Raw genomic sequence first — 555,445 nt, forward strand, 5'->3', positions numbered from 1 at the left:
TTACAAATACCATACACAGATATACAGTAAACCAAGGAGAAATTGCCATTCATCTGAAGGTGTGATGAATTACAGTAAGTGTTTCGATGATACAGTGCTTATGCTGTAACACAGGCTGGAGAGCAACGCCTTGCAGACCACTTAATTCTTTAAGTTGAGTAAACTGTACGCATTTAAAATCATAACTAACACAAACAGTGCCCTGCAGACCACTTAATTCACACATGTAAACCACAAGTGGTCTACAGACCATACTTTCCAAACCAACTGTTTAATTATCTGATGTATTCTTCAAACTTAATGTCTATTCAGGCTACAAAATACTTTTGATGAGATGGAAAAATACATGAAAAAAGGGATTGGAAGGATAAATCAAGATGCTGTGGGATTTAACCTGCAGAATTTACTACATTTGACAGCAGAAGATCTTGTCCTACTTGTGTTTGATGAAGCAATCTATCTCTCTTTTACAACTCTCAGGATGTATTTCTGAAAAATCAGAGCCGTGAAATGTAAAGAAATAATTTATATTGTATGCTTTCAATAGCGCTGCATCAAGAAGTGTTGGGTATTAAGTTGGAAAACTTAAACAAATGTCTTTCTTATTTGGATTTTAGTTTTATATCCTTTTTAGTAATACTGTATGTAAAATCTTTTAATGCAAACAATTATTGGTAATTAATGATTTTATTTTGTATTGCTTGATGCATGTTAAAGCAATCTGACAGATTACTAATAGTTTTGTATGGTTTCTTAGTCATTTTTCTGTTAACCTTTTTTGATTGTGAAGTAAAATGTGAAGTTGCCAATTGTTAAGGACAATGAGATCTAACAATAATTAAAGGTAATAAATATTTTCTTTTCTACTGTGGGATAATCATAATATAAGACTTGCAAAATTAATTTTTACATTCTTAGGGAGCAATTTTTATGTTTGAAGCTGTTATTAAATTTTAAACTATTGTGTAGACTGTTTAATAAAATTCAAGTTTTATTGTAAGATGTTTTAATATGTTCTCTTGTGGTTTAAAAAATAAAAGTTGTGAGGTTGGGATAGGGAGCCAAATGTTTTTTATTTACCCTAAAGTTTCTTTCTTTTAAGACTGTGGAACCCTTGGTCACCTTTAGGTTCAAACAGGTGCATGACACTGAAGTTTTCCAATTTGTGAAAATGACTATGTCTAAGTAAAATAACTTTATCTGCTGTAGAATTTGTTACTTCTAATTTAACACGCAACAGTTTGCGTCACACTCTGAACCTTCTTGTTATGTAAAAAATGATGTATGTAGAAATGAAATGGGAAGTATTGTGGTGCAGAGGTTAGCATTACAACTACAGCCTCCAGATACTCTGTTTTTCCTTGCACATCTCAATGATGTGAGTTCATTTGTGATTCTAATTTGCCCCATTTGAATGTTCATGTGGCAGTGGATCGGCACTCCTAGCTTCTGTCTTGCCCGTAATCCTGCCAGGCATTACACAGTTGGCACAAGAATGATACGTTGGAAATGAAAGGGCCCATTATAGTAGTGACAGAGACAAAGATCACAATCACAAAAAAGGGCAGTTTAAGTTATTTTCTTACTTTGAATAAGCTAAAGTTTTGGTGGCAGATTTTCTTCAAATAAATAAGCTCTAATGTGAAATACATATAAAGAATTTTAAGTTCCATCCATCCATCCATTTTCTAACCCGCTGAATCCAAATACAAGGTCACGGGGGTCTGCCGGAGCTAATCCCAGCCAACACAGGGCACAAGGCAGGAACCAATCCTGGGCAGGGTGCCAACCCATTGCAGGACACACACTACGGCCAATGTAGAATCGCCAATCCACCTAACCTGCATGTCTTTGGATTGTGGGAGGAAACCCACGCAGACACGGGGAGAAAATGCAAACTCCACGCAGGGAGGACCCGAGAAGCGAACCCGGGTCTCGTAACTGTGAGGCAGCAGTGCTACCACTGTACCACCAGGCCGCCCGAATTTTAAGTTACTAAAAATAAATAAATGTTTCCATAGTAAACATTAACCTTTGACACATTTGGCAAGTCTGGGGTTCCTGGATTCCGTGACAAATAATAAATACGCCTTGGAGATCCTCAGTGAGCACAATTTATTGAGGTGAACGTTTACCTTAATGCAGAACAGAAAATATTTCACACACAACAGTCATAAACGCCTGTTTAATTGACCGTATATTTTTAAATTCTACCAATATTTCTCTCTGCTGATCAGGGTGATTACGGCTAATGAATTGGATATACTCACTTAGCTCAACAAGCACAGTTTAAAAGGACAACTTGCATTTTTGCTTTCATTCTTGCCTTTTTTATATTAAAAATTTCTAATATGTATATTTTGTTAAATCTTGGCAGTTGAAATGTCAAAGTTGGTGGAATTTTAATCAAGCCACAGACAAGTCAAATCTTTGTTAGGGAAAAAAATTGTTTGGCATTTGGCTGTCAACACTAATAGGATTAAGGGTATCCGTCAAATTGTAAAGTGCCCAGGAGAGCTGGTTGGGGGCATAGTGGCTGGTAACCGTTGAAGGTTTTCAATTAAAACAGACAGGATATATAAAATTGGACCTGGGGTACAGAAACATTGTACTGGACCACTCCATTCCAATTGTGACGATCTGCACGTCTGACAAGGGGTTGACCCAAGTCGGGAAAAGAATCATGCAGACACATGACAGAGGATGAGCCAGCAGTGTTGATAATTTAAAAGATAAGCCGTGTAACTGGAGAGTCCCTCCACGTGCCAGCGCACATAGATGGAACCAGCAGCTGAAATGCCACACACTCTTAAAAGGTGCTCAGCAAGTAATCAGCGCATGATCAGTATAATGCTAAGAGAGCAGTTATGGGGGATGAGTGGATGGAATGGAAATTAAAATGTTGGGTGGTGACAGAGAGTTTCTATGTGGTACTAGTGAGGCATTGCTGCATGTTATACTCGGCAGGCAGTGCCAGATTGACCAATAATGGATGGATGGCTGACCTTTTACATCTACACTCATAAAAATAAAGGTGCCAGAGTAGTTCTTCAGATCAATGCCATAAGGAAACCATTTTTGGTTCCTAAAAGACCCATCCATGTGCACGTTCCAGAAAGAACCTTTATTTATTTAGATGTGTAACAGGCTTCATAAATAATAATGAATAGATGATAAATGATTTGCGAAATTTCAATGGGTTCCTGATTTTAAAAGGCATACAATACCACAGGCTAAGTTCAGGTCTTCTTAATCTGTTAGTGTAGCCTAATAGACATTCCTTTCTTCATATTAGGCAGTTTTTCAAAGCACAAAGAACCAACTTCATAAGCAAAGAATCCTTCCCAGACTGAAATGATGGTTTTTCAAGCAATGGCTCTATGAGAAACCTCACAATCCAGTAAAGAACCCTATTAAACTAAACTAAAGAACCATTATTTTTAAGAGTGTATATTGGGTTTAGAAATGCAGAGTTACCTGAAGCCACCAGAGGGGTCAAGAGAAAATGGTCTCAGGATCAAATATTGTGTACCCTGGATGGAATTCTAAGGCAAAGCCCAAAAATACCAGACAGCGAGTCCAAGCAGCAAGATAACAGCAAGAAGGACAGAGACTGGGAATAGAAAAGTATCGGCATACATGAGCCACGGTGTTTAGGATGGTGGGCAAGCCACATCACATAATAACCAGGGTCTTTGTGTAGCATACCGTGCGTCCAACAGGGTTTTTTAGAATTAGAATTAGAATTAGAACAATCTAGACGAGAACAGGCCATTCAGCCCAACAAAGCTCGCCAGTCCTATCCACTTGCTTCCTCCAAGAAAACATCAAGTCGAGTTTTGAAAGTCCCTAACGTCTTACTGTCTACCACACTACTTGGTAACTTATTCCAAGTGTCTATCGTTCTTTGTGTAAAGAAAAACTTCCTAATGTTTGTGCGAAATTTACCCTTAACAATTTTCCAACTGTGTCCCCGTGTTCTTGATGAGCTCATTTTAAAATACAAGTCTCGATCCACTGTACTAATTCCCTTCATAATTTTAAACACTTCAATCATGTCACCTCTTAATCTTCTTTTGCTTAAACTGTATAGGCTCAGCTCTTTAATCTTTCCTCATAATTCAACCCCTGTAGACCTGGAATCAGCCTAGTCGCTCTTCTCTGGACCTTTTCTAGCGCTGCTATGTCCTTTTTGTAGCCTGGAGACCAAAACTGCACACAGTACTCAAGATGAGGCCTCACCAGTGCATTATAAAGGTTGAGCATAACCTCTTGGACTTGTACTCCACACATCGCTATATAACCTAACATTCTGTTAGCCTTCTTAATGGCTTCTGAACACTGTTTGGAAGTTGATAGCTTGGTGTCCACTATGACTCCTAAATCCTTCTCATAAGGTGTACTCTCGATTTTTCGACCGCCCATTGTGTATTCAAACCTAATATTTTTACTTCCTATGTGTAATACTTTACATTTACTGACATTAAATTTCATCTGCCACAAATCTGCCCAAGCCTGTATGCTATCCAAGTCCTTCTGTAATGATATAACGGATTCCAAATTATCTGCTAATCCACCTATCTTGGTATCATCTGCAAACTTAACCAGCTTGTTACTTATATTCCTATCTAAATCATTTATATATGTTAAAAATAGCAGCGGCCCTAGCACTGACCCCTGTGGAACACCACTCTTAACATCGGCCAGTTCTGATGAGGTTCCTCGCACCATCACCCTCTGCTTCCTGTGTTTGAGCCAATTCTGCACCCATCTAAAAACATCACCCTGAACTCCCACTTCTTTTAACTTGATGCCCAACCTCTCATGTGGCACCTTATCAAATGCTTTCTGGGTTGTTAGGGTTTATGTTCTGTTTTTCTTTATTTGTGGCTTTGTGATCTAACCTTTTATCTCCCTTGCTTTGTGTATTTTTGGTTGAATAAATTCCAAGTTCTTAATAAACTCATGGAGTGTTATGGTCTTTTTTTTCAGTTTAGAATGGTAAAAACAGTTTCACCCATCACAATTTATTTGTCTTTTTTCTGTTTTAAATTAATAACAAATGTTAACTCTTTCTGGGTAGAAAGCGTAAATAAATTGTCGAGTTTCACCAGGTAATAGACTGTGTAACAAAATAAAATTTAAACAGGCAAATATTTTGGCAGCTATGTAGCATTTCATCTGATAAAAGTGAAACCTCTTCAGTCTAATAAATGATACTTAATAAAGAATAAGCAGTCTATACATTTTACTTTACCTGATGGTTTTCTTGTAGAAGATACATATAACGTATGGTTACTATATTCAAAGATCAGACCTCACTGATTATATCTGATGGCGGTGTGATGACATGATATTTGGCATGGCTGCCTCTCGGCTCTTGGAAAATGAGCTCAAATCCTGTTTCGGTTGCTGGATGTGTGGAGTATGCACACTTTCCCTGGGTCTGTGTGGGATTTCTCTAATTGGTCTCCCAAGCATGTGCAGCTAAAGATCATCAGTGACTCTAAACCAGCCTAGAACGAGTGATCTTGGGTGTTAGTGTGTGATGGTATCCAGTGAAGGACTCGGGTTATGGCCTTGCTCATGAATGGCTCTGATCCCAGGTTGAAACAGGAGTAAGTAGGCTCTGAAAATGGATGTAAACCTTTGAAAACTATTTGCTATCATATACCAAAGATATATTATAATCATATTAGAAACAATGTGATAAACACATAAAAAACCACTGCTTGGGCAACCACAGCTATAAATAATGAACCCTTTATAACTACTATGTCATTTATTTATAAAATTACATTGAAATCATCTTTGACAAGTTTGCATGCTTTGTCTATTAAAATTACATTTGTTAAAATAAATGATTTTAAACACACAGTTTAATATTCATTCACATAATTTATATAAGAGATTCACAAAGGCGGTATCAGAAATAAATAATATATAAATTCTAGCAAAACAAATCAACAAGGAAATATCACAATCCTATAAAAGGGTGTTTCATTTGTTGAAAAGATTAATAAATCCATATTCACAAACTATTACAGTAAAATGAAAAATAGCAAGAATTTCTGCTTCCTTTGTTTGAGGTTATTTATATAAATATATTTATACATATGTCATTTTTAAGAGCACCAGTGTACACAATTCAGCTTGGCTCCACGTAGCTTTCATTTCACAACTGCTAACAACTAGAGGTACACAGTAGGCTTGGATAAACAAAGTCACATACAGTTATTTCCAGTTCTTTCTTTTTTTTTTAGCTTCATACTCATTAAACCTCTGTCAGATGCAGATGATCCTTCTGGGTTTGTTTGCTTTGTCTTGAATGCAAATCTCCTCTAATTTTTCTTCCTGAAGAAAAACCTAAAAAACAGGAAAGAGACCAACATCTGAGAGCAACGTATCGGCCAGTTGCGTGCCTTGCTTGCTTCTAATAATATACACGAGGGACTACCAGCTTAAGCTGTACACATCTGTTTCTATCTCAACGGTTAGCAATACACGTGAGGAAATGAATTACGCCTGATGCCTGAATGTGAACTTAAGCTAACAACATAACGGGTTTCTAGCATTTGGCAGATGCAGTATGATAATTTACTCAAAAATCTGTTCTCAGAAAGGAAAACTGTTGAGTGGGTCAAGACTCACAATGTATGAGATTCAGAGTAATGGGCATTATGAATCAAAACAGAAGAAAGAAAGTTTTATGACGGGTCTGTTGTTGCTTTAATCTGTGTAGTCTGGGGTGAATGCTCTTGTGAAAACATTAAGGTCAGAGATTTACATTTTACTATTTGCCATGTCTGCCACCTTGGGTACTTTATATAATCTTCTAGCTCTACTTGCAGTGTACCAGGAAAGCAATGCAGTGCATTCATATGAAATAAAGGAATCATTTTCCCAATAGGTTAAGGGAATTAAATCCAGAGAGAAGGTTGCATGGCAGACCCAATGTAGGTCTTCAAAATTCACAAAGGGCTTGCCAAGTTAAAATGTGAATTTTGAGGAATGCAAGGAGGGCAAAAATCAGCACTTTTTTGTGCAAACGGTTATGTAAGTCTTGCACAGTCTGCTGAGTCAGGGAGATGAAGTGGAGAACCTGATAACCTTTAAAGAGTATCTGTTTGGGATATTGGACTAATTCTGCTAGGGCCTAATGAGAGATAAGTTGACATTTATTTATACCTAGAACTCCAGACAGTTAACAGCATGTGATAGATACATTTCAGTGGCCTTGATCTAATCGTCTGTAACATACCGTAACTGAACTCTGCACCTCCAACTCAATTCATTGGCATTGAAAAAGGTCAGTTAGTGCATTTACATGAGTTTTAATAGCACGGTTGTTCACAGGAACCTGGTTTCAAAAATACTAAATATACCTTCATTCTGGTTAGACAAACTTGGATACTGGTCTCTGAGAAGCAACATTATAACACATAGATATCTCCTTGAGTAACACGGTTATGTGGTCATGAAAACTCTTAATTGGGTTGCAGCTAAGGATTTCATGGTCTGAGCATGTCCATTGCATTCTGGAAATGTGTTTGCTTTGCACACGCTTACAGTAGCCAATGGTGGAAAATGGTGGAAGCATCCACAAAGATTCAGGGAGGGCACGCTGGCGCATGCATGCTGTTGCCACTCCTCCCTGTTAACAACACTTTTTGCAAAATTCACCTTAATCCTACACTTTCTTACGCTTGTTTTATTTTCTTGTATTTTATTTTATTATTTATTTTTTTTCTTTTATTTTATTGTATGTATAGTTTGTGGATGCAGCTGACTCGAATTGTATGGATTTGGTTTAATTTTTACAGATTTTATGGACTTTACTTTGACTGGGAACAACTGAATCTGTGAATCACGGGACGAGACCTATGAACATTTCTTTGTACCTGGCGATCTAGGAGCCTGGGATGATCTGTCTCCTTGATTATATTTGCTATGCTGGTCTGCTCTCGATTCATTTTACTGTGCTGTATGACTATGAACTGATCTGATGTTCCTACCCACCTGGTTTGTGGCTTTGGGGTGATCACGCCTGTAATACCCAGGGTTACTGTTTATCGCTGTATGTTGGAACCTCCAAATCCTGCTACCTACTCCTGCTATGCTTTCTGCTGCTTTGCTACCGCCGCTCATCTACGCTACCGCACCCGCCTGTCTTACTGGCTTCGCTGTGCTGTGCTGCTTCTCCAGTGCTATCAGATATTGCTCAGTAACATGCTAAAATACTCTCATGACAAACTCCTTCATATTAAACAGTTTGTCCAAAGCACATGGTCTGACTGGAACATCCTAAAAGACGCTGGTATTTTGCTGTGCCTGAAATATGTACATTGCGGGTCAGGTCGCCGCCACCACCGGGCTGCGAATGAAAAGACCCCCGGTGGCATTTGCTCAGGAATACACTGTCCTACTCATGGCCCTGGAAATAGAAGTGTCAATGTGCCAATTTTAAAGTATGTGAAAATAAACTCCGGTCATGGCTCTGTGCAAAAAGAAGACTCATTAACTAATATTGCACTGTTTAATTCAAGATCTCTTAATGACAATGCATTGGTGCTGTCAGAATTCATCATTGACACCAAACTTGATATACTGTGTTTAACGGAGACGTGGGAAAAACCGAATGAATTTACGCCTCTCACGGAGGCAACACCTCCTGGATACACTTTCCTCACAGAGCCTCACAGCTCAAGACAAAGCGGTGGACTTGCAGTAAATGTCAGAGTGGATTTACACATCAAAAGAATCCCAATTGATTGTCCATTGCCTTTTGAGTGTCTAGCTCTTAAACTAATAACGGAATCAGGTCCTGTCTCACTCATTGTTCTTTATCATCCTCCAAATACAATGCATCCAATGCATCCTTCTTATCTGATCTGACTGAACTATTAACCCACTTTAGTTCCTTTTCCCAGAGAGTCATCCTTCTTGGTGATTTCAACATCCATATTGACATCCCCACATCTAAACTGACAAATGAATTCCTATCCTTACTGGACTATTTTGACTTGACACAACATGTTGATTTTCCCACCCACTCTGGTGGTCATATATTGGACCTGATCTGTACTTCTGGACTATCTATATTTGCAGCACTGATTTGGGACTCTCTGACCATAAAGAGTATTTTTCACTGTCTCATTGCCTCTCCCCCCTCTTACCTGTAAACAACAAATTTCTTACAGAAACCTTAAAATATCTGTCCCTCTGTTCTTTCTGGATCCATTTCTGATCTTTTACTGTCTTCACCTATTCCATCAACACTAGATTGTCTTGTTGACCACTATAACTCAGCCCGTCATTCAGCATTAGATAAAACAGCTCCTTTAAAACATAAGGAAGTTTCCTTTAAGCGTTTAGCTCCTTGGTATAACTCAGAATTGCGATCTATGAAAGCAGCTGGCTGATACCTTGAGAGAATGTCACGTAAGACTGGCCTCACCGTGCACATCCAGGCTTTCTCTGACTACCAAAGAACTTACAGAGAAGCACTAACTGCTGCCAAGAAAACCCATTATGGTAGAATAATAGAAAGTGGCCATGACAACCCAAGGGTTTTATTCTCTGTAGTTAATAAACTACTCAAACTCACAATTGGCCCAACAATTCTTCTACTGAAGTCTGTAAGAAATCCCTCCACTTTTTCCGTAACGAAATTAAAGATCTAAATAATTTAACTAACATAAATACATCATCTGTTTATATCTCTCCCTGTTTTCCCACTCCATCCAGCTCCTTCTCTAAGTTCTCACCAGTCACATCTGCGTTTGTTAATGACCTGCTTTGTAGCACACTACTTAAATCCTGCCTTCATGCTATAATCCCGACTGTTACAACAATAATAAACTCATCCCTTGACACTGGCTCTGTGCTGCTCACTTTTAAAATCGCTTCTGTAACCCCAATATTTAAAACGTCTGGTCTTGATGCTGACAATCTTAACAATTTCCAACCTATTTCCCCACTTACCTTTTCTGTCAAAAGTTCTCGAGCGTGTTGTAGCATCCCAACTCACCAGCTACTTAACTTCTAATAATTTGATGGGGAACCCTTTGAGTCTGGTTTCAGGGGGAAGCACAGCTGTGAAACTGCTCTGCTGCAGGTAACCAATGATTTACTTATGGCAGCAGACTCTGGACAAACCAGCATATTAATTCTATTAGACCTCAGTGCAGCATTTGACACTGTCAGACATGACATTCTACTGTCCAGAATGGAGAACATGCTGGGTATCTCTGGCACTGCCCTCCAGTGGTTCAAGTCCTATCTGACTGATAGGCAAGAGTTTGTTAGTCTTGGCAAAAGCAGATCCAGCTCAGCGCCAGTCACACAAGGAGTTCCTCAGGGCTCTGTCCTCGGCCCTCTTCTCTTCTGTATTTATATGCTTCCCCTCGGCCATATTATTCGTAGCTATGGACTGGGTTATCATTTTTATGCAGATGATTAAACAACTTTGCGCCAAACTACATCAGTGATCTTCTCCATCACTACGTGCCTGTCTGCCCACTAAAATCCTCTGATTCTGGCAATCTTGCTGTGCCCTGCACTAATCTACACTCCATGGGTGACAGGGCCTTTAGCTGTATAGCGTCCACACTCTGGAATGACCAACCGAAATTAATCCGGTCAGCTGACTCTTCTTTTAAAAAACAACTCAAAACTCATCTGTTCAGGAAGGTTTTTAGCTCTACCTCGCTTTACTACCCTTCTCTCAGTTTACCTCTCTGTCAAGATGCTCATGTAACCTGTATGTGTGTGTGCTAGACCATTAATTATGTTGTCTGTTAGGCTTTTCTCTAAATTTACTATCTTACTCTTCTTCTTTATTTATTTATCTGGTTTAGTACAATGCTATATACTGTATACCCTGCCGTTCTTTCTTAAACTCTGCGAAGTGCATTGAGCATGGGAAAGGTGCTATTTAAATAAAATGTATTATTATTATTATTATTAAGATAAATTCCCTGAGGCAAACACTTGGTTGTTAGCATTACTCCTTCTCTTGGCTAAAATAATCAGTTTCAGTAATTGCAAAATTCATGTTGTTGATCTAAATGCACAGTGCTAGGCTCAGCAGCACAATTTCTGGAGACAAAGACTCCATGCTCTGTTTCCTGATTCACTTTAGAAGCCATTGATCATGTTTAATATTTTTTCAGATTCATTTTTATGACATTGGAGTGTCTTGCTAAAGAAGAACTTCATAAGTGGATTGGCACATGTAAACAGGGTTTTTAAGAAACCAGGTGTCTGCCTTTTACCTCAACCAGGTTACTCACCTTATCCTGGTTTTGTGGGTGCATGTAAACTTCCAGAGGGGGCTTTTATCTTGTTAAAAATGTCTGTTTAAATACATGCAGCAAAATGTGAGTAAGGTGCCCCCCATCCATTCATTTCCTGGAACTGTTTATTTCTATTCTGTCAAGGGCTAATGCTGAATTTATTTAATTAAGACATTCATTTATGAGCAGAATCTCAAATTTAAATAAAAACAAACTTACAGCCACCACACACCACACAAGGGTTACCTGCTCCTAGAGCAGGGTGTCAAACTCAGGTCCTAGATGGCTACAGTGGCTGAAGGTTTACTTCTTCATCCTCTCTCTTAATTAGTAACAAATTATTGCTACTAACTGAACCGACTTGTTTTACCTTTTGCATCTCATTATTGTTTGGCTGCTGATTAATGAAAAAAGAAGCCATTAAGTGTTCTGATTCTTTAAAAAAAGTCAATTAAAATGAAGGCAAAAGATATCTGTTTATATATCAGCAGTGATTGTTCAGTAATTATGAATGCGGATGGAACAATAGCTTGCAGTCACTGTGGTCCTCCAGGATCTGAATCTGACATCCCTAAGCTAGAGCAAACCTTACAGCTTTTATTTGGCATTGTTTTTAAAATAGCACCATGTGGGCACTGGAGTTAATGCTACTTTCTGGCAGTTACTTGTACATAGGTTTATTTACTAGTCTGATAATTATTGGGGTAGAATTGGTAAAAACAGTACCACCTTTCCATAGAAAACACCAGTCCAAAGCTCTCTAGTACATAGTGAAACTATTTACATCTATTTTTGTATAGTTACAGCACAGTCAAGTTAGTAGATTTGCTCAGGGGCACACAGTGTATGAATTAAACTGGCAACTGTGGTCTAAACTTCAGTTCTTTAAGCTTTACTCCACACTGCCTTGATTGGTATGTTTTTTCCTTTCACATCTTGCATCGCGTAACTTTTGCTGTGATTTTTTGTGATTGCCTATATTTACAAAATCTTAGCAGGCTCGTGGAAGTTGGTGGCTTGCTTTTGTGAAGCCACACGTGTATTGTGACATGTCCATCGACTCACTCCAATAAGTCTTACGGTTTCGGTTTTAGTGGTAGTGGTGGGGTCTCTGTGTGCATGAGAGCTGACAACTACTGAATGCTCATCTGGAAGTACAATGCATATAATATAATGTTGAGGAATGAGGAGTGCAGAACCTTTGGACCTCACAAACAGAAGAAATGATAGTCTGTCTGTTTACATACTGCACATTTCTTTTCTTTTTATATTGAACATATAACATATATTTTGTTATTTCCTGCTTATCCTCTAGGTTCTTTGTTATGTACCACGACAGAATGAATAAAAAAGAAAAAAAGAAAAAATGCTGAGAGCCTTGAGAGCCTTCATTCAGCACCAGCTCCATCAGGCAGCATGTTATCACAAAAAGGGGAGAACACGGCTTCACTGGAAGGTCAGCACTCAGTCACTAAATGTTATATGAATTTTTCATGTGTCCAATTGACATGGTCAAGCAACAAGATCAGCAGCTTCAGTCAGCAAAGATGACATACCCGACAACTAGAAGTCGCAAAATGTTACCTCAGCTTTAACTGGAGATTCCAATTTGTCCTGATTTATGTTGGTGTGGGTGTGTGTGTGATTAAAATGCCCTGTGATGGACTGATTGTTTAACCAGAAATGTTCCTGGCATTGTGCCTGATATGGCTGGCTACATCCCATGAAGCTGTAATGGAGAAAGTTCAGAAATGTAAATTAACATTTAAGATATTAGCCAAGCTGACACACAGCACTCCTCATATTTACTCAACACATTTTGTTGCAAAATTATTTTCAGCATATTAATATGTATATTCCTTCCACATCACATTCTGTTAACAGCTGCTGTATCTCTGAAAAGCCCAGCTGTCAGTGGCCATCACTGATCACAAAGTAATGCAGTTATTCCATTATGTATCAAATGTATGATTCTCAAAACACCTCAAGCATCTGAATCCCTGGATAATATTTGTAATTTTTCCTACTTCCTCCAGACTCAGGAGGTTGCTAGGACACCTATGCCACATTACACAAAATCTGTGACTGCAGTGGTGAACACTAAAAAAAAATCAATTACTGTTACACCCTGTGTGTTATCTACGCAAAAAGTCAAGAGCAAGCACTTGTGGACCGTGCTTTAGCTTGAATTAAGGATCTTTCCCCGTTTCTTTTTAGACAGGAATTTTCCTCAGCAGAAAGATATATTGCATGTCATGCAGATTAAACTTGCATTTGAGTGACAGAGTCAGCTGCTCTCTGGTGATGACATCTTCCATGGCAGGTGCATTCACTCAGAAGAGATATCTGGTAACATACCAGCAAGTCCTTTCTGCAAATAATTAAGCAATGTAACTAGGCCGGTCAGAAACTCTGGTGACTTACTAAATCAGGAATGGAGTAATATAAGTAGTAATAAATAATCAATGAATAATTAAATAATGAATGAATGAACCTGTTTTAAAGGACTATCTTCTTATCTGTATTTCTAACATGATATAAAGAGTTTTCATTAAAAGCAGTAACTACTGTATGTTAATTACAATGCAAGTGAGTGTCACCTCACTACTCCACACTGTTTATGTAATCATTCTAATTGTATAAAGCTTCACTGAGTGTGTAAAGTAACATGTACAGTAGCAGCCTCTCAGATGGTAGCACCACAACTGGAAGGAGACAGCACTAATGCAATGCACAGACTTTTATTTCAGGACCTTTACAAGTGAGACATGGATTGTGAAACATGCCATGCTGCAGTGTTTTGATTAAACTTGTCACTGCTCCTCGTATGATGCCTTAGCCCTTTGGCAATGCGAGTACAGCTGGTAATGCTTGGACAATGCCTTTCTGGCAAGGGCTAAAGCTTTGTTCAGGCCTTATGTTGTGTCATGCATGTGTATCAGAGGCACGCTTTTTGGGCGATGTGGTGACATACTGGGATGAGATGGGATGCTGTTGCTAACAGTCTTGTCTTGTTTTTCCCTCACAGCCTCAAGAAACAGCCCCTTAAGGGCAACAGAGCCAAAGAAGCCTCATCCTTTATAAAATGGAGACGCTCCTGGAAGACAGCTTCTTTTTTGGGTCTGTCCTTGCTGAAGAGAGAGGCTGTGAGAATACCATATGATTGATTTAAAAGGCAACTAGCCTATAATTATATTGCCACTGAGTGTGTGTTTCACTTGAAGCTTTTCCTTTTGTTAGAATTAAATGAGGTTTTGCCCATTTGGCACCCCAATTATTCTTGGATTCTGCTTCATCATTTGCCTGGCTACACTTGTTTCTTAGTTTAGAGTGTTTTCCTTCAGGCTGCTTTTTATACTCCATGACTTTGATTTTTAAATTTTGTTTTGGTCCTGATTGTACCTCATTGTTGCTGACCAAGAAGTGGCACGGTGGCACAGTGGTAGCACTGCTGCCTTGCAGTAAGGATACCTGGGTTCGCTTCCCGGGTCCTCCCTCTGTGGAGTGTGCATGTTCTCCCTGTTCCCCATGTCTGCATGGGTTTCTTCCGGGTCCTCCAGTTTACTCCCACAGTCCGACATGCAGGTTAGGTGGATTGGCCATCCAAAATTGTCCCTAGTGTGTGCTTGATGTGTGGGTGTGTGTGTGTTTCCTGCAGTGGGCTACCGCCTTGCCTTGCACCCTGTGTTGGCTGGGATTGGCTCCAGCAGACCCTTGTGACCCTGTGTTAGGATATAGCAGGTTGGATGATGGATGGATGTTGCTGACCATGACATGCCTAATTACTTACAGTACATAATAAGAGTTGTGTTCTGCTGGAGTATGGCAGCTATAAGTTTGTAACTTTAGTGTTTTATGTGATTAAAATTATTGTAACAGATATGAAGTGCCGCTGCCTAATAGTTTAAGTAGACTGGGTTTGATTCACTGTCTATGTGGAGTGTACATGTTCTCTTTTTGTCTTAGTGGATGTTTCTTCTCGTCCCCCTGTTTTCCTCCCAAATATGAATGTGCCATGTTGGGAGAAGATTTAAGGCTGGCAGTGTGTATTCTGTGATTGAGTGGCAGTCCATTCAGGGTTACTGCTGGCCTATAATTGGATTAAGATTTTGGATGAATGTGACTTTAAAAAAAAAGCCATCATTTAGATGTGTCCAAAATTATGATATGAATAAGAATAATGTAATAATGAAGATTTAGTAAACTTTTCTGTTTCTTAACAAGTTTTACCATTTAATGTGTTTACAAGTGTAATTGTGAATCTAAAGTTTTAAATTAAGCTTTGATTGGAATTAGCAATAATATAAACTTTTAAAATTGTTTTACTGTAATTAGAATGAGACAATTCCATACTGTCTTAACTTTACTTGGATCAATTAAAATATCTTCTTGAGAAATGTTGCAGCCTAAAAATATTATAGTGTTTACTTGGACTTCATATTTATCAAACAACAAATTTTAATATAACATTCTTAAATCTGACTAATACAATTAAGTGTCATAATGGGACAGAGTTTATACAGACAGCATATGGTACAAGGCTGAAAACTGAGATGGAGAGGGTGGTAGACCAATGCTGGCCCCACTTACATGCACACCCACACAGAGGGCCAATTTGGAATTGCCAATTAACCTAACCCATCTCAGACCATCCATTTTAGACTAGAATTTAAGGATAACATGTAGTGTGCACTCAGCGTGTAATCATCTCAAGATGAGTTTACTGTAGTGTTTATTTTCAGTAACAAGAATATCTGCTGGGTTTAGTGTTGTGGCAGTGTGCATCTAAGTATCACTGCAGTGGACATCTTGAAGTTGGTAACAAAGTGGCATAGTAACTTATACCATCTCATGAACAGGTCTGACCAACAACGTATGGTGGTGGATATTGCAGTGAATATCCTGATATATCATACAGGCTGTTACAGACATGAGAAGGCAGAGTAATGAAACCATCATACATAGCACAATGTTATTGAAAACAATATGCAATGCATGTAATATTTAATATTGATCGATTCAAATTGTCCTGCTGAGTAGACAGAAAAAACAGAATTGTCGTGTGGATTTAACTGTTATTTATTCTTCAATATTGGCAATGCGGTTAGTGAAGTGCACCTTGAAAGATGACACAAGTTTGTCCCAAGCTGTATTCCTTCAAAGTACTGTGGAAGCAGAGTATCATTGTAAATGTGTCCCAAAAGTCTGATATTACTTTTTCCAGAATGTGCTTTGTATAGAACTTGTGCTCTAGTGTATGTAGTTCACAATGCAAATAGCCATTCTTTACAAATGTTGTCCAGTATTTGACAAGGTAAAATATACCTGTAGATGATCATTGAGTTATTAACATTATCAGAATAAGCTGTGTGCATAATAGATGACAAATATCAGAATTATGAAAAACCTGGCAAGTAAATATAGAAAAAAAGAGTAAAATATTGGATGCAAAGATGCTTAAGAGGTGATTCTAATAACATGTAACTACCGTAACAATCTAAATTCTCACTAATTTATTGCTTTCCACATATTTAGTTTTGTTTGCTCTAATTTCACCCCTACTGAGGATAGTATTTGCTGACAAAGGTGCATCATTTAATAAAGCAACAATATACAATTTTGATTCTAGATCTACTGGTATCTGGGTGCTACTCAACATAATATATGCTTCAATATTTTCCATAGAATGTTAAACACTAAATGATACTAATATGACAATTTCAATGTATTTTCATAAACCCAGAAGTGAATAATATTTACAATAATCTTGCCATCTGTCTTCAATGGCATTCCTTTTGACATGATTTAACACAATGTTTCCAAGAATGTGTGATGAGAACGGAAGATGTAATATATTGTTTTACGTATACTTCACGAGGCTGATAAATTATCCTTTTTTTGTTCAGCACACTACCCATTTAAATGTGGGGGAATGCAGAGGGGCATGCTGTTAGTTACCAGTGTGCCACTGCTAATGAGCAACCAGACGCCCAGTGGACCAAGAGGAGGATAAACACCAGACCACTGCAGAGCTAGCTGTGGATTAGTTACATTTAGCCCTGATCTCCTTTCTATGTTGACTACAGTAGGGTACTATTCTCAAGTACACTGCAATTGACCCCTTTTGTCTTGAAAAACCAAGACTGTCATTACTGCACAGTACATGAATACCAACACATCTAACAAATTCTGAATGACAATATTCTCAAACTGCTCTGTTGTCCAATAACAAGCCCACACAACAAGTCCAAGTGCTCATTCAGTTATTATGTTAAAGGTGGTCTTTCATTTATGTCCCACCAAACTACACAGTGAGCACTACTTACATCGATCATTGCAAAAACTGTAGTTTTTCTTACATCCTTTAAAATAGTGGAGCTACTACATCAAGATTGAATAACACTTGTAAGGCATGCACCCCAGGGTACGAAGGGAGTGTGGATGATCATTTTGAAAGGTCTACTGTAGTTTTCCAGTGTTTCTCCTTGTCAATGCAAATGGTAGCCCACCATTTGCGATGCAGGCGGCAGACCACCGTGGCTAGATGCACTCACACGTCAGTGACATGTTAGATGAAAGCCCGGTGTCCTCAGAAAACCTGACCGCATAGAAGGCGGACTTGCAAATTTTCCGCTTACTCCAGGACTGTTTAACTACAGTGACCAGACGTCCCGGTTTACCCGGGACAGTCCCTATTTTTGGATCACCCGTCCCGGTGTCCCCAAAAGATCAGGAAATGTCCCGGCCTGTGGCGTTTTCCGACAAAATGCATACTTTTCCCTGGAGGCCTAGACCCCATTCAGTCTTTCTGATTCCAAATCATACTTTCTACCCATTATGTCGTCAGACGGTTAGTCAACCTTCTTCTGAGTCTGATACCTACCTGCTGGTGGCCATTGTTTGCAGTATAGAAACGCACGGAAGGTGAGAAGGCGGAAGCGGACGCATCGTCGGATGGTATCGGCCGTGCCTTGTGATACGACACGTTTTGGCTATGCTACGCTCTGAGCCAGGAATTATCTTATTATTCCTGCTCTGAGCCTGATATAAGAGTTGATGCCTGATTCAGTCATTCACTCGTCAATAAGGCGTTCGAGGTGAGCTGTTTTCACTGAAGTTAAAGCTTAAACTTAAAAGAGTTAAACTTGCCAATTTTGAACAAAATTTTAGGACAAAATTGAAAGTGCTGACAAAGTTTCTTTTTTTTAAACTTTAATTTTAGCTCTTTACTCTTTAAGTAAGTACTGCTGTACACACTTTACTGTATAGTCTCAAGTAGGCAGACTGTACTCTCTGTAAATTTCGTCATAGATGTGAATCCGATAATATTAATTTATATATTAATAGTGAATGAATATTTGACACAAATCACAACAACATTTGCGGATGCTTGCCTTAGCCCTTTGGCAATGCGAGTACAGCTGGTAATGCTTGGACAATGCCTTTCTGGCAAGGGCTAAAGCTTTGTTCAGGCCTTATATTGTGTCATGCATGTGTGTCAGAGGCACGCTTTTTGGGCGATGTGGTGCCATACTGGGATGAGATGGGATGCTGTTGCTAACAGTCTTGTCTTGTTTTTCCCTCACAGCCTCAAGAAACAGCCTCTTAAGGGCAACAGAGCCAAAGAAGCCTCATCCTTTATAAAATGGAGACGCTCCTGGAAGACAGCTTCTTTTTTGGGTCTGTCCTTGCTGAAGAGAGAGGCTGTGAGAATACCATATGATTGATTTAAAAGGCAACTAGCCTATAATTATATTGCCATACTGCTGTACACACTTTACTGTATAGTCTCATGTAGGCAGACTGTACTCTCTGTAAATTTCGTCATAGTTGTGAATCGGATAATATTAGTGAATGAATATTTGACACAAGTCGCAACAACATTTGTGTTTGCTTGCCTGTTCCTTACACTTGCAGCTGTATTTTACTTTGTTTTCCTTTAGTTTAGAGTGCAGAGTGACATTGCTTCTTCCCTTGCCTCTTTGGAATTTGGTTTGCTGTTTCTTCTTTTGAAGTCGGGACATGCACTAGCAGTAGCACATGTACGTGGGATGCAATATTGTGAATGAAGCACGTTTATCCTGCAAGTGTAACTGACCTAATAATGTACACTAATGAGTTTATTTGCTCTTCAGGAAAGCGTGTCTTTCAGTCAATTTTCATGAACTGTTTTTGGCCAGATCTAGCCTGTAATTTCACGAAAAATAGCATACAATGGTATAGAACCCTACTTTGAAAATGGGTATATGTTTGTGGTTTAATAATATGATTGTTTCAAATGGAAGAAACTCGTACAGAATAAGATGCAGGAAACACGAAAATAGGCATTTCCATTATTAAAGTCTATCTGGCTTCTGTGGGGCTCCCCCCACCTGGCCTTGTGTCCCAGGTTGCCAACAGAAAAATCTGGTCACTGTAGTTTAACGATCCTTTTGATATTAGAAGTCTAGGTGGATGGGTGCAAAAGCTCAATAATCTTTATATTTAAATCTGCTTCTTTATTTAATTAATGTACCACAAGATCTCCAGTGTTAAACCCATTAATCTAGCAATGGCGACTTTGCTGTGCATGCCAATTCCAGGCAGTAAATGCATGAAACCCTATATGGCGCCCCTCTTACTCCCCGCAGCCTGCAAACCGTTGTGGACCAGGCGACTCTTCTCCCCTGGACAGCCGGCCCCATTGAGGAGCTTTTCTTCAGTCACATTCAGCGGAAGACAAGGCGCCGCTGGACGATCTTCACGGAGGAGCAGCTGCAGGCGCTTGAGGAGCTCTTCGACCAGAACCAGTACCCCAATATGACGACCCGGGAGCAGCTCACCATTCGCATGCACCTGCGGGAGGAGTGGGTCGAGGTATGGTTCAAAAACTGAAGAGCGATATGGAGACGGCAAAAATAAGTGTGCTTGGCCCAGGAACACCAAGAGCAATGCAAAATGCTGGAACTCGGACTGACAAGTCATTCATATGAGCAGGTGGGTCTGAGAACAGATCGATGTGCGCTGTCCAGTCCTTGTAATGTTTTATTTATTATAGCAAGGCAAATAAAGCTACTTGGAATAGCGGAGATAGCTCCGAAATAGCGCAGAAAATAGTAAATCAATAACAATATTTAAGTGTGATTTTAGTGACAAATCAACATAAGTATTTTTGGAGTCTTAATCTGACTGTAGATGACTATAGGTACCTCATCACATTACAGGTTATGACCAGAGTGTGGTATATGTAACAGATTGGCTAGAACAGGCCAGACCATATACTTTATCTAGCTACAATATGCTGCTCATCCTAGAGAATAACCAGGAGCTCCTAAACAAGAGGAAAAAAAATAAGGAGAGAGAGAATCCCTGAGCCTTCCACCAGTGGCACATGCCTGGAACTGTTCTCTTCATATTTTTCCTGGGAGCCCAAAATCACTTCAATTGGCTCCTCCCACAGCAACATTGGTACTCAGAGATTGTCAAGATGCATGCCTTGCCACACCACAGGTTGTGACTCACCCCAACATTACAAAGGAATTTCTGCCTCTTATTGCTCTAATGCTCTTATTGTATGGCCTCCGTGACCATAATTATAATAAGGATATATTTTAAACAGTGAGAGCTGAATTTAGACATGGTACGTCCCTAAACTATGGGAAGCTGTGAATGCCATGTTTTGCAAATGTTAAAAGAGAGTAAGGCTGTTCAGAAACTGAAGTTGCAAGAATGCTGCCACATTGCACAATGAATCTATGTGGGAAGGTGGGTATGGCAAAGTTTGCTTTCATTAGAACTTGATAAATATGCAAGTAAAACTGTATCAAAATGAAAAAATGAAATGTTGAGAGACCCTTCACACAGTAAGGCCCTAAACCGTATTTTCCTTTTTTTGCCAAAGTCTGTCCCATTAAACTAAGAGGTGAGTCTAAGAACTAAGATCTTGCTTCATCATCACATGTAGTATGATGACTGCAGTAAACAGAAATCTCACCATCCAATCTGCCTTCACTTAGGAACAGGGCCCTGAGGCATTTAAACTGCTCTAGTTTTACCAAACATTCCCACATCAACTGCATTTAGGGATTTAACAAATTCATATAAAGCCTTGTTTGCTTGTTATGAAAGAGTATCAAGTTGTCTCATGGACAAAGTAGAGCTATCGGGCATATGTAATGCAGGATTTTTTTCATTCCTGTATATATTCTTGATTTCTGAGGAAAAAAAATGAGTGGCCTCTAAACCATCATTTTTCTGTGTGTCCCTAAGCAAGTCTCTTAACATTTGAATGTACATCAAAAATTGATCATCTTTTTATTTATTTGTGTGTCTATACTTGTAAAGTATCTTGGATTAGAATTCGCTGTAGAAACGTACAATGTAAAATAAACATTTCCTGCCATAATAAGCAGGGTCCTGCAATATATCAAAGATCAATGGGGTGTAAGAGTCAGATTATTATTTTGGACACAAGTAACTAAAACAATTTTTTTTCATCTTTATTTTGAGGGTGTGTTTTTAAAAATTTGATGCCTAGAACAAAAAAGTGCTTTAAAGACTTAATTAAAAAAAGGAATTCATTGTCCATGCAAATCCATCATTTTTAGATTCAGTAACTGAGTAATCTGTTTAATTACATCAAATAACTTGACTTTTTGTTAATGCCTTAAACTCTAATTGGCTTTTTTTAAACTTTTTAATTGGAGATCCAGGCTCTCAGTTAATGTTAAATCAATACACTTTTCAGGTGTTCTAGACCTGATTAAGGTATTTCCTTCAAATTTATTTCTTTCCCATGATAATGCTGCTAGTGCTAATAATTGATGATTTTAAAATGCCCAAGTAATTAATTTTTCTGCTTGCTTAATTCACAAGTGTAGCAGTTTAACTACACTTTACATGACTCGCAAAGATGCGTAATGTAACTATAATAAAGAATACAAACACACTTAGACTTTATTCACTAGTAATATATGTGCCAGCACCAGACAAGCATTAACGTATCTCAACTCCAAAAAAAAAGATGGCATATAGCTGCCTTAAAATAGGCAGATAGCAAAACATGCCCACATCTGCAACATTCCTCATGTTACTCTTGTATGCTGCTATCTATCTGGAGACGTGCAGATCATCCATCAATCAATACAGAGCTGCAGTTCACAACAAACCAGCTCTGTCTGTTTCTCAACTCAGGATTCAATCTCTCTGTATTCTCTCCACAGTTTGAAGATACATTTTAAATACATTTTTTATATTCCTATACATACTGCATTATGCATGTTAAATGTCTACCTTAATTTTGGGTACATCAAACACTATCTTATAAGAAAGAAAATTGGCTGCTCCAGTAAGAGGGATTGATATCACCATTCCACATATTTAAAACCCAGGGTAAATGTCATTAATTATAATAACTTATTTAGAGGGAAGATATTGTGCAAAATGCCTCTCCAGAGTTGAGGATTTTCTTGAATTAATTACAATTCTCTTACATTATCTTACCCACTTAAAACAATTCAGGGTGTCATAAGAATTACAAGCAAGGCAGGAAACTACTGGAGACATTTGGGAACTGCAGTCAACATGACTACATGGGCTGAATTAAGAAAAGTGCAGTCTGCAGAGCAAACCCAGGTGAGCAAGCCAGTAATATGCAAACACCATATTTATTTATTAACCTTTGAAAAATGCTTAATAGGCGAGTAGCCTCTTAAAATTTAACCATAACTGCTTAACGTCATTCCCCATTTTTAAAGCAGTTGTGTGTTGGGCCTTTTTCAAACCTTTTTTTCTGTCATTATGGTTGGATCATCAGTTTTTACTAAATGTATGTGCATTTCATTTCTGGTTATATTCAAAATTGTATGCTATAAATTGAAACCATATTAAGTTTCTTTGAGCCAATGTGTGTTTTCAGTTAGCAGTGTTGATAAGTGAACTAACTAGAATTTATTTATTAATTATATACTGAAAGTCATGTAAACTATTATTACACAGGAGTTAATGATTTGCTTTTGCTTTGCATGATGTGTTTCCTTTTATTAGCAGCACTGGCCGTTCTTATCTTCTAGCACTACTGACATATTTTGGCACAACTCTGATCCTGAAGAGCCACAATAGCTGCAGGTTTTTGTTCCAGCCACTTCTTTAATTAGTGACCTACTAATTGACTTCTTTTATCTTAATTATAATTGCCTTGATTTTTAAGTACCTGTAATTGTTCCCTTTTTCCTTAATTAGCAGTAAAATAAAGATGATATACAAAGTGAACCTGTGCATGACCTGCTAAACTGTGTCCATCACAGAATCTCTGAAAGGTAATGATCTGCTCAGGTTACTCAAACATTTTGATGATATTCTTAGCAAAAAAGAAAATCAACAGTTTTGGAAAAGTCTACTGTGGTAGAATGAGAGCTCCAACAAGCTATGGAATTTAAAACAAATTTAAATAACAACAAGAATTGGCTTCTAGTTGAGAAACTGGTTGGAGTGAAATTAGTTGGAATTTGAAGGTCTGGGTCAGCTGTTGGTTCACTTTGCATCTTATTTTCTGTTTATGGAAAAAAGGCGAAATTCAGAAGGCCGAGTCTTAAAAAAACAAGGCTATTGAAATAATAATAGAAAAATAAATGACAGCAGTAATTGGTCACTGATGAGGAACGTAGCAAAAAGGAAAACCTGCTGCCACTGATGTAAACAATGAAGGGTGGTATGGGCGGGTAGTGCCATCATCTCCCAGACTCAGTATTCTGTGTTTACATCCTCATCCTGATTGTTGACAGTGTGGTCTTTAAATGATGCCCTTGTGTCTGCATGGGTTATTTTTGTTTTCTGCTCTTCATCCTAAAAGATGAGTTGGAGTGGTTGATGGGTGATTCCACATAGGTCCCGCATAACCTTCAGAGTGGTTGTGTGCGTGAGTGGGCCTTATAGTGTGTTGGTGTTTTGTTTAGCACTGTCTCCTGCCTTGCGCACAGCACTGCTAGAATAGGTTGTGGCTCCCCACCGGCCTGAATTGGTGGGCTTTGGAATGTTCTGTTATTTTATAAACCATAACAACTTGTTATGTATAGTTTTGAACAGATGCAATGCAAAATATAAACTTAATACAACCTCAAATAAAAAATAATTACTAACAAATTTGCCAAACCCAGTAGAAGCAAGAAGTATTTAGATTTTCTCAAACTACATTTTTCCACATTCAGGCTATACAGTGGAACCTTTGCGTCTTTAACTTTCTTTCCTTTTCAGTGTGAAAATAACCTTTAATCTGTTTTTTCCTGTGCAGGATATAAGTCAAATGTCCCTCAACAAGCAACTGTTTCAGTCTTGCTTGTTCATTTTTGTTTCCCGTATAGCCCGGGAGTACTCCCAAGTCACGGTGACGGAGGAACAGAAGTACGTCCAGGCTGAAGAAAAATGTAATTCTCCATCTGACCCGGAAGTGCTGATAAGTCACGTGAACAGAAGAGGAAGCAATTCCAGCTCTCCTTGCTGAGTCTCCCATAGTCCTTCATATAGTCCTTGACCCAGAAGTGCTTCCTCTTCTGTTCACGTGACTTATCAGCACTTCTGGGTCAAGGACTCTATGAAGGACTATGGGAGACCCAGCAGGGAGAGCTGGAGTTGCTTCCTCTTCTGTTCACGTGACTTATCAGCACTTCTGGGTCAAGGACTATATGAAGGACTATGGGAGACCCAGCAGGGAGAGCTGGAGTTGGGAGGGAGTGTGACGGAGCTGCTGGGAGAAGAGGAGAATTAGTGTGTTTTATAGTATGCATTTATTATTAGTGTTTACTTGTTTATGGTGGTGGAGGTGCTTTGGGGCACTTTGAAGAAGAAAATAAAAATACTTCTGGGTGCTTTTAAACCAGTGTCCGCATCTGTCTGTTAGGTTTCACGGGGCAAAAACGCCCTCAAGCGTCCATCTATTGACACAGTATAGAAAAAAATACATACTATTCTTCTAGAAGCTTTAACACACCTGTCATAAGTACAGGCTGCATTTTGGAAAACAGAGCTCTGTTGCTGTCTTTTCACTGCTGTATATTATATGTCACAGAAGCACTTAGGATAATAAACAAAATAGCCAGAATACCAAACATACAACAGAAAGGTATTTGTTACATTTATATAAAGAAGCCCTGACAATAGGAAATGCACAACAAAAGAACCAATTTATATGTATCTATCCTGCTTATGTCTTATTTTTCTTTGCTAGTTTGGAACACTGATAGTCTCATATAACCTAGAGTACAATGTAAATTTAATTATTTATTGGAATCAATCTTTCTTTTTATTTACTGAGAAAAAAAAAACTACAGCAATACTCTACTTAAGAAATAAAGCAGTTCAACAAAAGTGCTGCTTAAATCCTGCTGTGATCTTTCAAGGTATAGTCCAAACAAATAATGACGGCATAAATAACCATTATTTCTGTAGAAAGCAGTGCCTAGGCAGGTTTAATAAACTGGCCTCATTTTTACATCTACTCAGTTGATTTAACTACCCATTAAACCACTGACTTAGGTGCTGTTTGTTATTTTGAAAAACATCCACTTTAACATATTAATGTAATTGCTCGACATATTAAAATAATCCGTTAAAACGCTTGTAGTGTGTAGTCATGTAAAAACGTAACAGCTGTTCTCTTGTAAGGCCTGAAAATATAAAAGTGAACTTAGAATAATTATAATGAAACATATCATGTGACTGGTGTAGCGTGTAGGAGCAGATGGCGAGGCTGCACCACAATTAAAATGGAACTGCATGCTGAGAAGTGAGCTGTGCCTTCAGTGGACACATAGACATGCAGTTTGTGGAATGCCTGTTAATTTGAATTAAAATTTCTTTAGCAATCATCTAGGATTAATATCAATTCTTTGAAATCTTTTTATTTATTACATCATTCCTTTATAAATTTAATTACATATTTAATTATATTTCTTTATTTCTTAAAAGTTAGCTGCAGATGTGCCATTGCTAGGCACAACATAATCCAACATTCACTACGATCATCAGTTAAACATGGCTGGTCGCCATGTCAGTCTTCAATAGCCACTAATTCTGGCACAAATCTATATCAGTGTCGGTTACTGAATTACAGGCCATGCTGCTGAGATAAGTTCTGGCTCCTTACAATCTGAAAACTGTAATAAGCAAAACATAGAGCCATACTACTGTGTAACATGAAGTTATTTTCCGAGATACAATAGGCTGTGATGTTGAGGATGTACAAGGTCAACATTTGATTTCTTTTACTGCTAAATGAATATTTTAGAATTTACAGAAGCAGCCCACATTACTGCTGCGCAATGCTCACTTAAGCTCGTTTCTCAGCCACGCTGCACAGTCAGAGTAGAATTATTCCAAGAATACTTTTATGTAATTTGAAGAAAGGGTATTGATTCCAGTGTCCCTTTATTTCAAACATGATTCTAGAATAACTCCAAGGTGACATAATGTTAAAACACATTTACTGGGAATTACCTGAATTTTTCCAGGTTGCTATTAATTTATTTGACTTTTATAAGTGGCTAAGATGCACACTAGTCAAAAGGAAGAGGCAAAAGTCACACGTAGTCAAGATTAAAATGCCTACATTTTGTTTTCTATTTACTAATAGTTCAGACTGTGGTGGGCTGGCGCCCTGCTCGGGGTTTGTTTCCAGCCTTGCGCCCTGTGTTGGCTGGATTGGCTCCAGCAGACCCCCGTGACCCTGTAGTTAGGATATAGCGGGTTGGATAATGGTTGGATGGATGGATGGATAGTTCAGATGCTAGGTTAAACTTTTATATTTTAAAAAATAATTAAAAGCTACAACAAAAATTAATACAAATCCAACAAAAACAATAATAATAATCCTCAAATGAAGGAGACTTTATTAAAACTTTTATGTACTGATTTCATATAGACTGTAGAAAGCAACTCTTAAATAGACTACAACTCTCCCAGAAGTACACTAATTTAGATTAGATTAGATAAACATTATTAACCCCATGGGGAAATTCAAAAGACCTCCTCCGGGACATGAACCTGGGGTATTCTAACACCAAGCAGCAGCACTAATGTTGCACCACCCTCAGCTTTTTAACTTTTTCGATTGTTGTAGGATGTACCTTTAGAACCGGTGTGCTAACAACTTCAGTCTTAAAGTAAGGATTAACATTTGTCAAATTCATTTGGATTGATCTAAATCAGCGTGGTTTAGTACCCAACATATTCAAAGAAACGCCTTAAATTATCCTATACTCAGAATAACCTATTCTACCATAAGACTGCATGTTTGATTACCTTTCAGAAAAAAACGCATAAAATGCATAATTACCAAACATTGCTGCTATTGTGTCTCTCCCACCCACACTCTCTTTACTACTACAACATATAAAAAGATCTGATATAATTGACTATGAAAGTATACAATAATGTAGGAGATCAGGTCCCTTTACAGTTACTGTTAATCATTAAGTGACCATATGATCTTGTCCACATTTACAAAGTTAAGTGATAATTGGTTGAAAATACCTTGAGTTTAGATAAGTAACATGTACATGTTCAGAAAGTAGATTTGAAATAAATTTAGACCGGATGGGGATTTCTGGTGTATTGTCCAGTGCCATCTTAACAGCATTATAAGCCCCCAGGCAAAGCAGTGCACTTGGGGGGCCTCTACGTACACAACCACTCAGCAAGTCACAACATACATAGATTAGCATGGGGCCCCTATGCTTGTGGGGCCCCCAGGCAACTACCCAGTGTGCCCATGCATTAAGATGGCCCTGGTATTGTCCACTTTCTGTGTTTTACAGACCCACCCTTTTTGGAGTCCCTGGAGAGAGTGCTAGAGGGCATACCATCTGGGGACTCCCTCATACTGCTGGGAGACTTCAGTGCTCACGTGGGCAATGACAGTGAGACCTGGAAGGGCGTGATTGGGAGGAATGTCCCCCCTGATCTGAACCCGAGCGGTGTTTTGTTATTGGACTTCTGTGCTTGTCACGGATTATCCATAATGATCACCATGTTCAAGCATAGGGGTGTTCATATGTGCACTTGGCACCAGGACACCCTAGGCCTCAGTTCAATGATCGACTTTGTGGTCATGTCGTCGGACTTGCGGCCACATGTCTTGGACACTCGGGTGAAGAGAGAGGTGGAGCTGTCAACTGATCACCACCTGGTGGTGTGTAGGCTTCAATGGTGGGGGAGGATGCCGGTCAGGCCTGGTAGGCCCAAACATGTTGTGAGAGTCTGCTGGGAACATCTGGCAGAGTCCCCTCTCAGAAGTAGCTTCAACTCCCACCTCCGGCAGAACTTCGACCACGTCCCGAGGGAGGTGGGTGATATTGAGTCCGAATGGGCAGTGTTCCGTGCCTCTTTTGTTGAGGCGGCTGACCGGAGCTGTGGCCGTAAGGTGGTCAGTGCCTGTCGTGGCGGCAATCCCCGAACCCGTTGGTGGACACTGCCGGTGAGGGATGCCATCAAACTGAAGGAGTCCTACGGGACTCTTTTGTCCTGTGGGACTCTGGAGGCAGCTAATAGATACCGACAGCCAAGCGGAATGTGGCTTTGGTGGTTGCTGAGGCAAAAACTCGGGCGTGGGAGGAGTTTGGGGAGGCCATGGAGAACGACTTTTGGACGGCTTCGACGAGATTCTGGTCCACCCTCCAGCGTCTCAGGAGGGGGAAGCAGTGCAGTGTCAACACTGTATATGGTAGGGATGGTGCGCTGTGACCTCAACTTGGGACATTGTGGGTCAGTGGGGGGAGTACTTCGAAGACCTCCTCGATCCCACTAACATGCCTTCCAATGAGGTGGTCAAAAAACTCCTTGGTGGCAGGGCCCCGGGAGTGGATGAGATACGCCCGGAGTTCCTCAAGGCTCTGGATGTTGTAGGACTGTCTTGGTTGACACGTCTCTGCAACATTGCATGGACATCGGGGACAGTGCCTCTGGATTGGCAGACCGGGGTGGTGGTCCCCCTCTTTAAGAAGGGGACCGGAGGGTGTTCCAACTACAGAGGGATCACACTCCTCAGCCTCCCTGGAAAAGTCTATTCGGAGGTCCTGGAGAGGAGGGTCCATCGGATAGTCAAACTTTGGATTCAGGAGGAACAGTGGGGTTTTCGTCCTTGTCGCGGAACAGTGGACCAGCTCTACACCCTTAGCAGGGTCCCAGAGGGTGCATGTGAGTTTGCCCAACCAGTCTACATGTGTTTTGTGGACTTTTGACTGTGTCCCTCGGGGAATCCTGTGGGTGGTGCTCTTGGGAGTAAGGGGTACCGGACCCCCTGATAACGGCTTTTCGGTCCCCGTACAACTGGTGTCAGAGCTTGGTCTGCATTGCCGGAAGTAAGGCAAACCCGTTTCCAATGAGAGTTGGACTCCACCAGGGCCGCCCTTTGTCACTGATTCTGTTCATAACTTTTATGGACAGAATTTCTAGGCGCAGCCAGGGTGTTGAGGGGGTCCGGTTTGGTGGACTTAGGATTGGGTCACTGCTTTTTGCAGATGATGTTGTTCTGTTTGCTTCATCAGGCCGTGATCTTCAGCTCTCTCTGGATCGGTTCGCAGCTGAGTGTGAAGCGGTTGGGATGGGAATCAGCACCTCCAAATCCGAGACCATGGTCCTCAGCTGGAAAAGGGAGGAGTGCCCTCTCAGGGTTGGGAGCGAGATCCTGCCCCAAGTGGAGGAGTTCAAGTATCTCTGGGTCTTGTTCATGAGTGAGAGAAGAATGGAGCGTGAGATCAAAAGGCACCCATCATCAACACGTCTGGTGTACTGAATGAGAGACAATTTCCTGCTATGTGCGTAACAGTACAAGCAGGCTTGCTATTGAGAATGAATGGGGGAAGTGAGGGGGAGTTTCATTACTCGCCCACCACATAGTCACCTCCACTACAGTATGCTGCCTGCAGTGTCCGCCCACCGAGAACGAACATGGTGCGGCCAAAGGCGGGCAGTGAATCGCCCACCACCGACCCCATTCAACAGGCAGCCTTACGAGGCACACTACAATGCTACTCCCCGCCGCCCCATTCACCCTCAATAGCCTCCGTTCAGCCACAACCGGAGTAGCCATGTGTGATGGGCAGGCAGTGAAACACCCCTCTCCGCTCCATCCAGCCTGCGTCAAGTCAGTAGCAGTAGCAGTAGTTGCAGCAACGTAGTGGGCATCAAGCCTCCGTCCTGCACATGAGCGATAGTTGTGGCCCCAGTGACTATGGACCACGGGTCACCGCCTACCGCCGGGAGCCTTCCGAGGGACACTACACTGTGCGAGCAGTGAAATTGCCCCCCTCCAGCCACCGCTTGCAGCTTCCCCAGGCCGAAGATGACGGAGCGGCATGCGTCACAGCTGCGGCCCCGTTCGTAAGTCGTAGGCCGGATGTCCGTAACCTGGGGACTACCTGTACTCAACTCCCAAATCTTTCTTTGTGAAACACAGCTACATCAGTATTGAATAACCACTGAAAATGGCCAATATGATAATGTGAAGGATATTTATTAAGTTAAGTATTTATATTAAGGTGATTTAAGTTACTTCATGTAATACGTTTTGGTGGCTTTTGTGGTTTTGTCTACAAGCTTCAAGGTCTTTAAGGAGTGAAAGCAATGAAAAGTCTCACCTACGACATATGATTCTGCTGGGCTGGCTGTGTCTGCAGTTGCTGCTGCTGCTGCTGTTGTTGCATGAGGAGTTGCTGCTGCTGTCTGCGGCGTGCCGTCCTCAGCTTTTCAAATCGAGCTTCCATCTCTTCAAGTACTTTTGGAGTATATCGTACTACCAACTTGACGCTGTCCTTAGCTGCCTTCAGCAGTTCCACTGCCTTTTCATGGTGTTCTCCTTCAACACTCTATGAGAAACAAAAACATAAATAGCAAACTGAAATGTCTTTGAAATGTGATGTTACAAAGAAGGAATTCCTTATGCAGCATTATTTCATTTTTCCAAGTTAGATTTTATAATCTTTCTGTGTAACTAAGTAGTAGGGTTTTCTTTGCATTTTTTTTTTCTGAAAATAATACAGTGTTAGTATGATTACAGTATTTAGAATGGTCAGCATTTGAGTGACCAAAAGTGGATATAAATATGTGAGGTAGCAAATGTTTTAAAAATACCTCTGTTGTGCAGGATTTGGAGAAATGGAGTAAGATGAAGGTCAACCCACTAACAGCTTACATTTCAAATTATGAAATGTGTTACCTTCTATTGCATCAGATATTTTCACTATCTGCATAGTGACTATGTCTGAGTAACCCAAGACATGTAAGTGAGGTTAACTAGTGACTCCAAACTATCTGTGTATGAGGGAGCGAGGGTTGGTTCCTGTTTTGCGTCGTACACTACTGAGAAATGTTTTTCCTCCCATAACTTTACACTGGATTAAGGGAGTTCATAAAATAAAAACCCACTAACAGTTAATATCTTAAATTAACTCTTTATGGCAGATGTTGACTTTTGTCAAAATTCAGGAGTAGAGGAAGGGAATCAGCTGTAAACGGCAACAAAACTCACTGTTCTATTTTAGTTTGACTCTCTTTGCTAGAAGGAATGTTAGCTTCAGTGATATGGCGAGAGACCAAAGTGAATGGGCAAAGCAAAATTCTCTGTGGATGATGTTTTGCGTACTATCACTGAATCTGACCTCTCAGTCTCAGACGATTTTGATGCAAGTGATCTGGAGTTCGAGATCAAAAACGAAAGTGAGGTACCAGTATCAGCTGATTGTGGTACTGAACACATTCGTGTAGCTGATGGGCCTACAGCAACATTTGCCTGGGAGGACCGCCAGTTACGATGACATGAGGTACAAACCGGATTGTGTCACACTGTGACTGCCATCGCTGACCCCACACAGCCGCTGCTGCCAGAAACCATGAACAGACACCGATATCAACCATAGCATGCACAGCAAGAGACGTTTTATGTTGAGTTACTGCATGTATGAAACAATTTCAGGAAACTGAGATCTTTGGAAAAAATTTTCAGCCCTCAAAGAGTTAAGAAAAATATATATTATAAATGGACATTGGCAGTGTGAGTGTGGGTATGAGATGAATGACCTCTGTGGTGGTCGGGAAATCCAGTCAGGGTTGGCTACTTCTTCCCAGTGCTTCCCAAACAGATTCCAGTCCTCCACGATTCAATAATGGCACTCTTGACGGGCTGCATATTGTTACAGCCAGTCAGAACACTCTCTTTAATATTCTTGCTGTTTGTGCACAGGTTTCCTCCAGTTTCCTGCCACATAACAAAGATTGATTCTTGACTGGTGTGGAAGGTGCATTACTGAGGGTTGTATATTTTAAAGTTTAACTTCATTTTTGTATTCATATATGTAAATATTGTATAATTTTAATTAATATATTGCTATTATATCTTAGGTATAATTACACGTTGGCAACCTGAATCTGTATAAAATTCATACAATAATAGATATCCACCTGGAAACCAAACAGAATTTTGCTACTCTTACAAAACCAACCCATGTAAGCACCATTATCACAAATTTAGAGCTTGAGGGGGATCAGTGAATATTCAAACCTTATCAATAAAATGAGTTAAAGGTGATTACATAATGTGACAGGGGACAGAGTAATGTTTCATATCGTCACAAATACCAGATGCAGTAGTGTACACATTGCTCTAGAAGGAAATGTATGGGGAATGAAAACAGAGGACAACTATTGTGATGAACATGTACAGACCCTGCGGTCCTGGTCTCACTCCTTCCAAATATAAATGATGATACAACTGGAAGCCTACTGCCCTTACTGACCCTGCTTTCATAGAGGACTTTACTTGTGAGAAGCAGGCTATTACAGAGGAACGTATACTTGGACCAATGGTTCCTTCTTTTGGTTTTGTTTAGCACCTGAATGGGGCCAATTTCTGTTGATTAATGAACAGGGGAATATCAAGCACTCCAAACTGCTAATGCTGTCTCTTGATTCTCTCCCAACTATACATATGTGACATGTGAATCCCTGTCTTGCACCCTAAAACACGAGATTGAGTCCCAGTACTTTAGCAAAGCCAACTTTATTCAGCTTGAAACAGGAACAGCACAGTTATTTATTGTAGCGGGATCTGCCACTCTCCTATACACAGACACAGCAAATCAGGCAGGGTCGTGGGCAGGTTAGTGGCCAAATAATACTGTTCCCTGCATTTATAATATTCCTTGCATCACCCATCGATGGCAGGTGCTCATAGTGCGACGGTGATTGACTCAGATTTGTTTTTGTGGTGAGCCTCTGCAGTGCTGGGAGCCTGTGGTTGACCCAGCAACCGATAAGCTGTCTACCACAGATGCAGCGATTGCGCTTCAGGATGCTCCTCGGCGTGTTGTGCTGTTGGGAGGAGTTTAGAAACCTTACAATACATATTATGCTAAAGATAGGTTTAAGGAAATTAGGGTGTGACCTTTTCTTTTAGAAAGAACAAGTAAGTACAACACAATATATATTACATATAATTATAGGGTTGGAGCCAGCAACATGCACAAAGCAGGGACCAGCCTTAGACTGTTTGCCAGTTTATCATATGAAAAAGTAAATATGTAATCAATAAATTAAATCTTAAAATGCAGTATAATAAATCTTATTACAAATAGACAGATACTATATATATTTCTACAGCAAACTGTAGATGTTTGCTTGGGCTTTTGATGAATGCTACTCATATGTCAAACACAGAGAGAAAAGAAGGAAATTGCTTTTGCTAAATAACCAATAAAGTAGGGTCTCTAAATTTGTAAATTAACAAATTTAGAAGTAAAACTACTATTATAATGGCTTATGAAAAGTGATGTGATCACTGAGTTAAGTTTATGTATGAGTTTTTATATCAATTAGCAATAGCAATAATGAGCTGTGTATATAAAACAGTAACATAAAACAGCATAACGAAAGTACACACATAGAAGACAAATATCCAACCATTTTCAAAACCTGTTATATCCTGAGCATTGGCACGGGAAAGCTGGAGCCTATCCCAGCAATCATAGGGTGCAAGGTAGGTGCAACCCCAGGCCATGAGCACAATCACACACACACACACACGCTAGGGACAACTTAGCAATGCCAATCCACCTAACCTGCATGTCTATGGACTGTGGAAGGAAACCCACATAGACAAGGACACAGAGAGAACATGCAAACTCCATGCAGGGAGGATCCAGGAGATGAAGTCCAGTCTCCTTTTTATAAGACAGCAGCACTACCACTCTGCCCCCATGCTGCCCAGGGGGCAAACATAAAAATGTCAAACAGTTCAGTCCAAGTAGGAAAAATTACTACCATGGTAACAAATCACTAGAAGTCGACAGATGCATCAGCATCTCACATACACTTTTATCACTGTGATACTGAATCTGATGAAGAGGTCCACTTACCACTCCACACACACTAAGGCTGAATTCAATGGCAACTTATAGTAGGTATACCAAAAAGAAATTGAATAGAGCAAAGCAGCAGTGATGTATGGGGTCTATGCAAATAAAATAAATATAACAACTGAATGAAGCAAACAAGTCTTTCTTGTCAAAATTATTTGCACAACCATGTTAATAAAAATCATGGACTAGAATATGGCACCATGTAGTCAAGCAGTAAGTTAACAAAAGAGAAGTGGAAAAAATTAAGCACAAAACTCAACAGAGTTGGGAAAACAAAAGTACATAATCAAACACTGCAGAAACTTGGAATAATATATCTAAAAAAGTCCATCCATCCACCCATCCATTATCCAACCCACTATATCCTAACTACAGGGTCAAGGGAGTCCGCCGGAGCCAATCCCAGCCAACACAGGGCGCAAGGCAGGAAACAAACCCCGTGCAGGGCGCCAGCCCACTGCAGTCTAAAGGAGTCAAAAGTGCAAACAACAGGTCTACTTTCTATTATAGAATATTACCATTCTTACTGGCATGCTTTTATAGCAAAGCAAATAAATGTCATTACATCCAGAAGCATCAGCTAAAGCAATAAGTATAAATAAATAAATAAATAAATAAATAAATAAATAAATGGGGAAAATGTATTCAACTGGCTGACACATCTGACACTTTTGCTCTGTAATTCATTTGCAAACTACTGGTCTTGTCTTTCTGACGCTGAACGTAGGGCATTCTGCAGGTCTAATTTTTCAGCAACAGAAATGCACTTGCTTTCCTCTGCTGTTTCTGACTTTTTGTTTTACTTATCTACTGCAGTTTTCATGTACTTTGACATGAATATTTATTGCTGTTTATGCATTCCTCTTCAACACCGACATAAAAGCGTTTTGGTTGTCCAAATATTTCATCCTTGTCTGTTTTTAGACCCGTCTCTTGTAACAAAATCCATTCCCTGGTCATTCGTCTGCACCACCTGCGGTTTCTTCTTCCCCGATCACGACATGTTTATTTCCCTTGCCCTCTTTTATGACATGGCCACCATGATGTCATGGGTATGTAACATGCGCATCACATGCTTAGCAGCCACATAGCATCACAGTAACCAGATACACAAAATGGTGTTTCCCATGAAAACTAGAAACACAAGCTGGCAGCACCTCAAGCAAACAAATATATAAAATGGTTACACACCTTGAAAAATAACCACCAATAATAATTCTGCATCTGCGTTTGCTTAAACTGATAACTAATTTGCTTAATCCCATTGGTCATTCTGGCTCTTTTTTTTCAAAGGGTGGGCTCAGTGGTTTTTGCAGCGCACTTTTCCCTCTTTTTCTCTGATAGATGTGTTCCAAATTTAAGGGCAAGACTAATAACGTACTTCAAGGTGACCTACATTATAACTTGCCTAATCATCTTTTACTTCAGATAGACTATTCCTGAAGACTGAACTTAAATTACTGTCATTCCAACCTGAGTCCATGTAATGGTCCCCTGTCCTTTAAGCCTCTAATGCATGGGAAGGCTCCATGCCTCAACCAACCCAGTGCAACTGCTGGCCCAGGTCTGTGGCTTGGCCCTGTCACCGCACTATTTATTTGGACACTGTTGTTGAATTGTTTTAATAAAAGCACCAAAGCACTTTGGCACCTTTATGCACCTACCCCTTGCTATGTACGTGTTTTGTGTCCTTATCTGCTGGCTCATCCCTCGGGTACGTTATCGGCAGTAGCAGGTTCGAGTGGCTCCCTGGAAAGACCTGGTAGTGTGAGGCCGACCCGCACCATTACAGTCCATGAAAAAGGATAATTAAAATGTATTACATATTCACTAGTATCACACTTTTCTAAGATCAATAACCTGTAAGTTGCAAATGCTTTCCTTTTAGAGATATAAAAAACTGAGCAAAACTCACATAATAAAATTTCAAAATCATTGTAGCATCATTACTGTCTCCAATAGTGGTTGCCCACAGATTTATCTGAGGTAAAAGAGCTTGCTTGGAGTTTACAAATTAATATGCTTTGGCTTACAAAACCCTAACAGCTATTAGGATCTTCTGAACAACATTCCAGGAATAGGATTTGAGGCTATTTAATTAAAGCTACTGGAACTGGTGTAGCAGCAGCTTAAAGATTCTGCTGAAAGGAACCAATCCTGACTATTAAGTGTGCCCAGTTGTTGTTAATCCAAACGCTTGTGTCTGTAAGCTACTGCATTTATTCTGAAGTAGTGATGCTACTTTTAAAGTGGATCTCTAAATCACACATTTCCAAAGGCCTGAACTGTTATGAAAGTCATATTTAACATTTAGGAGTTGTCAACATGCGCATCAGAGGGTCACCCTCTGGTTCCTCCCTGGTTTGTAATTGCACCGCAGGCTGGTAAGGGGTGCTGCAGCTATTCTCTTGCCTCCACATTGCCAAGAAACTGCCTAGTGAGGACCACTGACTCCCCCTCTTCTGATCCCAGGACCATGAAAGCTCAGCTAGCTGGAAGGAGGTGCCATTATGGACTGGACATTTTAGACGGAGATCCTTCAAACCCCAAGTGAAGTGATTAAAGACACCTTAATAGGCAATAATTCTGTTATATAGAATTACCAGAGAATGACTCTTTTTGTTTGACGTTTTTGTTTAAGTTTGGAAATAAATGGAGGCAACTGGCTTGACATTTATTTTATCATTCGACCTATCATTTCCTGGGATGACCACAAAGTGAACCAAAGGATTGTCAGATAAAGAACAGTGGGGTGCACTAGAGTCTTAGATCTAGTTAAAACTCTACCACATTACATGAATTTAGTTGTAGGGGTGGACTCTGTGTCTGGGAGAGCTGAGAACCAATGAGCGCTCAGCCAGAAGCACAAAGCACGTAACACTGTTACAAGGACTTAAGAAACATGGGCACTTCTGACCTCGCAAACTGAAGAGAGGCTCGTTTGTGTGACATTTCATGTTTTATGTATGATGACAGAATGAAAAAAAGAAAAAAGCGGCAGCAAATGCAGCTGAACTCGCTATCCTGGAAAGCATTTGAACAACACTGTCTCTGTCAGGCAGCATTTTAATAGCTGTCAGAAAAGCAGGCAAGCTCATAACACTTTGAAAATGTGAAACTGTGCTGGAAAGTCATCATGGAGTCATCGAATTGGTTGTCCTCTTAGATTTAAATTAGTGTAATCTGACATCCTCAGGTAAAGTCATCAGCAACTGCAATCATTTAGTTTGACTTACTTAAATTGTCCCAAACGAAATCACCAAAAAATCTCTTAAAATTCTAAATAAATTCTACAACAAAATATTTGTTGTGCAGTCCTGGCATATTCTTCAGTCATCCACTTTTTAACAGAGGTTTTCAGAGCCAAAGATGAATTATTGATCCATATAAAAAAGGCATAAAGAAGTACTGGATTTGGTTACATGGCACACTTACGTACAGATTTAAATCTGGCATTAAGTAAATGAAAGGAATCAGGGGTAACTACCATGTCCCCATGCTCTCATTTCATATTTCCTTTACTTTATTTTTAAATTTCAGTAATTACAATTCAACAAGCATATTTTATAAGGGCAGTATGGTGGTGCAATGGTTAATACCGTGGCTTCACAGCCCCAGAACACCAGGTGAAAACCCGGCCTCGTCACTTTTTGAGCAGACTTCTCTCCATGTCTGATTGGGAAAAAAACATTCTTCTGGTTTTCTAAGTGAGTCTGGGTGTCTGGAAGATTATGTAGGACACATCCCTACAACCTTAAAATTGGACGACGTGGGCTTGTATAGAGACGTTTGACAGCTAAGTACCCTCAAGCAGATTTTGTCTCATGTACCTCATGAACACTGAGGAGGATTATGTCTATGGTACATGTCGTCAGATCTTATGCAATATTCTCTGTGACTGCTGTCACTGTCCTAGACAAATTACCTCAACAATAAAACACTTCAAAATGCAGTCAGACTGACTCACTGAGATACAAACTGTCAGATGTTCAGATTAACAGATGACAATAGGATCTTTTTTGTGCTTTGTTTTCATTTAGCTACAGACAAAAATAATACATTAAAGGTCTGACGTCTGTTTCAGCTACCAAAAGGTATATAAAAACCATAAACGAATATGCTTCTTTAATATTAAAGATGAATAGAACATCTATTCAGAGAAATAAAATGTGAGACAGAAACACGTTTTGGCTGTTAAGCCTTCATTATGGATGTTGAAAGGAAACTCAATACAACATTTAAAGAGATTGGAAACAAAGAATGAGAAGATGAAAAGGGTGCAAATCCAGATTGTGTGTGAGAAGGTGAGGTGTAAGGTTGGATGATTAGTCAATTGTTCAGATTAGAACAAGTTATGCTTCAGTTGTTTTTCCTTGTCTACTGTCTTTGAATCCTTGTGTGAGAATGCAGACAGATAGATGAGATCAATGAGTCTGTGATCAAGGAAGGTAAAACTCGATTCACAGGACCTCAGGAGGTTTTTAATTCTTATAGCTCTTTTGCTTACATAAAAGTCTTTGAATGTTTTTGATGTCATCTTGACATCAGACCATATGGTCGTATAGACATTTGGGATTGAATACAAGATGTGTCTGGACTTACAATAATAACTAAACTAAAAGTCTCTTATTTATCCCAGGCCAGTACAGGAGTGAAATTTACTAAAGCATCAACGGCTTGCATGAATAGTTCAGAGCTGCAAGGAACTGAAAACACTGGATGACAAAGATTTTGCTTTCAATAGAACATCAGAACAATCTAGTTGATAACAGGCCATTCAGCCGAACAAAGCTTCCCAGTTCTAACCACTTAATTTTTCCAAAATTACACATTTGGGTGTATCTCAGTGATTTTGGCCTGATGATCACAAAAATCACCTTTAAATTTTCCTATTAAATACCATTTTATTGCAAAAAGCCTGTTTTTGTGATTTCCTCTCATATTATACAGTAAGTATAAATGTACAGTACAACAACTACATTTGAAATGTAGACTGTTGAAAACGTTTATGAAAGTGATGAACAGAGAAGGTAACGGATTTTAATATCTGAGACGGATGCTTCCATGAATAACTGATGCCAAGATTAAGGAATTAATCAGACAAATTATCAATGAGAAGTGGTTCAAAGATCAGCTATTAGGGTCAGAGGAATTCACACAGAAGGCATTTAAAGATGTTGTTGAGAATTTTTTTGACAATTCCAGTGCACCAAAATATGTCCAGCTGACTGACAACAAACTTTAAGCATACAAAACAATGAAACGCAACTTGTTGTTAGACTTATTTTCTGCATTCACACTTGGACTTCTTCCTTGCTAACCCTGTTGGAGTCAGTATCAGACCTGGTGACAAATATTAGCAGAATATTGTAACAATGGAAATGTGGCATCAGGGCAAGTGGAATCCATCAATACTGGTCAACTATTGAGGGACACTGAAACAAGAAATATCAGATGTTGAGTATAAATGAAAATCAGCACCAAAACACCGTTAGCTCGATTGACCTGATGCAATGTTTTAGCATCATTAACCTACTAAATTCGATTAGAGTTAATTTAATGTTTCGCTGAATTTCTATGTATTACAGGGTCAAACACGAGTGATTAGGGAGCTGCTACATGACCACTTCCAAATAAGAGAGGGCAATGCTGGTAAGAACATCTCCTCTTTCACCTCCAGGACTGATCTTTCCCAAGAACACTGACTTCACTTCCTCCTCAGGCAAACCAGAAGTCCAGCTTCTTCCTCAGTAGACTGGATATAAAAAGCCTCATCAACCAAGCTCAGTGTTCAGTAGTAGAACCCACATCTGAATGTCACTTTCTGCACCAGGAGTGAATCATTTATCACTTTTGCTTTCCTTAATATTCTTATTTGCTTGTGTACACTTGTCAACTTATTTTATTTATTTTTCATTACATGAGGCCAACTTTTGCATACCCCAACCCTTTTTCCATGTTTTTTTTGTATTTCTTCACAACAGTCAGTCTGAAATTGTATTAATACTTATCTTGAAGTTGTCTATCATAATCAGAAAACATTTTTCAGGTAGAAAAACATTTAAAAAACTGTAGTCCAGTGACATTAAAATATCCATCCATCCTCTTCCGCTTATCCAAGGTCGGGTCGCGGGGGTAGCAGCTTAAGTAGAGAAGCCCAGACTTCCCTCTCCCCGGCCACTTCTTCCAGCTCTTCCGGGAGAATCCCAAGGCGTTCCCTGGCCAGCCGGGAGACATAGTCCCTCCAGCTGGACTCTCTACCACTCTGGAGTTGCCCCCGGTGAGAGGCGCCGAGCAGGTGTGGGCATACTTATTGCCCCCCGACTTGGAGCCTGTGCGTTGGGGTTTACCCCGGTGGACGAGATGGTGGCTTCCCTCCGCCGGGTGGGGGGAAGGGTCCTGACTGTTGCTTGTGCGTATCGCAACAGCAGTTTGGAGTATCCACCCTTTTTGGAGTCTCTGGAGGGGTGCTAGAGGGCATACCTTCTGGGGATTCCCTCGTTTTGCTGGGAGACTTCAATGCCCACGTGGGCAATGACAGTGAGACCTGGAAGGGCGTGATTGGGAGGAATGGCCCCCTCGATCTGAACCCGAGCGGTGTTTTGTTATTGGACTTCTGTGCTCGTCATGGATTGTCCATAACTAACACCATGTTCAAGCATAAGGGTGTTCATATGTGCACTTGGCACCAGGACACCCTAGGCCTCAGGTCGATGATCGACTTTGTGGTCGTGGTCGCCGGACTTGCGGCCATATGTCTTGGACACTTGGGTGAAGAGAGGGGCGGAGCTGTCAACTGATCACCACCTGGTGGTGAGTTGGCTTCGATGGTGGGGGAAGATGCCGGTCAGACCTGGTAGGCCCAAACGTGTTGTGAGGGTCTGCTGGGAACGGCTGGCAGAGTCCCCTGTCAGAAGTAGCTTCAACTCCCTGGGGACTCTGAGGTGGGCTCTCCCATCTCTGGGACTGAAGTAACCGAAGTGGTCAAAAAACTCCTTGGTGGCAGGGCCCCGGGGGTGGATGAGATACGCCCAGAGTTCCTTAAGGCTCTGGATGTTGTAGGACTGTCTTGGTTGACACGTCTCTGCAACATCGCATGGACATCGGAGACAGTGCCTCTGGATTGGCAGACCGGGGTGGTGATCCCCCTCTTTAAAAAGGGGGACCGGAGGGTGTGTTCCAACTATAGAGGAATCACACTCCTCAGCCTCCCTGGAAAAGTCTATTCGGGGGTTCTGGAGAGGAGCGTTTGTCGGATAGTCGAACCTCGGATTCAGGAGGAACAGTGTGGTTTTCGTCCGGGTCGCGAACAGTGGACCAGCTCTACACCCTTAGCAGGATCCTGGAGGGTGCATGGGAGTTTGCCCAACCAGTCTACATGTGCTTTGTGGACTTGGAAAAGGCATTCGACCGTGTCCCTCGGGGAATCCTGTGGGCGGTGCTCCGGGAGTATGGGGTACCGGACCCCCTGATAAGAGCTGTTCGGTCCCTGTACAACCAGTGTCAGAGCTTGGTCCGCATTGCCGGCAGTAAGTCGAGCCCGTTTCCAGTGAGAGTTGGACTCGCCAGGGCTGCCCTTTGTCACCGATTCTGTTCATAACATTTATGGACAGAATTTCTAGGCGCAGCCAGGGTGTTGAAGGGGTCCAGTTTGGTGGACTCAGGATTGGGTCACTGCTTTTTGCAGATGATGTCCTGTTTGCTTCATCAGGCCGTGATCTTCAGCTCTCTCTGGATTGGTTCGCAGCTGAGTGTGAAGCGGCTGGGATGAGAATCAGCACCTCCAAATCCGAGACCATGGTCCTCAGCCGGAAAAGGGTGGAGTGCCCTCTCAGGGTTGGGGGAGAGATCCTGCCCCAAGTGGAGGAGTTTAAGTATCTCGGGGTCTTGTTCACGAGTGAGGGAAGAATGGATCGTGAGATTGACAGGCGGATCGGTGCGGCATCCACAGTATTGCGGGCTCTGCATCGGTGTGTCGTGGTGAAAAAAGAGCTGAGCCGTAAGGCAAAGCTCTCAATTTACCAGTCGATCTACGCTCCTACCCTCACCTATGGTCATGAGCTATGGGTAGTGACCGAAAGAACGAGATTGCGAATACAAGCGGCTGAAATGAGTTTCCTCCGCAGGGTGTTTGGGCTTTCCCTTAAAGATAGGGTGAGGAACTCAGTCATCCGGGAGGAGCTCAGAGTAGAGCCACTGCTCCTCCGCATCGAGAGGAGTCAGATTAGGTGGCTCGGGCATCTGATCAGGATGCCTCCTGGATGCCTACCTGGTGAGATGTTCCGGGCACATCCAACCGGGAGGAGGCCCCGGGGAAGACCCAGGACACGCTGGAGGGACTATGACATTAAAATATAATTTAACAATTATTAAGGGGATGTGTTAATTCTGAGGAATTAAAAAGTTCAGTTTAACAATGTCATACATGCTGTAATAGAAACAGGGTCCAGATTGTGAGATTTTAAAACAGATGGGTTAAACGTACAGCATAAAACACCTACAGTAAAACAGCAGTAGAACTTAAACTATTTGGCAAAACATTTATTAGTTTAAAAGGAAGACAAAGAATAATCAAAATACAGTGTATCTTATTTTTGGGCCTATGTGGAGAAACATTTTAGCTAATGAGTGGGGCAGGGGCCTCAAGGGGTTAAAATTACTTCAATATTCCGGAGAAATGATTCATCTTTGGCACTTGTTTTAAGGCACAGATTGTGATGCAATGCATGCTCAATATCTCAGGTAATCCCTAAACTGGTTCAGTTGCCAAATGAAGGACTAGGAATGACTGAGCAGAGTTGGGCAGAAAAAACTAATTAAAAAGACTACAGCTGAAATTGCCATGGTGGTTCTGGGCTTGGCATGCAGAAAGCATAAACAGAAATTTGGAATATTTCTGTAAGTTTGTTTAATTGCCAGGGTGTTCATTCATCTTTACTGTTATTTTAAAAAGACACATTAATAAGCCATGCTTTTTGTACATTAGTTTGTGGGTGTTTAAAATTTAGTAGATAGATAGATAGATAGATAGATAGATAGATAGATAGATAGATAGATAGATAGATAGATAGATAGATAGATAGATAGATAGATCAGCATGGACATGAGTGTCATTAGATTCTGCAGTGGACCGGCACCCTAGTCACGGTTGCTTCCTGCCATGCACCCTTGTCACTGGGATAGGCTGCCTCAACTGACCAGCTGAGAATGCCATGTTATGGATTTGTGTGAAAAATTACAGCATTTGAAAACAACCTTGCTACATTTGTATTTCAAGGTGTTAGGTTTCCTATGAGGCCTTTAGCCTTGAATACAGTGTAATTACGAACTGATAGTAGTGTTGTAGTGTCTGACACCTTTGGCCGTTTGGACTCATGCTGCTAATGTGAAGCTCGTAATTTGAAGGAGGATTTAAAAGAGAGTCCTGCATGGTGATAAAGAATGGTTTGATGGGAGAAAGAGGGTAGAAGTGTCAAGTGAGAAATTACTGCTAGCACACAGAAGCAGCAAGCAGTTAAAAGTCAGAGTTGTTAATAGGTTTTTCTGTGCTAGTTGTCTTACAGCCACTCCACGTGACCATGCCAGAGAAGTTCATAAAAGTACAGAGGGCTGCACTGATGTCACAGTTACAATTTTGTTGCTGAATAAAGGAATGGCTGATCTGGCAATCTATGTGATGTTGCCAGTTTTTTTTCATATTGGTACTCATTGCAAACTTTTATGGCAACATGGTAAGAATGCATTACAAATAGAATACACAGATAAAAAACAAGCAGATTGATTTAATTATTAAGAAAGACAAGGAACAAAACAAAAATAAACAAATAAATAAAAAAAGTTAAGTAAAAAGTACAAATTATCAATTGTAACAGTGTCAGAAGGTGGAGTTGTGATCAGGTCATGAATCACTCGTGTTGACAACAGCATTATAAAATCTCAAGGCAGTGGCAACACATGATCTTCTATAGCATTCTGTTCTTCTGTGTAGTGAGATAAGACAACTGCTGTGTTTACTTCTCTAACCTCCCAACATGTTGTGGACAGGGTGACTGTTATTGTCAAGGATGGCCTGTATCCTCCTCCCCATGCACCTTTCCACAATAATTCCTAGTAAGTCCACAGTCCTACCCAACACAGAGCCAGCCTTCTTTGCTAACTTGTCCAGCTTCTTCGTGTTCTTATCTGTCACGGCAGCAAAGAAGAGGACACTGGCAACAACTGTCTGACAGAACACAGTACATAACAGTGCACAGTACATAGAGTACATAACTTTCTTTACAAAAGCAGCAAAATATTCGAGGCTAATGTTCTGTCTGGAATGTAATGGAAGTATCATATCTTGATTTATTTATTTTGCCCCACCCCAATTGTGCTGACATTGGGGCATAACAAAATAATATCTGTAATAGTGTCAATCTCTAGAAATTGATTCACAATGGTAATAATTGTGTCGAACTTCGTACAGAATGAATAATACTTTTTAAAGTTATTGTGTCTGCAGACTCACATTCCAACACAGTCACATATACAGGTAGACATCAACAAAAAATTATGTTAAAAACATGCTACAGTATGTATATCATTAGTGATGTGCATCTGTGGATCATCTTCTTGCTCATCTGAGGAAGGTAATATCATCCTGGGTCGAGAGAGAGCACTCATGCTAACCCTCTCTCTTTTCTTCACTCAGCAGTACTGAGAAGATGCCCAGTGAGGCAACTGACTCCGCCCCTTCCAGTTCCCTGTCTATAAAGCCTGTAGCTTCCCGAAAGTGGCATTCAGTTTGGAACAGACTGGATCACAGGATGAAGCTCCTTGCAACCTGATAGAACACACCCAGTTATTTAGCCTGTCAGCTTTCTTCTTTTGCTTTTGTCATTCATTGACCATAGTATGCATAGTGTGCATACCGCTGACTTTTTTTAGACTTCATTAAACGGGAATGACCAGGATGGCTCCCCTACATAGTTATCTGTGGGCCATGCAATACTTCATTCAATCACATTTTAGTTTTGTCCAATGGCAGACCTACATTTTTGGGGCTCTGAACTCTTATGTGGGCTCCTTTGCAACCAGGAACAAGGTCTGAGTAACCACTGTTATCTTCTTCATTGGGGTTGCTCCATGACAGATCACCACAAATTTTGCTGGATTATCACACATGTCAAAGTCACTGGTGTAAATAAAAATTCCTATACCTTACACTTTTTGAGTTATGGTGGGATAAAGGTTAAAGTCACTTCTGGGGCCATGAAACTTAAGCTTCATTAGTTTTGTAGTACAGTAAACCTTCATTTATCGCGGTTAATCTGCTCCAGACTCTGCCGCAATAAATTAATTTCCGCGAAGTAGGATTCTTTATTTATAAATCGAATATTTTCGCAGTTACAGCATAGAAAACCTGTTTACGACCTTCTAAATACGTTTTTTAACATTATTAGAGCCCTCTAGACATGAAATAACACCCTTTAATCAAAAGTTTAAACTGTGCTTCATGACAAGACAGACATGGCTGGTCTGTCCCACAACTAAAAGAATGCAAACATATCTTCCTCTTCAAAGGAGTACGCATCAGGAGCAGAGAATATCAGAGAGAGAGAAAAGCAATCAATCAAAAATCAATAGGGCTGTTCGGGCTTTTAAGTATGCGAAGCACCACTGGAGAAAGCAGCTGCAAGAAAGGGAGCAATGTGAAGGTAGTCTTTCAGCATTTTTTAGAGGAGTGTCCGTATCCTCTAAGCCAGTATGCGAACACCCCCTCTGCTCACACCCCCTCCGTCAGGAGCAGAGAATATCAGAGAGAGTGAGAGAGACAGAGAAAAGCGAACAATCAAAAATCAATACAGGCTGTTCGGGCTTTCAAGTATGCGAAGCACCGTGCGGGAAGCACATCGTATATCATTGAGGAGTTTTATTTTAATTTGGGTAGCTTCTCAGCCATCTGCCAATAGCGTCCTTTGTATGAAATCAACTGGGCAAACCAACTGAGGAAGCATGTACCTTTGTCAGCATAAATCCACGAACCAGCAAAAAATCTGTGATATATATTTAGATATGCTTACATTTAAAATCCGCAATGGAGTGAAGCCGTGAAAGTCGAAGCGCGATATAGCGAGGGATCACTGTAGATCTGTCCCTGATCATGTACATAGACTTACACTCTGACATCCAGAAAGAGAGATCATTCAGAAAGTGGACATACAGTGTTCAGCGATGCCTAAAATGTGCTAAACACAAGCTTAAAGCTTAATTATTTACCCCATTACTATGCCTCTATCTCTCTCTCTCACTCTCTCTGTCTCTCTCTATCTCTATCTGTTTCAGGGTCCAAGCAAAGGAAACACGGAGGCTGGAACTGAAACACAGCAGCCTAACTTCTTTTCACTTCCACCTGCAGCCAAAAATAATGAACAATCATGGCATGCTTGGCCCTGCCGCCTGATTCTCTTCTTTCAGTTCCATCGGTATTTAAAGAACCAGCTTCCCTCTAGCTCTTCTCATTTAACACAATAGTATTTCCTGATTTCTTTTATGTGTGTTCCAGATATTTAGTATTATATTTGCCTTTGATATGTGTCTTTTATATTTGATCATCACAAGTGGTAAATTACACAAGACTTTGCATATTCAGTGAAAGTTCTTTTTCTTGTTAATGTGAAGGATTATGAATTTCAATAGCAGTTAGTGTGAAAAGCAAGAGTCTCATTAATGTAATTATTTCGCAACACTGCAATATGTCAGGAAAAGTTAAGCATGCTTAAAGCTTTTAAGCATTATTTCAATTTTCATCAAGCTGTTTTTTGTTCCATGATTTTATGTTTATATAAAGGAGGCATATAATGCATGTTGCAAAGGTTACACTGTAACAACTTTTCAGAACAAAATAAGCAGTTCTATGTATATACACTGTAAAAGCAATTAGACAATAAGTACAATTAGACAATATTTAGAACATTATATTTAGTACTCAACAGACTAAATGTGTCATTTTACTTCATTACATAATAGTGAACAGTGATAAGTTTGCTGGGTATACACACGAAGCAAGCTGATACAGTAAATTTTATATTGACAGTTAATTCATTTTTATTATACACTTCCTTTTGAAGTAACTGACCGCTAAATTAGTGACAGCCAATGTGTAGACAATGCAGTTTCCAGAACATACTGAACATGGATACCAACAGGTTGTGTTTGTGTGCCATTCAGAGGTATCATGGAGAGTTTTAGAGATGTGTGGCATTGGGACAGCCACCAGGCACAGAGACATTAGTATTTCACTGAACAACAGTCTTGCTGCTTTTTCATGTACAAATCATTGTCACAGGTCTATAAAGAATGAGCCACCACCCCAAAAAAAGAATTCAGTCAGTGGCAGTTCTGCATTAGGAAATAGACTGTTTACAAAAAGGGCTGAAACAAGCTGTGCAGAGCAACAGATGAACTACAGTTGACCAACTCCAATTTGGTTGCAACAGCAGTACCAAACATGCATAAAAGCATAACTTAACTCTTCATTCCTTGTCATATGATAACCGAAAATCACAGCTTGTTCTATTCTGGTTAGCCAAAACCAAGGTAGTATAGTTGAAGCGTGTTAAGGAACACAAACACTGTAGGAGAGTAAAAACATCGCTTTGGATGTCAAATTTGGATTCTGTTTGACTTATGATTTAAGAAGGAGATAGAACAAAAATTAATTAGTCTGCTGGCAACACTCCCAAGAAGTGACACTGGAAGTTCCAGGGAGCCAGCTATTCCAAGAAGGGGATACTACAAGACAAAAGGCAACTTCTTTATAACACACAGACCCAAAAGAGCATACGTAATTTATAAACGCACTTTTTAAAAGTGCCTTATCAAGAAACCTGCTGCTGGGGCTCACTGACAGAACAAAATCAAGCTAAATATCGGGCCACTGAATCTACATTGTTTTGTAGTGATGGGAAATCTAGCATTATTACCTAAATGTTGCTAACAAACTGCAAGGTAGCAAGACAATATAAGAGGCAACACAAAACATGCACATTCTAAAATAAAAAACCTCAGTATTTCAAAATTTCCAAAAAAAAAAAAAAAGCAGTGTAGAGATAATGTCAATCAATTCATGAAAGACACCGTAACATCACATTCCAGTCCAAGATTACTACACTCACATTGTCGGGCAACCGGTGTGCAATTTTCTAAAACTTTTGTAAAATATTTAAAATTGCTAGTATTTTTAAACTTTTGGTTGATTAAAAAGATAATGTTTAAAAAAATTTCATGTTGTAAAAACAGATAACGGTTAATCAGATGGTTGAATAAATGAATGTATTTATTTTGAATGCAAGTTAAAATTTTCGCTGTTCACCATTCATCATAATATCAACACCAGCGGTGTCAAAAACATATCTCGTGAGACTTAAAAAGTCTCATTGTTAGAAGGTATCGCTCACTGTACGGATAGAAGAAGGCGGAGCAAATATAGAACGAGAAAATAAGAACGCTACATTTCAGCTCTTGCCGACGAGAGAAACGCGAGAGACTTCAAATGATCGACAAGGAAATGCGCGTCTGTCTTTCGAAAATTGATCCTCGCATCAATCTCATATGTGCTGAAAAACAATCTCAACGTTCACATTAATTCAATTTAAGATTTATCCTTTGATTCCTTTATTAATAAAATGTCTTTCAAACTTGTAAAATTAACTGTTTTTATTGGTGAGTGTCCATAGATTGTCTATAGATTGTGTCGTCAAGACTTTATTTATGGGCAGTCCCTCAGGTGCGCCGCGAAAGAAAATTTTTGGACTTAGTGCGCCGCAACTCGAAAAAGGTTGCCTTTCACAGCTCTATTAGATGCACACATGGTAATGCCTTGCAGAATACAGTAACAACGCTCCACTGCCTAAGCAAGCATACTAAATATTATAAAGGCCAAAGTGAAAATAATCACAAAAACTGTTGAATATAAATCAAAGGGTATTATACTCAGACTATATAATGCACTAGAGCTGGATCTGGAGTACTGTGTGCAGTTTTGGTCACTGCACAGAAAACATAGCAACTCTTGAAGATATGCAGATGAGAGCAACCAAGTGCACCTCAGGAATTAAGGATGTGTCATACTCTGATATTAAGAATCAAACCTGTTTTGTCTTGAGAAGACTACATTACCTAATTCAGGTCTTCAAAATTCCCAAAGGTAATGATAAAGTAGAACCAGCAGAATGTTATGAGCTTTAGAGTCAATCACATACTCAAGGACTTCTTCTTTCGGCTGGTCCCATTAGGGGTCGCCACAGCAGATCATCTTCTTCCATATCTTTCTGTCCTCTGCATCTTACTCTGTTACACCCATCACCTGCATGTCCCCTCTAACCACATCCATAAACTTTCTCTTAGGCCTTCCTCTTTTTCTCTTGCCTGGCAGCTCTATCCTTAACATCCTTCTGCCAATATACTCAGCACCTCTCCTCTGCACATGTCCAAACCAACACAATCTTGCCTCTGACTTTGTCTCCCAATCATCCAACTTGAGATGACCCTCTAATGTACTCATTTCTAAACTAAACTCAACGACGTCAGTGGAAATTAAGGGTATGTGCAGTTAAGACTGAAGCTAGGAAGCACTCCTTTAGGCAAAGAGTTGTGGGAACGTGGAACAAACTAACATCCAGCCTGCTATATCCTAACTACAGGGTCACAGGGATCTGCTGGAGCCAACCCCAGCCAACACAGGGTGCAAGGCAGGAAACAAACCCTGGACAGGGCGTCAGCCCACCGAAGGTCACGCACACACACACACACACCAAGCACACACTAGGGACAATTTAGAATCACCAATGCACCTAACCTTCATGTCTTTGGACTGTTGGAGGAAACCCGAGTATCCGGAGGAAATTCATGCAGACACGGGGAGAACATGCAAAGTCCACGCAGGGAGGACCCGGGAAGCGGACCCGGGTCTCCTAACTGAGAGGCAGCAGTGATACCCACAGCGCCACCGTGCCGCCCGCTATAGAATTAAATGTTGTTGACCAAATCCTGGTCTACACAATTCTTTAAGACAATTAATAAAGTAGTTCTGGTAGCATTCTTTCAGCTTAAGGGTGAAACATGTATTCGTGGACACCAGCGAGAATTAAGGTAAAGTGCATTTAGGAATGAAGCCAGGGAGCACTTCTTTAGGCAAAGAGTTGTGTGAACCTGGAACAAACTACCAGGACATGTAGTTGAAGCAGAAACCTTGACAACCTTTAAGAAATATCTGAATAAGACATTGGGACAGCTATTAGCTAAAAAAATTAGCTTGATGGACTGAATTGTCTCTCTCCATTCTTCTGTTAAATTTCTTATGTTCTGAAGAGGCTATGCAGAGGAGAGCAAACAGGTGCATGTTTAGTCTTGAGCAGGGGAAACTGGGTGGGTCTTGTAGTCTTCCTGTGACGCCACTTTCTTTCAAGATGACCAACTGCAAGCTACAATGTGTTTTGCGGAAGATTCAACAGCTGCATGATAGTTGAAAACATCTTAGGAACCTGAAATCTGTCCTTCTAGAGACTTTATTAGTATCGATTTGGCTATTGGATAACAACGACAACAGAATCTGGCAACACTGACAATGCAAGCAAAGGCCCAAGCCCAGGTCACCTCCACTTTCTCAAGCCATCACTACCACTCACAACTACTTTGACTCTCTCCATTCCCTATCTGTGCCTGCAGACAGTGGTGATGTGATTATTATGGGACACTCAATTGTGCACCTTCTGACTTTGTGGTTACTTAAGTGTAAAACATATGTCTGTTGTTTTTCTGGTGCAAAGATTAAAGATGTCGAAAGAAGAGCCCTGGCAGTTCTTGAGAAGCATATGGGGAAGGATTATTCGGACATTTATAATCCATGCTGACATCAGCAACATTCATCACTGACATTCGGAACTGCTGAAGATGGACTTCTAATCCTTCATTTAGGCCACTAAGGAGAGGACTCCAGCTGTGAGAATCGTCATACGAGAGCCATTCCCATGCTGCGTAGAAAGAAACCTACAGTCAACTCCTGGCCCTAAACACCTAGATGAGAGCCTTCTGAGATAGACAAAACTTCGGCTTCATTGACGATAGGACTCTCTTGTGGGAGAGATCAATTTTCTACAGGCTTGCTTCCTAATTAGTTTGCCGCTTGGGAACTCTCTGACAAAATACCAATGGTAATTTATTTTTCTTGACTATATAGATTTAGTCCTAATACTAAATATAATCCTGTGTTAGGATAGGATGATTCTGTATTAGGTTCACCTATAGGCGTGCACTATACAAGCATTATAATAACGGACCATAGTTTAAATAAATAATCCAGACAAAGCGGTATATTAACATTATAATAAGTTTAACTAAAATATCTAGACAAAGCAGTATAATCTTAAACAACTTGTCAGCCAGCCTAATCATAAAATAGGACACAGGCCGCATTTACTAATTTAAAAATTTGACATGAGGCAGGTTGTGGACATTATTACATCTAACCATTTCTGCATTCTGTTTAACATAGAAATACTGGTAACTATAACTAGAGAACAAAAAATTATTAAAGAAATGCTTTTTGATGACACAGCAGCCTCTAGGTTTACTAATATTCCGAATAATCAGTCCAAATGTAGTGCTTGCCTTAATATGGCCAGCAATGTAACCAGTAAGATGGAAATTTTGAATGCTATGGTGAAAGCTGCAGCTGACATAGTGGCCCCTGAAAAAAATCAAGAAATCCTCCAGCACTAAAGTGCCTTGAAAAACTCATAAAGTGTCTGAATTAAAGAAAAAATGCTGGAGAGCTGAGAGTAAATAGAGGAAAACTAAACTAACTGCCAGCCAGCCAGGCATTTTCTAACCCGCTGAATCCGAATACAGGGTCACGGGGGTCTGCTGGAGCCAATCCCAGCCAACACAGGGCACAAGGCAGGAACCAATCCTGGGCAGGGTCCCAACCCACTGCAGGACACACACAAACACACCCACACACCAAGCACACACTAGGGCCAATTTAGAATCGCCAATCCACCTAACCTGCATGTCTTTGGACTGTGGGAGGAAACCGGAGCTCCCGGAGGAAACCCACGCAGACACGGGGAGAACATGCAAACTCCACGCAGGGAGGATCCAGGAAGCGAACCCGGGTCTCCTAACTGCGAGGCAGCAGCGCTACCACTGCGCCACCGTGCCACCCCTAAACTAACTGTCCACTGTGAAACATTAAAGGTACATTTAATTGAATATAACAAAGCAGTCTGCCTTGAGAGGTAGTCCTATTTCTCTGAAATTATAAATGATAATGGAAATCCATCAGTTTTTTCTCAACTATTGATCATCTTCTCCTGAAAACGTTTAACAAAACTTGTGAGGCTTTTGCAGCATTTTGTAAACACTAAATAAAAGATATTAGATGTAATATAATACATCCCTCCAAAATTAACCCTGTTGAACCCCAGCATGCTCTTTTTAATGGATAAAATCTTTTCTATCAAATAGGCCTACCTGAGTTCTGTAGAAAAATTTCTCAACTAAAACCCCTCACTTGTGTCCTTGACACCATCCTAACTCAGTTTTTCAATGAAGGCTCCAATCTGCTTATTGATAGTACACGTGACACAGTGAACTCGTCATTAGATTGAGGGATCTTCACAGATTGTCTAAAGACTGCAGTTGTTAAACTCCTACTTAAGAGGTTCATGATATTGCATATAGTGTACTACAAGGATCTACATCATGCCCGCTGCTTTTTATAATCATAACTGCTTCCATTAGGCCAGATTATTTTAAAACACAAGGTGAACTACTGTACAACAGCTATGCAGATGATATGCAGCTTTATTTATCGATACCACCTGATGACTCAGATTTCATGGCCTCTCTGATTCATTGTCTTACTTCTATTTCTGAATAAATGAGTAATAACTTTCCCAAGTTAAATAGTTAAACTTAGAAATATTAATGGTTGGCAAAATGTAAATAATGAGGATATTAGAAATAAATTTGACATCACCACATAACATTAATAGTCAAGGCTGAGGTAATCATGGACCCTATCCAAAACTTTAAATTACACATTAACCATATTACTAGGACTGCGTTTTTTTCACTGAAGGAATACTGCAAAATTAGACCACTTATAACAATGTAAGATACTGAGAAATTAATTCACACTTTTGTTTTTAGCTGACTAGATAACTGCAACACACTCCAAACAGGAAGGATTATCTAAGAAAGGCACAAAACAGTTGCAATTACTTCGAAATAGAGCAGCAAGAAAGCCAGAAAAAAAAATCTGAGCACATCTCTCCTGTTTCATCTTCGTTACACTGGTTACCCGTATCCTTTAGAATTGATTGTAAAATACAGTTAATGGTATTTAAAGCTTCAAATAATCTTTCTCCTTCACATAACTTGGAACGCCTGTCCCTCTACACTCCAAGTCATAACCTTATAACTTTTAAAAGTGGTTTGCTTACTATTCTTGAGCTAAGCAAAAAAGAATTGGTGAGATGGCCTTTTGCTGTTATGCTCCAAATATCTGGAATACTTAACCAACGGAGATATGCCAGGCTATCAATGTGAATAATTAAAATAAAATCCTAAAATCCCACTTTTTAGTAGCATCATTTTAGTTGTACTATTAATAGAATATACTGTAAATGTATAAAATTATCATATTCGTCAAGGATTTGCAGTTATTACTAGTCTCTACTATTCTCTGCTTTCTTTTCCATTTTCTCTATCGAGGCATTTTATTACACCATCGCCTGATTAAGACATTATTCAGCCCCCTGCTGCTTGAATGAAGTCAGGTGCCCCAGCTGTCCATGACACCTACTGCGACAACTCCCCTGGGACTGAGCTTGGAGGCAATGAGGAATGACTTAAGGGCAGCTTGGCAGGGTAGAATGCACAGTGAGGGCTGGGTGGTCTTTTGGTCTTGGAACCCCTGCAGATTTTTTTTGTGGCTTTTTTTGTCCTTTCGGCCATCTGACCTATCATCATACTCATCTTTGGAGACCTAGAATATGAAATTATATATAAGGACATTACCTTTCTGCTAATTAAGTATCTAAGTCGTGTAAGCTTGTATTAATTTATTTCATATTACTTATTTATTATTATTCTTGCCTAATTTACCTTGTTTTTGATAACTATTTCTTTGACATCTTTTAAAGCACGTTGAGCTACATTCTATGTATGCAAATGTGCTATAGAAATAAATGTTGTTGACTAAATCCTGGTCTTCAAAATCCTTAAAGGCAATGTGGCCACCAGGCTGGCACTGACAGCTTAACCTGACACAGACAAGTGTGGGACACAAGTTCAAGACACACAGGTTTTATTTTTTTTTTTTCTAGTGGGAAACGCCTTCCCCGTCTTCCTCCTCCTGACTGGCTCCCCGAGTAGTGGCTGCTGGCTCCTTTTATAATGCACCCGGAAGTGCTCCAGGTGCTTGATTACTCGCTTCCAGAACCACTTCCGGGTGTGGTGGAAGAACTGCCTAATAGGGCTCAGCAGCTCCTGCTGCAGCACCCCCTGGCAGCGACTGCGGATCTCAACAGGGTTGCACCACACTCCAACTCCCATGAAGCCCTGCAGGGGTCCGAGGCACCGCTGCAATCCAGGGGGCTTGCCATCTAGCGTCCCGGGGGAGGTAGCGCTCTGGCCACGCTTGTTCGCCCGATCCTGCCAGCAATTAATAAAGTAGTTCTGGCAGAACTCTTTCAGCTTAAGGGTGAAACATGTATTTGTGGACACCAGCTGAAGTTATGGTAAAGTGCATTTAGGAATGAAGCCAGGGAGCACTATTTTATGCAAAGAGTTGTGGGACTCTGGAAGAAACTACTGAGACATGTGGTTGAAGCAGAAACCTTGACAACCTTTAAGAAATACCTGTATGAGAGTAAGGGACAGCTTAGCTGTTAGCTAAACAAACAAGCTTGATGGACTGAATGGTTTCCTCTTGTTTATCAGATGTCTTATGTTTTTATTATTCACCAATTTTTCACCTTCCTTTGCCAAAAAATGTCAATTAAATGGGAGTTTCACTCTGGGGTCTAAAAAGTCCTTTATGACTATTGATTTGTTATTGTATAGGGTGGTCCAGATCTAATTATGCAATTTTCATTACGCTATAACTTATTAAGCTTATTACATAGACAATCACCCGAAAAATCCTGGACCATCAAGAAGTGTGCGAACTGATGACATGAAGAATCGTCTTTGCGCCGAACTGGAATCGTCCCCGCATAAATCAAAGTCATCCAGACAATCTGGATCTGCATAATTAGATTTGGACCACCCTGTATATTTTACATACTACAAGAACAAAAATGCTGTTAATGTTGCAGTAGAACAAACAACCTTGCGCTAAAGTTAAATATAGTTCATAAATAGTTATTAGATCCAGCACAAACTAGTATGAGTGAGAAATGCAGATGTTCAATCATATTTTCAGCTTCCAATGCAGTCTTGAACTGACAGCACATCTGCCTCTGTAACAGGGACACAGTATTCTGTATTTAACACTGTTTGTTATGATTTAACTTTGCAAAGCAGCCCAAGGCTGTAAACATACCACTTGTTGAAATTAATTTATGGTAATAAAAATTCTTTTAGGTTTGTGTCCTCTACTTAGAGGCAGAGAACTATTCACATATTGTCAGCAATACAGACCTCTGAGGCAGCCTAGAATTACATTCCTGGTGCACAGCTGCTGACAAGTATGATTAAAAAATGACATGAAATGTAGAGGGTACCCTGTGAACCTCATACGATAATACCATTAAAGCATTTTAAAGGATAAATGGCCAATAAAAGTAAATAGATTTAAGATCTATAAATAACAATGGAACAGGATTATGGCCCAGAGGAAAAAAAAATTCTCAATTCTAAAGTTAATAAACTGACTATAGGTTCATATCAGATGGCTCACCATCTGTGCAATGCTCCTTTGCTCTAGGATCAGCTTTATAAGAATATAGCCTATGTTCTTCTTCCTGCCCACATAAAAAACAGAACTCTCTGAAGATAAAGTCCACCTCCTCATGTCTGAAATAAACAGTGCTTCAAGTAATCAAACACAGAATGATGTTGGCCATTGATTTAAATGCATATATTAAGAAGTTTACCCCAGCTTAACACAAAGAATCCGAAGCTATACCGCAGAACAAACATGCTTATCTGAAAAGGTATCATATTATGGAGTATGAATGTGGGGATGTAATTGATGTTGCATTGCATACACTGTGGGCACAGAACCTTTGGTTCAGTAGATTAGCTGTCAAGGCTAGACGCGTGCTTGTTTCTCAAGGAGAGAGCAGCATATAACTATGGCGTGACATTTATTAAAACACTTTTTCTTATCTTAGAAACCAGTGATTTATGATTACCACTAGTAATAAATATAGCCTCAGGTTATTTGCTGTAGACGTACCACTCCATTAACAGACAGCAGTTGGTCTCCTCGCTTGAGGCCCCCGTGCCTCTCTGCTACTCCACCAGGAATGATGCGTGAAATATAAATTGGAGAATTCTGTTCTTTTCCTCCCATGACGTTAAAGCCCAGACCTTCATCAGTCTTGGGTAGTTCCACTACTCGTGGATGGGAATGACCCTCACTTGCAGCAAAGGCTGCCACCGTAGCCTGGAAAAAAAAAGAAGAAAAAATCTTCGTAACATAATTAACTCAAATAAAGAGGAATAAACAAACTGTTGAAAATATACCATTGTATAAGGTTAACTACTGACTGGTTTTAGTCTTTTATTTATTGAAAAAAAATAAAGCAAACAAATAATTATGAACTCTAAATTAGCCCAGTAAAGAAAGTAAGGGTGTAATGGAGTTGGCTCATATGCAGGGTGTGAAAGGCGCTATATACTCCGGGTGCCCCACCTGACACAGACTTGACAATGGAGGCATGTGAAAACTAAACAAAAAGATTTATTTTTCTTCACCTGTGGGGCATGACTTCCCCGTGTCCCACAGGCAGTACACAGTCCCAAATGTACACCAAACAAAATAAATCAAAGCACCAAAACAAGACACACACTTCACCACCACTCCTCCTCCCGACTCTGGCTCCCAGAGTGGTGGCTGCTGGCTCCCTTTATAGTCCACCCGGAAGTGCTGCAGGTGCTTGATAACCTGCATCTGGCTGCACTCCCAGGTATGGCTGTAATTGCCGCCCAAATGGGCTCAGGAAGCCATTCAGCTCCCCATGGCGGTGGCCACAGAGCCCAACAGGGATGAGCTCCGGTGTAACATAATTGTGGCCCTGATGCAACCCAGGGGGACTGCCACCAAGTGTTCCGGTGGACGTAATGAGCATCCCATGGCTTCTCCCCCGGATCCAGTGTCAAAGGAGCGTTCCGACTGTCCGCCACAAGGGTTATTTCCTACCTTGTCCCCATGCTGCTATTACCCCCATTACCTTGAACTGGGTTCAGAAATAGATGTTGGATACTAGGATGGATACACCTAAAGAGGTTTCCAAGGTCAGTTACAAATGAATATTTCAGTAATTCTCAGGTCACTTGTTTAATACTAGAATTACCAGAGCCTACGAGAAAGCTCGTAAATCCGGCCCACCTTAAATCCATTCTCACCTCTTCATCAGAGTCTTTTGTCCTGTAAATGTGTTGAATAATTATACATGCACTTGGAGAAATTTTAGTTTAAAATTTATGATTCTTGGTTAGGCTTGTTAACAGAAGACAACATTAAATTAGTCTTCTTTGTTGCGGCCACAAAACATAACACAAAAAAACAGTTTAAAACCCAACACTTTGTTAAGAAAACAAAAATATTTTCAGGTACTAAACAACATTTAAGATCAATTCAGAGTTGAAAAGTGCACCATAAAAATCTGGCAACAGGACAGGGTTTGATATGGTCATCTCAGGGCGCTTGGAGTGTGAGCATTCCAAGTTTGACAAGATGATGGATTTGTTATTTGAATGAGCAACTGAGTGACAATGCAAGTGATTAAATTGTTGCTCTTTGGCACATAGTGTAGTCTTCACATTTTCCAGAGCATTGGCTTGGCCTATAGACCATGTAGACTCTGAGACTTGAGGGCTTAAGCTAATTATCTACCCAGATTAAATAAAGGTAAGCACTACAAATAATGGGCAGTTGACATCCGTAGAGATTATTCACAAATTATTATTACATAGCACATACTTTCCAGGTCATATAAAGTTCAATATTTTATTTATTTTATTTTTATTTATTCTTCAAATTTTTATTTATTTTTTAACAAAAAGTGATGCAAGACAGCATGATGTCCTGCGTTTACAGGGGAGGAAAAAACACTTTAGTTAAAGCTTGCTTAACCATTTGCACTCTCATGCATCATTAATTAATTGGTACAAAACAACCGCTTACTCTGTACTTAAAAAAAGAGATTGTTCTTATATTCCGTCTGCCCTGCAAATTCAACACAGAGATACAGAAGATGGTGAAATGTTTTTTGAAGCTAAACCATAAGAGTGGATGTCTTTGAGCGAAGCATACAGAGTATAGAAGCTCCAAAGAAGAAAAGCCTTTACATCTTTATAATACTGGGTGAATATCTCAAGAATGAACTAAACACAGCAAGCTACTTTGACTAGGAACATAAATTATAAATATTGGTTAATTTTATCTTTGTATAACTAGATTTCAGCTTTTGAGATGATCAGAAGCTTGCGGTAAAGTGAGGTCTGTGGCTGATTGGTGTTTTAAATAAATAATCGCCAGATTCGCGTCTCCAGGTGGTGGAGCGGTAGCATGGCGAGAGCGGTTCCTGTGCGGGAGTGGGCAGCCCTGCACTTAGTGGACAGGTATGGGATCGCCCGCAACCCTTATTGATGCGGGCAGCTTCTGATTGCTGCAGCTGTGTCACATCTCCATTTAAAAATGGAAGTGCGAGGAGGAAAAATGAAAGAAAAAGAAATGAACAGAGGTTATATTAAAAAAGGAGGTTAAGTAAAGAAAGAGAGAACAGAAGGCACGAGGCGTAAGGAGCCGGAGTGTTCATGTGAGAGCAAGCTAAGAGAGCGGGCTTGGGAGGGTTAAGGCAGGCAGCTAGGAAAAGAGACCCTGGAGAGGAGTGTGTGGCCGAAACTCTGGATGGTTAAAGGGGGTCACCCTGGCTGAACACCTCTGAGGAATGGGAGTAACCAGGAGTGGGTATGGCTCTCCACAGAAGACCTACAAGGCAGCAGGGGTTGAGAAGGCTTGGGAGGAGAGCTCCAACGTGAGTGCCATGGCCATTGGGGACCCACGCTTAGGTCGGGGGAGAGAGAGCCTTACCATAGTCATGGGATGGCAGGGACCTTGTCTTGGGGAAGGTTAGCTGGTCCTGTCACTAGGGCGACTCCTCTGCTGCAAGGCCTGTATAGCATAAGCAGGGGAGTTGGCAGTTTGCACGAAGAATGCACCAGGTTTTTAGAAAGGACACTTTCCTGCTAGATGATTTTAACCTCATTTTAATGGAATTTTCTATTTATTGAATTTTAACTTCCACCTCACCTTTATTTTTATTGGATTATTTATTATTGATGAAGCACTGCACTTTTGAACATTTGTTTTGTTTTGACTTTGTTTTAATAAAAGCACTTGCACTTTTCACCATCCCCTTGCTTGGTGTGTTTGTCTTCATCTGCTCAGCTCATCCCAGTCATTAATATTAACAGTGTTGGGTTCAAGATGCTCCCAAAAACAAAGAGGGAGCAAGGAGCTGACCTGCACCCTCAAAAAGCTAAATATCAATTATAATTAGCACTGTATAACTTTCTTCAGCTTTCAGTATCACACCTTGTCACTTGAATATTAAGTATTTTCCATTTTAAAATTGATCACTTTTACTTCTTTATCATTTTCAGATAATGAACAAATAATATTCAGTCTAATGTTCCAAGCTTGTGTTTGTACTAAATGTAATCAAAAATGTCTTCAATGCCAAAGCAGTACACAGCTGTCAGAGTCTTGAAGTGTACCACACAGCTTGCCCTTTTCTAACCCTATTATTTTCCAGAAGAGCAGCCAAATTATTAGGTTTGCAGATTTGTTATGCTCTTGACAACCATTAAAAAGGTGCATCTAGTGCACCATAGAAATCTGGGAATAGGACATTGTTTAACATGATAACCTCAGGACACTGTAGTTTGTCAAGATGATGCATTTGTTATTTGAACCAGCAAGTGAGTGATGATAATAGTTATTAAATTGTAAGTCTTTTAGTCTTTGTGAGGCTGGCTGGTCAGCTCAATGTAGTGGGACAACACTGGTGACAATGTTTACTGGAAAGTTCTCATGTTTATTGGAAATAATGTGGAAAAACCAGAAGAATGGCACTGTGAGTGAACAGGAATCCACAGCAGTAACACTGTTTGTAGAGATGTGGCACCCTTTATAGATTGTTGTGTAATGCTTTATACAAAATGACTAATGACTTGCTGAGGTAAAACTCAATTCAAAATACCTTTTCTTTAATAATTGCAAGATCGCTATGGACTAAAATTAGACAGGTCCATCTCCACCATATGAGCAAACTAGTATGGTTGGCCATGGCAGCAAAGGTTTTGGGGGGGCAGCATTTAGTTAACTGCAATCAGCGGTGACTCCACTAGGTTTGAGTGTCCGTACATAAAATTCACCAAGGGGCACTCCATGCCCCTTTTCGTGGAAAGAATTGAGTATTTGTGCACATAATTTGCCAAGGGAACAACCCTGATCAATGAAATCATTGAATGTCAATGTGACAAAATCACCCAGGGAGGTTCCCCAACCCAGACTTTTATATGACATCCTTGCACAATTTGTGCGAAACCTCAGAGTGAATTACCACATCCCACAACACTGCGATCGGCAATTATGTATGTAGCAAGTGCTTTCAAGACTCTACAGTTTGGGAGGAATATTTTCACTGTTGCTTAGGGCAGTAAAAAAGCTACAGAGGGCCCTGATTTTATGTCAACTTCAGTAGGTTGTTCTCCTTCTTGACACAGGCATATTTCAGAGTGTCTCATTAAGTCAAAATAATTCTTAAGTATGAAATAAGTGACTTGAAGGAGGCAGATGCCAAAAGAGGTGAAAAATACACAAGGTGAAGAATATGAAAATTAGTGAAGGTACTTACAGTATTTAACATTTTAGAGCATAAAGAAAGCCAAAATTATGAGACTGTTATACTCACTGAGCATGGTGCTGGAGAGTAGTGATGCATTGCATATTGATTAGCACATGCAAGTCAGAATTTCATTGTATTCTGTACTTGCGACAACAATGATCTCCACAATTTTCCACAGAGATGGTGGCTACGTCCTTACTACTTTGTTTTTGTTTAAAAATGCAGATATTAGTCTCTGTTTTTGTTTTTCATTCAAACTACCCCAGTGTTTTTAACTTTCAAAAATGGAGACTTTTGAAAACGTTCTCCAGAGATGTATATTTCTGAAAACGCAGACTCAGAGTTGCAGTGTGGATGGATGAAAAAAAAGAATTTTGAAAAGTAGACTCTCAATGCACTCTGATTGGTTTGTGCATTTTATATGGCCCTTCCCTGATTGGATCCTGCTCATTACATTTTCTCACCCACTTTATTTGCCTTATATTAATGTGTTACTCTCAACAACGATTCCACTTTATCATCAGTCCAAACAAAAGAATATATATTTTGTGAAAGATAGCCTGGACACAGACAGACACTGAGGCTCACGATGTCCAAAATACGCACCGTTTATTTACAACACCACACACAATATCGTGCACAATCCACAAACCCAGTCCTTTTCACTTCTCTTCAGCTGCATCCACTCCTCCATTGCATGCTCCGTATTCCCCCTCCTGACTCTGGCTCCACAAATGGAGTGAGGCGGCCCCTTTTATTTTGACCCAGATGTGCTTCAGGTGCTCTGTAATGGTCTTCCGGCAGCACTTCCTGGTGTGTTGGAAGTGCTGCCCTTGCACCTGGAAGCACGTTGAGCGTACACAGTTCCTGGTTCGGCAACACTTCCTGGTGTGGTGGAAGTGCTGTCCTCCAAGGCTCAGGAACCATCCAGGCACCCGCTGATTGTGGCCACAAACCCCACAGGGTTCGTATCTGTGGCCCCTAATAGAGTCCAGGGGGGCTGCCCTCTTGCACCCAGGGGAGATATTGCGCCTCTCCCGGTCTTTCCCTGCTCCAGGTGTCCCGGTGGGGCAAGGTCCCTGGTCGTCTGCCACAATATATATATATTTTAAGTTTCTTCTAACACACTGGTCATTACGCACGCATTATCAAACGTGCGAGCTACTGTAAAACTCTGTCTAAGTGATATAGTTAGCCTTCCAATTTATATCGACTAAAGAAGGGAATTAAAAAAACATTGTTGTTTATGGGCTGAATGTGGAATTGGAAGAGGATTTTTTTCTCTCACAATGTCACAATCGAAGTGCGTTTCTCTGATCTGTCAATCTATCATTGCTATTCCAAAGAAGGAAAATGTGGAAAGGCACTTTCAAACAGTTCATAAAAACTACAAAACTGACTTCCTTCCGAAAAGCAATCTGAGAAAGAGAAAGGAGAGGGAACTAAAATTGCAATTAATTGGGCAGCCGTCATTTTTCACTCGGCTGAATTCAAAAGCAAAGGCAGGCACACCGAAGCATCGTTCTGGGTGAGTCACTCGATCATTAAGCATAAGAAATCCTTCCAAGATGGAGAGATGATAAAAGATGCCTTCGTTGAGGCAGATGGCTAGGGAGAAATTCCTGCAGAGATTTCAAGACCCCTGGCCAGAAAAAAAGGAGTTTCTCCTTGTCATTAAAAATGCAGAATACAAACAACTTAATAACGATCAATGGCCGCTAGACTTGGCATTTTTTTTTCGATCTGACCAACAAGTTGAATGAGCTTAATTTACAGCTGCAAGGAAAAGAGAAAACCATTGTCAATATGATTAGCTCAGTTAATGCTTTCAAATGAAAAATGCAACATCTGTCCTCAAAGCTGCAGTGCCTTGATTTGGGGAACATCCAAAACCTCGCATCAGAACTGGAGATGCATTAATGAAGGCGTGTGTGCAACTTGACAGCATACGCTACAGAGCAGATTGAAAATCTAATGGAAAAAAAGTAACAATTCGAGTGTTGCCCAATGTAGCGGAGTAAGAGTAGCGTTTCTTCTTCACAAATGTACTCAAGTAAAAATAAAAATTATGGTGCAGTAAAACTATTCTTAGAAGTACAATTGTTTTAAAAAGTTACTCAAGTAAATGTAATGGAGTAAATGTAACTCGTTACTACCCACCTCTGATACTCAGTGTATATATATATATATTGTGAACGGTACCCGGGCACAGACAGGCGGACATGTTGTTTTGACACCACCACACGCTTATTTACAAATTATTTACAATATATTGGTCACCAAGACCCCAGTTCATTGGTCACAAAGACCTAATCACGTGCACAAACCCCAAACTCCCAATGTCCTGGCCACAATGCCTTTCTTCGGGCCGCCCCACTCTTCACAGCTTCGTCCTACCTCCACCCGACTCCAGCCCTGAATGACGGGAGACGGCCCCCTTTTATGAAGGACCCGGATGAGCCCCAGGTGCTCCCGGCAATCTTCTGGCCACGCCCCAGCGTGGCGGAAGTGTCGGCTGTCCTCCCGGCTGCTCCCCGGCACCGTCTCAAGTCTTCCCCCCAGCACTTCCTGGTGTGGCAGGAGTGCTGGGGAAACAAATCCCAAGGCATTGGGGCGCCTCCTGGCGGTGGCCACGGGCCCCTACAGGGAAGAGCTTCCAAGCCCTTGACCCGTGGCTCCCAAAACAACCCGGAAGGCGCACCCCACGTGATCCAGGCCGGGCTCTGACCCTCTTCCGGTCCCTCCTGGCGCCCCGCCGGGTCATAGCCCCTGGCATCCCTGACAGTGCCCCACAGCCAGCTAAGACCACTCGTGGGTAGAGCGCCCCGCTGAGGGCAGCAGAGCTCAAACGGGTCCCACTGAGGATAGCCGGGTCCGCCCCGCACTCCTAGCAGGGACAGGGGCGAGACACAATCCAGACACCAACCCATGGTGCATCCCTGTGCCTCGCACAGGTTGTGCTCCCCTTTACCGCACCCCGGGCCTCCTCGTAGGCACCCCTCCGGGACCTCCACGCCTTTGTTCTGAGCCACTCGCTCCGCTGGCTCCTCTGCTGCGAGCGCACCTGCGCACCGACAGAGATCCTTCTGCAGACGGCCCGACATCAGAGGGCTGTTCCGCCACGAAGGGTTCCTTCAACTCGCCCGGGTCCGCCCCTACAAAGAGAACACAGGGCAGAACCGCTGCCAAAGCACCCAGCTCGTGCCACGCACGGGCAGCGCTCTCCAACCGCACCCCGCACTTGCCTGATCGGCACCCTCTCCGCGCTTCCGTGTCCCTCTCGACGATGGAGTCGTCGGCACCGCCCGCTCTCTCTCCGCCGGCCTCAGGGATTCCCTCTGCTCTCCCAGAGGGCAGCCAGCCACACGCTGCACCCAGCAACGCTGTCTCACCTTATCGGAGGAATCGCACCCAGCCCTTTATTCCTCCCTTCACTCTGGGACGCCTGACGGTTTGAGACTCCTTATGGAATAAAAGCGCTCTGTCCTGTCTGCGCGCCCTATAGTGCGGCGCAAGACCGCAGCCAACTCGGGCGGAGGGCGCTTAGGACCCGGGCACTTAGCAGCCCGTGTCCCTTCAGCGCCCTCACGGACTCCCCGCCCGCGCATGCAGTCCGCGGCGCCGCACTCCTGTCGGAGGGCTGCTTACTCGAACTGATCATTGTCTTCACAGCCTTTTCAGCAGCCCTCCCATATGCTTTACGGAGTCGGCTGTACTCACCGCCTCCGCTGTACCTCTCCGCTGGAGATTCCAGCGCCGCCGTCCGCTGTCGATAGTAACGTTTCAGCGCCCGCGCCTTCTTCTCCAGTACCAGCACCTCAGCCCGGAGGGCACATAGCACCTGTAACACACGCTGCCCGGCGGGCTGAAGGGACGCCCAGCTCCGCCAAAGCAGCCGCAAAGACAGGAAGTTAACCGACGCGGAGCCTACCTGACTGTCGGCCTCCGACGCCGCCACTTCCTGTGGGCCTTCTCCTCCGCCCAATCGGGTCTCCCCTGCCCGTGATGGACATTCCCTGGTCCCGCCTCTACAGTCATCGGCGGGCACGCAAGACACACCGCCCAATCGCGTGCCTGTCAGGGGAGGGACTTCCGTCCGCGCCATCTTGGCTCCCTTTCTGCGGCGACGCGTGCTTGCCGGCAGCCTTGCTGTTGCCAGCGCCTCGAGCTGCAGCGCTCCTCCTCCGCAGCCCTCGCGGCTGCCGCTGTGCTGCCGGAGCCCGCGCAAACCAGCATGCGCCCGCCACTGACGCTGATCCTGGAGGTCCCTGCCTGGAAAACAAAACACACGCCCGCCCCAAGGGCCGCTGCCGGCAGCAGGGAACTCACCTCCCAGGTCCCGCCATACCGAGGAAACGCCCTCGGCGTGGCCTCCCGACGCCATGCCGCCCCGCGCTTCCAGCAACGGCGCGCGCGCTGGAGACCGCTGCACTCTTCCAATGCACGCCGCCCGCCCGCTTCAGGGAATAACGGCCTCCTGCGGACCCCTGGCGGTCCGTGGGGTTCCTTACCCGCGGGGCTGTGTGCACGCAGCACCGCGCGTACGTGGGGTCCCTGCTGCACCGGCCGTCCACAACAATATTTTTTTGTACAGGTCTCCGCCTTGTAACAGGCGGAGCATCCTGCCGACTACGCCAGATGTGAACGGTACCCGGGCACAGACAGGCGGACATGTTGTTTTGACACCACCACACGCTTATTTACAAATTATTTACAATAATATTTGGTCACCAAGACCCCAGTTCATTGGTCACAAAGACCTAATCACGTGCACAAACCCCAAACTCCCAATGTCCTGGCCACAATGCCTTCTTCGGCCGCCTCCACTCTTCACAGCTTCGTCCTACCTCCACCCGACTCCAGCCCTGAATGACGGGAGACGGCCCCCTTTTATGAAGGACCCGGATGAGCCCCAGGTGCTCCCGCAATCTTCTGGCCACGCCCCAGCGTGGCGGAAGTGTCGGCTGTCCTCCCGGCTGCTCCCCGGGCACCGTCTCAAGTCTTCCCCCCAGCACTTCCTGGTGTGGCAGGAGTGCTGGGGAAACAAATCCCAAGGCATTGGGGCCTCCTGGCGGTGGCCACGGGCCCCTACAGGGAAGAGCTTCCAAGCCCTTGACCCGTGGCTCCCAAAACAACCGGAAGGCGCACCCCACGTGATTCAGGCCGGGCTCTGACCCTCTTCCGTCCCTCCTGGCACAATATATATATATATATATATATATATATATATATATATATATATATATATATATATATATATATATACTAGCAAAATACCAGCAGCGGAGAAGTAGTGTGTTAAAGAAGCAATGAAAAAAAAAGGAAACATTTTGAAAATAGCGTAACATGATTGTTAATGTAATTGTTTTGTCACTGTTGTGAGTGATGAGTGTTGTTGTCATATATATATATTTACACACACATAAACATATATATATACATATCTATACATATACACATATATACATACATATATATATCTACATATATACACATACATATACATACACACATACATACATACACACACATATATACACACAAATACATATATATATACATACACACACACATATATAAACATATATACATATACATATATATCTACATATATACACACACAGCTATTTCGTATCAGTGCAATACGCTGCTTGTTAAAACGGATAACTCCGCTCTTACGTGCAAGTCTCGTGGATATTATGAACTATCGTATTTGTTCAAGTTCTATTTAATTTTTAAATAGAAGGAATTTTTATTTAGTCGACTGAAATATCTTTGGTAGGAATGGTAAAAACAGACAGGAATATTATTCCTGAATAAATCAACTCAAACCTTAAACAACTTATAATATTTTGCTCTCCATAAAATAGATCCTGTCTAAATTATACAAGTTAGAAATAAAGTAAACATTAAAAGAACAAACATTCAAATTTCTTTTACTCTTATGTAATTTTATATAAAAATAAACTTAGATTTTAAATATCCCAAAAGATTTTGCTCTCCATAAAAATATATCCTGTCAAAATTATACAAATTCAAATATGAACATGCTGCATAACAAAACCTGGAAATATAAATAAAATGTGTTCCTTTCAGCAATAACAAATCAAATCATTCAGTTGTCTTTGCTCATATGTCATTTTAGAGCTGGACGCCTGGCATCTTTTTGGCCACAAGTTCGTTTCTGTTTGCTGTGAGGTTCTGTGTTGTGGAGATTCTCAGGATGGATTGCAGGTGCTCATCAGTGAGGCGACTCCTGTGTGCTGTTTTGTTATTCTTTATCACTGAGAAGAGCTTCTCACACAGATATGTGCTACCAAACATGCACAAGGTTCGAGCCGCATGTAGACAGACTTTTTTTGTTCTTCAAAGTCACCAAAGCGCCGTGCAAACTCAGTGCGCTCAGTTTATCAGCAAAGTGCGTTTGGGAACACCGTAGTGACGACTTGGTTCAACATTACTTGGCAACAGGGAAAGTGGGGCAAGGTGAACTGGTGCATTTGTGTCTCTCATAAAAGCAGCTTCACTTGAAATCACTTTGTGATTGTGCACGGGTAAAACGTCCGCTGAAGTGTCAGATTCTTATTTAATTATTCTGCTTTCTGTATCTTCTGAATTGCATTCAGGTTACCCTGATGCAAGGCAGCTGAAGCGCTGCATTATGGGATCTGTAGTTTATTGTGTTACCAGCGCTTCATATACCCGGGCTTTAATAACAATAATACAGTATATAAAATGATCTCGCGGGCGGATATAATTACACGCCGTGCGGATGTGGCCCGTGGCCCTTGAGTTTGACAAATATGGACTAAATAGAACTTGAAAAGATATATTTTTGAAATGTGATCGCAATTCAGATAGAGTTGACGCGCACTACAGCCTGCATCCTCCTCCTCGCTCTTACTTTTTACCGTTCATCTAATGAATACACTGAGTATGGCTTTACCAAAACAATCATTGATGGCGAATAAAGTATCCATTATTCGAGTATGTAGATCAAGATATATATATATACATATATATATACCCGCGTATCGCAGCGGAGAAGTAGTGTGTTAAAAAGCTAGAAAAGAAAAGGGAACATTTTAAAAATAACGTAACATGACTGTCAATATACAGTATTTGTTTTGTGAGTGTTACTGAGTGTTGCTGTCATCAAGGATTTGATTATCATTATTTCTTTCAATCAGGTTCGTATTTGTAGGATGTGTTGTGTTCAAGTTACATTCCGTGTTTGTCAATCGTTGTAAAGATGACAGGTTTCTTTCATCGATTCGTTTCTTACTGCATCAATAAACAGCTCGTCTTCTTCTTTATCTGAGACCTGACACACTGCATGCACGGGTTTTTACACTGTCTTCCTTTAGCGGGACATTGACTTTTTCCACCGTGTGCTTTGTTTCCGCAGTAGCTGGATTTATGAATATGCTTATCAGGCGCTTCATATTTTTTGCTGCCTTTTCAATTGTGTAATTCGGTTTTTGTTCTTCGCTCTTTGGAACTGTTGCTTTTATCTGTGCACTCGTCAGTTCCGTGAGCCGCGGTGTACATGCATCGGGTTCCCAGCTGTGCTGGTGCCATCTCGTGCTATGTCCATGGCTGTATTTAATGTTACCTTAGTCCTGGCACTTAAAACTTTCTCTCGCAGTTTAAGCTGAGTTTGTGTCAAACACCACCCTGACCATCTCATCTTCCTCTCCATAAGCACAGTCCTTCACCCGTGAATATTTACCCGTGGCAGTTTGCTATTGGATTGCCGCTGACGGACGGCCTTATATGGGCAGGCACTAAATTACAAGCGCCAGCGCAGCCTGTCTATGAACTTAATTTAAAGTGTAGGTTTACATCGTGCTTTGTTTCAGTAGCAGAACTCATGAATATGGTTGTATATGTCACTCGCTTCGCTTCTTATTGTTTAGCTGCCTTCTCAATTATATAATGCATGTTTTCTTCAGCGCTTTTTTGAGGTCTTCCTGATTTTCTATGTGCTGCGTGATTACGTGGGAGGCGTGATGATGTCACACGAAACTCCACGGCGTTCAAGCTCATCTCCATTACAGTAAATGGAGAAAAAGTGCTTCCAGTTATGACCATTACGCGTAGAATTTCGATATAAAACCTGCCCAACTTTTGTAAGGAAGCTGTAAGGAATGAACCTGCCAAATTTCAGCCTTCCACCCACACGGGAAGTTGGAGAATTAGTGATGAGTCAGTGAGTGAGTGAGTGAGTGAGTGAGTGAGTGAGTGAGTGAGTGAGTGAGGGCTTTGCCTTTTATTAGTATATATATATATATATATATATATATATATATATATATCTATAATAATAAAAGGCAAAGCCCTCACCAACTGACTGACTGACTGACCCACTCACTGACTGACTGACTCATCACTAATTCTCCAACTTCCCATGTAGGTAGAAAGCTGAAATTTGGCAGGCTTATTCCTTACAGCTTACTTACAAAAGTTAAGCAGGGTTCATTTCGAAATTCTACACGTAACGGTCGACAATGTCCGCCATGTTGAACTTTCTTATTTATGGCCTCATCTTTTACGAAATTTGGTAGGCGGCTTCCCTGCGCTAACCGAAACCAATGTACATACTTATTTCGGTGGTATGACGCCACTGTCGGCCGCCATATTGAATTTTCCAAAGTCACTAATTCTCCAACTTCCCGTGTAGGTAGAAGGCTGAAATTTGGCAGGCCAATTCCTTACAGCTTACTTACAAAAGTTAAGCAGGTTTCATTTCGAAATTCTACGCGTAACGGTCATAATGATCAACAACGTCCGCCATATTGAACTTTCTTATTCATGGCCCCATCTTCACGAAATTTGGTAAGCGGCTTCCCTGCGCTAACCGAAACCAATGTACATACTTATTTCAGTGGTATGACGCCACTGTCAGCCGCCATATTGAACTTTCCAACGTCACTAATTCTCCAACTTCCCATGTAGGTATAAGGCTGAAATTTGGTACTTATTTCGGTGGTATGATGCCACTGTCGGCCGCCATATTGAACTTTTAACGGAAACTGATGTCCGTACTTATTTCGTTGGTATGACACCACTGTCGGCCGCCATATTGAACTTTCCAACGTCACTAATTCTCCAACTTCCCGTGTAGGTAGAAGGCTGAAATTTGGCAGGCCCATTCCTTACAGCTTACTTACAACAATTAAGCAGGTTTCATTTTGAAATTCTACGCATAACGGTCATAACGGTCAACAACCTCCGCCATGTTGAACTTTCTTATTTACGACCCTATCTTCATGAAATTTGGTAGGTGGCTTCCCTGAGCTAACCGAAACCAATGTACGTACTTATTTCGGTGGTATGATGCCACTGTCAGCCGCCATATTGAATTTTCCAACATCACTAATTCTCCAACTTCCCGTATAGGTAGAAGGCTGAAATTTGGCAGGCTCATTCCTTACAGCTTACTTACAAAAGTTAAGCAGGTTTAATTTCAAAATTCTACGCGTAATGGTCATAACGGTCAACAATGTCTGCCATGTTGAACTTTCTTATTTATAGCCCCATCTTCTCGAAATTTGGTAGGCTTCCCTGCACTAACCGAAACCAATGTACGTACTTATTTCGGTGGTATGATGCCACTGTCGGCCGCCATATTGAACTTTTCAACAGTCTTTGTTACTTATGGGCCCATATTCAAGAAATTTGGTACATGGGTTCCCAACGCTAACTGAATCTTACTTACATATATACGTCCATAGCCTGCAGCTCGGTCACCGTGTGAGGCGCCGTTGGGTCTCCCATCCCTACGCCTCCCACGTTGTTGACTGCCTGCCTATATAAGGCCGTCTGTCGCTCCAGTCTCTACATTCCCTTCCTTGCTTCGCCACGGCATTCACGTCTCCCTACTGATAACTACAGCCCTTTTGTTTAATCCCCGGCTTCTCCGCTGTTTTATTGTTTGTTTATTACAATTATAATTATTGTATAGGTATTTTACACTTACTTTACATTGCTCAGGTACCCAATTCCTTTATCATTCCAACCCCCATTACCATGTCTATCGAGATGATCACTATCCATCAAAGAGCTATCATTTACCGAGTGGTTTCCATGCCCGGAGATACCACCTACCTTTTCCATTCTCTTTGTTACATATTGCACGGCCATATCAGGCTCACTCTTGATATCCGGAGGAACATTGTGTCTTATGTATTGAATGACTGGGACAGGTTCAATGTGTGGACGGATGACGGTACAGGAGATAATTATACTACACAGGAGCATTATAAGAGTGAAATGCTTAAGCCTTTCACCTATGGTTCTGCATGTAAGTTGATGGCTGCCGCTGAATTGTTCGGTTGTCGCTTTCAAGTGTACCGAAATGGCCAAATATTTTACACCTTTCGACAACCGCCAATGCCTCTTAAACATCTTAGATTCAGAGGTGACGATTTCAGTAGTGGACACTTTGATGTTTATGAATGTTTAAACTCTCAAAAGCTGGATGTGATTTTATCACTGAAATCGGTTGTGTGCTTACAACGCTTGACAGATGCCGAATGTCACTTCAATACAACAAATCCTGCAAATACTGTCATAATTGAAACAAACCATGAAACTCAAACCGATAATGACAGCAGCAATCCAAGCTGTGAGATTTGAGACAAGATTACTGTTCACATGGCCAACTGTACGTTGCATGCTCAAGAGTAAGCTCAGCGCACAGCTTGGTCATGTTACAACCGGAGGGCCGAACTGACAACATGGTATACAAAGAGATCCTTAACAAATAATTATTGGCATATTTTCCCTCAGTTTAAAAAGGTAAAATTTTCTTCTTAATAAAATTTTAATGCAGTACTTACGCTCTTGGCCTTGGTATTTTGCTATATATATATTTATCTGTATATAATCTTCATTTGGATCTTGATCTTTGTTTGTCCACGAATGAATTAGAAGAAGAAGCACTAGATGGCAGTAGAGAGACAGCTAAAACATAGACATTGCATTAAGAATCTCCTCCAGGCTTATACTACTGAAGACTGTAGTACGCCAGTCACACCTCAAAACACAGACATTCAAACTAAACAAATTGTTGTGCTTTAAATTAACTAAAGAGATCTTCATTTAGATCTTGATCTTTGTTTGTCCGTGAATTCCACGCATGCGTAGACCACCTACCAGTTTAGTACGTTGTTGTTACTCATGGATGTCAACAATGTGCCGGAATAACGAAAGGGGTGGTGGACAGTGTTATGCTGGTTAGCTCCTGAGGCCTGGTTAGAGAATGAGATTGCCGAAGATAAAAGGTACGTGCCTATGTAACATATGAATGAAAGAAAGACAGTGGGTAAAATGAATGACAACGTAACAGCACGTTCCGGAAATTATTATTGTTACGTTGTAGCCGGCAAGTACTGCACGTCTCACAGTTGTACCGTGGCTTGCTCACATCAGTGAAGTGATCCCTATTTATGCTTTAAAGAGCCTGGATACCTATGTGTCCCCCTTTTATAAGCATTGCTCCGTGTATATTGCCTTACTCTTTGGATTGCCACAAAGCAACCTGCAAAATTGGAGAAAGGTTGAGAAGACATCGTGAGAGGAAACAATAGCGTCATGAAAACGAGACGGACTGTGAACGGACAGAAACAGAAATGCTCCTACACCACCACATAATTACTATTCGGACAGTGATTCTGAGTAGGCCGTTCCTATCGAATCAACGTCCAAAGGTTTTCTTTTGTAATTTTGTTTCCTTATAAAAATCATAATGCTGTACGACGAAGGGCCCAGTTCATGACTGGCAGCCGCGTTTAAACAGGGAGCCCTTCACAGACAACTTTAACACACGCAATGTAGTTGGGCGCACATGGCTAGTATATATATACAGTATATATATATATATATATATATATATATATATATATATATATATATATATATATATATAATTTTTAATGTAGGTAGATCATTTTGACTTGGTCATTTTAAAAGTAGCTTGCAAGCCGAAAAAGTGTGGGCACCCCTGCATTAGAAGATATTTTACAGGCCAAAAAAGACCAAAATTTTTTGTGATATTAAAAAAGTATTGAGTAAGTAAGAATGGAACAGTGCAAATCAAATCAAGAATGCCGCAGTGACAGATATAATGAGGACACTGGAAGTCAAACACAGTGACTACTTCACTGTGGAAACAAAGAAAATGGTTGAACCTTTAGAAGCCGTAGCATAAAAAAGGGCAGAACATGTCATACGTAATTAATACCAAAAGCACAGTTTTAGATGGTATGAATGATGAGAGGTCTCCAGCAGCGATTTGAATATTACAACTGTTGCAGCAAACAGATCTAAGCATATTGCTTCAAGGAATAGGAGACACAAAGCCAAAAGAACTCTGTATTGGAATTTTCTACTAAAACTTTGAAGCAACGAGACCAGAAGAAAAGCTGACAACTTATTATTGTTTATAAAATTTCACTTAATTGAATCTAATTAATTTGGTTATAGCAAGCTCCATGTCTTGAGAAAAACCTGACAAACTAGTAGACTTTGCATTTGTGGTCTGCTCCTAATAAACAGCAATAACTAGCTACTGAACTGTTTTTGTTAAATCATTCATCATTCTCTGATGTTTATTCAAATGAGTGTTCATTATAGAAATATGGCATGCAGCTTCTATTCTCTATGGGATCCATTTGCTTTGACTTTGACTAATGTCAGAAAACTGAAGGCTACTCATGGTAAAACCTATGACTTTATTTATTTTTGGTTGAGTGCTTTGCTTTAATTGCCACTTTAACATCTACTTGGCAAACAGAAGTAGAAAAATACCACCTTATGCAGAAGATGTGGATCAGTTCAGAGAATAACTGTAAAAGAAGAATAGCAATGCAGGAAACAGTCGTTAAAAAAAAGCCACAAAGCTGGAATTTAAAAAATCCCCCAGAAAAAACAAAACAACACCCAAAAAAAAAAAACAAAAACAGGGACAGAAAAAGAAGTGTGTAAACCGAGAGTCATGTCAAATGATCTTTTAGAAATATTTTCTTTTCCTTAGAGTGCAAGTGCATGACTAGAAGTCACCATGGGTTTAAGAAGCCTCAAGAATGCATTTTTCAATTTTTAAAGATAACTTAGACTAGAAAAGGAGATAAGTTCAGTTTCACATCATTATGTAACAATGAAGGGGAAGCAACTCTTGTGAGCTTTAGAAAGAAAGATTACTGTAATGGTTAAAAAAGAAAAGCATGCACACCATATTTCAATATAATAATGAGTTAGTCTCCCATTTACCCTTAGACAAGCCTGAATTCAGCAGGGCACAGACACATCAACACGTCCAAATTACAACGCAAGCAGATCATGGTCATTCTAAGGTTTTCCAGTAAGTTGCTAACAATGAGTTGACTGTGTTGTCATACTTTATATAGCTTGTTATATCTCATTACACAGATGCTCTGTTGAGATTTGTTGACCAGTTAGGACACTATTAAGCTGAACTTATTGCCAAATACCTAAAACCTTTTCGTGGCCTTGAACTTTCCTGGCCTTGTGTAACAAGCATCTTGTTAAAATAACCCCATTGGAAGATGGGTACACTGCCACCACGGATGAACATAATAAATAATAAATGCCTGCATTTCATTTTTCCCATGGAATGGTTAATACAGCTATCATGAAAGTACATGTAGCAACAGAAAATATAATACAATAATGTCTTAGCAACAACTCATATGAAATGCAGTAATTTTAAACTGCCAGCTTAATTATTGTGCAGAAGTCAGTCAAACATGTCAAAGGATAAAGAACAAAGCAGAATAGACACACATAGTGACGGTTCTGATTTCTTAAGGTACATTGGTAATGTAATCAGCTTAAATTTCTGAATATTGACAGTTGTCATAATAATGAGTCCAAGACATTATAAAGGTTTGGGGCAGCCACCCATATATTGTTTTTCCCAGGTGCAGAAGGGTTTTCTTGATCAAAACAAACAATGTGCATATCACAGAGTCCAAAACAGAACTGGCTATAGTAGCCTAAAATTGAGACTTTAAAGGTCTTGAGAGGAACTGATGTCATCAAAGGCGCCGGAACCAGAAGTGACGTCATCAAAGGGGCGGCTTCGGAAGTGACGCGTCATCAAAGGGGCCGGCTTCGGAAGTGACGCGTCATCAAAGGGGCCGGCTTCGGAAGTGACGTCTTCAGAGGCGCCGGAACCTTGTAGGATTTCCTGGGAAAGGTCTGTAGGGAACTGAAAAAGACAGTCAGCGCACTCCGCCGCCCCCTGGTCGGATGTTTTATTACAATTACTCAAGCCCTTTAGCTGCCTCCTAGTCGCACGTGTGTGACACAGTATATGACAATTGACAGGTCAAAGGTAATTTGAAGATGTCAATATGCTTTCTGACCATAAAATAATATAAAATAAATGCACTACCTAATACATAAGAAACAGGTTATTGTGGACAAAACATAGTATTGAAAGTTTCAGTACTGAACAAACTGTTTTAGAAAACGCATATAAAATATCATATTCTTATGAATTGTTCAATGCAATTTGTATCTATGAAAATATTAATGAATGATAATTTTATTTAATATGTTGTTTTACCGAATAATGTATAATGCTGATGTACTTCTATATTAATTCTTTGCAAACAAAATGTTAGCTGCACAGCAGCAAGATAAACAACTTTTGATATCACTGAGGCAGTGCTGATTGTTCTGCATATATGGTCATCCCTCACTCTTCACCAAGATTAGGATCCAAGAACCCCTGTGAAAAAGAAAATATTTGATACAAACGCCAAACCCCGCACAAAAGGTGCTCAAATTAAACTAACATATTACATGCAATATGTGCTGTGGAACAGTGGTTAGCATTTCCTTTTACCCTTACAGGTATACTTAATTAAAGTCTTACTTAATACATAGTCATAGGCATACAAATAAAAGTCTTTGTAAAAAAATAATAAATTATCAAGGCTGTTGGAGAGTGGTTAGCATTGCTGTTCAGCCCTACAGACATCCCGTTATGAATCCTGGGCCAGCCACTCTGTAGAATTTGCATATTCTCACTGTATCTGCGTAGGTTTTCTCAGGGCACCCCAGCTTCCTCCATATCCCAAAAAGGTGCATAACAGGTTAAATCACTTCTGTATACTGTCAGTGTGTGGGTTTTAATAGGCTGGCATCAAAAGGGTTTGTAAAGAAACACACATTGGTTCATGCCATCTTGTGACTGATTAAGTTTCTTATTGGATTTTTAATCCAAGTATTTCCATTTTCTCTAGAACCTTATTGAACATTCAAGACATTATCTTCAGAGTTTTTGGTGCAGCAGCAGAAAAAAATGGAAATACATTTTTCTTTCTTATATATACAGAATATATAAGAACATAAGAAATTTGACAAATGAGAGGAGACCATTCAGTCTATCAAGCCTATTTGTTTTCTCATCCAGGTACTTCGTAAAGATTGTCAATGTTTCTGCTTCAATTACATGATTTGGTAGCTTGTTTTACATTTTCACAACTCTGTGTAAAGAAGAGCTTTCTTGCTTCAGTTTTAAATACATTTCCCAACAATTTCCACTGCTGTCCTCATGTACATGATTTGCCAGTTAGTCAAAAGAATTCTTCTGGATTGTAAAGACCTGGATTAGGTCCCCACACAGGCTCCACTCTTCCAGACTAAACAGTTTTAATTCTCTGAGTCTGACAGAGTAGGACACATCCTTAAGTCCTGGGATGTACTTGGTTGCTCTCCTCTACACATCTTCAAGTGCTGCTATGCCTTTCTCGTAATGCGGTGACCAGAATTGCACATAATACTCCAAATATGGACCTACCTAGTTTAAACATAATGTCCCTTGATTTATATTCAACAGTTTTAATGATATAACCTAACATTTCATTTGCCTTTTCATCACTTCTGCGCATTGCTTAGATGATAAGAATGTCGCCTCATAAACCCTTAAATCCTTTCCAGAGGAATCCTCCTGTCTCCCAGCATGTATTTATAATTGATGTTATTTTTGCCTACTTTAGCATGTGGCAATTTCCTATGTTAAACTTGATTTTTCAAGTATTTGCCTGGTTCTGAAGATTGTTCAAGTACTTTTTAATTAATTTTGCTTTCTCCTCAGTGTCTGTGATCCTTTTAATTTTATTCAGCAAATAATGTATTCATTCACACCATGCCCAGAGCCCAGGAAATGTCCTGCATTTGATCACATTCTCCAATAAAATCATTAATTTTCTTCTTTTATTTTCAGCTACAGGCTCACTTATTCTAGAAACAGAGCATGTTTAGGCCTCATACCTAATCAAAGCCACAGGCAACTGAATTGTAAAAAACACCAGAAAATTTGGAGCAATTATGAAAACAAAAGGCAGATACACAGGCAGAGAAGAAATGGGTTGCAGAGACAGATGGATCAAGATCTCTTCCACCAAGCTTGCTTTTCAAAAGTCTAGGTACTGCCCAGCCAGTGGACAACTCAAAATAACACATAATGATCTGTCACTCATGCGTGCTTGAGGATCACTTTTAAGGCTTGTCATGGGTGTGTACTCCTAAGCCTGGACAGGAGGGGGCACTTTTGCTAACAAAATCATCTCTTTTCTGATCCACAGCCCCAAAAAGATACTCTATGAGAACAAATGACTCCGATCCTTCCTGCTGGAGCCCTATAAAAGAATAGGACCAGAAGATGAGGTTGTCTTTTCATCAGTGTCAACTGTAAGAAAGAGTTCCACCAAGACAAACCTGCTCAATTGAGCCATTTGAACAGGCCAAACTAAAACTATTGCCCATTATATTTATATTGTTTTGAGCCACTGTGTTCCTGTTTTCTTTTGACCTGAGGCTAACTAATTAAATGGGGCAACCTGGCAGGCACCCCTACAATTTTGGACTTCTTATGTCTTCACTCAACCACTGAACCTAGCACAGACAGTCCATTGATTCCAATATAGCACTCTGAAGCATTGCTGGAGCAATCCAAAATGATTAGCAGCCATGCTTTTACTAGACAGCATGAGGCTGGCAAATAATTAAAACAACATTCCTTCACCTACCAAGTTTTTCTGCACTAGAACGCTCTGATTCTTTAAACTGGCATCATATCAAGGCCACTCTTTCACATTGAACTCTCAGCTTTTGTATGTCTTGTCAACTTCTTTTCCATGAAGTGGGAAGACAACACATTGAGCTTCTTAGGCAGCTTCTTCAAATGAAGTGCAGCCACCCAGAGACGACAAAACATTCTCTGTATCTACATTGCCATCTGCTTGTGCCTGAAGCATTCCTGGTTTAAGACCATCATTCTTTGTGTCAGATTATCAGGACAGCCAGTATCGTTAGATTATAATAATGGAGCAAATAGTGTTACATTTTGTGTAGCTCATCTAGCCCTTGACCGGACTATAAAAGATTTTTTTTTGGAATCCGAACGCCCAGCATGTTGTCCATGTGTGTTTGTGTGTACGTTTCCCCAGCACTTGGGCCACCAATATGCTTTGTCATTCAGTTCGTTGTCAGAAGCTGTAGTGAAAGCATCTTGTATTTTTTTCGCTGATATTTTTGCTGTTAATTTTATGCTTTTGTGTCTGTTTTGTGCTATTTTTTTATATTATAACAATTTAGTGTATTCACCATAGGTCCTAAAAAGTGTAGTGAGGAAAATAAGAGTAATCTCTTTCCTCCTCCTCCTACTCCAGCTTCCGCATGGGCCATCATCATTCCTTTTTAAGTTAGATACAGGTTTTAATATTTTTAATTTTATTAGTTTACATTTTTATTCAAATAGTATTATTTGTTAATATTTAACTTTAAAATCCAGTGTACTTATTGTTAAAATCATTTTGAAAATTCAAGTTTGTGGGACCCAGGAATGGATTAATCCAGTTTCTATTATTTTAAAGGGGAGAAATTGTCTTGGAACTTGCACGGGGTTTGATTCCAAGGTATCACTGTAACAATAATAAGAAGAAAAACTGCGGTAACACATGATAAAATAATTGTTGGCGTTAATTAATTAATGCGTTAACGCGATAATAACACGTTAACTTGGCCAGCCCTAATATATATATATATATATATATATATATATATATATATATATATATATATATATTGTCACGCTTGGGTCACAGATTTGCACAGAGACACAGGAGTTTGTAGAAAGCAGGAATTTTATTCAAACACTGCAAACAAACATTTGTATTTCAAAAGCTTAAACATGCTCCTTGACAAGTCAGAGATGACAGTTCCACTAGGAGCAGAGAATGTCAGAGAGAGAGAGAGATAAAAGTAAAACAATCAATTCCAAAAACCAACAGGCGCTGTGCTGCACAAGGCTTTTAAGTAAACGGAGTACCGTGTGAAGGCTTTATTATGCGTTATAGCGTAAGTGAGAAGGGAAGGAGCAATGTGAAGGTAGACTGTGCTTCAGGGGTTTTCCCAGGGGGCGTCTGTATCTTCTTGGGGTGTAATCACCCCTCCAGCTTACAATATATATACAGTATATATACAGTATATATATATATATATATATATAGTCACGCATGAGTGCATAGGGAGCAGCTTAAGGACCCAATGCACACCGCGACATGTCGTGCCAGGGAACAATGGTGAGGTACTAACCTCTCTTTCTTTATTTTCTCAGAAAAAACAAAGAACCGCCCCATGACTTTATCCGGACGCCTAAAGAAACCAGCCACTTCCGGGTTCCTTTCTATCCTCTGGTCCCTTCCAGATGTTGTGATTTCTCCCATCCACCATCCCATTGCTTCACTTCTGTTCCCACCTCATAAATTGTCCGTCTGCCAACCCTTATTTGTCTGATGTATGGTATATCACAACCTGTCTGACCTAATATTTTGCTTGACAGTATACAGGGACGGAACCCCCAAACTTTTATCATTGTTTGACTTCTCTTTACAATATACGTATACATACACATCATAGCAGAGGGAAGAAGTAGTTGGGAAATGCATCCAAAGTGCTCACTAAGTGCTGTGTCTCTGAACTCCAACCTCCAGTTTAGCAAGTGTATAGATTTAGTGCTTTTGAAGATGGTAGAATCAAGGTGTGCTTTGGGATTTTTTGGGTTACAAAAAGTGTGCCACCAGAGAAAAATGGTTAGAAAACACTGCTGTATCAACACCTTTGCTCCTGGCACACTACAAAGTTCTCTGTAGCAGCCATCTCACTTAAAAACTGATGTGTATTACTTGGGTGGTTATGCAGAGTTCTTTGCATAAATTAGTAAAGATACTGCAAACTATTACACTTCTGTTTCATAGAATTTTGTCAGACCAGTAAGCGCTGTAAGATACCTGGCAGACATGTGAGTTAAATCTTCTTACAAAAAAAAAAGAGTGTGTAATTTTTTCCTTCGCTACTTTTCTTTGGTATTGCTTCAGGACTAACATAAACTCAACTTCCTCCTACTCCCTTGCACCTGTCGGTATGTATGAAGTATGTATAAACCAAGGAATGAATACCAGTACCACATACTAATATGTGGCAAGATGTTGTGAAATGTGTAATTTGAAACTTTAAAATAAAATTTTACTTCACCTAATTTTTAAAGATAGGTGTATACAGTGGTGTGAAAAACTATTTGCCCCCTTCCTGATTTCTTATTCTTTTGCATGTTTGTCACACAAAATGTTTCTGATCATCAAACACATTTAACCATTAATCAAATATAACACAAGTAAACACAAAATGCAGTTTTTAAATGATGGTTTTTATTATTTAGGGAGAAAAAAAATCCAAACCTACATGGCCCTGTGTGAAAAAGTAATTGCCCCTTGTTAAAAAATAACCTAACTGTGGTGTATCACACCTCAGTTCAATTTCCGTAGCCACCCCCAGGCCTGATTACTGCCACACCTGTTTCAATCAAGAAATCACTTAAATAGGAGCTGCCTGACACAGAGAAGTAGACCAAAAGCACCTCAAAAGCTAGACATCATGCCAAGATCCAAAGAAATTCAGGAACAAATGAGAACAGAAGTAATTGAGATCTATCAGTCTGGTAAAGGTTATAAAGCCATTTCTAAAGCTTTGGGACTCCAGTGAACCACAGTGACAGCCATTATCCACAAATGGCAAAACATGGAACAGTGGTGAACCTTCCCAGGAGTGGCGGCCGACCAAAATTACCCCAAGGCGCAGAGCGACTCATCCGAGAGGTCACAAAAGACCCCAGGACAACGTCTAAAGAACTGCAGGCCTCACTTGCCTCAATTAAGGTCAGTGTTCACGACTCCACCATAAGAAAGAGACTGGGCAAAACGGCCGGCATGGCAGATTTCAAGACGCAAACCACTGTTAAGCAAAAGAACATTAGGGCTCGTCTCAATTTTGCTAAGAAACATCTCAATGATTGCCAAGACTTTTGGGAAAATACCTTGTGGACTGATGAGACAAAAGTTGAACTTTTGGAAGGCAAATGTCCCGTTACATCTGGCGTAAAAGGAACATAGCATTTCAGAAAAAGAACATCATACCAACAGTAAAATATGTTGGTGGTAGTGTGATGGTCTGGGGTTGTTTTGCTGCTTCAGGACCTGGAAGGCTTGCTGTGATAGATGGAACCATGAATTCTACTGTCTACCAAAAAATCCTGAAGGAGAATGTCCGCCATCTGTTCGTCAACTCAAGCTGAATCGATCTTGGGTGCTGCAACAGGACAATGACCCAAAACACACCAGCAAATCCACCTCTGAATGGCTGAAGAAAAACAAAATAAAGACTTTGGAGTGGCCTAGTCAAAGTCCTGACCTGAATCCAATTGAGATGCTATGGCATGACCTTAAAAGGCGGTTCATGCTAGAAAACCCTCAAATAAATCTGAATTACAACTGGCCCAACCAGTTATTAGGTTCAGGGGCAATTCCTTTTATTAGGTTCACACATGGCCATGTAGGTTTGGATTTTTTTCTCCCTAAATAATAAAACCATCATTTAAAAACTGTATTTTGTGTTTACTTGTGTTATATTTGACTAATGGCTAAATGTGTTTGATGATCAGAAACATTTTGTGTGACAAACATGCAAAAGAATAAGAAATCAGGAAGGGGGCAAATAGTTTTTCACACCACTGTAAATATAGTACTGAATGTGTATGTAATTATTTAGGTCCACTCTTAACTTTTTTGTATTATTGTTTTGTAATGTAAAAAAAAAAAGAACAATTATAAGAAAATGCCACCCTGATCAAAGCACTGCCTGACCCTATCACCATGTTGCTGGCCCGGATGCGACAATATTTTTTAACATGTTAAACAGCCCACATTAATCACAAAAATTAATGTGTTAACTTAACCAGCTGTGTATACATTGCACAAACTTCAAAAACACTCTCCACAAGTATACAGGAACATGGAGTGAGGTGGCCCCTTTTATAGGGCACCCGGAAGTGCGGCAGGTGCACCCAGATGCTCTTCTGGCCGGGCTTCCGGGTGTGGCGGAAGTGCTGCAGCCTATGGCTCTGAAACTGTCCAGGCACCCCCTGGAAGTGGCACGGGCTCCAGCAGGTTTCAGCTTCTCTGGTTGCCCTCTCGTGTTCCTGGGAAGGTATTGCCCTGAATGTGCCCTCTCCCCAGGTCCTTCCATCCCACCCACACACACACACACACACATATATATATATATCCATCTATCCATCCTTCCATTGTCCAACCCGCTATATCCGAACTATAGGGTCATGGGGGTCTGCTATATATATATATATAAATAAAGATAGAGACGGAGAGTGACAATACGATAGATTTCCATTGTATACAGCAGGTCAGTAGGGTCATTATGTGTTGTGTTCAGATTACAGTACAGTTCTTCAGAACTACCAATTGAACTAACCTATCTCAATGAATTTATTTATCTCTCTCTCTCTACATGCTACATGTACTGGTTATTTTTGTTTAATTTCAGCTGAATATTTGTGGCAAGCTAACACCCATCTTTTTCTTCAAGACATAAAACTTATGATCCTGTCATCACACAGGCATTTTAGTGATTGTAAAATGAAGGCAGAAGCAAATATGAAATGATGAAAAGCTAACAAAAATAAGCCCATATTAATTGCTTTTGATTCCCTGCTGTCTAATTCACTCAAGAAATTCTTTGGTGTTGAAACTAAACTTCTTTTTATGAGCAGCACAGTCTCAGGAGAAATCCATTTCTGGACAACAGCTTTAATGGCCTTGACATTCCTTGCCTGGATGCTTTCTTTACTAGCAGCTGTGGTGTATGTAACTTCACGGACTGTTTAATACAGTTCGTTTGGCCTCTCTGACATGTCAGAGATTGAGTTTGATGTGCAAAACCAAAGGGTACTTTTATTTTAATAATTTTAGATCCTAAAAACTAATGAAAGGGATGAGTTAGAATACAAAAGGAAAAAAACAAGTACGTTATTTTCAGGGTGCTAAACAACATGAAAAACAGAACTGCAACGTTTCTGCTTCCTTTAGGAGTATGCATTTATTATTGTTTTTTGTGTTTTCTTTCTCTCATGAGCAGAGGAGGGTAGTAACAAGTTAGTTACTCGAGTAACTTTTTAAAAAAATTGTACTTCTAAGGGTTTTTTACTGCACCATACTTTTTACTTTTACTTGAGTACATTTGTGAAGAAGAAACACTACTCTTACTCCGCTACATTGGGCAACACTTGACTCGTTACTTTTTTACATTTACACATTACACTATTTTTGCCAGAGAGAAGTTGCCAGTGGATCGACTGCATGACTGTTTCACCAATCAGATTTAGCAACAATAATCACATGACTACATTTCACCAATCAGACACAAACTTGCTGCGTCTCCAGCTTGTGAGAGACTTTTTAGTCATGCGGGGCTCCTGTTCACTGCTAAACGGTCACTGCTTCACTGCAAGAACCTTGAGAGCCAACTCCTGCTGAAGCTCAACCATCACTTCACTGAGTGAAGAACAAGCATGTTGCAACCAAACATGCACAGACAATCATGGTAAAATGAGACTTCTTGTACGTGCACAAGCTGCCTGGTTCTAATGTTATTTTCTTTTCCGCTGTGCTATTTGGAGGGCAACTGTGTGACAATGCCGCCCCCCTACAGACTCCCACTTCCCAAATGGGAGTTTGCTGAACCCACACCGTCGATAGTTATGACAGGGATGAGCTGACATATAAGGATAATTCACCGATTCACAGAGGATGGTGGGAAAAGTGCTCAAGTGCTTTTATTAAAAACCAGTCAAAACAAAAGTAAAAAAAAAACAGTACATATATATTATATGTATACACATATAAATCCATAAAAATCATTGTGAAAAGTAAGGATAAAAATATTAATAAATAAATCCGTTAAAAATCCGAGGTTAAAATGCAGACTAACTCCTCCTGATCTCAGCCCACCTCCTTCTCATTCTCCCCGGCTCACCCACTGCTCATGTAGCCAACGGTGACTCAGCAACCACGAGCTCCTTTCGGCCGACATCTTGGCTGCCTCCACGTTGTTGCACCTCGGAAGCCTAGGGAGGGCACCTGCCTTGCTCGACACACTCCAAATATATATATATATATATATTGTCACACACGCGAGTAGGAGGCAGTCAAAGAGCCTAAAGGTGAGTGAAATCTCGCGAGACAAGGGTTTATCACGTGGTACTTACCTGAACCTCTTTCTATCTACAGAAAACCGGAAGAAAAATAAAACACTTTCCAGTTCAAATCCAAAATGGCGCGATGCGTCACTTCCGGTTCCAGTCTGATGACGTCATTTCGGTTCCACACTCGATTATTCTGGTCTACTCTTGGTGACATTGGTTCCATGGTCCCGCCTCCAATCATCACTTCCTGACAACCATTTCCTTTCCCATCATCCCATCTGTTATAAAACGCCATCTTGTTGCAGTCATGTATTCACTTTGTACTGTAAAGTCATTTTGAATCAACTTTTTCATTCTCTGTCTGGACGACAATATATGGGGACAAAACCCCCAAACCTTTTCTAGTTTGAAAGACTCTTGATTTATTACAATTGGCGTGTCGGCAAGGATATTGTTCATCATGAGCGAAGAACAGGACCTCAATACGGTACTTCACACCATCATGGGAGATCTTCAAACATTGAAGATACAGATGGGAGAAACCAGGACTCAACTGGCAGAGTCCGAGGCTCGTTCTCGTGCTGGTGCCCGGCGGAGGTGGTTCGGCCACAGCCAATCCAGTTAACCCCTTTGACTGAAGAAGATGACATCGAGTCTTACTTTTTGATTTTTGAGCGTGCGCTAAGCGGAGCAGCGTGGCGAAGTCGGAGTGGGCATACCTACTGGCTCCCTATTTGAAGGAACGGCGCAGAGGGCTTATTACGATTTAACCGAGGAGCAGGCGGCCAATTATGACGCTCTGAAAACGGAGGTGTTCAAGCGCTCGGCGTTTCAGCAGAACAACAGGCGAGAGTGGAGGGAGTGGCAATTCGATCCAGAAAGGCCGCTAAGAACTCAGGGCTTTGAAGCTTGGGGTAAGGTGTGTCGCTGGCTACGCCCGATATAAATTCCTCCCACAAAATGGCTGAGCTCCTGGCATGCGAAACCGTGAATGCCCTCCCTGACCACATCGCCCAACAAATAAGAAAGCACACGTTCGAGGATATGGACACCCTAATACAAATAGCAGAGCGTCATTGGGCAGCCTATAAATCGGGCGATCGGAACGGTCTTCTCGCCGAACCCAACAGATACGTGGAGCAGCCTTGAGCCCCCGACAAACTCCGAACCTGCCGTCCGTAGAAGGGACAGACTAGCCGGTCCCGCGCTGTTTCAAGTGCGGGAGATTGGACATCTGTCCCGAGCTGTGCCTACGAGCCTATGGATTGCTCGATAGTGAAGGGAGAAAGGTACTGTGCCGCAGTGAATAACCCTCTGTCTCTTCCATATACAGGTGCAGTTATAATAAATGGTAGAAAGGTAAGGGCAATGTTTGATTCGGGAGTAACATTTCCATTGTTGCTGCCGTTACGTATTACGCGACAGTGGACTAAGGGAAAACTAGTCTAAAATGTATTCATGGGGATATTAAATATTACAGAACTGCCAGGTGTGTAATATCGCTAGATCATAAAATAACCAGTATGGCTATGGCAGTGTTACCCGATCCCCCTTTTCCAGTCATTTTAGGAAGAGATTGGAATAACATCAACAGCGGTAAGAACGTAACTGCATCTAAAAGAATTTAGGCTTAGTAATGGAGAATAATGCTCCGACTGCCTCCACGCCGTGTCCCTCAGTAGCACGGATCCATACGGGTACCCAGTGCGAAAATGTTGATGTCCCATCGTCCTCTGCGGGAACTGATACAGTCGACGCCGAAGACGTAGAGCGATAGCCCCTCCCATTGAACTCGAAAGAGACCCTATTCAAAACTTAGCAACTCAATTTGGTTAACCCCATCATCATTCAAAAGAGAACAATGGAATGATGATTCATTAAAAATGCAAGAAATGCAATAGTATCTACCGATGGTTATACAAACCTAGATCCCATGCCACCGATGCGTTCTTTGTAATTAAAAATGAATTATTATATAGAGTGGCAGAACACGAGGGTGAGTGCGGGCTTTGCTGTTAATTCCACGTGCGTTTGGCAAACGTATGTGAATTAGCACATGCCCACCTTCTAGGAGCTCATCTAGGCTCGAAAAACTTTGGAGAGAATAAAACTCAGATTTTTTGGCCGGGAATTAATGAGGAGGTCAGGCGATTTTGCGCTTCATGTCCGGAGTGTCAACTTCGCCAGATACCCAGACGGTCTAAAGCTCCTCTTATTCCCCTTCCCCTTGTTGACATCCCGTTTGAACGAGTAGGTATAGATCTCGTTGGTCCATTAGAACCCTCGTTAAAAGGTTTTAAATATATTTTAGTTCTAGTAGATTATGCCACTCGCTTTCCAGAGGCTGTTCCTTTGCGCTCAGCAAATTCAAAAAATATCGCACGGGAATTAGTAGGGATATTCGCGCGTGTTGGGATCCCCAAAGAGGTCTTAACAGATCAAGGGACTCCTTTCACTTCAGAAACGTTCAGGAAGTGGCCAAATTACTCAGGATAAAACATCTAAAAACATCAGTTTATCATCCTCAAACTGATGGACTGGTTGAACGTTTTAATCAGACGTTAAAACAGATGTTACATAAGGTAGTTAGCGAGGACGGGAGAAACTGGGATCAGTTGCTTCCCCTCGTTTTGTTTGCCTACAGGGAAGTCCCTCAAACCTCAACAGGGTTTTCTCCTTTTGAATTATTATATGGAAGACAACCCAGGGGGATTTTGGACATGTTAAAAGAAGGTTGGGAGGAGGAGGTACTCCTACCTCAAATATTCTTGAATATATCGCAGTTACGCGATAGGCTAGAGAAAATCCGACCTATCCTAAAAGATAATTTAGAAAAGCGCAAGCAGCACAGTCACGTTATTATAATAGAAACACCACCATTCGGGAATTTGTCCCGGGTGATCGTGTTATGGTATTAGTCCCAACCTCCCATTATAAATTATTAGCTCATTGGCAAGGACCTTATGAAATTAAAGAAAGAAAAGGTCTCGTCGACTATTTAGTTAAACAACCTAATCGTCGACCGAGTGAAAGAGTATATCATATTAACTTGCTGAAACCGTGGAAGGAAAGGGAGCCTGATCCCTCCTCCGGACAGCCTAGTTCACTTTTTATGTCCTGTGCCAAACTTAATTTTGGTCCCGATTTGACACCCGAACAGAGACAAGATCTCGAAAAAGCTATCTTGTCTGTACCTGAGGTGGTGGACGAATTACCTGGACGTACTGCGTTGATTGCACATGATATTATTACGGACCCTGGAGTGATTGTCAGGAGAGACCTTACAGACTCCGGAGGCAAAGCGGAAGTGGAGTTAGAAATTAGGCGAATGCTGGATTTAGGGGTTATCGAAGAAAGCTATAGCCCTTGGTCTAGTCCAATTGTTCTAGTTTCTAAACCCGATGGGTCTTGGAGGTTCTGTAATGACTTCCGGCGACTCAATCAGGTCTCTAAATTTGATGCGTATCCGATGCGCGAGTAGATGACCTGCTCGATCGGCTAGGAAACGCTCAATTCTAACTACCCTTGACATGACAAAAGGGTATTGGCAAATTCCCTTAACGGATTCTGCAAAAGAAAAAACAGCGTTTAGCACTCCCAGTGGACATTGGCAGTATAGGGTCCTTCCATTTGGTTTGCACGGCGCCAGCTACTTTCCAGCGTCTGGTAGACACACTGCTACGGCCCCACAATTCCTTTGTGCGCCTACCTAGATGACGTTGTCATCTATTCCAGCACATGGAAGGATCATGTACAGCAGGTGAAAACGGTGCTTTCCACACTGGCAGCAGCAGGGCTGCGTATTAATCAAAGAAATGTTTCTTTGGATTGAAAGAAGCCAAATATTTGGGCTACCTAGTGGGGGGAGGTGTCGTGAAGCCACAATGTCTTAAAATTGATGCCATCATTAATTGGCCCGTCCGATAAATAAGCGGCAAGTACAAGCATTTTTGGGATTAGCTGGATACTATCGTCGTTTTGTACCTCATTTCTCAGAAATTGCTACGCCCTTATCCAATTTGACAAAGCGAGCACCTGTTAAAGTGGTATGGGATGATAAAGTAGATAAAGCATTTGGTGACTTAAAATTGGCCCTTACGTCAGCACCTGTATTAAAATCTCCTGATTTTTCTCTTCCTTTTGTTCTCCAGACCGATGCATCGGCCACAGGATTGGGTGCCGTGTTGAGCCAATGTATCGACGGTGCTGAACACCCCATTATGTATCTGAGCGGAAACTGCTGGACCGGAGATGAAGTATGCTGCGGTGGAGCGTGAGGCTCTGGCGATTAAGTGGGCTATTACATCATTAAGGTACTACCTATTGGGGCGAGTTCACTCTGATAACGGATCATGCCGCTTTACAGTGGATGTCCCTTCATCGAGTCAATCCTCGTGTCACTAGGTGGTTTTGGATCTTCAACCATACCGTTTTAGCGTTACTTATCGTAGGGGTTCCTTACAGGCCAACGCGATGCTCTCTCCGGGTCCACGACCTCTCGGTGCAGATCGCCCGACGGATGGGTCTGGGCTGAGGGGGTCATGTCACACGCGTGCGGTAGGAGGCAGTCAAAGAGCCTAAAGGTGAGTGAAATCTCGCGAGACAAGGGTTTATCACGTGGTACTTACCTGAATCTCTTTCTATCTACAGAAAACCGGAAGAAAAATAAAACACTTTCCAGTTCAAATCCAAAATGGCGCGATGACGTCACTTCCGGTTCCAGTCTGATGACGTCATTTCGGTTCCACACTCGATTATTCTGGTCTACTCTTGGTGACATTGGTTCCATGGTCCCGCCTCCAATCATCACTTCCTGACAACCATTTCCTTTCCCATCATCCCATCTGTTATAAAACGCCATCTTGTTGCAGTCATGTATTCACTTTGTACTGAAAAGTCATTTTGAATCAACTTTTTCATTCTCTGTCTGGACGACAATATATGGGGACAACCCCAAACCTTTTCTAGTTTGAAAGACTCTTGATTTATTACAATATATATATATATATATATATATATATATACACACTCCCATCTCCGTGTGCCTTAATCACACGCCTCAGTAAGCCAATGAAACAATTGAGAACAACTCGGTCCAACTACCTTATTAACTTCCCGTGATCGTGCAATTGTGCCCACGGAGAGTGTCAAGGCTTTATGGATTTAAAAGTGGCCTTTTTTTTTTTTTTGAAGCCGCTGACCCACTACACCACAAACTGAATATGCAGTATTATACTGTCAATGTACAGTATATCTTGTCACTGTAAGCAGTTTGCACTGTTCAAACATACATGCTACCTACTGTAGGTATTGGCTTCAAAAGCTTTGTTGTGAAAAACTGAGATTTGGAACTTTGTGTTATTTGTGCATCTTTATTTTGTAAAGATGTTATTTATTTTTACTCATTTTTTTATTTTATTATTTGGAAATAGTAGAATTTGCACATTATTTTAAATTTTTGTCTGTCTTATTACATTTCTAAAAATAAATCATTTATTATGATCAAACAGTTACTCAGTACTTGAGTAGTCTTTTCACCAAATACTTTTTTACTCTTACTCGAGTAATTTTTTGGATGACTACTTTTTACTTTTACTTGAGTAATATTATTATTAAGGTTACTCTTACTTGAGTACAATTTTTGGCTACTCTACCCACCTCTGCTCATGAGGAACATCCTGGTACAGTCCATAATGGTCTTTATATTCTGCTGAAACTCACACTCTATGACTTGATATCTGTTCAATCCAGCCCTTTTAATTCATACTATAAATGCAGGGCTCTTTAGACTGATTGGCTTCAGTTGTATAGGACACACACTTATATTATGTAGTTGTATCCTAAAGGGCATTGTGCCTATCTTGTGCTTGATGCACTTTTTGGATTAGGGGATTAAAAAATGGATTAATGAACGGATGAGCTCAGTAAAGTAATGGTGAACTCAGATCTTTAACAACTGCTTGAAGATTTACAATGTGTAGCATACAGGAAACATCCATCCATGTTTTGAAACTGACTTTCACAGTACCGGGTTGCTTTGTGATGGTAGCACATCCTGGCAGCACATAGACAAACTAATATTAGATATTTATACTAATATTACAGTTCATTGGAGAATATAATCATGTAGAAAACTTACTCTGATATTTGTCCAATTTACTAATGCCGTGTTTTGGATCATCAGTGTTGTGATTCCTAAAATCGCTAAAAGTCAAAGATGTAATTTCAGAAGTTAAGAAAATGTCCAGGACATAGAGAGAGCAGGCTCTTTCATTGTCTAGAACAAGGTGGAGTTGTAAAACATGAGAAATCAAACCACAAATTGCTCATCAATCCAAAAACACACAAATCAAAGTCATTTGATCAAGGCATAATATGAGATTTTTTTTGTGGATATTTTTACAGTATATTATTTGCTGTGATCCAGGATTGGTTTCCGTAGATTTTATCAGAAACTGTATTATCTCTGGTCTCTATTAAAACATGAGATATTTTTTCCTCAGCCATCACTACAAACTACATGGGGTAAGTAACATAAAAATATAATTTTAGGTGGAATATTCCTTTAATCAAACTTGACCTTTTTTTCCTTTAACACTAATGGTTCATATGTTTTGAAAAGAATCCAGTGGTTGAATAACAAAATATCGTATGTTGTCCTCTTATATACAATGTAGGGTCATGCAATAATGTTTCTGAATTGTGACCATACCTGATTAAATGACTAGCAGTGGACATTATAACTTCGATTGTCCCTGCAGCCATAAAGAAACCTCACAAAATATCAGTGCATACAATGAATAAACATTCAGAAATGTGTTGCTGTGATATCACAGAGGGAATGATAAATATAATAAATAGTTACATAAAATGGCCCAAATAATTCCACAAAGAATTACAAGGCGTTGAAGCATGGTTTTATCAGAATTGGAGGACGTGTAGTCAACAGGACAACCCAAGAACCATGTTGTACTGAGATGCAGATATCTTCTTATATAATACGCTACCGTGGCTGTTTGTTTGTCTGTCCAGGATTTTAAATCACCTGTAGCTTGCAGACTGTTTCACCTATTGACTTGAAATTTGGTACACATATACTATGTGACGTGTACTATCCACTTTCGTGGTGATGATTTGTATTACTCTTTTTATTTTATTGCAGAATCAACTCTCTGCAGCGAGCAGCAGGGCAGCTGTGTGGCACATGCGTATGGGCGCCATTCTCATTCCCTACCACCTTCGCTAATCATTCTTGAGGCAGATTGAAGACTTAAGTGCCAACTTAAGTGAGAAATTAAAGAAAACAAAATAAGTAATTGCAACACAAAAACTCATTTAATCAGTTTTAATGTGAAAAGATGCTGACGAAAGAAGAGAAGCAGCTGGTTGCTAGGGTGAAGAAAAGAAGAGCTGCTCAGGAAACAGCAAGCGCATCAACCATTGAGCAAACAAATGCTAAACAGAGACAGAGGAAGAGTATGAAAACTAGGAATGCTCAAATCAAGTGTATTCACTGCACGTTATTGTGCAGTACGCCGTTACTGGTCTTCTTATACAATACGCTATTGTGGCTGTTCGTTTGTCTGTCCAGGATTTTAAATCACCTGTAGCTCATAAACCGTTTCACCTATTGACTTGAAATTTGGTACACACATACTACGTGATGTGTACTATCCGCTTTCTGGGTGATGATTTGTATTACTCTTTTTATTTTTATTTTATTTTATTGTAGAATCATCTCTTGGCAGTGCGCAGCAGGGCGGCCATGCAGTGCATGCGTATGGGTGCCGTTCTCATTCCCTACCACCTTCGCTAATCATTTTTGAGGCAGATTGAAGACTTAAGTGCCAGCTTAAATGAAAAATTAAAGAAAATGTACTAAGTAATTGCAACACAAAAGCTTACTTAATCAGTTTTAATGCGAAAAGATGCAGATGAAAGAAGAGAAGCAGCGGGCCGCTAGGGTCGAGAAAAGAAGAGCTGCTCAGGAAGCAGCAAGCGCATCAACCTCTGAGCAAAGGAATGCTAAACATACTGAGAAAGAGTATGAAAACTAGGAATGCTCAAATCAAGTGTATTCACTGCACGTTATCGTGCAGTACGCAGTTACTGGTAAAGATTATAAATGAGACGTATTAAATTTTCTGTAATCTCTGATAAATTATTTTGTAAAAGTCTGAAAAGTCTGCAAACCTATGCCTGCTTAATGCTGAAAAAAAATCTAAACATAAAGTTTTTAAGAGAAAGTAAATCAGTAATGAGATGATGATATGAATAAATGGAAGAGTAGGTTTCCATAAAATGCTTGTTTGTGAGAAATGTCTGCTCTGCTACATCTTCCTCCTCAACTGTATGTGCTATTTTGGTGAACTAAAGCATCTAGGATCAACAACAGCTCAGCCATGATGTGGTAGACCACACATATCCATAAAGTAGTGCCCATAGCACATAAAAATCATCTATCTTCAGTTGGACCATTCACAGTAGAGTTCCAAACTTCCACTGTAAGCAACACCAGCAAAAGAACTGTGCGCTGAGAGCTTCATGAAATGGCTTTCCATAGCTGAGTACCTGCACACAAGCCAAACAACACTATGTACAAAGTGAAGCGTCAGCTGGAGTGTTGTAATGCACAGCACCATTGGACTCTAGAGCAATGGAAACGTGTTCTCTGGTGTGATGAATCATGCTTCACTATCTGGCAGTCTGATGGAAGTATCTGGGCATAGCGGATGCCAGAACAATGCTACCTTCCAGACTGCATACTCCCTTCTGTAAAGTTTGATGGAGGATGGATAGTGGTCTGGGGCTGTTTTTCAAGGTTTGTCATATATAAATAATATGCAATTTAAGATGGTATTGTTTTGTAGTGTCTAACTATAAGTTCTTCCCTTTTAATTCCAGAAAAATTGTTGGGAACAATGACTTATCAGCAATTCTTCAAGCAGAGCCCTAGAAATATTTTCACATAATCAGATAGAACATAATAAGGAAAACAAAGGGAAAATCAAGAGTGTATATTAAAAAGGAAAAGAAATCATTATAACAGAATAATAAAATAGATACAGCAGAGCACATAAAAGAATAATATTTCATAAACAGGTTGTATGAGTGCAAAGCTTATTAAATATACATACCACAGTGACCCATCAAATGTTATTGATTTTCATGGCTGCATACAACATTGATACTAATACTAACAATATTAATAATTAACAAATAAGTTAATCTTCAGAGTAAGAGTCATTGTCATCATTAATGACAAGGCGCATGTCAAAGCCTGAAAAAGGCTTAAAGACAATTAAGGGGGCTGAGAACAATTTCCCCCAATTTGTCTCTTTATTCACCAGCTTTGCTTTCTTTTTCCTGTCCAATAGGACGTTACATAGTGAGGTGTAAAAAAGGCGCTATATGGGCACCTGACCCAACACAGATTCACACCAGAGGCACGTTAAAATAAATAAACTTTTTATTTTTCTTCACATGTGGGGCACATCTTCTCCGTAATCCCCACAGGCACAACACAGTCCCAAGTGTAAATAAACACCCAAAAACAAAGCAAAGCACACTCTTAATCTTTCTCCACCACTCCCCTCAGGCAACCTCGTCCTCCTCCTCCCAACTCAGGCTCCCGTGTGGTGGTCGCTGGCTCCTTTTATCAGGTACCCGAAAGGGCTCCAGGTGCTTGATTGGCGACACCTGGCAGCACTCCAGGTGTGGCGTAAGTACTGCCCAGAAGGGCCTAGCAGCTCCTGCTGCAGAACCCCCTAGCGGCGCCTGTGGAACCCAACAGGGCTGCACCAAACTCCAACCCCCATGAAGCCCTGCAGGAGTCCGAGGCACCGCTGCAACCCAGGGAGGCTGCCATCTAGCGTCCAGGGGGAGGTATTGGATCTCCCATCCTTGCTCCCCCGGAACATATGCTGCAGGGGCATCCCGGCTGGGTTAGTAAACTTATTTTATAGATTCACTGCGTTTTGCATTTATTTGCCTGAAAATCTAGTTCAAGTTGCATTTTTAATTTCCATCTTCATTTTTTGATTTTTTTGCCCAAACTAGTAATGCATGTTTCAAGAAATCTTCATCTCAATCTCATTAAATGGATTTGCCATAATGATTCTCTTACATATTGTTAATGGAATACATAACCATAAGATTCATAACATTACTCAGTACACTAGAGGCCATCACTTAGGGTATATTTAACAAAGCCTTAAAAAAGTCAAACAATGCAAAATAAACAAAACAAAACAATTTAGATTTAGTTTAATTTTTCATACATAAGATGTTTAAGATCAACATTTTGCAAACGTGACATTCTTAGCATTTTAAATCAATAGAATGTCTGGGGGGTAGCACAGTGGTTGGCGCTGCTACTCCATGAGTCCAAAGTCCTGGGTTTCAGTCCCACAAAGGGTCTGTCCATTTTCCATGACTGTCTGGGTTTTCTTCTGGGCACCCTGGTTTTTCTCCTGCATCAGCACAAATATGTAGGTCTGGCAATTCCAAGCTAGTCCTGTGTGGGTGTCTGTGAGTGTACCCCGAAACGGACTGACATCCTGTCCGTGGTTGTTCCCCAGGATAGCTCTGAATTAGATTAAGAATATTTCAGAAAATCATGTTATGTTAAAACTACCAAGAATCAGACCATCACAGATGAAACCTTACTCATCCAAAAATACCACTCAAATGTATTTCTACCAAATAGTATTAGCTCAAGCATGTCTAAAACCTGTCATGGCTTGATTAAAATGGAAATGAGGCTTATCCTGTCTTTCCATTTTTATACCAATTAAAATGTTAAAAGATGTTTATTCTGATCTAGGTGCGTAGCTTGCTTATCTAAAATGAGGACAGTTTCCAGCATGCTAATTACATGACTCAAAAAATTGTTTCTTTCTAGATCTAAGGAAAAAATTGGCTAATTGTAAATTGCACTATAATCAATACAATATCATTATCATTGAATTAAAAAACACAAGAGGGTTCTTCTCATGCCTCGCAGAATTAAATTTAGACAGCCATCAAAATTCCAGAAATGTTTCACGCACACTGCTGAGCTGAGCTGCTAAACAGGCTAAGCTGTGACTGTCTCATGCAATTCTAACACAATGGTTTCAGAAAAATTGCGACAGTCCTGAATCGGACATACTTAACCATCTATTTCACAGATCATATGTATTTTTCACACCAAATTTCAACTCTCTTTAATTTGTTTCCTGTATTTGAGTTATTTTACCCACCCCTTCAGTTAATTTTCAGTCTTCACTGCATGGAGCTAAGCCTTTGTGTAACAGAGGTTAAGTAGCTTTCCATTTACAGCCATCTAGTATTGTTTTTATGGTTATTTTAATTAAATTGTAAGGGCTAAAAAGCACAGAGATATTGTGTTTAGTTTCAATTACGCAGGAAACAGTGCCGTTGCAGAATTGAGATGTAGTTAACACAGACACCCCTGCCATGTAAACTCAACCTTCCTAAGGGAAAAGTTCATGTTTATTTGGGCACACTCTCAGATCTGCAATGGCCGCTATAAGGCAAGGGTTTTTCTTTGTTTCTATTTCTTTCTTCCGTACTGACCCCTACTCTCTTTTCTGTTTCTTTTTCCGGTTTCTTTGTGGTGGTGGCCTGCGCCACCTCCACCCACTCAAAGCATCATGATGCTCCAACAATGATGGATGGATTAAAAGGCAGAAGTCTACATGACCATCATCATCAAGCCCTTCCGTGAGAACACTAAATCCAAAGAGGACTGTTTCATTTATGCTAGGTAGAATGCCCAGAGGGGACTGGGCGGTCTCATGGTCTGGAATCCCTACAGATTTTATTTTTTCTCCAGCAGTCTGGAGTTTTTTATTGTTTTTTCTATCCCCCCTGGCCACTGGACCTTACTCTTATTCGATGTTAATTAATGTTGACTTATTTTGTTTTCTTATTGTGTCTTTTATTTTTCTATTCTTTATTATGTAAAGCACTTTGAGCTACTATTTGTATGAAAATGTGCTATATAAATAAATGTTGTTGTTGTTTGGGTTTCTTATCTCATTCCATTTGTTAATTTGGTAAGTATTTTCTTAACATCTATATGTAAATATGTTCTGTATTACAGGACATACAATGATGAGACCCTGTACAAATTCTGCATTGTAGGTGTTTGATAGATTTAACGTTTTATCTTGTCAAGCATTGCTAAGTTGCACAGGAGACTAGAAAAGGGAACCGGTTTCCAAGGAATAATATCTTTTTTACTGAACTGGCAGGTACAAGCACAAGACCTTATCCAGACGAGATTTGTCAACAGCAAAAAAGCACACAGGAAGCAGCTGTCAAACGTGGCACTTCAGCTCTTGTCACCAGGTCAAAAGAACACAAAGTCCTCCTCATCACACTGGTTCAACGGCTCAGAGGCAGCAACTGGAGCAGAGTAAGCCTGAGGGACAGGGAAGTGAGCCGTTAGGTTGGCCGGGGCTTGGTCTTTCAAATATTCCAAACATCATGCGAGAAGCATGTCACATGGTAAGCCTGCAAACCTGCAGCTGATCCTGCAAAGGCGATGGTTATGAGTGTGCTTGCTTCCCATTGAAATACAGTTTAAGAGGGAGTTTCTGTAGGGCAGCTGTGTTTCTTTGCCATAGTTTTACAGTTAAGGGCAGTGACACTAGTCACAACATGTTTCATTAAAATTCTGTAATGGCTGCTGTGGGGGCATGCAGGTGATGAGACCCTTTACGTATTTTGCATTGCAACGAAATGTTGCAGTTACAGACATATTGGGCAAGACCTTTTGGGACATCTGTCTTCAACCTAAAATCACAGAGCAGAGGGCTACCTGACATGTAAGTAACATTTGTCACAAGGCAAGATATCAAAGAAAAGTCCCTGTCCCTCTCTGTTTCACTTCCGTGCACAAAAATGCTGGCTGCAAATTCAGGGCCTCCGAGTCAGTAAGCAGCAGCTTATTGAGTTGTGCTAAAGGAAAACTCAGTTCACCAAATTGAGTAGGCTTCTGACTTCTCAGTTGCAACTGTGAGGATATCATATTGCTGCTTATAAGCCTTGCGACCCATGCCCCTAAACTCACCTCTAACCAGAGGAAGTCCCCAAATGTTACTGATGAGAATTCACTCAGGGAGACCGGACCCTCTTCATTTTACATATTCACACAGAAAGGCTGCCTATGAAACCAGGCCTCCCAAGTTTCCCAGTTGTCTAAAACAGAACATCTTTGGTACAGGGGCAGTGAAAGCTAATCCAAAGGTTCTGAGTTGGAGGTTAGTAGGTTCACCCTGATTGAATTGTCAACTAAGGGCAAGAGGGGATAGTGCAGTAAGGTTGGAAAAAAGAGAGAGAGAGAGAGAGAGAGACAGAGAGACAGAGTCTGCTGTTGTGAAAGTAACACTCTCGCAGTTTGAAACCATTGAGCCATGGAGCTGAGGGAGCTCTCCTCTAGCGCAACTAGATAAGCTGGTGACTCAGATGTCCCATTTTCTTGTGTGATAACATAAAATGGAAAGTGGTAGTTTTTGAAGTTTTGATTTTAATGGCAGTAATGCATCTGATAAAAATGTTAATTGCATTGGTGACAAATTGTCTGTGAGTCCTTAAGAGCAAAAGTTTTAATTCAGTTAATTCTGCTTATTGGTAGCTGCATATATAACAGAGAATAAAGAAAAGAAGAAACTGGAGGTTATATTTCAACACTAACCCCTGCAAGTACCAGCTGAGAGTTGCACATATTGTTTCCTACTGCGTAATCAGTCGGACGTCTGCAGCTTCCTCAGATGGAGACTTTTTTATTCAATATACGTGACTGAGCCATTATATATACAGTATATCATCATCATCATCATTTCACTTCATAACCAAGATGGATTACCAGGGCAAATTCTGGACCCGCTCTTCCTTGCCTATATAGTCATGTGACTTATGATACCATTTAGCCATACGTCTAATTAGTTGTATGTCAGACACAAAGTGTGCAGGTCACTTCAGCTAAGGCACTGTGGCTTAGGTGTGGGTCAGTGATATGCATACTTTAACTGCTGGTATGGAGTAGCACAAACTGATCTTCGAGTCTCTGTAGCTGCATGCCTTGTTTGTGTAAGGGAAGGTGGTGCAGGCTGAATCCATAAGAATTAGCCACGTGGACCAGTGCCGATCAAAATAAACCTTAAATGGCCCTCCAAGAGTCAGAAAACATGAGACAATGTGACATAATAATGATAACAATGAAAGATTTATTACAAGGTGTTTCTGTCTTCTTCATGGAAGAAAAGATTGTGTCCCATCTGCAAAGATCGGGGAAAAAAGATGTGTCTGCTGCATGAAGCACAATTTCAAAAAAATGGTTTATGGCATGGCCAATCAGTGCCCCAAAGACTGGAACTCTGCAAGTGCAATGATGTTTTATTAACTTAGTGCTAGTTTGTAACCATTTGTTGGTTACAGCATCAGGAAGGAAGACAGCAAAGAGATTACAATCTCTGCATCTCCATCTCTGCAGCTCTCACTGCTTCTATGCCAAATGTATCATTCCCTGGCTGGCAGTGCTGCCACAAGTACACAATAAGTAAAAAGGGTATGGCCTTTGCAGCCCATGGCTGCTGACTTTGACAATTGCTAGAACATTATTAACCTATTGTTTTCCAATGGTCCTTGGTCCTAAGTACAAATGACATCACCTCAATGCGCCATAAATCAGCACATAACTGAATTCTTTTCTCATTTTGGACCATTTGGATTGCTCTTTTAAGGCACAAACCAGTCCATTCCCAGACATTACATTCCCAGACATTATTTAATCATCTTCTTTTCTCAACTCTTCCAAATGATGGTTTCCATTCACCTGTTGTCACCATTCCTATAAATATAAACATCCTGATTTTCTTCCTTTAATTTTATCCACAATCCTCCTTCTTCTGTTTATATTTTCTCATCTATACTAATAAAAGGCAAAGCCCTCACTCACTCACTGACTCACTCACTGACTCACTCACTGACTCATCACTAATTCTCCAACTTCCCGTGTGGGTGGAAGGCTGAAATTTGGCAGGTTCATTCCTTACAGCTTCCTTACAAAAGTTGGGCAGGTTTTATATCGAAATTCTACTCGTAATGGTCATAACTGGAAGCAGTTTTTCTCCATTTACTGTAATGGAGATGAGCTTCAACGCCGTGGGCGGAGTTTCGTGTGACATCATCACGCCTCCACGTAATCACGCAGCACATAGAAAACCAGGAAGAGCTCAAAAAAGCGCTTAAGAAAACATGCATTATATAATTGAGAAGGCAGCGAAACAATAAGAAGCGGCGAGTGACATATACAACCATATTCATGAGTTCTGCTACTGAAACAAAGCACGATGTAAACCTACACTTTAAATTAAGTTCATAGACAGGCTGCGCTGGCGCTTGTAATTTAGTGCCTGCCCATATAAGGCCGTCCGTCAGCGGCAATCCAATAGCAAACTGCCACGGGTAAATATTCACGGGTGAAGGACTGTGCTTATGGAGAGGAAGATGAGATGGTCAGGGTGGTGTTTGACACAAACTCAGCGAAACTGCGAGAGAAAGTTTTAAGTGCCAGGACTAAGGTAACATTAAATACAGCCACGGACATAGCACGAGATGGCACCAGCACAGCTGGGAACCTTCGATGCATGTACACCGGCGGCTCACGTGAACTGGCGCGGTGCACAGATAAAAAGCAACAGTTCCAAAGAGCGCAGAACAAAACCGAATTACACAATTGAAAAGGCAGCAAAAATATGAAGCGCCTGATAAGCATATTCATAAATCCAGCTACTGCGGAAACAAAGCACACAGTGGAAAAAGTCAATGTCCCGCTAAAGGAAGACAGTGTAAAAAACCTGTGCATGCAGTGTGTCAGGTCTCAGATAAAGAAGAAGACGAGCTGTTTATTGATGCAGTAAGAAACGAATCGATGAATGAAACCTGTCATCTTTACAACGATTGACAAACACGGAATGTAACTTGAACACAACACATCCTACAAATACGAACCTGATTGAAAGAAATAATGATAATCAAATCCTTGATGACAGCAACACTCAGTAACACTCACAAAACAAATACTGTATATTGACAGTCATGTTACGTTATTTTAAAATGTTCCCTTTTCTTTTCTAGCTTTTTTAACACACTACTTCTCCGCTGCGATACGCGGGTATATATATATGTATATATATATATCTTGATCTACATACTCGAATAATGGATACTTTATTCGCCATCAATGATTGTTTTGGTAAAGCCATACTCAGTGTATTCATTAGATGAACGGTAAAAAGTAAGAGCGAGGGGAGGATGACTTATTGAGGCATGCAGGCTGTAGTGCGCGTCAACTCTATCTGAATTGCGATCACATTTGAAAAAATATATCTTTTCAAGTTCTATTTAGTCCATATGTGTCAAACTCAAGGGCGCGGGCCACATCCGCCCGGCGTGTAATTATATCCGCCCGAGATCATTTTATATACTGTATTATTGTTATTAAAGCCCGGTATATGAAGCGCTGGTAACACAATAAACTACAGATCCCATAATGCAGCGCTTCAGCTGCCTTGCATCAGGGTAACCTGAATGCAATTCAGAAGATACAGAAAACAGCATCATTAAATAAGAATCTGACACTTCAGCAGACGTTTTTACCCGTGCACAATCACAAAGTGATTTCAAGTGAAGCTGCTTTTATGGGAGACACAAATGCACCAGTTCACCTTGCCCCACTTTCCTGTTGCCAAGTACTGTTAAACCAAGTCGTCACTACGGTGTTCCCAAATCGCACTTTGCTGATAAACTGAGCGCACTGCGCACTGAGTTTGCACGGCGCTTTGGTGACTTTGATGAACAAAAAAAGTCCGTCTACATGCGGCTCGAACCTTGTGCATGTTTGGTAGCACATATCTGTGTGAGAAGCTCTTCTCAGTGATAAAGACTAACAAAACAGCACACAGGAGCAGGGCCGTTTGAAGGAATTTGGGGTCCCAAGCAAAATGGACATGGAGGCCCCCATGCGCGACGCATAAAGGAACCACAGCATAGCCATACAGTTTAAATTCACTCACACTTTATATAAATAAAAAGGTTTACAGTGCAAATACTGCTGTTGCATATACTGTGCATAAATAAAAAAATGTTTAGAGTGCAAATACTGCTGTTGCATATAAAGTGCATAAAATTTGAACATTTTCAACAATTGAACATTTGCAAAAACACCACTGTACAAATAAACAATCATTAATAGAAGGTAAATTGACAGTTAATTAATCTTTAGTCTTTAGCTATGCATTTACTGAATGAGCACTGTGCAGCTGTTCGTCCGACTGTACTGTATTTTATTTTATTTTTCTAAACTGTTTTAATTATTCTTATTTCTTTTTATTATTTTAATTTCTTCTATGTAAAGCACTTTGAATTGCCATTGTGTATGAAATGTGCTATATAAATAAACTTTTTACTGTTAAGAAACAATGAAATTATAATTAAATGTTTACTAATTATTAGTAGTGCTGTAACTACCAATGCTTAAAAACATCCCAAGTTTGATGCACAGAATTTATTGTGTGGTTTTCCTAAATAGATTATCACAGTGGAATAGTTAGTATAGCATGCTATATTTCACTTTCATCAAAACTTATTACAAAGCTATAGCAATGTCATGTCATTTATTTATGATACATACTGTAAACATATTTCTGCTAGCCTACCTGCTGCAAAATTGCACCATTTGTACAAGACAAGTAGAGCTATTTTATGTGTGTAATTTATCACTTACCACTGTCTTGTTTTTCTTATCCTATTCTTCCTTTCTCTTCTTTCTTTTGGCTTCCTTAAGCATAATTCCGCTTCCTGACTGCCGAGGAAGTTTTGTATTTTGCCGGCAGCAGAGATCGCGTGGTTGGCTGGCTGCTGTCAGCGAGGGGCCCCTTGAGGTGATCCCTATAACAGTGTCATTGCACTTTACTGCATTCATTATCAATGGGTCGCTCACACAGTTTGTCGCTGCATTTTATTCTTAACCAGTCGTTGTCTTGGGGCCCCAGGCCAGCTCGGGGCCCCAAGCAATTGCTTAGTTTGCCTGCCTTGTCGCTGACGGGCCTGCACAGGAGTCGCCTCACTGATGAGCACCTGCAATCCATCCTGAGAATCTCCACAACACAGAACCTCACACCAAACAGAAACGAACTTGTGGCCAAAAAAAGATGCCAGGCGTCCAGCTCTAAAATGACATATGAGCAAAGACAACTGAATGATTTGATTTGTTATTGCACGTAAGAGCGGGAGTCAACCGTTTTAACAAACAGCGTATTGCACTGATACGAAATAGCTGTGTGTGTATATATGTAGATATGTATGTATATGTATATATATGTGTATATATGTGTGTGTATATATGTAGATATATATGTATGTATATATGTGTATATGTATAGATATGTATATATATATATGTTTATGTGTGTGTGTGTAAATATATATATATATATATGACAACAACACTCATCACTCACAACAGTGACAAAACAATTACATTGACAATCAGGTTACGTTATTTTCAAAATGTTTCCTTTTCTTTTCATTGCTTCTTTAACACACTACTTCTCCGCTGCTGCTTGGGTATTTTGCTAGTATTGTATATTTACTTAGCAGGTCCATCCAACTTATTATCATTATTTCCCTGTAACATCTCATTTCAATTGTATTAAATTTCTCAGTCTCTTCCTTTTTTAAATTCCATTATGCACATGCTATAACAATGTAGACATTGTGCACAGTTTAATTATCAAACTGATGTTGTTCCTCATCTTCTCCATGCTTTGCTCCGTTTTTTAAAAGGATTGCACAGTATGCCAAATCTTTTTATTTCTTTACTGCAATCATTATCTTATGTTATCAAGCTTCCTCGTTAAACAGACTGGTCAGCACATTCCAATCCCTGCCCTTCCAGGGCATTTGTGCATTTCTGTTGTTTAATACACACATACACACACATCTTATTGAGTGAAAGAGGGATATAAAGGGTTTGAAAAATTATTAATTTCCTGCCATCACCAACAGATACATTACATTGTACAGAAATACTACGTTTATTCATATTTACCTGGAACCACACATATTTTGAAATGTTTCTGTTTTATGTAGAACCTGTGCAAATTAATGGTCTAGGTTGCATATAATGAGCAGCATGCTGTCAGCACTCAGCATACAGGGAGGCAAGCTCAACATTTGCACTTTTAGTTTCTCCACTCATTTGCTGGAGCCTGTAGTTTCCCTTACTGCTGTCTTTACTCCCCTTCTATTAGGCCACCAGTCCCCATTCTCTCCTGGGCTTTCTCCTGGGGCTCCCTGTCCCTTTTGCTATCCCTTGGGCTCACCCCTGCCCAGCTTTTCCAGGTGTGTGGCTGGATAAGGCATGGCATTTCCTATTTTGGAGGAACGGTCAGATCAGGTTGAGTTAGGTTAGGTTAGGTTTTTTTAATATAAGCATCAGGTGAGGGGATGTTGGAGCACACAAATAACTGCTGCTCCTCTGTGTTAACAACACTTAACTTTTCTATAAAAGAAAGTGGAGAATGAGGACATCATTCTTTTTTGTCAAGTCTAAGATCAGGAAAATCTGACTGTTGTGTATTTTATACAGGCAGAGTTCCTGGTTTAAGAAAATGATCCTAGTTTTTAATTTCAACCTGAATCTATATAGTGTAGCTAATCAACTGCCTCTGCACACAGAAATAATACAAAATCTGGGTGCTTTGAAATTGATTTGTGCTTGTTAAATTATGGAGGACAGTTTTTTTGAGGCTATTGACAAGTATTTGAAATCAAAGCTGATGAAATCTGCTGGATTACTTGATAATTCTAAAAGGTTGATTAATATGTTTCCCAATGTCTACAATATTTGTAAAATAATTCCAAAGTACAGAATATTATATATTTCAGTTTGTTTACAGATTTGATCCAACAACTGTACTGTTTACAGTTATGAGGTTAGAGACTTTTCTCTTCTTTTTAAATGTACTAAAACTGTATGTGCCTTTTCCTAGTATTGGTAATATGAATGGCAAGATTGTAACAAATGCACAATACACACAGTAGGCCAAAAATCAAATCCAGTCTGTAAAGTGAGTCACGTCTTACAAGGAGCAGATATGGGCATTCATGCATATTTCTTATCATCTGTCAAGATAAGATTTCCCAAGCGTAACAGCCTTCTTATGCATTGCTTCCTCTTATGTGGGCATATGAAATAAACTGGCCACTCAGATATATTTTTTGAGATACCCACAGACACATATTAAATATTTAGCGTGCAATCAGTTTCAATAAAAACATCTACAAGTGAAGACAGCAATGTAATGTAATTTGTCATCTGTGAGTTGCTGCGAGTTGAAGTGGATTTAAGTGATATGGAACGCACTGCAGCAGATGATTTCTAAGTTGTAATTCTGTAAAAAGTGGAAAATATAGCACCAGGTCATGTCACTTGCAGAAATTCTTAGATGATTCTGCACTTATGGGGTGTATTGATATGGGGAGATTAACATCAGCAAAACCAAAAAAACTGGTTATTGACTTTTCACCTGACCAAAGAGCCTCTATGTCTGGTCACTATTCAGTGAGTGGATGTAAAAGTAGTACACTCCTAGAAGTACTTGGGGGTCCACAATAATGACAGGTTGGATTGGTCTTGGAACACAGAAGAACTAAATAAGAAAGGGCAGAGTAGGTTCTTTTCACTCAGGAGACTGTCTTCCTTTAATGTGGGAAGTGACATGCTTTACATCTTCCATAACTCTGTAGTGACCAGTGTGATTTTCTACACAGTGGTGTGCTGGGCTGGTAATGTCACTTCAAGAGAGGTCCCCCAAATCAACAGACAAATTAAAAGGGCAGACTCAGTTATGAGATGTACTTTGGGCCCCCTGGAGATAGTAGTGAAAGAGAGAATTAAAACAAAACTAAGTGCCACTATGAACAATGCTGCAAATTCTATCTCTGACTCACTAATATTGAGGACTTTCAGCCAACAAATTCTTTAGCAGAAGTGTGTCAAGTAATGCTACTGGGGCTCCTTTATACCAACAGTAATACGTCTGCATAATGCCTCACTATGACTGTAACTGCCAAATCAGATGTTTTCTTTCTTCTTAAATATTCTTCCTTTTTAGTCTTTCTGGTGTGTGTTCAGACCATAGTGTGTGTATTGATATTTAATGATATATTTATGTATTTAAAGATGTTCTGAAAAAAGCCAAATTTCCTCCTGGAGATAGATAAGGATGTATCTATCTATCTATCTATCTGGATACAAGGATAAAATAAACAAAAATGTGTGAGCTACTATGATGTAATAGGGACAAAATTAGTATATTCTCCATGTTTTTATTTACTTCTTAAAAAAGAATTTATTTCAAGGAAGAATTATGAACGATGGCTTTGGTTGGACATAAAATAATAAATATAATTTTTAGGGTTAATAGCTGTTACTACAATAATTCAGTGTTTTTCTTGTCATTTGCTAACAATTCTATTAAACAATGGTTTTTCATATGAACTGAACTGAATTTACGGAGGCTTATTTATTTAAATACCTGTGAAAATCCTTTGTTGCTTCATTCCCACTGTGACCCTCAAACAGTGGGTCTGAGAACGTTATATGTTTTAACTCTATGTAAATAAAATCATAGCTTATTTGGCTGTTTGTTTGTTTACCAAATCAGGCAAAAACTGCTAAAGCAATTTTCATAAAATTTTGCATATGCTTTGCCATTGGTCTAAATTAAAAATATAGGCAATAGAAAATATTTGGGAGTGGAATTGTAATGGGGCAGGAACCCAAAACCAGTGATGACGTAGGGGTCTACAATTCCTATCAGGCAGCAGGAGTGTGCTGGGGCTGATGGGAGAACACCTCTATCAGCACACACAAAGTTTTGTACCAGCTAAAGTGAGATCTTATTGAAGACTGCAAGTACAGTGTTTATTTCTCTATTAATTTAGATAACAATTTCATTGTCTCACTGGATTACAGCTTTTGTCTAAGAGTATGTCATTTTGTCTCATCACAGAGTGTGTTTAAGCATGTTGAATTTCCAAAAGACTTTTCACCTAGGCCCTTTTCTGAGAAATATATGGGTCTAAAAGTGCTGCATGATGTTACTAAAGCTGATTTGTAGCATTTTTAAATCAATATTGAATTGATCAACTGTGACACATCTTTATAACATTATCAAATACAACTACTAGTGCTATCTCCTTTAAAAAAATGGAAACTGGCAGTGATGTCTGTAAACTCCAATCCTTTCAGCGCCTTCTACTGTCCATGCTTTCTGTGGTCCTTGGATTCAGTTATTCAACAAGCCATCCAGTTTATTAATGTAGCAATAAACATCTGTTATTGAAACCACACTAAATCAGGAAATAAAAATAGTGTTCTTGGCTTCAACTCTGCAATTATGGAATCCAATCATATATTAAAATTTACAGAGGTTTGTGACTCATGAGAGCAGAAATTTGATAGTTATCAGAGAGTTAGAGTGGATGATGGATGGGACCACGCTAGGTGCCAGGTGAATGGGTGTATAACGGACCAACACCTGGACCACGGCAGATATAGACAGTATACATAGGTGATAAAGGAGAGAGTGTGCAAGAAAATAAATGGCATCAAGCTTAATGTGTTCTTCATTTTTGATAGGTAGGTAGGTAGGTAATTAAATATGCAATATTCAGGGAATAAGTTGCACTTTGACTAACAATTCAGATCTGATAAAAATATACAGTACACTACTTCTGCCAGAAGAGTAAACTTGACTGTGCACAGGTTATACATGTGAACAACAACACAATAAATGGGACTTTTGGAAAAAGGATCTTCCTGGTGATATCTATGAGTATGGAAAGGGGAAGAAGGTCAGTCTTGCCCTGCTCTCTGAGAGGAATTATTGACATTTTGATGAAGTCACAAAGAATTAAAAAAAAAAAACTTGATTTTTGTCCTTCTTACTTAGTCTGATGTCCAAACTCATAGTCTCCAGATCAGAAAATGCTGAACTGGAATGGGAACTATAGCAGATAAGTACGTTTGAAACCACTTTTCACTAATTAAAAAACAAATGCACCCAAATCATTTCCATGAATTTTAAGACACAATCTTCTATGGGCAAATAAGTCACAAATGTACCTTGTGACTTAAGTTACTTCATGTTATAGAGTGACAAATGCTAAAACGGCATTCTACTGTACATTATTAACTTATGCCAAAAGTCAGACATGTCATTGTTAAATCAAGGTTTAAAAATGTTCTATTTTATCAGGGCTTGGATTATCTGACATAATAAAATTGACCATATTATGTGTTGTTCTTCAGAAGATCCTTCAAATAAATGAAGCTCAAATGCCAATAGATCATGAAGTAAAACAACAATTCAAATGCAGAGACCAGACAACATTAGAAGTTCTTTACATAAAGAAGTTGTAAGGATTTCAAACAGCACAGGGAACATTCAGAAATAAAATCATTAAGATTTTGTGGATCAGAAACAAAGAGTTCTTTAAAGTATAATAAAGATTTTTGGAAATTCTTCCACTGCATTGGGAGTGAATAACCAATATAAACAGAAGACATCTGGCTGTAGCCATTGTTGCTAAATGGATTGTAACCAGTTTTGAGCTGGAGAAGGAAATTACTTTTGACATGGGGCATTACATCTTGTTCGACTCTAATAATAAATATAATCTTAAAAGGCAACAAAACTATAATAAATCGGTTCAGTAAAGTTTTTCACATAATATATTTTCTTTGATGATCAGATAATTTTAACTGTTACAAATATGGCAAATAGCTGAGAGACATCTACTAGGAAACCTCCACCACAAGGAAAAAGAGAAAGAGAGCAGGAGACAGGAGGGTGAATAATGTCATGAATATCATTCTTTGTACAAATGTATTTCTTATTTTAAATGCTTTTATTTTTATTATTATTCTGACAACACTGTTTTTGTTGTATTTTTTGTATGAATGCCACTATTTTTGTTTATATTAGGCAGTGTTGTGTCAAGAAATGCTTGGGGTGAAAATACATTAATAAATATTACTTTGAGTATTTGAGTATTGAGTGTGTTAGGCTTAATGGCTATGACTATAATAAATTAGTGATTTCCTTTTCATTTGCTCTACAATTCTGTTAAACAATTATTTTCCACTGAATTGAATTTACTCTTTTGCTTAAACATATTTGTGAAAATCCCTTGTTGCTCCATCTTTACTTTGACCCTTAACCAGTGGGTCTGAGAATGGTGTATGTTTTAACTCTTATGTAAATAAAATCATTGTTTGTCTGTTTGTTCACCAATCAGGTAAAAACTGATGCTCAAATTTTCATTGAATTTTGCATGTTCTTTGCCATTGGTCCATATTAAAATATAGGCTATACAACATATTGGAGAGTGGAATTGAAAATGGGGAGGAAACCCAAAAAACAGTTCCAGCTTGGGGACTACTGTGATGCTGCGGGTTCGCTCCATGCTCCCAACATCCCTATGGGAGCCCTGAACCCAACACCATCAGTAATGTCACCGAGATGAGCTGACAAGTGAGGACAATTCTCAAATGAAGCCAGGGGATATTTCCAAAAGTGCTAAAGTGCTTTTATTACAATCAATCAAACAGTGTTCAAACAAAAGTCAATAGTACAGTGTATCAGTTTTCAATAAATCCATATAATGAGTGTCCAGTGAGGATAAAATCATCAATAAATCAATAAATAAATTCTTTAAAACTCGAGGTTAAAAATGCAGAAGTTAAAATGCAGTCACTTGATGTCACTTCTGGCACCACTGATGAGGTTACTTCCAGTTCCGATGACATCACTTCTGGTGAAGGCCCAGATGACATCACTTCCTATCCAGGCCTTTAAAGCCGCCATATTTTCCCTCTCCGTTCAGTTCTGTTTTTAACTCTAACCAGTGAACACCTCTTCAGATTTACCCACTTGCAGCCAGGGCATAATATACGGGTGGCTGACCCAAACCTTTTCAATGTCTTCAGTCTGTTATTGTGACAAAGTATAATTACCTCATTGTAAACTTGCACTACAGTTGTAATACTGCACAACATGAACCACTTTATGAACCATTTGCACTATCTGCACTTTATGTACATCTATATTGTACATATGCTTTCATATTGTTTAGTTTTCATTGTTTTTTATCATATTATTATTACTATTATTATTTTATCATTTTTTAGGAAAATAACTTTATGAAGGATTTGCATATTCAATCTCATTGTAACATACAATAACAATAAAGGAATTCAATACAATTCAATAGAAGAAAGAGCGTATTTTCAAGTCGATTTAGATTTCCAAGAGCTATCTTATTGCAGCTTTTGATATCATTTTTAAGATGAATTGCATTAAAATATGTATATTACATTATACAAAAATTTTTTAACTTCATTTAAATAATGTATACTGTTAATAATTAAACGTGTGGACACAGTGGAGAAGCAGTTGCGATTCGCTACTTTAGTTATGATGGGATCTGAGAAACTCTGGTAAATTAAAAATTGATTTTAAGATTAAGTTTACAATGTTATACTTTAGTGACAAAATAAACAACAAGATTTAAGTGAAAAGTTCGAGATTAAAGTCCACATTTCAACCTATTTTTCTTCACAGTGTCCATTGTTTTTTTTCTCTGTACCATAATACGCCTTCATATGACACTCAGACAGTGGGCTACGACTCACCTTTTCACAGTGACTTTGATATCTGATCACTTCTTTTTTATTTCGGGCACTGTGCAACTTTCTGAACTTGAACTTTTGGCTGTCTCCGCCACTCTGTATCACTCGATTAACTTCCTTTTGTTTTTATACCACTGCTTAAACCAACAAATAGTGTGTTTTTCCTTGCCTCCACTTTACAATCACTGAAGTTCTTTTTATCACATGCTTTTGCCATTGTCTTTTAACCAAAAACTGAACAGAGGGTGTTAATTATATTGATTTGTATATTAAAATATGCAAAATTATGGGAGGAGTTGGGGTGGGACAGAAGGCGCATGCATGTATGTTACATTTCATGCTGACTGGGATTTATGGAGCATAAGTGTGTGGAAGTTGGCTTGCCCATGGTTTTGTGTATCTGAATTTTTTTTTTTGCATATGCACATTTCCACTTTTGTTTATATGCCATGTTTTAATGTGAATTCTATATGATACCCCAGATGATTAATAAAATGCCATTTTGCTTGACCCCCAAATTACAGAAGGAGAACAATTATGAAGTCCTGGTGCTGCAGATGGTGAAGTGCAAATAAGATTACCCTTTTAAGGGCAAGGCCAGGGAGGACTGGTCAGTGACTCGTCCCACCCAAGCAGTAAGAGTCAGCAAAGAGCCTTTTACTTAGAGGGCCTCTTTAAGGGCTGCAGAAATACAAACGGGCAACCAGTCAATCTTTAGATATATGTCTAATTGTGAGGTCACAATTTGAAACAACATTGCAGGCATGAAAAAAACAGTTATGAAACAGTTTTTGTGTAGTTTGCATTACAGTTTTTATTCCATCCAGGGATTGCTTCTGCCTTGTCCTCGATGCTTACTAGAATAGGCTACAGCTTCCTCGCTACCCTGTTCTGCATAAGAGGTTTTGGAAGATGGATGAGTGGGTGGATTACAGTTTCATCGAATGTAGTATCCATCTGTTACAAGTTCTTGTCTTATGTCCTGAAAAGTATCATCTACGCCTTGGGTTGGTTTGAAATGGGAAAGGAATAAGTGGAGTGCTTGAAGTGATACAAGCATTAGCTTACATCTCCAGGCTCTCAATTGTGTGCTGTGTAAAGCATGATGTGTGTATAGAATTGGCCTTACACTCTTTATTTCGGTCACTCATACATATGGCCATACAGTTATGCCAGACACAAAAACCTGAAACAGCTCGGTTCAACTGCAGCATTGATGCAAACTGCTTGCCTTTTTATCTCCAGCCAATTCCTTCAAGAAGTCTGCTGTCAAAAAAAATTTGAGAGCAACTGCTAAGACATATATAGCAACAGACCAGGAGACATGCATGTTTTCAAAGAAGCTAAAAACAAAACAGGTTTCTATGATTTGATATTAAAAATCCAGATGGCTAAACCATTATAGCAGTCGGACATGATTCGTTTACCACAGTTCTATTATTCAACTGGAGCCAAAATCGTAAGACAGAGAATCAATTCACGATAAGAAAGTTATTAATTGTAAACCTGAATGTAAAAATCTAAATTAATGAAGTGCACATGTTCACAGGTCAAATCCGTAATCACGGACAAAGGGCTACTTGTGCTGAACTGGAATTTATAAGTGAGTCTTAGTGACACGAGTCTTAGAGCTTCTTGGAATATATCCCTAGCAACCAGGCAGGGTCTCTTAGCAACCTGTTATCTATCTGCAGAGATTCTAAAATTGTGGAGTAACACACTTAAAAATTAAATGAAAAAAAAAAATCTCCCTCAGGCAAGTAAATAAAATTAAAACACACGCATGCAGTAAAGCTTAAAAAATTCAGCTTTCAAAGTATTAAAGTCTTATGAACTAAGAAATGATCTAATGAAAAAAAAATGTAATAGGTCAAAACTGTTTTTTTTTAACTCTTAACACATACTTGGGGTATTATTAGTATTTTAAAGTTAAAGCAGATGGAAAGGGATTTCCTAGGATGACCTGCTGTCCTAAAAATCAAAGTCGGAAGTAGCAGCAATATGGTTAGAAAATTAAGAAGCACCCAGTAAGGCATAAATTCGAGTTCCTATATAACCTCCTTAATGGTTGCTCCTTGATGAATTGTACCAACAAATCATTTGATACACAGAGACTTGCCTTTTAGGAAAAAAATAACACATAATTGGATGTTCCATGTCTTTGAACTCCTGCAATAAAAGGTACCTAACTCACAATGAAAAGTGTTAAAGTCTGCCATGAAACCAGTTACCACAGTGTGAAATGAAAACCTTCTTTGTATCATGGCAAACAGTTTCACCTGTGGGGATGCCCACATTTGATTAAAATTTAGGTCTCTTTAGTTTGATCATGCTGCAAGATTTGTAAAATAATCAGCTGGCTCAAGAAAGGCATGTGCTGGTTTTCGGATTTCTGGCTGCTAAAGGGAAGAACTCCCAAATTTTGTGTGACTGTGTACTGACAGAATATTTCTTTACTGAGTATTCCAGCAAATGAGTTTCAGAAATCTTACAGACAGAGAATTCCTTATCTTTAATATAAATAAGTGCAAAATCCAGTAATCTTGTACAGAATTCAAAATGGACCCTAAAAATCTGGTCAATCATATGTCATTAATCTTCTTTTTTTGGCTGCTCCCGTTAGGGGTTGCCACAGCGGATCATCTTCTTCCATATCTTTCTGTCCTCTACATCTTGTTCTGTTACACCCCTCGCCTGCATGTCCTCTCTCACCACATCCATAAACCTTCTCTTAGGCCTTCCGCTTTTCATCTTCCCTGGCAGCTCTATCCTTAGCATCCTTCTCCCAATATACCCAGCATCTCTCCTCTATACATGTCCAAACCAACACAATATCGCCTCTCTGACTTTGTCTCCCAACCGTCCAATTTGAACTGACCCTCTAATGTAATCATTTCTAATCCTATCCATCCTTGTCACACCCAGTGCAAATTTTAGCATCTTTAACTCTGCAACCTCCAGCTCTGTCTCCTGCTTTCTGGTCAGTGCCACCATCTCCAACTCATATAACAGCTGGTCTCACTACCGTCCTGTAGACCTTCCCTTTCACTCTTACTGATAACCGTCTGTCACAAGTTACTCCTGACACTCTTCTCCACCCATTCCACCCTGCCTGCACTCTCTTTTTCACCTCTCTTTCACAATCCCCATTACTCTGTACTGTTGGTCCCAAGTATTTAAACTCATCCACCTTCACCAACTCTACTCTCTGCATCCTCACTATTCCACTGACCTCCCTCTCATTTACACACATGTATTCTGTCTTGATCCTACTGACCTTCATTTCTCTCCTCTCTATAGAGCATATCTCCACCTCTCCAGGGTCTCCTCAACCTGTTCCCTACTATCGCTACAGATCACAATGTCATCAGCAAACTTCACAGTCCACAGGGACTCCTGTCTAATCTCGTCTGTCAACCTGTCCATCACCATTGCAAATAAGAAAGGGCTCAGAGCCGATCCCTGATGTAATCCCACCTCCACATCGAATGCATCCGTCGCTCCTACCGCAGACCTATCCTGTACAACTCTTACATACTTCTCTGCCACTCCCGACTTCCTCATACAATACCACAGCTCCTCTTGAGGCACCCTGTCATATGCTTTCTCCAGGTCCACAAAGACGCAATGCAACTCCTTCTGGCCTTCTCTAAACTTTTCCATCAACATCCTCAGAGCAAACTTTGCATCTGTGGTGCTCTTTCTTGGCATGAAACCATACTGCTGCTCACTAATCATCACCTCACTTCTTAACTTAGCTTCCTTTACTCTTTCCCATAACTTCATGCTGTGGCTCATCAATTTTATCCCCCTGTAGTTACTGCAGTCCTGCATATCCCCTTATTCTTAAACATCGGCACCAGTACACTTCTTCTTCACTCCTCAGACATCCTCTCACTTTCCAAGATTCCATTAAACAATCTGGTTAAAAACTCCACTGCCATCTCTCCTAAACACCTCTACGCTTTCATAGGTATGTCATCTGGACCAACGGCCTTTCCATTTTTATCCTCTTCATAGCTGTCCTTACTTCCTCCTTGCTAATCCGTTGCACTTCCTGATTCACTATCTCCACATCATCCAACCTCATCTCTCTCTCATTCTCTTCATTCATCAGCCTCTCAAAGTACTCTTTCCATCTGCTCAACACATTCTCCTTGCTTGTGAGTACATTTCCATCTTTATCCTTTATCACCCTAACCTGCTGCACATCTCTCCCAGCTCGGTCCCTCTGTCTAGCGAATCGGCACAGGTCCTTTTCTTCCTCCTTAGTGTCCAACCTCTCATACAATTCATCATATGCCTTTTCTTTAGCCTTTGCCACCTCTCTCTTCACCTTGCGCCTTATCTCCTTGTACTCTTGTCTACTTTCTGCATCTCTTTGACTATCCCACTTCTTCTTTGCCATCCTCTTCCTCTGTATACTCTCCTGTATTTCCTCATTCCACCACCAGGTTTCCTTTTCCTCCTTCCTCTTTCCAGATGTCACACCAATCACCCTTCTTGCTGTTACCTTTACTACATCTGTTGTAGTTTCCCAGCTGTCTGGTAACTCTTCACTGTCCTAAACTAAACCTTGCAGTCTTCCTTTATCAACTTCCACCGTTGGATCCTTGGCTCTGCCCTCACTCTCTTCCTCTTCTTGATCTCCAATGTCCTCCTATAGACCACCATTCTATGCGGCTTAACTATACTTTCCCCTGCCACCACTTGGCAGTCTTCAATCTCCTTCAGATCAACTCTTCTGCATTGGATGTAATCTACCTGTGTGCATCTTCCTCCACTCTTGTACATAACACCATGTTCCTCCCTCTTCTTAAAATATGTATTCACCACAGCCATGCCCATTCTTTTGGCAAAATCCACTATCCTCTGATCTTCTTCATTCCTCTCCTTGACACCATACCTATCACCTGCTCGTCTCCAATGTTCCCTTCACCAACATGCCTATTGAAATCTGCTCCAATTACCACTTTCTGTCCTTTGGGTAGACTGTTCATCACTTCATCCAACTCACTCCAAAAATCTTCTTTCTCACCCATTGCATGCCCAACTTGCGGTGCATATGCACTAACAACATTCATCATCACACCTCCAATTTCCAGCTTCATAATCATTACTCTGCCTGACACTCTTTTCAACTCCAAAACACTCTTGACATACTGTTCCTTCAGAATAACTCAAACCCCATTTTAATTTAGGAGCTTAATTAATTTAGAAAAGTTCATCTAAGCTGGAAAGCTCCATTTTTCCAATTCAAAAGCTGTATGGGCATATTCTTTGTTTAGATCAAACTGCGATGTACATCAATAAGAACTAATTCTTTGTCAGTAATTATAATGGTTTAAGTGGTAAAAATGAAATGTTTATGTTTTCTTGTTTTCTTGTCAAGATAGTGCTACATACCTGGAAGCAAATAATTTACAAATGACAAAATCTTCCTTATATATACTGAAAATGTATTGCTTTAGATAGAACTTCCTTCATATGAATTGCTTTGTGCAGAGTGGGTGCCTCTTGGTCCACTAATTATGCCTTTTTAATATTGAACATATACAAAAAAGGACTAATCCCAAAATAGGCAATCAATGAACAATGGATTAATAAATAAACAACAAGGTTAATGGATTTAGGAGTTGAGATTAATATACGGATGGTGTTTATTTTTTGTTACTTTGCTTTCATAATTTTTAAAAGCCAGGCGCTTCTTCATTACATTTCTATTGAAAGTTTATTGGTAATATAAATCTCATTAGTGAAATCACTGAGTGCTGGGCTTAAAAGTGTGCACTTTATAAGAATAAACTGAGTTGTATCACACACAGATGGATACACACATTTACAGGCAAGGTTAGAATTAGACCCACAGCAGGAAATGCCTTCCCAGCACAACAATAATTATCCCGAATAACACATACAGCATATGTGACAGAGGAAAAAAACACACTACAAAAGAGAATTAATTTATAAATCTGTCTAGAAAACACTGAAGAACATACACTAACCTTAACAGCACACCTCAGAAATCCTGCGACTGAACCTATTTCTGAATTATACTGCACTAACCAATGTGGCGTAACAAATATAAAGTAACATTGTCAATCACGCTTAAATCAATTCAGAGTTGTGAGGGGCCAGTTTCTATCCCTGCAGCATCAGAGGCAAATTTGGAAGCAAATATATGGGATGGAAAACTGAAGCACCCAATGAAAAACCCACAAAGTCAAAGGGGAAGATGTGCAAACTCCAGCAAATATGTATGTAGTCGGATGGACATCTACAGAGAAAGACAGCATGACAGATACAGCAGATGCAAAAAATGCTGAATAATATACTGACTTGTTGGTCATAACATGGGAGAGTAGTAATGTGTTGGTTGGATATGCAAATTAAAATTTTCACTCAACTATGAAAACTATGCACGTGACAAAAAACTTGAACTTTAAATATAATTTTATGATGCTGCCCTCTGACAAATGTACTTTTTAAAAAGGTGCAGAATTGTGAGCTGTGCACATGCTATATTTATTAGTGCGCATGGGAGTGAGCTAAAAGGACCAACATATGGTAATTCGACCCCAGGCTGGGGGGTGGGCCAACACTTTCTCTGTTATCTCTACAGACCAAACACAGGAAATTCTGCCTGGCCCTGAAGATGTCACTTCCTGTTCTGGCTCTTATGACATCACTGCCAACCTGCCTTAAAAGCCAGAACAACTCCTGCATTTGTCAATTCTGTTTTGGACTCAAATCTGTACAAAATTAAGCAACATATTTGCCTTAACTATATATATATATATATACAGTATATATATACAGTGCATCCAAAAAGTATTCACAGCGTATCACTTTTTCCACATTTTGTTATGTTACAGCCTTATTCCAAAATGGATTAAATTCATTTTTTTCCTCAGAATTCTACACACAACACCCCATAATGACAATGTGAAAAAACTTTACTTGAGGTTTTTGCAAATTTATTAAAAATAAAAAAACTGAGAAAGCACATGTACATAAGTATTCACAGCCTTTGCCATGAAGCTCAAAATTGAGCTCAGGTGCATCCTGTTTCCCTGATCATCCTTGAGATGTTTCTGCAGCTTAATTGGAGTCCACCTGTGGTAAATTCAGTTGGTTGGACATGATTTGAAAGGCACACACCTGTCTATATAAGGTCCCACAGTTGACAGTTCATGTCAGAGCACAAACCAAGCATGAAGTCAAAGGAATTGTCTGTAGACCTCCAATACAGGATTGTCTCAAGGCACATATCTGGGGAAGGTTACAGAAAAATTTCTGCTGCTTTGAAGGTCCCAATGAGCACAGTGGCCTCCATCATCCGTAAGTGGAGAAGTTCGAAACCACCAGGACTCTTCCTAAAGCTGGCCAGCCATCTAAACTGAGCGATCGGGGAGAAGGGCCTTAGTCAGGGAGGTGACCAAGAACCTGATGATCACTCTGTCAGAGCTCCCGAGGTCCTCTGTGAAGAGAGGAGAACCTTCCAGAAGGATAACCATCTTTGCAGCAATCCACCAATCAGGCCTGTATGGTAGAGTGGCCAGACAGAAGCCACTCCTTAGTAAAAGGCACATGGCAGCCCGCCTGGAGTTTGCCAAAAGGCACATGAATGACTCTCAGACCATGAGAAACAGAATTCTCTGGTCTGATGAGACAAAGATTGAACTCTTTGGTGTGAATGCCAGGTGCCACGTTTGGAGGAAACCAGGCACCGCTCATCACCAGGCCAGTACCATCCCTACAGTGAAGCATGGTGATGGCAGCATCATGCTGTTGGGATGTTTTTCAGCGGCAGGAACTGGGAGACTAGTCAGGATAAAGGGGAAAGATGACTGCAGCAATGTACAGAGACATCCTGGATGAAAACCTGCTCCACAGAGTATACTTGACCTCAGACTGGGCCGACGGTTCATCTTTCAGCAGGACAACGACCCTAAGCACACAGCCAAGATATCAAAGGAGTGGCTTCAGGACAACTATGTGAATGTCCTTGAGTGGCCCAGCCAGAGCCCAGACTTGAATCTGATTGAATATCTCTGGAGAGATCTTAAAATGGCTGTGCACCGACGCTTCCCATTCAACCTGTTGGAGCTTGAGAGGTGGTGCAAAGAGGAATGGGCGAAACTGGCCAAGGATAGGTGTGCCAAGCTTGTGGCATCATATTCAAAAAGACTTGAGGCTGTAATTACTGTCAAAAGGTGCATCGACAAAGTATTGAGCAAAGGCTGTGAATACTTATGTACATGTGATTTCTCAGATTTTTTATTTTTAATAAATTTGCAAAACCTCAAGTAAACTTTTTTCATGTTGTCATTATGGGGTGTTGTGTGTAGAATTCTGAGGAAAAAACAAATTTAATCCATTTTGGAATAAGGCTGTAACATAACAAAATTTGGAAAGATTGATGCGCTGTGAATACTTTCTGGATGCACTGTATATATATATATATATATATATATATATATATATATATATATATATATATATATATATATATAATAAATAAAAGTCAAAGCCCTCACTGACTGACTGACTGACTGACTGACTCACTCACTCACTGACTCATCACTAATTCTCCAACTTCCCATGTAGGTAGAAAGCTAAAATTTGGCAGGCTTATTCCTTACAGCATACTTACAAAAGTTAAGCAGGTTTCATTTCGAAATTCTACATGTAACGGTCATAACGGTCGACAACGTCCACCATGTTGAACTTTCTTATTTATGGCCCCATCTTCATGAAATTTGGTAGGCAGCTTCCTCGCTAACCGAAACCGCTGTACTTACTTATTTCGATGGTATGACGCCACTGTCAACCACCATATTGAACTTTCCAACGTCACCAATTTTCAAACTTCCCGTGTAGGTAGAAGGCTGACCCCATCTTCACGAAATTTGGTAGGTGGCTTCCCTGCGCTAACTAAAACCGATGTACGTACTTAATTCGGTGGCATGATGCCACTGTCGGCCGCCATATTGAACTTTTAATGGAAACCAATGTCCGTACTTATTTCGTTGGTATGACACCACTGTCGGCCACCATATTGAACTTTCCAATGTCACTAATCCTCCAACTTCCCGTGTAGGTAGAAGGCTGAAATTTGGCAGGCTCATTCCTTACAGCTTACTTACAAAAGTTAAGCAGGTTTCATATACTTCAACTTACATTCTTAGCAAAGATATTTCTGTCGACTAAATAGAACCTACTTATATCCAAATAGAACTTGAAAAGACATATTTTTTCGAATTTGATCGAGCATTTTAGATTGACTTGACGCGCACTACATCGAGCTCACCTGCTATTGTGCTCTCGCCTGCCTGCCTCAATAAGTCACCGTGGCTTCGCTCTTACTTTTTTACCGTTCATTTAATCATGGCTAGTCACGAAAAAATTAGACAATGGAAGGAGAATTACACTGAGTATGGCTTTACCAAAACAGTTATTGATGGCGAATAAAGTATCCATTATTCATAAAGCTTCAGTTGGTGATCTGTTTTTCTGCGTTAACCTCATATTTTTTCATACTTCTTCTAAAATCAAGGGGGTGCGAAATTGGGATCATCCGTCACAGGGGGTGCAAGTGTAAAATGAATCGGGAAGCGCTGATAAATATGTATGTGTGTATATATATATAATATATATATATACACAGTATATATATATATATATATATATATATATACAGTATATATAGATATAAATAGTTTTACTGTCAAATAATGCAAAGAGTATGCGGCACGTGTTTCGTTCCAATTCTGGGCTTATCAGGTGTACACACTCACTGCACCCCCTCTCGGGAATCGAACCTCGGACGTCAGTTCTAGAGGCGAAGCCTCTTGTGTTGCGCCACAGCCGTGTGGTTCGTTTATTTGACAGTATGTAGATCGTATATATATATATATATACATATATATATATATATATATATATATATATATATATATATATATATTGTGACAGTTTAGGGCCCAAATGTTGACTTTATTCATAAGCCACAGTGCACAAAGCACCCTCTCCTCCACTATACTTATTAAATAATACACAATAATCACAATAAACAATTCCTCCACTCCCAGACGCATTGCCACCCTTCCACCCAGCTCAGCTCGCCGTCCTTTTATATACCCTGACCCAGAAATGTTCCCAATCCCCAGTCCATGTGATTCATTATCACTTCCGGGTCAGGAACAAGTCCTTCTTCTCACCCCGGAAGCACGTTGCTCTTCCTATGACATACTTCCGGGTTATAGGGCACGAATGATTCTTTGGTCCTCCCTGCAGCTCCCTCTTGCCGCCCCTGTGGTATCCAGCAGGGTCGTGTATAAAAACTACATAGTCCATGACTCCCTGCTGGTCTTCAGGGCACCTCCATACTGCAGGGAGGGCCCCATCTGGCGGCCTGGGGGTACTGGCCAGGATGACAAGCCGGCCAAAGACCACTATATATATATATATACTCAGCAAAAAAAGAAACGTCCCTTTTTCAGGACTGTGTATTTCAACAATAATGTTTAAAAAATCCAAATAACTTTACAGATCTTCATTGTAAAGGGTTTAAACAATGTTTTCCATGCATGTTCAATTAACCATAATTAATTAATTAACATACACCTGTGGAATGGTCGTTAAGACCTTAACAGCTTACAGAAAGTAGGCATTTAAGGTCACAGTTCTAAAAACGCAGGACACTAAAGAGACTTGTCTACCGACTGTGAAAAACAGCCAAAGAAAGATGCCCAGGGTCCCTGCTCATCTGAGGCATGCTGCAGGGAGGCATGAGGACTGCTGATGTGGCTAGGGCAATAAATTGCCATGTCCGCACTGTGAGACGCCTAAGACAGCGCTACAGGGAGACAGGAAGGACAGCTGATCATCCTCGCAGTGGAAGAACCCGGATCTCAATCCCATTGAGCACGTCTGGGACCTGTTGGATGGCAGGGTGAAGGCTAGGGCCATTCCCCCCAGAAATGTCCAGGAACTTGCAGGTGCTTTGGTGGAAGAGTGGGGTAACATCTCACAGCAAGAACTGACAAATCTGGTCCAGTCCATGAGGAGGAGATGCACTGCAGTACTTCAAGCAGCTGGTGGCCACACCAGATACTGACTGGTACTTTTGATTTTGAGCCTCCCTTCATTCAGGGACACATTGTGAAACATTTTTAGTTTATGTCTTATGGTGTTGACTCTTTTACTGTTCATACAAATATTTACACATTAAGTTTACTGAAAGTAAAACAGTTGAAAGTCAGAGGACGTTTCTTTTTGCTGAGTATATATATATATATATATATATATATATATATATATATATATATATATATACAGTAATCCCTTGCTATATCGCTTGACTTTCGCTGGCTTCACTCTATCGCGGATTTTAAATGTAAGCACATCTAAATGTATATCACAGATTTTTAAGCTGATTACGCTTTCTGCGGACAATGGGTCTTTTAATTTAGGTTACATGCTTCCTCAGTTTGATTGCCCAGTTGATTTTATACAAGGGATGCTATTGGCGGTTGGCTTAGAAGCTACCCAATCAGAGCATGTATTACATATTAACTAAAACTCCTCAATGCTATAAGATATGCTTCCCGCCGGTGCTTGTTTGCTTCTCTCTATCTTTCTCACTCTCTCTGCCTGACGGAGGGAGTGTGAGCAGAGGGGCTGTTTGCACAGAGGACACGGACGCTCCTCTACAAAATGCCGCTTTATCACGGTGCTTCTGTATACTTAAAAGCACATATTGATTTTTTGATTGTTTGCTTTTCTTTGAGTGCTCTCTCTGACATTCTCTGCTCCTGACGGCTCCTTTATGACAGCGCTCCTTTGAAGATAAGATATGTTTGCTTTCTTTTAATTGTGAGAAAGAACTGTCATCTCTGTCTTGTCATGGAGCACAGTTTAAACGTTTGACTAAAGGGTGTTATTTCATGTCTAGAGGGCTCTAATGTTAACAGGGTGGGAGAGTTTATAAGGGCTTAAAATATATAAAAATAACCATACAAACATATGGTTTCTACTTCAGGATTTTTCACCTATCTGGGGTCTGGAATGCAACCCCTGATCGAGGAGGGATTACTGTATATATAAGATAACTCCTGTAGCCACAATAAATGCCTTTATTGAATAGACAAATATAAGATAACTTCTGTAGCCACAATAAATGCCTTTATTGAATAGACAAACCAGGGGTCAGCAAGTTCCTTTCTACTGCAACCACAGCCGCAACACACATAAATAAAAACATCAATAATAACTCATAACCTTGCAATAATATTTAGGAAAATCGCAATATTTTATTCACCAAACTTTTTTTATATGTAAACAAAATCCATCCTCCTTTCTCTCCTCTAAAACAGTTCAATTACTGTGTTGTACGGATTATCCGTGCGCTTCAGTTCCATCAAAAAGTCCCTTTCTATCGCCATCGAAGCTAATGCTGAAAGTCGAACCTGCCTTGTCATATTTCTGGCATAAGTTTTAAATCGGTTTAGGGCTGAAAATGCCCACTCGACAGAAGCAGTGTACATGGGAATGGTCACCGCCAAATATACCAATGTGAACAGCTGCCCCATGCTCTCATTCAGATTTTTCTGAAGAAGGAAGTCAAGGAGACCAGTGGGAGATTTTCCTGCAAAATCATCCATGGCATACATTACAGTCAGTTCTGTTTTTAGCAAAGACAGATCAAAAACCGCTCCATGGCTCTTGTGTTAAACTGGAGAAGGCTGAATGCATGAAATTTATTTTGTATTCCCGAAACTTCTGGGGCTCGAGGAGTATGACAAACATTAGGTTTTTGTGGTCTTGAAATCTGGTCTGTGTCTAGCAAATAATATTGTCCAGAATCCTGCCATGGAGTTGGCCGTAGTGCGCGCGAGGACGCTAGGAGCACTTGCGGTGCGTTCAGTGGCCTCGTAGAGTTCCTCATATCGGCTTCTATCCAATCAATGGGTCTGAATACGGTGACGTTGCCATACGCCTGCTAGAGGGCCGTACTGACACCAACTCAAAATCTGATTGGTTGAAACAACAGGTTAATCGACATTTATTCTGTGTTAGAGTGCCTGCACAATGGATTGTGAAGGTCTCTCTGCCTGGCAACAAATGATGGCTGAAATGTGATTGGTTAAATGCTTTAATACGAAAAAACATGCCTGGAAGCAGTACAACCATCGGAAAAGCTATGAAAAGAAGCGGACAGACTATTTGGAATTATTTAATAAGTATTCATGGGCAAAATATAATTAACATCAGTTTGTGATTCAGATATTTTTACTTATGAATATGCTAAGCACAGTCCTTGACCCGCGAATATTTACCTTATATGGGCAGGCACTCAATTACGTGGGAGGCGTGATGATGTGACACGCAACCATCAACCAACTCCCACGGCCATCGAGCTGCAGTCTATTACAGTATATGGACGAAAATAGGTTCCAGTTATGACCGTTACGCGTAGAATTTCGAAATTAAACCTGCCCCACTTTTGTAAGTAAGCTGTAAGGAATGAGCCTGCCAAATTTCAGCCTTCTACCTACACGGCAAGTTGGAGAATTAGTGATGAGTGAGTCAGTAAGTGAGTGAGTGAGTGAGTGAGGGCTTTACAACTACCCTAACCCGAAACAGACAAGCAGACACAACTTCTCATACAACACACATGGTCTTTTTATACAACACACATGGTCTATTTACAGTTAGGGAGTGTGCTCTTTCTTCCCACGACACAGTACGTAAGCACCACAGTATAATACAATACAGTCTCAGTCCTTCTACTCTTCTATTTTACGTCCTTTTGTCTCTACTCCCTGTCTTGCAATCTTCGTTCACCTCCTCCTCACTCTGGCTTCCCGAATAGAGCGAGGCAGCTCCTTTTCCTCAGGTCCTGTGAGTGTTCCAGGTGGTTCATCAGTATTGCCTGGAATCATTCCCAGGTGTGGTAGAAGGTCACTATAAGGCTCTGCAGCTCTCCTTGATGGCTCCCATGGAACCGGACAGGGCTACACCAAACTCCAACTCCCAGCATGCCCTGTGGGAATCTGTGGTGCCACAGCCGCCCAGGAGGGTTGCTCTCTAGTGTCTCAGGAAAGGTATTGTCTCAGCAATGCTCTCCCCCCAGGTCCTTCCTTTCCAGTGGCATCCTGGCCAGGTTATGGCAGTGAACCAATCTCATGATATACAGTATATACCGTATATAGTGAGTGCTCTAGAGTCCCATATGCCAGACACTAGTACACAGCCAAAGGTTCAAATAAAGTAAATTTTATTACACACAAATACCTTTTCTGGTCCTTTCTTCTAAACAAGTACTCACTAGCACAACCATATTAATTCTTCTCTGCTTTCCTCCAGGCAAGCCTTGTCCTCTACTTCCTGACTCCAACTCCCCTGGATGAGGTCAAGCAGACCTGGGAGTACTTCTGATGTCACATAATCACACCCAGTCACACCATGGAACCACTTCCGGGTCAGACAGAAACTTCCTTAAAATATGTGAGTTCCCTCCTTACAGCTCCCTTTCACAGCACCCACATACCCTGACAAAACTACCCACCAGAACTACAATTCCAAGGATGCTCTTCGGGTGTAAACATGGGAGCACTACCTGAGAGATGCAGCCACCTGAAACAGTCATTCTATGTGCAATAAATCTTCCCAACCAGTAAAGGTACCCACAACCAACCCAGCTGAGACACCTGTCTATCCAAATCCTTTCCTTACAGTCTTCTGTCTGGGTAAGGGACCACCTTCCTTCCTGGTCAGGATGCCAATCCATCTACCATGGCATCTATAATACATATATAGTTTCTTTGTTTGAATGTTTAAAAATAGGACTTTTGGACTTTAGTAAAACATTACATTCCGAAAGTGCTATTCTGTGGAGAAAATATTAAAACAGTCCGGATTTGCTTCTAATTGATACTATCAATGGTTATAACTTATCTTAAAAATATTGAATTTCTTTTCATGCCCCCTGTTACTGTTTTACATATTTATCCTGTTCTTTTAGCACAGAAATTGCAACTGCATTGCAGATTAATAAGTTATAAATTAGACATCATCTTCATTTGAATGTTGGCCTGAATATTTTATTCACTGTCAAATATCTGCAAATATATAATTCAAATCCACCATATGACTTCTGCTCTTCCTCTATTATAGTCAAATAATCTCTGAGGTGCAAAAAGTCCTCTGAGATCTGGAAATGCAAACTGAAGAAGCCGTTAAATCATTCAGGTAGTGAATGTTTGAAGATGTTTAAGGAATAGAATATTTTTGTTGTCATAGGGGATTTAACGGTAGAATAAAAGTAGTTTAATATTAAAGTCTAGAAACAAATGAGTAAAGAATATACAAATAAATTATTGTGTTAATATTATCAATGTTTTAATAATTCTTTAGAATTACACATGTTAAACAATAAAAAATTATTTTTTAATTTAAAATGCACTAATATATTCTGCAAGAAACAGCTCTCACCTTTACCAAAATTGAAAGTACATTTGACAAGAATTATATACCATGCCTTTCATGACATGACAGTGATTTCCATTTTAGGGAGGAGCAGGCAGTTTTTAATGTTAGCCTTTAAAAAAACAGGTGGGCTAATTGAGAGCACAGCTATCACATGTTCTGCCTTATAAAGAAAGAATAGAATATAGAATATAGAAAGAAGAACTTTGCAATATTCTAATACAATATACAGAGGACAGACAATGTTGTGCTCAAAGACCTAAAGTTTGTTTAAGCAGTCATAGTGATACCGAGTATGGTGAGGTTTACAACACTGCCCTCAATAGGTGGTGCTTACAGAATTAGGAAAAAGTTTTTGTTAACACATGCTGTACAGTACTCTACAGTGTAATGTGTTCTTGGTGCATTACTCATTGAATTAAATGAGTTCGAGTGAAGTCATATAGTGTTCTTTTGCAAAGCAAGATGGTCCTTCCATCAAATTGTAAAACAGATAGCTGGTGCCCATATTACATTAGATTTGGAGATGAAGGGTACTCACAAGCAGAGACGTAGCTCTAGACAGCTTTGATATACAGATGCACATCAAGTCTGGTGCTTTAGAACGAAGAATGTGGCACACCGAATGACCATATTGGTACGCATCAAAGCCACTGTCATACTGTACCAGAAGTGTCTACTTGGACCATATGCAATTGCTTTCTTAAAGTTGCATGTGAGCACATGTTGCCCTGGCACACCTGTTACTCACTTGTCACCAGTGCTGTGCATGCCTGAAATGGTGTCTTGAATGAAAGGTTCAGGCTGAGGAATGGTAGTCTGTAGTCTTTAGTGATGAAAGTAGCTTCTGTCTGGGAATGAGTGATGATCAAATACATATTTGAAGGACATGGTGAGGGGCAACAACCATTGTACTGTATATACACCTGATTGCACATGACCCATGCTGAACATCATGGTGTGAGGTGCTATCAGTTACAGTGCTCATTAGTCTATGGTGTTTGTTTCAAATACTAAACAGTTCTATCTATGTCAGGGAGATCTGCATGAGATGTGTTCTTCCTGCAAGACAATGCTGGTTCACATCTACAACTCAATCTGGTCTGAGACTACTTGTCAACGCCCCCCCAGCAAGCACACTCATCAAATCTTTCTCCATTGAGCATGTATGGGACTGGATGGAATGAAGTGTCTCCTGAGCTGAGGCACCAACAATAAGCATAAGCCAGTAAAACCTCTGTGTCGAAACGACTGACACTCCACAGAAGCATATACAGTATGTTATTTGTATAATCATTTGCATTTCAGAGGTAAGGCCTCTGTTGCAATACTGGATGATTTAATGTGAGTATGCTGTAACATATGAACTGAAAAAAAACAAGCTGTATCATCTTCTGTGAGTATGATAATGTTCTTAGCACACCCAGATGATTCTCTTACCCAAATTTCAGTTCATTGGTGTGACACCTGTGAATAAACCACTTCCAGCTACAATTTAAGTTAGGCTATCCTTTATATCACTTCTTCCACACCTTCTTTGAAAGCATTCTTGGTTTGCCAATACACATTACCTGCTTCAGCAGAACCCTCAGAATCCTTCTCCCTAATCCTGATTTCCTTCTCTAACCTGCAATCTGCTTATTTTGTTCCAATACATTGCTATGATATTACAGTGTGTGTAACGCTGCAAGTAAAAGGATTACAATATTCTAGCAAAAACAGCAGCTAAACATGTTGAGCAGTGTACCCAAGCTTAAATTTTATTCAAGTGACCATCAAATCAAAAAGGTTGAGGGTAAATTATTTAAACTTTAAAACAGTTCCTCTATGAATGAATGAATTAATTAAAAAAGAATACCCTCAGTCATACTTGTGGCCACTTCTTGGCAGAGCACAGCATCAGAAACAAATCACAAAGACCTAATTATCCACAGATACTGCAGAGTTTGTGACAGTACACCTAAAGGCATTAAAATATTGTAACAAAAAATGTCAATATAAATACAATGATCAACTAAAAGTTATTTTAAAAAGATGCCCAATTTTCCAGTTGGTAGATACCCCAACTACATACCTTGTATATTCCACCTTTAGAACTTTCTCACCTTCTCCAGGTCATGACAGAAGATTGACTTTTAAAGCTACTTGTCATGGGTGTTTATTACCATCAAAGTACCCTCTCAATGCTCCTGTTACTGAAGGATCTCTGATCCCTTAGTGTCATTTTCAAAGGGTTTACTGTGCACCACTTTTGAGGTCCCAGGTAAAGTTACATTGTCCTATTAAGACCTAATACCAGACCCCACTCCTCTGTTTCCTGTAGTTTCACGTGTTTCTCCCTGCAGTTTCTCTTCTTTCTTGAGAAAAAAAACTGTTTCCTAGGTTTAAGTTGTTTATTGTAATAAGAATAATAACAATAATAATTCATTACATTTATATGCCACTTTCCTCACTATTCAAAGTGCTACCACATAAGGAGGACCTGGTGGGATATAGAAACACAACTATCTGGCTTATAGTTTATAGAAGATTTCATAACATGTCAATTATTTACTTTTCTGTTTTGAAACAAACCAACCTTTTGGAAAATAATCATATACAGTTATTTATTTATTTTTTTTTGTGATTTCTTTACCAGGACGAGGTAGACCAACACCACTGAAGGATAATACATAGCTACACCGACTTAACACAGAAACACAGAGTTAGCACAGTGTACTCTGGTAGTCAAGAAGAACTAAAAGCCTTGCACTACTTTTTAACATGTAAGCAAGTTGCATTAATATAATGAAGGCTGCACCACTGTCTCCCATCTGTGGTAGAGGTTGTCTAGAAACAAGAATACAAGTCAATGATGACATTCACTAAATACTTATAAGGAAGGACTACAATTCTGCTTATTATGAAGTAGAAGAAGAGCAAGCATTCTTTGTTCAGGATGGCATTCAATTGCCTGTTTGTAAAGTAAGCATTGAGATTTTGAAAATGAAGACCATTAAGGAAACAGAAATATGCAGCAGCGTTATTGTGATTATGACTGTATTACCTTTGAAAGTAGCAGCATGCTGTCTAGTTTATCGGCTGCCACTGGTGTTTAAATTTTCTTACAGAGTACAAACTGGCAACACCTGAAACACACACATGCACAATCAATTACAAAGCACAAAGAACAAAACAGATACTGTGAATTTGTCAAAGCTTACCTTGGCAGTCGCCCGTGCCTGGTATTCTGGACAGCCATTGATGGTTATGGTTTCATGCATATACTGATAGACCTAGAATGAAAATATAAGTTTTTTTCTTTGATTAAAAATACATACAGTTATATTTATGTACGGCATTTAGCATGTGCTCATTAATGGAAACAAACCTGTGTTGCCTAATAGGTCTTTCTACCTAATGAAATATGACATTGCTGTCAATAAGGTTCTCAGCATCTCATCTGGAAAGTGATACTTGCAGAGAGGAACATACATTCTGCACATTTAGTTTTAATGACAATGTTGAGTAGTCTGGTTTTGCTTTTTATATATATATATATATATATATATATATATATATATATATATATATATATATGTTTTTTATTGCAAAATAGTCCTCAAATGTTGACTTCTGATAGATAGATAGATAGATAGATAGATAGATAGATACTTTATTAATCCCAAGGGGAAATTCACATAATCCATGCAGCAGTATACTGATACAAAGAAACAATATTAAATTAAATAGTAATAAAAATGAAAAAATGAAAAAAAAATAAAATAAAATTAATGTTAGCATTTATTCCCCCGAGTGGAATTGAAGAGTTGCATAGTGTGGGGGAGGAACGATCTCCTCAGTCTGTCAGTGGAGCAGGACAGTGACAAAAGTCTGTCACTGAAGCTACTCCTCTGCCTGGAGATGATCCTGTTCAGTGGATGCAGTGGATTCTTCATGATTGACAGGAGTTTGCTTAATGCCCGTCGCTCTGCCACAGATGTTAAACTGTCCAACTTTAATCCTACAATAGAAGCCTGCCTTCTTAACAAGTTTGTCCAGGCGTGAGGCGTCTTTCATCTTTATGCTGCCACCCCAGCACACCACCGCGTAGAAGAGGGCACTCGCCACAACCGTCTGGTAGAACATCTGCAGCATCTTACTGCAGATATTGAAGGATGCCAACCTTCTCAGAAAGTATAGTCTACTCTGACCTTTCTTACATAGATTCTTAAAATAATATATATGATTATACTACAAATGAACATTTAATATACCATTTGAGGTACTTAGGTGTTTTTTTTATTTTACAAAGTGAAATTGAATAATTGAACATTATTTGCTTTGATGAAAAATAGGACTGTTAATGGACAAAAGAAAAAATGGACTAGAAAACGAGAAATCAAGGGATTAGACAAAGGAATATTCACAACTCACTAATAGTGCAAAACTAAGACATCAAAATGGTTGAAAAAAAAAATAAAACACAAGCCAAACCTCAACAATCAAAAGAATGTTAGCCTAAAGTTAAAACACATAGTCCACAATTAGCAATTAATACACCAGTGTTCTTTCTTTTCATAGATTATAGATTGAATGTAAATATACAGTGGTGTGAAAAACTATTTGCCCCCTTCCTGATTTCTTATTCTTTTGCTTGTTTGTCACACAAAATGTTTCTGATCATCAAACACATTTAACCATTAGTCAAATATAACACAAGTAAACACAAAATGCAGTTTTAAATGATGGTTTTTATTATTTAGGGAGAAAAAATCCAAACCTACATGGCCCTGTGTGAAAAAGTAATTGCCCCTGAACCTAATAACTGGTTGGGCCACCCTTAGCAGCAATAACTGCAATCAAGCGTTGCGATAACTTGCAATGAGTCTTTTACGGCGCTCTGGAGGAATTTTGGCCCACTCATCTTTGCAGAATTGTTGTAATTCAGCTTTATTTGAGGGTTTTCTAGCATGAACCGCCTTTTTAAGGTCATGCCATAGCATCTCAATTGGATTCAGGTCAGGACTTTGACTAGGCCACTCCAAAGTCTTCATTTTGTTTTTCTTCAGCCATTCAGAGGTGGATTTGCTGGTGTGTTTTGGGTCATTGTCCTGTTGCAGCACCCAAGATCGCTTCAGCTTGAGTTGACGAACAGATGGCCGGACATTCTCCTTCAGGATTTTTGGTAGACAGTAGAATTGATGGTTCCATCTATCACAGCAAGCCTTCCAGGTCCTGAAGCAGCAAAACAACCCCAGACCATCACACTACCACCACCATATTTTACTGTTGGTATGATGTTCTTTTTCTGAAATGCTGTGTTCCTTTTACCAGATGTAACGGGACATTTGCCTTCCAAAAGTTCAACTTTTGTCTCATCAGTCCACAAGGTATTTTCCCAAAAGTCTTGGCAATCATTGAGATGTTTCTTAGCAAAATTGAGACGAGCCCTAATGTTCTTTTGCTTAACAGTGGTTTGCGTCTTGGAAATCTGCCATGCAGGCTGTTTTGCCCAGTCTCTTTCTTATGGTGGAGTCGTGAACACTGACCTTAATTGAGGCAAGTGAGGCCTGCAGTTCTTTAGACGTTGTCCTGGGGTCTTTTGTGACCTCTCGGATGAGTCGTCTCTGCACTCTTGGGGTAATTTTGGTCGGCCGGCCACTCCTGGGAAGGTTCACCACTGTTCCATGTTTTTGCCATTTGTGGATAATGGCTCTCACTGTGGTTCGCTGGAGTCCCAAAGCTTTAGAAATGGCTTTATAACCTTTACCAGACTGATAGATCTCAATTACTTCTGTTCTCATTTGTTCTTGAATTTCTTTGGATCTTGGCATGATGTCTAGCTTTTGAGGTGCTTTTGGTCTACTTCTCTGTGTCAGGCAGCTCCTATTTAAGGGATTTCTTGATTGAAACAGGTGTGGCAGTAATCAGGCCTGGGGGTGGCTACGGAAATTGAACTCAGGTGTGATACACCACAGTTAGGTTATTTTTTAACAAGGGGCAATTACTTTTTCACACAGGGCCATGTAGGTTTGGATTTTTTTCTCCCTAAATAATAAAAACCATCATTTAAAAACTGCATTTTGTGTTTACTTCTGTTATATTTGACTAATGGTTAAATGTGTTTGATGATCAGAAACATTTTGTGTGACAAACATGCAAAAGAATAAGAAATCAGGAAGGGGGCAAGTAGTTTTTCACACCACTGTATATTAAATATATATTACATTTTAACCAGTAAGACTTTTTACATTAATGTTCAGTGATCAGAAAGTTGACTATCTTACACTAAGTGAAACATGGCTTGGATCAGATGGTGCAGCAGTAATAACTGAAGCAGCTCCTCCAAATTACAGCTCTGCTCATTCGTTCTGGCAAGGAAAAAAAAGGTGGCAATTTAGCAAATATTTACTCGAGCCAATTAAACAGTAAAGATGCTGGTTTTGGTACTTTCTTGTCATGGTTATTCAAGGAGTGTCGCAGTTTCCTATATTGACCGTTTATAGACTTCCAAAATATAATTTGGTTTTTATTGAAAAATTCTCAGACTTAATGTCTATAATGATAACTAACTATGACTGTTTCCTAATTAAAGGCTACTTCAATTATTAAATATCAGACCATTTTGCATATTATTTAATGTAGAAATACTAATAACTACAACTAATGAGAAATGTATTGTTAAAAAAACTTTATTTTGATACATCTGCAGCTTCAATGTTTGCTAATATTCTAAACAATCAGAACGATTGTAGTGATTACCTTAATAATTGTGATTGTTTAATCAGCAAGGTGGAATATTTTAATGCTAAGGTGAGAGCTGAAAAGACATTTAAGAAATCCTCCAGCACTATCATACCTTGGAAGACCCAAAGAAGGTCTAATATGAAGAGAACATGCCAGAGAACTGAGCGTAAGTGGGAAAAACTAAACTGATAGTCCACTATGAAATGCTAAAGGATAGAATAAATGAATATAACAAAGTAGTCTGTCATTAGAGACAGTCCTATTTTTCTAAAGTTATAAATGATAATGCTGGTAATCCAAGAATGTTATTCTCAACTACTGATCGTTTTTCTAAGTCCAGCTCAATCAATGGAGTGCCTCCTAAAAACTACTAGTGAAACTTGTGAGGCTTTTGCTATATTTTTTAAAAACAAAATAAATAAAGATTGTAAATAATATAGTATATCCCCATAGTTAATCCGATTGAAGCCCAGCATTCCATTTTAGACAAGTCAAATTTTTTTACGAAGAATAATTTCTCCACTGAAACTCTCCAACTGTGTCCCTGACCCAGTACCAACAGGTTTTTTGTTTTTTTAAAGAAGTTTCTGATGTGCTAATTGATAGTATACTTGACATAGTGAACTCATCATTAGATATGGAGTTCTTCCCTGACTGTCTTAAGACTGCAGTTGTTAAACCCCTACTCAAGAAAAATAATCTTGACTCCTCTGTTTTTGATAATTTTAGATCCATTTCTAACCTGCCTTTCTTAAGTAAAATTCTACAAAAGTCTGTTTTTAAGCAGCTAAATGATTACTTGATTCAAAATTCTAGTCTTGATAATAATAGATACTAGTACTCTTAATAGTATTCTTGATAACAGTAGCTGCACTGGTTAAAGTAGTAAATGATGTGCAGGTTGATGTGGACATAAACTGTATATCTGTTCTTGTTCTCCTAGACTTGAATGCAGCCTTTGACACCATAGACCACAGTATTTTTATAGCTCACCTTAGACAATAGGTAGGCTTTTTTGGTTTCAGTCTTACTTAAAGGTAGAAAATTGTTTGCTAGTTGTTGTGATTGTACTTCAGAAGATATATGATATTGTATATGGTATACCACAAATATCTATTCTGGGATCACTGCTTTTTTCAGTGTACATGTTTCCATTAGGTCAGATTGTCTCAAAGCACAAGGTGAGTTACCACAGCTATGCAGACGACACACAGCTTTATTTTTCAATAGCGCCTGATGACCCTGACGCTCTTGACTCTCTGATTCAATATCTTAGCAGTATTTCCAACTGGATAAGTAGTAACTTTCTCAAACTAAATAAGAAGAAAAGAGAAATCTTTCTGATTGGCAAACATAGATATAGCGAAAGTATTAGAAATAAATTTCATCCCTTAGGCTTAAAAGTCAAGATGGAGATAAAACATTTAGGGGTAATTATTGACTCTGACCTGAACTTTTAATCACATATCAAACAGATTACTAGGACTAAAATTTTTCACTTAAGGAATACAGCAAAATTTAGGTGTCTTATAAAATTTACAAGACACTGAACAATTAGTCCACACTTTGTTTTTAGTTAATTAGATTACTGTAATGCACTCCTAATAGGATTACCTAAGAAAGATATCAATCATTTGCAATAACCAGTTTTAGCATCATTACACTGGTTACACATGTCATTCAGAATTGATTTGAAAAATAATACTAATGGTTTACAAAGCCTTAAATAATCTGGCTACATCCAATATTTTGGAATACCTTTCCCTCTACACTCCATAGATCTTCTATGGTGGTGGTGGTCTGCTTATAATACCAAACACTAAACTTAAAAGAAGTAGTGAGGCAGTCTTTTTCTGTTATGCACCCAAAATCTGGAATACTTTGCCGATTTGAATTCACCAGGCTAGTACTGTGGATCCTTTTAAAAAACTTTTCAAAACGTATTATTTTTAATTTGGCTTTTTTGTAGCTACATTTTAGTTGTATTTCCCGATAGGCTATATTGGCTTAATTATCAGATTCTTCAGGGATCCATAATCTTTACTAATTTCTACTTTTCTCTGCTGTTTTTTTTTCTGGTTCTTCTGTGGGGGCGTTCTTCACTGCCACCACCTGATCAAGGCACCATGCAGTTCCCTGTGTTGATGAAGCTGTCCATAAAATCAACAAATCATTAATTACTATCATGTGAAGCCTGAAAACAAAAAGGATTGAATTATGAAAATTTATAAGTAGAATGCTCAGTGGGGGCTGGGCGGTCTTTTTGGCCTACGAACCCCTGCATATTTTACTTTTTTCTCCAGGCTTACTAGAATTTTTTTTTTGTTTTTTTTTTCTGTCCTCCTGGCCATCTGCCCCTACCTTTCGCTACTTGTGCACTGCTAACCGACTGTCGCTTGAAAACAAACCTTGAAATTCAAATTGGATTCAAACCACTCCTCTCTGTCTCCGTCACACAGCCATCAAAGGCGAAGGAGAGGCACTGACATACGCGCACACGATCATAAAGTCCAATGGACGCTCCCGTCTACGTGCCGAGAGTATCACGCATATCCACCGGCACAAATTGAATGACTGCGACAAAACTTTTGCACCACACTGTAAGTCTCGTTGGTATGTGTTCAGTGAGACTCCAGCCGACGATAAATCCATAATAAATTTTGATTCAAATACTTCTCTATGATTGATTGATATTACGCTTCCATGTACACACCGGTAGTATAAATATCCCATTAATTTTAAATATAGCTGTTCATTATTACCCAGTCAACATGGCAAAGATAACATGATAGAGCTATACTGCAAAGTTTAAACTGGAAGTGATCACGTACGGGAAAGAACATGGGAACCGGGCAGCTGAGCGGCAATTTGGTCCGAAAGAATGCGTAATCAGAAAATGGAGAAAAGCCGAAAGTACCATCAAAGAAATGAGAAAGGTAAAGAGGGCGAACAAAGGCTCGAAGGCTCACCACCCTAACCTGGAAAAGGCGCTCATTAAATGGATTGAAGATACCCGTCGAGACTGTCTGGGGGTCAGCACCACTACCATTCATTTACAGGCTCTAAGATTGGCGAAAGAGCAAAGCATCATAGATTTCAAGGCGTCCATGAACTGGTTTTGGAGATTCTTTGAAAGAAATAAGCTTTCAATAAGACGAAGAACTACTATTAGTCAGCGACTACCCAACGACCACGAGGAGTTATTAATGAAATTTCAAACTTATGTCATCAAGATGCATCAGAAATACGACTACGGCATGAGCCAGATTGGAAACGCCGACCAAACTCCGTTGACATTTGACCTGCCATCCGAGAACACAGTAAACATCAAAGGCGCAAGGACCATCACTATGCAATCGACTGGAAACGAAAAGAACTGTTTCACCGTGATGCTTGGGTGTATGGCTGATGGGACAAAGTTACTACCATACGTCGTCTTCAAGAGGAAAACCATGCCCAAAGACAAGTTCCTGAGTGGTGTGATAGTCAGGGTGCAAGAACAAGGATGGTTCAATGACAGCATAATGGACGACTTGCTGAAAACAGTATGGATGAAACGTGGCGGTGGTCTAGGGAAACAACGATCGATGCTGGTGTTAGATGCCTTCCGATGCCATACAACCGACAATGTTAAATCCAAATTGAAGTGACACAATACAGACCTCGTCATCATCCCCGCCGGCATGACCAGTATTCTGCAACCAATGGATGCCGTTGTAAATAAGCCATTCAAAGCAGTACTAAAGAAAAAATGGGCCGAATGGATGATTAATGGTGAACACACTTTCACCAAGGGCGGCAATATGAGTAAAGTCGACATGCCTACAATCTGCCAATGGATAGCAGACGCCTGGAAAGAACTGCCAATCAAGACCGTGGTGAAGGGATTCAAGAAATGTTGTATCAGCAACATGTTAGAAGGCATGGAAGACGACGTTCTTTGAATGGACGACGCTGACGACGATGATGATGATGACCAAAAGGAGGAAGAGCTGGACTATCATGATGACTGTATAGCACAACAGGAGTGGGATGCTTTGTTTAATGAGGACAGTGATGACGAGGATAAATATTGATGAATACGGTATTGCAATTTGAAATTTTTATAATAAATTTCTGATATTATAATAAATGTATAATTTTTGTAATAAAAGTATCCATGTATAAGACGCACCTGGGTTTTTAGGCCTACTTCTTAAGAAAAAAAATGCATCCTATATACAGGTATTTACGGTAGGCCATTCAGCCCAAAATGTACTTTCACTAATTTATTCCATGTGTTTATGTTATTTCTTGTGAAGAAAAACTTGCTAACATTTGTATGAAATCCACCCTCAACAAATTTTCATCTGTCTGTGTTCTTTTTGAACAACTTAAAGTAACAAAGATCCCAGCACGCACCCACACCATAATTTTAAAACCTAATCTCCATTTGCTTAAACTGACAAGGATTAAGACCTTTAGTCCTTCTTCTGAATTAAAACCTCAGAGTCCCAGATGCCCAAAAATGGAATATCAACCTGTCTACTATCATGTTCTAAACAGCATTTTGAGGAAAGCCATGCCAATACGTTATGATCTTTGTGTTAGTCTGTAAGTATCATTATTGTGTATATTATGTTTTTGTTATGTTTTGAATATTGTTTTAACCATAAATTTATTTTATGTATTCCCATTTTTGATCAAGTATTGGCGAGCAGGGCCACCATGACAATCAACTGGAGGACCACACCCTTCCTATTTTTTTGAGACAGAGACTCTGGCCCTCTAGACCAACATTATGAATTGTGAAGTGGATAATTGTGAGTAACCTTGTGAATTTTCCTTTTTTTTTTAATACTCTCACTTTATTTATAGATTAAGTGTTTGGATTTGGGGTAGTATTGTTAGCTTTTGGTTGTCTTTTTAGGAAAACCATTTTTTGACTATAGTTTTGTGCTCCTTTTTTCCAGTTTTATGATTACTTAGGGTCTGGATGCCAGGGGTGAGGCCTGCTCTGGGTTTCCAGATCAGGGGAGTGAAGTATTTCAAGGACTGTAACTTTTCTACTGTGGTTTGTGTAACTTCTACATCTGCTGACTTCACGCATTGTAATGAGTTTGAAAACATAGGTGTGAATTGATACACTTATTTGTGTATAATCTGATAACTTTAATGGAAGTTATGCACAATTTATTTACTGTATATATGAGGCTAATGGTGTTCTGCGGTATATTGTGGAATCATAATGGTTCTTACTGAAGGACCCGGAGCACTGGCTTTACCTCTGTAGAGTTTTAATATTCAGGTGTTATATTCAAATACTTTTTCCACTCATTGAATCATTGACAATAAGCATGTTCAGACAAATTATATTATTGCATCCATTAACTTGTTTAACAATGGAAGGGGTTTATATTGCTAAATCCCTTTGAAGGTAAAATGTGGAGATTTCACCCTTCTACTTCATTTTCAGAGTGCTAGTGTGGACCATTGATATTCTAAATCATCCTGACCAATCTTCCAAAAGAATGAAAAATAAGTAAAACTGACTGAAAAGCAATGTTTCCCCTCATCCCAAATAAGAGTTTACAGAGTAAAAAAAAAAATTAAAAATTTTGGAATCAAGAATGATCTACAGATAGATGTTATCAATAATGCTATAACATATTTTATAATCTGGCTTTTTAGTTACATCTAAAATAATCATAATTGAGATTATGAAACACTACACAAAGTTACTCGCTTTGGATATTTGAAGACCTATCATCAACTATATTAAACAACTATAAAAAAAGAATAAGTTCAACTAAATTGTGTGAATGTGTGCTAAAAATGTTTAGATAATGGAAGTGTATGCTTTATTGGAACAAAAAAGATGCTTCACATTGTTTCATTTACATCTACTGTGGTTAAGGACCTTCTTAAAATAGACATTTACTGTCAAAAATAAATGGAAAGTGAGACACCACTGACATTCAGTTTGATAAACTGAGCAAACTGAAACTGGCCAGTGAATTAATTAATCAGCCATTAAGGTAATTTGACTTAGAGTAACACAGCTTGCATTTCTCAGCCCTGTAATTCAATCTCTAATAAAGATAATACTCTCAATTAAGGTGATTGTAAATCATTAGGAGTTTTAATTATTGGCACAAAATATTTCTCAATTGAAATTTAATTGAAAGTCCTAAGTCATTTTAGAAACAATTTTAGACTAATAAGTGAGCCTGTAATGGTTAGCTTAACCTAATACTGAGTATGTTTCTTGATTAATTCTGGAACAACTTACTAGTAATAGAACAAAGCAGATATAATAGAAAAAAGGAAATGTACAATTTCACCTGACATACTATACATGTTACTGTATTAGTGAAGGGTGTTACCAATTATAACATTTTTTGTTAATCACAATTTATTTATTTAACAGTATCACTTACAAATAAGAAATACATCTTCAAACTTGATTTTTTAATGTATGTAATGTAGATTAGCAAATTAAAAATCATCATCATTGCTAAATGGCCATTTTTCAGTTTTAACTAGGTTGGCAGATTTCCCCCAAATCTGTTACCTTCTCCCTCTGTGGTCCTAGACATCCTTTGGGGTGAGACACTTTTGTTCATGTCATCTGGAATAATCGACCAACCACTATCTTGGTGCACATTTTCACCCAATCACCATCTGCCTTGTGTCCCATATGTCCCAGCCTCTTTAGTCATTTTCTCCTCAGCAGGACTCCTATTCACAGAAAGCCTTTCTCTTAGCTCAGTTTTAGCATCCCTCTCACATCCATCTGATCATTCTCATCTCTGTTCTTTCCAGCTTTGCTTTGTGTTCTGCTGTCATCAGCCACATCTCAAACCCATTAAACATACTGAACACTTATTACACCGCTTTTGTAAATGTAACCCTTTAATGCCAATGAGACTCATTTAGAAATAGTGTGGTGTAGGGATTAATGCTGCTGACACTGTGTGCCTATGAGCAAGTCACTTCACCTGTGCGCACTCCAACTGGAAAACCAAAAGAAATGTAACCAATTGCTTAATAAATATTGCAAGTCACCTTAGCTAAAGAAGCCAGCCAAATAAGTAAATGCAAATAAGAATGGAGGACAGCCTACTGAATTTCTTTCATTCATCACTCACTCTTGGTAACACTATTGTACCTATCACTACTGTTGCCTACACCTCTATCAGCACTCAACATGTCACCTAACAAGCACATCTTCCCTGTTTTATCCAAAAGAATTACTTTGCCAGTATCTAAACTTACACTTATGACATGAGCATTCTGAACCCCTCTCACACACTTTCTACAAATAAAGGTCACACTCACAGAGTGCAAATTACCACTCATGTACTGTATCTACAATATTTCATATATCTACTCGTGCATTGGGTTCAGTTTCTCCCAACACTTGTACTGCTCATGCTGTTTGCTCCCATCTCCTGCCTCCATCAACTCCATCACCTCCATCTATCCTACATTTACCTTTGCACCCTTTGCTTCAAACTAGCTAAACTCTGCTATCAAAATAAGATCATTAGCATATAATAGCTCCTGTCACAAAGTTTCATGCACATCTCTGGTCAGCATTTCCATCACTATCAGGAAAAGCAACAGACTCAGAATGGATCCCTGGTGCGTCCTCAATAACACCTCTCAACCTTCACTATCACTATGTGGTATTCTACCTGGTTTGTGCTTCATCACATACCGATATCCCCACAGACACTAAGCATTCATCCACACCTAACATTCTCAATGTCCACCTCCCTAGACAAAGGCATTAAGTAAGAAGAAGGATGTACCAAGGCTGAATGTTTAGAAGTCAAGAGGAGAATATAAAAAGGAAATCTGCTGAAATGTTAGTAGCAAGAATTAATGAAGTTTCAGAAGAATCAGGTGTGAATAGCAAATTGAGAACAACTGAAGAAGTCTGTGGGTGGATGAAGAGACCAATGAGAAACAAGGAAACTTAGTGGCAGAATGCTGAGGTTGAGGCGGCAATTGAGGAGAGCCAGAGATGCTATAGGGAGGGGCACAAAAGAAAGGCAGAATGTAACAGAGTATTCAATAAGTGAGCAAAGCCAAAAGCTAGGAAAACAGTTACAAGAATACAAGAAGATAAGAGATGAAAGATTGCAAGTGATCTGCAGAATGAGACAAGAAAGAGAATGTATTGAAATAGCAAAAGAAAGACACGATTTAATAAGGTGTGAACTGCATGAAAAATGCTGCCACAGACTTAGTGATTGTTAGAAATGATTATTAAGGATACTTTAAAAAGGTATACAAAGAAGTTTCTAAAGGAGCAGAATGAATGGAATGATATTATTTCTTGTGATAAAACTCAAGAGCTTTTCAAAATAGGAGGTCACAAAATGTTAAAAAGATTAAGATAAGTAAAGCAGGGCCCAACTGCAGTGGTGTCGGAAGCTGAAGGTTTTGGATTTGAATGTTTGACAGCCCTGTGTGACTTAATTATTTGTGAAGGGAGGATTCCTAAAGACTTGAAAACAGCCAGTATCTTATTCCAGTATACAAAGAAAAATGTACTGTCTGTGAACCCTTCAGTTTCATTTGCTCTTGATTAATAATGTAATAAGATTAATAAATACTGAAGGAGGATAACTCAAGTAGTGCTTGCATATACTATATACTGTATAATGACAGTACTTACTGAATAAACCATTTATTTAACTTAAACTTAATGATCCATTTGTGCGGAAGAAAGTGAGCCATATTAATTTGGTTAACAATAGCACATCCTTAAGGAACGATAAGAGATAAATATTTTTCAGGTACTAATATTCCTCTTACGAGGAACTTCTGTTCATTTTACTTACATAAAGCAACTTCAACTACTCTGAATTTGTTGGATGTGTTCCAGGAATAGCCCACTTCAGACCCTACCATTTCAAAACCCAGAATTTTTTATAAATTTGCTGGTATGTATACACTAATCCTTTCTGAGAACATAGTTCCAAATAACTACAATATTATAAAGATTGTTTTTGCAAATTTAGTTATGTTTTTTAGAGTAATGTTTACCCCTGAAGGCAGCACAATGGTGTAATGGAAAGTGCTATTGTCTCACGACACCAGGGCATTGTTTTTGAATCCTTATCATGTCGCTATCTGTTTGGAGATTACATGTTCTTGTGCCTGCATGAATTTTACTTCAGGTACTCCAGCTTTTTTTCCATATTCCAAAGACATTTTAGATTACACGGTCACTCTATAGCTGGTCTGACATAGATGAGTGTGGGACTGTGCCTTGCAAAACACTGGCATACTAAAAAGGATTGGTTCCTGCGCTGTGCCATGTGCTGCTGAGATAAGCTTTGGCTACCCATGGTACTAAAACTGGATTAAGTGAGCCCTGTAAATTGTTGGTTGGTTTTAACCTGGCTATCTTCTAATAAATATCATTGCTGTTTAGCTTGCATAACAACTTTTGAAATAAGGGCATGGATGTCAGCTGTCTGGTGATCCATGAGGAAGTTCTTATATAACTCTTATACAGTTCTTGCTCAGTGGGATAATTCTGAAGGATACCCATGTCTACACATTATCTGTGAACTTATATTTTTATAATATATAATTATTATAATTATATTATTATATTAAGATCATTTATTAACATGACACCAATAATGAATGTAATACATTATGATATTTGATTGAAATGGCTACCTTAGTAACAACTTTAATTATTCTTACAATTGTGAAATCCAATTTAAGTTCACTTTTCAACTCAGTTTGGGCTAATTTTGGTATTTAGTATAATACATAAATATTTCTCTTGTATTTACTGTTTTTCATTAGTAATTAGAGACTCTTTAAGCTTTTTTAAATCATATTTATACTGAAAGGTTATTCTGCTTGTTGAAATAAATGTACTACTTTCTTTTTGCAATGTTTTATCTTACAGTATCTGTTTAAGCTGTCTGACTTATGGAACTTCATTTTACCTTTTTAGAGCAGAATATTTCTAAGCCACAGCTAAGAATGGACAGAAAAGCACATTTGGACATAACATTTAAGTCACCAGGTGATGCAGAAGTGGCAAAGGTGTTTACTGCATTGAAAAGGTGGTCTGTCTAATAAAACATTAAGGGAAGATTAGTTGTGCTTTACCAACACACACAATAACCTTATAATTATAGTGGACAGCACACCAAATAAGGAATTAACAGGCTAAGTGGTTGTCCGAGGCTAAAAGTAAAATCAGACAACAAGTGCTAGTCCATTAGTGATGTGTGCCAATTCACTCTGCTGCCAAAAATGCTGATGTTTATAACTGCAGACTACTAAGGCTCAACATATTTTAATGCTTGCTGATGAAGCTATGTTTGCAGTTTAAAGTAGTTCCTTTAGATACTGCCTATTAAATAATACAAGCCACCAGTCCTATTTGTTTTAGATTGTTTCTCTGCAAAACTCGGCCTTACAGGAACATATCAACAATGGGACTTAAATTCCAACATTGCTTCCTGCGTTGTGCTCCACATCTGAAAGTGATATTGGAGATTTTTGTCAGCAGGCCACTGTGTTATTACAAAAAACTGAAAACACCAATGATAACTTTTTATTAGACCAAATGAGAATCATTTATGTTGCCGTTAAATCAGTAAATGTTTGCACTATACACTTCTCTTATTTTACAGAGATGTCGAACTTGAGAAAAGTAAACACAACATAGCCAGAATAATGGAATTACCATCAGGCAGGTATGGTTTCTGCCACCTCACAAACAGACCTCAGTTCAGTTTGGCTGCTTCTGCAGAGAAGTTTGAGCGTTTACCTTATATGTTTTTTCACCCATGACTTTAACTTATACGCATTTACATCTTTTGGAGACACTAAAGTCATACCTGTTCCTTGGAACCATAGTACTAGGAAAGATGGCAACACTTTAATGAAAGAACATTGGCACTTTTCAAGCTCATAAACTGTAATTTTGTAACAACAGTATGTATTAATAAGAGCAGAGGCCCCATATACTGTAAATAGTCATGGTAGTTCTTTAGTGTTAAAAAAAGTCATTGTTTCAGAAATGCTAAGACTCTGCAGCGACCTTTCAATTTGAGCTTATTCTGCAGGCCAGAATATGCCATAGTTGGTTTGGTAAAATGATAACAAAAAATGTAAAGAAGAAAATGTTACAATACAAATGTCATTCAACTGTGATCGATTAACCTATGCTTAACTCAAAATATTGGATACTTTCATTTTGTCAAATGGTTCTTCTATGGCTAAAATTGCTTCCCTGAATTCCAATTACAGTTTGACAAGCAGGGAGGAAAATATTTTGAGATTAGTACTCTTTTCTTTGTTATTAATGAAATATAATCACTGAAATGTATATCTACATAAGATCTCCAAGTCATGGTTGTGTGATCACTGAGGCCTATGTCACATTACACAACTTTGAGTTGGGGAGCATGTCACACTTTACAACTGCAGACGCTGTATCTCACTGTCTTGAAGATATCAGATTACATGAATAAGAATCTTAGCAGATAATGGAACACACAACTTCCTCATGACTTCTTAGAACAGCTTCAAATTTGCTATTGTGCAAGGTCAGCACGTTTTGGCAGTTAATCAACGCAGAGCACACCAGAATAAGAAAGTAAGCAAACCACATGGAGAATGCCCAGATAGTAGCCACCGCTGTCATTATTGTCTGTGCTTTTCCTGGTTGTGGGCAACAGTGCTATATGCATTTTATTTTCCATGGAGCGCTCACTGATTGTCAACTCTCTTGTGTGCGTGAGCCATGTGGATTTGAAAAACACTTGTAACATATATCTCATAATACATTGTGGAAGTCACTTCGAGGACTTCTGGGTCTTGCTTACCTTTGCTCTCTCAGTTTGTGCAGCAAAGGTTTTGTTTTCATACTCAATGTCATGACTGATCTCCACTAAGGGTGTGTTTTGTCTTCTCTCCTGTTTATGAATTTTATTGCACATGATAACAAACCACATGAAAGGATTGTTGGGAACCTAGTTCACAAAACCTAAAAATTGCACCTCTGACTTATTCTGACTGATCTACTGCACTCACCAGAATGGTTCACAGCTTATAAAGCATTTGAGATGGAAACCAGCATCTCTAAGTATATGTTCCTGGTTCTCTCCTGGAGCACAGTGGCAACTTCAACAAGATGGGAGGACCTTGGAGTAGAGCCATTGCTTCTCTGAACTGAGAGAAGACAATTGAGATGGTTTGAGTAAGCAGTTAGGATGCCCTCTTGGTACCAGTGTACAAAGCACAGCCCACTGGGAAAAGACCCAGAGGCACATTTGAGGGACTGCATCTCTAAGCTAGCCTGGAAGTGTTAGTGTGTTACTGTGGATAGAGTGGCTTGGGCAGCCCAACTCTGCTCATTGCCACCTTTGACTTTCATCAGGATAAGGGCAGTGAAAATGTCAACAATGATGATGATTTTTTAAATTAATTAATCTACCTTCCAATCGGGTAATTTTATGAAAGGATGGCGGAGAGAACCCAGGGATCATCTGAGATGCCAGTTTATTATGGCGCACACACAAACTTAAATGGGGAAATATACAGCAGACAATTAACCTAAGGTGACTCTCTTTTTACTTCCGGCAGCACTTCCGGGTGTGGCGGAAAAGCCACCCAAGAGGGCTAAGCAGCTGTTGCAGCACCTCCTGGTGGCACCCCCAGATCGCAACAGGGCTGTAGATAACTCCAACTCCCCTGAAGCCCTGCGGGAACCAAGGCACCATTGCAACCCATGGGGGCTGCCATCTAACATTCTGGGGGAGGTACTGTTCTACCCACGCTTGCTCCTCCGGTCCTCTCCGTGAAGAAGCGTCCCGGTCAGACAAGGACCCCCAGCCGTCTGTGACAAAAGATATTATGTCAGCTCCACAAAGTGACTCAAATGAAATTCAGACCTACATTTCAGGAGCTGTAAGGCAACAGCAATAAGAATCTACCAAAGTATTATGCCAAACTAACTAGATTTTTAAGAATTGTATTTTGTCACAAGCATGACTTAAAAAACAAATGATAAAAAGCATAGTGATGAAGTAATTAAATTAAAAAAACAAAATAACTATGTTATAAAACACACTTCACAGAATAAATAATCACAAGGTGCTATACAAAGCTCACTATAATGTAATTCAAACCAACCAGAAATTAAAAAAAAATATATAAAAAATATACTTATTATAAAAGTTCACAAATATAACCACAGAGTCAGCATCTATATGTCATGTGCATAATAGTCTGTTCCAAAATAAAAACCAGCTAAAATACAAAATAATATACTGATAATAAAAGTTGATTAGTGGAATTTTAGAGAGAGCATCTCTAAGTTATATACATTACAATCTCTTCAAAAATTAAAAAATAGCTAAAATATAACAGAATATACTCATAATAAAAGTTTAAAAATGGAACCCATGAGTCAGCAGCTACATGTTTTATAAATAACAGTCTACTCCAAAATAAAAATCAGCTCAATACACTTTGGCCTTGAGAGTCCCTTACATCTTTTTTGACCCTTCAAATCATGTTGGATTCTCATGAATCAAACTCAGAGTCAAGGTTTAAAAGCCCCTTTCAGCCATATGACCTGTGAGTGTGGAGTTTGGAAGAGAGCAGGCTTGAACACTTGTTCAGTCGTAAACAAGGCAATAAACAGCCCTGGACATTGGGTCAATGTATCTTGGGGCCACTCATACACACCCACACTTGGACTCATAGCTAATGTAATCTGCATGCCTTTGGGAATACGGAGGAAGCAAGTTTGAGGGAGTCTGAGAATAGTTGACTGGCCTACCTAGTACGACACAGAATCCATTTTCTGGTCTGGAACAATCTGAGTTCTACAATGCTTAGAGTCGGTGTAAACATTTCTTTGTGATTTGGGTTAATGTTGACTCATTTGCATCATATAGTTTCTACAGCTTTTAATACTGTGAACCTCTGTTTATAGCTCACCCCTAAGGTGCACTATAGCAGATGCTCTTAACTATGCAATGACCCACTTGGAGGCCTCTGTAAAAGTTTCAGGGGAGGCCACAAATTAAAGAAAATAATTATAAAATAGCTGTAAAATACTCAAATCACTAAAAATCAAGCTGCAACAGGTCTGTCAAACTTATCTTTTTAAAGCCAACTCCTTCATCATTATCCAAAAGCCAAATTGAAATGGCATGCAGTCCAAGTGATTTTTGTCTGTGGGGAACAGAGCAGTGATGCAAAAAATGGGGTGGTATATGAGAAAGGTACAAATCAGATAGAAAGTTCTGGACAGGTGTCCCTCCTGGTGAGAATAGTGAGTGTGTTATAGCTATGTGTAAATAGGTCCTAGTTCAGTTTCTTTTATTATTGTCTTATACTCTTTACTTTTTTTGTATACGAAGTATTGTCTAAAAATTCAATCTCAAAATTTTGATGAATCTCAACGTTTTAGACCCCTCTGAGTCTGAAAATACCTTTTGTGGAATTATGTCTGTGTGTCTGTGTATGTAAACACAATAGCTTGAGTACGTTTTCACTTAGGTCAACCAAATTTTCCGGACAAGTATTAGGTATAAATCGTAGATTTCTATCAACTTTTGAGCTATTTTCACTAAACAGAAGTGGTTCTTTTTTATTCATGCAGCTGTAGAGTCCAATTTATTTAACTTTACTTTTGTTCCAATTGTTCAATATATTATTAATTTGATTTGTTGTTGATGGTTCTTTAATGTACATAATACAAAAATATATTCATTGTCTTGTGGTTTACTCCTCACTGTTATAAAGACCTTTAGTATTTCAAAATGATGCCAAAGATGTGACAATCACACGACTGAGATGTTAGCTTGACTTCACACATGCTGCTAATGGTGCTCCACTCACCTTTAAAAGCTGCACAGGAGTCACGCTCTAAGCCATGCTTTTGTCTTTTCTGATCACTTGATTGTTATATGAGGAGAGAAAATGCATTTGCATTTCTAGTTATGGTAAATGTGTATATTGCCCGTGGAAAACCTCCAGTACTGAATCCAGATGAAAATGATGTAGCTTCTGTAAATAATAATTCTGCATTTTAAAAGATAATTTTTATTTTTCAGAAATACATAATAAATGTGATCATCTTCTGTTATCAAAACATTTTGAGTAACAAATTCTGTATTTTGTTAATTACTGATTATTATTTATCCTTATGAAATGCTTATTCGTTTCCATATTATGATTATGAAATTCACACACTAGTGAAACAATCTTTATTTAATGAGAACAAAGTCTGACTTTGAAATGGCTCCTTAATTTTGCATTATGCTTTAAAATACAAGCAGTGAAACAAAACTAGCAGCAAATATAATTTTGCTGATAAATGCAAGTTCAAAAACAAACACTTTTTTCAAGACAGCAGCAAAAGTAAAAGAGTATTATGTGTGTGTAGGGGGGGCTTCACATATTCATGTGGTCTACCTTTTGGAGGAATAAAGATTGAGAACTCCTGATCTACAGGACTGAGATATGTGGGGACTGTACAGGCTACTTGGTTAAACTAAAATCGCTGGAATCTTTGTGCGTTGACGAGTGCTATTAAAATAAGGCAAATTGTGAACATATCCACTACTGCAGGCCATCCCATTCAAGATTTAACATGCCATATGTGTTTAGAGATACCATTCTGGCATTGACAAGGTGTTTTTGCTTGCAAAGCTGACAGTTACTGGAAGATTTTTGCTTATGGCTCCATTCTCTGCAAACAATACAGACTGTAACACATGAAAATCCCAGGTAGGCTGTTGTTTCTAAGTTGCCTGAACCACCACCATATCTGGCAATAATAAATCAAGGCCTAGTCATCGTCACTTATGAGTACTGGACATCGTAATCTTTGGCTGAGCAACAGCTAAATCCCAGACTATGCCAGATTGCTACATACTGAGGTACTGTACAGGCTTTCTATGTTAAGAAACAGGGGACCGCTGAGTGTATGTCAGAATCAGAGTTTCCAGTATCTGACAGGATGTTCATCAACATGGATGATTGATGTGCTCATTTTGTTTGGTTCAAGTCAATGCTCTAATAGCAGCATTTGGCGATCTTTTGTAGCCTGGTAATGCTCAGAGCAGGAAGAACATTGACAATAGAACTGTAGCACTCAAACAGTGAGGCAATGAAAGTGCAACAGAATATTTTGGTATCTGAAAGGAAGATGTATGCTTCCACTCGGGCAATTTTTCACAGGTGACAAAAAGATAATATGTTTGCAGCTGAGATGTGGCATTCAAAGTTCAAAGTTTGCAGCTCTATTGTAAATTACTCTGAAACTGGTGACTGAAATTAATGGGCTAATTTTAAAAAGCCAGATTAAGTGAGAAGCCAAGTCTTTTAAGATGACCTGGGGAATAAATAAGAATCAGTTTAGCTGTGTTAGGGTTAAGATATATAAAGACAGCCGACATCCATGAATTGAAGTTCCTGAGGCAGACAATGAGCTTGTCTGTGGGCAACATGCATCCACAACTCATTTTCTTATAGAGATTTATATCATCAATACATGAGTGGAACATAACACTGGCAAATCAAGAATTCCAGTGGAAACAGGCTAGTATTCCACAGACATGGAAGAAAGTTTGAGGAAGACCACAATAACAAATGGCGTTGTGCAATTAGTTTGAGACACTTTTAGAGCTGTATCTTTCTTCCCTGAATTGAGCTTAGTTTTGGGTGAATGTTGCGGTCACTAGTGTCTGAAGCAGTAATGAAGTTTGGGACATTCAGCATCAGCTGTAAGAAGGGACAGCATTAATTATCTGAATAAAAATGCTGACATTACCATCTAGAAAGAATAAAACATATAGTGAAGAGTCCAGACAAAGAAGAAAAAATTAAAAACAAGAAAAATGTCTAATAGTAACCAAGACTGATTGGACAGAACAATTTTGTCCCTTCAGATCAAAGTAGTGTGGTTGTGCAGAGGACTGGAATTCCTTCCCATGTGGCACAATCTGCTTGGAGTTTTAATGTATGTACTCTGGGTGCTATATATTTCTGTTCCATCACAAAGATGTGCGTTATACTGTAGGCTGACTGGAAATACTAGTTAAGTAAGTGTGGATGTGCCCCGTGAAAGTCTCCTTTTTTGAATATAATATTGGCAGGTGTGGATGCTAGGGGTCACTGTTGCCCCTTAAACCCAACAGACAGACATGCAGGACACAAGATAAAAACTGGAATTATTTTCCTTCTTGTGCAGTGCCCTCTACGCACCCCAGCCACAGTTAACAGACAAATAATCACAAAGCATTATTGATTTCTCGCTCTTCTCCTCTGCACCTCAGTCCTCCACTTGCAAACTCTGGCCTCCCGACTCCGGCTCACTGGCTGTGTTCCCAGCAGTCCTTTTTATAGTGCCTGACCCAGAAGTGCTTCTGTTCTTCTGTACACATGACCTGTCAGCACTTCCAGGTCAGCTGGAGAACTCAAGTTTTTAAATCAGCCTGGAAGTACTTTGGGGCTTCCGTCCTTGTGACCTACTAGTACTTCTTGGCTCGGTGAGAATCTTGTCTCCCAGTGTCCTACAGCATCCCCTGGCGACACCCACGGTACCCAGCAGGGCTGTGATGCCAAACTCAATATCCCATGGTGCCCTGCGGGAATCTGGGGCCCCACTACTACTACTGTAGGGAAGCTACCATCTAGAATCTTGGGGGAGGCAATGCCCTAAAATTGTTTCCTTCCCCCATCCTTCCAGTCTCTGAGCATCCCAGCCGGGTTGAGCTGCCAGCTGTCTATCACACAGGGTAGGCACCTATCCTCAACCCTGAATTGGAATAAGCCTGTCTGGAAAATGAATGAAAGCATGTCGGAATAGCATAAGATTAAAATAATAAAATCTGAGAAAATTCCTGTATGAAGGATCCAGAGGATCACAGTAGTAATGCTAATTCTATGTGCTGTTAATGCTTGAAAGCAAATAATGCTAAACTGAGAAAAATCAGTCTAAATATTTTTAATTTTGCCACTTCAATAAACACCAAAAGACATTTTAAATGGTTCATCTCCACAAATCTGCAAAAGTTAAAAGCCACTGTAAAATCTGAATTTACTTCATTAGTCTCACAGAATGAGCAGAAAAAGAAGTCAGTCATTTGGAGAGCTGAGGCTGAATTATTGCTGAAATTATATGCAAAAAAGCATGTTTAGCAAGCAGTAGAAATCCTCTCAGTGTAAAGGGATTATACAAAAAACAAAGGACTGACATTAGTAGTACTTTTGTAATTAGTGGGAAGAACCACGCATAGAACACCTTCAAGCATATCCAGTCAAGGTCAAAATAATAATGCTTCCATGTACATACTGTTATTGGAATTAAATTAAGGCGTCTCATTTTGTTGTGCTCTTTTCTAAAGAAGAGAGTGTGGCTTTAAATGACAGCAGGTTGATATTTACTCTTGCATGTGGCAACTTTTCCAATGACAAGAATGAAAAAAAAAAGAAGAAAGTAAAGAGGACATTTTTAAATAGTGTGTGTACATATTTAATTTCTATGATGTTATTTTTTCATAATAAATATAAGCAAATAAATAAATGTTACACAACTAAGGAGAAAATCTAATATTACCTAACAATTTATGATGACAGCGGAAGCAAACTTTTCATATGCATACATTGTGTCCAGTGCTGTGGGTTTACTAATGATGTGCGCTTGCTCAGCTTCCATCTGGGAGTTAAGTACAGGCATCAACAGAAATGGATACTCACTATCATCCAGTAGTCACCCAACACCAGACTCGCGGTATCTTCCTTCTGACACATTTTCAACTTGGCCCAGATGAAGTCATTGTGCGTATACTAAGGCCACTATTCCAAAAATCCATAAAAGTACTAGGCAGTAGAAAACCATCTGTACTTTCAATGCAGAGAACCTTTAAAACAGGTGTGAAAACACTCCAAGAGAGTGAGAATACAGATGGAACTTAGCTATATTAAAGTGGATTGGACATAGTCAGAAACTTGTTAAGGGGAAATTTCGAACAAACATTTGGACATATTTCTTCACACAGAGAACCGTAAACCCTTGGAATAAGTAACCAAGTAGTGTAGGCGACAGTATGAATTTAGGGACTTTCAAAACTAGACTTGAAGATATTTTGAAAGAATTAGGTGGATAAGCCTGCCGAGCTTTGTTGGGCCGAATGGCCTTTCTCGTCTAGATTGTTCTAATGCTCTAATGTTCAGCGATTTAACACAAATAATGTGTAAGTTAATGATATGTGAGGTGTTCATCTGACAAAACAGATACAGAATTCCGTGGATATTTTTCTAGGACAGCTTTCTTTATTGAAGCCATACCATCTCTCCGCAAATATGGCAACCGCCATTTCTTGTCCTCCCCTTTTCTTTCATCCTACTTCTACCCAAAACCAATTGCAATAAAGAAAATGGCAATGGTAAAGGTAACTGTATCAAGTTATACATCTGCACTTATTAACTGTAGAAATCATTTCTGTGAACTATTAGGGTGTTGTACCATGTTAGCCATTATGAATGTAGTGAGAAGTCAAGTAAAAAGACACCTTTTCTTGGCTAACTAAAAAAGATTACAATATGGAAGCTTTTGAGGCAGCTCAGAGGCCTGAGTTGCCTCGAAAGCTTGCATATTGTAATCTTTTTTAGTTAGCCAAGAAAAGGTGTAATTTTACTTGACTTCTCACTATTGTGAATTATCGTATATCTACTATATAATAAAACACTAAGGTCTGTGTGTCCAGTCCCTCAGAGCTGTCAGATTGGTCAGTTTGGCTTTGGTGACTTAACAAAAGAAACACACAAGGAATAAAGGTGCATACTAAAGACAGAAAGTATAAAACTAGACAGGAGGTGAGAAAGGTACCTTAAAAATAATTAACAGAGTCTGGGAAGCAGGTTTTATGGGAACACGCTCAAGAAAAGCAGTGCTGGTGAAGACGGGTTCAGATACCCATACAGTAAATACTGAGGTAAGGCGCTGAAAATACACACTGGGCATGAGAAGGCAAATATTTGTAAATTATTCTATTGCCTACCTTTGAATCAGTAAATACAACTTGCATAATATCATGAAAATTATATCAACCAGTCAAATATAACTTTTAGTATTCTAAATGTTTAGAGAATCGTTTCTTGTTTCTTATGCTAATTGGGAAGTGTTTGTTTCATATACAGTAGTTATCTTTGATTTGGCAATTTAATGTTTGACACTAATTTGTATCTAGTGTTATGTATTTGTTCTTTTTCTGCGCTATCAATTCTCCTTTATCCTTTTTGATATTTGTAAAGGACTTTGAGCATAAGGAAATGTTCTATATAAATAAAAGCAATTCATTTATCATGAATTTATTGTGCTCTGTCTGGTAACCACGGTCTACTGCAAGATTTAGGCATTTCAATAAGTATTCACTGATTAACAAGTACATCCGGGAGAATGTTGATTTTGAAAGATTTAAAGTGCTATTTTAGTTACAGTGGGGTCTGGGAAATATTTAGAAATGAATGATTGATCTTAACATGGAGTTTACAATGTACGTATTTTTAGTGTTACACTGCTTTCTGGAAACTCCTGCTACCTTAATGCACAACTTGTGTACAGTATATGCACTATGCGTTTATTGATATTGTCACTATAGTTTGGAGAAATGCACTTAAGAATTTCATTGTACTGTATACACTATTTCATTTCAGTTTCAATTCTTTATTGTCATGTTGTGGACTATGGCTGGCTTGTCATCCCAACCAATACCACCAGGGCACCAGGTGGATCTCTCCCTGCAGCATGGAGGGGCCCCGAATACCAGCAGGGAATCCTGGACAATGGAGTTTCCCTTTACAGCCCTGTTGGATACCACAGGGGCCAACAGAGGACGCTGCAGGGAGGTCCAGAGACTTTGGTTTCACCTATAACCCGGAAGTACGTCTTAGTCATGGCGACAGAGTGAATGATGTACGTCCGGGATGAAGAAGAAGAGACCCGAAGGTGCTGGGAAGTCACATGGACTGAGGGAGCAGAAGCACATCCGAGTCAAGGACTATAACAGACTATGGGAAATCCCAGACAGAGAAGCTGAGCTGGGTGGAAGCGTGGCAACACATCTGGTAGTTGGAGGATTGGTTATTGTTATTGAGAATTGTATTGTATTGTAATGTATGAGTATTGCGGGGAAGAGGGTGCTTTGTGCATTGTTTAGTTCCAATAAATTAATAATTTGGACTTTTATCTGGTGTCTGGCGACTGTTCTGAGGGTTCAAGAGGACGATAGCACCCTCTATCTGTCACAATGTGTACAAGTACCATGTACAATGAAATGCTTTCTTGCATGTGACATACAGTGAACATAGACAAAAAAAAGAAACACACAATAAATAAATTAATATAAATAAGTAAATAAATAAAACAAAATCCTAGGAATAAATAGAGACAGTGGCAGAAGTATATGTGCAGGTAGCAGTGGAGGTGACACAAGGTTACTGATTGTTCATGAGTCTGATTGCAGTTGGGTAGAAACTGTTCCTGAACCTGGAGGTGCACGTCTGAATGGACTTTAGTCACTTCCCAGATTTAGGATGTACACATGACAATAAACTTGAACAAGAAAGCTGGATCAAGACAAAGCCTTGCATTGTCCACTACCCAGGTGCTGTTTTATAATAATGAAGGCTGCAGGACTCTTCTAAAGCAGTGAATCAGCAGTGAAGCAGGGGGCCTGCTGGTGAAAACTGAGCCACCTGCAGCTTTTGCAAACCATAAAAATGTTTTAATATACCACTTGGGATCCACATTGATGCTTATCTTTTTCTAATTCATACTGCTGTTTATGTCTTGATTGTACCTTTGTGGTTTAAATATATTGCGAACAGCAATCATTGAATAAATAAAGCACTTGACCACTTCTACTCATTGACTATTGTTGTATTTTAGAAAAAAATGAATAGCATCCAGTTGCTCAGCTTTTTGGATTGCCACTCCCCGATGTTGTGTGTGTGAAGAGGCTAATTTTTCAAGTTTAAGGTATCATGAATTTCATCAGAGGATAAACTCACACATTTAATTACACTGGGGAAATTCTAAAACTTGTGGTATCCCATTGCAGTAGAAGTCTACACTTGACCAAAATATGCAAACTAACAAGGGCTGCATGTCATATAAGAAATGATTTGAAGCAATGTATGAAGAAAATAAATTTTTTTTACAGCCAAATCCACCTGATGCTGTATATGCACATAAAGCCAGTCATCACGTATGATGACTTTAATGATGAATGACTTTATTTGATTGTAGTCATGGTAACTCTGACCTAATTGACTACCATGCAAAATGTTATCTTATTATAGCCCTTTTTTAATATTAAATACTACTCTTTCCAGTTACAAATTGCTTATGAAGACATACTTGTAGATTGGCGGTGGGTTTTCCGGTCTCTAAAAAAGAATGTGTTTGACTAAAGTCAGGGAACATCTTTTAGTTAAAGACTAATTATATTATTCAAACTGCACCTAAGAAAGCCAAGCTAGTGCAGAATAAAGAATAAAGAAAATCAGAATAAAGACTAGTATATATGCTTTAAAGGTATGAAGTATTTGATTTGGGCATTCACATATCACAAAATAAACATATAGAATGTGTGACAATGATGGTGCTATAACAGTGCTTAACACGACACAGACAGACACAAGTTTTTATTTTATTTTCTTTGCCTGTGAGCAACGCCTTCCCCTTTCCCACAGACACAACACAGTCCCAATAAGCACAATCACTATCCCAATCACAATACTTTCTCTTTCTCCACCACTCCTCTCTGGCAAGCTTCGTCTCTTTCCTCCCGACTCTGGTTCCTGGACTGGTGGCTGCTGGCTCCTTTTACAGCCCACCCAGAAGTGCTCCAGGTGTTTGATGACCTACAGTATTTTTGGCTGCACTTCCAGGTGGGCTCAGAAACATCCACAGCACCCCTTGGCAGCACCCCTGGATCCCAACAGGGCTGTAGAGATCTCCATCTCCCATGGAGCCCTGCGGGAATGCGAGGCTCCACTGCCACCCATGGGGGCTGCCATCTAGCATCCTGGTGGAGGTACTGTTTTGTCCATGCTTGTTCCCCCAGACCATACAAAGAAGAAGCGTTGCGGCCGGACAAGGACCCTGGTCGTCTGTGACAAATGTTAAAAATGTTAAAAGGTATTTCATTAGATGTATTCCCACCATCATTATGCCAGATGGTATAAAAGCTAATATACAAACAGACCAGCATGAAACACATCACTCATGTATAACACCCCACTCACATATTCCTGCCCAATTAAGTGTTACCAGTAAATCTAATTTACACACATTCAGCCCAATCCACTGCCAAAGAAAGATATAGCCTGCTCCTCTCAATATGCACATCATACATCTTCTCAAAATTCTAATTTCCTGATTATCTGGTTGTGATCATAGATTCCTTAAAGCAGCTGCTGTTTAATTCTGTTCAAGATGTTTGACATGGTATTAGTGAACAGAATTCTTAACAGACTTCCCTATGAATGCTATGCAAGTCTCACTTTTACATATAGTAGTTAAGTTCTGTTTACATGAACACTTGATTGTTTACTATAAATGGGAGAAATCCTGTCTCGACATTGAGATCACTAACGGATCAGTGTTGCAGATTACTGGTTGCAACAGAAAAAAACAGTGATGCAAGAAAGTAAATACCGTAATACTGATTATTAGTATTATTATCAGTGGTTAAGCTCAAGTTTTACATTACTGAGTTTAATCTCCAACACTGTTTTTGAGTATAAGAAGTGGGCACACTCTTCTGGTGTTTTAGTGAGTTTGCTTGGGATACTGACATCCTACAGCATCTCTGACACACACGCATTTAAGATTAATTTAGATTTTACATGCCCATATAGAATGAGTGCGGGTTTGTCCATGAGTGTGCTCCTGTAATAGACTGCTTTACCATTCAAGACTGGCTGAAGTCTTGTACCCCATGTTTTCTGAGCCTGAGCAAAGTACTTGTGAGCATGGTTGAGAGATATGGCTTCTTTCAAAACCACCAAGTGTTGTACTGAACCAGTTCTCTGCCTCACATCATTAGTTGGTTTTCCTTCTTCCACTTTTGACACCAGCATAGTGACCCAGGAGTGTGAAAGACAGAGGAATTGAATTAGACGATGCTGGAAATTGGTCATGGTTTTGTCTGGTTGTGTTCTTTATGTACTTTAAAGCAAGTTTCATTTTATAATTTGTATTTGTTTAGTTTATAATATTTCATTATTGTGTATTTTAGTTTATGTGTGGTCACATGTTTTGTTACGTACTTTGTGCATTATGGGCAGGTCACCTGTTTGTTTGTGTGTGGAACCACCCCGAGCCCTATAAATCTTAAGGAGACCCACTGGTCAAAGGTGATTCATTTGAATGCACTTGGTGGTTTTGGTGAATTTTCTTGATCACTGTTTTTTTTTTTTTTAATTCCTGAACTTCTGCCCTTCATGCTTTGTTTTTTTTCTTGGTGGATTTGTGTCTTTGTTTGCTTTGGGATTCCTGTAATGCTTTTTGTGCTTCTGGCAGCTTTTTGTTAGAAAGAGCAATTGCACATATAGCTATCACTGCACAGCACAGTCGGCCATTTTCTAACCCGCTTATTCCTGAACAGAGTCGCGGCAGTGCTGGAGTCTATCCCAGCTAGCACAGGGTACAAGGCAGGAACAAATCCCTACAATGGGCACCACTGCATCGCAGAGCGAGCGCACACAAACCAACCACAGAATAGAGCCAATTTAGCATCGCCAATGCACCTAACCCTGCATGTTTTAGGACTGTGGGAGGAAACCAGAGCACCCAAAGGAAACCCACACAGACATGGAGATAAAACATGCAAACTCTACGCAGGGAGGAACCGGAATGTAAACCTATGTCTCCTTACTGTGAGGCTGCAGCATTACCACTGCCCCACCTTTTCAACACAGCATAGTTAAGGCCTATGTCTGGCACTCCACAGTGCTTAGAGTTTGTTAATGTGCTGTATTTTATTGTTTTTTTGGCCACAGTCTTGGGGTTAGTTACAGATGTCAACAGCTATGCACAAAGAGAACACCTGCTATCACCTAGTAGCTGTTTCTGATCTTCTGACTTACTGCTAAATTAGCCTTCACATGAAGATACTCTGGCCACTTTGCCACAATATCCATGAAAAATCCTTATTGATCATGTGCATGCTCAATATAGAGAAACTTTAAGACAGGCTGGAAGTATGAATTAATATCAGCTTCACCCTAATACTGTGAGAGTATTAGGTTTGTGAGGTGGTGGTCGAAAACACAATTCAAATCCCTCTGATTTCTCCCCAAACATTTCAACCCCAAATTATTGCCCTTCCCTTTTCTTTTCTGCCTCCTCTATCCAATTAGCAATTAGCTCTTCTCACAACATTTGGAAGTACCACCTAAATGGGTATACCTACCTCCTGTTAGTTAGACAGCAATGGATCATCTTTATTCCACCGATCTAGTTTCACTCCTTAAAATCAATTTTAGCTATTTAAGAAGTATAATTGAAAAGCACTACAGAAGGAAATCATGAAAAGTGGACAAAGAGTATAAACTTTTTGTGGATGAACTCCTTTAGAATTATCAAGGTAGGCTAGTTAATGTTCTTATGTCAGTATACTAACAGTTTCAGCTAACCTATTTGTTTATATTTAACATTAACTCATTTACTCACTCCATTTTGAAAGATGTCAGTATATTGTTATATATGGAATAAATAAGGTAAATTATCTGTAATCCTTGTAGGAAAAAACACAAAGATACACAAACCGCCCCGTATACTAACAAGTGGTTCCCTCTTATTAAGGTTATACTTTGGGTACTGTGGGAAGCAACTGGTGGGCTTTATATGCAGGGGACAGGAAGAGGACGGGCTAGATGGAAGTGAGGTCAATTGGAGGGTGTGGCTTTTTCCTTCTAGAAATCTGCAGAGGTGGGAGAAGAGACATTAGTGCCCTTTGTCACCCTCTGAGTCAGTGCTTTACGCTCAGTTGAGCCCCTGAACTGCCTCCCATGTGCATGTGTGTGACATCTTATAAATTAACAGTATATGACTTATATAAGTTATTTTAAACTCCATGCATATATACTAACCAAGAACAGACAACACTGCATAATCGTGTTCCATTTTGAATGGATCTGGGGTTTTATTTATAAAACTTTGTGTGGATTCAAACATGAAAATGTGCATAGATCAAAAATCTGGAAAACATGTACGTCCAAAAAAATCCAAAATCCTGTTGCCAACCATATATGGACTATGCTAATCAACCTCAAACGGCAGATGCAATCATGATGCTACAGATGCTCATTGGCTAGTAGAGAAGCTGCCATCTTAATGCATCAAGACACCTCCACCTATAATTGAAGCACGGGGCCAGGGAATGGCATAAGATGCCAGTGTCTAAGCTACTATCAACTGTAATATACGTAATGACAGGATTGCTGTTACAATGTATAGTATAGGGCATATGAAACACTGCAGGTTCAGGTATGCAGAATCACAAAAGAAAAAAAAAATGCTATCACTACATGAAAGCATAAAATGCTTAGGATTGTATTAATTAGTTATTTAATGTTTGCTTAATAATAAATATTTATAATAAATATGAAAACCGCAAAACTGCAATCAAACAAGAAAACAGAATTTAGGCAGATATGCAGTTTGAAATAGTGGCTAAGACACTGGATTTTAAATTACAAATGTGAACATTCAATCCAATGCTGATAAAATACTGATAAGTTGAACTGAGGCTCTTCATAATGGAATATGTTCTATATAATTCAGGTTCACTGTAACTAAGTCACACACTAAAAGCAGAGATAACACCAAAGTCTGTAAGAAAAGAAGACTGAAAAATATGATTCTCACACCCTTCACCAGCAATCAAAAGATTATGGACACTGTCATGAAAGGTCCAACAGAGTCACACATGTGGAAACTGTTAACAAATAGCACATCTCACTGCAAGGAGAGGATGTACTTGAGAAGCAGCTACAGAAACCCATAATTCTGGAAATACTTACCTAAAGCAAAGAAAATAAGCACAAAATGTAGACTGCAGCAGATCAGATTTGGGCTTAAGTAGTCAAAGGTTGAAAAAGTCAACACAGAATCCAGTCATCAGAGATGACTTTTACAAAGAAAATGAAAAGTTACAGACAGATGCTGAAAACTCAATTATTGGTGGAAAGATGTAGGCCGCTCAGTCAGAACAGTGATGCCTGATATTAAAAAAACTTGTATTAGCTACAAATAAAGCGACACACACATAACAGTTCACAATGAAACACATTTAGATTTGGATTCATGACTACAGATTTGATAAAAAAATGAACCAAAATGCAACTGCAAAGTGTCTCAGGTTGGGAAGCATATAATCAACAATCAATCAGTTGCAGTTATACTGACTTCTTACTCATAAACTGACCCTGAATAGCCTCTGATAATATTGAAGATGAGTATTTAGGAGAGCAACGCTCCTATAAATATGGAGGGCGATTCTTTAGTATTCACACAATAGACATATTTAGAAGTCATGAAGTAAAAGATGAAGCTCAAACAATCTAATCTAATCAAACATGGGCAATACATACACTGGGGCTACTAATGGTAGTCCAGAAAGCCTTAGGAGTAGTCTCTGCAGGGTTGAGTTCACAACAGAAATACACAAAGGTAATCTGCAGTCTTGTTAGTTTTTGCCTTTCTAACAACAGCAAACAGATAAACTACACTGATTGCAGAGGTAAAATATTGCAGGCCAATTTTTTTTGCATATAGGGAAATGAAATAATCATATCTTGTTGAAAATATATATTCTCCTTAAATTTTGCAGCATCTGGGGCATAAAAATATAAAGAAATGTCAAGAATTATTATCTCTTTAGAGAAAAATTTGTGAGTGCAATTCATGGGATGCTTGATAAATAGCAATTATTTATTATTATAATGTTAACCATTTTTTTTAAATTTATTAGATTTGCAGAAATGAGGTTAACTTTGCAGGGTGGCTAGGCTGACGATCCACCATAGGGTGAGAAGGTCAGTGATTTAGGAAAGCCTCAGAGTAGAGTTGCTGCTCCTCCAAATTGAGAAGAGCCAGTTGAGGTGGTTGGTACCAGTCAGATTCATTATGGATCTATATACTGTATATCTCTGTTCTCAGTGTCTTATCCTATGGTCAATGATCCATTTGAGTCTTGTCAAATCATGTTGAGGTAGGACAAAGTATGAAAGACTTTTCCATTGTTTCTTTTGTTTTTGTATATTTGTTCAATGTACTTAGTACTCATTTACTAATTTGTTGATGTTATTGATCTCCATGTGCCTTATGTTTTTACTTTAGTAGCAATTTAGCTTGAGCAAGTGACAAATTTGGTTATGAAATGCACAGATAATTGGAATATTTTTCCCATCTCCTGACTGGATTACTTCTGGAGACCACCTCATATTATTTGGACACTTCCTATATTTGGATATTTCCTCTAGTTTTGGATTATCTTTATTATGAAGTTTTTTTCAGAAAAAGTCTGATACTTTTATTTAGAAAATAGTCTGGTAGGTACATTGTATGTTTATCAACATAATGTAAAATGTTTCCCTTGACCTACTTACTTCTTTGAATTTGTATTGTATAAAATACATTTGCTCTTCTTATTTACAGCGTTTGTGCCTTTGAGCAGAGATGTTCTATAACAGTGTGGTGGGTAATTTTGCTGTTGCAATCTGGGATATAGCCATAAGCAGAGTCAGACAATGACTTACAACCTTCTAGTTTCATCTGCAAGTAATGAAAATGACCTAGATCATTATTGCACAACTGCAAATTCTTAATCTGCCAGTTATGTCTGAGAAGAATAAAAACAGTTTAGAGCTAGCAGGCAAAAATGCCACAATCAGATGATGTTTGTTACTACAACAATTGTTATCAGCCGCCAGCAAAGCAGTTCCTCTATTAAAGTCATATCAGCATGGCAATGGTGAAGAAAATCCAGCATGCACAAGAACTGATGATCTGAGGTCAGGGTCCTGGTATTACACTGTTATGTTAAGCTTTCCCATTGTCAGAGTGAAAAAAGTGATGAAAGTATGAATAAACAGAAACGTAACAAATTAATGTACAGCAATACAGTGAGAAGTGATCTCAGAAATACAGAAACCCAATGTCCAGTCAGCTGAGAAAACCAATGCCATATCTGCCCTCTACCACCTGCCCTTCTCACTCCTGTGCCTCCACTACAACCAATGTTATTACATTATATCCTATTATTCTGTCTCCCAGAACTGGATTGAATCTGTTTGAATATTTTATGTTAACTTTCCTTTAATCGTTCATCTGCTTGTTTAACCCATTTCGGTGTTGCCAGATGATGACATCATTAACTCTGCCATGTTGGTTGCCATGAGAACACATTTTGCAAATGGCATGTCTGATGTGTACATGCTGTTACTTAAGAGCAAGTTGAGTTATTGTTTGAACTTTAACTCTTTAATATAAAATTAAGTCCAGGTCATGACAGCTTCATGCTGAGCCACAGTCTGAACTTTAGTTTTATTTATTATTGCTTATTTATTTGTTTAATTTTTTGTGTATAGTTTTCTTTTCATTAAATACACTCTTTCTGTTTTTTGTCATTTTGTAAGTTTTGTTACATTATTTTTGTTGTTGTACTTTGTTACACTACAAGCCTTTTCCTTTTGACATTGTGCCAAAGGTGTGGGGCCTCCAAATGCTGCAAGTGTACTGCTATCGGGGCTGTGGTATAAAGTATTGAATTACATTTATTCTTGTTACTGAAGATGATGTAGGGAATTTAACTTATAAAAGTATATTAATGAATAATGATTCTACTTCATTACCTGTTTACGGTGGGCTGTTACAAAGTACAATTGATAGGGAATGCTAAAAATCCAGAGTTCATCCATCCATCCATTTATCCATTATCCAACCCACTATATCCTAACTACAGGGTCACTACAGAGCCCAAGGCAGGAAATAAACCCCAGGCTGGGCACAAGCCCACCGCAGGGCACACACACACACACTTTGGCCAATTAAAATAAAACTTCATGCAAAGACATTTGTGGTTGCATGTCTCGATCTTGGAGTACAAAGTGTTTAACTAAGTAATGCAATAGCCATGCAGTTCTCCCTGGTGCCATAGCACTTGCATTTGCCATTAGAATTCCTGTACAGTGGAACCTGGGTTCACAAACGTCTTGGAATATGTACAAATCGGTTTATGACTAAAAAGTTTGCCAAACTTTTGCATCTGTTCACGACCACAGACTCGGTATACAAACAAGCCAGTTTCCCTTTCGGTTTGTGCGCGCAGATGATTTCCACACGTGTTCAGTCTCTCCCTGTGCATTCCCTGTGCAGCGAGAGAAAGAGACACACACACATGGATGCGTGCGCACGAGAGAGACACATGTGTGAGAGAGAGAGAGAGAGAGAGAGAGACACATGCGTGAGAGAGACACACACACACACAAGGGAGAGACACATACACTCGCGAGAGGGAGAGACAAGACAACTGGACACATAAGGCTTGTTTTTAAAGAGACAGATCCGAGTATTGTTTTAACCTTTTCATATTTAATGAAGACTTTTTTCGGTTCGTAGCGTGCATTGTTGCAATGTTACTTTTCTTGGTGGTTTATTAAATTAAGGATTTTTCAAATGTTCATTTTTTTCCCCGTGCTTAAAACTCATTTAGCAAGTGGTTAGTAGCGCTACAGCGCAAACTCTTGCAGTGTTAGTTTTCTCTGTTGTTCAAGGTTTTTTTTGTGTTATTCAATGTTTTTACAGTTAGTTAACTATTACACTGTGCATTCTATGGTATATTTCACTATATGTGTGCTTAAAAATCTTTAAAAATATATATTTACATACAGTTTGTACGGTCTGGAACAGATTAATTGTATTTACATACAATCCTATGGGGAAAATTACGTTGGTTCACGACCAAATCGGTTTATGACCGTACATGTGATAATATTAACCCTATGAACTTGATGATGACCAAGAAAGACTATGTCCAAAAATGATCATGTTAACAAAGACATTTAAGGATGAGATCTATCTATCTATCTATCTATCTATCTATCTATCTATCTATCTATCTATCTATCTATCTATCTATCTATCTATCTATCTATCTATCTATCTATCTATCTATCTATCTATCTATCTATCTATCTATCTATCTATCTATCTATCTATCTATCTATCTATCTATCTAGTATAATTCCCTTGCAGAAGAGCCAAGAACTGAGTATGCACTGTAGAAACTTCTGCACTAAATCCATCCTGCAATAATGGCAGCAGCAGTAATCATAATAAAAAAATAGGCAGATTTGCTATGACCACATCTACAAGAACCATTAAACATCCTTCAAAAAACTGTTCACTTATCTGCATTAAAGAACTCTTTCTCAAATGTATGAAAACTATCCATCCATCCATCCATCCTCTTCTGCTTATTAGAGGTCGGGTCGCGTGGGCAGCAGCTTGAGCAAAGACGCCCAGACTTCCCTCTTCCCTCCAGCGTGTCCTGGGTCTTCCCCGGGGCCTCCTCCCAGTTGGACGTGCCCGGAACACATCACCAGGGAGGCATCCTGATCAGATGTCCGAGCCACCTCATCTGACTCCTCTCGATGCGGAGGAGCAGCGGCTCTACTCCCCGGATGACTGAGCTTCTCACCCTATCTTTAAGGGAAAGCCCAGACACCCTGCAGAGGAAACTCATTTCAGCCGCTTGTATTCGTGATTTCATTCTTTTGGTCACTACCCATAGCTCACGACCATAGATGAGGGTAGGAACGTAGATCGACTGGTAAATTGAGAGCTTTGCCTTATGGCTCAGCTCCTTTTTCACCATGACAGATCGATGCAGAGCCCGCATCACTGCAGACGACGCACCGATCCGCCTGTCGATCTCACGCTCCATTCTTCCCTCACTCGTGAACAAGACCCCGAGATACTTGAACTCCTCCACTTGGGGCAGGATCTCTCCTCCAACCCTGAGAGGGCACTCCACCCTTTTCTGGCTGAGGACCATTTTGGATTTGAATTTGGAGGTGCTGATTCCCATTCCAGCCGCTTCACACTCAGCTGCGAACTGATTCAGAGAGAGCTGAAGATCACAGCCTGATGAAGCACACAGGACAACATCATCTGCAAAAAGCAGTGACCCAATCCTGAGCCTACCTAACCGGACTCCATCAACACCCTAGCTGCACCTAGAAATTCTGTCCATAAAAGTTATGAACAGAATCGGTGACAAAGGGCAGCCCTGGTGGAGTCCAACTCTCACTGGAAACTGGTTCGACTTACTGTCGGCAATGCGGACCAAGGACTGACACCAGTTGTACAGGGACCGAACAGCTCTTATCAGGGGGTCCGGTACCCCATACTCCCAGAGCACCCCCCACAGGATTCCCAGAGGGACATGGTCGAATGCCTTTTCCAAGTCCACAAAACACATGTAGACTGGTTGGGCAAACTCCCATGTACCCTCCAGGATTCTGCTAAGAGTGTAGAGCTGGTCCACTGTTCCACGACCAGGATGAAAACCACGCTGTTCCTCCTGAATCCGAGGTTCGACTATCCGACGGACCCTTCTCTCCAGAACCCCTGAATAGACTTTTCCAGGGAGGCTGAGGAGTGTGATTCCTCTATAGTTGGAACATGCCCTCCGGTCCCCCTTTATAAAAAGGGGGACCACAACACCGGTCTGCCAATCCAGAGGCACTGTCCCGAAGTCCATGCGATGTTGCAGAGACGTGTCAACTAAGACAGTCCTACAACATCCAGAGCCTTGAGGAACTCCGGGCGTATCTCATCCACCCTCGGGGCCCTGCCACCAAGGAGTTTTTTGACCACCTCGGTGACCTCAGCCCCAGAGATGGGGGAGACCACCTCAGAGTCCCCAGGCTCTGCTTCCTCATTGGAAGGCATGTTAGTGGGATAGTTAGTAAGAAAACTAATACAGCATAAATGAAAGATGCACAGCCATGGACTGCCCTCAGCCCTATAAAGCAAGGAATTCCAACAATTCTGGTGGTTCATTCATGGTGAGTGTTTACTAAGATTTTGCTGTGCCTTGTGCTTAGTGTGTTTTCTGGATTTTGACCATTTTACTGGATTTCTATATTGGGACAGGAATTTTCACAGGCATTGTGTGCCTTTTGTGGTCTTCTGCACTTCACAGTATAACAGAGATTTTTTGTGAAATCTCATTTTTATAAAGATCCTACATTTGCCCTTATACCTGGCTGTGGTTTGAAGGAAAATCTTCCCCTAGTGGCCATTTTTGAAAATGTTTTTGGAACTCTTTAGTGCTTTGAACTCCAACTTCATAAAATCAAGTTCATGTCAAGCTGAACATCTGAACAAAAACATTGCCTTTCTTTTTGCAAATATACTGTAATAATGATAATAAAATAAAAAGTTGAAAACTAATTTTACCAAGACTCATTAAAGGTTATGCTACATTATGAATTTAGCTATTGTCATGGATGTGCGTCAGAACATCTCCTCAAAGGCTTGATTGAGGTATGTGATAACCTGTCTGGGCAAAAGGGGGCATTGTTGCTAATATTCTCTTCTCCTTCTCTCCTCGCAGCACAGAGACACCGCCAAGTGTGGGCACTTAGCCTGGCCCGTTTCGGTTTTTATGATATAAGAAGCCCAGCTGCCAAGAGGACAATGGGAAAAAGATCTATCACTCAACATATCAGAAAAGGAGTGGAATGTATCAAGGCAGAGAATTCACTCAAGCTCCATATACGCAAAGCATACAATTATTCAACTTAAAATTATATATCGAGCACATCTGTCTTTCTTAAAGCTGTCCAAAATGTTTCCAGGGCAAGATCCAACCTTGGAACTCTGCAATCAAGTTCCAGCCTCACTGGGTCACATGTTTTGGGCCTGCACCAAATTAACATCATTCTGGAGCAAAATGTTTAAGTGCCTTTCAGACAGCCTTGGTGTCACAATCCCTCCTAACCCATTAACAGCTGTGTTTGGTGTACTTGCAAATGGGATTAAAGTGGAGAAGTACAAACAGACTGCGATTGCCTTTACTACACTATTGGCACGCAGACTTATTTTGCTAAACAGGAAGAATCCTACCTCTCCTCTTTAAAGTCAGTGGGTAACTGATGTTTTATACTATTTGAAATTGGTAAAAAATAAATTCTCAGTTAGAGGATCTGTGCAGAACTTTTTCAAAACCTGGCAGGATCTAATCAATAATATTTTTCAATAAGCTCTTAAAGCACTGAGGAAATAATTCTCTTCACATTTCCTTTTTTTTTTCTTCACCTATTAAACTCATCAATTTATGTATTTTGACCAGCTTTAAGTTTTACTCCATTGACCATGCTCTCTTTCTCAGGGGTGGGGGTTGGGTTGATTTGTTTTCAATCCTTATTTTTTGTAAAAATTGATCTATCTTTATGAAATGATTACAATAAAATCAATAAAATTAGAAAAAAAAGACGCCCAGGTGTCGTTTTGAAACAAAGTGAACTGCCGGAAGGAGCTCCACTGACTGACCCTAATTTCCAGGTCAGAGAGATTAATTACTTCTGTTGTATATTTGCTCAAGCGGGCTGCTTGTTGAAGCCAAGGGCTATATTCTTGTTGGACGTTCCCCCTATTAAATGGGACAATGAGTTGACCATATTGGTGTCCCAACTATTCATCGGGCATAGGGATGACGACCTTCACAAAGCATGCAAAATTCAAATCAAAGCAACAAGTTACAGTAACTGATGCAGTGTGTTTGAGAATTAACAACTGCTCAACAAAAAATACAAAAGTATTCTGGAAAAAAAAGATTGCAGAAAGACTGCCTTCAAGCAAATACAACAATTTAAAAAATTAACACTCACATTTTTCATTTTTTTTTTGGCAGTGACTTTTTTGTTTCCTAAAACCAGGAGTTCTTTAATAAAGAAGCAGTGAGCATAGGAAATAATATATTAGCAGAACATTCTTAGATAAAGAGGCAGATGACAAAGACTGTGAACACATTTACAGCTGGGATCACGTCAATAGAAAGCTGAGCAGCTACTGCTAGCACTCTTACACTGACATGGCAGCAAATGCTTACCTTTTCTTGTTACCATGTCAAGAAATACATTTAACAAATGATATTCCATTATTGAATAAAGAAGAAATAATTCAAATGAGCACATCACCTTTTTGTGAGAATTATTGGAATTGCAAAGTGCTTATGTGACCTTCAAACCTCCAGTCAAAAAACAGTAAAATATAAATTACATTTGAAATACACAAAGAGTTTTTTTTCTAGCAAATTTCTAAAATCAATGGTCTTCCATATTTATGGAGTTACTGTGCAAAAACAATTCAAAGCACTACAAAAGCCAAAACAAATAACAAAGCCTGCCCTGTAACATTTAAGCTAATAGACACTTTATGTTTTCATTTCACAACACAAATCAAAGCAACATATATGGTCCTTAGTAAACATAAGTTTAAATAATGTAAAACCTTCAAAAACTGAAATGCAGGACTACATTATGAATGTAGGCTTTAGTGAAAATGGCAGAAAAGATTTGTTAAGTAGCAAGTACTGTAAAAGAATTCAGCATGCTTTTAATTTCAACAGAAAGTGAAAAGAAACATATTAACAGTTCCCTATTAATTACAAGTTGTGTCTTATTTGCTTTCTCCTTGGCATCTATAGTTTTCTTTTTTTCTGTCTTTTGTCTTTCTCACCTTCTGTCAGAGATGACATGTTCTTCCTACTAAGAATTACTGTTTCTTGCTTTCTAACTTTGAGTACTTTGGGTCTGGCAGGGAATGGTCTTTTAAATCCAATTACGAGGTTGCACCCAAGTTCAGGGGTCATCTCCTAAGTACTTTTGTCACGAAACACTTTGGTCAGTGTCCTCTAGTAGTTCAAAGCCGGATGGCGCTCAAGGTACCCCAATACCCAGATAAAGTACAAAGTCTCTTGAAATCAAAGTCACCAGTGTAAGCACTTTGAGCTTTGAACATTTTTTTGTATGTAAATGTGCTATATAAATAAATGTTGTTGTTGTTGTTGTTGTTGTTGTGTTTATTGCGAAAAATAATAATAAACCCGTATTTCTGGGTGAGATAAAGGACAAATCCCTTGACAAAAAATAAATAAATAAATAAAATGTAACAATCCAGCAGAAAAAAATCCAACAAACAGGACAAATTCAATAAATTATGGAAAAAATTAATGTATAGTAATTATAGGCAAGGGCTCAAAAATGCACATAGTCCAAAGCTGCCAAAAAAAAAATAAAACAGTAGAAAGAAAAAGGTCAAATAACTGTTCCAATGGCTCTGTAGCAGCCAAAATCTCTCCCCAAATGCTGAAGCACTCCCCAAAATCTAGGAGACTTACTGGCTTAAAAAGGTTGGAAAAATACCTTTAAGACAACCTTGAACATGGGGGGAAAAAAATGAACATTTGTTATACGTAGAATTGTGACACCTATCCTCACCACTCACCCCTTACTAATGGCACTGAGCCCTTTTAAGTATTTCCTACCCCATCGCTTAAAGGCAATGGGCTTCTACCATTCAGATAGAGGGGGAGGAACACCGCCTTATCCTTACTTTATTCCTACATATATACCATGTTACATACATCTCACACATCCCCGGGGATTACATCTAAATTCTTAAACAACAAAAATACATAAAATATATAAATGAATGAAGTAAAACTATTACCATACCCGTACTGCAATTGCTTTCCCCCTTTCCCGTTTCGTTCTTCCTGACTGTTGTGAAATCTGCTGCTTGCCGGCTTTTAGCAGCATAAAGGGAGTACGCAGCCACACGTGCACAGAATGAAAACTGCCCATCAACTGACCGCTAATGCAGCTAGTCTGCTTATGAAGAGGACTCTGCCAAGTTGGTAAGTGAAGGCATAATCTAGAATAAAAAAAAAATCTGATATTTATTGGAATGACGTGCTAACATTAAGTGTCTTAAGGGGAATCTTCACTTTACGAATCTTTCAGCACTACACCTGTCAACTCTTTAGTATACTTTATTTTTTTAAATAGCGGCTTCTGCTGATTCTTCCAGCTCCCCTTACCGACAAAAGACCCAGTGACGGTTCTACTACCGTCACACACCCCCATGCTAAAACTCTCAACATCATGGACACGCAAGAGATAATCAGCCATTTGGTTAGAATTCCCTGGGACATACTGTACTTGGAACTTATATGGTTGCAATGAAAGGTGTCATCGACTAATTCTGGCATTGCAATCTCTCATGCAAGACAACCATCGTAGGGCCCAATGGTCTGTTTCAATAATAAATGGATGACCCAATAAGTAATACTTAAGACTGCCAATGGCCCATTTAACTGCCAGGGCTTCCTTTTCTACCGTAGAATATTTTATTTCCCTTGGAAAGAGCTTGCGACTGATATAGATGATGGGGTGTCTGTCTTTCTTCTCCCCTTGTAATAATACTGCCCTTAGCCCTCTACTTTTTACATCAGTCTGCAAAACAAAAGGTGAATTAAAGTCAAGACATAACACTGGACTTTCACAAAGAATACTTTGCAATATAATAAAAGCACTTTTACAACTATCAGTCCATTTGACTTTGTTCGGCTCCATCTTATATAAGAGGTTCATCAGTGGTATAGCTATCTCTAAAAATCTAGGGATGAACCTCCTGTACCATCCAACTAGGCCTTAGAAAGAACAGACTTGTCATTTAGTGGTTGGTTTTGATCTTGCTCGGATGGTTGCCACCTTATCCACTTATGGTTTGATCTGCCCACCACCAATAATGTATCCCAAATACTGGACCTCTGGTTGTGCCAACACACATTTGGTTGGATTAACCACCAGCCCAGCTTGCCCTAACCTGTTAAATATATCTTTTAAATGTGAAACATGATCAGTCCAAATATTAACTATAAGTGACAACATCATCAATGTAAGCTTTGGCATACAATTCTGCTCCATGCAAAACTTTGTCCATAAACCTCTATAAAGTAGCAGCTGCACCATGCAGCTGTACAAACCTCCTGGAGCTTGGAAAGCTGTAAGAGGTTTTGCCTCCTTAGTAAGTGGTACTTGCCAGTATCCTTTGCACAAATCCAGGGTAGTCAAATATTCCGCAGGACCAAGATTTTTGATTAACTCATTGACTTGGGGCATAGGATAGGGGGCAAATGCAGAAATTCCATTCAATTTTGATTAGTCTACACAGAAATAAATCTGTCCATTTTTCTTAGGAACAAGTGCCACCGGACTGCACCATTCACTGGTCGACTGGTCCAAAAAATACATAAAGTACATGAACGAATGAAGTAAAACTATTACCATACCCGTACTGCAATTGCTTTCCCCCTTTCCTGTTTCATTCTTCCTGACTGTTGGGAAATCAGCTGCTTGCTGGCTTTTAGCAGCATAAAGGGAGTACGCAGCCACGCATGCAGAGAATGAAAACTGGCTGTCAACTGACCTCTAATGCAGCTAGTCCACTTAAGAAGAGGACTCTGCCAAGCCGGTAAGTGAAGGCATTATGAAAAATAAAAAAAAATCTTATATTTATTGGAATGATGTGCTAACATTAAGCGTCTTAGATGGAATTGTCACTTTACGAATCTTTCAGCACTGTACCTGAACTTTATATAAAGTTTATATAAAAAACTTTATATAAAGTCTTTACTGTACTTTATATTGTTAAATAGTGACTGCTGCTGGTTCTTCTGGCTCCCCTCACAGACAAAAGAACCAGTAACGGTTCTACAACCATTACAACTTTAACCAGCTGGCAAGACTGATTTCTCAGTCTTTGGCCTCTAAAACCAGGGCAGTCCTTCAGTTTTCTGCCACTATCTATCCTGCTCAGTAGAGCTTCATTATTACTTGTATAGGCATCCCTGCTGCCATTTGCAAAGGAAGATGCCTACGCTTACCCCTTTGCAAGGTACTGGAAACCATATTGCTTCCACATCTGCTTGGATGTGGATTATATAATCTGCTTGAGTAAATAAGAAGGTGTATAACTCATTTACACACCTAATGGTTACCTTAGTTTATCAGCCATGGACAAGCATTAAATATAATCTCTCTTAGCGTGGAACCTATTGCTTTTGACATTTCCATCAATTTGACGCAATTTGCTATGTCAGTTTGGGCCTTATTACTACTATTGCTGCTCTGTGCACTTTTCTGATTCTCTCCATATTCTTAAGAGCTTCTTATGAGGATTTTAATTCTTACCACAGCCTAAACATGTTGTTTGCTTGATTATTTATTATTAATTTGAACAGTGCGTACATTTGACAAAGGCTTTGCAAAAAACAATCTTTGGCGTCTACTGATTTATGCTCCCAATCAAACCTTTAAATGCGTAGTATGATCAGAGCTACAGATTATTTAACTAATATGTCTGTCATCTGTTTTGTTCTTGCTGAAAACGAGCATGGAGAGCTTTGCTTTTTCACATGTGACAACAGCTGTGGACAGAGAATCTGGGTTAAAGCTCTGCAATGACCAGTAATGGTGACGACTGTGAGGTTACTATCTGCTCTATGTTGCTTGGCAAAGAACAAAAATCAATGACAAATGTGGACTGATTAGAAGAAAAATAGTGATTGGGCTGGATTCTCAGAAGACACAGAGGCAGCTAGCTGCTTAGAAACAGTGTATTCTAAACAAAAAATAATTTGATTTTTATAGATAATGATGATAATCTGAATTTGAATTTACCAATAAAAATATGCAGCTGGACTATTAAGGTTTTATTAGGGTCATATTATTTTATGTATTTGTTTTCTTTCCGATTCAATATACAGTAGTATCACTCATCTATTTACCTTAAGTGCAAATATAACATATGGTATAAAAACTAAAACTGCTGCTTTTGTTTTGTAATTTGGATAAGAATAGCACTGAAATCTGCAGCTATACTGAATACAGTAAAATGTAGTTACACACTAGAGTCTCTTTCATGTCAGGATGCTACAAGATGATTATCCTACTGTTTTATAGAATCAGTGAAAATATTAAAGTAACCTCAAAATAATGAGAGGTCTATGCATTCTTAACTAGAACACCCCACAAATATTTTCTTTCCTTTAATTGTGAAGAATTATTACGATTTTGTAAAATGGTCCTAAATCAAGACAACTTGCAATTCACAGTACTTTTAGCAAATTACAGGACATTGTTCACTGAAAAAAGAGAGATGTAGGAATCAGCCTTGATCATGGCCAATTTTTTCACAGACTGTCTTTAAGTGTTACCAAAAAATGGGAAATTATGCACTACTGCCATGCTTCTATAGAGTATTTAACATTAGGTTACAATGCTAAACAAGGTCTTACAACTTATCGAGAGTAAAATGCTACTTAGGTTTCCATGGAAAACAAGAGTAAAAAGATAAATAATATTATAACCGGGAAAGCCTCCATTTATCCACCCATTGACATCTGAAGAATAATGTAAGAAACAAAGTCATTTGGGAAATCAACCAAAGATAGAAAACCACACTACAAACTTGTAGTATTGTGATATCTCAAACTAGAAGATGAGGGGTTATAGCTACAAATTTTACACCACCACAGCTTTCCTTTATTTTGGTCAATTGCCATGTGTTTTCCATCCACAAGATGGAGTAGACAGTTAGGAGCCAAATCCACAAACTTTTCATACATTACCTTTAGTTATCTTTCTGTTGACCATTAATAATAATAATAATAATTCTTTACATTAATATGGCACTTTTCTCACTACTCAAGGCGCTTTTCATAGTGAATGGGTAGCCACTTCAACCACCACTAATGTGTATCATCCACCTGGGTGATGTGACGGCAGCCATTTTTATGCCAGTATGCACACCACGCATTAGCTGTAAGGTGGTGAAGTTGTGAGATAGTTAGCCAATTAGAGACAAGGGATGATTAAGAGGCCAGAATGACTAGGCTGAGGTGGGCAATACACCTTACTCTTTACAGATGCCCAGGGATCTTTGATGACTACTATTTCTTAGAGAGTCAAGGCTGGGGGGCTGTCAAGAGGTAGGGCCTGTTAAACCCCATTGCGGCACTCCTTGTGTGATTTCGGACTATACAAAAATAAATTGTATTGTATTGTATTGTACTGAAAGTCAGGACCTTGATTTTACTTCTCATCCAAAGCACTGTGCCATTTTTCAAGTATGGCGTCGCTATCAATGCACTGGGCCACTGGGATTCATATTCAAACTACAGGATAAGTTCCCCCTGCTGGCCTCACCAACACCTCTTCTAGTAGCAACCCAAGCTTTGCCTAGTTGGTCCTCTGACCAGGTACTGGCCGGGCCCCAACATGCTTAGCTTCAGGTGGATGACCTCTTCTGAAGTGCACCTTCTCGCAACAAAGTCTGCATAACATGTTCTTTTTTTCCCCTTGAATAGATTTTTTTTGTGGGGAATGGGTCTTGTATTTTGTGTCCTGGATTTTTGCTATGTTGCTGGTTCATTTTTTAGCAGGCCTATAATAAAAGAGGTTGTAAATTATAGGTGGTGGCCAGGCAGGCAATGTTCCCTCCAATTTTGTGTATATTTTTTATAAGCAGTATTAAATCAATTTACTTAGTAAAAAACTTCTGCCTTTTTTTTCAGCACTTGTTCCCATTGAGATGCACAATGAGAGCCTAGTTATCCAGAAGAAAGTGCAATTGGGTCCACAGTTGCCTTAAGAAAAGAATACAAACTTCTGCTTTGGTAAATAAAAGGATGAGGCTGCGGTCTTTGAAAAACTGTGCATATGATAAATCTATTGCTATGATTATAATCAAATAATTTTTGCTGATGCTAAAACAAGTACTCTCAAGGAGGAAAAGAGAAAATGTACCAAAACCATTTACCATTTACCAAAGTTATATATTCAAATCTGTTTATTAATTATGCTCTTTTTTAAAATCAGAAATATTCATTTATTGAGCCAAGCAAGCATTATGTTAGTTTGTTAGAGTATAAATGTAATGTTTCTCCTAATAACACTGACTCTAAATGACTTCAGCTGACACCCTCTTTTCCAAATAGAGTAGTATTTCCTTCTGAAAAGGCAAGGGGGCAGGTCCTCAAATTTTGGTTAAGACCATACCAGCAATTTAAATCTCATTAAAAAGTAACATATCAACACACTTATAGTAAATTAAATAATAGAAGGGTGTCATGATACTGTAGTAATTATACTGCTGCCTCACAGATTCAATGTACTGTTTATACTTTCTCTCCAAGTCTGTGTGGGTTTATCACTAGTTATTCCAGTGTTTATTCTTATTCATCTGATGTGCACATCAGGTGAATTGGGGTTGCTAAATGTGTTCTGTGGGTGTGTGTGTGTGTGAGGGGGCCCTGAGACAGCACTCATGCTATCTATGGCTGGTTGCAGATTAGGCCCAATGATGTTGGGAAAGGCTCCAGCTCCCCACATCTTAACCTGGATCGGAAAAGTTTGAGAAATGTATGGTATGTTATGACAAACAGAAGAATATTGTACATATTTCTATAGCACTTAGTTTATTTTAGACATACCAATAGTCATACTAATATGCATACATAATGCTTTATTATTCTTAAAGGGATATCAAATATTTATACATTTCCTATAACATAATTCTAAAATTAAGAAGCCAAATTTACCAATTTTAGTCTTCAGCATCCAAGGTTTGCACTATTTGACTAATTCTGAGTCTCTATACTTTTTTGGAGTGGTGTTCTGATTCCTGGCCAGCTGTGGATGCTCATAATTACAGAGTTAGATGCATTGGAAATCTTGCAGTGCTATTTTTGCCAGTATTGACTCATCTTTACCACCTTTTGACATTTCACTAGCATAGTGTTTAATTTTCAGTTGGTTTTATGTGTTGAGAAGACCTCAGTCTGGCATTAAGATACATAGTGTCCAAGTTGTTCTCCATGTTATCTCACTACTAAGATGTGATATGCAGAGAACTGACATTGTCCAACAGTGTTTGTAGTGATAAATGTATTAAAAACACATACTGTCAGTGTTCTCAACTAAATTACCTTAATAAGTTACAATTTAAGAAATATTTGAGCCATTCTTACTTGTTAAATATATTTTTTAGAGAATGCCCATTAATGTGTCTCCAAATACCCATCACTTTTTTTGGTAGGGTGCACACTGCTGAGCCAGTGATTTCCAGAAATATGTCATTGACTGTCTAGATTGTGTCCATCCATCCATTATCCAACCCTCTATATACTAACTACAGGGTCACGGTGGTTTGCTGGAGCCAATCTCAGCCAACACAGGACACAAGGCAGGAAACAAACCCAGGGCAGGGTGCCAGCCCACTGCAGGGCACACACCCACACACATGCACCAAGCACACACTATGGATAATTTAGGATCGCCAATGCATCTAACCTGCATGTCTTTGGACTGTGGGAGGAAACTGGAGTACCCGGAGGAAACCCACGCAAACACAGGGAGAACATGCAATCTCCACCCAGGTCTCCTTACTGCGAGGCAGCAGCGCTACCCAGTGCGCCACCGTGCCGCCCCTGTCTAGAATGTGATGAAGAAAAATAAATTAGGCATGTGAAATTAAATTAAATCCAATTAAAAATGACCACCATCAATGAGATACATCAAGCGTATAAACAACATAAAAGGTCAATTGTCATAATTAAGCTTAATGGAATTGTAGAAATGATAACAAAGTTAACCTTTTTGTTCTAGTAGGCAAGCAAGTTGATAATAAAATCTTGTAAAACAACAACCACTGTCACCCAATTAGCCCCAGTGCAACTGACCCACTGTCACTGCCTACAGTTATGCCATTGCCTACAGTGCACATCACACCAGTACTGCAGAATCTATTAAATGACTCATTTTCTTACATAAAGATAAACATAGACCTTGACTGTGATTTCTGCTTTAAGAGAAAATGCTTAGTAATTACATTTACAGAGAATGTCTATCACCCCATGCTAATGTTATTAGACATATTCAGCATTAGTTTTTGTTTGTTTTTATTTTACTGTGCTTTTGAATGCCTGCACAACAATTACTTGTGTGAAATGCATTACCAATTCAAATTAAGAAAAACTGAATACTAAAAGGCATATTGCTTTGAACATATGGAAATCTGAAAAATAGGCCCTTTATTAGCATTTTGAAAAGTATACAGAAAATGGAAGACTTCAATTGATGAGAGAAGACAGTGTCTACCAGTATAGATTAATTTGTAGGACTTCCTCAGGTCCAGAGTGTAAAAATGAATATATAAACTATCTTTGTTTCACTCATCGCCTATCAGCACCTTTATAATTCTGTTTATATTATGATTTCCAATATAGGGCTACACCATTAGAAGTGTAACCAAATTACATTTTTGTTTTTACTATCAGGTCACTTAAGCACCTGTGGTCCATGGCTGGCCATTCATCCCGGCCAATACCCCCAGGCCACCAGAGGGAGCCCTCCCTGCGACATGGAGATGCCCCAAATTCCAGCATGGCATCGTGGACTATGGAGTTTTCATGTACAGCCCTGCTGGATAACGTCGGGACGACCAGGGGTCGCTGCAGGGAGACCCAGGGACTACTATTTGCCCTACGCCCCGGAAGTACATCTGAGTCACATGGACAGGAGGAACGACATACTTCCGGAGTGAAGAAAAGGATTTTTTATCTGACCCGGAAGTGATACAGAATCATGGACTGAAGGATGGGAAACACTTCCGGGTCGAGAACTATAAAAAGGCTCTGGGAACTCCCAGACAACGAGCTGAGCTGGGTGGCAGGGTGGCAACGCGTCTGGGAGAGGAGGATTGATTATTGTTTATTGGAGAATTGAATTGTTTATGAGTATTGTGGAGAGGAGGGTGCTTTGTGCACTTTATTATTATAATAAACTTTTTGACTTTTATCTGGTGTCTGACGTATTGTCCGAGGGTTCAAGGGAGCGATAGCGGCCCCAATCTCTCACACACCATATAATGAAGTGACAAATACTATAGCTTTCGTACTTTATAAACTTATCCATCCCTTCATTTTCTAAAATTGCTTAATCAAATTCAGCATCATTAGAACCATTTATGGATGCAGTAGGCACAAACAGATCTTGAATGGCCTGGACTGAGCACACCCACACTTACTCGTACTGGAAACTGAAATCACCAAAGAATGTAAAATGTATTTTTGGAGGTGAAAAGAAATGTGCAGCAAAAAATGAAAAAGAAAAGAAATGTATGCACACAATAACCAGACAGGGGTTGAAACAGTGTTTATACATTAACTCTTAAGACTTATATTCATGTGGCATGCATTGCCATACACACTCTCTGCAATGGAAGAAAAGAGTTAGGCGCTTACTTTTAGCATAAACACGAGGATCATGTGTAACAAAAGTAAGGCATAAATAAATTATACTGACACAAAACTGGCTTATATTCTTGAAAATAAAAGAATAAAAGAATTTAACAGAATGTTTTATTCAAAACACAATGGACCATAGCATGCTTAATGAATATCTGATGCATTATTATGAACGTGAAGAATAATCAGCAATTTGGCTTTATAAGAACTATACTATCAAGTAAAATAGAGCATAGCCTCATGAAACTTTACGGTTTTTAACATATTCTGACACAACTGAACAGTGGCACTGTGGCCACACTAGACACACTTTCTGACAGCATCAGAGACCTGGGGTCTCATCTATAAAGCAATCATATACATGCATATGATCTTACATTTCATGGACTTGGTGATCTGGGCACGGCCATGAATAATCCAAGGAACACTATGAACATCTGTCAACCCTGACTAATCAAAAACCTAAGCATCTGACACCAGCCTGCCCAAAAGAAACCTGTAAGACTGTGCTCATTGCTGTAGGTAAAAAGCTTCATGTGTCTCAGAAGAAGACCACATTGAGCCCTGGATCACATGGATCAAGACACACCTGGCCTTGAGGCTATAGAAGCTGTCTAGAAACAAAGTTATTAAGGCCTCAATAAGAAACAAAAGCTACAGGAAATACTGATGGATTTCAAGGAGTACTTAACCCTCTAAAAGCCCCCAAGCATCCCCATTGTTTCATTTTTGTGCAAAAGATAAATGGAAGATGGTGTTTCTGCGTAGACTATCGGCAGCTAAATTAAATCTCTGTTAAGGACTCCTACCCTTCTTCCACACATTAATGAATCCTTAGACTTTGTGTCGGGGTTCGCTTGGTTCTCTTCACTTGATTTGCAAAGTGGATAATGGAAAATGGCACTAAATTCAGACGCTTGCCTAAAAACAACTTTTCTACGGGCCATGCCTTCTAGGATTTGTAATGCTCTGGCAACTTTTGAATGCTTCACGGACAAAGTTCTAGTGCGTTTACTAGCTTTGTGGTGCTTGGTATATTTATACAGGACCCTCTTGTACATGGTAAGACATTTGAGAAGGCACTGAGGGCGCTGATGGAGGTACTAGAGAGGCTATGAGTAACTGGATTAAAGCTCCACTAAGAGAAATGTCATCTACTCTACTTTCCTTTCTAGGTCACCGACTGAGTGTCAAAAGAATTGCCACTGAAGAGGATAATGTGGGAGTGGTGCAGCAGTGACCCATACCTCAGAAACAGAAGCATGTTAAGGAGTTCTTGTGCATAGCTTGTTGCAAGCTTGTACAAGGCCTTGCAAAACTTGCTTCCCCACTACATCAGTTGCTGCACCAGGATGAGCTTTTCCACGAGGATGCAGAACAAGATGGATGCAGGATGCAGAGAGTTTTTAATCAGTTAAAAGCTGCACTTTATGAAGCACCAGTGATGACTTCACCTAATGTTAGTCTTCCCTCTCCTGTTGTATACTGATGCTAGTGTTGTTATTGGGGTTGTGTTATGGCAGCTGCATCCATACAGTGAGAAAATGGTTGCCTACGACAGCCATGCTCTTAATAAGGTTGATAACAACTATTGTGTTACACAATGAGAATTGCTGGCAGTAGTGGAGGTAGTTTGCCAGTTTAAACATTAACTAAGTAGGCTGACATTTACCATCAGAACTGAGCATGATGCACTACAGTGGCTCATGACCTCCAGGGAAATAGACAGATAGTACAATTTATTGAGCAATTGCCGACATGCAGCTACAGGAAAGAGCATCATGTAGGAGAAAGATACAAGAATGCTGATGCTCTGCACAGATGTTCCAGTGTCAACAAGGAGATCCGATCATGCAAGTGACAAAAGCAAAAGGATGATGAAGAAGCTGGGGAGGAGGGTGCAGGGCTGTAAATTTGTCATAAGAGCCTGAGGAATGCCTCATGGAGGAAGCATGAGGAGAAGGACTGTGACAGGAAAGAACTCCTAAAGAAGCTGAGGAGCAGGGATCAGCCAGTCAGGGAGGTAAAAAAAAAACAGTCACTTACTCCATCACTATGGGCTAAGTACCCTTCTTTGGCAATTTACCAAGGGATGCTCTATAGGAAGTGGATTCATTCAATGACAGGGGAAGAAAAGTGGCAAGTGGTGGTTCCCCCAGCATTGCTAGGACAGGATCTCCGTGACAATCATGGAACCTCTGGTTCTGGTCATTACGGTGTGGCTAAGACTTTAAAACATCTTAAACAGACTTTCTACTCTGGAAAATACAGGAGGGATGTGGAAAACTTTTGTTAAATATGTGTTGCTTGCAATGTCAAGAAATGACCCCAAGGTTAGGTGTGGCCTCCTCTATAGCAGTGTCAGGTCATGGCACCTATGGAAAGAGTGCCTGCTGACATCTTTGGCCCATTTCACACATTGGAGAAAGGGAACCATTTTGTGCTTTTCACGTTGGACTATTTTACCAAATGGCCTGAGGCCTATGCCCTGCCAGACGAGGAGGCAGAAAGAACTTCCAAAGCTCTTATAGCTGTTAATTAGCTAATTCAGCATACCCAGTGAGCTGCACTCTGACCAGGGCTACAATTTTGATAGCAGATTTTTCCAAATAATGTGCCAACAACTGGGGATCTAGAAAAACCACACCACACCATTGCACCCCCAGTGACTGTTCTGGACAGTTCAACAGAGCCATAGCAACACAGCTGGCCTTAATAAGTGTACAGAATCAAATAAGCTGGGATTCACAATTGTCAATGATTTTAATGGTCTGCCGCTATGCCATTCAGGAGCGCTTGGACGCGGCATATGCATTTGCCCAAAATTACCATCAAGCCGCTGGTGAGAGGCAAAGCCAGAATTAGGATCTTCATATGCATGGAATACACTTCCAGTCAGGAAATGTTTATGGGTCTTTAGTCCAAAACAAAAGAATGGGAACTGCTCAAAATTAGACAGCTCATGGGTTGGACCTTGCCTTGTGTTAGATAGAGTGGGAAAAGTGGTATACAGAGTCCAACTTCATCCTTCTGGTCATAAGGATGTATTCCACAGAGACAGACTGGATCCATAACTTGGTGGGCCCTTCACCTCTGACACTTCAAGAAATGACTGTGGATACCTAGTTAACATGGATCAACCATTATCTTTCCTTGATTCTGGAAGAATACATGGGCATCCAGAATAGCAAGATGCCTGGCTAGCTTGCACTACGAGGAGGCCTACCTGTTTCTGTAGTTTTATGCTCTTACAGGGGCAAAGAACTGAGGAGGTGGTAGTGTAATGCTGACTGGACTTCCTCACCCCATGTGCCCACAACAGGAATGGGAAATGAAGCATTTAAACTGAAGCCTGTCAGAGACAGGACAAAATAAGTGGCAAAGCAGAGGAGAATGAGCCCAGGGGAACAAAAAGAACGAGTAAATGAGGAGTGCAGGCAATTTAGGAGGATAGTTAAGAAAGAATAGTGAGAGACGGTGAAAAACAGTGCTACCTAAAGCAGTGAGTAAGACCATAAGCTATAGTGAATTTCTTGTTTTGATGGTGTTTCAAGGACCTTAACATTGAGCAGACGAAAGGGAAACTGCGGTAGGGACTGCATTGCATAATTAAAGTAAGGTGCTCCAGCATCTACGAAGGGTCACTACAATATTATCATATTCATAATCTCCAATCTCAAAATATCATAAAATGACACTCCATATAACTATACTACTACTCCATTTGGTTTTTTTAAGTTTTGTGAAAAAGAGTAGCTGTGACCGTTTGCATCCAATTAGTGAGTGAATGCCTGGGGTCAGTTGATGTGGCCTGCACAACTTCAAGCCCTTCTGATCATTTTTGCTGGAGACACCTATAAGTTTACTCTTTATCATAAATGGGTAATTTCCTGCACACAATATAGTCCAAAAATGGCTTAAACAGAAGGTTTTTCAGGTCTAGAGGGCCAAACATAGGAGTGAACCCTAAATAAGCTAACCCTCTTGCATAACATGAAATCATGAGGAGTCCTATGGTATACTATATATGGTGGTTTCCATGTATTTGTTTTTGAGATAATGTACGACACAAGCGAAAAAATAGGAAATAAAATTTTAAATACCCACAAACAGTACTGCTTAAATTTTTGCAGAATTTATGGAGAGAACCTGAAGAAAAACATGTTTTCCACTGATTAAATATGTGAAACCTATAAGAACTCCATTGAATAAAACACCTACATGGAGAGCATTACAAATGTATTTTTCCTGTATTTTTGCTTTTTAGAAACTTGACAGTGCGAATGTCAAATCTTTACTTTTCTGTCATTTTTTGTTCATGTTGTCTTCCCTAAAATAACTGGAGCTTTTGTGCAAGGCATTTTCCACCAGAAAGCTATAGAAATGTAGTATATAATAAATCTTAACTGCTGTGCACACATGGTTGTGTCTCTTCTAAGTGAAAGCCATGGGCAGACTGTCACTAAATTCAAAAATTAGCCAGCAGTTATCCGCCATGGGGTACACCAATAATAAGGGAACATCTCAACAGAAATGAGCCGTACAGCCACTTGAGAATGTGGCTGGGATGAAATATGAGATTCGGTGGGAATTGCAAAAGACATAATTATACCCATTGTATAAGAAACTGTCTTCAGATCATTTTGTGAAAATAATGAATATACCTGAAATTACTTGGAATTTGAACAAACATGGCAAAACAAATTAATTACACAGCTGCAATTCCATACAGTTAAACATCAATTATTTTAGAGTTAATGAGCAATCACACTAATACGATTGACAGCATGGAAGTCAAAATTATTTTGACATGTTATGGCAAGGAAACAGTACAAAATAAATTAATGTGACTTATTATGATCCTCAAATTGTATTTGTTTCTTTTTTTTTAAATATATTTATTTTAATACCGGGAACAGGAGTGCATCTTGACACCATCTGCAACAAGGCACGAACTGGCCCTAGATAGGGTGGCACTCTACTGAACAGCACACATGCTCAATCTAAGATAATTTAAATTTGCTAATTGACATATCCCATCTGTCTTTAGGATATAGAAGGAAACAAGGGTACACAAAGAAAACCCAAACAGGATCCACACAGACAGTGACCAAGCTGAGATATAAAAGTAGAATTCTGGACTTCTGGCATTTTTAACTGCGGCCTCGACTTTATGTATGACTTTTCTTTTTTATTTTGATCACTATTACAGTGCAAATACTGAAAGCTGCATCCCTTTACAATGTGAAGCAAAAAATGGAAAGGAAGTCAAACAATTATTTGCCTAAAACATGGGTGAGATCATTAACACACAGCACTAAGATGTGAAGTTATTGTGCATATCAACCACCGTGAGAGAGTAAAGCACAGAATCTATAACATTAATATGCACATTTATCAATCAGCAATATACTAGGGAATGGTTGCTAAATCATAACATGATACGTCAAAGACAACAATACTACAGCATATACTTCACTTGCATCCACTAAAAAGAAAAAGAAAAACTTGAAAAACCTTGGGTAAAGCTATCTGTCAGCAGAAGGTCCTTGTTACTGGGATAAAACAGTTGCTCTAGGGCATCAAGCAGAAGCCACTGACTGCTTCAGTAACTATAAAAAATGTGCCTTCCTCACTCCTAATAAGGAAGACTATTATCAGGAAGGAATACTGTGTGTGTGTATATATATATATATATATATATATATATATATATATATATTTATTTATTTATTTATATACTGACGACCAGGGTGCATCTGCTCCCCTAACAACCAACACATCAGACAGAGGCACAAGTCCATCAGCACCCAAGGCTTTGACTTTTAGTGGGAAACACGTTTCTTTCTTGGTTTCCCACCTGCCTAGAACAATGCATAGTCCACAGTCCAAAGTACAATAAATATAACTAATGAACCAAGCACTTTATCTTTTCTCTTTTCTTCCTCTATCTTCCCTTCTGCCTCCATTCCTCCCGGGATGCTTCATGCTCTTCCTCCCGACTCTGGCCCCCAGAATGAAGGTGGGTGGCTCCCTTTATGCTGCACCTTGGAGTGCTCCAGGTGGCTCGTTAGTGAGGTCTGGAATCAATCACACGTGTGATAAAAGCCCAAACTAGGGCTCTGCAGCTTCTACAGCACCCCCTGGTGGCATGTCCGGAATCCAACAGGGGTGTGCTAAACTCCAACTCCCATGGAGCCCTGTGGGAATCTGAGATACCACCGCAACCCAGGGGAGCTGCCATCTAGTGTCTTAGGAGAGCCTGTGTACATCTGCTCCCCGTGACCTTCCACTATGACAGCTGGTTGTCCGTCACTACATACACACAGACAAACACACACACACACACACACACACACACACACACACACACACACATACATACATACATACATACATACATATATTGTATATATCGAAATAATTATATATATATATATGTATATATGTTACATAGTTAACTGTCAAATAATGCAAAGAGTATGCGACATGTGTTTCGCCCTAGTTTGGGCTCATCAGGTGTACACACTCCACTGCACCCCTCATCAGGGATCAAACCTCGGACGTCAGCGTTAGAGGCAAAGGCTCTTTAAGCTGAGCCATGGTGTGTGGTTCGTTTACAATCAGATTGTGATTCAGGCGTTGAATGCTATATGTGTATATATATATATACTGTAAATGCTATATATATATATATATATATATAGATAGATAGATAGATAGATAGATAGATAGATAGATAGATAGATAGATAGATAGTGCCCACAGTTTAAACTTGCAAATGAAATAATTCACACACGATTAGAGTGCACATTGCAGATTTTCATTTAAGGGTATTTGCGTACATTTTGGTCGCACCATGTACCATGTGGAAATTACAACACTTTTTCTACATGGTCCCTCATGTCAGGGAACCATAATGTTTGGTCGATAGCAGCGTCAGGTACTGTATATTGAAGTATATTGAAGTATATTTAGTACTTTGTCACAAATCCTTTCCATGCAATGACTGCTTGAAGTCTGTGATTCATAGACATTACCAGGTGCTGGGGGTCTTCTCTGGTGATGCACTGCCAAGCCTCTAATGCAGCCATCTTCAGCTCTTGCTTGTTTTGGGGTTTGTGGCCTCAAGTTGTCCTCTTCAGTATATGGAAAACAGCTCAATTGGATTTATTAAGGTGGCTGTCTTGACCACTGAAGTTTTATCAATTTTCTAGCTTTGAAAAATTCCTGTTTTGCCATAGCAGTATGTCTGAGATCGTTATCTTGTTGAAAGATGAAGCACCATCCAATGAATTTGCAAGTATTTACTGGAACTGGCGCAGATAAGACATTTTTTACACCTCTGAATTCATTGTGCCACTGCACAATGAAAACAAGTGTGTCAGTACCTGTGACAGCCATTCATACCCATGACATAACACACCCTGCACCATGTTTAACGTGGTATGCTTGGGATCTGGGCAGTTCCTTTTTCTCTCTGCACTTTGCTATTGCCTACACACTGATACAGCTTCATCTTTGTCTCATCTGTCCACCTTTTTCCAGAATCCTGGTTTTAAGTACTTTTTCATAAACTGTACTCTGGCCATCCTGTTTTTGTGGCTAACTAGTGATTTGCATCTTGCAGTGTGGTCTGTGTATTTCTGTTCTTGAAGTCTTCTGTGGATAGCAGTCTCTGACACATCCACATCTGCCTCCTGAAGACTGTTTCTGATCTGTTGGACTGGTGTTTGGGGCTTTCCTTTACCCTAGTGTTCAAACTACCCATAAGCGCTGCTTCTATTCGTTGTAGTTACTGCATCATTTTCAAATTGCCTTTACTGTTTGATTTACCCTCACATATATATATTATGATGGAAGATGTGGATGGACTGCCATCCCAGCTGAAATAGATAGTGTTTTTTTACCCAACCAGGAGGCCATTATAATTGATGTATAGCTGGGATCAAATGGCATTCCATCTAAATAGTTTGTGCTCCCTTTTCCAGCCACACAGCTGTCATGGATGGACAGCATGGGTGTTTGCATCCCAACCAGGATCACTTGTATTCCCTTGCTTGGTTAGGAACTCAATATATTTGGGGGAAACTGGGAGACTGCCTCTCATGGTCATGTGGTTGCTAGTACACTAGGTGGCAGCACCTCTCTTGGTGTGACCTTGTTAGCATATTAGCAGGGCAGGGGAACTGTGGTTCTAATGGGTTGCCTTGTTGGGTTACTTGGGTGCCACCATGGGTAACTGTTGGGAGGAGGATCCCCTGTCCTACTAAGGTTTCCCTGACACAGAAGTGTCTCTCAGAGACAGTATTTTGACTCCAGAAGTGCCCCTGGATCTTGTTTAAAAGTGTCCTGCACCTCCTTCCAGTATGTTGGAGTCAGAAGAAGAGGACTGTGGAAGAAATATGATAGTGGTAGTGGTATTCTGTTAAATAAAAGGTCTTTTGAACAGGGGAATAGTGTGGAATGCAACTGTGTCTGGAATTTCAATATGCAATTGAACCATTTAAGGTTATAGTTTCTTTTACAAATGCAGCTTTTTTCAGTACAAAATTATAGTGAGATGAAGAGAAGGCAGGCAGGAAATTACCCTGCCCAGCATGGCATACACAGTCACATATATACACTTACTTAAACTTTAGCTGTTTGATTGCCAATCAATCTGACTGCATGTATTTGGAATATGGGAATTCTACACAAAAATATCCTAAACAAAAAATTAACCTGTGTCCAAGCAGTCTGAACTGACAAAAGTGCCTGCCTTGCTACCTACCCAAGGCTTGAGAATAAGAGATTGTTAGACACTGTCATCTGGATCTGTAGAATACTAGTGCTGTTCAAACATAATGTTTGCTATTTCTTTGAAAAGTCAGCATTTATATTCTTAGCTAACTGTCTGAGTGAGTCTAATGCTGTAAGGGAATGCCAGAGTGGCATGGTGATGCCGTGGGCTGCACTGCCGCTCAAAGTTACAAAGACTTTGGTTTGAATACCATGTCCAGATGTTGTCTTTGTAAATTCTGCACATTCTTCCAGGATCTCTGTTTTTTTTATTACATCACTAAGATTCTGACCCCATAAATATTAAACTAAATGTAATTATTTCACAGCTATATTTTTAGGATTAAATATGAGTCACTTGGAATGTAGTGCTATTTTTTAACTTAGCAAAACAGAAACAAGGTTTTATATCAGTGTTATTAGATTGGAATGTCTTAGTATATCTCCAAAAATTCTTCAATAGTTAAAGTATGGAGAATATTGTAGCTATAAAAACTGGAGTGGATATGTTGTCTAAAGTGATTAATTTCTTTTAAAAGTGTTTTTTTTTATCCAAGTGATTAATCCACTTTAGATAGATAGATAGATAGATAGATAGATAGATAGATAGATAGATAGATAGATAGATAGATAGATAGATAGATAGATAGATACTTTATTGAATGTATATATAAGCCCAGAATGTTGCCTGCAAAAATCAACTCCCAGAAAGCTTATTTCATCGTACGAACATATAGCAAAAGAGTTCAGTCCTATTATGAGAAAGTTGCCTCTTTGCTGTTGTCAGAAGATTCTGTCAGGAGCATCTTGAGTCTAGGTCAACAGTAGAAAAGCAGATACAGAGACTCAGAAGTCTAATTTTAGCATCTTCTAAATTGATCTTGTACTCTTATGCCATATAAATAAATACTAGTGTGACTCAAACTTTCAAAGCTGGAGTTCACTCAATAAAGTCTGCTTTAAACATTGAGTTGTTTTTTTTTTTAAATAATATTAAATTGACATCACAGATTTTACTATAATTTTGAAATTTAATAATCTGTGTGGCCTGTACATCAATGTTTTGGTAAATAATGCTGTATTAAAATAAAATTCATTAAAATTGATAATTAAAGATTTGCTCAGATATATAAATTATTGTGAATAAATGTTAAAATTCCTAATTGGCACACCACATGAAATATGTATACACATGAAGAACAGTTTTTGAAAGGTATTCAGTAAAAATGTAATTAAATATACTTATCATTCATTCAAAAATAAATTGATTAATAAAAACCATTATTGAACAATAAAGGCTTGTAAATACAAATATCAGTTTTGCTCTTTCTTAAAAATACTTCTTAATCCTGATAATCTCAACTTCAAAGTTTGATTGCCTGCATAAAAAAGACACAGTGCTCTGAAATTTCAAATATGTCCTTGGTATAATCAGCAACATTTGATTCAAAGTCCCATGTGATTTTTATTTTTTTATTTTAAGGACCCAGTAATACAGCAATATATTGTGAGACTTCACCATGAAGCACCTAATACATAAGTACCAAAGTTTAAATTTCTATTGTAAAACACACAGGCAACAACTGAATTGAGGCAAGAATCTGAGTAATAAGCTCCTGACGTCTAAGCCCAGTAAGGGAGCTAGGCACCTTATCTAACAATACTAAGTTTGTTATCTTGCTCCAAGACACCTTGCATTAAAATATCATTCAGCCTGCCTAATAGTGCAGTCAGTACTTTGCTGCTGCCAAAACCTGACTTAAAGTTTTCAAAAATACTGTTTGCTATTGAAAATGAAACTGAAGCAGCACTTCATAGCTCAAGAGAAAAGAAAAGAAAAAATGCTGTAACTGCAATTGTAATATTGCCTACACACAGAGTGCTTTGAGTAGTGAGAAAAACATCTAAATGTAAAAAATTATGATGATGATTATTATTATTATTATTATTAGTGGTAGTAGTAGTATAGCCAGAAATGTGTTGGTGGGTGGGCATATATGAAACTAGTTGGGGCGGTAATAATTTCACCCACACAAGTTTATAGAACTTGACCTTTAGCAGCTGCATGAGGGGAAACCTCTAATAAAACCCTGCTCAATAATTCACACAACGTTGGAAGATGCATGCACAAAAATTCAAAGACCAAGCTGTTAAAAATAAAAATCTGTCCTTGGCTATTATAAGAAGAAAATTAAAAGTATGGTCTTATAATGATGCAAAAAACAAAACAAAAAAAAAAACATTAACTGGCACAATAGCACTCAAACTAGAGATCACCAATAATAGCATACAGTGAACAACAGAATTAAGTGAATGTTTTTCTCTCTTTCAGGCTCTCGCTCAGTTTAACCTTCTTAACATACATGACCTTGGCTTATTACTAAAGCACACTAAGGGAATGAAACATAAAAGAAATGACCAAGTCTTTGCATGTTTTAAAATTATACAGGATTGTGCTTAGAACATTAGAACATTAGAACACTCTAGTCTAGAACAAGCCATTCAGCACAACAAAGCTCGCCAGTCATATCCACTTATTTCCTCCAAGAAAACATCAAGTCGAGTTTTAAAAGTCCCTAACGTCTTAATTGTCTTAGTACTACAGTACACCATGAATTATGAAAAACATGTACAGTTACTTCATCATCAGAACAGCTATAAATACAGGGTGGTCCAGATCTAATTATGCAGATCCAGATTGTCTGGATGACTTTGATTTATGCGGGGACAATTCCGGTTCGGCGCAAAGACGATTCTTAATAACACTTCTTGATGGTCCGGGATTTTTTGGGTGATTTTCTATGTAATAAACTTAATAAGTTATAGCGTAATGAAAATTGCATAATTAGATCTGGACCACTCTATATAATAATGTCAGTATCGTGATATACTGGAAATAATTCTCAGAGGATTTAAGAAATTACATTTATTTTCAAAATTATGACAAACAAAACACAATATTATGGACATGTCTGTAACATTGATAAAGGCCACTGTCATCATTATTTTTCCTTCTTGGCATTCAACCAGTTGCTAAGAAACACAAGTTTGTTCATATTTGCAGATGCCACAGTAGATCTCTTTTTGTGCAAAAAATAAGACAGCTGTACAGTGCAGCATGGAGCAAGACCATCAAAGACTGATCTTGAAATGCTTGCAAGAATAACAAAGCACCTAAATCACAATATCCCAAGTCTATTGTCAGGATGTATGTATAATATGGCTTGTTTGTATTATTAATATTTAGTTTCTATTTTATGAAGTAAATAACATTACTTAGCATGGCATTAAAATGCTTCTGTGATTAATTTTTGTGGGTATTTTGAGTACTTATAGTTGTAGGGGCTGTACAATGCCTAGAAAAAGAAAGCCCTTTGTTATCGAGGCAACTGTTTTTACAAAATAGGTTTAGGCATCACAGCGTTTTCAACCTTTTTAATGCAAGGTTTGGAGAAGTGATCACTTACATAAAATAACCATTAAAGCAGCATTAAAAACTCAGAAATTTAAAAACCACAGAAACTGATCACCTTGCAAATAATGCACATACAAAGATCTACCCATTCTGTATTCAAAGTTAGCTTACCGTTTGCTATAACAAGAACTGCAAAGAGTGTATAAACTCATCCTCGATCACTTGCCTACTGCTGAGTTCTTAAAGTGAACAGTTTATAAAGGGGTGTTTCATTAAAGGAATGGTCAAATTTTCTTTAATTTCTGAAGTTCCACTTGAAGCCGCGCTCACTCATCTGTAGTTACGTAACATTAAAGGCGGGTTTGAACTGTGAACCGTTGATGTCAACATGATATAGTGCATCAACGATTGTCCAATCAGATTAGATTAAAAAAACCTAAAACAATACTAATTCACTGGTAATAAATGTGGGAGTGTCTGGGGTGCACAGAGATGCATCCTCAGAAAAATCTCAAAGCAACCAATTAAAGGGCAGCCTCAGGTCACCTGCTTGCCAAAAGATCAAGGACTGACATAGACTCTTATTTGGCCACCGTCCTTCACTCTAGAAATATAGGTATTCACCCAGATTATTTTTTTTAATTCACACAGAAATTAAACCAATACAAGTCAGAACCAATTTTTAATGGATGACATGTACTGACAACAGGCACATTGTGCATATCTATAAATTCATATCATGATTATTTCACATTGCCTTATTATTTCAAGCAGTTTTTAAAAAATTTGGGGTAGGTTGGGGTGGTGCCCCAGTGCTCCACATTATAAACCGCCACTATTTGCCTCTAATATATGTAGCAACTGCTTAGAAAGCAATTTATCCAAAATTTTTGAAATGAAAGGCAATTTACAGATTTTTCTAAAGCTAATTATAATCATTAGCATCCAAACCAGTTTTATTTTGTTTAAGGAAAGACTGAATACTATACAATACAGTATAGTGATCTGGAACACAACCTGAAATTCACAATAACTAGTAATAGGCCAACAGACACTATGACCTCCTTCAGAAAAATAACAGGAATAACATCATCAGGGCTGGAAGACTATCTATATATATAATTCACTAAGGCAAGACGACCATGGAAAGCACGCCGGAAGGGGCGTGGATTCACTAAGCCAACGACAAGTGAGACACATATGGCGCACGCAGGAAGGAGCCACGCCCACCAACTCCAAGACCATTGGATACAACGACAACTCGCAGAGCCACGCCCACCAACTCAGACGCGACGACACAGAAAAAATGGCGTAATTTATATTTGTCTGTCGTAGAGGCAACATGCAGCTCCGACCCACGCTGACAGTTCATAGGTGAATCGCTATATGCAGCGTGTAAAACGGTTTGCGAGGGGTATCCCATGGGATCCTTAAAACATTCCTTTACAACTGAGGTTAGAACACAATGAAGTAAGCAGTCTTTAAAAAATGAGTTTTCGGTTATAACGCACGGCCGCGTGACCATAGCAAACTGTTTTACATGCAACATACAGCAATTCGCATCTGCGACAAACATGCGTCTTCTTAGATGCTCCTGCACTTTGTACACAACCCCCTCCCACCATGGTCGGGTGTCTTGGTGGATTATATATAGAAAGGCAGCCAAAACCGCACAGAGCAATGAAAAGTCTACGTGAGTCACAGGTGCATCTGGACTGTACAAAGACTCGAGTGACGAGTTGGAGGTGGGCACATGAGCAGGCAGTGTATACTGAACGAGAAACCAGCAGACTAGCATGATGGAGGGAGCGGAGTGGATGTCCTTCTCCTCTCCTCCCGTTCCACCCTGAGCGCCACATGGACGATTGTGTGTTGGTTCGTTCCATGCATTGGTTAAAACCCAATGAAGGAAGCAGTCTTTAAAAACCAACAAGTCCTGTGCCTCTGTTTCATTACCATCTCACCTGCTTCACCAATGCAGGCCCTGCAGCAGCCGATCCGGCGGCGTCATTCCCATGACCCGCCGGGCAGCCAACCGGGTAACCAAAGTCTTTGGGTTCAGGGGGGAGTATGGTTGCAAAGCTGAATTTTAAAGGAATTGACGGAAGGGCACCACCAGGTGTGGAGCCTTTCGCTTCATTTGACTCAACACAGGAAACCTCACCTGGCCCGGACATGGACAGGACTGACAGATTGATAGCTCTTTCTCGATTCTGTGGGTGGTGGTGCATGGCAGTTCTTAGTTGGTGGAGCGATTTGGCTGGTTATTTCCGAAAACGAACGAGACTCCGCCTGCCAAATAGTTACACGACCCAACAGCGGTCGGCGTCCAAATTTTTAGAGGGACAAGTGGCTTTCAGCCACGTGAGATTGAGCATTAACAGGTCTGTGATGCACTTGTATGTCCGGTACTGCACGCGCTACACTGAGTGGATCAACGTGTGTCTACCCGGCGTGGGTAAGCCGTTGAACCCCATTCATGATGGAGACCGTGGCTTCCAATTGTTCCCCAAGAACGAGAAATTCCCAGTACGTGCGGGTCATACGCTCGTACTGATTACATTCCTTGCCCTTTGTAAAGCCCCCCATGGTCGGGTGACTTGGTGGATTATATATTAAAAAAAAGCAGGTGGAACCGCAAACAACAATGAAAAATCAACGTGGAAACCGACTGAGGCGGTGTTTGGAAAATTAACAGTCAACGTGACTCACAGGTGCGTGTGGACTGTACACAGACGAAAGCGACTCAGGTAGGGAGTTGGGGGCGGGCACATAAGCGAGCAGTGTGTACTGAACGAGCGCCGTTCAACCCCGTCCTTCACTTTGGAAGGAGAAAGCGCGACGGCGCTCCTCCGGTTTTCAGTTATGGACAATTGTATGTTGGTTCGTAGTGTGCATTGTTGCAATGTTACTTTTCTTGGTGGTTTATTAAAATACGGATTTTTCAAATGTTTATTTTTTCCTCTGTGCTTAAAAATCATTTAAAAAGTGGCCTGATTATGCGGCGTATGCTACGCCGCGGGTTGGCTAGTTGTAAATACATTGCAAAATAAAGTAAATCATTCTGAGAAACAGAAGAAAATTGACTCCTCTTATCAGTACTAATGTTAGGAGGAGACAGGTTTATATATTAATAAAGAAGCAAAATGTCTAATCTAAGATCTAGAAAACTGAAAACTGATCACTATTAATAGCAGAAGCAGGAACAACAATTGTAGAAAATTAAAACCTAAAGTTGTGTTTTTTTAACTGTGATCAAATTACTAAAACAAACAGCCCATGTTTCTCTAGCTGTTCTGTTTTAAGAAGCCAACAACTGCTTCAAATACAGATAATGAACATGAAGCCTGATGAATTATGATAATTCATTACACTTATAGTGGCAGTTTTAAGGCAGTACTCTCAACACACATTAGCTATTAGATGGTGAAACAGTGTGCGACACAGTTAGCCAATAAGGGACAGGGGATGGTTAGCAGGCCAGAATAATCAGGCCGTGGTACACTCTAGTTTTTTTTTTTGTTTGTTTTTCATTTAAAAGATACCAAGGAATCTTTTATGACCTCAGGGAGTTCTTTTTTCTCATTTAAATAACAACATCAGTTTTTTACAGAACAGTGTCCCTGTCACTACACTGAGGCACTGGAATCCACAAAATACCAAAGGGTAAGAAACTCTGGATGGAGTCATCAACACCTTTTTCAGCTTCTCACCAAAGTACTGGCCAGACCCAAAAATGCTTATTACCTGTTCTGAAGTGCAGGTGGTATGGCAGCCTAAGCTCTGTCAATCTCCAGTCAACCTGCCTTTGTTCTGTTTTAAAGCCAGTATTTCCACATTCAACAAGGAGAACTATTACGATTGGATTTGTTTCTAGTACCATCTAAACAACAACACACAACATATTTCATTTGTTTGCTAAACACTAACATTTGAAGAATGAGTCATTGTAGGTCTTACACCAGAAAAAAAATAAGAGGCTGATATCACATGAAGTATACAATACAGGAGCATGTTATACAATTAGGATTAACCAAACTGGACAGAAGAACAGTCTCAAATAAAAATACATTTGTGATGTTTAAAGAGTTAACAGACCATTGTAATTATGTATGGGAGTAGAAATATCAAAAGCTAATGGAATCAGCACCTTTGGATCACCTGTGTGAATATTAAAATAACCCAGTAATCAAATTTCATCACAGTCAAGCACTGTCAAGCACAACAGATGACAATAGGTCAGAAAATTCATCTTTAAAACAACTACTCAATCTCAGGGAGAATGATTAATAACAATTCATAAAACAGGTTTGTTGCATGCAATTTTAAAAACTAACATTTCAAATCAAGAAAAATCTGCACAGAAAGCAAGTGAGCAGTTATCATGATCCTTATAAATAGCAGCAAGACACCTACCTTACCACTCGTCTTTGAGCAGGTTTTGGAGCAAAGTTCAACTAGCTATTTGCTTTGCCCAGATTTAATGTAAATCTCTGTTACAAACAACTGAAATCATGGGACATAATAGCGTATTTAAAATAAAAATCTCACACTAATTAAAGCAATCTTAGAAGTATTATGATGGCCCATCTGGCTTCATTCGTTGCAAAAAAATCTTGTGAAGGTTCTGCCAATTCTGCCTCTTGTTTTAAATAAATACGTTTTCCAGCAAAACATGTGAAAATAATTCCAGCTTGTCCAAAACCACAGGATGGTGCCACATACTGTATACTCAACAGAGCACAGCATAACTAGGCAGCCATAACTCTGTGTAATATGAGTAAAATAAATATATTAAGGAGAAATGCACAACAAAAACAGCAGCCGATAATTAAGCCTTTTCACCGGCACCAAACTGTCTCTTCCTTTCCAACATTTCCTTCATTTTCATCGTCTTCTTTGTCTTCTTCTTAGAAAGTAAAAAAGATGCTCACAGGTGAGTTGTTGACAACCGTCCATAAGGAGGATGAAAAAGATTCCCCTGGGAATTAGGCATTATGTTCAGGTCAGAAAAAGCCGCGACATAAGATTTGATGAGAAAATGAAAACTATATGCAGACTCCTGGAGAAAAACACTTACTTAAATGAGACTCTGGCTGCAAAGTAAAAGCTGATCTAACAAACTTATCCATTCATTTTTACTTCAATTGCCACTTAGTCCCATTTCCACCACCTTGGGCACAAAGCAAGAAACGGTTTGTAAGTCCATTCAGTTTATCATAAGGAGAATTTCTGGTAAACAGCACCTTTCTTATTCTTTTATGATAATATTACATACATTCAAATGTTTGTTTTAATTGCATCAGTATTACAAACAGTATATGCATCTCTCGTTTGTTTTGTATTTTATGATGCTTGGCTTTATTCTTAATTTACTTTATAAAGTGTCCTTGAAAGACATTTTTGAAGAAAATGTATTATTACTATTTGTATTTATATATGTCCTTCATGCAATTCTTATCTCTTATAAGGTCGCTTCAACGATGAGTAACCCTAGCAGTTACCCAGAAGTCTAGAGAAACATGAGGTGACTGATTGCTTGAATGATAAGCCACCTTAAGTGACTGGCTTAGAAGAAAATCTTAAAATGTGCACCTAACTTCTTGATTTATACTTGTAAACAAAACATTCATGTGAGTTTCAAGCTGGTTCACTGCACAGCATTGTTCCATTTCATAAAACAATTTGTACCTTTCTCTTTCTTTTAATAGTACTAGGGTGTTCTACTGTGTTAACCATTATGAATTACATAATGTAGATTACATCTTCCCTGAAGAAGGGGCCTGGAGTTGCCTCAAAAGCTTCCACTGTGTAATCTTTTTAGTTGATCAATAAAAGGTGTCATTTAACTTGACTTCTTTCTTTTAAACAATTTGAACTAAGACAAACATTTGAGAGTAATTTAATTTTTAATGGAGCATCCATCCATCTCACATACAAACACATTGTCAAACACAAATTATGCTATAGTTATATAACATATTAAAAATAAAATGATGTATTAAATTATACAAAATATTTACAATAAATTAAGCCATATTCTAATCTAAAACACCTTCTATAGGATAACAGCTTGCAGCATCCTAAGCACAGAAATATACAACTAGATGGTCACAATCATATTAAAGGAAAAGTGATATTTCAAATCAAAGTTATTTTTACATAATCATAACTATATATTTGCTACATAAAGCTACATTCTAAAGTGGAGCATTTTTTATAAATTTTAAAAATGTATTCTCTGCTCTTGAAGCTTACAATGTGGCTTAAAGGGTAGTTGAAGCCATAGGATGAATGAAAAAGACTTAAAACTTACCAAATATGTGCATTTTGAAGCAGCAAAGTTTTCTAATTAAAAAATGTGTCTTCCACATTTATACATTTTCACAGATTCCCGAGGTAAGAATACATTTCCTGATCACTTGTCTGCTGATGACCTCCATTGTCTGTGGAGTTATGACAACCTAAAACCCCCCAGCATCAAACTCTATTCTGCTTATAATTCTACTTTTGCTTCTACAGATCTGTTTCTGCAGTGGTTATATCCTGCCATGGTTTGTAACAACAGACAGATCCTGCTCAAATAATATAATAGCAAATTGGTGCTATTAAAGTGTCCTGTGTGTGTCTCTGTGTGTGTGTTCATCCTGCAATGGACTGGCACCCTGTCCAGGAATTGTTCCTGGCTTGTTCCTGATGATTACTGGCACAGGAACAGCTGCCCCACAACCCAGCCCTGGATGCACAGTTAGAAAGATGGATGGGTTGTTATCATTAATGTTATTCCTATAGCAGACAAAATATATGAATAGGTCAATCTTTTTTCTAGAATTTATCTCACTTTGAAGCAGGGTCCACTTCATGGTACTCCACTTTGTACTCATTCTGATCCAGGGTATCTTTGAGTCAGGGCATTGACTTCCCACTTTTCATCCCTCAATCAATCGAGCTAGCATTTCTTAGGAGTGCCTACATGGCCACTTTCCCTGCGGGCTGAGACGCAAGGCTGAGTTTGCCACCAATTGCTTGTTGCTGTGGATCAAGTGGCCATACAACTGGATGATGATGATGATGATAATAATAATAATAATAAAAATTTTGGGTGGAAGGTGACATAGTGGAAATGCTGTTTTCTCACAATGAAGAAGACTGGGCTCTGCTTTCCTTCCACAGTCCAAGTACAAGTAGGTTAGGTGGATTGGTATTGCTGAAGTGGCAGGGGCGTCTATGTGTGTGCGTGTATGTTCACTCTGTGATGAACTGGCACCCCGTCCAAGGATTTTTCTTTTCTTTCTTCCTAAGCTTGCTGCTATAGGCTTTCAGCTGCTCTTTCTGTCTGACCTGCCCTGGATAAGCAGGTTAGAAAGAAGGGTAGACGGATAAATGAATAGGTGCCTATCTGTTTGGTTCTTATCAATTGACTAGCTGAATACCTGTGCTTCGCTAAAAGATAGGAACAGGAAAAATGTGTTCTAAAATATACAGAGTGACAGTATACGTCCTGTAAAGGTCATAAGGCAATATTTAGCACATAAACGAAACAAAATAGGTTACTAATTATTTCTTGAAATGGTTTACTCAGATATAATCTAGTACAGAAGACTTAAACAATGATGATCAAAACTAGTTTTGGACTAAAGCCCCAGTGCTCCCAATACCACCCCTGATATTATTTAGTAACCAGACAGTGTAAGTTTTAAGCGCTAAATTTATTTGTTAATAAGATTAGATGAAGGTGAATGTTATAATAATAATTATATTAAAAATTGATTTTCGAGGGGTTTTTAAGATTATAAACAAATTACAAATCCTGAGCAATCTACCAAATCTGAAAACAAAAATCAAAATCAAAAATAACATTGTCATTTACGTAGACTGTAATAGATTAAGATAAGCCCAGGGACCTTACCACCGTCTCTGAAAAAAATCAATGGAGTAAACAGCCTATGTTTTAAGAACATAGTACTTCATTGTACACTACATTCTTAGTTCTCCCCTCAGGCTAGGGATGACCAGGCTGTCAGGGGAGCTTACTCTAGAACAGGCCACGTACAACTGGCCGTGGGAGAAACAGTCACTCCTCAAATCCACGCCAACCATTTTCAAACTTTGCCCCTGCGCTTTGTTTATGGTCATGGCGTAGCAGACTTTCGCCAGGAACTGCAGCCTTTTAAACTTAAAGGGGTAGTCTGATGGGATTAGGGGAATGCAGAGAATGAAGACTGTTTCTCCCTGTCCGACGCCTGTAAATATTGTGGCTTCAATGACATGTTTGTGTAGAGCCATCACCTGCAGCCTGGTACCATTGCACAACTTAGGAGGATTGAGGTTGTGTAGGAGCGTTATGGGAGCGCAAACCTTGGGGCACATAACATGGGGAGGCACTCCAGGTGGGTTGAGAGTGTGGGGGAACTCCACAGGATAGAGCACTTTGTCCTCAATCTCCACCACGGAGTCGTACCTAACCATCTCAGTTGGCAGCTTCTCCAACAAAGCGTTGTTGATGTTCAATTTTTAAAACTGTTTCTTAGCAAGCACCTATGGGCCAAGGAAAACCTACATTCCAAATTTCAAGTCCCAAGTCCTCATGGTTTGGGAGATTTCGTGATGAGTGAGTCAGTGGCATTTGGCTTTTATATATATAGACTAGCAAAATACCCGCACTTCACAGCAGAGAAGTAGTGTGTTAAAGAAGTTATGAAAAAGAAAAGGAAACATTTTAAAAATAACATAACATGATTGTCAATGTAATTGTTTTGTCACTGTTATGAGTGTTGCTGTCATCAAGGATTTGATTATCATTATTTCTTTCAATCAGGTTCGTATTTGGAGGACATGTTGTGTTCAAGTTACATTCCGTGTTTGTGAACCGTTGTAAAGATAACAGGCTTTATTCATCGAAGTGTTGAATACCCAAATCGGTACTCGTGAACCTAAGATGTTTAACAGGCATTCCCGGTATTAACTTGTGGATTTGCTTGTGAATATTTAGCGGCAGCGTGTCTATGAACTTGTGGAATCTCTTGCAAGTAACCGTCTTGTACCAGTTGTCACATATTTTTTTATTGTGTGCTTTTAACTGTTTCTGCCACGTGCTTCCTTTTAGAGGTTATGTCCCAGTAATTAACTGTCTGTGGGATATCTCTTTAAGAAGAATTCGGGGACAAACTACACCTGTGGGTCCTTGCTAAATGTACCATGGTGTGACGTAAGGGGAACTGACTGTAAAAAGGCAAGAAGGTGCGTATTTTGAAGAAAAAGGGAGAAGAGAGAAAAAGAGTGGAAAAGTGAGCAGGAAAACTGTTTAAATAAATAGCTGGGAAGGTGAATGGAAAGAAGCAGCCAGCGGTAAAGCAAGGAAGACTCCGAAATAAGGATTGTTGGGTGCTCAGAGAAGGGGTGTCTGCTAACCTAAAAGGGATATTCGGAGCTCACGGCTTTACTTGTCTGTTGTGGAGTGGGTGTCGGCCATGGATGGACGCTAATGCCGAGTCACCCGGGTGAGACGGACTTCATTCTTCAATAAAGGAAGTGTCGCCGAGCCAGTGAGATCGCTTCTTTACATGTAAATTAAGTAAATGTGTCCGCGGCGTGCATCAGGATTGGTCGCTGGATTCACTGCAGACTTCCCAGACTGTGTGATTATAAACTTTTAAAACAAAGTTCAGACAAAGGACTGGGGAACGTGTGAGGATTGTGTGTGTCTGGGTGTCTAATTTATATGTGTATATAGTTGTAATATAGGTTAAGTACATGTGAACATATTTGGGCTGTTTATAAATAAGATATTCTTTCCGTTTCTTTACCTTGCTTTCTTTCTTTCCTGCTTTCTTGCATTCTTTCATTTTGTTTCTTTTTTCGCTGTTTTCTGGGTAATATATTATAAAGTGTTTAAGGGGGTGGCAGATTATTTAGGAGTTGTATAGTTATTATAGATTAGTTAAGGACTGTTTAAAGGGTGTTGTTTTGTTTGATTTATAATATATATATATATATTTTTTTTTTTGATTGTTTAAAGAATTGTTGGGGTGATTATTTCCTTTTCTCCTATAAATTCACAAAATCCAACTACAACTGAGGATATGAAATTGGGGCTAAGGTTCTGTCGGTTTCTGTTCCTAATAGAATTAATTTTCCTAAGAGTAGGAGATTTTTGTGTGTGGTGGGCTCCTCATTCAACTCAAGAGGAATTCGCTACAATCTCTATTAAGTTGTGGAATTGTCTGCAAGTATTTAGCGACAGAGTCTCTATGAACTTGTGGATTAGTCCGTGAGTATTTAGCGGCGCCGTCTCTATGAAGTTGTGGATTTGCCTGCGAGTATTTAGCAACAACGTCTCTATTAACTTGTGGATTTTCCTGCAAATATTTAGCGACAGCTTGTCTATTAACTTGTGGATTTTTCTGCGAGTATTTGGTGGTAACGTCACAAAGTTGTTTCCGTCTAGCTGCATCAGACAATGTACCATGACGTCTGACACGCCTCCTTTTTACTGTTTTCTCACAGCTTGGATTGCTGCTGACAGATGGCCTTATATGGACAGGCAGTCAATTACGTGGGAGGCGTGGTGATGGGGGACGTAACTCCATCTCACACGGCGACCGAGCTGCAGGCTATGGCCGTATATATGTAACGTAAGTAGGATTCAGTTATGACTGTTACGCGTAGAATTTCAAAATGAAACCTGCTTAACTTTTGTAAGTAACCTGTAAGGAATGAGCCTCCTAAATTTCAGCCTTCTACCTACACAGGAAGTTGGAGAATTAGTGATGAGTGAGTCAGTGAGTCAGTCAGTCAGTGAGTGAGGGCTTTGCCTTTTATTAGTATAGATTACATACTACATGCTTGCTCAATATTCTTTCTTACTGAAGCACACGCATGTATGATCAGTCTAACAGCAGTAGGCCATCTTTGCAACATAAAGAAATAACCTTATATATAGTGGAAGAACAAAAGTGGTCATAAGTGTGATTTTTTTCTGTTATCAAAGAGTAGGTCTCTACAGCACAGAGACAGTACATAATAAATTCAATAACTGGCACTTGGTGAAGACTTTCCGGTGTGAATCCATGCGGAGGAAGATGAATGGACTTGTTGGCAATGTGAAGTGCACAGCAGGTTGCCTTTAAAATGACTGAATCTCACAACAATGGTTTGATTTTTCCTTTGTCACCTTCTTAACACAACATAGATATGCTGTTTTGTCATATTTGTGCAATCTTAAGACACATATCAATAATCAATAATGCATTCAATGAAGTTTTAAGGTTTTTTTCACCTGTGGACCCTTAAGCCCTATTGTAAGCTACAAGAACATAGAAGGTATTTTTAAGATTTATATAAAAAAAGCTTCACTTCAGAATGCAATTTTATGTGGTAAATAAATATCCACCAGGATTGTGAAGAAGTGACTTTGACTTGAAAAATACCAAACTTATCCCTTAAATCAAGTCAGCATGTTTAAGATACATTATTAAAACAGAAAGAAAATAACTAGGAGTATGGAAATTAAAAGTGGGGATTAAATTAGAAGCGGGGTGCCACCATTGAGAGAGATTTGGAGAGAGAAAACCTGATGTACAACTTCTTTAACACGATTGATGACCCTAACCCACTCTCACCTCAGACTACTGCATACTCCACCCATCCTTCTGCTAATACCAGTTAAGGAGAGAGTTTACTCCAACCCACAATTACAGCAGCCCAAATAAGCAGAGAGCTGAGGAGACTTTGTGCCAGCAAAGCAGTGGGTCCAGATGGAGTATCAATCTCTCTCTCATTCTTTCCTAGGGCACGAAGTGGAAGCGGAAGTAGAAGCAGACAATGGCCAACAGTGAGATGAATTGCGTTGCCATCATCGTAGAAGAACTCCAGGCACTCGACAAACAGATTCAGAAACTCCTGTCCAGACAAAGGTACCTTAGGGATTTGAAGGCTCGGCTGCTGGATAAACCATCTTCGACATCTGAAGTCGACGAAATATCAACCCCGCGTCATGCCTTACACTCCCTAGGACAAGTAAGCTTCACCCCCGCGCCTTGTAGGAGCAACGACGACGCCGATGAAGACCTTGGCGTGTTTCAGCTATGCAGGCGGGGGTTCAAGGCTAGAACACCTCCATCGGCACAGGCGAGCATCTCGATCCAGAACCGGTTCGATCCCCAGTTTGCCTTCAACCCCGGGTGATGTAATCGTGGTAGGTGATTCAATTGTACGAAACCTCAATATCACATGCCCTATCGGAAATTGAAAATCTTTTGTTTCTTGTTTTCCCGGTGCTCGAGTCTAAGATGTGATGAGACGTGCGCCGACCATCCACGAGAAGCACAAGAGGGCAGTTGGATCCATTGTATTACATGTTGGCGTAAACTACATAAATACTACAGTCGTCTGCTGGGATTAAACAACAGGCTGATAGGCTTCTGCGAGAATCAAGACATTGGGTTCATCGACAACTGGGACCTCTTTTGGGAAAGGCTGCGTTTCTTCAGGCAGGATGGCCTGCATCCAAATAGTTTTGGTGACCGGGTCCTCTCTGAAAACATCGCTAAGGTAATTCGTCTATCATGACTGTCTATTTCTAGTTTAAACCCCTTCCATAATGCTACTGCTTTGCTAGGACATGATAATGGCTTAACAAAGTCTTCCGTAAAAGTGCACAACATTAATACTCTAATAACCAATCTTAATGCACATAAAAATTCTAGGCAGTGCAGCATAAACATCAATAATTTAACTGCAATTACTACTTTAGATGAACAATGCATTAAAACTATAAAAACAGACTATAGATTACATAAAAAAACACACAGAGCGGCGCTAACAAAAATAACCTAGTTTCTGTTCCAAATATCATTAACGGCATAGAATTCAGCTCTGACCCTCCGCAACATTAAACATGGCACTATTAGATGTTAGAGCTTTAACTAACAAGACGTTTTTTATTAACGATCTTATTAGTGATAGATAAATAAGTGAAATAAGTGAAACGTGGCTTAGCTCAGACGGTGCGGCTGTTTTAATCAAATCTGCATCTCCGGATTACAGTTTTACTTGTGCGGATCACCAGGGAAAAAGGGGCTTGGCAAACATTTACCTGCCAGTTAAAATGTAAAGATGTTAGTTTTGGTATAATCAAGTCCTTTGAGTATCTCACCGCTGTTATTCATGGAGATTCTCACATTCTAGCATTATTCGTGTATAGACCTCCTAAATTTAACGTCTTTCTTTGAGGAATTCTCTGACTTAATGTTAATTTTAATTACGAACTATGACACACTCTTAATAGTCGGTGACTTTAACTTTCATATTGATAATCAGTGTGACCTAAAAGTTAAGGAATTCATGAATCTCCTGGACTCTTTTGATTTGAGACAGCTCGTTAATCAGCCTACACATAAAGCAGGTCATACGTTAGACTTAGTGATTACTAAAGGACTAAAGTTGATATAAAGCAGATCATTGATATTGGTCTATCAGACCATTTTTCTACTATTTAATATAGAAATAATGATAGAAAACATCATGAGAAGCATATTGTTAAAAAACGCTTCTTTGACTTATCAGCAGCTTTAAAACTTACAAACATTCTAAGCAATCAGTCCGTTTATAGTGCCAACTTTAATAATGAGGATAATGTAAATAGTAAGGTGGAAAATTTTAATTCTAAAGTGAGAGCTGCTGTTGACATAGTTGCACCTGAAAAGACAGTTAAAAAATCTTCTAGCATTGTTATACCATGGAAGACCCAAAGAGTGTCTGATTTAAAAGAACATGTCGAGAGCTGAGCGTAAATGGAGGAAAACTAAACTAACTATCCACTATGAGATATTGAAGGTTAAAATAACAGAATACAATAACACTGTCCGTCTTGAGAGGCTGCTATTTCTCTAAGATTATAAATAACAATGCTAGTAATCCCAGAGTCTTATTTTCTACAATTGATCGTCTGTTAAACCCAGGTAACACAAAGGAATGCCTCCAAAATACTTCCAGTGAAACCTGTGAGGCTATTGCTGTATTTTTCAATCAAAAAATTAATGATATTAGAAATAACATAGTATATCTCCCCAACACTGCAGATCCTCCTAAGCCCCAGTACTCCATTATAAACAAATTAAATCTTTCACCAGGATAGATTTACCTGATTTACATAGAATAATCTCTCAACTGAAACCCTCCACCTGCGTCCTTGACCCAATACCAACAAGGTTTTTCAAAGAAGTATCAGGCGTGCTAATTGATAATATTCTTGACATAGTAAATTCTCATTAGATACGGGGTCTTCCCAGACTGTCTTAAGACTGCTGTAGTTAAACCCCTCTAAGAAAATAATCTTGACCCTCTGCTTTGAAAATTTTAGACCCATCTCTAACCTGCCCTTCTTAAGTAAAATTCTAGAGAAGGCAGTCATTATGCAGTTAAATGACCACCTCAATAAACATGCTATTCTTGATAAATTTCAGTCAGGTTTTAGAACAAATCACAGCACAGAAACTGCACTCGTTAAAGTAGTAAATGACTTGCGGTAAATGCAGACAGAGGCCATTTATCTGTTCTCATCCTCTTAGATCTGAGTGCTGCATTTGACACCATTGATCACAATATTCTTAGAAATCGCCTTAGTCAATGGGTGGGCCTCTCTGGCAGTGTCTTAAATTGGTTTGAATCCTACCTGGCAGGAGAAAATTCTTTGTTAGTTGTGGTAATTACAACTCAAAGACACATGATATCTATATGGTGTTCCACAAGGCTCTATCCTGGGTCCGCTGCTCTTCTCAATCTACATGCTTCCGTTAGGTCAGATTATCTCAGGTTACAGTGAGCTACCACAGCTATGCTGATGACACACAGCTGTACTTATCAATAGCACCTGATGACTCGACTCTCTCGATTCACTAACACAATGTCTTACTTGTATTTCTGAATGGATGAATAGTAATTTTCTCAAGCTAAATAAAGAGAAAACTGAAATTTTAGTGGTTGGCAATAATGGATTCAATGAGGTTATCAGAAATAAACTTGATGCATTAGGATTAAAAGTCAAGGCGGAAGTAAAAAAGTTAGGGGTAACTGTTGACAGTAACCTGAATTTTAAATCGCATATTCATCAGACCACTAGGACAACGTTTTTCACTTAAGAAACATAGCAAAAGTTAGACCTCTTATATCATTGAAAGATGCTGAGAAATTAATTCATGCTTTTGTTTTCAGTTGACTAGATTACTGTAACGCACTCCTCCCAGGACTACCCAAAAAAGACAAATCATTTGCAACAAGTGCAGAATGCAGCTGCTAGAATCCTAACTAGGAAAAGAAAATCCAAATACATTTCTCCAGTTTTGATGTCACTACACTGGTTGCCTGTTATGGAGGAATATTTCGGACAAAATGAAATAAATAAATAAATGCGTAAATAAATAAAAGTACTGTGAAATGTGAGCATAAATAAATAAATGTGTCATGAAATGACAGCCTTAATAAATAAATATGTCATGAAATGAGAGCATAAATAAATAAATGTGTCACGAAATATGTTTTTAGTTGCTTATTTATTTATTTCATTTTGTCCGTAACATTCCTGCAAACCGTCATGAAATACGGCTTGAAATAAAACTGTCACTTTCACTCGTCAAAGTTGAGAGGGTGGGCTCTAACACGCCCTCTAGTTACTGATTGGTGAATCGATAGCACAAGAATTAATTAGAAAAATGCTTACTACTGCCGATGAAATGGATTCTGCCGAAGATATTACGTATTTCAGAGAGAGAATTGAAGATTTATCGGAAGAAATTACAATGTTGGCGGCCCTTTTAGACTCGATATAGATGAAACTGTTTTTGAAATTATCGAAGAACAGGTGGAACAGACTCTACTACACTCCAGTTCAGGTGATGCAGTACCCTGCTCTGGACGTCCATCCTTTGATATTCCAGCTGAGTCAATAGAACACCTTCTGTTATGCGGTTTAAAAGTACGACAGATTGCAGATCTGTATGATGTATCAGAGAAGACGATCACAAGACGAATGAGCCAGTTTGATATACGGTAAGCTGCAACGGATGTTTTAGTTTAGGTACTTTGACATAGAATGCCCAAAGCAGCTCCACCTAATATTTTGAACTGAACAACTTTACCACTGATCAGAGCTGTACAGTTGTTTGAAAAAGTAGCTGCGAATATGCAACTGACTTTCTACTCATAAAACAAGGGTCAAATACTCAGTTCTAAAAGGGCCGCCAACATTGTAATTTCTTCCGATAAATCTTCAATTCTCTCTCTGAAATACGTAATATCTTCGGCAGAATCCATTTCATCGGCAGTAGTAAGCATTTTTCTAATTAATTCTTGTGCTATCGATTCACCAATCAGTAACTAGAGGGCGTGTTAGAGCCCACCCTCTCAACTTTGACGAGTGAAAGTGACAGTTTTATTTCAAGCCGTATTTCATGACGGTTTGCAGGAATGTTACGGACAAAATGAAATAAATAAATAAGCAACGAAAAACATATTTCGTGACACATTTATTTATTTATGCTCTCATTTCATGACATATTTATTTATTAAGGCTGTCATTTCATGACACATTTATTTATTTATGCTCACATTTCACAGTACTTTTATTTATTTATGCATTTATTTATTTATTTCATTTTGTCCGAAATATTCCTCCATAGCCTGTGTCATTCAGAATTGACTTTAAAATTCTGCTTATGGTTTATAAAGCCTTAAATAATCTCGCTCCATTTTATATATTGGAATGTCTGACACCCTATATTCCAAATCATAATCTTAGATCCTCAAATGAGTGTCTGCTTATAATTCCAAGAGCTAAACTTTAAAGAAGTGGTGAGACGGCCTTCTGCTGCTATGCACCTAAAATCTGGAATAGCCTGCCAATAGGAATTCACCAGGCCAATACAGTGGAGCACTTTAAAAAACTGCTGAAAACACATTACTTTAACATGGCCTTCTCATAACTTCACTTTAATTTAATCCTGATACTCTGTATGTTCAATTCATTATAATAACTATTCATGTTGGCTCTAAACTCCGTGCTAACCCCTACTCTCTCTTCTGTTTCTTTTTCTTTTTCTGGTGGCCTGCGCCACCACCACCTACTCAAAGCATCATGATGCTCCAACATTGATGGACTAAAAGCTAGAAGTTTACATGACCATCATCATCAAGTCCTTCTGTGAGAACCCAAAAAACAAAGAGGACTGTTTCATTTATGTGAGGTAGAATGTCCAGAGGGGGCTTGGTGGTCTCATGGTCTGGAATCCCTGCAGATTTTATTTTTTTATCCAGCCGTCTGGAGTTTGTTTTTTTGTTTTTTCTGTCCTCCCTGGCCATCAAACCTTACTCTTATTCTATGTAAATTAATGTTGACTTATTTTATTTTGTTACTGTGTCTTTTATTTTTCTAGTCTTCATTATGTAAAGCACTTTGAGCTACATTTTTTGCATGAAAATTTGCTATATAAATAAATGTTGTTGTTGTATCACCATGGCTGCTGAAGGCCTGTGCGTTGGAACTGGGGAGTCCTCTGCATCACATCTTCAACCTGAGCCTGGAACAGGGGAGAGTCCCGAGGCTTTGGAAAACATCTTGCATCATCCCAGTCCCAAAGGTATTACGTCCTGCTGAGCTGAATGATGAAGACCATGGAGCGGCTGCTGCTTCACCACCTGAGGCCACAGCTCCGCCACACCCTCGACCCCCTGCAGTTTGCATACCAGGAGAAGGTGGGAGCGGAGGATGCCATCATCTATATGCTACACCGATACCTCTCCCACTTGGACAGAGGCAGTGGTGCTGTAAGAATTATGTTTCTGGACTTTCTAGCACCTTCAACACCATCCAACCTCTGCTCCTTAGGGACAAGCTGACAGAGATGGGAGCAGATTCACACCTGGTGGCATGGATCGTTGACTATCTTACAGACAGACCTCAGTATGTGTGTCTCGGGAACTGCAGGTCTGACATTGTGGTCAGCAACATAGGAGTGCCGCAGGGGACTGTACTTTCTCCGGTCCTGCTCAGCCTATATACATCGGACTTCCAGTACAATGTGCAAAAGTTCGCTGATGACATTGCTATTGTGGGCTGCATCAGGAGTGGGCAGGAGGAGGAGTACAGGAACCTAATGAAAGACTTTGTTAAATGGTGCAACTCAAACCACCTACAACTGAACATCGGCAAAACCAAGGAGCTGAATGTTAACACTACACAAGATTATACTGTAGACTGTTATACCTGCCTCACACTCTCCACCTTGCATTTTTTTAACTTGCACTGTGCTTTTATTGCTCTTTAATTAATATTGTTTTATATCAGTATGCTGCTGCTGGATTATGTGAATTTCCCCTTGAGGATTAATAAAGTATCTATCTATCTATCTATCTATCTAAAACTATGTTATTTTTCTTATTTGTGCATGATTTATGAACCTTATTTTGTTTTTTTTTTATTTATTTACTAATGTATACTGCTTACTTTTTGATATTTCTATGTATTTAACACAAGCCCACAACATTTATTACAAAACAAATGGAAATTGATTAAAATGTAAATTCTACAGTAAAAATCAAAAGCACTGCACTACTACAGCATCTGACATTTATATTAAAATGTGATACACCAACATTTTCACTCCCCTTCATTCTAACTTGAAAGGTCAGTTGGAAAATATATCACAGGGAACTGAACTTTTAACTGCTCCAATTATAAGAACATGATCTGTGCACAAAACTCTGGCTAATGAGCTTCTGAAAAGAAATACTTTAGGCACCAGACTGTGTTGCTTGTCCTTGCTAACAGCACCTGTTCTGACATGTACTGTTATCAGGAAAATACACATGACACAACCAATAATTTCATTTTAAATCCTTGCCCTGACATCCATTTGGATTTGCCTAAAGCTAATGTAATCTTTAATCATATGCAACATTTGTTGAAAGAATTTTTTCTGCATTTACAATAACATTGTAAAATGACAATCTGCATAAGAAGATTAGACAAGTGGCTACTAAATGTGAAAATATATTTTCTTGCTGCCCTGTAGTGAGACTAAAGAAAACAGTGCTTTGGGTTCTGACTGTTGACTCCTATTTTTATCCTCCAGAAAAATCCAAAGAATTACTACAACAGAATTCAAGGCACTTACTTTTCGTTTCAAATGATAAGAACAAAGATCCTGTCATTCATGTTCAAAGTTCTCTTCAAGTCAGTTTAAGGGCAAGGAGGAGTTTTGCCTCAATATGACAATTTAGTGAAACCAAGTCTTAGGAATGGAGGAGGAACTGGAGTTTTCACAGAAAAATAACTAGAACATAATAATTACACATTTTATTTATACAGTACCTTTCCCATGTTCAAGGCACACAAAAGGCACACTAGCAGACATAACATTGGGGTAAATACAAGAATAAAGGATGCCAGACAAATAATGAAGTTAAACACTGTGCTGGAAAACAGCTGCTACAAAGAATTTAATGATGCAAGAAACTTTAGTACTTCTCAGTGAGTGACATGGGTAAAAACAGGCAGTTATTTAAAATTTACATCCATTTTCTTATCCAGGGTAGTGTTGTGGGGCAGCTGGAGCCACTGCCAGTAATGATCAAAGTGCAAGGCAGGAAAAAACGGGTGGCAGTCCATCACAGCATGAACATGCATGCACACACACAGGCCAATTTAACAATGCCAATCAACCCGCATGTCTTTGGGTTTTGAGAGGAAACCAGCATTCCCAGAGGATACCCATGTAGACGTGTGGAGAACATAAAAGCTCCACTCAGGGAACACCAGGAATGTGATTCACTGTCTCCTTGTTGCAAAACAGTAGCACTATCATTGTGCCACCATGCCAACTTGACATATTTCCTGGCACCTCAAACATGCCAGCAAATATACTGAGAAACCAAAAGGAATTACAAACTTAATACCAAAAACTATATGGGTCTGGCTAATCAGGAATTGAAGTGCTGACACTGTCAGTCTGCTTTCTCCTTAATTCTCCACAATCCAGTCACTTCTCAAATTTCTGCCACAAATCATATCTCTGAGCTGTCAAATTTGTAAGTGAGTGTTGTTTTTAAAATCCTAATGTTGAATCATTTATAGAGCAAGGATAATGCTGAAACAAGTCATGTCTTCAAGACATGTAATAGATAGATAGATAGATAGATAGATAGATAGATAGATAGATAGATAGATAGATAGATAGATAGAATGCACTCTTTATTTAGGGTGAGGCTCCTAGACTTGCCTCTGAATGCCCAGTTTACTTTGCACTGGCTCTCACTATTTACTTGTTGGGCACCCCTACTGACATTATGTGTGTGGGCATGTAAATTATGCAAGGTGCAGGAACTTTATATTCCATAACACAGTATACACAGGGGACACGTCTTCATTAGCTTTCCCATTACATGCCCTTATCCCTGGGGGACTCATTTTTAAAATGCCATTAGGCTCTAACTATATACACTTTTTTATATATGAATGCACTTTTACCACAATTGATAGATTTTGATGCCAAGAGTTACACAAGAGTTCTTTATAAAATACAGTACAGTATACATTGTATAGCTGATAACTTCTCATAATAAGCAGCAGTCTGATAACTTACAACTTACACGTCTAGCTGAAGATGCACACAAAAGAAAAGGCCTTAAGTGAGTAAATATAAAGCACAAAATAGTAAAAGAAGGGCATACTTATTAGTAAGTATGGGAACATAGCAGCCATGAATGACTAAGGTGCATGTTAGGTGCCTGATTTTAGATATCTCTCATTATCCACAGTTACGTCCTGGAGTGATTTCAAGAGCGATCAATGATTTAAAACAAAGAAATACGGGATATTCTCTGAACTTAAAAGTGAAAAATAGCATGGCCCCATCGCCAATAGGAAGGGCATCATATAAAAACAAGGTTTTAAATAAATCACTGAATATGAATATGAAATTAGTACATAAATCCAAGTACTGCCACTGTTCCAGATGTCTGAAGATCCCATGATGGTAGACCCCTCTTCTAGTGATGTATAAACACTGCTGCCTGAATAGTCAAATCTAATCTTTAAGAAACCTAACCAAATTACAGTCTCTGAGGACTTGGTCCAGACTATAGAATGGACATTGAAAAATTCCTATCTGTCCTTCTCAACTCTCTCCAAAACAAGACAAGTAGTAAGAGGTTATTAGACACTTAGTTTGACAGAGCTCTTGGAGTAACATGCAGTAATTCTGATTATTTCTCGGGTAACAAAAATTTGATCAATATTCCAGACAATAGATTCCGTAACCTTTGATGCTAACAGTACTGTTTTTTGATTTAATGTAATTCCATTCCATGCTTTGTCATTTGACAAATGGAACATTGCATGAAAACTATTACCATCACCAATTAAAGTCAATATACACTATATTACAAAAATTATTGGGACACCCTTCCAAACCATTGAATTTAGGTATTCCAATCACTTCCATGGCCACATGTGTATAAAATGAAGCACCTAAGCCTGCTTCTGAAAGCATCTGTGAAAGAATGGGTCGCTCTCAGGAGCTTAGTGAATTCAAGCGTGGTACCGTGATAGGATGCCACCTGTGCAATAAGTCCACGTATGAAATTTTCTAGCTGCTAAATACTCCACAGTCAACTGTTAGTGGTATTACAAAGTGGAAGCAATTGGAAAGAAGAGCAACTCATCTACGAAGTGGTAGGCCAAGTAAAATCACAGACCGGGGACAGCGCATGCTGAGATGTACAGTGTCAATAGCTACAGACCTCTAAACTTTGATTAGCTCAAGAACAGTGCGTAGACAGCTTCATGAAATGGGTTTCCGTGGCTGAGCAACTGCATCCAAGCCTTATATCACCAAGTGCAATGCAAAGCGTTGGATGCAGTGGTGTAAAGCACACCGCCACTGGACTCTAGAGCAGTGGAGACGTGTCCTCTGGTGTGACGGATCACGCTTCTCTGTCTAGAAATCCGATGGATGAGTCTGGGTTTGGCGGTTGCCAGGTGAACGGTACTTGTCTGACTGCATTGTGCCAAGTTTGGAGGAGGAGGGATTATGGTGTGGGGTTGTTTTTCAGGGTTTGAGCTTGGCCCCTTAGTTCCAGTGAAAGGAACTCATAATGCTTCAGCATACACAGCCATTTTGGACAATTTCATGATCCCAACTTTGTGTGAACAGTTTGGGGATGGTCCCTTCCTGTCCCTACATGACTGCGCACCAGTGCATAAACTAAGGTCTATAAAAAAATGGATGAACGAATTTGGTGTGGAGGAAGTTGACTGGCCTGCACCGAGCCCTGACCTCAACCTGATAGAAAACCTTTGGGATGAATTAGAGTGGAGACTGTGAGACAGGCCTTCTCGGCCAACATCAGTGCCTGACCTCACAAATGCTCTTCTGGAAGTATGGTCAAAAAATCTCATAAACACACTCCTACATCTTGTGGAAAGCCTTCCCAGAAGAGTTGAAGCTGTTATAGCTGCAAAGGGTGGGCCAACTCCATATTCACAATAGTGCCTACCTAAACAGGTTAAGTACTCTGACTGGTTTGTGAAAAGTCTAGTGCATCTACCCACAATGTATTATAAAAAATAAATAAATAACCTTGTCTAAACACAGGCTAACCTTTTCGCACCACATCTGACCAATTTTCCTTCTGCCAGTTGACCTCTTGACTTTACCTTTACCTGCTCACTCAGCTCCAAATTCACTATAGTAAAAACAAAATGAGCTCTAAAGGTTTCCAACAAGGATCAATTCTGGGTTGAAATACTTGCTCATCTCTGTATATCTCTGTAGTTCACCTAGTGGCTTCAGGTTTTGACCCATTCCCAAGCTCCAGTATCTGCTAAAAGGAAAAGGCAACTCCCAAACATCTTGTTCAGCTTAACAAATATTGGATGTAATGTATAAGGTAATGGGCCTCCTATTGGACTGTTGCACTTCTAAAATGCTACCCTTTAAACCCCACTGTCCTTTATCTCCTTCTGCACACTTGGAGTTATTACTTCCAGTACACTCCCTATAAACATATACTCTGCCAGCCACCACCAGTCATTTTTTCATCTTTTCAGCCCTCAATTGCCTGCAAAGCCAATGCTCACTTGGCACCAGTTTGCACAATTCAGTTGTAACTGAGCTGTTAAGTTTTTCAGCATGTATGGCCCATATCACTCTAATTCAGGGGTGCCCAATGCGACGATCGCGATCGACTGGTAGATCGCAAAGGTAGTGCAGGTAAATTGCGTTGCATTAAAAAAAAAAATTGTAAACGTTAGTCAATCTATGGCATTTGCCACTTGATTGACATACAGGGCGGCCAGTCTGAGATCTCTTTTCTCCTGTCATCCCGCATGCACGATCAAATGTACAAGCTACTGCAAAACTCCGGTTATTTCAGTGATCTAGTTAACCTTCCAATTTATATAGACTAAAGAAGGGATTAAAAAAAAAATTATTTGGGGAGGGTATGGGCTTGATGTGGAACTGGAAGAGGATTTTCTTTTTCACAATGTCACAATCGAAGTGCGTTTGTCTGATCTGTCAATCTATTATTGCTATTTCAAAGAAGGAAAATGTGGAAAGGCACTTTCGAACTGTTCATAAAAACTGCGAAACTGACGTCCTACCAAAAAGCGATCTGAGAAAGAGAAAGGAGAGGGAACTAAAATCGCAGTTAATCGGACAGCCGTCATTTTTCACTCGGCTGAATTCAAAAGCTCCTTGATTGCATTATTCGACTCTACTTATTTATGCGAGTCAGCCTTTTCGCACATGACGATTATTAAATTCAAATACTGTAGTGACCAAAAATGTACTGAATTGTTATTGTGCCATAAAGGTTATTCAGTTATACAAGGTACGACAACATACATTTATGTATAAAGTATACTCAGTATATACAGTATATATATATATACTGTATATATATATATATATATATATATATATATATATACAGTATATATATATATATAGCATTTTTAATGTAGGTAGATCATTTCGACCTGGTCATTTTAAAAGTAGCTTGCAAGCCGAAAAAGTGTGGGCACCCCTGCTTTAGTAGGTTAAAAGAATAAACTATTAATCTTCCTATACATCTCCAGTCATAGCAGCAGTGCACCAAAGTTAAAGGTTTGCCATAGTTAATTGCATGGTGACTGGATCAAAGTACTTAGGGACAAGTATAATACAAATATTTCTGCTCCCACTTCCACATAAGCATACATCTTTTTACTCAAAACATGTTTGTTCACTCTTTACTAATAAGACAGATGACATTAAAACAGCTCAGCTTGAATTTCCAGTATTGAGCCTGTTAAAAAGGCTTGAACCTTAACCAAAACACATTTCTCTCTGATTTACATTATATCTCTATCATATTTAAATCTAGAAGTGAAATATAAAGATTTTTTTCAATCAGTGGTTAAGAGAAACTACAACACCTCTTCACAAAAAAGCAACACTCAAAACTACAGTATACGATGTACAACATCAATCTAATTAATGTTGGTTTTACTTTGCTACAGTGTTCATAGATTTACTGATTTTAGGTCAAATTTGATAAACTCATACTACTCTAGTCTATTTAAATGGTTCTCTCTCCTTGAATAAATGGTATTTGTAGTAACCTTAAGGCAGGAAAAAAGATCAAAGCTTCAAAATGTGAAAAGCAGGAGGTGTAGAATCCTGGGCTCCAATAATTATGTGCTTAATAACTACAATAACTGAAACCTTCATGACATTCATTACTCATAATCTATATAGATTTAGTGGTGTAATAATCACTGAAAATGAGAACCAGCTTTCCATTACTTTGCAGGAACCTATCAAAGACAAAATCTCTCTGTTAATTTAATAACCAATTTCAATTATGTTTCAAATGTTTACTTTTTATACAAATGGGTCAAATGAGCAGGAGCATCAGTTCTTAAAAACAAAAATGCAACATCAGAAAGTTGTAACCTGGAGAGAAATATGGAAAGTTGTGCTAGTATGTTAGAAGGGAGCAGCCTGTCGAGTGACAAGGACGTGCAAGATGGCATTTCAAGGGGTGCAACCAAGAGGAATGCTGTGTCTCAATTCGCCCGTATTAAATGAGGTACGTTGTCCAACTTCATTGCGGTGCAATCAATGTCTTACAGTGTGCAATCATTTGTATGTCATTTACTAGTTGGCGCTCCTGTTCTATTATCCATCCATCCATTATCCAACCCGCTATAGCTTAACTACAGGGGTCACAGGGGTCTGCTGGAGCTAATTCCAACCAACACAGTGCGCAAGGCAGGAAACAAATCCCGGGCAGAGTGCCAGCCCACCGCAGGGCGCACACACACACACCAAGCACACACTAAGGACAATTTAGGATCGCTAGTGCACCTAACCAGCATGTCTTTGGACAGTGGGAGGAAACCCACGCAGATAAGGGGAGAACATGCAAACTCCACGCAGGGAGGACCCAGGAAGTGTGCCGCCCTTTTGTAAAGAGAATGGAATTTGGACCGTACAATGATCTGTAGAGAAGGGCAAAGTCTAGTAGTGATTTATGTGCAAGCCCTCATCATGAAACATCACTGATTTTGAGTTTTCATTGACATTTTTGCCCAGGGCAATGAGGGGGCCGAATTAAATGCAACACCTGCTGGTTATATTAAGCCCATGTCTCCTGCTGGTGGTCTAGCAGTAGCACAGCAATTTTAACTTTGTGGCACATCTGTTTTTGAACTGCAGTGAAGGTTTTATTGCGGGATAAAATGGGTCTCCAATCCCCCAAACCCCACAACAGCTGATTGTGTGTCATTTCTTTGCTGCACTCGATGCTTTGCAGGATACCCCAACCCATGCATCGTCAATTAAGTGTCTAAGCTTCACAGGCGATACAATTACTAGATTATTGAGAATTAGAAAGGTAAATTGCTCATATATATTTAACTTTTATGCAATGAGTTAAAAGCTTGTTATTCGAGTTTGTTTACTCACAGTACTGTTTCAATTTGTGGTTCAAAATTGAGAAATTTAACTTCTTCATCTTCAAACAAGATATTACTTTTAGGGTGCAAACATAAATAAAACATTTTTTAGGGGTGCAGGGCAGAGAAAAGGTGTGGAACCACAGCTCTAATCAAAGAGCCACTTAGGCTGCAGATAGTTGGAAAAAGGCCTCAAGATTCCTTGGCCAAGAGCTGTCAGTGGATGACCAATAACTAGGGAATATGGGGTCAAGCAGCCAATTCAAGGAAGAGGTTAGCAGCTTTGTACTCCTCTGTAACTGCCTGAAGGCAGTGGAGCGTCACTGACTTAGAAGAGAAAAGCCTTGTAACTCCTTTTAGAGAACAGACAATATGTAGCTGTCTGTGAGAACCAGACATTTTGTGCATGGGTGTCTTTTTTGGTATTGCATTATTGTCAACTTGTCAAGGAGACATGAAAGTAACAAGTTATTGTACTACAGTATGTACACATGAAAAACCCTTAATTTGAACTTCTATGAGTATATGAGGCTCAGTGTTTCAGCAGATCCAGGTAGACCTCTAGCCAAGGGTTCCTATAGCAAAAGCATAGTAACATCTGACCCCAGAAGTGACACCTTGATGTTTGTCATTCCTCTCTCCTGAGTCTGTACATTCTTTGAAGATTCTACATTCTTTTCTATATTCACTTTAGTAGTGTGGGGTTAGAGTAGGGTGTCATACAAGTTGGAATACTTATATTTCATATAATTTTTAAAAACTGTACAAATATTCCAGAGTCTGTAAACTTTAAATGCTGATGGTAGCACAAAGTACTGAAGATTATAAACCTCCAGTGAAGTTACATCACTAGCCTAAAAAGAAATTTAAACAGTGTGGAAAACGTACCCCCACACACAGACAGACTGACACCAGGATGTCCAAAACACACTCCTTTATTTTATCTTTCAGCACCACAATTCCTTCTCTCACCAACTCTCTTCCTTTCTTCCTCTTTCTCTTCTTCTTCTTTCTCTTCTTCTTTCTCTCTTTCTTTCTTTCTTTCTCTTTCTTTGACCTCCTTCCTCCTCCTCACAAGCTTCGTCTCCTTCCTCCCAACTCTGGCTCGTCTACTAGAAGGAGGCGGCCCCTTTTATCATGACCCGGATGAGCCCCAGGTGCTCCCCTGGACGTCACTTCCTGGTGTGGCGGAAGTTTCAGGAAAGCACCTGGAAGCACTCCGGGTCTTCTTGGAATTATCTCCGGCAGCATCTCCTGGTGTGGCGGAAGTGCTGCCATCCAGGATTCCCTCACTGTCTGGGCGCCCCCTGGCGGTGGCCACGTCCTTTCACGAGTGTCCCAGGTCACTCCTTGTGGCCCCCAAATAGGCCCGGGCGGCTGCCCTCTCGTGGCCGAGGAGTAACAGTGTCCACGTCGGGGACTATCCAGGCGTCCCGGCCGGGTTGTGGCCCCTGGCATCCTCGACACTGTCCCCTCACCAGCTGAGGCCCATCCTGCAAAGCGGCCTGACCCACGAGGGGTAGAAGGTTCCCAAGGCGGGGTCCCGGCACACCATCTGCCATGGTCTGGACCTGTAAGACAAGAAACAGGTGCGGAGACGTCGTCCCAACGCCGCCAAATGGCATCTTTGCTCAGGGTATATGGACAACGCCTCCACAAATGCCCAACCCCATGACACCTGTAACACCGGCGGACCTCTTGCCTTTCTGGTATTCTCCTGGCTTGAAAACAGGACGGGAACGCCCGTGCCTGTATCTGCTCAGCCTGGCTTAGGGCAGCTCTCCATGGCCTTGGGGAGAGCTCTCTTACCGCTCGCGAGCTCTCGGATACTTTTCCCCACCTGTCGGGAGACCCCTCTGTTTTTCTCCGGGGCCTCCCGATACTCCGGAGTGCGGCAACAGCTTGGATCCCCCTATGAATTAAAGAGGAACCCCGTCCTGTTTTCACACCTCTCGACCGGATTCCGAGCGCCGCAGTTTCCTGGCGCAGGGCGGTCTGGGTGCCGACACATACAAGCCAGCACCGCCCCCCCGTCTCCGCTTGTACCGCGGGCTCAGTACTCGTCCCCCGATCTACTGTCGGAACCCCTGCTACTTGGATCCCTTCCGTTACATCCGGGTTTTTTTCGCTAGGGATTCCATAATCATGTCTGGTATCACTTAACTGTACCGAAGCATCGGACTGACTGGAGAATCCCACGTCGCGCCGCGTTAACCACCCCAGTACGGCTCTCAGGGGAGCGTCCGCAGTCTCCTCCAGTGGCCTGATTACACCTGTCAAATTCTGTAGTACCTGTAAAAGAGGATGTACAGGACGAAAGACTTTCTCCAGCTCCTCTACAGCCAACAACAAGTCACTTAATCCGACCGGCGGTGAATTCATATTTTTCTCATACTCACCCGCCGGCTGGGAGCCATGGAGCTCCTGCGCATGCTCCCGTGGGTTTTCGAGCGTCCCAGGATTGACGTTCGTTGGTCCCGCCTTCTTGTACTCATCGGCGGGTACACAACACACACCGTCCAGTCCCGTACTTGTTTTGGGGAGGAACTTCCGGTCTTTGGACACTCCCTCCACCCTATGAGCGGACGCCTTCGGGGAAGAGACTTCCGGGCAGCTTCCGCCCCGCAGCCATTCTGCAGTCGACAGCGGCTCCTCTTCGTCTCCCGTCGCAGTCTCGTTGTCACTCCATGGGTCGGCGTGCTTCGGCCACAGACGAGGATTCGGGCAGTCCCCTACTAAAAAACAAGACCAGGGGACTGCAGGGTAAGTCCCGCCAAACGCATCACTATCTGACGCGAGACTTACCTCCCGAATCCCGTCTTCTTGACTATGCTGCCGTTGGGCGTCCTCCGCCGCCGCCCCGCCGCCCCGTGCATCCGCAATGACGACGCCGGGTAGAGGCGTCGCTATCTTCAGGGCACATTTGCCCTTCTTCTTCTCCATAATACTAGACGTCCGTTCGGCGTGGTCCTCTGCGAGCGTTTCCAGAGGCGTTGGCGCGGGCTTGCGGGTCGCGATGGATGTGCGCGTTCGTCTGCTGTGCGGGATCGCCTCCACAAACTATTTTTGAAAACGGGGTCCCCCCCTTTAAGCAGGAGGTAGGCCCCACGTTGGGCGCCATTGTGAACTTGAACCCGGACACAGACAGACGAACATCGTTAGTTCACCCAATACACCCTTTATTTACAATATTTACAAGTTCAAACAGTGCACCTGAAACCCCAGTGCCTCCAGCACCATTTCCCCAATATCCAGGCCTCACAGTTTCAATGCCTCTCTCTCCTGGCCACCTCCAGTCCTCTCTCCAGCCATCGACTGAAGGGAGGCGGCTCCTTAAATAGGAACCCGGATGGGTTCCAGCTGCTTCCCGGCACTCCTCCGTAGCCACGCCCAGTGTGGCGGAAGTGCCGGCTGCGACTCGGAAGCCATCCGGGTGTCCCCTGTCATCTTCTCCCCAGCACTTCCTGGTGTGGCGGAAGTGCTGGGCTCAGATATTTAGGCACCGGGGCGCCGCCTGGCGGTGGCCACGGGTCCCTACAGGGCTGGGCTTCCAAGCCCTTTACCCGAGGCCCCCAACATAACCAGGGCGGACGCCTCGGTCTGGAGGAGGCACAAGCCCTCCTCCGGTCCTCCTGGGCGTCCCGGCCGGGGCCACAACAGAAAACTAGACATTACTAGAATTTGCTAACTCTCCATAGTCAGCATGGACACCTGTAATAATACACTACAGTGGTACAAAAAGTGCTGCCTTAAACAAAGCAAATGAGACCAAAAAAACTACTACACATTCTCCAGATTTCAAAGAAAACAATGTCCAAAATGCACAGGGACAGATCTAAAACATGTTTTTAAATTTCAAGAGATTGAATTTGAAAATTAAATTATCTGGCAATTCCAGTGATTGTCAGAAGAGGTGATGATATGAACATGTATCCAGGTATGTTTTATGTAGCATCCTAAAATGGCTGCCAATGCCACACAAAGTCACATGTCCACCAAGTGATTACACTCATACTACCTCTTGACAGCCCTCTAGGACCATGCTTGCTATATTTGTTTAGGGTCCGGCATTTTAGGTAATTGCTAGATCTCCTCTTTACATTTACAGGCTGATGCCTTTATCCAAGGCGACTAATAACATTTATGATACAACTGGTTACATTTCTTTTGGTTTTCCAATTAAAGCACACGCAGGTCAAGTGACTTGCTCATAGTCACACAGCGTCAGGATTTGAACTCACCACCTCAAGGTTTTAAGTCCAAAGCCTTAACCACTACACCACACTGCCTTTAGGCTCTTGGGAAACAGGCTATGCCTCTCTCCACAGGATTCTGCATTTCTCACTCTTTGAACATGGCACTCAGTACACAAACAGGACCTACAATTCTCTAGCAAACTCTTTTTTCTTTTCTTTTTTAGACTGGCATATACAGGATTTCAGCACATCTGGAATGATTGAATGGAATGGTAAAGTATAAAAAATACTTTTTTAGTAAATAAAATACACAGGGGATGGATAAACAAAAGAGAACAAAAAGCCTAAAATAAAAAGCTAAACAAAACACTGCTACTTCCCTTGAACTACCTAAATAAGCTAAGAACCCTTGACTATCAGGTGATGTAGCTCCTACTCTCTCTTTTACAGCCCAGTCCTTTCTTCCTCCCTGCAGTGAACCTGCACTCCAAAAGGTCCTTCCAACTCAAGACTAAATGTTAACAGTGTTATGTGACAGATTTAAACACATTCCCACAGCCACTTCCGATTATACTCCACAAAAAGAACAAGAATCTGGAAAGGCTTTCTCTGATTTGAGGAACACTACAAGTGACTTTTATCCGGTGGCTTTTTGAACCTTATATGGCTCTTAAAGGGTCTCTTAAAGGTCTGGGTCTTAAAATCATTAACTGATCTCACTTTAAGAGCGGAAAAATATAATTCAATATACTGTACAAGCACTCGAGGACATAATCTTTAAGAAGGCAACATGTTGCTATTTTTTTAAGCTTCTTTGTAATATAACTTGTTCATTTTATTTTATATTGTACCGTATCTCAAAATAAAGCTATTTAGTCTGAATTGACTTTGTTGCTGGCAGCACTTCTTGTGAGTTCTGCACCGCACACATTTTTCTTATTATTTTGTTTGTTTCAACCAGAGACACAACAAGTGGCTCAAACACACTTAGCATAACATATATAATGGAAGATACCTTAAGCATTAAAAAAACACAATAAGATCAAATCAAAACAAAATAAAGGAATTCTATTGAATATGATGATATACTGCTAGGGAAAGTCACAGAGATATTTTTAGTGACTGGGACCAAGGACAAAAAATAAGGTTGAAACTGGAAGTTTGGAAGACTAATAACCATGTGAGGCAAAACGTGTAGTCAAATATATGGGCAAAGATCAAAACCAGTACACTAAGAAGGTTTTTTGTTTATTTTTAGATCAAGTACAAGGAAACAAGAGTTTGGAATCCATCAAATCCCTGAGATTTCTCCTCATTGTGCCGAGTATCATTTTATCCTTTAAAATATCAACTAGCTGCACAGTTCAGCACAGTTACTTTACTGTTGCTTCAGCACATATGGTTCCATTCCCCTGCCGATTCTCACCTGCCTAATTCCTCACAGATGAGAGTCAAAACTGGGTTCTATCATCAGTGATGATGGCTCAAAAACAGGAGTCATATAGAAGGCTGTACAGTCTAAATCAGCCCTGGCTGAGAGACACACAGATCAGTCTTAAAACCAAAGTAAGATTATTGCATTCCTTGGTCCTCTCAGTCTTTGTATATGCATGTTAACCTTAGACATTGACAGCAGAACTGTTGCAGATAAACCAAACAGGGTAGACGAGGTGTGTCAGAGGTGGCTGGGGTGGCGACCCTCCCAGGAGGAAGGGAGGAGGGCTTGCGCCTTCCCCAGACCACCAGGGGGCGCCCCCATGCCTTTGGAGCCCTGGACCTCAGCACTTCCGCCACACCAGGAAGTGCTGGGGAAAAGCAGGGACACCCGGAGTGCTTCCGGGGATGCAGCTGGCACTTCCGCCACACAGGGGCGTGTCGGCGGGCGATTGCCGGAACCCACCTGGAGCACATCCGGGTGATAATAAAAGAGGCCGCCTCCGTTCATTCAGGGCGAGAGTCGGGAGTGGAGTGGACTGAGCTTGCTGGAGGAGGCAAGGAGGCGGCCTGAAGAAGAGAAAGTAAGGCATTGTGTGGCCAGGACTTTGGGGACTTTGGGGGTTTTGTGGTGCATCTTGTGACTTATTATTGTGAATAAATAAGTTTGTGGGTGAAATGAACATGTCTGACTGTCTGTGTCCGGGCCAGCTTCCAGATTTGCTACAGAACTGTTCTGGAAATTTCATACTTTGACCGACATCCGTTGCATCATCCAACAATAGTCAGGCAACTATAAAGTACTCCTCATGATAATAAAGAGGAGGAAGCTAAAGTGGTATGGCCTTGCTCAAGATCTAAGAGCATCTTCAGGACTGTCTTGCAAGGAATGGTCGGAAAGGAGAAAGGGCAGACTTAAAAAGTGGATGAACAATACTTCCAATTGTACCATGTTAAGGTTTGCTGAAATTCAAATCCTGCCACATAACTAGCAAGTGTAGTGACAACTGGTGGCAATATTCAGTAAATACAGACCAGAACCAGAACCAGAAACACAGAATAAAGGTGTTAAATGAGCAAAACTATTAAAAAAAGCTGAGTTCACTTACTAAATAAACAATAGGCTAAAACTAAAAGAAAAACAGCAGTACGCACTAAAATAAGAATGTTTAGAAATTACTTCAAAAGATTATTCCAACACTACGAAATCAGAGGTGATGTGAAATTAAAAGGATGAGAGCTTACACCGCAAATCTAATCAGATTCATGCAGAGCAACTTAGGATGTTCAAAAATCCTTTAGTCCAGAACTGAGGGGGTCCAATTCTTTTGCTCATCATGTGGCAACAGGCCTGGCCTGGGGCCCTTGTAATATCAATCAATCAATCAACATTTATTTATATAGCACATATTCATACAAAAAAATGTAGCTCAAAGTGCTTTACAAAATGAATAGAAAAATAGAAGACACAATAAAAAATAAACATAAGTCAACATTAATTAACATAGAATAAGTAAGGTCCGATGACCAGGGTGGACAGAAAAAACAAAAGTGACTGTGTCTGTAGATTAAAACCTATTAGCTACTATAATTATATTTTTTGAGTTATCGTTCTTACTGTCTCATATCCTGACACTGATAAACAAAAATGTAAAAAACATCACTCAGAAACATCAGTCTAAATGTAAATCTGCTGAAAATCTTCAGGACAAAATTTCCATCCCATCACAATACTTTGACTATATGTGGTATATAATTGTACATAGTTACTGTACAGTATAATTAATAGATAATGAATTAAATATGTTTTGTTCTATTTTGCTGTCATTGGCAACCATTCTACCATCAAGCTTTTGTCCTCTCTCCCACCAAAATCTGTGGAATTTTGGTAGAAACAGCTTCCAATTATACATTTTGATTTCCTAAGATGATATAAGATGACCTGCGGTGGGCTGGCGCCCTGTCCGGGGTTTGTTTTCTGCCTTGCACCCTGTGTTGGCTGGGATTGGCTCCAGCAGACCCCCGTGACCCTGTAGTTAGGATGTAGCAGGTTGGATAATGGATGGATGGTATAAGATGACCAGATAGTTTAAGTCCTCTGGGCTTTTGGGTTTTTATAGGCTCTATGAGGATTATTTTGTGTTTTTCATACTGGCTTTACTTTCATCTCTAGTTTTTTCTTGCTATCATACCTTAAACATTTTAACCAGTATCTGATTTAGTTTTCATGTTCAATTTGAACTCAAACTGGGATCAAAATATCACCCTAGTCTTTGTGCAGTCGATACACACTTTCTATTTGGCTAGGCTAAGAAAAGAGTTCGGTAGCCAAGGCTGCTGGTGTCACGTTTATCAGAAGATGTTGTATTATTCCTGAAACATAACAACCACATACTCTAAATGTGTAAAAAAATCTGTTATATGTCAGTTATACATAATTTCTTACAAGTTTTTCTTTTATTATTTCTGGGTTTACTGATCTCTCTGCTTCCTTACATCTTTCAACTTATTCAGCATTCTAAGCCTGCCAACTATATAGGATGTCATATAAATATTAAGTGAACCAATTGAAGATTGACAGATTAATAGTATTTGTTGTAACTCATATTGTCAAAACAGTTGGTTGCTGGGTAAAAAAATAATATGGTTTGTCATCCTACACTTTTTCAGAAACTTGTCCTCTTTTGGTGAAAACTTTGTACAAGTCCAAGTCAATACAATCAGCCATCATACTTTTCATAGAGGTTACACTTCTTCAAAAAGGGAACACGAATGTATCAGCATTTTATTCTGTCTGAAAGCATACCATATTTAGATTAATAATGTAACACAGTCATTTCTGTAGCGGACAAGGCACTTACTTTTGTGCGAGTGTCATCAGATTTCACATTACTGTCAGAGGGGATATTATGACTGACTGCTGCATTTCAATGAAAACTGCATGAAGTCATAAAGGCACAATTGGGAAGTTTTAGTCTACAAAATAGTTTGCTTTGCTAAAGTTGTAGTGTTCCAATTAAAATAAATGTAGGGGTACAAGTGACATGGAATGGAACAAGGGAAGAGACCAACACTGGTGATAGTTGGGTCTCTTTGAGTGCCACAGTCTGAAAGAATGTGGTAATTAATGTAAGTGTGATGTTAAAAGGAAATAGTAAGGTGCTCTTGGTCACCTGTAGGAAAGTAACAGAAATCCTCTGAACTATCTGGTCATAGCAAGGAGTTTACATGTACAACCATCAAAACACTGATGTCATCCACACTAGTCAAGCAGCAGAGAATCTTCAATGGCCGCCTGACCCTTAGAGAGAAGGGGAAGCGCAGGAATTCAGCATATCCAAGGCCTACCAGATGGCACCAGGATCACCTAAACATAAGTTCATATATGATTGTTTAAAGTATCAGAAGTAACTCTGGGGTCACTGGTAGTGAATTAGTTTGGCAAATTGCTAAATGGTGGGTAATGTGGCTTAATGCTTTTGGTCATTCTTCACTTGGTTTTTAATTTAGTTTATTTAGTTAATTTAATTTCTTCACTTATGAAACATCTTACAGTTACAAGGGTATTTGTTTTTGGGCTAATTTGACACAAATACTGTACTATTCTCATAACAGTTATTAAATGTTTACTTTTTAAATAAATTAATTTATAGATAGCATTTTAACTCAAGGGTAAATTTAAGAAAAATTAGTGTAATACACTAATGAATTCAGAGATGTACCAAAACTAGCAGGACATCATTTAAAAAATATATACATTGTCACCCAGGACACAGATTGCTTGTAACTCTGGCTGGGATTGGTGGTTCCTTACTTGACCAGGAAGTCTTTTTAATGGATGGAGGTAGAGAAGCAGCCTTGAGCAGCCACGTCATCTCTCAGGATGTTAAGTGGTAGCACCCCTCTGGTGTACCTCGCATATCTAACTCGCATATCTAGCATTAAATAAGCTGCTCCACTTCATCCAGGTCAACTGGAGTTGGGTGTGGAGAACAGACAAAGCTTGAGGAATCGAGAAAATGAAAGACAAGAAAAAGAGATGTATTGTGGGCAGTTGTGAACTGTTTGAAGAAGAAGCCTTTTTAAAGGCATTTCTTTAAAATAAAAATGTTCATTTTGAACCTATTTTTATATCTGTAGATAAAAATTCAGATATAAACACCAATTTATATGGTACAGTATCACTTTTAAGCCTCTTTTCATACCTTAATGAATTTAATGTTTTACAGAACTAAACATCTTGATTACATCTTGCCTGATGCAGGGGCCTGAGTTGCCTCAAAAGCTTGCATATTGTAATCTTTTTAGTTAGCCAATAAAAGGTGTCATTTTGCTTGACTTTTCACTAAAACTAAACGAAAAAACACATTTACACTTATTTTTGTGATACATCTTTTATTATACAGCTAATACGTATAAAACTTGTAAAAATAAAAATGTGTGTTATAGTCACATTTTAATATGAATGGTTTGTCTCACATTGCTGTTTAAAATAAAATGATAAACAAAATAATAAAATGATAAAAATGATATATAAAAACAAGGTAATATGTGGTTAAAACTATAGTATTTGCATGCTATCATCCATTCCATGGTCCAGGTCTGATGCTCATTGTAGGCACTTTTGGTGGTGGACAGGGGTCAGCATGGACACTCTGACCAGTCTGCAGCTATACATCCCTATATGCAGTCAGCAGCAAAATACTGTGTGTTCTGACCGACTTTCTCTCATGGCCAGCATTACGTTTTTCAGCAATGTGTGCTACTGTAGGTCTTCTGTGGGACTGGACCAGACAAATTATCCTTCCCTGCCCATGCTACCTTTGTTGCCCCATGACCGTGTTATTGGTCCACCAGTTGTTCTTCCTTGAACCAATTTTAGGAAGGAACCACTGTAAACCCGGGAACACCACACAAGACCTGCCGTTTTGGGGATGCTCTGATCTGATCATCTAGCCGTCACAATTCGGCCCTTGTCAAAGTCGTGCAGATCCTTTTGCTTGCACATTTTTCCTTCTTCCAACACATCATGTCCAAGAATTTAATGTTCACTTGCTGCCTAATATAATCCACCCCTTGACAGGTGGCATTGTAACAAGATGATTAATGTTATTCACTTGACCTGTCAGTTGTTTTAATGTACACATACACTGCATATATTTTGTTATGTAATACAAGACATTTTTTAAAAATAACTGTTATTTAGGTTTTTTTTTCATTTTTCCTCCTTTTTTTGTAACTCTCTTTAGCTATTACTATTTTAAAGCATTTTGAGCCACTGTCATGTATGAAAATGTGCTTTACAAATAAACGTTACTGTTTTATATTGTTTATTCAACCTCTTTATTCAACAGATGTGCATGTTTCATTGATTCACATCTCTAAACTGGTACAGCATTACTGTGTGCAGCTTAATCTAATAACTAAAGATTTCATACAAATATTGCTCACTTTTTTATTGTAATAAATCAATATGTTTATATATATATATATATATATATATATATATATATATATATATATATATATATATATATTTGTCTGACCCCTGTTCTATGTTCCTTTCAAAGTCAAAGCCTAGATTTTACTCGAGTTTATTTTTAAATAAAAAAACAGATGTTATTGTCAGCATATCCCAGACAGCAGAACAGCACTTGCATTTAAATATACTGTAATAAAGAAAGAATATTAATATCAACAGCAGACACATTAAAGTGCCATGAAAATCTATCAGTCCCATCTCATTTTTTGTTTGATTGATTTGATTTTTTCCCAAAGTAAGTGCTGTCAGATTGTTGCATAAAATCTAGAATTAAAGTAGTATCATACAATTTTGATAGTTGATTTATTTCAATTAAATAATATCTACTGCTTGTTTCATGCTCTGCCACAAGTTCTTACTACTTTATTTAGTATATTTCTCTTATAACTCTGTTATTAATGGTATTTTTGGTTTTCTACGTTAGCTTTGTTTTTCTGATTTTAACCCATTGCCTGCATAGGAGTACAATTATGTCTAGTCCTCTAAATACCCTTTTCATATCCTGCTTTATTGCCCATAATAATTGAGGATGCTCACATTCTGTCCTTAACAATTCCCTAACTATACATTTCCTTCTTGTCATTTATTCTGAGGTAGAATAGCTGCACTTCCCCTTCACCTCACTTATGGAGGCCAGATATAACGGTTCTTCCATTGATACCAAGTCATCTAGGTGCAGAGCCAGTGAAGTATCCGCAGCTAAGATGCAACTACTACCATGCTTCATTGTTGGTTGGAAATTCTCATTGTGAAATGACACATTTACTTATTGGCTTTAGTGGAAATTCATTGGCCAAAAAATTCTGTTTTAGCTAATCTTTCCATGACTTCCACCTAGATGCATTTTGATCAACTATAGGTGTGCACTTGTGTCCTACTTAGTGAGCAGTTGTTTCTACCTTGGTAACCTATCATGGATCTTATTTTCTCATCATGTTTTTTTATGGTGGAGTAATGAACACTGGGCTTGACTAAAGCCAAAAAGGTGCCTTCAGGTCTGCTGTTCATTGTGACTTCATGGATATCTTTCTTTATTCTTCTAGAACACGTGTGATGATGATTAGGGTAAATCTTAGTCACATTTATAATAGGGGAACCTGGCCATGGCAGAAAGAGTAATGTTTCACAAACATCAATAAATGTTCTTGTTGTAAATCTGACTACAGCTTTAAAACACTTCTACTACAATACTGGTCAGGGGAGTTGCTAAAAATATATGTTGAGTGACACTTTGTTTTTAAAATGTAACAGTGCCTGAAGACATTGATTCCTAAACTTACTGCTACCTTAAAGAAACAGTCACCACTTGAGAATCACTTATTGCAAGTGCAATTCCCTGAAGAGCAGTAAAACTGATATTTTCATCGACATGGTGCCCATTGGCAATCAACCGCAGATAACCCTGTATCCTGATTTACTAGTAACTGAACCTTCTGAAATAAGTCACACGTTGCTACAGAATTGTATGTTACATACAGAGGGAGTAAGTAATATATTACAGTAAAACTCATACTGTGATGGTTTCTTTATGCTAAATGTCTCAAAGTAAACTTCTTAGCAGGATAATGACTACATGTTAAATAAAAATATCTGTCTCTATATCTGTGTAACAATGCTTTATTTTTAAAACTTTTTTTGAAACCAATTTCCCTCTGGCATAATAACGTCTACTGACCTGACCTAACCTAACAATAAGGCAAATGAAATAGCATAATGAACTGAATTTGTAGCAAGCAGCAGAGAGGGCAAAGCAGATTCATTTTCAAGGGTGTTAGCAGAGAGGATGTGCTGAATATGTCTTTAAGACTTCAACAAACTAAAAGAGCAAAATCAAAGTCAAAGTGAAAATTAAATACTATTTAAATTCATTTGTTTGTCATCCTTTAATTTGCTTGAGCACTGAGTCTCTTGTGAAAGTCTTTACTCGGGTTGGTCTAACAGAGCCAAAGTCACTCATTAACACCATATTGCTCGACAACACTCCATATTGAGAAGATAAAGCTAAAGATTCTGGTTCACATAACAAAACATAACTAAAAAATAGAAACAATGAGAAACAAAAAACACCAGAACGTTGATTACTAATGTGTTTCTTACAGGGATTATTGGAGAACCAAGATTCAGAATATAAAGCTGGAATTTCATATTCTATTAAGAATTTCCATAAACAGAAACACTATTCTAATGATAATTCACTTTCAATTTGATCCCAAGAAGAAATATTTATATGCAAGCAGCCAAATGTTTGACTTTTTGCCGAAACAGATACTTGACCAAAAATGTAAATGTCACTGTTTTTGGCCCTTGAACAGTAACCACAAATGATTTTGAGCCACTTTCAAGTTATATGTTGTCAGTGACACAGCAGTGCATATGTGGCTGACATCCAAATGCAAGAGGTTAGAAGTTTCATATGGAATACAGTGGATTGATGCTTGACAACAGTTGCAATTGTTATTTAGAAAATGAGCTTGAGTCTCAATAACTCCATTCCAATGCTGTAAGGCACTAAACTGAAATAGTTGGTATTCCTCTAAGCACAACATAATGAATATCTGACACTTTGATGCCTACATCCTACCAGTCATTCTATGCTCCATGTTTTTTGGTTAGTATCTTCAAAATGTGACGCCTTCTCAAGGGAGTTAGCTCAGCTTCTGTCTCATCCACCTACAATATTATCACCAGATCTGAAGCTTCTATGTGAACTGTGACTAGGAGCCAGTTGCCTGCAAAAATGCCGAGTAGCTTCTCTTTTTCAGTGCCACCTGGCTTTGCCATGTAATGTACCACTGCAGAAGACTAGGAGCCAGGTTGCCAGCTCCACCACATAATTTCATATGAAACATGGGCAGATGACCTGGGCCCAAAGATCTGAGACAGATCTTAGGCAACAGAACATAGGCTTGTACTTGGTGTAGAAAGGGGTAAATAACAAGGACATATAGTGCAAAACTGTGGAAAGAAAAATGCCCTGGGGTCAGGCATTCCAGTGGTTATGATGTGTTAAAAATATAGCACTATTTTAAAAAAAGGCTTGGAAAAACACACTGATTAAAATGAAGCAAAACGCCTTTACTTTTACAAACATGTTTGTTACTTGATTTATCCATTTAACATGAAAAACAATGAGACACTCCTATCACTGCACTGGATGAAAGCCAATTGTCTCCTAACTTCAGATACAAATGATATAATAAACTTCATGACAACTAGCAATGTTTTGAATCGAGTGTTAGAATATTACAAACCTTTAAATGGCACTGAAACTTTCCTTTGTAATTTTTGACAGTATTTATGCGCTTGTTTTTTATTATCTCTAAATTACCTATTAATCCAATTATTTATTTATTTCTCCTCAGACTGCTGGAACTATCCCTGTAGCTGAAAAGTAAGATTTTCTTGACCAGAGGTTATTTATATTGTCAGAGTCTAGCCTTACTTCCCTAACGGTGATACAGAGGCACTCTACTATACGTTTATCATTTTTCATCTTAGGTACTGTAATTCTCAATTTAATAGTCTTTGCATGAAGTGTCAACATGTTAAATAGGTTATGCTGTTAAGATAGCTTCAACCTTAAACAAAATGCCTTGTCCATGTTCCCCTTCAGTTGACATGTCTACACTGACCTCTTGTGTAATCCTGAATAATATTTAAAACTACTACTGATTTACAACTGACATTTGTTTCAACATTCAGCAATATCTGATGGCACTGCTTATCGTGTATAAGCCTGCTAAGTGCCTGGGGTCTTATACAAAGTATACTGCAATGACACACTGTCCTGCAACACTTAATAAAAACTAATGCTGTACATTTATATTGAGCTTTTCTCGCTACTCAAAGTGATCCCTATGCAGGGAGGACTTGGGACACAAAGTCATAATCTCCTTACTGTGAGTCAGCAGCACTACCAATGCGTAAATATTTATTTAGCTTTGTGTCTTCTACTCACAGAAATGATCTTCTTAGGTGTGTTCATGAGGATCCACAGCTCCTACTTTTCAAATTCAGATGGAACAGCCACCTCATCTTCTCTCCAACTTTTAATTGCTTTCCCCAAATTTCAAGAACTCTGCAATGTGTGTTATTGATTTACAGCATACTGTCACTACATCAATGCATTAATTGGCTACTTCTGTTACTTTGTCTATTACTATTAAACTTTCTTGTAGTTTAAAACACAAAATGTTTTTGATTTATGAAGCTTCTTTTATTATATTTTTGTTTAAACTCTGTCAGGTACATCCAGGCTACTCCTGATATCTGTCAGTGCTGTATGGTCTGTACTTGTCGAGTTTATTTTAATGTGCAGCTCTATTTTTTAAAGCTTCAGTTTGACCCAAATGTATTAGTCTGCTGTGGTTAAATCCCAAAGCTTTTAATATAATTTCATGTGCTGCCCAGCTAAATCAAGGTTTTTAGGGGAAAAGAATTCAACATAATGACACAGAACACTTGGAGGAGCCTGACAGCCACCAAACTTAAGCTACTGGAAGTTCTCATCGGGGAAGCTGTAGTACTACAAGGCCAATTAAAGGAGTACTATATTCAAAAATAATATTTATACAGTATCTGTTGTTTAATTTGTCATGTTTGTAGTGATGACCAAGAAGAACATTTAATCTCATGCTCTCAAGGAGAAACAACATCACAATGTTTCAAACAAAACTGGTTTCAGTGGAGAACACAGTTTGAATAACAGCAAACGATATCACAGTAATGACAGAAATCTCAAATTACTTGTGTCACACAATCCAAATGTTAGCCATCCATTTAGTTGTAGCTTCACACATCCTACACTGCAGTATTTTGCTTAAAATATTGCTAAATAAACCACTTCTGTGAAATTCTCTCGTGTACAACAGTGAAGCATTGCTGTATGCACAGTGACACAGAATGGCAAAAGGGGCGCAGGCCGCAAAATATACACAAAGGCAAAACCATGAATCTCATTTATAAAGCTTTGCAGAGATTCAAGTGAGAAAATATGAATTTGCCAAAAATAAAAAAAAGCATATGTCGAAAATTGAATCTAATTCATCAAACCTGGCATTGCATTTCTATGCAATTTACCCTTTATAAATCACATTTTGTAAATATGAGTATATGAATGCATCTCGAAGCCCACCCGGTTACCACCCTAAAATAACCAAATTTGAACTGTACTAATCAATCATCTACAAATGTGATCACAATGCTGAAGAACGTTACTGGCTGGTACAGCAGTCTCCCTCCTGACGAATTGAGTCCTAGGCTAATTTTCATTCATGCTAGGTACCCGTTATTGCAATGTGAGTGCTGGAAATTGACCCACTTATGTAAAGAAAACCGGACGCATTGTATAAATTGCCTTTTAATGTAGGCAAAAACATGTTACATTTAATGTATGTATACCCATACCATACGAAAATTAAATGGAGAATCTTGTCAGTTGGTAATTGGCTTCCAACACAATGGACCTGATGGAGTGAGGCCTGGCCAGCCAGTTCCCTGGGAAGTGACAACAGGTAGCATACTGTACATAAATTGGTGACAAAAACTATAAAGTTCTTCAGTGCAAATACATGGAATTGACCCTCTTAAAAGAGAACTAAAGTAGAGTCTGTACATCATAATTATCACTTTTAAGGTTTAATATATTTGTCACATCAACGCACATTATAGTAACAGCTTGGCGATAAGAACCATGTGAGTCATTATTTAGCTGGTTTGGCTGCATTTCCCTATGTTGCACATGCATAGGTCAGAGTTATCGTAAATATACGCAAGTTCTTCTGTCAAGTTTGATTTTATTAATCCTGTCTCTAGCTGCTGGTGAGTAAGGCAGGATCGAGCATGAGCCAAACGTGTACCTAAAGAAATCTCTCAGTCCAAAAAGGTTTGTTTTAAAAAGGTTTTGTGACATTTCAAAGCAAATACTCCACACAAGAATAGAGAAAAGCTGTTACACACTTAGAATAAAAGGCAAAAAAAAAAGAAAAATGTTTCTTCATGTTAAACTTCACTTGTTTCTCCAACTAAGGTTAAGTTATTTCTCTATGCTTCACTTCATATTCAGTATGATCTAAACATACGGCTCTGCACATAAAACTGAGCATGGCAAGGCACAGTTTCAAAACATCTGCCCTTCTTGCTTTACACACAGCAAGGCAGGTCACTAACTGAGACTGATCTGCAATCAGAGGGACAGGAGATAGTTAGAATATTCCATTTCATCTCAGCTTGTGCGGGTTATAAGAACCTCCCAAATACTAGTCACTAATTTCTAGGCAAACATTTAATATAATTAAGAAAATACATCTATCGAATTAACATCTTCTAAATAACCTGCAAATGGCTTTTACACTGTCTTTTGCATGGAAAGTGTTGAGGTCTGCTTTATAAAACTTGCAAATGGCTAAAAATCAGCCCCAATCTATGTGTACGCAAGTTTTTTTTATATATCTGACCCCAAGACCTCACTGGACTTTTCCAAAATCAGCGCACATCATAAACAGGAAACACGAGTCACATGGGATTGAGTTTTTCAGCTTGTGATTCACCTTTCTGCCTGATTTCATTGGTCAAGAGTCTTACCTTCAATTCAAAACCACAATCCCATTTACAGTAACTTGTGTTTCCTCTTTATGATGTACAGTAATCCCTCGCTATATCGCGCTTCGACTTTCGCGGCTTCATTCTATCGCGGATTTTAAATGTAAGCACATCTAAATATAGATCACAGATTTTTCGCTGGTTCGCGGATTTCTGCAGACAGTGGGTCTTTTAATGTATGCTACACGCTTCCTCAGTTTGATTGCCCAGTTGATTTCATACAAGGGATGCTATTGGCGGTTGGCTTAGAAGCTACCCAATCAGAGCATGTATTACATAGTAACTAAAACTCCTCAATGCTATAAGATAGGCTTCCCGTGCGGTGCTCGATTGTTTGCTTGTCTCTGCCTCTCTCTCACCCTCTCTGACATTCTCTGCGCCTGATGGAGGGGCTGTTTGCACAGAGGCTGTTTGCTTAAAAGATACTGACGCTCCTCTAAAAAAATGCCGCTTTATTGCGGTGCTCGGCATATTTAAAAGCACACGTATTGATTTTTTGATTGTTGCTTTAATCTCACTCTCTTTCTCTGACGTTCTCTGCCTGACGGAGGAGATGTGAGCAAGGGGCTGTTTGCACAGAGGCTGTTTGCTTAGAAGATACTGACGCTCCTCTAAAAAATGCCGCAGCAAACTTAAAAGCACACGTATTGATTTTTTGATTGTTTGCTTTTCTTTGTGAGCGAGCTCTCTCTCTCTCTCTCCCTCTGAAATTCTCTGCTCCTGAAGAGAAGAAGATCTATTTGCATTCTTTTAATTGTGAGAAAGAACTGTCATCTCTGTCTTGTCATGGAGCACAGTTTAAACTTTTGACTAAAGGGTGTTATTTCATGTCTAGAGGGCTCTAATAATGTTAACAGTGTGGGAGAGTTTATAAGGGCTTAAAATATATAAAAATAACTACAGAAACATATGGTTTCTACTTCGCGGATTTTCGTCTATCGCTGGGGGTTCTGGAACGCATACCCCCGCGATCGAGGAGGGATTACTGTATTGTTATTTTTTCTGGAAATATCTACTGTATTTAACCATATTTTAGCAAAAAAATCGCATGTGTTTTACATGTTGTGAGCATACAACTGGATAGCTACCATGTGAATTATGCAATGTGAATAATGTAAGATTTCTTTTTTCCCTTTTGTTTTTTTCCATAGATGTTTTTCACATTGTTTGCCATAGTCACCATTGGGTTCTATAACATCATAAACATATTTCTCTCAGTTCTGCTTGAAAACATGAGATTATTTTTTTTTTCTCAACCATCAATACAAAATAAATTTATCTGGGTGGAGTATTCGTTGAAGCTGGGTCTCATGGCACCAGGAAATTTTTTGAACTCTTCTTTTAAAAAAAAACCCATAAGATTAAAAGGTTTTCTCTGTCATCATTATAAACAGCACCGGATAAGTAATAAACAGATAAAAAGATTTTTCAAGACTGGCCCCAACTGAAGTTAGAAATAGCAATTAGGAGGTACCCAGGGAAATTAGTGGTGTTCTGCTTTTGTTAAAAAAATAGACAGATGGTCCACAAGTAACCTTCTTCCTGCTTGTCCCTTCTGAGGAATACCAGGACTCAGAGATGGAGTGGGACATAGAATCACAGGAAAACAAAATATGGCTTGTGGTGTAAAATTTTATAGGGCATTGCCTGCACCCTAACATGGCAACCTAGATAACGGCACTAAAGTAGTTAGGGTTCACTGAAGTAAGGGCAGACAGCAGAAACGGAGATTATTGGAAAGAAGGAGGCGACTACCATACAAAAGTCAAAAATGGGGAGAGCTAAAAAAGTGAGAGGGTAGTAATTGTGGATGAGCTGCCATTAACAGTACATTAATCTGTATATTTGGACACAGGTCCAGCTGAGCTGGCAGTTTGATCTTGAAAATCTTGAAAATCTTGATTTATGTATGTCTTAATTCTAAATCAAGGTTCCCAACAGGAAGTAGTATTTTACATCAAGTTATATTCAGGAGTTATTCAGCATTCACCTACTAGGGGATTTTTCAGATGAATCACTTGTTATGCATCCCTTTTTTATTGCATTATGTTTACATAAATTTCCCGTAGGCAATTTAGGAAAAACACAAAGTCACTGTTTACCTATTGCTGTAGCTCCACAAAAACCAATTAAAGATTAGCTCTTATTTTTACATTTATGTTTGGGAAAAAAAGAAAATGTAGCACATTAAGCATGAATCGTATTGTTCCTAATTCAATGAGACCAGGAAAATACCATTTCAAACTGAGCTGGTGATGATTTTGTTGTTTTCCATTGTTGAATGAAGTGAGAGGTCAATGTTGCATCACAACTGGCCTAATTCAGGCAGAACTGTTTTATCTGACATTATGAGCAACCACTTCGAAAAGCAGTAATGCGAAATTTCCTAATGGGAAACTCATATTTTCTGCCTGTGCCATAGCAGCGCTAAATTAACAACGTCAAAGTGGCAAAAATATTTGTTCTCCTTCCTGGGGCAAGCAGTCCAATTGCGAAAGTAAGCACAGCCAAGCAACACAATCCTTGTTCTTTGCTCCACTGCTCCATTCAACAGTTTCTAATGAAAATATACATGGCTTTGCATAGTAATCACCACATAATACCCACTCAGTTTAACCCACTTATTACAAATGATTAAAACCTTGCTTTGTGTACATCAGACAGCTGTCAACATGATACTCCCTTGGACTTCGCACTGCTACGGATTTTGCTTTCTGAGAACAGCACCCTACAATAACCCTACAATCTTTTCAAACAAATTCATCGGAAGGAAGGATTTGTGCCTCTGAAACAATACAACAAAAACATGAGGCGGAAGTTACAGGTCACAGGCAGGAGGTGGCTCATTTCAATGACACATTTAAGCAAATTTTTTTTTTCTGCTCAGCTGCTTTCATAAAAAAGCAACTGAGCACGCATGTGTGTGTGTGTATGTGTGTGTGTGAGCAGGCTGTTGTCAACATCAGTTGTGTTTAATCTAAAGGAAACTCACAGCTGTCAATTGATCAGGATAAGACATCTGAAAGCTGTGCATGAAGGGAATGAGAACATTTCACATTAAAAGGCCTTTTTGAAGCAAAACGGCAGAATACATAAGAGTGACAAGTCCAGATCAGATTTACCAGCCACTAATCTTGTTATTGTCCACTGTCTGTTCCAAATTTCTCTGTCTGATGTCATCTTTGCTCTTCAGTTGTACGCTAACAAATAAACACAGACACCATAACCTGGAAATTCTAATTAATCACTACATGATTATTTTGTACTTACAGTGTCAAACTGTTTCTGACTACAAAAAAAAAAATGGAAGGTCTGTAAATATCACATACACAGCAGTGGTGCTGCTTTGCTTTCATTTGCATGCTTAGTTGAAAATCCCTGAAAAAGCATACCTCTCTAATAGCAGTGCAAAATTCACTCTGCAACACCTTCTTCAGTGACTGCAACTTGTGAACTGGCACTTCTCCAGATTCCTGCAGTTTCTCCAGTAATTCAATAGCACGAGCCACATCTGAAAGAGCCAAAAAAAAAAATGAAAGTAACTCACAGTTACCGTGAACTGTATGACAAATTTCTCTCTTTCAAATTAACACTGGATGTTTTCTAGTTAAATCATGCTTTTTCCAACAAAATGCCATAAATAGAGTGTAATGTTGCCTACAAGTCAGAAAAGCTGTCAAGAATGAGGGTGCTTTAAGCTTTTAAAAAGCAGGAGTTTTCACATAAAATTACAATAATTGTACAGGTACAGTGGTAAATTTTGGCATTTATGGAACATGCATTATATTAAGCTTCAAAAAATTAATAATAAAAAAATAACATTAAAGGGAAAATAAAAATAAATGTGCACAGTATATGCATGTTTTGCAATTACTATCCATGGCATTTTTGTCTTTGATCACTGTATGACTTAAATGGAGAAAAATACATTCACTACATAACATTCTTACACCCAATTATCCCAAATCAGGTAATATGAACTTGCACACACCATGACAGAGATACTTATGCACACACAAACATATCCATACTGATCAAATTTAAAGTCAAAAATTATCTGAAAATGCATCCCTATGGGAATTTGGAGCAAAACAGAATTACCAAGAAAAACACCCATGTAGTCACAGGGATAACATATGAGTTCCACACACACCGGGTGTAGAATTGGAACTCGGAATGCTGGATTCATAAAATCAACAAACACCAGTGATACTTTTTGTGATCATTAACACTACCAAAAGAAGGAAACCACCAGAAGTTAATATGGACAAACCCAGCCAGCTGCAAGGCACGTCCCAAGAGATGCACAGGGAGACGTCTAGAGGATTATCTTCTGATTCTGTTGTAAGTAAATCAAAAACTTTGTGGTGCTTAAGAGAGTGAAAGACCTTTAGGGGGTCTGTTGGGCTGGGGTATACTTCCACCTGCTGTCAACAAACAGAACTAACACTCCGAGTCAAGTGTAGGACATGAAACTGTGCTTAGGCACACTGGTCTAAGCTACGGATAGTGTTTCATAATAGTGTACTTTAATGTTTGAACCCATCCTAATCACATTCAGTTGACTCTTAACACCCATAATTCTTTAATTTCCTACTAAATTCTGAATGTATTTAAATTCACTATTTAATTATGTAATACATTTTGGATTTTAGAACTACAATAGCTTTTTTTTTGCTTTACATTATTTTGTTTGCCCAGGAGGGCAACACGGTGGCGCAGTGGGTAGCGCTGCTGCCTCACAGTTAGGAGACCCAGGTTCGCATGTTCTCCCCATGTCTGCGTGGATTTCCTCCGGGTGCTCCGGTTTCCTCCCACAGTCCAAAGACATGCAGGTTAGGTGCATTGGTGATTGTAAATTGTCCCTAGTGTGTGCTTGGTGTGTCAGTGTGTGTGTGTGTGTGCACGCCCTGCGGTGGGCTGGCGCCCTGCCCGGGTTTGTGTCCTGCCTTGCGCCCTGTGTTGGCTGGGATTGGCTCCAGCAGACCCCCATGACCCTGTAGTTAGGATATAGCGGGTTATTATGGATGGATGTATGTTTGCCCAGGAATTTTTCATCACACTTTAGGTTACATTATGCAAATACAATACCCACTAATAAAACTTCCATCCATCCATTTTCTAACCCGCTGAATCCGAACACAGGGTCACGGGGGTCTGCTGGAGCCAATCCCAGCCAACACAGGGCACAAGGCAGGAACCAATCCAGGGCAGGGTGCCAACCCACCACAGGACACACACAAACACACCCACACACCAAGCACACACTAGGGCCAATTTAGAATCACCAATCCACCTAACCTGTCATGTCTTGAAACCCATGCAGACACAGGGAGAACATGCAAACTCCACGCAGGGAGGACCCGGGAAGCGAACCCGGGTCTCCTAACTGCGAGGCAGCAGCGCTACCACTGCACCACCATGCCACCCACTAATAAAACTTTCATCACAAAAAAAGGTAATGATTTTCTGGGGCAATGCAAATTAATTTTTTTCCCATTTGAATATTAAAAACAAGGTCCTACAGATTTTTCAGTTTTGTATGCTGTAATTGATGTGTCATCTAAAATGAAACAAAACATTACTGCATATACAGAAAAGCAAGAGAAGTGTTTGATCTGCTTAGAGTGAGATGTGTATTTTAGACAGTATATTGTATGTTAACAATGTACAAGCACAGGATTCTTCTGTAGTTCTCTGCTTTATCTTGTGTTGCTCTGCTTTATGTATAAAAACAAACCTTTCTAAAATAAGATTGATTCATTTTCAAAGTAATGATAGGAAGCACACAAAAAGAAGTGGAACATGAATGCAAAAAAATAATATGTCAACATAAACAAAGAAACATAAGACATGTACAGAATAGTTTTAAGTTCAAAGTTCAACTGTTCTCTGATAGCCACATTCTGAAAAATATCATCCAATTGGCAGAGGTTGACAATTTAATCAGGATACAGGATGTCTAAAAAATGGACAGTTGTATGTAATAAGACATGCCAATGGACACCAAGAGACAAAGAAAACCAAGAGCCTACATTTAGATAAAAAACTTACAGAACCAATGTTTCTTTTTTGATTTTTTTCCAATTAGTTAAAATGTATTTATATAGTATAATGTTTAATTTGAAATTATGTTGTTTTACTTTGTATTCATCTATAGCAACAAATCCTAATTAAATCCGTTAAATTAAATGTGAATAACTTCCATGGTGAAGAGAGGTGCTCCATGTTGCAGATGTCAGGGTTTATTACACTGTCTCTACTAAATCAAAAACTCCCACTATGTCAGCTGGAATGGCCAGTGACAAGTTCACCTCTGACCATCAGTATGGGTTGTCCATAACTGAATACCAAATAAGGAGACAACTGAGGAAGCTAAACAAGCTGTGGGACTTGATTGAGTCAGTCCTTGCTCAGTCAGTTCTTAAGACCTGTGCTGACCAACTATGTGGTATCCTCTGTCACTTTCTGCATTGTTGTTGTTCCGACAAGGCAGGCACTTCCTCACCTAATGACTATATAACCAGCAGAACTTATGCCTCATATCATGAAGACCTTTTAGAGACTAGTCTTGAACTATATAAGCCCTCTTGTGGTAGACCATCTGGACCCACTGCAATACTACCTATTGGACAAAGATTGGAGAGAAGGATGCAATTATCTACAGTATCTGCTGCAGAAGGCTTATTCTCATCTGGACAAAGTTGGCGGCACTGTAAGGATCATGTTTTTGATTTCTCCAGTGCCTTCAGTACCATCCAGCTATCCCTGTTAAAGGGGTAAACTCAAAGATACGCAGGTGGATGAGCCTATCGTGTCCTGGATAATGGACTATCTGTTGGGGAGACTGAAGTTTGTGAGACTCAAGGACTGTGTTTCTGATAGGATGTGAGCAACACTGCAGCACCACAAGGATCAGTCCTATCTCCTTTTTTCACTCTGTACACCTCTGACTATAAATGTAACACCAGAGGCCTCATATATAAACGGTGCATATGCAAAAAAAGTACGCCCATTTCCTTGTACACTTTGAGATGTTTTGCAAATTGGCGGCACCCAGAGTCAAAGCAGTGCTACTGTTTCTGTGTTATTTGACTGGCACTGGCACTGACATCACATTAGGATCGGCAGTCGTACCCAAATCTTCCTCACACAAACTGCGTGCAAACTCATTAGAAACAGCCTGGTCTTGGAGTCTGGCCAAGTCCAGGCTCATTTTCCTTGTAGGTGGTAACCTACTGAGAAGGATGGCTATGAGGGCTCCGAGGGCAGACAAAGAGTCGTTTGTTAGAGGAATCTGTGAGCAAGTGACACACCATCTGTAGTCTAGCGACTGATGTCCTGCTTACAGAGGAACCTAAGCATTACAAAAATCCGAATCTGTTCCTCAGAGAGTCGCAGTCAGGGCGGCTGATGGAACGGTCTTTAAGGATGACACTGCAGTTATGACCCGCTGGGCTGGCTACTTTGAGTAGTTGTTCAAAGCTGATCCTCTGGCTAGGACGTTGGATATCACTGTGTTCATGGCTCGTGAGGCTGATCCTCCAATTAACTGTGAACCACCCCATCTCACTGAGATTGCACAAGTGGTGAACCAGCTGAGGGGGGGAAAGGCTGCAGGGATCTGTGGTATCCGGGGTGAACTTCTCCAGACTGGTGGTAAGGTTGTCCTCCTGGCATTGCAAGCAATCTTGCAACTACAGGGGGATAACACTGCTCTCGGTGCCAGGTAAGGTCCTTGCTAGGGTCATCCTCAATAGAATCTGTGATCACTTGCTCACCTACCAGTGACCGGAACAGTCTGGTTTTACGCCTAAGAAGTCTACCACCGACCGCATCCTGGCACTGAGGGTTCTCATGGAGCGCAAACGCAAATATTGGCAGTTTCTTTGCAGCCTTTGTCGATTTTCCTTCGACATCCTGAGGGTTTGCAGGATCCCCTCGAGGTTGCTGGATATCATGGTCGGCCTGTAGGTTTACTTACCTTGGCAGTGACATTCATATCTCTGGTGACTCTTCCTATGAAGTCAGTAGTTGGGAGAGCATGGGGGGGGGTCATGAGGTCGCTGGAAAGGGGTGTGTGGTGCTCCCGATATCTATGCAAAAGGACGAAGGTCTAAGTCCTTAGAGTCCTAGTGCTTTCTGTCTTGCTATATGGTTGCGATACATGAAAGCTATCCAGTGACCTGAGACAAAGACTGGACTCCTTTGGTACTGTGTCTCTCCAGAAAATCCTTGGGTACCATTGGCTTGACTTTGTGTTGAATGAGCGGTTGCTCATAGAGTCCCGAATGAAGCACATTACCTGCATTGTGAGGGAGCGTCAGTTACGGCACTATGGCCATGTGGAGCATTTCCCTGAGGGTGATCCAGCTCATAAGATCCTCATTGTTGGGTACTTGAATGGCTGGACCAGGTCAAGGGGTCACCCACATAACACCTGGCTGTGGCACATAGAGGGTCATTTCCGGAGGGTGGGACTGGACCGCGTGTCTGCCTGGGGGGTTGTAAACCAGGATCCTGAGTTGTTTTGTCATGTAGTGGGTGCGGCAATGCACTGTACCGGTGCATGCTCCCCAACTTGACTTGACTTGAATATAATGGTGCATGGAATAGATAGATAGATAGATATAGCCAAATTATTCCAACTACCTTAGCTACTTTAGCGTTGCTTAACGACATTGCAAATGGTAGAATTAGAAGAGAATGCGTATTTATAGATAATAATGATGACTGACTTCTAAGTCGATTTTGATTTCCAAGAGCTATCTTCTAGGAGCTGTGTGTAGAACTGGTGCCGGCTTTACAAATGCAGACTTTGGATATGTGCTCCACCTGCTCATTTGCAAGTTCTTCCCACTCTTGGGTTTTTAGCCACAGGAGATTTTGTGAACTTGCTGAAAGATTTGGTATTTCACAAACATCACCTAGTCGTGCCATGCCAGCTGTATAGGATGGTATTACTCCTTGTCTTCCAGATATATAAGATTCCCTTACACTGTGGTTGAACTGTGAAACAGTGCAATTCGCAACAACACTTTCCAAATGTAATGGGGACGGTCAACTACACTAACATTGATATTGTAGCAGCACTGGACAAGTTACATCAGCCAGGGATGAATTACGAAAAGAATGACCTGGCATTACATCATAAATAGCTGGAGAACCTATAAAAATGGCAGCTCTGTACAGTCTAACTAGCGCGGCAAAAGGCAAGCAGTTCTTTTAAAGATTGCAAGTCACCTCAAGAACAGAGAAGAGAATCGATCTGTTGTGTCGCTCGGCGCCTTCAGAGAATGAATTTTCTTATGTACAAGAATGCACTTCCACTCTATTCATGTGCTGCTCTATAGTCCACAGAAAGTGTGTTGCATTATGCAGGCATGATGCATCCTGATTGCCCATGCCTGAAGAGATGCTGTATGATGAACCTGCCCCTGACCAACCAAATGATCAGTCAAATCGGACAGCATTACAACTTCATTTGAACGTAATTAGCAGAATGTAAAAACAGGCAATCAGATGCAATATTTATTTTTTTTTAAAATTGTGGTCAATATCACATAGTACAGCCCTTACATTTCTTAGTTCATTGGCCATATCTCTCCACTACTGCATTTTTTGACTCCAGAACAGCGTCCATCAGCACACAGCCAGATGGTTGCAAGGCAGTTTCAGAGGCAGAGGTGTATGAGCACAGCAGCACTATCACCGCATGGAGTCGCAGTGTCGGCATGGGGGTCAGCATTTGTAATATTGTCTGAAACAGAATAAACAGACAGTGGGCTGCAACTCACCTTTTCACGTCGACTTTTGATATCTGACCACTTCTCTTTTATTTCGGGAACTGTGCGACTTTCTGAACTTTAACATTCGAGTGTCTCCACCGCGCTGTATCACTCCATAACTTCCTTTTCTTGCTTATACCACTGCTTAAGCCAACAAATAGTACATTTTTCCTTGCCTCCACTTTGTATTCCCTGAGATTCTTCTTTTTTCCATGTGATTTTGCCATGGGCTTTTAACAAAACACCAAATGGAAGGTGATAGTTATATTGATTTGCATATTAAAATATGTAAAATTCTGGGAGGAGTTGGGGCGGGGCTGTAGACTCTTGCACGTGTGTTAAATTTCACATTCATTGGGATTATAAAGAGAATGAAGTGCATTAAACTTGGTGTACGCACCGTTTTATGCATCTGGATTTTTCTGTGACTACGCACATTTCAGTTTTTGTCCTTATGCCATATTTTAGTGTGAATTCTACATACATCATTATACTTGAGGCCCCAGGTCTTGTCACTTTCAGAAATTCTCTGATGATCCTGAACTTATGGGGTGTACTAATAAAGGAGATGAGACAGAATACAGAAGTCAGGTGGATAACTTTGTTTCTTGGTCCAAAGACAAATCTTGCATCTTGACATCAGCAAAACTATGGACTAGGTTATTGACGTTTGCTGTACCAAAGAGCCTGTGTGTCCGGTCACTGTACAAGAAATGGATGTAGATGTGATGCACTCATACAAATACTTGGGGGTCCCCACTAATGACAGGCTGGACTGCTCTCGGAACACGGAGGAACTATAGAAGAAACGGCAGAGCAGGTTCTCTTTTCTTAAGAGACTGTGTTCCTTTAATGTGGGTATGGTCATCCTTTACATCTTCTATAACTCTGTGATAGCCAGTGCAATTTTCTATGCAGTGGTTTGTTGGGCTGGTAATATCACTTCAAGAGAGGCCCACAGATAGACAATAGACTCATTAAAAGGGCTGGCACAGTTATGGGATGAACTCTGCCCCCCCACCTGCAGGTAGTATTTATGAAGAGAATTAAAACAAAAAAACATCCGCTCTCTGACAAACTAACACTGAGTACTTTTGGCAAATTAATTATTCAGTAGAAGTGTTCAAGTAATGCTACTGGGGCTCCTTTATACCAACAGCAATACACGCATATAATGCTTTACTGTGACTGTGACAGCCAAGCCAGAAATTATCTTTATCTTTAATTTTCTTGCTTCATGGTCATTTTGGTGCATGTTCAGACCAAAGTGTGCATGTTTATTTATTTATTTACTTACTTATCTATATGCATATCTATTTATTTATTTAAAGAGCTTCTGTAAAAAGCCAAATTTCCCTCGAAACCAAATAAAGTTCTATCTATCTATCTATCATCACACATGTGCGACTAGGAGCGGGCTGAGTGGACCAAGTGGAGGTAATTACCTACCAGGCCAGGGGGTGGCGGGGTGCTCTGAACTTATTTCTGTTATCTCTGCAGACCAAATACGGGAAAACCTGTCTGATTAAACGTCACTTCCGGGGCCCAGACTGATGTCACTTCCGGTTCCGGTGCCCAGACTGATGTCACTTCCTGTTCCGGTTGAATGACATCACTTCCAGTTCACAGCATATAAGAAGTATTGATTGAGATATGGGCACAACAAACTATTAGCTAACTAAATGATTCTAATGTACTAAATGGTCTCTCTTTTGTTTTTCAAACATGTTATGTCCTTATGTTCACTCATTCAGAAAGATACAAAGTGCAGAAATGGGGAATCCATGATTTGTAGGCAAACATTTCTGATTCAAATGTCTCTTTTAAAAAATGATTTCTCCCTGAACTGTTTCAAAAAGAGCTTATTGATGTTTTTTCTTTTTTCTTTTCTGCATGCTTACTTCAAGTGTATTATGTCAAACCTTACAGAAACCAACTTTTAACTTCAAATGCTTCTCATTCACAAAATATTGTGTAATAGCCATACGATAAAGCATTCTCAAAATTCAATACCACATATTGTTGCAAAGGGCGGCACGGTGGCGCAGTGGTAGCACTGCTGCCTCGCAGCTAGGAGACCTGGGTTTGCTTCCCGGGTCCTCCCTGTGTGGAGTTTGCATGTTCTCCCTGTTCCTCCCACAGTCCAAAGACATGCAGGTTAGGTGGATTGGCGATTCTAAATTGGCCCTAGTGTGTGTCCTGTGGTGGGTTGGCACACTGCCTGGGATTGGTTCGTGCCCTGTGTTGGCTGGGATTGGCTCCAGCAGACCCCCGTGACCCTGTGTTCACGTTCAGCGGGTTGATGGATGGATGGGTATTTTTTCAAATGCCAATATCATTAATACTTCACCAAATGACTAAAATTGGCACCAAATCTGGGAATATACATTTTTATACATGTCACGGATATAGGATACTGGAAGCTCCCTGATAGCATTACATTACTGTGTGGTGATCGTCAGCGCTGACACAATGGTTCTTACATTGCTGTTACTGTAGGTACTTTGCTGTCCTTAGAAGGACGGCTTGCCTTAGCCACACAAGAATGGATGTTGTGTAACTTTGGAAGGCTCAAAATGGCAGCAGGAACTGAAGCTGCTTAAGTGAATAACAGAATGCCAGCTCATACTACTGCTGATTGAGTGCTGAGTCAACATTATTACAGTATTATTAAAACATTTTTTGCTATAGGTCACTTTTGCTTTTGTCAGGTTCTGTTACTTGTTATATTCAAATGAATTTGTGCTGTTGAGGCCATTTACAGATTTTTGTAGCTTATGTGTCATTGTGTTGTCCAAAATGCAAGATTACAAATTGTCCTGCTTTGTGCAAGTTTTGGTATGTGTGTGTGAGTGTGCACCCTGTGATAATAATAATAATGATGATTCTTTACATTTACACAGTGCTTTCTCACACCTTAAAGTGTTTCATATCGAGCTAGGAGCCACTTCAGCCACCACTAATGGGTGGCATCCACCTGGGTGATGCGATGGCAGCCATTTTTGCACCAGTATGCTCACCAAGGGGTGAGAGAGGTAGCTTGCCAATCAGAGACAGGGGATAATTAGAAAGAAATGGCCAAAGAGTGTAATTCAGCCTGGACATCAAGCTATAACCTGCTCTTCACAAAGGATGCCCAGGGATCTTTTCTAACCACAGTGAGTCAGGACTTCGGTTTTGTCATCTCATCCAAAGGACGGTGCCATTTTTACAGCACCGTGTTCCCATCACTGCAATGAGACATTGGGATCCACATTCAGAACACAGGATGAGTGACCCCTGCTGGCTTCACCAACACCTCTTCCAGCAGCAACCCAAGTACTGGCCGGGTCTGAACATCCTTAACTTCAGATGGATGACCTCTCCTGAAGTGTATGTGGTATGACTGCTGTGAGAACTGCTACAAATACTGAGAACCAAAGTCTAACTCAATTTAATGTATGTTTGTTTCTTACTAGCACTAAATAAAACTCATACAAGATGAGTAAATTTATATGGACTTTTCAATGTTTTGGCCTGCCAAGTGCTAGATGATAGGTTTGACCACCACAGCAAGATAATTTCAATTAGTCTCTCAACATCACAAGCACATTTGATGTGGTTTAGACTGCAATTTCAAATTGCATAAAGCCACTTTGCACAATAAGAACATGAAGACTTATCAGTGCTGCACTTGTCAATGGCATAAGTAACAATGGCAAAAGTGTAGTCAGCCAAAATCCATCTTTTATTTGCTGAATATGCTTAGTGCGGTTTGAGGAACTGGAGCTTACCTCAGTAATAACAATTTTATATTAGTAGTGGTGTGCTGAACACCTTAAATATATTGCATATGGTATGTAACCCTAAAAGAAAACATTCCAAAAAACTATATACTATAAAAATAAATACAAACTCTGTATTTATTCACAGAAGTCAACTATTTACAAAAAATACAACACTATTATAAGCTAACTAAATACCAGCAGTATCGTTGCCCTTTCTCTCCATCCTGATGTAGATTTTAACACTGTAACTGTGCCCCTTTGTTCAAAATCCAGTTTCTAATTCTGCTATTATCTCTCCTTCTTTCATCCGCATGCTTAATCTCCTATCAGAGTGTTTTCAGCTTTTTGAACCCCAATGCTTTTTGACTCCTTCCTTGATCTCAAAGTAACTGAAATACTTTTCACTGCACTGTAAACTCTAACTAAATTTAAAAGATGCACTTCTGAATGACCCCCTTGACCCATGAACAGTCAGGAAAGACTCGCATGACTGTCATGACTGGCAACATTTAAAACTTAGGCAAGAACTCTCAAGGATATACAAGGTGTAGGGATGTCCCATTTGTTTCTCTGTCCTCTAAATACATTCATTACCTTTACCAAAATTCTGTGCCACTGCCATCCTGGAATACCATTGCCATGAATAGGTGTATGTGGTCTGAAACAATATTTAGGTAGGTGTTTAAAGTAAAATCCACATTATTGCCAGGACCCAAGGTCTCCTAGCAGAATGTTGCACAGAGCATCACACTTACCTTCCTCCCGTAGTACATCCTGCTGCCAACTCTGGCAGTCCACATGTTCTAAAAGAACACGTGATTCATTAGACCAGGCCACCTTCTTGTATTGCTCCATGGTCCAATTCTGACATTCACATACCCACTGTATGCACTTTTCGTTGTGGACAGCACTTTAACTGGTCTGCAGCTACGCTGCCCCATACACAACAAGTTGTAATGCACAGTGTGTTCTGACCCCTTTCTCTCATGGCCAGCATTCATTTTTTCAGCAATCTGTGTTATAGTAACTAATGTGTGCAATCGTCCCAAATGGCCTAGTCTTTGCTCCCTGTGTGGATCAATGAGCCTTTTGGAGCTCATGACCATGTTGCTGGTTTAATTGTCCTTCCTTGAACCACATTTGATAAGTACTAACCAATGCATAGCAGGAACACCTCACGGGACCTGCTGTTTTGGAGATGCTCTGACCCAGTCATCTAGCCATTACATTTTGGCACTTGTCAAAGTCGCTCAGATCCTTACGCCTGCCCATTTTTCCTGCTTCCAACACATCACCTCCAATAACTGCTGTCTAATATAATCCACCCATTAAAAGGTGTCATTGTAACAAGAAAATCAATGTTATTCACTTTACCTGTCAGTGGTTTTAACATTGTGGCTCATCAGTTTGCATATTATATATACTGTATACACACACACATATATATATATATATATAGATATATATAGTGACAGATAGGGGGCACTATTGCTCTCTTAAACTCTTGTCCAAGACGCCAGACACCAGGTAAAAGTCCAAATAATTGACTTTTTATTACTTTGTAACACAAAGTACCCTCCTCTCCACAATACTCATTAAATAAATCACAATTCTCAATAATACACAATGCCACCCTTCCACCCAACTCAGTTCGTCATCTGGGAGTTCCCAGAGTCCTTTTATAGTTCCTGACCTGGAAGTGCTTCCCGTCCTTCAGTCCATGATTTCTTATTATTTCAGGGTCAGATACAAAGTACTTTTCTTCACCCCGGAAGTACGTCATTCCTCCTGTCCATGTGACTCGGAAGTACTTCTGGAGCGTAGGGCAAATAGTAGTCCCTGGTTCATTCTGGAGTGACCCCTGGTGGTCCCAATATTATCCAGCAGGGCTTTACAGGAAAACTCCATAGTTCATGATGCCCTGCTAGAATTTGGGGCATCTCCATGTCGCAGGGAGGGCTCCCTCTGGCAGCCTGGGGGTATTGGCTGGGATAAATGGCCGGCCATGGACCACAAACTGTATATTTTCACATACTGTATATATATATATATACAGTAATCCCTCCTCAATCGCGGGGGTTGCGTTCCAGACCCCCCCGCAATAGGTGAAAATCCGCGAAGTATAAACCATATGTTTGTGTAGTTATTTGTATATATTTTAAGCCCTTATAAACTCTCCCACACTGTTAACATTATTAGAGCCCTCTAGACATGAAATAACACCCTTTAGTCAAAAGTTTAAACTGTGCTCCATGACAAGTCAGAGATGACAGTTCTTTCTCACAATTAAAAGAAAGCAAACATATCTTCCTCTTCAAAGAATGCGTGTCAGGAGCAGAGAATGTCAGAGATAGAGAGAGCGAGAGAAAAGCAAACAATCAAGCACCGCGTGGGAAGCATATCTTATATCATTGAGGAGTTTTAGTTAATACGGAATACATGCTCTGACTGGGTAGCTTCTAAGCCATCCGCCAATAGCGTCCCTTGTATGAAATCAACTGGGCAAACAAACTGAGGAAGCATGTACCATAAATTAAAAGACATTGTCCACAGAAATCCACGAACCAGCGAAAAATCCTTGATATATATTTAGATATGCTTACATTTAAAATCCGCGATAGAGTGAAGCTGCGAAAGTCGCAGCGCGATATAGCGAGGGATTACTGTATATATATATATAGTGACCGATGTCATTACTCAGCCGGGATGCCTCTGAGGTGGAAGGACAGTCAGGAGGACTTCTAGGGGACATTCTCTTCCCCAAACTGTTATTTTGCAGCCCCCCTGGGTTGCAATGGCACCTCGGATTCCTGCAGAGCTGTTTGGGAATTGCTATTTGCCAGCACAGCCCTGTTGGGATGCTGTGAGGTGGGGTATGTGGGAACTGCATGAGCTTCACAGCCCTACTTTGGGCATCAGCCGCACCTGGGAGCAATTCCCAGGCTTAAAAAGGAGTCAGCCGCCTCCCAAAAGAAGCCAGAGTAGAGAATAAGGCTGGTGAGGCTCATATTTAAAAGAGAAAATAGGCTGCAAGACCTTAAAGGAAAGGGGATGGAGTTTTACCCATCTTGGAATTATTGGTATGGGTCCTTGGGGACTACTCTGGATCTGAGTACCTTTCCATAAAATAAAGGCTTTTGTTGGACTAAGCCATTTGTGTTGAGTTGGGACAGCAGGTGCGGCTCTGGTCTTCACAATACAGTATATACTGTATATATGTGCATGTGTTTGTGTTTTCTTTCTTAATGAACATGCTTCTAGATTTCATTACATATACTCGCAAAGCATAATGGCAGCCTGTCAGTGCTCTCAGCTCTTTTTCTCTTCATTTTTTAATATTTATCTCTTTTATTGGTTTTACTCTGCCTTCAGAGGAATAATTATTCTCTTTTGAGAAATACAACAGCTAAGATTAGTTGAAAAGCATCTAAATAAATCAGCTATTATCACTAACCTGCGTTTTTTTCACTTTCATCAGACTGGAATTATTTACCGTGACAATAAATGGGGCTTTTAAATCAACTTTTAATCTTAGGTCATCTGCCATTTCTTTGATTAAAAGCTTTACTTATTCACGGAGCAGGTAAAAAAATAAATCACCTGTTTTTTTGTTGATTTTCAAACTCGGTACAAATGCTAGTAAGAGATGAGAGAAGGAAGGATTTGTTTCTTGTAAGTTTGCATTTTCTGATGGCTTCTTGCTTTAAATTTTGTCTTTCTGCTATCAGAAAATCGTCTAAACAATAAAACATGCATTTTTAAGTCAACAAACCCTATGCTCTTGTGCAATTTATCAATCATTTAAAATTGATTTTGACAAAATATGGCTGGGCACATTTTGCAAGAAGTCAGTTGATGTGCAGTACTGTCTGTAGTGTTGCTGTCACCTGACAAACCTTGTGCTGCTGGCTCAGATTTTCTGTTAAGGTTTTTTTTTTGCTCCTGTGACAAGACATGGACCACTTCTTGCCGTTTCAGATCAATTTAGCTGGAAATCCATCTTTTTGATCTATGATGGTTGTGCTGTCTCCAGGAATGGAAAGGAATGACAGCTGTATTCATTCAGAAACAGCTCAGGAGAAAAGGTAAGAGCAGGGTGAAACACTGACAAGATTTAAGAAACCAAAACTTCACTGCCCAAAATAAAAACAAAGACAAACAAGGCAAAAATCCTAACTACTAAAAATATGCTAGGCATCTATTGTAAGAATTTTAGAGAAATTATCCAAAAAATCTGGTTATAGTTGATAGTGCCTGATGAGTAAAAGTATTCACACAAAACTGAATTCACAGTGAAACCTGGTGTTTTGCATAATAAAATAAATGTGTTAAATAAATGGATGTTTTATTTTTTCATAATTCTGGATGAGTATGCTTGACCTTTACTATTTTACTATATATAAAGATTTCTAGTGAAAGAAAAATCACTGGACTCATTACCTGTCATGTACAGACACTTTCTTGTGCCACTGGGCATGCATTTTGTTTATACTGTAAAGAGGACACCCATTTAGCCAATTATGACAATCTTGGCAATCACATTTCTATACATGCTTTGGAGAAATCAATTATAGAAATGAAACTCAGTGTTCTGTGGCTTTTGCTTTAGTAAGTCTTCCTATGGGGAAAACCCAGTATTGTGCAAAATGATGCATTTTAGTGAGTCTGGAAAATATGCATTTCATATTTAAAAAAAACACACTGCATCCTTACAATGAAATGGGCGAGAGGCATCAATTGAATTTATGCTACTAATGTCCAGGAAATTGCCTGCATTAAACAGCTCTGGAAACAAAAAAGAAACACTGGTAAATACAGAAGTGTGATTAATCTTTAGGGGCAATAATCTTTGTTTTCTACTTTAAAAACCCTAAATTGTTTTTCAGTTGTGGAATCACCAGCAAAATTCATTTTAGTCCCAGTTTCATGAAATTCTGTAGGAATTGAATCTTGGCTGCTTTGCTCATTACTAGCCACCACTACTACTTATATCAGTAGCAATAACATAAGTGGTCATCACTGGGTAGTAAGATGAGTGGTTACCATCATAAAATGGCTGCAATCAACTCAAAATGGCAGTGCCCGTGATGAAACTTACAAATAGAACTGTGGTGTAGTAGGTCCACAGCTCAAGTCAAAAAGGCCACTTTTAAGTAAGTAGTCAAAACACTATTTAGAGAGGGGGCGTGGTAGTGTGGTCGAAGCGGTTTCCTGGGTAATTCGTGATGCGGACAATCTGCGCTGAAGTGCACAGTTGAGGAGTCGTCTGCATCTGTAATTGTTGCCGGGTGCTGCTGATTGCCACACTTGATCCATGTCCCCGGATGATGGAGAAGGAGGAAAAAAAGAAAAAAAGACGAACAGACGTTACAAGAGAAAAAGAAGAAAATAAAAAAAGAACGTGAAGGGACGTTAAGGGTGAAGAAGATGACAGGAAGCAGGACGGAGAAAGCCGGTGAGGGAGATCGAACGAATGATCGATCGAGCGCAGGCTCACGCTAATTGCAGGCAGCTGGGAGAGGTGAGCCTGAGTGGGGTGTTTGGCCAGTACCTGAGGGCCAACGGCAGTGGTCGCTCCTACTGAGCACTTGTTTAGAGCAGGAGTGACCGGGAGAAGGTTGACTCGCTGCAGCGAAGGCAGCGGGAGTCAGGGACTTGAGAAGTGGAAGCCCCAGCATGAGCGTCCTGGTTGCTGGGGAGCCCAAATCTCACTCTGAGTGAGCAGAACCAAAGCCAGGAATTGGCAATGTCACCAGACCAGTACAGTGAAGAAAGCCAGCTGCATGCAGGGTGACTCCCCTGGTGCATAGCCTGGATGGGAGAAGCACGGGAGTCACCAGTAAAAGAAGGTACCAGGCTTTGTTTTAAAAGACTACTTCCAGTCATTGTTTTAACATTGTTGTTTTTAAAGGATTTTTTCTATCGTGTTTTAACCTCTGCCCTTTCACCTGTTTTTATTGGATTATTTATTAAAACATTTTTGAAGCATTGCACTTTGGACACTGTTTGGTTTTTGTTTGTTGATTTTAATAAAAGCACGTGCACTTTTTACACCGTCCCCTTGCCTCATTGTTGCGCCTCACTGTCCAGCTCATTGATGACATTACCAACGGTGTCGGGTTCAGAGCTCCCAGAAGCAAGATGGGAGCATAGAGCGGAACCCACATCGTCACAAGAACAAAGAGAGAAAATTTCTTTTTTTTATATATTTTAGTAGCTACACCAAAACTAAGATGTGAAATAAAATCTGCATATGTCAGAAGTCTAAAATCATTATATCAGAGCATGTCTCATTCACCTTTTCTGCTGGGTTAAAGGACCGCTCTTGCTACAAGAAATAGTGTAGTCAATTCTTCTACCAAGCTCAGAATACTCCTTTTGAATATAATTTGTTTTTAACCACTGGGAGTTCTCTCCACAACTTAGCAGATAGCAGATATCCCCAATCTTCATTGTGCCCATCACTCTAACCTGCAAATAAAGCTGTGCAGCCATGCTCACCTGACACACTTTGTCTGATTGTCTGTTTTCTCTCATTACTTGTTCTTTACCTCACTTACCTCCAGTTTGCCTCCTAATTCACACAAATGAATAAATTAAACTTTATTGCTAGGCAACATAGTTGCTAGGAATTTGTCTTGGTGTTACAAGAATAATTATAATAGTTAAACAGAGTTGACAGTGCAATATAGAATGCATGACATAATCGCAAAATTATATACAATGGCAGTAAATAATATTATAGAGTACAAAAACACAATAATTAATAAAACAACAACTACACCGATAACTCATACAAAATCAGCCTTTAAACATGTTTGGAGGTCTGGGGTTGCAGAGGTGAATAGAAACTTGTGGTTTACCAGAGTGATTGCATTAAGTGAAGATAAATTCTTGTTTTTAATGACCAGCAGTGTTCTTCATAGTAATAACTGAAAGCGATGATTTGTGTCTTATTTATTTCTAAGTGTATATTTATTTCTAAGTGTATTACATGTGGGCGGCACGGTGGCGCAGTGGTAGCGCTGCAGCCTCGCAGTTAGGAGACCTGGGTTCGCTTCCCGGGTCCTCCCTGCGTGGAGGTTGCATGTTCTCCCCGTGTCTGCGTGGGTTTCCTCCCACAGTCCAAAGACATGCAGGTTAGGTGGACTGGCGATTCTAAATTGACCCGTGTGTGTCCTGCGGTGGGTTGGCACCCTGCCCAGGATTGGTTCCTGCCTTGTGCCCTGGGATTGGCTCCAGCAGACCCCTGTGTTCGGATTCAGTGGGTTGGAAAATGGATGGATGGATGTATTACATGTGTTTATCTAATTTTTATATTTTTTTTTTTATTCAGGATGAGTGTACCTGTGATGGTCAAGTTCACATTCCCGGTTGCCCTAGAGAGCCTCTTGAACCCACCACTGACTGTAATGTAACCGGGATGAGCTAGGTAGATGAGGACACACACACACCTAGCAATTGGAAGGTGAAATATTGCCAGTACCTTTATTAAAAACAATCCAAAAGTAAACAGTGTCTAAAAAAGTGCAGTGTTCAAAATTCCATAAATAAATAAATAACACACTAAAAATGAGTGTCATTAAACAGAAATCTGTCCTTTACAATTCTGAGCCTTGGTGCCTTCCTTTTAAAACTGACATCTCTCCATCTTACCCTGATTGGACCTCACAACATGGAGACACATCCATCCAACAGGAGTGGACAACCTTTTATCCCGGGCCGTGTCCCCAATGCTAATCCCACAGCATTCCACGGGGAGCAGTCAAGCCCTACTCCACTCGCACTGCTGCCAATACCTGGCTCGTACTGGCGAGAGTGTGTGGTACTGCCCCCACTGCCACTCTCGGGTTCCACCTGGCAAGAGCACACCCCGATTAGAATGGTCGCTCCTGCTTCATGGTCAACTCCTCAGTTCCCTCCTAAGCGTCTCCCTGGGGCTCACCTGTCCTTCCACCTGCTTCTTCACATCTGGCACCAGTTGTCACTCACTCCTGTCTGTTTCTCTCAGTTACTCTCTTTAATCTGTCTTCTCATTCTTTGTTTCTTTTTCTCATGCTGGCTCCCCTTATATGCCTCCATTGATGCAGTGCCTCAATCACATACTGCAGAAAGCCACTGAAGCAACTGAGACAGATCACACCCTCATGTGCAGGTCCGTTTCACCTCAATTACATCACCAACCTCCCACAGCTGCAAGAGCACACACACCCACGGATTCAATTATTCATTTATGTAAAACAGACCATTAAGATGTTAAGCCACAGACTCACTATACCACAGTACCTTGTATTGTTCTCTGATGTTCCTCGTATTCTGTGGGTGAAACCCAAAGAGGCAGTGCCATGCCACACTTACAGTATGTCACTACTAGGGGACCATCCTCAGACATGAAATTCAAACTGAGAAAAGAGTCTCTTGCCATTTTTTGTCCGATTGTGTGACAATCATTATTTTCTGAATCTATTGCTTCTGTTTTGATTTTTGATTATTTTGATTACGATTGGGATTTGTTGACTGTAGTTTCACTTTTTGGCAAACACGTTTTTCCTTTATTTACTATTTTTGACCTTTCTTCCACTCAATAAATATTTTTATTTGTAAAGATTATCATTTGCCAGAAGTTTTCATGGACTTCCCTCTCCTTTGAAGGGTATTTTTATATTAATTCAATCCCGCTTTGGGCCCATGTAGGTTGAAGCAGGCTAGCAGATCAGTTTGCCTTATGTAGGGCCCTTTTCTATTTTATGGGTTTTTTAGAGGCCATCATTTTTGCTTTTGGATGTGCCGCTCCGTCATAACATGCTAGGGAGGATCCTGTGGCTGCAGGTTTTTCTTCCAACCAATTTTACAACCAGCAAGGAAGTTCAAGAAGTCCAGTACCATTTGCTTCATTACACGTATCCATTGTAATTTAAACAAAAATGAAGCGTAGATCAATACTAGGAATGCATTAAGCACATGACATTACATTGATCCGATTGGAGCTGAGCAGCACCTTGATCTTTGTCCACCACTAAAGATTTGAAAAAAGCCAAAAAGGAAGCTTTGTCTCTGGTATGATATGGTATGATACCCCTGTTTCAAGAGCAGTGTCCTTGTGAACAAAAAAATCAGGTATGTGCAATGCAGAAGGATGTTAGTTTTTCAAATTACACGATGGACCAGAAAAAGAAACAAAGTCAAAAGACAAAGCAAAAGATCAATAACAAAAGAACAAGCTAACATGTAAAAAATAAGTATCAGTGTTCGTAACCAAAAGAGCTAAACAAAACGTTTTTAGGAATATCCATAATCTTGGATGATAATTTACACATTATTACCGCACCAATGATATAACATTGCATGACTTCTAATATTGCACTCACTAGCAGCGAGCTATGTGCAATTCTTTCATAAAATGGTGGTGCCCACAAGAGAACAAGCAAGTATTGTGATATTTTTAAAACAAATTATAAAATAAAATTAAAAAGTCCAAACCAAAAGTGATAGTGAATGCTCCTTCTCCGCCTCAAAGCCATTTGATTCTAAATCTAATTTGTTGTTTCAGCTTAAGCAGTTCATAGCCAATGTATTTTCTTGGGGAGCATTACAAGGTTCTCAGTTTAAGGATTAAAATTTATCTCTATATTGTTGTTTTTTGTCAGATGATGACAAAACACTAGGTTTGAGGTACCACCATCCCATTGTTCAATTTATTTGCGATGCAAACATCATTTTAACTTGCAAGATTCACCATTCGCCAATGCGTTTTTCACAGTGAATATGCTGTGTTTTTATTATTTTTTCTCCAGCCGTCTGGAGTTTTTTTTTGTTTTTTCTGTCCCCCCTGGCCATTGCACCTTACTCTTATTCTATGTTAATTAATGTTGACTTATTTTGTTTTCTTATTGTGTCTTTTATTTTTCTATTCTTTATTATGTAAAGCACTTTGAGCTACTGCTTGTATGAAAATGTGCTATATAAATAAATGTTGTTGTTGTATTTTCCTAAATATTTACCTTGCAGACAGCTTAGTCAAAGTTTTTTTTTCTCAGTGACGCATGGTGCTTTGCAAGGCCAGTGTACATCATAGAGCTGCAGCATCCCTTTAATATTATTACACAAAGGGCTGTGCAGTTAATGCAAACAATAAAGAAGAATCCACGTGCTTTAGTGTTGAGCTTATTTGAACATGCATTGAATATGTGGAGGGCACGCCTGAATTCATCATTCCTCTTTGTAAGAAATTTTACTGTTCTATAATTTAATTGTAATCATTTTATCCTCGTAAGGCACAGTGGTACAGTGATAGTACTGCTGCCTCCAGCTCAAATTTTATTTTTGGTCACAATAATCGGTCCAGCATAGTTGGCAGATGTTTCCATGGTCAAAAGGGACACTTCACAGACGAATGCACCATTATAATCCCTTCAAAACTAGTGCAGGTTTTCCCTCCACATTGACTTCAATGCATTTTGTATTGTTTTTTTAGTCAATTGGGCATCCAAGACCTTTTCACTTCACTTCCACACTGTGCATGCGGGTTTTCTTCCACATTACAAATGTATATAAACAGGTAGGGATGATTTGTGACTTGGGTGTGCATAAGTAATTAACTAGTAGTTTGTCTAAGACAGTTCTTGTCATACACTCAATGCTACCAGTATAATCCTATATCGGAATTAGCAGGTGTGGAAGTGGGATAGCCATATGTTAATGAGGTTTATCATATAGCCCACGATCAGTTTCAACTTTTCACACATGTTAGACAATACAAGATTAAATGAATATGTTTATTTCATAACTGAGTCATGGACCATTAAAACATAAAACATATTCTATGGGGAAAAGAAAAATTATGACATGTTCTTAAACTTCACTGCTGTCAGCACAAACAGTTTTCTGGGAACTTGAAATTAGGAGGCAGATTGGTTTCCAGCAGTGTGGTACTAAGGCCAAACAACTTTAATTTCATTTTTTTTGTCAAGGACTGAAAGCATTCGGTGGAACTGAGTGGTAAAATGACTAACTGCTACTTAAAGAGGTAATTGGTTCATGTTAGGACAGACAATTGTGCCAGTCACACATTGGCATGTACCCCATAGGGCAAAAAGATATTAGATTTGCTTTCTGGTTAGAGTAACTATTATTTTTTTACTCCTATATTTTAATACAATTCTTTTTTTTTTAGAATAAAGCAGTCCTATGAACATATTTGAATTTATAGGATGCTACGCTGTCATTCCATGAATTTTACTTTTTATTTGCAATTAGTCATGCTTAGAGAATTTTATTATAAAAATGGATCCAATGAAGTATGAACAACAGCAGAAGTCACTAATAAGCACCTTTTTTAAAAATGATTTTAGTCTATAGTGAGCCCATGACTAAACCAGCATTTGAAATAGCATTTGTGCATACAATACTACCATAGAGTACAGTTCAGGGCTGTTTGTTCAATGATTACTTTTATATGACTTCAAGACAGATTATAAATTACTTTTGAGTCAAGCTCAAAGTGTCTGGAGAAGATAAAATAGCTTTCTGTACAAATATACACCTGAGACTCATTATCACTGAATTATCTTTTGTACTCATGGTCTGAAATGCAAATGTTGTCTACAAAACTATACTAGTGTGACACTGCAGAAAGAATGCAAACTCTAAGCATTCTACCAGCCTTTTCTGTGTCCTCAATTATTCTGAACTTGGCCTTTAGTTGCAGTTCTTCTGCATAGAATCTTTCTCTGCAGGTACTCAGATGGTTGCATAATGAGTTTTAAATAATAACTCTCATTTGTTTTAAACAGACCATATGATAGCACAGTCAAGTATAATGTTTAAGACTATAGATAAAGAAGAGCTAAAAAAAGGTGTGCTAGAGACTGAAGGAGAAAATAGTGAGGGAAGAAAAGTAATTAAAAAAAATAAAAGCCAGAAAAACTGTTTTTTAAAGAGACATGTTAATTACCGAAGTGCAAGATATGATTCTAGTCTATTTTTAAATAACATTTGTGGATTATTAAATGGCTGAGAGTACCAGACAATCCAGCAAAAAAATGTCTACCAGTATAAACATTCAATAAAAAACATTTAATTTCAGAACTTTTTTTTTTAATTGCAAATTCAACACAGCTACTTGGCATAAAGAAAGCAGAGAATTTATCAACAAAACAGTTACATATAAAAAAAAAGTAGGTTGCCATTCCACACACCACTGAAAAAAAGAACAAAGAAGGTGCTGTAACCTTCCTGAAGCACACAGTGTCTGAAAAGTATTCACCTCAGATGTTTTCTAATTTTATTTTTTTTACAGCATTGAATCACAGTGAATTTAATTTGGCTTTTTGAAACTGATCAGCAGAAAATGACTCTTTAATATCAAAGTGAAACACAACTGCAAACTGTTCAAAGTTCATTACAAATATCAAAAACAAAATAATTGATCGCATTAAACATTATTAGTAAATGCACCTTTGGGAGCCATGACAGCCTTGAGTCCGTGCGCATAGGTTTGCACATATGGACATTTTCATTTTCTTCCGTTTTTCATTGCAAAACTACTTAAGCTCTGCCAGGTAGCAAAGGGATTGTAAGTGAACAGGCTTTTTCAAGTTCATCCACAAATTCTCAATTGTATTGAGATCTGGACTCTGTCTCGGCCACTCCAGGCCATTAACATTGATGTTTTTAAGCCATTCCTGTGTGATTTAGCATTATGTTTAAGGTTGTTGTCTTGCCTGAAAAACAATTCTTCTACTAAGGCACATTAAGTTTTCCACAAGGAATTCCTTGTAGTTTCCTCTCTACCCTCACAAGCCTTATATGCCCAGAGAAGCATCCCTAGAGCATGATGCTACCACCACCATGCTTCAAGGTGGGGGTTATTTGTTGATGACAATGTAAATTTTTAGGCTTATGCCAAACAATACCTTTAATCTATTGGGCAAAAAGGTCAACATTGGTCTCATCGGACCACAAAAGTTAATTACAGCTGGCTTGTGCCTTTTGGCAAATCCTAGATGAGATGTCACGTGTGTGTTTTCTTAACAGTGACTTTCTCTTTGCCACACTCCCAGAAAGCAGACAATTGAGAAACGTCCAGCCAACAGGTATTGTAGGTCTCTCCAAACTCATCCAGTGTAGCTTGTAACTCCTCCATAATTATCCTAGGTCTCTTGGTGACATCCCTTTCGAGTCTTCTTCTTGCTCAATCATTCACTTTTTCTGGATGGTTTGCTCTACACAGATTTACAGCAGTGCCATACTCTTTTAATTTCTTAATGACTGATTTACCTGGACTCCAAGAGATATTCAGTGACTTGGATATTTTCTTGCATCCATCCTCTCACTTGTGCTTTTCAAGAACCTTTTCACAGAGTTTCGATTAAGCCATGATACTGACTCACCACAAGCTGGACCTTCCAGATAAGGGGAATTTATACAACAATCAACTGAAACCCCTCAACAGCAGACAGGCGATCGCCATTGAACTAATTATGTAGCTTCTAAAATAAATTGGCTGCACCAGTGATGGCTGAGGTGTGTTATATTAAAGGGGATTAATACTAATGTGATCAAGTAGTGTATTATCGTGGTATTTTCCTCTACTTTACCCTTTATCTGTTCCCTCAAGGGTAAGTGTTCTCGTCAAGTTCGTTATCGGGTTGGTCTACTGTTGCACTTTAAGATGAAAACACACATACATAGCTACACGCATACACACAGACCCTAACCACAACAGTGCCCCATGAATGACACACACACGCTTATTAACCCCTACCATTTTAAACCACACAAGTGCTATAGGAATAACAGCCTGTCATTCAGCACTTCAAGAGACTTACTTATTTTCGGCACAAACAACAATACGATGTTTTAGTGATATCTCAGACCTAAATATTACTTTTGGTCTACAAGAATACATTTAAACATACAAAGACTCAGTACTCTTGACTATAGGCCATTTATCAGCCAAAAATACCTTCTTTTTGTATTGTCCCTAACTATTGAGTGGCGTCCTCACTCTCAGCCTTATAAACCTCGCAGCACAGAAATAATGGCAAAAATCCAGCTACATTAGGTGCTCAAAGAAATCTAACTTATTAATTCAATCACTCTAGACATTAAGACAAAGCATAGAAAGTTAAAAGCAGCATGGTATTTATTACTAGAATAATAATAATACCACTGGAACAAAGAATAATAGAAAATAGGTACTGATAGGAAAGTCTGAATATATATAGTGTTTAGAACAAGCTTACGAAAAAGTTACAGATGACAAGGATGAATGTCCCAGGGTGGTGTTTGATTTAGCAATCAATGTTCATGATGCCTTTCTGACGACCAGTGCCGTCTTTGCCCGTTCCTCTTCTTCTTCTGCTTCTGTACTTTCTTCTTCTCCTTCATCTCTTTGCTTCTCTTCTCTGTCTCAAACCAAGGCATATGTATTATGAAATGTCATGCCTTGGTTTCACAACACATGCACTTGATTGGCTGGCTGTCAATATGATGGATGAATTTTGCTCCCCAGGTAATAAAGTTCTTTGATATAGCCTTAGTTTTTCTTTTCCCAGGCCGTAAACCCAATTGATGTCCCAGATGTCCATCCGTAAAGTAATCAATAGCCTGAGGTATCAGCTCAGGCTTCCTTTCTCAGGCTGTAAACCAAATTAGCTCTAAGCTATGAATAATTGTTATAAAATTTCGAGGTATAAGGAGGAGGATATGTCTTTTTTTTATTATAATGCCTCCTACATCTCAATTCATCTTGTTGGGATTGAGCAAATTATAATCTATATAATAAAAGCCCACGCGGTGTCCGTGTCCATGTCCATGTCCGGGTCCGCGTTCCTTTTGGCTGTATAGCCGCCCCGTAGAAAAGCCCCAGTCTGTCCCCTCTCAGAATTCCTGCTTACACCCCTCCGTTCTTTCCCCTTTGCTTTTATTTTTCCTGTTCCCGAAAATCTTTTCAAAACAAAAGTAAAGAAATAGACAGAACATCACATTAACGTCTTCTCCCCTCTGCCTATTAAATAATCAATAAAATGAAATAAAAAAATTACGAAAGAAACAGAAACTATAACCTACCCTTACAGCGTCCACGCGCGTTACAGCCAAACACGTGGTGTATGCAGGTTATGAGGTGTGACGCTAATTAACGCCCGTACTACAACAGATTATATTGTTCATATACTATTAACTATTTACAGGGATCAACTCTTTTGGGGAAGTTCATAACAAAAAAAGTCGGATGGTTCCCCTGGTCACCAATTCGTGTGTTTCACTATGCCCACTATGCCTTTCCGTCTTCAGCTACCCATGTGCACTTGTATGGAGGAGACCTTACGGAACAATGCGAAGCGAACGCAACTAAACCTGCTGCTGCGAGAGAGGACACATTACAGCGTGATCACGAAGCAAAGAGGCAAAGGCGTGACAGTCACTCGCAAGAAACGGACACTCAGCATTCACACAGATTAGCTCATCGACGCGTCTCTGCCGCACAACGAAAGGCAACTGAAACCCCTGCAGAGAGAGACGACAGATTACAACGTGATCGCGAAAGAAAGAGGCAAAAGCGTGCCAATGAGACATCCAACGAGAGGTCCTTACGATTGAGTCCTTCAACTGTGGTCATCCAACGCGCAGCGTAGCGCGCAGCAAGTTGCTAGTATAGAATAAGATGTAGATTTTATACACCATAACAAGTAGTTTGTGTTTTGTATTTGTAAATAATTTAAACCACTATGAGGAGGTCTGTTTTCACTTTGACATTAAATGTTCTTTTTCTGTTGATCAGTGTCAAAAAAGCCTAATTTAAATCCACTGTTGACTCAATTTTGTATAACAAGAAAATGTGAAAACTTCTAAGGAGGTGAATACTTATAGTAGGTACTGTATCTTGTGGAACGTATGAAGAGTGTTTAGTAGTAGGTGAATAAATAAATTTAGCCTTAGCTTATGGGTTGCAGAATCTGAAGAGTTGAAGCATGGTGGTGCGTTGGTGATCAATACTACCTTATGGATGCAATGTTTTTGGTCTGAATCCCGCTTCCCAATGTTGACTCTGAGTGGTTTGCGTGGTGCAGTGGTTCCTCGTGGTCCTAATGAAAGATTCAGATTTGTAGTAGTCCATGCTTATAAAGTTTTAATCTTCTCCCCCATTCACTGTTTGGTTTCCACCATCTCACATCCCTAACAACAGGAATATTTAGTAATACTGTATGACAGTAAATGTGAGTGTGTATGTGAGAGGACCCATTGACTGGCACTCCTTGCTGGGTTGTTTTTCGCCTTGTGTAGAGTGCTCCAGTTTTTCCTCCACATCTGTAAAGATGTCCATGTGAGCATAGCAGAGTGCGTGAGGATGCAATCCAATGGTCTGGTGCTCTGTCAAGTATTGTTTTCTGCTTTTTGCCCTATGCTGTTGTCAGAATGGCCTCTGGTCCACTGCATATCTGAATTGGACTGAGCAAGTCTGAGAATGCTATATTATTAATTATATATTACACAGTGAGTTAGAATGGATCTAAAATAGCTCTGCAGAATGTGTGTAAATAAAATAATTTTCTATACTGTATTGACTTGAAAAAAATAACCCATTCTACCACAGAAAGGATTAGTATATCTTGCTTGGATTTCTTCAAATTGCTTACCATCATCTGTTCAATAAAATTGCTCAAATAAAAATGTTCAAATGCCTCAAAACAGAAAATGAAGCCCTAAAAATAACAACTGTGTCCAACAGGTGACCTAGCACACTAGCAAGAAGTGACTGAATAGAAAAAATCTTTTCATGTGAAAAGAACCAATCAATTTTTTTCACATTGTTTTTTCCTACAGTGAATGTCATTCATGACATTCATGGCAATACACGTTTTACTGGCTTAAGGTTACACTATGAATTGATGATGAAAGATTGTACTGATAGCTTTGTGATTTAGTGTGCAATCCCAAGACTCCCACCAGATGACACTTCCTTCTTACTAATATATAACTTCTTTAATACAGAAATTTTAAACATCTGCCCGGGCTGATCAAAGATTTGAAAATTTACATTAAACAAAGCGTTTATGTCATGTCATGCGAGCACTGATTTTCTACCCTGACGTTTTCATGGTAAAGGGGTCAAAAGAGACAGGGACTTTCCTAGCAGCAATAGGGAATAAGGCAAGAATACACTCTGGACAGCATGACAGCTGATCACAATGTACATTCAATCATAACAGGTACATTTACTGTAGAGTCTATGATTCATCAGTTTTTAATATATACTGTAGATTTACTTTCTAACCGTATACTATGGTATACAATAACACAGTCCACCTTGAGAGGCGCTGCTATTTCTCTAATATTATAAATAACAATGCTAGTAATCCCAGAGTCTTATTTTCGACAATTGATCGTCTGTTAAACCCAGGTAACACAAAGGAATGCCCCCAGAATACTTCCAGTGAAACCTGTGAGAACATTGCTGTATTTTTCAATCAAAAAATTAATGATATTAGAGATAACATAGTATATCTCCCCAACACTGCAGAACCTCCAAAGCCCCGGTACTCCGTTATAAACAAATTAAATGCTTTCACCAGGATAGATTTACCTGAATTACATAGTATAATCTCTCAACTGAAACCCTCCACCTGCGTCCTTGATCCAATACCAACCAGGTTTTTCAAAGAAATATCAGGTGTGCTAATTGACAATATTCTGGACATAGTTAATTCATCATTAGATACGGGGGTCTTTCCAGACTGTCTTAAGACTGCTGTAGTTAAACCCCTGCTCAAGAAAAATAATCTTGACCCCTCTGCCTTTGAAAATTTTAGACCCATTTCTAACCTGCCCTTCTTAAGTAAAATTCTAGAGAAGGCAGTCATTATGCAGTTAAATGACCACCTCAATAAACATGCTATTCTTGATACATTTCAGTCAGGCTTCAGAACAAATCACAGTACAGAAACTGCACTTGTTAAAGTAGTAAATGACTTGCGGGTAAATGCAGACAGAGGCCATTTATCTGTTCTCATCCTCTTAGATCTGAGTGCTGCATTTGACACCATTGATCACAATATTCTTAGAAATCGCCTTAGTCAATGGGTGGGCCTCTCTGGCAGTGTCTTAAATTGGTTTGAATCCTACCTGGCAGGAGAAAATTCTTTGTGAGTTGTGGTAATCAAATCTCAAAGACACATGATATCCGATATGGTGTTCCACAAGGCTCTATCCTGGGTCCGCTGTTATTCTCAATCTATATGCTTCCGTTAGGTCAGATTATCTCAGGTTACAACGTGAGTACCACAGCTATGCTGATGACACACAGCTGTACTTATCTATAGCACCTGATGACTCCGACTCTTTCGATACACTAACACAATGTCTTACTGGTATTTCTGAATGGATGAATAGTAATTTTCTCAAACTAAATAAAGAGAAAACTGAAATTTTAGTAATTGGCAATAATGGATTCAGTGAGGTTATCAGAAATAAACTTGATGCACTAGGATTAAAAGTTTAGACGGAATTAAAAATTTAGGGGTAACCGTTGACTGTAATCTGAATTTTAAATCACATATTCATCAGACCACTAGGACAGCATTTTTTCACTTAAGAAACATAGCAAAAGTTAGACCTCTTATATCATTGAAAGATGCTGAGAAATTAATTCACGCTTTTGTTTTCAGTAGACTAGATTACTGTAACGCACTCCTCTCAGGACTACCCAAAAGACATAAATCATTTGCAACAAGTGCAGAATGCAGCTGCTAGAATCCTAACTGGGAAAAGAAAATCCAACACATTTCTCCAGTTTTGATGTCACTACACTGGTTGCCTGTGTCATTCAGGATTGACTTTAAAATACTGCTTATGGTTTATAAAGCCTTAAATAATCTCACCCCATCTTATATATCGGAATGCCTGACGCGTTATATTCCAAATCGTAACCTTAGATCCTCAAATGAGTGTCTCCTTAGAATTCCAAAAGCTAAACTTAAAAGAAGTGGTGAGGCGGCCTTCTGCTGTTATGCACCTAAAATCTGGAATAGCCTGCCAATAGGAATTCACCAGGCTAATACAGTAGAGCACTTTAAAACACTGCTGAAAACACATTACTTTAACATGGCCTTTTATAACTTCACTTTAACTTAATACTGATACTCTGTATGTTCAATTCTTCATAATAACTATTCATGGTGGCTCCAAAATCCATACTGACCCCTACTCTCTCTTCTGTTTCTTTTTCCGGTTTCTTTGTGGTGGCGGCCTGTGCCACCACCACCTACTCAAAGCATCATGATGCATCAACATTGATGGACTGAAAGCCAGAAGTCTACGTGACCATCATCATCAGGTCCTTCCATGAAAACCCTAAATACAAAGAGGACTGTTTGACTTATGTTAGGTAGATTGCCCAGAGGGGACTGGGCGGTCTCTTGGTCTGGAACCCTACAGATTTTATTTTTTCTCCAGCCTTTGGAGTTTTTTTTTTTCTGTCCACCCTGGCCATCGGACCTTACTCTTATTCTATGTTAATTAATGTTGACTTATGTTTATTTTTTATTGTGTCTTCTATTTCTCTATTCATTTTGTAAAGCACTTTGAGCTACATTTTTTTGTATGAATATGTGCTATATAAATAAATGTTGATTGATTGATTGATGGTGGAATAAGATTTTACTTATTGCTGCTTCTTAACTCATCCTGCTCAAACAAAGAGGGTAGTAGGGAAAAAAGGATGGGTGATTGTTTGTCCACTAGGTATCATTTGACTTTTTAAATTGCTTGCTGAAATTGAATGTAAATCATTTAATTATTTTAAAAGTTTTGATTAATGTTTATCATATGCACATTTGTTATTTGAAATTTTTGCACTTAAGGAAACATAGTAAATATGGTACTTGAAAGGTTTTATGCTGCCTAATGATGCAGTCTGCCTGCAAATGCCCCTGGAAAGAATAGAAGTTTCTAGGTAATACAGAAAGGATTTAGGAACTTTACAAAAAGTAAAATCAGCAAAAATTGTAGCTGCCATGGCAACCACTTGCTCATAATTACTGCAGCCCCAAAAAAAGAATGTGCTTTAAAAAAGGAATAAGTGTAATAAATCTAAAATTATATATATATGTAAAAAAATAAGAAAAGAGTTGCAATCCATCTTAATATTTGTACACACATATATCAGCCAGGTATCCTAGATGAAAAATGAGCTTAACAGGCACAAAAAGTATAGTAATTCTAAAATTACATATAAAGTATATTATACATCCGTCAATGACATAAAATTCTCGAAACCTCTTAATCCAATTCATGTACATAAACACATCCATACATACACTTTATATGCATATATACATACTATATGTTTAAATGACCTTTTATGGGTTGACGCTTTATTGCAGTGAAGGGGTTTATCCATGCTGTTGAAGTTGTTAGTTTTGCCATCAGGAATGTAGGGCTACAAGTAGTAGACAGGCTGCAGCAGAGGCATCCAATTGGGCTTTTACCAAACAACTCTATGACAGTATGGTAGACTGTTGTCTCCCACAGTCCTAGATAGCCCCTTACTAAGGCATTGGAAGACTGACTTGAAAGCAAAAAGTGCTACAAATTACTGCACTCAACCAGGCTGCATTACAACTTTAAATAGTGGCTCACTAAGCATTAAATTACTCTGAGATTAAACAGCAAAAGCTACAAAACATCAAATGAAATGTAACTGATCAAATTTAAAGTTGATAGACTCCTAGATATGAAACAAGGACATCTATTTTAACAATGAACAACCAACAGTAGTAGTTTTGTAGTAAAACAAGTGTTAGATTAATTGTCAACAAAAGAGTACCATTGCTCAATTAAACCACAAATTAAATTAGAGATCCTACAGTATGTAATAATTAGACTGTCTCAGTGTTAATACAAGTATATGTAGCAACACCCAGCAATCACAGAGGTGAAGAAATGGGGGGATTTGATGATCTCACCACCTATCAATTAATCCAAAGGAAGGACAGCTTTAATATTATAATGGGCAACATGAATGCATGGATAGCTGAGAAACAAACTTATGAGACAATCATAGGAAATTCTGGATTTGGCAAGAAAGGTGAAGATTTTTTTTTTCAAAGTAACAAAGATGGCTCTGTAACAAAACATCAACATGAGATCTTAAAATGTGTCAGAAAATCTTATTCTGCCTAATATAGTGACAATTTAGAACAACAAGGTACAAACATCTGTCTAGAAAGCTATGTACCCAAAGTATTCCCTGCCAAAGTGAAAGAGGATATTGGCAATCTGCGAAGTGTTAAGGCAGTTGGAGAAGATGGGATCAGAGGATATATGCCAAAATTAGGTAGTAATAAGACATACAGTACGGACTGTTTGCAACAAAAGAACATAACACCATAATTAGAAGCATTAAAAATTACTATTCATTGGCAAGTATGAAGATGTGAAGAATCAAAGGTCAATAAATCTAATTTCAGTCATATGCAAAATACTAGCACTACTCATTTAATTGGGAACACGTTTGATTTTTGCCTTGGCAAATGTACAAGCAGGATTCAAAAGCAGATTTTACACCATGTATTATATACAAGTAATTCAGCAAGATATCAAACATATCAATAAAAATAATCTACTTTGTCTTGTCTACTTTGATTTTGTAAAAGTGTTTGTTAAGGATAGCTCAATCTTTGAAGCCCTATAAAGATAATCTGTTCTTATCTTGCATCATCCTACTTATTTAAATAAATAACAAAGGTACAATCCATATAAATAACAAACCGTCAGCATCAAGATACAAAACAACATTGCTATGACATGAGTCTAGCAACAGACAAAAGTATGCAATATAATGAAACTTTACACTGTATACTGTGCAATGTGAAAATATCCTAGAAGTATCAAAAGAAATTCTTAACAAATGACATTACAAATTACAAAGGTGTCAACTGGATAACTTTTACTGTACACCATATTTAAAAAGACAGTTAGCAGATGAAGAGGCTGTCGTCCTTCAGTGAACTGATCCTGGCTGATGTTGGTATGTATATGTGTAAATATAGTTCAGTCAGTCAGTCATTGTCCAACCCACTATATCCTAATTACAGGGTCACAGGGGTCTACTGGAGCCAATCCCAGCAACACAGGGTGCAAGGCAGGAACAAATCCTGGGCAGGGCACACACACACACACACCCACACACCAAGCACACACTAGAATCAATTTAGTGCGTCTTTGGACCGCGGGAGGAAACCGGAGCACCCGGAGAAAACCCATGCAGACACGGGGAGAACATGCAAACTCCATGCAGGGAGGACCCAGGAAGCAATCCTGGTTCTCCTAACTGTGAGGCAACAGCGCTACCACTGTGCTTTCGTGCCACCCTATACATATAGCTATTTTTGACAATATGTAAAAACAGTATTTATCTTTATATTCATATATCTCTATATATACTGTAGATAGATAGATAGATAGATAGATAGATAGATAGATAGATAGATAGATAGATAGATAGATAGATAGATAGATAGATAGACTTTGTCATGTTTCCCTCAAAACAAAAGCAAAAATGAATTGCTATGAAATTTGAAGCAAGAAGCTGAACACTGAACTTAGGGTAAAGAGCTGAAGTGTTGGTCCTTGTCTTCTATACTAATAAAAGGCAAGGCCCTCACTGACTGATTCACTCACTCACTCATCACTAATTCTCCAACTTCCCGTGTAGGTAGAAGGCTGAAATTTGGCAGGCTCATTCCTTACAGCTTCCTTACAAAAGTTGGGCAGTTTTCATTTTGAAATTCTACGCATAATGGTCATAACTGGAACCTATTTTTCTCCATATAATGTAATGGAGTTGAGCTCGATGGCCGTGGGGGGCGGAGTTTCGTGTGACATCATCACGCCTCCCACGTAATCACGTGAACTGACTCAACGCAGTGCGTAGAAAACCAGGAAGACCTCCAAAAAGCGCATTATATAATTGAGAAGGCAGCGAAACAATAAGAAGCGAGCGAGTGACATATACTACCATATTCATCAGTGCAGCTACTTCGGAAACAAAGCACGGTGTAAACCTAAACTTTAAATTAAGTTAATAGACAGGCTGCCGCTGGCGTTTTTCATGCCCATGGCTGATGCGGGATACAAGTTTAATGAGATGACGCCGGATATAAACGAGAGTTTTGATCACTTTGTAACTAAGTTAAAATTGCAGGTGAAGGGGTGTGCTTATGCAAATTCCGAGAGACTGTGTTTGTGGGGGATTGACACTTAAGGCGGGTGGGGGAGTCACGTCATCATCTCTCCTCCCATTTACCTCATTTCGCTCTGAGCTGAGCTCCGCGGCTAACGCCGTCTTTCGAAGCAACTTCGTCACACTACCACCAAATACTCACAGAAAAATCCACAAGTTAATACACATGCTGTCTCTAGAGTTTCTACACACTGAATCCTCCAGGCACTACTTACAAAAGGTTACATTGACAATCGTGTTACGTTATTTTTAAAATCTTTCCTTTTCTTAGCACAAGCGCAGCTGAGAAGCTTCGATGCATGTGCTCCATAACGCGTTAAAAAATAATGCATTTAATCACACTTTGCATTACAAGCAAAGGTGAACTTTTGTTAATGCATGATTTCCTGGTACACCGATTTCTTTGATCAGCGCATCCCAATTCATTTTACCCTCGCACCACCTTAGTTTGAGAAGAAGTGTGAAATAATATGAGGTTAAAACAGAAAAACAGATCTCCAATTCAAGCTTTATGAATAATCGATTCGCCATCAATAATTGTTTTGGTAAAGCCATGCTCAGTGTAATCCTCCTTCCATTTAATAATTTTTCCACCACTAGCCATGATTAAATGAACGGTAAAAAGGTAAGAGCGAAGCGAGGGTGACTTATTTAGGCAGGAATATATATGACAGCAACACTCATGACAATGTCAATCATGTTACGTTATTATTAAAATGTTTCCTTTTCTTTTTCATTACTTCTTTAACACAGTACTTCTCCGCTGCGAGGCGCGGGTATTTTGCTATATATATATATATATATGAATGACCTCCAAAGAGCGCTGAGACTTTTGATATCATGAACGTGTTTGCAAAAACTAGGGTCTCCTGCCCAGCAAAAGTTGAGCAACCGGCGTGCACGCATAGCTGTGCTGGCCTTTGAGACGCTGACTACGCTTCTGCCTTAAGTCAAAGTGAGCACTTTTAATTTTTTTCATCCTCCCCCTGCGCTATAGCCCAGACAAGTGCAAACAAGGGACCCCTTTTCTACACCGCGGCAAACTAATATTAAGGCGATTCACAGTTTCTTTTGCACGTATACGATTATGAGGTCATCAGCTCGGATTATGAAGACACGCACAGGAATGGAGGACTGACAGTGCCATCACAGCCGATTAATGGCAGGGACGTCTCACCATTCTACACAAGAACCACCGCGACTGTCTCCAAAAGGCGATCATATCGTCAGCAAACACATCTCTCTATACTATATAAAAGAAAAAGGCAACTTTCCTTTCTTTACACCTTTTTTCCTTTTATCCCAAACCAAAGCCTTTCTCTCTTAACACTGCAGAGGAAACAAAACTAATTTTCTTTAATTGCTGGTAATGCCGGTAAGGCACATTACCAGAGGCAGAAATTTGAACGTTCACATAGAAAATGTAATTTCTATACCACAGCCGTCGTGTAGCGCCTTTCAAAAGGGATCTACTACCGACAGATGATCCATATACATTTTAGCTGCTGTTAGTACTATTTACCTGTTGTGTTACACAGTCTTTAATATGTAGTTTACCCGCAACCACTCCAGTAGTGCTCAATGTAGCTTTACTTCTTAAAACGTTATTGTTTTACTGTTTAATAACTTATAGACTATATTTTATTATTTTTCCCTTGCACTCAGTGACCAAAGCTATACACACACATATAGACACATACATATATATACACATATATATACCTGTGTGTATGTTTGTATGTATGTGTATATATATATATACAGTATATATACACACACACACACACATACACACATATATATATATATAATTTGTGTGTGTGTATGTATGTATGTATGTGTTTGTATATATGATGTAGATAGGTATGTATATGTATATATATATGTGTATATGTAGATATGTATATAGATATGAAGATATGTATGTGTATATATATGTATAGATATAGATATATATATATATATATACATATATAGATATGAGAACAACACTCATATCAATGACAAAACAATTACATTAACAATCATGTTACGTTATTTTTTTAATTTTTCCTTTTCTTTTTCATACCTTCTTTAACACACTACTTCTCCGCTGCGAAGCGCGGGTATTCTGCTAGTTAATAATAAACACTAGAAATATTTTTTGCGAGGAAAAGCCTGAAAATGTCCAAGCACAAGGTGGCAGAGAGAACTGTCTACATAGATTTAATAGAAGGCTTTCATGTTGAATAAACACCAATTGCACCATTGCAGTTGCTTCAATGCATTTAGGGGTGTGGTCCTGGTCAAGACAATCTCCTGAACTCCAAACTGAATGTCAGAATGGGAAAGAAAGGTGATTTAAGCAATTTTGAGCATGGCATGGTTGTTGGTGCCAGATGGGCCGGTCTGAGTATTTCACAATCTGCTCATTTACTGGGATTTTCACGCACAACCATTTCTAGGGTTTACAAAGAATGGTGTGAAAAGGGAAAAACATCCAGTATGCGGCAGTCCTGTGGGCGAAAATGCCTTGTTGATGCTAGAGGTCAGAGGAGAATGGGACGACTGATTCAAGCTGATAGAGGAGCAACTTTGACTGAAATAACCACTCGTTACAACCGAGGTATGCAGCAAAGCATTTGTGAAGCCACAACACGCACAACCTTGAGGCGGATGGGCTACAACAGCAGAACACCCCACCGGGTACCACTAATTTCCACTACAAATAGGAAAAAGAGGTTACAATTTGCACAAGCTCACTAAAATTGGACAGTTGAAGACTGGAATAATGTTGCCTGGTCTGATGCGTCTCAATTTCTGTTGAGACATTCAAATGGTAGAGTCAGAATTTGGCGTAAACAGAATGAGAACATGGATCCATCATGCCTTGTTACCACTGTGCAGGCTGGTGGTGGTGGTGTAATGGTGTGGGGGATGTTTTTTGGGACACTTTAGGCCCCTTAGTGCCAATTGGGCATCGTTTAAATGCCACGGCTACCTGAGCATTGTTTCTGATCATGTCCATACCTTCATGACCACCATGTACCCATCCTCTGATGGCTACTTCCAGCAGGATAATGCACCATGTCACAAAGCTCGAATCATTTCAAATTGGTTTCTTGAACATGACAATGAGTTCACTGTACTAAAATGGCCCCCACAGTCACCAGATCTCAACCCAATAGAGCATCTTTAGGATGTGGTGGAACGGGAGCTTCGTGCCCTACATGTGCATCCCACAAATCTCAACTGCAAGATGCTAGCCTATCAATATGGGCCAACATTTCTAAAGAATGCTTTCAGCACCTTGTTGAAGCAATGCCACGCAGAATTAAGGCAGTTCTGAAGGCGAAAGGGGGTCAAACACCGTATTAGTATGGTGTTCCTAATAATCCTTTAGGTGAGTGTATACATATATATATATATACACATATACAAATATAGACATATATATATACACACATACATACACATTGTTCAAAGGCCACATACTGTAAACATCCACATTTGTGGATATTTAAACACATCATGTTAACCACAGTGCATAGCAACACATTGTGTCTTGTATGGGTGCTCCGACTTTTGTCTACATATCTATGCTGTTCTCTCTATTTAATATTGAATCTCTGCTGCAAATTAAAACATGTACATTGCAGATAATTACACTTAACTTTCTAAAGTTTACAAAGACTTTACAAAGACGTCACTTAAACTGGGAACAGACACCGGTATCTCACAAACTGGGACTTGACAAAAACTTGGTTTTGGAGCACATAAATTCTCTGATTACTACCATCCACACCTATTTTTTGAAGCTGTGAGCTGAAATAACCAGTAATAAATCTGATCAGTGCATAAACAGAAGGGGATGCATTTCACACAATCAAGGGTTTCTTAATGAAAAGAAGAAACTGAGACCCTACATGTAATAATCACAGAGCTCAGAGTAAAGTTTATTTATCATTAGATAAGGAGGCACATAAAAATGAAGATTACTAGGGGGCTCCACCCCCTGCTCACTTTACTCGCCCACCCCTGGGTTTGGTTTACCAGATATACAATTTAAAGAGATTGTTATTTTCGTGGGAATTTTTACATATGCATTATTTTCACTTTTACTTTAAAACTTTTGTAAAAACAATACTTGTCCTTTATTTCCAGCCCCAGGCGTGGTTAAATCTCTTTCTCGCAGGATGTAAAACGCTGATCGTGTTGTGAAGGGGGGCGGCTGAACACACACTAAGGAGAAGCAATTGAATCATCTGCTGGCTTGTTGCTGCTGGCGCACTGTGCGGCAATCATTTAAAAGCCTGTACAGCAGCTGTATTTTTGCCACTTCGCGTCTCTGCCACTCGCGTTGTGAAGAGTTTGGGGCTGAATACATGCTTGTCTTCCAAAAAGATCACGTCTCTTCTCCCTAGTCTCCCACCCAAGATGTTTTTTTTTATAATAGAGAGATATTTCTGACTGAAGGTTCAGAGAAGGAGGACTGGCAGGAACTGCTTCCTGTGTTAAGTACAGTGCATCCGGAAAGTATTCACAGCGCATCACTTTTTCCACATTTTGTTATGTTACAGCCTTATACCAAAATGGATTAAATTCAGTTTTTTCCTCAGAATTCTACACACAACACCCCATAATGACAATGTGAAAAAAGTTTACTTGAGATTTTTGCAAATTTATTAAAAATAAAAAAACTGAGAAATCACATGTACATAAGTATTCACAGACTTTTCCATGAAGCTCAAAATTGAGCTCAGGTGCATCCTGTTTCCCCTGATCATCCTTGAGATGTTTCTGCAGCTTAATTGGAGTCCACCTGTGGTAAATTCAGTTGATTGGACATGATTTGGAAAGGCACACACCTGTCTATATAAGGTCCCACAGTTGACAGTTCATGTCAGAGCACAAACCAAGCATGAAGTCAAAGGAATTGTCTGTAGACCTCAGAGACAGGATTGTCTCGAGGCACACATCTGGGGAAGGTTACAGAAAAATTTCTGCTGCTTTGAAGTTCCCAATGAGCACAGTGGCCTCCATCATCCGTAAGTGGAAGAAGTTCAAAACCACCAGGACTCTTCCTAGAGCTGGCCGGCCATCTAAACTGAGCGATCAGGGAGAAGGGCCTTAGTCAGGGAGGTGACCAAGAACCCGATGGTCACTCTGTCAGAGCTCCAGAGGTCCTCTGTGGAGAGAGGAAAACCTTCCAGAAGGACAACCATCTCTGCAGCAATCCACCAATCAGGCCTGTATGGGAGAGTGGCCAGACGGAAGCCACTCCTTAGTAAAAGACACATGGGAGCCCGCCTGGAGTTTGCCAAAAGGCACCTGAAGGACTCTCACACCATGAGAAACAAAATTCTCTGGTCTGATGAGACAAAGATTGAACTCTCTGGTGTGAATGCCAGGCGTCACGTTTGGAGGAAACCAGGCACCGCTCATCACCAGGCCAATACCATCTCTACAGTGAAGCATGGTGGTGGCAGCATCAGGCTGTGGGGATGTTTTTCAGTGGCAGGAACTGGAAGACCAGTGAGGATAAAGGGAAAGATGACTGCAGCAATGTACAGAGACATCCTGGATGAAAACCTGCTCCAGAGCGTTCTTGACCTCAGACTGGGGCGATGGTTCATCTTTCAGCAGGACAATGACCCTAAGCACACAGCCAAAATATCAAAGGAGTGGCTTCAGGACAACTCTGTGAATGTCCTTGAGTGGCCCAGCCAGAGCCCAAACTTGAATCCGATTGAACATCTCTGGAGAGATCTTAAAATGGCTGTGCACCGACGCTTCCCATCCAACCTGATGGAGCTTGAGAGGTGCTGCAAAGAGGAATGGGCGAAACTGGCCAAGGATAGGTGTGCCAAGCTTGTGGCATCATATTCAAAAAGACTTGAGGCTGTAATTGCTGCCAAAGGTGCATCGACAAATTATTGAGCAAAGGCTGTGAATACTTATGTACATGTGATTTCTGTTTTTTTATTTTTAATAAATTTGCAAAAATCTAAAGTAAACTTTTTTTACGTTGTCATTATGGGGTGTTGTGTGTAGAATTCTGAGGAAAAAAATTAATTTAATCCATTTTGGAATAAGACTGTAACATAACAAAATGTGGAAAAAGTGATGTGCTGTGAATACTTTCAGGATGCACTGTAGAGTCACCTTGAAAACCTGAACAGGCTCACAGAACTTTCTCAGCATGAGCAGACTCATCTAGACCTCACATCCTTATCATTCATTTCTTAAGCTATTCTGATAGTATGTACACACTCAAGCCTGTAATATGTCTTCCACATGAAGTTTTCCCTAGACTAAACTGGTGTGACTTCCCAAAAGTGGAAGGCAATTAATCCAGTCTTGAAATAGCGTGAACAGTCTCAGCTAGACCTCGTATCCTTATCATTAATATTCTGACAGACAGTAGGTACACACTCAGGCTTTAAAGACATCTAATATTATTTTTGACAGCTTCCTCTACTGACATTCCAAAAATAGAAGGAAATAAATGTAGTCTTTAAGAGAGTAAAAGAAAGTTAACTCTGTCTTTTTTCCTTCTATATTATTAAGTACTAAAACTTCATCTGGGTGATTCCCACCATGTCTTCATCAATAGACTCTCCTTCAAAACTTTCTTAGTTAAATAGCTTATCTTTATTTGATAAGGTGACTTTTAATTAAATGAAGTTTAGCTGTTGCAGAGGACAGAAAGATATGGAAGAAGATGATCCGCTGTGGCAACCCCTAACTGGAGCAGCCAAAAGAAGAAGAAGATCTGTTGTCACACGGTCTTTCTATTGTTAGCACAGAGGGCTATTACTGTTTTTTTCTCCTGTGAAGGTTGTTTCATTAAGTACTCATTTACTTTTGTTTGAATTCTTCTATTCTTGTCTCACTTAATTGTGGCTCAAGTCACTTTTTTCTTTTTCAAAGTAAATGCAGTTATTTGTGATACATAGAGTTTACACTAGTAGTGCTGAGAAGCATCCACTTCATTCCTACAGGGAAAGCTTGTGTTGTATTGATTCTATGAGAAATGCCAGACTTCACCCATCCTGATCCAGTGTGCACATCCACCCCACAAAGTCAAAGAAAAAGTCCAGAAAGTATATATAAAAAAATGATAAACTATGTACACTATATAAAAAAATACCAACAACAATAAGAAAACCTAAATACAATAAACTATAAAAACCTACAGTCTGAGATAAAATCAAGATTAAACAGATGTGAAATGAACTGTTTACTGCTGAAATGTCCATCATGATACCTGTCATCAGAATAAACATACAGTCTGAACAATGAATAATACTCCAGAAAGTCAAGTGTCATTTCACTGGCTTTCATATAAATTCACTTCTACTACTGTTCCTTTTTAAAAAAAATTATTAAAGCATCCATTTCCCATGGCTTTCTGTCTTCTGCCACAATTGAACATATGCACTGGCAGTGGCAGATAGTACAGTGATGTTGCCATCTTCTCGAACTACAGACCTCTGGGTGTAACGGGAGAAAGTCTCAATTTTAGGGATCTTTTTACCTTCAGCATTCTCCATTCAATCTTCTACCTTACTGAGCCCATCTTCTTCTTCCTATGTGTGCTGAAACAGCTTGTGAGTGTATTCAAGAGTCCCACACCTTCTCTCCAAGCAAGAACTTTACAATTTTATGTCTATGGCTCTAATATGTTGCCCACCATGAGCCAATAATGTGAGGTAATCACCTGCCACCATGAGTGACAGCAGGTTGAAGATAAGTTGGCAGCTTGGACTGCTTCTGATGGTGATTGTCAATGAAAATTGAACTGGTGATGGTCAGCACCAGTCTTCCCATGCCCCACCTCAACAGATAAATTCTGATCCAGGAAGTATATTAACCCCCCCACCCCTAATGTTATCTGTAGCCTTGTTGAAACTGTCAACAATTCCAGTCACCCAGTCTGCTACTACAAAAAATTTTGTCAGCGCTCTCAAATTTTAAATAATAGCATTGACAGGCATGTCATGAAAGGTAGAACTGCTGCATTTTTTTTTCTCTTTGCCACTTAGGGTTAACAATCTCATTGTCTTGCTAGATTAAATCATTTATCTTAATTTTGGTTTTCCACTAAAAATCTGATCATTTGTTAACTTTCAACTTCTGGGAATACTCTTCCTTTAACTTAGTTCTCCTCGACGTTTCAGTGCCCACAGATCAACAGATCCTCTCACTTTCGCATTTAGAAATGTCAATTTGTGGCTTCAATATTTTGGAGCTAGTGGGGCCATATAATTGTGTGACCTTCTTTTACTCTATTTTTGTGACTTTTCTTTATTCGTGCAGCACACAAACAGCTCAGAAGTTTTCCCTAGGCTTTTAGGGCATCATTCATTTTTGGAGGTTCTAGTGATCCGTTCTCTAATATTAGAGGAAATTGTGAGAAGATAAGTTTCTTATTTGAATTGTTCAAATTGCTAGTTTTGCTCTTTTGTTTGTTCTTGTTTGTTTCAATATAAAACTGATTGTAAAAAATAAAAATATCTTCTATCCTTCACATGTCTTTATTTTACAGACCATCTGGAAACAATATTAATAGATCTTGAGAAATGAGATTATTGCTAAAGGCAACAAATAATATACTCTGAGGTTAAATGTGGGGTGTTCACACTGCACCAAAGAAGATTACTGATTAGAGTAGAGATACACAAACCAACAGAGAGAAGCAACAAAGCCAGCAGTCTGTACCAATAAATACAGAATATTTTGCTGCCTGCATTCAATATGAAAGCTGTCAATGCCATCAGCTAGTTAAGGGCATTGTTTATGTATGTATATAAAATAAACCGCAGGACAGAAAATGACAAAATGGCAAAATAATTGTATTTTTATTGGCTACTCAAAACCTTTTTCTTATCTTGGCAACATTGCCTTATAGTCTGCCATCCTTGTTCCATTTCACCTGCTTTTAAATGACTTTCTGCTGACGTTAGGGGGACTTGAAACTAAAAGCAAGGATATCTTCTCCAACTCAAAATTGCTTTTTTCCACAAACAATATTTTATCATAATTGCAAAAACTGTACTTAGTGACTGGCAATTTTTAAACTTTAAGATGTTAAGCATTTTTCACAAAGATGTTAGTAACAAACAAACAAGCAAAAAAAATTAAATATGTCAGTATTTTCCAGTTCTTCTCATTTAGTATACAAACTGCCAAACAGCTGGACAGCAATTGCACACTTTAAAACTACATAAAGCATTTAACACATGCTGCAGAATTTCTAAAAGCTTGATGGCATCATCGTTCATAAAGTGTTAAACTGATATAAAAAATTGCTGAAAAACACCTGAAAAGGTGGCGCTGTGGGTAGTGATGCTACCAATGATAGATAGATAGATAGATAGATAGATAGATAGATAGATAGATAGATAGATAGATAGATAGATAGATAGATAGATAGATAGATAGATAGATAGATAGATAGATAGTCCCAAGGGGAAATTCAATGAGTCCAGTATCCTGGGTCTGAATCCTCTATCACGATGTTATCCGTTCAGAGGCTGAACGTTCTGCCTGTGTCTGTGCGCACTGTCCTCTAGGTAAACCAGTTTTTTATTCCCACGTAATCCCAGAATACGTGCAGGTTAAGATGACTGGCTGTTCCAAATTAGCCCCTGTGCAAGTGTTAGTGGGCCCTGCTTTATGATGGGTTACTTACTGTCTTGTGCCCAGCACTGCTGGGGTAAACGCTGCAGCGGACGCTCCTGCTACGCAAGCGTTGTACTGTTTATACTTGCATGCGTACTTTACATAAATCTGGAGAAATGCACAAGGTGGCAGTGAGAGATATTATCACGGTAAGAACAGGTTCGGCTTCGCTGTGTTGTGAATTGCCTGGAACAGCCATTAAATTCCGATGACACCTTACCACAATATCTCTAAAAAGGATGTTTAATGATTAAATCCATCAGTCCAGGGATTTGTCCATTTCAGCTAGCATTGGGCACGAGGCAGAAACAATCCCTGGACGAGGCATCAGCTCATCGCAAGGTGAATACAAGCACTCACATACACTAGCATCATTTTAGTGTCACCAAAACTGCATATCTTTAGAAGGAAACCGGAGCACACTGAGGAAACCCAGCAGGAAAACATGTAAGCTCCAGACAGGGAATATAAGCGACAGGACTCCCCACAACACAGCAGCGCTAACGTTCTGCCACCGTGCCACCCCCATGTGTGTAATTATTAACAGTATTCATTATCTAAACGAAATTACCGATTTATCTGTAAAATGTAACATACATACTTTAATGTATTTCATCATGAAAGTGATATCAAGTATAAATCTAAGGATTCTAAATGTGCAGAGAGTTGGAATGTCATAAATTTAATGTGTTCTGTGTGGTGATCTATTGCTGGCAATCCGCTGCTGTCAGGACCGGAGGAAGCCCTAGAAAAAAAGACGGCACAGAAGACAGTATGTGAGACTTTTAAAATGTATCGTGTTATTACGATTAGGAATATGCGATGCTTGAATATAAAAGCACCACGGATACATCTGTATGTCGTCATTTTGCCTCACCACATTGAACCATTCATCAAACATTGAAACGCGCACACCGATCTCATAGGATCTGCAAAGCAGCTTTCTGTCACATGTAGATAGTAAACAGAGACTCTGACATCACATTCCAACTTTTAGCACACTGCGCCCCTCAACTTTTTGCTGGTATTGCAACTCGCGCATGCGTCACGTTAATTTCTGAGTACCTGCTCAGATAATGCATCAAATGAATGCTGGGAACACATGCCAGCCATGATGTGTGTGCGTACACGTTCTGAGCGTGAAGTATAAATGAGTCGTAAAAATAAGTGATGACTAGAAAGTGTAAGCATTGAGTATACTCGTACACTAAATGAATTCCGCAGTCCAAGTCTCTTCATTTTCAAAGTTTTAGTATAATGCAAAGCAAAAACAATTCACACAAAAAATAATTCTTGCTATATTTCAGTTTCAGGCTTACATATCTTAGTTATTTAGTCTTACATTACTGTATTCATTACTATTTATGCTGTTAAGCTGATCGCTGTATCCATTACTAGAACTGATATGACATACATCATCAGTAGATACATTAGTTATATACAGTACATGAGAAAGCTGTCTGTCACTATACCTTACCATTTGCAAGCAAACAATATGATCTATCTGTTTAATGTTGCATCAGAATTTAAGATGAGTGTCAGGAATGTTCCACTATCATGTGGAAATTATTAAGTAAATTTTACATTACCATTCACTTTTGAGAATTGCAAAGCCAGCAATTTAAATGACATCTTGTTTTCCTCGGAAGTTCAGATTCCCATTCAATGTTGGTGACAATAGTGGGTATGAAAGTTGAATTGGTAATAAATGCAGAAAGTCGACATTCTGTTTGAAGAGTGCTGTTTCTAGTAAACCAAACGATATTTAACACATCAAACAACACGTCATGAAGTAAGCTTTTCGCCCAAAAGCAGACAATAACACTTACATGCATATACTTAAAATGCAATTTCTAAGAAAAAACTATTTGTCAACTTGCATGATGTTTAATGCTGAATGTTTTACAAAAGATTTTGTCTAAAACACTCAGTTTGGAAGTGAACTAACAAGTAGTGAAAATACCATAGTTTTATTCAGAAGGCTTACATAAATGCTTTTGAAAAAAACGCCATAAATACAAAATAAAAGGTTTCATTAAGGAAAACAGTGATTGCAGTAAATAAAAAAAGAACCCATTCTCTTATTAAAACTTTCCTTCTGACACTACTTCATTGTTACAGTGATGAAAGAAACCACAGATAATAATACAAACAAAATAGACACTGCCAATGCCATTATGAGAAAACTAATGGAAAAGACAACAACAACTGCTACTTCAAAAATGTAAAAGTGACATTTAGTGAGCATTAAGCAATTACTGAACTATTTAATGAAGTTACCAATCACATCAGAGTGACGTGAAGTAGAAACTCATGTTAATGCCTTTCTTGATAAGTTATAATGACAAAACAGAGTACACTGCCTGTAACAGAAACGGACAACCCACTGAAGCTTATTGAAATTCAGGATGCTAAATGGGAAAGCTACAGGTTGCTAATGGTTATCCAGCAGACGTTTATAAGAGGATGTTTGTTAAACTTGCTCAGTTAATGCTAGCTATGCTTGAAGAAGTAAAAGATGACAATATTTTACCCCACACCTTACACCAGGCGTGGGTCCTTTGGAATATGTATCATAGAGACCAATCTCATTACTGAAAAATGATGACAAGGTGTCAAGGTATTGGCCAAAGTTCTAATGAAAAGAATAAAGAAAGTTCTCCCTAAGACATTACAAACTGAAATTATTAAAAACAGACAGCTATCATCAAATATTGCTTTCAATTGTTGTGCCGTCCACACTTCCTTGGCAGCCAGGCTCCCAGAAATGTTTGTGTCACAGTAGCAGCTTTCAGTATCTGTCTTTTTAAACAAAATTTTGGCAATCTGATAGAAAAAGATACCAATAGATGGTCAACTTCTTCACCTACCTCTAACGGGCTGAGTTAATGTAGTTAAAATGAATATCCTCCCCAAATTTAATTTTTTTTTCGGTATATTTCTATGATTATTAATAAATCATTTAAGAAAAAAAGCTTGACTCTGTTTTAAGCTTGTTTATATGGAGTAATTTAAAGTCAACATTACAAAGATTGAATGCAGAAGGATGCATGATGCTGTCTGATTTTCAGCTCTGCCACTGGGTTGTGAGGATTCTTAATTTAAAACAATGGATAGAAGAAGAAGGCGCTGACTGTGCACCTGCCTAGATGGATCTAGAAAGAAAACCTTATAAGAAATCATTGCTGTATGATCTGCCTTCTGTGCCAGTCATTATTAATTATTGATCATTTACTGGAACTAATGTAAAAAAACACTTTCAACGAAAAACACTGCTGTTTTCAGATTCAACTCAGGACAACTTTGCATTCATGACCAACCCACATTGAAACAGTACTTAAGTCTTCCTAAGTAACTAAGTAACTGAACCTATCGAGATATTTATACTACTGTTATGTTTGTACTTTTTGAACAGATCTTTTGTAAATATGGAATTTCTTTAACACCCTTATTTTTCTATGTATAAGTAAGGAACTTTGTAAAAAAAAAAAGAATTTACCTAACTTACCTAATCCTCCTTCAACGATGACACTCAAAAATATTTTATATAGTAATGAGAACAATATTTCCAGCATTTCCAGACTTTGCCAATATTGACATGGTGCTCATGTTACCTGCCTCAAGCCTAGGGGAACCTGGGCCAGGTACAAGCTACTGTTGCTACAGGGTGTAGCCACAGCGATATAGTGAAAAAGCATAAAAGAAGCAGACATCTGTCTCAGACCATACTTCTCTGTTCTACTTTATTCTCATTTACCCAGAAATATAGAAATGCTTCAGTTTCTGCATAGATCAGCATGATGATCAGTTAAACAACGGTGCATGCCAATGTCCTCTGTGGAGCAAAAGTGTTAACATATTTACTTTGGTTCAATAATAGTATTGTCAGCTACCAAGAAGTGCCTGGTTAGAAACCAATGTCCCCAGAACTCATTCATTTTCAAAGGAAGCAGGCAGTTCTGTATCACCATATATTATGTGGATGAGATACTAATGAAAGCAGTCTGATTATTCAAAGCAGGTTACTCTTTTGCAAGACAGGTAAACACTTCTGTCCTGTAGATAGCCATCAACAATAACCTGTAGCAGAATTTTCCAGGAAACTTGCCTTTTCTTTAAAACAATGAACTCTATCCCATTACACTCACAACTATAACACCTTCGACAATGCAGAGAAGAGACTTCTCTATCTATATAGGCAATGAAAGGAATTTGATAATTCACAACACTCATTCTTCTTCAATCTGTGTAAAAAAAACTATAATTCAGCTAAAAATTGTACACTGAAAACAACTTTCTAAATTAAAATGATCTAAAATACACAAGGAATTGGACTCTAAACATGAGCAATGCCAGTTAACTCCTGCAACATTTTCCAAACCTTTGCAAATAGAATTTTTTATGAATCAGATTTACAATTATTGAAAATCCCCTTAAAGCAATCTTTGGTTATGTCAGATGAACTTATACTATCTTGTGATAAACTGACCACTACTTTCTGTACTGCATTGTTATTGTGTCAACTAATTCTGTTCAGTTTTAAAGAATTCTAATGCACATTCCGATAATCACACAGGAAAAATATACTTAATGGTATCTAAATCTCAGTAAAATTAAACATTCTTAGAATGGAACTATGCACAACTTCCTTAGAATATGGCAAGAATTATTTCTGAAAGAAGCCTTCTGCACTCCTGCCTGCATCCCTTCTAAACTCCAATTCATTTAATTAGTGAGGTTGTGTAACACACTTGGCCTTTTTATTACTAATTAGCTCTGATTGAGAGTGAGGGATTTAGTGTGGTTTATGATTACAAAATATTTTCCAAAAATGATGGAGGACATTTCAGTGGAGTGGGAGGTCTGGCCACCCCAGGCCAGCATGTTGTCACCATGATGCTCACCTGGAAAAGATTAATAATAAGGGTGATGGTGATGATAATGATGATGATGATTAGAAACAGGAAACAGAAACATACTGTATGTCTACTGCCGGTGTCTTGCTAAACAAATACAGCGGATTCAGAAAGTATTTTGACTCCTTCACTTTATTCAAATTTTGTTATGTTGCCGCTTTCAGCTAAAATCATTTACATTCATTTTTCCCCCCACATCAAGCAAAACTCAATAATCGAGAATGAAAAGGGAACACAGTATTTTACACTTTTTTGTAATCAATAAAAATAAAATAATTAAAATAATGTGTTAGCTTCCTCCTGTTATTCAGTGTTGGAGTCACTGCTATATGGCAGGGATGGTGAACTCCAGGCCTCGAGTGCCACAGTGGCTGCAGGTTTTCATTCTTACCATCTTCTTAATTAGTGACCAGTTTTTGCTGCTGATTACTTCTTTTAATTAACGTGACTCAGGCCCCATAGTTGTTTCTTTTTCTTTAATTAGCAGCCAAACAATAATGAGACAAAAATCAAGCCACCATATGACAGCTCCCCTGTGCCTATCACACAATATCTGAAATTAAAGAGAAGTGAAGGTCTCGGTAAGGTTGACCTCTCAGGTCACCAAAATATTTTAACGGTGCTCTTAGAAAGAACAGAAAAACAAAAGTTTTCGAAATGTGTGCTGTGGCAGAATGAGAGCAACAACAAACCATGGAATTAAATAACGGGTTTAATTAACAGAAAGAATTGGCTTCTCATTAAGAAAGTGATTGGTGTGAAACTGGTTGGAGTTTGAAGGCCCCGTTTAACTGGTCATCTGTTAGCTTGTTTCACATCTCATTTCTGCTTGGCTGTCATTTAATGAAGAAATTAATCAATTCAGAGGGCTGAATTCTTCTAACAGGGCTAAGAAAGTAATGGAAAAAAAGTTAATTAGCAGTGAAAACTTGTCTCTGATTAGGAAAAGGGTTAGAATGAAAACCTGTAGCCACTGCGGCACTCCAGGCCTGGAGTTCGATACCCCTGCTATATGATATGGAGGGGAAAACTGACCTAACACCACAAAACTATCAATTAGTAGAAAATGATGATCACATAAAACATAGCAAGATACAAAGATAAAATACATGGAAAAGTCTAAAGAGGTGGTGGGAAAAGAAGACAGGAATGCAAAAACTACATTATGTGATTCTGGAGAAACACCTCAAGGCTCATATATGTTGAATAATTATATAAATTAAATATTTAACAGACTCAAGCCAGTTAGCTATCCAGTTCCCACCTGGGATGTCTACACAGATGCAGGCTAAATTGCACAGGTAAATGTCCAGTATTGCAGGTCTAACTCTGGCACCAGCTATAATTATGTTACTTTTTCCATCTCCTGGTTAGCTGTATACTATTGGCAGGATATGTTTTGTTAATATGTGAATGTGGGTGAAGAAATAAATGAAAATGCAGTGGCAAGAACATAACAGGAATATAGCTAAAGCTAGCAGGTGAGATATCCAGATAAATGAAAAAAAATACTACAAACAAAAATATACCCCACATCATTGGTGTCCTTCTATATAACTGCTAAAGTAGAAAAATGAATATCACCAAAAGAATAAAATAAAATAATAAACAGTAAAAAAAAAACATTCACTACTGATGAAATTTAATAAAGCACGGATAAAAAGGCTAGAAAAGAATGGAGTCATGTTTCACATAAACAAAAAGAAAACAAAGGTATTATTTTACAATGAAATGATACAGTATCAGGTTTTGTTGTTGCTTTCAATGAAGAAATTAAAAAAGTGACCTTCTAAAATTTGATCAGTCGCTAATGCTAAAACCCAGCATATGCAGATTACCCTAGTATAGTACAAGGTGTTACACTACTGCAGGTGTGTGCTTCTGTGCTTACATGGTGGGCATGACAGCGTAAAAACACAACAGTCATGAGAACCACGACTGACAACCATCGGAAAAAAACACATTACTTTTAAATATTTCCTCAACAAACAATGATTTCCGGGAGGAACCAAAATATGAAATGGTAAGAAATTAAATAAACTTGTTAGTAAAGTTTATAAAAATCTGTTGAACTGTTAGACCGAGTTACAATATATCTCTGGAACTCAAGCCAAGAGGCTCAACAACTAAACTAGATGACACAGGTTTGCAGGCTTAGTGTTCCACCCTGATTCACAGAGTGAGCCTAACAGTCAACTTACTGTAGGGTCTATACTCTGCCAGAGCTATACTATTGTTATTGTTACATTTGTTACTGCTTCTTAACTGGACCACAGAAAGCACTGAGTCAAGCAATGCACAGCAGTGAAGAGCTGGCTCTGTCCACATCCTCCATACTGATGGCATGACCTGGATTTAACTGACCAGTGCTGGCTGCTGGCCATGAGGCATTTCAAAAGGGCTCAAGTGCTGAGCCTGTTACAATTGACTTCACTGCTTAGAGCTAAAAAACAATAAGCTCTTAAGCTCAAAGAATGATCCTTTGGTGTCACTAAATACTGTAAGTGATTTTTTTTTTCAGAAAGGTCAAAGCAAATACTATTCCTTTACTTCATGCTATGTAGGGCACAAATCCCAAAGGGATGTGTCATGAATGGACATTACTGTACTATTTTCTTTTTTTTTGTTAAAGTCTGAGTTCAGCTTGCTAGAAAACCATGAGTAAGGCTAGGGCTAAGGTAGTTATGAAAAAATGTCAGAAGCTATTATATTAAGCCTGCTTCAAGATCATATGGTTTTATAACTGAGGCAAAAATAACTACAATTAAACAAAACATATCTGACATAATTCTTGAGTCAGAAGGTTTCACTATTTCTGTATTATTAATCTAAATGTATGTGTTCGGGCATAACTATTGAAATTAGGTATAAAAACAGAATTAAAATTTTAAAAGGCTTAAATTTAGTTTTGTTATGTATTCTCAGTAAAATGGAAACATGTAAATAAGTATGAAACTGAGCATGTTTAAAATACATTTGGCTATCATTACCTACAATATATTTTATATTGGCAGTGGAGCTGGGAAGAAAACCTATTATAAACATGACAGTTCTAAAAGCCAATTTCTGCAATTGATAGCAAAACAAAGAATTAAAAACAGGATGGGTGGATGAAAAGAATTGTGTTTTCATTACAATTCTATGCCATTACTTCTGATGCTCCCATAATAAGACCCTTATCTAATAAAATGGAAGAAATAAACTGACATTCCTTCAACCTTAATTAATTTTAATCTTTTCCACTTTTTCTGATGACCATTTGAATACTGTATATACTGTAACCTAAAAGCATGCATAATATAACATTTGTTAAGATAGATTTTTTTTTTATTTCTTAAGTATTTTAGTATTTTATATATTATATAACTGAATAAGAAAAAAAATTCATCTTATATATTGATGTGTTTTGATCATTATTCCAATGACCTTAATTTTTCAGCCTCAAGCTGACTAGCTTATGATGTTTCTAACAATTATACTGCTTTATAATCATTGGAGCTGATAAATATTTCTCTTCAAAAGCATTCCATTTATAATATAGGCTCACATTTGTTGCTTATGGAATTGTGTGTATTTTGTAAGTTTTTCTGTCACCGAATGTGACTGGTAAAAATATGACAAATATGAAAAAGTATCCACTTTGCAATGTCATATTCTAAGGGGACTCCTACATCACCTCTGCCTAAGGCCCAACTCGACCTTCCCTTTGTAACACTATTGAGGTTTATGAATTTTAACTCAACTTAAACTGTGCAAATTTGAATTTCTTCTTCAATTCCAAATAAAGCACCTCTATTTTTAGTTTTAAATTCTTATGACTTAGGGTCCTGACACATTCTTACACTAATATCTTTGTTTCATTGGGAGGATTTCAATGTTTTTCACAATAAAAGAGTTTTTTCAGTCATATTGTATTTTTATAACAGTCTCTTTATATGTGTGTGCAATAAATTAGCTGTTTTGCCTTTTATCTCACTCTGGATATTATCGAAAGGAGACACAGTACACATCTTGATGGCAACTCCAGTCTGTACCGGGAACTGAGAAGGATGGCTGAAATGGCTTACAGAGGTCAGATAAGGAGGCATTTGTTATAAGAATCTGTGAGCAAGTGACACACCATCTATGGCCTAGTGACCCACGCCTGCTTACAGAGGAATCAAAGCATTGCGCATATCTGAATCTGTTCCTTGGAGAATCACAGTCAAGGCAGCTGATGGAACGGTCCTTACGGATGACACTGCAGTTATGACCCATTGGGCAGGCTACTTTGAGCAGCTCTTTAAAGCTGATAGTCCAGCTAGGAAATTAGACATCTCTGGGTCCAAGGTTCTTGAAGCTGATCGTCCAATTAACTGTGAACTACTGAGTCTTACTGAGATTGCACAAATGGTGAACCAGCTAAAGGTAGGGAAAGCTGCAGGGATCTGTGGTATCAGGGGTAAACTCTTTCCTTCCATTTGTGAGACAGGTGTCATTCCAACTGACTAGAAAATGGGACTTGTTATCCCCATCTGGAAAGGGAAGGGTTATTGCCTGGATTGCAGCAACTACAGGGGGTTAACACTGCTCTTGGTGCTGGGTAAGGTCCTTGCTAGGGTCATCCTCAATTGGATCCTCAAGAGGATCCATGATCAATTGTTCACCTACCAGCTACTGGAGCAGTCTGGTTTTACACCTAAGAAGTCTATCACAGGCCACATCCTGGCACTGAGGGTTCTCATGGAGCACAAACGTGAATACTGGTAGAGTTTTTTTGCAGCCTTTCTCAATTTTTGTAAAGCATTCGACTCAGTTGATCAAGCTGCCATGTGGGATATCCCGAGACTTCAAGGGGTCCCCCTGAAGTTGCTGGATATCATGGCTGATCTGAACACTGGTACTGTGAGTGCTGTGCAGAGTGGAGGCAGAACCTCTGGATTTTTCCCACTTGATTCTGGGGTTAGTCAGGGGTGTGTTCTTGCTCTGTTCAATGTTTGCATGGACTGAGTGTTGGGCAAGGTCTTGGGGTCCTGCAGCTATGGGGCATCTGTTGGTGAAGAAACATTCACTGATCTTGACTTTACAGGTGCTGCTGCGATCTTCATGGAGACAATGGAGGCTGAGACTGAGAGTGAGAAAGGAGTCTGAGTGCCTGGGCTTGCAAGTATCCTGGATAAAAACCATGATCCAAGCCTTTAATGGCCTCATGGGCATGGCCATGAGCTGTGTGTTGACCTTGTCGAGAGGTTACCTACCTCAGCAACAACATTCATGCCTCTGGTGACTCTTCCTATGACAATGAAGTCAGTAGTAGAATTGGGAGAGCATGGGTCATGAGGTCACTGAAAAGGAAGGATATCTTTGCAAAAGGATGAAGGTCCAAGTCTTTAGAGTCCTGGTGCATCAGATTTTGCTATATGGCTGCAAGACATGGATGCTATCCTGTGCTCTGAGACAAAGACTGGACTGTTTCGGTACAATGTTTCTTCAGAGAATCCTTGGGTACCGCTGGTTTGACTTTGTGTCGAACAAGCAGTTTCTCATGGACTTTGTGTTGAATGAGCAGTTGCTAATGCATGGAGTCCCAGATGAGGCACATTACTTGAATTGTAAGGGAGCGTCAGTTACGGCACTACAGTCATGTGGCACGATTCCTCCGAGGGTGATCCAGCTCACAGTATCCTCATTGTTGAGAACCTGAGCAACTGTAACCAGGCCAAGGGGATGCCTATGTAACACCTGGCTGCAGCAGATATATGGTCACTTCCAGGTTTGGGGGGCAGGACTGCATGTCTGCCTTGGAGTTTGCCTATCAGGATCCTGAACTGTTTCATCGTGTGGTCTGTTCGGTAATGTGCTGTACCAGTGCATGCCCCCCAACCTGACCTTCTTACTAATTCTTAAGGGTCTTGTTATTTTAAGTAACTTTTTGTTTTATTAAATGTATTTTAAGCAGTACAAATCAAAAGATACTTACAAATCACAGATGTTGGAAAATACAAAAATACAAAATGGTTTCCATCATTTTTCCACCTTTCTGTATCAGCTTATCTATTATCCATTGTTATATTTTTTATTCTTCTTTCACAGCTTGACAAATTTCTCTCTTGGTTGACATCTGCTTCCTGTTACATCTCATAATTTTCCAAACATGTGTCATCATTTTGTCCAGTACTTGATCTGTTTCTTCGTTTGTTCTGAATGTTCTTTTAAAATTCTTATTTCACTGTGAACATGTAAATCTATCATTTTGTTTAGTCAATAATGGTTTTCCTCGGATCTAGCAATAAACGTTGGCACATACATAGGCATAGGCATCAGAAACATTGTGGGCACCTATGCTCCTGAGGTGCAGGGCCAGTGCTTATTGTGCCCATACGTTAAGACGGCTCTGAATAAAAACACAGTAGTGAATGAGCTGTTTTTTTTTTGTTAAATCAAAATATTGCTCAAGCTCTTATGTCTCTTAGTCTTTGTATCTTCAAATATCTCCAAGTATATGTATCTTCAAGTGTTTCTTGAGATTTATCTGAGTTTTCTTATAAATAACATTTACAACAATAATTATTTATATAGCACATTTTCATACAAACAGTAGCTCAAAGTGCTTTACATAATAAAGAATACAAAAATAAAAGACACAATAAGAAAACAAAATTAATCAACATTAATTAACATCGAATAAGAGTAAGGTCCAATGGCCAGGGGGGACAGAAAAAACAAAAAAAAAACTCCAGACGGCTGGAGAAAAAAATAAAATCTTTAGGGATTCCAGACCATGAGACCGCCCAGTCCCCTCTGGGCATTCTACCTAACATAAATGAAACAGTCCTCTTTGGATTTAGTGTTCTCATGGAAGGACTCGATGATGATGGTCACGTAGAGTTCTGCCTTTTAATCCATCCATTATTTTTGAAGCATCATGAAGCTTTGAGTGGGTGGTATTGGCACAGGCATTGAGAAATTTTCTTCCTGAAATTTCCGTGCCTGATATATTTTTTTCAATATTTCTTTGCTCCAGTCTCTCATCATCATTACTTTTCACCTTTCAGTTTCCCAATAAAACTGTTCTACCTGTAATTTACTTGTCCTTAGAACTGATGTACCCCAGATTCCTTGTGCATGCTTTTTTTTCTTCATTTTCATAAGTATCATGCATTTACACACATTTACTCTCTGCAGTACCCTTTAATATACAGTTGTAATCCACAGAGCAAAGAAAGAAAGAAAGATTAAACAAGGCTAAAATGAACCTAGCCATCCGTCTCCCAACCAGGTGAGCAGCAGATAGTCACTTATTGATATTAGAAGAAAATGACACAGAGAGATGGAAAAGAATCCCAAAATTGAAAGAGAAGGGCAGTAGAGTGGAGCAGTAATCAGCACTCATAGATCAAAGAATCCTTGTTGATTCCATGTTCTTTCAGTGTCTTTGGAGAGTTTCCACGTTCTTCTTGTGCCTATGTGGGTTTTTTTTGAGTGCTTGAGTTTTACTCCCACATCACTAAGAAATTTTCATAAAGTGAACAGTTGAACACCATATGAGTATGAGTATACTCCAAAAAGATCAGTGTTCAATTCAGGTATATTTTCTGACTACAGGAGAAAACTATGATGGACTACCACTGTATAAGAAGGTGATATTGCGATAAAGATATACAGTTGAAATATTGTTGTAGGTATTTTTGTCTGAATCACCCAACCATATTTTTATTTCTTAGCAGCAAAACAAAGATGTTTTCTTCATCATAATGCAACAAACATCAAGGTAGAATGTTGTAACATCGTTAGGGAGGCATGCAGTGATATTGTTGCTCTATGTTTGCTTTGTTGTAGTTTTCACATTTGTTTCCACCTTCTTAAATAATTTGGCAGCAAAATACACATCTGCTGTAGGGTGTAATGCTCAGGATAAAGATTCTTAGAAGACTGCATCTATACTAATAAAAGGCAAAGCCCTCACTCACTCACTGACTGACTCATCACTAATTCTCCAACTTCCCGTGTAGGTAGAAGGCTGAAATTTGGCAGGCTTATTCCTTACAGCTTACTTACAAAAGTTGGGCAGGTTTCATTTCGAAATTCTACGCATAAGGGTCATAACTGGAAGCTATTTTTCCCCATATAATGTAATGGAGTCTTGAGTTGGAGATGGCCGTGGGGGGCGGAGTTTCATGTGACATCATCACGCCTCCTACGTAAGTACGTAGATAACAAGGAAGAACTCCAAACAGCGATCAGCACAAAACGCCATTTCACAATTGAGAAGGCAGAAAAACATTATGAAGCAAATGATGCATACAAGCATATTCATAAGTACAGCTACTGCGGAAACAAAGCACGGCGTGAACCGTAAGTTTATATTAAATTAAGTTCATAGACAGGCTGCCACTAGCGTTTGTAATTTAGTGCCTGCCCATATAAGGCCGTCCATCAGCGGCAATCCAATACAAACACTGCCGGTAAATGTTCACGGGTGAAGGACTGTGCTTATGCAGAGGAAGATGAGATGGTCAGGGTGGTGTTTGGCACAAACTCATTGAAACTGCGAGAGAAACTTTTAAGTGCCGGTTCTTAGCTGACATTACGAGATGGCACCAGTACAGCTGGGAACCTTCGATGCAAGAACACCAAGCGGCTCCGTGAACTGGCGCAGTGCACAGATAAAAGGCAACAGTTCCAAAGAGTGCTGAACAAAACCGAATTACACAATTGAGAAGGCAGCAAAAAATATGAAGCGTCTTATACATACAATCATATTCATAAGTGCAGCTACTGCGGAAACAAAGCACACGGTGGAAAAAGTGAATGTCCTGCTAAAGGAAGACAGCGTAAAAAAACGTGCATGCAGTTTGTCACATCTCAGATAAAAGAGGAAGACGAGCTGTTTATTGATGCAGTAAGGAACTAATCGATGAATGAAACCTCTTATCTTTACAGCGATTGACAAACACGGAATGTAACTTGAACACATCCTACAAATACGAGCCTGATTGAAACAAATAATGATAATCAAATCCTTGATGACAGCAACATTCAATAACACTCACAAAACAATTACTGTATATTGACAATCATGTTACGTTATTTTTAAAATGTTCCCTTTTCTTTTCATAACTTCTACTTCTCCTGCGTACACGGGTATATATATATAAATGTATATATATACCCCGATCTACAATACATACTTTAGCATAGACAAGCCACACGCTGTGGCACAATTGTAGAGTCTTCGCCTCTAACGCCGACATTTGCGGTTCGATTCCCGAGAGGGGGTGTACTGAGTATGTACGCCACCGATTCATTTTACCTTCATCTCCTTGGTTTGGGACGTATGAAAAATATTAGGTTAGCAGAATCATGTTACGTTATTTTTAAAATGTTTCCCTTTATTAGCACAAGCACAGCTGAGAAGCTTCGATGCATGTACTCCATAACGCGTTAAAAAATAACACATTTAATCACACTTTCAATTCCAAGCAAGCGGGAACTTTTGTCAATGCATGATTTCCTGGTACATCCATTACACTGATGCACACATCACAGCTACAAAAATGTTAGAGTCGAATAAAGCGCGTTCCTCACGACTGATCATTTCGACTACCAGGCGAAGCCTTGATAAAAGCATGGTTTTGTGCACACTGAAAAGCAAGCAAAATTAGATGCATTACAGAAAGCAGACTTTGTGGCTCTTACTGGGGATCATTGGACTTCCGTGACCGTTAGTAATTCTAATTACATCTAATTACAAAATGTTCAATGATCACACTGTTTTAGCCTAATGTACAAAATAATTTTGGCTAATGTTACTCAGAGTTTAAAGGTGAAGCTGGTCAAATTACCTTTTATGTTTCTGACTTTTTTTAAGAAGAAAAACTGCACTTTATGTTGAAATTTTGGTTATTATTATTTAAAGACAATACTATTCTGAAAATGTACTTAAAGTACTTAAACTACCACTTTATTTTTAAGTCTGCCCAATTTTAACCAGGGATGATATTTTTGTTTCTGTTTTGAATTCAAATGCAGTTTAAAAGCTTTTTTTCAGAAATTAAAACAGCTTCAGTTTACAATATTCATGTCCATGTCTATTATTTGATTCTGTAAGCCCACTAAAACCGTTTTAAATTAAAAAAAAAAACATTTGCGATTTGGGGCAAATTTACGTGTGCGATTACATACGATTAATCAAGATTAATTCTTACACAGCCTCTAATTAATTGGATTAATTTTTTAATCGAGTCCCCCCTAATATATATATATATGTAGATATATATATGTAGATTTGTATATATATATATATGTGTATATACAGTATATATGTAGATATGTATATGTTGTATATACAGTATGTATATATATGTGTGTGTGTATATGTATATATATAACTGTATATATATATGTGTATAGATGTGTATATATATATTTATATATATGTTTATATGTATATCTATGTTTATATATGTGTCTGTGTGTGTGTGTGTATATATATATATATATATATATATATATGCCAGCAACACTCATGACAATGACAAAACAATTACATTGTCAATCATGTTACGTTATTATTAAAATGTTTCCTTTTCTTTTTAATTCTCCGCTGCCAATCGGGTATTTTGCTATATATATATATATATAATATAAATAGATAGATATGACAACAACACTCATATCAATGACAAAACAATTACATTAACAATCATCTTACGTTATTTTTAAAATGTTTGCTTTTCTTTTTCATGACTTCTTTAACACACTACTTCTCCGCTGCGAAGCGCGGGTATTCTGCTAGTGGTATATAAAACAGAAAGCATTTTGAAACCAGCAAGTCCACCATTTCCCCTGTAAGGTCATAATACAAATTTTAAAAATGTTGTTTTCACAGATTCCTATGGCAGACACATGATAGCACGTAAAGCAAATTAAGCACAAAATTGTTTTTAAGAACAGTTATGTCACATCGCTGCGAACAATCAGGTAACACTTTAATTTAGGTAGTGCAAAAAATCATTTACTACTCATACACTGCCATGTAACGAGAGCTTAACTTTTAAAAACACATACAAAGCATCAGTAAATTGGTTGTTATTCTGCACAGTGTGACATATTAAAAGCCTTTGATACAATGGTTAAATTACTTGTGACTATGAAGGATTCACTGGTGTTACACTGAAGTATGCAATATCAATATGTCTTACTTAAGCCACCTTGGACCAGTATTTACAAGGTCACATAGCAGAGATGAAAAAGCACTTTATTGATGCTTTGTAACTGTTATTATCACCAAAACAAAAGTCCTTGTTAGCGTCTTGTAACATATATGAGTAATGGAGGCATTTTTGCAACACCTAAACTAAGCAGTTACCAATATTAAGAATTATTACACAATAGCATGATAAACTTTAAGTCATTGGCACTCCTTTGTCTAGCTGTTTCCCAATTCTGTACACTGCTTTCTAATACGTGCTGTATATCTCACCCTCTTAAATGCTAACAGGGGACAGCTCCAGTGTCGAAAGTGTACAAATCGATAGAAAGCATTGACTTCAATTTAAACAATTTTGCTTGCTCACATTTTAAAATGGTTGAATATAACACTCAAATATTTTTTTAACTGAAACACCCTCTCAAATTTTTCCTGTCATGTCTGTTATTCTTCTATCATGCATACAGTATATCACTCAAATATACTGTGGATTCCCAAAATTCTGATACACAAATGTTTTTTTCCTCAGATACAGTGCACCGCTTATACATTACATGGCATATATTGTAATAATTGCATTAGTTAGAAATACTGCTTTAACATTCAAAAGGGTAATTGTGGCTAACAACATCATCTATGCTTGAGGCAGGCCTAACACCAACCATGCCTGCCTGTTATATCAGTTACAAAAGATACTCTTAGAACTTGAACTGTAGAGAAGTGGATGGTATTGTCATCTCTGAGCTCAAAAAAGGCCGAGTTTATCTCCCAGTTTGGGAATTGTTTGCGTGGAGTTTAACCTCAGGTCTGTATAGATTTTTTTTATCCTCTAGATAAATCAGATCAAATTTTAGGGTAATTGGTGAATCAAAACTGTCCCAGTATGAATAGGTTTGCGCATGTGAGTGTTCTGCAGTGGACAGGCATCCTATCTGAAGTAGATGCATGTCATGTACCTAATTGACCAGGATAAGCCCTGGCCTCCCATGCCTTTATAGTATGATTGAACAAGCATAACCAGGATTAGTAATACTCATATGAGCTGGTTTTACATTAAGCCAAAGCCTGTGACAAATCACAGCATGTTTTACCCATGTAGAATTTTAGGTTCATTTTAATATACAGTACTGTTGAAGACAGTGGACAACATATGCACAACAATACCCTGTAAAGAACAGACCTGTTATTGGGATGTTGATAAAACATAACATTCTCAAACACACAAAATCCAGAATAACCAAAAGTTCAAACCCTAATCCCAAACCAACAGAACAGACACAATCTTTTTTTCCTTTAGATCAGTGTAGATATGGCTGATTTCTTTATTACCACTGGGTTATCCATTCTGTTCACATGGTTCCAGAAATATGCCCTGTTGTCCTTTGTACCTTATCACTGTGAACTTACAGACAAAATGAACTTGTAAAGCTTAATAATCAAGTCTAGGGCTTCACGGAAGAAAGATGGGTTTCTTGGGTTAATAAAATAGCTGGTTTCTGTGTTTTTACTCTCTCAGGAAGTGCTTTTATACCTTACGTGTATTTCTTTGCTGGGAACTGTCTTTTTGAAACCCAGAAACAGTAAGATTGTCTTAACATAAGTCTGAGAACAAGCTACTGTAGATGTCTAAAGGCGACTGCTGTCCTTCACACATGGCAGCCTGCCAATCAGACACAGTATTAATTTAAATAAGGCTGTAATAAATTCAGCTTCGCTTAATTTTTATGTGATTTTAATCAAACTGATTATATTATTTTGCATAATGACATACCAGAGAACAAAGGTGGAAACTAAGGCAAATGCAATTAAGACTGAATGAGATTATGTAATTGTTCAAAACAGCTTCAAGTACAAGTCGGTCCCTGCACTGACAAGGCTGAATATCCATTATTTTAGCATAGCATACTCATTCTACAGCTGCAATTGAAACCCCTATTGTTCACAGAATGCATAAAATGAGGTTTCAGGCTCCCCTTTTTTCCATGCAGCTTATCAATAAAACTATGGCCATTCATATTACAAAAATCTCGCAGGTGTCACTTTAACCTTTGGCCAAGCAATTTCTTTTGAATATGCAACAGAAGGAAGGAAAGAAATCATTAAGTTGTGAACTTAGAGGCGCAATTAGGCACTTCATGGAGATTTTGCAACCAAAACCATAGACACTTGCTGCACATTCTTACTTGTGAACTGTTATTCCGCCAACCAAACAATGGGAAGCCACCTGGTTTATGTCTGTTATTTATATTTTTATGTATGTTTTTTATTTCCTTTTAATATAATGACAATTTGCATGTAAGCAGTTTCTTTAAATTGTGGTGATTGCAGTACTCTCAGCTAAGCAAACAATCCAAGTGTACAGTAAATGGCTTTCAAAAGGTGTAAACCCTATACCATTTATACCAAATTCAACAGTCAGCTTTACATAATGTCATGTTTAAGTCATGATTACAAAATTATGACTACAAACTGAAGTTTGATTTACACAATAAGTGACAATAGCGCTGGTTACTTCCTAAAGTCAAACTAAGATGGGCCACTTGCTGCTGCATAACCTTTTCATGCTGAGTGCAGTCACAGATCATTAATAAAATGAATGCTTGCCAAGGTCTTCATGTCTTCTACCATAATGGCAGCATTTCAAATTGTAATTGAATTGGTTTCTCTCAGTTTTATGAATGTATTTTCAGTACAAAGTCAAACTCAGAGGAGCATAAGCATGCCTGCAATAGTAATCGGATCTAATACTTCAATACAAATGACAAAAATGACAGTTGAAGATCATAAGGTTGAATAACTAAAATGTAAATAATCTGTTTTTCAAAAGCTGGTCATTCTTGTCAAAGTTTGAAAGATGATGCTGTATTTAGATAAGATTCATAAGGACAGGTAATAACCAGACATTTCAAATAAATTACACAAAATGAGTTACACTTTACATTTTTTTTAGATAATTTTGAATAATCTTGTCACAGCAAGAGATACTAAAGAGCAAATGAAAACTAAAATAAATGCAAAAAACAAGTTACCATTATTTTTGTGAAGTTTTTAAGTTAACATTATCATGGGTGCCAAAATCCTGCAGCTGCAGATGACTTGAAGTGGAGTTGCCAGAAAACATCATCACCAGCATCTTGTGACGGCTATGCCATGTATGACTTCAGCATGAATCCACAATAAAAGAAAGTCGCCTGCATTGTGAAGGGTCCTTGCTTAGACAGCCGAGTGAAAAGCTTCCCAAGAGACTAAGGGTTCAACACTAAACTTCCTTTAGAATTAGATTACTGGCTTTGAACTTCATTTCATTTTGTTTTGACTTTGACTTTGGTTTCTCCCATCAACATTGTAAGACATAAAAGTGCAATGAATCTAGTAAGGGCTGATCTATTATGTCCTTAAAGAAAGATAGTTTAAAATCTATCATTATAACAGCAAATCAACAGTGTCCTATTGAACCCATCAAAAGAAAAAATCTACAAAAACAAATAAACAAACAAAAGCACAACTAACACAATATGCTCATATAAAACTTAGGAAATAACATAGCACATGCACACTGGTGCAGAAGGAAAAAGTATTTCATGCTCAGATTTAAGTTTATTAAATAATGGCTGAATCCAGAGTCTGGCAACTGTGAAAACATCAGTAAAGAAAATCTGACCAATATCTCTTGACCTGCTCATTATCGTTGATTCCCAAGATATGATGCATTATCCCAAGCCAAAAAAATGAAAAATATTATTTAGAAGAAAAAAACTGGCTCCAGTAGCTGACAGAAGGGTGTAACTGGAACCCCTTCTTACAACAGAAAATTGCTTTCTGCCTTGGTTGGATAGGCTCCAAGCAACTGTGAACTGGAGTTTAACAAACTGTCCATCAATCCAGCCATTATGTGTTAGAAAAGGAAATGTGCAGTAGATAATTATTTACTAAAATCAATTTTGCAAATGGAAATAATGATAAATACTCTGTGTCAAAATACGGGCAGCACACAAGCTTGAAAAACGTTCAGAGTTCAAGTGCATAGTTTGCCTCAAGAATGATTTAATAATTAAATAATTTGTACCATTCAAAAATGATTTACAGATATTGTATGCACAAAAAGCTGGCAGGATCACTCAGGGCACATGCCGTTTAGAAATGTAGTGCTTAAAATACACAGCGACTTCAAAATGAATTAATAAAATCACAGAAAAGTATGACCACATACTATATGCACAGCATGTGCAGCTTGCATCACAATTAGAAGTTTAATTCTTTAGAGATGTGCAGATACCATATTCACAGAAATGCTGTCAAGACTGCACAGTGTCCATGGCAATTATAAATCCATTCTTTAAAATGCACAGCATGTTTTCAGCCTTCATAATGGATAATTAGTATAAGCCATTGGCGCATCCAATTCTGAAACCAAGCAAATCCTCATGCTGAATACATCAAACAATAAAGGTCCCTTACTGCATTTACATTAATAATGATGCTTTAGAAACATTTTAAGAAAAGAATTGGTGAAACATGCAATAGATACGTAAACTGAAAAATTACATCTGAAACAGTCGAAAATTGCCCAGTAATTATAAAATATCCATTTGTGTACCTTAGTTTATTTCAAATTAGCCAGTGTCTCAGGCAGTTTAGAAACATGTCAACTGTCTGAGTCAACTTCAAATTGCTGTTCCCTTAAATTGCGTTTATAGCTCACTGTTCACTTTTTTTCCAAGTCACAGGGTCATTTTTTTACCATACAAAAATGACTTTTTATAGTACTAGAGTGAAGGATCGCAACCCCATACAGCCAGAAAATCTCAGATGGGACACTGGAATTGTTCTTCCAAGACCAAGTTAAGGATCACGCTATAGCTACAGGGTACTTGTAAGGATGACAATACAATTATATGCACCTTGGACCCAGGAGAACCCTAGTTTCTTCATACCACTTACAACTAATTTCTGAAAAGGTCAGTCTCTACTCACGAGCACAGACAAAATGACATCATTCTGATATTAATGTAGATGGCTCTACTTGTCGAGAGACTTTTCCACAAACTTCTTTTTGTGTTGTCAGTGGCATATCCAGAATAATAGCACAGATTCTGCACACTATATACTTACTGTACATCACGTAAGCTTGACATACATTTGTATGTGTACTATGCTACAAAGGCTGACTTGAAAACACAGTATGAAAGGACAACCATCCGCATGTCATATACTGTACATGTAAGCATGCACACTTCATCTCTGCTTTACTTATGTGGGAGGCTTTAGTGTAAATCTTGTTGTTTGCAAGTGGTATCAGAAGACTTTAGGTACTTGATACAAGGAAGCACCGGAGCTGAAAATTAAACAGGCAGCTCAAAGCCAACTACCAGTACCAACCCTTTGAATAAACATGCCAGGGAGCAGGGGTATCATGTGCCAGACATACTTACCAACCCACTAAAACCCTTGCATAAAGGAATAGATATAGACATTTATACAGTATGTACAAAATTAAAGATTCTTAGTACTTTAATAATTGGTAATACAAATGGCAGCAGTTATAAGATATCATTTACTAATGGCAACAATGTCTCACTATAAAGCTTTTTTACTCTGGAAATATCTTTCTGACCTCAAAAATGGATGGAAACATGTAGTACCAGAAAACCTTTAATAACACTTTTTTATTAATATGAAATTTAAAATTGAATTGAAAAAATATAAGTGAAGATTCAAAACTTTAATGAGGAATCATGTGAATGAGATTGTACAGTACAGTACAGTAAAATAACCAAACTTAATTAAGGCAAATTAAGCAAATCACACTCATCCAATGGTGTATGTGAGGTGTGCACAGATATATTCACATCATGTGTCATCATTTCCATAGCCCACTTGTGCTCACAGCAAAGTTTACATAGTTTTTAAATTCACATTGACTGTGCATCAAGGAGCAGGAGAAACATGCATAAGCAAACTTTATGACAAGCTAATTTGTAAAATGTACTACGCAAATTGAAGTACTTTTTAAAAACTTTACTTTCACTGAAGAAAGAAGTAGTTTAGTTAAAAAAAAATTGGTTGAATAAAATTTAAAAGTATCTGCTTTCAAAAGTACTTAAGTACCAAAAGTAAAAGTAAATTTTATAGTAATGAGAAGGTTCAATTATTTAAAACCTAAACGTCAAAATGACTTCTTAGTAGGGGTATAAATTACCCAAACTCTCTGAAAGGCAGAAACACAAAAGGGTCTGGTCACCTGTACCCTAACCAGTTTGCATCAGTGTGTTAATAGTGAGTGTGGATATGACTTACACTGTGCATCTCCTACTAGAAGATGAGATGTTACTACACCAAAAAGGAGAAGAAAATAAAATGTAAAAATATTATTAACTCTGCAACATAACCAAAGGTATGCCAGTTGTGTAATAATACATATTGTCAACGGCACCCGGGCACAGACAGGCAGACATCTTGTTTTGCACAAACCACCACACGTTTATTTACACTATTTACAAATTATGGTCACAAAGACCCAGAACAATGGTCACAAAGACCCAATCCACACCGTGCACAGTACCCCAATCAGTCAATAATCCTGGCCACAATGCCTTTCTTGGGCCGCCTCCACTCTCCACTGCTTCGTCCTCCTTCCACCCGACTCCAGCTCTGAATGAAGGAGCGGCCCCTTTATAGTTGACCGGACGAGCACCCGGTGTTCCCGGCAGTCCTTCGTTGGCCACGCCCCAGCGTGGCGGAAGTGCCGGCTGTCCTCCCGGCTGCTCTCCGGGCGGCGTCACAAATCTTCCCCCCAGCACTTCCTGGTGTGGCAGGAGCGCTGGGGAAACAAGTCCCCAAGGCATTGGGGCGCCTCCTGGCTTCCATGCCCTTGACCCGTGGTCCCCAAAGCAACCCGGAAGGCGAACCCCGTGATCCAGGCAGGGCTCTGACCCTCTTCCGGTCCCTCCTGGCGTCCCGGCGGGTCATGGCCCCTGGCTTCCCTGACAGTGCCCCACAGCCAGCGAAGACCACTCGTGGGAAAGAGCGACCCGTCCCGCGAGGGCAGCAGAGTCCCGAAATGGGTCCCACCCGAGGATAGCCGGGGCCCGGCCCCGCACTCCTAGCAGGGACAGGGGCGGAGACACAATCTGAGCACCAACCCATGGTGCATCCCTGTGCCTCGCACAGGTTGTGCTCCCCCCTTTACCGGCACCCCGGGGCCTCCTCGATCGGCACCCCCTCCGAGACCTCCGCGCCCCTTTGTTCCGAGCCACTCGTTCCCCCGTAGGCTCCTCCAGCCGCGGCGCAGCTGCGCACCGGCAGAGAGATCATTCCGCTGACGGCCCGACATCAGAGGGCTGTTCCGCCACGAAGGTTCCTTCAGCCCGCCCGGGTCCGTCCCTACAAAAGAGAACACAGGGGCAGAACCGCTGCCAAAGCACCCAGCTCGTGCCATGCATGGGCAGCGTTCCCCCCTCCAATCACCCCGGCACTTGCCTGATCGGCACCCTCTCTGCGGCTTCCGTGTCCCTCTCGATGATGGAGTCGTCGGCACCGCCTGCTCTCTCTGCCTGCCTCAGGGATTCCCTCTGCTCCCCCAGAGGGCAGCCAGCCATACGCGTGCACCCAGCAACGCGTCTCACCATATTGGAGGAAGCAGCACCCAGCCGCAATCCTCCCTTTACTCTGGGACGCCTTGACGGTACGCGACTTTGTATTAACAAACACAAGCCCCTTTCCCGTCTGCGTCCCTACAGTACAGCGCGAGGCCGCAGCCAACTCGGGGCGGAGGGCGCTAGGACCCGGGGCACTAAGCAGCCCGTGTCCATTCTCGCCCTCGGGCTCCCCTCGCCCGCGCATACAGCCATTAGCGCCGCACTATTTGTCGGAGGGCTGCTTACTCGAAACTGCTCATCGTTATCACAGCCATTTTCGGCAGACCCTCCCAGTTGCTGTACGGAGTCGGCTGTACTCACCAAATCCGCCGTACCTCTCCGGCTGGAGATTCCAGCGCCGCGCCCGTCCGCTGTCAGTCGAAACTTCCGTAAGGTCGCGGCGCCTTCTTCTCCAGATCCCGCACTGCAGCCCGGAGGGCACGTAGCAACTGTAACACACTCTGCTCCGCAGGCTGAAGGCACGCCCCCAGCTCCGTCAGAGCAGCCGGCAAGGACAGAAAGTTAACCGACGCGGAGCCTACCTGTACGTCAGCCTCCGACGTCGGCCACTTCCTGTGGGCCCTCTCCTCTGGCCCAATCGGGTCTCCCCGGTCCGTGGACGAACATTCCTTGGTCCCGCCTCTCTTCGGTCATTGGCGGGCACCCAAGACACACCGTCCAACCGCGTGCCTGTCAGGGGGAGGGACATCCGGTCCGCGGCCATCTTGCCTCCCTTTTCTCGGCGTCGATATGCCTGCCGGCAGCTCTTTTGTTGCCAGCAGTCTTCGAGACGCAGCGTCTCCTTCTCCGCAGGCCTTCGGCTGCCGCGTGCTGCCAGCGCCCTGCAGACCGGCATGCGCCCGCCACCGACGTGAATCCGGGAGGTCCCTGCCTGAGAAAGAAAGAACACGCCCGGCCCTCCCGGGCCGGCTGCCACTAGGCAGGGGACTCACCTTCCCGGACCCGTCCAACCGAGGACACCTCCTCGGCGAGGCTTCTTCCGACGCCATGCCGTCTCGGCCTGCAGCAACGGCACGATCCCTGGAGACCGCTGCTCTCCTGCTAGGCATACCGCCCGCCCGCGTCAAGGGCGTATGGCCAACAAACGGACCCCTGGCGGTCCGTGGGGTTTCTTTCCTCCGCGGGGCTGTGTGCACGCAGCACCCGCGGAACGTGGGTGGTGTCCCCTGCTGCGCCCGGCCGTCCACAACAAATTTGTTTGTTGCAGGTCCCCGCCTTGCAACAGGCGGAGTATCCTGCCGACTACGCCAGATGTCAACGGCACCCGGGCACAGACAGGCAGACATCTTGTTTTGCACAAACCACCACACGTTTATTTACACTATTTACAAATTATGGTCACAAAGACCCAGAACAATGGTCACAAAGACCCAATCCACACCGTGCACAGTACCCCAATCAGTCAATAATCCTGGCCACAATGCCTTTCTTCGGGCCGCCTCCACTCTCCACTGCTTCGTCCTCCTTCCACCCGACTCCAGCTCTGAATGAAGGGAGACGGCCCCTTTTATAGTTGACCCGGACGAGCACCCGGTGTTCCCGGCAGTCCTTCGTTGGCCACGCCCCAGCGTGGCGGAAGTGCCGGCTGTCCTCCCGGCTGCTCTCCGGGCGGCGTCACAAATCTTCCCCCCAGCACTTCCTGGTGTGGCAGGAGCGCTGGGGAAACAAGTCCCCAAGGCATTGGGGCGCCTCCTGGCGGTGACCACGGGCTCCTACAGGGAAAGGCTTCCATGCCCTTGACCCGTGGTCCCCAAAGCAACCGGCGAACCCCGTGATCCAGGCAGGGCTCTGACCCTCTTCCGGTCCCTCCTGGCGTCCCGGCCGGGTCATGGCCCCTGGCATCCCTGACAATATTTATATTTTAATGGAATATAACAGACAATTTAAAATCTACAGAATAACATTTTTCCACACATACAAGCATTATAAATTTAATATAAATTTACCCTTAGCATGTTTCCAACTGTGTCCCTGTGTTCTTCTTAATGGCTTCTGAACACTGTTGCTAAGTTGATAGTGTAGAGTCCACTTGGATTCCTAAATCCTTTTCATAAGTTATACTCTCGTTTTTCAGCCCTGCCATTGTGTATTCAAACCTATAATTCTTAACTTCCTATGTGTAATATTTTATATATATTTACAAAATTCATTTAATTAAATTTCATTTGCCAACCCTGTATGCTGTCCAAGTCCCTCTGTAATGATTCACCGGATTCTAGATTATCTGGCAATCCATCTAGCTTGGTATCATCTGCAGACATTACAAGCTTGTTACTTATATTCCTATCTAAATCATTTATATATATATATATATATATATATATATATATATATATATATATATTAAAAATAGCAGCGGCCCAAGCACTGACCCCTGTGGAATTGGGTTCCTCAATTGCTGCCTAAAGTTGATTCGTGCAGTGAATGGCAGGTTCATGTGCTTATTTGTTTAAAAAACATAATGCAGAAAATTAATACATCACAATATTAAATGTGCTTTATAGAATAACTTACATAATGTATGTCATGTAGTCTTCTTTTATTAAGACAGTTCAGGCACCTGTCATAATTGCCACATGCTTTGTCATTTGCAGCTTCACTAGTGTGGATGTAGCTGTCTCTTCATACTTTGATTATTAAATAGAAATAACATCAATGGCTACCCAGTTATTGTGTGTAGCTCCATACAATCACTCCGGTCTGCCTCACCATCAGTGCAGCGCTGGATGTTTGGAATGCAGCTTGTCAGCCTCAGCAGTTATGGCCTCAAACTCCAGCTCTGTTGTATTCAATCTGCTTTATTCAGAAAAATCTCAATTCAAGTGATTGTGACTTTTGTGATCATTTGTGTGGAACATGTGGTCTCAATCAATCAGCTGGAGTGGTGGCTCTGAGGCAAGGGATCTGCGTTGGCAACTGGAAGGTTGTCAGTTCGAATCCCCTAAACATCAGAAGTCACTCTACTCCGTTGAGCCCCTGCAATTGGTTTGTCCTGGGTATGATGCTAATCTGCAGTCAGCCCTGCAAGCAGGTCCTCCAAATTACAAGGAAAACTTAGGGGATGGTGGCAGGATTGGCACGCCAGCCACCACAAAGAAAAAGAAACACCTCACACTGTTCCATTGTGGTGCTGAGGTGTCACCTGCTGCACTTGGGTCCCAATCCAGTTAGTATGCTGGGTGTGGCAATGTGCTATCAGCGCATGCTCCCAACCTGTGGTCTCAAGATATTATTAAAAAATGCTTATCTTAACATAATTCCTTATATCTGAAGGCAAATTCTTGAAAACAGAGATTTCTTTAGGTGCTGACAGGCATAGAAGACACAGTATTACACATGAATTACTTTTGCATTCTACAAATTTGACAATATATGTTTAAATAAACCCATGGGGAAAATGCACACTCAGTTTGAAAGTCTTAACAGTGGATGGAAAGCAGAGGAATGACCTACCAATTGAGCAGTGGAGAATGCGTGATGGATCTTGTATTTTTGAATAATATACAGTATCCTATTTGCTATTCATAACAGTTTGATCCGTGTAACAATTAATGAAGACTCCTGAAAAATATAAAGAAGGTAAAAGTATGCTATTTGACCAAAAAATGCACTGAGGTAAAAATAAAAGGAGCCCTCAATGAAATTGACTCAAGAGGCGGCATGGTGGCGCAGTGGTAGCGCTGCTGCCTCGCAGTTAGGGGACCTGGGTTCGCTTCTCGGGTCCTCCCTGCGTGGAGTTTGCATGTTCTCCCCGTGTCTGCGTGGGTTTCTTCCCACAATCCTAAGACATGCAGTTTAGGTGGACTGGCGATTCTAAATTGGCCCTAGTGTGTGCTTGGTGTTTGTGTGTGTCCTGCGGTGGGTTGGCACCCTGCCCAGGATTGGTTCCTGCCTTGTTGGCTGGGATTGGCTCCAGCAGACCCCCGTGACCCTGTGTTCGGATTCAGCAGGTTAGAAAATGGATGGACAAATAGTTGAAAAATGAACTTAAGTAAAGTGATGAAGTGGTTGTACTTTGCTATTTTACATCTCTGGTGACAAGTGTAACGGGGCAATCATTCACTGTGCACATATGTAAATGCATTATTCACACACTGTGAGAGGGACTTTAAAGTCACAGGGCATATTGGCAACTTCAGAACACAGCAAGAGAGAAAAGAATGGGAAGTTAAACTCATGCTAAAATTTAACACATTACTACATGGTTTAAACAGAGACAAGAGGTTTATGGCCAGATATGAGGATTGTTTGCATGTTTGTCTACAGACCCACATTGTATTGAAAAATACAATGAAGAGTACACTGTTCTTCACTCTTGCTAAATGAATCTCAACCTGAAGATGTCTCACTTAAAGTTTTTCCAATGTTGTATCTGTCCTGGTGGTTATATAAACACAGGGAACTCCAGTTTCCATGTTACATCTTACCTGAAGAAGGGGCCTGAGTTGCCTCAAAAGCATGCATATTGTAATCTTTTTAGTTATCCAATAAAAGGTGCCATTTTGCTTGACTTCTCACTACATCCTTAATGGCTAACACGGTACAACACCCTAATTCTACACACTTCATGTTCAATAAACTATGTGGGTGAGCCAAGACTCACAGCTACCCATATTCTTTTGATGATGCTCCAGTTAGCTAATGATGAAGGTTCACTAGGAGCATTTGAAGAAAACACAATGAAAATCTTGATAATCCCGATAAGAAAAACTGATTCAGTAACTGCTATAAATTAGCTACCATTTGTTAGTGGGTGAGGTGCAGACACTCCTGTGTGTCTTGTGTCTAAACGCACTGACTGATAGCTGATATAATGAAGGCCAACGAAAGAAGAAGGCCAACTGAGACACTGCATCATAATCATAAGGACAAACCATCTGATCCTTTTCAGAGGACACTCAAGGAATACCATGCATTGCAAACTTCCAAACTGCAAACATAGTTATTTTCAATGTGGTCACATTTTTAAAAGTTCTTTCAATCCTTACCATAATACAATGGCCATTTATAACTGCAGGCAAACAAATATTCATTACAAAGGAGCATTTTATAAAGGGAGGCCAAATTGTTCCCCATTGTGAAGGTGGAGGAAAGGGGGTAGATGTTTGAAAAATTTTAGAAACCACTGCTAATGGTTTTGATACCATTATCAACATTTTAGTACCAATCAAACACTTACACCTACACATCTTCTTCACAGCTTCTCAGAGAGCACCTCTCTTTCAGGTGTGCATGGCCAAACCAGATTTTTCATGACAAAAATGCCACAGCAAATATGCATGACCATGAAAGATGTTTGATTGTGCTCTGACTTTCACTGTTTTCTGTCCATTGCTCCTTTCTATTTTATTCCCACTAGTGCAGTGCACTGTGTGAAAATAAGCAGATTCAGACAATAAATTAGAGTGGCACAGTTCCAAGGTCATAAGAGCTGCCAATTTACAGCTCCCAAACACTTTGCTTGAATTACCGCCTATTGTGGTGAGCTTGCATGGCTTTTCTGAGCCTGCCTGGATTTCCTACTGATATCTCAATCATATGTGTGTTGAGAGTCATCTAGCTCAGTATGTGTGCCGTTGTGGGCAATGACTATGCTCCATGAAGGAACTCTGCCCTGATCAGTTCAGTTCTGGTATCAGCTCAGCACCTGAAGCTGTTGAAATAGACCCTGGCCTTTAACCCCCCTAAATTGGATAAACTGTTTATAAAATAAAGATGAAAAGATAGTCTTTCATTAATTTTTCAAACTCCTCTCATTCTATTAGCAAATCTATTATTAATATATAATATGCTTATTATCATGTTCATGATGAATGCTATACATTTTAATAGGCATACAATATAGTGAAAATAAATTTGTTTTGCCCACACATTTCATATAAAACTGATGAAATGCAATTCTAGGCCACAAAACTAATGGAAAGCTTGAATACTTCAAGGGAGAGAGGAGCCATTTAAAAAACTGTGGCCCAAAGTTTCAACATAATATTTCTTTACCAAATAAACAAAAGTCAAAAAAGTAAAAATAAATGTTCAAAAGCTTCAAAATTCAAAAATATTTCAAGAAAAATAAATTTTGTCTGCTCTCATTAAGGATCACAACAGCAGATCATCATTTCCCATATCCTCATGTTCTCTGCATCTTACTCTGTTACACCCACCACCTACATGTCTGCTCTCACCAAAGCCATTAACCTCCTCTTAGGCCTTCCACTTTTCCTCTTACCTGACAGCTCCATCCCTAGCATCCTTTTCCCAATATACCCAGCATCTCTCCTCTGCAGATGTCCAAACCAACGCAATCTCGCCACTCTCACTTTGTCTCCAAACCATCCAACCTGAGCTGATCCTCTAATGTACTCATTCCTAATCCTGTCCATCCTCGTCACACCCAATGCAAATCTTATCATCTTTAACTTTAGCTTTGGAGAGTGTTAACTTAACATTAAAGGATATTAACTTATGATTAGATATGGGCAGATCAGATGCAGTACAATAAAGAGTAGTTACACTAGTGCAACAAATAAGATCAAGAAGGTGACCTTTACAATGTGTAGGAACATCAACATATTGTTGTAAACCAAAACTGTCAAGACAAGACATAAAATTCATCACAAGAGAGTTATTATCCACATGCATATTCAAATCACCCACCAACATAACAGAGAGAGGTCCAAAGGTTGAAAATTAATCTAAAAATCCTTATAAGGTTTAGGTGGTCAGTAAACAGTGGCTAGTAGAGTAGGAGTGGGCCCACTGATTTGTAAAACAATGAACTCAAATGAGGTGAATACAGACAGAGCCACTTAAGACACTTTACACTTACTGTATCATTGTAAATTCCTGTGAGACCACCCCCTCTACCACAGGCCCGAAACTGACAGGTATATACAAACCCCTTGTTACACAGCCTGATTCAGATGTAAAAGGTCATTAGGCTGCTGCAAGCTTTCAATGAGACACATAAAGTCATACTTACAATCATCCAACAATCATCCAAAAGATCACAAACTAATGGACCCTTATTCATAATATCAGATATTATCAGATGTTAAAAAGTCCAACAGCAATGTTGTTAACAGCGGGCCTTTCATTAGCTGTCCTAGCAAACTTAGACAGCATGCTGTAATAGGCAGTTTGACCAGATTTCCTTGAGCTTCTCTGGTTGGAAGACCAAAAAGATCAAATTGGGCTTTTGTCATTGAAACTGAAGTTCAGACGAGACCCACGACGGATGTATCTCTGAATAGACAGAACGAATGATGTCCTGATGCCAGTACAATTCCGAGGGTGGCTTAGCGGAGTGGAAGCATAGTTGGAAAATTTCAGTTGCCTTGTACTGAAATAAGGACGTAACTGAATGGAGTAGGGAGAAAGAATAATCCAAGCAATAATAATCCACAAAGGCAAGATGTTGAAGAGTATACAGTAGTTGCCGATGAGAAAATGCAGCCAACATGTAAAAGTAAGCAGCCAGATGAAGGAGCAAAAGGAGCAAGAAATCCAGCAGCCAAGTATGTCCACAGGTGATTCAAAAACAAGACTGCATTACTTTTATTTTAAAAAAAGTAACCTATAGTTCATTGTCAAGGAACAATAGCAATAAACAAATAAATAAAAATAAGATAAAAATAAAAATACCAGCAACCAGTGGCACAAATTTGCGCCAGCAATCACTTGCATTCACTTCCCCAAGATGAAAAGATGAAACCAAGTAGAAAATAAGGGTCATACAATGCAAATCTACAAAATCAACAATAAAACTCAATAGCAAGAGCAAAAATTTCAAAATCAGGAGACCCAAACAAAAATTGTCAAAAAGCAGCTAGTGCAGCTTACAAAACAATAAGAGTGCAAGAAAGGAGCCGAATAAAATGAGCAGTGCAAAGGTAACAGCTTAGCGCTGGTACAATGCATGCTAGGCCCTTTATAGGCCACCACAAGCAACCAAATCAGCTGCAATGCTGTAACACCAGGGGGTCTCATCCCTTTGCGTCTACAAATAGATAACAAGACAAATTAATCTGAAATGATTAAAAGATAAAAAGGAAATTACAAATTGAATGAAAATAGAAACCAATTAACAAAAACACTTTAATTAACAAATACATCAAAAGAGTACACAAAAAAACAACACCTTAAACAAACAAGGATTAATAAGACTAAACCGTAACAATAGCAGGCTTGTAGATATTACATACAATATGAAAGAAATCAAAAGCTACTGTACAATCCAGATGACATTGCCTTGTTTTACACGGCCTGGCAAACTAGATTTTCATTTACAGATAAGCACTGAATGCTAAAATCTGTATTTACATTTAATACCAACCACCTAAATGCCAAGCTAAAATTTCTTTAAAAAAAAAAAAGATAACTTACTAATATTATTAAGAAAATAGTCCTCTGGGTATGTATAAATCGCATGCAGGCCAGCATCTGCTAGCTAAGCTGCTCTTCCCATCTGTTAAGAGCCATTTTAATCTAAAATATATTACATCTTTCTAGCAACACTCAGATTTAACAAGATGTTGCCTGGTTCTCACAAAGTCATCCTTGAAAGCTTGGATGGACAAACTGGCAGCACAGACAAATTGATAACACAGCTCCATGTAAGATATGAATCATAACAAATCTGACAAATGAGAGACCATTCAGTCTGTCAAACTTGTTTGTTTAGCTAATAGCCAAGATGTCCCAATATCTCATCCAGATACTTCTTAAAAGATGTTAAGGGATTAAATACATGTCTCGGTAGTGTGTTCCAGATTCCCACAACTCTGTAAATAAAAAAAGTTAGGCAGCAACGGAAACGGTTAACGGAAATGCAACAGAAACTGTCAATGTCCTCATTTACAACATCATGCAACCAACTGATGCTCCCCTGCTTGCTGCAATCAGGAGGTTACTCTTTGCTACTGGTTCAGATCTATTTACTTTCCTATAGTACATTGTTTCTTTTTTTTCTTAGATATGGAAGAAGAAGACTGTCAAATCAGAGCTTGACTGGCATGTCACATAGGCTAACTTTATTAAGAAAAGCGAGGTATACAAGAGAAAAAGACTGGATGTAAAAGTATATGTGAAACAAAAGGCAGACTGATCAATGGCTTACCACTTCAAGTGTACCAGTACTTTTATGTCCATTGCAAAACTTCAGGACAAAATATCAACCCAAGAAACTGAGACAACAAGGTCTAGATCATAATAATAATAATGACTAAGTATCATTATTGCTTTGTTTGTATGTTTCTGAGGTTAATATATAATGTTACCAAACAGGATAAAAGCTAATGTAATAGTATACTTTTATTTCTTTAACAGGTTCTGCTCTGAATAGAAAGTAGTAGAACATGTAAGATAAACCTTTAGTTCTCACACAATCTTGATTTTCAAGAATGGATAGGAAAAGCCAGGTTTGTAAGACTATGAGTGATCTTCCAATAAGTACAATAGTGAATTGCTTGCTGGGTTATGGTGGTTAAGCTCCACACTGCCTGTACTGCATGGAGTTACACACATACACAGACTCAGGAGATGTTAGAGAAATTCTGAGTTGTAGCAATCTCTTGTCACTGGACAATTTATAAACCAAACCTATAGATTCACCTATCCTACTGGCTCAAAAGAAAGAAATCACAACTTTTACCCGGCAGACCATGAATGATATCCCCAAAAGTATTTGTTTCTGTAAACAAGAATCATACTTAATTCAACAGATTGTATCTTCTTAAAGAAGAAAAAAAAGAATACTAGATTAATTACTCCAGATCATGTTTCCTTTTGTCTTTTATGTTCATATAAACATGTATACATTAATATTGTATTATTGTAAGAAAATAAGAATAACTGGGTTACTATCTAAAAGAATAGTTTGAGATCCTGACAGCTTCCAACAACAGCAGAGTAAACAGTACATTCATTATGTAGGAACCTTACTACATATGCAAAAATTTAAAAACTACAACCTTCCTACACTACATTGTACTCCTATAAACTTTTCACATTTTTCTGTGTGTAGGCATATTCCCTAATATTAGCAGTTGAGCAATTTTGGCTTTCATGTAATATATGAACTAAAACTGTTTTGCAAAAACCAACACAGTCTTGTAGTTACTAAAGGCATTTTCTGAAACGCATATGTACCCAGTATTTTGATAAACAGACGTAAGTGATTTCTCTAACTTATATCTAAGTGATCGTCTGGAGGTTTTAACATTTGTTTTTATTATTAACTACCTGGAAATTGTTTTTATGTGTATTATTATTATTAGAAGCAGAGACTTATGATGTATTACATACATTTTACACAATCCAAACAGAAAAGATAAGAGTATTAACTCCCATGCAAATAACTATTGAAACCAGTATTAAAGTTATGCAAAAGTAATTTAATCTTAATACATGTTCAGGAAACAAATGGAAGTTCACTAGCATCTTTGGAAAATCTATATGGGAGAAAGAAGTATAACATCGTCTTCTTCTTCTTTTGGCTGCTCCAGTTAGGGGTTGCCACAGCGGATTATCTTCTTCCATATCTTTCTGTCCTCTGCATCTTCTTCTGTTACACCCATAACCTGCATGTCCTCTCTCACCACATCCATAAAACGTCTCTTAGGCCTTCCTCTTTCCCTCTTCCCTGGCAGCTCTATCCTTAGCATCCTTTTCCCAATATACTCAGCATCTCTCCTCTGCACATGTCCAAACCAATACAATCTCTCCTCGCTGACTTTGTCTCCCAACCGTCCAACTTGAGCTGACCGTCTAATGTACTCATTTCTAATCCTATCCATCCTCGTTACACCTAGTGCAAATCTTAGCATCTTTAACTCCTGACACTCTTCTCCACCCATTCCACCCTGCCTGCACTCTCTTCTTCACCTCTCGTCCACAATCCCCATTACTCTGTACTGTTGATCCCAAGTATTTAAACTCATCCACCTTCACCAACTCTACTTCTTGCATCCTCACCATTCCATTGACCTCCCCCTCATTTACACACATGTATTTTGTCTTGTTCATACTGACCCTCATTCCTCTCCACTCCAGAGCATATCTCAACCTCTCCAGGGTCTCCTCAACCTGCTCCCTACTATCGCTACAGATCACAATGTCATCAGCAAACATCATAGTGCACAGGGACTCCTGTCTAATCTCATCTGTCACCAGACTTCTTTTGGATTAATTTCTACTATGAGATCCTGTCGATTGTAGACTACTATGGACATTTTTTTACAACATAGATTGTACTCCGTTCCTCTTAGCAAAATCTGCATCAGCAAGAATCCTCAAGAAAAGTAATCTTTTTTTTTTTTTTTTTTTTTAATTTTATTACAATCAATACATAGCAATCAATTTTACAAAAAAAAAAAAAAAAAAGAATTATGCTAAGAACAGATCAATCCCCACCCTTGAGAGAGAGAGCAAGCCAAACGGTGTAAAATTTAAGGCTTTTAAAAAAATACCTAAATCAACAAATTCTCTGTGCTTTATAAATCATTTCAAAATATTACTGATTAGATCCTGCCATGTTTTGAAAAAAGTCTGCACAGATCCTCTAACTGAGTATTTGATTTTTTCCAATTTTAAATAATATAACACATCAGTTTCCCACTGACTTAAAAGAGGAGAGTTTGGGTTCTTCCAGTTTATCAGAATAAGTCTGCGTGCCAACAGTGTAGTGAATGCAATCACAATTTGTTTGTCTTTCTCCACTTTAAGACCCTCTGGAAGAACCCCAAACACAGCTGTTAATGGGTTAGGAGGGATTGTGAGTCCAAGACTGTCTGAGAGGTAATTAAAAATTTTTGTCCAGAATAATGTTAATTTGGAGCAGGCCCAGAACATGTGACCTAGTGAGGCTGGGGCTTTTGCAGCGTTCACAGGTTGGATCATGCCCTGGAAACATTTTGAGAGTTTTAGTCGAGACAGATGTGCTCGATATATAATTTTGAGTTGTATAATTGTATGCTTTGCATATGGAGCTTGAGTGAATTCTCTGCATTGCTACTTTCCACTCCTTTTCTGATATATTAATTGAGAGGTCATTTTCCCAGTGTCCTCTTGGATCTTTGAAAGGAAGGGATTGTAAAAGGATTTTATATATTGTAGAGATGGAGTCTAACTCCTTGAAATTGAGCAATAATTTTTCCAGCGTGGATGAGGGTGCAAGATGAGGAAAATCTGGAAGGTTCTGTTTAACAAAGTTCCTGATTTGAAGATAGTGAAAGAAATTTGTAGCTGGAATGTTAAATTTGGAACGTAATTGTTCATAGGATGCAAAGACGTTGTCTATATAAAGATCTCTAAGCAAGTTAATTCCAAATTTTTCCAGATATTAAAACTGCATATGTTTGTGAGGGTTGAAAGAGGTGGTTCTTTTGCAGGGTGCCACAGAAAGAAGCTTCTCCGTCTTAAAATGCTTTCTACATTGGTTCCAGATTCTAAGTGAGTGGAGCACAATTGGGTTATTAGTGTATTGCCGATAACGTGTGTTTATTGGAGCACAAAGCAAGGAATACAAAGAAGTACTGCAGGATTTTACTTCTATTGCGGTCCATGCCTGTGTATGTTCTTCTATTTGTGTCCAGGTTCTTATCGACTGTATATTTGCCCCCAGTAATAAAACTGGAAGTTAGGTAGAGCCATGCCGCCTTCTGCCTTTTGTCTTTGTAGGTCGCTCTTTTGATGCGTGGATGTTTAGAATTCCAAATAAATGAGGTTATTGTTGAATCTAATTGCTTAAAGAACGATTTATTAATGTATATTGGTATGTTTTGAAATAAAAAGGAGCTTAGGAAGAATATTCATCTTAACAGTGTTAATTCTTCCAGCTAGTGTGAGATGAAGGGTTGACCATCTATGCAAGTCTTGTTTAATTTTTTCCATACAGACGACGAAATTTTGTTGATAAAGAGCTTTATGTTTACTTGTGATGTTTACCCGAGGTATTTAAACTGTTCTGCAATGATAAAAGGAAGGGTGTCTAATCTAATATTATATGCTTGCGAATTCACCGGAAAGAGTACACTTTTATTCAGATTAATTCTGAGACCAGAGAGCTTTTGAAATTCTGTGAGTGCTGCTAAGACTGCAGGCACAGAATTTTCTGGGTCCGATATATACAGTACCATGTCATCTGCATATAATGAGATTTTCTGTTCCAGTCCTTCTCTGCTAATCCCCTTTATCTGATCAGTATTTCGACAATGTATTGCCAGTGGTTCAATGGCAATTGCAAACAGCAGTGGTGACAAAGGGCATCCTTGTCTTGTGCCACGCTCTAGTTTAAAGTAGTCTGAGCAAATGTTATTGATGCAAACTGAAGCTTCTGGGTTAGTATACAGTAATTTAATCCATGCACAAATGTTCGGGCCAAACCCAAACTTCTCCAAAATAGTAAAAGGTATTTCCATTCAATCATGTCGAATGCTTTTTCTGCATCCAATGATAATAATATTTCTGGGGTGTTTGATTTAGTTGGTGAGTATATTACATTAAACAGGCGTCAAGATTTGAAGATAAGTGTCGGCCCCTAATAAATCCAGTTTGGTCTTGTGATATTACTGAGGGGAGCACTTTCTCCATCCTTCTAGCTATGATTTTAGAGAGTATTTTAACGTCGTTATTCAGAAGTGAAATTGGTCTGTATGATGCACATTGTAATAAGTCCTTATTTTGTTTTGGAAAGACAGTGATTAGTGCTTGGCGAAAGGTTTGTGGAAGAGATTGGTTATCTCTGGCTTCTGTAAATGTTGCTAATAGGAGGGGAGCTAGCTGAGCGAGAATTTCTTGTAAAACTCTGCAGGGTAGCCATCAGGGCCTGCTGCTTTTCCACCTTGGAGTGACTTTATAGCATCCAGTAATTCTGATAATGACAGAGGTTTATCGAGCTCCTCCACACTAATAGCGTCAATTTGTGGTATCTGTAATTTATCCAGAAATGCATTAGATTGTATATTGTCTTCTTTAAACTCAGTAGTATATAGGGATTTATAGTAGTCTCTAAAAGTGTACATTATATTTTTGTGTTCGATGATTTTATCTCCATTCGTGTTAGTAATTACGAGATTGCGTATGCATCTTGCTTGTGAATTTGTTGCGCTAAAAGCTTATTAGCTTTCTCTCCATGTTCATAATAATGATGTCTGGATTTGTAAATTAGTTGTTCGGTTTCTTTAGTTGTCAAGAGGTTTAATTCTGAATGTAGAGCCTGCCTCCTCTTATGTAGAGTCTCGCTTGGTAGTCTGGCATGTTCTTCATCTATTTTAGTAATTTCGCTTTTATCTCTGCTACTTTCTTCGCTCGGATTTATTTCTGTGGGAAAGATATGAGATAATCTGTCCTCTTAAGAAGGCCTTAAGAGTTTCCCAGAGTATTCCTGCAGAGATCTCAGGGGATGTATTTGTCTCTAGAAAGAATTCAATTTGTTTGGATATAAATTCAGTACAATTCTCGTCAGCTAATAGAAGCGGATTGAGACGCCATCTGCGGGTGAGTGTATGGGGCTTAGTAATTTCAGCTCCAAGATCATCGGAGCATGGTCTGAAATAACAATAGCATCGTATTTACAAGATTTAATCTTAGGCAAGAAGTTATTATCTATAAAGAAGTAATCAATCCTTGAGTAGCAATGATGTACTGGTGAGTAGAAAGAATATGTTCTTGAATTTGGGTTTAAAACCTCCAGGGATCTGATAAGTTGTGATCAGTTATAAACTTTGTAATTATCTTTGCGGTGTTAGTTGCCGTTCCCCCTGTGGAGGAAGTCTTATCTAAAAGTGGATTTAGAACACAATTAAAGTCCCCAGCCATTATAAGTTTATGAGTGTTCAGATTGGGAATGGATGCAAATAAATTTTGTATAAATTCCTTATCATCAACATTAGGTGCATAAACATTTATCAAAATCATTTTACAGTTAGATAAGTCTCCCATGACCATCACATATCTCCCTTCAGGATCCAATACTACATCTGATGCTACAAATGGTACTGTTCTATGTATGAGAATTCCCACCCCTCTAGTTTTCTTTGTAAAACTAGAATGGAACATTTGGCCAGTCCAGTCTTTTGCAGCCGGAACTGATCCTTACTTAGTAAGTGGGTTTCCTGTAAAAATACTATTTTAGCATTTAGACCTGTTAGGTGAGAAAGTACTTTCTTTCTCTTTAATTCGTGATTCAGGCCTTTAACATTCCAGCTTACGAAGTTAACTGTCCCATCATGGAGACACTGATTCTGAGTTTTTGGTGTCATATTATAGTCTTAACTGGAAGTGAAATAGTTTAGGTCTTAATTTCCTATTCCCCCAAGAGTTGTTGCCATGCAGCTTATTATTACGTTGATAGTTATAATTATAAAGATTGAGATGATAGATTAGATATAGATCAAGCCTGCTCTCTTTCTCTTCCCCTTAACCCCCACCCTCCCTTTTTGCCTCCCCAGGTGAGGCTAAAACCCACTTCATGCAGTCCCAGTCCTCTGACATACCCAGAGACAGAGCACGTCCAAAGCACATCAAGCCCCCATGCAGTGGCGCTTTAAGGTTAAAAGATAGAGATATCTGTTACCAATATAGTCTTTAAAAGAGGAAAAAGAAAAAAAAAAAAAAAGAATTTTGCACTTAATATATATACATATATATATATATACACACATATATATATATATACATATATATATATACATACACATATACATATAATCTTCATCAATTTTAGTGCATTAAGATGATATCCCCAGATAATAAACCCAGGTGATGGTGTTAAAGATGTGTCCAAAACAAGCATAACAAGTCTTAATGCAGTAATAGCAATAACAGCAAACCAAGGGTATGATATTGAACAGTCTCATTTAGGGTACACATGAAATAATTAGAAAAGAAAAAAAAAGAGGAGGAAAACGTAATTAAGCACAATAAAACATAAACATTTAGCCCTAGTAATACTAAGTAATGATAAGTAATAAGTAAGTAATAATAATATAAGAATATGAGAATATATGCTGATAAAAACCCGTATTTTAAAACAAATAGATCAGACAGTAGATTATTAATCCTAGCTTTATCATTTACCGCCATGACTCACAATTATGTATCAGAATAGTCCCGGATCAGCTTTCTTAACTCATTTTCTGCCTCCTCCTTGCTAGCGAAAACATAGAAATGACCCTGCCATTCCACTTTCAGTTTTGCGGATACAGGAGGCCGTATTTGACATTGGCTTGCCGTAGCAGCTGTTTAATATTATAGAAGGCGGCGTTTATAGCTGTTGCTGGAGAGAAGTCAGGGAAGACGCGAATGTGGCAATCTTCATATATAATATCTTCCCCTTTTTTTTTCCTGAGGAGTTCCATCACCTCTAACTTAAATGATAATCGCTCAAAACGAACTATAAAAGATCTTGGTCGGGTCTGACGGTGTTTGATCAGCGTGACGCGTAAGCGCTGCTATCTCAGATTCTGCTTTAAAGTCGCCCCGATTATTTTAGAAAAAGTTCAGTTGCGAATTTCACGGGTTTAAACTTTCTCGATTCTCCGCAGCCTTCAATTCTGACATTATACCTTCTATTCCCATCTTCTAAAGCAGCCAGTCTGTCTCCAAGTTTTTCTCCGAGTTTTTACATTCAACTGACATTTACTGCTCTTTCCTCGGCACTGGCAGCTAGATGTTCGGCTATTTCGATCCGATTCGTGAATGTCTCACTAAGATGCTCCAATCGATCAGCAAGCGTGCTCAGTTTAACTGAGTTTTTCTCAATGCGCTCTTCGATTTTACCCAGCACCTGTCGAAGTTCAAGTTGTACCTCTTGGCAGCCTTTCATTTGCCTGTTGGATTTCCTGTTTTAATTCCTGTTTCAGTCTCTCAAGTGCCTTTGCCGTTGCTTTCTCATTAGCCTTCTCTTTTCTTTATATCTTGCCTTAGCTCAGCGAGCAACACTTTCAGTTCAGATAGCTGAAATGTGCCTTCTTGTGCCGTAGATGAAGCAGCAGACTCTGCTGAAGCGGTGTCCCGCTGCTCCAGTCCCGTATTGCGTAACTGAAGCCGCGGACCTCCCGGCCTTTTCCAGTTTCAGGTAATCCTCTCCAATCGGCGAGCTATCCACATCTGCACTCACGATCGCACCTTCGCTCCCCTTTTCGCTCTCAGCCGGCGACGATGTAGCGGACCGTGGTCCCGAGGAGTCTGTACTTTCGCCCATCTGATCCAGGTCTGTCTCTGAGAGGCCGTATCTCGAACTAGGGCTTGCTGATCGCAGCTTGGATGTAGCTTTCGTCTTCGATTCTTTCGGACCCCCCTTCTTGTTGGCCATGTTTATATGTGTTTACATATACTGTAGCGGTCCCTCTCGGGTTGAATAAATACAGGATATCTCAGAATAATAAGCAAATAATATGAAAAATAGCACCACTGCTAGCGGAGCTCCACTTCAGACGTCCATCTCTCGCATCGGACGAGACCAACTGTAATCTTACACGAACATAAAACACATCAAAGAGGATGTTCTTCTTCATATATTCATTTATTCATTTTCCGCTACTTATCCAAGAATGGCTTGTGGGGGCAACAGGCTTAGCAGTGAGATCCATATTTTCCTTTCCCCAGCTACGCTTGCCAACACATACTGTGAGATTCCAAGGCATTCCCAGGCCATCTGGGAGATATTATCCTCCCAATGACCCCTTGTTTTTCCCTAGGGTCTCATCATCCCAGCTGGTCATGCCCATAAAACCTCCACAAGGATATGTCCAGGAGGAATCCATATCAAATGCTCGAACCACCTCAATTGTCTCCTCTCAATTCCGAGTTTCAGCAGCTCTACACTGAGCCTGACCCGGATGTTTGTGCTTCTCAACCTATCGCTAAGTGTTTTCATATACTGTTGTCATTATCTTATATTCACAATATACAATAATGTATACAAACCAGTTTAAGAACTAGATTATTGAGTGATACTGAGTGAACCATATGAGCTATATTGACTATTCTTAAGTGTCTGTTCTTGACTCACATCCCACATCCCCAATAAAGTGATTTACCATGCATGAAAGAATGGCTAGGAACTTAAAAAAAAAATTTTTGACTAATAACTAGAACATGCAGAGGAACAATAGTCCCCAAATGTCACAAAATAAAACTAAGATGTCCAGAATATGGCCAGAATAAACTTACTAATGACCCTGTCCCTTGATTATTATTATATATACTGCACAGAATATAGATACATATACCAGCTCATTCAATTAAATAGAGTGACCATGAATCCAACTGAGATAAACTGCATTATGAAACACTTTAATCAATTACATTCTAATCTTGTACACATGTAGTCTTTACGACTCTCAACTGATTTTAGGCTAGTAAGATGAAAATTGTGTTTTATTTGTTTAATCTAACAAAACAACATTATGTAGAAGGCCTCTAGATGAGCAACAGGAAAGCTGGGAGCAAAGCCACAGCCCATTCCTGTTGCTCTGACGTCACATCTGATGAAGACCATGGAGCGGCTGCTGCTTCACCACCTGAGGCCACAGGTCCGTCACGCCCTAGACCCTCTGCAGTTCGCATACCAGGAGAAGGTGGGAGCGGAGGATGCCATCATCTATATGATTCATCGATCCCTCTCCCACCTGGACAGAGGCAGTAGTGCTGTAAGAATTATGTTTTTGGACTTCTCTAGCGCCTTCAACACCATCCAACCTCTGCTCCTTAGGGATAAGCTGACTGAGATGGGAGTAGATTCACACCTTGTGGCATGGATTGTGGACTATCTTACAGACAGACCTCATTATGTGCCTCTTGGGAACTGCAGGTCTGACATCGTGTGCAGCAATACATGGGCGCCGCAGGGGACTGTACTTTCTCCGGTCCTGTTCAGTCTATATACATCAGACTTCCAATATGACTCGGAGTCCTGCCACGTGCAAAAGTTCGCTGATGACACTGCTATTGTGGGCTGCATCCGGAGTGGGCAGGAGGAGGAGTACAGAAAGTTAATCAAAGACTTTGTTAAATGGTGCGACTCAAACCACTTACACCTTAACACCAGCAAGACCAAGGAGCTGGTGGTGGATTTTAGGAGGCCCAGGCCCCTCATGGACCCTGTGATCATCAGAGGTGACTGTGTGCAGAGGGTGCATACCTATAAATATCTGGGAGTGCAGCTAGATGACCAATTGGACTGGACTGCCAATACTGATGCTCTATGTAAGAAAGCTCAGAGCAGAATATACTTTCTGAGAAGGTTGGCATCCTTCAACATCTGCAGTAAGATGCTGCAGATGTTCTACCAGACGGTTGTGGCGAGTGCCCTCTTCTATGCGGTGGTGTGCTGGGGTAGCAGCATAAAGATGAAAGACGCCTCACGCCTGGACAAACTTGTTAAGAAGGCAGGCTCCATTGTAGGATTAAAGTTGGACAGTTTAACATCTGTAGCAGAGCGACGGGCATTAAGCAAACTCCTGTCAATCATGAATAATCCACTGCATCCACTTAACAGTGTCATCTCCAGGCAGAGGAGTAGCTTCAGTGACAGACTTTTGTCACTGTCCTGTTCCACTGACAGACTAAAGAGATCATTCCTCCCCCACACTATGCGACTCTTCAATTCCACCCGGGGGAGTAAATGCGAACATTAATTTTATTTTAATTCTTTTCATTTTTATTACTATTTAATTTAATATTTTTTGTATCAGTATACTGCTGCTGGATTATGTGAATTTCCCCTTGGGATTAATAAAGTATCTATCTATCTATCTATCTATCTATCTATCTAAAACAAGGGGAGAAGGCAAATATCTGATCCATTGTTTGCTATATACAGGCATGGGTACTTTTTGTATATCCATAAAGAAAGGCTTCTCTCTGATCATCTCAATTTGTCTAATCTGTCTAATTAAATAAAGGTATTAACAGCTATGGAATACACTCTTAAGAGGATTTTAAGGAAAATCTGCTGCTTCTTTTTTGTCATGTTCAAAGAGTCCATTAACAGTATTATACATACAAAGCATCAGATCATTTCTATAAATTGTAGTTTTATGTTGGAAAAGGCATCCAATCTAACAAAGCAATGTATGGGATGGTTTGTGGCTTCAAGGTCTATTTTTGCAAATCAATGAAGCTCTCTAAAAAGCAATCAGATCAATGGACATGTTGTTCACACAGTAGGATCTACTGTACATAACCTCCCTTTATGAGAAAAGTCAATAAGCTGCAGTGATCACTATGATGCTTTCTTCATCAAATTATCAGAAAAGTGTGAAAAATCAGCAGCAGATACAAATACAAATAGTTAACAGTATGAAATGTTTGCCAAATGACAGCAATTGTTGATTATGAATTACTTGCTATAAGGAACATGGAAAGCCTACGTTAAAGATTTCTGAAGTCAAAATCTTTGAATGTTAATATGGGTTTTACAAATAATTTTTGGTGAGTGCATGTGCTTTTTAAATTATTATATTCCCCAAAAAGCTTTGTAAAATACAAAAAAAACTGTTAAAAATATTTGCCAACAATTAACAGACTATATGCACAAATGTAGTCGAGATATGTAGAAGGCCTCTAGATGAGCAACAGGAAAGCTGGGAGCAAAGCCACAGCCCATTCCTTTCATAAGTCAACTGCTTCCCCAGTTGCATTTTCAGACATAATACATATACTTGTGCCTTAAAGGAATACATTACCCAAAAACAATATTTTTTTTCTGTTACTTACCACATAAAATTTATAGTAATGGAGAAAAAATAAACTTTCTGATATAACAGGCGTCTATGATGACCAATGCTGAACAACATAACACAATATCAGAAATGTCCAATGAAAAATCACAATACTTATGTGGCATAATACACATGTCAAGTCATCTGGTCATATGTTTAAAAAATGTCCCACACACATATTATTGATAAAACCAGTAATGGCACACTGAGCATTCGTACTTTTCGTACTCTTTTTCTGTACGCTTAGCAATCGTTTGCTCAGAGGTTGATGCACTTGCTGCTTCCTGAGCAGCTCTTCTTTTCTCCACCCTAGCGGCCCGCTTCTTCTCTTCTTTCGTCAGCATCTATTTTTGTTAAAACTGATTAAGTCAGTGTTTGTGTTGCAATTACTTAGTACATTTTCTTTAATTTTTACTTAAGGTGGCACTTAAGTCTTCAATCTGCCTCAAGAATGATTTAAGATATGAAGAGGTAGGGGAAGTGACGGCAAAGGTGGTAGGGATGAGAAAGGCGCCCATATGCATGCGCCGCACAGCTGCCCTGCTGGCCGCTGCCGAGAGTTGATTCTAAAATAAAATAAAGATAAAAAGAGGAATAACCTTGGAGGTCAATCATCACCCCGAAAGCGGATAGTAGACGTCACTAAGTATATGTGTACCAAACTTCAGGTCAATAGGTCAAACAGTTTGCAATCTACACGTGATTTCAAATTCTGGACAGACAAACGAACAGCCACGGTAGCATATTATATATAAAGACCAGTAACGGCGTACTGCACGACAACATGCAGTGAATACACTTGACCTGAGCATTCCTAGTTTTCATACTCTTCCTCTGTCTCTGTTTAGCATTTGTATGCTCAGAGGTTGATGCGCTTGCTGCTTCCTGAGAAGCTCTTCTTTTCTCCACCCTAGCGGCCCGCTGCTTCTTTTCTTTCGTCGGCATCTTTTCACGTTAAAACTGATTAAGTTAGTTTTTGTTTTGCAATTACTGAGTATGTTTTCTTTAATTTTTCACTTAAGTTGGCACTTAAGTCTTTAATCTGCCTCAAGAATGATTAGCGAATGTATTAGGGAATGAGTACGGTGTCCATACGGCCGCCCTGCTGTGCACTGCCAAGAGTTGATTCTACAATAAAATAAAATAAAAATAAAAAGAGTAATAAAAATCATCACCCCAAAAGTGGATAGTAGAAGTCACGTAGTATATGTGTACCACATTTCAAATTAATAGATGAAACAGTTTGCGAGCTACAGGTGATTTAAAATCCTGGACAGACAAATGAACAGCCACTGTAGCGTATTATATAAGAAGATATTGATAAATAAGCCACCTCTGATAAGGGAATAAGCCTTTGAATTTTAGGCCCATCTCCTGTGGCTACATATGAATTGCACAGCTCCTCACATAAAACTTCAAGTTGGTCCACAAAGAAGTTGAACCTGGAAGAGAACTGCTCAGAAAACTATTATCAGGAGAATGCGCAGCAGACAGATATGGTAATTAAACTCATGACACTTGAACCGTAAAAGTGCATACGGCAATATTTAACAAAAGTTATACTAGAGCAGTACTCATAAATCAAGCATGGTATCAAGTCATTCAGCAAATACTTTGCCCTCAACAAAGTCAATACTGAGACTCAGGGTATTTATATTCTGTATCATTAGCATTATGTAACATTTCTGGGACTTCATCAGGTGTATGTTTCATTTTTTGATGAAGAAGATTTTCCTAGTACAAACTTCAAGTCTTATTACACATCAAATAAAACAATCCACATGCATTCTCACAAAAGCTTGGGGGTAACAATGCATTAAGAGGCATAAAGATTAGCAGTTCCATATGCAATGTGTTTCCTGTCTTTTAGACACAGCTGTGATGTGTAGTAGAAGCGACCAATCATAGACCACTATGCATCATTGAAAAGTTCTGAACACAGTTATCCAATGGTAGTGAATCTTGCACTGTTTGGCTCATAGGTGGAATCTTTGATTAAAGCAGATTCCCTTGATTGGGATGCACTGCTCACCTTGGCATATACATGTGCAAATTTTATCTAGTACTAATGAAAGAGAGCAGACTACATAGAAACATCTGAAAGAAGACCCCCTTGGGTATGTATACATATTACTGTTGTTTTTAATTGAGTTGTGGATTTTAACAACTTTGAAATATGGCAGTGTCCTGCTGTGGCTACACAAGTTTAAAGCACATAGGACAGGATACCAGGAACATAATGACTAACAACCAGAATAAATCAACAAGGTTTTAAAAAACATAAAATGGTCAAACATATTTGGGGTTGCAAAAGACTATCCTGGCAACATCAGTGCAAGGCAGGAATCAGTCCTGACCTAAAAACCAGCTCATCTTAAGGGCTCACTCTTGCACACAACAGACTCACACTCGGCTTGGAAACATTGATTAGCCAAAACGTATATGTTTTAAGAAATGTGTGAGGAAAACCAATATCCACACAATGACTAGATGTGCAATTAAAGCCTAGGATGCTGGATGTGTGGGGAAGTAGGGCTAATCATTGCGTTACCCATCCATTATGAAATTGTACTTCTGCTAAGAGTCCTGAAAGCAAAACTCTTTTGTCTCTGTCCTGTATTATATATTTACAATGGCTGAATATATCCCTACAGTACATATTTTTGCACAGCTAAATAATTTAATATTGTAAGCAAACTCATCTTGTTATTCTAATTTGTAAAATTCATAGTGTTTGCAATATAGGAACAGCCAATATGGCTTCCTGTACAACAAAGCATTTTCTTCAACATACAGTTTGTCTTCCCAGGACACATTTTATTATGTTTGATTTCTCAAAGACCTTATCCAGCATCATACTGTTTTAGCAACTCTTCCACAGTAGCAGGAAATTTTCTTTTATGATTCTGCTAGTTTTCCACGGTTTCTCCATACTACATGTCATTATATTCCTCTAAGAAAGAAAATACATACAGAGCATTGGCTGATTTACTGTAGGAGCCAAACACAGCTGGAAGAAAAGAAATCCTAGGACTAGGAAAGCAGCATGCAGCACTGATTGCTTACCACCCACCGGGTACAAAAACCACTGCTGCAGCTCTACCAAATACACATCAGACGTTTCACATATTGAATTTGCTCCTCTGTGAACACACTACACGGCAATTTTTGAAGAAATGATAATCTTACTGTATATTAAATCTCCACCACACCATTGTTTAGTAGGCTGTCTATTTAGTTCTGCGTTGTCCAACTCCTTAATTTGTACACAGACACATTCTTGCTGTACACTGCAAAGATGCATTTTCTTAAAGCCTTGTTTGCATTGGGCTACCTTGTGCTTTTACCACAATTTAAACTATTCAGTATTTTTTTTTTTTTCTTTCAAAGAAATGTTATAATTTTCTGGTAACAGCACTCACATGTTAAAAAGGCTGGTATTATTCCTGAACATGATCCAAGATTCACAGATTAAATGGCTCCACCAAGCAGTATGGTTGCTCTTCCTCTTTGGTGGCGAGGAATCTCTCAGTCCATCTGCAAGTCACTAAAGCTGCAATTGGATTGTATCCACACATCGATGCTCACACTTCAGGCATTAACATATTTTAATATTGATCTACAATCAGAAGCTCCATAATAATGTTAAATGGATGTTTGCCCAGCTTCTGCCATTAATAGCTCACATTTCAGCAGAAACAGTAGAAGGCTATTTATTATAATGAATATGTAACTATGCAAATCATTGGGCCATAATTTCAGTCATGTATTTAACATCATGGGTGTTTAAAAAGTTGGCAAGTGGCATTTTCATTAGAGACTGAAACAAGAGCAAATATAGTGTTACATTTACCAAGCCCAGTTCATCAAAAATGAATTACTTAGAGATAGCGTGAATTAAAAGAGTTTTATGTGTATTTTCAAACTGTAAATAAACTATTCATATCAAGTGAAAATTGTATTCTTACGAGGCAGGCAATATATTGGATACAGATTAGATTTCCCAATTCTACCTAGAATCACAAAAAGCCAGGCACAATATTAATTAAAAATAAGCAGATGTAGCAGAACTTATTTTTGAACTATGACATATTCTTTTGTTTTTTGTAATGTTCCATAATTTGCTTTATTTAATGTCTCTTTCCAACAGTATTTGCATATTTCATGCATTTAGGAAATAGACATCTCATATTCTTAGATTAGTTATACTTTATTAATCCCCAAGGGAAAAATCAAAAGTTCTTGAGCTTCGAGTACCCTGAAGGTTTCATAATGGGTGGATGAATGGACAGAAAGACACTCTGGAGCTGAGTACAACCAAGAATAAGAAAGGTTTATCACATAAAAAGATGGTTATGTGTGGTTGGCTTAAAAACAGACAGAAGATGACTTTAAAATAAAAAAATAAAGTTAAAAAGGAAAGTATTCTGTGTGTACAATCACTCTGAACAATTGAGTGAACTACAAAAAAAGATTTTATGGGCTAGATAACCAGTGGCAGTGCATGTAAAAGGATTTAACCCGAGGAGAAAAAAACACAATTATTGGATTTAAAATGGGTGTACAGTCTGAGGTTTCAGTTTTGATTTCTGTTGCTTCATGCTGGGTGAATTCGGCAGGGTCTGCATTTTGCTCAGCCGGGAATGCTAACGGTGATATAAAGGGGATATCCTCTTGTAAATGGAAAATTATTTCTCTCCTGGGGGATAAACTATGCAAGTCAGTTTCATTACCACATAGTTAACCTTGGGTGACATCTTTGCTAAGGACTATATTACGTTAAGGAGATTTAAAAAAAATTGAAGTACAAGTCTGAGGCAATTATTGTGATGCAAAGTTTAAAAAATCTCATAACTTTGAATTCTAACATTTAAGCGACAGCCTGAAATATGCTGGGACCAAATTATTTTAAGACATAAATGGTAATTAGCAGGAGCTTATCATAAAGTAAGGTGGCAAAGTGATACAGGGGTTAATGCCGACTCAAATACTGTGCCTAATTGTTGTCTACATATGATTTGCACATTTTGCATGAATCTGTGTGGGCTCTCCTCCCAAAAGGATGTTTGCTAGGTTATTTGGCAACCCTAAAGTGGAAGGTCTGGTGTGTATGTGACATGAGTGGGTTGTGTGATGGAGTAGAGTTATATCTAGGATTGGTTTCTACTTTGTGCCCAGTGCTGCCGAGATAGGTTTGGATTTTTAGAAACAGCAGGTTAGTCAGTAGTTACAGGGACAACAGTAGGTCCCCACTTTAGCAATACTTATAATTATGTTGCAATCTTCAGAACAAAACAAAAAACAGAAATGTTTACTAACTGGCACCAATGTTTCCATCAGCTTCTCTAAAAAAAACTTTTCATCTTAACTAGACATACTGAATGTTGGTCAACTCTTGATCTCTCTGCTTCCTACAAGCACAGGCAGAAGTTTCATAAACTGCAGTTGCAATGTTAAATAATAACAGGTTATACATTGTACACATGGTTTAACATTCAGGGAGTTAGTTAACTGATTTAAAAGTTGGAGCATTTTAATTTTTTTATTTACTACATCAAAGAGTCAGTTATCACATGTTATCACATATTAAAATATGTTTGTAACACAGTGATAATAGAATGTGATTAGTAGACTACACTAAATACATGCTTTTTACCAGTACTGTACTTTACAATATCATTTAGTTAAAATTTTAGACCACATAGGTTTCTGGTGGCTCAATAGCTTTTATAGAGAGCAGATTTCAGTTTAAGTGATGTAAAAATGGCATTGGTTGATGTCCTGTTGTTAGCTGTGGAGGGTCTGTGACTAACTGATGTTCAAATTTCTTAAGCATTGCATTTTTGAACAAAGTATCCAATAAATCTGTGTTGAAGTGTCAAGGTAAAATTGTTAGCTGTTTCGGCGCTTAATGGAGAGCAAGTTTGGAGCTTAGGCAAAGAAGTATTGATTCTTTATAATCCGAATGAAAGAGGAAACACCATAAGAGGAAAAACAATAAGTAACTACTTAAGAACATTTTGTATTTGCTGGAATAGCTAAATAGGGCTGGGCAGTCAATTGGCCTTGGAACCCCTGCAGATTTTGTTTTTTTCTCCAGCATCTGGATTTGTCTTTTACTTTTTCTGTCTTCTCAGGCTGGGCCTTATCATTGGACACATCTTTAGAGACTTAAACATGCTATAGAAATAATTGTGGTGGGGTTGTTTTTGTGTCACGTAAATCGTAAGTACATACTGTATTTGGGCATTCTATGTTTACAGAGTGATGCTTAAGTAATTATCTTCCTCTTACATTCATTTCTAACTTTATTTTTTACTTTTTACTGTTACCTTATCTCAGGCAGTGGGAAAAGTGAACTGGAGTAGCCGAAGTTTATGCACGCATGTCTACTGGTGTTGACTAACTTGGTACAGGACACCTGTTTATTTCATCTGGAATGGCTGTTGGACAAGTAAAAGAGAAAAATATATAAAATATACAAGTTCAGTTTGGCCGAAACATATGTGTATGGATCAAATTATTCTATATTAGTCCAGAAGTCTCTGTTTATATTTATAACATTCTTTCAAACTACTTCACACTAGAATGGGGTACATGACAAGGATGCCCCTTATCACCATTGCTCCTTGCAATTGCTATTGAGCCATTAGCCATTCACTTTCGAAATACATCAGAGATAAAAGGTATTACCAGAGAAGGACTTGAACAGAAAATATCACTATATGCATACGGTACTGTATTATCAGACCCACAAAGTTCTGTGACTGCAGTCCTAAAAGCAATAGCAGAACTTCAAAAGATATCTGGACTTAAAAATAATCTGAATAAAAGTGTGCTTCTTCCAGTCAACAATTTAGCACACAATGTTAGACTGGACAACTTCCTATTTATTTTAGCAGATCAGTTAAAATACCCGAGGGTAAATGTCACAAGCAAATATAAAGAACTTTTTCAACAGAATTTTGCTGTCTACATGGACAAAAATAAACAAGAGGTAAACAGATGGTCTACCCTCCATCCTACATTAGTAAGGAGAATTAATACTGTCAAGATTAACATCCTTCCCAAGGTTCCTTTATATTTCAGAGCATCCACATACACTTTAATAAATCATTCTTTAAGAAATTAAGAAAACCTTTAAGAAAACCTAACTTACTTGGAAATCGAAACATCAGTGCATCCAAAGGGCAACTCTTCAATGACCTAAAGCAGAAGGTGGCATGGCTCCACCTAACTTTAAATTTTATTACTGGGCAGCAAACAGACCTGGAAATTGATACAAACTGATGAATACACACAAGCCTGGTCTGCAACAGAAATAAAATCTTGCTGTACTTCTTTATATGACCTATTTTGGCTCAGTAAATACAAATTATCATCAATATACTAATAATAAAATTGTCCATCAATCACTCAGAAATAAGGAACCAATGTAGGAAGCACTTTAAAACAGCAGAGCTCTCATCTGTCACACCTTTACATGATAATCACCTTTTTCTACCCTCTCAAACCTACACAGTATTTAATGTTTAGAAAACGTCTGGGATTAAAGCACTTAAAGTTCTGCATATAGATAATGTCTTTATATCTTATGATTAATTATGTTTCACCAAATTAACATCATTCTGGACAAATAGCTTTAAATGCCTATCAGACAGCCATGATGTCACAATCTCTCCTAACCCATTAACAGCCATGTTTGGTGTACTCCCAGATGGGCTTAAAGTGGAGAGGGATCATAATAACTGCTTATTGGATACTACTAGGACATAGACTTATCTTACTTAACTGGAAGAATTCCAGCCCACCTGTTATGAAGCAGTGAGTAACTGCTATACCATTTGAAATTGGAAAAACAATAATTTTCACTTAGAGGATCTGTTCAAAACTTTTTTAAAAATATGTCAAGATCTAATTAATCAAATCTTAGAATTAGCATTTATGCTTTGAATTGTGATATTTTAAAATTTTCAGAATTTTCTACAGCGCAGTCTATTTGAGATATATCAATGAAAATGTAAGAATATGTTTGCAAAATTTCAAAAAAATTGGTCCTTAGGCAGCAGGTCTATTTCATTATCACAGTATACTGTATAAAAACACATCTAAAATGATCATTTTGCATTTCCATCCATCCATCCATTATCCATCCTGCTATATCCTAACTACAGGGTCACGGGGGTCTGCTGGAGCCAATTCCAGCCAACACAGGGCACAAGGCAGGAAACAAATCCAGGGCAGGGCACCAGCCCACCACAGCCATTTTGCATTTATGAATTCTAAAGCTGACAAAATGAAAAAAAATATCAAATCCTTATGAAAACTGTGAACCTACAAATATATAGTATTTTTCTGTCATGTTTTGCCAAAAGATGGTCCTCTATTTAAATTACTTGTCTTAACTGGTCACAGGTTGTGCTTTAACTATAACCCTCAAGCTAGAAAAGGACAAAGACAGAGACATATGTATATCATTTTACTTACGTTTAACTTTTATTTAATTAAATATACAGCATAAGAGATGGAGCTTGAGAGGTGCTGCAAAGAGGAATGGGCGAAACTGGCCAAGGATAGGTGTGCCAAGCTTGTGGCATCATATTCAAAAAGACTTGAGGCTGTAATTGCTGCCAAAGGTGCATCGACAAAGTATTAAGCAAAGGCTGTGAATACTTATGTACATGTGATTTCTCTGTTTTTTTATTTTTAATAAATTTGCAAAAACCTCAAGTAAACTTTTTCACATTGTCATTATGGGGTGTTGTGTGTAGAATTCTGAGGAAAAAAATGAATTTAATCCATTTTGGAATAAGGCCGTAACATAACAAAATGTGGAAAAAGTGATGCGCTGTGAATACTTTCCAGATGCACTGTAAATATATATATATATATATATATATAAACTAGCCATTCCCCGTGGCTCCGCCCGTGTAGTTGTGATACAGGTCAAACTTTAAAAATCAATAAACAAAGAGGTATTGCTAGCTAAGTGGAGGCAAGTTACGCTCCAAAACACAGAGGTAGACCGACTCCCCACTCCTGATGTCATGCTTCTCCCTCCCCCCAGTCCGTAGCTTCTGTCTCAGAATAGCGCAAATACATCGCTCCTGCAAGCAAACTATGATACTTAGTGCAATGAGAGAAGTCACAAAATCAACCGGAATGTTCAGGCAACTTACTGAAAAAAAAACAAACTAAATCTGTTAAGTTGTTCTCTCGTGAAAAGCGGAAAGACAATAAATAAATATATATAAGGAATGGTTTTGCGGAAAATCCTAAATAAATAACGAAGAGTCTTGAGCCATTGTTATATGAGAAATTCCAACATGGCCAGCATTTGTTTGCACCTATAGGTGGAGCCTGCATGTCCTTTCTTCAAAGCTTCATGACAGACTAAAAAAACAATAAAAGAAAATCTTCTTTTATCAGTTAGGTTCATTTACAGTAACACATTTTCAATATATTTGAATTTTCACCAATCAGTTATATATAACGCACCTCTGAAATAAGTATTATGTAAAGTCCCAAACAAGTTAAACATATTAAAGTCCTAGGTATACGAAATAAGACTTCTCATATTAAACTGTCATCACTGAACAAAGCACAAAGATAAATGTTATATATGATCTTATTTTCTAGTCCAAAATGTGCTTGTACAAATGAAGTCACTGTGTTCTTGCTTAACAGGCAGGCAGTTTCAAGCACCTTTTTTCTTTTCTGTTACAATGACTCCGCTTTCTTCAGCAGATCCCCATACAACTTCAGGAATCACTTTTTGTAGGTACCAATAAAGTAAAAAAATTCTACCACTGCATTGAGAAATGGCAAATTTAATTTTATCTATATACAGGCACAGGGGGGCTAATAACCAAAATGACAAACAAAGACAAGATCAGGCTTGTAAAAAATCAAAAGATATAAATAAAGCATAAATCAGAATCAAAATGAAAAACTGAATCCATATTAAAGCGCAGTTCCATTTTCACATAGTGTTTCAAACTTGGACCTTGACTGCAAAATGTTGAAAGGTCTCACTGTAAAAGGGATTTATTACATGAGAAAACATTTTTTGTTACCGAAAACCATAATTTTATAATTTATTGAAACACATGGGTGTTTAATATACACTGTAGAGCAGATGCTTCCCTTGAGATAATGTGCTACTGTGTTATCTCTTTAAAATATCGAATGTTACTCTATCAGACTGCATTTAAATGCCTAAATGGCTTATATCAGCAACCAAATTCAAATCAGCTATTCAAATTATGATTTGTAGCATTTCAAAGAACTTGTGAACTACGCAAGCACACTTTAATGTCAGAAAGATGTTGTGAAAGCCTTTGAAGAGAATACATCTATTAAGGTAATCATCACTTGATGGACAGAAATGTCTGAACTGGTACGGCAGCAGGTGTCAATAAATGATAGCCAGAAATGCTAAAATGTTTTGTGTAGAGTTTAAAACTGCTGCCTCTCTTCAGCGTTGTTTTGGAAAAAAACAATTGGCGCATTTTTCTTTAAAAGAAACAAGAACGGTTGAGGGTTTCTTCAGTATGAAGGAATTACGCTCCTCAACATTCCTGGATTGCCTACGTAAGGGTGCTTCTGAAGAGCTGATCCTGCCATGCCAGGAGACTACTTGAAAGCTGAGAGATGAACTTTTTAGATAGGCAGAATTAAAAAGTGCATAAACAAACAAATACAATGAGGAGAGAGGTGCGATCCTTGAGCACATCAATTCTTTATGACATATGGAAGATTTACACTGCAAGTGGCCAATCCCTATAAATAGAAAAGTGTCAAGGCTTTCCTGATAACTAATAAACTAGCTGTTAAAAATCTAAAACAGGTCATTGAGCTCTCACATTCTTCTGTACAGATGGTCTGTGAAGAAAGCAAACCCGGAACTAGGACTGCCAAATAATTAAGATTTTAAATGTAATTAATTGCAACATGTCACTCGATTAATCATAATTAATAGCATGTTTAACCAAGGCAGTACAGTAATGTCCAGTACTCCTCTCAATGTGACTACTGCACAACTTCTTAGCTGCTCGAACTGCAATGACTTATAATATAATTGTGAGACCTTGCTGAATGACTTCTTCTCAGCCCTGCATTTTCAATTAGTTTAGAGGCCTGCTGTGTAATGCAGTCCATTTTGCAATATATAGCAGTAGACAATGCTTTAGACTTTGTTTCGTTCATTGACATAAATTGCATATTCATGGATTATAGTCCTCAGATTTTGCTGCCTAAAGATTTTATATAATATGTGACATACAGGATTATTCAAAGCAAATGCTTAACGACGGCAGACTGTTGACAAATGCGTAATTAAATATCATGTATTATCTATGGCCAGGGGTTTTCAACCAATTTTATTTGGCCTGTTACCTCCAGAAACTGAAATATTTTGAAGTTCTTCCAGTTTTCTTATTGTCTTAAATTGTTAAGCCCTGAACTTTAACTATGCACAACTAAAAGTAAGATTTTATAACTCCCAACCTCCCCTTAGTAGTGCATTTAGGGATTTTAACATACGAATACAGAGATTTTTTGCTGTGGCTAATGCCAACCTGAGAGAGTAACCACGGCGCATGCTGCCTTTTTTTCTATGTATTGTGCGTATGTGACCACACGTTAATACATGAACTATTCTGAAGCAACGTTTGCACTGATTTGTGTTTTTGTTGTATCTCACACCCTCATACACCTTTATCGTAAGAGCATCCCTTATCTACGATGGAGTGTTCTATCAGAAGAAAATATGAAGCTGGTTTTAAATTAAACGTCATTAAAGTGGTGAAAGAAATTGGTAACTGCGCTGCTGCAACAAAGTTTGATGTGTCTGAGAAACTAGTGAGAGATTGGAAGAGGCAAAAAGATCGATTTTTCGGGTTTCAAGACCTGACTTATACGTGAGTATACACGGTACATATTAATCCAGATCAAAAGAGGCAGAAAAATAACAAAAGTTACAAATAACTACATATGAAAAAAGAGGAAAATGACTCAATTATAAAGATTGAGTGCCTTTATATAGTATTTTGTAGGGTGATTATTGTCAATCTCAGGTTCCAGGTTTCATAACTTTAAGTACACCTCTGCTTCTAAATTCAGCCTATTATTATATTTATTTTTAAAGGAAGGAACCAAACACTGGCAACTCTATCTGAAACAACAGTTTCAATACCTTAATATTAATAACACTAAAATTCAATGATTTTGATATATTTTATTAATCCTGGAGGGGAAATTGTCTTGCTGCATGACCTTTCGGGATCAGAGCACAGGGTCACCCATTATACAGGGCCCCTGGAGCAATTTTCTTGCTCAAGGGCGCACCAGAGTGGGATCCCTTCTGGCAGTAACAGGATTTGAACCAGCAACCTTCCAGATACCAATGCAGATCCTCACCCACAGAGCCATGACAGACATTTGTAGCCACACTACCTATCGAAGAATAATTAAAAATGAATTAATTAAACAATCATTTAATATGGGTCCACCCTGCGTGGAGTTTGCATGTTCTCCCCGTGTCGGCATGGGTTTCCTCCCACAGTTCAAAGACATGCAGGTTAGGTGCACTGGCGATCCTAAATTGTCCCTAGTGTGTGCTTGGTGTGTGGGTGTGTGTGTGTGTGTGTGTGTGTGTGTGTGTGCGCCCTGCGGTGGGTTGACGCCCTGTCCGGGGTTTGTTTCCTGCCTTGCGCCCTATGTTGGCTGGAATTGGCTCCAGCAGACCCCGTGACACTGTAGTTAAGATATAGCGGGTTAGATAATGGATGGATGGATAATTTAATATGTATTACCACTTGCCCTGCGTGTACTTTGAGTGCCGTTCCTCTGTAAATGCATGTGCCTAAACTTCTCTTCAACAGTACTCCCTCTCTTCAGCGCATTCCCATAAACACTGCATCTCAGAATGCGTCATTATTTTTGTGGCACCTTTTTCGCCTAAAGTCCAGTTTTATACTGTCCATCTTTGAAGGTGATTCTCTCAGCATGCACTTTTACTCCACCTGGTGTGTCTCACATTTGAACATCCGCTTTATTGCATCATCAAAGCTAAACTGACAAATCAAACCAAAGCCAATTGAACTAACCAGATGTTTCTGTGGGACTGGACACACAGACCTTAGTGTTTTATTATATAGTAGATAACTGTTAAAATCCATCTCTGTTCCTCAATGAACAGCATTCTGCCTTACTCTGGCAATTTCAAAAACTGTTCTAAAAATGATGGCACAAAAAACAAGTTCACAAAAACTACAAATCTTGTAATGCCTGAGCAGGCTACTTATGTGGGTGGAGGGGGTGAGAAAGAGAGCACTCACCTGATTCTTACTTTCACAAAAATCCATCAGTCTTTGTGCATGGTGGAAGACTTCATTTTGTCTCAGGAGAACCATGAGACTGAGTGGTGGAAGTGAAGCACAGCTGAGCATGGAGACTCAAGTTTAGTTTCTGTGTAACCAAAGGTCTTTTTAAATACCACTTTTAACACTCTTTTTTCTTTTGCTTTTCCTCACTTACCACCAGACAATTGTTTGTGTACCAACCACTGCTCTTGTGCATAACTACATTGATAATACAACAAATGAAAAGTATTCTCAGTTACTTATCTGTTTAGCAATTTTAAAACAATCTTTAAAATTTTAATTGATTCTTTTAAAAAATGTCAACTCACCCCAGTTTGAAAACCATTAGCTTGGAGAGCAAGTAGTATCAATTAATTAAGGAAATTAGGAAATAAGGAGATTAAGGAAAAATAACATGTTATACCTTAAGAAAATTAATCACATGCCTTAACATGTTAAGTTTGACAGCTCTACTGGCAACATAAATGTATCAACAATTACAAAACATATTCTACATACTATCTGCTTCACATGAAGTTAGTTTTATATGTATAATGTATGGAAAAAGTGTATATGAACACAATATGAGAGCCAGCCCGACCACAGACAGACAGACACCGTTCTTAAGTCCACCACATACGGTTTATTTACACTACTGTATATTCAAGTTCCAACACAGTCCCACACAGCACACAGTCCTCCAGCACCAAAAACCCTTTTCTTGAGCCTCTCAATGGTCCTCTTCAGGCCGCCTTTCTTCCTCATTCCTGAGCATTGCCTTCTTCCACCCGACTCCGGCTCCCCGACTGTTGGAAGTCGGCCCTTTTATGCTCCCCAGGATATGCTCCAGTTGCCCCTTGATAAACCTCCGCCGGCACTTCCTGGTGTGGGCGGAAGTGCTAGCTTCCAAGGCCCTAGGATCCAGTAAGCACCTCCTTACAGTGACTATGGGCCCCTATAGGGTTGAGCTTCCCAGCTCGGTTCCCATGACCCCTATAGCAACCAGGGCGGCTGTCTTCTCGTTGCCCGGGGGAGATATAATCCCTCTCCCGGTCCTTCCAGGTGTCCCGACTGGGTATGGCGCCCAGCCACCTGCCACAACAAGAAGAACTTTAAAGAGGTATAGAAACAACAGAAAGAAAAAACCCAGTTCCTTGCTAAAAGGGCAATGAAAAGGTGGAATGAGAAAGTGTTTTAAAGCATCCAAACCTGAAGTGACATAATTTGTCTCTTTGCCATTTCATGAATGTGTAAGCAGATCACTGATACTAGGACTGTGATAGCAAAGAACATTTATTCAACGAGCAATATGCTCAGATTTACACTAATCAATATTGGCTTAGTCCAAATTCTGAATAGATAATTTGTCGAAGAATATACAGCACTCAAAACTGAATTCCACATTCATGGGAAGGTTTAAATCAATAAGCACATATTGAATGAAAGTGTTTTCAGAATCTGGAAATAAAAAAGGCAGCTGTAACTTGGCAACCATAAGCAACTCCGTCTCCTAGATACACAGTTTCTGTCTTAAATGTACATATGATCTCCAAACAATTCCCACAGTAATTACATCAAACACAAAGGTCACAAAGAAATGAACATTTTAACTTGCTTTACTAATCTTAAAAACTAGCTATATGCTTACACCATATTATCAAAACATCTCCCAAATAAGACTGACTGTCACGAGTTTAGAATAACCCATTCATCCTTCCACTAATCTTCAGACCCATTCAGTCTAAGTGAAGGTAACAGAGGTTTTAGCCTCTCAGCAGCACTAGGTGCAGGATAGGTATTTCCTAATAACAGAAACAACAACAAAATAAAACAACAAAATAAAATGGACTGTGGGGTTAAACCACAGCCTAACTGCTTAATTCAATTCAGTACAGCAGACACTAAAAATCTTAGAAGCATCAGGCAAAAGGTAGCAAACTGCACAGGAAAGGACACTAGCCTGTTACAGGGAATATTTACATTAACCAACATTCATTCACTCATGCATACTGGGTCACTGAACCACCTTCATTCCTATCCATCAAATTGGTAACCAGAGTGATTTTCAACACTTGGGTGTACTGAGAGTGTAACATCACTTCAAGAGTGGCCCACCAAATCAACAAGATCATTAGAAGGCAGGCTCAGCTATAGGATGCACACTGGACCACCTGGAGGTAGCAGCGAATGAGAGGATTAAAACAAAACTAAGTACCATTATGAACAATGCTACACATCCTCTCTCTGACACACTAACACTGAGGACTTTCAGCAAACAAATTATTCAGCAGAAGTGTTTCAAGAAATGCTACTGGAGCTCCTTTATACCTAGGAAGAAGCATTAATCATCACAGCACCCTATAGATTTTAATTCCCTGTTACTTGTAATCATAAACATACACTGTAACTAAGCTGAAGGGCAAACTATTGATTTATAAAGTTAAAAGATTCTAGCATTCTTGTCCTTGTGGTTTACATCACAAGTTGATCTTCTGTTGCTGGCCTTCGTATTGCATTAAAATACACTCTACAACTCTTAAAAACGCTCAAACAATGGTTCAGTTATGGAACGCACTCTTAATCCCCTGGAGGTAGTAGAAATGGAAAGGATTAAAACAAAACTGAGTGCCATAATAAACAATGCTGCACACCCTCTCTCTGACACACAACCACTGAGGACTTTAAGTCAACGAATTATTCAACAAAATTTTGCAAAGAAATGCAACTGGGGCTCCTTTATACCAACAGCAATACACCTGCATGATTCCTCACTGTGAGTGCTTTCCCATTACTGGCCAAGTCAGATTTTTTTTCTTCTTTTTTCTAATGTGTGTGTGTGTGTGTGTGTGTGTGTTTTGGAGGCCTGTTGTTGTTTTTTACATTATTTATATATTTCTTGAGCTTTTTCTTGAATAAATTGTACATTTTAGGACATTACATACATGTTAGCTCCATTTATCTGTCCATACATTTACTAAACTCTCTTAGTTCAATAATTGGATTATAGGAAATTAAGCTTTAGCTGCCATCCAAAAAACATCACCCTGTAAGAGTAAAATGTCAGGCTTTTTGTTTTGGTTTGAATGTGGCACATCTACTGTATATGATGCAAACAGATTAGAAGTCAATTTCTAAGCTAGCAGTGATAGTGAGTGTCTCAAAAATTACGTAATGTATTTTCTACTGAGAAATATAACAGCAAGGTTGGTTATGGAAGAAAATCTGAAAAAAAATCTGAATCTGTGAATTTATTTTACATGCAATACTATAAAAGACCTAGCAGCACCATATGAACATTCCTCAAAAGAAGACCAGCACCCTTGACTGTCATCTTGTCTGCTTGCTCTGAACCAGATTTCCAACTCCTCCATGCCCTATACCTCTTTCTCAGCAGGCTTTTCTGCCTCCTGTTATGGTTAATCCTGCGGCAGAGCTATTTTTTTAATTACTGGTCTCTGGATTCACTGTATTCACTGAATCCCACAAATTGTGCCACAATGCATTATCCTGTCTGCCCCTCCTTAACCTCAGAATTCTATGCCATTACAGTTAAGCCCAAGTCAGACTCCAGGTGTGTTAAGCCTAAATAACTCTTGAGACAGTATTCTGTCGCCATTTCGTTGTTAAAATAACATTATTCTACAAAATATGTCTATGCAACTTGCCACTAATCTATCAATATTCATGAGTGGGGTGGAGCTTTCATCCAAAACACAATGGTATGCAAATGAGAAGCTGTAAAACCAGTTTTAGAACAAAGTAAATCTGAACTATTAGTTGAATGAATTAATGGGAATTGGTCATCAGATGTTGACGCAAACAATTAAAATGATGCATATGGCACTGTATGTGCAAACCACTGTGATATTATTCCTGGTGAATTTGGTTGTCTGAAAATTTACCGTGGTGCAAATAGGTGAATGGCACAAAGGCAAAATAATTGAAATCAAGTGGAAAGTCAAGAAAGACATTAGCCCACTAAACACTGTTCACAAGGCAGCAACTGTCATTCATGCTGGAGAAATGTGCAAATCACTAAGCCTTGCACTGTGGTAGCATATAATAACACAAGTAATGTATCAATCATGCAGATCAGGCACTGACATTTTACCATCTCGTGTGCAAGCTCCAGAAGAGATTACATAAGAAAAGTGTGCAAAGAAACATGCATCTACTGTCCCGGTTGCAATGTCGGTTGGTGTAACACAAAGGACATGTACTAAATCTACATCAGTACAACAGTGGATACTAGACATGCCATTCCTACCATATTTATGTTCGCATTTTGATATTTACATGTTTTTGTTACACATAATAAAATTTTTTCTTGTTGAAAAGATGCTATTAAAGGTGAATTGAGCTTTTGAATATTTATAGTCGGCAGCCAATAGCCCTAGTATTTCTTGTATTGGAAACATCTCAAATGAACCCAATAAGCTTTCGCTGAACAGGTATGGTGTACTATTTCTTGCTAGAAACTTCATCAAAATTTTCTGCCTACTGCACAATACTTACTGGAGTACATTAATCAAGAACTAGTGTGAATCCGGAAAGAGGATCTCAATCTGTTCAGTATCGAGCTTTCGACAAACAATGTCAAAAATGCAGCCAGAGAAGAAAACTCAGAATGTAACACAGGGAATATTGAAAAAAGCAAATGAAAAGTAAAACTACGACTCTCATCCTTTGTTTTGGCTTCGATTATGTGAGATTATTTTAATTTTCGACACTTCTGCGTTCTTTGATTTATGAAATTCGGTTTCACATTCTTGGCTAGTTTTTTTGGTTGTCTTCCCAGTATCGACCTTTGCCTGTTAATAAACTCCAATCTGTCTCCTGAATTGACTCTCATTTAAATACTTCTGCCTCCCAGTATAGTCAGTACAATTTCAGTTTATGTTTTCCTGTGCATTCCAGATCTTCACACTTGGCACCACTGTAAACAAATGTAATTTTTAGTGTCACCCAGTAATTGTTCAATGTTTTATTCCTTGATACTAATGTATGTTAGGGCTGTCATATTGAATGTCGCTATTATATAGTATTCTAATTTATTTGAAAAAACTCTTATTTGAAAGCAAAAGATGACATTCAATGATAAAAGAACAGTCACTTACTTTACCTCACACTAATTTTGGCATTGTGATACTCCAAAAGCTGCAATATTTTGTAGATCTGTTTTTGCATATGCTTGCACAGTAAGGTTTTTCATTATTTTGAATTGTTAGCTTGTATTGTCAATAATACATCTGACTGTTCTACTTTGTGATCATTAGGTGCATTAAAGACAGATTTGAAAAACTTCTCCAGCATCCATAAAAGTAGCGTTCCCCTCCAGATCCTGTTCTGCTTTCTTCTTGGACATGAGATTTCTTATTTGCTAAAACTGTTGAGCATTCATCATAGCAAACAAATTAATTTTTCCTTCTTCATTAATTATATGAGAAAATAACTGCCAAATTTCTGATTTTTTAATTATAATAATAGTTTTAAAATTGCCATTTCAACAGCATTTTCAGTGTTAGCAAAGAAAATTTAGTCACACTTGACGAGCACCCTACACAACAAACTTGTCAAATTTGGTGTCTGCATTATTACAATGCAAAAATTAGTACATTTAGTTCACCTATGAATATTCATCTATAAAACAGACTATCAGTGCTTTGATTTATATAACAGAGTTGAGTTGTGACTTTACGTCTTCTGGACGGAGAGACATAAAATAAAGAGTGCATTTAACATTTCACTTCTCTTTGATCACGTTACTTTCTAACCATATAAATCTTGTTTTTGTGAATTGTCATGTTTTCAAATATTACTTTCATTTGAAGGCTGTGTCTGCGTATATGTCAAAAGCATGTCATACTTTGCAAATGCACTGCAAGCAAACAAGCAAAATATTAAAAAAATTAAAACAAAAAGCCACACAAAGCCATTTAAAGCCATGTAGAGTACAAATGTACATGTAACATTTTTAACTGTCATTCAAAGAAATGTGACTATATGCTTATTTTTAATATGTATATTTGAGCCTTAATTATTTATAATTCAAATCTGCCCAATTTCTTTTTGTCCCCAGCCTAATTATTTATGTATTGTAATATTCATAGCCATGCACTGATGTCTTAAGGGTCCTGTTTGCAGAGTATTTGCAGCATGTGTTTAATTTATTAATTAACTTAATAATGTTAATGTAATTCAGCGTCTTATACTTTCCAGTCTGGTTTCAGACAATATGGTTTTGAAATGACATATCCATTTTAACACTAATTAAGTTTAAGTAGGCAGAGTCAGCTTTGAAATTATACCTGTTAGCATTTTAGCATATAGATTTTTTTATACTGAGTTATGCAAGAAAGTCACATTGGTTCTGCTCTAACTTGGTGGTGTGCATGTGGAATTTCCACAAATCCAAAAGCCATATACAGTCTCTGATTTATGATTTATTTTACAGATTCAGTGTCTTGAGTTTCAAACCTGTGTCAATGTCTGTGTAAATTTGATATTTTACCATTCTTGTGTGGGTTTTCACACCATCTGACCATTAACCGTGACTGGAGTTGTGGCTTTCATCTCCTCTGTTGTCAATTGGCCATATCTTATTAGTGTTAATAGACTTGTATTGTTAGGATCAGTTATTTTAGTCAATTTGAAATTGCTCAGTTATAATATATCTTTATTTGTCATGTCACTTGTAAATTTTGCAATTTGTACCTGTACATTTGTTACACCACTTTAATCTATCAGTGATCTATCAATTCAGTGTTGCTCCCCTGTGGGAGTGTACTTTGGTGGGCCCTGTGATCAACAAGCCAGGACTGTTTCCTGAGATTATACCCAGTGCTACCTGGAAAGACTCCCACCCCCTGATACACAAGATTTCACACCTAGTGGACATTTTTATTGGTACACCTAACCATTAGAGGTTAGGACCCCCATTTGCCTGTAGAATAGTCCACACCAAATTTACTGGGCACTACAAACATTCCTTAAAGATTTCAGTCCATGCTGACTGGATAGCTTCACACAATTCCTGCAGAGTTGTGGCCATATGTTCATGCTATTGACTTCCTATTCCACTTCATCTCAAATGGTATTCTATTCAAATGAACATATCAACTGAGCAGAACACAGATGCAAACTGAAATTGCTATCTTGTTTATAGAACCAACTTGAGATTGTATATGCTGTGTGACAAAGCACATTATCCTACTAGAAGTGTTGATTTGAAAAAGGGTAGACAGTGACCATAAAGGATACATGTGGTCAGAAACAAAGTTTACATACATTTTGGTATTCAAATGACACCTGAATTAAAAAAACGTAAATGTGCTAAAAAACAATTCCTGTACCTAACCTAACCTTTATACAGCAGGGTGGAAACTAAGTTCTAACCCTACATTATCTATGTCAAAGAAAAAGTCAAGATTTATCAGACAAGTTGACACTTTTCTAATTTTCAGTGATCCAATATGGTGATTGCATATCTATGCTAACTGTTCTTCAAAGCAGCATGATCTTCTGCTGCTATAGCCAATGAGTTGTTCATTGAGAAATACCCTTCTGTACACTACTGTTGTAAAGAACTGTTTTTTGATATGTTGTTTTCACCTAAAGACTCCTTCTTACTGGAAGTGTTTTACCCACCATCCTCTGCAAACCTTTGAGACTGCAGTGTGACAATTACTAAATGGAAGAAAGTTATGAGATGTAGGATTCACTACATCTGGCACCAACAATCATATCAACAGCAGCACTGCTTAAACTGTTTACAACTCCGAGCGGCCCTGGTAGTATCATGCCATCGTTTGGGTGTTCCTGGGAATTAGGGGCTCTCTTTAAAAGCAGCTAAAAAGACGCTGACAGGAAGCATGGCCATCTGTGTATATTTGTTTCTACTCTTCATACACCACAACTACAACCACCATGGATTACAATTCCTATCTGGTTGTACAGTATGTCCTTGTCCTACGCCTGCTTGTCAATGTGATTTCGTCTTGGATGGTCTTGGTACGTCTTCATCTGGAGAGTGCTCCCAATAACGCCAAATAATGCAACAACTGGATCCTGGTAAGGTAAAACTTTACATGTTCACAAAGGTTTTTCTTTCTACACACTGTTGTCATCTGCACCTACTGTATTGGACTGTGTTTAGATTATAAAGAATACGGGGTGCCACTGAGCCCCCAAACCCCAGACACAGAAGAACCAACACAACTCAGGGTTCAAAATAAAGGATTTTTAATCCCCCAGCTTAAATGCAACAATGATCTCAGCCAATGATGATGATGATGACGATTATACATTTAAGTGCTCTCCATCTCTTCTCTTTCTCCTTCTCTCCTCCAATGAGTGTCACCCGCTGCCTCACGACTCTGGCTCATCAAACTGAGGAAAACGTCGACACAGCAGCTGCTTTTGGTCTCCTCTCCAAGTCGTTCAGAGTACCTCCAGGTTGTGCAGGAACCAGGGCATCCTCCCCTGCCAGCGCCCTCTGGCAGTCCCCAAAAACTCTGACAGAATTGCATTTCCAGACTCTATTTCCCATGCAACCCTGCAGGTGTCCTAATCAGGTTTAGCCCTGAGGAACACTGTCACCTGCTGGGGGAATGACCTGCTCCTGGTAATCCCATTCCTTCCATTACGGCCTCCTGCCCAGGATGCTTGTCCTCCTTTCTGGGCACCAACAGGACTTCATCGTAAGTATCAATTGTTTTCTTTAATAGTAGTGCCTAGTATTTCATTCAGTTTCATTTGTGCAGTGTTTGTAAATAATTATCGCTGTCTTGGAACTAGGAAGAGCATTTGCTTGTGTGTTATTTGTTTAATAATTTTGAATCCTTCTTTATTTGCTTAATGTATACCTTATTATTAAGTTTTTTATTGATTCATTGAGCCACTTTATCAGTGTCTCTGTGTGTGGCTTTGTGCATGCTGAGTCAAGGTTGGGTGTGTTCCAGGGGGTCCCTGTAATAAAATAAAACAAATCACCGTCTTCAGATGCTGATCATCCTCGCAAAAGCTGCTCAGTTCATAGGTCTTGCCCATTCTACAGTTTGGTATCATAATTAAATCACTAGACTTTGACTGTATGCTGTATCTTAAGCCGCAGCCATATGATTTTTCACTTTGGAAGAACAGAATTTTTGTATTAATTAGCAGCTGTACCAAAAATATCTCTGCATTTTGCTAATGTATTATGACCCTGTGCAGTTCCTCATTGATTGCAGCTGCTCAATGACTTTCACCATTCTAATTATAGCATGCTAAGTTGGAACCCTAGACTTTCATTAGTTTCTACTAAAAATATGATTAGAAACAAAATAACCAGAATTAAAAGCATGTCAACTTCTCAATTTGAAGAAAAACAAGAAAATATTTATTCCTTTGAACCACACTGTAACGCAAATACCTAAAACTTCACCTATAAATTACAAATGCTATAAAGTACATGTTGGCAATAAAAGACCACCACATAAAGCAATTAAAACAGCAGCAACAAGTTTACTTACTGATGTTAAATTGGAGATAAAAACTTCAAATTATAGACTTAAAGTTCAAGACACTTGATTGTGCAAATGTTAAGATAGCTTCTAGCTTGCTGTGACCACAAGCAAGTCATTTACCCTGCCATGGCTCCACTATAGATATACGCAAACAAATACGTATATCAAGTACTTTGGTTAAAAGACACACAGGGAGTGAAAGGCCAAGTGGCCTTTTATCCTAAATACATTTTCCCTGAACCAAGATACTGCCACAAACACATGAAATCTACTTTCAGGCACCAAATCGATGCATTTCCACATCTTTCATTATGAACTAAAAAGACACCTGAGTGGGCAACAATAGACATTTCCTATAAAGAATCAGTGCATGTTGTGTTGCTGTTTTGTTTCATTCATTTTTATTATTCTTTCTTTTACCACTGCTATAAGCAAAGCTTAGACACCCATGAAAAGTGGTTATCTCGCTGATAATAACAAAGATTGGCAGAGAGAAATAGGCTTTTTGTCACATTCTTAATTCAGCAACATTCCAAATAGCTGGTGACAGACAATGCTCACATTACCTTCATCAAGCATTTTATCCGTTAAAATTAAAACTGGCTGACAATTTATATGTAATATTCTGCCTAATGACAATAATGAAGCATGGGAAAAATTACCTAAACAAGATGGGAGTAATACAGGGAAAGCATCTACAGCAGAGTGCTGCTTAATGATAAAAGAACCCATGGGGTGAGGCTGGACAGCCAATAAAAGGACATAACAGCAACACTCAGAAACACAGAAAGACAGCAGGGAAGTGGCAATAACATTTAAACTGTCAGAGGACACGAGGCTGAGAATGGCAGAAAAGAACATTTTAGTCTTTCAGATATGTGATTTCATGTTTGATTGCAAATGTCTTGGAAAATAGGTAAAGGATGCCATTCTTAAACTAAGGTGGGTCATCTGGCATGGCTGATTCAGTACTAGAAAACAAGGTGTCAGTGTTCTGAGGTGCAACCATTGTAATGATACTTAAGGTGCTTCTGTATATTTCATTCAAATAACCATCATTGTTTTAGTTATTTAGCTATATTAATAAAGGCTTAGTCCCTTTTTTACAGTAGAAACACACGTGCTGTCACACATGCGCTTGGGAGTCAACCAAAGGGACCAGAAAACGCCAATTGCACACCAGGCCAGGGGCGCGGTGGGTTGCGCTAAACCTCTCTTTTCTCTCTGCAGACCAAATATGAGACATCCTGCCTGTCCCGGTCCTGAGAAGATCACTTCGTGTCGCGGCCCCGAGGGCATCACTTCCTGTCCCGGCTCGGAGGAAGTCACTTACTTGGAACCGACTATAAAAACCCCTTGAGCAGTTTTACTTTGGACTTGAATCCATCAACATGGCACTAAAACTTAAACCCTTTTGCAGCCCAGGGAAACTATACAGGTGGCTGCCTCAAACCTTCGTTGTGTGTCCAGTCATTTATTTCACAGTGTTTAAGATTTAATGGAGTATTCCCCTTTTTCCAAGTCCATTCAATAAATGTTCATGCCAATGATAATACAATAAGATCCAACCATATGCCAGCAGACGTCAAAATCCAAAATTGAGATTAAAACTCACATATCACACACGGGAGTTGGATATTTGATATTTTAAAATATTGATTAGAAAAGTTACTGCAGAATATCAATGTTTTCAGTTATTATGTCATCGCCACTAAAGCACAAACTTGCTCTGCATTAAAATAAATAAATAAATGAAATAATGTGTACATACATAAATAAAGCATCTTTCTTGTTCTACCACAGTTTTACTGCTACCAAAACAATACAGTCCCTAGTTTTCATAGGTGCATACGCTTAATATTTTCCCATTTTAAAGTATATTGTAATATTTTCTTGTACTGTATGTGCTAATCAACGTAAACAGCACATTGGCATTTTAAGGCCACATTTTATTAATTATGATTTCTGATATAGACTGTGCAATTTTGGAATTTTTATTCTTTGCAATATTTAATTGTCATCCTTCATGGTGAGTTATTATTAAAGTTATCAATAAATTCTTGCAGAATATGATTTTTCATGGTGCACACTAACTTTATTAATTAACACTAAAATTTGTATGAGACCTTGTGCCATACTTAGCATTGTAATGTCTGTTAATTTTGTAATTGAGGTGCCAAAATGATGGTAAGAACATGAAACAAATTATGCTTTGCATTGTCTTATACCAACTCTGAGGTCACTACTAATTGAAGCAGACTTAACCAAAAATACTTAAAAATAGCATTTTGATTTCCAGACAAGCCACATTACTTTGATGACTGGTCTTTCACTCTCCATTTCTACTAATGTCTGCTGGACAACAATCTTTAGGGATTATGTGACCGAAAGTTTACCACTTGATGATCGTTACTTCTGAAATTCAAGTTTCATAACTGGATTTATAGAAGAGGGAAGGGATTTTTTTTTTTTTTGGTTTTTGAATCTTTTTATTAAATCATAATTATCCACACACATGTACTGTAACTAATTTTTTAATGGACTTGCCAGTCTGTTTTTCACTTCAGAGTCTAATAAGAACTGATTTTTATATCGCCTTGTCTTTAATAAAAACTTTACTTTTATAATGTCTTATTTGTGTCTGTCCTGCTCACTGTGGTTTATCCTACTTGATGCCCCATCTGAATCACAGCATGTGGTGGGTACAGAGTGTACCGAGCGTCTCAGCATCACATAAGTCACCTTATTTCCAGCAGGGGTCTCAAATTCCCTACTGCGGTCTTTCCTCTAAGTTCACTGGTGGTGCTGGCCATTTTAAAGTACCTTATGGTATACTCTGACAACATCACAGTCTTTAAATATATACTATTTTCACTAACTTAGTGTTGTTTCTAAATTTTGTTCCTTATTATAAACTATTATTTACCAATTATTTCACACATGTATTAAAATAATGAAATAGCCTGCCACTTACCTTTCAATTATGCGCATAAATCACAGCCACTGCTGTTTGTATTTAAAAATTGCTTAAATTAAACCTTGAATCAAATGAGGCAAGCAAAAAAACGATTTCTTTTAACAACAAGTTTTAAATCAACAGTAGTAATATATTCCAAAGACATCTCGGGCTGCTAACATGAGAAACCAGAATGATAAAAAGTAATAATATTTAGATTGCTTTCTTCTTTCAAATATTTGTTCCATCCATTGTGACACCACAATTTCAAAAATCAATTGGGGGTATTAAAAAAATTTGTCATATATATTGATTTCAGATAACACACAATGTCTGGGAACACGTAAAGAGCAAAAAGGCAATCAGAAAAGATATACCAGCAAATTTATTTTATAATTTCACCAAAAATGTACTGTTAATTAAAACAGCAAGAAACCATTTTCACACGTATAAAATATGACATGAAGACTTCAAGACACTTGATAAAACCCATGACACATTATGAACAAGTCATACAATAAGTAGTCAAATACATAAGCACAACTTAAGAATACACATCCAGAACTGATTAATGGTTAGGTTTGAGACAAACTTAGATATTTACTTTTGGGAATTACTGTACTCATATAACAGAAAACGTCTCTATACTTGTGAATAGGGTAGTCAGTGTGGTAGAGTGGTTAAGGTTTTGGACTTCAAACCCTGAGGTTGTGAGTTCACATCCCACTACTTAGACTGTATGATCATTAACAAGTCACTTGACCTGCCTGTGCTCCGATTGAAAAAACCAAAAGAAATGTAACCAATTCCATCATAACTGTTGTTAGGTCGCCTAGGATAAAGACCTCAGCCAAATAAGCAAACGAATTAAAGTTAAAAACTGTTACATTTCACAATAGCTTTCTTGAGAGGTGCTGTTAGGTTTTTTAATATTTTATAATGCATATAAGTCTTCTGGATTCACTGTCTGCATGGCCTTCCTGTTTTTGGTCTAGGTAATCTGATTTAATTCCAGACTCCAGAGATGTGCATGTTAGATTAATTGGTGATGCTAAATTTTACCAGTAACAGTATGTAGACCATATGATAGCCCGGAGTACAAAGTTCCTGCATTATACTAGATACTAGATCACGATAAGGAATGGAAAACACAAGCCCAAAAAAGAGTGAATGGATGCTCGGCACCAACAAAGACTACAAAAAAATAACACAGATTAAGCAGAGTGAATCCATTACAGAATGTATTATAACATTGTGTGAACTGGGACCCGGACACAGGCAGACGGACAGCATAGTTCCACCACACACTGTTTATTTACAATAATATATTATTTACAAGTTTTTTGTGCACTCACACACCCCAGTGCCTTTCTCTCCTGGCCGCCTCCCGTCCTCTCTCCAGCTCTGTCCTCTTCCACCCGACATCCACTAATGACTGGAGGGAGGCGGCCCCTTTTATAGGAACTCGGATGGGCTCCAGCTGCTTCCCGGCAATCTCCCGTGGACACACCCCCGTGTGGCGGAAGTGCCGGCTGCGCACCCGGAAGCCGTCCGGGTGTCCCCGGTCGTCTTCCCCCCGGCACTTCCTGGTGTGGCGGAAGTGCCGGGCTCCTGGGATAATCAGGAACTGGGGCGCCGCCTGGCGGTGGCCACGGGTCCCTACAGGGCTGGGCTTCCAAGCCCTCTACCCGAGGCCTCCAGTATAACCAAGACGGACGCCCCCTCTCGATCTGGAGGAGGCACAAGCCCTCCTCTGGTCCTCCTGGGCATCCCGGCCGGGGACCACACGGGATATACCAGCATCGGGGCGCCACCTGGCGGTGGCCACGGGTCCCTACAGGACTGGGGTTCCAAGCCCTTTACCCGAGGCCCCCAACATAACCGGGATGGATGCCCCCTCGCGGTCTGGAGGAGGCCCAAGCCCTCCTCTGGTCCTCCTGGGCGTCCCGGCTGGGCTCCAGCCCCGGCCGGGGACCACAGTTGCTATGAAGTCTCTGATCTGTTTGGAACTGTTTTTATAAACAGCACAAACGTCTTCCTACATATTAAAGCTGCAACAGGGTAACTTTGAAAAATGAGGCTTTTAAAGTCCCATCTACTATATAATAAAACTCTAAGGTGTGTGTGTGTGTTTTTCTTATCCCTCAGAGCAATTTCATTGATAAGTTGGGCTTTGGTGATGCAATCAAAAGTGGAATTGCTTGTGCACAACACATGAGGAGGAGTAAACGCATAGGAGCCATGTTGAGAGTTGCTTTAAATAATGGGAAGTATAAAAGTGGACAGGAGGTGAGCAAGGCACCTTGAAAATACTGAGAGAGTCTGTGAAGCAAGCTGGACAGAAGGTGCACCGGTCAAGAGAGGTTCAGGCACATAAGGATACAGAGGAAAAGTGCTAAAGGCACACATAGGGCAAGAGATAACAAACATTTATACATTGATTCTTTTATGTGTCTTGAACTGGTAACATGGCGAGCATTTAATAAGTTATGAGTCTTTATAGTTATAAAGTTTAGTCCTGCTTCATGTGAGAATATCAGTGGTACTGAAAGTTAAATCTAACAGGACACCACTTGAATCTAATACCTGTGAGAGTAATTGTGCATTATATTTCCCAAATTAATTTTAAAAAGGCATTTATGTGAAAAATACTAAGATTCAAATCCAACATTGCCATATTTGCATTTCAAAGACCTAGATTTCATCCATTGACCCATAACAGCCCTTTAGCCATGAACATCAATTAACAGCAGGCTGACTGTTAGCACTGATACGTGTGTCAGTGGCGACATGGAGTTAAAGGACTACCTTGACTAGATGTGGACTCTGTAGGCTGACATTAAAGTGAGTTTAGAAGAAAGACCTGCATGGTCACCAAGGTCAGAAGGATTCTAAAAAGACTGATGCTGAGGAAGTGTTGCATGTAAGAGAAAGAAACAAAAAAGAAAGGCAACCACAGCAGGCAAACATGAGTGGAGAAAGAAGACATGGAACTGAAGCAAATGTTGTTACCATCCACAAAAAAATTAGATGGTGTGCTCCATGGTGGTAGTTTAGAACCATTTCTCATGTATCTAAGAGTATTGATTATGTAGAGCCAATGTCATGATTGTTACAAATAAATGCTTCAGTCAGTAAATAACAGACAAATATATTTGAGCGATTAAGCCACTTTGCCTTTATGATTTCCACTTGACTCATACTTGTGGACCACTGGTGGTCCATGGACCAAACTTTGAAAACTACTGGTGTAGAGAACGCTTCAGAATATCTATATAATACCCATTTTAAAAGCATGTCTTAAAATGACATGCGGGTTAGGTTAACTGGCAATTTCTAATTGGATTGGGTGTCTGTAAGTGGGACTTTGCAATGGATTGCCCACTTTCTAGGTTCATAACTTCGACCAGATACTGCCAAAACTGTCTCCGATTATATGCGCCCTTTAGGTTTGATTAAGTGATTTTTGAGCATGTTATGTTATTGAGATGGTTTAACTTCACTGCTTAAATGTAATTCATGAACTAAAATCTTTGAATAAATTTTGCTTATTAGTGCAAAAGGAGTGATGACAAAACACTACTGGTAACATGGATGTAGAATTTCCAAAACAAAATTTTCTGCCCACTTTACGTCAAGTGTTCCCTTCACTTAAGTTTTCATTAAGTTACTGGGAAAACAGAGCTTGATGTGAAACTTAAGTATTGCCATGTGAGTATTAAGCACACTATATACTAGGTGTTGAGAAATGTATACTGTGATGTATGCGTCACAGACTTCCACAAATGAGATGGAGGTGAGTCCAGGTTTCTGAAAAAGTCAGTTTTACTGTTGTGAAGACAGGAACGATCAAAAGCATTTTCAAACAGGAGCTGTCAGTTCAGCACCCAAAACACACAGGAGGCAAGTGGTGATGCTGACGTCATCCTGCATTAGCTTCCTTCTTCAGATTAAAAGAATGGATAGCCTTCCTCTGAGAAAGAACAGAAAGTGAGTACAAGGCCGGGTCAGTGGCTGATTTTAAATATTCCTCACATCAACCATTGGGCCACAGGCACGTTACACGGTGAGTCTGCAAATTTGTAGCTGACCTCGCAGCGGACAACCACCTCCTGCCTGTTTAAACAGAGTTTTTAGCTTAGTTGGGGGTTACCGGGGTTTCACAATATTAGAGTATAAATTTTCAACACTGACCTGAAATTGTCTCCAGTCAACACCACATTGCTTTGAGCACAGCATGCCTTATTGCAGCAGTTTTCTGATTACCATCTCCTCTGCATAATTCACTTTCAGAATATCATATTTGTGTCTATTTGTTGGATAGCTTCTATTTATTTAGAAATCAATACAACAGATAGCCGTCTCTCTAATGAAAAAAGCAGGCTTTGTGTCATCCTTTCTTTCAACAAGAGGGACCAAATGACATGACTCTACTCTCTTAAGATTGAAGGAGTGCTTAAAGGCTTATTTATATGTTATGCTAAAGTGAACTGCAGATTTACACAAACTTAAGTAATCAATGTTAAACAGATGAATTGCACATTTTGTACTATAGCTATCTTTCTACCCTTTGGGCTACAAGAATTGGAGAAATCCACATTGAAACCAGTCTTGACAGTCGGCTACAAGCTGTACACATGCTCTGTGAGGGCTTTGCCCAGCCAATCCTGATCAACTAAAATTCATCTCAATGTGCTGGCCTAAGCTGTGACCATGCTTCATGACAAAAAACAATTCAACAACACTTATTTCAATAGCACATTTTCACACATAGGATGTAGCTCAAAGTGCTTTACAAGATGTCCAAAGGAAAAGTTAGAAGAAATAAAAAAACAAAGTAAACTAGTTAGAAATTAGTAGAAAGTTGAAGTCCTGAATGTTAGTACAGCATGAATCCAGGATCCTGAGTTTCAAGATCCCTGAAGTTGTTATTTTCATTGTCAGTTTTTATATGCACTTTTCTCCCTGTATTCACATGGGGGAAAAGATGTGACAGTTGGGTTACTTAGCGACTTTAAATTGGCTTTATGAGCGAGTGATGTGGTGTGTGTGTGTGCGCGTGCGTGGGCATGGTGAGTAATTAACAAGTGTCCAGGCTCTTGCCCTCAGCAACCCAGGATTAGTTTGAACAAGAAAGAAAGAAAGAAAGAAAGAAAGAAAGAAAGAGATACAGAGAATTTGCGTTTTTGATGGTTAATTAACCAGGATTACTTTTCAGCATGAGCAGTTTTTGGCATATTGCTTGATTTAACATAAGTGTCATGACCTGACAAATGTATGAAAGTTGAATGATCAATCCATTTTAAACAGTGCCTTAATAGTCTGGTGACACATACATACTGTATACCTTACATTAGAATGCAAGTCAAAGCAGCTCCTAGGATTTTCAACTATATTCAAAGTGTAAATTACAATCTGAAACAGTACAATCGTAAGTACTGGTTGACAGCCTTACTTCATATAGAAGGGCTGTTATCATTAGGCATCATCCACAGCTAACTGTAGACAATGTGTGTCTTATATACTATTTTATTGTAGGTCCTGGGAAATCCTTTCCCTTCTCCACCAACACTGGGTGGTGTCTTGGTTGCAATTGTCCTTTGACATTTTGCTTGTAACATACTTGAAAACAAGAATTAGTAGACAGAGAGCTAAGTATAGTGATAAATATGGGATTCCAGGGCCGTTATCATGTGCAGAGTACAATAAAATGTATATTTGCAATATGGAATCAAAGGGATCGATACTCACCATTCTCATATTACACCAAAATCACACACAAATTCAACAAATAATTCACATCTGCATTATACTGAACAGTTCATCACTTGACTTTAGGCAGCTGAGTAACTGTTATAAACAGCTGAGATATCCAAATTTAAACTTTATTTATACTTTTCACACCACCATCATTGGATAAAAACGTGATCAAAATGAGTTGTATTTTTAAAGCACCTGAGCACTGTGATCCTTTAAAACTCTGATCCTCCTCTGGTATGTTGTTTTGTAATAATGTACTAAGGGCTCTGTTCTTGCTTCTACACCTTGATTGCCACTTCTGGGGCATTTTTGGGTATCAACTAATTGTGTACAGAGGTTGCACTATATAGATTAATGCGCGCATAACAGATTCATAAACAATTATTCATCCACCCAATTACATACAAATATGGTACATCCTAAAGATATGTCCAAATATTGAAACAATTTCACCAATCTCATAATTTAGGGAAGTGAAAAGACAGAAATGTGCCTACACTTACAAAGCATTTCACAGGCAGACCCCAGATTTCCTGGTTATAATCTACAGAATAAAGAACGTTAACAAGTACCCTGTCCTAAGTCCAAATCTCAGCCCAAATTTACTCTCTCGTGTCTTTTTAAATCATAAACAGATTAACTATGTTAAAAACTAAAAGTAATATGTTAACATAAATTTGGTACTCCACTATAAAAACCGGAATGTAAAAATAGTGAGTTTCATACATTAATGGGTGAAGGTCACAGTTAAAGAAAACTGCAGTCTGTAGAGTAAGAGTGTTAGCATGATGCTGTTTCTGGAATTCAATGTGTTTAGAAGACATTAGGCATTTAGTAAGAGTTAAGGAGTTCAAAGGAGTCCCGAGATACTGAGAAAAATGCACTAAACTGTGAGAGGAAGTATCAATAATATAAACATAGTGAGAACTATGTTAGAAAACTCAGAGATACAAAAATGTATACAGAAGACATTCAAGGAAATACTTAGATTGATACATGTAAGCTCCACACAGACAGTAAGTGGGCCTCCATCTGAGCCCAGTCAACCGGAGCTGTGAGACAGCAATGTTAACTAATGCATCCTTACACAAGCTGATTTAATAACCCATCCATCCATTCTCTGGACTGGCTTTGCCTATGATGGGGTAACAGGGAATCAAAGCCTGTCTCAACAACAAGAGGCACAAGGCCGGGACCAGCCATGGAAGCTTGTTAGATCACTGAACATCACATCCAAGCAGTCTAGTGACCCCAATCAACCTAACAGCATGTCTTTGGATTGTATAAGGAAAAAGTAAAAACATGTTAACTCTGCATAAAACAAACTTAATCAGGAACTGAACAGGTGCTCAAGTATTGAAAAACTACTTTGTGCTAGATTCTACTGTATTTAATATCAATATACTGTATACATTTATTTTTTTGCTTTTACATCAGTCTATGCACTACCCCATCTTATGGGCATTTATTATTTAAAAGAAGGGCAAAAACAAAAGGCTCTCCATTAAACAATACAACAGGAAAGCTGATAGCATTCATAAAGATGTCAACAGAATATCTTGTATAGGAGAATTAGTAAATTCAGAAAATATAAGATTCATTTTTCAGTTATTCATCTTTAATTTTCACTGAACAAATTTTGTAAACTTTTTGAAAACTGACTTTAATTGTAAATAAGTGGAGAAAGTGTGCAAGGCTTACTCTTAACGTGGCAAATGCACACTAACAAATGTTCACAAGAACATTACAGTGCTCTACTGAGAGCAATAGGCCAGCTAAATGCCAGTCAGACACCTGAACCAATTGCTGCAGTACAGGCACAACTAGCCACTTACCATAGATGCCTTTGTCAATTAAACATCCATGAAATTCACTTTTTATGTTGCTGCTGCCCACCATTTGTAATATCAGCTAGTTTATTAATAGTCATCAGTACTGTATACAAGTGTGAAAATATTATTTTCATTAGAACACTTACACATTACAACGATTTTGACAAGAACAGTCCATTCAAACCAAAAAGCTTGCCAATCCAATTTATCTAATTGGTTCCCAAAAAACATAAAGTCAAGTTTTGATGGTCCCAAAAATACTACTCCCTACCACAGCACTTGCTAATTTGTTCTATGAACATACGGATGTGTGCAATAAAATTTCAAACATCTGTGTGAAGTTTATCCTAAACAAGTTTCTATCTGTGTCCCTGAGTTTTTGCTGAAAAACTTGAAAATCTCAATTGGGATCCATCATACTAATTCTATTCATAATTTTACAAACTTCAGTCATGTCACCTCTTAATCTCCAATTCTTTCAAGTGAAAAGGTTCAGCCTACTCGATGTCCTCTGGACTTCTTCTAGTGCTGCTATGTCTTTTTTGTATTGTGGAAACCAAAGAAATGCAAAGTATATCAGGTGGGGACTCGCTAGTGAATCACAAAATTTAACGTATGTTTTCACTTGACTTGAATCCTGAACATTGTGCTACATAATCTAACATCCCTTTAACCTTTTAAAATGCTTCTGCATGACCCCCTGGTCTTTCCAGAACTTGTGTTTTTAATTTTCAGACCTTCCATTGTGTATTCAAGTCTAACATTTTTACTTCATACGTGTAACACCTTACATTTGCGTGTATTACATTTCATCTGGCACAAACTACCCAAGCCTACAGTATATTCTGTCCAGCTCCCTCTGTAACGATTCAGCTATTTCTAGATTATCTGTCAATCCATCTGATTTGGCATCATCTGAAAACCCAACTAGATTGTTTTTATATTTTTACATATATACTGAATATATTAAAAAAAAAAAACAGTGGCTCCAATACTGATCCCTTAGGGAGATCACTTTAAATATCAGCTAATTCTGAATAAGTTCTCCCCATAACCCTTTGTGCATGCTGTTTATAGCAATTTTGTACTCATACACAAACTACACCTTCAATTCCCACCTCTTTCTGTTTAGTTATCTGAAGTTTATATATTATATTATATATATATATATATATATATATATATATATATATATATATATATATATATATATATATATATATATATATATATATATCTGCGTGGTTGGCACCCTGCCCAGGATTGGTTCCTGCCTTGTGCCCTGTGCTGGCTGGGATTGGCTCCAGCAGACCCCGTGACCCTGTATTCGATTCAGCGGTTAGACAATGGATGGATGGATGGATGGATATATATATATATATATATATATATATATATATATATATATATATATATATATATATATATATATATATATATATAAACAACCCACCATTGCTCTGTTGATGAACAAATCTGATTACATCTAAATTTTAATACACTTCACTTTTTCTGTTAAGTGTCTTCTCTCTTTACAAAGAAAAGTATAAAAATTGAAATGTTCACATATACTTTTCAACTGGGATCAGTCAAAACCTCACTGAAAACACCATACATTATATACTTACAGTTAAAAGCCACTTGTAAAAACTTCAAAAAGAACTGTAACACTAACAAACTCTTAAATATTCCCTTTGCCATTTTATGATGCACTTGTCCATTTTTTTTACTGCAGATGATGGTTTTTAAAATAGACTACAACGGAAAAACCTAAGCATATATGAGTTGCTTTATTTATTATTACCAATTTAATACTTAACTGTTTTGAATATAAGCCAAAAGAAGTAATTTTGTTCAACAGGAAAAAGATTTCCAAAAGTGAACACTGTACAGATTATCCAGTATACCAGTCTCATAAAACAGAAAGCTTGTGAAGAATCCACATATTGTACCAAAAACACTATGGGATGGGCTCTGACACTATACTGAATAAGGAGGGGTTGATAAAATGGATGGTTCAGCAATGCCAACTGATATTTACTACTGTAACAATAAATTTTATTATCTTTATGTTTAAAATATAAGACTGATTTTTTTTTAAAAACTATTTGTATTATTTAAATAAAAACAACAATGCGCCTTGCCCAGTAAAACTGAAAAAATTGGTTCAGAAAAAAAGTGGATAGTGTAATTTTTATTGTCATTATAAATAGCAGATTGGTAAGTAGGAAAATAAATAACATTATATGAAGAAATCTCAATATCACTTGTTTTTATTAAATATTAAAAATAACACACTTTTTTCATGATCATGATGATAATGTCGTTTTATATTCAAAACTAAACCGAGACATCCTTTCCAGGCTCATCGCTGCAAGTTGGAGCCAAACATGCGCACACGTATTGTCACTTGTAGAAAAGTTGTCATTCAGCAGTTTGTCGGAATCAAATGGCACGACAGACCCCATACATGCATATGTCAATCTAATGCAATCGGTACCCGAAGCTTATGCTAACCGAACATCACAAATCTAACGGAAACATATTAAGTATTTTATTGCATTACACACTGTCTTTTCAACAACATTGTCTTGACACAGAACCACCGATTTCTAAAGGTTACGTTTCAGCACAATACATACGTGCGATTTCCTCTTTCTACTTGCGGAGCGCACTTTTCATATCCATCTAATCGTACTATGAAAAATCTTGCCCATTGCTTATTGGTTGCCCGATCAACCCTCTTCCTCTCCCTCTCCCTCTCCCTCCATTTAAACGTAGAGGGTAGTGAATGCCTCTGTGACCTGGGTTTACCCGCTACTCTCTGTGCGCCCGAAGTTTCAACCAATAAAAGAATACACAAAAGTATCAGTAAGGAGGGGCAGCTTCTTACCTCTGTCCAGTGTGAGCGGCTGGACGACTGTCGCCATGACTGTTGCTGCGGTTGCTGCTCGAAATAAAGTGACGGAAGCTGCAGCATCGAGCAATTGGAGACAGAGTGAGAGCGAGCATGGATGTGTCTAGGTTTGTGTGCGCGTGCCCGAGATAGAGAGAGAGAGAGTCAGAGAGCGATTGATCGAGCTTAGTCGTGTGCGCGCGCGATTGTGAGAGCTTATATTTGCGTGTGACGATGGCAGTGTGCGTGTCTTATTTGAAAGAAAGCGTGTAGCGCGCTTTACGACAAAATAACAGTAACGGAATTCACAGGAGGTGTGTAAATTCCACTTGACTAGTATTAATTCATCTTTTTTGCTTTTTAATCAATTGACTCCTCACATTTTGGATACATATTTGGTATTATAAGAGGGCGATAAGAGAAATTTAAGTGACAAATAAAGGATTGCTGAATGGATATCAGACATGTTTGCTTATAATTTTAAAATTTCATCAAGCATTGGTTATTGAGTTATGTGAGCAAACGGGGCATGTGTCTATTTAAAAAAAGACATAAACGCTGCCTGACAGTCGGACGTGATTTGAGAATCGGCAGCGGGCATGCGTGCTTATCAGTCAGTTAATCTTTTATTTTATACAGCGCTGCTCACAAACAGCACTAGGTAAAGGTGTAATCCATCCATCAGTCCACTTTCGTAGCTCTCCGATCACGGTTACGGGCGTCGTATTCCTGGAGGACCGGGTGCAAGGCGTAGGGAAAAAAGTAGAAAACCTTAAATTAATTTAAATAATGGATTCTCTGCCTGTGAAAAGAAATGGAAAATGATTTGACAAAAATTAGAATTCACCGCATGGAATATATTGATAGAAAGCACAGCAAAGTTCTGTATCAGCAGAGTAATTACAAGCAGGTCATTTATAAGGAAACGAAATGGGAAACAGAGAAAAACGATATTGTCGGACACGATTTGATTTGAATTAAAGTTAATGATTTTCGTTTGTGTTATCTTTGCGAAATGATAGAGGTATAGATTTTAAAGTGGATCGAATGATTGAGAAAGGTAGTCAATATTAAAAAAAAAAAGTTTTCCATTTAAGCAACAAGCTTTGTTTTGAAGATCGCGTCAGTTGAACCAGAATAAGTCCGAGTTTGTACTTAAGTAGACGAGCGCCTCATCTAAGATTGGTTCCTGCTGTCTTGAATTAAATTAGATAAGTTTTATACATGAATGGATCGACATCGATATTATAAAGACCCTCATCTAGACATCTAAAGTTGTACTCTTAAGGCTGCATTTTTAACGACTGATTAACGGAAAAGTTGTGCAAGCCGGGTTGTTAGTAGGTAGAAAATGGCTCTTGTTGATAGGCATCCAGGTAAAGTGTGACGACTCATGCATTCGTTGAAGACCAACTCGCGATTCCAAGAAATGAAGAGGTTTCCCAGTGTGTGTGTGTGTGTGAAGGTGTTTTTTTTTGTAACTGTCATCATCATTCAGAGTTAACTCAGATGAACTGATGTTTCTATTTTTTGATGTCTGTTTAAGTTAGTGCGGCAGGGTGGCGCAGTGGTAGCGCTGCTGCCTCGTAATAAGGAGACCTCCCTGCGTGGAGTTTGCATGTTGTGCTTGTGTTGGTTTCCTCCCACAGTCCAAAGACATGCAGGTTAGGTGAACTGGAAATCCTAAATTGATCCTTGTGTGTGGGAGTGTGTGTGTCCTGAGGTGGGCTGGCGCTCTGATTAAGTTTGTTCTTGCCTTGCACTCCTTGTTGGCTGGGATTGGCTCCAGCAGACAACCCGTGACCAAGTGTTAGTATATAGTGGGTTGGATAATGGATGGATGTTTTAGTTAGCTTAACATTTTGAGCTCCATGGAGTGTCCTTCATCAACAGGCATATTCGTTAAAGCTACTATCTTTTACTTGTGTGGATTTGTTCTGGTAAAAAGTTAAGTTTTTAAATGATTTGCCTTTTAAGAATAATATGAACTATTTCAAGAGTTTGCGCAGGGCCATCTTAACAAATGGGCACAATGGGGACAAACCGGGGGCCCATGATGTTTCTGAGGCCTACATACGTTTCTCTATTGCTATCAAAACAGAGGACTACTTTGCCTGGTGGCCTATGGTGCAGTTAAGACAACCCTGACCTAATTTACTTTTTTAGACATTCTTTTAGTTTGAGTGTGTCATCCCTGTCTTTACACTCTTAAAAATAAAGGTAACGTAGCGGCTCTTCAGAACAATGCTATAGGAAAATCATGTTTGGTTCCCAAAAGTACCATCCACAAGAAGGTTCAAGAAAGAACCTTTGTTTATTTAAGTTCATTACAGCCTGCATAAATAACAATGAATTGATGATTACAGATTTGTAAAATAGCAATGGATTAATAACACAGGCAGTCTTTACTACTACACATTAAAGATTTGTTTTGTACACATATTAGGAACCTTTAAAAAATCCAAATAACCAACTATATCTATAATTCTCCATTTTCATCTGCAACTCTGCCATCCAGGGAGAAAGTTATAAATCCAGAATGCTGATCAAAAGAAGGTTATGATTTGGACCTAAAACAAGCAAGATAGAATTCTGTGGATCTAGATAAGCTTGAAAAGAGCGGCATTTTGGCTCTTTTTTTGGCCTTACTTTTGTGTTTATTGAAGGGGAATCACTCAGCTGATGTCCCAGCTATTTTTCTGTTATTCATCCAAGTCCGTGTAGTCACAATATTATAAGAAAAGACATAACAACATGGAAGAAAATGTTGAGAACATCTGATTAGCTCATTCAGGATCCGTGGGTTTTGAGTTTTGGGGAAAGTAGTTGAACCTCTTAAATTTAAAATAAAAATATGGATTTAGTTAGCTAACACTAGTTGTTATTTTGTAATGAATTCTTTATCAAGGACACGCATCACAATCTGAGGCTTAGGGTAAATTTCACATACTTGATTGAAAATATAAGTTTGTTCACACAGACATACTTTGATGAAACATAATATTTAGTGTTAATAAAAATGACTTCCCAAATTATCTCTTGTTCCTATATACAAAGCAATTACTGGAAAAAAATAACTAAGCTAAGCCCATTGTGTTTGCCCCAGGAAAAATTAAAAAAAATGTCCCTTTTAGGTAAAAACATGATGAAGTGCTTACTGTACTGACGGTGACTCTATCGGCTAGAACGAGAAAGGAAAATGAAAGGTGTAGCCTTTTAAAATTGAAAAAAGAAAATATGGCTTTTCTAGTGAAATTTGAAATGGAGCATCACCTGAATCTTAGTGGACGTATTTAGAGTGAGTGATGGAGAGACTTGGATACATAAAGTGTAATGACCTTTCATAAAGTGCTGTATAAGAAATCATCAGGAGAGTCAAAATGCCAATATCAGAAGATCTCACGTGTCTGCCAAGTAAACATAGGGCAAGTATGAATGACAGATAATTTGTTGGAATGGATTTACAAAATTTTCATATAAGTAGAAAAATCTTGATATTGATACAGTATCGGAAAGGAAACCGAGGAGCAGTCATAGGTGATGGGTTCATTGCATTTGGTCTATTGTGACTCTCACAGAGCATTTTGAACTCCTTGCCAAGCCAGCAGGGAGACACTTAAAAACAGAATTAGGATGATGACACAAAAGAGTATTTTTGTAAAGAGGGTGTTTTATATGTGGTATAAAATTGCTGCTCAGATGCAATATTCATAGCTTAAAACGGTGTTAAATGTAACTTCAAGCCTGGTAACAGAGAAGCGTTGGAAAAGTATGTAAAAATTGTGACCTAATACAAAGGAGTTAAAACATTTTGAGTTAAGTTTTGTTACTGCACAGATATAATGGTCTTGAAACTTCAAAATTGGATCGACTGATAAAATTAAGACATATCTAAGTTGTTCACTAGATACCTTGCACTGAGGAGGGCATTATATAACATAATGATTGGCTTACCTGAATGTATACCCACATGGAATTAAAAATCACAAAGAGAAATACAGGTAATCCAAAATTTAGCCAAGACTCTCAGTTACCCTGCAAGAAGGGTATCTTTATAGTATGTGGAGACAAAATACCAAATCAGGCTCAACCAACAACATCATCCAGAATTTATTTTATTTTCTTAGGGATTACAAAAAGTGTCTTAAAACATCTTTGACTGGATGTGCAGTACTATAGAATAACTTCTTAAATATGTTTTAAAAATTGCACGAGAAGGAGAAAACATGCATTTTTTTCCAACAAAGTTCCAAGTAAGATACATGAATATAGTCGGTCTTAAAAGATGGTACAGATATGACCCTCTTTCAACCACCCAGAATCTCTGCTCTTAAATGAGCGCTACCAGTGTCTTTCACACAGTCAGGTTATTCTAGAAAGGTAAATGAGTGAACAAACCTATGTCAGGAATTCCAGGAAATTCGGACTAGTAATTTCCTAGGTCAAGACCTAGTATAAATCCCAGGATGTTTTAAAATTAGTCTGTGTATGAATGAAGCCAGGCAATTTCTGAAATGCATGTAAAATATTAAGCCATGTGTTCCTGTAATATGCAGAATTTTATGTTAATATATCATTAGAGACTAGAGCGCCCTGCGGTGGGCTGGCACCCTGCCCAGTGTTTGTTTCCTGCCTTGCACCCAGTGTTGGCTGGATTGGCTCCAGCAGACCCCCATGACCCTGTAGTTAGGATATAGCAGGTTGGATAATGGATGGATCGATAGAGACTAGAGCATTCAACTTAATTCTTTTATTTGTTTCATAAAATTAAGTATTCAAAATGTGCCTGGAAAATGGACAGATTCTGAAATAAAGCAAATCCCCTATGTCCAAGGAAGAGGGCAAATTGCTGAGGCCAGTTCCATTTCAATTGTGCCAATTTTCTCCAGTAAAGAGAGTGGTACACTTGTATAGTGGTGAGGCAGGGTGTCACAAAGTGAAAAGTGAACTTTGTGTAGCTTCCTGGAAGAGTGAATCTATAGAAGCATATAAATTATGATCTTTACTGTTCAATATTAATGATCTGCATATTGTGTATTTCAAAAACTTGTCTTTGTTATATGAATACATTGTTCAAAATAATGAACAGAAATAATTGAACTATCTAAGTATAATTTCCTAAAGCTAGAAAACTGAGTTGAGCTGTTGTGTTTTTTTAGCAGCTTTTACAGGAAAGGTTCCGCATGAGAGGCTATCACTAAAACTGACACCAGTGGAAGCTGAGGGCATAGTTCGTAGAAGGATGCAAAATTGGTTAAACATATAAAGCAAAGGCATATGCTGCAAGGTACCTTATCAAAATTAAATGTTGTTAAAAGTGGTATCCCTTACAAGGGTTAGGGTGTAGGGCTACTGCTACTGTTTTATATACAGTCACAAAAGTCACAATGAGACATAGCAAGGTTTGGGGCAGCCACCCGTATAATTTGGTATCCTGGCTGCAAATCGTCTTTTAAATGATAGCACTGCTGTGCTCAAAACCAAGTCCAATACAGAACTGAGGGAATAGGGAAAAGGTGGAGGCTTTTAAAGGGGAAGACAGGAAGTGAATTCAAAGGGGTCGGGCTCATGGAGGTCTTCTGTCATTGGTGCGAGCCCGGACGTGACATCAAAGGGGCCAGAGCCGGCATGGTCTCCTTCCATTGGCTCGGTCCCGGAAGTGACGTCAAGAGGACCAGGTGGAATCTCCTGTGAATGGTCTGCAGGCAAGGGAGAAAAAGAGTCAGTGCACTCTGTCACATCGTGGTACGACTCAGAACTGCCCTTACTCAAACCCTTTAGCTGCCTCCCATGCGCATGTGTGTGACAATCTTTCTATATAAAAGCGGTCGGGATTTCCTTCCGTCCCGTGAGTGCTACGCAGGCGCGGAGTTTCACACACGCCCCGTCCATTTTGCAATGCACGATGGGATTTGTAGTTTCATTTTCCAGGTAAAAGATGATTTTCTACTCCAGACTGTGCGATATCTTCTTCTTTCTTACTATATAAAAGCGGTCGGGATTGTCCTTCCGTCCCGTGAGTGGAAAGCGTAGCGGTATTCCGCTTATCACAGACTTACTACTTGCAGCTTGTGGTACGAAGCGACATGATGTGAGCAGAGTTCTGGTGCTCCCATCGTTCCCTTGCTTTTGTGCGCGATGCGCTGGAAAAATAGACAAAATTATGTCTCTGGAAATAATTAATGTTGATGGAGTACAAATTCCTCACCGCGTAGTAAATATCATGGGGTTTCAAAAGGGCGACCTCAATATAGAAAAAAAGTTTAAATTTCATCACAAAAATAACAGAAACTACGAGTATTAAAATAATACCGCTCAAATGCAATATAACCAAATTAATGAGTTTGTATAAAATATCAAATTGATCTACATATTGATGGTGAACTTAAAAGTCGGTCGCATTAAAAGGCGGGTCAGCCTAGTACATATAAATTTCGCAAGAATAAAAGTGTTAATGAAATAATGATGAGGGAGAGAAAAACATCACACAGTACAGTAAGTAAGGAGATTATTTTAATAAGTTGTGACTTGGTGAGAGGATGAAATATTAGAATAGTCACATGATTAGTATGGGATGTTATTATAGTTACTTACAACAGCATGAATATTTACAATACAAAGTGTAACATGAACAGGTTAACAAAACATATTGGATACGAAGGGAAATGCAGAGCACATGTATGTCAGTATGTGTGAAGTGTGGCTGTCAGGTAATGTAGTATACCAACGTCTATAATAATTGTCAGAAAACTCAATTTGTTACATAAATGTTATTGTCAGCCAAAATATTCCCCTGTGTGTAACTCGCAAGTACCTGTACGTTTAACCAGGGTTTCTATGTAACTCTGGAAAATGTAGCGTACAACTAGCCATGAGTAAAAACAGTGCCTGGCAAATAAATTACGTTATTAAACGTTTGTCGTTGTGACTTGGTGATAGTCATACATTATGCTACACGAACGAAGAATTGCCTATGCTGTAATATAAAGGGAATATCTTGTTTTGAGTTGTCAATGTTATGGAATTTCTGTAGTTTTTCCGTCGTAATGTTTCTTGTTGTCTATCAGTTTTCCGCTGCTATACAGAAATGTTGTGTGTGTAATTAATTTCAATTTCGTTCACTGTCTATGTGTAAGACTTGCTGCCGCTGATCTTCGAATAATGTTGCTCTGTGGTTTGTCATACCTTGTCTTTGTTGTTCTAAGGCATCTTGCCTCTGCTAGTTGGTATGAGTACGTAGGTCGGCAAGACCATTTCTGTTGGTCGCAGCTTGGCTGTATGTGTCTTTTCATTTTATCTGGAGGCTTACGTTGAAGTAAATGAAAGAAGAGGTGTAAAATGGTAGTGTCATAATGCAGTTTTGGTCAGTAACAAAGTATGCATCGAAATAAACAGTCAAATACCACAGTTGATAATTGGTCACATTGAAGAATTCAAGAGTTGAAGATAAGCATAAGACCAAAACTCTGCCAAGAACACGGATTCCTCGCTATTGTTGTGGAGGGACATAAGCGAAATAATATTAGGATATGATCTCGGTATCAATATAAACAACACACTGGTTAAGTCTGCAGATGATGCCTATCTTGTGGAAAGCTTGGATAATCTAGAATTTGTCAAATCACTACAGTGAAACTTGCACAGAATACAGGCTTGGGTACATTTGTGCCTTAGGAAATTTAATGTAAATAAATGTAAATTATTAAATGTAGCAAGTAGAAATGTTAGATTTGGATATACAACAGGAGGTGTGAAACTTTGCAAATAACCTTTATGAGTAGGACTTAGGAGTCATAGTAAACACATCAATAATAACATCCAGACAAATTCATAGTATACATTAGTGCACCTGACCAATAAAGTGAATTCTGATTCTGATCCAGACAATGTACAGAAGCCATTAAGAAGGGTAAGAGAATGTTAGTTTTTATAGCACCATATGTAGAGTACAAGACGAAGGAAGTTATGGTTAAGTTGTATGACACACTAGTGAGGCCTCACCTGGAGTGCTTTGTGCAGTTTTGCTCCATGGGCTACAACAAAAACATGGTAGCACCAGAAACAGTCCTGAGAAGTGTGAATAGGCTGATTCTAGAACTGAAAGGTATGAGCTATGAATAGAAACTGAAGGAGTTGAACCTTTTTTAGTTAAAGTAAACAGAGATTCAAAGATAACATGACTGACGTTTTAAAATGGTGAAAGGAATTAATACAGTTGATCCAGGCCTTTACTTTAAAATGTACTCAACAGGAACACTGGGACACAGTTGAAAACTTGTTAAGTGTAAGTTTCACATACAGTAAATGTTAGAAGGATTTTCTTCACACAGAGAACAATGGACACATGGAATAAGTTACCAAGTAGTTTGAATGAGAGTAGGACTTTAGGGACATTCAAAAATTGACATGTCAATTTAAAGAAATTAGGTGAATAGAATTGGTGAACTTTGTTAAGCTGAAGGGCTCATCAAAATTATTGTAATGTTCTATTATATATTTATCTCTTGTTTTTCATCCTAACATGGTAAAATGAATAATTTTAAGATCATAAAATGTGAAATGTGTTCTAATTATATACAAAGACAAAAACAATATGGCTGAAGTATTAAGGCATACTCTGTAAAATTTAAATATGCATATGGAGGGGTTACTTTGGTTAGCTATCCACTCTTTATCATGTGGACTTGTGCCAAAGTAAAGCCTTAACTCATACATTAAATCAAAGAATGTCCGCAATTGTTGAACTGGGAATTTGTGAATTTCTACAAGCAACACAGAGACGCAGATTCTTATATTTGGTAGCAAAGCAGGTTTAATGATTTGTATACACTAGGTTACTGTAGGTAATTGATTCTAAAATGAGATTTGAAATGATCTCCTTGGGATTTAATTTCCAATGACTAGACTATATGCTACCAAAAAGGTTATGGCATTTGAATAATAATACCTGGATACATTGGCTGTTCACTCCATTTTCATTCAAAATTAAAGCCTAACCCAGCAGCAACAAGAGCTAGACGTGACACCATCCCAAAGTGATGTCAGGCCACAGCAAAAGCTCATAGACTGTCATATAGGTTCAGTTGGAGTGACGAATTAGAATGATTTTGGAAAATACACTACTACAGAAGGTGATTTTAAAAAAGTCACAATGTAAGGATTATTGATTTGATTATTCTTCAATCATTCTGAATTAATGTTTTAATATTAATCATTATGGGAGTCTTTGCCAGAAGCATTTTTTTATTGCCACATACACCTTCTTGTTAATTTTTTACATTTTCTGCAAGACTAAACAAAAAGCCATTTGTTTGGAACCTATATGTCTACATACAGTTTTCTTCCCACATTTCAAAAATATGTGTTTTAGAGCATTTTTCCTTGTGAGATGGATTTTGGGCACATGATAGACTGTTCTTCCCTTCTGTTCTGGTTTCTGTGTTGCAACTGATGGTGTTGGGTAAAGCTATATCCCTCACAAACCTCAATTGGATTAGGCAGGTCTGAGGATTTTATATATGTTACCTTGAATTAACTGTACAGTTTTCTGGCTGTTGTATATCTCATGCAGCCTCAGTAGAGTTCACACAAGAAAGGCAGAATAAGAAAAATGAATTTGAAAGAGCATTCTAGAATTACTTTCTAGAATTTTATAAAAACTACAAGTAATTTTAGGCTATCTTAGAGTGAGCCTGTGTGAGTTTGCCTTGTGATTGACATGTACCCTGGCTACTGTAGGTTCCTCCCTTGTACCCAGTGCTGCCTGGATAGACTCTGGCTCTCTGCAGTTGTGAATTGGGAAGTGGGTAATAAAATGGAGAGATGGATGTATAGATGAATAGAAGGAATGTGTACTGGGATTTCACATATTACACATGTTTTCTTGCAGTTCATTTTGGCAGCATTTCTATGATTCTGCCCTTGAATTTCACACTCATAATCATGTAGTACTAGGTTGCTGTACCGTTTTAGCCATTATGAATGTAGAGAAAAGCCAAGCAAAATGACACGATTTGCTTGGCTTTTCTCTACATTCATAATCATAAATTATTCATGAAGTTTGATATACCCCTATAAAAATAAAGTTTAGGGTTTTGTACCTTTTTTATATAGCTAAATAAATTGAAGATTCTAGAATTACATTACCAAACTACGTTTTACTGCATGACAATTTGCACCATCTTTAGAATAAATTTTACCTGTTCTTGTTCTCTTACAGCGCAAGCTTTTTAAATAATTTCCTTAGTTAATCGGTAAATCTTCTAATTCTCAGAGGCCAGGGAAAATTCTTGTAAGTTGAGCATTAGAGATCCGGAATGGTGTACTGTATAAAGTATCATGGATCAAGGATCAATTCTGAATACACCGTTATTCTCAATCTACATGTTCTCATTAGGCCAAATTAGCTTTAGGTGAACTACCACAGCTTTATTTCTCTATAGCTCTTGATAATCCTGAGGCTCTTATGCCCTCTAATCCAATGTTTTTCCAACATTACAGAATGGATGAGGAGTAGTTTCCTTAAAATGAGAAAGAAAAAAACAGAAATTTTAATTATTGGTGATAAAAAAAATGAGGGTGTTACAACTAAATTTGATCATCTGGCTTTACAAATTAAGGCAGAATTAAAGACTATATTACTATATTCTCTGACCCAAACTTCAAATCACATCTTTACCATATTACTAAGACTGTGTTCATTCATTTATTAAACACTAGAAAAATACCCACACTTCGCAGCGGAGAAGTAGTGTGTTAAAGAAGTTATGAAAAAGAAAAGGAAACATTTTAAAAATAATGTAACATGATTGTCAATGTAATTGTTTTGTCACTGTTATGAGTGTTGCTGTCATCAAGGATTTGATTATCATTATTTCTTTCAATCAGGTTCATATTTGGAGGACGTGTTGTGTTCAAGTCATATTCTAGGTTTGTCAACCGTTGTAAAGATAACAGGTTTCATTCATCAAAGTGTTCACTACCCAAATCGGTACTCGTGAATCTAAGATGTTTAACAGGCATTCCCGGTATTAACTTGTGGATTTGCCTGCGAATATTTAACGGCAGCGTGTCTATTAACTTGTGGATTTTTCTGCAAGTATTTAGCGACAGCGTGTCTATTAACTTGTGGATTTGCCTGCGAGTATTTGGTGGCAGCGTCACAAAGTTGTTTCCATCTAGCTGCATCAGAAAATGTACTACAACATCTGACATGCCTCCTTTTTACTGTTTTCTTACAGCTTGGATTGCTGCTGTCATAATCGGTTTGTGTTTCATGGTTTGTTTCAATTACGTTAGTATTTGCAGGACTTGTGTTGAAGTGACATTCGGCATCTGTCAAGCGTTGTAAGTATACAACCAGTTTCATTAATAACTTAACATCCAGCTTTTGAGAGTTTAAACATTCATAAACATCAAAGTGTCCACTACTGAAATCGTCACCTGTAAATCTAAGATGTTTAAGAGGCATTGGCGGTTGTCCAAAGGTGTAAAATATTTGGCCTTTTCCTACACTAAAAAAAGCGACAACCGAACAATTCAGCGGCATCCATCAACTCACATGCAGAAGCATAGGTGAAGGGCTTAAGCATTTCACTCCTATAGTGCTCCTGTGTAGTATAATTATCTCCTGTACCGTCATCAGTCCACACCTTGAACCTGTCCCAGTCATTCAATACATAAGACACAATGTTCCTCCGGATATCAAGAGTGAGCCTGATATGGCCGTGCAATATGTAACAAAGAGAATGGAAAAGGTAGGTGCCATCTTCGGGCATGGAAACCACTCGGTAAGTGACAGTTCTTTGATTGATGGTGATCACCTCAATAGACATGTTAATTGGGGTACGGTTGAAACGGTAAAAGAAATGGGTACCTGAACAATGTAAACTAAGTCTTACATACCTACACAATAACTATAAGTGTAATAAACGAACAATAAAACAGCGGAGAAGCTGTGGATTAAATAAAAAGGCTGCAGTTATCAGCAAGGAGACATGAATACCGTGGCGAAGGGAATGAAGAGACCCGAGCGACAGATGGCCTTATATGAGCAGGCAGCCAACTACTTGGGAGGCGTAGAGATGGGGGACGCAACCCCGCCTCACACGGCGACTGAGCTGCAAGCTATGGACGTATATATGTACGTAAGTAGGATTCAGTTATGACCGTTACACGTAGAATTTCGAAATGACTTTGCTTAACTTTTGTAAGTAACCTGTAAGGAACAAGCCTGCCAACCTACACGGGAAGTTGGAGAATTAGCGATGAGTGAGTCAGTGAGGGCTTTGCCTTTTAGTAGTATAGATTACAAGAGTTAGATTTCTTATCATTATCAGTAAACTGAAAAATTAATTCACACTTTTGTTTGTTAGCAGAATAGATTGCTGTAATACACTTCTAACAGGCCTGCCCAAGAAAGCCATAGATTGACAGCTGCTGGTTCATAATGTAGCAGTAAGACTCTTCACCTATACAAGAAATTAGGTGAAGAAAATCTCACCAGTCTTAGTATTGATACATTGGTTGCCTGTGTCTTTTAGAATTAATTTTAGAATACTGTTAATTGTATATACTGTAAGGGTCTTATTCCTTTGTCTGTTTTGGAGTATATCTGCCCTCTACATATGTAATCATAGGTTACAATAGGTTGCTTATTAGTCTTAGAGCCAAGCAAGAGGTGGCCTTTTGCTTATGAATGAAAAGTCTGCAATGCTTTACAGATAGATATATGCCAGGCTAATAACAAGGAATATTAAGGAATATTAAGAACAGTCTAAAAACCCACTTCTTTAATTTAGATTTTTCATAATTCTTTTTTCAATCCAGTTGTAATAGGTGTACTGTTCTTCAGCATACTTAATACAAAACACTTAAAGGATTTGCACCAGTCACTAACCAACCCATTTCTCTGTTTTCCTTTTCCAGTTTTCTGTGGTGATGTCCTACACCCCTTTCAAATGATGTAAGTACTCTACAAAGATACCTGCTGTATCACATCTTTTAGAATGTTCTCTGTAACATCAATGAATAATTTAATCACTTTTATTTATTGCAAAGTGCCCCAAAGTTTTTTTTTTCTCTTTTTTTTTTTTTTTTGTTTTATTGCTGGGTATCTGACCAAAGCAAGACTTTTTCCATTAATGCTAGCAACTTAAATGCTGCATAAAGATAACAGTAAATCAATGCCTAATTCTGTTTTTTTAAAAAGTTATTTTTTGTATTTCTTATTTTATATGTAAAAATCTATATTTTCTATTTTGTTTTATTTTTGTATAATTGTTGTTGTACTATGTTTTTATTAAAACTGCCTTTATAAAAAAATATTTCACATGTTTCATGTTGGTTTTGGTAATACATAAGCATCGATTTTCAGCTTTCTGACTGGTCACAGAGTTAGGCTTTCACTAAAAGTCATACAGTTAGATATATAGATATAAACACAGATATGGATGTCATGAAAACAATGCCAGTGTATTTTAGTATGTGGAAAATAAATCCCATCTGAATTAAACCTGAGGAGAAATACATGAGCCCCCGAGCAGCTATGGAATCAACGCTGCAGACCAAATATAAGCTGCACTTAGAGCAAGATTGTTTGCATGCATAAATCATTTTATTTTCTGTTGGCACTTGTTCATTAAATCTGTATCCTGAAGCAAATCCTCATAAAGGTTTAAAGCTCAAATTTTAGAATAATATTACTGTGCTTAATTTGTAGTGCCTGCTTGTCATGGGATACTGTTCGGATTTTATGTAGGTTCAGATATTTAAAAGATTCATTACACCTTCATGTTTATTTAGATTTTAATGTGCAGATTTGTATAAAAAATATAACATTAATTATACCTGTAGCCTTTACCCCAGAAACATCATTATAATCTACCTGGTTAAGTCTGACACGTGTTAATCATTTTAACAAGATTTTCACTAGGATATATGATATACATCAATACTTTAGAAAACTGATTTTGTGGATTAAGGCAATAGTAAATTCTATAAAATATGGTAAATATCAAAAAACAGTGTGATGGATAATGGCCAATATGGGGAGTACTGAAATAGCATAACTTAACATTCTTGGACCTACAAAATCTAATTCATGGTCAGGGGCATCTGCTGGGAGCTTGTAAGAGATTAAAAGTATCCCAAGAATTGCAAGAGAGGAACCACTCTTGTGTACGTGTAGATGGGGTGCAAGTCATTTGCTGAGGCCCCCCTCATGCAGGCATCTACACTCACATAGGGCCACTTTAAAACTGACAATCAAACACTCACAATCGAGAAAACCCAGAGGAAATAATCACAAACAAGCAGAGAGTGTGCAGACACGGCATAGACAATGACTGCCCATGGAATTCAATCTCAAGACTCGAGATCTGTGAAGCAGTAGCACAAATCGGTGTGCCGTGGAATCAGTGGCACATTTCTGTTTTCATTTAATATCCTGATTGTTGCATAGCCTTTCATTTGGAGGCTACTGTCCATGTTTGTTTTAATTACTTTTGTGATTCTAGTGGTTAGCCAAAACATGGAAATCTGGGTGTGGAATATTTTTGCAATTGTCAAATGTCATTCATCTTGGAGGAATGGTTTAATTTGTTGTCATAAAAGGAAAATAATTCTTGAGTTCCTCTTGTATAATTTTTCTTGAATGTATGTTAAATGTATATAGGGGTATAAGCAATCTTTTTTTTTTTTAACTGAATCTAGTGTTCTTGAAATAGACACATTTTGCAAGGTATCTAAAATCCATCTGGGCATGAGTTTGTGCTGATCCTCTTTTCTCTGAGGCTAGGCTGAAGACTGGCTGAAGAATACACTTATTAATCTTGGTCCTTATAATAGTAACCATCATACTAGCTCAGTTACTGTGCCAACGGACAGATCTGCTTAGTTTGTTTTCCCTTCTTCTCCTTACCAAAATCTATTTTGTTTATTCCTTTTTAAAAACTGAATGCCTCTCATGCTTTTGAAGACATGAGTTGTGAATAAGATTTTGAATTTATGTCCAATAACATCACTTCAAGAGAGGGCCACTGAATCAACAAGCTAATTTAGAAGGCAGCCTCAGTTATGGGACACACTTTTGACACACTGGAGGTAGCTGTGGAGGAGAGAATGAAGGCAAAACTAAGTGTCATTATGAGCAATTGTCTCTGTGACACACTAACATTTTGTTTCAGCCAACAAATTATTCAATAGAAGTGTGTCAAGAAACTCTACTGGTGTTCCTTTATACAAACGGCAATATGCCTGCACAGTGGCTGCTCCCTTATCTTTAGCCAGGTTAGATGTTTTCTGCTTTTTTAATTCTTGTGGGAATTTGTTGTTTGTTATAATATTTCTATTTAATGAGCTTCTGTAAAAAGCTACATTTCCCCTTGGGATAAATATCTATCTGCGGTGGGTTGGCACCCTGCTCAGGATTGGTTCCTGCCTTGTGCCCTGTGTTGGCTGGGATTGGCTCCAGCGGACCCCCGTGACCCTGTGTTCGGATTCAGCGGGTTGGAAAATGGATGGATGGATGGATAAATATCTATCTATCTATCTATCTATCTATCTATCTATCTATCTATCTTATTAAAATTGCCATATATATAGTCTAAAGCAACATTTTGGGATTCCTGTTGCAGATCTTGTGTGGTTTGTCACAAATACCTTAGATATTTTCCTAGGTAGCCTAATGGTGGTTTTCAAAGCTTGCATTTTAAAAGGTTATCTAATTTATTTTTATAGTATTTGTGTTCATTTCTGAGTGACTAAAAGGCTTTGAACTTAACAGACACTGATTGCTAAAAGATAATGTTTGCATACTTTGTTTAAACTTTCATTTTTGCTACTACTGAAGACTTGCTTTGTCTGAATTTCATGCAAAGGCATGCACATAACTTTTCTGAAGAAATGTCTGGTAGTTATTCATGTTAGCAGCAGTCAGTAAATGGATCATGTGGCTTGTAGCTGAGCGAACTTGCAAGAAACTATGGAAGGGCCTTGTTAATTCAAATCTTGTTTGTCATGGTACCAGGCAGTGGTGATGTTTTGCATGCTGGTTGAACATGTAAATAATATTTTCACTGTACTTAATATACATGGCAATACTATTATTATTATTACTTCTACTACTACAATTAGTACAGATGATGAGCAAGTCCTTTTAATTAACAGATCGGCTGCCCTCTAGTGTCAAGGAGAGGCATATGTGCTGTCCTGCATAAGTATGGCTTACGGCACTAGAGCCAGTGAGAATGCAGTTCCAGCTGCTATGGTTGTCATTGCCAGTGGACACACAGCCAGGGCATTTGATGGGTCAGCTTCTGCCCTGAACAAAGCTAAATTGCCTGGAGACCTGATCCCAGCCAGGTCCCTGTTCAAGGTAAATGTGAATCAGGCTTGGTTATTCCTATGTGAATCCAAATTAATTCACACAACTCTATGATATATGCCTTATTATACTACAGTATATTATAAGTTTCCTTAATCTTGAATAGATACTATCATATTCCACTTTAACTAGAAGTGATCAACACCGCAAAAATATAATATGCTGAAGACCAGATATTCCACTTTTACGATATTTAAAAATCTGTTCCCCTTACCCTCACAGCACCTACATCTCGCCATAGAAGAACCCCACAGAACAACATGCAGGGTTTGGGGTACTTCATACCGGAATGCTAGAATATGTAACAAAAGCAAATGCTCATTTAAACCCATAGTGATGTCAAAGCTTGCATAATGAGGTAGATTTGTTTAAGAGTATTGTCTCCAAATATCAGTTTTGAAAGTGTGGTCAAAACTAGTCTCATTACCCTGCATACATTACAGGAGTTGATTTGTGCTGCAAGTGTTTTGTAGAAAGGAACTGCTTGGCTACACTTGACAGTGAACAGATGTACAAGAGGAGCCCAGCTGAGATTTTTGCTGTCTGTCACTTCTGTGATTATTGAAATATTTTTCACTACATTATTGCCGCAACTCTGCTTTCCTAATATGTCAGGGCAGATTGAACGCTAGAATAAAATATTACATAACAGTCTTGAAAGCATATTCCAAATCACGGAATCAGAGAGCCTGACCCTATTCAATCCTGAACGAGGCCCTTTTTGGGCTTTGTCACACATGCATTGCCAAATCACATAACTTATATGCTGTTAAGATGTAAAAAGAAACCTGGACAAGAAAAATATTATTATTATTATTATTTTAAAAGCCAATTTAGTTAATGACTGTATTTTGGATCTGTATGGATGAGTTTAGGAGTGTGCATGAGTAGGCCCTGTGGTGGACTGGTATCCCACCTGCACCAGGTTAAATAATGGCAATAATAATCACAACTGAATAAACATAAAATCCATCTCGATCCACTTTGCAACCATTATTTAAAAATACAGTGACCCTAACACGTATTGATTCGATGCTCTTTCATCCTTTTGTCGTTTGATGCTTCCTGGATAAGCACCAGCATCTTGCAGCCATGAATGGTTTTGAGAATGTTAGGCTATGCTAGTGACTTTCATCATGAACATTGTTGTGGTGAATGTTTAAGAGTAGTCCAAGCGCTGCCTGCACATACACATATATTAAATGAACAGGAAGATTTCAGAATGTGACCAGACATATATTTTGAACTACGGTCTCTAGACTATAATACTTGCCTCTTTAATACGCTCTCCTATACCCAATGTTGTCAATTAAATAGTGGCCTAGTGGATTTGAGAATGTTACAGTGGTGTGAAAAACTATTTGCCCCCTTCCTGATTTCTTATTCTTTTGCATGTTTGTCACACAAAATGTTTCTGATCATCAAACACATTTAACCATTAGTCAAATATAACACAAGTAAACACAAAATGCAGTTTTTAAATGATGGTTTTTATTATTTAGGGAGAAAAAAAAATCCAAACTTACATGGCCCTGTGTGAAAAAGTAATTGCCCCCTGAACCTAATAACTGGTTTAGCCACCCTTAGCAGCAATAACTGCAATCAAGCATTTGTGATAACTTGCAATGAGTCTTTTACAGTGTTCTGGAGGAATTTTGGCCCACTCATCTTTGCAGAATTGTTGTAATTCAGCTTTATTTGAGGGTTTTCTAGCATGAACCGCCTTTTTAAGGTCATGCCATAGCATCTCAATTGGATTCAGGTCAGGACTTTGACTAGGCCACTCCAAAGTCTTCATTTTGTTTTTCTTCAGCCATTCAGAGGTGGATTTGCTGGTGTGTTTTGGGTCATTGTCCTGTTGCAGCAACCAAGATCGCTTCAGCTTGAGTTGACGAACAGATGGCCGGACATTCTCCTTCAGGATTTTTTGGTAGACAGTAGAATTCATGGTTCCATCTATCACAGCAAGCCTTCCAGGTCCTGAAGCAGCAAAACAACCCCAGACCATCACACTACCACCACCACATTTTACTGTTGGTATGATGTTCTTTTTCTGAAATGCTGTGTTCCTTTTACGCCAGATGTAACGGACATTTGCCTTCCAAAAGTTCAACTTTTGTCTCATCAGTCCACAAGGTATTTTCCCAAAGTCTTGGCAATCATTGATATGTTTCTTAGCAAAATTGAGACGAGCCCTAATGTTCTTTTTGCTTAACAGTGGTTTGCGTCTTGGAAATCTGCCATGCAGGTTGTTTTGCCCAGTCTCTTTCTTATGGTGGAGTCGTGAACACTGACCTTAATTGAGGCAAGTGAGGCCTGCAGTTCTTTAGACGTTGTCCTGGGGTCTTTTGTGACCTCTCAGATGAGTCGTCTCTGCGCTCTTGGGGTAATTTTGGTCGGCCGGCCATTCCTGGGAAGGTTCACCACTGTTCCATGTTTTTGCCATTTGTGGATAATGGCTCTCACTGTGGTTCGCTGGAGTCCCAAAGCTTTAGAAATGGCTTTATAACCTTTACCAGACTGATAGATCTCAATTACTTCTGTTCTCATTTGTTCCTGAATTTCTTTGGATCTTGGCATGATGTCTAGCTTTTGAGGTGCTTTTGGTCTACTTCTCTGTGTCAGGCAGCTCCTATTTAAGTGATTTCTTGATTGAAACAGGTGTGGCAGTAATCAGGCCTGGGGGTGGCTATGGAAATTGAACTCAGGTGTGATACACCACAGTTAGGTTATTTTTAACAAGGGGGCAATTACTTTTTCACACAGGGCCATGTAGGTTTGGATTTTTTTTTCTCCCTAAATAATAAAATCCGTCATTTAAAACTGCATTTTGTGTTTACTTGTGTTATATTTGACTAATGGTTAAATGTGTTTGATGATCAGAAACATTTTGTGTGACAAACATGCAAAAGAATAAGAAATCAGGAAGGGGGCAAATAGTTTTTCACACCACTGTATGTCATGTTATGTTATTATTTGTTTCATAAGAATAATTTTTTGAATGCTTTGAAATTACTACATTTTTTTTATTCTGGCTCCTCCTGGCTCACAACTTTAAGAAAACTTCACATATGATATACTGTTCGACTTGTCTTGATGTCTAGTTATGCAAAATGTCAAGCTCTTTGGGGTTCCCTCCTATTTTTGACCACGCAGATCTGAAAACCCTCAATTTTGTACCATTTCTGGTCCTTATTTTGTGCAGTAAATTACACCTTTATGATAAAGATTAAAGGTGTCTTCATCAAAAATGATCAGAATAACTCGAGGTTGTGCATACCACATGAACTGACCACTTGGGTTCACCCCCTAATGGGATATGAGGGGATCAAAGTTACTTCTTTTCACAAGACTTTGAATGAATGAGGATTGGTAATATAGGCATGTGGGGTGTCATCTGTCAGCTATTTTGAGGTTGCTGAACTCTCTCTATTTATAAAATCCTAAGCCTAAAAGTGCAACGATTTTATGTCACTTTTTTGGAATGCTTTAAATTGGGCTTATTTTAAAACCTACATATATATGTTTGGTATCATTCTTTTCAGAATTTATTGAACTTTAATGTGATGTTGTTAGATTTTCAGATTCTTATTCCGTTTTTAAATTATAAACTAAGATATCAAGAAAGTCGTGGTTTTTATTTCTGATTGAGTAAACTTTCTTTCACAGGAACAAACTATTAAAAAAATTATCTATTCACAACACCAATGTTTATATTTAGGTGATTTAGTTAGCTGAAGGTCGAGTTGCGATGACCCATTGCATACCACTTTAGTTTTCACATGATTTTCCTGTTATTTAAAGTTTTTAAAAAAAGTTTTTTGAATGTTGGTTAAAACGAATGGATCGTTTATTTAGTCTCTTATAAATACTCATCGAGCATAGTGGACCTCTGTTTAACGGGAATACTCCAGTCAGTAAGAGAGTAAATATTTTTTTCTCATTTCATGATTTTTACTCCATTATATAGTACATTTTTCTTTTACATATTTATATAATTTAATGATTTTGACTCCAATAAATAATAATTTTTCTTTTCTACAGATTTTGCTAATATTCTGGCTGCAACTCGGGGTTGGGCGCCGAAGGCGCTAGGGGGCTTATAATATTTTTATTATACAGGGTGCAGCAGAAATAACTCCCACATTTCAAAAAATCACTGTAGGGTCCCCAAAGCAGGTAGAGGGTTGCAATCTGTTCCGCTAGGTACGGCACATAAAGTTTTCAGTCGTCACCCTGCCATGGTCGGGTGAGCATCGAGGCTTTGTAGTGGAGGCTTTTTTCAAAAATGGCGAATCTGTAGCTGCGACGCAGAGGGTGTTTCGCACGCGGTTCGGTTTACGTGCTAATGAAAGTGTTCCAGACCGGAAAACGATTTTGCTGTGGGTTAAAAGAGTAAGGGCAACAGGAGGTTTTCAAACATCGTCCTCGGTCCTTGGACCAACTAAAGGAGGCTATTCAAGAAGAAATTGAAGGAATTTCGCCCGACATGCTAGTGAGAGTGATGGAAAACTTCCAAGAATGGTTCCAAATGTGTAGCAGCCATCAAGGCTACCATTTGGACGATATAATTTTTAAAGCTTAAAGTAAAAAAACTTTTTTATATCTACATTTGGGAAATAAAAAGTTTTTGGTGATACCTCGTAGCATTTTTTTTCAATCCCCCTTTGAAATGTGGGAGTTATTTCTGCCACACCCTGTATGATTCTTTATTGGTGATCCAAGCCCTATAAGGTTACTCCGGAAGGTTAAAAATAACAAATTTCAAACATGGTGGTTATCATTTTAGTCAATTATTAAAAATAAAATGTTACAGTATTTTTAATTTTTTATCCTTTACTAGGCATCTAGTCCTATGTGGACCTCTATCAGAGGGTAAAAAATGCCAAATGTCTATTGCAAATGAAAATATTTAGACTTTAAAACATTTAAATTGAACAACACATTTTAATACTTCAAATATCTGACACAACTCTTCGTGTTTATTATGTACTTATACCCGTGAGTAAATCATATTTCTTATGAATACCACTAATTAGGGCATCTTCTGCTAATTCAGACTTGTTGAGTTAGTTTATGTACATTAGTATACCTAGTAACTGATCCGGGGTTGGGATATGCACCGGATCCTTGTGACCCTGAAATGGAATAAGTCTGTTGAAAAAGTAATGGATGGATAGATGTGTTCATTTATTTGGCAGACACTTTTAATTAAGAGTTACTATACAAATGAAGAAATGAAACACCTATTTAGGCAATAACAGGGTATTAGTTTTAAGGATTATTTTCTGTTTGTTTTACAGCTAGAAGATATCCTATAGCAATAATAATTGATTGTTGATATAGTCAAAGCAATTTGCACACATGCAGAAGTACATGAGTAGAAAACTATTAGAGCAGTATGACTTTAAGAAGGGCCATTGGATAGGACAGCATGCTTAATAAGTGTAGTCTTGCATTTGGACTAAGGGTTGAAGCGCCATAAGACATGGATATGCAGTGGTAGAATAGCTCTGATCAGCTTGAAGCGATACAACTGAAAACACACACTGAGTCCACACGAGCTATGATGCTTCTACAGGTGTGAATTCTGCAAGAGATTTTAAACTAGTAGCAACTCAAAGAAATAGCAAGTTTGTACTCAACACTAACATAATTTTTAAAAACAAAATGGGTAGAAGGAATATGTGCAATATGAAGCAAGAGCTATTTTAGGTTATAGAACATGTAGAGTGATACTAAGAGGATGATGTAAAGATTGGGAGGATAGCGATTGTTTAGATCTCAGTTGCCTTATGTACCAAATATATGCTAAACATGCATCACATAACATGCATACAGCAGGTAAATCTGTCAGATTCTACCATTTTCTGATTTTATTAATATTTCCTCTGTTCTTTTCTTAGGTTTATAATGTATTCTAATGTTGTTGCACTGGAAATGCTTTGTGATGGCACATGATATTAATACAGATTTGATAAACTGATCAAAATTCCAAAAATACTACAAGGCTCTGATGAATGAAAATCCCTTGCATACTGTATAACCCTCATATAAGCAACATTCTGTTTATCTGGTTTTTGAGGGGTTTTTTTTTTGTTTTGCTTTTTTATAATTTTTCTGATCAAAAAGTGGCTCATTAATTGACATTTTGGAATTACAGATAGGAGTTTAGGTAAACTGGTAACACCAACCTGAACTGGTCCAAGTGTTAGTGGGTGTTTGTCTAAGTATTGCCTGTCTATGTTGTCTCACACTCCCTGGAAAAGATATAAGGCATATATACTGTATATATTTTTTTTCTTGTATCATATCGCTAGCCCAAACACATTACTCAAGCATTTCAAAATAAAAAGTGAAGAACAAAACACTTAGAAAATGGTAGAAAAAAATAGTCTTAGATTAACGTTCTGATTTACCTTCTTTAAACAATTAACTGTTAAGGAACAGGAAGGATAATTACAAAGTACATAATCAGAACAATGTTCTCAGGTACAACAGGAGAATGGGTGAGTTCCTTAACTTTGGACTGAGGTCTTGGCTCTTCAGCTATGTCCAGATGGCTTTGTTTAGAGAAAATGTCCAAAGGTCTGATGAATTTCAATAAGACAGCACTCAGATGATAAACTAGTGGGACAGATAGACAGCCAGCAAGTATAGAAAATTAGCTAGGCATATGTTTAATGCATATATTAATCACTTAAGCTAAGCATATATCTAAGTAAGCTAAGCATATATACTGTATGACTATATACTTTTAAGATGAGTACTGTAAGTAATGATTAAAACTGGAAAATGGAACTGAAGATACAGTACGTGAAACTTAATTTCCCACATATATTTCTTTTGTAATTATTACATATATTTTCATACTTGTATATATATTTTTATGATACTTTTGAAGCACCTTTTAAGCACTTTGTTTTACATATTTCAGCACTTGTTATATTTTTGTAAAAAAGAGAACAACTGGATTTAGCCACCAATATAGTAAAGCCCTTAGAGGTTGGCAGCACTAGAGTTTCTTTATCCTGAAAAATTCTCCCAGAGGACTGGCTGGAAGATTAGCAATAATGGGGCATGGTGAAAAGAATAGGAGACCAAGGTGGCAAGATACCAAAAGGTGTTGGCTATTTGCATAAGGGGTGTGTGGCATGCAGTGTGAATGGATAAACATGAAGTGGATGATAGCAGTAGAATGCCAAAAGGTGTTGGCCATAAGTATATGATGGTGTGGTTGAATATGTAATGTGAAGTCAATTCTTTATAATATGTAACTCTATGTTTGGGTTTTGGCTATTTTCACAAATACAGTGTGTCCCAAAAGTCACTATACAGTTTTAATAAATTCCTAAAAATTGCACAAAAACTGAGTTTATTAATATTTCAAGCATCAACAAAAGAGTCGTTGCAGTTTAACTTGCTAAGCTTGCCACGTTCCAACACCTTGAAGACTAGTTGTATACCTCCACATGACCGCCTCCATTTTCAACAACTTTCAGCCACCTTTGAATTGCAGCATCTCTTCCCTGACCTCGCTGCAGGCCGTGCAGATTCTTTCCTCAAGCTTTGACAGGTTACGGGGCTTAGTGGCATACACCTTGCTTTTGATATAGCCCCACAAAAAAAGTCACAAGGTGTAAGGTCAGGGGACCCCTTTGACCAATCCATCGGTCAGGAAACTTGATGTTCAGGAAATCTCTGACTAACCTGGCAAAGTGGGGAGGTTGAGGCACAGCAAACTCCTGCAGCATCTCCAAATAATTTTCCCCTGTAACGGTCATGTTACTGGATGCATTGCGGAAGAAAAATGGTTCAATCAACCCAGTGCTAGACATTGCACACCAAACCACCAGCTTCGGAGAGTCTCATTCATGCTCAAGAATTTCTGCTGGGTTTGATATTCCCAAAATTTGACAGTTGTGTCGGTTAACGCGAACAGAGTGATGAAAGATAGACACGTTGCTGAACCATAAGTTTTCGAAGAGCTGAGGGCCGTTTTGGTAATGGTGTAGGAGTGATTCACACATTTCCACATGAGCATCACAATCTTCCGCTAGAAGTTTTTGCGCAACCTGAAGTCGGTACAGGTGGAGCTTTATCACTTTCCGATGCATCCGCTGAATCAAGCTTTTGTTGATGCTGAGTTCCAGTGGAGACCTCCGGATGGAGGCTGGCTTTGCGTGATATAGAAAAAAGGAAGTGCATAGTGACTTTTGGCACACCCTATATAGCATGGCTTTACTTATTATGCAGTAAAGTCTCACTAAAACCAAAGGCTCCTGGTTCTGTGTCAGTTCCTGTCTAAGAATATTTTACAACACAAGTGACAGAATGTGATAGCTGCTCAGTTTATCATCTACTTTTTAAATGTATCCAATATGTTATACCAGATGTCCTTTCTTCTAGAGATAGGGATTGATATTTGAATACTTCAGTGTGTTCTGTGACCATTAGGAGGTGTTACAGCGCCCCAAACCTCAGGCACCACCACACAAGCACAAGTCCTAGGTTCAGACAAGTAATTTCATAACAATAATACCTCAACAGGGCTTCTTCCAACACAAACAATTCCTCTTACTTTCTGTTTTTCCTCTCGTTCACATCTCCAAGCAAACTTTGTTGTCCTTCCACCCAACTCCAACTTGCCTGGATGTGGTAGAGCGGTTCCTTTTATCTAAAACCTGTGAGTGTTTCTGGGGCAAGGATATGGTCTGATAGAAGCACTTCCGAGTCATGCAGAAATCCAAAAAACCAAGAAGCACAGCTCTTAGTAACACCCTCCAGGCGGCACCTTGGGATCCGTGACAGGGCTGCTCTATAGCACTACAACTACCAGCATGCCCTGCAGGTATCCACTGGTGTGCTTGACTCCAGGGTTGCTGCCACCTAGCTGTTCAAGGGAGTATGTAGCTTAGACAATTCAGCTCCCCTGTCCTTCTTTCAAGCTGGCCTCCTGGCAGGGTAACATTCCTCTATCTAATCCTGCCGGGATGCTAGCATACCCACTCTTCAGATGGCATCCTATGCGCAGACCCTTGTGTAGGCAGGGAACCTCCTGCCTCTTTTCATGCCAAATTGCCACCTGGGCCTCCCCACCAGGCATGGAAAGGGAGTATATTGTATCAGGGACATCAGCCCCTGCCTGACATCCATTACAATGCTCATTTTTCATCCAGACACTAAATCTAAAGTCTAAATCTCACTCATAAAGGTGGTAGTGCAATGTTCTGATAACATGGTATATAGAAATATATTTTAGCTCAAAGGATGCTAATTATATCAAGTGTAAACTACACACCATTAGACTTGCTTACCAAAGTGACACAACTTTAATGAGAAATCCTTTTCTTATGACGCATAAAGAAATATCAATAGGCCTAGTCGAAAATAACCAGCAGCATTCTTGCATCAGTTGCCATAAGTAAATGTCGATGCAATCTCATCAGAGCTGAACAGATCACCCAGGTACTTACAGCTATGTTTACTAGCAGTGTCAGTTTTTTTTTAGAGGGAGACATGTTTTCCATGCTGATGGTATTCATTGAGTTTGAATCAACTGCTGTTACACAAAACAATAAAAATAAGGGCTGATAAGATTTACAATAAGAAAAAGTAGTTGAAATCTGACTAGCAATCATAACTGATTTGTGAGCTGCATTTACAACAAAGTCATGCATGACTTTGAAATGTCACTACATGGATCATTGGATGATAAGGAATACCATACTGCTAACTTGCAGCACATAAGAAAGGTACTCAGCAGTAAGCCTCAAAGAGTTGGCTGTAAAATGTGCTGGGCAGGAGAACATGGAAGTAAGGATTCATAAAAATGACAACAACATAGTTATGGTTAACAAAAGCCTTTTCAACTGAAAATCCATACCACACTATGCTTACACTCTACAGCAGGGGTCCCCAACAGCCGGGCTGCGAGAGAACTGCCAGCAACGAAGACTCATTCAGTGAAAAGCTACACTAAAATGGCTGCCCCCTTCAATGAGGACACTTTTCAGAACGCTAGGCAGGCAGGGCATTGCAGCGGCGCAGAGAAAGGAGAGACACAGAGCTGAGGAGAGATACAAGCACATACTACAGGTAAAATTCCATTATTGTGAATATCTTTACAATGAAATTTTCATTACAACAAAGTATTTTTATGGTCCCGAAAGTTTCCACATATGACACAAGTCTATAGAAATCTCAATACTATGAAGTACATTCAGCAGATATTTTCATTACAATGAAGTGTCCTTGAAATACTTGAATGAATCATCCACAGAGCAGTTAGTTCTGTGGTCGCAGCTCAGTTGTGCACATTTCCACAACAATCCCCACACAGAAACATTGTAAAAAAATGTATTTTCTTTCATCGAACTTTTGCTGTTTTTGTTTTCGGTGGTTTTCAGTGATACCTTTTGCTTATTGCTCATCAATATTTGAAAAACATCCATTGGAATTTAACTCATTGTCACCCTCCTATAGAAATGGCAGACACAAAAAACACAAAAAAACTGTTCATATTAGAAAAAACAACTTAACATTTTTGCAGCTCTTGATTGCGGCAAAAAGAAAAAAGACATTGCCATTGAATTCGGAATTTCGCTATCGACACTGTCAACTTTCTCGAAAGACCTAGCAAAAACAGAAGAAAAGTCTCGGGTTGCAAATGTATGCAAAATGCTGCATTTGAAGACGCTGAAAAAAGCTGTTTTTATGTGGTTCAGTGATGCTTGTTCAAGAAACATTCCTATTAATGTGGCACTCATTCAAGAAAATGCGAGGTTTCTAAACTCTCTTGGGACCTCCACCAACTGGACAACACGATAAAAGAGTGTCGCGAAGTGCAATCACAGGGTCGCTGGAAGACTGTTTATCCATTGCCAGGGCAACAGCTGGCTTACAGCTCTCTGTTGTAATGTGCCTTACTGGCATTACCAGTAATTAAAGAAAATTTGTTTAGCGTCCTCTCTGTAGTGTTAAGAGAGAGGCTTTTGTTTGGGGAAAAAAGGTAAAGAAAGGAAACTTGCCTTTTTCATTTATATAGTGCAGACAGACATCTTCGCTGACAATATTAGCGCCTTTTGGGGAGTGTCGCGGTGGGTCTCATGTAGCCTTGCCATTTACTGGCCGGGATGGCATTGTCGGTCCTCCACACCTGCACGCGTCTCCCGCAACATCATAACTCTAAAGGAGCAAAAGAAAGTGTGAAGCAATTCAATATTAGTTAACCCGGGTTAGCATAGGGATCCCGTGTTCGTAGTTGTCTGAGCTGTAGCTCAGGGGAAGGAGGAAAAAAAATTATAAAGTGATTACTTTAACTTAAGGCATGAAGTGCAGTCCGCGTCTGAAAAGCCAGCACAGCTATACGCGCGTGCACGTCGGCTGCTCGATTTTTATAGTAATTATGTGGGATAGTAGACGCGCTGCAAACGCTGGTTCACGTCATCGCGTACGCCGGGAGGGATGATGTACTGCTGTTTAATTGGTCAGTGTAGTGGCACCGAATACAAAAGGGAATCATGGGCTCTAGAGGTGGTTCTTTCTGACTAGTTCGTCTTGGAGAAAGGTACCCGTCAGAACAACGTTCTTGCATTACGGCTTGTGCTTGGTTTTTGTAAATATTTTTTCATATAAATATCTCTCGATTAACTTTGGTGGAGGTATTTATTGGGTTGTGGTTAGTGGTGCACTGTTTATTTTTGTATATACTCATTTTTTTTCTGTATTTTGAATATTTTTGGGTGAATTCTGTTTTATACACTGTTTGGAGGAGCAGCTTCCTGACTTGGATCACTGTGGAGGAAGACAGCTTCATATTTTGTGTGTATATATATGGATTCCACTAGTTTGTGTGCAGTATTCTTTTTCTTTTGGGACTTTCAGGAAGCACTGTAAATACTATATATAGTCATTTTGGGCTCCATTTAATTACTGATTTTGTGTGTCCTTTGCGGTATTTGACTGTGTTTTAATATATAAATTCCGCAGGACATTATTTTTGATTTTTCTTTAAGTGCACCTGTAAATATAACCTCACTTTATTTTTCAAAAAACCCAACCCTTTTTGTGTCCATGTCTCCCTATTTTACACCATCATCCTGGTCAGGCTCGGTCCCACATACTAGACACCTAGAGTGTAGGCTGGTGATTCTAATTCCCACTACACGGGGTGTCACACTCTCCTGCGGCTCTTCACCGAAGCAAACAGAAAAGATTTCGATGGGTGATGCAAGGAACATTGTAAATGCAGGGAACAGTATTACTTGGCCACTAAACCTGGTCACAACCCTTCTGACTGCTGTGTCTGTGTAAAGCAGAGTGGCAGATCCCACTACAATAAATAACCGTACTGTTTCTGTATCAAGCTGAATAAAGCCACTTTTGCTAAAGTACTGACACTCAGCCTCATGTTTTGGGGTGTAAGACAGGTACTTATAGTGCAACCCCGATCTTTTAGGATTCGCTTCTGTGGCGCTTCACTGCAGCGCTGTGAGCCTGCTGTTGCCCTGCCTCCGCAATAGGCAAACAATCTTACACAGACTCTGCAATTGCTCTTCGGGATGCACTTCAGTGTGACATTCCCGTTGGGTTGGGGGAATACCAAAAGAGTTCAGAAACCTCACAATATGAAGAAGAAGAAAAGGATGATTTGGCTGCTGATTGATAACTGTGCTGCCCACAACATGCTTCCAAATTTAGATAATGTTCGTGTTGAATTCCTCCCACCTAGTTGCACAGCAGTGCTTCAGCCATTAGGTTTGGGCATCATTCGCATCCTGAAAGTGTATTATCGCAAGGAAATGCTGAGAAAAATTCTCATCAGCATAACTTGTAGACAGGCAAAGATTAAAATTAACGCGAAAGAAGCTATTGAAATGATTGCTAATGCCTGGACGCAAGTTAAAGAAAGCAGTATAGCAACAAATAAACAATCTCATTACAACGAAATTTTCATTACAACAAAATATTTTTTAGGTCCCTGGCAGTTCGTTGTAATGGAATTTTACCTGTATTTGGGCACCCCACTTTTACCCTCCTTTACCCACGCTGCAGACTCAGTAGCCAGCAAGACTGGAGGAGTGCTGGAGGAGACTAAGGAGGAAAATCTGATGCAGCGGTGGAGCAGCAGCAGAGGCAGAGGCAGAAGATACCCGTTGTTAAAGTTAGTAGATAAAGTGGCTGCATTCAAAGCCAAACTTGATTTATGGGGCCGACGAGTGAACATTGGGATTTCTCATATGTTTCAAACGTTAGCAGAGGTTGTTAAAGATACCAAGCCAGGGCCTTCTTTCTCCTGGCTGGTGTATGATCACCTATCTCAGTTTTCAATAGAGTTTGAGCCTTATTTCCCAACCACAAAAGACCCCCAAATGGGAAGGAATGGATTCGTGACCCATTTGTTAAAAAGCCAGGTGAATCAACTTTGTTTGTGCTTGAAGAGGATCAACTGCTTGAGGTTGCAAATGATGGTGGCCTTAAAAGTATGTTTGAGACAGCTTCAAATCTCCATATATTTTGGATTAAAGTCAAGGCTGAGGTTGCCTCAAAAGCACTGAAAAGTCTGCTTCCATTTCCATCATCCTATCTTTGTGAGGCAGTGTTTTCTGCAGTGATAGCAACCAAAACGAGATTACGGAGTAGACTGAACATAAGCAACACACTTTGCATGTCACTTTCTTCCATCGTCCCTAGATGGGATCATCTGGTTGCAGGAAAACAAGATCAGGGCTCCCACTGATTCGGCATTATGGTAAGTTGTATAATATCCATTATAATAGTATAACTTAATAATAATAGAAATGTAATGTATATTGTGTATAAAACTGCCCTATGAAACCCACCCCGAAAACCCCCCACCGATCCCTGGAAAAATTTGTTTCTGTAAAAGCGATCCTTGGTCTCAAAAAGGTTGGGGACCACTGTTCTATAGATTAGATGTGATGATAGGACACTTGCACCGTAGTTAAGATAAATGCTCTCAAAGGGAAGCAAGAACAACTTAACCTGCAGAAACAAAAGGTCATGAAATACTGATGAACACATTGGAATTCTGTATGTTGTAAGGTTTCTAAACTCTTTTGGGAATCCCCCCCAGGACGACACGCGAAAGAATGTCCCGAACCACAATCTGCGCATCTGTGGAAGTCAGCTTATCCATTGCTGGGGCAACCACAGGCTCCCAACGCTGCAGCACGTCATCACAAAAGCAAATTCAATCCGACTGCAGTCATGCTATAAGCACTTGTTGTCGATGGGTGATGCAAAGAACATTATAAATGCAGGGAACAGTATTACTCGACCACTAACCCAGCCACGACCCTGCCTGACTGTTGTGTCTGTGTATAAGAGAGTGGTAGATCCCGCTACAATAAATAACCGTGCTGTTCCTGTTTCAACCTGAATAAAGCTGGTTTTGCTAAAGTACTGAGACTCAGCTCTGTGTTTTGGGGTGCAAGACAGGGACTCACATGTCACAGTGTGATATTAAATGGAATGAGTGCCCAAGCAAAGGTGAGTGATACGTGCAACACTTTCAGATCTAACAATCAAAAAACCCAGGACCTTACAATTCACAGTCCACAGTTGGAAAGTTGAAGATGTGCTGTCTGTCATTAACCCCAAAAAGTTCACACAAAAGTCAGGAAGTATGTTCAAAATAGATTTGCTCTTAAACAAAGAGATGAGTGTTTTAAAGAAGATACATTCATTGCTAAAACCGTGAAATAAGTATTGTGATGGATGGCCATGGCCATTACCCAGCATGGATGCCAGCTGGGTGGTAGGGCCATGGAAGAGACTATATTTGGGATATTATCTTCCCTGAAATGCTAGAGGGCAGCCCCCTGGGTTGCTACAGTACCTTGGATCCCTGCAGGGCATGATGGGAGTTGTAATTTGGAGCAGCCCTGTTCGGTTCTATGGGAGCCTCCAGGGAGTGCTGCAGGTACAGCTGAGCCCTTTGTGGCACCACTTCCGCCACACTGCAGCTGGAAGAAGGTCAAGAAACACCTGGAGCACTTCTGGGTGAACTATAAAAGGAACCGCCTCCCCGCTAGTTGGAGAGCCAGAGTCAGGAGGAGGTGTGGAGACAGAGAGAGAGAGAGGAAGAAAAGGACTGTGTATTATAACATTTGGTGGTTTGTATTGTGCTGTGATGTGGGGAGCAAAACAAAAACACTTCCCCACTTAAATAAGGGTGTTTTATCTGGCTGGCCTTTTGTCTCAGCCTGTCCGTGTCGGGGATGGGGGAGCCGTACACCCCTTGTTGGTCCAGAGTATATATGCATATCTCTACTTTCTTCACTTTCTTTCTCTCTGGAACCATAATATTTTTGAAGGTTCTTAGTTTTATAAAATACTAGCAAAATACCCGCGCTTCGCAGCAGAGAAGAAGTGTGTTAAAGAAGTTATGAAAAAGAAAAGGAAACATTTTAAAAATAACGTAACATTTGCTTTCTAATCGTTTGCATAAGCACAGTCCTTCACCAGCAATTATTTAATGTTAGCTCAGACCTGGCACTTAAAAGTTTCTGTCTCACTTTTGCTGAGTTTGTGCCAAACACGTCCTCTCATTAAACTTGTATCTCGCTAATATTGTATTTGTCTTAAGCATGACAAATGCCAGCGGCAGCGTGTTTATGAACTTAATTTAAAGTTAAGCTTTACACCTTGCTTTTCTATTCGTTTGCATAAGCACAGCCCTTCACCAGCAATTATTTAATGTTAGCTCAGACCAGGCACTTAAAAGTCTCTCTCGCACTTTTGCTGAGTTTGTGCCAAACACTATTCTATCTTTTACCATCTCATCTTCGTTTGCATAAGCACAGTCCTTCACCAGCAATTTTAACTCAGTTACAAAGCGATCAAAAGTCTCGTTTATACCCTGCGTCTTCTCAGTAAACTTGTATCTCACGAATATCGTATCATCTTAGGAATGACAAACGCCAGCGGCAGTGTGTCTATGAACTTAATTTAAAGTTAAGCTTTACACCTTGCTTTCCTATTCATTTGTATAAGCACAGTCCTTCACCAGCAAATTTAACTCCGTTACAGCAATTTTAACTCCATTACAAAGTGATCCAAAGTCTCATTTATACCCCGCGTCTTCTCATTAAACTTGTATCTCACGAATATTGTATCATCTTAGGAATGACAAACGCCAGCGGCAGTGTGTCTATGAACTTAATTTAAACTTACGGTTTACACCGTGCTTTGTTTCTGCAGTAGCTGCACTTATGAATATGCTTGTATGCGTCACTTGCTTCTTATTCTTTTGCTGCTTTCTCAATTGTGTAATGCATTTTTTGGAGCTCTTGCTTGTTCTCTGCATACTGCATTCACAGTCAGTTCACGTGAGCCGCTCGGAGTACATGCATCGAAGGTTCTCAGCTGTGCTTGTGCTATGTTGTGCGATGTCCACGGCTTTATTTAATGTTAGCTGAGACCTGGCACTTAAAAGTTTCTCTCGCACTTTCGCTGAGTTTGTGCCAAACACCACCCTGACCATCTCATCTTCATTTGCATAAGCACAGTCCTTCATCCATGAATATTTAGCAGCAGAGTGTTTCAGTTGGATTGCCGCTGACGGACGGCCTTGTATAGGCAGGCACTCAATTACGTGGGAGGCGTGACGATGAGGGACGCAACTCTGCCTCACACAGCGGCCGAGCTGCAGGCGATCACCGTATATATGTACATAAATAGGTTCCAGCTATGACCATTACGCGTTGAATTTCGAAATGAAACCTGCCCATCTTTTGTAAGTAAGCTGTAAGGAATGAGCCTGCCAAATTTCAACCTTCTACCTACACGGGGAGTTGGAGAATTAGTGATGAGTCAGTGAGTGAGTGAGTCAGTCAGTCAGTGAGGGCTTTGCCATTTAATAGTATAGATTGCATGCTAAACTTTCAACTCTGTCTTGTCAATTGGCATTTACATTTGAAAGGGTCCTTCTCTTACAGATCATATAGTGTCTAACATTCCTTTAACAAGCTAATACACAGCAGAGGTGAAACATCTGGTGAGAGAGTGCACAGTGAACAACCTTTTCCTCAACTCAGGGAAGACCAGGGGCTCATCATTGATTTCAGATGATCACATGATGAGGATCAGGCTCCAGTTTTCATGGGGACAGGGTAGAGTGTGTGACAAGCTTTAGGTTCCTGGGGATATATATCACCAGGAACCTTTCATGGACAGCTAACACCACATCACTGCTGAAGAAGGCAAAGCAACAGCTATTTATTTTAAGAATGTTGAAAAAAGCTGGCCACCCTCCACATGTGCTGCTGATCTACTACCGCTGCACCACAGAAAGTATTTTAGCCCATTGTATTTGTTTGTGGTGTCACAGCTGCTGATCAGAAGGCTCTACGGTGGTTTGTGACAAGAGCACAGAGGATTGTTGGGGTGCAGCTTCCAGCCCTGGAGGACATTTATAGCACACACTGCCTCAGCAAAGCCACCAGCATCAGCATGGCTTCCACTCACCCATGCCACAGTCTGGGGGGCATGGCAGCAGGACTGCCAGGAGCTAGATGCCAACTGATGCCAAAGGCTACATCTATTGTAGTTGAAAAAATGCCACAATAAAAAACTCTGCCACCCTTAGCAACTGCCTAGTTTGCCTATATGGGAGAGTCAGCCCTGACAGTATATAATGTCTGTTATGACATGTACAACTAGTTTTTTATTAGTTATATACTAATTATGTATACTGTGGTGGGCTGGCGCCCTGTCCAGAGTTTGTTGCCTGCCTTGTGCCCTTTGTTGGCTGGGATTGGCTCCAGCAGACCCCCGTGACCCTGTAGTTAGGATATAGCGGGTTGGATAATGAATGGATAATTATGTATAATATTTGCTTACAACCACATTCTGCAATAGACTAGCACCTCTTCTAGAGTTGAATCCTGGCCATATCTTCTACTATTAGGAAAGGCACCCTTTGAAAGAAAGATCAGAAAGTGACTGACTGACTACATATTGAGATTCAACAGGCACGTACTGTGAATTTCCCAACCTACTTAAAACCAAGGTTTTTTATGAGGATACAGAGGCTTTATTCAATCAATCTTTATCTTTAAATATTTTTACTCAATAAACAAAAATCCTTAAACTTTTATTTTGTCCAGGGCACAAGGATGGCATGACTAAATTCCACAGAATCTAAACCACTCTTTAAACAAAATGAGCTTCTTGTAATGGTTGATAAATAGATACAATAAAGAAACCATTCAGGGATAACGTATAAATAAGTCAGGTCAATAAAATGGTTAGGAGTGAGTAATTATGTGGATAAAATGGAATCAAAAACATGAAGAATTCAATTGAACTAAGCAATAGTAGGATGGATGCTCTAGATAAATAAACTGTGTTAGAATGCTGACATATCAATAGGAGTTCACTTAAAGCCAGTGACACGAGTCCAGCAAATAATATAAATCAGTTCAGGTTACAAGAACAGGAATAACACATTACAGCCATTTAGTATACTGTAGCAACTATTTCTTGTGTATTACATGAATCTGTAACACATCTTGTTTATACAATCTATACTAATATGTTATGTTAGTAAGTAAGGAAAGCGAAGCATTAAACAAAGCATAGTAAAGAATAAGATATAACATGGAAACTTTTAACTGTGAAGTATTCTTTAAGTCACTCTACAAGATACAACGTACTCACAAAAGAAGGATACGAAGCCCATTTGTCAGAAGGCTAGTGATTCTTCAGTAATTTTCTACAGAATGGAAAAACAGAATATTACAATTCATTTTTGAAAAGATGGGCTTTTATTTGTGTAAATATACTGTACTGTAAAGTGTGTGTTAAGTATTGTAAATCTCCTGCTATATATGGATACACATTTTTAAGCAAGAGGGGATTTGAGCTTGCTTTTCAGAGACTTCAACAGACAGAAGATATTAAAGCAGAGAAATTCCCTTTCTACCTACAAAGATCAAACTGAGAGGCTAAAAACTCGCTTTCAGGACCCCAGGAGGTCTATATGTTTGGACTGCAGAGGAGTTGACATCTCTACTGTAACAGATGAGATTCACACACATTTAATCTAATATGCCCAGATTTGATTGTAATTTAAAGATACAGAAAATTTCTGTGTTTGTGAAAATGTGCATAAATGGTCAAAGGAGAGATAAAGGGGTATTGCATTTTTGTTTTTGTTATTTTACACCAAATAAATTACATAGACTAGTTCAGACCCTAAGGGATAAAAATGGCGACATCCCGAAAACTGAGCTTAAAGGAAAAGTTATTTTTACACAAACATGGTATATAGTAAATTGTCATTGGAGATTATGTTCTGAATTTAAAGCATTATTTATGAATTAAAAAAAATCTGTGTCTGTCTTAATGGTTTAAAATGGTATCTGCAGGACACTGGTCAAGATGAGAAAGCAAAAGTCCCAAATCTTACCAAATATGTCCACCTTGAAGTGGTAAAGGTTTCAGTTTTTAAAAATATCCATTCAGGTTTTCTGAGGTACTGTATGTTCATGAAAATAAATGGAAGTTTTTGTTTTGTAGATTTTGCCAATACTTTTATGTAGATAAAATTGTGATCCTGTTCACTTCTCTCTTCACAGTGAACATTGTAGGTGGAGGTTTCATGTCAGTAGGGAAATAATGTAGCACAAATTATCATGTGTGTCTGAAGTTGCATAGTTTGACATGTCTTTGGTATAAAATTGCAAATTATTCTAAATCTTGAGAAAAATATTATCTGAACCCTTAAATCAATCTCAAAAGAACAACAGCAGTTACAGCATTCACAAAACAAACCACAGGAAATCAGAATGAAAGAGAGGCGAGATATGAGGTGAAGAGCACAGCTAGACTTCTTTATAGTGGCAGAATCTCATGACATTTTTATTTTTTCTAAAGTATACATGGATACACTTCTTTATATACAGGTATGTGTAATCTCAAGATGCAGATCACTACTTGAGAACATTCTTGGATGCAGTATTCTGTAAGGCTTTTGTTTCAAATGCCATTTTGAAATACTGTACTTTTAAATTAAGGTATCAAAACCTAAATTTTCCATGGCAAATGAATATATATATATAATAATTGTGAAAAAAATAAGGTTCAATTGAAAAATACTGAAGGTATTCTTTAAACTTGATTGACCACCTCAAAACTTTTTTAAAGTGACAGAAAATGTTGCTCAGGCCCTGACACCCCACTATTTTAATGCTTGGATTAGGTGGATTTAGGAATTGAACAAATAAAATTTGGTCACAAGGGCTGCCTTGCTTGTTTTTACCAGCAAAAAATAAGAATAATGATCTTAACTTGATAACTGGTTTGTTTTTTAACATTTTTTTATTGTTTAATGTTTAATAATGTGTTTTTCAAAAGTTACATTATTTATCAAAAGATAATCTTGTATATTTACAATTTTCTGACATTTAAAATCAGTATTAGATTATCTAACAATGCCATGGAGTACCTTTAACATTGACTCTTGTCACTTGATTTGACAATTGGTTAGTCATGGATTTCAGTTTTCGATTTGTAGTTTTATTTGAGGATGTTAAGTTTGTTTCCTAGCCCATCAATGAGCAGTAATGGAGCCCCCAATTACCACAGGGTATTTCACACACTGCTTGAAATACCATCATTTTAGGTAAAATAAAGAAAACCATACTTACACATGTGCACCTTGAGAAAAGCTTTAGGGCTCTTTTGGCAGTTAGTCCTTGCCGATCCACAGAGTGGCGCTACATACTAACGACTCTTCTATTCCTCCCTTTGCAGACCAGATGTTTGACAACCCTACCAAATCTGATGTCACTTTTGGTGTATGTCCACCTGGACCTGCCTCTTCTGGCCTGGCCTGTATTTAACTGGAAGTGTCATTATTTTGAGCAATTTATTTTCAGACTTGTGTCTACAGAAATGTTTGTTTTTGATGAAAAGCTCTTTATTAATTTGTATCTACAAATATACAAGGTTGTGGTGTCACCCGGGTGGCACTGTGGCACAGTGGTAGCGCTGCTGCCTCGCAGTTAGGAGACCCGGGTTCGCTTCCCGGGTCCTCCCTGCGTGGAGTTTGCATGTTCTCCTGGTGCCTGCGTAGGTTTCCTCTGAGTGCTCCGGTTTCCTCCCACAGTCCAAAGACATGCAGGTTAGGTGGATTGGCGATTCTGAATTGGCCCTAGTGTGTGCTTGGTGTGTTTGTGTGTGTCCTGCAGTGGGTTGGCACCCTGCCCAGGATTGGTTCCTGCTCTGGGATTGGCTCCTGTGACCCTGTTTTCAGATTCAGCGGGTTAGAAAATGGATGGATGATGTCACCCCAAACCTTTTTATTATCTTTATCCTCTTTTACATTTCACATTTCATGTAAGGAACCACAATTTGCCACTGGTTAGGCATGATTTAAAAATGTTAAGGTCCATCTGTCCATCATTTAGTTAAAGGAGTATTACTCACAGAAAAGTTGTTTTTTTTAAAATTTGTTACATATGTAATTTGTAGTGATGGCTGAGGAGAAATTTGTATCTCATGTTTTCATCCAGAATCAGAGAAAAAAGTTTATGATATAATGGACCATAATAGTGACCCACTTTGTCTAGTGGCAAACAATGTGAAAAATCCACATAACCCATTTGTCTGTTACCCAGTCGAATCCTCAAAACATGAAAAACACATGCATTTTTTGCTAAAATTTTATTAATACTTGCTTACAGAAAAAAAAACTATTTAGAACATAAACAGGAAGGAAGGCACATTCCCATAATTCTGTGGTTTTGAATTGAAGATTCGCTTGTCTCCCTCATTCATTGGTCAAGAGTCCTATCTTCAATTCAAAAATTCAATTCCATTCAGCATTTGGTTTTCCGTTAATGTGTGTGGTGATAATTTGAAAACTACAGTATATAATGATAATGACCTATACTGGTAGGGTAATAGTTACTGTAAAAAAGTGTATACATTAAAGTAGTTTTACAACTAATGTGAATATATCATCTTAATTCAGTGGTATTTAGTTTATTTTTTATTTTACTTAAAATTGTCTAATACTGGATTGTTTCAATAATTAAAAAGTGAAACATTTAAATTAGCTGATGCATGCTGATAAGACCTCTGAGCAGATGGTAATTTAAGATGTTGTTGTATATAGGGCAGGCAAGTATGAGAAAAAAGGTGCATCCACAATGGATCAGAATCAGATCTATAAACATGCTCAATAAGCTGAAACCTCAAGCAGCAGCAAGTTTACAAGGTGAGAATTAGCCCTGAAGAAAGGGTTGGTGCAGTGAAGGATGTACTCCTTCACATACTCACACTTGTTTGTTATAGAGTCATGAAAAAAACATATAGATTTCTGAGGTGTATGAGGGGAACACCAGAGTACCTGGAGTAAACTCACACCAAGAGAAAAATGCAGGTAGAATATTAATTTGCTAAGACTTGAACTCAGAATTCTGGAGGTGTGAGTTGTCAGCAATTAGCACTGCACCACTTTGTTCTTATCATAATGGATTATCCTGACGACACCTCTCATGCAGATGGGGAGAACATACAAACTCTACATAGAAATAAGCCATATAAGCCATGAATCAAACCCAGTCTCCGGGAACTGTGACAGAGTAGAGCTGACCACTATACCATTTTCTTCAAAATGTGAAATACATAAAAGCCTTCTTAACTCTTTCAGGGCTGATGTCGTATTTTTTTAAAAGGGGGAGTTGACGATGGTAATCGCCTGTAAACTGTGACAAAACCAACTGTTATGTTTTAGTTGGACTCTTGTTGCTAGAAAGAAAGTTAGATTCATTAGTCTGACCGAGATTTCCTGGGCTGATGTGAATAGCAAGGTGCAAGCAATGGCAAAAATGTCACTGACATCTGGAGAGAGATCAAAGTGTAAAGCAAAATGCTCCGTGGACAATGTTTTGCCTATCATCTCTGAACTGGACTATGACTTGTCAGACTCAGATTTAGATACAAGTGATCGAAAATGAATGTGAGGTTCCAGTTTCAGCTATTTGGTCCCCAGCTAATCGTTATACTGGCAATGTTCGCTAGGGAAGACTGCCACTTAACAATGATAAGAGGTAGAAACCAGACTGCAGTGCACTGCGACTTTGTCCCAGCCACATAAAGATAGCCTGGCAGCAGGCCTGCCCCATATTCTTGGCAAACTGGTAGCCACAGCATGCAGCAACAGATGTTTTATGTTGATTTCTGCATGAAACCATTGCTTTTCAGAAAACTATGTTTTTTGGAAAAAATATTCAGCCCTCAAAGAGTTAACTTGAGAGTTGTCAATGCAAGATCAATAGTAGCTTTGCAGTTTTCTGAAGGAAAAATGATAACAGCTTTTTATATAACCCAGGTTTCATTTAAAATTCATATTTATTTTGAGCTATATATTTCATTTGTGAAGTCAGCCTGTAACCTTCATGCCTGCAGATCAGATTTTCTTTAAAAACTAAGTTTTGAGAATTTTGGAGTGATTATACGACGGGAATAGGAGTTGTGAAAAATATGCCAGGCTTTTCTCTTGACATACCTTTTTTTGCTTAGCATTTCTGTTTCAAAACTGCTATTGATGCTAAATCTATTAACAGGCATCTTGCAAATGAAATAATTTGCACAAAAAATCATTAATGAAATATATTTTCATTTTAATTCATTATAGATTTTGCATTTTATTTAATCCTTTAGTGCCATAAAAACATAGTGACATTAAAAAAACAATTAGGTCAGGTTAGGGACGTGCTCTGGAAGAGTGCAAAACAGCTTTGGATCCTGGTTGGCAATCCCTCAGGCAGGCACACAGTCCAGTCCCACCCTCTGGGAATGGTCAACTATATGCCGCAGCCAGGTGTTACGTGGGCATTCCCTTGGCCTGGTCCAGCTGCTCGGGACCTCAACAATGAGGATCCTGCAAGCCAGATCACCCTCTAGAAATAGAGCCACATGGCAGTAGTGCCATAACTGAAGTTCCCTCATAATGCAGGTGAGCAACCGCTGATTGAACACAAAGTTAAACCAGCAGTACCCAAGGATTCTCCAAAGAGACACAGTACTGGAGGACTCCTGTCTTGGTCTCAGGTCTCTGGATAGCGTCCATGTCTCACAACCATACGGGAAAACAGGAAGCACCAGGACTCTAAAGACTTGGACCTTCAACCTTTTGCATAGATATTGGGAGCGCCACACACCCCTTTCCAGCGACCTCATGACCCCCCCATGCTCTCCCAATCAATCTATTGACTGAATAAGAAGAGTCACCAGGGTTATAAATGCCCCTTCAGAGGTAAGTACACCTCCCAACAAGGTTGACATTCTCTCAGCAGATTAACACACTGCTGATGGCTGTGCCCAAGAGGTCATTAAATGGAGCTGGGTATTGGTTTTTATCCAGGACACTCACAAGCCCAGACACTCAGACACCTCCCTTAGTCTCTCAAGAGCCCTGATCAGAGCCTCCATTGACTCAGTGAAGATCACAGCATCATCGACAAAGTCAAGATCAGTCAATCTTTCTTCACCAACACATACTCCACAGCTGCTGGACCTCATGACTCTGCCCAATACCCAGTCCATGCAAGCAATGGACAGAGTAAGAGTAAAAACACACTTCTGATGAACCCCAGGATGTACTGGGAAAAATGCAAAAGTTCTGCCTCCACTCTGCATAGCATTCACAGTACCATTGTACAGGCTGGCCTAAATTTTGCTCACAGTTAGTCTTCAGACTTATATGCAACTAGCAAAATACCCGCGCTTTGCAGCGGAGAAGTAGTGTGTTAAAGATGTTATGAAAAAGAAAAGGAAACATTTTAAAAATAACGTAACGTGATTGTCAATATAATTTTTTTGTCACTGTTATGAGTGTTGCTGTCGTCCAGGATTTGATTATCATTATTTCTTTCAGTCAGGTTCGTATTTGGAGGATGTGTTGTGTTCAAGTTACATTCCGTGTTTGCCAACCATTGTAAAGATAACAGGTTTCATTCATCGAAGTGTTCACTACCCAAATCGGTACTCGTGAATCTAAGATGTTTAACAGGCATTCCCTTTATTAAGTTGTGGATTTGCCTGCGAATATTTAGGGCAGCATGTCTATGAACTTGTGGATTTGCCTGCGAGTATTTAGCGACAGCGTCTCTATGAACTTGTGGATTAGCCCACAAGTATTTAGCGACATCGTGTCTATTAACTTGTGGATTTTTCTGCAAGTATTTGGCAACAGCATCACGAAGTTGTTTCCATCTAGCTGCATCAGAAAATGTACCACGATGTCTGACACGCCTCCTTTTTACTGTTTTCTCACAGCTTGGATTGCTGCTGTCATAATCGGTTTGAGTTTCGGTAAGTGACAGTTCTTTGATCAATCGTGATCACCTCGACATGTTAATGGGGGTACGGTTGGAATGGTAAAGGAAATGGGTACCTGAACAGTAAACTAAGTCTAAAATACCTACACAATAGCTATAATCGTAATAAACGAACAATAAAACAACAGAGAAGCCGTGTATTAAATAAAAAGGCTACAGTTATCAGCAGGAAGACATGAATACCGTGGCGAAGCAAAAAAGGGAATGAAGAGACTGGAGCGACGGACTGCCTTATATGGGCAGGCATTCAATTACGTGGGTGGCATTGGGATGGGAGAGGACGTAACACCACCTCACACGGTGACCGAGCTGCAGACTATGGACGTATATATGTACGTAAGTAGGACTCAGTTATGACCGTTACACGTAGAATTTCAAAATGAAACCTGCTCAACTGCTGTAAGTAATCTGTAAGGAATAAGCCTGCCAAATTTCAGCCTTCTACCTACATGGGAAATTGGAGAATTAGTGATGAGTGAGTCAGTGAGGGCTTTGCCTTTTATTAGTATATATATATACTAATATATATATTAGTATATAGAGGGACAACTCAAGGGTTCAAAGCTCCACTAGGCAGTGGTGGGTAGACGTCCCTCCGTTAATATTGGAGCTTTCTCAGATTTGTATATATCAGCAAAGAACGGGGGGTGGGGGGCACATAGGCATTCATGTTCGTATATGTATGTACCTTCCAATAGCAGAGCACATAGTTGGGTATTCCGCTTTGGAGAATTGTTGTGTGTTCTCATTTGTATTTGTCATTGAAGAAGGGGGAATCTCTGTGCATTTATACATTTACTGTATGTTTCACAATATGTGCTAAAATGACATGTGATAGAAGAGTGAGCGGAGTGCTTGGATGAGCCTGGGCATCCCTAGGCCAGTGATTTCTCAGCCTTATCCTAGACCCTGAATGTATAGTAAAAATGGAAAGAACACAGAGATGAATAGTTCAGGGCTGTGGTAGAAATCTCAATTAATTGTTCAATAGTAGTCATTCAGGGATTGAAATTTAAGCAAGATAGACTGTTGTGGTCTGAGTCTGACTTTTCAGTCTCTAGAGGTGACATCTGAGGAATAAGCTCCATTTGCTTCAGAGATAGGTTTGCAAATGAATGCCAACTTCTAGTCCTTCTTATACAGCTCACAGAGCAGAAGGGGTGGGACTTCGGAGCTGACAAGAAGGTGATGTCAGGAGTCCTCCTGGGTTTCCTCCGCCATTTCAGTGGTAAAGAGGGAAAAGCTGTTAACAATTGTGACACATTGATTCATTTCTGACTCCTACTTTTGTAGAAACTCAAATGCACCTTTTTGTTCATGCTTGACAATATATATTTATTTGTTTCATTCACAATATAAGCCTTCTGCTCCAGTTAGAGTGTAGCCACCCAAAGTCACACAATTGACCTTATAGACTATGTAACATTCACTGGTGGTAATATCTGCACTGGCAGAAAAACATCCTCTCAAAGAAGATCTGCATACTGTAAACAACAACAACAACAACAAACATTTATTTATATAGCACATTTTCATACAAACAGTAGCTCAAAGTGCTTTACATAATAAAGAATAGAAAAATAAAAGACACAATAAGAAAATAAAATGAGTCAACATTAATTAACATTGAATAAGAGTAAGGTCCAATGGCCAGGGTGGATAGAAAAAACAAAAAAAAACTCCAGACGGCTGGAGAAAAAAATAAAATCTGTAGGGATTCCAGACCATGAAACCGCCCAGTCCCCTCTGGGCATTCTACCTAACATAAATGAAACAGTCCTCTTTGGATTTAGGATTCTCACGGAAGGACTTGATGATGATGGTCACGTAGAGTTCTGCCTTTTAATCCATCCATCATTGTTGGAGCATCATGAAGCTTTGAGTAAGTGGATGTGGCGCAGGCCACCACCACAAAGAAACCGGAAAAAGAAACAGAAAAAGAGAGTAGAGGTCAGTACGGATTTTAGAGCCACCATGAGTAGTTATTATGATGAATTGAACATACAGAGTATCAGGATTAAGTTAAATTAAGTTAAATTGAAGTTATAAAAAGGCCATGTTAAAGTATCAATAAAGTAAACAATCTCTTCCTTTGAATGGCTAGTGGTACATGATAATAATGATGTAGTGCCAATTTATTTAAGGTTAAGTTAAAACTGACAGTTCAGATTACCTTGAAATTTATAAACTTGTTATTTTCAGTGGTGACAATTCTGAAGCGTCCAAGTACATTTTAATTGCAATTGCTGGAGAAAATGAGAAGATCCAACATTCCCCTAAGGTGTGCTGCAACCAGATCATAGCTTTCATTTTATATGAAGACTTTACCAAAAGCTTTTCAGTTTCCAAAAAGAGACTAGGTGTGTTATCTTGAAATTGTTCTAATTGAGACTGTATTATGATATTAAAATCTGATTTTAAATTTCCTTTCTTGCATAGTATGTTCCTTAATGTTTAAGGTGCGGTTTTGTTAAAACATGCAAATTAGTTTCAAGGTTAAATGGTAATAAGCTACTCTGCCTGTGACAATAATGAGTAATTAATCCAGTAAACAGTCCTCCAAAAGTTAATGAAATATTGTGATGACTCTTTTAAAAAGTAAATAAACCTCTTTCACTTCAGTGTTTACACTGAATTTTATCAAGAAAAACTTTAAAAAACACATGTACTGTTCTGCACTTATAAAGTTGTATGTTAGCACCTCTGATTTGTATTACACCTACTAATATGTCTTTGTCAAGCCATTTCTTTTTATTTCTACAATCGTTTGATGTTCTGTTGCAGCTCTGTTAACAACATTAGTGATTTGTTACCAACGTGCTGTTTTAGTTACATGTAACCTCACACCTTTAACTCTTCTAATTTTTTTTTCTTCTCTGTAACACATCTTAAATTAGATTCCATTTTCAGATCCTGAGAACTTTTGTCTTCTTTTTTCACTACTCCTCTCTTTCACTGTGAACTATTTCTCCAAATAGACAAATCTTTGCAGCAACCTTGCTATATCAGCTTCCATTTTTAATGTTATTTTTATTCTGAAAAGTGTTCACTCTGTAGGGGCATCTCTAGAAGTGTGATTTATTATCCTGTAATCTAAATCTTTTTTTTTTTGGGTAATGCATTAAACTGAAGTATGCATGTAATTGTTTTGTAAATTGTGATGTTCTGTTACTTTTGCATAAAAAAACTGTGATATGTCATAGGGGCAAAAGACCCATACTCTGTAGTGGAAAGAAATACTACTCAGTCCAATAGATTCCTGAAACTTACTTATTTTTCATACCCATTATGGCCTCACTCATGAGCTGTCCCCAAGACCAAAATGATAACAACGAAAGTATTAACAAGTGTTTTACTCTAAATACGGGATGCACAAAGAGAGTACTTGCTAAAACAATAACTCTACAGTCTATCTGGGCCTAATTTAACCAAATCAAATTCATGTGTAAAGGTAGAATGGCTGGTCCACCTTCTGACCATGTGCATATCATGTCTTCTCTCTCTCTCTCTGTTTCTCTCTCTTTTCCTTTCCTCCTCAGTCAAGGTCTTACATTCACTTGACTCCCAAATCAAATCTAATAGGCATTTGGCCACCTAGTCAAGGACCAATTTTAGGGTTGTCCTTCTAATCCATTCTGGTTCCAGGAATGTCCTGTGGAATTCCCTTTACTTTCCCCAGATGATGCTGACGCCTTTAAAACCTGCACACATCTAGCTAAATATAGCCTGTCCATCATTACAGGTAGTAGGGGACAATAAATAGCATGACAGGTTTCTCTACTGCCAGTTGTTCGTCTCCCATTGCCATTCACCTTCCTCAGTCAATCTTTAGTGGAAGTCATTCAGTTTTGCTAGAATGTCAAAATACTGCACATTATTCCAATCAGAATTCTCTTTATTGCTAGGGCTTTGTTTGACCTGCCACTTTTCTGCATCACACTGTATCTGTGTTGTTTGCTTATTTATTTTGTGTTCTTTTTGTGGAACCCAAAGAGACAGGACCAATGTGACCTAACTGCTTAGGACCACCCTCAGTCTTTACATCGTTTGTTGAAATTTGTGGAGTTAAGACTGGTTATACAGTAATCCCTCCTCAATCGCAGGGGTTGCATTAAAGAACCCCCCGCGATAGGTGAAAATCAGCGAAGTAGAAACCATATGTTTGTATGGTTATTTTTATATATTTTAAGCCCTTAGAAACTCTCCCACACTGTTTATAAATATTCTCTGCACAGTTATACAGTAAACCCTCGTTTATCGCGGTTAATCCGCTCCAGACAAATAAATGAATTTCCACGAAGTAGGATTCTTTATTTATAAATCTAATATTTTCACAGTTAGAGCATAGAAAACCTGTTTACGATCTTCTAAATACGTTTTTTTAACATTATTAGTGCCCTCTAGTCAAAAGTTTAAACTGTGCTCCATGACAAGACAGAGATGACAGTTCTTTCTCACAATTAAAATAATGCAAACATATCTTCCTCTTCAAAGGAGTGCCATCAGGAGCAGAGAATGTCAGAGAGAGAGAAAAAAATAATCAAAAATCAATAGGGCTGTTGGACTTTTAAGTAAACGAAGCACCGAGATAAAGCGGCTGCAATGAAGGGAGCAATGTGAAGGTAATCTTTCAAGAATTTTTTAGAGGAGCGTCCGTATCTTCTAAGCAAACAGCCTCTGTGCAAACAGCCCCTCTGCTCACACCCCCTACGTCAGGCGCAGAGAATGTCAGAGAGAGAAAGAGAGGCAGAGAAAAGCAAACAATCAAAAATCAATACGGGCTGTTAGAGCTTTGAAGTGTGCGAAGCACAGCGCGGGAATTATATAGTATATCATTGAGGAGTTTTATTTAATACGTAATACATGCTCTGATTGGGTAGCTTCTCAGCCATTCGCCAATAACGCCCCTTGTATGAAATCAACTGGGCAAACAAACTGAGGAAACATGTACCATAAATTAAAAGCCCCATTGTCCGCTGAAATCCGCGAACCAGCAAAAAATCCGTGATATATATTTAGATATGCTTACATTTAAAATCCGCAATGGAGTGAAGCCACGAAAGTCGAAGAGCGATATAGCGAGGGATCACTGTATTAAGTTTTAGATTTTCTGGTTTTGTGAATTATTGATTTTGTCTTTAGATTTAGTCTCTTTATTATGGATTGGACTTATTTGCCCTGGGTTGCCTAATTAGGCATATGTTTTTGACTTTTCTTAGTATTTATTTCTTTTTTGTTTGATTAATAAAATTCTTTAAATATAAGCAACTCTGTTTTGTTTTGCCATTTTAAGCCCAGGACTTTTCAATTATCTTCTACTTAGAATAACATTGTTGTGTATGCTGGACATTTAAAAGTATTCTTGAATTTCAAATCCAGTGCTCCACTCTGGACCTGTGCCCTTTGAGTTTGGGGCCAGACGATCTTGGATGAGGCCTATTTCTCAGGCCAATTTGTTGCTTTAAAGGGAGTTGTTGTTTTATAATCATTTGGGGATTTTTGTGAAGGATTTGGACAAAGTGTATACCAATTCTGGAATTTTTGAACCATGAAAAATCTTTGGGAAGCATTTATTTTGCTTTAAAAATTGCTCTTGGGAAAATGAAAATTAATTTGTGTTTTACCATAACACCATTTTCTATTATTTGCATCTTTTGTCACCATGGTGATCACAGATAGAATTTCCCAAGAATGTGCAATAGATAACATCATCACAAGCATCCTTTTATAAGAACAGGCACATGTATTCTCAGTTATCCCAGTGTGACAAAGGCACTATATGAGTGCTCAACCCGACACAGACAGACACGGGAAACACACTTGTAAAACAAATAAATGTTTTATTTTTCTTTTCTTCTGCCTGTGGGCAACACCTTCCCCGTTCCCACAGGCACAACACAGTCCCAAAAACATGAAAGAAACACAACAATACTTTACTCTTCTTTATCTCCTCCACTCCTCTCCAGCAATCTTTGTCTTCCTCCTCCCGACTCTGGCTCCCAGAGTGGTGGCTGCTGGCTCCTTTTATAGCCCACCCGGAAGTACTCCAGGTGTTTGATGATCCATTTCCAGCTGCACTTCCGGGTGTGGTGGAAGAACCACCCACATGGACTCAGGAGCCAATGCAGTGACCCCTGGTGGCAGCCATGGACCCCAACAGGCTTGAGTTCCAAAGTCGCATGGCCCCGATGCAGCCCAGGGGGGCTGCGATCTAGTGTTCTGGGGGAGTACTGTCCTGACCAGGCTTGCTCCCCTGGTCCATAGAATGAAGAGGCGTCTTTGCCAGACAAGAGCCCCAGCCATCTGTGACATTGCCCCTCCCTCCGTTAAAACCTCGTCGGGAACAGCGGTCGGTCCCGCGAGGGCTGGTTCTCTCCAGGATGAGGAAATGGCGTTATGTGGTTGATGGACTGCCCTGTAAAAACACAATCAACTGATTGGGAGGTGTTGTCTCAACTCTACGTACTCTTGGCGTCCTCAACGGACAACACCTCCAGCCATGACCATAGCAGTTGCATTAATAGCAATGCCGCTCCCCTCCAGTTCGTACCCTGCAAGACCGGAAGCAGGTATGGAGAGTCCTGCCGCAATGTCCGCCCACCTGAGGTCGGCTGGTATCTCTGCCCCTTCGCAGTGAGGCCCTTCACTGCCACCTCTGTGCAGACAGGCTCATGCTGCACACTGTTAGGAGTCCCAGCCTTTCTTTTTCTGGGTCCTCCTCTTGCTCTGGGGCACAATGATAGTCTGGGTCCCCTTATGGGAGGAAAAGAGACCTTGTGCCGTCTGCACCCCTGTGGACGTCTGTGAGACCACTGCCAGCATTTGGTGTGGAGCGCTTTGGCAGCCGAAACTTATCAGCCGGCTCTGCACATGCACCTGTGCTGAACACTTCTTAACCACATCTTTGTTCCTAGTCCTTCATCAATTACATTTTTCACTGTCTCTCTTTGAATTTGTAAACTTGTTTTATTTGTACTTATTTTAAGAGCCTGCTCTTTGCTTTGACAATTTTGTATTACCAGATCACAACATGCACTTGGTTTTCTGACATTTCTTCCTTGTACTGGACAAATACAGTATTGCGCTAAACCAGATTGTGAAATACCCTCTGGCAATCAGGGGGCACTGCCAGTGTTCCAGTATATGCTGGAAACTGAAATCTTACTCTGGTATCATAGATACAATAGATATATACAATGGAATGCTATCCTTTATGTTGAGCCTATCTTAAGCAGATAAATTGCATCATACATGAATATGTATGCAAAAAAGCAGCACAATCTTGTTTGTCTGACCAGCATAATGCAGAACATTCATGTTTCATGACACAACCACAACTAATGCACTATAGCATTTAACACGTTGAACGGAAGATACTAATTAAGTCATATCTCATTGAGCCTCTCGAGGAGCGACATATGATACAACTTGTATCTCAGTATACAGTGACTATAGATGCAGCCAACTTGCTTCCATGTCTCAGTTATCTACTATGATGCTGCAATCTAGATAAAAGACATTATTTTTTTTCAGATTCAACAGAAACGTTTGATATAATTAAAGAGTCTGTAGTTATGTCATTGTGAAAAAGGCATAAATCTACTGAAATTTTGAAACAGCTAGATTTGTTGCAAGATGAATATTTGATGATAATAACAGAGATCAAGATAGCAATAATCAATTGCATGATGTGAAACCTATAGACTCTGGTACTGATGCGGATAGTTGCCACGCAGGTGTCCAACTTCTCACGAATGAATAGAAAAAAATGGATATTGTGCTGCCCACTGAGCGTAAATGGTCATCAAATATCTAGCATGGACAGTGTAAAGAAACACATTATATACTGCTCAAAAAATGTACAGAATACTTTCAAATCATAGTATAACATCAAGCCAATGAAACTTCTGGGATATTGATCTGGTCAGTTATGTAGCAGAGGGGGTTGTTAATCAGTTTCAGCTGCTGTGGTGTTAATGAAATTAACAACAGATGCACTAGAGGGGCAACAATGAGATGACCCCCAAAACAGGAATGGTTTAATAGGTGGAGGCCACTGACATTTTTCCCTCCTCATCTTTTCTGACTGTTTTTTCACTAGTTTTGCATTTGGCTACAGTCAGTGTCACTACTGGTAGCATGAGGCGATACCTGGACCCTACAGAGGTTGCACAGGTAGTCCAACTTCTCCAGGATGGCACATCAATACTTGCCATTTCCAGAATGTTTCTTGTGTCTCCCAGCACAATCTCAAGGGCATGGAGGAGATTCCAGGAGACAGCCAGTTACTTTAGGAGAGCTGGACAGTACTGTAGAAGGTCCTTAACCCATCAGCAGGGCTGGTATCTGCCAGAGCCCTACAAAATGACCTCCAGTAGGCCACTGGTGTGAATGTCTCTGACCAAACAATCAGAAACAGACTTCATGAGGGTGGTCTAAGGGTCCGTGGTGGTGGGTCAGAGGTGGTTAGGCTAGGCATATCCATGGAGGGATGTACAGACCTCTACAGGCTAGACAACAGCACCTTAACTGCCATTAGGTATCGGGATGAAATCCTTGGACCCATTCTCAGACCCTGTGGTAGTGCAGTGGGTCCTGGGTTACTCCTAGTGCACGACAATACCCGGCCTCATGTGACGAGAGTATGAAGGCAGTTCCTGGAGGATGAAGGAATTGATACCATTGACTGGCTCCCACACTCTCCTGAGCTAAATCTAATAGAACACCTCTGGGACATTATGTTTCGGTCCATCCGACAATGCCAGGTTGCACCTCAGACTGTCCAGGAGCTGAGTGATGCCCAGACCAGGGAGGAGATCCCTCCAGGACACCATTTGTCGTCTCATTAGGAGCATGCCCCAACGTTGTCAGATATACATACAAGCACTGAGTATGATTTTGAGCTGCTGTAATGAAATTTTGGCAAAATCGACTAACCTACTGCATAATTTTTTCACTTTGATTTTCGGGGTGTCTTTGAATTCAGCCTTCTGTAGGTTGATAATTTTCATTTCCATCAAACAATGGGGCATCCTTTCGTTCCTAACACATTAGCCAGTCCATATCAGTATAGATATCCAGTATGATTTTTTTCCCCATTGTGATCTGATGTGTTTTCAAAGTGCTCATTTAATTTTTTTTCAGCAGTTTATCTACAGTACAGCCCATGTGCCGCCAAGCCTGCACTCTGCTAAGTGCCATACTTCAAATACTCTCATTCAAATGCAGACTTATAGTCATGATGCTGGTAAAAAATAAAGTAGTGAACAGTTTCTGTACTTTTTTTGCAGAGTTCCATCAATCCATTTTCCAACCCGCTTAATCCGAACACAGGGTCATGGGGGTCTGCTGGAGCCAATCCAAGCCAATACAGGGCGCAAGGCAGGTACCAATCCTGGGCAGGGCGCCAACCCACCACATGTTTTTTGAAGAGTTACTGTTGATAATAAAAATGTTGCTTTCGAATACATTTCTTTACATTTTTTACAAATTTTGATGCAGTTCATTATTTATCATATATGCATAGACCAATACTGTAGTGTTGTGGTAATAAATAATCCACCAGTTAATGTGTTAAAGCATTTTTATTTTTCAGTTTCAGGTTGGAGTAAATCTAAAATTTTTTGGAAGAAAAGTTTGTTTTCTTGCATTAGTGTCAAAGCAGAGTTAGGCTAAATGAAACATCACTACCTAAAACTGCAATTTGCTAAAACACGACCCTTCTACAGACCACGACTGCAGCTATCGTTAGCTAAGAGCACAGAAGCACACCATTAAGGTATCCTACACTTCAATAAAAGGAAACAGCCTAGCAATGAATTTCTTCTGAATCTGTATTTCTGTTTTCTCACAAATGCAGTAATGGGCACAGAAATCTTTATAACACCATCATATTTTTTAAAAATGTGTATTTAAAGACACATATTACTAGCCTTATAATCTCACATTTTGGTTATAAAATTTTCACGGGTCTAAAGGGTTAATTAGGAAATCTTCATATTGTCATTGTTCTTCATTCTGAGCAGACTTGCTTGAAAGTGTTGTTACTGGGTAGAGTGCACTGTTGGTGCTCTAGTATATCTTATACCATAGATACAAAGTTTGAACTCATTTAGTTTGCTAAGGATTTGGTTGTTCTGATATCTAATCTAGCTATTATGCTGTCTGCTCCTCCTACATTGCTACAGCTCTTCGTGTGAAGCAGATCACCCTTGTTTTCTGTCTGTAAAATAAAATATCTTGGTAGGGGCTTGAAATGAACTTTCAAGTCAATGTTCTGTTCTTGTATAAAACAAAATTACATCTAGTGTGAAGGCTCACGATAAAATTCCCTGTTACCTGATCGTGTTGTTTAAAAATTAATGTTCACAGAAATTCTGCAATGAGTGAGAATCACAAGAGATTATGAAGTGCAGAATGGTAATTCAGCCCTAAACCTGTCAGAAAGAGGGCATGCAGAGATTAAGAATTTGTAGCCATATGGGATGATGTCATGGCATTACATAAACATTTGCACATGAATTCTGCTTTGTAAACAGATTATGTGAAGCCAGAGACTGTGAATGCACTGGCATTGTTGATGAGGATATAAAAAAATCTCACAGAAATATAATGCCTTTGTGTTCAAAATAAGATAACAATTGTCTTCTCTGTTCATATTTTACTTATTCCAACTATGATCTGTCATCATAATAGGCATAAGAAGTGCAGCCATCTTTAGACTTTTTTTGATGATTTTTAAAATAATAGTCAAAAATGTTTACCAGATGCTTCTCTTTTTGACAATTTCACAGGAAGCGATGACCATCCTCTGCAGTTCCTTTATTGAAAGTATTTAGACCTTCTCCATTACAGTTTTCCAGGGATAGGCAACAGTGCTTTTAAAATCTTTGTTCACCACCTACCAGTTGTGAATCCACTCTACTTTTGCAAATTTTGCAAAAATCATTAAAAATCTTTTTGGTCAGTCTGAACTTGCCCATTCCCTGGTCACTGTCCTTCCATGTCATTTGAGATCATTACAGAAAGATTCCATGAAGTTGTCATCAATGTGTTTTAAGACACTTGACTTCTTCTTGCATGTGCTAAATAATGTGCAACACATCACAACTCTCTGGCAGCATGAATGTAACTACCTGACTCATCCTGACCCAAAAAAATCTCAGAATGCAATTTACAACACTATTTATCAATAGGAGACATATTACATAGTAGACACATACTGTATATTATTCATAAATACGGTATATACAATTATGTGCAAAAGTCACTTGGGAATACATTTCACAATAATGTTAAAAAAAATCCTTTAAGGTGGTAATATATTTAAAAAATAATGATGAAAAAAATGCTGCAGATTTTGTTTTTTTCTCCAGCCCTGTGGAGCTATTTTTGTTTTTTCTGTCTTCCTGGCCATCGGACCTTATTTTATTCTTTTAAACTTAGTATTGCCTAATCTTATTTTTATAATTTTTCTTTTTTCTTTCTTTATCTGGTCAAGCACTTTGAGCTACATCATTTGTATGAAAATGTGCTATAGAAATAAATGTTGTTGTTGTTGTTCTGATGGTGTTTTATTATGATAATGAACATGTGCTTATGGTCATTGTCATGTTGTAGAAAGAATTTAGAGCAGATGCTTCCATGGATGGTTAATGATAGATAAGAATCTGTCGGTACTTCTTAGCAGTAAGCGGGCCATCAGTTTTAATCAATCCCCAACTCAGTTATTAAAAACCTATAGGGAATCTCCACCGTGCTTCACTGCTGTTCAAGTTTTCTTGCATAGTTGACTAGTTTGGCCTTATTTCTAACTTGTGAAAATGTTTTGGTCATAACTCATCCTTGATGATGACTTCTGATAATACTTTTCCAGATCGTAGGTGGGTGTACCAGAGTCCAAATGGATACCCAGTTCTGATTTGATAGTGGTGCTGGATTTTGATTTTGAAGGGAAGTAAGTTTGGTATAATTCTTGTTTACTGCACTCAGTCTCTACAGCCAATAGCTGTTTTCAGTCCTCAGTCATTTCTGCTTCTGCAGTTGACCTTGGACAGTAAAAATATGGCAATACTTGTCTGATGCAAAATTTCTCATTGGGGGAGAATTTCACAACCACCATTGTCTTCTTGTTGTGTTCACTTTTGCTACGGTGTAAGAGTTGCAGATTATACGACTAATAGTCATGAGGGAATCTGAAGCGAAATTTAGTGTGTTACTTTGCTAAAAAAAATATCAACATAATTTGCTTTTGCTTTCTTTGAAATGTGTGCCTGTCTGGAAATATAGACATTAGTTCTAAATGCACCTGCTAATATTTAAATTATGAACTCTGATGAAAAAAAAATCACCCGACTCATTTCTTGTCACATGTAGTCATTTTATTGAGTCATTTTCTGGTAGTACAAATTCAATCATGATAACAGTCTTGGTGGTCTGAATCCTAAAGATGTGTCTGGGACAGAAAAGAAACTCATAGCTCTACAACACTTGGAGATTGCCTATCCTCAACCTCTTCTGTAAGAGTCAACAAACAGCAAAGAACAGTTGCTGACTAATGGCACAGAGTGCCACAGCACAGCTCAGCAGAGTGAAGGCTGAAGTAGCAGTTTTCCGTGTAGTGAGATTTTCCAATAATGAAAACACAGCAATGTGCACAGTGTGATTTTTGTGGTGTTTTTCTTTAAAATATGCAGAATGTAAAATTTAATAAAACCCTGCACCTGATATTAAATTAATTAATTTGATAGATGTACAACAGATAACATGTATTGTGCAGCAGCAGAAAAAAACACAGGTAAACATAGAAATGTGAATAAGGCTTTAGGGAGCGATATGATTTATTTTCATCAAACCCAGCCACAGGGGATGCACAAACCAGTGTGTTTCTTCATGCTGGTCCCAAGCCTGGATAAATGGGGAGGGTTATGTCAGGAAGGGTATCCATGGTAAAATTTTGCCAAGTCATTATTTGGACAACAATACAAATTTCCATACCAGATTAACAACGACCGCCACCAGTACTGTTAGCCAACAGGGTGCTGGCAGAAATTGGGCTACTGTTGGCCGAAGAAGAAGAAAGAGGAGGAGAAGAAGAGTGGGGAGATGTGTCCAGAGGCAGGAGGAGAAGAGGAAGGTAGGAACTTTGAATGTTGGCAGTATGACTGGTAAGGGGAAAGAGTTAGCAGATATGATGGAGAGAAGGGAGGTTGATATATTGTGCATGCAAGAGACTAAATGGAAGGGAAGTAAGGCCAGGTGGATCAGAAGTGGATTCAAATTGTTCTATCATGGTGTGGATGGGAGGAAAAATGGGGTAGGGGTATTCTGAAGGAATAGTATGTCAAGAGTGTTTTGGAGGTGAAAAGAGTGTAGGACAGAGTGATGATTATGAAGCTGGAAATTTAAGGTGTGATGATGAATGTTGTTAGTGCACATACCCCGCAAGTTGGATGTGCAATGGATGAGAAAGAAGATTTCTGGAGTGAGTTGGATAAAGTGATGGACAGTGTACCCAAGAAACAGAGGGTGGTGATTGGAGCAGATTTCAATGGACATCTTGGTGAAGGGAACAGAGCAGATGAGGAGGTGATGGGTAGGTATGGTGTCAAGGAGAGGAATGAAGAAGGTCAGAAGGTAGTGGATATTGCGAAAAGCATGGACATGGTTGTGGTGAAAGCCTATTTTAAGAAGAGGGATGAACATAGGGTGACATACAACAGTGGAGGAAGATGTGCACAGGTAAATTATATCCTATGGAGGTGGGTCAATCTGAAGGAGATTGAAGACTGCAGAGTAGTGGCAGAGGAAGGTGTAGTTAGGCAGCCTTGGGTGGTGGTCTGTAGGATGATGTTGGAGATCAAGAAGAGGAGGAGAGTGAGGGCAGATCCAAGGATCAAATGGTGGAAGTTGAAAAAGGAAGACTGCAAGGTTGAGTTTAGGGAGAAACTGGGAAAGATGTGCAGCAGGTTAGGGTGATAAAGGATAAAGATGGAAACATACTTACAAGCAAGGAGGGTGTGTTGAGCAGATGGAAAGAGTACTTTGAGAGGCTGATGAATGAAGAGAAGGAGAGAGAGAAGAGGTTGGATGATGTGGAGACAGGGAATCAAGAAGTGCAACAGATTAGCAAGGAGGAAGTAAGGACAGCTATGAAGAGGATGAAAAATGGGAAGGCTGTTGGTCCAGATGACATACCGGAAGCGTAGAGGTGTTTAGGAGAGATGGCAGTGAGGATTTTAACCAGATTGTTTAATGGAATCTTGGAAAGTGAGAGGATGCCTGAGGAGTAGGGAGGAAGTATAATGGAACTGATTTTTAAGAATAAAGGGGATATATAGAGCTGTAGTAACTACAGGGGGATAAAATTGATGAGCCACTGCTTGAAGTTATGGGTCAGAGTAGTGGAAGCTAGGTTAAGAAGGGATGATTGGTGAGCAGCAGTATGATTTCATACCAGGAAAGAGCACCACAGATGCAGTGTTTGCTCTAAGGGTGTTGATGGAGAAGTATAGAGAAGGCCAGAAGAAGTGGCATTGTGTCTTTGTGGACCTGGAGAAAGAATCTGACAGGGTGCCTTGAGAGCAGTTGTGGTATTGTATGAGTAATTAGGGAAAAGCAGAAAAGTACATAAGACTTGTACAAGATATATACGAGGGAAGTGTGACAGTGGTAAGGTCTGCAGTAGGAGTGACAGATACATTCCAGGTGGAGGTGGGATTACATCAGGGACAGGTCAGATTAGACAGGAGTCCCTGTGGGCTATGATGTTTGCTGTTGACATTGTGATCTGTAACGAGAGTAGGGAGCAGATTGATGAGACCCTGGAGAAGTGAAGATACGCTCTAGAGAGGAGAGGAATAACGTTCAATAGGACCAAGACAGAATACATGTGTGTACGGTACAGAGTAACGGGGATTGTGGAAGAGAGGTAAAAAAGAGAGTGCAGGCAGGGTGGAATGGGTGGAGAAGAGTGTCAAGAGTAATTTGTGACAGCCGGGTATCAGCAAGAGTGAAAGGGAAGGTCTATAGGATGGTAGTGAGACCAGCTATGTTATATGGGTTGCAGACAGTGGCACTAACCAAAAAACAGGTGACAGAGCTGGAGATAGCTGAGTTAAAGATGTTAAGATTTGCACTGGGTGTGACGAGGATGGACAGGATTAGAAATAAGTACTTAAGAGGGTCAGCTCAAGTCAGACGGTTTGGAGACAAAGTCAGAGAGGCAAGATTGCATCGGTATGGACATGTGCAGAGGAGAGATGCTGAGTATATTAGGAGAAGGATACTAAGGATAGAGCTGCCAGGGAAGAGGAAAAGAGGAAGACCTAAGAGAAGGTTTATGGATGTGGTGAGACAGGACATACAGGTAATGGATGTAACAGAGTAAGACGTAGAGGACAGAAAGATATGAAAAAAGATGATCTGTTGTGGCAACCCCTAACAGGAGCAGCCAAAAGAAGAAGAAAAAAGAAGATCATTTATTTTCCACCAGAAAACTTTTAAAATCTGCCAAAACTGTTTTAATGAGTTGTGTATTTCACAATAGCGAAATTGACAATAGATGTAATGTTAGTGTTAGTTGTGTGAAACCTGGCCATTTGTTATCATTCTAGCCAGTGTTTAGTGATATAATGATCAGTGTCACACTATAATTCAAATTTAGTTTTTAAGAAGAGTATCCCATCTACATTAAAGCCTGTTCATTTTATGATATAAGATACCACCTTGAACCGAACAGCAATCTGCTGAATATACCCTATCTAAGTGTTTTTGATTGATACAGTATAGGTTACTGTGGGCTGTTGAGGAACGATGACTGATGTTATCCTTATCTTTTATTTGCTAATATTTTATTTGTGCAAGTCTCAAGAAATCAAATAAAAATGCATCCTGTGTTGTTATGACTTTAAATTGTGTACTTACTTAATGCATTACAGAAGAATATCTTAAATGTGAACAGCTATGTTGGAGCCTAACAATACTAGGCAACACATAAAAGTGTCACAAAGCCATTCTGTCAGTTATAAAACTGTTCACTGTTTAATGTTGCCGACACTGACCATGATGTTTCATTAGAGCTATTCCAGATTGCACAGTGGCCAGCATTTGAGGAGAGGCATTTGTTTTTCTCGTAAAACGTCTCCACATATCGAAAGTACAGTGCTGTGCTTCTCTGCCAACAAGCAGTTCTGCCCTCCCTCTTCGTGGATCTGCTCCACCTGCCTGTTGAAAGTATTGACTAACTGGCATATTTGTACGGCCTTTCAGTCTCACACTGTACACTCCTTACCTCCCCTAAAATCCAAATCTAATCATGGTTATTGTATTTCATTCTGTTAGCACTGCATTTACACTGCATGTCCAAAAGTGCTTCCTTCAGCTTACCTGACAAGAATTCTAATGAATATCAGAATATTTCTGCATATGCCATGAGCAGCATCTTCAGAGTGGCAAAGTGGCAAAGAATACAAGCAAGCAGAAGACCAAAACTTTGATCTTTAAGTGACACTTTTGATGTAAATAGCTAAATCATTTTAGAACAGCATGTGCTTAGTTAGGCTTTTTTTTCTGTGTTAGTACGGACACATTCTGCCTTGCTGTCAATTAAAACTTGACATATTAGCAGCAGAATATGCCTTATGAAGTTTTACGTGGTAATTAATTATCTGAAACAGTAGCACATTACAGCTACAATTTTAATTAGGCCATTATTCTGTACTTAATTTGGCCTTGTTTTTTTACCATTGTTTCCAAAAACACGATCAGTTAGCAACAAAATGTCCTTTGTGGTGTCTTAAGTGGTAATTAACTATAAATAAGTGTGTACGAAATTAATTAAAAAGTGCAGTCATTTTCTATAAGTTATAGCTGTGCCTTCAGTCCAAGATCACACATCTCTGCCTTCTGGGCCTCTGAATGCATCAAATTTTTGCCAGATTGGTTGTACAGGAGATCACATATGATATTGACTATCATCCATATAGGCATTACATACAAACAGTACCATCATATAGTCATTTTCAATATTTTTGCCTCACATTTGACTTTTTAACTTTTTAACTGAAGTTTTTGCATTTTATTCTAGAAGCTAGAACAAACATTTATTGATTTGATTAATGCTATAAACATTTGCTATGCTAGCAAGCCAAAAAAAGCATTATAGCACATGACATTAGCCAAAGAAGTAAAAAATGAAAACTGTAAATGATAAATTCTAATCAATGCTAACACATTTTTATGTTTTTTAAATACAACATGGAAAATAATTTTAACCATTTTACTCCTTTTCTGATTTAGGCATTGATATTTACCTTAAATATAAACTATAATGAAGAATAAAGTGAAGATTATGGTTAAACATATACTGGATCCCTTTTTCTAATTTAGCCACATCTCAGGATGTTATTGTGATGTCCTGTGGAGTAAAACACACTCTGGAGCCACTTGTCCGGGGGAGTCTTCCAAATGGCAACTGTTTTTTCATTTGATATGCCACGGTATAAATGGTGCCCTACCGCCACCCGTTGTCTGGGTCACAGGGACACCTCCAAAATGACAAAAATAATCCACTTGCGTCCTATCCGCCTCTTGCCTATTCTTTAACTGTTTGCTACCTTCTCAACCTGATGCCGTCTTTTTCTTGCTCTAACAAAAGCTACCACTTCCGACTCCCCCTCCTGAGTCTCTCTCTTAGCCCTTAATTTAAGACCATCTATTTGATACCTGGTCTTTCATCTCAGCCTCCTGAATTCCCCAGACTGTCTTCCTGGAAGGGGAAGGTGTTCTCATGCTTATGAAATGTGTGGTCCGTCTGGAGGCTCATAAATTCTACCTGTACAAATAGTGTAAGTCCTCACTTCTGATGTCACAGATAGACTACCAAAGTAGAACATTCAAACTTAGTGGGGGTACAGCTTACATTGAAGCACTCTTGTGCATTCATTTACATTGAGATTAATGCAGAACCTTCAAACACCCTCCCACAAATTGCACACCTCCAGAGAAGCACTTAATAAAAGCTCTTACTTGAGCTAGTAGGGTCATAAATGTGCCCAAGCAACAACAGGCATATGCAGATTCCCCTTAAACTTTATTATTTTTAAAATAAAAGTATTGCTCAGACTTATTTGATAAATACGATCTTACCAAATAATTATCACCATAAATGCTGGATATTATCAATTTTATTTTCCACAGCAAACTGGCAAAGTGAACAGATTGAAATTGAGAGGTAAATTGTTGAATTCCATCAATAATGTGTTCTAAACTGGGCCTAAAATTTGAAGTCTAAATACTGTGACAGTAGGGGGCGCTGTCGCTCCTCCAAACCTGCAGACAACACGTTCAGACACCAGGTAAAAGTCCCAGAAATGATTTTAATCTCTTCAATAATCTGCACAAAGCACCTCCACCTCCATAATACACAAAAATTATCAATAATCAGTACAATAATAAATCCTCCTCTCCACCCAGCAGCTCTGTCACACTTCCTCCCAACTCCGGCTCCGTCTGCTGGGTTTCCCATTGTCCTTTTTATAGTCCTCGACCTGGAAGTGCTTCTGTCCCTCAGTCCATGTGATTCCATAGCACTTCCGGGTCAGATGAAAACTTTTCTTTTCCTTCATCCCGGAAGTACTTCATTTCTTCTGGAAATTACTTCATTTCTTCAATACTTCCGGGCTATAAGGAAAATATAAATCCCTGTGCCTCACTGCAGCGTCCCCTGGCAGCCCCGACGGTATCCAGCAGGGCTGTGAAGCTGAACTCCATTGTCCATGATGCCCTGCGGGAATTTGGGGCACCTCCATGTTGCAGAGAGGACTCCATCTAGCGGCCTGGGGCTGTTGGCCGGGATAAACTGCCGGCCATCTCTCACAATATATTATGGCTTATATAGAATTATAGCTCCAAAGTTGAGAGAAAGGCATAATGTTTACACTAAATAAAATCAGTATTGCCAGTTTGTTATCAGATTTGACTCAGCTACAGGGTTATGACTACTTGAAGTGGTAAAGCTTCAAATATGACAGAGATCAGAAATCACCCTCATTGTTTTTATAATGGCCCTGCACCACTTGATGTGGTGCCATATTATATCTAGAGAGATTTATTTTAATTTATGCAAGCATAATAAAATAATAAAGCACACTGTAGCAGTTGATGACACTTGTTCTACCCCTGATATGCTGCCAGTGTAGTACTGAGATGCAAAAAGTCTGTATTCTAAATTGGAATATTCTTAAGCTATCCTCCAATTTTCATGAAAATGACTGGAACAAACATACGTAGAAATAGATGCCAATTCAGTTTAACTTAAGTAGAGAAACTTAACAAAATACCTGACGTAGCTCAAGAGAATAAAAAAGTATATATATACAGGTATATATATATTGTGATAAAGGTGCTATATAGCGCCCGACCCGGCACAGACTACGCAGAGGCACGTGTTCACACTCAAAGGGCTTTTTATTTTCTTCAGCCATGGGCACACGCCTTCCCTGTGTCCCACAGGCCCAAGCACAAAATAACCCACACAACCAAATGCTTCCTAACACCACCACTCCTCCCAGGCAACCTTGTCCTCTTCCTCCCGATTCTCGCCTTGATTGCTGGGAGGCAGGCCCTTTTATACCCCACCCGGAAGTGTTCCAGGTGCCTGACCAGCTGGTCTTAATTGCACCTCCGGGTGGGGCTGATAAACCTTCCAGTGTGGTGGCTGGTTCTCCGCAGCACCCCCTAGTGGCCACCCCATCTCCCAACCGGGCTGCTGTGGTGGACTCCATGTCCCAAACAGGTCTGGGGGCGTTGCCCCAATGTCCCTCGGGCCAACACCGCCAGACATGGCCACCACGGCCACAGTTTTAACACCGCCGAACCCCTCCAGTTCGGCCCCGGCACATGCGGAAGCAGGCAGGGAACGCCTGCCCCTTCGCCCCCTCTGAGGAGGGCTTGTGACGGTTTCGCCCCTCTGCAGTGCAGCCCTCCTTCGGTTCTAGGCCGTCAGGCATACACTGCGCTATGTACGGGGATTCCAGTTTCCTCTTCCGGTTCCCCCTTTTCCTTCGGGACCCACTGGCGGTCTGAGTTCCCCTATGAGAAAAGAAGGGACCCCGCACCGCCTGCGTCCCTTTGGACTGCCGCAAGACCGGCACTGGCGGTCGGAGCGGGGTTGTTTGGCAGCCGGTTTCCACCAGCTGCCTCCCCGCACGCTAGTCCGCCTTGCTGTCAGTCATCACAGCAGCCTCTCATGTGGTGGGCGGGTCCGCCTGACAGGCAGTATTGACCAATGCTGCTGCCGATGCGTCCCGCCCCCTTTTCTCTGCGGTGCCGGCTTCACTTACCTGCACCGCTTTGTCCTGCCGGTGGGAGGCTGGCCACCCGCCGTCACAAAGACATTCAGACAGGGCCCCGCGGGATACCGAGCTTCTTCTCCAGCCCTCCTTCGCTTCCCGCAGGACCTGAAAAACTTGCAAAAGGGACTGTAGGGCGAAGACAACAGAGTTCACCTCCCCTACAGCCCAGGAAATATTAATAGTGGCGGCCGGCGGTGGATTTGGGCTCTCCGTGTCGCCCTCCACCACCCGTGTGCCAAGAAGACCCTGTGGATCCCCCACAGGCCCCTTCGGGTAGTCTGGAGGAGAGAGAGGGCGTCCGTCATCCCCGCCTGCCGATCCTCCGTGGCGGGTGATTGACACACGTCACCCCCATTTACCTGTTTTGCGGAGCCGCTCCTGCCCCACTTGCAGGGACGCCGTGCTGGGAAGTTCGTCCGGGCTCTCCTCCGCCAGCCGCTGGCTCAGGCCGAAGGGAAGACACAGCTCCGCCTTGCTCTCCTCCGAGCTGGCTCCGCCGTCACGCCATGGACACCCGCCCCCCTGCCCGCACCTGGTGCTTCGCCCCTCGACGTCCAGGAGGTAGGTCGACCCACATGCGGAAAAATAAACCTGCGGCCCGTCACCTACCTCCGGTGGCATCCCGTGTGGCGGACTGGCGTGCCGGCGTCTGCCAGTTGGCCTCTGTGTCCGCCCGGCTTTTTTCTTCCCCATTGCAAAACGCCTACAGCAGCTCCTTGCTGGCTTCAGTTGGGTACTCCGCGCTAGCTTGCGCGTGCCTGCTTGCTGCCCCTGCCGCGTGTGCGCGCTTCGCGCTGTACCGCGTGTGCTGGCTTGCGGCTCCTGCCGCGTGTGCGCGCTTCAGTGCGCTGTGCTGTGCTGTGCAGTCCTGCCTGACTGCTTGCCTGTAGCTGCGTCGGGAGCGTGCTCTCTGACGCCGCTGAACCGAGAACCGTGCCCCGCGCTGTTTCACTTCGCTATGCCGGGTCAGCAAGAGTAAATAACGCAGGTTCTGACCCAAATGGACGGGCCGGGATCCGCACGACTACGCCAGTGTGATAAAGGCGCAGACTACGCAGAGGCATGTGTTCACACTCAAAGGGCTTTTTATTTTCTTCAGCCGTGGGCACACGCCTTCCCCGTGTCCCACAGGCCCAACACAGTCTAAAGCACAAAATAACCCACACAACCAAACACTTCCTGGCACCACCACTCCTTGATTGCTGGGAGGCGGGCCTTTTTATACCCCACCCGGAAGTGTTCCAGGTGCCTGACCAGCTGGTCTTAATTGGGGCTGATAAACCGTCCAGCGTGGTGGCTGGTTGTCCGCAGCACCCCCTAGCGGCCACCCCATCTCCCAACCAGGCTGCTGTGGTGGACTCCATGTCCCATGGAGCCACGGGGAAGATTGAGGAGAGATCCACTGCTAGGGAGGCTGCCCCCAAGCACCCCGGGGAAGGTACTGCAATGTCCATGATGGCTCCCCTGGGACAGATGCAGCAGAGGCGTCCCGGCCGGGCATGGGACCTGGCTGTCCGTCACAATATATATATATTTATATATATTGTAACAGAGATAGGAGGAGACAGCAAAAAGGTTTGGGGTTTTCCGGCCCCGTATATTGTCTGCAATCCACAATAAATTGAAAAGAATGGTCAAAATTATAAACACAAAACTTGTTCATAAACGCGACGCCGAAACATGGCGTCGGTGGCCATTTTATGGAGGAGGAGCCGGAAGTGGAGGAATGCTGGGAAGGAACCGTGAGGGAGGATGGGGTCGATGACGTCAGGAAAATGGCGGAGGAAGGGTGGAAGTAACCGTAGTGCGGGCAAACCCGGCTTATGGTGGCGGAGCATCTTTTTTCCTGAAAGGAAGCATAGGGAGAAAGATAGTACCCCGCCATTCCCTGCTGGCGAATGTCTTCCCAGGTGTGTCAAGATCCTTCCGTGAACTCCCACTCGCGCGTGCATGACAATATATATATATATATACAGTGGTGTGAAAAACTATTTGCCCCGTTCCTGATTTCTTATTCTTTTGCATGTTTGTCACACAAAATTTGTTTCTGATTATCAAACACATTTAACAATTAGTCTAATATAAAACAAGTAAACACAAAATGCAGTTTTTAAATTATGTTTTTTATTATTTAGAGGGAAAAAAAAATCCAAACCTACATGGCCCTGTGTGAAAAAGTAATTGCCACCTGAACCTAATAACTGGTTGGGACACCCTTAGCAGCAATAACTGCAATCAAGCGTTTGCGATAACTTGCAATGAGTCTTTAACAGCGCTCTGGAGGAATTTTGGCCCACTCATCTTTGCAGAATTGTTGTAATTCAGCTTTATTTTAGGGTTTTTAGCATGAACCGCCTTTTTAAGGTCATGCCATAGCATCTCAATTGGATTCAGGTCAGGACTTTGACTAGGCCACTCCAAAGTCTTCATTTTGTTTTTCTTCAGCCATTCAGAGGTGGATTTGCTGGTGTGTTTTGTATCATTGTCCTGTTGCAGCACCCAAGATCGCTTCAGCTTGAGTTGACGAACAGATGGCCGGACATTCTCCTTCAGGATTTTTGGTAGACAGTAGAATTCATGGTTCCATCTATCACAGCAAGCCTTCCAGGTCTTGAAGCAGCAAAACAACCCCAGACCATCACACTACCACCACCATATTTTACTGTTGGTATGATGTTCTTTTTCTGAAATGCTGTGTTCCTTTTACGCCAGATGTACGGGACATTTGCCTTCCAAAAAGTTCAACTTTTGTCTCATCAGTCCACAAGGTATTTTCCCAAAAGTCTTGGCAATCATTGAGATGTTTCTTAGGAAAATTGAGACGAGCCCTAATGTTCTTTTTGCTTAACAGTGGTTTGTGTCTTGGAAATCTGCCATGCAGGCCGTTTTTGCCCAGTCTCTTTCTTATGGTGGAGTCGTGAACACTGACCTTAATTGAGGCAAGTGAGGCCTGCAGTTCTTTAGACGTTGTCCTGGGGTCTTTTGTGACCTCTCAGATGAGTCGTCTCTGCGCTCTTGGGGTAATTTTGGTCGGCCGGCCACTCCTGGGAAGGTTCACCACTGTTCCATGTTTTTGCCATTTGTGGATAATGGCTCTCACTGTGGTTCGCTGGAGTCCCAAAGCTTTAGAAATGGCTTTATAACCTTTACCAGACTGATAGATCTCAATTACTTCTGTTCTCATTTGTTCCTGAATTTCTTTGGATCTTGGCATGATGTCTAGCTTTTGAGGTGCTTTTGGTCTACTTCTCTGTGTCAGGCAGCTCCTATTTAAGTGATTTCTTGATTGAAACAGGTGTGGTAGTAATCAGGCCTGGGGTGGCTACGGAAATTGAACTCAGGTGTGATACACCACAGTTAGGTTATTTTTAACAAGGGGCAAGTACTTTTCACACAGGGCCATGTAGGTTTGGATTTTTTTTCTCTGCTAAAAACCATTATTTAAAAACTGCATTTTGTGTTTACTTGTGTTATATTTGACTAATGGTTAAATGTGTTTGATGATCAGAAACATTTTGTGTGACAAACATGCAAAAGAATAAGAAATCAGGAAGGGGGCAAATCGTTTTTCACACCACTGTATATATATATATATATATATATATATATATATATATATATATATATATATATATATATATATAGAATAGAATTCATCCATTATCCAACCAGCTATATCCTAACTACAGGGTCACGGGGGTTTGCTGGAGCCAATCCCAGCCAACACATGGCGCAAGGCAGGAAACAAACCCCAAGCAGGGCGGCAGCCCATATATACACACATAGGAGGGATGTTCAAAGAGTTTCCACACTTTTATATTTTTGTTGGAAATGGTGAAAGTGGGAGGAGTAGCAACCGGGTATTTAAAAGTTGGTACGATGCTGAGAAAACTGCATCCCAAACGAAGGTGACTATGTAGAAAAGTGATGTTATTTGTTTTTGAAATTCTTAATAAATTCAGATAAAAAAGTCCCTCATATATATATATATATGTGATGGACAGCTGGGTCCCATGCCCGGCTGGGACGCCTCTGCTACTTACGTCCCGGGGGAGCCATCATGGACATTGCAGTACCTTCCCCGGGGCGCATGGGGGCAGTTTCCCTGGCCGTGGATCCCTCCTCAATCTCCCCCGTGGCTCCATGGGACATGGAGTCCACCACAGCAGCCCAGTTGGGAGATAGGGTGGCCGCTAGGGGGTGCTGCGGAGAACCAGCCACCACAATGGACGGTTTATCAGCCCCACCTGGAGGTGCAATTAAGACCAGCTGGTCAGGCACCTGGAACACTTCCGGGTGGGGTTTAAAAGGGCCTGCCTCCCAGCAATCAGGGCCAGAATCGGGAGGAAGAGGACGAGGTTGCCTGGGAGGAGTGGTGGAGGAAGGAAGCGTTTCGTTTGGGTGTATTTTGTGCTTTGGGACTGTGTTGGGCCTGTGGGACACGGGGAAAATGTGTGCCCATGACTGAAGAAAATAAATAAAAACCCTGAGTGTGAACACGTGCCTCTGCGTAATCTGTGCCGGGTCGGGAGCTATAAAGTGCCTTTTTCACAATATATATATATATATATATACAAGCTGATTACTCAGTGGCTTTGCTCACTGAATGCAAGGGATAAAAATAAAATGCAGTACAAAGTATATAAATAATTAAACAGTAAAACATTAACATGTTAGAAGTAAAGATACATTGAGCAGTACTGGAGTGCTTTCGGGTAAAGTACATTTTAAAGGCGCAATAACACGACAGGTAAGTAGCACTAATAGCAGCATAAATGTATTTGGATCATCTCTCGGTAGCAGATCCCTTGTGAAAGGTGCTACACGACCGCTGTGGTATAGAAATTAGATTTTCTATGTGATCCTGCAAATTTCTGCCTGACAACCTTGCACTACGTGCCTGTGGTTTAATAGAAAAATTATTCTGAGAAATGTCCAAACTTAACATGAAGAGGTCGGTACATCTTTTTAGATGTAAACCTGAGGCGTAGCGGGACCACAGCACACGACAAAAGGTCCATTTTTAAATAAATAATCACTACGCTCGCGGCTTAGTGAGGGGACGTGGTAGTGTGGCTGAAGCAGTTCTCAGGGCAATTCGCGGTGTGGGCGTTTCTCACCTAAGTGCACAGGTGAGAAACTGTCCACATCCGTGATTGTTCCTGGGGCCTCTGATTTGGCACAGCTGCCATGCCCTCTTGATAAATAGAAGCACGAGTCAGATAGAGGGGAAGGAAAAGAAAGGAAAGAAAGAACAGACGGACGGGAGGTTGCAGGAGGAAAAAGCAGGAAGCAGTGGGGATAGAGAGAAAGCCGGTGCGGGAGAGCAAGTGAGTGAAGGCTCGCATGCAGCTGTGCAGTCAGCCTGGGTGTTTGGCTGACACCCGGGGCGTAGCAGTTGTGGCCGCTCCCACAGAGTTTGTTTTTATGAAGGACGGGAGTGACCAGAAGGCGGATGACTCTCCGCGTAAGGCCGCGGAAGGCAGCGGGAGTCGGGACTTGGGACATGGTGTCCCCAGCGTGAGAGCCTTGGTCGTTGGGGAATCCCAAGTTGCTGTTCGTAGAGCCTACTGGAGCCAGGGATCACCTTGCTTTGTTGTGCCTCACTGCTAAGCTCATCGGTAACATTACTGATGGTGTAAGGTTCAAAGGCTCACATGAAGACGGTTGGGAGCATGGAACGAACCCGCATTGTCACAAAACCCTCCATCTTTTTAAAAGAATTAATCACAAAAGAAACCTTGAATGTTGCGGGGTTTTAGTGACCTGAACTCACCTTAAGGGCAGTAAGTAGTTGTGTAGTGCTTCTTGATGGCGCTGATTACACTCTTTTGCAAAGATTTCCACTCTCCCAGGAGCCGACGGGGCACTCAAAGTGTCACAAACAGTGCGAGAAGAGAGTACATTGCCCGAAACTGCAAAGCTCTCAACCTGGCGGAGCAGCCCGACATTCCAAACCTCTGCGCGTCCACATTATTCTCACGACCCCTCGCCGCTGAAGGTGGTGTCGTCTTCACATTGTTTACAGCGCAGCACAGTTAAAAAGTAGAAAGACGCAAAGCTGTTTTCTTCATCTCTTCTACTATCAAGTACTGCCAATTAAAAAAAAACTTATAATGTGGCAGTTTCCACAACTGTCACGTGGACAAATAAATAAAACTTCTCTGTCAGAACGTGCATGGCGGCGGACGGCTCAGCGCTAGAGTCCAGAGAGAAGGCCTGGGAGAGGGCGACGCAGGGCGGACTTCTATGGGATAGATCAGCGTGTTTGTGTTTACTTCTTTTCAATATCAGTAATATAACTCTCATACAAATAATAACAATTCGTAAAGACGATATAAAAATGACATCCACAAACAAAGTGATTAGTTCTTGTATTATAATATGTTCTCTGGTCATACATAATTTCCGTTTCAAACGCGGAAAGAATTTTATATATATATATATATATATATTGTAAGAGACAGCCTGCAGCTCAACCCGGCTGGGATGCCCCTGAGATGGAAAGATGAGGGAAGGCCTCTACTTGTGGACACTGCCTCCACCAAAACACTAGATAGCAGCTTCTCTGGAGTGTATCCTGGGCATCCTGGTATTTGGAGTTCAGTTTCTTAGCCCTGCTGGGTACTGTTGGTGCTGCCAGGAGACACTACAGGGGGACCTGTTGAGTCATGCTTTCCCCATAGCCCAGAAGTACTAGTGAGTCATGGGGACGGAAATCCAGAAGTATTTTCGGGCTGAGGAAAAAACTTCTCCATCTGGCTGGCAAGTCACGTAGGTGGTAGGACAGAAGCACTTCTGGGTTGGGCTCTATTTAAAGGACTATTGGGAACCCAGTAAGTGAGCCAGAGTCGGTTGGAGGTGGATGAAGCTTGCTGGGAGGTGTAGGGGAAATATAGAGAGAATTGTAATTATTATTGAGAATTGTGGTGTTATTTGCCTGTTTATCGTGGCTGTGGTGCTTCGGGCACTGTTTAGAGAAGAAAAGGAATGAAAAATACTTCTCATGGCTTTTACCTTGTGTTAAGAGTGTCTGTATGTTGGGTTTAAAGGGGCAACAGCGACCTCTAACATCCACAACATATATTGTCACACACATGCACTTGAGAGACAGGCTAAGTGGTTTAATTGACAAGGAAGGGGATTGATGAAGTTCACTAACCTGTCTTCTTCCCTTATTCAGGTCACCTGAATAGAAACCTGCCTAAAACTCCCTCCTAGCCATGCCTACTAATGATCTCACTTTCGCCTTGAGCACCCATGGACCTCCCTCTTCCTCCAACATGATTATAAAAACCTAGCACCTTCACTTCTTTTATTGTCCCTATTTTGATGCTGAACCAGACAGTTCTCTTGTACTATTATTTTGTTTTCCTGGAAGTGTGCTGAATATATGGAGTGGATTCCCCAACTCTTTTTCTGCCTTATTTTGTCTTTTACTATCCAGATGTCCTACAGATTTACTTTACAAAGGTATCAACTTCTGAACACAGCAGGTCCAGCTTGTTGTGTCTGGAAATGGAACATGCCATTAGAAGTCTGTTCCATCCAAAGTTGTTTGGTTGAAGACACCAACATTCAGATTGACTCATCTTTAGAGAACTCAGATAATGCATCCCCCTCCTAGTCGGAAGTGTGAACGCATTCGGACTGCATTTTAAACTCTAGATCACACATTTTAGCTTTAATTGTAATGTGCTCCTTTTTTAGTATGTATTATTTACAGTACATAAGCCTTCAGATCCCCTCCTATTTTTCCACACTGCATCATCATATCAGATGTAACCTGTCTAGCATTAAATAGTATCTGAAACAGGAGGTTTAAGATGGTTCTCTGCAATACCCATAATGCCACAATACCGTAACTGACCATGATATGTGATAGTTGTTTAAACTTAAAGATCAAACAAGGCTGGCCAGTTTTGAATTGTTCCCAATTTTCATTTCTCCTCACCCAAAATCTTCACCCTTGCCATCTTTGGATGAGTTATTCCTCCAATACAACATGAGATAGCTTCCTTGGTAGTAATGATTACAGTGCTACCACCTACTACAGCTCTTGTTTTTTTTTAAATGTCAGCAATAATTAAAGCATCATCACAAAGATATGCAGGTTAGGTTGTTGACTCTGGCCATGCATACGTCTGTGTGGGCGTACTGGAACCCAATGCAGAGGTGGAGCCTGTTTCATGCCTAATGCTGATGGTATCCCACAACCCTGAACTGGATTAAGCAAGTTGGAGAATAGATGGATGGATATATTTGAATGTGTCCCTGTTAAAGCATCATTGTTGCTCATAGTAAGATTTAGATTAATATCTTGGATTTTTGTATATTTAGGCAATAGTGTTCAGATTTCATAATCTGCCAGGGGACATCATTGTGTAATACATTTAAAAAAGATAGACTACTAAAAAGATTCTATCCTGATACAAAAAAAAAAACATAGAATGGAAACAGACAATATACAATATGGCATGTTATACCTATGACGGTCCAGATCAGCTTCACGTTCTCTTGTCTCTTCATGGAGCATCTTCATCTCAAAACCATCACTAGTCATAGACCGAGTTGGGCACATTCAGCAAGGGGTTGATGCCAAAAGTGTCAGTGCTTTTATTATAATTAATCTAGAGCTACATCAAAATAATTCAGTGATTCAAACCAACAAATACATTATCTATAAAACAAGTCCTGAAATGAAGGTTAAAAAGTCCAAAAAATAAACAATAAATATTTCATAAGATCAAGGTTAAAATCACAAGCAGGAGTCTGTTCCTTAAAACACATAAACCCCAATGCTTCCTTCTTCAACACAACACCTCCTCTCCTAACCACACATGGATCCCTGCAGCCAGAGGTGACAACTTTCAGATAGGTGCAGTCAGCTCTAAATACCTAGCTCCTGTTCCAATTGCTGGTTCTTTGGCATTCTTGGGGTGCTGCGCCAAGCCATGTGTCATGTCTCCCGTCACCTGTCCTTCAGCTTCTGTGGACCACATTGTTTAATGAGCCATTCCTACTCTCTAGTACCTTTCAATAGGAGCGCCCCTCCTGCAGCCCTAGGCTCCTCTCTCTGAGGCTTGCTCCTAACCACCTGCCTCCATTCCTCTGTAGCATAGGGCTCTCCCAGTTCTGCCTCTCACTCTCTCTTTCTTTCTTTTGGTTTTACCTCTGTTCCTTCCTTTTCATTCTGTTCTTTTTCTCCTTCTTCCCATTCCCTCTGTTGTGCAGGCTCCTTTATACAGTCTGATTGGGTGCAGATGTGACCCTCCGCCCACTCTGAGGTGTGAAACCTGACTGTTCCACTCGCATTTGCACGTGAGAGTGCAATCAAGCCAAGCACCACAATCAACCCCAGGGAGGTGCTGTCATTCTTACACTGCACAATCTTGGCTTACAATTATTTATTTAAAACCTGCTCTGCCACATGGACCTCTTATCACAATCTCCAATCACAAACTATTGCTCTGGTTAATTCATGAGTATCAATGTCTTTAAGTTGCCTTTACTTTTTTATAAAGGCATAACATCATACAAACACAAAGGTCAGAGATGGGGTAGTTACTCAGACAAAGTGATCCATTATAAATTACTTCTGTCAGATGGTAACAAGATTTAGTTATTGTTACTTTCTGAAAAAAAAAATCAAATTACATTAAAATATGGACCAATTGGAAAGTTCAAGGATGACACCTGAATGACTTTTCATTATTTTAATTAGGAGAAAGTAACAAACAACAGTGAACAGAATTCAGCAAGCAAACTACATAACTTACAATAGCAGTATACCATGTTAAACATACGAACATGCAAATAGGGTCCTTTACTTCAAACAAAGAATTCTTAAAAAATGAACCTCAATAATTAAAACTAAACACTGAGTCAGTAAACATTAAAATTATCACTATTGATTGTTGATGCACAGGCACTGTTATTACTGTCCATCAATGTTAACAGTTCTAAGTCTGCAGTATATTCATGTTTGGTTCTGTACAAGGCAATTGAGTACCCACTGGGAGTAAGGATCTCCTTAATAGGAGGTGCTGGAGGTGAAGACAGCTCAGGGTCACAGTTGTTCTTCCTGCTCAGTGTTTTCCTTGGCTACAAGAAGAACAGCTCTGTCCTTGGCGTCTTGGCCATAACCACTTCCTGTGTTAACTTCATATTTTTTGGCATAGATCTAACCAACATTTAGGATGTAGATGTACACTGACTGCATAATGTTCATAGAATGAAATCCTCTGATGTATTTTTTTCTCTACTAGGCACTACTTTCTAATCTTTTAAGTTACCAGAGTTTTATCATACCTTGGTTGCATTATACAACCTGGAAGGGGAGTAGAGTGGGATTTGGATTGTCTATTTTCATTTTACTGCACCAGTGAGGAAAGTGGAAGCTAGAAGAAAGCCTAGTTTTGGACATCAGTTTAGGGCTGGTATTAGAAAACAATGGAAGAAAGACATTTGGTGATGCTGAGCTTAACAGCAGGAATTGGAGATGAAGCATATTTTGTAAAAAAGTAGTCATTCAATCATGGCCGGAAACAAATAAAAAAAATCAAATAGTGAAGTCCAAAAAAAAGATGTGGGGTGCCATGATTTTTTTCAAATAAAAGTGAAGCAATATAGTTTGGCAGAATAACAATAAGATTTTGAGGCACAAAAAATTGTATAGAAAAACAACATGAGGAATCCAGAGTTTTTTACATGAAAATAATGTTCGATAACACGTGAAGTTAAAATAAGTGTAGTAATAATAAGCGTGGTAATAATAAAAAACAAGAACTCTGCTTGCAATTTATAGATTTGTGACAAGTATCATATTTAATATTAAAACAAGATATTAAATATAAGCTAAAACATGAGAGAACTGATTTAACAGCATGAAGAGCTAAAACTAGAAAAACTGGATGCTGGGAAGAACAGCCTTTTATATCAAAGTATTATTAAGAAGCAACACAAATAGCAAAGAATTAGCATTTACATGATGAGAATTGTGATTTGCAGTCAGATTCAAATGATATAAACATTTACTATTTTTACTTTAATAACACAGAACACCATCTTAGTTTATTCTCTGTGACATGACTGTTATCTTTTCATTTGAAATGCCTGCTTTAGTACATTTCAGTTCAGTTCACTTTTGTGTAGCGGTTTTCCCTGAACACAGGCTGATGATGCTTACGCAGATCTACAAATACAAAATGTAAACAGAAATATACTTAATCATCCAACTTTTACCTACATTCATAAATATCTATTTAAAATAACATTAATAGAGAGATCCATAAACTTTGACTAAAATGCAATAGTATATTCCTTATTATTATTTTGTGATTCAGAACCATATTCTATCAGTCTGAGCACTAGAAGATTACCCAGCTTACAGGAATCAATGATGGCAGTTGAACTACTGTATTATCCGTGGGGTTTAGAGCCCTGAGCCACTAAGTCACATTATGTTGGACTCACTCCGGAGGTGTTTGCCACCTGTCTGGCCTTGTTTCTTACTTCAGAATTTCCTTTGGCTCTGCCTCAGCCCTTCCTTTTGCCTCCGGCCACTGCTGTCTGTGTCTGTTGTTAATGCCAAGCTGCTTCTGTGGCAGTCACATAATAGGAGGGCAGAGGGCATAGAAAGGTAGAGCTCAGATTCTGGCATTGCTTAAGAATTGTGTAAGTTTTTTTTTTTTTGTGATTTTTCACATACACATTAAATTACGTCTTATGCTTTGGTGTAACCATCTTTCTGTCTTTAGATTCTGAATTCGATCTTTTGGATTTTGTTAATGTTAGTTTTCACCTGCAGACGTATGGAACTTGTGGTTGTTTTTTTTGACTGTTCTTTCGGGATTGTGAACTTATTTATTAAAACAACTAAAGTCATTTAACCTTTTAGTCATGGCTTTTTCAGTGTTAGTTGAAATAAATTCTAACCTAGGTTTATCCTGCCAGATGTACTTTTGAGGTGACACACCATGCTGTGGTCCTGTGGGTTAGTTTTTCTAAGAAGTGTGGCGGACGGCTGGTGCCTGACACCACCACTCTGGGAGGACCGGGGGAGCCAGCCTATCCAGAGCATTACCTCCCCCAGAGCACTAGATTACAGCCCCTCTGGATTGCAGTGGTGCCTAAGATTCCCGCAGGGCTTTATGGGATGTTGGAGTTTGGTGCAGCCCTGTTGGGATCCTAGAGTGCCGCCAGGGGGTGCTGTAGCTGCTGCCAAGCCCTACAGAGCAGCTCTTCTGCCACACCTGAAAGTGCTGCCGGAAATTGGTCATCAAGAACCTGGATCACTTACGGATGCATTATAAAAGGAGCCAGCAGCCAATACTCGGAGAGCAAGAGTCGGGAGGAGGGAGACCAAGCTTGCTGAAGAGGAGGAGAGAGAGAGAAGAAGAAAAAGTAAAAAGTTTTAAGTATTGTGCTTGAGACTGTGTTGTGCCTGTGGGAAACAAGGAAGGTGTTTTCTTACTTGAAGTGAAGAAAATAAAAACATTTATCTGTTTTATCAGTGTGCCTCCGGCGTCTGTCTGTGTCGGGTCGAGTGCTGGTATAGCGTCATTGTCACAGAGGGTATCCATTGCTAATGGGCTGCATTGAGTTCACTCCTGTACTTGGCTGGGGGTCCCTCGTGACATCCTTAATATGTCTGTAATTAGATTTCTCACATCCTGGCTACAATTGGAATGCTGCTGTACCAAATACCATGAGCATGTTGTCTATTGGCTGCTCAGACTACATTGATTTCTGTTGTTACTCAAATGCAAGGCCCCTTATTCAATACCTTAGTGCTATAGGCTTCTAAATACTATAAAAGGTGCTGTTTAACCTAAAGATTAATTGACTAAACAATTATTTCTAAAATCAGTGAAGAGCAAGGCGTGCACACTGTATACAACAATGACATTCAAAGTGTCTTTATGAACATGGACAACCAAAGCAGAAGAGCAGTTTCCCTCTTCATCCACTTTGCTTGTCCAGTTGTCCACGTATGTTCCAGTACGGTTTCAACACTTGGCTTGTCACTATGCATACACTGCTCAGCAGAAAACAAACTAGAAATATTATCTTTCAGCACTTGTTCTTCTATTCATGAACAGGTTGTGGATATAAGGTGTGACATATTGAACTAAATCATCAAAGTCAAGGATATGTTTAATATTAGATACTAAAATAGGTGTTGCTGTAAAATTCCTATAAATTACAGATTTTTCAAATCCCTTAAAAAAAGAGATTAAAGCCATCCACTTGGACCATTTTATTTTACAGAACGCTGTGGGAACTGTCGGCACGGTGTATAATTGCACTATTCAGCCATACGCAAAATCTCAGAGTATTTATAACACACTAAGAGAGATTCTTTGAATAGATAAACAGGTTATTAAACAATGTCGTGTCATAGCAGATGGTTTCCTTATTTACTTTGATAAATCAAAAAGTTAAATCATATTGCTGTCACAGAGAACATCTTCAATTTATTCCTTTACAACTTCATCACGGCTTTCTAGCTGTAACTGTGGAACTGTCAGTGGCATTGCTTAACAAATCATTATATACTGACTAGAATTAGAAACGATCAGAAAAGCTACGTTGTTATCTACTGTTTACCTTTTAAAAATTATAGTGGGCTAGGGAAGTGCACAGAGTTAAGATCCACTTTGAAAGGCCAAAATGATTGATTGTTATGGTTGATAGTTCCATTCTGTCTACTCTATAGGTGTGCCTAATTATCTGTGCATGGGAGAAAGATTTAGGCTGACCACAGCATCTAGAGACTGATTTTGTAAGCGTCAGCACTACCTGGACATATATCAGCCAGAGTGAAATTCACACAGATGCCTGAACAATATATTGCTAGCATCAGTGCCAGGCAGAGTGGCTCACACAATCTAGTCATCCTAAAATGTCCACTCAGGTTATCAATGTTTGCATAATTATACCAATGTAATCCAGTTTTTGGCACAGATTCAACCACACTGGGTCTGAAATTGTATCCAGCACTTTAGGCTCGAAGATAATGGAGTGAAGTCTCCACACATATTGAAAGATAAAGGTGCAGCCTGACTCGTTATTTTGAGAGCTGCACTGGCTGGTGAAAAAAACTGAAGCAGTGCTTATCTATTATATAGTGCCTTCCACATCTATCTATCTATCTATCTATCTATCTATCTATGTTGTTGTCGCTCCAGTAGAATTTGTTGTAGGAAGTACGGGAGTGACTGGGAGACGGATGACTCCGCATGGGGCCGTGGATGGCAGCGGGAGTCAGGATTTGGGATTGTGGTGTCCTCCACGTGAGAGCCTTGGCTGTGAGAGGAATTCCCAAGTCGCGGTCTGGAGCGAGCGAAGCCAGGGATCGTGACACCACCAGATCAGTAGTGGAAAGAAGGTCAGCTGCAGGTAGAGTGACTCCCCTGTTGCAAAGCCTGGACAGGGAGAAGCAGGGGAGTCACCAGTTAAAAGAAGACACCTGACTTGTTATTGATTTTAAAGACTGCTTTCTGATGAACGTTTTAACCTCTGGTTTTAAGGATTGTCTTAGTTTCTATTTACTGCATTTTGACCTCCACATTTTCTTTTATTGGATTATTTATTGAACTATTTTGGAATCACTGCACTTTATTTGAATACTGTTTTTGTTGACTATTTTAATAAAAGTACTTTTGCACATTTTGAACCATCCCCTTGCTCAATTGTTATTGCCTCCACTGTCTAGCTCATTGGTGACATTACCGAAGGTGTTGGGTTCAGGGGCTCCTGAACAGCGAATGGGAGCATGGAGCCGAACCCGCATAGTCACAGCCACACCTGGGTAGCTCTCATAACGCACCACTGGACTGTTGCACGCTAGTTGAAGGACACTGCTCTAGATAACTGCGGCTGCTTTCATGGTGCTTGCATTTTTCTGAAAGATGTTTTAGGTCTTGTACCCTCTTTGTTGTCCACACCACTTCAACACTCTAAAACAGCAAACAAGTAAAACAAAGAAGGCATTATTTACACTACATCTAGTTAGTGAACTCTGTCATAACAAGAGTGGAAAAAGTCCATGTTTAAGCTTCACCTCAATCACTTGACTGCTGCTGAATTCTTAACGATTTATGAAGGAGTATTTCATTAAAGAAATAACCAAATTCTCTTTGATTTCTGAAGTTCCACTTGAAGTAGCCATCTCCTTAAAGTCGCACTCGCTCATCTGTAGTTACGTTAATGATGGGTGTAAACTGTCAACCATTGACGTGAACCTTAAACATTGTATCGACGGTTGTACAATAACATTAGATTAAAAAAAACAATACTAGTTCGCTGCCAATAAACGTTGGAGTGTCTGGGGCGCACAGAGCTGCATCCCTTGAAAAATCTGAAGGCAACCAATTAAAGGGCAGCCTCAGGTCAGCTGCTTTCCAAAAGATCAAGGACTTACATACACTCTCAGTTGGGCAGCACCCTTCACTCCAGAAACACAGGTACTCACACAGAATTTAAACAAGTACAAGTCGGAATCAATTTTTAATGGATGTTGACATGCACTGACACTAGGCACGTTGTGCAAATAAACAAATTTACTTTATGAATATTTTGCATTACCTAATTTATTTAGCAGAGATTTTAAAATATTTGTGGGGCTGGGGGTTCGTGCCCCATCATCCAGCATTACAAACCACCACTGTTTGAGAGATAATTACCTGCCCCACCTAGGATAAAAGTCAGCCTTCATTTTGCACGACCATGCCTCCTTAGGGGACACCTTTCCTCTTAGGAAAGAGTTTCTGAGTTAACTCTCACATATCTTCATCCTAACTGGAGGGGATCTTATGTATTATCCCAAAATATGGCAGCAAAACTGCCTGGTTGACTGATTAGAGCACCATCCAGGCCGCAGTCATGTGACCTTAAATCACAGGCTGTTGTTTATCCCACCTGTTATTTTCCTGAAGTTGTTACCCATAATCCCTGTTGTGGGGCATCCAGTAAATTTAGTCTTAATACCAAAATACCTTAATAACCAAAAAATAAGGTGTATAATTAGACCAAGGGATAAAACCAGACCCTCCACCAGGGGCATCTGTAATAGAAATTTACTTCAAATTAAAACAAAAATATATCACCAGTTCAGAAAAAACCATGCAGTTTTAAATGCTGTTTATTGAACATTCGCTCTCTTGGCACTAAAGCTGTTTTGGTAAATGATATTATATTAAGTACAAAATCTGATCTGTGTCTTCTTACTGAAACCTGGCTTAGTAAATATGACACTGTTCCCCTAGCTGAGGCGTCACCAGATGGATACTCTTTCCTTCATAAGTCTAGAGATTCTGGTCGAGGAGGAGGCCTTGGAATAATTCATTGTAACAAAATGCAAATCACTTCTAAAAATTTAGGCAACTTTACATCCTTTGAGGTATTCATTTTAAATATTAAAACAGATTCCAACACAATTATAGTGCTAGTCTACAGACCACCAGGGCCATATTCATTGTTCATGACTGAATTTAGCAACCTTCTATCTGATTTGGCTATAAATTATGATCACATAGTTCTGATGGGGATTTTAATGTACACATTGATGTGGAAACTGACACTTTTAGCAAATGTTTTACTTATTTGTTAAATTCAGTAGGATTTTGTCAGATTGTCAAAGGTCCAACTCATAATCATAACCACACATTAGATTTAATTATAACTTACAAAGTTGAAATTCAAAATTTAAATATTACTCCATTAAATGAAGTTATTTCCGATCACTTCTTAATTACATTTGATTTAGTTCTGCCCATGCCAACGCACTCACAGATTAAAACAAAGACAGTGTGACATCTAGATTGTAATTCTGCTTCAAAATTTATAGATACCTTGAGTAAGTCGAGTGTAATTGTGGAAAACCATTTAGATCAGTTAACATCAAATGTAAAGTAAAACAATTTAGATCAGCTAACATCACATTATAATGTGACCTTGAGAGATGCTCTGGACACAGTGGCTCCCCTTAAAAACAAAAGTGATCAAAGCACATAGAAACTTCCCTGGTTTAATGAAAATACTCAAGCTCTTAAATTAGAGTGTCGAAAACTGGAGCAGATGGAGAACAACAAAGCTACATGTCTTTCAAATTGCATGGACAGAGAGTGTTAATAAATATAAAAAAGCCCTCTTTAAAGCTCGCTCAGAATACTATTCTACATTAATAGATAGCAATAATAAAAATCCTCGGTACTGTTTAGAACAGTGGCTAAATTAACAAATGGGAATTCAGATCAACAGTGCAAAATACCAACAGATATTAGCAGTACAGACTTTATGAACATCTTCAATGAGAAAATTTAAAATATAAGATCCCAGATCTCAGCATCACAGTACAAACCAAATACTAGCTTAGCAGACCCTGCCGCACATTGCATTCAGCACTTTAGTAATTTTAATCCTGTACCTGAGCAGGAAGTCTTAACTTTAATTACTAAAATGAAGCCCATTACTTGTTCCCTAGATCCAGTGCCAACAAAACTAGTAAAAAGTGCCATGGATGTTCTTGCGGCTGCAAGAATTATTACAAGAACAAGAAAATATGAACACATAACTCCAGTTCTTAAATCCTTACACTGGCTCCCGGTTAAGTTTAGGGCAGATTTCAAAATCCTTCTTTTAACATATAAAGCATTAAATGGCCAAGGTCTGGCTTACTTGTCTGAACTTATCATGACTTACAAACCAGAGCGCACATTAAGATCTCAAGATGCCGGTCTGCTTATGATTCCAAGGATTAATAAAATAACAGTGGGAGGTCGAGCTTTTAGTTACAGGGCCCCTAAATTGTGGAATGGTCTTCCTGCTTCTATAAGAGATGCCCCCTCGGTCTCAGCCTTTAAATCTCGGCTGAAGACTCACTACTTCAGTTTAGCATATCCTGACTAGAGCTGCTGATTAACTGTACAGACTGCATCTCTGTTGTTAGTCATTAGCACTAAAACATAAGTAACATGATTGTTATAATAATTTGTTACTAACCCTCACCTATTCTGTTTCTGTTCTCGGTACTCAAATGTGGCAATTGGTGCCACGGCCCACCTGCCAAGTTGTTTGCCTGCCTAAGGTAAAGTCATCCCTGATGGAGGATCACAGGAATCATGGGAAAGAAGGGTCCTTTCATCGGATTGGCTGGCCGAGCAACGTTTCAGCCGTGGAATGGGGAGGCAGCTTGATGGATGAGGTCTCCAGGACTCTAGAAATATCCAAATCTTATTATGTGATATCATCTATAGTTAAATTCTGCTCCGTGCTTCTAAAATTTGTATTATTATGCTGTATTAAGGATTTGTTCTGTTCTGTGTATTGTATTGTATTGTATTGACCCCCTTCTTTTGACAGCCACTGCACGCCCAACCTACCTGGAAAGGGGTCTCTCTTTGAACTGCCTTTCCCAAGGTTTCTTCCATTTTTCCCTACAATGTTTTTATTGGGAGTTTTTCCTTGTCTTCTTAGAGAGTCAAAGCTGGGGGCTGTCAAGAGGCAGGGCCTGTTAATGCCCATTGCGGCACTTCCTGTGTGATTTTGGGCTATACAAAAATAAACTGTGTTGTATTGTATTGTATGTAGGTCTTCCTGGTCCTAATAAGTACACATTGACTTAAATCTGTAATTGCTATAATATATCATCTTAAAAATATTTTTTCCTGTATTACTAATTGACATTTATGCTATTATAAAATTAAGATAAGCACATGCTCTATGTGACCGAGGCCAGAAAAAAAAATAAAAAATGAGTAAATGGATAAATGAATGCAGTTAGAAAGCATTGCTCGAGGACAAGGAAGATAAATTGGTGGCAGAGTACGTTGCATGGTATAAATCTTTGTATAGACTTTTCATTAATACTGCATTGGCATGCTTGTGTGCAGCTCACTGAATGCCAATAGAAAGAGCTATCAATTCTATCAGTGAGCAAAACGAGCAAAGTCTCACTTGACTCCAGTAACCTCGCGGGCAATAATGCAATGAAACAAATTTTACAAAATGAGGTCATCTGTTCATCATTGCAGTTATAACAGGAATGATACAATGGGTGAAATAACAGGAAAGAACACACTGCTACACTTCGTTTACAAAAGCATGTACATAAAAATTGTTTGAAAAAGTGTCTGATTTCATTAATTCTCTATATATTTTTATATTCATAATATTTCCATCTTTTGTATTGTTAACTGTTTTGTTTTCACTACATTTTGCTTTGTTAACTATTTTGTTTTAACAACAACTTTGATTTGAAAAAATAATCTGTCTTTATCCCATTTTCTAACTTCTGCTTGTTCCAGACTATATCCTTACTTAGTCCTAGACACCATATCTGTCTGCTGTGTCACATTTATATAAAACCACCCGACAGTCAACTTTTTGTATACCTTGCTTACACATAAGTTCTGTTTCTCTCTCAGTGCCTATGGGACAACTGACAATATAAGGTTACTGGTGCTGACATTGCAATTCATATCTCATCTCCAGCATAATAGTATATATCAAGGTCAATGTTCAGCACAGCACATAAGGCAGTGGCTTAATAATTTTTAGAGTTGTACAAATTTTGCCCTTACTTATTGTATTAGGATAAAGACACTTCTGGCTCTAATTTCACTGTTCTGCCAAAACACACACACAAAAAAAATAGGTATCCTTTCTAAATTTGAGGGTGCTGAATCCAAATCTGGCAACAGATTTTTTTCTTTCATATCCAGGTTTAAAATTGGAAAATCACTATTTTAATGTAATATATTTTTAAATGACTATGAATAGAATTAAATATAAATTGCACAAACAAGTATTTTAGATAAATATTTCATACATAAAGTAGTCACTTGCTAGTTATTTCTTTCTCTTATAATCCTCTGAAGGTATTTTATATTAGAATGACTAACAGATGTCCGCTAACATATGCTCACTCTACTTTCCACTCTAACGTCTCTTCATTTGAGTGATGTCCTACTGGAGCCTCTACCCATGATCATCAGAGACTATCCCATGTTCTCAAGGGAAAAAGTCCAAATGAGAGTGTAAGAAATGGATTTTAAAGACATGTTGCACGCAAGAGCTACTGTAGGTAAGAGGAGAAAAGCCCCTCAACTAATTTCTCATAGTTTTCTGTCTTTTTATTCCCCCAAAACTTGTAGCACACAGACACAAGCCACGTTTGACAGAATGAAGCCTCATTTTTTTCTGTAGCTGATGGAGATACTTTTTAATTCAGAATTTAATAAAAAGAGAACAGAATGATGATTTCTGAGTGAGTAAAAAGTAATTAGAATGTTTAGTTTTTTTGTTAGTAGACATTTATTCAAACTCATTGTATACTGAGGTGGTACTAATTTTAAACTTTGATACTAATGAAGAGTTAAGATTTTTAGCAGTTTTTAACTTTGAATCAATAAAGTTTAAAATCACCTTTGTAACATTACCAGATACTGCTATTGGTCCTTCTGCAGTCTTTTTCACACCAACACCACCAAAAACTGCATTTTGCATGTTCAACAGTATGCACCTCAAGTGAAGTAATAATATTAGCCCCCTTTTATACGGAAAAGTCCTTAGTTATATAGTATTTCTTATCTTCTTCTTCTTTCAGCTGTTCCTGTTAGGGGTTGCCACAGTGGATCATCTTCTTCCATATCTTTCTGTCCTCTACATCTTGTTCTGTTACACCCATCATCTGCATGTCCTCTCTCACCACATCCATAAACCTTCTCTTAGGCCTTCATCTTTTCGTCTTCCCTGGCAGCTCTATCCTTAACATCCTTTTCCCAATATACTCAGCATCTCTCCTCTGCACGTGTCCAAAAGAACACAATCTCGTCTCTCTGACTTTGTCTCCCAACCATCCAACTTGAGCTGACCCTCTAAAGTACTCATTTCTAATCCTATCCATCCTTGTCACATCCAGTGCAAATCTTAGCATCTTTAACTCTGCCACCTCCAGCTCTGTCTCCTGCTTTCTGGTCAGTGCCACCGTCTCCAACCCATATAACATAGCTTGTCTCACTAACGTCCTGTAGACCTTCCCTTTCACTCTTGCTGATAACCGTCTGTCACAAATTACTCCTGGCACTCTTCTCCACCCATTCCACCCTGCCTGCACTCTCTTTTTCATCTCTCTTCCACAATCCCCATTACTCTGTACTGTTGGTCCCAAGTATTTAAACTCATTCACTTTCGCCATTCTGTCTTGTTCCTACTGACCTTCATTCCTCTCCTCTCTAGAGCATATTTCCACCTCTCCAGGGTCTCTTCAACTGAATAACTGAAGTCCACTGACTTAAAAACTTTCCTGTGCAAAGCCTGATAACACAGCTAGTTGTAATAGCTGTCCATTCCAATGGCCGTTAAGATATGTCCCTGCTTTGTTCTAACTCTCAAAGCCCACTGGTCATGCTGGTCAGAATGAAAGAGTGTATGCCTAGGTACTGTGTAAACTACTTTCCTGAATATGGAGTATTTATAATCTACCTTCGATAGATTATATGCAGGCTAAGCTTGCAGCACTGAAGTGGTCTGTAACATTGGGCTCATTCTTGCAAGTGTTACTTGATCTGAAAAATAAAAAAGACATTGTTTTATCATATATTGTGTTGTACGAGAATTGGCAAGGCCTAGAATTACAGGGGCAAAAACTTTGCAGAGGAGATGGGAATGGCCTAACAAGGCCAAAATAAACAGAGAGGCTTGGCAATGACAATACATGTTGCTCAGAGAGCAAGAGGGTACCGCCAGAAGGTGTTTTTTCCTTTTAGTGTAGTTAGTGCCATGAATGGGTCACAATAAATGATTTTAGCTTAGGTGAGTAATGGAATCTACATGCAGCGTCACATTCCAGGGAAAGGACTTAAAGCTGCTCCACACCCAAACTTCTATTTAATATGGAGTTAGAAGATGACATTAAGAGATACAGAGAGATAGTGTGTTTGGTTTGATGTTCTTCTAGAGAGTGGTAAGTTTTGGGGGTGGGCTCTTGTGCCTGTGACAGCCGACAGCTAATGAGCATTCATCTGGAAGCACAATGCATACTTCTGCATTGCCACAGCAGATCATCTTTTTCCATATCTTCCTGTCCTCTACATCTCGCTCTGTTACACCAATCACCTGCATGTCCTCTCTCAATGCATACAAATCCCAAAAATGGTGAGAAATAATGGTGACTGCATGGAATGCGAGTTTTATAGACTGCGTAAATGAAGTAAAGGCTCATCTAACGTTGTTGACTGTGAAGATGTCTTTTTTATACTTTGATTTTATTCAAAGAAGATCGGCTGAAATTGCAATATTCTCCACATTTATTGACTGCTAAAATGATAAATTTCATCAACTATGAAATTTAGAGCAATGAATGAAGACAACAGAAACAGAAACCAATAACCAACAACTCTATTATTTAAAGCCATCAGGTTTCAGAGGAGAGAAGATATAGTTTGAAGACGCTGAAAGCGAGATCTTTAAATTAAAATACATATCACTGACCAGTAGAGGTTGTAATCACTAAACAAGAAATGAAAATCAAAAGATGAGTGGGGATAGATTGATTGGACAAACTTTTTTTTAAAATTACAAAACAAATATCATAGCCAGGAAACAAAAATTGTTAAAACAATGCTTTTAATAATTTTGTGTGATTGTGTCTTCCCTTCATTTGTATTTAAAGTTTAGCAGGATTGTATAGGTATCTTAAATAACATGGTACATATCTGCCATGTCACCAACTGCCCCTATGCGCAGTGGCAGTGCTACCACAAGAAATGTTGAATAACATTATCAAAACCGAAAAAGTAACATAAATCATTGTGACAGTGTGAGTTGGCTCCTTGCTCCCTTTTCTATAATGGGAGCCTCTTGAACCTGTCACTGTTAGTACTGTAACCAAGATGAGCATGGCAGATAAGGACACAACACACTAAACAAGAGAATGGTGAAAAGTACAAGTGTTTTTATTAAAAACTCAACAAAAACAAGTGTTCAAAAGGTGCAGTCAGGTCAATAAATGGTCAATAAATAAATAATCCATAAAAACATCCAAATGTTAGTGAAGGTTAAAATGATCAAATAAATAAATCCATGAAAACAAGGTTAAAATTCAGGCAGGAGTCTTCTTTAAAATTCTCAATCCTCAGTGCTTCCCTTTAAAAGCCAACGCCTCTCCGGCTTATCCTACTCTGATCTTGCAGCACGGGGAGAAATTCACCAACAAGTGCAGACATCCTACAATCCTGGCCCTTATCCCCACTGCCCGATCCACGGTGTTTCACTGGGAGCCACCTGATCCTGCTCCTGCGCCCATCAGTGCCTTTATAGGCTCTGCCCAGAGAAAATGCACTGTCCTCCCACCGCTGCCAAGCTCAGGCTCCACTCAACTAGAAGATGCTCCTAAGCGCAATGATCACTCCTGCTCCCTGGTCACTAAAGAGGAGTGATCCCCATGCCCTCTCCTGAATGCTGATCACACGCTACTTCCTGGGGCACCATTCCAGTCCACCTGCTTCTATCTCTAAACACCAGCTTACTCCTGCTCCTGCCTTTCTCTCAATCTCAAAAACCTCCACTCCTCTTTCGTTTTGTTCCCCTCCTCTTGTCTTTTTCTTTTGTGCTGCCTCATTCTTAAGGCTCCGTGGGCACAGCATCTCATTCACGCACTGCACTGGAAGCAATTGAAAAAGACCGCACCTTCACATGCAGGTGTGTCTCGCCCCAGTTACCTCACCAACTCCCTGCAGTTGTGTGAGTGCACCCACAGAGAACAAGCTGACCAATGGTTAATTATATTAAAACAGCCAAATTTGTTTTGAACCGCGAACCAGCTAGATGGATTAGGATTGTGCCTTCATATATTATCTGCTTCTCCACGCGTACTGTTTAACATCATACCTTGGGTTTATTCTTTCGGGTCTGTTCAAGATTATATTCTAGGTTTGTAGTATTTGAACTGTATTGCCAATAGGTATCTCTACTTTATTCCTTCTACACCACTGCTTGGGTACTTGTTTTGTTTTGCAATTTCTGATCTATCCTTTTTATCCCTACAATTGTAAGTGCCCACATAACAATAGACTTCCTAGCCATAACTTGTGGCAATATTGGAAATTAAGGTTAATGATATCATTTATAATAATGTACTACTTTAATTTAAGACTATAAAATGACAATAAAAGTTCAGAAGCAATGTTTCTATGACCAAACAGTGAACTTTGTGAGCTGGAACGTCAAAGGCCTCAATCACGAAATAAAGAGGAGGAAAGTATTCTCTCACCTAAAAGGTGTAAACGTGACAATACTATTTTTTACAATAGATTCACTTATTAAGCAAGTGTCAGTTTCGGTTACAAAGAGATTAGACTGGCCAAATATTTGACTCCATGTATACAAAGTAAACTAGAGGTATAGGAATCTTAATTCATAAAATAATTTAATTTGTAGTTTCAGATGTAGTATCTGATCCTAAAGGAGAATATGTGATGGTGATGGGTAATTTATTTAATTGTAAAGTGATTTTGATAAATATCTACACACCCAATGTGGATGATAGTGACTTCATGCAAAACGTATTTGCATCCTCTCCTACATTGAACACCCAAAAATTATAATGCCCAGAACCTCTAATCTATACTAATAAAAGGCAAAGCCCTCACTGACTGACTGACTGACTGACTGACTGACTGACTGACTCACTCACTCACTCACTCACTCACTCACTCACTCACTCACTCACTCACTCACTCATCACTAATTCTCCAACTTCCCGTGTAGGTAGAAGGCTGAAATTTGGCAGGCCTATTCCTTACAGCTTACTTACAAAAGTTAAGCAGGTTTCATTTCAAAATTCTACACGTGACAGTCATAACGGTCGACAACGTCCGCCATGTTGAACTTTCTTATTTATGGCCCCATCTCCACGAAATTTGGTAGGGGGCTTTCTTGCGCTAACGGAAACCAATGTACGTACTTATTTCGGTGGTATGACACCACTGTCAGTCGCCATATTGAACTTTCCAACGTCACTAATTCTCCAACTTGCCGTGTAGGTAGAAGGCTGAAATTTAGCAGGCTCATTCCTTACAGCTTACTTACAAAAGTTAAGCAGGTTTCATTTCGAAATTCTACGCATAACGGTCATAATGGTCGACAACGTTCGCCATGTTGAACTTTCTTATTTATGGCCCCATCTTCACGAAATTTGGTAGGCGGCTTCCCTGCGGTAACCAAAACCGATGTACGTACTTATTTCAGTGGTATGATACCTCTGTCGGCCGCCATATTGAACTTTCCAAAGTCACTAATTCTCCAACTTCCCATGTAGGTAGAAGGGTGAAATTTGGCAGGCTCATTCCTTACAGCTTACTTACAAAAGTTAAGCAGGTTTCACTTCGAAATTCTACGCATAACGGTCATAATGGTCGACAATGTCCGCCATGTTGAACTTTCTTATTTATGGCCCCATCTTCACAAAATTTGGTAGGCGGATTCCCTGCGCTAACTGAAACCAATGTACGTACTTATTTCGGTGATATGACGCTACTGTCGGCCGCCATATTGAACTTTTCAATGGTCTTTGTTACTTATGGGCCCATCTTCAAGAAATTTGGTACGCGGGTTCCCAACGCTAACTGAATCCTACTTACATACATATATACGTCCACAGCCTGCAGCTCGGTCACCGTGTAAGGCGGCGTTGGGTCCCCCATCCCAACGCCTCCCATGTTGTTGGCTGTCTGCCTGTATAAGGCCATCCGTTGCTCCGGTCTCTACATTCCCTTCTTTGCTTCGCCACAGGATTCACGTCTCCCTGCTGATAACTGCAGCCTTTTTATTTAATACATGGCTGTTTTATTGTTCGTTTATTATGATTATAGTTATTGTGTAGGTATTTTAGACTTACTTTACATTGTTCAGGTACCCATTTCCTTTATCGTTCCAACCGTACCCCCATTAACATGTCTATCGAGGTAATCACCATCGATCAAAGAACTGTCACTTACCGTGTGGTTTCCATGCCCGGAGATGGCACCTGCCTTTTCCATTCTACATATTGCATGGCCATATCAGGCTCACTTTTGATATCTGGAGGAACATTGTGTCTTATGTATTGAATGACTGGGACAGGTTCAAGTTTGGACTGATGACGGTACAGGAGATATGCAAATGCTTAAGCCCTTCACCTATGGTTCTACATGTGAGTTGATGGCTGCCGCTGAATTGTTCGGTTGTTGCTTTCAAGTGTACCGAAATGGCCAAATATTTTACACCTTTCGACAACCGCCAATGCCTTTTAAACATCTTAGATTCACAGGTGACAATTTCAGTAGTGGACACTTTGATGTTTATGAATGTTTAAACTCTGAAAAGCTGGATGTGAAGTTATTGATGAAACCGGTTGTATGCTTACAACGCTTGACAGATGCCGAATTTCACTTCAACACAAGTCCTGCAAATACTGTTGTAATTGAAACAAACCATGAAACTCAAACCGATTATGACAGCAGAAATCCAAGCTGTGAGATTTGAAACAAGATTACTTTTCACATGGCCAACTGTACGTTGCATGCTCAAGAGTAAGCTCAGCGCACAGCTTGGTCATACTACAACTGGAGGGCCGAACTGACAATGTGGTATACAAAGAAATCCTTAACAAATAATTATTCGTATATTATCCCTCAGTTTATAAAGGTTTAATTTTCTTCTTAATAAAAGTTTTATGGCAGTACTTCGCTGCTGCGAAGCACGGGTATTTTGCTAGTTCTTTATAAAATCCACACCTGGACAGGTCAGCTACAGGGGTGATAAAATCCAACACTGCAAAAATAATCACACAGTTTTTACTTGATCATAACTTATCAGAACCATGGAGATTTCTAAATCCATATTTAAGAGCATATTCCTTCTTCTCACCAGTACATCATTGTTACTTAAGAACTGATTATTTCTTTATAGATAACGATTTCTTGCTCACGATTAAATCTGGCAAGCATGACACTTTTGTTACCTCCGACCATGCCCCTTTGATCACTGTGCTCATATCACTATACCTCACTCATCTCATAGCTAGCTATAAATAAAATGTATTATTATTATTATTACAGTAATCCCTCCTCGATTGCGGGGGTTGCATTCCAGAACCCCCTGCGATAGATGAAAATCCGCAAAGTGGAAACCATATGTTTGTATGGTTATTTTTATATATTTTAAGCCCTTATAAACTCTCCCACACTGTTAACATTATTAGAGCCCTCTAGACATGAAATAACACCCTTTAGTCAAAAGTTTAAACTGTGCTCCATGACAAGACAGAGATGACAGTTCTTTCTCACAATTAAAAGAATGCAAATATATCTTCTCTTCAAAGGAGTGCACGCGTCAGGAGCAGAGAATTTCAGAGAGAGAGAGAGCGCTCGCTAAGAAAAGCAAACAATCAAAAAATCAATACGTGCTTTTGTGCTTTTAAGTATGCAGAAGCACCGCGATAAAGCCGCATTTTTAGAGGAGCGTCCGTATCCTCTAGGCAAACAGCCTCTGTGCAAACAGCCCCTCTGCTCACAACCCCCTCCGTCAGGCGCAGAGAATGTCAGAGAGAGTGAGAGAGACAGAGAAAAGCAAACAATCAAGCACCGCGCGGGAAGCATATCGTATATCATTGAGGAGTTTTAGTTAATACGTAATACATGCTCTGATTGGGTAGCTTCTAAGTCATCCGCCAATAGCGTCCCTTGTATGAAATCAACTGGGCAAACAAACTGAGGAAGCATGTACCATAAATTAAAAGACCCATTGTCCGCAGAAATCCGCGAACCAGCGAAAAATCCGTGATATATATTTAGATATGCTTACATTTAAAATCCGTGATAGAGTGAAGCCGCGAAAGTCGAAGCACGATATAGCGAGGGATCACTGTGTTGTTATTATTATTAACCCCCTTTTATTAGCTGACAAGAACTGTGTAGAATTTATATCCAAGCAAACTGATGCTTTTTTAGAGAGGTTTCTGCAGAAATACTCTGGGAAACTCTAAGGGCATTTTTAAGAAGACAGATAATTTCATATCTCTCCCACAAAAATAAATCGTAAACTAAGAAGACATCACAGCTATTCAGTGAAATTACCAGAATAGATCAAGAACACGCCAGGTCTCCAAATGAGGTATTTTTTAGGAAAGGACAGGCTTTGTAATCAGAACTCGACCTCTTAACAAAAAAAGAAATGGAACAACTCATTTTAAAATTGCAACATTTAGAGACTACTATAAGTTTTTATATTCTACTCAGTTTAAAGAATACATGGCACAATCTAATGCGATTTATTATATTTGATATATTACAGATATCACCGTTACATATAGAGGAATTGGATAAACCTCTGACACTATTAGAATAACTAGATGCTATAAACTCACTTCACAGTGGGAAAGCACCCTGCTGAATTTTATAAAAACATTTTAATTAAGTTAACACCCCTATTATCAGCAACATTTATAGCGAGAGACAATACAAATCTACCTCAAACTTTTCACCATTTATTAATTACCATTTTTCCTAAGAAAAATAAGGACTTATTGCAATGTGCATCATACAAACCAATCTCATTTCTGAATAATGATGTTAAGATACTCTCCAATGTTCTAGCTAGAAGGATTGAGAAAGTGCTTCCTTCGGTAATATCACATGACAAAAACCAGATTCACTAGGTAGACACTTAGCTTCCAATCTTTGATGCCTATTTAATGTAATATATTCACCCATAAAGTCTAACACTCCGGAGATTTTATTATCTTTGGATGCAAAAAAAGCATTTGATATGGTTGAATGGGACTACCTATTCACCATATTGCATAAATTTGGGTTTGGCCCGAGCATAGGTGCATGGATCAAATTTCTATATACCAGTCTAGAAGCTTCAGTTTGTATTAACATCATTTCAGACTACTTTAAGCTAGAACATGGTACTAGGCAAGGATGCTCCCTGTCACCATTGCTGTTTGCAATCATCACAGAGCCATTTGCTGTTCACTTTCGAAATGCATCAGAGATAAATGGGATTTTCAGAAAAGGACTTGAACAGTAAATATCACTGTATGCAGATGACATGGTACTGTATATATCAGACCAACAAAATTCTGTGCCTGCAGCCCTAAATGCTCTTGCAGAATTTCCAGTGAATTCTCTAGCAAACAGCATTCGATTGAACATCTCCCTTTTATCATTGCAGATCAGTTTAAATGCCTAGGGGTAAACATCACAAGGAAATATAAAGCTCTTTTTCAAAAAAATGTTACTGTTTGCATGGAAAAACTTAAACAAGACGTGCATAGATGGTCTACCCTCCATTTTACTTTAACAGGGAAAATTAATACTATCATGATGAATATTCTCCTTAAGCTTATGTTTCTATTTCAAATATCCCCATATAGATTAACAAATCACTTTTCAATCATAACTTAAATTATTTAAAATTTGAACTATCTATGCATCCAAAGGGTTACCCTACAACAGCCTAAAACAGAAGGTGGCATCATGACTTTACCTAACTTTCAATTGGCAAAATATACAAGCTAAAAACCTAGACATTGACACAAATAGATGAACACACACTGGCTTGGTTTGCAGTAGAAATTAAATCCTTCAGTACTTCTTTCTATTCCTTGCTTTGTACACCAGTAAATACAAGGCATCATCAATATGCTAACAACCCAATTTTGCATCATTCACTCAGAATATGGAACCAATGTAGAAGGCGCTTGAAGGTTAGAGAAGCTTTTCTCTGTGGCATCTCTACATCATTTCCACCTTTTTCTACACTCTCAAACTTACACAGCTTTTAATGTTTAGAAAACATATGGGATTAAATCATTTAGAAATTTGTATATTGTCGCAAAAAACAGATGCAAGAGTCATAAAAAGGTTTGGGGCAGCCACCCGTATAATATTTCCTGGCTGCAAAAGGATAAATTGTTCACACTGATGTGTTCGGAACAGAATCCCAACTCTAACTCATAATCAACTAAAGTAATGTAGAAATTGTAAATACTGTATCTTCATTACTGCAAGATAATAGTTTCCACTACAAAAAGAAAACAGATTCTAAACTTTCCAAAAGTGTTTCAAGCCTCTAAACATCCTGTTAGAAATCTGGTCAATAATTAAAATAAAGAAGGCCATTTATATTTTTTCAGTCAAACTTCAATACAAAAATAACTAAACTGAGAATTAAACATGAATACCTGCAGCTTCAAGCACAAGCTACTCTGCCATCCTTAATGCAAATAATTTGTGTTTATAAATAAATAATATAATCCTGTATCATTAAACATGCTTCAAACCAAATATATTCTAAACCAATATGGTATTCCGGCCTTAAAAATAAGAAAACATGAACAAAATAAGTGACAACACTTTCTGAAGGTTCTACATTTCTGTCTCTGATTTTCTGGTTTTTTTCTCTCTCTCATTTTATACTTTTATTATTTCTATTTTGTGTTCCCCTGGTCACAGCTATCCTCTCACCGCCATATCTTGTGGCTGACCTCACTGTATTATTTAAAAACAGATTTCAGTAGTTAAAGCTGAGGTAAGGCTTCAAATTCTGAAGATGCTGAATTAATTTACAGATTGCAGCTTGTCTTTTTGCGCTATATGTTGTAAATTAGTGTAGGCATTTTTATTATACATTAGTGTCTATGTCATATACTGTAAATATTTTAGCAGTAGCAGCTACAACATCACAAACATATCATTTATAATGCAAAGAATTTCACAAGACATACAGTAATATTATGAGGATGTTAGTACTACATATAGTAGAATGATGTACCAAAGGCAAACAACAATCAGTAAGATGGCATAGTTGTAATCTCATATACACTTTTACAGAATTTTCCTCCCTTTTTATCACTGTGCCTATGTTACACTTATTTTTTTAAATTATTATAAACATTTACTCTGCAGATGATGATCTAATTAAGATGGTGCACACCCAGTGAAAGACATGTATTGAATTAAACAATGCTTCATGATAATAAGTAAGATTAAGTATATGCAGCCTAGTCCCTCTACTACATACGATTATACAGGGTGAGTTCTATACCACGCTGTAGATCACGGTAAAGGTGTAAATTGCCCCTCCAGGCACCTGTCTTCACTGGCATGCTTGAACTCTCTATATATCTCCAACTTTATGCTGACTCAGAAGATTCTTTCAATAATGAATGCACTCTTTGCATCTGCTTTTACAAGTGGCAAACTTTGTCTATTCCGCTTATAAAAGATCAATTGAAGCACACAGTGAAGACTCATTGGGATAATGTGCAGACTCTACACCAACATGCATCAGGCTTGGAATTAAAGTCAAGTTGCTCAAACTATTAGACAATTGCAGTAACTCTTGAACCATCTTGTCACATGAAGTAAGCCAGTTATTCAATTCTCCTTAATAAAAGGATAAGTGTCTATGTGTCAGTTTGTGTGTCTGTCAGGTTGTTTTATCTCTGTCAATTGTAACACAAACAATATTAATGCTTTTACAAATCCCATACCAAGTGACATATAACCAAGACATATACATTACATGTATATCCTTACCCTGTTAAGAGGTAAGCTCAGAGATATGCAGGTGGATGAGCCCATAGTGTGCTGGATAATGGACTATCAGTCTGGCAGGTCACAGTTTGTGAGACCTGAGGACTGTGTTTCTGATACAGATGTGAGCAACACTGGAGCACCATAAGGAACAGCCCTGTCTCCTCTTCTCTTCACTCTGTACACCTTAGACTATAAATATAACAGCATGTCATGTCACTTGCAGACATTCACAGTTGATTCTGCACTAATGAGGTGTATCGATAAAGGGGATGAGACAGAGTACAGGAGTCAGGTGGACAACTTTGTTTCTTGGTCCAAAACAAATAGGCCTGCAACTTAACATCAGCAACAGCAAGGAACAGCTTTTTGACTTTTGCTGTTCCAAAGAGCCTCTATGTCCAGTCACTATTCAGGGAGTGGATGTAGAGGTGGGCCACTCCTACAAGTACTTGGGGGTCCACTTTAATGACAGGTTGAACTGGTCTCAGAATAAAAAGGAACCATATAAGAAAGGGTAGAGCAGGCTCTTTTTCCTTAGGTGACCGCATGCTTTTAATGTGGGAGGTGGCACCCTTCACATCTTGTATAATTCTGTGATAACTGTGTGCTTTTCTACACTGTGGTGTGCTGGGCTGGTAACATCATTTCAAGAAAGGCCCACTGAATCAACAGGCTCAGTTACAGGGTGCACTATGGACCCCCTGTAGGTAGTAGCAAAGGAGAAAATTAAAACAAAACTGTGTGCTATTATGAACAATGATGCACATCCTCTCTCTGACACATTAACACTGAGGACTTTCAGCCCTCAGATTATTCACCAGAAGTGTGTCAAGAAACATTACTGGGGCTCCTTTATACCAACAGTAATACGCCAGTATAATACCTCACTGAGACTGTGACAGCCAAGTCAGAAGTTTTCTTTCTTTTTAATTTTCTTGAATTTTAGACTCTCTGGTGTGTGATCTATTGTGTAAATGTATTTATCTACCTGTTTATGTATTTATTTATTTAAAGAGCTTCTATAAAAAAAAATCACCCTGGGTGAAAATAAAATTCTATCTATCTATCTATCTATCTATCTATCTATCTATCTATCTATCTATCTATCTATCTATCTATCTACATTGACTACTAAGATTTCAACCCACCTTACATGGCCAGCACAGCTATTCAATCATTAAATCTTTAGTATCCAATGGTAAATCATCCGTCCATCCATCCATCCATCTATCCATTATGCAACCCGCTATATCCTAACTACTGCTGGAGCCAATCCCAGCCAACACAGGGTACAAGGCAGGAAACAAACCCCAGGCAGGGCGCCAACACACACACACCAAGCACACGCTAGGGACAATTAAAGAATTGCTAGTGCACCTAACCTGCATGTCTTTGGACCTTGGGAGATGGTAAATCAAATAAATGACAATAACCTTAAAACAAAGCCATTGCTTCTTCAGACTGGTTGTTTAACATGTAGTGCACTTTGGTTGACTTCTGTTGACTTAAATGTGCTCTATTAATAAAATTGACTTGACTTTACTTAGAATGCCTTAATGACTCCTTAGAGGGTGGTAGTTAGTTTTTAGACAAGTGGGCCCTAGCTGAAGAATTTCTGTTCATTTTAATCCATATGATTTTCTGTTTTGTTTGGTTTTCTGAATATTCTGATCCTGCTTATTCCTGCTTAATGATCTCCTGGTTTCACTGTGCTCACACTTATATAGCACATAGCTGATATCGTAAATGGAATTGCGGAAAATGAGATAAGCAAATGGCAGTGTGAAAAATAATTAAAATCAAGTTGAAAAAGTGAAAAAATGAAATTACCAAATCCCAGAATAATAAGAACCAAGTACTTGATTCTTCACATCCAGCTTCTCTCTCTTTCTCTTTTTGCCTTTCTGTGTTAGACCCTTTCTCTTCATACCATTTGAGAGTTGCCTTAATTCATGCTAGACGCCAGACACATTTTGCCTGTGGTCTCAAGGCAGATTTAAATAATGGCCAACCTCTGGCCAAATTCCTTAGTCTCTTCGACAGTTATAGGCAACCCTTAGAGAAATAAAAGGCTAGAGCTAACCCTGGCATCTCCTGTTTTCCTTGTGTCTGGGTGCCCCTGAATCTTCTCCATGGCAGTCTGACATTTTAAAGAGCGCCCAGATCCTTGCTCTCTCAGCCTGGGAACATGCTCTGTTATCCTGGAAGTCCTATAAACTTGAACTTCATTTTCTGCCTGCTCTGCATGGCTTAACTCCCACTACAAAGGGGACAGACATCCTTAGAACATAAGAAGATTATCAAACATAAGACACCTATTCAGTCAATGTCTTGCACATGCTGAGTTTCCTGTCATTTAGCATTCTCATTTGCCATCTTTTTTCCTTTGTTCCTGATTACTCCAGTCTGGGGCACCCACTGTATTTAAAATGCATATTTTCCCTTATCTGCGGTGGGCTGGAGCCATGCCCAGGGTTTGTTTCCTGCCTCGCGCCCTGTGTTGGCTGGGATTGACTCCAGCAGACCCAGTGACCCTATAGTTAGGATATAACGGGTTGGATAATGGATGGATTTTGTCTTATGGTTCTCTATCCTATCTTCTAAACATGAACAATGACATATTTAATCTCTGTTTTATTTTTTTATGATGTGCAGAGTCTTTCTCCTTCCCTATATTATCTCTTGATATTGATAAATGCAATCTGCCATCCTCTGTCCTAACCCTCACCTTATATTTAAGGACGCCATTGGTTTAATAAGAAGTCAAAATCACATTTATTGGCTAAGTATGCATGCAAACAAGAAATTTCACTCCAGTTTTGATGATTCTCCAAGTATAAGTTACATAATCAACATACACACAAGAGTTAATCACTCACCTGAGATAAGAGAATATAAATATATATGCATACGAAGTGCAAGAAATGCTGAAATAAACACTGAAAAACCAGTATTAACAATATGTAAACAGCACTGCAAGACCCTGACAGGCCTGGGGGGGATGGCGTGCCCAGCCAGATTAAACGGAATCAACCACTTGTGAGCTTGATGGCCTGTGGGGGAAAAAAACTGTTCTCATATCTGCAGTGGGGAAGGCACATATCCCTGGGGGACAACCGTAATGATTGTGTGATAACTAGATGTGAGTTTCCCCATTTTCACCTGCTGTTTCCTATTAGTCAGGAAACTGGTGATCCATTGACAGGTGGAGGCAGGAATGGAAAGCTGGGTGAATTTCGAGTGTAGGTGTTCCGGGATTATTGTATTGAATGGAGAGCTGAAGTCCACAAACCGAATCCTTGCATATGTCACTGGTTGTCAAGATGATGCAGAATGTAGTGCCCACCAATTTGACTATATCATCCACTAACAAATGAATTAAACATTCCTCAGAGAAACCCAAAGCTGTACAGGGGACAGCACGATAGACATGCTTTAACATTGTACAGCAATGATCCAGTGTGTTTCTGTCTCTGGTAGGGCACTTTTTATGCTGTATAAATTTGGGAAGTTCAGATAATTTGCTCTGTGCTCATTATCTGATCAGCCAGTTTTTGTAGCAGCGCACTCACGCAGGCGTAAGTTGGAACATAGACTAGAATAAACTAGAATAAATGAGGAAAACTGCAGAGCATAAAAAGGCCTACAAGTAACAAAAAGTGTTTCTAAGTCAGAACAGCATATTTTACTTAACACCAACCTCCACAGCTATAAAAAAAAGATTCTGCCTCCTTTTCTTTTCCCTGATTTTAAAAGCCGGGGAGATGAAATGCAGAGTCTGGAATGGATTCATTTTGCCAGGTTTCCGAGAAAAACAGAGCAAAAAAATATAAGAAGTCCTTGTAAGTTCTGTTGAGGAGTAACAGTTCATTCATTTTATTGCTTAAGAAAGCAGAGGTTCGCCAGAGTGCCACTCGAAAGCCACACTATCTCAGCCTAACAAGTGCTCCAGCGCACTGCCCCCTCTTGCCATACCTGTGTCTGCGTCTGCTGCCGATAAATGCTACTCCACCAGCTCATATATCCAGAAAAGTTCCTAATTGTGAAAAATCTGGTGTCAAATCGCACAAAGTGAATTGCCGAATATTCGACGATTTTTCATGGGTCAACGACAAAAATAGACAAAATACTAGAGAGCACCAAACCAAGGCTGCCATTTGCAGTGCCATGATACAGGATGCATGTGGCACCATGATGCAACTAATTGAATAGTTGTCATTGATATTGCTCTTTAGTAGAATTTTCAGCAATTTTTTAATTTATTTTAGGTAGTATGTTCTACAGTATATAATGATGCCTCATTTTAGCATTTTGTTTGGTTAGCAGCCTAGAAGATTTCTGTTTGTGATGTGTATATTATTCTCGTTGCTGTGATGCTCTCCAGAGAATGTTTTCTACTTTCCTCCTATAGTTCAAGTAAGCAGTATTAGGTTGATTATGACAGTGTGAGGGAGTGAGTGAGTGAGTGAGTGTGCCCTGTTGGTATCCACCAGAAAGCAGTAGCCACATTTCAGCAACCCTAGCAAGTCGGTCCAAGTTATCAATAAAGGATAATTTTAATTCTGTGCATCTATGGAAGTGTATTTAAAATTTATGTAATCATTCATGAAGGCTATACAGCAGAAATGTTATGTCTTTAACTGTGTTTTTCTTCCTGCAAATAAACATTTTTTCCTTTTGGAATGTAATGGAGTTGCATTATTAACCAAGCACAATTAAAAATGCAAGGGATTTGGTGGCTGCATACACTGACACATTAAATACATGCACATAATGCAATAATTGTATCAACATTTAACAGAAAATTAATTGTAAAAGTAACATTATACTTCAAGTACTAAATAGCAACAATTCTTAATAATTCTAGTGTAACGAGGTATAGAGTAGACTGTTAGAAATAGAGGAAAAGTTAGTAAGATTCACGGCTTGTAGAGAAAAACTTTTTATGCCATGTTGTTTTAGTCTTCAGCGCCCTGTAACATTTCCCAGGAGGGCTTGAAAGATGTCTAGGATGCAAAAGGTTATCAATAATCTTACGGGCATGCTACTTAGACCTGGAGTTATACATTAGATCATAGAGTTTGGCTAATTATCTTCTCTGCTGGATAATGTGAACAGTGATTGCTCCAAACCAAACAGTTATGGGGGACATAACAATGATTTTGGCAATTTAAAATGTGCTGATGCATGCTGATACAGCCCTTCACTAATTATCTTTATTGCTCTTCCAGTAATCATCATTGTAAAAGGCACTATGCCTCATTTGGTGCACTCCAAAGAGAGTATTACACCATGAGCTGACCTTACAAGAAACCTTCATGAATGTGATCAGCCATTTGTTCGGTTTTCCTCTGGCACAAATGACATTGTTAAAGTATGACTTGTTCTAGTAAGTAACAACTGTTTATCATAGTTGTTATGTCACTAGAGAGAGAGAAAGTCATTTAAACCCTTATTCCAGTTAAAGAATCCATCCATCCATCCATTTTCCAACCCGCTGAATCCAAACACAGGGTCACGGATGTCTGCTGGAGCCAATCCCAGCCAACACAGGACACAAGGCAGGAACCAATCCTGTTCAGGGTGCCAACCCACCACAGGACACACACAAACACACCCACACACTAGGTTCTTGGTATTTGAGAATCCAGGTACGTAACCCCGTTATTTGGCAATTAAAACCTTAACATACAGTTACAGTGAAGGATTTTATAGTGTGGACATGTTTGTTTCACTCTGTTCACCTTCTTAGCTTTACACATGCCTTCAGTAACCACAGGTAGAAGCAACAACAAGATAAATTTCCTAATGCACATGCTCAGGTAAATGCATTATTCTTTCTGCTGTCTCAATGTTTTTTGTTTTTCTCAGAAGCAGTGTTGGGGAATAAAATTTTAAAAGTAACATAAGTTACATTATCCGATTACTTCTTATGATAACAAGTAGTCTAATACAATACTTTTTTATTTTGAAGTAAAAATACTTGCATCATTTTAATTCCAGCAGCACTGGTTGTGAGGCAAGAAGCATACATACAAGTATGCCAGTCCTCTGCAAGTCCCAATCTTACAGCCAAGCAGAAAAGAGTGTGCTGCATGCAGTTCAGTAATAGAAACATATTAATAAAGTGTCTGTTTAGTTTTAATCCATCCGTCTGCTATAAATGTGTTGAAACAGTGTAATTAGGCCAGTATTAGGCAAATATTGGAACTTGTCTCCATCTAAATATTGTGTTGCAAGTGGCCATTGTGGGTCCAGAAAAAGACTTTCAAAATACACCTGCAAAAAGAAAGGCACAGTATTTGAATTGATTTTTTAAAAAATTTGAATTGAATGTGGGCACCAATGATTATCGATAATAAAAATCGTACCTAACACACAATGCAGATGAGTTTATCCTGGACATTCAAAAGAGACCACCCTTAGATTTTTGCGCATTTGTTTTGCCCATTTGAATCATCTTCACCATGATGATCAAATTGTGGTGCTTAAATTGTATACAAAAGTGGCTCTGGCTTTTTTTGCGGATTATACTATATCAGTATTTGATTGATTAGTTTTCACAACTTCATTATTTTAAGATTCTGGATTTGAACATATGCATAATATTTTAGCTACAGTATATGGCTTATGTTTGCTGAAGAGTTATGGCCACATATGTTTTTGAAGATTATTTGTAACTGTTTCCTGGCAGCTATGCCATATGCTGTGAGGCATCTTCTTCCAATGTTAGTCTTTTAGAATGAAGGAGAGAATCGATAGTCTTCATTTGAAAAATGGCAGTCCAGCAAGTCTTAGGTTAAATAAATTATTTATGACATACTTTTGTTATTATAAACATTATTCGTATATCAGGAGGTTTCTTTCTTTGAAGCCGACACATCTCAGTAAGTTTTTAGGTTTTTGTTTCACAAATAGCCTCCATCATAAGCCATTTGGGAAGATATGACTCGATTCTGTTTAATCAAGAAAGTTAGTGCCTAAAGCAAATGCCACTATGAAGAAAATAGCCTTAAACTTACCAGACGTGCGATCAAAGATCACAAGGAAGAATTATTCCTAAACACTCTCACTTGTATGCAGAAGAGTAAGTAGGTATTAAAACTTTACTGTATGTGTGCCAGAGATGCCAAGGATGAACCTTTCTATACGCAAGTCAAACACCATGACATTAAATCTACTACGGGTTCAAAGATAATTTCATGCTACTAAAAATTTTTTCGGACTTTTCTTATATCTAATGTTAGCTGCTGTGATAAGATGCTTCCACGAAGAAATATTTCTACACACAGAAAAAGGTTTGGGTATCGTCCCCGTATATTGTTGTCCAGACAAATTAAAAAAAAAAGGTTGATTCATATGACTTTTCAGTGCAAAATGAAAAATGAACTGCAGACAAAATGGCGTTTATATAACAGGATGGATTATGGGACAGGAAATGGTTGGCAGGAAGTGATGATTGGAGGCGGGGAATCGGAACCAATGACATCAGGAGTGGACAGGAGCAATGGATTGGTGTAACCGGAAGTGATGTCATCAGGGTGAGCAGGAAGTGACATCATGGTGGCCATTTTGAACCCGGAAGTGGAGCTTTTTATTTTTCTTCAAATTTTCTGTAGGTGAAAAGAGATTATGGTAAGTATCACATGATAACCCTTTGTTTCGCGATATTTCACTCACCTTTAGGCTCTTTGACTGCCTCCAACTCGCACGCGTGTGACATGACCCCCTCCTCAGCCCAGACCCATCAGGTCGGGCGACCTGCACCGAGAGGTCGTGAACATGGGAGAGAGCATCTGAGTTGGCCTGCAAGAAACCTTTATGATAAATAATGCTAAAATGATACGGTTGAAGATCCAAAAACCACCTAGTGACGCGAGGATTCGACTCCCGATGAATAGACATCCACTGTAAAGCGGCATAATCCGTCACCAGAGTAAATTCCCGCCCCAATAGGTAGTACCTTAAAGACGTGATAGCCCACTTAATCGCCAAGGCCTCCCGCTCCACAGCAGCTACTTGGTCTCCTGGTCTAGCAGTTTCAGGCTCAGGTACATAACGGGGTGTTCAGCACCATTGACACATTGGCTCAGCACGGCACCCAATCCTGTGGCCGATGCGTTAATCTGGAGAATAAAAGGAATAGAAAAGTCAGGAGATTTTAATACAGGTGCTGACGTAAGGGCCAATTTTAGGTCACTGAATGCTTTATTGACTGATTCATCCCATACCACTTTCAAAGGTGCTTGTTTCTTTGTCAAATTTGATAAGGACACAGCAATTTCAGAGAAATGTGGTACAAAACGTCGATAGTAACCAGCCAATCCCAAAAATGGTTGTACTTACCACTTATATATCGAACTGGGCCAATTCATGATGGCATAAATTTTATGACATTGTGGTTTAACTGCAAACCCCCCCCCCACTAGGTAGACTAAGTATTTGCCCTCCCTTAATCCAAAGAAGCATTTCTTCGGATTAATACGAAACCCTGCTGACGCTAGTGTGGAGAGTACTGCTTGAACCTGCCATACATGATCCTTCCACACGCCGGAATAGATGACAACGTCATCCAAGTAGAATTGTGAGGCCGTAGCAATGTGTCCACCAGACGTTAGAAAGTAGCTGGTTCCCCGTGCAAGCCAAAAGGCCGTTAAGTGCATTTGCCAAACTTTTGTCATGTCAAGCGTAGTTAGGAATTGAGCGTTTCCTTGCCGATCGAGTAAATCATCTACTCGCAGCATTGGATACGCATCAAATTTAGAGACCTGATTGAGTTGACAAAAGTTATTACAGTACTTCCATGACCCATCTGGTTTGGAAACTAAGACAATTGGACTAGACCAGGGGCTATAGCTTTCTTCAATAACCCCTAATTCTAGCATCCGTCTGATTTCCAACTCTACTTCCGCTTTCTTTGCCTCCGGGAGCCTATAGGGTCTCTCTCTGACAATCACTCCAGGGTCCGTAATGATATCGTGCTCAATCAACGCAGTACGCCCAGGTATTTCCTCCACAACCTTAGGGACAGACAAGATAGCAGCTTCGAGATCTTGTTGTTGTTTGGGTGTCAACTTGGGACCGAAATTAAGATGGGCACAAGACATAAACAGTGAACTAGGCTGCCTGGAGGAGGGATTGTGTTCCCTTTCCTTCCACGGTTTCAGCAAGTTAATATGGTACACTTGCTCACTCGGTCGACGATTAGGTAGTTTAAGTAAACAGTCGACGAGTCCTTACCTTTCTTTAATTTCATAAGTTCCTTGGCACTGTGCTAATAATTTTAAATGGGACATTGGGACTAATACCATAACATGATCACCCGGGACAAATTCCCGAATGGTGGTGTTCCTGTTATAGTAACGTGACTGCACTGCTTGTGCTTTTTCCAAATTTTCTTTTAGGATAGGTCTAATCTTCTCTAGCCTATCGCATAACTGCGCGATATATTCAAGAATATTTGAAGTAGGGAGTACCTCCTCTTCCCATCCTTCTTTTAGCATGTCCAAAAGCCCCCTGGGTTGTCTTCTGTACAATAATTCAAAAGGAGAAAACCCCGTTGAGGTCTGAGGGACTTCCCGATAGGCAAACAAAATGAGAGTAAGCAACTGATCCCAGCTTTTTCCATCCTCGTTAACTACCTTGTGTAACATCTGTTTTAATGTTTGATTAAACCATTCCACCAGTCCATCAGTTTGGTGATGGTAAACTGACGTTTTCAGAGTAATTTAGCAACTTCCCTGAACGTTTCTGAGGTGAAGGGAGTTCCTTGGTCAGTTAAGACCTCCTTGGGAATCCCAACACGAGCGAATATCCCTACCAACTTCTGCGCGATATTTTTAGAATTAGCTGAGCGCAAAGGAACAGCTTCCGGGAACCGAGTCATAATCTACTAGGACTAAAATGTATTTAAAGCCCTTTGCCGAGAGTTATAGGGGTCCAACGAGATCAATACCAACTCGTTTAAAAGGGATATCAATAAGGGGAAGGGGAACGAGAGAAACTTTAGTCCTTCTTGGAATCTGGCGAAGTTGACACTCGGGACAGGAAGCGCAAAATCGCCGGACCTCCTCATTAACTCCCGGCCAGTAAAATCTGAGTTTTATTCTCTCCAAAGTCTTATCACAGCCTAAATGGGCTACTAGAAGATAAGCATGTGCTAATTCACATACTTTTCGCTGAGAAGAACAAAGCTCACACTTCACTCCCGTGTTCTGCCACTCTATATAACAGATCATTACAAAGAACGGCATCGGTGGCATGGGATCCCGAGTTGTATAACCCTCGGTGGATACTCCTGCATTCCTAGCAAATTTTAAAGAATCATCATTCCATTGTTCTCTTTTAAAGGGTGGTGGTGTTAATAGGAATTGTGTGGACAACTCTTGTATGGGATCTCTTGAAAGTTCAATGGGAGGGGCTTCAGTCTCCACCTCCTCTACGACAACTGTTTCAGCTTCCGCAGAGGATGATGAGACATCGAAATTTTCACACTAGGTACCCGTGTGGGTCCGTGGTATTGAGGGACACGGCGTGTAGGCAGTTGGAGTATTATTCTCCATTTCTAAGCCGAAATTTTTATTAGGTACAGTTACGTTATTACTGCTGTTAATTTTATTCTATTCTCTTCCCAATATGACTGGAAAAGGAGGGCCCGGTAATACAGCCATGGCCATAGTAGTTATTTTTTTATTTACCGAAACCACACATCTGGCTGTTTTATAATATTTGATGTCTCCATGAATACATTTTAGACTAGTTTTTAATTTAGTCCACTGTTGCGGTAACATGAAACGGGTAGCAATAATAGAGATGTTACTCCCGGAATCGAACATTGCCCTTACCTTCCTGCCATTTATAACCACTGCACCTGTATATGGAAGAGACAAAGGGTTAGTCACAGTGGCACAACACTAACTAGTGAACAATCCATCGGCTCGTAAGTGCAGTTCGGGGACAGATGTCCGGTCTCCCCACATTTGAAACAGTGAGGAAGACTGGCTAGTCTGTTCCTTCTATGGATGGCAGATATGGGAAGTTGCCTGGTGGGCTCAGGAGCTGCCCCACGTACATGTTGAGTTGGACGAGTGGACCGTTCCGACCGTCCCGATTTACAGGCCGCCCAATGACGCTCCGGTATTTTTATCAAGGTGTCCATATCTTCATAATTATGTTTCCGGACTTGCTCGCGATATGGTCAGGGAGGGCATGTACAAAGGTCTCGCATGCTAGGAGTTTGGCCATCTTGTGCGAGGAGCTAATGTCGGGCCATAGCCAATGACACACCTTTCCCCAGGCTTTGAAGCCCTGAGTTCTTAATGGCCTGCTGTTGGAGTGACAGCCGTAGCGTTTGAACACCTTTAATTTCAGAGAGTCGTAATCGGCAGCCTGCTCCTCAGTTAAGTCGTAGTAAGCCCTCTGCGCCGTCCCTTTCAGATAGGGAGTCATTGGTACGCCCATTCCAACCTTGGCCAAGCGTTCCGCTTAGCGGTCCGCTCGAAAATCAAAAGGTAGGTCTCAATATAATCCGATTCAGTTAGTGTAGTCAACTGAATCGGTTGTGACTGAGCCACCTCCGTCTGTACACCAGCAAAGGAACGAGCCTTGGTTTCTGCCAATTGGTTTTGCGTTTATCCCATCTGGATCTTCAGGGTCTGGAGGTTGCTCATGATTGTGGTAAGCACAGTGTTGAGGTCCTGTTCTTCAGACATCTTGAACAAATCCTGCCGGCTACGCCAATTGTGATAAGATGCTTCCACAAAGAAATATTTCTACACACAGAAAAAGGTTTGGGGATTACCCCCGATTATTGTCGTCCAGACAAATAAAAAGAGGTTGATTCAAATAACTTTTCTGTGCAAAATGAACAATGAACTGCAGATAAAATGGTGTATATATAACAGATTGGATTATGGGACAGGAAATGGTTGGAAGGAAGTGATGATTGGAGGCGGGGAAACAGAACCAACGTCATCAGGAGTGGACAGGAGCAATGGATTGATGTAACTGGAAATGACATCATCAGGGTGAACCGGAAGTGACGTCTTGGTGGCCACTTTGAACCCGGAAGTGGTACTTCTTATTTTTCTTTGAATTTTCTGTAGGTGAAAAGAGATTAAGGTAAGTATCATGTGATAACCCTTTGTCTCGCGATATGTCACTCACCTTTAGGCTCTTTGACTGCCTCCAACTTGCACGTGTGTGACACTGCATATTTCACATCTATGATTCCATATCAGGTCATGAAACCTGCCTGAACTATTTATTCACTGGGAGACTTTTTGAGGAAAGAAAAGACTTTCTCTGATACACTGATTTCTGGATGGTGTCTTTTTCCTAGTAACCCAACTGTTCCAGATGCTTGTTCCCAACATTACATCTTTCCATGATAAATACATTTCATTTTGAGGCAGATGGCCAGAATGAGATTTTTGTTATAAGGCTAAACAAAAATCATAAATATGATTGGACAAATCTTGGAAACCAGGAATTTGTGAACTGGATGTAGCTCAAAATTGCTTTTAAAGATGTCAAAGAAATAGCTGCAAGCAGAAAAAGACTAAATGAAACTAGATAAGAATAATAAATAAGAAACAAAAATAATATGATCCATCCTGCTATATCCTAACTACAGGGCCAATCCCAGCCAACACAGGGCGCAAAGCAGGAAACAAACCCCGGGCAGCACTAATTCACCTAAACTGCATATCTTAAACATTCCAAAATGGCCACAGATGTTTGTCAATCACTAACAAAATTATGCTTGAAAAATAAGGCATGGCCAGAAACATGGTACTGAAGGGCTTCCACAATGTAAAAATATGTTATAATATATGTCAATGATATATGTATAATATCTCACAGTACACTGAAATATTTTGTAAATTATTACTGTTTTTGTATATTGCAATATGTATTCCAAAGCACATTTTTAGATAGTAGGAATATACATTACATATATATTACAACATACTTTTTCAATGTGCTGTACATTATAGTTAAAATATACCACACAATATATTTTACAGATATTTCACTATACTGTATATTGTGCTATATATTTGTCTTTTTGGTATAATAACTTTCCACTAGTATAAAATTAGCTTAGGAATAGGGGCTCTAATTTTATAGATATATTTATAATTAAAATGAATAGGTCAACAGTAAATTTATTCATCTCTAGAAACTAATATCAGAGTGTATTGAAGAGAATACATTTAACAAATTGTTAACTTTTTTGAAGTATCAATAAATAAAATAAATACCAAACTTACAGTACATGTTTCCAAATGGAATGCATCACATCCTACTTGTGCTTCTTCTTCTTCATTCAGCTGCTCCTGTTAGAGGTCGCTACAGCGAGATCATCTTCTTCCATATCTTTCTGTCCTCTTCTGTTACACCCATCACCAGCATGTCCTCTCTCACCACATTCATAAACCTTCTCTTAGGCCTTCCTCTTTTCCTCTTCCCTGGCAGCTGTATCCTTAGCATCCTTCTCCCAATATACCCATCATCTCTCCTCTGCACATGTCCAAACTAACACAATCTCAACTCTCTGACTTTGTCTTCCAACCGTGCAACTTGAGCTGACCCTCTAATGTACTCATTTATAATCCTGTCCATCCTCGTCACACCCAGTGCAAATCTTAGCATCTTTAACTCTGCCACCTCCTGGTTTCTGATCAGTGCCACCGTCTCCAACCCATATAACATAGCTGGTCTCACTACCATTCTGTAGACCTTCCCTTTCACTCTTGCTGAAACCCGTCTGTCACAAATCACTCCTGACACTCATCTCCACCCATTCCACCCTGCCTGTACTCACTTTCCACCTGACTTCCACAATCCCCATTACTCTGTACTGTTGATGCCAAGTATTTAAACTCATCCACCTTCGCCAACTCTACCCCCTGCATCCTCACCATTCCACTAACCTCCCTCTCATTTACACACAGCTATTCTGTCTTGTTCCTATTGACCTTCATTCTTCTCCTCTCTAGAGCATATCTCCACCTCTCCAGGGTCTCCTCAACCTGCAGCCTACTATCGCTACAGATCACAATGTCATCAGCAAACATCATAGTCCATGGGAAACTCCTGTCTAATCTCGTCTGTCAACCTGTCCATCAACATTGCAAATAAGAAAGGGCTCAGAGCTGATCCCTGATGTAATCCCACCTCCACGTTGAATGCATCTGTCGCTCCTACTGCAGACCTCACCACAGTCACACTTCCCTCGTACATATCACATCCTACTTGTGCTGACAGCAAGTCATCAAGAAGTCTGTATTTATTATTTTCGAGGTAGAAACAAGCTATAAATAGACCCAAACACACGGTATATTGAATGCCTTATACACAACATATTTACAAATATGTTTGTTACAATACAATATATTAATGGAAATCTATGTTTAATTAGATTCAAAATATAATCTTTAAACATATGTATTTGAACTACATATTTTTTTAATTATTTTCCAAGATACATCCACATGTTCTTTGGGTACTGTATATTGCAACATATTTCATTTTTGTAAGGGTATAAAATGAAACCCATACAGTAGATAATAGCTTTTAAAGAGTTCAGAATCACTTTCAGGGACAGATTTGGCCCCAGCAATAAAGGCTAGAACTTCCTCTAGTGAACAATTTTAACTTCCCATCAACACAATTTTTCCACTACTTTCAAATCAGAAACTTTACTGAAATGATCCTGTCCAATTTTCCGCACTTCCTTCCCATTTCTATTCTAGAAGAAATACTAACCATCTTGAAGACTCAGACAGCATCTCAATAATATATGAAAACATATTAAAGTCTCTTCCTCTTAAAGATCCTAGGGTACAGTGGGGAAAGGATCTTTCATTTGAAATCTCAGTAAAGAAGTGGAAGGAATCCTTTCATAAACTAGATCCACATGTACAAAGCATTTAGTCATTCAACTTAAAATCTTTAATCTATCACATTTATCTCATTTAAAATTTACCAAAATGTTTCCAGGGCAACATCCAACCTGCAATATTGCATTCTAGCTCCAGCCTCACTGGGCCATATATTTTAGCAGTGCAGCAAATTAACATAATTTTGAACCAAAATCTTTGAATGCCTATTTGTGACAGCCTTGGTGTCACAATGATTCCTGACCCATTAACAGCTGTGTTTGGTGGACACAATGGAGAAAGACAACTTGTGATTTTCTATACCATAATACTAGCAAACAGACTTGCTCATCTGGAAGTACCCCAACCTATCTTTTATAAGTAAGCGAGTAACTGATGTTCCCAAACTGCAACCCAACACCCACTTATTTATCTCAAAGTGCCAACATGGCAATTTAACCTGAATACTGAGGTTTTAGTTTAGAAAAAACAACTCATACATTAACAACTTTTGTCTTAAAAGAAAAACACAATAACAGAGCTTTCAATGATACAAACAACTTTTATTAAAAGGTAAAAGTTTCCATTCGGCATGCTTTTGAACAATTAATGTGATTTTTGCTGTTGTATGCATGCTAATAATTTGTCTAACCTTGGTTCATACTTTGTAAGTTTGAGAGCAACACTCAGGTCATCTGTTAGTCTGTTTCTGGTGTCAGATTTGATATAATTCAAATGATGATCCCAACAAAGTAAGGAAAGCAATCCCAAGTGCTTTCATTGACTTAAAATTATTTGCCTCACACTTCTATTATATATTAAGGGGATGTGGATAAAGTGTGGCAACTAGCAGCTCCTGGCAACAATTACAGATGCAGACGACTCCTCATCTGTGCACTTAAGAGAGGACCACCCTTATCACGAAGCTCTTGAGAACTGCTCCGGCCACACTACCACACACCCCTCCAAGCCTCGAGTGCGGCGATTATCTATTAAAACTGGCCTTTTCAATTTAAGCTGTGGACCCTGTGATAAGGATTCTTCTTCAAAAGAATGATACACAAACAAAGAAAAAGTTTTGGGGACCGTCCCCATATATTGTCGTCCAGACAATCAAAGAAAAGCACGATTCAAAGTCTTAAAAATAAAACAATGAACAATCTTCCTGAGACAAATTGGTGACTTTATAGAGGGAAGGATTATGGGACAGGAAATGGTTGGCAGTAAGTGACGTTTGAAAACAGGAACCGGAAACAACGTCATCAGGATGGGACGGAGGTGATGTGAATTGATGGAGCCGAAAGTGACGTCATCATGGTGGACTGGAAGTGACGTCGTCGCGGCCATTTTGGAATCCGGAAGTGGAGGAGTTATTTTTCTTCCAGTTTTCTGTCGGGCAAAAGAGAGTCAGGTAAGTACCACGTGACAACCCTCTATCTCGCGATGTTTCACTCACCTTTAGGCTCTTTGACTGCCTCCTAATCGCACATGTGTGACAACCCGCTATACCACATCCCTTCCAACCTAGCTCCTCTCCAACCCCACCACGGCAATCACCTTTGCCACAGACTCAACAGTCTGCCCTCCATGCCGCACCCTCACACCACATGTGAGCTGCCTGACTTACCCCAGACAGGAGACGGAGGAAGCGCTCCCATTGGGCAGCTGGGCAGAGGGGCGGCTGATGTGAGAAATGTCCTCAGGCGCATGTGGAGAGGGGGAAGGGATCAGCCCGGCCCCGCATTCCTTTGGCTTCTAGTAACAAACTCTGTGCTGGGGCATGCGTGCCCGCAGAGATGGCTCTGCATGTCCATTCTGGCCCGCGTGCCATAGGTTCGCCACCACTGTTCTATACTATTTGAGGATCTGTTCAAAACTTTTAAAAAATATGGCAAGATCTACTTAATAAAATTTTAGAATAAGCATTTACATCAGGAATAAGGACATTTTCCATTCTTCGTTGTTTGTAAAGATTTGCCCATGCTATTGGTTTGTTTCTCTTTCTGTTGGGTGAGATTTGAGTTCTGTTTTATTATGTTCATTTTGAATATAAGTAATGATATCTTCTTCATTGTGTAAGATACTTGATCGTATGGAATGTTATTTTCTTCAATTAAAATTTGAAAAAAAAATTAAAAACACGGCCCGTTAAAGCCTATTGAGACACTCTTTATATAAGGCTGCTCAGATACAATTCAGGAAAATATTGTATTCCTGCTGCATTATTTAATCTTTTTAATAAAATGTTTTTCTCTTGTCTTTCCATTGTTTTCCTTTTCACTGATCTTTGCATTCTGTTTTACATTATCCTCATATTATATCTTCTAGAATGTCGTTGGTTTCCTTAAAACGGTCATTTGCCCCTCTTCTTTTTGCTGTATATTTTTAAATTCTTCACCTTTCTATTAAGGAGTTTTCACTTTCTCCTATTACTAGACTTTAATACTTAGCATTTGGCCTTTTGAACTTTTCTTTGACAGCAGGCCACTGGGCTTTCCTTCTGTCTTTGTCTATTAGCAGAGCCTAATTATATAAAAGACCTTTTTTCTTTCTTGAGCTCTCTGGAATATTTTTCTTTGGTTCTTTTATAATGAGGTCCTTTATTTCCTCTGAATATTTTACATTTTCTTTCATGTGAAGGCCATGTATTCTGTTTTCCACTTCTTCAGCATACTGTAATGGAATGTCAACAACATTGTAAAACAACAATGGACTTTCATTTCCTATCTTGGCTGATTTTTCTGTAAGTCTTGCAGTCATGAATGTGAGTGACTGAGATTAACCTAAACTTTTTTTGTAAACTCTTCATGTTCAGTCACAGGAGCATGCACTGATACAGCGTCTTGCCACCCCCACTACATGACATACCAACTCAGGATCCCAGATTGGGCCATGCAACGGGTGACACCTCAACACCACACTAGTTCAGATGGAACAGAAGCAATGTGAGGTTTTTTATGGTGGCTAGAGTGCCAATTCTGTCACCAACTCCCAGGATTTTCCCTGCAGGTTGGAGGGCCTGCATGCAGGGCTGGATGCAGATTAACGTCATACTCAGGACAACTAAATATTATCTAAAGACTAAAGATTAACTCTTTATGAGAGAGGGAGAGAGAGAGAGAGAGGTTAGGAGCAGGCGCTGATACAGTGTCTTGCCACCCCCAACACATGACATACCAACTCAGGATCCCAGATTAGGACCTGAGTGCAGCCTTGCAAAGAGTGACACCTCAGCACCACATGAGTTCAGATGGAATGGAACCAATGTGAGGTTTTTTATGGTGACTGGAGTGCCAATTCTGCCACCAACCCCCAGGTTTTTCCCTGCAGGTTGGAGGGCCTACATGCCGGGCTGGATGCAGATTAACATCATACCCAGGACAACTAAATATTATCTAAAGACTAAAGATTATCTCTTTATAAGGAAGAGAGGAAATTCATTCCCTATGACAGTATAGTGTTCCAACAACTTTTTGACAATTTTTTGTCTTTCCTCCACAAAGTGTATGGCACTGGGTCAGCAGGCACAAAATTTCTGAGTGTTCATCCATTTTCCAACCCTCTGAATCCGAACACAGGGTCATGGGAGCCAATCCCAGCCAACACAGGGCACAAGGCAGGAACCAATCCCGGGCAGGGTGCCAACCCACCGCAGGACACATACAAACACACCAAGCACACACTAGGGCCAATTTTGAATTGCCAATCCACCTAACCTTCATGTCTTTGGACTGTGGGAGGAAACGGGAGCGCCTGGAGGAAACCCATGCAGACACGGGGAGAACATGCAAACTCCACGCGAACCCAGTTCTCCTAATTGCGAGGCAGCAGCGCTACAACTGCACCGCTGTGCCTCCCGTATTTCTCAGTGTTCCAGTGTCTTAGATGCTAACCTTCTGATTACTTTTTGATTATGAAAAATTTAAATCAGTCATTTGAACTTTGTTGATCTTGGTACATGTTGCTCATAGCAGCCACTGCTCTTTTAATATTTCTGCTCCAATTCTTTAAAGTTTTTTTTTCTCTCTTTTACATATTATTTAATACTAGCAGTACCTGCTCAAGTCTCTTCACATCTCTCTAAAATGGGCGGAGTGTCCACTGTCAGAGTTTTCTTCGTCTTCACAAAAAAATCAATCGTTGCAAGCTATCGTAATGACATGAGCTTGACAGACATTTTCTTGCATCAAACTAAATACTCATGAATAAGGTATTTTTTGTTCAAATATGAGATGATAAATTGAACTATTAGCTATGATATTCTAAGAAAGTTTGTAGTAATATCAGGCTAAACACTTTTTGTACAACCCTTGTATTCAGCTTGAAATGGAAAGTCTAAAGTTTTCATGAATATTTTATATAAATTAGTGGCTTTGCAGCCTTGTAATTTTAAAATATTTCTCAGAGTTACAAGTTAAATTATTAATTTGAATTCAAAATCTAATCCCAACAAACATGCCATCTACAGTAAGACCAGTATGAATTACTTTAATAATAATAAGAGTGTGCTAATAAAAAATAATTTTATTTTATGGGTGGAAGAAGTTTAAACACGAAATGCTAAAATCAGAACTGTGAGAACTGTAGCTTGCCTTAATGTTAGAAGTATCAAAAATAAAACACGTGAATATTATATCAATAACAGAAACCTGGATAAATAACAAAGATGGGGATGAGTATAACATAGAGGACTGCATATGTTTAAGATGGATAGACAGAACAGAAAAGGAGGTGGGGTTGCTGTTTATGTCAAACAGAATTTAAACACAAGTCCTCTTCAGTTGGACGATGAGCCCCATCTTAGTGAGGACATGTGGCTTGCCCTGGAAAATATTAGTGAAAGAGGTCTTATTTTAGGAGTGTGTTATAGACCCCCTAATGCAGACAGTAATTTCAACACACGTATTTTTAGTAATATTAAAAAGGCAAGTTTACAGAGGGATGTTATAGTCTTGGGGGATTTTAAATACCCAAATATTAACTTGGATAACCTTGCAATTAGAAGTAATCAGTGACTGTTTTTAACACAGTAGGTTAAAGCAACAATGTCGGAGGAAGCCTGTCTGGATCTAGCATTTTGTAATAATCAAGATAGAATTGAGGGTGTAGAGGTGATTGAACCACTAGGGTCAAGTGACCATAATACGTATAATACATTTCTCAGTATTTTGTAAGAGTGCAGATGCAAAGACTAAAATTGTTAAGTTTAACTTTAGTAGGGCAAATGTTGACCAGATGCAGCAAAATCTAAGGAGGATAAACTGGGATAATCTTTTAAGTGTGGAGACAATTGAGGAGCAGTGGAAAAGGTTTAAAAATGTTTTACATGTAATGCAGGACAGATAAATTTAATTTAAAAAAGTTCTGCAGTGGGTTAATAAGGAGTGCATGCAAAAAAGAATCTGCAAAGGAAAAAAGCAGTTGTATAAGGCATATAAAACTAATAACTGCAGTGTAAATCATACAGTATATGAGAACATGAGGGCAACTATTAAGAAGGATATTATGGAGGCTAAAAGACAATTGGAGAGAAATATAATAGATAAGGCAAAAGACGACCTTAAGAGATTCTTTCAGTATTTTATTAGTAAAAGAACAGTCGAGGAGGTGAAGTGCACCAGGAATATTAAAGGAGAATTAAAAAATACAGTGAAAGAGCAGATTCTCTAAACTTGCATTTTTCTGAAATCTTCACATTTTGTGGAAGTAGATAACCTTGTAGAGGGGGACGTACTGCTTAGATTAAATACGCAGAAATCAAACAAATCACCAGGACCAGATAGTATTTACCCTTGAGTTCTTTTTTTTTTAATTCTTTATTAATTTTATTGCAATCCATACAAATCAAGTTTTTACAAAAAGAAAAATTAAGAGTTAAGAACAGATCGATCCCCACCCCTGAAAGAGAGAGCAAGCCAAACGGCGTGAAATTTAAGGCTTGTAAATATACCTAAATTAATATATTCTCTGTGCCTTATGAGCTTATTTTAAAATATTACTGATTAGATCTTGCCACGTTTTGAAAAATGTCTGTACGGATCCTCTAACTGAGTATTTGATTTTTTCCAATTTCAAATAGTATAACACATCAATTTCCCACTGACTTAAAAGAGGAGAGTTTGTATTCCTTGCTCTGTGCTCCAATAAACACACGTTATCGGCAATACACTAATAACCCAATTGTGCTCCACTCACTTAGAATCTGGAACCAATGTAGAAAGCATTTTAAGACGGAGAAGCTTCTTTCTGTGGCACCCCTGCAAAAGAACCACCTCTTTCAACCCTCACAAACATATGCAGTTTTTAATATCTGGAAAAAATTTGGAATTAACTTGCTTAGAGATCTTTATATAGACAACGGCTTTGCATCCTATGAACAATTACATTCCAAATTTAACATTCCAGCTACACATTTCTTTCACTATCTTCAAATCAGGAACTTTGTTAAACAGAACCTTCCAGATTATCCTCATCTTGCACCCTCATCCATGCTGGAAAAAATATTGCTCAATCTCAAGGACTTAGACTCCATCTCTACAATATATAAAATCATTTTACAATCCCTCCCTTTCAAAGATCCAAGAGGACACTGGAAAAAAGAACTGGGTTCTTCCAGTTTATCAGAATAAGTCTGCATGCAAAAAGTGTAGTGAATGCAATCACAATTTGTTTGTCCTTCTCCACTTTAAACCCCTCTGGAAGAACCCCAAACACAGCCGTTAATGGGTTAGGAGGGATTGTGAGTCCAAGGCTGTCTGAAAGGTAAGTAAAAATTTTTGTCCAGAATAATGTTAATTTGGTGCAGGCCCAGAACATTTGACCCAGTGAGGCTGGGACTTGGTTGCAACGTTCGCAGGTTGGATCATGCCCTGGAAACATTGTGGAGAGTTTTAGTCGAGACAGATGTGCTCGATATATAATTTTGAGTTGTATCATTGTATGCTTTGCGCATATGGAGCTCGAGTGAATTCTCTACATTGCTGCTTTCCACTCCTTTTCTGATATATTAATTGAGAGATCTTCTAGGCATTCTACCTAACATAAATGATCAGTCTGCATTGTATTTAGGGTTCTCATGGAAGGACTTCAAAGCAGTTCAGTGGACTGAGTCATAAAAAACAAGGTAACGATTGAAATTAGGGAAAAGAAGTCCATTAACAGCAGAAATTGGTCATTGATAAAGAAGTGGCAGAAAAGATAACCTTCAGCCATAACGCCCTATAGGGATTGGAGAGCATAATGGCTGCATATCATCCTAGTATGACTGCAGATTTCAGTTTAGCTGCCAGAAAAAAAAAATAGATGCTGTCTGTTGTTGATTTCACATTATGTCATTACACAACATTTAGTAGTCGTTACCAAATGTTATTTCTATTACGAAGGAGAAATATTGTGAAATATGGGCTATTGCCAAAGGGCAAACAGAAGAAAGGGCAGACTGGCATAGCATCACAGTTTGCAGCATAGACAAGAGAAGTTCTATTTGAGGTTTAAACTCATGCTTTCATGGTGGTTCAAGCCATGTAAAACAAATTGCTGTTTACAATGATGTATTTAATCAGCCTTTATTTTACAGAAATGTTTTTGTGAGGAACAATACTTAACTAAAATGATTATGTGTTTTGAAATACAACAGTAAGATTCCAGTCATGTATCAGAATACATATGAAAGTATGAAACCACAAGCTGTTGTTGCTTATATGTTATTTTCATAATACTACATTTTCATTTTAGCTGTAAAGTGGGTATATCGTGAATTTGTGGTAGATATAAATCTGCCTCCTTTATCATTAGAATACATCTTAACATTTACTATAAAAAAAGAAAAACCCCAAAGCAAAAATAAAATATTCATGCACTGTACATCTGAATGAAGTTTTCCTCTATAATCAATAGAACACAGTGTTTTTCTAATTAAAACTGCTCTCTTGTGTTTTACCGTACCTTCGGATTTATTAATATTATTCCATGTTATGAATCGTTGCTAACTTTGGGCAATATGTTTCCAATGCTTTGAACTTAGAATATATTCATGAAAGGACAGCAAACCACATTAAGTGAAATTCTCTCAGTGAGTAACATTTTTGACCAGGAGAGAAGCTGATGGCATTTGGCGTACATTCTTGACAGGCAGAATGCAATCGAAAGTGAATGCCCTGATAAAAGAAGTAGAGCTTTTATTTTATATACATTAGCAACTATATGGACAGGCAGTCTGGCATTGTTTGTACTGTAGATAATTAGAGGTTACAAGGTTGCCATTCCAAAACCTTCCAAAAATGCCTACTGGGGCAGGGGATTTTACTGTCAAACTCAGCAAACACAGAATCGTAATAAAATAAAAAGTTTATTTTCACAAAAATGGTCTGTCATGCTATAAAGCTTCAAATAGCATAAAAGGAATAAAGGTGAACAAGTTGAACAAAGTTCCAATGCTGAATCCAAAGAAAGGTAAAAAAAACAGAAGGTTGAAAATCTATAAATCCAATAAATCAAAGAGTAACAATAAGCACAAGTAGACTCACCAACACCCTAGAGCATTCATAATGAACTTCAAGGAACTGTGGGAGACCCTCTGTCTTGGTAGGGTGGAGGGCAGCTCCTGGAGTTGATTGACAGGAGACCCACCTCTTGGGAGACCACCCACAAAACACATGGAACATAACAAAATAAAAATTAAAAATGATAAACATAATCAAAATAAATAAAACAAATTTTAGAATGAGCAAAAGAGACATAAAACATGAATTAGAACCCCAGCCAGGGGAGGACTCCCGGCTGAAACATGACAAATGTAAGGTCAGAGGTGAGACTGCAGTAAATTGATACCATGGCAGTAGTTTTGTTGACATTGAACTTATCTATGGGGGTGAAAGGGTAATATAATAATAATAATAATAATAATAATACATTTTATTTAATAGGTGCATTTCTTAACCTTTAAGGTCACCTTACAATGAAATTAAACAACATTAACAAAATAAAAACAAAGAGAACGATAAATCAAAAAGCAATAAGGTACAGAGGTAGTAGCAAACATACAAAGATAACAGGCAGTAACAGTGTTCAATTCATAATTGGTATGCCAATTTGAAAAGATAAGTTTTGAGCGCAGTTTTAAAATGTGTTATTAAGTTGAGCTGGCGGATATGACAGGAAAGAGAATTCCTGAGTTGAGGAGCACTACAAGAGAATGCTCAAACTCCCAGAAAACAGAGTTTGATGTGTGGTACAGAAAGTAGAGCTGTAGATGAGGATCTGAGTGAGCAAGAGGGAGTGTAAGTCTGTAGGAGAGCAGTGAGGCTGTGGAGAGCTTTAAATGTTAAGAGAAGTATTTTGTATTGTATTCTAGTAGTTAACAGGGAGCCAGTGAAGTTGAGACAGAATAGGTGTGATAACTAAGTCCTGAGACTAATCTTTCAGTTTACAATTTATTCTACATCACTTTATTCACTCGCGCCCTGTCCGGGGTTTGTTCCTGCCTTGCACCCTGAGTTGGCTGGGACTGGCTCCAGCAGACCCCCATGACCCTGTGTTAGGATATAGCAGATTGGATAATGACTGACTGACTTTATTCACTGATGATCATGAGCTCATCATAGTAACCAAAAGAATTAGATTGTGAAAGTACATGTGGCCAAAATAAAGTTGCTGTGAATGGTTGCTGTGACAGGGTAATCAATACAGGAGGATCACAATGGCTGCTTATCATATATCAAGAGAAACCATCTGAGGTGGTCTGAGAATGTCATCAAAATGTCTGCTGGGCACTTCCCATAGGGCACATACCAGGACTGATCTCTTAGAGACTGCAGAGATTATGTAGTAAAATAAAAATGATTTGTCTCCCTTCCTGACTTCCTCTGTTTGTGGTAATTCATAACACAATTGTTTCAGATCTCAGATAATATGAAAGACAACCTGAGTACATATAAAATGCATAGATTTTAAATTATCATTTGGTTTATTGAAGGAAAAAAGTTCACAAACAACCTATATCACCCCCAAAGAGAAAGTTGCCCCTTCTAAACGTAATACTTGGTTGTTCCGCCATTAGCAGCAACAACTGTAATCAAAGGCTTCTGGTAACAGGAGAATATTCTTTAACATCTCTGTGAAGAGATTTTGGGCCACTCTTCTCTACAGAATTGGTTTACTTCTGTCACAATGGAGTGTTATACACTAGGAGCAGCCCACTTAAGGTTCTACCACAACATCTCAATGCGGTTCAAGTCAGGACTGACTAGATGGCTACAAAAACTTAATTTTGTTTTTGTAGCCAACTAGAGGTGGACTCACTCTTGTACGCCGGATCATTCTCTTGTTAAATAACCAAATTATGCTTTAGCTTCATATCATGAAATATAGACCAAACATTCTATTTCAGTGCTTTCTGATAGAATGCTGAATTCATGCTTCCTTCAGTTCTGGCAAGTCACCCAAGCCCCGAAGCAGCAAGGCATCTCCACACGCTCACACTATCACCACTATGTTTGACTGTGGCCATGTTCTTTTTGTGGAAAACTGTGTTAGCTTTACTCCAAATGTAATGGGGGCCCATGTCTTGCCAAAAAGTTCCACTTTTGACTTGTCAGTCCACAGGACATTATCCCAAAAGATTTGAGGATAATCAAGGTGCTTTTTGACAAATGTTAGACTTTTTAGACTTGTATGCAATGCTTTTTGCCTTGCAACTCTTCCAATGGATACCATTTTTACCCAGTATCTTTCTAAAAGTGGAAACATTAACATTAGCATTAACTGAGCTGAGAGAGGCATGCAGTTCCTTAGATGTTCATCTGGATCCTTCTGTGGCTTTCTAGATGAATTTTCTATACACTCTTGAAATCATTTTCTTAAACTGGGGACTCTTGGGCACATTTACCACTCTCCCATGTCTTCTCGATTATGGAAATGATGGCTCTCACAGTCGTTTGCTGGTGTCCCACAGTTTTAGAGGCTGCTTTGTATCCCTTTCACTATTTATATCAGTAACCGTCTTTCTCAGGCCCTGTTAAAACCTTTTAGCCAACTTCACATTGCTGGAAAGTTTTTTAAGTGATGTTTAGATTCAATAGGGCTGGTAGCCATCACGCTTGGATGTGTCTAGTCTAATTTAACCCATTTTCATCTAAATTTGCTTTGAGTGACTAAGGGGTCAATTACTTTTTCACATGGGTGGTGTAAGTGTTGGTAAAGATTAGATTAGATTATTTATTTATAAAAGCACATTTAAAACAACAGAGGTTGCACCAAAGTGCTGTACAAAGAAGCATTAAAATAAACACAATGCAAACAATCATGCAGAAGCAGATAATAAAACAACTAATTATAACATCCACCACAATCCCATTATACATAGTGAAAGGTGGTCTTAAGCTGACTTTTTAAAACCTCGATAGAGGATGAAGACCTGATGTGAAAAGGCAAATCATTCCAAACCCTAGGAGCAACAACTGAGAACACTCTGTCTCCCGTCGACTTCGGCCAAGATCTTGAAACTGTAAACAGCAGTCGTCCAGGTGACATCAGTGCTCTTGGTGCCACATAGGGGTGAAGGAGGTCACAGATATATTTTGGAGCGAGACCATGCAAGGCTTTAAAAACAAACAAGATTTTAAAATCAATGCGACACTTCACCGGTAGCCAGTGGAGAGAAGCTAAAATGGGGGAGATGTGATCCTTTTTTCTCGACCCAATTAAGAATGTAGCTGCAGCATTTTGAACCAGCTGAAGGCGCGACAGAGCAGATTTTGGCAGCCCCACATATAAGGAATTACAATAATCGAGGCGAGATGTAATAAAGGCATGAATGACTGCTTCCAAGTCCTTCTGTGAAAGAAAGGATTTTAGTTTAGAAATTTGCCTCAGTTGGTAAAAACTGAACTTTACTACCATGTAGATTTCCTTTTCAAAACTTAGTGATGACATGAAGATGCTATCTGTTTTCCTTCAATAAATCAAATAACTTTAAATAAAGATTATGTATTGTGTTTAATCATGCTGTCTTTTGTAATATACTAAATTTGTTTGGAGACCAGAAACAATTAAGCAAAAATAGAGGAGATCAGGAAAGGGGCAAATAATTTTTCATGGCTGAGTTGGGAGCATCTTTTAATTTCCTACAACGGACTGGAAAAAGTTGCTGAGGACAGGGTGGTCTGGCTTTTTTGACTCTGCGTGTTACCAAGAATTGGGGATCATGCCATGATGATTTCCAAAAACACACATTTTTGTAAATTCACTGAATATTTATCACAGTTTGTCTCCTAACTAGCCAGTCTTGTGTTTAGTTAAGCCATTATAAAATTAATTAGAAACCTTTTCCAAAACATATCTTTCCATTTGAACCAATTCTGCAAATTGCTAATAGCTTCCTGTTTGTTGGTAGCTTGAAGAGTTCTGTAATTGCTGCAGTTTAACAGCCTCTCTACCTATAGCAGAACACAGTAATTGAAGCATCAGGAAGGTTTATTCTACAGAACAGCAAATTATATAGAGAAACACATAATTATCCAATAAAGATTAATGAAGCATTTGTTACTTTCACTAAGTAGCTGTGTGTGATGAGGTAAGGATGTCTTATTGACTTCACTAGAAACAAATGTGTTCCTTCAGCACTCCAGAACTCCTCATTATACCCTGCAAACATCTTTAATAAGACAGTCATGCATTGGCTGTCCTCTGCCTACCAAGTTCAGGGATGTGAAAAGTAGCAACAACAAAAGAACACATAAACGTCATGTAGAAATAGGAGATCTGGGGTCCAAGTGCTATAAGGTGGCAACACTGCATGCTGTGTTCATATGCTGCCCCTTCATGACTGTTCATTCACACAGTGAAAAGGTGTATTTACTACTTTTAATTACATAATATCAGGTACATATTAAGTATGAAAAGGTTATAAGGCACCCACTGTAAATCACAATCATTCAACTCATGTTTTCAACTACAGTGTTAATAGGAGCTGGCAGCATCAATCACAAGGCAGATGTACTGGGTATATGAGCATATCTGCACTTATTTATTCACACCTTTGGATGGCAAAACACACAAAGTAGAAGGTTGAATAGGACCTTAGTACTTGACACACTCACCTACGACAACTCTTTGCATTAAGTTATATCTACCACACATCTTGATAATGTATTTTATATGCTTTTGGTTTGCTTCCAAACTGTGCACCCCTGTTAAAGAACACATTTTAAAGTAACAGTTGGAATGCAGTGCTCTAATTCTTTTATAACTGAAATATTTCTATCATGTCTGCTCTTCACTTCTGTTTGCTGAAAAGACTGAAAAGATGCAGCTCTTCTAGTCTTTCCTCTTACTTTTTTTTTTTTTGGTACACTTTATTAAACCCCGAGGGAAATGAGTCTTTTCCAGAGTCAGGCATTGTACAGAACCCTTGAGCAATTTTCCGGTTAAGGGCCTGGCCCAAGGACCCAGCGGAGTAGGATCCATTCTGGCAGAAACAGGAATTGAACCAGCAGCCTTCCTGATACCAGCGCAGATCCTTAGGCTCGGAGCCACCACTCCACCTCATACCAGGCAAGAGATGCACCCATCTGGATTTTTTCTAGCACTGCATATCTTTTTGTAACATGAAGAATGTGTCTCCAGGAAACATTCTAATATAACATGGAACTGTAAACCATATTCCAGAGAGGCTCCACTAGTGGATTGTATAGCATAATGTATACAACCCAGCATCCTATTAATTTTCTTAATTGCTCCCATGAACTGTCTGGAAATAGAAAATGAAGAGTTCACTACAACTCCTAAGTCCTTCTCATAAGGTATGTTTTTCAAGTTTTATCTCCCTTATTATGTACTTATAACTAATATTTTTACTTCTTAACTTTACATTTATTTACATTAAACTTCATCTGTCCAAATAAGGGCATAAAAAGAACTTGCATGAGATATCCCTATTCAACCAACTTGCAAAATATCATTAAGTGCAAAATATATGAATATTGAAAGATGTCAATATTCATCCATCCATCCATTCTCCAACCCACTATATCCTAACTGCAATCCCGGCCAACACAGGGCACAAGGCAGGAAACAAACCCCGGGCAGGGCGCCAGCACACCACAGGATGTCAATATTAATTTTATTAACTGATGACTCAAAATTGGCCCATTGTGTGTTACTATTCTGTCTGGAGTTACACCACCTTGTGTTGGTTACTTTCTAGAGCCAACCTGCACAACTTTAAACTGGATAAGTAGGCTATGAAAGGAATGGAAGGATGATATCTAGCACTTCTCTTTGGTATTTATTTGTCCTTCACTTTTTCTAGCATTGCTGTGGCTGGCTCACCACCCAAAATGGGTCCTTGCCTTGTGCCTAATGACACTTGGCTGTTAGCTGCAGTTACCCTGAATTAGGTGAAATGGATTTGAGAAGGATAAGATCCAACCTCCGTGACCCTGCTCAGGATTAAGTGGGTTTAGAAAATGGTATGGTAATGGTATATTATGACTTATACTATAATGGTTTAAGCTTATCAACTATTTCATTATTTTGCAATTTGCAAACAGCATTTTTTCTCACATGTACTGTGTTATAACCATATTTGCTGAAGTAGCATCTGATTGAACACACTATATGAAACTGGTTAGATTATTTCTACGTGTCTGGACCCTAGGCTGATTCTTAGCTGGACTATATTCATAGTCTTTTCACATTCACAAGTCAAGATGGAGGTAAAGAATTTAGGGGTAACTATTGACTCTGACTTGAATTTTAAATCACATATTAATCAGATTACTAGGACAGCATTTTTTTACTTAAGAAATATAGCAAAAGTTAGACCTCTTATAACATTGCAAGATGTTCAAAAATTTGTTCACACTTTTGTTGTCAGACGGCCAGATTACTGTAACGCACTCCTCTCAGGACAACCCAAAAACGACATCAAACGATTGTAACGAGTGCAGAATGCAACTGCCAGAATCTTAACTAGGAAAAGAAAATCCAAGCACATTTCTGCAGTTTTGATGTCACTGCACTGGTTACCTGTGTCATTAGGATTGATTTTAAAATACTGCTTATGGTTTACAAAGCCTTAAATAATCTCGCTCCGTCTTATATTTCAGAATGTCTTTCACCTTACACTCAAAATTGTAACCTTAGATCTTCAAATGAGTGTCTGCTTAGAATTCCAAGAGCTAAACTTAAAAGAAGTGGTGAGATGGCCTTCTACTGTTATGCACCTAAAATCTGGAATAGCCTGGCAATAGGAATTTACCAGACTAATATAGTGGAGCACATTAAAACACTGCTAAAAGCACATTATTTTAACATGGCTTTCTCATAGCTTCATCTTGGTTAAATCCTGATACTCTGTATATTCAATTAATTATTATTATTCATGGTGGCTCCAAAATCCGAACTAACCCCTACTGTCTCTTCTTTTCTTTTTCCGGTATTCTGTGGTCAGCGATCTGCGCCACCACCACCTGATCAAAGCACCGTGATGTCCCTACATTGATGGATTAAAAGCCAGAAGTCCACATGACCGTCATCATCAAGTTCTTCCATGAGAACCTGAATACAATCAGGACTGATTAAGATCATTTAGTTAGGTAGAATGCCTAGAGGGGGCTTGGCGGTCTCGTTGCCTCGGAACCCCTGCTGATTTTATTTTTTTTCTCCAGCCATCTGGAGTTTTATTTGTTTTTTCTGTCCTCCCCGGGCCATTGGACCTTACTTTTTATCTATGTTAATTAGTGTTCCTTTATTTTAATTCTTATTTATTTTGTCTTTTTTTCTCTTTCTTCATCGTGTAAAGCACTTTGAGCTACATTATATGTATGGAAATGTGCTATATAAATAAATGGTGTTGTTGTTGTTTCTCTGGTATGATTCTGGAAGACAGCAGGTGTTAAATTGTTCCAGTTTGTTATTTCATGCCTTACCATAAACCAGCATTCCATTCAGGTATGGTTTGTGCTAGGAGAGAGGTCGGATACTATAAACCTGTTAGTTTCTAGTTAAGCAAACAAGCTTGATGGACTGAACAGATACCTATTATTGGCAAACTTCTTGTATGCTTTCATTTTTTTTATCCTGGAAAAATCAAACTAATGAACAGTTGGAGTCACTTTCAGGTAGAATGGTGGTTAGTGCTTTTATTTCATAGTTCCAGAGTCCGGGGCTTGAGAACTGTAAAGTATGTGAGTCTGCAAATTTAAGAAGAATTTTCACTGTATACAATAGTTTTTACTTCGATCTCAAAGAAGTGATAGTCAGATGGAAAAGGAACACTAAATTGGCCAAGTATGCTTAAAAATTTCCTTTTGCATCTGGTGTGTACCTTGTGTGTGATGCTACAGGCCCTGTCATGGAATAGGTTAAGGGAATAGATTAACCTTTAAGTACTCGCACTGGTGTATTTTGCACACCAATCTCAGTTATTTTTGTCCTTTTACTTGAACCTACCAGCATCATTCCCATTCTGTCCTCAACTTGATTCACTAAAAGTACAGTGTCGCAATGGTTTCCCTCCAGTTTGCCCCCAAGTTGGTTTCATGAGTGGATGCACAGTGCAAACTTCCATATGGTGCATTTGGTATTCTGTGCAGGTACTTACGTATGTATGACAACGATGATATTTTCTTTTTGAAATGACAAAGAACATTCAACAGGGGATAATTCAATTCACTTACTAACAAAGAAATAAGGAATTGATTTACACTAGTAGGACGAGAATACAGGGAAAGTAAACCAAATTCTAAAGCATTCAAACTAATACTTATTATATAACCAAAGTGAAACAGCCAGTAATAATAGACATTTATCTAGGATAAGGCAAACTCCAAGCAATGGGGCCGAAAGCAAAAACAAGTCAGAGCAAACTAAGGCAACTTATTCCAGAATGAAGAAATGTGACAAAGTCCTTTGCATTTGTTGGTTGCCTTAATCATTGTAGTTCTCAAAAACACTAAAGGAATTCCAGGCCCCCTCCGGACTGTGAACTAAACTGAAAATACTTTATGAAGAAAAATGAACAGAGACAAGACAAAAAAGGTGAAACAGGTAGAGTCATGAGCAAATTAGACAATCCTAAAAAATTGCTGCATAGTGTACATAGCTCATTTGTAGCACTTCTGGATTTTTTTTTTTGTTTTGTTAAAGTTAGATTTTCATTTATTGTTGTATATTTGTTGCTACTGTAACCATTGTGGTCAGTGGGCACCCAACAAACCAGAATACAAATTATCTCCATCACGTGAGCGGCAGCGGATCAGCGAGCGGAAGCAGAGAGCGGCGGCGTCTCCCACAGGCACGTAGCCCTTCGAAAGCACCCGAGCAAGTTCACCTGAGGTAAAGCCGGCAGCTGACCAGTAGAAATAACCGGCAGTGAGAGATTAAAGTCGATCGCTCAGCGGGTGGTGGAAACTTAAAGCGACGGTGATTCAGCTCAACACGGAAAGCGCAGAAGCACCTATTAAAACGGCAAAGATGACTTCAACATTTAATGTAAGTTCTATCTGCTCTCTGCCCATCGAGGGCACGTTTATATGTTGTGTGTCCTGCAGTATGTACAGCTCAGGTTTTCCGGCCGACAGTGCAGATAGCTTCACCTGCCAAAAATGTTTAGTTAATTTAGAGTTGGTCGGGAAAATACGCGAATTGGAGGACCGCGTTAGGAATCTGATAGCGATTAGGCAAACCGAAAATTGGATCGTTTGTTTAGACAATTCGGCTACATCTGATTCGGCTTCAGTCTCTCCAGGTCCCACTGTAGTCAGTGCGAGGCGAAATCAGCAGCACCAATTCAGCCACAGGGCGAGTGGGTAACAGTAAGACGGGGGTCTAAGAATCCAAAATTTAGTCCCCCAGCACCCAGGTCACCAATTCGGACCCAGAACAGGTTCTCAGCTCTCCGCAGCCTGTGGAAACTGAGAATAATAAAGTGCTTATAATTGGCGATTCCATAGTGCGGAATGTTAGAATTCCAAACTATGTTAAACCAGCAGTTAATGTTAAGTGCCTTGCAGGGGCCAAGATTTCTGGCATAAAGGCCGCATTGGACCGTGTTGCCGGCGATGAAGTATCTACCTTATTGCTGCATGTCGGCACTAATGATATTTATTTACAGCAATCTGAGGTATTAAAGCGGAACTTCATCTCTCTATGCACCAAAGCTAAAACAAAATGTCGGAATTTAATTGTATCTGGTCCCTTACCAAGATTATATAGAGGGATGTGATTTATAGCAGATTGCATTCCTTTCACTGCTGGCTAGAAACCTGGTGTGCAAATAAAAGCATAGCATTTGTGAACAATTGGGATGATTTTTGGGAAAGGCCTGGATTTTTCAGAAGAGATGGTCTTCATCCTAAGTGGAGGGGATCTTATGTATTATCCCAAAATATGGCAGCAAAACTGCCTGGTTGACTGATTAGAGCACCATCCAGGCCGCAGTCATGTGATCTTAAATCACAGGCTGTTCTTTATCCCACCTGTTATTTTCCTGAAGCTGTTACCCATAATCCCTGTTGTGGGGCATCCAGTAAATTTAGTCTTGATACAAACCATAAATTAATTGATAACCAAAAATAAGGTGTATAATTAGACCAAGGGATAAAACCAGACACTCCACCAGGGGCATCTGTAATAGAAATTTAATTCAAATTAAAACAAAAATATATCAGCAGTTCAGAAAGAACCATGCAGTTTTAAATGCTGTTTATTGAACATTCGCTCTCTTGGCACTAAAGCTGTTTTGGTAAATGATATAATATTAAGTACAAAATCTGATCTGTGTCTTCTTACTGAAACCTGGCTTAGTAAATGTGACACTGTTCCCTAGCTGAGGCGTCACCAGATGGATACTCGTTCCTTCATAAGTCTAGAGATTCTGGTCGAGGAGGAGGCCTTGGAATAATTCATTGTAACAAAATGCAAATCACTCCTAAAAATTTAGGCAACTTTACATCCTTTGAGGCATTCATTTTAAATATTAAAACAGATTCCAACACAATTATAGTGCTAGTCTACAGACCACCAGGGCCATATTCATTGTTCATGACTGAATTTAGCAACCTTCTGTCTGATTTGGCTATAAATTATGATCACGTAGTTCTGATGGGGATTTTAATGTACACATTGATGTGGAAACTGACACTTTTAGCAAATGTTTTACTTATTTGTTAAATTCAGTAGGATTTTGTCAGATTGTCAAAGGTCCAACTCATAATCATAACCATACATTAGATTTAATTATAACTTACAAAGTTGAAATTCAAAATTTAAATATTACTCCATTAAATGTAGTTATTTCCGATCACTTCTTAATTACGTTTGATTTAGTTCTGCCCATGCCAGCGCACTCAGATTAAAACAAAGACAGTGCGACATCTAGATTGTAATTCTGCTTCAAAATTTATAGATACCTTGAGTAAGTCGAGTGTAATTGTGGAAAACCATTTAGATCAGTTAACATCAAATGTAAACGTGGAAAACAATTTAGATCAGCTAATATCACATTATAATGTGACCTTGAGAGATGCTCTGGACACAGTGGCTCCCCTAAAACAAAAGTGATCAAAGCACATGGAAACTCTCCCTGGTTTAATGAAAACACTCGAGCTCTTAAATTAGAGTGTCGAAAACTGGAGCGCAGATGGAGAACAACAAAGCTACATGTCTTTCAAATTGCATGGACAGAGAGTGTAAATAAATATAAAAAAGCCCTCTTTAAAGCTCGCTCAGAATACTATTCTACATTAATAGATAGCAATAATAAAAATCCTAGGGTACTTTTTAGAGCAGTGGCTAAATTAACAAATGGGAATTCAGATCAACAGTGCAAAATACCAACAGATATTAGCAGTACAGACTTTATGAACTTCTTCAATGAGAAAATTAAAAATATAAGATCCCAGATCTCAGCATCACAGTACAAACCAAATACTAGCTTAGCAGACCCTGCCGCACATTGCATTCAGCACTTTAATAATTTTAATCCTGTAACTCACCAGGAAGTCTTAACTTTAATTACTAAAATGAAGCCCACTACTTGTTCCCTAGATCCAGTGCCAACAAAACTAGTAAAAGTGCAATGGATGTTCTTGCAGCACCTATTCTAACCGTTATCAATAGTTCATTACTGCATGGCACCGTACCTGATGCACTAAAAGTGTCAGTCATTAAACCTTTACTTAAAAAGTCAGACCTAGACCCACACATACTAAATAACTATAGGCCTATTTCAAATTTACCATTTCTCTCTAAAATACTAGAGAAAGTAGTCGCCAGTCAGCTTCAGTCACACCTTAAGTGCAGCATTTGACACCATTGACCATTCGATTTTACTGCACAGGCTAGAAAACTATGTTGGGCTTACAGGCCCCGTGCTCGCTTGGTTCAGTTCTTATTTATCAAATCGATTCCAGTATGTACAGAAATGTGCTGACAGTACTCCATCATTATACACAGAAGTTCAATATGGTGTCCGCAGGGCTCAGTACTGGGACCTTTACTGTTTTCACTTTACATGCTTCCACTGGGATCTCTCATTAGGAAACATACTGTTAATTTTCACTCGTATGCAGATGACACCCAGTTATACCTTTCATTTAAATCAAATGAAGTTTCTCCGATGTTGTCTTTAATTAGTTGTGTTAGTGAATTAAAGGAATGGATGAATGAGAACTACTTGTCTTTAAATACAGATAAAACAGAGATGTTAATTGTTGGAGGGAATGACGCTGATCACAGCAATATTTTGTCGTCATTTAACTCAGTTGGAATCCCAATTAATTTTACTGAATCAGCCCGCAATCTAGGTGTTATCTTTGACTCTAGCATGTCATTTAAAGCATATTACAAAGTCGTCCAAAACATGTTTTTCCATCTTAAAAATGTTAGGAAATTAAGGCGCTTTCTAAATAAACAGGATTGTGAGAAATTAATTCATGCATTTATCTCTAGTAGGATTGACTACTGCAATGCGGTGTTCACTGGCTGTTCAAACTGTTCTCTATACAGCCTCCAGTTAATCCAAAATGCCGCTGCAAGAATTATTACAAGAACAAGAAAATATGAACACATAACCCCAGTTCTTAAATCTTTACACTGGCTCCCAGTTAAGTTTAGGGCAGATTTCAAAATCCTCCTTTTAACATATAAAGCATTAAATGGCCAAGGTCCGCTTACTTGTCTGAACTTATCATGACTTACAAACCTGAGCACATTAAGATCTCAAGATGCCGGTCTGCTTAGGATTCCAAGGATTAATAAAATAACAGTGGGAGGTCGAGCTTTTAGTTACAGGGCCCCTAAACTGTGGAATGGTCTTCCTGCTTCCATAAGAGATGCCCCTTCAGTCTCAGCCTTTAAATCCCGGCTGAAGACTCACTACTTCAGTTTAGCATATCCTGACTAGAGCTGCTGATTAACTGTACATACTGCATCTCTGTTGTTAGTCATTAGCACTATAACATAAGTAACATGATAATTATATTTGAATACTAACCCTCACCTATTCTGTTTCTTTACTCGGTACCCAAATGTGGCAATTGGTGCCACGGCCCACTTGCCAAGTTGTTTGCCTGCCTAAGGTAAAGTCATCCCTGATGGAGGATCACAGGAATCATGGGAAAGAGGGTCCTTTCATCGAGCAACGTTTCAGCCGTGGTATGGCCAAATGGGGAGGCAGCTAGATGGATGAGGTCTCCAGGACTCTAAAAATATCCAAACCTAATTATGTCATATCATCTACTGTTAAACCGTACTTCTAAAATTTTTATTATTATGCTGTATTAAGGAACTGTTCTGTTCTGTGTATTGTATTGTATTGACCCCCTACTTTTGACACCCACTGCACGCCCAACCTACCTGGAAAGGGTCTCTCTTTGAACTGCCTTTCCGAGGTTTCTTCCATTTTCCCTAAAAGGTTTTTGGGGAGTTTTTCCTTGTCTTCTCAGAGAGTCAAGGCTGGGGGGCTGTCAAAAGGCAGGGCCTGTTAAAGCCCATTGCGGCACTTCCTGTGTGATTTTGGGCTATACAAAAATAAACTGTATTGTAAACTGTATTGTATTGTTTCTGTCATTATAATAGAAATGCGAATTTAAAATTGAGCAAGCAACAAAACAGTTTTACAAACATTTATTACAGATAGCCTATTTCTTATGACAAACATTAAAAATCAGTCTTGCCTAGGGCCAACAATGGTGCCTCTTGCCAAGTTTCGGAGATGAGGTTTGTTCTGGCAGTAATAAGTTCAGCTAGTGTGGCTGCCAGAAGTGAAATTCCACTGTACTAGCCAGTCCCTCATTTATATTGAGCTGGGGACATGTGATCTGTGGTTTAACAGACTATTCCACAGTACTAGCCAGTCCCTCATTTATATTGAGCTGGGGACATGTGATCTGTGGTTTAACAGACTACCACACTCAACTAAAACCCCTTTAGAAATGTAGTCAAAGTTTAGTACTTGCGTCAGGACATCTTCTACTTATTGGTCAGATATTTTGATCAAATCTGTCACTCTTATAATAACCTTCTAACACAAAAATGAGTTAGCTGTTAGTAGCCTCTCCTTAGGTTTTATCACATGGTCAGGGGCACTCTTAATTTGGTACAAGGGACACCAGTTAGTTTTATAAAGCCTCTGAGAATGCATAGAATGAAAAAAGGCAAAAAAAAAATACTTGCAATCAGACAAGTTTATTTCAACACGTATTGCACTTTCAGTGTATTGTAGGGGCCGACTGGCTGTTGAGAGGGGTAGGCTGGTCCAGATACCGAATGATTGCAGTAAGACAGGCAAATGAGACGAGCACTCCTCGGAGAACCTTCAGGAACATGAAGGAGAGTTGGCAGAGTCAGAAGTGAACCAGAAGATAAAGGGAGCCAGCACGGCAAAGTAACAGTCTTGTTCTGAGGAAGCTGGGGTATGAAGGAGTGAAAGGCTCTGCAGTCACAACATTAGTTATGGTTGACTGGTTTGGCAGGCATTTCCTGTGCCCTAAACAAAAAGGTTTAGCAAGTATTTCAAATTATTGTCTTGTGTGTTTAAAATATAGATGCCCGCTCTAGGGTATTCCATTACTGTCATCCCAGTACTCGCTGCAGTATATAGAGTAGTTAGATATGAATCTTTTTCTAGTATCTTGTTTACCACAATGTTCCATCTATTCATTTGCTCAATCCTTAGTATTTAGTGGCACTGGGTACCTGAGCCTATTGCAGTATTACACACAAGGCAGCTTTCAGCCCTAGTAGACAGGATACTAATTCATCTCAGGGCTTACTCACACACACACACCTAACGTGACAGCAGGCCAGCTTTGACTTGCCAGTTCGATTAACCTGCATTTCTTTAAGATGTAAGTGAAAAACAGAGGAACCAGAGGGAAAAAAAAAACAAATCAACATGAGGAGAATATGTAAATAACATAAAAAAGCAACATCTGAAAATAATTTAGGGGGTTTACGGTGACAGAACATTCTCACCGTCAAGGCAACATGCTGACACAATTAAAAAGGCCAGATAAAATGTAAGGTTATATTGTGAAAATCATTGATGTGTTGATAATGTACAACTATATAATTTGCGGACAGCACAGTGGTGTGTGCATCGCTGCTTCCTCACAGTAAAGAGACCAGGGTTGCCGTTTTGGGTGCTCCCTATTTTTTCTCTGCATCTATGTGGGATTCCTCTGGGTGCTCCAGTTTCCTCCTACAGTCCAAAGGCATGCAGATTAATTGGATTGGCGATGCTAAATTGTCCCGTGTGTGTGTTTATATGAGGTGTGTACATGTGTGTGAGTGTGTTCACCCCGCAAAGGACTGGTGCCCTATCCAGAGACTGTTTCTGCCTTGCACCCTATGCCTGCTGGGATAGACTCGAGCCCCCACCATGACCCTGCTCAGGGTTAAGTAGGCTTTGAAAATGTTATGGTATATATAATGTGCTAGTGAAAAATATTCATTGAAACTAATCTCTTAACTCTCTTAAAAACTTAACTCTTGATCATCCTGGATGACTGAGAATATTCCCTGAGATATTTCTAGTGTTGTTCATAAAGCTACAAATACAGACATGGCAGCTCTGGATGGCATACAGAGAAGAGAAAACAAGTGTGTCTAAGGACTAACAGGCCTGTTATACTCTGACAGGTGTCACAGGAGGCCGGGGGTCAGATCCAGATGCCTGGAAGAACCAGGAGGTGGTCTATACATCCCCCAGGCCACAAGGGGGCAACCTCCCTGGATGTTGAGGGGACCACAGGGAAGGAGCAAGGAGGCTCAAACCCACTGGGGCCCGTGGCCACCGCAAGGGGGCGCCCCAAGCATTGTCGAGCTCGGGAGATGGACACTTTCGCCACACCTGAGAGAGTGTCATCAGGCACCTGGAGCACATCCTGGTGGGAATAAAAGGGGCCGCCTCACTCCAGTCAGAGAGCTAGAGTCAGAAGCGGGAGCAGGATGAAGCTCCCGTGACGAGAGGAAAGGTGGCCCACGGACATTTGAGAGGAAGGCCGTGTTAAGGGTGTTTGGTGCAGGAGCACTGTTTTGCTTTGTGGGACTTTTGGTGTTCAATAAATGTGTGTTTTGTAATGTGCTGCTGTTAATCTGATGGTGTTCAGACCCATGCTCACACAGGGTAAGGGAACTAAAACTGTTTAGCCTTTGTAATGAAAAGATGGGAGAAAGAGAAAGGTTTGGGGAATCCACCCCATATAATGACAGGCAACACAAAACATCTACGTCCCAAATAGACTGAGGAAAAAAGGTGCAGGCTTTTACAGGAGGGCAGAAGTTGATACTGATGTACCCGAGTTTCCCTTCTGAGGATCTGTAGAAAAGGAAGAAGAGAGGTCATTGCACTTTACTGTCAGTGAAGCCCTTTGACTGCCTCCCATGTGCACGTGTGTGACACCTTGAGCAGAGAAGACTGCGTGGAGACCTAATCCAGGTCTTCAAAGTTTACAAAGACATTGATAAATTTGATCCTGCAGAATTCTTATGATTAAACACCCAATTACGTACTTGAGGACACCAGAGGAAATTAAGGGGAGGCCAAGAAACACTTTATACAAATAGTTGAGGGAATCTAAAACAAATTAACAAGTCATGTAGTTGAAGTGACAACCTTGAAGACATTTAACAAGCCAGTAATTTAAGTACAATAGCACATTGGCTTGTTCAAGTGTTTATGTAGAGTTTGTATGTTTTGCCTGTTTGTATTTGTTGTCATCAGTCAGTCATTATCCAACCTGCTATATCCTAGAGCAGTTGAACTTTGGCAATGTTCAATCATTGGTAAATATCTTGCTCTCAAAACTAACATAATAGATTCCACCCTCCAGTCACAATAAATACAATGAATTTGAGAAAATGCATGGGTAGATTATTGTTAGGAAGTAGAAGTTCGAATAACTGATTATTTTCAGTTTTTTTAATCTCCCCAAAAACAGCATTGTATTTGAATGGTAGAGGGCATAAGCTCTTTCAGGCAAGGGAATGATTTTCTTTGCTTATACTTTCTGCTGACTTTTAATACAATGTGGCCTGGAAGCAATTCCAGATGAAACATATTGTATTTCAAGTTCATTTTAAATTGCCGTGCCTGAGATTACATTGTTGTGGCTAAAGCTGTAGGTGCTCACAAGTAAAGTATGTACTAAATAAAAATGTGTAGTGTTCACCTCTGGTAGGGTGATTGATTTAAAATTGCCTGCATTACTGTAGAAGGTGAGTTTTCACAGATCAATGTTACAGATATGCTTCATGCACTGAGTAAAGCCTGCTTTCTTTTTTATTATGTTCTGCTATGAAGATGGCACATTGTGTCAAACCTGTAGATGCCTCTCAACTGATTTGTGCTGCCACACTTATGGAGATGAGTTCACCACCTTAAACTCCTTAAACTAATTCAGCAGTCTCAGTTCCCTGCAGAGACTCTAGCAGGTATTTCTGCTGAAGGGTAACACTTCGCAATAGGGTTTTCTTTTCTTGCTTCTGTCACTTATGATTAAAAAACTAAAAACTTTAACAAGGGCTTTATTGAGTCCTAATAAGTCTTAATCAAGCCATAATAAAGTGGTTAGTCTTTTATTTTTTTAATACATGTAATTATTTCTAAATAGAAATGGGACCTCTGTTGAGAATGTGGGTGGAAAAACTCCACACTAATGTCCTATTAACTCCGAGCAGTCTACTCATTACCCACTTGTTAGAGACAAAATCTTCATTAATAAATTACAAAGATACAATTCATTTTTATTAAGCGTAATCAAGGGAGGTCTGATCAAGCATTGTAAGACTACTCTACTGCTTTCATTGCATGAAGTCCTGTGCCAGTACTGAACCACAGGACATGAGGGACTCTAAGATCATTACCCTCTACAAGAATCAGGATGAGAGAAGTGATTGCAACAACTACAGAGGCAACTCCCTGAACATCGTCGGTAAAGTGTTTGCTCAGGTCATTTTGATCCGCATAAATAAACTGGCAGAGTCACAGTGCAGCTTCCGAGCTGAGAGGACAACAATAGACATGGTCTTCTCCCTTTGCCAACTTCAGGAGAAGTGCAGAGAACGGCAGATGCCCCCATATGTCAGTTTCATTGACCTTACCAAGGCATTCAACCTGGTCAACAGAGATGGTCTTTTCAAGGATCTATCAAAGATTGACTGCCCATCAAAATTACAGAGCATGATTGAATCCTTCCATACCAACATGAAAGGGTCAGTAAAGTTCAATAGCAACTCCTACAAACAAATTGAATTCACAGTGGTGCCAAATAATGCTGTGTTATAGCATTGTTTTGGATTTTGTTCATTTGTAGACGGCTTCTCCCAGACCTGAAAAGAATTTGGACTCACCATCATTCTGAAGAAGATGAAAATCTTGGGATAGGATACAATCATCACCATCAATTTACATACCTCATCTCCACCATCACCACAATCTCTCCTTATATATTGAGATTGACAAGATGATTGGGAAGGCAATTACAACACTTGCACGCCTCACAATTCGAATGAGGTCAAACCCCAAGCTGACAGTGAAGACAAAGATGGCAGCGTACAATGCCTGTGTTGTCAGAACGTTGCTATATGGCAGCTAGACCTGGAGCACATATGCCAGACAGAAGAGAAGACTCAACACCTTTTACCTGAGAAGTGTCTGCCGTATTCTAGGTATATCCTCGCAAGACAAAGTGTCCAACACCAAGGTCCTGTCCTTTGCAGACCTTTCAAGCATGTGTACCCTGGGTCATGTCCATTGAATCTAGAATGACTGCATCCCAAAAGAGATCCTTTATGCAGAGCTGACATCTGAGAGGAGAACCGCTGGCTGCCCACAGCTGCAATATAAGGATATCTGCAAGAGAGACATGAAGGCACTTGATGTAGATACTGAGTTCTTGGAGGGCCTTCCAGCTGACTGCATGAAGTAGAGAAACACAATAGACCAACACCTCAAGACTGAGGAAAAGTCTGGTGAACGTAGCAACACACAAGTGGGCATGCAGAAAGGAGCATAAGAACTCCAACAGACCAGAGACTGCACACAGGTGTGACTTTGCAAGCAGGGTCTTCCCCTCCCTGTTCAGGAACAAGTGACGCTGCCCAAGCTGAGTAGACATCCAGGACAAATAATAATAATGAAATTTTAATAATGCTATCAACATGAATGAACAAGGAATATCACCCATGGTCAACCTTGACCAATGGAGGCCTACTAAACAAGCTTTAACTTTTTATGAGGGATGAAAAACAGCACAGTAGCACCCAGAACTTGCTCAATGAGAAAGTAATGAAGATGTAAATCTTTCTTTAATATACAAATGCTGATTTTCAATACCAATAAATACCTCTACATTTCAGAGTAAGGGATGAAAAACAGTGTCCAACTAATTAACAATTTTTAATATGAATTTTAATTAAATAACTTCACTTTCTAACGGTTAGGGTGGCTTTTGTGAGACATACAATAATATTGCAGTAAACAACCTGTGAACACCTAAGGAAAGACTAAATAATGTCCTAGTATTTATGAGATATTGTACTAGCATATAACTAGCGCTCCCTGTGACCCTGAACTGAATTGAGGGTTTGAGAATGTGATTTTACAACTGGCCCTTAATAGGTCTCAATTTAGAAAGAGAATAATAGTCATTTTATCAATTCTTTTATTAAGACCACATACAAATGCTTTGATTAGGTTTATTACAAATTGGTACATGAGACTATACAGTATGTAATGTTTAATCTAAAGGTTTACCTGCCAAGGCTTGACTCAGAATCTTCAACTCTCTTCCTTTCTTTTGTTAAGTGCAGTGTTTCTCTGGATGCCCTAGGTGGGTTGGGTAACTTAAGCTGGCAACCCACCTAGGGCATCCAGTGACCAATCTCACTATTGAAACAGTCACATAGTGAAATTTGCAGATGACACAGCGGTGGTAGATATCACTCATAATGATGAGTCAGCACTCAGGATGGAAGTGGCTAAACTGGAAGCTTGGTGTAAGGAAAACAACCTTAGCATCAATGTCAAGAAAACTAAGGAAATGATTGTGGACTTTTGGCGGACTGGTACTCTCTATCCTTTCTACCTTTACACCAATAGAGAAGAGGTTGAAATTGTCACCTGCTTCAAATACCTGGGATTGCATATTACAGATGACCTTATCTGGAACTAAAATTTAACCTTTCTGGTAAAAAATGCCCGCCAATGCCTCTGTTTCTTGAGGAGGCATGGATCATGGACTATCTTACAGACAGACCTCAGTATGTGCGTCTCGGGAACTGCAGGTCTGACACTGTGGTCTGCAACACAGGAGCGCCGCAGGGGACTGTCCTTTCTCCGGTCTTATTCAGCCTATATACATCGGACTTCCAATACAACTCGGAGTCCTGTCACGTGCAAAAGTCCGCAGACGACACTGCTATCATGGGCTGTACCAGGAGTGGGCAGGAGGAGGAGTATAGGAAACTATTCAAGGACTTTGTTAAATGGTGCGACTCAAACCACCTAAAACTGAACACCAGCAAAACCAAGGAGCTGGTGGTGGATTTTAGAAGGCCCAGGCCCCTCATGGACCCCGTGATTATCAGAGGTGACTGTGTGCAGAGGGTACAGACCTATAAATACCTGGGAGTGCAGCTGGATGATAAGTTGGACTGGACTGCCAATACTGATGCTCTGTGCAAGAGAGGACAGAGCCGACTATACTTCCTTAGAAGGCTGGTGTCCTTCAACATCTGCAATAAGATGCTGCAGATGTTCTATCAGACAGTTGTGCCCTCTTCTATGTGGTGGTGTGCTGTGGAGGCAGTATAAAGAAGAGGGACACCTCATGCCTAGACAAACTGGTGAGGAAGGCAGACTCAATTGTAGGCACATAGCTGGACAGTTTGACATCCGTGGCAGAGCGACGGGTGCTGAGCAGGCTCCTGTCAATCATGGAGAATCCACTGCATCCACTGAACAGTATCATCTCCAGACAGAAGAGCAGCTTCAGTGACAGACTGCTGTCACTGTCCTGCTCCACTGACAGACTGAGGAGATCGTTCCTCCCCGACACTATGCGACTCTTCAATTCCACCATGTTGGGGGGAGGGGTAAACGTTAACATTATGCAAAGTTATTGTCTGTTTTTACCTGCATTTTTATCACTCTTTAATTTAATATTGTTCTTTATGTATGCTACTGCTCGAGTATGTGAATTTCCCTTAGGGATTAATAAAGTATCTATCTATCTGTCTATCTATCTATCTATCTATCTATCTATCTATCTATCTATCTATCTATCTATCTATCTATCTATCTATCTAGGAGGCTGAAGTAGACTGTTCTGAGCCCCTATTTTCTGACCTCATTTTACAAGTGTGTAGTAGAGAACATCCTTACCTCCTGTATTACGGTGTGGTACAGCAGTTGCTCAGCCACAGATAGCAGAGCACTACTTAACCACAGTGGGTGGTTAAGTCTTCTCAGTATATCATCGGCAGCAGCCTACCTACTATCGAAGACATTTACACCAGCAGGTGCAAAACTAAACCCTCCTCCATTATGGAAGATGTCATTCATCCTGCACATGGTCTTTTTGACCCCTCCCAGCAGGCAGCTTACAGGCTAGCACTACCAGGTTGAGAAACAGCTTCTTCTTGGATGCCATTAGATTAATGAGTACATCACTAAATTTGCTTTCACACTCTGTGTGACTTATGCTACATTTTGCATTTATAGTTTCAATAGTCTCATGAACTAATGTATCTACTGCTACCTTTTTTTACTTGCTGCTAATTACAGAGCATACTGCAATATTATTAGCTATATTTATCTAATAGCTATATTTATCTTATTTATGTATTTTTGTTATTTCATTCTACTTTACTATGTTATCTGTGTTACCTTTATCATGAAGTATATTCATGGGTTACTTTGATTATGAAGTGTTTATGGGGTTATTGTGTGCAATATTTAATTACTGAAACCTGGGTACTGAATTTTGTTTCTGCATATGGATGCTGGAATGACAATAAAAAGATATTTGATCCTTGATCCTTGAAATTGTAGACAAGTTAGCAGTCAGCAAACTAAAACATATTCAATTACTCCTGATTTTGACAAACTTGTGAAAATCTGCCAAGACCAGATTACCTACCTAACAAAAAGAGAAATGGACACTAAATTTGATTCAGTATTAAACACCCATGTGTCCAAGTATTAATGTGTACCATTCAAGGGAAAATGTTGGCTAATTTAAATTGAAATAACTGCTAAGAAAGGGCCATCACTAAACAAAAACACAAAACTGGATCCCAAGGCCAAAAAGATTTTAGACCACTGGCTTAATGTTTACATTACAATAATACATTTTACTTGTATCGGACCTTTCCCATGCTCAAGGCATTTAACATGCAAATATTTTGTACATAAAACAATAAACAGATAAATACAGGATATACAAAGCATTAAATAAAAGAAAAGAAAAAATAAACAAGAACAAAATACTAAATTCAATACTAAAAGAAATGCCTGAACAAATCACATAATTTATGATATAACACACATACAAATTATACTGAGCAACTGGACAGAGAGGTGAACTGAAAGAAGGGGAAGATTGTTAGGTTAAGTGAAAAGCCTTCCTGAACAGATGAGTTTTAAGTTGTTTCTTAAAGGAATGAATAATGGAGTCAGCTGATCTGATTCATTTAGGGAGGTCATTCTAAAGTCTGGGCGCTTTACAGCTGAAGGCCTCATCATCCATAGAGTGCAGGTTAGTGTGGGGCACAACAAGATTGCCAGAATCAGAGGACCTTAGCATGTGAAACAGGATCATAGCGATGGAGATGGTCACTGATGTAGTCCGGTGTGAGGCCATTTAAATCTTTGTAGGCTATTAGTAGAATTTTATACTCAATCCTGTAAGACACAGGGAGCCAGTGGAGGACAAGTAGGATGGGTGTTATATGCCCGCTGTTGCTGATTCATATAAGGACTCTTGCAACAGAGTTTTGAATTAACAGGAGATATAAGATTAGTAGGGGCACCTGCCAGTAGGGAGTTACAATATTCGATGCAGGATGCGATAAAAGCGTAGACAAGTTTACAATGGACAGCATTAGAAAAATAGAGAAATGAGAAAACACTGGTTATATTACAGAGGTGGAAGTACAAAATGTTTCTTGACGTGGTTTAAGTGGACAGAATAAGAACATAAGGAATCACAAATGACACCAGGATTCCTTGCTTTAGCAGAAGGTCTGATGAGATCACTGTCAGAAAAGGAGCTAATTTTCTTAAGTGGCGCTTTTTTGCCAATTTTCAGGGGTTCGGTTTTGTTGCAATTTAATTTTAAAGAATCCTGCTCCATTCAATATTTCATTTCATTGAGGTAAGTTGTAAGCTGAGGAAGCTCTGATGAAGTTTCACTTTAACATTGGAATAGAGTTGAGTGTCATCTGCATAAAAATGATAACCAGTCCATAGCTATAAATGATATGGCCAAGGGGAAGCATATATAGCATATACAGATACAAAACGAGCAGAGGGAGGAGGACAAGCCCCTGAGGAACTTCTTATGTGACCGGAGCTGAGCTGGACCTGCTGTTGCCAAGACTATCAAACTCTTGCCTGTCAGTCAGATAGGACTTGAACCACTTGCCAGAGATACCCAGCATCTTCTCCACAATGAAAATAATATAAAAAAAAATATATTGGATATATTTGCTCAGTAAATGCTGCTTCATTCTTGAACTTCAAGCTGTTGATACATAAAATCAGAAAAACAATCAAAAAGTTTGCTTTACTTAGTTGACATGTGTGCAACTAAACTGCCTCTATCATAATTACATTTTTCCTGATTCCCTCCACCATCAAACTGATCGCAACTCTCTAGTAATCTTTGTAAATTCAGATCAAAAGAGACAGTTTAAATTTTCATAAGATGGAAAAAACTGTATCTACCTTTAGAAAGGCAAAGCAAGGAAAAATTTAAACAAGGTCTGGAAATGGCAACTTTCCATATGGTAATGAAGAAAGATGTCCCACTCCATGCTGCTTATGCATCCGTATTTAATTGTGCTTTAATTAACTGGCTGAGACATTGAAAAATAAATGTGTAATGAGAGACAGAGAGTAGCAAGGGGATCTTTCAAAGCCTAAGGCTTTTGGGTGTGTGTATAGATTTTAGAACATGTTTATCCATACCATGTGTTGTCACTTGACAAATGCTATTTACAAAAGAATGCAGATAGGAAATGGCATCGAGATTTAAGGCTGTTGGGCAATGAGAAGGTCTTAATAAAATCAACATCAGCATTTTACCCTGAGGCTAAGCATCTAGATGACAACAAGAGGAGATTAATTTAAAGCAGCAAAACCACTTGTGCTCAAGCAAATACAATTTTCAGCATATGTCAAATACCCGTTTTAATATGGGATAATGTGATTGGTGATATGTTAATAGCTTTTATGTGAAAAATGATACTGATCATTTACTTGATTCATGGTGAGCATGAAGGTGCAATGGTTGTACTGCTAACTCCCAGCTCCAAGAACCTGGAAATGATTTCTCATTTTCTGTGCACATTGTGTTTACTGCATCTTGCAAATGTTTCTTCAGGTAAGTTAGGGAATCTCAACGGGCTCAATTATGAGTTGTATGGTTGTACCCTGTGATAAATTGGTAAAACACTATACCATCATTATGCTTGATGGACTGAATGGTCTTCTCTTTTTTGTCAAATTTATTATGTTCTTTATATTTAAACTCTTATTTTGATACTGATAAGTATGCTAATATACAGGTTGTAGAACTTGAAAGGATTGTGAGACGCTTTGACACCCCATGAGTAGTAAGGTTGTCACTACCAACCAGGATAAGACTTGAGAGATGTCTGACATGAAGGCACAGACACAAAAAGATGGTATTTACAAAAACAATAACGGGTTTTATTTATAGGTGCACAAAAGCACAAAAAGCAATGTCCCGATCAAAAATAGTGAATACTTTTTATAGTGGTCTTTGCCAGACCCAAAATAAACATAATCAAAGACAACAATGTATATGTGCAAAAAAACTGTACCCTTCCTAAATAAAAATGTGAACAGGAAGAAAGTATACCAACCGAAGTCAAAATCCTCTACCGTGCCGTAGTCAATACTGAAAATCAAATTTATTAAATCAAATTAATTTAGTTTAGTCTATACAAAATTCAGTTCTTTACTCTGATACTGACCTAACCTTTAGTCTAGAAATATCAAAATTACACTAGATTTTTTCAGCTTAGAAACATTAAATAATTGCAAAATAAAGTTGATTCCATAATATGATATTGAAAAGTTAGTTCATTTATTTGCATAAAGCAAAATTCAATATTGTAACACTTTTTGTGAAGTAACTCAACTACTACTCAAAATGTACTAAGAAATATTATAGTAATTCATAAGTCAAATTTTAAAAAAATTCTTATTACAATTAAAGATGTGGACTTTCTGTGGACATTCACCAGTGGTATCTAACTCTGATCCTGGAGGGCTGCAGTGGTGGCAGGATTTCCTTCCTCCACTTACGGATGACACTGCATTTGTGACCCGCTGGGCTGGCTACTTTGCGCAGCTGTTTAAAGCTGATCCTCCTGCTAGGACATTGGATATCTCTGATACCCGTAGTTCTTGAGGCTGATCCTCCAATTAGCTTTGAACCACCAAATCTCACTAAGATTGCACAGGTGGGGATCCAGCTGAGGGTAGGGAAGGCTGCAGGGATCTGTGGTATCCGGAGTGAACTTCTGCAGGCTGGTGGTAAGGCTCTCCTCCTGGTATTGTAAGCAATCTTTGTATTTGGGACACTGGTGTCATCCCAACTGACTGGAAAACAGAACTTGTAGTCCCTGTCTGGAAAGGGAAGGGTGATCGCCTGAACTGCAGCAACTACAGGGGAATAACACTGCTCTCAGTGCTGGGCAAGGCCCTTGCTAGTGTCATCCTCAATAGGATATGTGCTCACTTGCTCACCTACCAGTGACTGGAACAGTCTGGTTTTACACCTAGGAAGTCTACCATCAACCGCATCCTGGCACTGAGGGTTCTCATGGAGGGCAAACGCGAACATCGGCAGAGTTTCTTTGCAGCTTTTGTCGATTTTCGTAGTGTTTGACTCAGTTGTCCCTGTGGATATCATGGCCAGGGTTCGTCAGGAGTGTGTTCTTGCTCCCACTCTGTTCAATGCTTGCATAGACTGGGTGTTGGGCAAGGTGGTGGGGTCCAGCGGCTGTGGGGCATCCAGCGAAAAAAGATTCAGTGATCTTGGCTTTGCTGATGATGCTGATGATGCTGTGATCGTTGCGGAATCAACGAAGGCTCTGATCAGGCCTCTCGAGAGACTGAGTGAGGAGTTTGAGTGTATGGGCTTGCAAGTGCCCTGAATAAAAACCAAGATCCAGGCCTTTAATGAACTCTTAGGCACTGCCATCACCAGTGTGTCTGTCTGTGGAGAGAGTGTCGACCTTGTCAAGAGGTTTACTTGCCTCAGCAGTGACATTCATGTCTCTGGTGACTCTTCCTACAAAGTCAGTACACGGACTGGGAGAGCATTTGAGGTTATGAAGTCGCTGGGAAGGGGCGTGTGGCACTCCTGATAGCTATGCAAATGGACAAAGGTCTAGGTCTTTAGAGTCCTGGTGCTTCCTGTCTTGCTATATGGTTATGAGACATGGACGCTATCCAGTGACCTGAGATGAAGACTGGACTCCTTTTGTTCTGTGTCTCTTTGGAGAATCCTTGGGTACCATAGGTTTGACTTTGTGTCGAATGAGCAGCTGCTCATTTAGTCCCGAAAGAGGCATATTACCTGCATTGTGAGGGAGTGTCGGTTACTGCATTATGGCCATGTGGCATGATTCTCCGAGGGTGAACTGGCTCACAGGATCCTGGTTGTTGAGGACCCGAGTGGCTGGACCAGGCCAAGGGGATGCCCACGTAACACCTGGCTGCAGCAGATAGAGGATCATTTACATGGAGTGGGACTGGACCACGTGTCTGCCTGGGAGTTGCCAACCAGGATCCCAAGGTGTTTCTTCGTGTACTGAGTGCAGCAATGTGCTATACCAGTATATGCTCCCCAACATGACCTGACCTGACCTGACCCACGTTCTTAATCAATACCAAGTTTCTGCTGTTAACTGACTTCTTTACCTTCATTTTAATTGCCTTGTTTTTTAGGATTCAGTACTCTGAACTGCTTCTTTTTTTTATTAAATGGCAGACAAACAAAAATGAGATGTGAGTATACCAACATATGGCCAGGTAGCACAGGGCCTCAAACTCCAAACATTTTCTTAATTAGAAGCCGATTCTTGTTGTTAATCAAACCCATTATTTAATATCATAGCTCGTTGGTGCTCTCGTTCTTCCACAGCAGACATTTCCAAAACTGTTCATTTTCTTTTTTTATGAGCATTGCCAAAATGCTTTCTGGACCTGAGCACATCAACATTACTGAGACCTTCACCTTTCTTTATTTTCTGATATTGTACTGTATAATGGACATATGTTAGCTGGTCATGTGTTGGCTCATTTTGTATCCCATTATTGTTTGGCTGCTAATTAAGGGAAAAAAAGAAATAATTGAGGGATATGAGCCTTAAATAGCAACTCATTTAAAATGAAAGGAAAATAAGTTAATTAGCTGAAAAAAAACTGGTCACTACATAATTAAGAAAATGGTTACAAAAAAATCCTGCAGCAACTGCAACTGTACAGGATTGTAATGTATTATTATAGTGAGGCTGGAGATGTCACTCACAGACTCCTGGGATCCCATAGTGAGTGGCGCTGCTCCCACCTTAACAACGGGGAGGAAGTGGACCCCAGCCACAGCTGTGCTACAGGCCAAATCTGCTCTTCTCCATCGTGACATGGTGGGTCACGTCCAACAGGGCAGAGGAGGCTTTGGTCTTGGAGCGGTAACACCTCTCTGGCAACAGGCATCTGCAACCGAACATCAAAACATGGTGGTGGAGGAGGTGCATCGACAGAAGGAAGCAGCCAGACATGCCAGAGCTGTAGCACTGGCCAAGCATGTCCGTTGGATGAAATGGGAGTTTGTTGAAAAGAGGAAACTCACATGGAATGAAATCTGGGGAATGGAGTCCAACAGGCTGAGTTTCATCATCCGAGCCATATATAATGTACTGCCTTCCCCCATAAATCTGCAGCTGTGGTTTGGAAAGGACCCATCTTGCCCCCTGTGTACAGTCCCAGCAACACTCAAGCACATCCTGGTTGGTTGTAGGACTAGCCTTACTCAAGGCAGATACACATGGAGACACAACCAGGTGGTCAGGTGTCTAGCTGAGAAAGTTGAGTGCAAGAGGGAATCCATCAACGCCCAACCTTTCACGAACCAGGAGAAGCGCCAGTATCCATCAGCATTTGTCTGGGAGAGGGACAATCCGAAGACTAGCCCTTCAACCCTGGATCTGGGACCACTGAAGTTTGCCAGTTATTGGCAGATGCAAGTTGACTTGGAACAGAGGCTCATCTTCCCCACAGAGATCATAACAACTACTTTGCGACCAGACCTTGTCCTTTGGTCTAACTCCTGAAAACTTGCTTACGTCATTCAGCTGACGGTACCGTGGGAGGATGCAATTGAGGAAGCATTTAAATGTAAGAAGCTGCGGTATGCCAACTTGGCAGCTGAGGCGTAGGACAGAGGCTGGAAGATCAAGGTGGGCCCGGTGGAGGTGGGGTGTAGGGGCTTTGTTGCCAGTACAACAGCGAAACTACTTAGAGAGGTTGGATTCAGGGGACAGGCCCAATGACAGGCTATCAGAGAATTGGCTAACACTGCTGAGAGGACCAGTCACTGGCTATGTCTGAAGAGGGTTGACATCACTTGGGCAGCTAAGGCGATCAGCTAACCGCGAGACCTGTGGTGGGCCTGCCTCACCCTGTGAAGTTGAGGCACACAACTGATGATGTGTCCTGCTGGTAAAGCTTCCTGGCTGCCTTTCCTCATAGCAGCCATCTGTGGTAATGTGCGGGTCGCGTCTTACCAAATTTAAGTATGTAGCAGCATTTATATTCGCTATAAGAAAGTGCACTTACCGTTGGTGTGTTCAGGGCGCTGTCGCGGAATGCGGGCCGTCTAGCGGTTGAGCGCTGTGAGGCACGGGGTGTTGGACACCCGTGGGGCCGGTATAATGGCCAGTACGGGCTCCGCCTCTTGTGTTCATTTTTACACTCCAGTGTCCTTGCAGGCGGTTTAAAGTGCAGCGCGCCTAAAAGAGGAAGCCGGCATTGGTTTGAATCAGAGATGGGGATACCATAATGTCAAAAATGGTTTACATACTGGTGAGTCAGCAACGGTCGTGCTTGAGCTCAGCATAGCCGTTGGCTGTACCGGAGGGCTTATACGCGCGCGCGACCCGCAGGAGTTGGCAGATTGGCTGGACAATCTTGCCGGTTATATTTAAAGAGTTACCGGCCAACAGGGGTCGTCAGTGGACCTAAGAGCGAGGTAGGAATAAGCACTGCTGAGCTATTTGTAGGAGCAGTTGTAATTTTGGCGGCTTTTGCATGTATTCTTTTGTATATATTATTTTTGTATATAGAGTTATATATCTCCTAGTGATTATTTTTGGTGGAGGTATATATACTTATTTGGTGCTGGGATAGTTTTTGATTTTGGGTTTGTTGCAATTGTTTTATTTTTGTATATACACACACTTGTTTTTGTGCATATTTCTTTCCTGCTGGAGGAACGTCTTGAACCAGGGATAAAAGAAGACAACCTTCATTATTGGAGCGTGTGTGTGTAGTTTTTGTAGGAGTGCACTGTTTTTGTTAAATACACCATATTTTTCCTTTTTGTTTGTTTTTATTTCTTTTTGAAGAGTCAGGGTTGAAGGACTGTGTCTCAAAGCCCAATTGACACTACTATATTTTTTTGTGTACAGCACTCTTGTAAATAAATTTGCACCATTCACCCTTCAATTTTTGTCTGTGTCTCATCTCTCCATTTGATCCCGTTCGGTTCATGAACTATCAGATGTCCAGAGTGTAGGCTGGGGCCACTTCCCACTACACGGGATATCACACCATCCCTCAAGACTTTCCCCATTAGAAGCGATGCAAAAATCAGGGATTGTAACATCTAGTCATTTCATTGAATTTGACTACACCAACAAACAAATTGGATGGTTGTCCTTTCGTATTGACCTCCTTAGAGTTACATTTTCGCTCAAAAAACATGTACTCACAAACTCTGAATCATATGTTTTAAAGCAATGATCAACATTCACTAATTTAACAGATTGTCAAAATCGCAGGATATGTTAATCAGCAGCTCTGTTTGAATTGAGTGTGTATTGAGTGTGTATGTGTGCTCCTAACATGGAGTAGAACTTTATCTACCACTTTATAATGCTGGCAGAGACTCCAGTTACCTTAACAACGGAAGAAGTAATGGATGGATGAATTGGACGAGTAGGTTCTGTAAATGGATGAAAATTATTAACAGAATTCCATTCTTTAGGTTTTAAATGAGCATAAACCTTAAATTTAACATTTGATTCTAGTCTGCAATGCCATCTGTAAGTTTGTATGTTTTTTTTTTGTAAATACTAATCTTTCATGTGGATAAAGAAATGCCATCAGGTTATACTGAGAAACAAAATTGGAAATTCTCTAACTTTTTGCAGTATAGAAAGCTTGTTGCTAATAAATCATTAAATAAAGAAACAGCAGTAAAATAGAATTATAGGCTAATAATAAGAAGCAGTATTAGTGATTGCACAGATGATCGATGTACAGACACAATATTTTTCAGTAATCAGTACTGCATCTCTTGTTTATATATTTATGTTTATTAATATGTCTGCTGTTCATTTGTTTTGTGATTGACCTAAAATGTCCTCCTTGTTATGGTGTGCTTTTGTGGGTGACAGACTGGTGTTCAGTCCAGGGTTTGTTGCTGCTGACAATTAAGGCTCTCATATTCTGAAGCAGGGTAACAGGATTCAGGTAAGAGTTCAGATTTCACAGTGTGGGAACATCATTAATGATGTGCTTTCTACACTTGTTTTTGTTCTTCTAAAATAACATATTCCTAGGAGTAAGGGATTTGTACATTTTGTTTTCAAAATATAAGCTGCACTATGATACTTTATCCAGAATATTTAAGTGTTAACATTTTAATAAGTTCAGTAAAATTATTTTTCTTTATATAAGATGTCCATCAAGTTCATTTTAGTCATTTTTTCCATGTTGACCACAGTTCCAATATAATCTAGGGTAACATGGATATATTGTCTTGCCAAAACATCTAAACAGAGCTCTGATTCTCTTAAATGTAATATTAAATTGTATCCATTATCATTTACATGACAAGAAGACAAATGGGCAAGTCTGAAATGTTGATGGGAACTGCAGCAAATGAATTCATCATGGTTACAGTACATTATTAGAGGAAATACATTACTGTGATAAAAGGTGTTGACATGTAAAAGTTAATAAAACAGGTCTCAAAATTGAAATGTTAGATGAAATAATGAGAAAAAAATCCCTATTAGTCAGATATAGAGGCAGTGAAGGAGTAGAATTATAGAACAGACAAATGTGTGTGCTGACTCCAAATTTAAGGATACAGAGAAGAATAATTTTTGACAAATAATTCTTGGCTTTACTGGTTCAGAACTGAAAATAATTTACTTGAAATCAGTGTGTGCATATCAGACTGTGTGTAGAAGGTATAGCCACATCTTCACCATTAGGAATATTTAATGTACAGTATAAGCGCTTAGGTCTTCTATCACATCTACTGTAACTCATCCATGCCTTGGAAAGAATGGTGAGGTAGAGGGGGGGGGCTCCAAACATGCATGGTTGGTTGATTTTGTCCAAGGGATTCACCTTTGTTTATTTCTAAGCTTTAGTTTTGTAGCTGCTTATTATTTAAATTGGATTGAAGTAAGGAATAAGCCCCCCAGTGTATACAGGCATGCTTCTTTACTCTCCATATTTATGTGAAAGGTATGACTTTAAAGAAAGCAGGCAATGTTACCACAGAACCCTAGAAGGTAAGTAGAACTGTTACCAGTGTTGCTTGATCCTCTGCCGAAAAACAAAGAGAGAGAAAAGCTGCAGGAAGAAGGCCAGTGGTGGCCCACACCATTCCTACTCCATCAACAACTCCTACCTCATCAACTGGAATTGCCACTGACAAGTCCACCTATGACTATCAGTGTGATCTGTCCATAACTGAAGACCAAGTGAAGATATAACTGAGGACGCAACACACAGGAAATCCTGGAGTTCTTAATGCCTGTGCTGACCAGTTTTCTGGTGTCCTCTGTCACCTGTTCAGTTTTTTCTCCAAGGGTTCAGAAAGTGCCACTGCTGTGGATAATATCCTGCATTCTTCCTTTTCCAAAGAAGAAGGGCACCTCTTCACCTAATGACTATAGTCTCACATCATGAAAGCCTTTGAGAGGTTGGTTCTGAACTATATGAGTTCTCTTGTGATAGACCACCTGGACCCATTGAACTGCCTATCGGACAAAGATTGTGGTGGAGGATGCAATTACGTTTCTGCTCAACAAGGCTTATCATCACCTGGACAAAGCTGGCAACACTGTGAGGATTATGCTTTTTATTTCTCCCCTGTCTTCAATACAAGTCAGCCATCCCTGTTAATTGGTAAATTTAGAGATATTCAGCTCAATGAGCCTATGGTGTCCTGGATATTGGTTTATCTATTGGGCAGACTGCAGTTTATGAGACTCAAGGACTGATACGTACTGTATGTAAGCAACATTGGAGCACTACAAGGAACAGTCCTGCTTCCTTTCCTCTTCATTCTCTACAACTCAGACTATAAATTTAACACCAGTTTTATGTCACTTGCAGAAATTCTGAGATGACTCTGCACATATGGGGTGTGCTGGTAAGGAAAATAAGACAGAGTGTAGGAGTCAGGTGGAGAAGTTTGTATCTTGGTGCAAAGAGAATTGTCTGCCTATTAATATCAGCAAAACCAAGGAAATGGTCATTGACTATCGCTGCACCAAAGAGCCTCTAAATCCGGTCACTGTTCAAGGAGTGGATGCAGAGGTGGCCCACTCCTACAAGTACTTGAGGTTTACACTAAAGGTAGGTTGGACTGGTCTCGGAACACTGAGGAACTTTATAAGAAAGGGTAGAGTATGTTCTTTTTCCTTACGAGACTGTGTTCCTTTAATGTGGGAAGTGACATCCTTCACATCTTCTACAACTCTCTGATGGTCAGTCTTCTACAGTGTGGTGTGCTGGGGTGGTAAAATCACTTCAAGAGGGGACCACCAAATCAACTATCAACTTTCAATCAATTAAAAGGGCAAAATCAATTATATGATGCACTTAGGACCTCTTGCAATAAGTAGTGAAAGAGAGAGTTAAAACAAAACTGAGCACCATTATGAACAATGCTGCACTGAGGACATTCCAATAGAGTCCAGCTTCAGGCAAGACAGTCTGAAGCCTTGGACAGATTCAGTGACCCGAGACATTCTGAGTCCTATAAGATGATGCCCCTATTAGCAAACACCTCTTTTGGACTCTGCTCACTTTTCAGGAGTCACTACCATGTTTACTGACTTATACATTACACGCCCCTCATATCGATTTCAGTTACTTTTAGCTCAAATCAGTGAACTCTGTAGTTTTTAGGCCTTTGTATTGAGCATTTATTTAACTTCTAAACTATCAAGGTCTCCCAGTTCTGCATCCTGAAGCAAAACCACAAAATTGATGTGTCTTTTGTTGTTGGTTTTATATATATATATATATATATATATATATTTACATATTGTGGACCACCAAGGGGGCATACCAGCCACCCTACCCGACACAGAGAGGCAGACACAAGTTCATGTCCAGCACACACAGTACAAAAGTAGGACAACACAGTCCTTTCTTCCTTTCTTTCTCTTCCAACCTCCTCTCCTCTCCCAGCAAGCTTCGTCCACTTCCTCCCGACTCTGGCTCCTTGACTGGAGTGAAACAACCCCTTTTATAGGGCACCTGGAAGTGCTCTAGGTGCTCCCAGATATTCTTCCAGCACCACATCTGGGTGTGGTGGGAGTGCTGCAACCCAGGACTCAGAAACTATCCAGGCACCCCCTGGTGGTAGCCATGGACACCAACAGGTTTGAATTTCCAAGTTCCAGAGCTGTGCCCCTAAGCCGGGGGTTGCCCTCTCGTGTTCAAGGGGAGGTATTTCCCTGAATATGCCCTCTCCCCCGGTCCTGGCCGCTCTTCACAATATCTTGTATTTATGCATGGAAGTGTGTGTGTCTGTCTGTCCGGCCCGGAAGTGCAAGGCTACAGCATGAAGCTCAAAGAAAGCAACTCTGTTGCCAAAGTGAAACCACCAAGAAAAGAGAAACTCGCTTAGCCGCTAATACACAAGCGAGGTGAGCACATCAGCAAAACAAAACCTCTGAAGAGAGAGAAACTCGCTTAGCCGGTGATAGAAAATGGAGGCAATCATGTCAGCAAAACAAAACCACCGAGGAAGGAGAACCTTGCTTAGCCGCTAATGCACAACCAATGCGATTGACTGATTGAAGTGCCAGAATTCTAGGAGCCTGGGGTTTTTTGTTTTATATATATGTATGTGTGTGTGTGTGTGTTTTCAAAAGTCAATGGAAACTTTTTTGTGTGAAAAAATAAAATGAATCAATTTTCTAGGTAGAGCAACACATCGCATTAAAAGTGAATACTGAAACCAATTAATAAATTATTTCATTGAACAGATATACAAGAGGTAAAAATAAATATTGTCGTGTTTCTCAGATGAATACAAAGAGGTCTCAGGGTTCATAGTATCTGAAATGCTTGGATCTGTCGAAGACCTAAAATTGTCCTGACTGTAGCTGCACACTTCTCAGACATTCAGCCAACGAATTATTCAACAAAAATGTGTCAAGAAACACTGTTGGGTCTCATTCATACCAACAGCAATATGTCTGCATAATGTCTCACTGGCACTGTGATAGCAAATTCAAAAGTTTTTATTAGCCATTCTGGTGTGTGTTGAGACCAAAGTGTGTGTGTGTGTGTATTTATTTATGTATTTATTTATTTACTTACTTATTCTTTACTTTATCTATGTATTATTTATTTATTTAAAGAGCTTCTGTAAAAAGCCAAATTTCCACACTGGAACAAATAAAGTTCTATCTATCTATCTATCTATCTATCTATCTATCTATCTATCTATCTATCTATCTATCTATCTATCTATCTATCTATCTATCTATCTAGATAGATAGATAGATAGATAGATAGATAGATAGATAGATAGATAGATAGATAGATAGATAGATAGATAGATAGATAGATAGATAGATAGATAGATAGATAGATGGATAATACCTTTTATTTAATAGGTGCCTTTCTGAGAACTCAAAGTCACCTTACAAAGAATTAAACAACATTAATAAAGATAAAAGCAAATATAACAATAAATTCAAATAGCAATAAGGGTACAAAAGTAGTAACAAACAGTAAGCTGGCTGTAACAGTATTAAAATCATAGTTGGTATGCCAGTTTGAAAAGCTGTGTTTTGAGAGCAGTTTTAAATTGTGTTATTGAGTCCAGCTGATGGACGTAAGAGGGAAGAGAATTCCATTGTTAAGGGGCACTATGATCGAATGCTCGAGCTCCCATAGAACAGAGTTTGATGTGTAGTACCAAAACTAAAGGGAGTGAGAGGGAGTGTGAGTCTCTAGGTAATCAGTGTAGTAAGGAGGAGCAAGACTGTGGAGTGCTTTAAATGTTAATAATAGTATTTTGAATTGTAATCGATAGTAGACAGGCCATGAGTGAAGTTGGGAGAAAATAGGTGTGATATGTTTAGTGGACTTAGAACAGGTATTTATTCCTAGCAGCAGAGTTTCATTTAAGTTATAGGCAATGGATATATTTTTAGGAATGCCAAATAGAATGTCATTGCAGTAATCTATATGGGAATTGACTAAAGCTTTTACCAATACTTCAGTAATTTGTTGTCTAAGAGCAGGACAGAGTCTAGAAATGTTTTGGAGATGACAGAAGGCAGTCTGAGAAACATTATTTATATGGGATGAAAAAGAGAAGGTACTGTCTACAGAGGTGAGCAATGTCAGTCCTGGAGGGCTGCAGTGGCTACAGGTTTTTATTCCAACCCAATTGCTTAATTACAAACCATCCATCCATCCTCTTCCACTTATCCAAGGTCGGGTCGCGGGGGTAGCAGCTTAAGCAGAGAAGCCCAGACTTCCCTCTCCCCGGCCACTTCTTCCAGCTCTTCCGGGAGAATCCCAAGGCGTTCCCAGGCCAGCCGGGAGACATAGTCCCTCCAGCGTGTTCTGGGTCTTCCCCCGGGCCTCCTCCCGGTTGGACGTGCCTGGAACACCTCACCAGGGAGGTGTCCAGGAGGCATCCTGATCAGATGCCCGAGCCACCTCATCTGACTCCTCTCGATGCAGAGGAGCAGTGGCTCTACTCTGAGCTCCTCCCGGATGACTGAGCTCCTCACCCTATCTTTAAGGGAAAGCCCAGACACCCTGCAAAGGAAACTCATTTCAGCCGCTTGTATTTGTGATCTCGTTCTTTCGGTCACTACCCATAGCTCATGACCATAGGTGAGGGTAGGAACATAGATCGACTGGTAAATTGAGAGCTTTGCCTTACGGCTCAGCTCTTTTTTCACCACGACAGACCGATGCAGAGCCCGCATCACTGCGGATGCCGCACCGATCCACCTGTCAATCTCACGATCCATTCTTCCCTCACTTGTGAACAAGACCCCGAGATACTTAAACTCCTCCACTTGGGGCAGGATCTCGCCCCCAACCCTGAGAGGGCACTCCACCCTTTTCCGGCTGAGGACCATGGTCTCGGATTTGGAGGTGCTGATTCTCATCCCAGCCGCTTCACACTCAGCTGCGAACCGCTCCAGAGAGCTGAAGATCACGGCCTGATGAAGCAAACAGGACAACATCATCTGCAAAAAGCAGTGACCCAATCCTGAGTCCACCAAACCGGATCCCTTCAACACCCTGGCTGCGCCTAGAAATTCTGCGCATAAAAGTTATGAACAGAATCGGTGACAAAGGGCAGCCCTGGCGGAGTCCAACTCTCACTGGAAACGGGTTTGACTTACTGCCGGCAATGCGGACCAAGCTCTGACACCGGTTGTACAGGGACCGAACAGCTCTTATCAGGGGGTCCGGTACCCCATACTCCCGGAGCACCCCCCACAAGATTCCCCGAGGGACATGGTCGAACGCCTTTTCCAAGTCCACAAAGCACATGTAGACTGGTTGGGCAAACTCCCATGCACCCTCCAGGACCCTGCTAAGGGTGTAGAGCTGGTCCACTGTTCCGCGACCAGGACGAAAACCACACTGTTCCTCCTGAATCCGAGGTTCGACTATCCGATGGACCCTCCTCTCCAGAACCCCCGAATAGACTTTTCCAGGGAGGCTGAGGAGTGCGATCCCTCTATAGTTGGAACACACCCTCCGGTCCCCCTTTTTAAAGAGGGGGATCACCACCCCGGTCTGCCAATCCAGAGGCACTGTCCCCGATGTCCATGCGATGTTGCAGAGACGTGTCAACCAAGACCTACAACATCCAGAGCCTTAAGGAACTCCGGGCGTATCTCATCCACCCCCGGGGCCCTGCCACCAAGGAGTTTTTTGACCACCTTGGTGACTTCACATGCCTTTGGAAGGCATGTTAGTGGGATTGAGGAGGTCTTCGAAGTACTCCCCCCACCGACCCACAACGTCTCGAGTTGAGGTCAGCAGCGCACCATCCCCACCATATACGGTGTTGACACTGCACTGCTTCCCCTTCCTGAGATGCCGGACGGTGGACCAGAATCTCCTCGAAGCCGTCCGAAAGTCGTTCTCCATGGCCTCTCCAAATTCGTCCCATGCCCGAGTTTTTGCCTCAGCAACAACCGAAGTCGCATGGCCACAAGTCCGACGACACAACCACAAAGTCGATCATCGAACTGAGGCCTATGCTTGAACATGGTGTTCGTTATGGACAATCCGTGGCGAGCACAGAAGTCCAATAACAAAACACGCTCGGGTTCAGATCGGGGCCATTCCTCCCAATCACGCCCTTCCAGGTCTCACTGTCATTGCCCACGTGAGCATTGAAGTCTCCCAGCAAAACAAGGGAATCCCCAGAAGGTATGCCCTCTAGCACCCCCTCGAGAGACTCCAAAAAGGGTGGATACTCCAAACTGCTGTTCGGTGCATATGCACAAACAACAGTCAGGACCCTTTCCCTCACCCGAAGGCGGAGGGAGGCCACCCTCTCGTCCACCGGGGTAAACCCCAACGCACAGGCTCCAAGTCGGGGGGCAATAAGTATGCCCACACCTGCTTGCCGCCTCTCACCGGGGGCAACTCCAGAGTGGTAGAGAGTCCAGCCGCCATCAAGGAGATTGGTTCCAGAGTCCAAACTGTGCGTCAAGGTGAGTCCGACTATATCTAGCTGGAACCTCTCGACCTCGCGCACTAGCTCAGGCTCCTTCCCCTTCAGAGAGGTGACATTCCACATCCCAAGAGCCAGTTTTTGTAGCTGAGGATCAGACCGCCAAGGTCCCAGCCTCCGGCCACCACCCAACTCACACTGCACCCGACCTCCTTGGCCCCTCCCATAGGTGGTGAGCCCATGGGAAGGAGGACCCATGTTACCTCTTCGGGCTGTGCCCGGCCGAGCCCCATGGGTGCAGGCCCGGCCACCAGGCGCTCGCCATCGAGCCCCACCCCAAGGCCTGGCTCCAGAGGGGGGCCCCGGTGACCCACATCCGGGCAAGGGAAAACATCGTCCACAGTTTTTATTCTTCATTGGAGGTGTTGAATCGTTCTTTGTCTCATCCCTCACCTAGGACCAGTTTGCCTTGGGTGGCCCTACCAGGGGCATTAAGCCCCGGACAACATAGCTCCTAGGATCATTGGGACACGCAAACCCCTCCACCACGATAAGGTCACGGCTCAAGGAGGGGTAATTAATTAATTACAATTATAGCTAATTACAAACCAATTTCTTTCCAATCTCAGAGCTTATTTAATTTTATGGGTTGTTAGTCTTCAATATAAGGTTCTTATATCGTAGATTTTTTTCCTTTCCAAGGATATCATCAAAATGATTTGAAGCCTAAAACTGATATTTTTCACTCTGACACATTTTCTATTAAGTGATTTAATAACCAGCTGTTTAAGACTGAAAAAAAGCAATTATGGGTGGGGAACCTTAGCAAGTGTATTATTACACTAAAAGGAAGCATCAAAATATCAATTATGAAATAAGTGCTTCATTAGCAGTAATTGACTTCTCATTATGAAACTGGGTTGAAACAAAAACCTGCAGCCACTGCAGCTCTCCAGGACCGACATTGCCCACCCCTGCTCTAGAATGACACCCAGGCTCTTAACCTGGGAAGAGATGTTTGTGGTAGTGTTGTTAGTTATAATGGAAGAACTGTTAACCTTTGCAAGTGTGGATTTAGAACCAGTGAGGAGCACCTCTGTCTTATTGATATTTAGGTAGAGAAAATTATACGTCATAATCTCTGTGGGTGCTGTAACACGCTGTATCAGTGCATGCTCCCAGCCTCTTCGTCCTCCTGACTTTATGTCTTGGAGACATGCCGTAAAAGTATATGGAGACAAAGTGGAAGCAGATTTAGTGGATAGATAAAGCTGTGTGTTGTCAGCATAACAGTGAAATTTAATTCTGTGGTGTTGAAGAATATTGCCTAATGGGAAGATGTAGACAATAGAAAGAAGTGGCCCCGAACTCCGTGAGTATTTACTGCATTCTCCGAATTAAAGCCCTTCACTCTAACAAATTGCCACCTGTCATTGGGGTATGAAGAAAACCATTGGTGGACAAGGCCACATACTCCAAAACTAGTTAGATATTTCAAAAGAATCTAATGGGCTATGGTGGCATATGCCAAACTGAGATCAGGAAGTAGAAGAATTATTAAGAGTCCCATGTCAGCTGCCCACAGAAAATTATTTGTAATTATGACCAGAGGCAGTTTTTAATGAGAGGGTGGTCATGCCAGTGTTAAGGGAAGAGTTAATTATAATAGTTATCATTGAAGAAATCTGTGGCCAACAGGACTTAACAAGGCTTGTAGGTATTGGATACAGTTGGCAAGTGGAAGAATTAGATTTTATTATAAACTTGAAGATCATTTTCACCTGGTAAACTGAACTCTTGGAATAAGATGGTTGGTAAGGGAACATGGGTAATAGTAGAAGGTAAGCCATTTTCTACAGGGATAGAAGAAGCAAGTTGCTGATGGATTTTTTCAGTTTTTGAGTTTGTGAAATCCAAAAAAGCATAGCAGTGCTTAACAATAAAGTTATGGTGTACAACATTTTGTGGTGGTGTAATTAGCCTGTTCACTTTGCAAAACAAGGGCTCTAGTATTATTCCATCCTGTATAAATAATGTTAGAGTAGCATTCAGTTTTACCAGCAACAAGAGCGTTTTCTTAGTTAGACACTCCAACTGCATTGAGCTGGCAGAGCTCAGGTGTGAACCAGGGAAAAGTATGAATAAATTAAACAGCCTGTGTTTTTATGAGAGCCATTGTACTGAGGGCACAAAACAGACCAGCACTGTAATCGTCTACTAGTTCTGATGGTGTGGTAGTGAAAGGAGAAGCAGGCTGTAACTGCAATAAACTAATAAAGCTCTCTGGGTTTACATGCTTGATATTACGAAATGAAATAACATGCTGAACCTTTAATTTACTGAGATGTAAGCTAACATGGAATGTAATCATTTTATGATCCGAGTTGGGTAATTCAATAGATTAAGATTGTGTGGTAAGATGCCAGAGCAGTAGACTGTCTAAAATATGACCTTTATTATTGGTTAAAAGTTCACATATTAAGTTAAATTAAAGAGCCAAGCATTTCATTTCAATCTATCTGCCTGTCTGAAAATGAAATGCATGGGTTGATGCTGTCCTTCAGGTAGAGGGGGAGCTGCCAAGGAGTCCTGACCCTTTAAATGTGACAATAGCAGCTGGGGTACAAGGACCTCAATATCTATGGAGGAATATTTCGGACAAAATGAAATAAATAAATAAATGCGTAAATAAGTAAAAGTACTGTGAAATGTGAGCATAAATAAATAAATTTGTCATGAAATGAGAGCCTTAATAAATAAATATGTCATGAAATCAGAGCATAAATAAATTAATGTGTCACGAAATGTTTTTCGTTGCTTATTTATTTATTTCATTTTGTCCGTAACATTCCTGCAAACCGTCATGAAATACGGCTTGAAATAAAACTGTCACTTTCACTCGTCAAAGTTGAGAGGGTGGGCTCTAACACGCCCTCTAGTTACTGATTGGTGAATCGATAGCACAAGAATTAATTAGAAAAATGCTTACTACTGCCGATTAAATGGATTCTGTCGAAGATATTACGTATTTCAGAGAGAGAATTGAAGATTTATCGGAAGAAATTACAATGTTGGCGGCCCTTTTAGAACTGAATATTTGACCTTTGTTTTACGAGTATAAAGTCAGTTGCATATCCGCAGCTACTTTTTCAAACAACTGTAAAGCTCTGATCAGTGGTAAAGTTGTTCAGTTCAAAATATTAGTTGGAGCTGCTTTGGGCATTCCATGTCAAAGTACCTAAACTAATACAGCCGTTGCAGCTTACTGTATATCAAACTGGCTCAATCGCCTTGTGATCGTCTTCTCTGATACATCATACAGATCTGCAATCTGTTGTACTTTTAAACCGCATAACAGAAGGTGTTCTATTGACTCAGCTGGAATGTCAAAGGATGGACGTCCAGAGCAGGGTACTGCATCACCTGAACTGGAGTGTAGTAGAGTCCGTTCCACCTGTTCTTGGATATTTTCAAAAACAGTTTCATCTATATCGGAGTCTAAAAGGGCCGCCAACATTGTAATTTCTTCCAATAAATCTTCAATTCTCTCTCTGAAATACGTAATATCTTCGTATATCGATTCACCAATCAGTAACTAGAGGGCGTGTTAGAGCCCACCCTCTCAACTTTGACGAGTGAAAGTGACAGTTTTATTTCAAGCCGTATTTCATGACGGTTTGCAGGAATTTTACGGACAAAATGAAATAAATAAATAAGCAACGAAAAATATATTTTGTGACACATTTATTTATTTATGCTCTCATTTCATGACATATTTATTTATTGAGGCTCTCATTTCATGACACATTTATTTATTTATGCTCGCGTTTCACAGTACTTTTATTTATTTACGCATTTATTTATTTATTTCATTTTGTCCAAAATATTCCTCCATAAATATCCACCAAGTGGTACTCTAGCCTGTTGTATATGTTGCAATTACAGAGCTGTTTGTGAATTCTGGACTGATTTTAGGCCTAAACTGGAAGTGACCCTGGCATGGGTCCATACTTGGTGGCCCATTCTGGGAAGAATCAGGTAATGAATTAAAAACAATCATTTCTGTAGCAGGAGGAAGAGAGCTCACCTTATAGAAAGAGGAATAGAAAGTGATATAATGAGGTGTTTGGTCCAGCCACACCACATGATAAATATGTTAGCCATCCTTTACAGAAAGGCCTAAAGAGGCAACAGATTTTTGATTTACTTCTATATATTTGGTACTCATATCGTCCTTGTTCGAATCCCTCTCTGGCTGCTTTATTTCTTATAACAGCGTTTCTCAACCTTTAAGTATTTGCGACCCGAGTTTTCATAACAGTTTTAATCGCACCCCCCTAACGTTTTTTTGAAAGGAGACCACTAATACCAATTTGTTCTTTTTAAATAAATGATATATCATAGATGCATATTTTATTATAACTACTTAACTTTTGTCGACATTTATCTAACTTTATATTTATTTTTCTAGTATCAGAATGTAGTTTAAGTTAATTTATTTTGGTTTCAATAGATGTATTTTTCATATTTTTGATTCTTCTTTTCTTTTTTTCACATCCTCGCGTCCCCCTTTTTGTTACTTCGCTCCCCCCTAGGGGGGCCCGCCCCAGAGTTTGAGAACCACTGTCTTATAACACAAACACATTTTGTTATTTCACATTATTGTGGATTAGGAATCTCCATGAGATCACACCCCATATTTCACAGAGTGAATAATTCTGATGAGCCTTACATTAAGACAAAGGCTCATGAATATTTTTTTTTTGTTTGTTTGTTTTACTTTCTAGGCTTGTAGAAAGACATTCGACAGTCCGGTCACCGATCTCCCTTTTGCAATCAAGTGAGGATTTTACCCTTCTTATCATTTAGCACAGTACCCTCTGTGTATTTTGTTCAGCAGCTGTGCTCATTCAGTATACAGTAGCTCACAATGTTAACTTCTCTGTTAAATGCTACATGCCCTGTTTTGTGCATTTTGGACATAAAGTCCATGATATAAATAGCTCTTTGTAAATTCTGTTACACTTCCATGGTCTTCCAGATGTCTACCAGTGACACGTCTTGTATCAGCTCTTTGTCTGCTGTCACATACATGGATAGCGGACATCTTAAGGCCTCTGCTAACTCTGACACTTCCTACCCAAAATCCAAGAGGGGGTGCTGTTAGTTGACTGCCTGTTCCTTTTTACTTACAGCTCCACGGCTCATTGCAGAGAGGACCAGTCCCTCAATATTGGTTCAATGCTATATAAATCTCCTCAAAACTGGAAATCTTCGTTCAGTCTGGAACAAACCCTGAAGGAAGTCAGAGCACTCTCAACAACTTGTTTATTTTGCTAATTATTTTCCATCAAAGATAGAGGGTTCTCTCCTCTTGGAGTCTCAACGCTCTTGTTGTCTTGTTGTAATGTTCGTCCATTTGAACCTTTTGCAATGATTACTCCTAGTATAGTATTGCACTCTTGTTAAATCTGATTTTGTGAATTGCGTTTTAATGTAAAATGACCTGTTAATTGCGATAAATAAAATAAAGATTGATTGATTTATTTCATACATCCCAAAATGAAAAAGACAAGTGGCATTATCTGTCAAATTAATTTCTCTGAACACATAATTACAGTTATGGCAGTGGTGTTTATATGATAGTGCCAGATATGATGGTAAACAACTGTGTGCTCTATACAGTACCATTCATTTTGAAATGTAACCTGCTTTGAAGTAAAGGCTGTAATAAATCTCTAATTATTTGCATTTATAGAAGGTATTCATTTTCCCTTAATCAGTTTGTAAATTCTCACTTATCTATGCACAGTTCCAATACCAGCTATTTATACACATGCATAAATAGATGCTGTAAACTCCAGTGAGACAATTTTCTCTCCACAGAGTTTTATAAAACTAGTCAAAAAATAGAAAAGCAAAAGCAGCGTTGTTCTGGTAGAAACTCCAGTCATTGTTATGGACTCTTGCAGTAGCTGTAAAATAAGAGACAGATAAATGACCAACAGTTGGGAGGTGTAAAAACAGGCAAGTAAAAACAGGAATCAAAGAATTATGAAAAGGAATCAAAGCCAATCATCAAAACTAAAAAAATAAAGCAAAACAAAGGTAGCAAAAAGGTCCTCACACTAGCATGCTTTATTTGCTCTTAACCACGTAAAAAAAATGTAAGTCAATCCAAATACTTGGGCCTCGATTACAACAAATTGCCACTTTAAATGGTGACACAGCACGCAATGTCACATATGTGTCACATAAACAGCAATAGGAAAAGTGGCAGTAATCAATATGGCTGCTCCTATAAAAGACTTTCAGAAAATGGTATTGATGGAATAAGAATATCATTTATAAGCAACTTGAAAAAACTATATAAAATTCCAACAATGAAATGGACAGAATCTAAAGAGGAAAAACACAGATCCATCACAGCCAAGTGTTTTATCTATAAAAGGAAACTAAAATGCCTTGTATTCTATTTCTCCTGAAGTAAAGGTAATCGACTTATAACTCTTTGTGGCATCTACTGACAAGGAAAACGTAGCCAAAGGTTATTCCCAGGCTGAAAAAAAATGAAGTGAGAGACACAATGCTTTGGCTGTATATCTTTTATTCATTGTGTGACCTAATGCTGTATGTCTCCGACCTTCTTTTCTGTTTATTTTCAGCGTGGGAATAATCTTTACCTATCTTTAAAGATGCACACAGATATAGCCCTTCACTAACTGCATTTACTAAAACAGGCTTATTTCTAAGAAAAAGTATGGCTTTTAACACAAATGTATTATATTTATAAAGGTCTAACCCTGACATGGTAACAATGTAGTGAAATATCAGGGCTACTGATAATAACAATAGATTGGAGCTGCACTACACCTTAACTGAACAAAACGGAGTGTCCCGGAGAGACTCTATGTGCTTAACTGTCTTACTGTAGATTTTAACACACTCTATCAACTGGGTAGACTTTGCTCCAAATGAATGTAGATCTTTCAGAAGTATATTTTTCCAAGAATGTTATGTCCATAAAGACCGTGTGCAATTTAAAATAGTTGTAACTTAAGTATATGTGATAGAAAGGATTCATAAAAAGGATTAGAAACCTTGATGTATCTAGTTTTTTTTTGTCTTTAGAAGTTTTATTTTTGCCGTATTTGGGGAACTGAAAATCCACATGAGACTGTTGAACATGAAATAGATTCTCCCAAAGTTAATGTGTGGTGTGCTTTGGGAAAAAATCGAGTCATAAGGCTATTCTTTTTTGAAGAGCGTGTTGTTAATGTTGATAGCTATTTAGAAATGCTGCAAAATTACTTTATTCTTCAACTTGAACAATTAGGACTGATAGAGAATACAGTGTTTCAACAAGATGGTGCTCTTTGTCACTTTGCTTTGCATGTTAGACAGTTTCTGCATGAGAAATTCCATAACAGATGGATTGGAAGAGGTGGACCATTTTCTTGGCTTCCATATTCACCATATTTGACTCCATTGGATTTTTTTTATAGGGACATTTGAAAACTAATGTTTATTCAACCAAACCTCAATCTTTAGAAGACTTGCAAGCTAGGATGACTGATGTGATTGCTGGTATTACTGAAAATCAGCTTGAAAATGTTTTCCGAGAACTACAGAATCGTATTACCCTTTGTATTAGTAATGATGGTGGGCATGTTGAAAATTAACAAGAACAATAAAAAATGTAAGTGTTTCTTCTTTCTGATCCTTTTTACAGATTATTTCTATCACATATACAGGTGCTGGTCATAAAATTAGAATATCATGACAAAGTTGATTTATTTCAGTAATTCCATTCAAAAAGTGAAACTTGTATATTAGATTCATTCATTACACACAGACTGATGTACAGTATTTCAAATGTTTATTTCTTTAAATTTTGATGATTATAACTGACAACTAATGAAAGTCCTAAATTCAGTATCTCGGAAAATTAGAATATCAATTAAGACCAATGCAAAAAAAGGATTTTTAGAAATATTGGCCAACAGAAAGGTATGAACATGAAAAGTATGAGCATGTACAGAAATCAATATTTAGTTGGGGCTCCTTTGACCTGGATTACTGCAGCAAAGCAGCGTGGCATGGAGTCGATCAGTCTGTGGCACTGCTCAGGTTTAATGAGAGCCCATGTTGCTCTGATAGTGGCCTTCAGCTCTGAATTGTTGGGTCTGGTGTATTGCATCTTCCTCTTCACAATGCCCAATAGATTTTCTATGGGGTTAAGGTCAGGCAAGTTTGCTGGTCAATCAAGAACAGGGATACCATGGTCCTTAAACCAGGTACTGGTAGCTTTGGCACTGTGTGCAGGTGTGCAGGTGCCAGGTCCATGCCTCTCCTCTCTTCCTCCAGACTCTGGGACCTTGATTTCCAAAGGAAATGCAAAATTTATCACAGAACATAACTTTGGACCACTCAGCAGCAGTCCAGTCCTTTTAGTCTTTAGCCCAGGCCGGACGCTTCTGACGCTGTCTCTTGTTCAAGAGTGGCTTGACACAAGGAATGCGACAGCTGAAACCCATGTCTTGTATACGTCTGTACGTGGTGGTTCTGAAGCACTGACTCCAGTTGCAGTCCACTCTTTGTGAATCTCCCCCACAGTTTTGAATGGGTTTTGTTTCACAATCCTCTCCAGGGTGCGGTTATCCCTATTGCCACCTGAAATTACACATTTTCACGCATTCATGTCTGTGGATCATCCTCCACTTTCTGGTTCAACATTTTGTCTACCTCAGGAATTGAGCTATTTTTTTCGGGCGAATTTATTGTTGTTTAAGCTGTTCTTGAGACTTGGCATCCCTGATATTGGTACTAATCTTATTTTCTGACTCCGCCCCTTCCAGTTTCACAGCTACATATCCCATGGTTCCCAGAAGACTATTTTTGTACTATGATAGGGTCTGAAACCTGACTGAAATAACTGAAGACCCTGTAGTTAGGATATAGCGGGTTGGATAATGGATGGATGGATGGATGGATGGATGGATGGATGGATGGATGGATGGATGGATGGATGGATGCTTGTGAAGAAATGGAAACAACTTTCCATTCACCTTTTTTTTATTTAATAAAATATGATTTACCAATGGGTGGCATGGTGGTGCAGTGGTAGCATTTCTGCCTCACAGTGTGGGGACCAGGGTTCATATCCTGGCTCCTCCATGCATGGAGTTTGCATGTTCTCCCCATGTTTGTGTGGGTTTCCTCAGGGTGCTCCCAGTTTCCTCCTCAGTCCAAAGTCATAAAGGATAGGTGGACTGCTGATACTAAATTGTCCTAACTGTGTGTGCGTGCATGTGCGTGTGTGTGTGTGTGTGTGTGTGTGCCCTGTCCAGGGTTTGTTCCTGCCTGGCACCCTATGCTAGCTGGGATAGGCACCAGCATCCCTGTGACCCTGTTCAGGACTAGAAAAATAACTGACTGATTTAGCAACATATTAATATCATCAACAAAATTACCATTTATCGCATTTGTTACTATGTATCACATTATTTAAAAAAAACATTTCTGTACAATGAGCGGAATAATTGATTTGAAGCCCTAGGCTGAGGGCTTCCATCTCACTTTGCTATTAATCCAAACCCTATTCTTGCCCTTACTCTCTGCTCTTTTCCACCAAGTAGTGAACTATAGCAAGCATGAAATGCAAATCAACCATGTGGCACTTGATACACACAATACTTTTTTTTACATACAAATGCAACAAAAACAGTTTCACACAAAATGTGTCAAGATATGGAAATTTGCACTACGAAACAGTCTGGCATTTAGACCATGCAATCTACTATAAGTACTCGAATACCCATTGTGAATCTATGCTAAACTCCACAGTAGAAGCAACAAGGCCAGTCCACTGGTCTTACACAGTGGGGTATGACTGTTGTGATAAAGGCATTATATTGCGCCTGACCCGGCACAGACTGACCTAGAGACACGTGTAAACATACAACACACACTTTATTTTCTTCAGCTGGAGGGCCCGTCTTCCCCATAATCCCTCCAGCCACAACACAGTCCTAAAAGCACTTGATCTCAATAACACAACTCTCCACCTTGGCACCACCACTCCTCTCAGGCAACCTCGTCCTCTTCCTCCCGATTCTGGCTCCTGAGTGGTAGATGCCTGCCCTTTTTATAACCCACCCAGAAGTGCTCCAGGTGCTTGTTCAACTGTTGCTAATTGCACTTCCGGGCGGGACTGTAGAGGTGTCCAGGTTGGCTCCGGGATCCATGCAGCACCCCCTGGCAGCCACCCCAGATCCCCACAAGGTTAGGGAGATCTCCATCTCCCATGAAACCCTGTGGGGAACTGAGGCACTATCGTCAACCAGGGAGGCTGCCACCAAGCGTCCCGGGGGAGAGACTGAGGAGCCCATGGCTGCTCCCCCGGAACATAAGTAGAAGGGGCTTCTTGGCTGGGCATGGGACCTGGCCGCCCGCCACACTGTCTATTCAGCTAAGCAGAAACCTTCACAAAACGTTACCAAATGCACAACTGAAAATAACACAATTAAAAAATGTATGGCCTTACCTTTAGAATCTTTTTCTTCTGACTTTCATAGAAGTAAAATCCTAATAATCTGATGGAAACCTTTCAGACTAGTTTCAGGGCACAGCACAGATATGAAACTGCTTTGCTTCGGGTAATCAATGATTTGCTTATGGCAGCAGACACTGGACAAACAAGCATATTAATTCTGTTAGATCTTAGTGCAGCATTTGACACCATCAGAAATTACATTCTACTTTCCAGAATGGAGAACATGCTGGATATCTCTGCCACTGTTCGACATATGGTCTAAAGTCCTATCTGACTGACAGGCAACAGCAGATCCACCTCAGTGCCAGTCACACAAGGGCTTCCTCAGGGATATGTGCTTGGCTCTCTGCTCTTCTATATCTATATGCTTCCCCTTGGCCATATCATTTGTAGGTAAGGACTGGGGTATCATTTTTATGCAGATGATGGTCCACTCTATTTCAATGTTAAAAATGAAACTTCATCAGGACTTTTTCAGCTCACGACTTGCCTCAGTGAAATTAAAACCCAGATGAAGCAGAACTCTTTGCTTTTATCACATCTCAGATCAATTATTGTAACTCATTCCTGGCAAGTACCCCTTCTAATCTTATATCACAGCTCCAGCTGATTCAAAACTCTGATGCAAGAGTCCTAACACAAACCAGCAATAGCGAGCATGTAACACCCATCCTGCTTTGCCTCTGCTGGTCTTACAGGGTTGAATATAAAATTCTATTATAAACCTACAAAGCTCCCACTGAGGTCCTCTGATTCTGGTAAACTTGTTGTGCCCAACACTAACCTGCACTCTATGGCTGATGAGGCCTTCAGCTGTATAGCGCCCAGACTTTGGAATGACCTCCATTAATTAATCAGATCAGCTGACTCCATTCAGTCTTTAAAAAAACAACTTAAAACTCATCTGTTCTGGAATTTTCACTTAACACTTTTTCTCTTTGTTAGTGGGAACAATAAAAATATTTCTGTCTAATACAGTATATTCTTAAAGGCAAATAAGGAATCTTGCATGAGTATCTAGTTTTTATTTTCAGAGTCAATAATATTATTTTCAAAGGATCTCCACTTGTGGTTAATAATAGTCTACATTGACTTTTTTGGCTTTGGTTCCAGTGCAATATTTGTATTGATCAGTTGAAATATTCTGCTCTTGTCAATTAAAAATATGAACACAGTTCATTGCCATCAAAGAGAATGTGTTCTCTTGTGGTAGTTAGTGTAAATATAAGAGTTCCCCCTAAGGAGTGGCAATCCAATTAATGTAGAGGTAGATTTACAAGGGCAGCAGGTCCATGGAAGTGTGCCAAAGGGCAATCATGAAACTTGTATTACGTCATCATTTTCAGTAGCAGGGCTGTAAAATCCACCATTAATGCAGAATAGTCCTATGCTAGAACATTGAGCAGGCAATGAAAACAAATGCCCTCATATTTCTGACACTTGAAGATGATTTAATTCTGGAGGAAGTTTGTATGAGACCCTTGGGGCCACATGGTTGCAACACATTAGAGCTGCTTCCAGCATTTTAGAAACAAAATATACAAATTTGAATAGATGTGGATACATAAATAACAAAACAAAAATACAGAGACTCAGTGCCATGCCTAGCCAAATTAGGCCCCTAAGTGGAATCTGCTTCTGATGAGCTTAGGGTGGCTGCAATCCAGAAGGCAATCCATAGATTTGGATTAAATAGTATTTAATGGTAATGATATGCCGATTGATTTGTTTTCTTTATAAATGAAGACCTAATTAGTAATAATAATAATCGTCCAGTGAATCAGTGTGCTTTTACATTTTCTTACCTGATATAGCCAACAGAACTATTTGTGACATAATAAAACAACAACAATAACAATTCTAATACTGCTACCACTAATTATAATATAGATAATAATATAAAATACAACAACTATTACTACTACTAATAATATGTAAAATACTACTACTATTAATAATAAAAAATAAAACTACTATTAGTGAATGTGCTTAATAAACTTTCTTAATGCAGTAAATACAGGATCAAAATGAAGCTGAATATACAGATATTTAAAAAATGAACATGTGACTGTATTACCTACATATCTGAATTTATCTAAATTTCATTTTGTTCATTCAATGACAGCAGACAGCAATAAGGTTGGGAGCATGCACTGATATCGTGTTGCCTCACCCACCACACAACAAACCACCTGAACTGGGACCTGAGTGCAGCAGGTGACACCTCATCACCACACTGAAAAATGTGCTAATCCTGCCACCCACCCCAAGGCAATCAACCAAATCAGTAATGTTAGCAGCCAATAAAATGAACCAATAGTTGAAGTTAATCTGAGAAAATTGCTCTTTTTTGTAGGTAACACTTGCTTTCATGATACTTTTCCATAATTCAGTAAATAACTAACTAGTAAGCAAAAGAGCCTGTGTGTTGAGGAAATGTTCATTCATTTTCCACCACTTATCCAAAGCTGGGTCATAGAAGAAAACAGTCTTAGCAGTGAGGCCCAAACCTCCTTTTCCACAGCCACATTTGCCAACTAATACTGTTGTATCGCAAGGCATTCCCAAGCCATATGGGAGATATAATCCTCCCAGTGAGCCCTGGGTCTTCCCTGGACTCTACTCCTAGCTGGTCATACCCTTAAAATCTCCACCACTTCAATTGGCTCCTCTCGATGTGGAGGATCTACTCTGAGACAGTAACTCACCTACCACTCATAGAAGAAAGTCCACCTTTTTCCAATTGAGGACTATGACATCAGATTTAGAGGTGCTGATCCTCATCCTTGCCGCTTCACACTCAGCCGCAAACCGTCCCAATATGTGCTGGAGTTTGCAGCCCAATGAAACCAAAAGGACCATGTCATCTACAAAAATCAGTGATGCGATTCTAAGGTTACCAAACTGGACCCCCTCCTCTACCTAAGTGCGCCTTGTTATCCGGTTAATGAAAACCACAAAGAGGATAGGAGACAAAGCACAGCCTTAACAGAGTCTCAAACCCTCTGGAAAAGATGCTGATGTTTTTCCAAAAGCATACATGGCTCTCAATATAATTATACAGGGATCATATATTCCTTATTAGGGGCCCAGAACCAAATACATTCCCAACAACCCCCACAGCATCCCTCAAGGAACACGGTCATACGTCTTCTCTAAGTCCACAAAATACAAGTAGACCGACTGGACATGCTTCCACTCCCCCTCCAAAATCCTCATGAAGGTAAAGAGCTGGTCCACCATTCCATGGCCTGGATATATACTTTGCTCCTCCTGGTTCTGAGGTTCCATGACTGGGCAGAACTAGGTCTCTTTTCAAGTACCCTGGCATAAGCTTTTCCAGGGAGGCCAAGGAGTGTGATCCCTTCGATAGTTGAAACACACTCTTCTGTCCCCCTTTTAAAAATGGGGACCACCACCCTGGTTTTCTACTCCAGAGGCACAGCTCCTGATGATCATGCAAAATTGAATAGGCTTGTCAGCCATGACAGTCCAACAATGCCCAGAGCCCTCAGCATTTATTGGCAATTCTTATCCATCCACAGTGCCTTGCACTGCAAAGCTAGTTAACCACCTCAGTGATCTCCCTCAATAAAATGGGCATTGATCCCCCATCAGCTTCTGGCTCTACCTTCTCAACTGAAGGTGAGTCCATTGGATTCAGGAGCTCCTCAAAATGTTCCTTCAACGGCCAGAGAAACATTCTACATCTGGGTCAGCTTTTCTCTACCCTTGCTGAGAGCAGTTTGGGTAAATCCCCGCCTTCCCTTTCTGAGCTGACTGATGGTTTGCCAGAACCTCTTTGAGCCCAGTCGATAGTCTCTTTTCATGGTCTCTCTGAACTCCTCCCACACTCGGGTTTTTGCTTCCCAGACCACCAAGGCCACAGACCTTTTGGCCTGGCGGTACCTCTCTGCTACTTTGGGATTCTTCCATGCTAACCATACATGGAAAGCCTCCTTTTTCTGCCTGATGGCATCCCTCACCTCTGGTGTGTACCTTTGGGTCCTTGGGTCACCACCTTGAGAGGCACCTATGGCCTTCTGGACTCAATTGTTTGCAGCTGCTTCTGAAATGGAGGGTATGAACAATGCCCATTCGGACTCTATATCCCTAGCACCCCCAGGGATGTGGGAAAAACTCTTTTGGAGAATGGAGTTGAAAGTCCTATGGACAGTGTTCTCTCCCAAACATTTCCAAGTCACCCTCACTACTAGTTTGGGTTTTCCAGGTCTGTTCAGGCGCCTTCCCCACCATATGACCCAACTCACCTCCAGGTGGTGATTAGGTGACAACTCTGCCCCATCTTCACCCAAGCATCCAGAACATACGACCATACATCTGATGATACAATTATGAAATCAATAATAGACATTTGGCCTAAGGTGCTCTGATACCAAGCACACCTATTAGGTCCCTTATGTTCAAATATGGTGTTTGTTATGGACAAATCATGCCTTGCATAGAAGTCCAATAGCAAAACACTGCTCAAGTTTAAATCAGGGAGGCCATTCCTCCCAATCATGCCTCTCCAGGTATCTCCATCATTATCCACGTGGGCATTGAAGTGTACTAGCAGAACTATGGAATCCCCTCCAGTGATTCCAAGAAGGTCTGGTACTCCAAACTAACATTTGGTGCATAGGCACATATGGCAGTCAGTGTCCTCCCCTCTGAGACCTTCAGCCACACAGAGGCAGCCATCTTGTTCTCTGGGAGAAACTCCAACATGGCCAGGTAGGGACTCAATAAGAAGCCCATTCCTGGCAGACGCCTTACACCCTAGGCAACTCTAAAGTAAAGGAGAGTCCAGCCTACTTTGAGGGGTTTGGTTCTAGAACTAAACAACTGAGTGGTAATTGATGTAACATTAGCTAGCTTACTGGAAGATGGACACATTTAGATTTCTAAACATTGCTACTTTTTCATGATTTTTTTGTCTTGTCTGCTATCCTGATTTTTGTTGACTTGAAGCCATATCTGCACATTAATGGAAAATTATTGCAGGTTGTTGCTTTATATTATACTACATGATATGCCCGGTCAGACTATGGTTAAGATTAGGGTTGTGGGAGGAGTTATCTGACTCAACTCAAGTAAACTAGGTGACAAAAGCATTCAATCCAATTGGCTGTCCAGCGGAGCTCTTGAATCACTGAGGTCTGTGAATCCCCAATATCAATTCTCTGATCACGTGCCTCATGCACAGTGTGTGATCTGCACAATGTCAATCAAGCCTTACAATATGGTGGCAAACCAAAATAATAAAAAAATAGGTTCATAAATAAAGGGAAAATTGTGCTTAAGAAAAAAATGATGTGTATGATCATCAACATGTCTAAAGGTCTATATCAAAAATATACAGTGCAAGAATGGACATTATTATTAATATATTCATTATTTCAGTTTTAAGAATTACTTGCTGGTTTTGCACTTGGACAAAAAAAAGAGATCTAAAGATGGCAGTTGCTAAGATGTGCCTGTACCCAGATTAAACCTTCTCCACGGGCTACATCAGGGGTGCCTATCTGGGTAGCAATTCTCTGAGAACAATTCTATGGAAATGCTGAGGAAAGGTTCTGTTCAATAGGGAACATTTAAACTATAGTACAAAAAAACATCATAGTTGAAAATATTCTACACACTGTTAAATTTTGAGATGAAGATATTAACTAAGACAGACAAAAGTAAATCATTGAAATTTCCAATTTAACTATTCAAATTTCAAACTGAAAATATTTCAGTTACCCACATGAAGGAAGGAAACAGGTCAGACTGGAGAATCAGGAAACATAAAGTTGTTCATAGGTAATGGAGCATTAAGACAAACAGATATCTAACTTATAGATCAAAAAATTGTTCCATAATATTAAATGTGATAGAACCTTCACCCCTTGCAGAGCACTTGACTTATTCACACACTGCAAATTAACAAATTTCACCTGAATGCAATAAAGGCAGTGGCACTGGATATTTCAGTGATCAGTATCATTTCTGTGTTTCAAAACTCAGCTCACAAATTAAAATATTTTTCCCACATGAAGAAAAAATATAGTTAGATTGCAATTAAGCTGGTAAAAATTAGAAATGATGTGACTGGAAATAATGAGGATTCTTAACACTGGAATTAAGAGAAAATATGTAAATGTTTAAAAGATACATTACACTTTTTTACAAAACAGTATTTGGAATAAAGTAACAAATCAAGAATCATTTTAGTATGTTAGTAGGAATCAATAAGACAAGAGGCCTTTTTGAACAGCATGAGTTGCACATTCAATAAAAAACAGAGGAAAATGTGAAAAAAGAAGGTTAGAATGAAGACAGAACTAGAGGAATATATAATACAAGTTAATTCTTATGATTGATGGGTTTGTGAAATAATAAAATGTGAAATGAATCATTACAAAACAAAAAAAATGCAGTTTATAAACTGAACAACCCGCTATATCCTAATACAGGGTCACGGGGGTCAGCTGGAGCCAATCCCAGCCAACACAGGGCGCAAGGCAGGAATAAATCCCTGGGCAGGGCACAAGCCCACCGCAGTAAACTGAACCTTAATTTCACAATAATTAAGATGGCAATATAAGTCAAACAGAATACCTAAATCAAAAGCAAATGTTCAAAAAAACAACACCAGTATGTCTGATGGTGTTTGTCAAGATCTGTGTCAGTATACCTCTGCGAAAGGGAAAAATAAATAAAAATGATTTTCACTATGATACAAAACAGAAAAGATGATTAGAGACTTGCTGTTTCGGCTGTGTAGGCTTCATCAGGAAACAAGATTTAACTATGTGTATCTGTTTCAGAATAATATACAGTATGGAACTTTAGAGAATAAGAAAAATGTACCATCCGTGTGATTGTACGTAGAGGTGGCTGAGGGTGTCAGTTTACAATGACAACACCTTTAAGGTAATTAAAATAACTAATCATTAAATAGGGGGTATCATTGAAGATTAACATTGATAAGTTTGGAAATAAAACATTATACAGTACATACATTTTCTAGCAAACTTTTTGAGTTCATGGTCACCATAAACTAGTGCCTATCTTGGTAGGGCTGATTGCAAGGTGGGCAGTTTGCACCCACACGGACAGTTCACAACGCCAGAATTCAAAGTTAAGGCTCTGGAGACGTAGAACAGCAACATTAATTACTGCACTACAGTACCAACTAAAACTGAAATTTAAAAAGCCAGCTTGAAAGGCTAACCAAGTGAAAATTGTGACATCAGTTGTCTCTTCAGAAATTTTGATATATAAAGATTAAACATCAAAACTAATCAGTATACACTTAAAATATAAAAGTGCCTGCTAAGTTATAAATCAAATCACAAACGTATGTGTTTTATTAGTTTGCATAAGTAGCAAACAGCCTTAAACTACACTCACAAATTAAGAAATCATTAACCAGTGGCAAAGAGAATGGTATGACCTGTTGATGTTGGATAATCCTCTGAATTTTAGAAATTGTTCACACAGTTGCACTTAAGGTTATTTCTTTTTTAATTAACACTCAAAAAAAACAGTTAACTCCCTAAATAATGTTAGTACAGCAGAAATACACCCACACTGTCAATCCGCTTTTTAAGCACCTCCTCGCCCCCAGTTACCTCTTGTACTTACTAGGGTGGGTGTTCTCTACTCCCTCCTGTCTCTTCCTGTATTACATTTACCTTTATTCTACAATATACAACATCAGGTATTCTAGATTGTTAGTTGTATTAAAAAATAGTAAACCACAACGCCATCACTTGACTGTCTGTAATCATCATCAATTAGTTTTCATAGATGTAGCAAAGAGGAGCAAAGAATTATTAGTAAATTAGAAAAACGTACAAAAATCAAGCAGGACAAATATTAAGGAAATGACATGCTGGTGGTTTACATGGCCTTTCCCTAACACTTGCCTGGTTATCTGCCCCTTAATGTCCTCACCTTTGGTCCCCCCACCAAACTACCCACACTGGAATGTCAAGATACTCTTCCTATTGTCATAGTTTTTATTTTATAAGAAATTTGGCAGTAGTAATTGATAAGTACTTAAATATAATAAAGTACTCCCCAGATATGCACCTATTCTTTGAAAGTAATTGATGACTCATCTTCTAGTTAAGCTCTGTGTGAGAATAGGATTTACCTATCATTTGTTATACTTGATGCTAAATATTCATGGATATTCATTAACTTAGCAATCTTATATTTGTAGAAGCTTCTATTGACAGTTTATTTTGTTCCACTTACTTACTGGTTAATAATAAGCTTGCAACAACAACAACAACAACAACATTCATGTATATAGCACATTTTCACATAAATAATGTAGCTCAAAGTGTTTTTACAGGATGAAGAAAGAGAAAAAAGACAAAATATATTACAAATAAAATTAGGCAATATTAATTAACATAAAATACGTTGTAAAAGGAAGGTCAAGTAGCACCAAATTAACATTAACATTTAATTGCATGTCAGATAAATATCTACTGATGGGCTCAGACAAACTTCAAAAATGGACTGGTACTGTGATGCATTAAATAGAAAAAGATTCAGTGGGGATGGCACGATGGCACAGTGGGTAGCGCTGCTGCCTCGCTGTTAGGAGACCCTGGATCGCTTTCCAGGCCCTTCCAGCGTGGAGTTTACATGTTCTCCCCGTGTCTACATGGGTTTCCTCCGGGTGCTCCACTTTCCTCCCACAGTCCAAAGACATGCAGGTTAGGTGCATTGGCGATCCTAAATTGTGCTTGGTGTGTGTGTGTGTGCACCCTGCCTGGGGTTTGTTTTCCTGCCTTGCAGCCTTTGTTGGCTGGGATTGGCTCCAGCAGACCCCTGTGACCCTGTAGTTAGGATATAGCAGGTTGGATAATGGATGGACGGAAGATTCAGTGGAGGAAACGATGAATGAATGGATAGATGAACATTTTTATATTGTTTGCAAATCTATCAGTTATCTATAAAAACTTAAATATATTATAGAATTCACAATGGAGGAGATATAGTGTGTTGATACTAGAAAGGACACATCATACCAGTGCTAGTGAGCTTCATAGCTTATGCAGCATGGAAGTTAATAAAAAAAAAAATAATAGTGTGGCATTATATAGTTTAAAATTTGGAGTCCAAGTGAAAAGAGGGTATACCTAAGCTGCATGACACTTGCCAGGCTACGTTTGTGCAGTCTCCAAATTACAAAGAGGACATAACAGCACTTTAAATATTCCACAGAAATTACTAGACTGGTTCCAAAATATTTATCACTGTATGGAAAGAATGAAGATGCAAGTAAGATGTTGTGTTACATACAGTAGAATGCTGTGCTGGGTACAAATCAAGGGTAGTTAAGCCTGAGACTTACAACACAACTGTGAGGCGTCATATGGACTATGGTGTGCAGTTCTGAGCATTGTATTACAGAAAAACATATAATGTAGCAGCTCTAAAGAAATGCAATATACAGGCTACTAAACTCGTTTCCAAATTGTAGCTATGGTGAAAGACTGAACAAGCTGAATTGTTCCATCAAGAGCAAGTTGCCTCTGGATGGAGCTATTTAGAGTAGATTACAAAAACTTCATTAATCCCAAGGGGATTTTATTTACAATAAAGAGGGAAATAATTTAAGTTAAAGGTAACTTAAAAATGCCTAAAGGACGAGATAGGGACAAAGTTGGAAGTAAGGTATGAATATTGTACATAAAAATGTTCCAAATTATTATTATAATTATTACTGCATGGGGATATTAGCATGCAGAAACAGTTATCTAGCAATGTTGAATAAACTAGAACAGTGGAGACTTTGACTCAGTATTGTTTTTGAAATACTAAGTGTTTGGAAATTAACAAACGATTCTTTTCAAAAGTAATTCACTATTTCTTAAAAGGATGTTTTAACTGCAACATATTCAGTTCCACTGAAAATAGAGCTATCTGGGAAGAACTATACATGTGCATGACAGGCTTTGAACTAAAGAGACAACATTTCTCATATTTCATTTAAATGCTTTATTTATTTAGTACTGTCCTCCAAAGACTTGGTTCAGGTATTATACACAAACAGTGAAAAAGCTAATAACAATACAAAACCATATTTGCAGACATGTACAATGACCATAAAATCATTGGTTTTGGTCTCTGAGGATGCAAATACAGTATATATATACTGTATATTATATATATAGTTTTGGGGAATAGCCCCGTATAATGTCCAGTGGACAGGTCAAAATGAAATTTGAAATAAGGTTCAAAACATTCGACACCAGGTTCAGGTACAGAGGGGTATTTATACAAAAAAAGTTGGCTACAGAAAATGAGATAATAGGAAATGATGCCATCACGGCTGGCCCAGGAGTGACGTCATCAATGCGGGGACAGAAGTGGAAAGTTGGAGCGGCCATTTTGGATTCTAGAACGAAGGTAAGTGCAGTTATTTGTCATCTTTGTCTCTGGAGGAAAAGAAAGAGAGGTGTTAGTACCTATTAAAACCCTTTCATCTCGCGAGACTTTACTCACCTTAGGGTCTGCTTGCTGCTTCCTAAACGCGCATGCGTGACAATATATATAAATATATTATAGTGCTGGTTTCTGTAATATAAGAAGTCTCCACCTATAGAGTGCTTTTGTCTTTTAGACCTGCGTAGAAGGCAGCGTACCTTGTATTTAATTGAATTTCTAGAGACAGAAACAGAGTTCACTTCACAATTCAGTAATCTTTTTTTTTTATTGCTTTTATATTACGTTGAAAAACTCCACAATTTTTCCCACGTCTCTGAAATAAAGTGTGTTTTAGAAAGGGACTTATTTTGTGGAAAGCAGAGGCCAGATAACGACAATACATACACACTGTGGTCGTCCAAGGGGATGATGGATTGATAGACAAGAAAAATTTGGGGATGCCAAACCAGTTGTCTCGGTTTACTTCAAATGTTCAACCAAAAACAGTGTGTGATGGAAAAATAAACAATAGAAAATAATGTCTCTCAAGGGTTTCTTTAGGTCATGTAGAGTGAAGTCATGAAGTGCCGTCTCTTTGCTCCCCTAGTCAATGAGTAACATCTCCTTCTGGGAGGCTGTGCTTGTACAGTCCAGGGCCCGGAAGGGGCGGTTAAATGCCGTCAAAAATGCCTTTCCTTTGGATAAAAAGGAAGACAACACAGTTAGCGGCAGTGGCCACTTTTGGCCCGTGGAGAATTACATAACTGGGAGGAACCCAGAAGGAAACTTTCTGACACACATGTACAACAACATATATTTTAAATATATGATAAAAATGGGCTATATACTTTTGCATTGATTGTTCCCAATATATCAAATTAGGAAACATACGTATGCTTAATAAATGGAAACAAAACTGACTATTCTAAGAAACATTAGGGCAGCAAGAGTGATGTAGTATTTAGTTTGAAAAGAAATGGTTCAATTCTCATCCCAGCTACCCCTGGCGGCTCCCACACAACCCAGCAGGTCTACTGATTGGAACTACAGAACTCATGCAGCACTGTGGCTGTGCACACAGAAGACCTGCCAGAGAGTTATTGCCACCTATTGGGTTGGGGGAACACGCAACCCCAGGAGGTAAACTCGTTCCTCCATTCTATTATCAGAAACTCTCTTTTATCCTGGTTGGGATGCCAGACAACCTGTGTCTTCAATGAAAAGATGATGATGGTCTGTTATATATTGAGTTGAAATTATGTATATTTAAAATTGTATTGTTTCTATGTTGAGTTATTGTTTTTTACATCTTTATGTTATTTTCTGTTGGTGATGTTTTAATTGTATACTGTTGGATTAAAATTATTTATGGTCCTTGCTTTTTGTGGGAGGAAGGACCACCCTGACATCACCACTCCTGAATGAAACTGAAAGAAGTACTCAGGAGTGGGAATAATTCATTATCAATTGGGGTTTTGTAAGTATTGCTGTATATTGTTGGAGTTTTTGATCTTCTGCTTTGCTGAGCTTTTGCATTTTATTTACTGTTTTGTAATTTAGCTTTAGTTTATAAAAATTCTTTGTTGCCATTTTTGTGCACAATCTAGAGGATGACTGTGAACCTTCTCCTTGTGGGGCTTCCATTTTATTTTTGTAATATTTATAGCTGTTTTGCCGGCTCCCCATTTTTGGGCCTGCTGCAGCTAAAGCCAGTAAGTTCCTTCAGACCTGACTGAAGTCTGATGAACCTCTGCTGGGCAGACAAGGTAAGATTCTGGCCTGGTCCTTCACTTGTTTTAGAGGCCTGACTGATTTTTACTTTGGAGGAAACTCCATTCATAATAAGGTACAAGTGATTTTAATGGATTTAAATTCACAGATCCTTCATTCATGCATTTCAATGGTCTCCATGGTTCACTGAGATAGAACTGTCATTTTCACCCTTGTATACTGCACTGGTTTGCTACTTTTGAAAACTCTATACAAAACCTCTTAATTTGTCCTGTTTACTTACTTGATCAACCACAATTGTGATGTACACTTTTTTAAGATTTATGCTATGGTAATGTAGAATTTACATAGCTATTTTGATAATTCTAAGCTCCTGATGTCTGTCAGTGCTGCATTTTATCTTTTAATTATATTTGATATGTTAATTTTATTGTACTTGTCAGATTATTTATTTTATACTATAACAATAATCATGCCATTCTGCATTCTGGTAATAGTGCTGTCTAAAATAAAAACTGATTGATTAATTGGCTGGTTGATTGATTCATTTTTGTATCAGGTGGACTACATTGCTTTCCCTTGTTAAACAATTCTGAAGGCTGATTCTATTGTGAACAAACTATTTACAGTACATTTCTCCAGGGGAATGAATAAAAGTCAGTGATAACACAGATGGCCTCAGAATTTAATTTCTTCTAAATGAACACTAAACAAATAACCTATTTTTCTATGTAGGAAATCCCAGTTGTGTCCAGACTTCACTCAAATTGCTTGATGAAAAAAAAAACAGGAGCTTCAGAACAAATATATCATGCATGTATCTTCAGTCAATACTCTCCAAAATGATCTTCTCTAGCACCAGAAGTTCAAAGCTGTGCTTTCACTAAAAATGTAGATATTGAATAGACCACTAATATACCTATTCCCTACTCCAGCTTTTTATATTATACGTGTATAATAGTAAGATATCAAAAACCACCAATTCATGTCTGTGAAATTGTGAATGAAGCATGTTAATAATCTAAAATAATACTGCAAGAAAGCACCACTCAATAAAGAACATGCATGCATAAATAAACTAAATAAGCAACAAGAAGCACCCATGCATCTCAGCTACACCGTCCATTGACATTCTGGTTTAGGGTTACGTCAGGAGAGAAAATGACCCTTGTGCTTTTATCCTAATGGCTCAATTAATTGCTTATGGTAATTTAATCACACACTTTACAGTCTCTATTGCATGTAAATTGTTGTCAGTGTACATAGAGATAATAAATTCCATTAGCATCAGCTTTAAATAACTAATAAATAAGCTACACTGTGTGCTAGATTATATGTAAATGAATTCTGCTCTTTGTTCAAAAACTTGCTTTGTAGATTACAATGCCTGCATCAACTATTTCACAGAGAGAAAACAAAGCAGATTTAGTTTTTTATACCCATATAAATAAACATCTGTTTAAAACCTCAAGATAAAGAAAGTCATATGCAAATAGTGGTGTTCATTTTCAGCATTCTTATTAATAAACTGTTTTTTTAAATGTTTTGTGAGGAAATAAATAGGCAAAAACCCAGAAAAAGATTTGGGAAACCTTCCCTGTATAATGTCCAGTGTTCAGAGTAGTCAAAAAGGACTGAATTGGGGTCAAAAATGTAAAAAAACATTTGACAAATTCAATACAGATAGTTGGTGCTATTTAAATAATTGCAGCAGGAAGGAAGTTGAGGTCAGACAAGATGTGACGTCATCATGGCTGGTCGGAAGTGATGTCATCAGAGGTGGACTGGAACTAGTATCATCAGAGGTGGGTCGGAATTGGTATTTTTCTGATGAGCAGGAAAAGATGGTACCAAGTGGAACTGGGGCAGAAAAGAATGGTTAATCTTCTGTTGTTCTGTTAAAAGAGGGAGAAAAGCATTCTAATCCTTTATCTTTTATTATTTCACACTCACTTGGACCCCTTGGCTTCTCCCTAAGCACACGTGTGTGACAGTCTGCAAATTTAAATTTCTGACTGGCATGTACATTACAACATTAGAACACTCTAGACAAGAACAGGCCATTCAGCCCAACAAAGCTCACCAGTCCTATCCACTTATTTTTTCCAAAAAAACATAAAGTCGAGTTTTGAAAGTTCCCTAACGTCTTACTGTCTACCACACTTCTTGGTAGCTTATTCCAAGTGTCTATCGTTCTTTGTGTAATGAAAAACTTCCTAATGTTTGTGCGAAATTTACCCTTAACAAGTTTCTAACTGTGTCCCCGTTTTCTTGATGAACTCATTTTAAAATAACAGTCTCTATCCACTGTACTAATTCCCTTCATAATTTTAAACACTTCAATCATGTCACCTCTTAATCTTCTTTTGCTTAAACCGTAAAGGCTCCGCTCTTTTAATCTTTCCTCATAATTCAACCCCTGTAGCCCTGGAATCAGCCTAGTCGCTCTTCTCTGGACCTTTTCTAGTGCTGCTATGTCCTTTTTGTAGCCTGGAGACCAAAACTGCACACAGTACTCAAGATGAGGCCTCACCAGTGTATTATAGAGGTTGAGCATAACCTCTTGAACTTGTACTCCACACACCGTGCTATATAACCTAACATTCTGCTAGCCTTCTTAATGGCTTCTGAACACTGTCGGGAAGTCGATAAATTAGTGTCCACTATGACTCCTAAATCCTTCTCATAAGTTGTACTCTCGATTGCCCGACCGCCCATTGTGTATTCAAACCTAACATTTTTACTTCCTATGTGTAATACTTTACATTTACTGACATTAAATTTCATCTGCCACAAATCTGCTCAAGCCTGTATGCTATCCAAGTCCTTCTGTAATGATATAACGGATTCCAAATTATCTGCTAATCCACCTATCTTGTCATCATCTGCAAACTTAACCAACTTGTTACTTCTATTCCTATCTAAATCATTTATATTTATTAAAAATAGCAGCGGCCCTAGCACTGACCCCTGTAGAACACCACTCTTAACATCGGCCAGTTTTGATGAGGTTCCTCGCACCATCACCCTCTGCTTCCTGTGTCTGAGCCAATTCTGCACCCATCTAAAAACATCACCCTGAACTCCCACTTCTTTTAATTTGATGCCCAACCTCTCATGTGGCACCTTATCAATTGCTTTCTGAAAGATAAATAATATCATAAGCTCCACTTTGATCGTATCCTCATAGAATTCCAGCATGTTAGTAAAACATGACCTCCGTCTTCTGAACCCATGCTGACTGTTCAGAATAACCCCTCTCCTTGCCATGTGTTGCTCAATCTTATCCTTAATAAGTCCTTCCATTCATTTTCCTGTGATGCATGTTAAGCTTACTGGCCTATAGTTGCTTGGATCTGCCCGGTCACACTTTTTATATAATGGGATGATAATTTGCCATTTTCCAGTCCTTTGGAATCTCTCCAGTGCGCAGTGACTTCCTAAAAATATGTGTCAAGGGTTTATATATGTACTCACTAGCCTCGTTAAGAACACGAGGATAAATATTATCTGGTCCTGGTGATTTGTTTGATGTCATCTTATTTAATCTGAGCAGCATGTCTCCCTCTAAGTTTAGGGCATCTGCTATTTCACTGTCTGTATCTTTTAATTACCTTTTACTATTCCTGATGCACTTGACCTCCTCCTTGACTGTTCTTTTACTACTAAAATACTGAAAGAATCTCTTAGGGTCTTCTTTCACCTTATCTGCTATATTTCTCTCCAACTGTCTTTTAGCCTCCCTGATATCCTTCTTAATGGTTGCCCTCATGTTCTCATACACTGTTCTCATACGCTCTACAATTCACTTTGCAGTCATTAGTTTTATATGCCTTATAAAGCAATTTTTTCCTTTGCAACTTCTTTTTTAAATCTTTATTAATCCACCATGGAGCTTTTTTTAGTTTTCTATTAATTCCAAATTTAGGTACGTATCTGTCCTGCATTACATGTAAAACATTTTAAACCTGTTCCACTGCTCCTCGACTGTCTCCACACTTAAAAGCTTATCCCAGTGTATCCTACTTAGCCATTGTCACATCTGTTCAAAATTAGCCCTGCCAAAGTTCATCTTAACAATTTTAGTCTTTGCATCTGCACTCTTACAAAATACTGAGAATTGTATTACATTATGGTTACTTGACCCTAGTGGTTCAATCACCTCTACACCCTCAATTCTATCCTGATTACTACAAAATACTAAATCCAGACAGGCTTCACCCTGTGTTGGTGCTTTAACATGCTGTGTTAAAAAAACAGCCACTGATTACTTCTAAAAACTCCCCCATGACTATAATATCTCCCTGTAAACTTGCCTTTTTGATATTACTAAAAGATGTGTGTTGAAATTACTGTCTGAATTGGGTGGTCTATAACACACTCCTAAAATAAGACCTCTTTCCCTAATATTTTCCAGGCGAAGCCACATGTCCTCACTAAGATGGGGCTCATCATCCAACTGAAGATGACTTACATTTAAATCCTGTTTGGCATAAACAGCAACCCCACCTCCTTTTCTGTTCTGTCTATCCTTCCTAAAAATGTGTATCCCTCTATGTTACACTCATCCCCATCTTTAATATTTAGCCGGGTTTCCGTTTTTGCTAGAATATCATAATTATGCTCTGCTACATACAACTCCAACTCACTTATCTTATTTTTGATACTTCTAGCATTATGGCAAGCTATTTTTAATGTGTTACTCCTTCTACACTTAAATGTTTGCTTAGAATTTACATTACTATGCATTTTATTTCTACACCATTGTTTGTTCTTCCATGTATAGATCTAAACCTGGCCTGTCCTAAACTCCCTGCCCCCCATTCCCTAGTTTAAACAATCCTCGACTAGCCTACACAACGCCTCCCCAATAAATTGGTGCCCCTCCAGTTCAGATGTAACCCGTCATGGCGGAACAGGTCCCATCTGTTCCAAAAGGAGTCCCAATGCCCCATAAACCTATACCCTTCTACCCTGCACCAAGATTTGAGCCACACATTAAACCTTCTAATCTCCTCAGTCTTACCTGGACTGGTGTGTGGCACAGGCAGAACTTCGGAGAAGACTACCTTGTCAGTTCTGCTCCTCAGCTTGGCACCTAACTCTTTGAATTTGGATCGCAGAACTGACAGACTACCCTTATGTATGTCATTTGTTCCAACATGGACAATGACAACTGGATCCACCCCCGCTCTGGCCAAGAGCCTATCCACCCTTCCAGGAGGTCTCCCACCTGTGCTCCCGGGAGGCAACACCCCGTGCGAGACTCTCTTTCTCTGGAGCACGCCTGCGCTTCAATCCCCTTAATGATTGAGTCCCTAACTATCACTACCTCTCTCTTTTTGGGAACTGGTTTTGAGGTGGCCCGTTGGGGCTTCTCATCCCTGCCTACCACCTCAGAATTATCAGAGACGCCGACCAGCTCCGCAAGGACATGATAACGGTTAGACACTTCTAATTCTGTGTGCACCCTTTACCTTACGCCTTGTGACTGTGACCCACCTATTTCTACCTGTCTGGTCTGGAATCTCCTCCCGAGCCACCTTGGAGGTGCACACTATCTATCTAAGGGACACCTGGACCAAGTCCACCAATTCTCTATTACAACGCAGGTCAGCCAACTCCTCCTCCAGTTCAGCGAACCTGAGCTGGAGGTGCTGGATCAGCTGGCATCTCTTGCAGATGTAGCCCTCATAGACAGCTCATAGACAACTGGCTCTTCCAAACCATCATCTAAAAAGTCCAACATCCAACAGGACTTGCATTGTACTGGCATCCTTATAAAAATTTGATTTGGGATTAGTAAACTGCCTTCACTTTTTTTCTTTCTTTCTTAAAATTACATTTCTTCTTGTTTAGGCTGCTCCTTAACTTAAATGGTAACACTAAGATCTGCTACAGATATTTTACTCCTTTTGCCCTTAAGCTCCTGTACTGTTCTCCCTCTCAGCTGCCTGCTATTTGTCTTTCTATGAGGTTAACTTTACTTTTCTCTGTCTCTTCTCGTAACTTTGTGCTCCTCTTACTTATAAGCTCTCCACTCGCACGGTTTGTATTACCCCGTAATTAACGAACAATTACGCTGTCGCCCACTTAACTGTTTTACCTTTGCACCGCTAAGAACTGTTTAATCTAAAATTAACAAATAAATAAAACTTTACTACCTTATTTGCTCCTACAGCCCCTTGTGCCTGATCGGTGTCTTAACGCTGGCCGCTTACCTGCGCACTGCTGAGCCTTCCCCTTTACTGCTTTGAAGTCAGCAGCAGCCTTTTTTCGCTGTTACGACGCTGTATATATATCGCTGTTACGACGACGTGGTTATTTACTTACAAATGCCGATATCAGGTACTGCTGCCTTCTACCCTCCCTCCTCGATGCTAATTCAAATACAGATAACAAGAACAAGTACAGGTACAAGTAACTTTTCCAAGCGCACCTCCAAACACCCAACTACTTTTCATCTTGTGCGGGCGAAAAAAAAGCAAAAAAAAAAACCCTTCTAAAGGGAAAAAAACCTTTAAAAATTCCCACACGGTTCCTTAATGGCAACCAAAACCCAAGTTTTTAAGAGCAAAATTTATTTTTTTATTTAAATCTCACACCACAGAACAGACCAAAAACTCTCAACAGCCTCTAGCATTTGCAAAGCACACGTCAGCCTGTAGACAATAATAGAATGTGAGATTGAAGAGAAGCACTTTAAACAGCAGAGGCACCACCTCCCTCTAAGTTCTAACAGCACTTCGGTGGAGAGAGTGGATAGTTTGAGAAACCTCATTGTCCACATCACAGAGGACCTAACCTGATCCAAGCATACTGAGACCTAGAAGAGGGCATGACAGCATCTCTACCAGCGATTTTTATGTTGGTCATCCAGATACTGAAGGATTTCTTCATATTCACCACCGAAAGTATCCTGACAGGTATTATTACCAGCTGGTTAGGAAACAGCATGCTGCAGGACCACAAATCTCTGCAAAGAGTAGTGAAGTCAGATGAGCACATGACTGGATGTACCCTCTCTGACTTTCAGAACATCTACATTAAACAATCAAACCGGGGCAAAGAAAACTATTAGTTATACCAGCCATCCCAACAGTGGCTGCTTCTCTATGCTGTGGTCAGGGAAATGCCATCACTCCCTGAAGACCATTTCAGAGAGATTGAGGAGGAGCTTCTTTTCATCTGCACTCTAAATGTATCCATTGCCTAGAGCTACATGATTACTAATCATCTTACATTACGTTATTTAATATTATGCTGTTATTGTACATATTGAATTTATTGTTTATTGTGTTTTATATTCTTCTTCTAATGCACAGTCTTTAAGTTTAGCAACTAAGCATTTCAATACATATTGTACTGTGTGTATAATTGTATGTGACAAATAAAACATGATTTTGATTTGGGGAATGGTTTAAAATCAAAAGCAAAAGCTCATCCACTCTTTTTGACATGACTCTCCTTCACTGTCCTACCAGCAACTCTCACTGCCAAAATAATGGCTAATAAATCTGAATAAACAATTCAACTATGTACTCATCAATCCATCCATTATCCAACCTCCTTTATCCAATTTAAGGTTATGAGGCCCAGAGACTTCCTCAGCAGTGTTGGGCACAAGTACAAATAAAAATCAATGAATTAGGGTGCAAATTTGATGATTTTAGGTACTTACTATTATTACTTAAAGCAAAACAACCAAGCTGTAAATTAAATAATGTATTTCAGCAAGTGGATTGCTACAGGATTACATGAATATGTTCTTTGTCATGCTGCTGTCACGCTCTAATCATTTACTTCCCTATGGCAGCATGTCACTAACAATATCTAACTTCGACAGCAAACTTACACAATTCAACATTTATGTTTTGTTAATTTATAAAGCCATGTTAATTTTATAGCATCTGTCCATTTTTTCAATAAAGCAATCTTCTATACCACTCATTTAATTTTCTGTCACTCATATAGAACCTTTCAGTCATGTGTTTTGTTTTCAAAGACTTACGTCATTAGTGTACAGATCCTACCTATTTCTAGGCAGTTTTTTTTTAATCAAGTTTAAAATTCTGCGGAAATGAGGTCAAACTACTCCTATCTGGTAGGAGCTATTAGTAGAGGAACCATGTGTTCTAGCTAAATGCAAATGTCAATCTGTTGTTCCTTACAGATCTTCAATGAGATATTAGTTAGCGATAGCTAAATGCTAGTGCTGCATGTCAAAATTGGCTTGCTCACGTTCATACTGCTTGAACTGACCTCAATAAGTGCATGTCTCAGTGTCAGCACTGTAAGTATAAATCACTCAGTCTAAGGCACTCATAATCATTGGCTTGCACCTGACTCCATTCTGTAAGTGTCTGAAGTATAAGTGAAATGCAACAATTTTTTTTTAAATAAGCCATCTTTATTTTACAACGTACTATATAGCACTATATACCGACCATGGAATCCTAAACCACTCAGTAAAACAACCATCCATTCTTCAGTCCTCTAAACCTGCTTTATCCCAAGCAGGTTTATGGAGATATACATATTTTAAACAAGCCTAGTCTGCTCATAACCTTTGTTGTTTTAAAATGTATTTAATCACCAGACTCTTTTTGCCAAAGGTATCTAATAAATACAAATACAAGGGTAGCTGCCTTCATATAAACAGACCAAGTATATAGTACAAATCATTCTAGTGTGTGTTAACTACATGTATCGCATGTAAAGGGAAAAGCATAATACTTAAAATAGTTTCTATGGGTATTGTGATCTAATTCTACATCCCAAACATATGTCTGGCAACTAGTGTTTCTAAATTGGCACAGAATGAGTGTGGGTGTGTGTATGCATTCTGTAGTGTACAAAGTACTTTCCTCCCATCCAGATCTAGATTCTGCCCTCACTAGATAGTGATGGCACCCCTAATGCTGCAATTAGATAGGTGACTTCTTTAAATGGATAAATGCAGCCCTGTGGCATTGCTTTCTCACAGCTACTATGGCCTCAGCCTCCCCTATAGCTGAATGGTACTCTGGTTTTCCTCATACATTTTAAAGATGTGTATGTTATGCCAAAGTCTGAATCTAAATAGGCCCCTTGTGAATGAGTGCAAGTGTGCCTTATCCCAAGCTGGTTTTCACTGAATACCCATTACTGGTTGGATAGGCACTGCTCCCTCCCCAAGCCCCCAACTTCAAACAACCCTGTAGTGGGTACATTGAATAAAGCGAGGATAAATAATCTGAAAATGGGTGAACAATTCGCCATGTAGTGTGAAACAGACTGAGAACATGCTTTATGGCTTTTTGGTTCTACACTCTTAAATAAAAAAGTTGCCACAGTGGTTCTTCAGAGTGATGTCATAGGGGAACCATTTCTGGATGCCAAAATACAAATCCAAATGACAGAATGTTTATTTATTTAGATCTGTAACAGGTTCCATACAGTAAATAATTGGTAACAGATTTGTGAAATACCAGTAAGTCACAATTTTAAAAGGACTTTGCTGTATGCAATAATACAGCTTTAGTCCAGGTTTTCTAGTGTCTTGTTAGGTAGTCTACCATACATTAAGGATTTTAGCTTTTTTCTACATATTAGGAAGTTTTTCAAAGCACAAAGAACAAACTTCCTGTGTAATGAACCCTTTCCTAAATTTAATGGTGCTTTGTCAATCAATGGCTCTATGAGGAACCAGATAACCCAGTAAAGAACTGTATAGTGTCATTAAAGAACCATTATTTTTAAAGAGTGTAGATGTATTTGATAACTTGAAATATCAGTGAGCTGTGAAAAATTACCTGCTGCACAATAATGTGGAATAATATTTGTCCACTGATTTGTCAAGCTGAAAGTACAAGTCCTAACTGCACTATACTGAGTTTTTCTCAGGGTGTTTTTCACATTGTTTTGCACAAGTAATATGGGAACAGGTGTATTCTGATTTATGTCTTGTACTAAATAAAATTAAGTATGTTCATACATTATTGTTTATCATGGAGTCAGAGAGTGGCAATGTGTTTCCTGTTGGTCAGAGATGCAAATTAGGCTGCCGTCATGCTACACAACTTTCAAGTTTGAGAGAATGTTGCACTTAGCAGCTGTAGTTGCTGAAACGTATTGTCTTGAGGATGTCAGATCATACAACTAGGGTTCATAGAGGATGATGTATTATGCAACTCCCTTTTGCCTTTCCAGCAGAACTTCAAATATACAAAGTATAATAAACTTGTTAAATTTTGACAACCAAATACATGCTGCCCGACAGCGCCAGTGGCTGTATGAATGCATTCAATGTATGTGAAATTCATCCACAAGATGGTTAAGGTATTTGAGGCAATTACTTTTTACTATTCCCCATTCTCATCTGAAATCAAAAGAAGACTGCTTCTTGTCTTTGGAACATAGCACCTCTGTTTATTTGAACTTCTTCTTCTGTTAGTGCCTATAAGGCTCAGCTCAAGGCCTATTTGTTTTCCAAGTTTTTATTATTTGTTCTTGAGCTCGTCCTTTTTAATTAATGTATGTAATTTTGTTTGCATGCATTTTAATTATTTACCTTTATAATTTGGTTTCATTTTGTCATGGTGTTGCAAACCCGAGACATTAGACACACAATACTCGTCTCTTTGTGTGGTCTTTTCCTTGTGGCGACATTGTATGAATTGTAGATTAGGCTGAGCACGTAAAATTTATCAAATTTCACACAGATAACAAATTTCCTCTATGATTTCATTAAAATCAAATTTGTTTAGTTTTTGTTTTGGCTCGTGGGAGTGCACTATGAATGAGTTAAAAGGGATTTCACATGTGGAAGCTGGCCCGGCCACAGGCAGGCAGACATGTTGGTTTCATCACACACACATTTATTATACATATTATTTACAAGTTCAAGTGCTCACAAACCCCAAAAGTCCCCAAAGTCCTGGCCAACAACAATGCCTCAGTTCCTTCAGGCCGCCTCCTTGCCTTCTCCACCAAGCTCTGTCCAACTCCACTCCCGACTCTCGCCATTCAATGAAAGGTGGCGGCCCCTTTTATAAGCACCCGGATGTGCTCCAGGTGTGTTCTGGCAACCTCCCACCGACACGCTCCACTGTGGCGGAAGTGCCGGCTGCATACCCGGAAGCACTCCGGGTGTCCCTATTCTTCTTCCCCCCGGCCCTTCTGGGTGTGGCGGAAGTGCCGAGGTCCTGGGCTCCAAAGGCATGGGTGCACCCCCTGGCAGTCACCATGGGCCCCGAAAGGGTTGAGCTTCTAAGATCTGTACCCGTGGCCCCCAAAGGAACCAGGGTGGTCGCCCCCACATGGTCTGGGGAAGGCGTAAGCCCTCCTCCAGTCTTCCTAGGCAACCCGGCTGGGATGACACCCCAGCCATCTCCGACACACACTACATGACTAGAAGTCGGCGGCACGGTGGGTAGCGCTGCTGCCTTTTACCTAGGAGACCTGGGTTCGCTTCCCGGGTCCGCCTTGCCGTAGAGTTTGCATGTTCTCCCTGTGTCTGCATGGGTTTCCTCCGGGCACTCTGGTTTCCTTCCACAGTCTAAAGATGCAGGTTAGATGCAATGGCGATTCTAAATTGTCCCTAGTGTGTGCTTGGTGTGTGTGTGTGTGTGTGCCCTGCGGTGGGCTGGTGCCCTGCCCGGGGTTTGTTTCCTGCCTTGCATCCTGTGTTGGCTGGGATTGGCTCCAGCAGACCCCCGTGACCCTGTAGTTAGGATATAGCAGGTTGGATAATGGTAGAACGGATGGATGACTAGAAGTCCATGTCTTGCTAAGGTTATGTACATGAAGGTTACGAATGAATATTGCTGGAAAGGTTGTGATTCTGACCTAAGAATTTCACTGTACTCTGCTTATGCGACAGTATTACTATAGCTTTATTTATTTTTAGTATATGTGTTTACAACAGATATGAAAAACACCTATTGTCTTCATTATCATGTCTGTCTGTCTGTCTGTCTCCATGAAACAACTCACCTCCCAGTATATTGATTTAGTTGAAATTCAACACACTTATTTTTCAAAGACATTTGCCAAGAAAATACCATTTCTGTTAAGATATCTTAAATAGATCATGCATTTAAAATCATTGGTATTTCAAAAGCTGCTATTAGTGAATTTTCTAAATCATCTGTTTTTAACACAAAGAAATCTGTGTGATCTCAATCACTAATTCAATTATTGTTTCAAAGAGAGGCTATTTCAAACAATAGAGTTTCAATGTTACTTTTTTACTCTTGCTCCTGGCTGCAAGACAAATCCCCAATATAAGTTACTAAATTATCAGCAGAGGGCCGTGCATGGCAGTGAATGCGCTGTCAAATCAGCTGTTTGCGTGAAATACTGCACACCAATTCACTTCTGCTGCTTCAAGTTGTACCAAATGATCTCTGCAACTGTAAAAGTAAAACAATGCAAGCAAGAAAAGCTGAATTATCTTACAGTTTAATGATTCAACATTTTTCAGTATTTTCAGCAAAGTGCCACAATGGCCTGCTATGCATCATGATCCGACAAAGCTGAAGTTAGCTGCTTATTTGCTCCTAACTACTTATTTACAATACTTATGCAAACTAGTTGCCTATTGTACATAAAGACAGAATACTCTACAATGTATACATTAATTTGCATCTTAAAAATTGGAAAAAGTAAATATTTCACATTTTGTACCTGCACAGGTACAAATGAGTTATATCAAATGGGGCCACCTTAATTTTGACAAGACAGTTTCCTTTGTTAAACTACACTTCAGTTTTGCTGGTTCCAGCAGGGGAACATGGGTCAAATTTACTGGCAAAGCTGACATACTCAAATATCTAATTAACAGGACTAATTATGATGTTTAATAGGTCACGTAAACATTTAAATTGAATCATGCTACTTTAATTTTAACAGGTTAGTGATCAGACAATTTCCACTGTTAAACTGCAATTGAGCTTTGCCTGACCCAATTATGCCAACTTTTTCAGTACATATGAACCAGATACCCACGTTGGCCTGGAAAAAGTCCAAATCTAGTTTAGCAAAAGTGTCTATCTTGGCACAAAACTGAATTAAGGTGTCTCAGTTCATTTGTACCCCAGCAGGTCCAAAATGTGTAATGTGTATTGAGCAATTTTAATGATGCAAATTAATGTATGTCTTATAAAATAATTTTCATACATGAAAGTAACTTAAAGCACATTACAATATTAATAGTTAAACATGGTTACAAAAAAAGTAAAAAATAAATTACAGTTACAATTCAAGTAATTGGTTTGCATAAATAGCTGTAAATAAACAGACAACTCCAACTTAATCTTGGTCTTTTGCATATATATAGTGAAGGCTAGGGGGCGACAGTGAGCCCCAAACCTGAAAAACAGACACGCAAGATAGTTACAGGTTCAAATAAAGGATGTTTTACTACACAAATGCCTTGTATACAAAGGCACCAAAATGAGATCTTTTGTCTCTTTCTCTCCTCTACTGCACTGCTCTCCTCCAGTTGAATGTTGCCTTCCTTCCTTCCAGCTCCAACTCCCCTCTGTAAGGCAGTGCACTCCATTTTATTGAGGACCCAGGAGTACTTCAGGTGCCAGGGCTTTTGTCTATATGAAGCACTTCTAGGTCATATGGAAGTTCCCAATAGCTGGGAGTGAAACTCCCCACAGCACCCTCTAGAGGCCCCCCTAGACCCAGCCCCTCTTCTGGTCAAGCATGGTTTTTACATTTATAAGACATTTAGAAATATTTCTGCTTTGCTACAGATTTAAATGCTTAGCTCTCTTTTGTTGATTTCATTATAGTTTGCACCTTCTCTGTGCAGTTTTCCCCTTTGTTGTATCTTATTAATGACAATTAAAAATAAGCAGAGCAGACACACTGGCAAGCAACACTGAATAATCAAAGGCTGAAACTACTTTAGCATAAGACCCACTAATTAGTAAATAATGGGTTAATTAAACAATTAGAACACCAAGAAAAGTAGAATGAAAATCAAGATGAAAATATTGTTAAAAAGAAAAAATTCATTATTCCCATATAACTGCTTGGTACATTTTAGTATATATATATATATATATATATATATATATATATATATATATATATATATATATATATATATATATATATATATATATATAACCAAACTTAGTTTTCTAATTTCTATATTATTCCCAAAACACAGAACTTGGGAAATAACAAATCACTTAATTAGCCCAGGAGACCAATTAAAAACAGAAGCTGGTTAAAACAAAAACCTGCAGCCACAGTGTGCCCCAAGACCGAAGCTACAATTAGCTATAAACCTTCCACAACCAACAACTGAACAAGAAAGACATTTTTAAATGACTACACTTGAAATCTGGTGTACGTAAAAGTTAAAACCTCTTTGGCTTAGCCGGGTTTTAACTACAGTAAATGATACCGTAAAATACATGCATTGTTCAAAAAGCAGACACCATCAGTATACACCAGGGTTCAACTTTAAGATTAGACACTTACACTACAGTATTTTAAGATAAGGCCCCTAATCCAAATTTTAAGATTAGGGACGTTGGTGTACCTGGCCTTGCCCCCACAAACCTTAAATTCAGGGTTTGTAGTAAGGGCTTTTGGCATCTGCTTTTTGAACAAGACCCTAAAATACTGTTCAAAAACATGTATTAGACATACTCCACTAATAAATGTCAAATTAAGGAATCACTGTTATAATTGCGTAAAGCTTATTGTTAAAATATTTAATACACAAAATTGCAACATGCCTCTTTGTGCCATCTTTTAAAACAGTTGAGCAAATCTGATAACAATTTGACAGTTTCGCCAATTACACGTTCATCCATCCATCCATTTTCTAACCCGCTGAATCCGAATACAGGGTCACGGGGGTCTGCTGGAGCCAGTCCCAGCCAGCACAGGGCACAAGGCAGGAACCAATCCTGGGCAGGGTGCCAACCCACCGCAGGACACACACAAACACATCCACACACCAAGCACACACTAGGGCCAATTTAGAATCGCCAATCCACCTAACCTGCATGTCTTTGGATTGTGGGAGGAAACCGAGCGCCCGCAGGAAACCCACGCAGACA

At 39.3% G+C, this 555,445-nt stretch overlaps 1 protein-coding gene and 1 long non-coding RNA gene across 3 annotated transcripts; one reads left to right on the forward strand and one right to left on the reverse strand.

Annotated features, from left to right (window-relative positions):
- Nucleotides 1–4,817: 4,817 nt before the first annotated feature.
- On the reverse strand, nt 4,818–362,208 carry lin7a (lin-7 homolog A (C. elegans)). 2 transcript variants are annotated; one of them, XM_039761749.1, is made up of 6 exons: nt 362,076–362,208; nt 238,203–238,321; nt 129,872–129,943; nt 57,129–57,338; nt 30,905–31,132; nt 4,818–6,366 (listed from the first exon to the last, which is right to left on the reverse strand). In XM_039761749.1, exons 1-5 carry the CDS (start codon nt 362,110–362,112, stop codon nt 30,905–30,907), a joined length of 666 nt encoding a protein of 221 aa, XP_039617683.1. In that variant the 5' UTR covers nt 362,113–362,208; the 3' UTR covers nt 4,818–6,366. The 2 variants fall into 2 exon arrangements, with proteins under 2 accessions (XP_039617683.1, XP_039617684.1); XM_039761750.1 differs by lacking the exons at nt 238,203–238,321; nt 362,076–362,208 and adding an exon at nt 195,456–195,524.
- LOC120534278 lies at nt 13,985–14,571 on the forward strand. Its single transcript, XR_005634715.1, has 2 exons — nt 13,985–14,058; nt 14,326–14,571. It is a non-coding gene; the product is annotated as an uncharacterized LOC120534278 (long non-coding RNA).
- Nucleotides 362,209–555,445: the final 193,237 nt, after the last annotated feature.

This window comes from Polypterus senegalus, chromosome 8 (genome assembly GCF_016835505.1).
Source record: "Polypterus senegalus isolate Bchr_013 chromosome 8, ASM1683550v1, whole genome shotgun sequence".
Taxonomy (NCBI): Eukaryota; Metazoa; Chordata; class Cladistia; order Polypteriformes; family Polypteridae; genus Polypterus; species Polypterus senegalus.

Excerpts from the sequence above, each read along its gene's own strand:
- lin7a (XM_039761749.1), bottom strand. The coding sequence starts at position 362,112 with ATGGCGACAGTCGTCCAGCCGCTCACACTGGACAGAG. Across the intron at positions 129,944-238,202 it reads TTTGCACTGCTATTAGAGAG|GTCTATCAGTATATGCATGA; the intron begins GTATGCTTTTTC and ends TTTTCATTCTAG. Across the intron at positions 57,339-129,871 it reads AGGCACGGGCGACTGCCAAG|GCTACGGTGGCAGCCTTTGC; the intron begins GTAAGCTTTGAC and ends TTTTTTTTCCAG.